The sequence below is a fragment of the Giraffa tippelskirchi genome, chromosome 11, assembly GCF_054371585.1.
Source record: "Giraffa tippelskirchi isolate mGirTip1 chromosome 11, T2T-mGirTip1v1.2.pri, whole genome shotgun sequence".
NCBI lineage: Eukaryota > Metazoa > Chordata > Mammalia > Artiodactyla > Giraffidae > Giraffa > Giraffa tippelskirchi.
The window spans coordinates 28,978,319-29,555,034 of record NC_137285.1 but is presented as its reverse complement, the minus strand read 5'-3'; the positions used below and the strand labels follow the sequence as shown (position 1 = coordinate 29,555,034).

The following is a 576,716-nucleotide window of genomic DNA, read 5'->3' as shown; positions in this document are numbered from 1 at the left end:
GGCTCCAGGCAGAGCCAGTGGGCACCTCCAATGCACAGTCATTTCTCTAATTTGGAAGACACAGCCCACTAGACAGCTGAGCAGCCTAGGACCCAGGCTTGAGGTAGTTCCCTCCCCAGCCTATGACTAAGGGGCCTGGCTGCCCTGCAGCGCCTCTGGGCTGAGCCCCCAGCCCCGCCCAGTTGCCCTCCTAGCTCCTCCTCCGTGCAGCCTGGGGCCAAGAGCTCAGCCATGCTATCTCCGCCTGTCTGTCTGTCCTGGACACAGCCAGCAAGGGGTCAACTGAGGCCTGAGGATGAACCGGAGGGAGCTGGCAGGGGTGACAGGGGACAAAAGCCAGTCTCATGAGGCCTGTGGGGTCATCCTGGGCTTGACTCCCTCTTGCAGGACATTCTGTGCGTTCTCTAACCTGGAGGGTGGTGCAGGAGGAGAGCAGGCTAGTGCCTGCCTTCTCTGCAGCTGCCCCATCTTGAGTGCAGGGAGCCAAAGTTAGCATCAAACTAAAATTTTGGGGCCTCCAAAAAAAAATTGATGGGAACATTCCTGGTTGTCCAGTGGTTAAGACTCTGCCAATGCAGGGGACTCAGATTGGACTCCTGGTCAGGGAGCCAGGATCCCACATGCCTCTCCATCAAAAAACGTAAAACAGAAACAATACTGCAATAAATTCAATGAAGACTTTAAAAAATGGTCCAAAAAAAAAAAAAGATGAAAATACAGGACCACATCTTTATGAACTAAATATTGGAAAGAATTTCTTAAGCAAGACAAAAGAAGCAAAAATCATAAAGGAAAATGCTGATAAATTCAATGATTTTAAGTGTTTTTACAAAAATTTATACGAAAAACACTATAATGCAAATAAAATAGCAAGTCATAACACTGGCCAAGACATATGCAACCCCATATAAGTGAAAGTGGATTAGAATCCTGGTTAAATAAAGAACTAAAGATCACTAAGAAAAAGAACTCCACATAAAATATTTAAAATGTTATATAAACAAACATTGCATTTAAAAAGGACACAGAAATATATACAGTAAGTGAAAAATGCTCAGTCACATTGAAAATCAGGGAAATGCTGATTAAAATCAACCAGGTTACCATTATATATGGCAAAATCGAAAAATCTGATGATACCAAGAATTTATAGTATATAAAAATGAGAACTTGCACACTAATAGTAGGCAAGGCAAGTGATACAACCATTTTGGACAAAATCAAGCAAGATTCTGTAAAGTTAAGAAACTACCCACTAGTAATAATTCCTTCTTTTAACTCTATGCCTTGAAATGCTGAGAAATGTGCATGAAGAGACTTGTAAAATATTCATGGCCACGTTGTTTGTTCTGTTAAAACAACCAAGGCGTCCTAAACAAGCACGTGCTTGTGTGTATCTAACAGAATAATACACAGCAGTGAAAACTATTGTTTTTCATTTCTATGTCATTATTCTCATATGAAACTATGAATATAAATCTCAAAAGATACTGAGTACAACAAAACCAAGTTACAGTAGATGGATAATTTGCTTATATACAGTTGAAAAAAGCTATATACTCTTTACAGAATAAACATATGAGGGTTAAAAATATAATGATAAACATCATCAGCTGCATGGAGAGTTTGCAACGGTGGCGGAGACCCAAGACATTTCAAATATATTAAAGTTTTATTTTTGGAGCTGGGCCCTACATGTCAGAAAGTTGGTTTGAATTTGTTGTGTAATTTTTGTAAGTCTGATACATTTAGTAAAATGATTTAAATGAATAATAGATGCTTTGGAGATCAGGGCATATTAAAAAAAAAATCTGATGAAAGTCACTAAGGATCAGATGAGGTACTGAAAACACATGTCAAATGTCAATCCACTACAGTCTAAGTAGAGAGAGTTGAACTTGCAGTGTCCTAATTAGTGGGCTGGAGAAGGCAATGGCACCCCACTCCAGTACTCTTGCCTGGAAAATCCCATGGACAGAGGAGCCTGGTAGGCTGCAGTCCATGGGGTCGCTAGGAGTCGGACACGACTGAGCGACTTCACTTTCACTTTTCACTTTCATGCATTGGAGAAGGAAATGGCAACCCACTCTAGTATTCTTGCCTGGAGAATCCCAGGGACAGCGGAGCCTGATGGGCTTCCATCTGTGGGGTCGCACAGAGTCGGACACGACTGAAGCGACTTAGCAGCAGCAGCAGCAGCAATTAGTGGGCTGTGTCTTTTTTCTTTCGTTCTCAATAAAGAAGCTAGCAAGCTATGTTAAGAAACAAATGCTGACTGCTTAATGGAGCAAGCTAGCTGACCCAGTTCTCCTCATGTAACACCAACTCCTCTCAGACTTGCTCTCAGAAGTATTATGTTATGTCTTGTCAAGTGACTGCAGGTCATTCTGCAAGCAAATTAAAATGACAAATGTCAAGGTGCTTTTGCATTAGTGAAATCTGAGGCCCGTTTTTCTCCAGAAATCTCCTTGTTTTCTACGAAGTATGAACTTGTTATATTGATGCCACAATATTAAAAATTCCCTAGCATTGTCAAAAAATGGGTATTAATTATTAAAAATTAGGTTATTAATTATTAATTAATGACAACTCTACACCTTCAGTTTTGGAAAAGGATTCCATACCTAGCAGATCTTTGATCTTATAATAGAATCACAGGGTAATAAGACAAATCTTATCATCTCTTTCCCAAGTGAGGATTTAATTGGTTTCCCATAAAAAATGCTAGTGAGATAGAGTGTCTTCATTTCCCTCAGGAAAATCCACACTAAGTTCCACTCAGTTTTAAAAATCAAAGGTTAAAGCTGAAATATATGAGGGTAAATTAATTTATATATATGAATATATATATAATTATGAATATGGTCATATATATGAACATATAATATATAGAGATTGATTTATATATAATTAACATATGTATAAAATTCACAGATTTGCACTTGAGTGTTTTATTTCCACATACAATCAAACTGGCAAAAATATAGTAGACTTATCACCAGCACATATGATGCCAGTGATTCAGATGGATTTTTACACTAAAGAAATTGTTTTTGCTCATTAAAAGTTTATTTAAGCAAGCTAAAAAGGCATTAATATATTTATAGTACTTATGTTACAAAAAGTTACTGCTTAGATAATAGTACACTCATCATCGCGATTTCTTTTGTATTTGTCTCATTCACTGTAGGCCTAACATTTTATTTCATTTAAATATTTATTTATTTATTTGGCTGTACAGGGTCTTAGTGGTGGCATGTGAACTCTTAGTGCAGCATGTGGAATATATTTCCCTGACCAGGAAAGGAACCGTGGCCTCCTGCATTGGGAGCATAGAGTCTTAGCCATTGAACCACCAGGCAAGTCCCTCTAAAATTCTAAGTTTCAGGTTATTCATCGAGATTTCCCTCTGCTCCTAGAGAGATAAATCACCACCTCTTCCCTCAGCCAGGACTTTCTCTTGGGCTGCAAAGTCTGTTGAGCTCAAGCTATTTAGCTGTCATCACTATATTATGGAAAAACAAAATTAAATGAAAAGACCCTTTGCCCTGAGTGGTTCTTAAAATAACTGGGAAGAGATTCTGGGAATTAAGAGCTTGCAGCTACAGAAAACAGGAAGTTTAAGTTGTAGATATTTCAATGGTCTAAACACCCACTGCTCACAATACAAGAAAAGGTAAGTATTTTTTGTAACGTTCGTTTCTCTGGAGTATTTCTGACCTATATTTGAGCTTGTAAAAGAGAGCACCTTAAAGGTATATAAGCAAACTGTATAAGTGAATAAAATCGTTGACCCAGTTTGCTTCAATATCTTTTTGTGAAATCAGTGCATTCATTCTCCTTTGAGTCTCAGCTCGTACAGATTTCCTGGGTTCAGGCCAATAACAGTGACTGGTAAATTTTGTCAGGAAAAAAAACCTGAGTGTTGCTTCTACACCAGCACATGGGGAAATGTTCATTGTGATATTTTGTTTGGAAATTTTATGTTTTCAGTAATATGTTTTCTGGATGAGGCAAAGCCTATCACAAAACAAAATAACTGTTCCTACAGAGGAACAGAGCAAGTCACATCCCCCCATCTCGCCTGGTTTCAAAACACAGACCCCTGACCCCCATTTGCCTTCATCTGCCTCATTTCCATTCATCTCAACCGCACATCCCCTTCCATCAACCTCCACCAAGCCCTTGAAAATCCATGTCAACAACCCTCACCCCTATTCCCCTCATTCTTAAACTATTCCTAAATCCTTATTGCCTAGTTCTGGTAATTTCTCAAAACTAACTTACCTGTGAAGATTCTCTTTTTCTATCATCTTCTTTGAAGTGGCCTACTGCTTACTGTTTACTAGGAAAGGTGCCTGTTGTCACAGGTAGTACTGGAGATGGTTACTCGTGCCCACAAGAAATCACGTCCCCCAGTATTCACACTCTTAACTACTTCCTCCCACACTGACCCCAAACTCAGATAGGTGGTTGCCTCTTCTAACTAAGAGAATATCCACAAACAGGATGAAAGCAGAGACTTGGCAAGTGCTTCTGGATCAGTTTGCCTTCTTGGGCCACAGCCCCAACACAGTCTGGCCTCTTGGAGGCTGAAAGACCATAAGCCCTTTAGCCCGCCCTGGTGGACTCGGCCCCTATGGCCTCCAGAGGGCTGTACTCAAAGGATGACCCCAAGCAAGATGCGCAAAAGAGGCCCCCAGCCAACCCACAGAATTTCAGCAGGGAAATGGTGGTCTTTCTAAGCTTCTAAGTTTGGGGATAGTTTATTGTAAGCTCAGAATTAGAGACTGGCATCTAGAGGTAGGGTGCTACCATAAAAAAAGCCTAGAAAATTTGATGTTGGTTTGGGGACTGAGAAATGGCAGGAGCTAGAAAATTAGCAAGAAGCCTGTAAGTGAAATTTGGAGGAAAGGCAAACCAAGAGTTAATATAGGCCAAGAAGGCTGCAGAAAACTGCTATTGGATGCTGGAAAGATGGACATCCACATTCTGTTAGTAAGCATATTGCCAAAACTGTCCGTTGCAACAACTGGAAGACTGAAAATGTGCCAGCCAAACTTGTAAGTCTGGCTAAGAAAGTTTAGAGACAGAATGGTGAAAGTGTCAGTTTGCATATTTTAGTAGCTTCTAAGGAGGCATTGGGCTTCCCAGGTGGCACTAGTGGTAAAGAACTCACCTGTCAATGCAGGAGACATAAGAGACGTGGGTTTGATCCCTGGGTTGGAAAGATCCCCTGGAAGAGGGAACAGCAACCCACTCCAGCATTCTTGCCTGGAGAATTCCATGGACAAAGGAGCCTGATGGGCTACAGTCCATAGCGTTACACAGAGTCAGACACAAGTGAAGCAAATTAGTATGCACACAGGCACACAAGGAGGCACTGGTCAGAAAGCTGGAGAAAGGCCTGTTCAATGCACAGGTAGAATTCAGAGAAAACACAGAAAAGTTGGGGCATACTGCTTGCAGAGTAAACTTTCAGGTTGCCAGTATTTCCACCTGGCAAAGTAGCATATGGCCTCAGGGTAGACTGAAGCACAGATGTTGCTAGAAGACCCCTTGTTAGGACCTCAGGAAGATTTAAGGTGTTGCTGGAGTAGAGGCTCACAGCAAGGCAAAAAGGCCTTTAAGAAGGTTAAGGGATGCTGTAGAAAGAAATTGTTTTGAAAAATAATTATGGATAAGGCTCTAGGGACATGAAGTGAAATCCAGTCAGATTCACTAAAAGTTCACCAAAGTTTAAGGGAGTTGAATCCACTTGGACTAAAATGTAAGGTGTATTTCAAAATGAATCTTCTATGGAAATAAACAGGCTGAGAAAGCAATTTACCAACTACAAAATGGAAAACCATTTATCAAAAAGGAAAGTCAGACTCAAGTTCCCAAAAGACAGAGACAACCACAAGAAAGAGTCATGAATGAAGGAAACTTCCAGAAAGCAGAGGATTCAGTTAAGGAAGATTCCCTAACCAAGGTTATACATCCACTTGATTACAGCAACGCTGTGGACCAGTAACTTCTGTGTCTCTCATTTACCACATTACTGAATTGAATTGTTGGGGATTATCCTGTCCCTCACCATTGATGTCAGGTTTGTGAGGAGGGTGGTGAGGAGGAAATATAAGTTATCACTGGAAGTTCACAGTTGTCTAGATAAAGGCAGGTTGCCCCCAAAGAGCTGCATCTACCAGATCCATCTATGGATCTGATGCAGATGCTGAGCTCAAGGGCTGAGCTTGGTATCCTGTATGGATGAGACTCTGAAGGTCTTGAAAGCAGGTGAATATACTTCATGCATGAATCACTGGGACCAGAAGGCAGCCTGTGACAGACTCTTACGCTCATGTATCCAACTAAGTCATGACTTGTGTTAGTGATGCCCGTGTGGGTTTCCTTCCCTTCCCAATGCAGAGTGTGGCCATGTGACCTGATTTGATCAATAAGGATCTGAGAAAATGTGCAGGTAGAATTCTGCACAGGCAGAATTTTAAGCATGTATACATTGAGCCTTGCCCTCTTGGAATGCTGTCTTAAGGCTGTGTGTGAAGAGTTTAAGTGTGGTCTCACTGAAATTAACACAGACACACACAGAAGAAAGAGATCCAGCCATCTGGGTCATCCCCGCTGAGCTCACTGACACAGTGCAAACCCCTATATGAACCTGGGCAAGACCAGATGAAGAACTTCCAGCTTACACACATAATGATGAAAGTAAAATGTTTTTTTTTCAGTCATTGTTTGCAGGGCAGTATATGCAATAACATATAATTGACACAACCACCTCTTCTCTGTCACTGCTATTTGTTGCCTAATTTCTCCCAAGACACCCAGAAATTTTCCTGATGGTTGTTGCTCTAGGGGCTACTTTCTATTTACTTCTCTCCTATTTTTGTTCTAAAGGATTTCAGTAAGTTCTCTTTTCCTCTGACTCTTCAAATCATAGTCTTTATAGTTCTTTATCTTATTCATAAGAGCATAATCTTCCAAGTATTCTACTATTTAGAAACATTATCATACCTTCAGTCAAATAACAATTCAAGTTGTTCATTTGATTCATATGTGTAACATATGATATAATATGAAAGAAACACTTTAGGGTCAGATGAACTTAAAAGCCAATATTGTCATTTATTAACAGTTTATCCCCTGTATAAATAGTGAACAAATATAGGCACTCAATAGGAATATACTAATACTATTATTCTTATCATGCTATTATACTATCATGCTTATTATACTATTATGCTAATATTATATTATTATTCTTAGTATGACTAATTGATCCAATCTTATTTTAGAAATAGAATTGAATAATTAAGCAAATTAATTAAAAGATCTTCAATCCGATATTTCTCCTAAATAAATCTGTAAAGAAACATAAGGATGATCATATAAGGGCATAAAGTTGAGTCGTGATCACTAATGATTGTTTGGTTGTTTTTTAACACAGGAAATCAAGGATTAGCAAATGTGAAACTCAGAAATCTGTGTTTGACATCTGAATTTATCACTGTGATTTTCATCAGTCATTTTCCCTCCATGTCCCTCTCTGTTCCTTATTTACAAATAGCATCAGCTACATCACAGATTTATTATGCAGTCTAATTATTTAAAAGAGCAAAAAGCTATTTATTGGATTGACCAAAACATTTGTTCGGGTTTTTCTGAGACATTACTGAAAATCCCAAATGAATGTTTTGGCCAATCCAATTAAAAAAATAAAAGAGCTCACAAATGATTGATCTAGCATGTTATAATAATGAATTTTCCTTGATGTACATGTTTTAAAATTTGCAGATAAAAAAATTCAGGCCTCCAAAAAGCATTCCTTTTAGTACCAAAAAACACTTTTTGCAAGAAGAGAACACAGCAACCTACTGATATTAACCAGTTATAAATAGGCTCTGTTCCTATATTCTAGAGCTTTCCAGGTGGCAAAGCAGTAAAGAATCCACCTACAAAAGCAGGAGATGCAAGAGATGTGGGTTTGATCCCTGGGTTGGGAAGATCCCCTGGAGGAGAAAATGGCAACCTGCTCAAATATTCTTGCCTGGAAAATTCCATGGACAGAGAAGCCTGGCGGGCTACCATTCATGGGGTCACAAAGAGTCAGATATGACTGAGTGAGCACACACACAAACACACACATGCCTATATTCTAATATATTTAGGCCTCATTAAAATGATTCAAATATCTTCTCTTAAGAACTTAGAGTTAGCTTAGTGTTTGGAAATTAAAAATATCTCATGAAAACGAACAGCTCATTTTTAAAGTGAGTAAACTCAAAGCAAAACAAATTGCAGTTTCTATCGCATACGATATTCTTTCAACCCACTAATATAATGAACAGTCCTTCCAATTCCCCATGCATTCAATTCCTGCCTACACTACAGAGAAGAACCTGAATGTTTCACATCCTGCTGAACTCTTTCCTGACACCCACACCAGTCCCAAAGCCCATGCCATAGCACCTCATGCAACTTTTTACCTTAAGGGTGCACATTAAGGTGTCATCGTCTAATAATCAGTTCCCTTGTGTGTTTTTCCAGCCAGATTATGAGTTGAATCAAAGAGTCTATATTTTACTTTTGCATCCTCAATTCTTAGCACTGCAACTGGCCTAGAATAGGTAGCCAGAAAAGGCTTAAGAATCTTGAATTAGTGAATAAAATAATGAGCAAATAAAGCTATTTGAGTTACTTTAATTATCAAGAAAAAGATGACTAAATTTCTGACATTTTTTTTTATCAGCAAATATTCCTAACACAAATTGAGCACCGTGAGTTCCATGCCAAAGAGAAACCTCAGAGCACACTGTGGAGGCGCCAGGGACTGTCTGTTTACAGTTTGAACCAGTACCTTAAAGCTAATGGCTTATTGCCTTTTGGAGCATCAAAAATTCCAGGTGTCCCCAAGGGACTCATTATAGGGAACACATGCCAAGTTTCTGAAAAGGTAAAAGGCAGAGGAAAGAGAGCACTAGAAATCATTTACACCTAAATTAGTAGGCTCATTTCTTCATAGGAAAAGAAAGAGCATGTAGTGTGTGTGAAATCATTACCACAACCACCATCATCACCATCACCATCATCATCACCACCGCCATCATTGACATAATCACTACCATCATCACCATCACCATCACCTGTACCAACACCTTCACCATCACCACTACCATCACCTCCATCATCACCATCACTGCCATCCTCATCATCACTACCACCATCACAATCACAACCATCACCATCATCATTATCATCATCATCAACACAAGTTAAATCCAAGACCAATAGATAATCAACTCACCTACTAAGTTTCCTCAGCCAGATAGAGCTCTGACTCTCAGAAAACCCACTACCATGCATGAACTTAAAAGTTATGCAAATTAAAGGTACACTATTTGAATTAGTTATGGAAAGATTTTAAACTTTAAAGGGAATTTTATCAAAACCACATTTAAATACAGTTTTTTAAAAAGCCAACTTTAATAGTAAAATTATTACTATAAAATTATTATTAAAAAGGTAGATATTAATGTAGCAATTCTGAATTATAGATGATAGAAAATATGAATTCACTTAAAAAGAATTGATGGGCTCACTTTTCAATATCCTTTTATTTGAGCATAAAGACATATTCATTGGAAAGACTGATGCTGAAGCTAAAACTCCAATAGTTTGGCCACCTGGTGTGAAGAACTGACTCACTGGAAAAGACCCTGATGCTGGGAAAGATTGAAGGCAGGAGGACAAGGGATGGCAGAGAATGGGATGGTTGGATGGCATCACCAGCTCAATGGACATGAGTTTGAGCAAGCTCCAGGAGTTGGTGATGGACAGGTAAGCCTGGTGTGCTTCAGTCCATGGGGTCACAAAGGGTCAGACACGACTGAGAGGCTGAACTGAACTGAAAGGAAAGCTCAAAATATATCCCTTAATACCATGGGATGAGCCAGAGGGATGGGATGGGGAGGGAGGTGGGAGGGGGATTCAGGATGGGGAACACATGTAAACCCATGGCTGATTCATGTCAATGTATGACAAAAACCACTACAATATTGTAAAGCAATTAGCCTCCAACTACAATAAATAAATTAATAAAAAAATACCTATCTTAATAGAAAAAGTGCCTGTATCATAGAGTTTATAGGTGCCCAAAACAAAATTTTAGTATACAAAATTTAATAGACACATTTAAGTTTATATTTTAAAAGGCTTAAGTAATCTATAACTGATTTTAAAAAATAAAATACCAAATAATATTTTGATATCTAAAGTATAATATAGCTATTCAACATGGAAACACCTGGATTTGTATTAATTTACTGCTAAAAGAAAAGAGAAAAAAAATCAGTTGAACTTTGCATGGAGCTTCAAGAGAAACTGGGACAGTGACACAGTTCAGGCCAGTCAGGAACTCAGGATCCACTGTTGCTTTAGATCTAAACTGACAGGAGATCTTGGCCAAGTTACTTAAGCTTTGGGGCATAGGCATACAGATTTATAAAATGAGTGTCTCTGCTAGTAGGTAACGCCTTTGTCCCTTCCAATTCCAACACTCAGATGCAATGATTGTGCCTCTGAACTGCTTCTGGAAGCCAGCATAGATGGGACATGAACAGATAGCCAATGTAGCTTCTGTCCACCTTCTTAGGTCATGTGCCTCTGAACTTCCACCTTCTCTCCTTCTCTTTCTTCCAAGTGAGGGAACATAGACTTGGCCATCTTCCTTGATTCTGAAAATGCTTCTCTTTCTGCCACACTTTTCCTCTCACTCCCTTTTCCCTTGAGGCACCAGACGGAATGAGAGTATGGCTTCAAACAGAAGTGAGGAGAAAACAAGATTTATTCTAATTGAACCACTGCCCCACGCCTCCGTCGACAATCATCACTAGACCACAGCCTACCTGATTGTGTCATGTACACACATATGTACATGTGTCCATCCATGCGCAGGTATACACACAGCCTATACTGGGTTTCACACGGAACACGTTCCCTCTTCTAATATTCTCCAACCCATTCTCATACACATATTTTCCAGATCAAAAAGGAGAAAAGAACTACTATGTAACTTTGATACAACTACTTTTCTTTCTCACTTTTAAATTATTTTTTTTTCCTGTTCAATTTCTCAATCAATCATTACTAAGAAAAGAAAATGAACATCCTAGGAAAAAATGGATGCCCAGAACTTAAAACTGAATAATCACTCAGGCAGAAAAACATTTGAATTAAATAGATGTATACTAAATGATCTAGTAGATTAACGAAACTGATTATTCACAAAACAAAATTTAAGTTTATAAAACCGAAATTTTCCTGGAGTATTAGCACCCTCCCCCAGTGAATTATATGGAAGTATTGAGCTCAATTTAAAATTGCTTATAGTTTTACTTAAAATGTCATTTTAACAAAACCAGTATTACAATAGCTTGCTTTAATACCTACAATAAAAAGACATCAAGTTCTTATAAAAAAAGATCTATTTTAATATTGCATAAAATATTATAAGGTAGATATTATTATTTTCACTATTTCACTGTGTGAGGAAATTAAACACAGTTACATAATTGGCCCAGAAACACCATGGAACTCGTATTCTCCTACAGGCTCTAGGTTTAATTATTTCAGTAATATGTATGCTGTTAACTTCTAAGACATGAAAACATATGAGACCCCAATCCTACATCAGAAAGATCAAGGTTCCCCTTAGGCCACATGTCATTTATTATCTGAGCGTGCTGTGGAAGACCATTTTTGTGAAACCCTATGAAGGCATGTGCCAAACATTCACCATAACCTTGAACAACTTGAGGTTGTACAGATCTGTCTCATTCATGAACCCCTTTAATCTGTTTGTGTTTTCACTTTGTCTCACCTCTTTGGTTAATATTTTATTAATTTAAAACAGACTGTTTAAAATAATATTTTGATTTGACCTAAACCTCTTCTTTTGTGCATCAAGGTGAGTCCTTGAATTATAATGACGTGTTTTGAAATCTGAGGAATAAGTTCATGTTTATTCTCTTCTAAGTTTTATAAACTTTGATCACCTCTCCTTTCTGACTTCCCAAAGAGTTCTTTTAAATGCATTAAATAAAAAATTCAAGAGGTGAGACAGTTCCAATTTCAAAGTCCTAAAATTTCAAAGGAAACCAGAAACTTGTTATTCAGTCATGTCAAGAAGAATTTAAAAGAAACTGTTTCTAAAAGTAAAAAATTCTGATTTTGAGATAGTCTCTGCTCTAAGTGACATTGCAAAAAAAAAAAGTCTCAAGGACAATTGTACTATGTCCATTTCTTAAATCAAATGCTCTAATGAAAGAGAAAACTCATTCTTCATATATTTTCCAATTCAAAAGCATCCTCATATCTTAAAATTTATCAAACGAGATATAAAATGTCAGTATTGTTAATTAGAATGATGTAAATAATTGTAGGTCTTTAATGGCAAAATGCTTGCAATAATTCCTTCCAGTAGTAGCAATTTTGCTTTTCACAGCATTGCCACACTTAAGATTCAAGGCAATTGTGAAAATAATTTTCACAGAAAATGAGCAACCTTTTTCTCCCAGATTTTCTCCTTTTTCTTTATTTCTTTTTTTTTAAGTTTTTATTGGAGTATGGTTGATTTACAGTGTTGTATTAATTTCAGGAGTACAGCAAACTAAATCAGTTATACATACATATATATATATATATCTCCACTCTTTTTCAGATTCTTTTCCCATATAAGTCATTACAGAATATTGAGTATAGTTCCCTGTACTATACAGTATGTCTTTATTAATTATTTATTTTATGACCTAGGTTCAATCTCTGGGTTGGGAAGGTCCCCTGGAGAAGAGAAAGGCTACCCACCCCAGTATTCTGGCCTGGAGAATTTCATGGACTGTATAGTCCATGGGGTCACAAAGAGTCAGACACGACTGAGTGACTTTCACTTTATATATAGTAGTGTGTATAGTGTGTATATGTTTATCTTAATCTCTTAATTTATCCCTTTTCCCCACATTTCCCACATTCCCCATAAATTTGGCTTTGAGATCTGTGAGTCTGTTTCTGTTTTATAAAAAAAGTTCATTTGCATCATTTTTTTCTAACTGGTTCCTTCTCTTTTTCAAGTCTCTCAACTTAAAAATAATACAACTCCACCCCATCCCCACCCTCATGTTTCTCCTTTCTCACCTTTTCCACAGGCAAACGTCTCCAAGTTCATGGGCTGCATGCCATCTCCATTGCTTACTTCTAATCAGCCTACTCCAAAAAAATCTACAAATCCTCTGTACCACATACATCAGCCAAGGTCCCTGGAGTTATTCCTGCTGCTCCATCTAACAAATCACTGGGGCCTACCTCTCCATGACCTGTGGGCAGCATCCCAGGGCAACCCTGTAGAAACTACCAGAAAACTCTTTAGGGGTGCATCATTGCAGCACTACTCACAGTAGCCAGGACATGGAAGCCACCCAAGTGTCCATCAACAGAGGAATGGATAAACAGGATGTGCAGCATATACAATGGAATATTACTCTGCCATAAAAAATAATGAAATAATGCTATCTGCACCAACATGGATGGACCTAGAGATTGTCATACTAAGTGAAGTGTCAGACACAGAAAGACAAACATCACATGATATCACTCATATGTGGAGTCTAAAAAAAAAATGATACAGATGGACTTATTTACAAAATAGAAACAGAGTCACAAAAGTAGAAAACAAACTTATGGTTAGCGAAGGTGAAAGGTGAGGGAGGGATAAATTAGAAGACCGGGATTGCCATATGCACACCAGTATACATAAAACAGATAACCAACAAGGACCTAATGTATAGCACAGAAAACTATACTCAGTACTCTGTAATGACCTACATGGGAAAAGAATCTGAAAAATAATGGACACATGTATTAATATATGTATAACGGACTCATTTTGCTGTTCACCTGAAAACTACAAAACACTGTAAAGCAACTATACGCCAATAAAAATTAAAGAAAAAAGAAATTATTTTTACTTATACTTCATGACACCCCATTCTAAACACTTTCTCCTACTTCCCTAAATGTTCCTTCTTGGTCACCTTTGATCTTTCTCCTTCTCTCCGAATATGACATGTTGGTTTTTCTCAGAACTCTGTCCTAAGCATACTTTCTTCTCAAACCACCATCTCTCCTTGGCACCTTTATTTGTAGTCATACCTTCAATTACATGCAGAAAATTGCAAAACCTCCATCTCTATCCAAGATACTGCTCTTGAATTCCAGGCCATCCATCCAGTCACCTTCCAGACAACTTCACTTGGATGTGTCATGAACCTCAAAGATCACTGAACAGTTCCAAGTTCAGTTCAGTTGCTCAGTTGTGTCTGACTCTTTGCGACCCTGAGGACTGCAGGACGCCAGGCTTCCCTATCCACCATCAACTCCTGGAGCATGCTCAAACTCACGTCCATTAAGTCAGTGATGCCATCCAACTATCTCATCCTCTGTTGTCCCCTTCTCCTTCTGCCTTCAATGTTTCCCAGCATCAAGGTCTTTTCTAATGAGTCAGCTCTTCACATCAGGTGGCCAAAGTATTGGAGCTTCAGCTTCAGCATTAGTCCTTCCAATGAATATTCAGGACTGATTTCCTTTAGGATTGACTGGTTTGATCTTCTTGCTGTCCGAGGGACTCTCAAGAGTTTTCTCCAGCAGCACAGTTCAAAAGCATCAATTCTTCAGTGTTTCACTTTCTTTATGGTCCAACTCTCACATCCATACATGACTACTGTAAAAATCATAGCTTTGACTATATGGACCTTTGAATGGTTCCAAAGCTGACCTTATTATTTTCCTTTCAGAACCCTTTTCTCTGGGACATCCCCTGGTGCATGGCTAAGACTCCACACTCCCAATTCAGGGTGCCCGGGCTCAATCCCTGGTCAGGGAACTAAAGTTCACATGCTGCAACTAAGACCTGATGCAGCCAAAAATATAAAAAGAACTTTTTGTCTCCCATTGCAAGCTAATTGATAAACAGCACCCTAACTTTTTCAAGACAGAAGACACATATTTCTTTCTTTTACCTCTCCCTCCACATGAAATCAGTCACCATGTCTTATCAACTATACCTTTTAAACATCATTCAGATGTTTCTTCCCTTCATCTCTAACTACCTGGTCAAAGCCACCACTCTTACTATCCTGGTGTTCATACTGCAGTGATCTTACCCATAGTTTAATTCTGAATTGTGCTTAAATTTTCTCCCTTAAAACCATCAAAGACTTCCTAATGCTGTTACTTTATCTTCAAAAATCCCTGTGTGGCCCTTGTAGGATTAGCCACTGATTCCCTCTTCCAGCCTCAGCTCATAACACTCCATGTTTTTGGATGAATCCCACGTTCTGGTCTGCCATTACTCCAAGTGGGGCCACAGCTTTTTGGTCAGTCTGCCCATAAAAGACTCAAACATATTTATCATCCTCTTGAATACCAGGAATGCAGTGCAGCAGAAGTGATACTGGGTCAGTCCTGGACCTGGTCTTTGAGAAGGCTGGCAGCACATGCTTCCTGCTCTTGGAATATTCATCCTGGAATCCCCCTTGGAATGCGGCCACGATGCAATTATTAATAGAAGCCCAAATTGCACGGTGAGCTCCAGCCAGACAGCCAGCACCAAATGCCTGTCTTAAAAGTGAGCCATCCTACATGCTCCAGCTCCATGAAGCCCAGCTGAATTTACACGGGACAAGAAGACTGCCCAGCTGACACCAGTAAACCTATAAAATCATGTAGAATGATGAAAGAGTCATGAAGCCACTAATTTTGGGGCAGGTTTGTTACACAGTCAATTACAGGAGCAAATGTCTAGACTCCATCTTACGTATATTCCAGCTCACAGAGACAGAATCTGTTTGGTTTATTCACCACCATATTTCTAAAGCTTAGCAGAGTCTGTAATCTGCCAGCAGGTGCCCAATTAATATTTATTTATCAATTTAATAGGAGGCTTTCCTGGTGGCTCAGACGGTAAAGCGTCTGCCTGCAATGTGAGAGACCTGGGTTCGATCCCTGGATAGGGAAGATCCTCTGGAGAAGGAAATGGCAACCCACTCCAGTACCGTTGCCTGGAAAATCCCATGGACAGAGGAGCCTGGTATGCTACAGTCCACGGGGTCACAAAAAGTCGGACACGACTGAGCGACTTCATTTCATTTCATTTTCATTTCATTTATCAATTTAATAAATAAATACAAAGATAAATTATTATCCTATTTCAGTAAGGACAGTATTGCCCAATGGCTAAAATCTGATCTGTTAGGCCAGATTTTATGGGTTAAATCCTGCCTCTCCACCTACTGCTGAATGATCAAAACATGATAAATGAACTCTCTGTGCCTGGATTTTATTATCTACAGAGGCAGGTAGTATTGTTTTGAGGATTAACTGAGATAATACATATCTCAATACACACAGTGAACAGAACATCAGAGACTGCCAAGGAATGCTATTTATTGTTAGTGTTTATTTACTGAAATGATAAGCTGTGAAACAGAGGGAAAGAAGAGCTTTACTCAGTCCCCTTGCTAGCTGGCTGCACAGCAGGGGTTAGTAAGCTGCTTTCTTGACTTTGTCTTTTTTTTTTTTTTTTCCCTTCACACTTTCCTAGTCCTTGGTCTCTATTTTATGGCGCCATCACCCCTAGCAGACAGAAAAACTGTCTCCCAGTGATTTCTATATTCTAATTCCCAGAATCAGAGACTGCATGGCAAAGGGGAATGAGGACTGGACCTGGAGTTAATGTTGCTAAGCATGTAATTTTGATAGGGGGAGGTTATTTTAGAATAATCAGGCATTCCAGTATGATTACAGCCCCCACCATTTTTTTTTTAAACAACACAGGCAGAAAGAGAGACCTTCAGAGCTGGGTAAAATTTTACAAAATAAAAGCATGGTTAGAATTTCAGAAAGTCAGATAAAAAGCAGAAGCAAAATAGTACCAAAATGCTGCGATTTGATAAATGTGAGAGCAAGTGAGAAAGCCCTGACATGGCTGGATCTGAGGTTGGAAGAGTGGAGCCAGAAGCGCAGGTGGAAGCCAGAAGATGGACAAGACAAAGAAGGGGAGTCCCCACCTTAGAGGTTGACAGTCTGGTTGACCTTGATTTTGGCTCATCGAGATCGATTTCATACTTCTGACCTCTAGCTTATAAGATAATAAATTGTGGTGGTTTTAAACCACCTGGTTTATAGTGATTTATTATAGTAGCAATAAGAAACTAAAACATCACCCATTAATTTTTTGTGAACTCATAAAACCGGCATGTAATTCAAAAAATCAAGACATGATAAATTTTCTAAAGTGCTCCTTGAATATATGGTATTTCATTCAGATATTTCCATTTTGGTCCATTAAAATTCTCCTGTCTTCCTTTGTTAATATATTTCACCACTGAAAGTGATAATAACATTTTGATATTTTGTAACTAGTAGTAAAGTTCAAGAATGGAAAAAGGTACAGAGACAACAATATCAGAAAAATATAGTTAATCTTAATGATTTCAGGATGTTTGAGTGGAAGTTCCCCCTGGAAAGATCAGCACCTTAACTCTCCCCTGGGGAAGATAATTTCATCTTCCTGCCTCTCCAAGACAACAGAATTACTGAATTTATTGCAATCATAATAAATGCTCACTGAATCTATACTGTGTATATAAATTAAAAAAAAAAACAAACCAGCTGAATACTTCTGCCAAGGCAGCTAACTCAGTACACTATTACATTGATTTAGGGCTATAAAATGCAGATGCTGTCACACCTGTAAATGAAGCTTTAACCATATGTTGTAGTGTGTTTATATGCTAATGTCTTCAGAAATAGCAAAACCGTTTGATACCACCTGGTTGGCCATATTTTCTGAATTAACTCCAATAAGATGGAATAAAATTATAGTATATGAGGTCTGCATCTTTAAACATCAAGAATGCAAATGGATTTTTTTGGTGTAGTCAACTCTTAAACCACTTGTAAAATACTTGAGCCACCACAGAGTGAACTGTCCAAATGTAGACATCCAAAATGGAGAAATTACTTCATTTGAAGCAGTCAAAATAGTTTCTATAGAGCAATCTGAAAGTTATCTTCACAGTAAAATATCAGTGTCTGCTTACTGCTTTGGGTATGCACTGGGGAATGAGAGAAGCAGAAAAAAAAAAAAGAAATGTCTTAGAAGAAACAAGGGTATAATATCAACTACTTTGAATTGAAGACCTTACTATGGCATATTTTCTGTTTCTCCAATCAAAGGAAATAACAGCGTAAGACTATGACCCAGTTTGTGGAAATCTTGCTACCGTTAGCTTACTCTTGCGTGCTGTATGCCAAGTCACTTCAGTCATGTCTGATACTCTTTGTGACCCCATGGACTGTAGCCTGCCAGGCTCCTCTGTCCATGGGATTCTCCAGGCAAGACTACTGGAGTGGATTGCCATGCCCTCCTCCAGGGAATCTTCCCCACTGGGATCAAACAAATAAGCATCTCTTAGGTCTCCTCCATTGGCAGGCACGTTCTTTACCACTTAACGTCACCTGGGAAGCCCTTGGCTTACTCAGACAAATGATATGACAACCAGAAAATTCACATCTTAAGTAAGCATATGTTAACTACCATGGTCTAAATAAATAAATACATAATGGATTACATTATCTGTCTTTTCCATAAAAGTGCAGGTTGTTGCTGAGGATTCAATTTTGTATTTCTTTTTCTCCTCCAACATATATAACTTCGATCAGTAATAAAACATTTTGGAAATATCAGTATGATTAGAAAATAGAAATGAAAAGTTTTCCCAAGGGAATATTTGTGTTTGTTTCTGTATCTCTGTATTGTGCCTTTTTTTGAGAGGTTAATGAGAGAAGGACAAAGTGGAAGACTGACCTGAGTAAGACTATACTGAGTGACAGTAAGAAGCCAATATGGACCCAGAGGTTTGTTTGAAGGAAGGACAAAGGTGGCTGATTAAATGAGGGCAAGAATAGAACCTAGTCCTGTGAAATGGGTCAGAAGTATGAGCAAATTTCAGAGAAAGGGTATACAATGATTCAAAAGCCACTTGGGCCCTCAGGGTCATTCTCGACACCCTTCAAGCATCATAGACGATTAGCTGGACAGATTTCTCAGGAGCTCATCAACTTGCTTAGAAGAAAGCACTGACCTTCTTCCTGAGTCCCCTTAGCTGTGACTGCCACAGAAATGCATGCATACCTGAACTTGTGATCAGAGCCCATCTGCAGCAGAAGTCACTGTTATTTGAGAAGGACCAAGAATGCAACATTCAGAAAACTAAGATCATGGCATCTGGTCCCATCACTTCTTGGCAAATAGATGGGGAAACAGTGGAAACAGTGACAGACTTTATTTTTGGGGGGCTCCAAAATCACTGCAGATGGTGACTGCAGCCATGAAATTAAAAGAGGCTTACTCCTTGGAAGAAAAGCTATGACCAACATAGACAGCATATTAAAAAGCAGAGACATTACTTTGCCAACAAACGTCCATCTAGTCAAAGCGATGGTTTTTCCAGTAGTCATGTATGGACGTGAGAGCTGGACCATAAAGAAAGCTAAGCACTGAATAATTGATGCTTTTGAACTGTGGGGTTGAAGAGGACTCTTGAGAGTCCTTTGGACAGCAAGGAGATCAAACCAGTCAATCCTAAAGGAAATCAGTCCTGAATGTTCATTGGAAGGACTGATGTTGAAGCTGAAGCTCCAATACTTTGGCCACCTGATGCGAACTGACTCATTTGAAAAGACTGTGATGCTGGGAAAGATTGAAGGTGGGAGGAGAAGGGGACAACAGAGGGCATCACCGATTCAGTGGACATGAGTTTGAGTAAACTCCAGGAGTTGGCGATGGACAGGGAAGCCTGGTGTGCTGCAGTCCATGGGGTCGCTCAGACACGACCTGAGTGACTGAACTGAACTGAACTGAAGGATGCAGAAAGAGGGCAACAGATGACAAGTTGGAGTTTTACTGCTTACAGTTCAGAGTTTATATCTTCTCCAAACTTCCACACAAAGACTGAGATAAGATGCTTACAAGGTCTCACTAATGAAGTCTTCCAGTGGAACCTTTATTCATGCAAGTCTGTATTGATTCTTCTATTGGTCTCCAAGGTTGGACAAAACATTGCCTTTTAAGTAACTAGTTTGACCAGGTAACTAAGTGTCCCTAAGTTCTGGCCAATGATAAGTGAGGGGAAATGATTCAGCCACATTCCAGGATGTGTTTTCAGGGCAGATGCTGTCCATTTTCCTCACCTCCTCCTCTGAGCTGCTGGAAATGGGAACCTGGCGCTGCATCACATTGATGATGCAGAAAGAGGCGAAGCATTTCACATGGCAGAGTATGGGTCCTGGGATGACTGGGTAGATGCATATAGCAGTCTTTGACCACCCCTGGGTTATTACAGGGTTAAGTCACAGCCATGGGGTCTCCTCTACACAAAGCAAAATCTATATTGTAACTAACAGCATGGATTCAAAAATGGTAGGTTTTCTGGTAGGACTGAAGGACAAGATGTCCAGGAGTCATAGTTGGAATGAAAAAGTAAGACCAGAAAGTGAGGCCCTGGGGGGTCTAGACTGAAAAGGGTCACTTCTCTGCAGGGCAAGGCCACAGAGTCCTTTCTAAAGAATAAGACATGGTCAAATATGTACATTAGAAAGAGAAGCAAAGTGTGTAGAAGAGACTTAAGGGAGAAAGACTGGACACAAAAACAATGAAGTCTGTTGTCATAAAAGTCTGACGTGTCTTGTGGCAACAATAGGAACAACAGGAATGAGGAGAAATCTTCCAATTTGGAGACAGAACTGATGAAATCCTGAAAGTATTTAAACTAGTCACAGAGGGGTGTTTGTGAGCAAGATGTACATAATTACTGCAGTCAAAGACAATCTTAATCCAGTGAAGTAACAGGAAAGAGTACAGTTTTAGTTGTGTTGCTTGGCAGTGGTTATAAACATTCCTTTTTCAGTGTGTTAAATTCTAATCAAGTTTAAGGGACCATTGGAAACACAAGGAAAAACACACCATTGGAAAACTTCCTTCTGCTTCAAAACTATTTGGACCTTGAGATCTTTTCAAGATTTGGTCATATTGAGGTTCGGTTAGCAAGATAATATAGCAATTGACTTTTCATACCCTTCAACTCTATTGGATAAACTTATTTGTAGTAGAAAATTCAGTTTCCTCCCATAATTTTTTTGGCAGCACTGCGTGGCTTGTGGGATCTCAGTTCCCTAACCAGTGATCGAACACAGCTCCACCAAAGTGAAAGCCCAAGTCTTAATCCCTGGACCAGGAGATTCTCTGTTCCCATAATTATTCATTTAATTAAATACATTATCTTCATAGTTTTTCAGATGAAAAGACTAATGCCAAAAGAAAATTGTATTCTGATGTCACCAGTAATACTGAGGCACTGTGGTGACTGACACTTTTGAAAAGAACTCTAACGATTTTCATAAATGCATTTCCTTTGCACGTTGTTATTTCATGCATTTCAGATGAGGAGACGATTCAAACACCAACTGTAAATAATATTTAAGGGAAGTAGTCAAGTACTCAGTGATCTTTGTTAGCAGTTAGACCTATGTTTTTAAGGCACATTCACTCTTCAGGCTCCAGAGCAGTAAAATTAAAATCTTCTTTCAATGGTGCGAAAGAGCAAAATAAATTTAATGAACAAACAAAAACATCAGAGAGTGATTAAATGCTGGATTGATGCACTCAATCTCAGATCTTCTAGAACACGTGAGACTAGGCAAATCTCTCTCTCTGCCTGGATCTTCTCACTCAGAGAATAAGGGAAACAAACCTACGTCAAGGCTTCGCTAAGGAAAAAAGATGACAGTAACTGACAGTAGATCCTAAATAAATTTAGATCTCCCAGGATCACTTTAAAAAAGAAACTGTAAATATGATAAAAAACAATACACAAGAAGATACCACATATAAGTGATATCATATGATATTTGCCTTTGTCTGATATTAAGAAGAGATGGCAAGAATACACAGAAGAACTATACAAAAAAGATCTTCACGACCCAGATAATCACGATGGTGTGATCACTCACCTAGAGCCAGACATCCTGGAATGTGAAGTCAAGTGGGCCTTAGAAAGCATCACTGCGAACAAAGCTAGTGGAGGTGATGGAATTCCAGTTGAGCTATTTCAAATCCTGAAAGATGATGCTGTGAAAGTGCTGCACTCGATATGCCAGCAAATATGGAAAACTCAGCAGTGGCCACAGGACTGGAAAAGGTCAGTTTTCGTTCCAATCCCAAAGAAAGGCAATGCCAAAGAATGCTCAAACTACCACACAATTGCGCTCATCTCACACGCTAGTAAAGTAATGCTCAAAATTCTCCAAGCCAGGCTTCAGCAATATGTGAACCGTGAACTTCCAGATGTACAAGCTTGTTTTAGAAAAGGCAGAGGAATCAGAGATCAAATTGCCAATATCCACTGGATCATCGAAAAAGCAAGAGAGTTCCAGAAAAACATCTATTTCTGCTTTATTGACTATGCCAAAGCCTTTGACTGTGTGGATCACAATAAACCGTGGAAAATTCTGAAAGAGATGGGAATACCAGACCATCTGACCTGTCTCTTGAGAAACCTGTATGCAGGTCAGGAAGCAACAGTTAGAACTGGACATGGAACAACAGACTGGTTCCAAATAGGAAAAGGAGTACGTCAAGGCTGTATATTGTCACCCTGTTTATTTAACTTCTATACAGAGTACATCATGAGAAATGCTGGGCTGGAAGAAACACAAGCTGGAATCAAGATTGCCGGGAGAAATATCAATAACCTCAGATATGCGGATGACACCACCCTTATGGCAGAAAGTGAAGAAGAACTAAAGAGCCTCTTGATGAAGGTGAAAGAGGAGAGTGAAAAAGTTGGCTTAAAGCTCAACGTTCAGAAAACTAACATCATGGCATCTGGTCCCATCACTTCATGGGAAATAGATGGGGAAACAGTGGAAACAGTGTCAGACTTTATTTTTCTGGGCTCCAAAATCACTGCTGATGGTGATTGCAGCCATGAAATTAAAAGACACTTACTCCTTGGAAGGAAGGTTATGACCAACCTAGACAGCATATTTAAAAGCAGAGACATTACTTTACCAACAAAGGTCCGTCTAGTCAAGGCTATGGTTTTTCCAGTGGTCATTTATGGATGTGAGGGTTGGACGGTGAAGAAAGCTGAGAGCCGCAGAATTGATGCTTTTGAACTGTGGTGTTGGAGAAGACTCTTGAGAGTCCCTTGGACTGCAAGGAGATCCAATCAATCCATCCTAAAAGAGATCAATCCTGGGTGTTCATTGGAAGGACTGATGTTGAAGCTGAAACTCCAATACTTTGGCCACCTCATGCGAAGAGTTGACTCATTGGAAAAGACCCTAATGCTGGGTAGGATTGGGGGCAGGAGGAGAAGGGGACGACAGAGGATGGCATGGTTGGATGGCATCACTGACTCGATGGACGTGGGTTTGGGTAGACTCCGGGAGTTGGTGATGGACAGAGAGGCCTGGCACGCTGCAATTCATGGGGTCGCAAAGAGTCGGACATGACTGAGCGACTGAACTGAACTGAACTGACTTATTTAGCTTAGTATAATAATCTCTAGGTCTATCCATGCTGTTCCAAGTGGCATTATTTCTGATGGCTGAGTAATATTCAGCAAATTATTATACATAGGATGGATAAACCACAAGATGTTAAGGTATAGCACAGGAAATTATTTTCAAATCCTGTGATAAACCATATGGAAAAGAATATGAAAAGGTACATAGATGTATATGTATGATTGAATCACTTTGCTATACAAAAGAAATTAATATAACATTGTAAATCAACTATATTTCAATATTTTTTTAAAAAAAGAATATGTAGGAAAAAATGTGTCTTTAAATGTTAATCACCCACTTAGCTAATAGTTTATAGCTTTTATTCATTTATTTATTCATAAAGCACAATGTTAAAAATTTTAGAAGGTAACAATCATTATCAGGGACATTACGTTAAACCCTTTTCTCTAATTCATCAGAAATAACAGAAAATGCTTCCTAAGTGAATGGGAGAGTTGCCAGTAGTTTCTGTTATTTCTGGAACCTATTCCAGGCCCTCAAAGATCTGCCTCTGAACTAAATTCTAACTGTTGTCCCAGACCCAGCTCAACATCCTCCCCTCACTGTCCAGGTTCCAGATTATCCCATTGTCCCCTCTTCTGAGGTTACACCTCCTGACAGCTTGTAATTATTTAGTGATTCACATACTGTCTTAATCCAAGACCTGCATTTTTGAAACTCATTACCTGGTGGCTCAGAAAGTAAACAATGTGTCTGCAATGCAGGAGACTCAGGTTTGATCCCTGGGTCAGAAGATCCCCTGGAGAAGGGAGTGGCTACTCACTCCCATATTCTTGCCTGGAAAATTCCATGGACAGAGGAGCCTGGCAGTCTATAGTCCATGAGGCCTCAAAGAATCAGACATGACTGAGTGACAAACACTTTCACTTTCACCCTATACTAATAGTCAACATTTTAATATTTTACGTCCATACTATATCAAAGGGTGTTATTCTTCAATACATTGTAAGATTTGATTAGACAACCTAGATGCCACCTCATTCATGTATTTTGTTTTGCATTCTTCATGGAAACTTCCATAATTCCAAGTATGGAGCTAAACCACTTTTGCTTTGGTGGTTTTATTTGGTATTTGACAAGGCTGTATTTGACATTTACCTGACACTGATCTCTAACTGATAACTCCTTGCTTTGTTTCCCTTGAGTTTTTTTATAGTTTTTTTTACAACAGTAAAACTACATCTCAAGGTAACAGAGGGGACAATGCTTCTGATCTGCAGTCATTATATTCAGGGGTAAAATCTATTTCACAAGAGAGCTTATTTCTTCCACCTTGGGTTAGTTTTCCAATGGCTTTATTAAAACTAGAATAATGAGGTTTTTTAACTTTCAAATAACTCTACTACAAAAATAATTCCCAGACAAAAATATCTCACTTAATACAATGGCCTGTAGCTTAAATCCAAATTCATAATTGTCAATACTAAGAATCAGGGAAATCAAGAAATGTATAGAGCATCTTCAAAACTGGCTTACCTGGGACTTCCCTAACAGTTCAGTGGTTAAGGATCCGCCTTATGCAGGGAATGTGGGTTTGATCCCTGGTCAGGGAACCAAGATCCCACATGCCATGAAGCAACTAAGCATGTACACCACAACTTCTGAACCCATGCTCTGGAGCCCATGTGCCACAGCCTGAGAGTCCATGTGCCACAAGGAAAGAGATCCCACACAAAGCAAATAAAATCTGATGCAGTCAAATAAACAAATTTTTAAAATTAAAAAAAAAAAAGAAAGAAAAAAGAAACTAGCTCTCCTGACTGCAGGATCGGTTTCCTTTTTATGCATCTCTGACTCCATCCTACTTTTCAGGTATCAAGCCATGATATAAGAAATGTTGTAGCTTCTCCTGGTTTAAGTTTTAAATTCATCCCGTGTTGTATTACAGGGAGAGTTTGGACGTGTCAGCTAGATTGCAATGGCCCAAACTTCAATTTTAAGAAGTTAATTACTTAAAAGGAGAGCGGGGCTCACAGAAAGTTTACTTCCTAAGCCTCAAAAGGTCCAGTATGGCCATAATTCAAGAATTAATTTATATCTCAAATCAATGATTTAAGTTGCATCCATCTTGTGAGCTGTTTGTATTATTTTAATTTCACCAGGAAAATTTAATGAACAAACCTACTCTATTCAAGTAATGTGTCTGGTAATGATATGACTTCAATCTAATTACATTTACCATTAATATATATGCTCATTGTAATTTTTTTTTTTAAAGTTTGAAGAGATAAATCAACTGGTAAAAGAAAATAAAATCTCTCACAATTGCATCATTGATGCAAAGCGGCTCTCACTATAGGAAGATATACTTGGTGTATACCTTCCAAAGACAGTTGATCAATACATATAGACATGTATTACATACACACAGTATTTTTATAGAAAGAATCACAACATTTTTATACTGAACATACAATAAAATATGTGTACTCACTGTATATAAAATTACATATATTTTTGCAACTGCACAGGAACCTGTCAAGATGATTTGCCATCACTTATTTAATTCATTATTGGTGACTACTATTTTTACTGTTGAAAACAATGAACATCCTCTACTTATCTTTGAGCATATATGTGAATACTCCAAGAAAAAATTACTAAATGTGGAATTGCTAGTTTAGATGTCACATTTAGACATTTCGAAATCCTTCCAACTGGGCGTGAGAACCTGTTCACATGTCTCAACTCTGGATGGTTCCAATCTTTACAATATTGTCAACTAGGCAAATTATTCCTATATTTGCAGGCTATACACATCTCTTATTATTATCTTATTTCCTGACCTTTAACAAAACCTGCCTTTTTCGTGTTGATTTGTAGGAGTACCCTGGTGGCTCAAACGGTAAAGCGTCTGATTGCAATGCAGGAGACCTGGGTTTGATCCTTGGGTCAGGAAGATTCCCTGGAGAAGGAAATGGCAACCCACTCCAGTATTCTTGCCTGGAAAATCCCATGGATGGAGGAGCCTACTAGGCTATAGTCCATGGGGTTGCAAAGAGTCAGATATGACAGATATTATACACTTTGGATATTGTGTATCCACTTTAAAAATATTATACACTATGGATATTGATCATTTGTTGATTACATATATTAAAAAATTTCCAAATTTTTTTTTCAAATGAATAACACAAGATTTTTTAGCTTTCTGCCATCAAACCTATTAATATTTTTCCTTTATGGCTCATGTTCTTTGGATATATGCTAAGACAGACCACCTCTATCCCTATACAATAAATGGACTTTTCTAAATGTTTTTACAGTACATATAAGAAGCAGAGAGCTTATGTTATCTTTCCCAATAGTTATCTAATTGTCCCTAAATCATTAAGACTAATGTAACTCTTCCCTTCAATAACTGAGCGACTTTCTTTATCATTAGTGCATAATCACACTTATGCATTTTGAGTCTCTGGACAGAAAAATAAAGAATTATTTTCTCTCATTTTTTTGTCTAACCCCATGACTGCCACTGTAAAAAAAAAAGGTGTATGTGTGTATTTTCACTTTAAAACATTCCTGAAAAAAACTACTCTTGAGGTAAATAGATTTATTTTTACTTTTATTTGACAAATCTTTTAAAAGAATACACAAAAAGAACTTTTCTCTAATGTTTACTTTGCTTTTCCATTATTCGCATAAGATAATGCGAACTGGGGGTGAGGAGGGTGTGAGAGGGGCAAGATTCCTACTACAAGCAGGAACAAAGGCAGGAAGGTAACAGACATTGAGCTCAACATGGCACTATGTTAAAAATTTCAGTGACATTCTCTGCCTGGATCAATTTTGCAGAATCTGAAAGAGGAAGAACAACTGAGCCATACTGAATATTTTGAGCCCTAAAAGAAGCAATTTTCCCCAAATATAGTAATTTCAATAACCAAAGAAAAAACTAAAGTTCTCAGTTTGTAAGTACTGGTTTCATGGCATTTTCAATTCAAGCTTTTAAGTCCCAAAGGCAGACAATCTCCAAGACCAAGACAGCAGCTCTCAAACATTTGTGGCTCATTACAGTCGTAAAGATGATCAAGCATCCAAGAAAGCCTTTATTTACATGAGTTACACTTAGTCTTGTTTACTGTATTTTAAATTAAAACGTGTTTGAAAATTTTTTTAAAAATAAAAATGATGTTTGAAATATGTACTTATCAATCAATTTAAAACAACAAGCCTACCACAAACTATTATTAACAACAATATCTTTTGTGAAAAATGACCATATTATCCAAAAAAATGAGAAGAGTAGCACTGCTTTCCATTTTTGCAAATCCATTTAATGTTTTTTGAAAAGGACAGCTAGATTCTCGTATCTTACTTTGGTGGACATATATTAAGAAAATTTGTCTTCACATACATATGTAATAGTTTCAAAAGTGGCAAGTATTTTGACCGCCTTTTCAGATAATTGTGAATATCATTCTTTGAAACCACACCAAAAGTTGGCAACGTGTAGTTTCTTAAAGGTTAGTCGCTGTGTGGAGTCTGAAACCATATAAATGAACTTTTTAGTATTCTGTTCCATCAAGAAGAACTGATGTATCTTGGGCTTTGAGTGTCTCTTTCACTCATGCATAATTCTGCAATATTATGCATCAGTCATTTGGAAAATATCTGTTCACTAAGCTAAGTAGAGATTCCAAATGTTGGTACAGCTCGTTATACAGCATCAGAATTTTGCATTTCTCAGTATCAGTGCTCATCTTTTCAGAGAAGCCTTTAATTATTGAGGTGACAAACTCACAGTGGCAGATTCGGGTTTTCCAAAATCCTATTTTTAACTTAAAATCTTGAACACTGTCATTGGCACCCCAAATTGTCAGTATTTTGCTTTCAAGTGACTGGCTGACTTTGTTCTTTTCCCGAAAATGTTGGTGAAATAATCAAATCTAAATAATTACGGATGTCAATTCCTCCTTCAAATAAAGAGGCAGTTTATGAAGCAAGTAAACAAATAACTAAGTGCTTCATACATACTTTCCATCTTGTTTCACAGAATACAAAAAAAATTCTACTTGAAGAACCAGATTTAATAAAATCAATAACTTTTACTGCTTTATGATAGATACTCTTGAATAAAAACCCTTTTAATTTGTCAGTGTGTGACAGTGATGAACACATGACTTCTCAGTAGCATCTGGGAGTATAGTCCTGGTTCCTAATGCTTTTGCACCATCAGCTCAAAGCCAACAAAGTGGAACACGATGTTTTAACATTATTATAAAATAATTCTGACTTCAAGAACCTACTTATACATAGTCTCAAGAATCCTCGGGGTCTTTAGACACTAGATTAGTGTATAAGACTTCTGGCCTAATACTGATTACATTAACCTTCAAATGAATGAGTGAACTATATATAAAATAGATAATGAAGACATACATAGGGAATTCTACCCATTCTACCCAATACTCTGTAATGGCCTATGAGGGAAAAGAAGCTAACAAAGACTGAATATATATATATATAACTGATTCACTTTGTTGTACAGCAGAAACTAACATTGTAAATCAATTATACTCCACTATAGATTTTTTTAAAAATGAATGAACAAATATCAATTCCCCCTGAATTTCCATACCCACAGCAACACAAAGCAGAAGCTAATCCTAGAAAAGGGACACTTTACTGTGACAGTGTCTGCAGTGAGCATTGGTAGTGGAAGCACATTAATCTCAGCTTGCTGTTCTTGATTAGAAAGGTAAGCATCTTCATTGCCTCCATAACCCATTCATAATGTCAGCATTGTTGCGGGCATCAGCTGTTACCAGCACCAAGAAAAAGCAGGCAAAACTAAAGAGGAAAAAAAGCATTTGTCTCATGCATCGAAAATGGAATGGTGTTCTGTTTCACATATGATAATATACATGTTTCAATGCTATTCTCCCAGACCGTCCCACCCTCACCTTCTCCCTCAGAGTCCATAAGACTGTTCTATGCTAAAATAAATAAATTTATTAAAAAAAAAAAGCACTAGAGGAGTAAAGTAGTTCCTAAGATGAAGTTTTTAACTGAACAGAATCCAAAGTGAAAGTGAAAGTGAAGTCGCTTAGTTGTGTCCGACTCTTTCCGACCCCGTGGACTGTAGCCCACCAGGCTCCTCTGTCCATGGGATTCTCCAGGCAAGAATACTGGAGTGGGTTGCCATTTCCTTCTCCAGGGGATCTTCCCGACCCAGGGATCGAACCCAGGTCTCCCACATTGCAGACAGACGCTTTAACCTCTGAGCCACCAGGGAAGCCAAGGAAAGCCTTTATTCTGTAAGTGAGCAAATGAGTGAAGCAAAGAACCAAAAGGAATTTTCTTAAAAAGAAGGAGGAAGAGGAAGTGAAGGAGAAAAGAAGATGGAAAAGAAGAGGAAGAAGAAGAAAGGGAGAGAGGGAAGGAGGGTAAGGGAAGAGGAAAAGGAGGAGAAGGAAATGAAAAGAAAAAAGAACAACATTTTGCTGGGAATACCTATTGGTTTTGTCCAGTCCCTTCCAGGATACCAGTGGGATATTGTTTTTCTTATAAGAATGATACTGTCTCTCTTATAAGAATCCACCTTTTCAGAAAACTTTTTCTAAAGTTTTGGATACTTTTGAAGACATGCCGATGGCATGTCTTTTTTCGATGATCCTCCATATCTTCTGGTACCATGACAGGAGTTCCACTCTCTCTCCTGGGTTTTATCACATTGCTTCATTTAAAATGACATGATGAAGCATAAAACTTGAATACAAATAAGACTTTTTGGTAGGTGCCATAAAGCATCAAGTCCAGGGAACTGATGAAATTAGATTTCTGTTTCTACTTCCAAGGTTTATTTTTTACATTCCTCACCCCCTAAAATATGATATGGTCAGTTGCTCAGTCATGTCTGACTCTTTGTGGCCCCATGGACTATAGCCCACCAGGCTCCTCCTTCCATGGGACTTTGCAGGCAAGAATACTGGAGTGGGTTGCCATTTTCTACTCCAGGGTATTTTCCTGATCCAGGGATCAAACCCATTGAACTCCGGTCTCTTGCATCTCCTGCATTGGCAGGTAGATTCTTTACCACTAGCGCCACCTGGGAAGACCTCCCAAAAAACGATGAAAGGAAGAAAACTTAGGAGATGGGAGAGAAATGAAGAAGGAGGAGGAGAAATAAGGAGGAAGAGGGAGAGGAGGAGAGGAAACAAAGTAAACAGAGCGTGATGGTGGGATGCCCTCTCTTCTCACTTTCTCATGGCAGGGTTGATGCCCAAAGATGTCTCCAGGATCACAAAGTAGGTGAAGCAATAAGGAGTTTCACTTTGGAAATAATTTAAGATTATGTATTGGTAAAAGGATGGGGAAGGTATTTTTTTTGTATATCATAGTTTCGTATCCTTTTCATTATTTGTTATTTTGCAGGGGAGCAAGATGGTGTTCTCAGTTTAATGGTGAGTTTTAATTTGAGAGCAGAGGTGCTCAGGTGTGTTTACATTCTATCACCTTTGCACTTGCTATAGATGTATATCTTGCAATCATTAGAAGGGACTCAGCCCACTGAAATCTTCAAAACTGGATCTGGTCCCATTTTAGAATGAATAAGAAAGGAGGGTCTCTAGATGTCTATTTTATTTCTTTAAGATTTATTTATTTATTATTTAATTTTTTGGCTGTGGTGGGTCTTTGTCACCATGTGAGCTTTCTCTGTTTGCAGGGAGCAGGGGCTACTCTTCATTGTAGCGCAGGGGCTTATTTCGGGGGCTTCCCTTGTGGTGGAGCACGGGCTCGAAGGCGTGTGGGCTTCAGAAAGTGCAGGTCGTGGGCTCAGAGCCCATGGCTCCTGGGCTCTAAAGCACAGGCTCAATAGCAACTCTTAGCACAGGCTTAGCTGCTCTTCAGTATGTGGAAGCTTCCCAGACCGGGAATCGAACTTGTATCTCCTGCATTGGCAAGCAGATTCTTTACCATTGAGCCAACAGGGAAGCCCTAGATGTTTATCTACTACATGCATCTCACAGGCAAGAAGAAAGACCCACCATTATAACCCTGTTTCTTCAATTACGAAAATGGACCCTGCTCAGCTTGCACCCCAGGATGCAGAAGTTAACCTCCCCAAGTCTCACTGACAGTACAGATCACAACCTGACAGTCTCTGTCCTAAGCCCCTGCTCTCCTAAAATACAGTAATTTGCTTTACATTCAGATGTATATTGATTCAATAAGAGTCTTCAGCAAGTAAAACTTTAATTGCATATGGTTTCATGCTTCTAATTTTATTCTCCATAGAAAACAATATCTTTCCTCAAGGTATACAGTAGTCAAACAGTTAAACTTGTGCCTTGAACTTAAAGCTTGGAGCTTGGAATATCTCTCAACAAAAAGGAAGCCATTTTCCTTTGATTTGTGGGATGCAATGGTTCTTGGCAGTCCTGGTAATGCATAATCACTAACTTCAATTTAAGGAGAGTCTGTATTATGGTGACTTTGGAAATATTTGCAGATCTCAACAGCCAGCTCTTTGCAATATAAACAATCAATAATCATCTTTACTTCAGTAATGATCCCAAGACATGCCCATTGCTTGACTGCAGGGCTCAGGAACCATAAACATCCTTCTTTATGCTAAAGACACAATGACAGCAGATCTTAACATCAACATGGTGACTCTCTTTCAAGATTTCTGATTCCTTTATCTGAAGACAATGAGAAAGAAGTTTGCATTTACAATTAATCAGTAAATATAGGCTTACCGTCAACGACTGCCTCAGCTCTACATCAGGTCTCCAGAATATGCAATGTAAGGGTAAAGCATCTTCTATTCTTAAAGAAATTGCAATCTAGTGAGGAACAAATTAACAGCCAGCGAATAAAGTTGGCAATTCACTGAGCACCTTTTATAACCAGGCAATTTGCTGGGCACCTGATCAATTTCAGAGTAAGAAAGTGAAAGAGTGAAAGTGTAAATTACAGTCATGTCTGACTCTTTGCAACACCATGGACTGTAGCCCACCAGGCTCCTCTGTCCATGGGATTCTCCGGGCAAGAATACTGCAGTCAGTAGCCATTCCTTTCTCCAACCCAGGGATGGAACCCGGTTCTCCTACATTGTAGGCACATTCCTTACCATCTGAGCCATTCTATACAAATTCCGGTTTTTCTGTAAAGAGCGGTGCTACTCAAATAAATCAGTTCATTTTTCTTGGATGAGTTTCTCCAAGGGTTAAAAATTGTTAAATAAGTGATAGTAAACCTATCCCAGTACTGATGAGTTTATAATTTCACACTACGAATGTATCAGTTCCCCAAAGCTCTACAGACATGAGGGACAATGAGGATCATAATTACCTGAAAGGCTGCAGAGTAAATGAGAACTTGACTTTAGTGTTGAAGGATGTATACATATGTGTGTGTGTGTGTGTGTGTGTGTATTTATCTTTTAAATATATGTATAAATACATATATTTCTTTTATATATATAAGTATATATTTATCTTTTAATTATATGTAAATATATGCATGCTGCTAAGTCACTTCAGTCGTATCCAACTCTTTGCGACCCTATGGACTGTAGCCCGCCAGGCTCCTCTGTACATGGGATTCTCCATGCAAGAATACTGAGGTGGATTGCCGTGCCCTCCTCCAGGGGATCTTCTGAACCCAGGGATCAAAACTGCATCTCTTACATCTCCTGCATTGATGCGCAAGTTCTTTACCACTAGTGCCACCTGAGAAGCCCATGTAAATATATATATTATCTTTTAAATATAATATAAATATATAGTTATCTTTTAAATATATATATATATGTACATATGTACAGAGAAAGACAGAGGAAGAGAAAGATTTTTCCTCAACTTTACTGAAATGTGATTGAGAACTAAAAATTGCCTGTATTTAGTTTACAGGAAGTTCTTGAACAGTGAGAGGAAAACTTGAAGGTTCATTACACAGGAAGTCCACAGGAATTTTAAAACAGCTTTAGATGTTCACAAAGCCCCTTCGAAGATTGCAGAAGCCTTGATGGCAGTTTCTTATCCCTTAGCACGATGTCTGTTGCATAAGAAGTGCTGAAAATATTCTTAGAAGAAAAGGTAAAAAAAGATAATATGGACTAGAGCAGAGAATTCATTCTCCGGAGATGTGAAGGGAGGAAGTCATAAATTTGGCAGAGTTGATACATGATAAAATGGTAACAAATAATTTCCCAGAGAGAACAACAAAAACAAAGATCAGGCATCTCTGTCTTGTAAACCAGAGTCGACTCTAAGAGCTTCCTCCCAATACAGTAAATGCTGCCTGCATGATGACTTCCCTTTGCCTGCCTCACCAACTCCGCTCCCCGAAATCCAATTTCTCGCACACCCCTGCTTGTGTCCTTGCTCTGGTTTAAAATTTGAAATTCCTGTTCAGTCAGAACCCGACTCAGTCTCCATTTTGGTTGGAGATTTAGGATCTCAGCTTTCTCCCTGGGGCTCAGAGCAGGGCAGGTACTGCACCCCCAAATTACCCTGCAGCCAGCAGCCAAGCTTGTGCCAGCAGCCACCACTCCAGGTGACCTTCCCACACTGCCGGTCTGGTCCCAGTCCTGGACTAACCTGACAAGTCTTCTGCGTTACTCTATATGTGCCCCAGCCCCACCGCCTGGCCCAGAACAGCATTCCTTGGATTTCCTGTCACATCTTTCATTGAATACCTTCTACACACACACACCAGGTACGTGTCTGGGCACCTTGCTAATGTAAGAATCAGGAGATATGACTATAAGCTCTTTCTTTCATATACTCAAAACACAAGGCTGTTTCCCTATTTCATCACTCACAAAGATCTCTCCATTTTCTACAGATCCATGTGTGACACGCATGAAGAGACACAGTTTCCCATTTTCAAATCTTCAGTGTGTTTGTCTTCTGTCTTATGTGCTGGGAGAAGATGACTTTGGGTTCCTTCCTTCAGAGAACCTGGCGCAAAGGCCCAGGAAACACCCCCGCAAAGTATGTGCTGATTATGAAGAGCATCGGGCATTCTGACAGCTTACCTGATGAGTCCCAAGTGTTACAGACTTTCATCTTTACCTGAATGAGGCAAAGTAAAATGAATAGCCAAGAAAAATGCTCTTACTGGCTAGTGAAAAAAAATTAATTAAACCAGAATTAATATAATTGCAAATTAAATTGTTAAAAAGGTAGCTTTCAATTTTGACCACTAGTTTTATAATAAGAATATAAACATCCAAAGTGAAGTAGGGAGAAAATGAAAAATGAGAATTTAAACTTAATATATTTTTATACTGAGTCTGAGAACATGTTTTCCTGAAGCACTTAAGGAAACAGTAAAGATCAAGAATGATTCTCACTCAGTCTTTCTAAAGAGAAAAACCAGTCCGAAGCTCAGAAGTGAAAATCCCTACAGAAGTATAAAAGGAAAGCCTATGAATTGTAGATAACTTCATCTTAATTTTAATACTTGATATTCCAGAGTACCTAAAAGATATTCAGCCCACAGCCACTTTGCTGTTCAGTCGCCAAGTCATGTCCAACTCTCTGTCACCCCTTGGACCGTAGCCTGCCAGGCTCCTCTGTCCATGAGGTTTCCCAGGCAAGAATACTGGAGTGGGTAGCCATGCCCTCCTCCAGGGGATCTTCCCAATCCAGAGTTCAAACCTGGGTCTCCTGCATTGCAGGCAGATTCTTTACCATCTGAGCCACCAGAGAAGCCCATTAAGGTCATATATTGTATATAAAATAGTAAAATGTACTCAGGAAAAAAAATTGCATTTTTGAGCACTTTCTGTATTCTTACTGTTATATTTATGGAGATAAGATCACATTAGTCAAATTTCAGAAGCAAAGTTATTCAGGCCAAGAGAGATAACTACTCTGTCCAATATATCATAGCTGAAAAGTAGCAGAATTAGGATTCCTACCCAACACAAGAACAATGAGGAAAAAAATTAAAAACAAGCAAGAAAGGTCAGAGACCTACTGCATATACATCTTTCACATGATTGAGTTTTTTAAAACTCAACGTAATATTGGAATGTATTCGATATAAATGACATACTAACCTCTACCACTATAAAAATTAGCTAGAATTTTCACCTTGTAGACTTCAATTAATATTTTTAAGTAAAACAAAGTTGGAATGAGGTCATACATAGTGAGAAAAAGAAGCCAGAGAACAAAGTCGTGCGCTGTGAGAAGAGCTGAGATCCTTATACAGCAAACAAGAGTGGTTCATGTGCTGTCCTCAGGTAGAGGAAGTGATGACGTTATCAGCAGCAGAGACCTTTCTGTCTCTTTCTTGGAGGCTGATTAAAAGAAATGATGTGTAAATTACAGCAAGGGAAAATTCAGCTAGACAGAAGGCAGAACTTTCTGACAAGAGTTAGTGGGTGATTCAACTGACTACCCAGAGACTTCTCGAAATCTTTCTTCCTAGAAAGCATCCCAAAGACAGACAAGCTACTACCTGTGTTGTTTAGCATAACTTCCATTCTGGGCTCCGGAGGTCTGCCATTTTACAGCTGGACTTCATTTCACTTATGTCTAATAATGCAACAAAGTCTCCTAATCATTGCATTTTATAAAGTCATTCAGTTCTAACAGGTCACCCAAGGAGATCTTGTTCCTAACCCATGCAGAAACATAAAAATCCCAAGGAGAGATATAGGATGAGTCAAGAGGCCTCGGGTTCTTAGATGGGATGCTATGTCTTTGAATGACATGGAAGTCTGAGTCTCTTATCACTCACATAAAGAGAAAGGGAAAATGGCGTGGGTTCCCTCACGAGAAAGGCAGGGTTCCTTGGACACAAATTAAACCTGACAGTGTAAACACACCTTGAGTACATGATGCACTACTTAATTATTACCTGGAAAGAAAGTAGTAGCTGGTTTGCGGATGACAGTGAAAAACACAGCTTCCCTAAAAGATCTGTGTACCCGCTCTGCACGCCTGCTACTATTTGTGTGGTAAGATCCCCACTTTCTGTGTGGATGCCTGCTTTTGTCCATGAGAGAAATGAACCTGGCATAACACAAACTTTTAGAAAACTGACAATCCTTCTGATATTATGGGTTTTTAAGTAGCTATTTTTTTCTACCAAAGACTACATTCAGCCAGAGGACAGATGAAAAGATGAGCAAATTTAACTTAAAATTTTTTTAAAAAAACATGAGGGTGAGCCAATTAAATTGCACATTTCTCCCCACCTTGCTTTCAGAGTAGAGGCTATTCACACAACCAGTGAATGACCTGGCTTCTGGGAGAACCTTCATCCTCATAGCCACCAACTGATCCTGTCTCAGCCTTAGAGCTGGAGACGGGTGTGGGGACCCCAGGCCAGGACTATGCAGTCCTTGATCTCCTGGGTCTCACAGTGAAGACTGTCAAGTCAAAGAGAACAGATGCTCAGAAGAGTTTCTATGCCATGTAAGGGACAAAGTTTGAAGGTCCTGATTTATAACTTCATGACAGCATCATTGCCTCATATATATAGACCAATGCACAACCCACAGAACACAAGGACCCATTAGCATCAGAAACCAGCCTAAGACATTTCTTGAGGCATTTCTATTTATAATAAACAGGTGACCATTACCCCGAAAAGAAGAAAAACCCAAATGCCCTTAAATGAAGCTCTTTTGTCCTCATCAAATGGTTCTGTGAGTGTGGAAACAGAACCTGCTCCATCTCAGTGAGTATTCTCACTGTCATTTGCTCTGATGAAGCTGAGGAGTTAGAGGGTTAAGATCTTGGAGTTGCCATTAGGTTTACCTTACAGTCTGAGGTGCCTATGAATCTTGAATATGCCTAAGTTAAACCAGGGCTTAGTAGACCTGTACTTTCCCTCCCGCGGAATTCCAGCTCTCTGGCTGGCCCTCTGCTTGCCCACCATGCTGCATGCAGGCTGCCTGCCTTTCTGGGAGAAGTTGCACGTCTTTCTCCTGTAGGTCTTCCCTGTCCCCTTACTGAAGAGAATTGTCAAGAAGACATGTTCACAGTGGCGCCTCAAGCTGGACCCAGGTGATTAGCAGCCCCTTCCCCTCTCCCCATCCTTGGACTGTACCTCCGGCTCACACTTCCTGCCCAGAAGCCCTTTAAGGACACTGCCTTGAGAGAAGTGAAGCGGGGCTGAAGACCTCTGGATGGTACACGTGACTGAACCCAGGAAGGCTTCTGTATAAACCTTGCAGGTTCTGCTGGGCAGGGTGGAGGTCCACTTCCCTCCAGGCTGCCCATGACATCTCCTAGGTCAAGTTCTTTGTTTATTAAACCCAAATCTTCCAGTCTGAAGTGTCTGCCTCCTTCTTTGGTCCTTCCTGCTCTCCCTTTACAGGACCCAGTTTGTGAACCAGCTTCCCTACCAGGGCTGCTCTGTCCCCAACCTTCACCTCTCAGGTGACTCTCTCTGCCTGGTCTTGGTTTCTCCATCTGGTTCTCCCACCATATGGGGATTTCCTTTCAAACACATATCCCAACCTATAAGTGTGTCTTTTCTGCTTATGGATTTGTTATCACTCACCCCATCCTGATGCCAGTGTCAGAGGACCACATCTCCCCAGGATTCCTCACCACCACCCCCTGTGCTTACAACCATCCTTCACAAGAGACAGGAGAGATACCAGATTCCATAAAGCCCACGTGAAGCTTGAATCCATCACCATATGTAGCCAAATCATGTGCACATGGTGTGCAGACACACACAACCACCATCACCTTCCACCTTTTCTTTATCTCCTTTGGCACTTTGACCTTTCTGGTGAGAAGTCTGGCAAAACACAAATGGAAAATAACCCAGGAAAACACAACTCACAAGAATGATTGCTTCCTCAACACTTCAAAAGAGCTTAATGCCCTTCAGTGATTTAGACTTTTCACATTTAGAGGACATTTATTATGGAAAGAAAAATAAAACGTTTGTCCTTCAGCTGTGCCATCATGAACTTGAATTTGTAAGAAAAAGTATTTTCTTCTCCTTTTGACTCCTTCAGCAGAGTTTAAAGAAATGTTGGTTTCTTATCCTTTCAAATCTGAGGTGCTTTATCAGCATAGGTAATTACAAACATTTCAAAGCTGGGTGAAATCTTTTGAACCCTAGCAGACTACCAAAGGACACAGAGAGCCATTTGACTTGCCAAAACTAGTTTAAATCAAACAGAGTCAATTCTCATCATTCACAGATTTTGTATGTGCAACTTTGCCTACTCACTCAAATCTGTTTATAAACCCTTAATCAATACCTGGAGAAGGAAATGGCAACCCACTCCAGTATTCTTGCCTGGAGAATTCCATGGACAGAGGAGCCTGGCAACCCCAGTCCATGGGGTTGCAGAGTCAGACACGACTATGCGACTAACACTCACATACAATTAATACCTGCAGTCCTTTTGCAGTGACTCACAGGCATGTGGAGGGGTCGCCCAATACTCAGGTTGCCCAGCTGAGGTCAAATAAGATGGCACTGCCTCTTGCTCCAGCCCTCATACTATATACAAATGTCTCTTTCCCAGTTTATGTAGTGCCAAGTTGTTTTTTGTGGGTTTTTTGTTTTTGGGGGTTTTTTTGCATTTTTGCGCTTTTTATGAGTGCCTGTGCTGTTTAAAATGGCCCCAAGCACAGTGCTGAAGTCTTGTGTCCCTGAGAGCAAGAGTGCTTATGTTTGGCTAAAGCGAAAACCAACAAATTCTGGGACTATCTTGAATAGCTATACCCAATAATGCTTGACCAAACATCTGCCTTTTCCCTAGCTAGTCATTGCATGGCTACATGAAAATATAGCCTTTGTGGAATTTTGAAAACCACAAAAAATCACTGGGATAAGAGAAACATATTTGTTAGTATGATATAACCAATACAAACAGCAAAGACTGAACAGTAGCATAAGGAAAACAGATGAGCAGGTAAATGTGAGTGATGACTTCAATAATATTAGGTGTTAGGTTTATGCATCACTGACTTCTTATTTCATCTTTGTCCAGATGTGAGTTATAGTGCTGCTGGCCACAAGTTCAACATTAGGGAATCAACAATATATACTCAATAAGGTATCTGAAACAGAGAAACACATCAAAGTCATATATTGATCAACTGATGAAAATGTTGTGACCAGAGGTTCTATACATCCCAGGAGCAATGGTCAGTATTCACTAATTCAGTGTTCACAGTGATTTGTAGAACAACTACAGTGAATTATGAAAATCAACCGTACTTTTTTAAAAGGAGTGTTATACTCTTCTGAAGAGTTATGTGACATTGGTAATCTCAGCAGAGCCTCTATCATCAGAAAGCATTCAAATCTGCCTTCCTGAATTTTATCAGAAAATATATTATTAATATTTCAGGAATTGTACTTTTTCCCAGCCAGAAATGCATCATTCATGTGGTTACCTAGTCATGAAAGCTGCTCTTTCATTTTCTGAAGCTAGGGATCTCCATTATCACCAAGAAAAAGGGAAAATTAACAATTAAAAATAAAACCCCAAAATCTCCAGGGCTCTCTTTCTTCGACCAAATACTTAATATATTTTCTACTTAATATTTTGAGCATATTTGATCACTAGTAGTGTACCTGGTAAAACATAGGTGAAGCCTCAATCTGGCGCATTTCTAGAGTTAAGATCCTAGAAATGAAGTTTATGGTAATCTTCACTTTCAAAATTCAAAAGCCATATGTCTATGGTGAAATATCAAAGAAATATATTAATAAAAGATGCAACTATGCTGGCAACATAGAAAGACTCTCCCAAAAGAAGGAGATGGTAAAGATGAAGGTTGTGAATATAGTTGTCCCTTGGAACCCACAGGGACCTGGTCCTTGGAACCAGAACCTAGATGCTTAAGTCCCTTGTGTAGAATACATATTAAGTGTATCTGTGTATGACCTACAGACCCATGTAGTTTAAATCATCTCTTAATACTTAATATAATGCAAATTCTATGTAAGTAGTTGCCCATAAAAGATAAATTCAGGTTTTGCTTTCAAGAACTTTAACTTTTTTTTTCCAAATGTTTTTGATCCCCGGTTGGTTGAATCTGTGGACATAGGAACAGCAGATACAAAGGGTCAACTATGTACAGATTTTACAGAAGTGTTGCAAAGAAGGGAAAAAAAGCCTTATAATTAAATACAAGACAAAATAAGAGCCAGTAATGTGGAATATGCAAATCAAATATCTAATATTATTTAAAGCATCGCTCACCTTCACCTGCTCATCTATTGTCCTCATTCTAAAGTTCAGTCTTTGCTTTTGTATTGTTTTTATCATCACTTTTAAATGTTTCTCTTAGCCCAGTGATTCTCTATCGTCTTCCAAATTCCACAAAAGCTGTATTTCCATATAGCCATGCAATGACTAGGCAGGGAAAAGGCAGATGTTTGGTTAAGTATTATTGTATATAACTGTTCAAGACAATCTCATTAAGTGGCTAGGCTATCTTTAGCCAAGCAAATACTATGTAATTTCTTTTAGCAGCATTATATTAATAAAATGTTTAAAAGTATAGTTTCATGAAAAAAATCTGATGGATGGCCTACTTTCAAATGTTCACCTTTGAAATGTCACATTAAATAACTTCGAGATAAGAGGAGATGTCATCTAAAAAGCTATCTATAAACAAATAATAAAGAAAATGGAGGGAAAATCTTCTAAATAATATTGGTTAAAAATTTCCTGGATCTGAAATAGGAGTCTGTTTTCAAGCTGAATATTGAGTATGATGGGGAAATAAATACCCATCTGGGACCATCACTGTGATTTCTTTTAGGAGACTAAAGATAAAGCTTTCAAAAAGGAAATAATAAATGCCCAAAAGAACAAGGACACAACAACACATGATAATAGAAAATGTGTAGAATTCCTTCTGAGTTCTAAGAAAGTGTGATTTATATGTGTGAAATCAATATCCAACAAGGTTTTCTATATCTCTCTGTGTGTGCACGCACACATGTGTGTTTGTGCATGTGTATGTGTATATAGAAAGAATGAAGTTATGAAGTTTCATTATTTTAGAAAGTTGTTTTAAAAAATTTATTATAAAGGATAAAGAAAAATGGATTTAGCTTATGAGGAAATAAGCCAAGAGTTAAAACCACGGTCAACCACAGAAAGATGGTGCCAACCCAAGTGTCAGCTGCACAGAAGGATCCAAAGCAGTCAGTCCAGGCTACATGAGGAAGGCGGAACGAATTCTCTGGAAGACTAGATTTCATAAACCAGATATACAATAGTAAGAGCCTACAGATATGTTAAGGATACATCATGCAAGAGGAAGCTTGGGAATTTCAAATATCCAGAAAGCAAAAACGCTCAACAATGAAAAATAGTCAAATAGCTATGAAACTGAAAGTGTCAGCCTCTCAGTCGTGTCTGACTCTTTGCCACTCCATGGACTATAGCCTGCCAGACTCCTTTGTCCACGGAATACTCTAAGCAAGAATACTGGAGTGGGTAGTCATTCCCTTCTCCAGGGGATCTTCCCCACTCAGGGATCAAACCAGAGTTTCCTCCAATACAGGCAGATTCCTTACTGTCTGAGCCACCAAGGAAGCCCCAAATAGCTATAGATCATTATATAAATAATACTTATCTAGTTTTAAGCTTTTAGAATAAACATATATAAAATATATGTATGTAAGACCTATTATAAATACAGAGTAGAATGTAAATGTTCTTAATCTAGATTCAACAACGTTATCAACTCATCAGATAGGCGGTTGAAAAAGAACATCTCTAACTGTCAAAATAAGAAATATAGTTTTGAATATATTAATACAAACTATAATGAAAAACAGAAATATAAAATTAATGATATAGTGGTTATGAATATAAAGTTAACCACCAGAGGAATGACAGTGATGGTTAAAACTGGTCATCTCTAGGGAAGAGACTACAGGCAGGTTAAGAGACACAAAGGTAAATTGTTTTCCACCCTGTGTTTCTATTTGATTAGAAGTTTTAAACGTGTGTAGATATACTGGAGGGGAAAAATTCCAAATCAAAAATGACTTTGAAATAATATTTTAAAAATAATCCTATACAAAATTGAAAGGAAAAATAAAACTAAGGTAAAAATAAAGCAGGTTTTGATGGGCAAAGGGATCTTATCTGTTGGAGACACTAAAAATCTTCTCCTCTTCTGGACACAAGGGCAGTTAGTGTCTACTCCCTTGGAGTTGGACATGCCATGTGAACAACTCTATTCAACGAAATGGATGAGTGGCCTGGTCCTTGTCCCAGCCAGAGAATTTAACTGTTGGCTAGACAACTGCCTAACCCCTTACTCCCCTGCCACATTGATCTTGAATAAATAACTCATACCATTCAATGGGAAAGAATATCAAGATGGCATTGAAAATTGGGTATAAGATTGTTGTGAAAAAAGAAACATAAATGTGTAATTAATATGAATTTGTTTTATATAACAAGAAGGATCTTTTAGTGGTGAAATATATAAAAATGCTTAAAAATAGCAATAATGCTGAGGGTCTGAGAGACTAGGCTTTTCATAGACTGTTGATAGGCTTATAAATTGGTGTGGATTTCCTTAGTGTTAATCAGAAATACTTAACTAAATGCTTGATGGCCTTTTATCCAGTCATAATACTTCAATCATCAGAAATGAGGGAAAATATATACATAGATAATTTTCATTTGCAGCAATATATGGATAAAAGGATTCAAACAAAATCTGTAAAAATAGGAGCTAACTAATTAAGCTACAGATCAATATTACAAAGCCATGAAAATTAAGTTTACACATGGCTTTACTGCCATCAAAAAGATTTGGGCATGACATTAAGTACAAAAAACACAGGTAAATATTAACAAATGATTATTCCTTGAGTAAAAGGAGTGCTGATTTTTATTTTCTTTTGTGTTTTCCAAGTTTTCCACCTTAATAAGTTCTTTTAGAATTAGGAGAACTGTCTACTCAGAACTCCATAAAGTTTTTATATTAATTTTGGAGGAAGATTTAAATTCACCTGAGAAACATTGTGATGCACAAGCAACTTGAAAAAAATGTAGAGATAAATAAAAGTGAACGGAAACAAGGCAAATATGGTTGTAGAGTGCTTTGAAATTTGAATGTGCCAAAGAAAATTAAGGGCTTCCCTGGTAGCTCAGTCAGTAAAGAACCTGCCCGCAGTGCAGGAGACCTGGGTTCGATCCCTGAGTCAGGAAGATCCCCTGGAGAAGGAAACGGCTACCTAGTCTGGTATTCTTGCCTGGAAAATCCTGGATAAAGGAGCCTGACAAGCTACAGTCCAAGGGGTCACAATAGTCAGACATGACTTAGTGACTAAACCACCACCACCACCAAAGAAAATTAAACGGAAAAGTAAATCAAACATTGAGGTTCTTAAATCAAAACAAAAAAGTTATTCTGACATATTTTATTATCCATTTAGACACAAGCGTTAAGTAAAAGAACAAACAGACAAACAAACAAAAACACCAAGAAAAGCACAAGTCATCCCTTAAAAGAGAAAAGGGTCTGTGTTCCATGGAATCCTTTAGAAAAATCTGTCTGCTTAGCACACCTTGGTGGTCCTGCTCAACTGTAAGACTAGAATTGCATTATGAACACCCTTCATGGTACATCAGCATCTTTAGTATCCTGGCATCAAATGGCTTTTTCTTATTTTCCTCTGCCTTTAGGAATGGTGTAAGATATGACACCAAGTCAATGTTTGCAAAATATTCAATTTGTTTAAAGTATTAGCATAAAAAATTAACACTGTGGTTCTGCTGATGCAAATTTTTTTTAATGTTGTCACCTAGGTAATATTTGTCTATTCAACAAAGGGTATTATAAATATAAACAGATGAGTAGAATCTTAAAGAAACTTAATAACATACATTTTATGAGACTGTTTTCTTGAAAGTCAGAATCTTTCCATTTTAATAATCATGGAAAGGCACTTCAAGGCCACGTTAAGTTCAGAGTTCCACAAAATGTAATCATGAAAAGATGTACAAATTCCCTGATGTTTGGACAAAAATATACAGGGCATGTCATACACCTTAAGGCAAACTGAAATTATTTATTGATGAAAGTAACAGTTTAGTATTGTATCTAGCATTTCAGTTTAAATCAGATTTATACCTTAAACTGCTTGATACTGGCTTCAGAGAGACCACATAACTAGTTTTTAAGACAAACTGAGGCTGCAACTATATATTAGTTAATGAAACCATGAGATTCTGAATTCCTTTACCTTTATTGCATTGCCATCTCTAGTTTTAATATTTTATTTGTGAACACATGAATTTTACACTAAGTTGTCTTCAAAGTGACATTCAAAAACCGAGTAATAATCATAACCCATTACTCAAGTCTTGGAATAGGTTAAGAAATATGCAAACCAGCAGTCCATTTAAATGATATTAGTACTGTAACGCAAGCCAAAAGCATAACACCGTCCTCTATTTATCCCTCTGGGCTCAGTGAACCTTCAGTCTGACATCCTTTTTGTTGATCTGAGACCACAATGACACAGAAGCACAATTGATAGAGACAGCCTTACTCAGAAAACAAGTACCTTACAGAACTTACATTCCTTTGCCTGTAATAGAGTTTTGATATTATTTATTTTGTTTTCTGCATAAGTTCCCTGTTTGTCTCTAAATTCCCGAGGAACAATTTAGAATTTCTGATGACATTTCAAATCAAGCAGGGAGAAAATTAGATTGTTTATAGGCTGTGCATTTGGCTAAATTTATGAAAGAAGCTGTATACCTGTTTTAGTATTTATACCAAACAAATCCAGATGAAACATTAATTTTCAATCTTGAAACCAAAATAGGATGGTTATTAAATAAAAGGAAAAGCAATTCTTTTTCTTTAAAGCACCTTGAATGGGAAAAGGCTTTCTGATCAAGGCATGAAAATCCTAAAGCAATAAAATAAAAAATCTCTAAATTTGACTATAGGAAATTGAAGAATACAATTTTAAAAAAAATCAGGAACACATCAAGAGAAAAATGACATAAAGAACAGACTTGTGGTTGTCAAGTGGGAAGGAGGTAGGGGAGGAATGGGTTGAGACTTTGAGATTATCAGATGCAAACTATTATATATAGGATGAATAACCACAAGGTCCTACTACACAGGGAACTATATTCAATATCCTATGATAAACTATAATGGAAAAGAATATGAAAAAGAATGCATATATAACTGAGTCACTCTGCTGTATAGCAGAAATTAGCACAACACTGTCAATCAACTATACTTCAATTAAAAAATCTTGGTAAGATAGTGATAACTTGTGACAAGTACATATTATTTGAATAGATATCATATCAATAAATAATAAATAGAGCCATAACCCAAGAGAAATATGGGTGAATGAGCGCAAGCACACACACACCCTTATATACAGAAAGGCAAATAATGTGGTGAGAAATACTTAACTTCAGTCAAAACTTATCATTGTAAATTTAAGCAGTGAAATAGCAATAGCAAAGCCTAAACACGGTCAACATTGTACACTTCTCCTGAGAGCAGATGAGAGTAGGCATACTCCTATGCTTTAGGTAGGAATGTACATCATGTATCTTTTTGAATATTCAGCAAAAATTTAAACGCAAACATCCTTTGACTGAGTTATACCACTCATAGAAATTTATGTGCAAACTTATCTGCACCCATTATTAATACAGTCAGGAAAAGTTGGAAAGTTATCAACAAAAGACAGAATAAATAACAGCAGAATACCATGTGGGAACCCTAAAGAAGGAGGAAACTGTGCAGATAAAAGAGGTCTCCAATTTATGTTAATATAGGAAATTACCAAGATACAGGAAGAACAGTGTGTTTATGATACTAGTATTTCTGTAAACCACGGATGATCATTATCTGAGAGAAGTGGAATTAGGGAAAAAGAGACATAGACGGTAATTATTATACCCTTTTCGTAAAGTTTAAAGATTACCATGAGTTACTTATTTCATAAGGTTTAAATCTCAAAACATAAACCTTTAGAATCTAAATTCTCATTTTTTCAGGTTATAAGTTTTAAATCACCCACGATACCTAAAAGCCATTGCTAACAAATATTTTAATCCTTTTATATACTTTTTTCTCTATGTTAAACCCAAATCATTTTTTTCAGATATTCAAGATTTTGCCACCTAAAATTTTCACTCTTAATAGTTATGTGTAAAGTTACAAGAGAACTAGCAAGGTGTAAGTGTCTGATATTTCAAACTAAATTAAAGAACATGTGGCAGAGAAGCCAAAAAAGGAAAATAAAATATAAATTATCGTTTCCAAATATGATTCAAAGATTAAAATGCTTTTAAAAGATCTGAAATGCACACCACCGTTAATATCACCAATTCCTCATTTAATCACCCCATTTTCAACAACATATTCTAAGTCAGTGTGCAAGGCAATGGCTTTTTAGCTTCCATCTCTTTTATGTTTTCTTCATAATTTTTAGAATTACCATTTCTGCTCTTTACGACACTTTGATTCAAATATTGTCCCAAGTTATAGGACAATATTTACAAATGACCTGGAAACAATGACTATACTTCACATTCTAAAATAATAAGAAAATCATGTAGATTTTCTACTGGATTAATTACTTCTACTTTTGCCATAAAAATAATTCTGCCCCCATGAATAATTTCCAAAATGGAAACATATCCTGTTCTTTGTCACCTGAGACATGACCTAGAAGACTGGTGTTAAACAGGTATCCACTAAAGTTTGAGAAACTGTAAAGAAAGAAGAGAATCCTGTGATGGATTTTGATGCACACAAGCAATGGGGATGAAAGTATCCTGAAGACAAGCTTGACTTTTTTCCCAACGTTTCCTACTTCAGGCCCAAATCCAAAGTCACCAATACAACATATCTTATAAATACATGCCTTTGCTTTAAAAGACTAATTTTGACCCAAGTTCTTACCACCCTCCATGAAAGAGTCTCCACGCTGCTGTTTTCTGCAACACAAGAAGGCTCAGAGTAAGGAAAGTCAATGCAGAGTGAGGGAGTGAATGGTTTACAAACCAGGAAAATATTTAACTCGTTCATGGGGCTTCCTTACCTCTATTCATTTTCAGTGATTACATCTCCTCAAAAATTGTTTTTCCTTTCTCCAAAGAAAGTAATCTCTGGGCAAGTAACTATAAAACTTTCAATTTCAAGACCTTTCTGACAGATGAGGAACAGGCAAATAGCCTCCCTTATTCACACTGAGACAGGAGCTTCCTGGGGTCTCTCGACCCCAGCATTAAGAGGCAGAGGACTGATCCACAGGGAAGAAGCCACAACAGGAAGAGCCAGTCGCAGGTCTGATGTCACCCTCTTCATGGAGAACAACCACCGTCATTCTTATTTGTGCGTATTTATTAGTATTCTAAAAATGAGAACAATAAAGCTCTAGTCTCCACTATTAGCTCAAATGGCTGTATTAAAGAAGCTTATTAATTTGAAAATTACACAGCGAGCTCTATTAGATCTCCTTAGCTACTTCCCTTCCATGAATCTACAAGCATGGAGCTAAGTGTATATAATTAATATGCACTCAGGGGACTGGAAATCAGTGAAATTAGCAGCATCAATCTCTGTGTTATATAGGGCAGTGATTACCATCTGAATCTGACAATTTCATTATGAGGCAGGTATGATAATAACCTCCATTTTACAGAGGACAAAAGAGGATTAGAAAGTTAAACTGACACATACATACTGGTAAATTTTAGAGCCATCATATCACACTTAAACTGCTTATTTTAATATACTGGCTACACTGCCATCCGACATTGGGAAAAACTCTGACTTAGGCTGCAGCAGACACATTTACTCTTTCTTACTGATTGTTTATTGATTTTTGAAGAAATATTAATATTCTAAATTTTGTAAGAAAGAAAGAGGGAAGAAAGGAAGAAAAAAAGGAAGAAAGGAAGCAGGTCTCCATTCTTCCAATTATTTTGTCGTTGAATTTGATTTTCTTCAAAATACATTTTAAGGCTATGATTCAGCGAGTACACATATTTAAACTATAAAATCAGATGCCTATGTGTAATTTTCATTATCAAACTTTATTTTATAGATATTATTATTATTCCAAAGTTTTCAGAAAGGATAGAAAATTTTATAAATTCTAAGTAATATGGTTATCATTGCTTTTCCTTACAAGTTGAGAGTTAGAAGTCAGACTTGAATTCTGTCTTTTGACTTCAGCAACCATGCTCTTACCCAATTCCATTCTACTTCTTTCTTGCAGAAGGCCAAGATTTTCAGCATGTTTACCAATTTTCTTACTTTTCAGAATTGGATTTCTCTGTTTCAATAAAAGAATGTGCACACCTGCTTTGCATAACAATGCCTAGTTAATTTTTCAACTTTTTTTCCTAGCAATTACAGTGTAAACTTTTCAAGGACATGGATTACAACTTAATCTTCTCTATAGTCTCAATATCCATAACAGAGCCACATAGTAGATATTAAACTATAACTTTTTTTTCTAAAAGAAATTTCTCCAGAGCTGGGCCAAAGCAGTCATCCAGCCACTTGTTCTAATGAGAACAGAGTGGGGGCATTCCAGGCAGTCTTGAGGTCTTCTTCTGTTTGATGCCTGCAGCTGAATTTATAAACCCTGGCAAAGATCTTGCCTCTGATTAATTCCAGTCCATCAGCTGAGCAAGAGGGTTCCATCACTAGAGTGAATGCAACAGACAAGAGGAGCAGCACAATGATAGGGGCACAGGAAACCTGTCCTCCTCAAGTGGGAGGTTCACGGATGCTCAGCTCAACTCTCTTGAGTGAGCGCAATCTTTCCTGGCGAGCAATGCCCAACAAAACTTCAAATGTACCCAGCACTTATATTTCCAGGAATTTTTCCACAGATACATATCCACAAACAGAGGTAAAGGTATAAAAGAATGCTCACTGGAGCAATATTTGTAGGAATGAAAAATAATGGGAAAAAATCAAAATGACCAAAGCAAGGAAACTTAAGAAAGAGAATACTAAGCAACTATTTTTTAAAATGTGGTGGTGTGTTCTTTTATGTTTTTCTATCTTTAAAAGTGAAAATAGTAAGTTAAAATAAAATAGGCACATATGCAAAAAATAAATAAATAAAGTAAAAGAAGTTTCTCCACAAATTTAGAGCAGCTTAGAAGAACTCACTTAAATTTGCTTTCTCATCTGGAAATGAATATAATAATAAATCCATTTATCCTATAAACTGCAGAGAGCTACAGTGAAGACCAAACAGCTATGAAAGTGTTTTGAAAAGAAAAATGTTATATGTAAATGTAAAGCTACCAAATATATAAGCTCTCTGAAGGCAATGATCTCCATGTTATTCTCCTCCACTAACCTGAGCACGCTCTTCCATTTACTTATGTAAAGGGCTGAGATACAGGAAAGAAGGGCATATTGGGATCACTTATGACAAACTAATCAAGCCACTTATTTCCTCATTTAAGCCCCCAATAATGACATCTACATGATGAGGAAACAGCCTTATTCCACAAAGAGAAAATAAAACACGTTTTGTGTCACAAAGCTACGAATCAAATTCAAACCCTGGTTTTAAAGCTTGTATTCTCTCATCTGCTTTTCATTTAAATAGATAGAATTTGATTACTTAGGTGAAATAAACTATGAGAAAACTAAAATGTGCAGTTAGACAATGTGTGGACGTATCTTAATTATGTGCTGCAAGATTCACCGGGGATGAAAGAGCTCCAGATTATTGACCATCCCCATGGAAGTGGCATGCGGCAAAAGAAAAGACGTGATACTGATCGAGTTTCTGCATCTCGGCTTTTGAAAACCATTCTCCTCTTTCAACGCATTAAACATATCCTTAAGTGACTTATGTGGTTTGCTTTGTTGGTTTCTCCTTTGTCACTAAACAGTCTTGCCCTGGTGTACAAAAAACAGAAGATTCCAGCAAGAAACTAGAAATGCATTTTTCTCTGTCCTCAACAAGTGTTTATCAAAACCATCAAAAGACCCCAATACAGAAAGTGATAAAGTCCACTAATTACAATGCACTTAGATGCACCAAACACATAGTCTTTTAGGCCTATTCTCTATTTTCAAAATAGTCCTATAGCATATGATTCCTTTACAAAGGTGGAAACAGAGACTTAGACTGCATTAAACTTGTCCAATGTCACACATCTAACAGTAAGATCAGAATTTCATTCCAAGTTCAGATTGGACTAAGGCTACTTTGTGTCTTACAATACCACGGCTGCAAACTACAAAGAATCAATGTCTTTTATTTTCATACACAAAACACTTGCACATTTATCATTAAGATGATGATTTTGACTTGCCTGTGTTCTGAGAGACAAAGGAAAAAGCTGAAACTCTGTAGCTCCTTGATACTTCCTCTGAATTCTCACCTCTGTTCCTAAAATTTCCTCTCCACATGAAAATTAGTAATAACATTGCAGACTAGTAAAAACTGGGAAAAAAAAACAAACACTGATAAAACAAATAAAGCTACAAATAGTAAAGTGCTTGGGAATCATAAAGTTCAATATCTCCATTTCACACATAAACTAAAAACGAGATTGAAATTTTTCAATCCCTCCCAAACATAGGATAAGACATAAGTAAATTGAAAACTCATGTCCTAAATGGAACTGTGTGTTTCAAGAAAAACTAGCAAACACACACTTCCTACCACCCCTGGAGATCGGCCCTTCCAGATCTTTCTTTGCTAAATTCTTGTGAGGAAGAGAGACTTTTTTATTTTAAAGAGAAGCCCCTCTCCCACAGGAGCTACTTCTGTGGTAGCTGGATTATTGAAAACAGACAATGCCTTAAAATTTACAATTCCCAACAAATAACTTACATGAAGACTTTAAAGAATATCTTTAAAATACTCCAAATGAGTACCACTAAAATGTAGATGACAGTATTTCCCAGTATGTTGATTAAACTGATTCCCCTTTCCTGATCATCCTTATTCTTCAAATTGAAACTGCTCATTATGTCCTGCATTTCAGTCCCAAACTATGCTTTAATGATTTTTTGCATAATTAACTTTAATCACAAAAACTTACATATTGTTTGAGAAATATCATTAATTTTGTTAAATATTCTTGTAAGACATGCTAACACATTTTAAAATATACCTAGGATTGTTAAAACTACTGTCTAGATGTTAAAGAAGGACAATAAGTCACCACCAGAATACAAACAAAAAGACAAATTTTTCTGTGGTGTGCAAATAAACCCCATCAGTTGATGTGTTCCTACAATGTCTCAAGAACCCCATGAAGGAGATAAAGTTTATTATAGCTCTCATAAATTCAAACTCTAGTAGTATGTTCCTTCCATATTACATATTTTTAGCTACAGTGTTTTAGTTTACCTCATGATTAACATGAACGACTTTTTTTTTTTTACCAGCTCTAAATAATAAAGTGCCTGAAAGTGGTGGTTTTGCCTATGAAAGATCCAGAATGCTTATTTTCTTTCCTGTCTCCCTCTGGAAGTAGTTAACAGTATCTATCCAATTGTATCCATCAAAAGTAATATTATCATAAGAATTAATTGTTTTATAATAGCTCAGTGCTAGTGTAGAAGCCTGACTGCAGACATGCAAACTAAGCAAACACCAGGTAAAGAAGAAGCTTAAACAAAGAGAGAATGAAAAGAAAAATAATTCCAGTTCCAAATTCCTACTCCTTTGCCTACTACACCAAGTTAACGCTGCCTCTCTCGGAGATTTCCCTGTTTGTCCACGGCACCATCAGCACATTTAAAGAAATCTTGCAATTTCAATCTACAATGAAGAAAAATATTTTTTTTCCCCTTTTGGAAAAAAACAATTATTTCAAATGCTCAACCTATTTTTTATTTTTGCATAAGTAGTAAAAAATATATAATCACATGGCTGACATAGTCTTACTGCAGTGGACCAAATACTAATGCAAGGGAAATTGTAAAATGAATACTAATTCTGAAAGAGAATAGTATTTTAATGCAAAACCTTAGTATAAGCTGCAAAAGCTTTATAGGCTGAGAAAAACTTTTCTTAAATTATGTAACATGAGTTTCAGTTAATTTTATACTGAAGTTAGACATGATTGATTAAGGCCATATTCTGCTGCAGGGATGAAGAATTAGGTAACATTTATTCTGTTTTCATAATAAGAATAGATATACTCAGATTATATAAATATATTTCTATCATTTCCATCAGTATCATTGGTATTTATAAAGATTAGACTAAAAATATTTGCATTGAATTGCACATTCTGAGGTTCACTGAAATTCAATCAGAGTGTAAGAATTAGAGTATCATAAAGCAAGTGAACACCACAGTGTTTATAGTTCAAAATTAATTTTACACAAAGGGTAAATAGCTCAGTAGAGATATGATGCCCTATTCAAAGTATTATAGACACACTAGAATGCAGGCATTTCTCAATTCAGTTCAGTATGTGCTCATATTGTAAATATTAGAATAAAAATCAGGAAAAAAAAATGTAGATGTTAACATACTTAAAACTATAAAGTAAAATTCTGTATGACAATCTAAATAAACAGTAAAAGTGACAGGTATGTGTCATTTTTTGAGACATGTTGAGATGAAAATTAAAACAATCTAAGCAACTATGTCCTCATAGATCCCCTTCCTATAACGAACCCGACTCCCACACCTATTTGTTCTATTCAGTTGAAGATTCTTATAACTGTCAAGACTCTACGTTTCAAAACTGTCTTTAACCTTTAAGCTACAGATTAGTAGTAACCATTTTGGATAATTTTTGAAATACTGTGTTAATTAACATATGAAGAAGAAAACTACAATACAAATTGGGTTTCATTTCTGCTGAAGCAAATTATCGATAGGATAAAAAATAGGACAAAGTTAAATTACTGGAAAACACATGATAATGATAAATTGCCCATACAGAAATGAAAAAAAAAACAAAAGAACAGGCACACATACAAACGAATCACACCCCATTAGTGGAAATATTAGAGCAATTGGTTCATAATAAAACTGTGTCTATACATTTTTCACTGCCGAATATCTCTATAAGAAAAAAATATATTTGCAGTTTGGTGCTTTGTAAAAATTTTACTATGGTTACCAAAGGGAAAAGGGGGTGGGAAGGGCTAAGTCAGAAGATTGAGACTGACATATAAACACTACCATATAAAATAGATAACTAATAACAACCTACTGAATAGCACAGGGAACTTTACTCATTACTCTGTAATGACCTATATGGGTAAAGAATCTGAAAAGGAATAGATATATACTGAATCTGCATATACACCTGAAACTAACACAACATTGTAAATCAAATAAACGCCAATAAAATTAATTAAAAATAAAATAAATATTGAAGTTTTAAATTTTTTAAATTAAAAAATGAAAGAATTAACAGAAAATCATGGTATATAATATCCTGGGGATGGGGGATGGGAGGAGACTAAGATAATTTTGTAGCTATTCAAGGAATGTGTACAGTCATGTTTTGCGAAAAATTCAAACAAAAATGGATGACCGACACTCCCACAGCCCTCAGAGTACTGAGAACAGAGTCCTGTAGGCTAAGCACTGCAACACGGCTTCTGCATCATCCCAGCATTTATTTCAGCAAAGCATTTTATCACAGAGCAACGTAGTTGTAGGGAAAAAGATAATAACTTTGAACATGTCTAACTTGTAGATGAAAATGAAAAATGCATCACACCTCTATCTAAATAAGATTGAAGGCAGATACCAAAGAAATTGTTTCTTATAAAATCCAAATGTAGAGTAATAGCAATATTCTGAATTTAATAAATATAATTCTATACCAAGAAATTCTGCTATATGAAGTCTGTTTAATAGATTAAAAATCATGACACATACAAAGCTAACAATGGCATGACCCTGACTTTAAGAAAGGCATGTTTTCATTCTCCATGTTAATTTTAAATGTTTCTATAAATTAAAATAATCAAAAATGACAAAACACATTGAATAGTAACCAAAAATAATAGGTTTTAGACTACTAACAAATACCACTGAAATAAGCAGATTCATTTTTCTCCAAAATTCATGAAATCTTTTTTGAAAAATATTTTATTGCTAGAAAAATTTTAAATTATGGGTGATTTTGAGATTTGAGAAAGAAATTGTGGGTAGATTTGAATTCAACAACGATTTTCCCTATCCTATTGAAGAGGCATAGTCATTTAAGACATTTGGCAATGAGTTGTTCAGATCATTAGAGAAAATCTCAGAAATTTTGAATGAAAATTGCCTTAATAAAAAATCTGGTATTTCAATTTTGTCTGGGGAATCTTCAGTAGAAATCAGTTAAAGAAAAAAGGAAATACATTTACCTACTGGCCACTAGCATCCCAATAAAATGCTTAAACCTACTATTAATACAGGATTTAGCTCTGTATAATATATCCTCTGCTTACTTAAAAAAATGAAAAACATTTCAATTTAAGTTTACTTCCTGTAGTAGCACCTTCTCTGCAGATTAAGCACTTTCACTGACTTTTTAAAAGGGAAAAGAAGGAGAAGAACAGAGGAAGAAGAGGGGGGGAGAAAAAAACACTCTTTGAAAAGTCACCCGTACAGCAATATCTGATAAAATAACCAGGAAACAACTGGTCTTCTACTGCCATCCCTAAAATGGTCAGGGCTCCAGGAAGTTTGAAAGGTGGTTTTGGGAAGAAATTCCAAGAAGATACAGGCTCTGACATGAATCAGCATTCTACTGTCTTAATGTCAAGGAGCAACGACCCCTTCACTGTAAAGGCTTGATATGAAAGGGAAAAGCCCCAGACTTCTCAAGTCAGTAGGTGGAAGTCTGCAAGACCTCAAAAAGCAATAGCATAAGAGTAAATTCCAATTACTATTAAGTTCCTATAGTTTCATATACTTGTTTTTATTTAAATATTCAGTTTCTCATATCCTAAACCGAGTATTTCAACCAACGCCATTTTTTTATTTCTGTTGAGTATAATGTCTGATTTTCTTAAAATTCTCTTATGATACATGGAGTATGAAAGCTTAACTACAAAAAAAATCCAACAAAAATCAATTATTCTTACATTTACAGAGCTATTTGATTCTTTGTAACCTCCAATTGATTATAATCAAAGATTTAACCTCGGGTTATAAGGTATTGTGTTCTGGTACACTACAAATTCTTATGATTGCTTAAGAGCATCCAAGTTGATTCTGGTTGTATGAAAATTTTTGCATACAGTAAAATAGGTAACTCCAGGCTTTGGTAATTATCTTGACAGAATGATAAAACATGATAGCCCACCCAATCTATAACTACTCACAATCCATAATTACAACATAATTATACACACACACACACAGACAAATTCATGCAAAGTGTAACAAAGGTTTAGCAAGCATCAATGTGATAAACACAGATACACATCTCAATAATTCATGACTAAAATGCAATGATAAGAAATACACCTTAAAATAATACCTGAAGGACTTACTGTATAGTACAGGGAACTATAACCAATATTTTATAATAACCTATAAGAGAAAATAATCTGGAAAAGGATACATACAAATATTTATCTGAATTACTTTACTGTACATATGAAACTCTGGAGGAGGACATAGAACCCCACTCCTGTATTCTCACCTGGAGAATCCCATGGACAGAGGAGCCTGGCCGGCTATAGTCCATGGGGTCACAAAGAGTCAGACACAAGTGAAGCAACTTAGCATGCATGCATGCACATATAAAACTAACACCATGTTGCAAATTAATTGTACTTCAATAAAATAAATATACTTCAATAAAATAAATAGATAAATAGATTACACCTGAAGAATCAAGGTTAAAAAGCCAAAAAATATACTTTTAGAATTCTTTCTTCCAAGAGTATTATAATCAATGCTATTCCTGAATTTCTTAATGAATCAAATTCACAAGGATATTTCAGATAATCTATTTTAAAAATAAAATAAAAAATCAAAGGCACTCTTTTTAAAAGGCATTGGGAGTTACTTTTCAAATACCTCATTTTAAATGAATTTTTCAAAAATAGATGCCACTTATACATATTTTTTCATTTTCTTTAAATAAATGTGTTTACAATGTTTCAAAGGGTATTCAGTGTGCGCAACAGTTTTATGAAAGAACTATGTTTTCTCCAACATCTCCATCTACTGGCTTAGAGAAAAAGCAGATCTTTATCTGCTACTTCTTTAAATTTAATATTTTTACAATTTATTTTTTATGAAATTGAAATATCAAAGTATTAAATTATTTTTAAGTAGAGTAATAGCTATTTGTCAGTCATTAATTTAAAAATAGGAACAATTTTGAAGAAGACATATAATAATTTTAATTCTAAAGCCCTATGTGATCAAATATGTTCATAGCTCTTTTAGACAATTTTATTTTAACCAAGTTTTAATAATGAGCGCAACATTAAAGTTTATCAAAACTTTTTAGAATGTAAAAATGTTTATTATTTCCTAAAACCTCTTGATTTTGTTAACCTATATACAATATGTGCATGCACATGTCAATATCACATTTATTATTTTCATTAAAATGTTGTTACTGTAATAAATTGCTTTTGTAGAAAAACTATTAGAGTATCATCACATCCTCACACCAAACTGCTTAGACAAGACCCAGTGGCAGTGTACAGGGAAGGCCTCCAGGCCCATAAGGATTTGAAAACTAATGGGAAGAGAATTAAGGGGAAAGGTTAGGGAAAAATGAATTACTATAGGAATAGCATTCATTTATTCTCTGATGACTAGAAGGTACTCAACAAACACTAAAGTTGAAGCGGGAGGTGAGAAGAAGAAAGGAGCGAGGAAGGAAGGAATACTTGAGGCCCATCACTGATTTAACTGTTGAACATCGGATGCTAAGTTATTTATTTTTCTGGTTTCATGGACTTTCCCATGTTGAAGTCTTAAGTTGGAGCAGGCTTGAGGGGGAAGAAAAATAAAACCTTAGTAGGCTCTCTAGCTAAGAAGAAAGAAGGAAGAAAGGAAATGGAGAGGGAGGCAGAAAAAGAAGGCAAAAAACTGAAAATCTGTCTTTATTTCCTCAGGTACCATGGAAACAAATGGGAACAAGTAGGTACTTGAATTATCCCACTGTGACTGTGAAAGAGGGCGTGGGAGGGAGTTCAGAGCCTGCATAGCATTTACAGAGTTCAGAATATAATGACTTCATTTCATTTGCAAAACCTTAACCCATTCAGTGGGTCCTGCCATGTCAGTCTCAGCATTCCCAAAGCAGCCCCTCCATCTCAGGGATACAATTAAATTAGCAAACTAAAGTCTTTGCTATTTTACAATTATATTATTAAGATTCACAATTTTACTTTCTTAATACGTTAAATGTATATATTACACTTAGGGTTAAATTTACCCTATGGGATTTTTATGTTTTAACTCAGAGGAAGGGCAAGCTATTTTATGAATGCTGACTGATGATACATATTTTAATGGTAGAGTTATGAAGTAGAATTCCTTAGATTCCTGTAGGAAATGGGAGAAAGTCAGGTTGGTTTCTGCTACCTACATGTTTGACACTGCTGTTTCCACTTCATAAAGGAAAGAATCAAGGATTCCCCTGACTGAGGAGCCAAGGAAACAAAGGCTAAGCATTGGAGAAAAAGTCTTCAGCAAGATTTAAATGATCAAGACTCATCTTTAATAAATTTGGTATCAAAGATTTCCACTCATTTCTGGACTGCTCACTTTGTGAGTGCAGTTTATATGTAAGCATCTCTATCTCCCTCTGAAAAGAAATAAAATAATTTTACATTCTCTATTACTCTTGGTTTAAAAAAGAAAAAAAAAAAAAGGATACAAACACTCCATTTCATTTTGCAAACTCTGTATTGCAAAATTCCTAAAGGAATGAAGAAATTGAGCCACAAAAATTTTAAGTGCCGAGTAGATGAGTTAATGTCAACTCCAGAAAATTTTATTCAATGAGTGATAGAACTGTTTTTTTTTTTTTCTGTAACTAGTTCTATTCAGCAATCAGTAAGATTACTTATAGCACAGGAGTTGCAGAGGCCATGCTTCTGAATTCCCATGCCAGAAACTTGAAAATACATTCAGATCCTCACTGTCATTTATTTTAGTGTCATAGAATAATCCATGCAGGAGTAACTTTGGGACATGGAGACATGCAACCTTTTATTTCAGCTTTATTTTCTGAGAAAAACAAAATATGTATGCAAAATGGAGATTTGATTTTCCCATTTTCTTAGAATTGGGCTTCCCTTGTGGCTCAGCTGGTAAAGAATCCACCTGCAATGTAGGAGACCTGGGTTCAATCCCTGGGTTGGGAAGATCCCCTGGAGAAGGGAAAGGCTACCCACTCCAGTATTCTGGCCTGGAGAATTCCATGGACTATATAGACAGACCATGGGTTCGCAAAGAGTCTGACACGACTGAGTGACTTTCACTCCACTCACTTGGATGGTTTAGAATTGTCAAGTAAATTAAATTGTGTTTCTGTTTTTCTAATGAAATCCATCTCTTATTACATGGATGTATCCATTCTGTGGAACTTTATGTATTTATATCTGTGTTTAATATGTGTATATTTTCTGTCTGCATATCTTATTTCAATAAAATTTACATTAAATAAATTATTCAAAAATATTGAGACTGAGGACCTAAACTAGTCACTTAACCTTAACTAATCATAATATTTAGTCTTTACAAGTCCCAACACAGTCATTCAGCATTTGGAATGAGGAAATACTAGTTTCCTTCAGTGGACCTAACTCCTCTGCTCTCAGCCAGGCCCTGGCATAATTCTCACCAATGAATAAACTTCTACATCGTTGACCATTTTCAAAACGTTGAGATATCAATTCTTTTCCCCTAGTTTTAAAAACCTAAATCCTCCCGATAATCCTAGCCTTGCCTTAGGTTCATTACTTTCCACAGCGTTTTCACACTAGTATACAATTACAAACAGTTGGATATTTAGACTAATTGTGTGTCACACTCACAATTCAGAGGCGGGAAAAAAAACTGGAGACCTGGTATCAATTCAAATGAATAATCTAATGTAATTCTGGTAGATAAATAGGTCAAATTATGAAGGCCTTCAAAAATTAAACTACAGCCGGTTTCTTTGTGTATCTACCTGCTAAGATTTTTCAAGATATTCTTACATTCTTCTGGGAAGATTTTTTTTTTAAACTGAAAATTCACTTAAGTCTGTCTCTCTTCCTCCCACCTCCTTCCCATCATGCCCAGTTTCTTTTCTCTCCTGGAATCAACATGTGAAAAAAATATACAGCACTGAAATCTTAAATATTCTTTCATAAACAGGTGAATTCTAAGCATCTAACAGCTCCATAATGATGACCCTTGTTCTATCAAAGACAGTTGTTTCATTCCTTCATTCATTTGGTTGATGGCAGTTTCAAAACGAGCTGAGGATGTTCCTGACACTATAATCAAGCTAACCCATGGAATATACGATTAAAGCTCGACATGGGGACGTGGGATGATAACCAGTTGTCTGTCTAACGTGGGGACACTGCAGTTGGGATTTTTCGGTGGTAATTTTCCGCTCAGTGCTTTACAGGGAAGCCAGAGTGGGAGGTGAGCCATCTGCAAATCCCCCCGCGAAACTGCCAACTCTGAAATAAACACCAAGAACATCAAGTCAGAAAAGAGTCGCCCCAACCTAGTCGGCAGGGCAGGATAGCAGCTGCCGGCAGAGGGCAGGGGGTCCGGCGGTAGCCGCACTGCCCACCTCCGCGCGGGGGTGGCCGCGCCTGGACCCGGGCCAGCCGGTCTTTCCACTGAACCGTGCGGAGACTTAATTGCTTGAATCCTGTTACTCTGAAGCCTGGAAGTAGCTTCGCGGCGGGTCCCCAAGTACTGCTCGCCGCGCTGGGACGTTATAACAGGATGGCTGCGAAGACTAAAATGGCTGATCGGCTGGCTACTTCTCCAGATTCCAAAGTCGGCGCATGCCACCTCTTTCAGGTCCTTTTCCTCCCGCATCTTCTGTGGGAGCCCCGCGACTTGAGAACAAAGCCCCCGGTCCGCGAGGGCCCATGGTGCCCGGCGCACGATCGCCCCGGGACGCAGGCTGAGGCTCCCGGGGTAGCGAGGAAGGACTGCACCGGTTCCCCGGCCTGCGTCAGCCTCGCTGCACCCTTCGGTGGGCCTTATGTAACGGCCCCAAGCCAACTATGGGACCAATGTGACAACTTGTCCCGTCTTGGGGCAGAATACAGTCTCGCGGGGCTCACACAGTGACCCGGAGCGAGGCCTGCCGATTTCACCCCGGGGCAGGGGATCTACCCAGCAGCCCGACGGCGCGCCCTGGGGCACCGCGTGTTCCCCGCGCGCAGGGTGCCACCAGGCAGCAGGGGATGGGGGCTTCTCTTGAAGACTCCAGCCAAGCCAAGACCCCAGGAACGTAAGGGAGCCCCTTCGATCTCCAACACCCACCCTCCTCCCTAGTGCACACACTCTCCCCTGGCTCTCGCTTCCTCTTCACCCCCCAACTCTCAGCCAGCGGGGGACCCCGAGAACGCAGCCACTTTTCTCCCGACGCCGTCACACGCACGCGCGTGTGTAGTCACTACACCCGCACATTGACACGCAGAAACACACACACACACACACACCAGTCCGCTTTCCGCTTTCCGCGTGCGGCCCCCAAGAGGGCATGAATATTCATTACTCACAAGCGTTGGTGACTGCGAAGCTGTTGGCTACCTCCAAATTGTCGATGTGGGGTGTCAGTCTGAACTCCGAAGTGGAAAACTGAACCATCCCTACACGAAATGCACTGTATTCCTGATCGGCGCCCCTGGGAAACAGCCCCCCTGCAAGGAACAAACATCAAGCAAGGAGGACAGTGTCAGTGCCCGAGGGGAGGAGAGGAGCCCGCTAGCGGGGGACTGCCCAGGAGTCCCTGGTTCACGTTAATGGGACGAATAAACACCCCCCTGGACCCGGGCAACAGGGGAGCAGGGGTGGATATCCAAAAGGTATAGACCAGACACGGAGGGGGTCAAGACACGAAGGAGCTCGAGGGCCAGGTGGGTGGCCAGAAACGTTCTCCCTCCCTAGTGATCACAAGCTGTGCATTCAGACCCCTAGAGATTCTGAATAAATGGGAAAATGTTGTTAAGGCGAAATGAATAAAATTCGGGGGTTCGAAAAGAGAAGACCTTTCCCTCTGTTGTATCAGAGACACAATCGTTTGCCTTTGCTTCATCCTAAGAAAAACATGTATATTCTAGGCAGTTTAAATCTGGAATGCAGTCAAGGTATGACATAAGTCTACATGACATGAATTAATTTGTCCACCGTGAACAAAGATTACCACCAAATTATGCACAATTCAAAAGCAGAGCACAAAGGATACCTACCTATCTGTATGCTGTTAGAAGAGACACCAAAAATCAGTCCCCACAAAACAGGAGAAAGGAGGACAGATATATGCATAATCTTTTGCATTTCCAAGAAAAGTAGAGCATCCACAAAATACTCTTTCTTTTTTTTTTTCCTTTTCCTTCTCTTCCTTCTTTGGCCGTTTTCCTGGGCAAATTAGATCCTCTGCATTTTGAGACAGCAATTTAGCACCAAGCTGCTAAAAACCAGAAGTGGAGGCAGAAGAATCCCTATTTCCAGGTCCTGCGGGTGGCTGCCGCCCTGCGCCCCACGCCTGCTCCGAAGTCCGGAGGACCGGCTAGATGCAGTTTCCAGCAGGCTGCCGCTGTGGTCCCAGCGCCTCGGAACACTCAGCACCCTCCCATGCGCTCACACACTCACCCTCGCGCCTTCTCCCTCTCCCCTCTCTCACACGCGCGCGCGCGCACACACACATACACACACACAGACACACGCGAGTCACAGACCGGCAGGCGGGCCCGGCGCGCGTGCGCGAGGCGCGGGGGGCGGCTGGCGTGCCCCTCCCCCGCCCACCCCGCGCGCCCCGGCGTCTCGCGCGCGCAGGGCTGGGAGCGAGGCTCGGAGCCGGGCCGCCGCTGCCCCCCGGGAGAGACCTCGGGTCTCGCGAGCTGTCGCGCCCACCAGTGTTCTGCCTTTCAGCACCGCGGACAGCGCCCCACTTCCTCCCGCGCTACCTTTGTGCCGCCGCTGCCACTGCAGCGGAGATGGATGCTCCAGCCTGGACCAAATGCAGCAAAGCCCACTTCCGGCTGCCGGGCAGAAGCTGAATTGCTAATTGCTGTTGGCGGTGAAGCGTTCTCTCACCAGGCCCTGCTGTCTTAGGATGCAAGCAATGCTTATTTTTATCTTCTATAGCCTGTAAATCCCACCTAGCAATAGAGAAACGCTGCCAACCCACCTCACCTGACCCGCAGGAAAGCAAACAAAACACTCATGAAGAAGTGCTCCAAAAGTGTGAACTTTAGCTAAATGGGACGTAACAGGATCCAAGGAAAACCTAAAATTCTATCTTTAAAGGTCAAAACCGCATAGGAGATCAAGATTGAATCTTGGGAACACTTTGCATGGAAATCCCATTTTTACACTGTGCTCCACTGAGCTGTGACACCAACTTGCCCAGCTTGCTGCGTGTGGATCCCTCTCGCAGTTTTCAAGGCAGACTACCAGCCCCCCCATCTTCCCCATCCCCCCTCACACACACACACACACACACACACACACACACACACACACACACACACACACACACAGAGTAAAGACCTGTAGTCTTGGCTACTTAGATCCCCTTCTGTATACAGATAGAAAGCAAGAAGACTCTCTTTGAAGTAAAATCTTGTAGGAGAAAGAAAAGATGAAGCTAGTCTTGAAAGGTCGCTGAGCTGCACAACCTTTCCCAGAGGCTTACTAGAAACCGGATACTCCGTCGCATTTTTGGCCGTGAGTTTTGAAAATAATCAGCGCCCAAAGAAAGTGAAGCAAGCAAGCTCTCATCTCTTTGAACCCGCGAACTGGAGACCACTGGAAAAGAAACATGAGGTTAGGGATTAAAAGTTTGGGGGAAGGGAGTGGGTGGGGAGGATGGAAGCCTGGATTTCCCCTTGGGGATTTACGCACCTCATACTGCCTGCCAAGCTGACGCCTGGGACCTGCTTTGGCAGAAATTCCTCACTGAGTTTATGGCTTTAGTGGTTTAAACAAAGCAATAAAGGATGCTTGAGTACAAGGGACTGTTTCCAGGAGGCAGGAGATTGGAGCCCACATCACAGAAGGAGTAGCCTAGTAATATTTCAGAATGCCAAGAGATAGTCAACCGTGCCGCTTTTCCGTGAAATTCTCACAGTAATATCACTAGTATAGCCTCCTTGTTGACTGTTGCATCTTAAACTTTCCCTTAATCACTTTGGGCCTCAACTTTTAAAGTGAGAAAGATGAGCACAGTGGACTCTATGGCTCTCTAATCATGGAATTCTGGGATTTCAAGTCATAGACTTTCCCTCTTTTTGATCTTCTATACTTATTCCTAAGCCAGGAAGTAAAAGAATCCATAATCTATTAATAAGATTTTAAACTGCAGGTAAAAATATCACTCAATTCTATCACTAAGAATTTATTTTAGTCCATTAATATACACTTCTCTGTATCTGAGACAGGTGTTGTGAGTCAAAATGCCTTTAAAAATTTTTTTAAAGCCTTTTAAAAATTAAGAATGAAAATAGTAAGAAAGACATACATAAATATACATCCACATTTACAGTATAAAGAATAATTAAATACATCTGATCTATTCAATCACTAGTAGTGATGTAAGGCACAAAAATGATTTGCATTATTCTCTTCATTATACAAAAGAGTGAATAACAACTCAGAGCAAAATAGAAAATATTTTCAGCCATCTTTTTTCTTCATTCAGTTTTTCCCAAAAGAAAAACTTAAACTTCATATGAAGTAACTAGTAATGAAAGGAGAGAGAGAGAAGGTTAAATGTGGAGAATTGGTCATGTTTAAAGAATGGGTCAATGTAAATTAATTTTTTTTAAAGAGGTCGCTTCAAAAGCTATTTTTATCATAATCTATTTCAAAGTCAAGGACAAAGATGAACCCAGAATTGACTGAATTACAATCTATAAAAATAAATAATATAAAATAAGAATTTGCTGAATCATAGAAACATTTTTCCTAGTAAATAATATGTAAGATTTCAAGGGAATATTACTGTTTAGTGACCAACTATAATTCATATATAAAATGAAATAATTTAGTAGGCGTTACTTGTAATTCAACTATTACTTTGTTACTGTCTTTCACAAGGCATGTACCTTTCACATCAAATATAGACAGATACATCTCTTGCAGCATTGGCATTGTTATGCTTGTATTATCATTAATGAAACTTTTTCAAATTCACTATAGTATTTATCATATAGCATTTTGCAGGCATAGAATACTATCAGTATAAATGTAAGAAATTTAAATCGGCTGAAGGAAGTGGTTATACAAATAAATGAAAAGTACTGTAATTTATTTTTAAGACTTAGAAGCTTCTTGTTTCAAGAATATATCTCATATTGATCAGTAATAAAATCAAATTTGAAAATTTCAAAACTACTGAGACTAAAATTGAATAGAATAGTGTGCTTAAAGACACGGTTTGCTATTCTCTGCCCTCTGCTGTTCAATTTTGGTAATTATCTAAAATGTAAGCATTGTTATGAAACAAGGACAAATAACAGTAAAAATGGAAGAAATAAAAATATTAACCATTCCATCATTTGTTTGTATGTTTGGTCGCTTTCACTGTTGTTGTTTTTTGTGTATGTTTAAATATAATCTTAGCATTAAGGCTAGAAATAAATATTATACATAACATTTTCATTTTATTTTCCTCAGTCTTTTTTTCAGTATAGGAAGCAATTATGTTCTTTTAAAATCTGCCTTGAAATGTTTAGGATTTTATATATGCTTACAAATCCTGTGTAGTTTTAATTTGTGTTCCATAATGAAAAAGCATTTAGGAAAGTCATTACGGAGGGGTTGGGTGGGGTGTAGGGGTAACAACTTTGAAATGACTGGCAGATCAAATTTTAGCTGAATTCCTTATCAAAATTGGATTATAAATGTCAACACCATGGTTCTCAGCAATGAAGTGACAAGAAGTTTCCTGCCTTCCTATTGATCCTCTGAAACTGGGAAAGCTATCTGAAAGGCTCAGATGCAACTCAGCATTAAAAAGGAAAGTGGCTCCATGCTCCTTTCAGCAGGAGATAGCAAGAGTAGCAGATCCTGAAGAATGAACCTAGGTTCCAAACATGAGACATTATTGACTGAGACAGAAAAATTATAAAACAGAAGAGAAAACATGAGGATTTTAATCACTCGGGATTGGAAATAGAGATATTCATTCTGGGGAGTTTCAGTTTTTTAAGTAAGATAATGAATAATGCTAATAAAAATAGCTGTTGAGATTGAGACAGTATTGATTATTCTTTGTGACACACTTTTAAATCACTGATTGAATAAGACCAGCTACATGATTCAAAACACATATCTGAAGTCAAACTTTTGTGTATTTTTGTAAAATGAACTTAGAATGAAGTCCAAAAATTGAATGAATAAGTGAACTTTTCATTTTAGTTTGCTTAGGGCTCTGATTATATGGATTTTAATTAACTTTACCCACAAATGATCCAGTAGCAGAAATATTTATTGGAAAAGTGTTTCTATTCATTAATTAATTTAACAAACTAAATATGACAAAGATATTCTAGATAATGGCTTCCATGATAGCTCAATTGGTAAAGAATTCGCCTGCAATCAGTAGACCCTGATTCAATTCCTGGGTCAGGAAGATCCACTTGAGAAGGGATAGGCTATCCCTGCCAGTATTCTTGGGCTTCCCTGGTGGCTCAGATGGTAAAGAATCCGCCTGCAATGCAGGAGAGCTGGGTTCGATCCCTGGGTTGGGAAGATTCTAGATAACGAAATTGACACAATGGATAAAAGATGGACAGAAAAGAAGGCTTCCACAGGAAGTTTCCAGACTTCACTCAAGTAAGCAAATGATTAGGGCCTCATTAAATGAGTTTGGAAGTGTTCTTTCCTTTTCAGATTTTTGGAAGTGTTTGAGAAAGACTGGTATTAATTCTTCTTTAAATATTTGGTAGAATTCACCAGGGAAACCATCTTATCTTGGACTTTTTTTGTTGTAGTTGTTGGAGGTTTTTGTTTACTAATTCAATCTCTTTACCGGTAATTGATCTGCTCAGACCCTGTATTTCTTCATGATTCAATCTTTATGACCACTATCTTGAACTCTCTATGAAGTAACTTGTGTATCTACATTTCAATAAGCTCTGTTTTCTGGAGATTTAACTTGTACTTTTGTTTAGAATACGTTACTCCGTTTCTTCGTTTTCCTTGACTCTCTGTGTTGTTCTCTGCACATTAGATAAAATAGCCACCTCTCCCGGTCTTGACAGAGTGGTCTGGCGTAGAAGATAATCCTTGTCAAACTGGCCTAAGTTCCTGGTTGTCTCTGAAACCTTTGTAATTGTCCAAGCCACCATCTTCATTCTTATTTGTTTCAGTAGTTGAGAACGTGTCAGTGGCCCAAATTGGCAAATCATATTCTGCATCTAGAGATGCAGGCTGCTTGGAAAGTGGCTCCTCACTCAGCAGCTGGGGTAGTTAATGGTTAAGCCCCTTCCAGGGGTAAACTTGGAGATGTGTGTTTTTCCTGCACCCTCTGTGTTGGACTGTGGTGTACAGCCACAACAGAATGGAGAGGGTGTTCCTGCAACCATTAAGAACTGCTTCTTTATGAATTCAAGACTTGTTGGCTATCAGAGCTGGTGATCCTGGGATGCATCCCTTGGGCAGCAGCCATAAAGTCTGAGACAACTTAGAGAGGATTGTAGGGAGAAAGAAAAGAGGTGCCCCAAACTTCCCCAGCCTCCAGGGAGGGTTGTGTGCTAAGTCAGAAGCCTGATCCTTTGACAGCAACTTTTTTTTTTTAATTGAGGTGAATGATTTACAATATTATATTGGTTTCTGGTGTGCAATGTAGTGATTCAATATTTTTATAGATTATGCTCCATTTAAAGTCATTACACATATTAGCCATATTTTCTGTACTTACATCCTAGGAGACTCAAAGGATCCCTTTCATTTTTGTTGCTTCCTCTGTGCTAAGAGGGACAAGCCACAGTGAGCCTCCTGTGTTGCAACCTTACTGACCCCAGGAACACTTCATTTAAATGCAGTCCCCTCAGGAAAAGCATCAGCGTGATCCAGGTATTAGACACAATGCATTGTTTGCAGGATAGGAAGTGTGAGGCAAGGAGTAATAAGAATACACCAGACCATTGTAAGAAATGCACACCTTCTCCTATAGGAAAGCAGAAACATTTGAGAGTTTTAAGGAAACAGGTGAGTTGTTTTTTCTTTCTTTTTGCTTTTTTTTTTTTTAGATCTATTTCTTTTTTATTTTTTAAATTGTTGAAGTATGATAACTCATCTACAGGAGAGTTGGAAAATTCATAACAAGGTTACATATAGTTCCACTGTGTATTACAATTATTTTTTAAGTAGATAAATGTAGCACTTTTAGTTGGAGTTTCAATATCAAACTCTCAAAAATTCATAGAATGAATATGCAGAGAAGTAGAAAGATATAGTAAACCTGACAATCACTATGAACCAATTCAACATAATTAAGATTTATACAATTTTAACATAACAGTAGGATACAAATTCTATCCAAGTTCCCCTAGATTATAAACTAGGATACTCTGGAACATATCCAGGGACATAAAACAAGGTGTAAAAATGTCATGGTCTAAAGATATTGAAATCATACAGAGTCTGTTCTCTTATCACTATGGAATTATGTTTGATATCAATATCAAAAGATATTTGAAAATAACCCTCATATTTTCAAGTGCAATGTGATATTTACCAAAAGATATCTTTTTTTTAAATTTTTATATATTTTAGCTTTATTTTTTACTCCATTTTCATCGTTAAATTTGTGTTATAAGAATAATAGATGACATTTTCATTTGCAGAATTATCAAATATATAGTTTTATTTTAAAAGTACATTTTTAAATTGTAAATGTACTATTTTTTAATAAAAATAGTTCAAAATCATAAAGTGAACACTAAAGTCAGCTTGACACTTCAAATTCTTTTTGACACTCCCCAGAAGTTTATTCTCTGTTAAGAACTGTTTTATATGTGTATCAGTGTATTTGTTTTTTTTTTTTTTTAATAAATTTATTTATTTTAGTTGGGGGCTAATTACTTTACAATATTGTAATAGTTTTTGCCATACATTGACATGAATCAGCCATGAGTTTACATGAGTTCCCCTTCCTGGACCCCCCACCCACCTCCCTCCCCATCCCATCCCTCTGGGACCCAAAAGATATCTTTGACTTAAACATTGAAAGCCTCAAAAAAGTTAGAATGAAAAAACACAGAAGGTGATTGCAGAGGAAAAAGTATTTAAAGGAGATTAATATCAGAGACACTTAAAAAAAGATCCCATGTATTTGGAAAATAAATGTCCATTTTTTTAAATGATAGGTATATCTAAGAAGCCATAACAAAGAAAATTAGAAAATACTTACTAAGAATAAAAATGAAAACATAATTTACCAGAGTTTGTTGCAGGCAACTGAGGCTACTCAATGCAATTAAATGCAATGTAGAGTCTTGGATAAGATATGAAAAAAATAATGGACATGAGTATAAAATTTTGTGAAATTTGAACAAGATATATACTTTAATTAATAAAGTACATGTTGATTTCTTGTTTTTTTACACATAGTATTTCTTTATATTCTCAGAATTGGATTAGAAGTTTCAAGCCTCATTCAAATTTTTTTTTTAAAAACACTAAGATAAATTTTCTAGACTTTTAGCAGTAATACTAGATGCCAAAACAAAATGGAACCATATCAAATATCTGAGTGAATATAAATTAGAAATCTAGCATTCTATTCATACTAAGTCAAACAGTGGAATCAAAATGTCACAAATTTTTTAGCTAGGCAATAATTCAGAAATTTATAAAAATACATATTATATATACTATTTATATATATAAATGTATATATGTATACAAAAGATTTTTATTGTGCATGATAAAGGCTCTAGAAAGAACAATAATGAAATTGGAAAACATAAACTAAATGAATTAGCAGCAATGAATATGAAATAGAAAAAGACGAAACAAGCTAGATAAAAATAAAAGATCATAATATAGTCCAGTTGTTTTTAAACACAGCTGCTCATTAGAAACACATCTGGAGCTTTGAAATTCCAAGATAAATCTGATATGCATCTGAATTTTAGAAAATGATTACAGATTTTTCTATTAAATGGTAGTTATAGTGATATAGTTCTATTATTTTCTGTTGTTCCCCTGTTGTTAGGTGGATAAGTTGTGTCTGACTCTTTGCAACTCCATAGACTGCAGCACACCAGGCTTCTCTGTCCTTCACTATCTCCCTGAGTTGGCTCAAACTCATGGTCCATTGAGTCAGTGATGCCATCCAACCATCTCATCCTCTGTCATCCCCTTCTCCTCCTACCCTCAATCTTTTCCAGCATCAAGGTCTTTTCCAATGAGTTGGCTGTTTGCATCAAGTGTCCAAAATATTGGAGCTTCAGCTTCAGTATCAGTTCTTTGATCTCCTTGCAGTCCAAAAGACTCTAAAGAGTCTTTTCCAGCACAGTTTGAAAGCATCAATTCTTTGGTGCTCAGCCTTCTCTATGGTCCAATTTTCACATCTGTACTTGACTACTGGGAAAACTATAGCTTGGACTAGATGGGCCTTTGTCAACAAAGTAATGTCTCTGCTTTTTAATACACTATCTAGGTTTGTCATAGCTTTTCTTCCAAGGAGAAACCAGCTTTTAATTTCATAGCTGCTGTCACCATCTGCAGTGATTTTGGAGCCCAAGGAAATGAAATCTGTCACTGTTTCTACGTTTTTCCTATTACCATGAAATGATGGGACCAGATGCCATGATCTTCGTTTTTTGAATGTTGAGTTTTAAGCCAGCTTTTTCACCCTCTCCTTTCACCTTCATCAAGAGGCTCTTTAGTTCCTCTTCACTTTCTGCCACTAATGTTATATAATCTGCATATCTGAGGTTGTTGATATTCCTCCTGGCAGTCTCAATTCCAGCTTGTGCTTCATCCAGCCCAGCATTTCACATGATGTACTCTGTATATAAGTTAAATAAGCAGGGTGACAATATAAGCCTTGATGTATTACTTTCCCAATGGTATTAAGTGAATAATACTTATATAATGACATTAGTAAAAACTGTTTATCAGAAAAAATTTTATCAGTTTTCACAATCAATAGCCAGTCAAGAAATAAAAGATAATTACAATTGCAAGCCATAATGGAAACATAATTAACCTAACTATGCAAAATAATTACATACAATTTGGGGGGGTTAAGTAGAGTGATGTGGTAAGTGGAAGTGCATATATGTATATGTTTTCATCCAGCCAGCCAATCTGCATCTTTTGGTTGGTGCATTTAATCCCTTTTCATTTAAGGTAATTATCAACATGCATGATCCTATTACCATTTTCTTAATTGTTTCAGGTTTATTTTCTGTTTGTCTTTTCCTTCTTTTGTATGTCTTGCCTGGAGAAGTTCCTTTAGTATTTTCTACAAAGATAGGTTGGTGGCACTGAATTCTCTTAACTTTTGCTCATCTGGAAAGCTTTGATTTCTCCATCAAGTCTGAACAAGAGTCTTGCTGGGTAGAATATTCTTGGTTATAGGTTCTTCCTATAGGTTCTTCCCTTTCATCACTTTAAATATATCATGGCATTCCCTTGGGCTTGTAGAGTTTCCATTTCTATTTCTCAGTATCCAGCTGAGAAATCAACTGATAGCCTGATGGGAGTTCCTTTGTATGTTATTTGCCACTTTTCTCTTGCTGCTGGTAATATTTTATCTTATATCTGTCTTTAATCTTTATCATTTTGATACTATGAGTCTCAGTGTGTTTCTCTTTGGGTTTATCCTGCCTGGGACTCTCTGTACTTCCTGGACTTTGTTGACTATTCTTTTTCCCATGTTAGGGAAGTTTTCAGCTATTATCTCTTCAAATATTTTCTTGGGTTCTTTCTTTTTCTTCCAGGATTCCTATAATGCAAGTGTTGGTGTGTTTAATGTTGTCCCAGAGATCTCTTAGGTTGTCTTCACTTTTTTTTTTCATTATTTATTCTATATTCTGTTCTGCAGCAATGATTTCTGCCATTCTGTTCTCCAAGTCATGTATCTGTTTTTCTGCCTCAGTTTTTCAGCTATTGATTCCTTCTAGTGTATTGTTCATCTCTGTTTGTTTGTTCCTTAGTTCTTCTAGGTCTTTTGCAAACATTTCTTGCATCTTCTCCATTCTGTTTCTGAGATCTTGGATCATCTTCACTATCATTATTCTGAATTTTTTTTTCCTGGAAGATTGCTTATCTCTAATTCGTTTAGTTATTTTTCTGGGGCTTTATCTTGTTCCCTCATTTGACACGTAACTGTCTGCTTTTTCATTTTGATTAGCTTTCTGTAATGTGCTTTCCATTCTAGCCACTGCAGGACTTTGGTTCTTCTTGCTCAGTCTCTCTGCCCTCTGGTGGATGAGGCTAAGAGACTTGTGTAAGTTTCCTGATGGGAAGGACTAGGAAAAACTGTGTCCTGCTCTGGTGGGCAGGGCCATGCTCAGTGAGACTTTAATCCAATTACCTGCTAATGGATGGGGTTTCACTCCCTCCCTGTTGGTTGTTGGGCATGAGGTGACCCAGTTCTGAGGTATATGGGCTGTATGGTAGGGTTAATGGTGACCTCCAAGAGGACTTATGTTAAAGGGCACCTTCCAGGACTGCTGCAGCCAGTGCCCCCATTCCAACAGCAGCCACTGCCTACCCACAACTCCACAGGAGACACTCCAACCCTAAGAAGGTAGGTCTGGTTCAGTTTCCTGTGGAGTCACTGCTCCTTTCTCCTGTGTCTTGGTGCACACAAGATTTTGTTTATGCCCTTCAAGAGTGGAGTCTCTCTTTCCCCCAATCTTGTGGAAGTCCTGTAATCAGATCCCACTGGGCTTCAAAGTCAGGTTCCCTGGGGATTCCTAGATCCTTTACTGGATCCCCAGGGCTGAGAAGCCTGACATGAGGTTCAGAACCTTCATAACCTCGGAGTACTTTGGTATTATTGTTCTCCAGTTTGTGGGTCACCCATCCAGCAGATATTGGATCTCATTTTATTGTGTTTGCACCCCTCCTAGCATCTTGTTGTGGCTTCTTCTTTGTCTTTGGATATGGGGTATACTTTTTTGGTGGATTCCAGCATCCTCTTGTGGATGGTTGTTCAACAGCTTGTTGCAATTCTGGTGCTCTCAGAGGAGATGAACACATGCCCTTCTACTCTACCATTTTGATCAAGAAAAGCAAGAGGTGAGTTCTTAAGATTTGTATTTTAGATGGAACATTCTGTATCCTGGGTGGAGAATGTGTTTCTGGAGTAATATATTGAATGTAGGGACACCAGGTAAAAGGCTGTATTTCTGGTGGAGGTGGGACTCTGGATTAAGAAAGTAAGAAACGGTTGGTTTCAAAAAGTATTTAGGATGAAACTTAGTTAAACTCATCAATGAACTTGTATGTGCTGGAGGTAACATTAAGAAGAAACAAATCCTACTACCAGGACAGCAGGATGAGTGCCCAGGAGAATGTTGCCTTGTCTCAGGATGGGCTATAGAGAATATTGGAAAGGAGATATGCAATCAAGGTGGTGGTCTTGGGTTTATAGGGTCTATAGGACACGCCCACTCGAGCTGGTGTGTTAGCTCTTGACACTAACTCTGAGACTCAGGGAAGAGACTACATCTAGAAGTTAATTTTGAGAATCATCAGCCTTTTGTGTTTCACATGATAGTTACTGCTTTTTTAATAAGGCAGTTAGAGCAAAAAATCCAAAAAAGAGAAGACATATGCATACTTTAAAAATCCTGTGTTCACTTCATACTGATAAATGCACATTCTTTCCATTTAATTGAGGAGGAACCAGACCATTACCTTGAACATGCCTCTACTGAACAGTTTCCCATTTCAGTCTTTACTTTCAAGTGGGACAAGAATTTAAGAATATTTGTGAAGAAATCTTAACACTAAATCCTGTTTAATTTTTAGGATTTTTTTCTAGTATTTTATGATAACCTTACTCACTCTTAACCAAAATAAAATTCTGTGCCTACTTGTTTTACTGATCCTTTCCAGAACATTCAACAGAGTTTTCAACATTTGTCTTTTCATGTTATCAATTTACAAAGTATTTGAACTAAAGTATATAATCACAGTATCAAATTCCAACTATCAAAAAAATGTTTTCTTTCTTTTAAAATACATTTTATTCTCACTCAGTGGGTGAAAGCAGAAATTAGAAGGGCAAGCTGCTAACCAAAATTGTTCAGCAGACCTCCCCTGTATTTCTCATATCATGTAAGAGGGGACCAAAAGGAGAAGAAAAGAAGCGAATAAATAGTATAAAACATAGCTACAAAGGTTTCCAAATCTGCATATGGCTAGTAGATTTTAATATGTAGTCATAGCCTCTTCACTCTCTCCATTTCCACATTACATTCTAAAAATTAACTTATTTTTTAATTGAAGGATAATTGCTTTACAGAATTTTGTTGGTTTCTGCCAAACATCAACATGAATCAGCCATACACATTATTTTTTTTTTAACTTATTTATTTATTTTTGGCTGTGCCGGCCAAAACTTCGGTGCTGCATGGGCTTTCTCTTGCGGCAGGCAGGCACTACTCCCTAGTTGTGGTTCTTGGGCTGCTCATTTCAGTGGCTTCTGTTGTTGCAGAGCACAGACTCTAGGGCACGAAGCCTTCAGTATTTGTGGCATGTAGGCTCAGTAGTTGTAGTTCCCAGACTCTAGAGCACAGGTTCAGTAGTTGTGGCACATGGACTTAGTTGCTCCATTGCATGCAGGATCTTCCCGGACCAGGGATCAAACCCATGTCTCTTGCATTGGCAGGCAGATTCTTTACCACTGAGCCACCAGTCAAGCCCTTCACATTACTTTTGTAAGCACTTCAGCTAGTCAGAAATCTTTCTTTGATGTATGGAACCCCAACTTTCGTTCCTCCAGGATGTGAGTCCCTTCTGGTCTTCCCTTTTTGGAACTTCTGGAGTTTTCTTTTGCATATGGTTACTGGACAAAAGAATACAAGAGACATTGCAGTAGACTGTGAATCACTTCTCTATTGTATATGCAATTATCCTCTCCCCAGTTCAGAGCACACCATGTCTATTTCACCATGCCATGCTGTTGAGCATGTGCAGTCTCACGGTTCAGTTGATAAGATAGGATAGGAATATTGGGTTATAGAATCATGTTGTATTCTGTGGACAGAAGCCAAGTGTCTACCAGTGCCCAGTGGCAAGTCAGAAACTATTTTTGAAATAGAAAAGAGTTACAAGCAGCAGGGAACGAGGTCTTACCTCAAACCCCAGGCATCTGTGCTGTGATTCTCTTATTAGAGGTTGCCATAGTCTCTATACTAGCATCTGTCTGCCTCAGACACTTCAAATACCATTGGGTCTACTAGGTGTCAAGTAAGCTGCCCTGCAGCCTGCACCTACTGTTGTAGTTTATTTCTTGGGCCCCAACAGGCAGCCTTATACGTGAATACTAATAAATATGACACAGCAGCAAGCCTACATGTGTACACACATCATTTTATACACAAGAATCCAAGCACACAAAATCCAAGCTGATCTACCAGGCTTTCCTTCCTTCTGTGTGATACGTGCCGAAATCAACAACCAACCTCAGATCGATGATGCTTAAAAACTAAACCTGTGAGGCAGACACTCTAACCTCTGAGGGGTTTGACTCTCATACTCTGTCACACATGTTTTTACAAGGCATCTAAGTGGTTTACTACTTCTGGCTCATCAGGTCCAGTTTACACAGTGTCATCAATATAATGTACCCCGCTTAAAGTTCTGCTGCAGAGATTATCACATCCAGAGCAGTTTCTATGTCTCTCTTGAGAATATGGCGGGATAAAATGCTTATTATTGGCCTAAAGACAATGAAAGGTGTTGGTGTGAGGAAGAATTGGCTTCTTCTTCGGAAGTAACTTTTCATGCATGGATATGCTTCCCAGGTGGCGCTAGTGGTAAAGAACCTGCCTGCCAATGCAGATGTGAGACTCAGGTTCAATCCCTGGGTCGGGAAGATCCCCTGGAGGAGGGCATGGCAATCCACTCCAGTATCCTTGCCTGGAGAATCCCATGGACAGAGGAGACTGGTGGTGACAGTCCATAGGGTTGCAAAGAGTCAGACACAACTGAAGCGACTTAACAGGCAAGCACGCAGCACGCACATACACACATATATATTTGCATATAGGGGATGGTGCTTCACTGGTGGCTCATATGGTAAGGAATCTGCCTGCAATGCAGGAGACCTGGGTTCAATCCCTGAGTCAGGAAGATCCCCTGGAGAAGAGAATGAATACTCACTACAGTGTTTTTGCATGGGAAATCCCATGGACACCACAATTCACGGTGATGTAGGAGTCGGACACGACTGAGCAACTTTCACTTTTCCCTTACAGAGTTAAAAGGTTGTTTCTGTTTGGACAGGAATTCTGGGAAATTTTGGATTTCTAGGTTTCTAGCCTTACCCAAGTTGTTACAAGTGTCTTCATTCAACACATCAGAGTTCCATTATATCAGGGCCCTGTGGCAGAGCACTGAATTGGCAGTGCGCACTGTTTACTTAGGCTTCCCCAAGCCATAAATTTCCTGCTACTATATGAGAGGAGATACTCATTCAGACTTCAAAGAGGCTTTCTGGTTCTCCATGCATACTGTGAATTGTATGTTCATAGGTTTTAATTTCTCAGATCCCCTGTGTTTATCCTCTGGGACCAGAAAAAGAAGCTGGAAAGCTCCAGTATTTCAAAGCACTGCTGCTTTCATATCCACAAAACGCCACAGTTACCTGACTTCCCTCCAGCCCACTCTGCCCTCTGTCAGTGACAATGCTGATAATGATGATGTCACCATTTGCCAGAAGTTACCCAAGTCCTACCCACCCACTTTGTAAAAAGCACACCCCTTGCTCCTCAAATGTGGGAGCAACCCAATCCTTAAATTCCATCATGAGGTTCTGTTTCCTAGGGCCTTTTGCAACACCAATTACTCTCTATCTGGCTCCTAGCATAAAATAGATGACATACATAAAGGAATGTTTCAAGGATATTTTACTTACAAAGTGTATATGAGCAAAGGAAACCACAAAATTTAGTAAAAAAAAAAAAATCCAGGGTAGTAGCCATAGAGCCGTTGACATCTTTAAGCAGAAGGAGATGAGAGAGGAAACAGGTAACCTGAACCCAAAAGACAGTTCTGAGGAGAAGGCCATCTTGAAAGGTGCAGTGATCTTTGGCCAAAGGACCCAAGTCACCTGAGGTGAACTGTCAGAAGGAAGCTGGAGGAAGAAATATCCTAACCTCTCTCTGCTTTACTCCTCTAGTCACCTGAGCAAGCTCCCTGTTGGCTAAAGTCAACAGGAAATAGAGTGAGGAAAGCTATTAATGATTAATGTCACTCTTAGAGGTGAGCTTCTATAGGATAAAGAAGGAAAAGGAGTGAACTTGAAGAAGAAATGAAAATACATCCAGTACACAAGAGCCATTATTTCTTAAACAGAATTGAGATTCAGTTAAAGGGTAGAATATGAGATAAACTGCTTATGACAGCTATCGATGGGGAAGACACTATTTTCATTTTCAGTGGTTTACAAGTAGATGGCTTGTTTGATTGTTCAGCTTGGAAATAGTCCCCAGAGAAAAGGCAGAAAAGGACAGACAGCATTAGTCTGGCTGACTTGGGTTCAGATACACTTACTGTATCTTGAGAGAGAGCATAATGGAGGAATGACTTCATAGGAGTCTCTGTGAGCCACTGTGGTGCAATCAGTGACATACTAGATTAGCCCTTCCCTGGCTCTGCTGGGATCCTGCTATGGTGGCCAAAATGAAGAGCCAAGCAGTTTTATGGCAGCTTGGCAGCATGAGGTCTTTGCCACTATAGGAACGCCTCATAATGCATGTAGATGCTCTCACATAGGGCCCTAGCATCAGAGGTGAGAAATGTATATTGCAAAACGGTTTCATTATCCAATGAGGGATTGACGAAGGACCAGAGTCGGGTACCTGGGCAGGACTTTGTGAGCCCCTATGAGGCAACACCAGAGACTCTCAAAGTACAGTACTTTGGGGCAAATTACTGTATTTTGCAGATGGCAAAAGCCAATGAAATTTTGAACATTATTGTTAAAAAGTACCGATTTTGAATTCATAGCCTGAGGAGACCTGGGGAAACACATTTTATACCGTTGGGGTCAGTTTTTAAGGGATTAGTTACCTTTCCTATGACCAAACTTGAAATTATTCTGATCTTCCGAAATTACTTTCTTAGATATAACATTATTAATAGGAATATAATCCTACCTTTGGATGTAGAAAGACATAAATTTGCCATTGTTTTCAATATAGACTAATGAGTATAAAAAAAATATCCTCTGGTAGTTTTTTTTTGGTTCTGGAATATAGCAAACATAATTTATAAAAAGCTTTATGAGTGGAGCAGTTATCCTAAGGAATTCTAATACAAATAATATTAAAGAATGAACAGTGTAATTTTAAAAAGATTTCACCTGGAAATAGGTTCATCTACACCATTTTTCTAAATTCTACATATATGTGTTAATATACCGTATTTGTTTTTCTCTTTCTGACATTTCACTCTGTATGATAGTCTCTAGGTCCATCCACATCTCTGCAAATGGCATTATTTCACTTTTTATGACTGAGTAATATTCCATTATATATATATTTGCCACATCTGTTTTTATCCATTCCTCTGTCAATAGACATTTAGGTTATTTAGGTTATCTCTATGTCCTGGCTATTGTAAATAGTGCTGTAATGAACACTGTGGTACTACTCTGTGAGGACCCAAGTGGGAAGGAAATTTAAAACAGAGGGGATACAAGTATACATATGGCTGATTTATTTTGCTGTACAGCAGAAAAGAGCACAACAATGTAAAGCAACAATGCTCTGATAAAAAATTTTTTTAAAGATATCACATGGAGAATAATAAGTGAATATAATATTTGGGTGGATTGTACAAATGCCTATATTTGATCAAGTCAATTTAAATTCTTTATATACTGATTTTTTTTTATTTTTATTGCTCAGTTACATTTTAATCCATTCAATAAATATGATTGGTCATGTATCAACATACAGAGAAATTGAGGTTAATGTGATAGTTTTTGCCTTCAGGAAGCACATATTCTAGTGAGAGAAACAAATTGCTGCAATGAAGGAATAAAATGTTATGAGAAGTTACTTTTCCTCAAAAAAGAAGAGGCATGATTCTAATGACAGGGAAGGTAAATTTTTTTTTCCCACAGAGACCTGTAGAAATGCAAAATAAGAAAGACTTCAATCTCAAAGTCTCTGCCAGTTTTGAACTGCAAAATGTAAGGCTGAGCTGGATTAATGCTTTATTTAACAGAGCATTTTAACAAGTCCTTGGATGTGCAAAAGTGGATCTATAGCTAAGAAGAGGCAGAGAAAACTAGGTTCTACTTATTTTTTAAAAGGAGTAGAGTTGAATTTCCAGGAGACACCCAGTATAAGTGGCTCAGAAAACAGAGAAGTGAAGAAACATGGCATAGCAGGAACCAGGATACTACAGAGAAGATGGTCAAAAATTCCTGGGAAAAAGGACATAAAGTACTTACTAAAAAATGAATCTAGTATTCCAAGTTAGCTTGTCCTGCTAAGACGTAATCTTTTGCCGGGAGCCAGCCCACAAGATCCCACCCCTGACAGAGTCATGGGAAAGAGGAATGGTTGAGCACGGCTTCCCAGGCCTCAGGGATTCTCCGAAGGCTGCCTCAGCACTCACCTTAAAGATATCTGTCTTTCTGATGTTTACTATAAAAAAACCTCTTCTTATTTTCTATGACTTAAGCAAAAGGCCTTTCCCGATTTCCTTCTAAAATAGATCATTCTGAAACCTCAAATCAACAAGGCCCCTGAACGGTAGCACCCTAAATAAAATTATCTGGGATATAGAATATGCTGATATAAATTCCTTTTGCTAACATATTAGTTTGTTTAATAAATAAGCCTGTGCCTTTAGAGCTAATATACATAACTGTTCCTTAATAATAAAATAACATTGAGAGCCTCCGCACAGAAAGCCCCTATGGGCACAAAACCCTTCGCAGGAAAAAAGGCTTGTTAGGAAATATAAGAAATATTGCTTTATGAAACTGTTACTTAGTCTATATTCACTCACTATGTTTTTACTCTTAACGTATTTAGCCTATATAATGAAAGCATAACAGTTAGAAATTTATATAAATAAAAGTTTAGCTGTAATACAAATAATAAGACAATTGTAGATTTAACTGATGATTCTTACTTAGAGCTGACCTTCAGCTTGCTCTTCTATGCCTTTATGGGACCACGTTCTTTTCTGTTAAGCTCAAGGTGTAGAGTAAATTACTGAAAACAGGTCTTACCTTGAAACTTTCTATTGATGAATTCTTTCCTGCTGTGCCGGATACAAAAGTGTTCTGACTGATCAACCCTTATCAATGGAGAGTCACAAGATGTTAGCAGGCCCCCAGGCCAGAAGATGATGTAAACAAAATGAGGCTTTTGGTAACTAAAGACATGCAAATGGTTTCGATGAAGGTCAAAACTGCTGGCCTATTAAGCTGAATTGATAGGCCCATTAAGCTGAATTCATATGCCCATTAAGCTAAATTGGTATGACTCTATGCTTTACATTTGTTTCTATGTACCACAAAAAATATAAAAGCTGTCTTAAAAATAATAAAGTTGGAAGACACTGGGGAGACACTTGGAAACACCGAGACTCGCTGTGTCTTCTCATTCGTATCGCTGACACCATCCATCCTGAGGGAACCCCTGGACCTGCTGAAGCTGGACTCCGGCAATCTTTGCCCTAATTTCCCATGAAACTTTGCTGTGGGGGTTAACATTCACTTCTGCATCAACAGAGAGCAGAAAGAAGTCAATCAATGGTTCTGGATATTCATAGCAATAGCTACAGCTCTGTCGTACATTTTAGAAAGCTCTGCTTTGAAGGGGGGAAAATACATAACTATTAAAGACTGAAAATATATATCTATTTTAACAGAGTGGTGCTTAAATTCTTATATCTGAATGAAAGAAGATTGAAGAACAGTTTCTTTTTCTTAAAAAAAAATAATTTGGTTGGTTCATGAAGGTTTATGCAAATAGCAACAACAAAAATTTGGCTCCATGTGCCTTAAAAATAAAATAAATATATTGACTCATAGAACTATAATACAAGATTTACAATAGGATCTGGTTGACCTAATCACTGTCATCTAAGACTTAAGATGAAATCTTCTCTCTCCCTTTTTTAAAATAGATTCCACATATAAGTGATATCATATTTATATTTCTCTGTCTGACTTACTTCACTTCATATGATAATCTCTAGCTGCACCCATGTTGCTGCAAATGGCATTTTGTTTTCTGTTGTTTAGTCATGAAATCCTATCTGACTCTTTATGACCCCCTGAACTGCAGCACACCGGTCTTCCCTGTCCTTCATTATCTTCCTGAGTTTGCTCGAGAACAACATTGCATAGGAACCTGGAAAGTTAGGTCCATAAATCAAGGTAAATTGGATGAGGTCAAACAGGTGATGACAAGAGTGAACATCGACATTTTAGGAACTGGTGAACTAAAATGGATGGAAATGGGTGAATTTAATTCAGATGACCATTATGGCCAAGAATCCCTTAGAAGGAATGGAGTAGCCCTCATAGTCAACAGAAGAGTCCAAAATGCAGTACTTGGATGCAGTCTCAAAAATGACAGAACGATATCGATTCATTTCCAAGGCAAACCATTCAATATCACAGTAATCCAAGTCTATGCTCCAACCACTAATGCCGAACAAGATGAAGCTGCCCCCAACTAAAATAAATAAATTTATTAAAAAAAAAAGATGAAGCTGAACGATTCTGTCTTTTTGTGGCTTTGTAATAGTTCACTATCTATAGATAGATAGATATCTATATAGATCTTCTTTATCCATTCCTCTGTCAATGGACATTTAGCTTTCTTCCATGTCCAGGAAGGTTGTCTTGGATTGTTCAGTCCCTAAGTCATGTATGACTCTTTGTGATCCCATGCTCTGTACCTTACAAGGCTCCTCTGTCCTCCACTGTCTCCCAGAATTTGCTCAAAGTCATGTCCAGTGAGTCAGTGATTCTCTCTAATCATCTCATCCTCTGCCACCGCTTTCTCCTTTTGCCTGCAATCTTTCCCAGCATCAGGGGCTTTCCAATGAGTTAGCTCTTTGCATCAAGTGGAAAGTATTGGAGCTTCAGCTCCAGCATCAGTCCTTCCAATGAATACTCAGGATTGATTTCCTTTAGGATTGACTGAATTCATCTCCTTGCAGTCCAAGGGACTCTCAAGAGTCTTCTCTAGTACCACAATTCAAAAGCATCAATGCTTCGGCATACAGCTTTCTTTATGGTCCAATTCTCAAATACATACATGACTATGGAAAAACCATAGCTTTGACTATATGGACCTTTCTCAGCAGTGATATCTCTGCTTTTTAATACACTGTCTAGGTTTGTCATAGCTTTTCTTCCAAGGAACATGTGTCTTTTAATTTTCATGGCTGAGTCACAGTCCACAGTAATTTTGGAGCCCAAGAAAGTAAAACATGTTACTGCTTCCAATTTTTTCCCTCCTGTTTGTCATGAAGGAATGGGACCGAATGCCAAGATCTTAATGTTTTTAATGCTGAGTTTTAAGCCAGCTTTTTCACTCTCCTCTTTCATGCTCATCAAGAAGCTCTTTAGTTCCTCTTCACTTTCTGAAATTAGAGTGGTATCATCTGCATTTCTGAGGCTGTTGATACTTCTCCTGGCAATGTTAATTCCAGCTTGTGATTCATCTAGCCCAGCATTTTGCATCATGTACTATACATAGAAGTTAAATAAAGAGAGTGGCAATATTTCAAAATAAGGAGAGTCCTAATTTAGAACTAGTCATTGTTTCAAGTCCTATTCTAACTATTGTTTCTTGACCCCCATACAGGTTTCTCAGGAGACAGTGTTGATCTGGTACTCTCAGCTTTTAAAGAATTTTCCACAGTTTGTTATGATCCACACAATCAAAAGTTTTAGCATAGTCAATGAAGCAGAAATAGATGTCTGTTTCTGGAATTCCCTTGCTTTCTTCACGATCCAACAAATGTTGCCAATTTGATTTCTGGTTCCTCTGCCTCTTTAAAACCCAACTTGTCCATCTGGAAGTCCTCGGTTCACGTACTGCTGAAGCCTAGGATGAATGATTTTAGTTATAATCTTGCTATCATATGAACTGGGTGCAATTGTATGGTAGTTTGAACATTCTTTGACATTACCCTTCTTTAGGATTGGAGTAAAACTGATCTTTTCCCATCCTGTGATCACTGCTGAGTTTTCTAAATTTGCTGAAATATTGAGTGCAGTACTTTCACAGCATCATCTTTTAGGATTTTAAGTAGCTCAGCTGGAATTCCATCGCCTCCACTAGCATTGCTTCTAGTAAAGCTTCCTAATGTTTGGCTCTAGGTAAGCAATCAAACCACTGTGGTTATCTGGGTCATTAAGGCCTTTTCTTACCACCTTTTCTTAATATCTTCCGCATCTGTTAGGTCCATACTGTTTTTGTCCTTTATTGTGCCCATCTTGGCATGAAATATTCCCTTGGTATCACTTATTTTCTTGAAAAGATCTCTAATCTTTTCCACTCTATTGTTATCCTCTTCTTCTTTGCCTTGTTCACTTAAGAAGGCCTTCTTATCTCTTCTTGGTATTCTCTGAAGCTCTCCATTCTGTTGAATATATCTTTCCCTTTCTCCTTTGCCTTTCACTTCTCTTCTTCACTCAGTTATTTACAAAGCCTCCTCAGACAACCACTTTGACTTTTTTCATTTTTTTTCCTTTGCAATGGCTTTGGTCACTGCCTCCTGTACATTGTTATGAACCTCCATCCATAGTCCTCCAGGCAGTCTGTCTATCAGATCTCATCCTTTGAATCTATTCCTCACCTCCACTGTATAATCAGTAAGGGGTTTGATTTAGGTCATACCTGAATGGCCTAGCTGTTTTCCCTAATTTATTCAATTTAAGCCTGAATTTTGCAATAAGGAGCTCATGATCTGAGGCACAGTTAGCTCCAGGTCTTGTTTCCACTGACTATATAGAGTTTCTCCATCTTTAGCTGCAAAGAATATAGTCAATCTGACTTCAGCATTGACCATCTGATGATCTCCATGGGTACAGTAGTTTGCTGTCTTGTTGGTAAAGGGTATTTTCTATGACCAATGTGTTCTCTTGACAAAACTATGTTAGCCTTTGCCCTCTTCATTTTTCACTTCAAGGCCAAACTTGCCTGTTTTCCATGTATCTCTTGACTTCCTACTGTTTCATTCCAATCCCCTATGATGAAAAGGGCATTTTTTTTTCTTGCTAGTTCTAGAGGTGTTATAGGTCTTCATAGGACTGGTCAACTTCAGCTTCTTCAGCATCAGTGGTTGGGTCATAGACTTGGATTATTGTGATGTTGAATGGTTTGCCTTGGAAATGAACAGAGATTACTCTGTCTTTTTTGAGATTGCACCCAAGTACTGCACTTTGGGGACTTCCCAGGTGGCTCTGGTAGTAAAGAATCTGCCTTCCAATGCAGGAGACTTAAGAGACTTGAGTTCCATCCCTGGTTTGGGAAGATCCCCTGAAGGCAGGCATGGCAACCCACTCCAGTATTCTTGCCAGGAAAATCCTATGGACAGAGAGCCTGGTGGGCTACAGTCCACAGGATGGCAAAGAGTTGGACACAACTGAAGTGACTTAGTACACACACAGAAATTGCATTTTGGACTCTTGTTGACTATGAGGGTACTCCATTTGCTCTAAGGGATTCTTGCCCACAGTAGTAGGTATAACAGTCATCTGAATTAAATTCATCCATTCCCATCCATTTTAGTTCACTTATTCCTAAGATTCACAAGCTGGAATCAAGCTTGCTGGGAGAAATATCAATAACCTCAGATATTCAGATGACACCACACTTATGGCAGAAAGCAAAGAGGAACTAAAGACTTTGATGAAAAGTGAAAGAGGAGAGTGAAAAAGCTGGCTTAAAACTCAACATTCAAAAAACAAAGATCATGATATCCGGTCCCATCACTTCATGGCAAACAGATAGAGAAACAATAGAAATAGTGAGAGACTTTATTTTCTTGGGCTCCAAAATCACTGCAGCCATGAGATTAAAAGATGCTTGCTCCTTGGAAGAAAAGCTATGACCAACCTAGACAGTATATTTAAAGACAGAGACATTACTTTGCCAACAAAGGTCCACCTAGTCAAAGCTATGGTTTTTCCAGTAGTCATGGATGGATGTGTAAGTTGGAATATAAAGAAAGCTGAGCACTGAAGAATTGATGCTTTTGAACTATAGGGTTGGACAAGACTCTTGAGAGTCCCTTGGACTGCAAGGAGATCAAACTAGTGAATCCTAATATTCAGTCCTGAATATTCATTGGAAAGACTGATGTTGAAGCTGAAGCTCCAATACTTTAACCACTTGATGTGAAGAACTGATTCATCAGAAAATATCCTGATGCTGGGAAAGATTGAAGGCAGGAAGAGAAGAGGATGACAGAGGATTATATGGTTGGATGGTATCACTGACTCAGTGGACATGAGTTTGAGCAAGCTCCAGGAGTCGGTGATGGACTGGGAAACCTGGTGTGCTGCAGTTCATGGGGTCGCAGAGTCAGACACGACTGAGCGACTGAACTGAACTAATTCCTGAGATGTCGTTGTTCAATCTTACTATCTCTTGCTTAACCATGTCCAATGTACCTTGATTCATGGATGTAACACTCCAGATTCCTATGCAATATTGTTCTTTACAGCATCAGAGTTTATTTTCACCAGCAGACGCATCCACAACTGAGTGTCATTCCTGTTTTGGCCCAGCTGATTTCATTCTTACTGGAGCTGTTAGTAATACCCTCTGCTCTTCCCCAGTAGCATATTGGACACCTTGCAACCTGAGGGGCTCATCCTCTAGCATCAGATATTTTTGCTTTTTCATACTACTGGGGAGCTTCCCTGGTGGCTTAGACGGTAAAGCGTCTGCCTACAATGCGGGAGACCCAGGTTCAATCCCTGGGTCGGGAAGATCTCCTGGAGAAGGAAATGGCAACCCATTCCAGTATCCTTGCCTGGAAAATCCCATGGATGGAGGAACCTGGTAGGTTACAGTCCATGGGGTCGTAAAGAGTCGGACGTGACTGAGTGACTTCACTTTCACTGTCTCTGGGATTCTCCAGGCAAGAATACTGGGGTGGATTGCCATTTCCTTCTCCACTGGATCACATTTTGTCAGAACTCACTTGAACCATCTTGAGTGGCCCTGCATGGCATGGCTCATAGCTTCACTGAGTTGCACAAGCCCCTTTGCCATGACAAGGCAGAAATTTTTGAAGGGTATGTGTGTATAAAGGGTATATATGTATATAAATCATTTTGCTGTATACCAGAAACAAATATAACATTGTAAATCAACTATACTTCAATTTTTTAAAAAGATGAAGTCTCACGGTGGTAGCAACTGGTGTTTCCTCTAGCCAAAGCAAAAGCACTTTTTTTCAGCTTTCCAACAAAACATTTGAAGATTTAAGATTTATGTTTATTGACTTACCTAGGTCACATGTCCAGCTTTAACCCAATGCCTGTGTCCAGGAAAGAAGAAATAACAGGGATTGGATTTGGGACTCACCACTAAAGCCAGGAGTTAGTGGGTGTGTGGTGCTGTGACCAGGGAGGAGGGAGAAAGGAGTGCAGGGCAGAGAGATCAGCCTGTCCACCAGAGAGGATAATCCTAATAAAGGAGAAATTCTATGACTTCATAGGAGAAACATGCTTTCTCTCACCTTAGAAGCATTTATATGGATTCGATCACTTAAATACTGTGTGCTATGATTGTAGCCTTCTGTTTATTACAAAGGCTATTCCTTGAACATTGTATAAATTCCGCTCACACCATAAACTCTGGTGCAGCAGCATTTGCTACCGCAGTACAGCTTGAGAAAAGTTCAAGGCCGTGAAAGTGCTTTGAGGCCCAAATTAACCCTCAACTGCACTAAATACCATCTCTTTTTCCACAGTTTTATAACATCATAAATATTTTGGGGTCTGATATCACTAATGAGTTCCATAAAAGAATTTGTAGCCCACAAATATCCTAGTTCAAACTCTCTTTTTGGCAACACTAATTAGGTATTTTATGTGACTGTGCATGGTTGGACAGCTATTTTTAAAAATTAAAGTTAACAAAATTTTATGATGTCCTGACAGAAAGACAAGACTTTTGTTTTTATTGTCGGTTGGTTTTTGTTTGTTTGCTTCCTCTCACTAGGCATTAAAACAGAGCCATGTCTGAGAGATTTTTGCTGCTCCATATGGACAAATGTAACCAAAAAACGTTTTTCTGATGGTGACATTAAAGCAGGATTTCAGTTCAAGTACACTCTATTTCACCTAAGGATCAAAGGTACTCACCAAAATGAGGAAACCAACCACCTGAAGTTGCGAAAGTTAATTTTAAATTTGCACTGTTTATGTAGTTCTTTATTAATTTTGAGAAAGTACTTCAAATTAGACACAAAAACCTCATTCAGATGCTACGTTACCCTTCCTTTTCACTGAAATGCATCACAGAGCGGATGTTAATGACAAGAAGGCTTTTGTTCTCCCTCTTTCAGAAGAATCCTAAAGAATGAGAACTGTTTTCTTTCTCTCACCTCTAACCCCCTTTGAAATGTTTTGCTGAGTTTTTAGTCCTAGAGGCAGAAGGATGCCCTTGTCCTAAGATCATATTTAATGGGTTTTGAATTAAAGTGTCAGACACTGAAGTGTGTAGTTCTGAAGTTACTGGAAAGTTCAGACTGAAAATGTCTCAACCGCTAGACAATTTCTCTGATGTGAAGGATGGAGGTGGGTTTCTTGTTTACTTTGGATTTATTTTTCATGAGAGTTGTGAGGAATGGGGTTCTTCACAAGATGTGGGAAAATATGGAAGGGTTTGGGGGCTGGTAGAAGCCCAAAAGGGGTGGCATGTGAGGACCTGGAGAGACAGAGAACCCTAAGCACCACGGCCTTGATGTTGGGCAAAGGTTCTGTGCTCAGGCTCTGGTGGAAAGATAGACCTGCTCACAGCATCTGAAAGATCATGCATCTCAGAAAATGGCTTGATGCTCTGAAGACAGGAATTCTTTCTCATATTTGCCAAGCATTGCTAGGTTCTCCAGTTTACCATCTGAAAGGAAAGGGCCGTTTGAAATAGAAAATACTGACAAACTTTAATTTCTCACCACCCAGGGGAAGTGAGGGCATAGATTCAATTAAGTTTAGCAAACTAAGGGCACTACAGACTTTTCTTGTACCTTCTGTTGACTTAAAAAAAAATACACAACATGAGAGTTGCACGTTAGGTTTTATTTGGGGCAAAGTGAGGATTGCAGCCCGGGAGACATCACCTCAGATAGCTCTGAGAAACTACTCCAAATAGGCAGGTGGGTACATCAGTATATATGTGATTTTGGTGAAGGGAGAGTACATGCATTGTAGTACATATTTTTTTGTAGGAGGTTTCTACTAGCTATGGTGACCCAAGGATGAAAGAGCAGATAAAATCAAGAAGGGTCTTGGAATGCAGGAATGGAAAAACCAGGCACTTATCATCCTTCCCTTCCCTACGTTGTAACTATTAATGGAACAGTATAACCTATCTCCCCTCCTATCCCATAGGGAGAAGATATTTGCCTTACTCTTCCCCCCCACCCAGTATACGTGCCTCATCCTGTCAGCAAACGACCCGCAAGACCCCTATCCCACTCCTTGTACCCTGGGTATAAAAGTGGACTGAAGACTCCCATTCAAGGTCAGTTCTTCCTTGAGCTGGCCCGCTGTTCTAACAGCATCTCAATAAGCTTTATTTCCTTCTCATTCTGTCTCATGTCTGGAAATTCTTTTCCAACCCGCACCCAGACCACAACACTCGCCATGAGGAGCAGTCGTTATCATGAAGGATTTTAGTGCTTTTCTAGGTATGAGGAAATACAAGAATTGGGCTCATAAAATTGGCTCCTGAAAATATCTAGCTATCTAAGGACTTAGTCTGTCATTTTCCCCTGAGCAAAGAGTGCCTCATTTCTGCTCTCCAGAGCTGCTTTCTGCATTTCTGCTCTCCTTAAAGGAGTTCAGGTGTTAATGGTCAGCAGCTGCAGTAGCACATGATTTAATCCTTGTAGAGGCAGATGGCAAGTGCCCATGGCAAGTGCCAATTTGTAGTTGACACTTCCTTACAAGTATGAGTGGAAATCTCACTCTCTGTTTGTTATTTTAACCTTTGTTCAGCGCTGCTGTCCAACTGACACCAATCATCAAAATTCTCTTTGAGTTGCCATTTCCAAATATTAAAAAAATTTCCTGCTTCAACTTCTAAACAGGAGATAGAAAGAGCTACTTAAAATGCTTCAGTAGACATTAACGTCCATTTTAAAGCTGAAACAGAATGAGATGAAGATAGAATTTATTGTATTAGGATGGCAACAGCCACAGACTCAGGTAGAGGCGTCTTTAGAACACTTGCTACCAAGCAGCTTTTAGAGTTAGTAAGAGAACAAACAGGTAGGGAAGAGTCACCAGAGCACAGAAACTTTGGACCTTTTTCAAATAATGTTTTATGCAAATGCAAACATACACAGAAACTAGCCAAACTACTTGCTTTTCAGTTATGATAAAAACAAGGTACAGGGAGAAGGCTAAGGTTAAGTAGAATAGAATTTACACAGCTCAAATTTCTCCATAGATAAGCAAGGAAATTTGGGTCTAAAAGAACCACATATATCCATGGCATTCTTTAAATGGTGTTTTTTTGTATTTACTATTTGTTATATTTGGTGTATAAATTTCAAAGCAGCTTTTAAAATCCAATAGTGTTTCAAAATTATTTTATGTTGCCAAAGGAATATGAACAGCAAATCTTGGTTATTAACCTTGAAATTGATTAGTGGAATGATGGGAGGGATGCTCTCCAGCCTTTAGGCTACGTTTTAGGACCAAGATATCATTGTTCAGGCAAACAAAATTGTGTTCACACTAGTACGTATTGTTATCTTTCATATATGAGTAGTATTGCTTTATTCCATTTACCCTCGTAGTGCATAAAAAGGAATAGCATTTTATGCAGGAAGTTCTGAAACAGCTATTTTTAATGAGTACTTACTACGTGTCAGATACTGCCTCATTCTGTCTTCGTTGTAACCCTATTCTGCATAATATTATTTTACAGGGGAACAGAGTCCTGAAATTTACATCGCCCTGAATTAGTAGTAAATGGCAGACCAAGGATGTAAATATAGATTGTGTCTCATTTCTAAAACCATATGTGACCCACCATTCTACATTGTAAATGCATACTAAAATCATAGTAGTGCTACCATGCAGTATCTTTCTTTCGCTGCCTTGCTTATTTAACACAATATTGCAATTATCCCTTAATTAAAAATAAATAAATTAAGAAAAAAATTATACTGTGCTCTTTCTCCCTGACCACATAGTTGCAGAATCCCTTTAAAACTCCTTTGTGAAAACAGAGAAGAAAACATCAGTATACAGTTACCTATAAGTAGACTAAGCAGCTCAGAATATGGCATGGATTTAGTCATATTTATATTAGAAATTCTCTAGACAGCAGGGCTGGGAGAGTGAGTGGTTAAAGGGACAGATTTGTTATTATGTATTGCTCTTGTTTTTTATTGAGGTGAAAAAGTTAAAAACAGTTAAGGGGTTTTGAAGCTTGTTGCAGAGAATTCCAAGGTGGCATCTGAGTTCAGCAGGGAAGATCCAGGATGTGTACCATGGCTGTGTTAACAGACAGGAACAGAGGTCAGAGGAGATCCTGGGGTCAAAGTGCATCCCATTCTCTAAGACAGAAGCCTTCACCAGAAGTGAAACAAGTGTGAAGGGGTCAGGGCAAAATCTTTGAAAGAAAGACATAGCCTGAGGACATGACATAAACTGATTAGAAGCAAATAGGTCCAAGATGGTGGGGAAGTCAAAATAACCACAGTTGCTTTTGAACTGTGGTGTTGGAGAAGACTCTTGAGAGTCCCTTGGGCTGCAAGGAGATCCAACCAGTCCATCCTAAAGAAAATCAGTCCTGAATATTCATTGAAAGGATTGATACTGAAGCTAAAACTACAATACTTTGGCCACCTGATGCGAAGAACTGACTCATTGGAAAAGACCCTGATGTTGGGAAAGATTGAAGGTGGGAGGAGAAGAGGATGACAGAGGATGAGATGGTTGGATGGCATCACCGACTCAGTGGACATGAGTCTGAGTAAACTCTGGGAGTTGGTGACAGACAGGGAGGCCTGGCGTGCTGCAGTCCATGGGGTCGCAAAGAGTCAAACAGGACTGAGCAACTGAACTGAATGGCGAGGGAGTCAACTTCCACTAGACCTTGAGCCTCGTACATGCTCATCTAACACATCAGCTATATGACATACCAACAGGTGACACGACAGTTCCCAGGCTGACAATAAAAGGTCAAAAAGTGAGCAGTGGCCCAATTTCTGGAAATTCCCCCCTTCCCAAAATAATTGGAATGATCTTCCCACTCATTAGCTTATGAAATCGCCCAGCCCATAAAACTTAACCACACCAAATTTCAGGTCTCTCTCTTGTCTTCTGAGTTGGCCCACCCTCTGTCTGTGGAGTGTGTTTCTCTCTAAATAGATCCACTTCTTACCTACCACTTCATCTCTGAGTTCTCTCAAGAAAAAGCAAGACCCTGAGATTCACCAGGAACAGAAGAATTGGGCAAGAATTGGGTATTAGTCAATATCTTCAGTCGGATTCCCTAGAAGTAGAACCTGAGTTACAGATCCAAATGCAAGTGATGTATGAAGCTGCCCTCAGGAGAAACCAAGAAGAGAAAGAAAAGCCAGAGCCAGAAGGGAAAAAGCCGAGGAGAGTGCGACTTCCCCAGGGAGCCCCAGGCTCAATCTGACCCCTCAGAGAATCCTTGGGGAGTTGGAAATGTAAATCCCACATCAGAGTGAAGGGTCTGGACTTCTGTAATGCACACAGTCGGTCCTAGGTTCAGGCTGTCCTGACCTGAGAACACATGACCTGGGGGCCCTTTCCCCTGACCAGGCCATGTCCATGTCCAGAGCATCCTCTGAAGCAGGTTTAGCCATGGGCTTTCCACATAAAGACACATCTGAACTGAAGGATGGACCCTAGAAACAGATCTGGGAAATGTAGAAGGATCTGCAACAGCACTTATCAAATTCTCATTAAATACAAGTTACCAGGAGAACAATATAGGGCAAAGAGGAAGAGGTTGAGAATGAATTGAGCTTCTGGACTAAGATGCCAAGGACATGCATCCCTGCTCAGGGCTCAAAGCATAGTCATCCCCATGGAGGCAGGGATTGTGCAAGAAAGGCCCAGGACTGAATCCCAAAGACAATAAAGATGCTGAGTCAGGATACCCAAGGAGATAGGTAAGGTGGTCTGGTATTCCCATCTGTTTAAGAATTTTCCACAGTTTGTTATGATCCACACAGTCAAAGGCTTTAGTATAGTCAACGAGCAGAAGTAGATGTTTTTCTAAAATTCCCTTGATTTTTCTATGATTCAACAGATGTTGGTAGTTTGATCTCTGGTTCCTTTGCCTTTTCTAAATCCAGCTTGTACATATGAAAGTTCTCAGTTTCCATATTGCTGAAGCCTAGCTTGAAAGATTTTGAGAATAACCTTGCAAGCATGTGAAATGAGTGAAATCGTACAGTAGATTGAACTTTCTTTGCCTTTGCCTTCTTTGGGATTGGAATGAAAACTGACCTTTTCCAGTCCTGTGGCCACAGCTGAGTTTTCCAAATTTGCTGACATATTGACTTAGCACTTACCCAGCATCACCTTTTAGGATTTTAAGTAGTTCAGCTGGAATTCCATCACTTCTACTAACTTTGTTGGTAGTTATGCTTCCTAAGGCCCACTTGACTTCACACTCCAGGATGTCTGGCTCTAGGTGAGTGACCATCCTGGTTATCCAGGTCAAAGAGATAAAAATTCAGAAAGGCAATAAGCAATCACTACTATGATAAAGGAAATGGTTAAAGGGTAATTCTCTTTGTCACAATTTTATTCAGCCAGTATGTCAGGCAGGAGCGAAAGGTGAACAATAGATGATTAAGGGTTAAATGGGGGTGAATCTTCTGACTCATTCAATTTACTTGATTTGTTGTCAAAATCATTTTTCTAATCTAGAAATATAGTTTATTGCAATATATTGAGTATAATTCCCAATATGTATATACAGGAATATATATGTATATATGTATTTCCCAATATGTATACTATATATATAGTAGGTCCTCATTTGTTACCTATTTTAAGGGAATCTGAATTAGAATTGGGCTCTGAGTAGAAACTAGCACGAAATAGTTACAGAGTGGTGTCTCCAGCAGCCACCTTAAGCCCCTAGGACAAGGTGCAAGCCAAATAGACACAGAATAAATCTTTGGGAAAAATTTGAAATAGGCTCCCCAGATGAGGCCTCAAAGATTTCAGATCTGAGAACTTCCTAAGACTGCTGTTCATTCTAGACTACTTGAAAGGAAAGTGTTGTCTTGTTATTGGGTTAATGGAAACTTCACCCACCACAGTTCATTTCAGTTCAGTTCAGTTGCTCAGTCGTGTCCAACTCTTTGCAACCCCATGGACTGCAGCATGCCAGGCCTCCCTGTCCATCACCAACTCCCGGAGCTTACTCAAACTCATGTCCATCGAGTCGGTGATGTCATCCAACCATCTCATCCTCTGTCATCTCCTTCTCCTCCTGCCTTCAATCTTTCCCACCACTGCTGCTGTTAAGTCACTTCAGTCATGTCCAACTCTGTGCGACCCCATAGACGGCAGCCCACCAGGCTCCACCGTCCGTGAGATTCTCCAGGCAGGAACACTGGAGTGGGTTGCCATTTTCTTCTCCAATGCATGAAAGTGAAAAGTGAAAGTGAAGTCGCTCAGTCGGGGCTGACTCTTCGCGACCCCTTGGACTGCAGCCTCTCAGGCTCCTCCATCCATAGGATTTTCCAGGCAAGAGTACTGGAGTGGGGTACCATTGCCTTCTCTGTTTCCCACCACAGAAGGGGTTAAATAAACCTAAGGCCAGAAATGCTGATGACCACTGAGGTGACGTCTTAGAAGCATCCTCATTGGAAGAGGGCCACACAGCAAAGTTCATTCATAAAATAGAAGTGGGATGAATAGATGTAAGCTATTATATATAGGATGGATAAGCAAGGTCTTATTGTATAACACAGAGAACTCTATTCAATATCCTATGATAAATCATAATGAAAAAGAATCTGAGAAGAATATTTATATATATATATATATATTTATAACTGAGTTACTCTGTTGTACAGTAGACATTAATACAACATTGCAAATTAACTATACTCCAATAAAATTTAAAAATTAAAATTAAAAAAATAAATAAAATAGAAGTGGTGAATTTAAGAATGGCAGGAAGATGGGGGTATTGAGCGGGGGGGCCCCCACACACAAGAGGATTGCCTCCAGTTACATTTGTAAACTTTCATTTTTAAATGAAAGTCTATTTATCGAAGAGAAACAAAGAAAATACAGAATTCCCTATACCTTTCTCCCAGCTTTCTTTCATATTGACATAGTAAGTAAAGATGGTATACATATCAATGCTAGGATATTAACATTAGTGTTGTAACTGAGTTATAGACTCCCTTCTGTATCCCCAAGATTTTTGTCAATGTCCTTTTTCTGTTCCAAGATCTCTCCACATTGCCTTTAGTTTTCATGTCTTCCCAGCTTCCTGCAAACCATGAGTGTTTCCTTATTTTTTTTTAACTTTAACACTTTCGAAGAGGACTAGTCAAGTATTTACAGAATGTCCCTCAACTTGTCTTTCTCTAACGTTTTATTATGATTAAGCCAGTGTTCAAGTTAGATTTTAAAATAATCCACACAACATAGTTATACAAAGTTTGTAAGGAACACAACTAAGGCAAAGGAACACCAAAAAGATGGAAAGATCAACAAAGAGAAAGTTACATGATAAAATTAACATCAGGCAAAACAAAATGTGAATTAGAGTGGAAAGGTGTGAAATGAGGCTAAACAGCACAATTCATAGGAAAAAAATGCAGTAATGCAACACAAAATGTCAGTCTTGAATTCAAATGTGTGCAAATTATATATGTGTGTGTGTGTGAATATATATAGAGAGAAATATTTATAAAGTCTCAAAACATACAGAGCCAAATCTAATTGGGTGATGAAAAGAAAATGACAAGTTTTAAGCATCTTTTTCCACAGATTTTTTAAAAATGATATATTTATTTTTTTATTTTTGGCTGCACTGGGTCTTCAATGCTACATGTGGGCTTTTCCCTAGTTGTGGTGAGGGGGGTACTCTGTTTGTGGTGCTCAGGCTTCTCATTGCTGTGACTTCTCTTGTGGAGCTAAGGTTCTAGGTGCATGGGTTCAGTAGGTATGGTTCCTAGGCTCTAGAGCGCAGGCTCAGGAGTTGTGGCACATGGGATTAGTTGCGTTGCAGCATGTGGGATCTTCCCAGAGCAGGGATCGAACCTGTGTCCCCTGGATTGGCAGGCAGATTCTTAACCACGAGACCATCAGAGAAGTTGTTTTTCACAGACTATATTCACCAATCACATCTAGTAAATAAAGATATCAATAATAAAATAGTAGCCAAAAAAAGATACCCCTAATGATAGCCAAACATACCATGAATTTGGATTCTAGAAGTCACACTCCGAAGTAATTTTAGTTACAGAATAACCTAAAAATAAACTTAAGATCTTTTGTAACTCAACTTCAACAAAAATGCACATAAAATTTGTGGCATGCAGCAGTAATTAGAGAGGAATTTATAGCAGTAAATGCATTTAGAAAATACGAATGGCTGGAAAAACAAACTAAGCATTTGAATCAAGAAGTTTAGAAAAGAACAACAAAATAAATCCAAACAAAATAGAAGAAAGAAAATACTGAAGAGAAAAAGAGAAATTAATGAAGTAGAATATGCATCAAATCAGAGTTGATCAATAAAAAACTAAACCAATTCTCTCATGAGGCTAGCAAAATTGAAAACGTTTCTGTGATTAAGAAAAGAGAAGTTATGAGTAAATATCACAAAGATAGAGAGAGATATGGATCGTATTAGAGTATAGATGCTCCAAGGCATTATTTCGTGGATAATTGTCAGTAATTTAAAAACCAAATATAATGGATAATTTCCTGGAGAAAAATACGTTATCAAAATTCATCTAAGAAGAAAAAATCTGCATAGATCAATATGCACTTTTTAAAAAAATGTACTTAGAATAATAAATGTCTTTCAATTTACCTTCAGCAGCAGAACACTAGATGTGTTTTATGGGAGTGAAAGCTCCAGGCTTATTTAATTTCTTCCAGTCTAGGAAGAAATGAAATGAGTGTAATCTTGAAGCATAAATAGAATATGGATGCTATAAGAAAATGATATTATTGGCCAATGTCACTTAAATACATATAAAACAATTCACATAACTCTTAAAAGACTGTACTAAATGTAAAAGTAATGTGCTAAAAATATATGTCACAGACAAAAAAAACAGTTTATCCCAGGTATTATTTCAAGTTAGAAAGTCTTTTAACACAGTATGTTACAATTTATGAGAGAAAAGCAATATAATCGTATCAGTAGCTGCAAATTGAGACAATCAGTTTATTTAGCATATCATTTTGGGCTCCAAAAGCACTGCAGATGGTTACTGCAGCCATGAAATTAAAAGACGCTTGCTCCTTGGAAGAAAAGCTATGACAAACCTAGACAGCATATGAAAAAGCAGAGATATAACTTTGCCGACAAACGCCCATCTAGTCAAAGCTATGGTTTTTCTAGTAGTCATGTATGGATGTGAGAGTTGGACTATAAAGAAAGCTGAGGGCCAAAGAATTGATGCTTTCGAACTGTGGTGTTGGAGAAGACTCTTGAGAGTCCCTTGGACAGCAAGGAGATCCAACCAGTCCTTCCTAAAGGAGATCAGTCCTGAATATTCATTGGAAGGACTGATGCTGAAGCTGAAACTCCAATATTTAGGCTACCTGATCCAAAGAATCGACTCATTGGAAAAGACCCTGATGCTGGGAAAGATTGAAGGCAGGAGGAGAAGGGGACGACAGAGGATGAGATGGTTGGATGGCATCACCGACCCAATGGACATGAGTTTGAGTAAGTTACGAGTAAGCTATGGGATTTGGTGATGGACAGGGAAGATGGACAGGAAGGACTGGCGTGCTGCAGTCCATAGGGTCACAAAGAGCAGGACACCACTGAGCGACTGAACTGAGCTGAGCATATCAGCTTGGTGAAATTTCTACAGGTTAAATTCTGATTATACCACTTGTTGAATTGAGGGTGTGAAATAAGTTCTTTCTTACAATCTTGACAGAAGTATCAATTGATACTGTTACTGTAGAAAAATTTTGTTACCAATTAATTTTTTAATTGCACAGAGGGTCTGTCTGTAGTTATCTGCTGTACAAAGTCATTCCCTGATAAATAATAGAGCACAAAAAATGTGTATTTCAGCATTGTTTGAAATTAAAATTTTGAAAGAATATAATTACTTAATTAAATAAAATATGATACATGCATATGATTAAATAATCTCTGTATCTTTGTGAATAGTTCTCAAAAAACCTAATGTTGTGAGTGATGCATATAGTTAGCATTAATGTAAATTTAAAAACATTAATACTTGTACATTTTTTTTCTTTAAAATAAGATTAAATTTGTTTGGAAAAATACAAAGAAACTGATAATCAAGCTTCTCTCTAAGTGTAAGTGCAGAGAATCAAGATAAAGACTTGGAGGACACGATGATTTCAAATTTATCTTAAAGTTTTTAAGTTGTTTTCTTTTTTAAGACAAAGTATTCATGTATTATTTATCAATAAAGAGAATAAAATAAAACTTCAATCAAATATGCTGGGAAGTTGAGGTGATTTAATTCTATGTTGGACTATAGGTAATTATTATATTTCCTTTACCACTTTTCTGACTTTTATGGACTCACACCCCTATCTATGAGTCTCTCAATCTGTCTCATATACACAAAATAAAAGCGTAAAACAGGGAGATAGTACAAGTGGGAGTGGGGGGGGTTGAGGAGGCTGGAAGAGGTGAGGAGAGGGATGGGGAGTTAGTGTTTAATGGGGATGGCATTTCAGTTTAGGAAGGTAAAAATTTCGGGGGATGGATGATAGTGAGAGTTATACGACAATGTGAATGTACTTAGTGCCACTGAACTGCACAGTTAAATATGGTTAAAATAATATGTTTTATATGACTTTTAGCACTATCAAAAAAACTGTTTAAAAAGAATAGTTTTTACATTTTACAGTAGTTTTTAAAAAAATCAGAAAAGATTTCATGACATGCGAAAATTACATGGAATTCAAATTTCAGTGTTCATAAATAAAGTTTTATTGGCACACAGCCACACTATTTGTTAAAAAAAAAGAAAGGAATTTTACATAGTGCCATGCTGTAAATATCTGTTATCCCCAAATTCATATATTGAAATGTTGATACCCCGACCCCTATATAATGGTATTTGGAAATTGAGGTTTGGGGAGATCATTAGGCCATGAGTGTGGAGCTCTCTTGAAGGGGATTAGTGCCGTTGTTATACAAGTGGACAGAGAGCTGGCCAGCTCTCTTTCTGCCATGTGAGAGTGAAAGAGACGGGAAGACACTCCTCTGTAACCAGGAAGGAGCCATCCCCAAGAACCTGACCACGTTAGCACCCTGATTTTGGGCCACCAGCCTCCATAATCATGAGCAATAAGAGATGGCTGTGGTTTAAGCCACCCAGTCTATGGTGATTTGTTAAAGCTCAAGCTCTATACCTATGGGTATTTCTCTACACATACATAGAGAAATAATCTAGGAGAGATTATTAGAGAGCATTAAAGAGCAAGAAAAATGCTAATTTGAGTCCCATAGGCCTAGATGGTGAAGGAAAATTAACAGGGGCCACTTGTAACACACAGAGCTTGAGATCTGTTTCAGGGTTTGATATCTAACTTAAACAACTCTCTAGACAGTTCTGGTTACGTGCATGCATAGCAGAGATAGAAGTAAAACACAGAAAGCTTCAGGATGTGTGGGTTTTATTTATAATGGCATGGACACTCTAGCAAGCACAAAGGAAATAAGATAGAGGAGTGGGGTATCAAGATATACATCCCAACAAAATGAGACATTCTTCAAGTGTCAAAATGCCCTGGAGGACTTGGTGTATGTGGAAGGAGTTAGATTCACCCTAAAGAGCACGTGAGTCCAAAAGAACAAGACAAAGTGAATATGGATGCAACTGGGCGTGTTTCCTGCCAGAACATTTTGGCAGATAGAAAAGAAGAGCTGCTCTTGATGTCTGGAATGATGGGGTAGGGGAGCAGACAGTGCATTTTATGAGTTGGGACAGAATGGACCTGAGGTACATACAAGAGTGGGAGTGTGTTTCAGTGTACTGCATATAAATAAATAATTGTGACAATCTGTTGAGATTAAGTCTTCTTTCTGTAGGCCATCTGGTTCATATCAATTAGCACACACTTATTTTATTTATCTTTAAATAGGCATTCCTTTAAAGAGCACCTAACGTAACATTCACGTGAAATTGTTCCAGATATCCATGAAATAGGTACACTGTAGGAGTTCCTAAAGAGCAAAAATAGAGTAAAATACCAATTAATGTTACATACTATATGTATGTGTATATACATATGGTTGGCCTGGTGGCTCAGACAGTAAAGAATCTGCTGCAATACTGGAGAAGGGAATGACTACCCACTCCAGCATGCTTGCCTGGAGAATCCCCTGGACAAGGAGCCTAGGGTTACAGTCCATGGGATTACAAAGAGTTGGACATGACTGAGCTGAGTGAATAACATTTTTTAACAAATATACATACACAAATATATACTTATATTTGCATAAACCTATTAACACAAACTTGTATATACATACATCCATATATATATATATATATACATTCATATGTATGTATGTATTTTTAAAAATCTAGTATCTTTTTGGCATTATATTTATCTTTTAAGTATTTAACAAGCTTTCTTCAATAAATGGATAAATACTGTGACTATAATATCAAACATATTACCTTAAGGAGAGTTAAATATGGTTTTATTACCTATAGGTTGGCCTCACACAGTTTTAATGTGAATTCTGAATGCAGCACATTACCATCTATATAGAGCTGGTCAACTGGATATTTTGATTAATTGAAAATAACCATAGTTGAGTAGTTGGATTACAAATCTTCAAAGGAGAATACAATAAAATATTTTAACACAACAATACTATTGAACATAATTTAATGTTCTCTCTGTTTCTGAAAGAATTTTGTAAAGATGCAGTTTTCCAGGATGATCATTATGAGCATTAATTATCTTTTATTAGTACCATACATGCATGAGTTAATATGACCTTCATTTGTACAGCCTGTTTTATACATTTTGGAAATTCTTTTCCTTATTCTTTTTTTTTAATTCTGAAATATTCTCATTTATTTATTTTTCTTTTTATAGGATAAATGTAAAATATTACCCTTAACTATGTAGATTCTGAATTTTGGGCATTCCATTGCCTACAACCTAATTTCTAAATTATGGATCTCCAACTAAATAATCCAAGAACTCCTTAAAATATTCCAAGAACATTTTAATATACATTGATATTTCATGCTATTGCTACTCTCTTTAAATTATTTTATATTCAAAATTGAGCTCAATGATTATGGATGTCAGTGAATATTATTAGTTAATAGAGAGATTTTGCATTAATGAAGAAATTTTGAAAGACTGAAACTTCATTAGAAGTAGTGTGGTGCTAGAAATAGTGTAGTAGTAGAAAGAGATAAAAGGAGATAATAATAACCATGATTTACTGTACACTTACTCTGCACTGGGAACTCTGCTGAGACTGCATATAATAATATATCCTCACATTAATATTACTATGTTTTTTTTAATTGGGGAAACTGAGGCTAGGGATGTTAAAATTGCCAACATTTACTCTAGTCAATGGGACGCTACCTCAGACTATCTGCCTCAAAGTCTTTTGTTGTAAACCACTGCAAAAGATAGAATTGTATGCTGTAGTTGGTAATTTTTAGGTTGTTTTAAATCCCTCTTTGAAAATGGGTAATTGAGAAGAAGATTCTTTAACAAGGTCTGCAGGGTTCTAAATGACAAACCCAAAGCTATAACCACATACTATTATTCCTTTTAGCCCAGTCTTTCTACTCTCTCCTGCTCCTTCTGTGACTACACACTGGATAGGCTTCTGACATAGCATAGACTCTGGGATTATTTCTATAGGATGCATGTCCCATGTATATTTCTTGGGAAATGTCACATTTTTATTTGAACATTTAAGTTAATTCCTTGGAAATTTGAAAGCTTCCAAGATACCAGTGGACTGATAGGAGACTGTAGTGATTTTTGAATGAAAGGGCTTTTGAGTATACAAATGAATAAACCAGAGACAGGCAGCTGTGCTTAGAAAGAGGCTTTATAATAGTCCAAGGCAGAATTTATTAGGTATTCCTGCTAATGAGTTCCATGTTATGTTCTCTCAGTGAGTGAAATATCATCTTCATAGCTGACAAGCCGGCAGATTCTGGCTTAGATTTATGAAAAATGCTTCAGTTTGTTAGTAAGCAGCGGAGATGCCGCTGCTCTTGTGCATCGAGTTCATGTCCTCAGGAGGCTTCTAAAAGCTTTATGGACCTAGGTTGTGGTCCTGCAAGGGCAGCAGCCAGAGCGTTTACTGTTGTGAAATGCCATGTTCCTTCGATTACATTTGCAACTCCTATAAACACTTAAAAGCACATCCCTTGAGAACATGCAATAAACTCAGCTGAGATTTTTCAAACACTAAAATCACTTGCCTCTTCATCTTGTTTACCATCTAACAAAACAGGTTTTCTGTTATGTGTCAGCCAAGGCATAGGGGCAAGGTAATGCTAATTGACTAATAAAATCCCTGTTTGATGAGGTAATTGACTGCATTCTCACTGCATCACAGAGCACTCTGACTCCTGCTCGCCTCACTGTGAATCATATTAACTGAACTGCCATTGCCTCAGGCTATGAATTGGGATTTTTTTTTTTTTTCTGAAAATTGTTTCAAGTTATAGGATTAAGATCAGATGGGAATTTTGGGTTAAGAAACAAACATTAGGTAAAGTGTTTCACATCATCAGCTATGGAAAATTTGCTTTCCTGTTCATTATTTCTTCAGTCATGTTAACTAGGAAATAAAATTCAAGCGGCACTTGAACTTTTAATGGCAATGTTTCTGCACTTCACAATTCGTACTTTTTCTTTTAGTTAATGTCTAGCTTCAAAATTCTATCATCTGTAGTAAAATGACGTTTATTTGGCTGAAGTAATTTTTACTTACTTTTCTTTAAGACAAGTTATTTAATTTCAATGATTTTCTTCTTTTATGCTTTTAAATGATATGCATTATGCATTCTGATCTGTATTATAGTGATTTGTGTAATTAACATACTTATCTCTCTCATACTGTTGACTATCATTAAGGAGTGAGTCCACCCTTAAAAGTTTTCTTCATCTTAAGCTAACACAAGACCTTGAATACCTTTAAGTACCCAATAAGCAGTTATGTATTTACAATTTTTTATTTACTATTCTACACTGAGAAGAATAGAAAGACTTGTTCTGGGTATGATACATGTTCATTTCAGGTCAGTCACTGAGTCTGGTCCAACACTCTGCAACCCCATGGACTGCAGCACACCAGACTTCCCCTTTCAACACCAACTCCCTGGGCTTGCTCAAACTCATGTCCAACAAGTCAGTGATGCCATCCAACTATCTCATCCTCTGTCGTCCCCTTCTCCTCTCGCCTTCAATCTTTCCCAGAATCAGGGTCTTTTCCAATGAGTCACTCCTTTGCATCAGGTGACCAAAGTATTGGAGCTTCAGCTTCAGCATCAGTCCTTTCAATGAATATTCAGGGTTGATTTCCTTTAGGATTGACTGGTTTGATCTCCCTGCAGTCCAAGGGACTCTCAAGAGTCTTCTCCAGCACCACATTTCAAAAATATCAATTCATTGGTGCTCAGCTTTCTTCATGGTCCAACTCTCACACCCATACATGACCACTGGAAAAACCATAGCTTTGACTAGACAGACATATTTTGGTAAAGTAACGTCTCTGCTTTTAAATATGTTGTCTAGGTTGGTCACAGCTTTTCTTCCAAGGAGCAAGCATCTTTTAATTTCATGGCTGCAGTGACTATCTGCAGTGATTTTGGAGACCAAGAAAATAAAGTCTCTCACTGTTTCCATTGTTTCCCCATCTATTTGCCATGAAGTGATGGGACCAGATGCCATAATCTTAGTTTTTTGATGTTGAATTTTAAGCCAGCTTTTTCACTCTCCTCTTTCACTTTCATCAAGAGGCTCTTTAGTTCCTCTTTGCTTTCTCCATAAGTGTGGTGTTTTCTGCATATCTGAGGTTGTTGGTATTTCTCCTGGCAATCTTGGTTCCAGCTTATGCTTCATCCTGCCCGGCATTTCGCCTCATGTACTCTGCATATAAGTTAAATAAGCAGGGAGACAATATACAGCCTTGACATACTCCTTTCCCGATTTGGAACCAGTCCATTGTTCCAAGTCTGATTCTAACTGTTGCTTTTTAACCTACATACAGGTTTTGCAGAAGGCAGGTAATGTGGTCTGGTGTTCCCATCTCTTTAGAATATTCCACAGTTTGTTGTGATCCACACAGTTAAAGGCTTTAGCAAGAAGAAGAAGATGTCTTTCTGGAATTCTCTTACTTTTTCTATGATCCAAAAGATGTTGGCAATTTGATCTCTGATTCCTCTGCCTTTTCTAAATCCAGCTTGAACATTTGGAAGTTCTTGGCCCATGTACTGTTGAAGCCTAGCTTGAAGAATTTTGAGCATTACTTTGGTAACGTGTGAAATGAATGCAATTTTGTAGTAGTTTGAATATTCTTTTGCGTTGCCTTTCTTTGGTGTTGGGATGGAAACTGACCTTTTCCAGTCATGTGGCTACTGCTGAGTTTTCCTATTTTGCTGGCATATTGAATGCAGCACTTTCACAGCATCATCTTTTAGAATTTGAAGTAGCTCAGCTATAATTTCATCACCTCCACTAGCTTTGTTTGTTGTGATGCTTCTTAAGTCCCTACTTGACTTTGCACTCCAGGATGTCTGGCTTTAGGTGAGTAATCACACCATCGTGGTTATCTGGGTTGTGAAGATTCTTTTTGTACAGTTCTTCTTTGCATTCTTGCCACTGCTTATTAATATCTTCTACTTCTGTTAGGTCCATATCATTTCTGTCCTTTATTTTGCCCATCTTTGCATGAAATATTCCCTTGATATCTCTAATTTTCTTGTAGAGATTTCTAGTCTTTCCCTTTCTATTATTTCCCTCTATTTCTTTGCATTGATCACTGAGGAAGGCTTTCCTATCTCTCCTTGCTATTTTCTGGAACTCTGCATTTAGATGGATATATCTTTCTTTTTCTCCTTTGCCTTCAGTTTCTCTTTTTTTTCTCAGCTATTTGTAAGGCCTCCTCAGGCAACCATTTTGCCTTTTTGCCTTTCTTTTTCTTGGGTATGGTCTTGATCACTACCTCCTGTACAATGTCACAAACCTCCATCCATAGTTCTTCAGGCACTCTTTCTATCAGATCTGATCCCTTGAGTCTATTTGTCACTTCCACTGTATAATCGTAAGGGATTTGAGTTAGGTTATACCTGAATGGCCTAACGATTTTCCCTACTTTCTTTAATTTGAGTCTGAATGTTGCAATAAGGAGTTCATGATCTGAGCCACAGTCAGTTCCCAGTCTTATTTTTGCTGCAATGACTATAATCAACATGGTTTTGGTATTGACCATCTGGTGATGTCCATGTGTAAAGTTGTCTCTTGGGTTTTTTGGAAGATGGTGTTTGGTATGACCAGTGCCTTCTCTAGGCAAAACTCTTAGCCTTTGCCCTGCTTTACTTTGTTCTCCAAGGCCAAACTTGCCTGTTACCTAGGTATCTCTTGTTGAGGAAGGTATGGTAACCTACTCCAGTATTCTTGCCTGGGAAATCCCATGGACAGAGGAGCCTGGAGCACTACAGTCCATGGGGTTAGACATGACTGAGTGACTAACACACACACACACACACACACACGTATCCCTTGACTTCTGGTTTGAGAAATTTAAAAAGTATTTATGGGAGTCAAAATGCACTTGTTGTTTGGAGTACAGAAATTCCAACTAGAACAGAATTCATGAATTTTCTCATTGCTTTTACTGGGTAAGGACAAAATTTAATAATACATATATGTGTGTGTGTGTGTGGAGAGAAAATGTGTGTGTGTGTATAAAAATTAAAAATATCAAGTTTATGCATATTACACACACTAACATTATAATCACCTTTGAATATGGCATCTCTATTATCCATTAATATCAATCACAAGCAAGTCTGTAAAGTATACCTGTTCCATTGATGTAAAGAAAGAACTGGACACTAACCTCTTAAAAGGTTAAGACTAGCTTCATAAAAAAAAAAAAGGCAGAGGGGAGTTAGGGAATGCTAGATCATTGATATGTTGTATAAGCATATGAATTTAATTTGGTAATATAAGTGGCAAAATCTGCTTTTCTAAAAAAAAGTAATAATATTCTAACAATAAATTCTTATTAAAGATTATAAAAATTGTTTCAAACTATTCCTCATCTTAGGCTTGGTACTTTAAAATTTTATATCCAACTGCTTATTGAAACTGAAATTTTCCATTATATGGATGATGATAAATTGAGTGGTTTTTAGAGCAGCTTAATCTTTATACTGCATATGCAATGGTAAATATTTTAATTTCATTATTTAATAGAGAGGAAACCCCATAACTGAAAAATGCTTAATGCTGAATAAAAACATTTCAGTTAAGTATTTGAAGACACACCATCCAAGAATGACCCACTTAAGAGAAATAGTGAGACGTAAAATTAACCACTAACCTAAAAGGAAAGGAACCTGGCCGAACTTAGTATTCCTGTCAGTGCTAAGTGTGAAACATAGAGGTCAGTTTCAGTTTGGTTGGCATTTAAGATGCGAGCAGTATGAAATGGCTACAAAATAAGTTAAACATTTAACAATCTGAATTTTATATGTCAGAGAGAGGAATATTTACTTAGTTCATTGGGCAACACAAAGCTCTAAAGATATCTGAGCAGAATGCCATGATCTCAGCTTTGTTGGAGGGTGGGGTGGGGGTGGGGGGTGGGTGTGTAATCTCTAACATTTCCTTGTTCTAAATTCAAGTGAGGATTTGCTCTCCGGAATTGACTTTCCTGTCTTTTTTTTTTTTTTTATGGCTGTCCTGGTTCTTCATTGCTGTGCCAGCTTTTCTCCAGCTATGGCGAGCAGGAACTATTCTGTAGTTGCGGTCTGTGGGCTCCTCATTGTGGTGGCCTCTCTTGTTGCAGAGCACAGGCTCTAGGGCATGCGGGCTTCAGTAGATGCTGCACATGGGCTCAGTAGTTGAGGCTCCCAGGTTCTGGAGCATAGGTTTAATAGTTATGGCCCAAAGGCTTAGCTGCTCTGTGGCGAGTAGAATCTTCCCAGAAAAGGGATTGAACCCATGTCTCCAGAATTGGCAGGCAGATTCTTTACCACTGAGACACCAGTGAAACCGACTTCCACCTTTATTTTAAAGAAATTAACATCGTGGCAAGCAAGTAGAGAATGTGATGTTGGATTGCATCCCGATCAAAAAAAAGGAGAAAAAAAAAAGGTGGGACAATGGGCAAATTTGAATAAAGTCACTAGATTATACTAATTCATCAATGTCAATTTCTTGATCTGGGTACCTAGTGTGGGTGTGCTTAGTCACTTCAGTAGTGTCCGACTCTCTGCGACCCCATGGACGATGGCCAGCCAGGCTCCTCTGTCCATGGGATTCTCCAGGCAAGAATACTGGAGTGGACTGCCATTTCCGTCTCCAGTGATAAAGTATGAAGTGAGTGAAGTGAGCGAAGTGAAGTCGTTCAGTCGTGTCCGACTCTTTGCGACCTCACAGACTGCAGCCTACCAGGCTCCTCCATTCATGAGATTCTCCAGGCAAGAGTACTGGAGTGGGTTGTCATTTCCTTCTCCACTGGATAGCTAGTACTACTGTGATTATGAAAGGAGTTCCTTGTTTAGGAAACACACATTGAAGAGTGTAAGTGTAAAGGGACATCATCATATCTGCAACTTTGTTTTAAATGTTTCAGAAAAAAGTGTCTCCTTAGCACACAGGAAGTGGGAGAAAGAAAATAAAGCAACTGTGATGAAACACTAACCTTTGGGCACCTGGATGAATGGTGCACAGGAATTCTTTGTAATATTTTTGCATGGTTTTTTAAAGTTTGAAACAATGTCAAAAAAGTGTTTAAAAAAGAAAAGCAGTATGTCCACAGCATACAACAGGTTGAGAGATGGCTAGGCTGTGAACGTTTGCAGACAGCATACTGACAATCTACTTTAGAGGAGTTTTAGAAGGACGTTTAGTAGAAACTACCAGAATTCAATGGGCTTTCCGAGTGGCACTAGTGGTAAAGCATCTATCTGCCAATGTAGGAGAGGCAAGAGATGCGGGTTGGAGTAGGAAATGGCACCCCACTCCAGTATTCTGGCCTGGAATCTTCCAGGGGCAGAAGAGCCTGGTAGGTTACATACAGTCCATGGGGCCACAAGTTGGTCACGACTGAGCACACACACCAGAATTTAAAACATAAACATTTTTCAACTCAGTAACTCTTCCGATATCTACCTTGTGGAAATATACGCACATGTGAACAAAAACATTTAGTAGTGCAATGCTATTTTGCATTAGAAGGGATAAACAGAATGTCCCTTGTGGTCCAGTGGCTAAAAGTCTACATTCCCAAAGCAGGAGTCCCAGGTAAATGACTGATCCCTGGTCGGGGAACTAGATTCCAGTTGCTGCAACTAAAGATGCCATGTGCCACTAAGATCTAGTGCAGCCAAATAAATAATTTTTTAAAAAAAGATAATGTTTTTTTACAAAAGAAAGCAAAAACAATCAATATTTGTGTTTAAAAAGTAGCTAAATTCAGGTACATTCACCCTAAAGAATAAGAGGAGGCCAAATATAGATGTATGGACATCTGATATGACCCCAAATAGAAAGATCTCCAATAGATGAAAAATTAATAAACTGAAAAACTGTACATATGGTAAAATTCCATTTATGTTAAATCGTCCTTTATATTTAAAAAGTAGATAGAGGTTGTAGATGCCTAGAGTAAGGTCTAGATGCTCAAAAGACAGTGGTGACCTCTGGGAAGAGAGGAGAGTTTGTAGAAAGAAGGTGATAACACCAGCATTAAGTGCTTACTTTAAATACATCTGTTTTTCTAATGCAACAAGATATCTATGTATTACTTATGCAATTAAAAAATAAACATCACAAAGTAAATTCAAAAACAGAGTTAGGAAGGAGGGAGCCTTCAGACTGCTGTAACAGTTTATGAACATAAAAGGGAAACAAATTGGGTGGTGTTTGCAGAAATGGAGACCAGGTGGTCAGCCTAAGGGAGAGAAGTTTAGGGCTTGGAACTTGACAGCGGATACCATGTGAGAAACGAAGGTGGATGGACCTCAGAGGACTGGAATAGTGAGATTTTTTTAATCAGAAACAGAAAATAAGAGAAGCCACTGATTTGTAAGGAGAAGATCATTTTTATTTTGGAAAGATCGAATTTGCAACACTGATATCCAGGTAAATACTGCAAGTTTCCTAGAAAGACATAATATTTAAAGTACACAGATCAGAACTACCCTGGGGTTAACTGGCTAAATTCTCAACATAACAATAGAAAGCAAGTGTTAGTGGACACTGATTGTACTGCATTATGATCATTGTATAATGTTCCATTTGTAGTTATATATACACACTTAATCCTGGGATAGCTATTTATATATATTTGGGTAGTAAAATGGATCTTAGGAGGCTGCAATATTATATTACAGAAAAATTCATTCACATTATTTTCAAGAGATAAATGCTTACAAAATGAGACCTATTTTCCATTGGGTACATATCCCACTTAAAACTGTATGAAAATCAAACTCCCTACTATGAATGAAATTTGCAAGAATAAAGAAAAGAGACTATAAGGAAGTTTAATTATTATTAATACAAATTTAAATGGTCTAAGTCTTTTTCAAGACACTTTTTTCCTATCACAGTACCATTAAGATACTACTGCCCTGGGTCCTAGCAGGATGTTAAGTCCACCAATAGGGTGACTTGTAGTAATTTTAAAATTATTCAGATGGCTAAGCTTTTGCAACTAGAGGGTGCTGAAAGACCACAGAGGATTAGATACATCTCATTTTGAAAAGATTTAGTAATCAGTGACTCCTTTACAAACTAAAGTCTTCAATAAAATAGCCTTGAATTATAGGTTGCAGTTTGCATAAACTGTATGTAAACACACTTTATTTTTGAATTAACCACCCAAAATCTCAACTGCTACGAAATTCTCCACATAATGTAAATATACTTATTTGGCCTCATGTTTATGTTACGTGGATTACTGATAGTCCTAGTATCAGCTATGGAGAAATAAAAAGGTACTTTGGCTCTGATATTGCTAAGAAATTCAAGTCTTATAGACCAGAAAGTACTTATTTTCAAGTTGGAACAAGATCAAAGCAAGTAAGTTTAAGTAGTCCAGACTTTTAGCAAGAAAGAAAATGCAACTAGAGGTGAGGCCTAATGAAGTAATCATTTACTTAATTGTTAAATGTTTTGTAACAAGTCAAACATTATTCAAATAAGAAACAAGGAAATAAAAAAAATTAATTTTACTTTAAAATATGCTAGCATTTTAATAAAATAAAGAAGCTAAAATCTTTTAATGATTTTAATTTAATGATTATGGATTTTTCTTCCTAACTCAAGTTACTGCTAGTAATAAGGTATTTTCTTCTTGGTTTCTTAAAAATGGTATGAAATCACACTATTCATTACTATATTCCAATTTAAAATATTTATGACTCTTTTTAAGGCACAATGATTCTGTATACTCTGTATCAACAAAATAAAATTCATGAAAATATATTTAGGTTTTAAAGTGGACTAAATAGAATTTCTTTTATCAGAAATATTTAATCAATATATCTACTTTCTTATCAGAAACCAGAATTCATCACGAATGTAGGTAAATCTAGATTTCCCTTTGTTTCAAAAATGGTTACTGGATTTTATTGTCTGGCATTGCCAACATGGGCACACTTTAAAATTAGCTGACTTTATAAATTAGGAATCTTTTTGAACTTTATTTCTCCACAGCCCCCACATAATTATAGCTGATATATTTCTACTTATAAAGTTATACCATATGTAATATAATTTTGCTTTATCTGTAATAATACCATCTAAAATTATACAAGAATAAGATGGCTTTCTCTGAAAGTTACAAGGAAGATTTGAAATGCTACATATATTGGAATGCTGATCTTAACAGGGTTCAGCGTGCATACCATTTTATTATCAGAATTATCAGAAGTGTTTGCAATTTACACTAACTGGAGAGAAATGTTTGGATTTTATTTTATGTAGTATGCTTATCCTTCGTTTATTCCTAAAGCAATTATGTTTGCTTTACCTAAGTACATCATGATTAGAGCACAGACATAACACAATCATGCTGCCATTCCACATGAAGGTGCCATATTTGTGTTGCAATCCCATGGCATCCAAAATGCAATATACTGCTATGAAAATGCAAAGATTGTTCACAGATTGGCATTTATGAATGAGGTTGGTCACAATGCAATGGGATTTTACTTCATATGAATGGAAAGGGTTTATCATAAATATATAGACCAGTAGATAACGTTGAAGAATAAGAAGCAGAAAGGAAACAAGGCTCTTGCGTAAAGGTCAATTCTCTTCGCTGCTGTCGGAATAACGGGTTTGGCCGGAGGCGGCTTCTTGTTGTTCTTGGCCTGAGACTTCCCAAGTCCATTGTTGACCTCAATGGGTTTTCCATAGCAGTCATAATTGGACAATTCAAAATCTCTCGGTAAGCTTCCCACAATGCTGAAGTCGTTAGATCTCAGATCAGACTTGGACGTACAAACCTTTTTGCATCTGGTCTCACCAACCTGAGAATAAAAATTAAAGACAGAGGGTATTAGAAATTTTTGTATTTATAAAGAATCTTCAAAAATATATTTTAAAAAATTTGATGGTTTATTCAGTTGGCTAATGTCTCATTTAATCCACTAACAGAAATAATAGTACACTGATTAAACCACATAATTACCTGAACATTTATGGCTCTAAAATGTTGCCTATATAACAAGGCTTAAGTCACAGGCATAAACTTTCAGGAGGCTGTTTTATGTTAAGGGATCAGGGTACCTATCATCATTTATCTTAGGTGCTCCGAGGCTTGTGAGAGTTCTTAGCTGAAAGACTGATTAACAATAAAAATCCAACATTGAACTATGACACATATCATATTAGAAGACTATACAGAATACAAACATCTTCTGGTGCTTCTAACCTTTGACCTTCCTAGGGATTCTATTTCCAAATTGAGTGGTTTATAAATAACTGAAGTATGTATCCCTTCAGCAAGACCAACTGTATCTATAAATCACACTCACAAATAACTAAAAATGGTCACAATGATCATGAACCAAAGACTGATGAATGAAAGGCATTCATCACTTGTTGACTAAAGATAAAATAGTAGAGAATCCAAAGAAATTGTGTATATTTCAAGCAGATCATATCCTACAGAGAATATTCAGTTGATCATCTCTGAATTTCTAAATTTGACTCAATTTCCTATAATATACAAAATCATTATTTCACACTGAACTCTCTCTGGCCATCAGAAAAGCTCCTGGAAAAGACAGATGTATCGTGCTGACCTATGGTTTAAGGAGTGCCTCCACTGCTTAATCTACTGTTCTTACTTCCAGCCTTTGTGATTCACTCTTGTGGCTCAGCTGGTAAAGACTCTGCCTGCAATGTGGGAGTTATGGGTTTGATCCCTGGGTTGGGAAGATCCCCTGAAGAAGGCAAAGATGACTGAGTGACTTTCGCTTTTGGAGTCTTCACTAAAATATTTACTACTTTTACCAAAAAAGGAACCCATGCTACCATAACTCTCAGTATACTAGAGTTACACTAGTTTTTGCCTTATTAGTATAATATGTTGATTGATTTTTTGAATTCTATTTACATTTACTAGATTATGCCTGGGTAAAAATGATGCTTAATGTAAGGCATAAAACAAATTATTATCCAGCAGTCTTCCAGGTACCAGGACACTGTCATTTATGTGAACAGACACTGAGGCATGTTTTCTGGCAAAGTCAGGTGGCACTGTTTAGAGGTGGATAGCAAAGACAACCAACATACACTGAGTGAAAAAACAAGTGAAAATGTGTTTACACATCATCCTGGCTTTCTGCATTTAAGTTATTTCCATATTTTTCAATCTTGAACAAGCACTAGTAATGCTTTTTTAAGCTGGTTTACGAATGTTGGCTTTACCATTATATCATTAGACCACATAGGTATTTGTACAGTCCTGTTGGGTAAGAACTTTTGAAAAAGATGTTTAAGTAAATATAATAGTACAAAAGCACACAAGAAGTGGACTTCCCTGGTGGCCCAGTGGTTATGAATCTGCCTTCCACTGCAGGGAACATGGGTTCAACTGCTGGTTGAAGAGCTAAGATCTCACATGCTGCACCGAAACTAAGCCGGTACACCCACAGCTACTGAGCGCACGCGACTCAAGTAGAGAAGCCCGCGTACCACAGCAGGAGACACCAGGTGTCTCAACCAAGACCCAGTGCAACCAAATAAATAAATAATAAACAAACAAAAAAGAGTATACAAGAAACTGTTAATAAGTAGGAATGGGATTGACGCTCTGGAAGTTCATCCTTCTTGAATGTCTTATATGTTTAAAAAACGCGAATCACCAATATATTAAAATATTTAGAAAATGTCTGTTTAGCTCCATCCTGGTTTGATAAGACTTTGAGCTAAAGGAAGTGAACCTGAAAAAAGAGGATTCCTGATCCCCAGTTTTTAATGTGTAATTCCAGTCCCGCCAGTGTGAGAGCCTGGTGGGGCTTAAAGGGGAATTATGTCTTGAGGAGTCACCACTGATCCAGAGTCTGATCCAAATCAGTTTTACACAGCATCCAGGAAAATAGAGAAAATAGGGACTCATCAATATAATGAGACAGAACAAAGCTAGCAACTAGAATCGAAGTAATTTAAATGCAACTTTGGGAAATCATTCATATATATGCATGAACATATATTTAAAATTTACTTCCAGGTATTCTATTTAAATTCCCCAATTTGAAATCTTAAAAGGTCACTTTCAGCAAGCAGTCCATCATCATCACACACACACACACACATTTCCACTCACACACCTTTCCAGTAAGTGTCACAAACAGAAGACACAATTTGAAGCTCCAGTTTTTCAGTGTTGTTTGAAGGGTGTGTAAGCGCACTGTATAAAGATTGAATCACAACCTGCGCTGGAACAGAAATTGGAAACAGTCTCTGTGTAACAAACCTTTGCATCAGAGCAGCCTTCTGTGGGTACTTCAGACTCTTCCTCCCTTTAGAATCCTCCACTCCAAAAGCACTAATGATGCTTTGGAATCCACATATCAAAACAAAGGAGGACTTAAGCTTCTGACAGTAACTCAGGAAGCATGATTCTTATCAGTTTCTTTTTTTTTACTTTTTCACAAAGAAGGCTGTACATGTTTACTACAGAAATGCATTTACTCTGAGCTGTATTTTGTTCATGACTTCACGAATGGTTTCATTATCTGTAAGTAACCAGACAAGCAGCCAAATTTATATGATACTATAATCTAAGTCATACATTTAAACACCTCAAATTTTCTAGTTTTTTAAAATAAATTTATTCTTATTAGTAGATTCTGCCAGCAATGTTAATCATTATAAAATTGTATTAATATCTATACAGTTTATTAAAAATGTAGACAATGCATGTTATATTTATTCTGAAAGATTGTTTAAATATAGTAAATACCTAAAAGAAGAATAATTATTTCAATGTTAAAGTGATAAAATGAAAAAGCACCCCCAAAAGCTTCAGTTTAGTTATATCAAATGTTTAATATTTAATTTATTAAACCCTCTTCTATAAATGTATTTGGAGATTTTGATATCTGAAATGAAAGGTGTGAGTATGTGTGGGTGTGTTGGTGGAGAGAACCTCTACAATGGAAGTAATTTTCAATGGCGTGACAGAATTGAATAAGGAATAAACTTAGGTTCCCTACCACTCATAATTCTTTACCTAGTTAACTGGTCTCATCTTCTTCTGCTCATCAAAGACTTTATACAAACACAACTTTCTTTAGTTATTACTCTGCACATCAATATCAAATCAAATATTTACATAAGAGTACAAAGATAAAATAAATACTATTTTGTACTTACAAAATAAATGCTATTTAATAAATACTTAAAAATAAATAGTATTTAATACATTCTATTTAATAAATATTTACAAAATAAATACTATTTTAAACATTATAATATCATATGCATAGGGACTAAATAAACTACTTAAAGTAAGACAGTAACCCTCCTTAACACATTCTTAAAGGTGATCTTGGTTCTATGATTCTCTAATTTATAATTCCCCCATTGCTCCTCTCATGAACATGTCACTCATTTACTTTCATCATATAAACTTGTCATTTCTGAAAATTACTGGTAGCAAAAATGAGGTATTAATGCTACGATAATGAGACTGTCAGGGATAAAAAATGATGCACATAAGAACTTCCAAAACCTTCCAACTGTAGCCTCTAAGACTGTCTTTGTGGTCCTTCCCAGCTTGAATCTGCACACATGGAAAAGCAAATCACAGTAAACAATGTTTTTGCTTTTTTAATTTTAGGGAGATGTTGGCTGGAACAAAAAATAAATTCTTTTCCTTTTTGTTTTGAAAACAACAATATTTCTTGGCCAGAAGACTTAGGTGTGATTTCATGGTGATAAAGGTATGCTCTACAGATGATAAAGATGCTCAGAAGGGAATAATTCCTATATATTTTCAGTTCAGTTCAGTTAGTTCAGTCACTCAGTCGTGTCCGACTCTTTGTGACCCCATGAACCGCAGCAAGCCAGGCCTCCCTGTCCATCACCAACTCCCAGAGTCCACCCAAACCCATGTCCATTGAGTCAGTGATGCCATCCAACCATTTCATTCTCTTATTTAAATCAATTCTTATTTTAAAATACATATCATTATTATAAAGAAATAGCAATCATATTCATGCTACATGAATTGCAGCTCTGACTCATCTGGTGGATACTAGTGGTTGTTTAGTCACTAAGTCATGTCTGACTCTTGCGACCCCATGAACTGTAGCCTGCCAAGCTTCTCTGTCCATGGGATTCTCCAGGCAAGAATATTGGAGTGGGTTGCCATTTCCTTCTCCAGAAGATTCTCCCGACCCAGGAATCAAATCTGGGTTTCCTGCATTGCAGGTGGATTCTTTACTGAGCTATGAAGGAAGACTATGAAGGATACTGCTGCTGCTGCTGCTGCTAAGTTGCTTCAGTCGTGTCCAACTCCGTGCGACCCCATAGACGGCAGCCCACCAGGCTCCGCCGTCCCTGGGATTCTCCAGGCAAGAATACTGGAGTGGATTGCCATTTCCTTCTCCAGTGCATGAAAGGGAAAAGTGAAAGTGAAGTCGCTCAGTCGTGTCCGACTCTTAGCGACCCCATGGACTGTAGCCTACCAGGCTCCTCCATCCATGGGATTTTCCAGATACTAGGGGTTGGAAATAGATTCCTGTGAACAGCAATAGGTCCTCAACTGTTTTTATTGAATAAAAGTAGAAATATATGAGTGAAACAAATCAATAAACAAAATATTAGGACTTGTGGAGGAAGTACCAGATTTGGGGAAGGGAGAAACCTAAACAATTATATATGCATGATGGCAAGTGATTTTAAAAATCAGTATCAAAATATTTCTACAATTCAAATTTCACTGTGTTTCCATTAATTACCATTGTTATTCTGTCTAAAAATAAGTGATATATTCCCTGATTGAAGTTACTGAGCAAAAATTTGTATTTTGAAAAGCAAAATATACTAGAACAAAAGTATTTTGAAACTAAAGCCATAATTATATTTTACATTAGTAAAATCAATACATTAAAGGGCAATGGTTTTTAAATTTCCTTTTTCATATTTTCTTTCATGTGTCAATGTATAACAATCTTCTGAATTTGTCAGTCTTACATATTTGCTGTAAGTTGGATGTGTCTATTAAAGTTGAGTTATTTTTGGACTCATTTTCATTTTGAAGCTTGTCTCAGAATACAAATTTCACATAGGTTCCTGTGCATCTTGGAAATTTCATTTTGCAAGAAATAACAGTATCTTAAATTGATTTCTGGACATGAAAAGTGAAAGCCAGAAGGAAGGAACACAATATTTTTTAGGTGCTGAAAGAAAAGAATCATCAACCAGGAATCCTATTCCCAGTGAAAGCATCCTTTGGGAATGAAGGGAAACCAAGACATTCCCAGATGAAGGAAAATTAGAAGGATCTGCCACCAGGAGATCTAAAATAACGGATAAAGGAAATTCTCTAAAAGGAAAGAAAATAATAAAAGAACCTTGCAAAATCACAATAAAAGAAAGATCAAAGAAATGAAAAGTATCCATAAATACAAAAAACTTTCCTTCTCCCTTTGAGTTTTCCAAATTATCTTTGATGGTGCAGCAAAAATTATAACACTTTCTAATTAGTTTCTAAGGAATATTTTCAATAATTCTGTCATATAGAGGAAAATAAAAGATGTTAAGAGAGGTAACATCACACAAATTTGTAACATAATGACATTAAGAGACTGTGAAAAAGTCATGTATATATATAATGTAACACCTAGAACAATGATCATGCAAGGTACTGATACACTTACAAACAATACAGGAAACTTAAAATGTCATGCTAGAAACTGTTCAAGCAATCCACACAAAAGAAGGAAAAAAGAAAGATTTAAAAAATATAGAATACACAGGAAATAAAATATAAAATTGACTGAAGCCCAAACAGATCAATAAATTCATTAAATTTAAATGATCTAAACACAAAAATTAAAACATGATCATGGCAGAGAAAATTAAAAGCCATCAGCCAACCATATGTTGCCCACAAGAAATTCACTTCAATAGAATGATATAGACATGATGCATGGAAAAGGATGGAAAGAGATATGTTAAAGACATGATTTGTTTAAGGCCATGATAACTCCACATTAATGGATATTTTATACTTATTCTTCATGAAGAGGAATAGGGTATAAAGAGCTCTAGGGCCTGAGGAACCTCCCTACAAGATAGCAATGAAGAATTTGCAAGCAGACTTGACTATAGGCTCAGAAAATGAGTTGATGACTTAACAGAAAAACAAACAAACAAAAGAGCTTTAGGCAGAACCACCTAAGAACAGTTTACTGGCCTCTGTATCTAAAAGTGTGTCTAACACTCTAGGATTCAGTGGTGATGGTGGTGGTGAGCAAATGGACATGGTCTGGGGCCGGGGTAGGCAGGTAGGCAAGATTTCCCAGCTGCAGAATGGTCTGGACCTGTTAGTCTCTTGTGGAACTTCCCATGCTAAGTTCCATGGAATTGGTCCCCTGGATAAGGGTCTTCTCAACTTGAGGATATCAAGTAGGCATAATGGGATAAGTGGAGAGGTGTCCTTAACCCATGACACTGCCTGTGGCTCTAGGACTTATCAGTACCTGAATCTGGAGGCATTGTCCACTATTCTTAGATCCATCACCAAGTGACAAGGCAAGGTTATGGTTTTTCAGTTCTTCTCCAGCTACTCACCCTGCACCGGACATATCCCAAACCATGGGCATAGTTTACCTATGGGCCAGGCACCCAATAACGATGTAGCCTGCCTGACATGTGCTTTGTGAAGCTCTCCAACTTGATGAGGAAGAGGTGGGAGAATGAATCGAGAACATGGGCTCCCTATGCCTTCGGTGCTTCCCCCACAGTCCCCTGGCCGTTCATGAAGGCTTATCACATGAGAAAGAGTAGGAAGGTCTGGAGTTTGGGGTCTAGAGTTTGGGCAAGACCTCCACATTTGATATGAACATCATACTGAAGGAATTTAAGCATCCTTGAATTCCACAGAAGTCATCTAGCAATTTGATGGTTGATTCACTAAGTGTTCTATTCTTTTCCAAAAAGTAGATTGAGTTTAATTCTTTCTCATCTGTGAGCAAGAAATCAGTGTGAATCAATTCTACCAAACCTTTACACCCACAGAACGCATTTCACTGGCCGACGTCAGACGTCATCCTTACCTGCAAGGTGCTGATGTGAACGGGTGTGCCTGTGCCATTGACAGTGTTCTTTTTAGCCATGTTTCCCCCCTTGCCATCTGCTTGCTCGGCCTTGGCAATTCTGGCTTTTTCTGCTTCAACTCGCTTGGGGTTATTGAGCATCACCTGGACGACTGCGTACTCCACCAGGGAAGCAAAGCCGAAGAGAAGACAAGCGATGAGCCACACGTCCAGCGCCTTCACGTAGGACACCTTGGGAAGTTCTGCAGCCAGGGTTGTGCACTCAGAGGCCAAGCTCAGTACCGAGAAGATTCCTGCAGGACAGAGACCAGAATTCAAGATGCTTCTTGCTGCTGCTGCTAAGTAGCTTCAGTCGTGTCCGACTCTGTGCGACCCCATAGATGGCAGCCCACCAGGATCCTCTGTCCCTGGGACTCTCCAGGCAAGAATACTGGAGTGGGTTGCCATTTCCTTCTCCAATGCATGCATGCATGCTAAGTCACTTCAGTCATATCTGACTCTGTGCGACTCCATGGACAGCAGCCCACCAGGCTCCTCTGTCCACGGGATTCTCCAAGTGAGAATACTGGAATGAGTTGCCATTTCCTTTTCCAATATGCTTCTTTTTTTTTAACTATTATTTTTATTTATTTATTTTTTATTTTTTAACTTTACAATATTGTATTTGTTTTGCCATACATTGACATGAATCCATCATGGGTGTACATGTGTTCCCCTTCCAGAACCCCCCTCCCACCTCCCTCCCCATCCCATCCCTCTGGGTCATCCTGGTGCACCAGCCCCAAGCGCCCTGTATCATGCATCGAACCTGGACTGGCAATTCATTTCACATATGATAACTGACATGCTTCAATGCCATTCTCCCATATCATCCCGCCCTCTCCCTCTCCCATAGAGTTCATAATACTGTTCTATTTATCTGTGTCTCTTTTGATGTCTTGCATACGGAGTTATCTTTACCCATTGACTAAATACCATATATATGTGTTAGTATACTGTATTGGTGTTTTTCTTTCTGGCTTACTTCACTCTGTATAATAGGCTCCAGTTTCATCCACCTCATTAGAACTGATTCGAATGTATTCTTTTTAATGGCTGAGTAATGTAAATGTTGTACAATCACTGTTCTTTGATGAAATCTGTCTCCAGTAACTGGAGAAGGAAATGGCAACCACTCTGGTATTCTTGCCTGGGAAATCCCATGGATGGAGGAGCCTGGTGGGCTACAGTCCATTCGGGTCACAAGAGTCAGACATGACTTAGAGATTAAACCACCACCACCTCTCCAGGAACCCACTGTCACTCAAGTTCCTTTAAGCATAAAGAGTAGAAGAAATACTATGTAGATAATTTTTATGGAGGAATTATTTACTGTGGGTAAGGATGCATGTAAACATCTAACATATTTTTAAAATAAATATAAATGTAAACCAAGGTATAAAAACCACCATTTGGATCTTATGTAAATATTAAAGATACCTAAAACTATTCCATAGTATCTCTAAGGAAGCCACAAAGCTCTCTGATTAGAGAAGTTATTTCACTTCTTAGCTTTACTCTAAACATTTATAGAGCTGAGTTTTGCTCCCTGAACTACTAAGTCAGAACAAGAATAGAACATATAAAGCAATTTTCTGATAAGACTCAAAATTTTAAAAAATCTAATAGAAAAGACAAAGTGGAGAACATCCTGGATTATATCAGGGAAAACAAATGATTCTAGCTTTTTAAGGAAAGAATGAAATCTTGCTATATGTTATATTAACCTTTATGGGACAATAACTAGTTGAATATCAATTTAAGTCAAATAAGTGTAAAATCCCAAAGGAGAATAGCAATAATTCATCTCCCTCTTTCTCTCCCCTCCTGCCACACTCCTAAACTTTCCCTGGGTCTTCCTTCCTCAGTTTTCAGAAGAGGGTCTGGGAAGCATGACTCCTTGGGACCATCACCAGCACATACTGGGCTGGAGCCTCAGGTAAGGTCATGGAAGCCTCACTCTAAGTCAAGCAGGAGCAGGTTTGCCTCAGCTCTGAGACTGAATTTCAGTTATGGGGCTATGTGCACCTTTTTCCTCCTAGATGTGACCACTTCTGAGAGCTAGTGAATATATTACCGTAATGATGAAAGATGTACTTGGCTGTCTTTGCTCTTGCACTGGGAATACAGTAAGTACTATACTAGTATCAATAATCAGCTAAAACATTGAAAAATATATATTCCATCAGCTGCATCATTTCAGAGGCTTCTGAAAGGTGTGGAGATTTTTTATTTTTGTTTGTAAATATTGAAGAGCTAAGAGACTCTCCCAGAAAGAGAGACTTTTTGTAAGATATAACTTCCGCAGATAGAAACAATATTCAGTATATACATATGCATGTATATAACACTATTACATATATACATGTCTATAATAATATTACATATATATATTTAGGCTTGCTAAACATCTCATTTACTATTATAGTAACTATCCTTCATCCTGATGAAAATTAATTATATAGTAGCACTATATTTTAAAAGTTAACATAGGTTTTAATGTTTTCTAGCCTGGAAGTGAAAAATAGCATAAAAATCCAAGATCTTCTCAATCATTGCCCTAACCTCAGTTAATTATACTTATGGGCACTCATTTGGTAAGTCATTTTTTCAAATCATTCTTTTAAAATTTTTAATCAAATGTTACCTCAACTTAAGCAAAAAGGGGCCTTGAGATAGGCTATACTGACCGTTCTCTGTGTTTTCATAGCATTCCATTCTCATCAATAACACAGAATGTATCACATTGTAGCAAACTTAGTAGCATACCTGAACCTTTATCTTGACATATTAGAAACCTTATGAATGAAATGGAGAATAGTGTCAGATTAGAAGGTCTTGAAAGTCCTAGTGTGGATCTCTAATAGTATTTGGTAGAGAAATGATATTATCAAAAGAATGTTTCAGTAATGTCCCTCTAGTAGGGATATAGAAATAGACTAACAAAGAGAAAATAGGAAATGCAGAAACAAAGAATAACAAAATGAATGATAGGATTGATGTAGAAAGAAGGATTTTGGAAGAAACATTTTTTAAAACTTGGTTACCAATTAAAGAAAGAAGGTAGACTGAGACAAACTTCTGGACAGAATGACTGGGGAAACATGAAATGCATAATAGGAATAGGAGGCTATGGAAAAGATGTGACTTTGAAAGGAAAATACCTAGTTAGGTCAGATAAGGGTCTAGAGACAAAGAACTGGTAACCACAACTCAGCACCAGGCACCCAGAAACTTGTTAAAGGACAAACTGGCCAGTATCATTCAGGAGAGTCATGGTGAAAAGGGAAGGGACTCTGAGGCAGGGATGCTCAGGTGTCAGAAAAAGGGGATCAAAGAAGCACAGAAGAATTAGGAGGAATAGAATATTAATAGACATTTGGGAGGTATTTAAAGTCCCAGGTGTTAAGTTAATAAAAACCATGGTGGCCAATTCCATTAAGATTTGTATCATTTTGAAGAAGTAGGAATGGAAATAGAGACGAATTGAGGGACATGACTGTGTACCTTGTCTATAGGAAATCATATTAAAATAGGAAACATCCATTTGCTCTTTTATCCTAAAATAAGAAATCTGAGAAAATAATATTTCTCTAGACAAATGATTCAGTATTTTCTTAAGACAGCTGTCAGATGGTATTACTTCACTTCTAACTAACCCATAGTGAAATTCTGCTCGAATTTTACTATATTATGAACCAATAAAAAGAAATGTGAAGCCCATCATTCATACAAATGTGGATTTTTATAATTTTAGTATTGTGTTCTTAATAAAATATCCCTATTTAATGGAGCACCTCTTTAATAAATTTCAGGACTTCTTAGTTCAATATTTCTACAAATGTTTAAAATATATAGTCCTTATTTGTTGTTTGTTAATTTTCACTCTCTAGTGCAAAAATAAGTCAAGCCTAGACTTTAAATCAGGGAATATGCCGTAAAATTTATATCAGTTCTGATAAATAGATGTGAAGGTCTACATATATTAAATGTTATGGCTGACAAATAGTATAAATTAAAGCAATAATAAATTACATAAAGAATTGACCTGGACAAAACATTTATAAAGAATTCAGAGTGAAGAGAAAGTTGTCTAGCTCATCAGTATAAAGAAAATACTTCATAGTGATAAAATCCTTAAAGGACCATTATTTATAATGAATTCTGATTGTGGGATATCCAGAGAGTTCTCATTCGGCCACTCTCAGAGGAAACATCTGTAGAATGATTCTTTAATAGCACATATGCTAGGAATGCACTGAATTAAAGAGGACTACCCAAAACTAGAAGACCAAAAAAGGAAAAGAAGAAATAAAGAAAAAAAAAAAAGTGTGAAGAATGGAAAGGACAAGAAAGGGGGTTCTATTCACAACAAACAGAACCAACAGAGCAAGTTTAGGAGAAATTGTGCACAGCAGCTACTATCTAAACCTCAAATCGTTTTTATCCCATACTGAGATGAATTACAATACGTGCTAAATTCCTATACATGTAGTTGTTATTAATAACATGAAAATTCATTTAGAAATACTGCTAAATTATTATATCAGCATGTTATCATTTTACATCACTCTAACCAAAGGGCAGTTAAAAGCAAAACTACAACTGCTACCATGTGCAAATCCAAAAATACTTTCGAAATTCTTGAAGAAGATTCTTATAATCAAAAAGATCTTGAACCACTGCTCCAGATGATAAGAAAAGTCTATAAGAAGAAAGAAAGGTACTATACGTGGCCTGCTAGAGACCTGAATTATGACCTGAGTTATCCATCTTTTTATATTTATGATTGAAAATTATTTGTTTTAAAAAATCCTTTTTTAGCAGCAACTAAAGCATTTTATGTACCAGGAAAAGAAAATGTTAAAGCTTCCTTAGAGTAAGAAGTATAAGACATTCCTGCCACAATCACTTTTATACTTAAAGAAATAGCTGAAGACAAAGTCTACCTAAAATTCACAGAGGAAGCTTTGATTATGTTAACAATGAAGAATGTAAATCAAAAAAAGACAGGAAGAAAAATAAAACTAGAATACAAAACCGATCCTTTTTTAAAAAAGCAAAGTGAATCTAGGGTAAATTCCTAAATTTTTAAAAATAATATGAGCCATCCTAGGAAAAGATTGGAAAATTAATTTTGTAACTTTTTGAAACAACGTAGGAAAAAATAGAGAAAGGAAATATACACTGCGTCAAAACAGCCATATTGACAGAATATTCTGAAATTTAATCTAAGTCAATAATCTAAGTCAAAATGATTTCATTTTTCTTTTTGGGTAAAATTATAAATATGTGTGGGTCTAATAACAGTGCTTCAAAATACCTGAAGCATAATTCCATAATTAGAGTTGGAGATTTTAACAACACCCTCATCAATAACTATGACCTAGACAAAAGACAGGAAAGATTTTAAAAGTACTATCAACTAACTTGACTCCATTCATATGTATGAATACCACACCAACAATGACAAACATGCACTGCAAGTGTACATGGGATGATGCTAAGAAACGTATGCTAGGCTGGGCCATTAAAAAAGGCTCAATAGACATGAAAGTATTGAAATCATAAAGTATGTTCCCTGATAAAATTAAAAACAAATCATATTCAAGTACTCATGAAAATCCTACATATTTGGAAACCAAACTACACATATCTAAAAAATCCATGGGCCCAAGAAATCATAATGTAAATAAGAAAAAAAATTTAATGAAAGAAGGTAAAAATATGTCAACATTTGTGCACTTCAGCTAATGCAGGGCTTACAAAGGAAATCTGTAACTTTAAGTGCTCAAATTAAAAAAGAAGAAAGACCTAAAATGAACTGAGTTTCTACTTCAAGCATCAAAACAAAGATCAAATAAAATCTATTAGAATCGAAAAAAGAGTAGGTATATGTTTCTGTATGGCTGATTCATTTTGCTATACAGCAGACACTAATACAACATTATGAATCAACTATGTTCCAATAAAAATTGTTACTCCTAACAAATTAATTTAAAAATTAAAAAAATTAAAAATCTAAACTAAGTGAAAAGAAAGAATAGAGAGCTAAAATCAATGAAAAAGAAAAATAAATAGAAAAAAATGAATGAAATCAAAGCTGATGTTTTGAAAATACCAAGGTAATGGATAAGCCTTTAGCTAGAGCAGTAAAAAAAAAAAAAAAATTCACCAGTTAACAATATCAGGAATATACAGGAATGAACACATTGCTACAGCTAGACATTAAAAGGAAAAATCAATATTATGAACACGTTTGTGCTAATAATTTTTCCAACTCATCTATCATCTAGGAATCAGTTGGTAAAATTCATCAAATAAAGGGAAACAACGTAAACATTTAAACATACACAGAGAAAGCATCTGGCAAAATTCAACAGTCATGATAAAAACTCTGCCAACTAGGAAAAGCAGGGAACCTCTTCAACCTGATCAAGAGAGCTACAGAATAGAGAGCCGGTATTATATGCAACAGTGAATGCTTCAACTATTGCTACCCAGAGTCAGGAATAAACATCTCTCACAATTCTATTCAACATTGTACTAGAGGCACCACAAGAAGACACAAAAATTAAGTGTTTGGGGAGTATGTGACAGAGGAGTATATAAAACAAGCAAAACGGTACCATTATGTCGATAAACACTATTTTAGAAAAGTAAAACGTACTTTCCCCATAAAACGCAGAAATCTCATTTCTAGGTGTTTCTCCAAGAGTAATGAAAACATATGCCCACACAGAGACTTGTACACAATTATTCACAGCATCAATTGTAATACTCCAAAACTGGAAACAACCCAAATCTCCAACAACTGTTTAATGGGAAAGCATACTATCGAAGTGGAGCAGGACCCTGTGGTCTTTGTCCCTCATGTCTTCTGTCTGCCTTCTGTCTGTGGAAAAACTGAAGCCAAAGAATAAGTTTAATCAAAGAAGTGAGAAAATGCAGAAACAAAAGAAAACAAAGGACATCAAATAATAATAGTTTAGTCATGAAGCATAGTCAAAAACCTTTGGCTTCCCTAGTGGCTCAGTGGTAAAGAATCCTCCTGCAACACAAGAGACTCAGGAGATGCAGGTTCTATCCCTGAGTTGGGAAGATCCTCTGGAGGAGGAAATGGCAACTCATTCCAGTACTCTTGCTGGGAAAATCCCATAAACAGAGGGGCCTGGTGGGCTACAGTCCATGTGGTCACAAAGAGTCAAACATGACTAAGCGTCTGTGCCTGCACGCATGCATAAGAACTGAGTCATATCTTGTGAGCCGTCATGTAGATACTAAAACCTCCACCAGGTGGAGAAGTTAACTACATGATGACCAGACTGTAGCCCCTTCCCACCGCTACTACTTACCCATCCTCTTCTACTTTTGGCACCTAACAGTGTCCGGCGAGTTGTTCACACTGCCCATCTCCAGGTCGCCGGCCTATGCTCTCCTGAGGTCACTCCCACCAGGCTTTCTCCTTCTCTTCACTCCATGGACATTCTTTGTCCTTTACGCCAGTGACTCCCCAGGCTGCTAAAGCCAAGGGCAATTTTTAGCCCTGGCCTTGACCTACAGGCACTGACTGGTCACTCTCCTGCCCTGAAAATACATAATTATCCACTTGGCAGGATTCTAGGAAACCACATCACATGGGTTGTTCTGCATCTTCTCAATCTCAAGGATTTAGCTCTGAGACTCCACTACCTCCATTCCACTCACCCCTCTAAATACCATCTAAATCCTGAGAAATCTCAAATTCAGTTCTCCAATTTTGTTTCCTCCAAGACACCCTAGACTTGTACAGCCTACTACCTACCTGCTATCTCCACCTAACAGACATCTCAAACTCAGTGCATCCAGAACCTCCCCACATTCTCAAAACTACTCTACCTGAAGCTTTACTCACCTCTGTTAATGGCAATTTCATCTCATAAGTTTATTCTACTTCCTTAAATCTCACATGCAACACATCTACAAATCTCTCTCTACCACATCCATCATCTAATATTCATAAGTACCTCCACTAACACTCCCTGGCTCACACTAGTGATTATTTCAGGCTTCCTACCTGCTTTCCTTGCTTCTATTTTTGCCGCCTTTGCTGCCTTTCAGCCTATTCTAAACAAAGCAGTAAAGAGAAACAGTTACAGTTTCAATCAGATCATACCCAAAAGCCCTCAGGGCCTTCACATTTCACTCTGAATAAGAGCCAAAGTCACCAGAATTCCTTAAGAAGTGTTCCACAGCCCATCTCTCACCACGGTTAATTTTCTGACCTCATCTACTGATTCCCTCTTCTCTCACTAGACTCCTTAGTGTCCTAGGCAGGCTTCTGCCTCAAGGATGCTGCCCTGATCGCTGACCAGTCACACTCTCTTCCTAGAAATCCACAGCGGTCCATTCACTCCCCTCCTTCCTGCTCTTCTCAACATCACTTTCTCATTGAGGCAATTCTCCACAAGCAGGCTGCTGCCCTCAGCTTTCCCTCCTGTGTCTCCATCTTACATATTATATGTTGTACTTATTTGGTGTCTGTTTCTTCCCAAGAGAGCATGAATTCACTGAGGCTGAGTTGTGCTTTTTAAAATCTATTTTATAAACTATTTATTCACTACTTACTCTTTAACCACATCCCCATCATTTTGCATAGTACCTAACCATAGTCAATACTCCATAGATACCTGATGAATAAACTAGAATGTGTCTAAATGCTTTGTAAACTGTAAAGTAAGATGTAAATGAGGCATATTATGAACTCATGAATGGGCTTAACACTCACTTTTTTTCCCAAACTTCCAAAAGTCCCTGCAGTACTTTTCCATCCCTGTTGATGTCCAAGAGTATGTTCATAGAGGCTGGATCTGATGGCTAGTTGTTACAACTGGTAAGCACAGAGCTGGAATTCAGACCTGGTTTGATTCTAGAGATTGATATTTAACCATTAACTTCTTTCCAAATAGTAGGTCTGCTGGATGCTAAGTGATAGCTCATGAATTTCATAATCAGAAGTCCTATAAGAGAGGAAGGTTTACAGAGAGTTTCCTCCAAAAACAAGTCAGAGATTGGGATGTCTCCAGAGCATCCTTGGAAGGCTAATATTTCAATCTATATCACTGCATGAGAGTAAGATAACTCTAATAAGCAGAATATTTAGCAATTTAAGGGAAAAGTATGATATTTTTGACAAGCATAAGACTTTAAATCAAGTTTTGAGGTGTTTTAGTCCCAGTGCAATATCTACAAAGTTAATTCTACTTTCCTACAGGATTAATCTATCAACTGTATTGTCTTCATTAGAGATACACAATTCTTAGGATGAAATTTCTCACTTTTTTTTTGCTTATTAAGATATAGATTTGGTCTCTATGGTTATTAGAGAAAAATCGCCAAATTTCTTATCTGGATAAAACTGTCATTTTCATTGGCTCTTTCCTGATTTCCTATTCTTTAATGTCTGTATTTCATTTAATTCCTCCAGTAAGTCAGGAGTGAGGCTTGCACAAGGTCTTTTGAAGATAGAAAAAAAATAAAACGCTGAAGTTAATCAGGTTGCTAAGAGGTCACATATTTCACAGACTTAACTATGTAAGTTCAATGTGATGTTCAGAAAACACACACACATACACATGAATGACAAATTTTAAAACTCTCCAAGCAATCAAAATATGTTGTTATGCAATCAAAATATGTTGTTATGATGTACTTATTTTGAAGTTTATTCACTTTACCCAGAAGAAAGGCTCTCAATTATTTTCCCAACCGAAGACTATTTAAGCCTTAATACAGATATAATTTCCAACTCTGGCTAATGGTGTTTCTATGTCACAGAGCATTAAAAATAACAAACAGGCTTGATATATATCTATAGGATAGCCAGATCCTATTCTCTCTAGCTTTCCTGATGGTACGCACACAATAATTAGTGTTCAGGAAAATGATGCCAAGTCATTTTTACACTTGATCTTAGCCAAAAGGCCGAGAAGCGATGCCAAGTCATTTTTAAAACGATAAATGTTATTACACATTCCCTGATGAAAAGTATGAGATCGTATGTAATATGATTTAGAAAGATTTCTACCCAAATAGTCTTTTGCTTTTAAGCGTGGCACCACTGGGGATTTTAGGCTTCCATCATCCATGAAAATCGCTTATTAATAATTATTTCATGAGCATCAATTTAGGATGGATTAACTGCTTAAAATACTCCAAGGACACAAAAAGAGAAAACTTGGTTTAATTATAGAATGCATAAACACAGAGAAAATCTAGTTCAATGTCAAGGATTGGAGGAAGTCTGGGGAAAGATTACAAACAATTCCAAGACTCATTTTTTTCAAATGATTTCATATGAATTCAAAATTACGTAGTCATTTCTATAAAGACGCAAGCATGCTCCTGACCCCCCGAGAGAGATACTTTACCCAGGGGCACTCTGGCAGCACTGGCGTCGGGGTTGATCCAGAAGGAAAGCCAGGACAGAACCACGATGAGCAGGGTCGGGGCATAGACGCCCATCATGTAGAAGCCCACCTGCCTCCTCAGGGTGAAGATGACCTCCACACACGTGTAGTACCCTGCCAGACACAGACGCAAACAGGAGTGAGGTTCCTGACACATTCGACTGCAAAATCACAGTGTGCACATACATTAGGAGTCATTTCTGCTTGAGAAAATTTCACAAAGTGAACTCCACCAAAAATGGAGTATTTTTTTCTGTAAATATACATCATTTATGTGATCTAAGAGGATGGAATGAGGGGACCTGTTTCACCCAATCTTTCACAACTCCATTATGAGATTGAGAACCTGACATCCATGCTGCTCTGTGATACCCAGTCTCAGCTTTTAAGTCTTTGTTCAGAGATTTTGCAATGACTCAAACTTTTTATTATCCCTGGGTACTCTGAGAGCCACTGGGAACAGCCAACTGAAGCAGAGCAAGTCTACAAAGAAACACTCCTGGATTATGCATTGTCAACATAATTTTCAGCCCTGTGGACCTCTTCTTACCTGGGAGGACTGGCCAACTACAGTAGCTCATATGCATATTTATACCTTAACCCTGAAGACAATGTTAGAGGTAAACATTAGCAAGGATAAGAAACGATAATGTCCCCATTCCATGAAGATAAAAGGTTACAGACAGCCGACATCTGACATCTCTCCCAAGCCTCCCCTGGCTCCACTCCAGGACCTTGAATGTTCCCTAATTGAAGGAAAGGATTTCACTTTCACAGACGTAGACTAAAGCAGACACCACTTTACAACATCATTCTAGAGCTGCCATGATATCAACTAGTCTCCCAAATTAATCACAAATTATGGACAGCCTCATAATAGCCCCTTTGTGGACTGGAGAAAGAAAATAAGTGACACAAATATTCTCCCAGCATTGGCATAGAAGAGACATTTCCAGATGTCTGAGATGATTTTTTTTAATGCTTACTTTAGATAAAAATGTCATTTCCCATTCAACAAAAGGAAGGTTATGTATGAATTTCAAAAAGTTAAAATATTTTCAGCTGTGTTCAGCTTAAATGTCAAATGTCAAAACAAATGAATGAACAGTGAATAAATAAAATAATTATGGGGCAAAAGGCAATATTACTTTTTACTATGCTTTAGTTTAAAAAGATGTATTTATCTCTTTTTGCTAGTTGGGAAGAAGACATATACTTCAGATGCTAGAATAGTTGTCATTTTTATTCATTAGTAGTATCTAGAGCAGTAATTGCACACAATCCACATCTTAAAAACTGTTGAATAAAAGAATGGCTATTCTTATCCTTTTATCAAATAACTTAGATTAGAAATCTATCCTTTTCCTAATGTGAATTATAATGATCAATACCTCGGAGAGACTAGAGAGATATTAGGGCTAATACATAACAAATATAAAGAGCTGATTTGAACTGAAGTAAATTCTAATTATGCCAAATGTTATATCAAAAAAAAACAATGCACAGTGTTTGTCTTTTTTAAATTTTAATTTCACTGAAAGTGAAAATGTTAGCTGCTCAGTTGTGTCCGACTCTTTGCGACCCCATGGACTGTAGCCTGTCGAGCTCCTCTGTCCATGCAATTATCCAGGCAAAAATACTGGAGTGGGCTGCCATTCCCTTGAATTTCATTAAAACTAAGCAATTTGTGAAAATCATGCACAGGTTCTAAAAAGACACGACAGGCAAACCGATGGAAACTTCCTCTCCCTTTTCAATGCCCATCTTTTATTTCAACTTCCCGCCTGGACAAATAAGAGCATAAGCTTCCAACTAACAATCATGTGCAAAACTTCCAAAATGTAATCTTTTACAAGTCTATTTGCTGTGATCAAGAAGGCCCACAGTCTTTTCCACGAGTGGTTCTGAAGTAACTTGCTTTGTAAGAGCATCACTTGCTCAAGGTAATTTCACACCTACCTAGTGCACTCTTGCCTGTAATATCCCATGGACGGAGGTGCCTGGTAGGCTGCAGTCCATGGGGTCGCTAATAGTCTGACATGACTGAGCGACTTCACTTTCACTTTTCCTTTCATGCATTGGAGAAGGAAATGGCAACCCACTCCAGCATTCTTGCCTGGAGAGTCCCAGGGATGGGGAAGCCTGGTGGGCTGCCATCTATGGGGTTGCACAGAGTCGAACACGACTGAAGCAAGTTAGCAGTTAGTGCCCATGAAGTAGAGAAGGACACATACGTGTTTATTATGTATCTTTAGGAGCCTAGGTTGTCACAAATATCATAAGAGTTTTCTATAAAATTGCTTACTTTCAAAAATAGGATACAAAATGCAATTTTGTATCCTATCCCCCCACATTTAGATGACAGCCTAGAAACTTGAATCCTTCATCTGAGCTTCCCAGGACTTGGATGCATTTGGCAGAAAAATATATGCTTGGTTATAACAGTGATTTGCTCCATAAGCTTTTATCAGAAACATTTCTTGATCTTTTTTGATCTTTTCGTGGTAGTTACATTTATGAGAGGCAGGTGGGCAGCTAATTGATATAAATGTTCATTGGTGAATTCAATTTACTATATCTTATGAGGCTTTCTTTGATTATTATTCACTCGGGCTTCCAATGTAAGTATAGAAATTGGAGCTGGAATTATACTTGCATATCCGTATTTTTCTCCACCTGTGTAATTTCTACAATTACAAATACAATAATTTTTAATAAAGTTAAAGCCAAATCATGATTTTTGGATAATTTTGTACAAATTAAAGAAAATATTGGTCATCCTTTTGTACATGCTGCTCTCTGTCTTTTCCACTGTTCTACACTGTTAAGCATTCCATATATTTTGAATGTTCTATTTTTCTACATACATTTCTAAGTATTATCCAAACACTAAAATGTTTTTTTATATACATACAATGATTCATATAAATGTTGATAAAGCATGTTTACTGAAATATAGTTTCAATTATTACTCTCTTAGCCTTGAGTTTTTGTTATTTTCTGTAAATAATGAGATATAATTGACTCATTTATGATAAACCAAAAAATATCACAATCATAAATCTTGAGTATTTCCCCAAATACTCTCCATCACAGCACAACCTATTTCCTTCTTAGAACTAAAAGGAATTATATTTTGTTTATTTGCTTGCCATTGGATCTATAAAAGAGCAGGGATCTATCCTTTATTTACTGCTGAGTCCCCAAATGCAAACTTCTAAAGGCAGAGCTTAAAGGTGAAAAAATGAATCCCATCAGAGTTTTCAATGCTTTTACATAATTTTATACTAGATAAAATTAGATATAAAATTACTAATTTTATTTCCATCTCTTGATGAAGTTTAAAACTTCAATAAAAGATATTTCAAGCTTCTCAAAACAATTTAGAGATTATTCACTTTGAAATGTGAAGCATATAATCTGGATATGAGTAACTATTTTCCAAGTATAATAACACTCACTGTACTCATAACATTCCTGTGAGGATTAAATTATAGAATTCCTACAAAGCACTTAAAACAATGCCTTACAGCAAGAACTCAAAAAGCCATCTACTAAATGTGTTTCTATACAACAATCCTCCCAAAAACACTTCTCTTGGCTTTCAAGTTCATTTTTTCATTTCATTTCTAAGAATCCCTAAAAACTGTAGTCAGGCTCTTTAATTTGAGTGAGGAGCAGCGAGAGGAGAAGGAACAGTGTGCCCAGGTCATGGCTGACACTGATTTGTCCTTGACATTCAGTAAGTCATTCAACGTGTGTTTCAGTTATTTTATGTGTTCAATACAGGAGTTGGCTCAGAATGAGCAAAAAGATCACATCCATATCCGACAATCATTGAAATCTATGATTTCTTCATTGAGTACAGTGATGGTCACATTTTTAAGAGTGCTCCTTTTTTCCATTAAAAAAAAAAATTGACAATTCTTTCAGTAGTGTATTTGCTTATTTTGCTTCTTGTCCTAAAATACTATAAACTCTACAAGAGAAGGGACTCTTTATATATAAATGTTATATAACCTGTTAATTTTTTTGAAGGTCAGTGATAATGGATGCTTAAACTAACTTTATTTCCGTTTGGGCCGGTGTCATGTTTATTACAATGATGCAAATATGCAACTGTTCACGCTTCTACTCTAGTGTCAAATAGGAATGTTTTAAATCATATCTTGTCCTTCCTTAATGATGTCACAATGGCAGCATTTTAGCTCAAACATTTGATCTCTCCAAATTTTCCACAATGACACTATATATTTTTATTTTTGCAAAGTCAACATAAATGTTGCAAAAACTTAAACTTTAATTTCATTTATTCATAAATATCTTTGATTTACTTCCTGATATAGACTTAGACCTGTATGGTAATTTACAAGTTAGACTGATTATTAATATGAATGTAATGATCAAAATTCAATCATCTTTTTATTTATATTGCTAAGGGAAATAGCACTATATTTAATATCTAAAGTCCTTAATAACGTATAACTACCATAGGAGACTCAAAGGTTTGAATACTAATCATATTATGAAAGTATTGATCAGTGAGTACTGCATTTTCACTTCTGCAAAGCTTGATGTAATTTAATGAATGAGATTAATTTGTTGAGCTTTCATAGTTGGCTGTTCCATAACCTAGGCCAAGAATATTATGTAGTGAATATTTACCAATGTCCAATTACCTCATGTGCTTATTATTTCCTGCAGAGCATAAAGATGAATGTTTTTGAAAATCAAGAATATGCAGTCAACCAACATCAAAAAACTGCCCTAAAGACCACAGGTGACTATAAATGGGTTACATGGTTCATATCCATAATGTCTGACCCTTCCCAAAGTAGAATTTCTTGGCAACATCTAAGAATACCACTGCCTGGAGAATAAAATATAAAGAAAAAATAAACATTGAAAATTCTTTTATCTGTAATTACATAAAGAAAAGCAAAACTATCTACTGAGTAAAAAAATGTTTAACTTTAGTGAATGTAATTTTATGAAAGATGTAAATATATCAGTATGAACCATTTATAAATTCCAAACTTATTAACTAGTTTTCTCTATTCTGTCCTTAGCACATTACAGTATTGAAATAAATCTCTAGAATAGGACTTAGTTTTGTTCAATTTAAAGGATATTACTTACCAGTGCCTTTATAGTATTTTGTACAGTTACCATATTCAATATCTTCCTTTTTAATATCAAATTGGGGCAAGGCAATTTTTTCTAACTGGACAGGATCCCCCGACTGCCAGATAAATCGTAAGTCATCAGTTGTGTAACCAACTATAAACAAAAATAAACAGGATACTAGCTTGGGATATAATATTAACACAGCTTCAATATTGAAATGTCCAAATATTAAACATAGAAATGGTAAAACATTAGGCCTTTCTTACATGAAACTTTTGTTAGAAATGTAAACAGGTAAAAATCTATGGCCACTAATGCCAAGTATTCACACAAAAGTTACAGATAATTGGCTTACAGGAAGGACAAGCTAAAGTAATCAGCATATGGCAAATAGTTAAAATCCCAGGATGTCAAAAATGGTAGTACATTTGTCTTTGTCAGAATTCTGAACTGTCATCAATAAAATAGTAACAAAAAAGTGATACTAGCTTTCTGAATGTAAACATTTACAAATCATGCCCATATGCTACCTGGAAATTTTTAGAGAAACTTAAGCACCAAAACAAATTTTCTGGAAGAATTAACTACCAACTTCCCTAAAGGAGTTGCATGGCCTCAGAAAAACAATAAAACTGCTCCTCAAAGGGACACCACTCCATCATCAGCGCCTCCGGGAGCCCACACTGTGGGCTTAGGTAACCTGGCTACAATTCAAGGGCCCGTGGGTTTATACTATGTAATAGCCTACCGTTCAGCTCTTACAAGCCTGTATTTTTAAAAGCCATACTTTAGTGCAACAGAAGTGAACATATATACACATTTGAAATTCATACAAATAAATATTGACACACACACACACACATACAACACATACACAAAGTTCATACATATACTTACATCTGTAAAATCTCAAATTATAGTCAGAAAGCAATAAATATTGCTTAAATTTAGGATCCAGCTTCAGTAAATTCACAATAAATAGCAACAACAACAAATAACCACTAAGTAACTTTAAAACATATCATCAAGTACATACAATACATTTTATAAGGTTATTCTCTGTAGAAATAGGACACAGTATATGGGTATTCAGGCTGAAGACTCCTTACATTTGTGTTAGCTTTTCAAGTTTTATTACCTACTTTTATTTTCATGTGACAAGCTTCACAGCAAATTACCATATTTTAGAGATAATCCTTTTGGTGAAGAAATCCAATATATATTTCAGAAACTGAAAAATACATGATCACAGAAGCAAAGAAAATCCAAAATCCAATTTTGTAAACAATTTTTTTATAGATCCATAGAAAGTGAATGCTTGGTAAAATTTAGTCAATATTTTTTTCAGAGTATTTCACATTTTCTGCTGTGAAAAATGTAGTTTTAACATTAGAAAAGTTATTAGGACAGACATCATTTTCTCCTTTACCTTGCCTATATTACTAATTCAGATGACGATGGCAATTGGAATGTTAGAATTGTACAACTACACCTACAACAACTCAACTGAAATTAAAAAAAACTAATAAAATGCCCAAACAAAATACCAAAAAGATTATCTATCTTAGTACAAATTATACAGCAAAACATAATTCTAATAAAATATTAAATATTAAAAATGTAAAATTTATAATTTCCCTACATAAATTATTCTAATGCCTGAAGTGAACTGAAAGTCACTCAGTCATGTACGACTCTTTGGGACTCCATGGACTGTAGCCTGGCAGGCTCCTCTGTCCATGGAATTCTCCAGGCAAAGAAAACAGGAGTGGGTAATCGATCCCTTCTCCAGGGTATCTTCCAAATCCAGAGATCAAACCCAGGTCTCCCACATTGCAGGCGGATTCTTTACCTTCTGAGCTACTATTCTAATGCCTGAAATGAAGCGAAGTGAAAGTCTTTCAGTCATGTCCAACTCTTTGAGACCCCGTGGACTATACAGTCCATGGAATTCTCCAGGCCAGAATACTGGAGTGGGTAGCCTTTCCCTTCTCCAATCCTAATGCCAATTTGTAATCAAAAGCATTAGTTTCACCATTGTTATCTATGATATTAGTAGCATATATTGTCTCAAAATTTTAAGCATTTTATTCCTATAGTCACTTAGGGTCTCATTTACATACAGCTCTCAAGTTGCATCTTGCAACGCTGTGTATCCATGGGAAACAAGGTCAAGTCCAAAGGGCAGGAAAGAGTAATAGATAACCTGAAAGCAGAAGCAGAGGTCTTAGAACCTGCTTAATACATGCCTCTGTAACACATTGATTTTTAAAGAAAAATATAAATCCACAAATGTAAGCCATTAAAAGAGTACCTCATGCTGACAAGGACATCTCCATCTCGAAAAATGAAGAGAAGGATGTTTTCCTGGGTGACATCATGAAAATTGGCACTTTTTTCATTTGCAAAAAATAAATCAGGTTTCCACAGACACTTGTACATTGTAGGGTCCACGGTCAGCGCATCCGAGCCCCGGAAATCACTAGGGAGCTTCAACCTGGGATCGTTCCATTTTTGCCTCAAGAAGATGTTGACTCTATAATCCTAGAAAAAATTATGCATGCCTGTGTGTGTTTACTGCTGTTTTTAAGAACACATTCAGCACCAGAATAAAAAGGGTTCAAAGATTAGCAGCACAAATATGCTTGCTCTTCTAACATCAACAAGTATCACAATAGCTCGGGTATCTTTTGTGTCTTTCTAATGAGTCTACAGACATCCTCTCAGCACTTGCAAGTTCAAACTTCATCACAGTACTTTACCAATAATTGCTTTACCCTAACACAACACTAATTATACCAGGGAGTTAGTTGGTGTTGTCATAAAAGCATAAAACTGCTAAATATTACCATTATTCTTCCCCCCAAAGTAGGATAAATTTTAGTTAAAAATAAATAAGAAGCCAAGAGAAAATATTTCACGTGTCTTTTACTCAACAGCAAATTACAAAAATAATTTATATGTATGTAAAACTACAAGGGGGGTGGTGGAGGCATGGAGTGGGAGTTTGGGATTAGCAGACACAAACTATTATATATAGGATGAATAAACAACAAGGACCTACTGTACAGCACATGGGGAACTATATTCAATATCTAGTGATAAACCATAATGGAAAAGAATATGAAAAAGAATATGCATATGTAAAACTGAATCACTTTGCTGTACAGCAGAAATTAACAGTACAAATCAACTATATTTCAATAAAAGTAAAATAAAAATAAAACTATATATATAACACTGGATTATATATACATTTGAGAAAGAAAAGAAAAATTATCCTCAATAACTCATACAAGTAAATGATTAGAGAAATATTCAAATAAGATTTGGATTATGCAAAAGAGTAGAAAGTATCAAAAGTATGTACAAAATTTGTACATGTTATGCTATATTCAACAATAGTAGAAAAAGGTTTGGAAATCCACTAAATAGCTGCTTACCTCAGTTTTTTGCCTCTCTCCAAAGTTTTAATTTTACAACTTTTTAAAGTTGAATTATATCAAGACACAGAGATTCTAAGAATATATGACCCTAGAAACATGTTTAACACCTTAATACATTTATTTGCCAGCGAAATGTCATTCTGACACACATTGGGTTGTTAGTATTCAAAGTCAAACTCAGCATTGTGGCATCATGCTCAGGTCTTTTAATTTTAATTTTAGATGCTGAACTAAGAATATGCACAAAAATGTCCAAGGTGTAAACCATTTTGGGCTTAAGCATCCTTATTTTCAAGTATTCAAAATTCACAAAATATTATCTATCCATAGACTTTTGATATGATCAAAATGAAACAGATCATCAACTTCAAATCAAAATGCAAATATTTAAACAGGAAGAGATAATAGCTTATTTTTATTAAATAATAGTATCTAATATTATTATTAGAAGTGAGAAATAGCTCCACCCACCAACAGAAAATTGGACTAAAGATTTACTGAGCATGGCAACGCCCATCAGAACAAGATCCAGTTTCCCCCTCAGTCAGTCTTTCCCATTAGGAAGCTTCCATAAGCCTCTTATCCTTCTCCATCAGAGGGCAAACAGACAGAAAACCACAATCTCAGAAAACTAACTAATCTAATCACACGGACCACATCCTTGTGTAACTCAGTGAAGCTATGAGCCATGCCGTGTAGGGCCACCCAAGACAGACGGGTCATGGTGGAGAATTCTGACAAAATGTGGTCCACCGGAGAAGAGAATGGCAAACCACTTCAGTATTCCTGCCTTGAGAACCCCATGAACAGTATGAAAAGGCAAAAAGATAGGACACTGAAAGATGAACTCCCCAGGTCGGTAGGTGCCCAATATGCTACTGGAGATCAGTGGAGAAATAACTCCAGAAGAATGAAGAGACGGAGCCAAAGCAAAAACAACACCCATTTGTGGATGTGACTGGTGATGGAAGCAAGGTCCGATGCGGCAAAGAGCAATATTGCATAGGAACCTGAAAAGTTAGGCCCATGAATCAAGTCAAATTGGAAGTGGTCAAATAGGAGATGGCAAGAGTGAACATCGACATTTTAGGAATCAGCAAACTAAAATGGACTGAAATGGGAGACAAGGAGCAAGACCATCCCCAAGAAAAAGAAATGCAAAAAAGCAAAATGGCTGTCTGAGGAGGCCTTACAAATAGCTGTGAAAAGAAGAGAAGCATAAAGTAAAGGAGAAAAGAAAGATCTACCCATTTGAATGCAGAGTTCCAAAGAATAGCAAGGAGAGATAAGAAAGCCTTCCTCAGTGATCAGTGTAAAGAAATAGAGGAAAACAATAGAATGGGAACGACTAGAGATCTCTTCAAGAAAATTAGAGACACCAAGGGAATATTTCCTGCAAAGATGGGCTCAATAAAGGACAGAAATGGTAGGGACCTAACAGAAGCAGAAGATATTAAGAAGAGGTGGCAAGAATACACAGAAGAACTATACAAAAAAGATCTTCACGACCCAGATAATCATGATGGTGTGATCACTCACCTAGAGCCAAACATCCTGGAATGTGAAGTGAAGTAGGCCTTAGGAAGTATCACTACGAACAAAGCTAGTGGAGGTGATGGAATTCTAGTTGAATTATTTCAAATTCTAAAAGATGATGCTGTGAAATTGTTGTATTCAATATGCCAGCAAATTTGGAAAACTCAGCAGTGGCCACAGGACTGGAAAAGGTCAGTTTTCATTCCAATCACAAAGAAAGGCAATGCCAAGAATGTCCAAACTACCACACAATTGCACTCATCTCAGACGCTAGCAAGTAATGCTCAAAATTCTCCAAGCAGGGTTTCAATAGTACATGAACCATGAACTTCCAGATGTTCAAGCATGATTTAGAAAAGGCAGAAGAACCAGAGATCAAATTGCCAACATCTGCTGGATCATTGAAAAATCAAGAGAGTTCCAGAAAAACATCTATATCTTCTTTATTGACTATGCCAAAGCCTTTGACTGTGTGGATCACAATAAACTGGAAAATTCTTCAAGAGATGGGACTATGAGACCACCTGACCTGCCTCCTGAGAAATCTGTATGCAGGTCAAGAAGCAACAGTTAGAACCCGACATGGAACAATACATTGTTTCCAAATTGGGAAAGAAGTATGTCAAGGCTGTATATTGTCACCCTGCTTATTTAACTTATATGCAGAGTACATCATGAGAAATGCTGGGCTGAATGAAGCACAAGCTGGAATCAAGATTGCCGGGAGAAATATCAATAACCTCAGATATACAGATGACACCACCCTTATGGCAGAAAGTAAAGAAGAACTAAAGAGCCTCTTGTTGAAAGTGAAAGAGGAGAGTGGAAAAGTTGGCTTAAAGCTCAATATTCAGAAAACTAAGATCATGGCATCTGGTCCCATCACTTCACGGCAAATAGACGGAGAAATAGTGGAAACAGTGACAGATTTTATTTTTTTTTTGGCTCCAAAATCACTGCATATGGTGATTGTAGCCATGAAATTAAAAGACGCTTATTCCTTGGAAGGAAAGTTATGACCAACCTAGACAGCATATTAAAAAGCAGGGACATTACTTTGCCAACAAAGGTCCGTCTAGTCAAAGCTATGGTTCTTCCAGTAGTCATGTATGGATGTGAGTGTTGGAGTATAAAGAAAGCTGAATGCCGATGAATTGATGCTTTTGAACTCTGTTCTTGGAGAAGACTCTTGAGAATCCTTTGGACTGCAAGGAGATCCAACCAGTGCATCCTAAATGAAATCAGTTCCAAATATCAATTGGAAGGACTGATGCTGAAGCTGGAACTCCAATACTTTGGCCACCATATGTGAAGAACTGACTCATTTGAAAAGATCCTCATGTTGGGAAAGGTTGAAGGCAGGAGAAGGGGACGACAGAGTATGAGTTCGTTGGATGGCATCATCAACTCGATGGACATGAGTTTGAGTAAGCTCCAAGAGTTGATGATGGACAGGGAAGCCTGGCGTGCTGCAGTCTATGAGGTTGCAAAGAGTCGGACACAACTGAGTGACTGAACTGCACTGAATGATCCATCAAAATGATTGGTATTCCAAAAGTATATACATTAAAAGCTATTTTATTACCTCCTCTAACTGCTGTGGAGGGCTTCCTTAGTGGCTCAGATAGTAAACAACCTGCCTGCCAATACAGGAGACACGGGTTGGACTTGTGAGTCAGGAAGATCCCCTGGAGAAGGAAATGGCAACCTACTCCAGTATTCTTGCCTGGGAAATCTCATGGACTGGAATTTCCCATGGAAAATCCCAGAGGAGCCTGGCAGGCTATAGTTCATGGGGTCACAAAAGAGTCAGACACAACTTAACCACTTAAACAACATAACTACTGTGTCTTATCAAATCATCAAAAACTGCATCTTTAAGCCTCAGTATTTCAAATATGCATTCGTGGTATTATGATAAAATACCATGTCCTAAACTTATATTTAAGGGTCAGATAACAGTGCCGATGTATCTTTTATAAGCCTGTTATTAAGGCCATGTTATCTTATTTCAGTCAGTGATCATGATATGAACATTTTGAAGATGAATTTTTTAATTTAATTTTTCATTTGTTTAATCCATCTAAAACTATAATATCATTATACAGGTATTTACTGTGTGCTAGGCATATTTGATCTAAGTGCCTTACAAAAGATCTTTGTATGTGCTTCCTATTACTGGGAAATACAAGCCTATCATCATGTTCTCCTTTTTGTCTGGCAGTCAGGGAACTAAAAGCTAAGCCCTAGAGCCCAGCAGTCCCCAACCTTTTTGGCATCAGGAACTGGTTTCCTAGAAGACAATTTTTCCACGAAGGTGGTGGGGAGCGGGGTGGTTCAGGCGTAAGGTGAGCAATGGGGAGCGGCAGATAAAGCTTCACTTGCCCTCCACCAACTGCTCATCTTCTGCTGTGCAGCCCATTTCCTAACAAGTACTGGTACTAGTCCCCAGCCTGGGGCTTTGGGGATCCCTGTTATAGCCAATTGAATTAATGCATAGCTTACCTCCTGATATGACTATCATTGTATGGCTCCTGAACATTTAGTACTATTTCAATTACTTCAACGTATTTTTGTTATTATTAGATACCACAAATCACCTCTAGAAACAGGGCTGGATAAAAATGAAGTAACTGTTGAGACATTGCCACATACCGACAAGAGTCTTTCAGCATTATTTAGGCGTGGCTCCCAGGCAACTTTGCCAGTGTGGCTGCTAAAATCAGGATGCTGGTTCCCTCTTTAATGAGTTAAATGAATCACTGACATGTCCTCACAATATGCAGTTTTTTCAACCTTTTAAAAATTGTGCTTTGTTCTCAAAAAGTGAAACACAGAATTACCATATGATCCAGCAATTCCACTCTTAGGAACATGCCCCCAAAAATTAAAAGAAGAGACTACAGCTGATATTTGTACACCCTTTCTCATAGCAGTGTCATTCACAACAGTGAAAAGGTGACACATAATGCATGTGTCGTCAACAGATGAATGGATAAACCAAGTGCTGTATATACATATACATCATGGGTTGTTACTCTGCCATAAAAAGAAAAGAAATTGTGGTACATGTTACAACATGAAAGAACCTTGAATACATCACCCCCTAAAAATCAGGACTAAGGAAGAATTTGCCCAGTATTACTACTTAGAGCAGGGATACAGGGGCAAAGCAAACCCTGGGGAAGAAAAGCATTTAAAGGGCTGGCTAGAATTCTGAAAAAAGGTAGAAAACCCTGGGAATGTGATTTCACCAAATCAGAGTCAAAAGCTTTAAGATGAGCAAACACCATCAAAGGTCAAATACAATCAAACTGAATACTTTCAGCAAATGAGGAAGCCATCGACGATTTCAGCACAAGCCCTTGTGGAAGGACAGAGATGCCAAGCAGGCTACAGTCATGGAATCACAAAGAGTCAGGCAGGACTGAGCACCTAAACCAGCGCAGCACAGCAGGGCGGCAGATAACAAAGGCAAGAGGACCGAGGGATGGGAGGCAAACCGAGATTCCTGTCTGTAAGATGGAGATAAAATAACACGCCCACAACACAGGGTTTCTATAAGGAAGAAATGAGAAAACATACGGAAAGTACATGAACTTCACCTGACTATATTATGTGCTAAGCAAGTATTTTGTTTTATTGGGACAAACCCATTATGTTGCTATTCTTTTATAATGTTGGTAATAGTGGCTAATAGGCTTTTTGCCTCAAAAAAAAATCCTGCCTATGCTGTAATTCATTGGGTTTGCTCGGTACTGTGCCAACTGACCTACAATTGTACTAAATAGTAACCCCTTTCTAGGTCACAAATCTTGAAACTGTGCCTAGAGCATCTACTGAAATGAACTCTTCTTTCTTCTAGCTGCACTGGGATAACCTCAAAATACTATTAGTTTGCAGTCTCTACTATAATCCTGTATTAAATTTTATTTCTTAAAAGAACTCCAGAGTTGTTTTAGAATGAGCATCACTGAAAAACTGGAAATCAGTTACTTCATTGTATTATTCTTGGTCATTACAATTTATTATCTCATTATGAAAGTCCTTCCAAGATGCTTTTCTATTAGCTATGTAGCTACATGTTATTATAGTCAATACAAGTTGCTGCAAGTTTATATAAAGAGTGTTTAAAATTTTTACAATTTAAATTAATAGCTTTGGCTCCACATTCATTAGAAGATAAAAGCTTATTAGTTAGTATGTTTTGGTTCATTTTTTATGAGCATTTATAAATAATTGCTAGTTACTGGCATTTCAAATGTTCTATGTTAAGACAACTAATTTGGAAACCTATTTATTTTCATTTTCAATTACTCAACCACTATAATTACAGCTCTATCATATTATTTTACAATGAAGAAATTCCCATCAGAAACAGACTTCTTTTATCACTGGGAAATTACTTAATTGTTTTGAAAGAACTTGGTGACAAATACTATCATTGTTCATCACAAATAGCACACTAACAGTCATGATCTGGAAAATGGATGTTCTCCAAGATTTTCAGTAGCAATTAACACTCAAATTAAGCTACTTCTCAAGGCAATAAAAATTTCACAAGAAGACATTAAAACTAGTTTGTTTCACTAATGATATTTTAGTTTTAAGAACTGTTTTATATCTTGTGTTATCGTTAGGATAGCTAGTGCGGTTACTTGCAATTTTTACCTAACTCTTACATATGCAATTTTTACTCTTTTATTTTCTTGATGATAAAAATGGCATTCATGGAAACAAAGAAGATCAAATCTCATGGTATCCAGCAGCATTACATTTAAAGTTCTGGCAACAGAGCTTGTTTTTCAACCAAGCCTGGTTGAAAAGGATTTAAATTTAATCCTCAGTGAGGCTAGACATTTCATGCAAGAACTGCAAGCTAACAAAATGTCAGTAAAAATTCTTAGGTTACACTTTATTTTTCTCAATATGACATTTTAAAAAGTTTTATTAAATACTGTTCTGTAACACCATATGACTATCTAAATTTTTCTAGATCTATGCCAATATTCCATTTTGATTGGGGGTGCCTGCTAGGTGGTGCAATGTGGCCACCCTAACTATAACCTCCATAAGTGTTGCAATCTGCCAGATCAGATACACAGAAAGTTCTCAATATATTTCTGTTAAATACAGTAGTGAAAAAGTAATTTCCATGACATTTTGACAGATTAGGAGATTGGTCCAGCATTATTTAATGGTGCAAATTTTCTATATCAGCTGATAGTGACAAATTACAGGAAGGGAAAATAAAACTGAGGAGTTTCTCATCCTTCCTGATTGTCTAAGACAGGTGACTCTTGCACAACACTGGGTTAGTAGTGCTTACCCACAATGCAGCCAAAAATCCACATGTAACTTTATTGTTGGCTCCCTGTATCCATGGATTAAGCCAACCAACCAACCATAGCTCATACAGTACTATAGTACATAGATAGTACTATAGTGAAAATGGTAAAAGTGGACCCATGAAGTTCAAACCTGTACTGTTCAAGAGCCAGCTGTATAATACTCTGACTTATGATGTCGAATCACCAAAGCTTCTGAACAAAACAGTTAAAAGAAACAGAGTAAAAAGGATTTACCTTCATTTTGAGGTAAATCCACTTAAAAGTAACTGAGAAGGAAAAGAGACAAAATACAGTATATATCAACTAATAAAAACATAGCTTCTCTTTCTAGTTATGTTCTTTCGATGATTAACTTGAGTGAGTGAGACTTTTAGTAATCACAGCACAAAAAATGACTGGTTATTTTAGCATTTCCATATATGTAAACAGTAATGGACATAATTATAGCCCTCTAGCAGCATTTGGGGGAAAAGTCATATGTAATCAAATAATTCTCCAAGAGAATTTGGGAGAAAAAATTTATTAACTAGTGTCCACCAGCATGTGTATCAGTTCCTGAATGCTGCTATAACTATTAGCAATAGTCAGTGGCGTAAAGCAAGACCAATCTTGACCTTCTAGGTCTGGAGTTCAGAACATCAGAATCAGAGTCACAGAGCTGAGGTCCAGGCTGGTTCCCTCTGGAGGTCTGCGCAGCCAGTCTGATCCCTTGCTTTGCCCAGCATAACAAAGCTGCCTGCATCCCTTCACCTGAATCCACTTCATGTCACCCCCACTGCAGTGGTTACATCACATCTCCTGTTACTGACTCTACCCTCCTGTCTCCTCTCCTAAAGACCCTGGTGATTATACTGGGCCCACTTGATGATCAGGATAATCCGAATTACAAGACTTTTAATTTAATCACAGATGCAAAGTCTCTCACTGTGTAAAATAACATGGGTTCCAAAGATTAGAATATCTTCCTCTTTAGGGAAGAAGTGGCAAGAATACACAGAAGAATTGTACAAAAAAGATCTTCACGATCCAGGTAATCACGATGGTTTGATCACTCACCTAGAGCCAGACATCCTGGAATGTGAAGTCAAGTGGGTCTTAGAAAGCATCACTATGAACGAAGCTAGTGGAGGCGACGGAATTCCAGTTGAGCTATTTCAAATCCTCAAAGATGATGCTGTGAAAGTGCTGCACTCGATATGCCAGCAAATTTGGAAAACTCAGCAGTGGACACAGGACTGGAAAAGGTCAGTTTTCATTCCAATCCGAAAGAAAGGCAATGCCAAAGAATGCTCAAACTACTGCACAATTGCACTCATCTCACATGCTAGTAAAGTAATGCTCAAAATTCTCCAAGCCAGGCTTCAGCAATACATGAACCGTGAACTTCCAGATGTTCAAGCTGGTTTTAGAAAAAGCAGAGGAACCAGACATCAAATTGCCAATATTCGCTGGATCATCGAAAAAGCAAGAGAGTTCCAGAAAAACATCTACCTATGCTTTATTGACTATGCCAAAGCCTTTGACTGTGTGGATCACAATAAACTGTGGAAAATTCTGAAAGAGATGGGCATACTAGACCATCTGACCTGTCTCTTGAGAAACCTGTATGCAGGTCAGGAAGCAACAGTTAGAACTGGACATGGAACAACAGACTGGTTCCAAATAGGAAAAGGAGTGTGTCAAGGCTGAATATTGTCACCCTGCTTATTTAACTTATATGCAGAGTACATCATGAGAAACGCTGGGCTGGAGGAAGCACAAGCTGGAATCAAGATTGCCGGGAGAAATATCAATAACCTCCGATATGCAGATGACACCACCCTTATGGCAGCAAGTGAAGAAGAACTTAGATGACACCACCCTTACGGCAGAAAGTGAAGAAGAACTAAAGAGCCTCTTGATGAAAGTGAAAGAGGAGAGTGAAAAAGTTGACTTAAAGCTCAGCGTTCAAAAAACTAACATCATGGCATCTGGTCCCATCACTTCATGGCAAATAGATGGGGAAACAGTGGAAACAATGTCAGACTTTATTTTTGGGGGCTCCAAAATCACTGCTGATGGTGATAGCAGCCATGAAATTAAAAGACGCTTACTCCTTGGAAGGAAGGTTACGGCCAACCTAGATAGTATATTTAAAAGCAGAGACATTACTTTGCCAACAAAGGTCCGTCTAGTCAAGGCTATGGTTTTTCCAGTGGCCATGTATGGATGTGAGAGTTGGACGGTGAAGAAAGCTGAGCACCAAATAATTGATGCTTTTGAACTGTGGTGTTGGAGAAGACTCTTGAGAGTCCCTTGGACTGCAAGGAGATCCAGTCAATCCATCCTAAAGGAGATCAATCCTGGGTGTTCATTGGAAGGACTGATGTTGAAGCTGAAACTCCAATACTTTGGCCACCTCACGCGAAGAGTTGACTCATTGGAAAAGACTCTAATGCTGGGTAGGATTGGGGGCAGGAGGAGAAGGGGATGACAGAGGATGAGATGGTTGGATGCCATCACTGACTCGATGGACATGGGTTTGGGTAGCTTCCGGGAGTTGGTGATGGACACAGAGGCCTGGTGTGCTGCAAATCATGGGGTGGCAAAGAGTCGGACATGACTGAGTGACTGAACTGAACTGAGTTAGCCTAGCACAGGGCACAAACTGAAGATGAATAGCAAGAGAAGAAATTAAATATTTTCAGATTTGAGTAACTAAGATGTAAAATAGACCAAAAAAAAATGGAGCAAGTATGTCAATATGATCCCATAATAAATGAAACAATGTTGGAAAGTTAATAACAAAAGCAATAAAATGTACAGAATAGTAAACTAAGACAAGTTTTAAGAAAAGAAATTTAAATTTACATATAGAAAAAAATATATAAGATAAAATTATTTTAAAACAACAAAGATAAGTAATTTCCAAGAACAAGAATTAAGCTCTTTTCAGTTCAGTTCAGTTCAGTCGTTCAGTCGTGTCCAACTCTTTGCAACCGCATGAACCGCAGCATGCCAGGCATCCCTGTCCATCACCAGCTCCCAGAGTTTACCCAAACCCATGTCCATCGAGTCGATGATGTCATCCAACCATCTCATCCTCTGTCGTGCCCTTCTCCTCCTGCCCTCAATCTTTCCCAGCATCAGGGTCTTTTCAAATGAGTCAGCTCTTCACATCAGGTGGCCAAAGAGGAGTTTTAGCTTCAACATCAGTCCTTCCAATGAACACCCAGGACTGGTCTCCGTTAGGATGGATTGATTGGATCTCCTTGCAGTCCAAGGGACTCTCAAGAGTATTCTCCAACACCACAGTTCAAAAGCATCAATTATTTGGTGCTCAGCTTTCTTCACAGTCCAGCTCTCACATCCATACATGACCACCGGAAAAACCATAGCCTTGACTAGATGGATCTTTGTTGGCAAAGTACTATCTCTGCTTTTTAATATGCTGTCTAGGTTGGTCATAACTTTCCTTCCAGGGAGTAAGCATCTTTTAATTTCAAGGCTTCAATCACTATCTGCAGTGATTTTGGAGCCCCCAAAAATAAAGCCAGTCATTGTTTCCACTGTTTGCCTATCTATCTGCCATGAAATGATGGGACCGGACGCCATGATCTTAGTTTTCTTAATGTTGAGCTTTAAGCCAACTATTTCACTTTCCTCTTTCACTTTCATCAAGAGGTTCTTTAGTTCTTCTTTACTTTCTTCCATAAGGGTGGTGTCATCTGTATATCTGAGGTTATTGATATTTCTCCCGGCAATCTTGATTCCAGCTTGTGCTTCCTCCAGCCCAGCGTTTCTCATGATGTACTCTGCATATAAGTTAAATAAGCAGGGTGACAATATTCAGCCTTGACACACTCCTTTTCCTATTTGGAACCAGTCTGTTGTTCCATGTCCAGTTCTAACTGTTGCTTCCTGACCTGCATACAGGTTTCTCAAGAGACAGGTCAGGTGGTCTGGTATGCCCATCTCTTTCAGAATTTCCACAGTTTGTGGTGATCCACACAGTCAAAGGCTTTGGCATAGTCAATAAAGCAGAGGTAGATGGTTTTCTGGAACTCTCTTGCTTTTTTGATGATCCAGTGGATGTTGGAAATTTGATGTCTGGTTCCTCTGCCTTTTCTAAAACCAGCTTGAACATGTGGAAGTTCACGGTTCATGTATTGCTGAAGCCTGGCTTGGAGAATTTTGAGCATTACTTTACTAGTGTGTGAGATGAGTGCAATTGTGCAGTAGTTTGAGCATTCTTTGGCATTGCCTTTCTCTGGGATTAGAATGAAAACCGACCTTTTCCAGTCCTGTGTCCACTGCTGAGTTTTCCATATTTGCTGGAATATTAAGTGCACCACTTTCACAGCATCATCTTTCTGGATTTGAAATAGCTCAACTGGAATTAAGCTCTTTTAGCTGATCCCAAATATGACTTTTTTCTTGACAGGTACAGCTGTGTTGCTCAAACAGAGCTGAAGCCTACTATTAAAACACATAAAAAAACTCATGCAGCAGAAAGCATAGAAAGTATGGCAGGATTACGGATTGTAGTGTAACAATAATTTGATATAATTACAAAGCATGTCTACACTGAAGAAAATGGATTGTATAAACAGGCAAATAGATGGAGAAACAGTGGAAACAGTGGCTAACTTTATTTTTGGGGGCTCCAAAATCACTGCAGATGGTGATTGCAGCTATGAAATTAAAAGATGCTTACTCCTTGGAAGGAGTTATGACCAACCTAGACAGCATACTGAAAAGCAGAGACATTACTTTGCCAACAAAGGTCTGTCTAGGCAAGGCTATGGTTTTTCCAGTGGTCATGGATGGATGTGAAAGTTGGATGGTGAAGAAAGCTGAGCACCGAAGAATTGATGCTTTTCAACTGTGGTGTTGGAGAAGACTCTTGAGAGTCCCTTAGACTGCAAGGAGATTCAACCAGTCCATCCTAAAGGAGATCAGCCCTGGGTGTTCATTGGAGGGACTGATGCTGAAGCTGAAACTCCAATACTTTGGCCACCTGATGTGAAGAGCTGACTCATTTGAAAAGACCCTGATGCTGGGAAAAATTGATGGCAGGAGGAGAAGGGGACGGCAGAGGATGAGATGGTTGGATGACACCACCGACTCGATGGACATGGATTTGGGTGGACTCCGGGAGGTGGTGATGGACAGGGAGGCCTGGCGTGCTGTGGTTCCTGGGGTCGCAAAGAGCTGGACACGACTGAGTGACTGAACTGAACTGAAAGAGGCTCTATTTCCATGAAAGAGTTCTTATGTATTTCTGATGAGGCAAAATGTGTATAGATTGGTATAATATATCATAATACCTAATTTTCTCCCACAAGTGCAACAGTCTACATTTTCTATTATAAAAACCCACAGATTTCTGTCATAGTTAGGAATCGAATGGAGAAATCAACAAAAATTTTAAGCATAACCGTTGAGCAGATGTCACTTCGCCTCTAACAAACCTCTCTTCTCACTGATTTAAGGGTGTTAGTTCAGTTGCCACCAGCAGTAGCATATAAACTGATATAATAAGTGACGGTTGTACCAACTTCAAAAGAGGATGATTTCATTTATTTGATGATTTGGGTAATGCTGCTATTAACCTCAGTAAGTATCACTTATAGCATTAATAATGAGACCTTACAGAAATGGAAGGCAGCAGAATGCAGATGAACACACAGACATGAGAAATAGGAACCATAAAGTTAAAAACTGAGAAAACAAGAGGAAGGAGCACATAGCCCTGGAGGTTGGACAGTTTAAGGAGTGTTTATATGGTTGTGATTTTTCTTCTACCACGAGCAGTTACAGATGGTGAATAAATGTGAGATTGCTTTCTGTTTAGCCATTGACATTTAGCATCTGAATTAAAAGACAAGTAAGCAGGAAGGAATGTTTTACCAACAGAATTGGCTAAAATATCCTTACAATGTTAATGCTCATCGCTTCAGTGGATTCTTTGTTAGATAATGAACTTTATAAACTGGGGAAAAGGGCTGTTCCCTTCCTTCAATAGTTGCCCCACCTCTGTCTTCAGCTCTTAATGCTGCACCCACCACCAGGCTCTGGAGTTAAAGTCGAAAGACTTGAACTGCAGAGGAAAGCTCTGGCCAATACTGAAGCTTCCAAATTTTAAGACTTCCTTTATTTCAGCAGACCTTTGTAGAGAAATTTCTAAGGGGATATTAATAAACAAAACCTCAACTGTACAACAGAGTTACTAATAAACGTAAATAGTTCATTTTCTTTAGGATGAGATTCTACTGTGAAATATGACATTAACTTGCAAATGCATCACAACCCTATAGTCACAGTCCCTTTAGGGCTGTGATGCCAGAAAAAAAATATTGTTGCTTTATTTCTGTAGTTTTTTCACTCATTTTAGGGTATAACATATCAAGTACACAAAAGATTCAAGCACAAGCCTCTCTGATATCACAGTGTTCAGCATACTATTTCTATGAACGTATATCCTGTCTTTAGACAAATTTAAGTCTCTGTGATTTTCCAGCCTCTTGTTCTGGGGTATCTTTTTGCTTATTTTCTTTTGTTTTTTTAAGAAATAAGCTCCTTGGCTATTACCAAAAAATAGATGAGATCTAACACAACTTTGTAAATCAATTATACCAAAATAATTTTTTTTTTTTAAAAAAAAGCAATAACAAATTCTGTTTAGAATGTGGAGAGACTGTACACTATTAGTGGAAATTCAAACCAGTAAAGCTACTATGGAAGACAGTATGGAGATTCTTCAAGAAACTAAAAATGGAACTACCATATGATCCAGCAATCCCACCTCTGGGTATATGCCGAAAGGAAACAAGACATCTAGAAGAGATGCTTGTATTTCCATGTTCACTGCAGTATTATTTACAATAGCTAGAGTATGGAAACAACCTAAGCACTCATCAATGAATGAATGGATGAGGAAAATGTAGTATACACACACACACACACATACATATACATACATATAAAGTAGAATATTATTCAGACTTAAAAAAAGAAGGAAAATGGTATCATTTACAACAAGATGGATGAACCTGCAGAGCATCATGCTAAGTAAAATAAACCAGACAAAGACAAATACTCCATGGCATCACTCATATGTCGAATCTCAAAAAAAAAAAAAAAAAAAAAGAGTCAAATCCATAGAAATGGAGAGTTAAAAAGTGATTGCCAAGAATTTGGAGTATGGGAAATAGGAAGAGGTTGGTAAAAGGTGTAAACTTATGGTTATAAGATGAATAAGGTTTGAGGATCTAAGGTGTAACATGGAGACCATAGTTGTTAACACTACTGTGTACTTTAAATTTGCTAAGGGAACAGAACTTAAATGTTCTTAGAAAAGAAAAAAATGTATACATGAGATGATGGATGTGTTAATTATCTTGATGGAGGAAATCCTTTCACAATATAGAAGCATATCAAATCATCACACACATTTTAACTTTCTTACAATTTCACCTGTCAGTTATACCTCAATAAAGTTGAAAAGTAAATAAGCCCACTTTTGGTGACTGGAAGGAAAAAGAAAGAAATGCCCGCTCATAATATAACTGCTCTCCACACCTGTGTACCCTCTTAGTTACCCTCCTGAGTCATTGCTACTACTTCCAATTGGTATTTGTAACAAGTCATGAAGAACAAGCTTTGTCTTAGACACATTTTTCCCCTTAGAAGACATGTAGTGTTATCTCTATATGGATAATAGCTTGTACCTTTCCTATTACACAACAAGATATTAAAGAGTTTGTTTTTTGGAAACAGTGAGCAAATCTATAAAATATCACAGCCCCGAAAGAGACATCTGTAAAAATCTGTCTTAGAAGTATGAAATAAACATTGCCAAAACCAAAAAAATAATCATTAAAATAAAATAGAATATTTAAGTCTATTTCATGAGCACGGTTCCAATTCTGAACCTTTAGGCTATATGTGCACAACACAAAGGGAAAGAGGTTATTTCATCAAAAGAAATAGCAAATATAAATAATTTGGCTCCTCTGCATAAAGGTCTCTAAATTGACAAAACTACTGTAATAGTATTCTTTACTCTGTTATTTAATCAAATGAATTCAACATGGGCTTCCCAGGTGGTGCTGTAGAAAGAACCTGCCTGCCAGTGCAGGAGATGTAAGAGACTCAGGTTCAATCCCTGGGTCAGGAAGATCCCCTGGAGGAGGGCATGGACAGAGGAGCCTGGTGGGCTGCAGTCCATGGAGTTGCAAAGAGCTGGACACGACTGACAACTTAGCACGTACACACGCACACATTCAACATAAGTCTATTTTTAAAGTTTGCTCTGCCAATACTTTCATGGTGACCTGGGCTCACTTTTTGCTAGGCAAAAGCAGAATTTATTCATTTATTTAATCAACATTAGTTAATAATACGACATTAGAGTGAGCAGAAGGATGAGAGAAGATCATATGAGAAACCATGTACTATTTTATTATGATCCTCAAATAGCCTGTGAGAAAGTTCCTACCCCTTTTCTGTCAGCCTTTTACCCCAGGTGTTTTCAGCTTGATACAATCAACAATGGACTGATGGGACCAAAAGAAGTACAGTGTCTGTTAACTGGAAGGCATTCAATATTTATTAAAGAATAGATACATTAATGGTACTTAATGAGATAGGACACATGTGTCGCTCTTGTGCAAATGAGAAAAAAAAAAAAAAAAACACCCGTATTAGTTGTCCTAAAATGCAGGATAGGCTTGGGGATGTTTCCAACAGGATGTAACACTTCACTCATGGTGTTTTAGGGGTATTATAGTGGTGCCATGAAAGATAAAACAGGGTACAGGGAAAAGCACAGATACCAAATAAATTTCCTATAAGTTTCACCTTGAGGAAATTACATTTCTCACTCTTCTTATGGGAAGTGCTTAACCTAGTCATATTTTCAAATGATGAGTGCAGCTCTTGTCTCCTCAGTGATACATGCTTGTCTGTACATTGTTTCAGAGCTATCTTGATCTATAATATACTAGATATACAGCCATTTAGGTTAACTAAAAGTCACTTGAAGTGAATTTTGGACTTGATTTCGAAATAACTAACTATCCAAACTACACACTCTCTAAAAAAAAGTCAAGTATTCAGAGTGAAAGACATGTCTCTATGAAAAATAAATAACATTCTCATCACAAGATATTTTACTGTGATATTCATTAATACAAAAATGTGTCATAATTTAAACGTAACATACAATTTTATAACACACTATGCTGCTCCTAGAAATACAGGAATACATTCTTTTTCTGGTCTTAGATATTCTCTGAAAAGCTACACTGTGTTCTAATCATTACTATTAGGCTTTTAATCCACACCTTATCTTATTACTTCAGAAAAATATAAATATCTCAAAAAATGATGCCAAAAACAAAACTTTTAAGCCTTCTTCCTCCCACCTGAAGTACCATTTGAGCATGTGGTTTTTCAAAAAGGGCATAATATTAATATTTTAAAGCATTAATAAGCAAGTGGACTTTCCTGAATGTCTTTGAGAAGCTGAAGGATAACTGAAACGCACATCACACAGGGAATCCACAAATCATCCTTCACAGGCTTCTTTGTCCCTAAAACCCGACTCATGCTGGTCAGCAGCCCCACCCCAAGCCTCTCTTTACTGTCCCTTCCTTCTCTTCTTGGCCTTTCCCTGTTCTTTCTTCATGTAACATAATCTTTTCAGGGAGCTCTGTTGCTCTACTTTAGGAAAATCAAATTTGCTTTTTACAATTCTATGCTTCATACATCACAAAATTAGTACAAGAGAGAAAACAAAGATTACCCTCAGGAGACTAGAAGAAGAAAAAAAAGACTATGAACACAAATATTCTTGAATGCTCATACACATAAGCGTATTAGGAAATAATGTTGCACCAGAATATTAATTGCACAAATCCCTTTCCCAGGTGGCATCCAGTTAGTTGTTCAGAGTGAAAATGTTAATTCTCCCAATTCTGTAAGTTTCAATGCAGTATAAAGACTAAATGTGAACTGCAAAAATACAAAGGCATTGAAATCACTAATTCAACAAAATCCTGAAATTTGAATATTTATACTAGGAGAGAGCATGCATTTTTTTTTCCCGAGAATTACTCCTTATTTTTCAGTTATAATTTCTTCTAATACTTGCCAGTTAAACTATTCACAACTTAAAATATTAACTGAATTTTAATCTTACCATTGTTGTCTCTTGAATAGATCCAAAGCTGTTGATAAAAATGTTGACTACTACATCAACAGGAATGCCTGTCAATAAAAATTAAGGATACATTTTAGTGGCTATAAAAACCTTGGCCAGAATCTTCATATTTTTATGGTTTATTCAGTGGATTGTTATATTTTTTCCAATCCACACAGATGTATAAACCTATGGTTTCAAGATACATGTTCACAATTACTATTAACTTATTCTTCTAAATAGGGATCAACACACAAACAAAAAATGAGTTATGTTGTTCTTCATAGTGTTATTTATTCAGAAATATTTCTCTCTTAAATTGTAGGGACTCTGGGAAAATATACTTACATTAAAAATTATCAACTGGGCTGATGTATTTACTTTAAGATATTGTAAATTATTTTTTAAAAACATCATTTAAAAATATGATTTATGTTTTGCATATTATAATCTTTCAAATTTTTACCTTAAATGGCAAGCAGAATACAACAACAATTACTATATTTTGATTTTTAATCCACGAAAATGTAAACTTAATCAGACATACAACAGAATCGTTATAAAGATTTTTGCCTGACCTGTTGGAAAATAATTTTAGAGTTCATAGAGTGAGAACTAAGGTATAATGTTGCCAATTTCTTTCTTGGTTTCTTTTTTTTTTCACTCATTGTGGGTTGCTGCTTGGGCTAACAAAGGGAAAATGTGAATTTAGCCTTTTGGCCACATAACCTCTGACTGATGAAAAACAGGTGTCGAATCAATACATGGTAGACATGTGACAACCCAGACCGTGGTGCTGTTGAAAGTAACAGAGTAGGTTCTGGTAATGAACAAAAAACTCTGTTTTTACAACATCGTTGTATAACTTCAGTTGACTAGAAGCAGCTGCAGGCTTTTGTTTTTTTTCCTTGTAAAGGAAAAAAAAAAATCAAGCCTCCTAATGTTAATGCGATCTACATTAATACCTGTCCTTAGCCAGCAACAAAGATGGCAGTTTTCCAGAGATATGTTCATATAACTTCCTAACTCATCAAGAGGAAGAAAGAAAGAAGGAAAGTAGAAAGAAAGAAAGGAGGGAAGGGAGAAAGAAAGGCAGGCAAACATACACAATCTTCCCACAACTTTTACTGCAAGTAGTTTTGGTTCTTAAATGGTGTGATAGGTGGTAATATTTGATTGGAGTAAAAATATTGTCACATTTATTCACAAAGTTAACATGTTTTTAAAAACCATATGGCTTTTTTTTCAGCCAAAGCATAGAGGGATTTTTTTTTTAAATCAATGTAAAAAACTAACAGAGTCAAAAAAAAAAAATTTTAAATGCCTATCTGAGCTTTTTCTATTCTGAAATGAGTATATGGCTGTTCTCCTACAAAGTAGAACTTTGGTGTCTGAATGAGAGCCAGAGCCTAAATTTAAATTATTAAGGTTAAGAATACAAACTACTCAGAAAACCCGTCACATGGGTTAGCCTATTAATTCACAATAGAAAAACCATCACATGGGTTAGCCTATTAATTCACAATATACCTTTTTCTTTGAAACCCCAGAACCATATAAAACTATTACAAGTAATGTTTTGCTTATCTTTAAACATTTTTTGCATTTAATTGCTCAGACATAAGAACATTACAGAACAGTTATTACTGTTTTGAGTATCCGAAATAAATGATTTTACACAGATAAAATTAGGTTTTAAACTACAAAGAATGGAGATATTGTGGGGCGGGGGGAAGACAAACCTTTGAAATTTGGTCTTATCCTGGGATCATAGCTGACCAGCAGCCTGTTTAAGATATTGCTGGTGGAGTTAGCAGGTACTCGGGCTAGGTCCTCTGCTGACTGTTGCCTATGAGAGAAAAAACAAAACCCTGGTAAGCATTTAAAAACAGCAAGCAACAGGCCTGGGTGATTTTCATTAGAGGAAAGACTTTGCTTTTTGAGACAAATATATAGCATGTCTTTTCCAAATAGAAGTGAAAAGTAATAGATATTATCAAAAGCCCAAAAGATATCTGTCATAAAAAAAATAAAACAGCAAAGTAGTCCAGCACTTAATTTTAACACATGTATAAAACACTGCCCCAAATAATCCATGTTACTTTCTTTTAAATAAAGTTAAGCAGAGCTCTTACTTGTCCTGAAGCAATATGCAATTAGACAAGCACAAAGGAAGGGCAGACAAGGGGTTAAGAGAAAGAAAAAAAAAGAGTTTTTGAATAATATATAATATTAACCTTCTATCTAAGCAAAAAACTATGTGAAGACTACAAGATGATATGGCCAAAGAGACAGTCCAAGAATTTATAAAATTTATAAAAGTCATCTGACACTTATAAAATGATCCTGTGCAAGAAACACGCAATGACTGCTCTCTGTGGAGTTCATTGTTGTTTAGTTGGTAAGTCGTGTTCGACCCTTTTGAGATCCCATGGACTACAGCCTGCCAGGTTCCCGTGTCCATGGGATTTTCCAGGCAAGAATAGTGGAGTGGGTTGTCATTTCCTACTCCAGGAGATCTTTTGGACCCAGGGGTCAAACCCTAGTCTCATGCCTTGGCAGACAGATTCTTTACCACTGAGTCATCAGGGAAGCCATTAACTCTGGATTGGTAAAAGCAGTTCTTTTACTATCAGACCAATTAAATAAAGGAAAGTATAGAGATCTGAGATACAGCTGCCTTTTTCTTTTATTCAATATATATACATATTTGCTATCAACTATCAAAAAGAGAAAACCTGCCATATTTTTCTATTGTAATTAACTTTGAGCAATGTAGCTTGACTAAATTGGTAGTTTCTTGGGAGCACTTAAACTCTTCCTTGGAGGTCTATGAAAACTGTTCTGTTGTTTACTGTTTGTTTGGCATCTATTACCACCCATAAAATCTTATCATATAAATCATTTTCCCAGTCCAAAAATCAGTTCAGTTCAGTTCAGTTGCTCAGTCGTGTCCGACTCTTTGCGACCCCATGGACTGCAACACACCAGGCCTCTCTGTCCATTGCCAGCTCCCGTTTACTCAAATTCATGTCTATTGAATTGATGATGCCATCCAACAATCTCATCCTCTGTTGTCCCCTTCTCCTGCCTTCAATCTTTCCCAGCATCAGGGTCTTTTCCAATGAGTCAGTTCTTCTCATCAGGTGGCCAAAGGACTGGAATTTCAACTTCAGCATCAGTCCTTCCAATGAACATTCAGGACTGATTTCCTTTAGGATTGACTGGTTGGATCTCCTTGCAGTCCAAGAGATTCTCAAGAGTCTTCTCCAACACCGCAGTCCAAAAATAATATCCATGAAAATCACAAGGAAGATTAAAACTACACTTGAGCATCCAGCATTGTCTATTCTGTATCAATATGATGCGCCCCTGTGTGCTCAATCTCTTCAGTCCTGTCTGACTCTTTTGCAACCCCATGCATTGTAGCCTGCCAGGCTCCTCTGTCCATGGAATTCTGCAGGCAAGAATATTGGAGTGGGTTGCCATGCACTCCTCCAGGGTATCTTCTTGACCCAAGGATTGAACCTACATCTCCTGTATTGCAGGCAGATTCTTTACCCACTGAGCTACTTGGGAAACCCCAACCAGATGGCAAAAGTATCAATTTCATAATTTATAGGAAGCAAATAATGTAATACACTTGCTTTATTTGAGATCCCAGCTCTGATGTATCAGGCAATTCTATTCTTTGTTAATTATGCTATTACGTGCTGATAATATATAACCACTATAGGTGAAATATGACATTAACTAGCATTCAAAAAATAATCTAAAAATACCATGAGTTGATACAAACTTTTCAAGTAGCTATCAGAAAGAATCCAAAACACTGGAGAAATAAAGTGAAAACCAATTAGTCAAATCTCCCCAAAGTGCAGGAGATTAAGTAGATTTAAGTTCTATCTCTTGACCTTATCAGCTCTCATATCCTAGCTGCAAGTTTTGGGACTAGTAATGAGATTTTTCCATTTCATTGCAAGGGAAATTGTAACCTTCTTAGAGTCAACTCTCATCCCTAATCAAAAGACAGAAACTCCAAAGAAAATGAGGTTATTTCAGAAAATTGGATATTAGGATGCAAATTAGTGTCCAAACCCATCTACAGGTTTTCTCATTCAAGGAAGGAAGACAGAATTGATGGATTACAAACTACACTTGAATAGGATCAGTTAAGAACTGTTATTATTATCTCTCAATGTGAAATCCTTCAAAAGTCCATTTCTTCTAAGTAATGGAATGAACCAGACATCATAAAGTCAATTAACAATAATTTATCTATTTATTGTTTTGGCTTTGCCATGGGGGATTAGTTCCCCAACCAGGGATCAAATCCGTGCTCCCTGCATTGGAAGTGCAGAGTCCTAAATACCAGCCAAGTCTCACAATAATTTTTTTGGTAGAGAACGTTCCAGCCTGACTTTTTTTCCCAGCTGTGAAAGGAGGCAGAATATGACACCCTACAGTCTATACTTCTTCAGCATAAAAAATTTTTGAACCAAAAGCATTTGAAGAAAAGCAAACAGAGGGACAGGATTTCTCTAAATTCTTCTTATCTGCCTATAGTCAGACACAATGCTATATTTAAAATGGATAACCAACAAGAACATGGAACTGTTTTTCAATGCTATGTGGCAGCATGGATGGGAAGGGAGTTTGGAGAAGAATGGATACATGTAGATGCATGGCTGAGTCCCTTTGCTGTTCACCTGTAACATTGTTAATCAGTTATACTCCAATACAAAATAAAAAGTTAAAAAAAAAAAAACAGAGAAAGAGTTTCTCCAAAAGGAACCCTCCTGTCTTCAATCCCCTCCCCAGAGGTTTCCTCAACTGGGTAAGATGACCCATCACAGGAGAGGATACCAACACTTGATACCACACCCAAGAAAACTGAGTCACAAACATCACACCTCTTTCATCTCTTCTTCTCCAGACCAGTCACCTTTGCTAAAAATCATCCACTCTCCCTGGAGGCCCACATTCTCCTCCCCTCCCCCTAATCAAGATGGTATATAAATTCTCAAATCTCACCCCTCTCTCCCATATTCAATTTTGTTTTTCTTTGATGCCGGCCCATATGCATATAATATTAAAAATTAATAAATTTGCATATCTTTTATCCTGTTAGCAGGACTGCTGTCAGATTACTTCACAGACCCAGCTACTGAGGATGGGGTGGGGAAGAAAAAGAAACCTTTTCTCCCTTACAGCTGTGAGTCAAGTTATCCAAACTCATCTTCTAGTCCTTCCAACTCACTACCAGATTTTATTTTTCTACCAATTGTCAGCCCCCCTTAGTGGAATATCATATTTCCTACTCATCATTGAACAAATCTACACTATTCTTTAATTCTGACCCTCTAAAATGAGGCCTCAATTATCCTGGTTTACTCTAGTAAACACTAACTGAAAAATATACTGTTGGGCCAACATCCATTGGATCATCAAGAAAGCAAGAGAATTCCAGAAAAACATCTACTTCTGCTTTATTGACTACACCAAAGTCTTTGACTGTGTGGATCACAACAAACTGTGGAAAATTCTTAAAGAGATGGGAATATCAGACCACCTTACCTGCCTCCTGAGAAATCTGCATGCAGGTCAAGAAGCAACAGTTAGAACCGGACATGGAACAACGGACTGGTTCCAAATTGGGAAAGGAGTACGTCAAGGCTGTATATTGTCACCCTGCTTATTTAACTTAAATGCAGAGTACATCATGCAAAATGCCAGGCTGGATGAAGCACAAGCTGGAATCAAGATTGCTGGGAGAAATATCAATAACCTCAGATATGCAGATGACACCACCCTTATGGAAGAAAGTGAAGAGGAACGAAAGAGCCTCTTGATGAAAGTGAAAGAGGAGAGTGAAAAAGTTGGCTTAAAGCTCAACATTAAGAAAACTAAGATCATGGCATCCAGTCCCATCACTTCATGGCAAATAATGAGGAAACAATGGAAACAGTGGCAAACTTTATTTTTGGGGGGCTCCAAAATCACTGTAGATGGTAACTGCATCCATAAAATTAAAAGACACTTGCTCCTTGGAAGAAAAGCTATGACCAACCTAGACAGCATATTAAAAAGATGGTAACAATAACCCTATATGCGAGACAGAATAAGAGACACAGATGCATAGAACAGTTTTATGGACTCTGAGGGAGAAGGTGAGGGTGGGACGTTCTGGGAGAATAGCATTGAAACATGTATATTATCATATGTGAAACAGAACACCATTCCAGGTTCAATGCATGAGACAAATGCTCAGGGCTGGGGCAATGGGATGACCCAGAGGGATGGGATGGGGAGGGAGGTGGGAGGGGGGTTCAGGATGGGGAACACATGTAAACCCATGGCTGATACATGTCAATGTATGGCAAAAACCACTACAATATTGTAAAGTAATTAGCCCCCAACTTAAATAAATAAATTTATTAAGAAAAAAAAAAAGCAGGGACATTACTTTGCCGACAAAGGTCTGTCTAGTCAAAGCTATGGTTTTTCCAGTAGTCATGTATGGATGTGAGAGTTGGACCATAAAGAAAGCTGAGCACCAAAGAATTGATGCTTTTGAACTGTGGTGTTGGAGAAAACTCTTGAGCATCCCTTGGACTGCAAGGAGATCCAATCAGTCCATCCTAAAGGAAATCGGTCCTGAATGTTCATTGGAAGAACAGATGCTGAAGCTGAAACTCCAATACTTTGGCCACCTGATGTGAAGAACTGACTCATTGGAAAAGACCCTGATGCTGGGAAAGATTGAAGGCAGGGGGAGAAGGGACGACAGAGGATGAGATGGTTGGATGGCATTACCAACTCAGCGGACATAAGCTTGAACAACCTCTGGGAGTTGGTGATGAACAGGGAAGCCTGGCCTGCTGCAGTCCATGGAGTTCAAAGAGTAGGACATGACTGAGCAACTGAACCGACTGAATTTTTGATAGCTTTTTCATATCTATGTGTATATTATTAATTAGACTGAATGTACTGACTGATTCTTGAGGGAACCATGGCTTCTATGATTTTGTAATTCCCTACACTCATGTGGCAATAAATACACAATACCCCAGGCACTCTCCACCTGCCAGCTTTTTCTAGGTCGGTTTCAGTCTCTGGATGCCCGCAGGTACTATAGTGGTAGCAGCTTTGCTCAACATTTCCACATGAAGAGCATTTACTCTTCAGAAAGTCTCCTAGGAAAAAGGATTTTTCTTTTTCTCAGAAGCTTCCCAGCATTGGCCACTCCTGAATCAATCACTAGTAAGGAGGAAAAAGCAATCATGATTGGCTCAGATCTATAGTCTGGGAAAGAGCAAATACTGGAGAACCAACCAACACGTTCATTATACGATTTCACTTGATCATCACAAACACTCACTTGGTTACATAGGAAAGACACAAACCACAAAAAGAACAGTTTTTCAGCAGAGAAAGAGGAAAAATCAGGTAGATAGAGAGTGAGCAATAGATGAGTAAACGGAGCTATAAGGTACGTATATATGGAAACCAGGACACAGCAAGGTTCAGAGATTTTCTGAGGTGGGAGAGTCAAGAATGAACCCTGGTAACCCCCACTACTAGCCATCATTTCACAAACCTGCCATAATAAAAGTGGAATATTATCTATCTATTATTACTATCCATCCATATACGGCTTTATGTGATAGAGGACATTAATCTTACCAATTTTTAAAATCATTTGTCCTGACAATCTGAAGTTACCCTTTCTACAACTTGCTAGGGTCTCTCTTTCTTCTAGTCATCTTCAGATGCTTGGACTTCTGTCCACAATCAAACTTTAAAATATCTTACTTGCTAGTAAGTGCAAAAGCACAGTTTTGTTTGACAAAAAAAAATCTCTTGAAATTAAAAAAAGAGTATATCAAATATGTTATAGACCTTTTTATTTATTCTTATTTGTGTCAGTACATATTCTCATATGTACTGCAAGCAACCGGATATGAATCTTTAATTAACACTTCACCTTTCTTTATATTAGAAATTCAAAGATATTTTAAAATTTAAGTGAAATCTCATGTAGTTTATTTTCATATGCATGAATCCAGGGCTTTTTTTCCTACCTAAAAAAAAAATAGAAATCTTTTTTTTCAGCTTCATCAATCCTAAAACAACATTAAAGTCATTTTTACCCATTAAGTATATATATATGAGCCACTTTATTTTCTTTCAACCGATCTGTCAACAGTTCTGATATTATTACACAACAAGATTGATTTCATGGAAATATGATATTAATTTAAGACAATAGTTGAGTCTACTCAGGCAAAGTGATCAGATGACTAGAGAAAATAATGTCTTGGACCAAAAGCCTTTTTACAGTCTGTCCTCTTTTGTTCATTTGCCTAAACTTGAACTGATGTCATGACTAATATGTAAAGATATGTATGGAATGGACCAGGCTGTATAGTTGGATGATGTAATGTTTTCCAGAACTAAAGGAAAATCCAGAAATATCTTTTCAAAGGGGGAAGCTCAGTTTTCCATTAACTGCAGAATGTTCTTATTCTCCGTGACCCTTTATGGCCACACTGCAGAGCAGCATTTCAAAACTGGGTGCACAGGCATATTGGCTGCATGTCCTCTCTTAAACCAGGAGCCCGAGACAAAGGATCATTTTGTTTTTCCGGTGAGTTACAACGCAGCAACAATATCACAGGCCTTCTCAGACCTGGGTGTGGCATGGAACTCTCCAGCTTGGGTCATCTCAAGATGGGAGCTGCAGAGGTTTCTACAAGCACAGGACAGCAAGGAAAGAGTGAAATTTACACAATGTGTAGGTTTTATTATTTTTCCTCTTTACTCTAGGGCAGTGGTTGTTTTATTCTTTTTTAGCACCACAGACATGCTGAGAATCTGATAAAAGTTATGTTCTTTCCTTAAAAATTGCCCACAAAGTTTGCAATTCTGAGGTTTCCTGGACTGTGCCCCACAGATTAAGAAACCCTCCTTCAGGACTTACCTGGCAATCAAGTGATTAGGACTCTGAGCTTCCACTGCAGGGGGCACAAGTTTGATCCCTGGTCTAGGAACTAAGATCTGGGATGCCATAGAGCATGGCTAAAAAAAAAAAAGAGAGAGAAAGAAAAGAAACCCTTCTTCATGGAAACTAGTGCTGTTATCCTCACCTAAAGTGAGATAAAGGAAGTTTTATTTTTTAAATGAGACTCTGATGGGACTTTGTCAAAAAGACACAGGAACAAACTGAAAGAGCTTCCTATGGCCAAATCTAGGATGATTTCAGCAATAAAATAAAATCAAATTGGGTTATAATCCAAAGTACAAAATAAAAATCCATAAGTCCATAAAGATGTAAATAAAATGACTGATTGAATAAATAAATAAATGGTAAAGAAAAGACAAATCTCCCATGCAAAATTCCAAGTAACTGGCACAGATCTCTGTGCTCAAACTGGTGCAGCATCACATCCCTCCTTGGTGTGAGCTGTGCATAGAGACATCCTTCCAAAGACCACAGGATGGAAAGGGAGAAAAACAGCAACTTCTACACTGGTGAAGCCTAACAAATACAACCTTACCCAGGTGATTAAACTTAACCTGTTAACCCCATGATAAATCATGCTAATTCTGTGTACCTTCAATATAGTATGATGAGAATGTTATTTCTAAACATGTGTTCTTCCTCCACAGAACACATAACCTCAATATAACCATGACAAAAACACTGGGCAAGTCCTCCTGGAGGGATGTTCTGCAACTACCTGACCACTATTCCTCAAAACTGCCATGGTCATGAAAAACAAAGTCTGAGAAACTGTCACAGCCAAAATGAGCCTAAGGAGACATGAGGACTAGATGCAATTTATAACCTGAATGAGATCCTGGAACAGAGAAAACACATTAAATAGACACTAAGAAATATAAATAAAGTGTAAATTGTAGTTAATGGCAATATACCAATATTCATTCTTGAATTGTAAAAATTGTACTAAACTAATACAACATGTTAATAATAGAGAAAACTAGGCACAGAGTACTGGGAACTCTATATCATTTTGACAATTTTTCTATAAATTGTCAATTCTAGAATTGACAATTTAAAATGTCCATTCTAAAGCTGTTCTAACTTTTTCAAAGTGTATTTGAGAAAAAAAGAAGGGGTAAATAATAATAATAAACAGCTCTGCAAAGGTGAGCAAGATGACAAATAGCACGTGAAAAGATGCCCCACATCCTGTATCACCAAGGAAACGCAAATTAAAACAATAATGAGGTACCAGGGCACACCTATCTGAATGGCCAAAATCCAGAGCCCTGACAAAACCACATGCTGGCAAGGATATGGAGCAACAGGAACTCATATTCATTGCTGGTGAGAAAGCAAACCGGTGCAGCCACTTTGGAAGGCAGTTTGGTGGGTTTTTACAAAACAAAACCTACTCATAGAATATGATCCAGTAATGGCACTCCTTGGTGTATACCCAAAGGTGATAAAAGCATGTTTACACGAAAACCTGCACACAAGGTTTACAGCAGTAGCTTTACTCATCACTCCCAAAACTGGAAGCCACCAAGATGTCCTTCAGTAGGTGAATGGATAAACAAACTGGCAAACATCCAGACAGTGGAACAGTACTAAAATGAAATAAACTCTCAAGCCATGAAAGTACAAGAAGCAACCGAAATGCATATTTCCAAGAAGCCAATCTGAAAAGGCTGTACATTTGCAACTATGCAACATTCTGGAAAAGGCAAAACTATGGTGAGAGACAGCAGAAAGACCAGTGGTTGCCTAGAGGTTGGAAGTTTGGAGGAAGGAAGACCAGGTGATGCACAGAGAATTTTTAGGGCAGTGAAAACACTCCATATGACATCATGATGATGGATATTGTATTGGATGGATAATGTCATTATACATTTGTCGAAATCCACAGAATTTGGACAACACCGAGAGTGAATCCTCATGTAAACCATGGACTTTGAGTGATTACGATGCAGGGTCATCGACTGTAACAAAGGTACCATCTGGTGGAGGATGTTGATGATGTGGGAGGCTGAGCAGCGTACAGGGGAAATCTCATACCATCCTCTCAAGTTTGCTGTGAATCTAAAGAAGCTCTAGAAAAGTGAAGTTAAAAAAAAGAACAGGAAATAAGCTAAAAGATTCAAGAGAGGCAATTACACTTTCTGATTCCAAAATCTTTCTTACTTCATAACTCTGTAAACTTTGTATAAAATCATGTAAAACTGACACTTTGATCATATGTGAAGGTTGAGACTTATGATAAACCACCACTACAGGCCCGTACATATCACCTCACTAGAAGGTTCCATTTTCATCCACATGGAAGAATTTTCAGTTGGATAATCACATAGACATACAAAGATAGAAAAACACTTTCTATATCCAGGTAATAAATTTGGTCAGTAGTTATTTAAGAATCTTAAGAATCTAGATAATCTTGGGTTATTATAGAGTATTTTAATTTGCTTATTATTTGCCTAACTATAGTATAATTTATTATCATTTCTCTTGAAATCTTTTGTATTTATTTTCCACTTAGTTTTCCCAGATTAAATTATGAATTGAAGATTTATGCATACAGGGAGTGATACCCTCTACCATCATTAGGTCAGTTTAATTAGTTTCTATTATTTGAGAAGAATGTGTTTATGGGTACATGTGTATGTGGGTGGTAAAGTGCATTGTGTTATAATTAGCTAAGAATTGTAATTACCAACAGTGTTCCTCAGCAATTGTTTTATTTATCACCCCAGTTGGGCTTAAGGAACTGATGAACTCCATGGAAACATTTTAAAATCTTTCATATCTTAAATTATGCAATTACTTATCCATGGCTCTTTGAAAAGTATTTTTCACAAAGTAGAAACACCTCTTTGAGAGATGCTGTATACTGGATACTGACAATTTCCAAAACTCATCAAAGACTACGGTCCTTTGGATAGAAGCCTCATGACACAACGAATTAAACCTCAATCCAAAGAAAATGTTTCCTGTGCACTTATTTTCCATACTATGCAGAAATTGTATTCCACCTAGCCCAGCAAATCAGTATCCATAGAAACACCTACTCTGAGACTAATTACAACTGGAACAGGACTTATCTTCACTCAGTTTTTCCCCCACACAGCATTAATATAAAATATTTCCTGTCTGGCCTAATATAAGTGGTAATAAGAGAAGCCTCACAGTCACATAATAAAGTTAAATGTGAGTATCACTGAAGAAACCCTTAAGGGTGGATATGCGTTCTAGTGTCAGACAGGCTGTGAGATTCCCATGGGACAGCAGTGAATCACTTAGGCTTTCTGAGCCTTCGTGTACTCCATGTACTTTATTTATTTTTTTAAAAAATTAGTTTATTTTCTATTTTTTTAACTTTACATTATTGTATATGAAGGTTTAAATGAGGTGATTGATAAGATCCTTCAGGTGACAATCCAACTCGCCCTGTGATGAAGGCTATGACCTTGTGCCCCTCAGATCACCCAGCAGAACTGAGGCTGCCAAGAGCTCACGGCTCTGAGCTGCAAAATTCCGGGAACAGCCTTCAGCTGACAGGACATGTCTTGCCCTGGAGGCAACCCGACTCTGAAGACTGACGTGGAGACACCAAGGCACCAAGTCCCTTTCTACTAACTTTAGCGGCCATTCTGGAAGTCCATCCCAGTCTCAGAGCTCCCGGGGCACCAACTAAAGCCTCAACTCAGTTTCATCTGCGTTGTTCCAGTGTTTGAATCCACCTTTCTCAGAGCCAAGAGGTCTTTTCCTAGAAACAATCTCTTTCTACTGGGAAATCTTCATCTCAGAGGCTGTTTCTGAGAAAATTCAACTGATAATATAAATTAAATAAGATTCCTTAAAGAACAACCAAAGCTTCACCAGTAATGCAACTACCAATAAGCTACATGTCTCTTCTACTTTAGTCATTTAAAAAGGCTTCATTTAAGAAACCTCTTGGCATTCACAACATGCCATGTGCCAGTTATGCATATAAGAGTCAAACACACATGTGGATGATTCTGATATAAAATGAGCTTGTGCAGTGACCCTAAGCTGGGTTGCACTGAACCCACCTGAGGAGCTCTGCAAACTGCAGGTGCTGAGCCCCACACCCCACCTTCAGGTTGAGTCAACGTGGGATCAGGATTTTAAAGGCTTCTCAGATGATCTGAATGGTTAGACAAACCACTTGTTAGAAAACAAAGCTCCACGCCAAGCAGACATGGATTGTAATATGAGGAACCCCAACGTTTAAGGAGCAGATGGAGGAACACAAGCCAACAATTAAAACAAAGAATGAGCTGCCCAAGAAGGAGGTATGGTCTACGAATGTCACCTGCCCCATTAGGAAGCAAAGGATGCTGCAACCATCAAGCCGTCAGCTGCTGCAATTGCCCCAGCTATGTACCCCGAGGGGATTCAGGATGAGAATCACTGGGATGCTGGCCCCAGAGTGCTGAGATGCACATCAAAGAAATGACTTCAATGAGGCCAGACTCTTGTATCCTCCCATACATGCTGCTGCTGCTGCTAAGTCGCGTCAGTCGTGTCCGACTCTGTCCGACCCCATAGACGGCAGCCCACCAGCCTCCTCTGTCCCTGGGATTCTCCAGGCAAGAATACTGGAGTGGGTTGCCATTTCCTCCTCCAGTGCATGAAAGTGAAAAGTGAAAGTGAAGTCGCTCAGTCGTGTCCGACTCCTAGCTATCCCATGGGCTGCAGCCTACCAGGCTCCTCCGTACATGGGGTTTCCCAGGCAAGAATACTGGAGTGGGGTGCCATTGCCTTCTCCGACATACCTGGTTTTCCTTAATCAATAGTAATTTTTCAAGTTCTGACTGCCTGATCTTTGTTGCAGAAACTCTTATATAGCCTGGTTCCCCTTTGCCTCTTTGGAGCCGTCCCTCAGAGCTATGTGAAACATTGCATCCTAGGTTTACATCCTCAGTTTTGTCCACCAAATAAAACATAATCCTCAACTAAGACTGTGAATTTTTTAAGTCGACAGAGGAAATCCATAGGTGTGGTGTCAACAGAAATCCAGGAAAAAAAATTATTTGATGGAGGGGTTGGTTCACAGGACCAAGGCTGCTGAGAGGTCAGTAAGATGAGAACTAAAGACCTTTCCGAGGATTCAGCAAAAGGGAGAGGTGTTTCCAGATGAAGGAGAGAGAGAAGCCACACTGGAGTGGGTAGATTGGTCAGATGCAGGGAGGGATAAGGACTCAAGAGCTTGACTGGAGAGACTTCAGAAAACAGAACACGAACTTCTGTACTCTCCTTTCCCTGTGGTCACACAGATCAAGAGCATCTCAGAGATACATTCCCTTTGGGAGAAATCCAGGAATTAGTTGACAGGCTTCTCCACCTAACCAGCCCCAATGGCACCAGTAGGAAAAGGGGAGATACCATCTCCCCAAGAGCGCCCACTCCCAGCCACAGACCAGTGAGAACAGGGAAAGAGTGGGACCAGCATCACAGCTCACCCAGGCACCACCCCAGGGACAGGCTTCCAGCTCTCCAGTCTCAGGACCATGAAGGGGCTAGCAGACTCCATTCCCTGTGAACCACAGAGAACCAAGCTGGGACTGGATCTAAGGGCACTGGTGACACCCTTCTTGCCCCGTTAGTGCACGGTGTTGGGCTCTAAAACCCCAGCTCCTCCCCATATCTGCACCCCGCTGGAGTCCTGCTGCACTCTGCACTATGGACAGCACGTGGAAACAACCCAAAGTCTATTGACAGATGAATGCATTTTTTAAGAAGGCAGTTTATGTATATAATGGAATATTGCTCAGCCCTGAAAATGAAATCCTGCCATATGCAACAACACAGATGGACTTGGAGGACGTGATGCTAAGTGAGTTAAGCCAGGGAAAGAAGAACAAAAACTGCAGGATTCCACTTATATGAAAAACCTAAAAAAGACACTCACATAAACAAAGGAAAAATGGGAGTTGGCTGAAGTGAGGTGGGGAACTGGAGCCACTCATCAGCAAGTTTAAAATTTCAGTTAAGCAAGATGAGTAAGTTCTAGAAATCCCCTGTACAACTACCTATAGTCAATCATGCTGTATTGGACACAAGAATTGGTGAAAAAGGGTAGATCTCATGTAAAGTGTCCTTGCCACAATGAATTTTTTTAATTAAAAAAAAAATTTCCTGTAACAACTTCCCCCAAAAGAAAATCCACACTTCATGTATACATATATTTTAACTGAGTTACTGCTCAATTCAATAGACAAAAAAGTCAAATTATTAGTTTGCTTTTTTTAAAATCAAATGGCTGATTATTAAAACTATTTCCATAGCTAATATTTGAAAACCAAATTTAAAGCCCTGATTTCCTTCTAAGGAAAATCTGGCCCATGAAGAGATAAAAACTGAACATTAGCAGGACAAAACCTCATTGAATATATTTCCTGAATACTTCAACTTCAAAAATTAATAAAATAAATCTACATTTTTTAACCACTCCCTAAAGAAGACTCTGGCTACACTGATTCCAGAAAAGGAGAACAAGTGATTAGAAGCAGGTATGGGTTTCAGAGACACATGGACATTTTTGTTCACCTTAGTCTGTGATGTAAAATCCAAGTATGTGATGAAAGATGCAGTTGAGTTGATAAACTTGGACAAATTAATCTCAATTTCAGATTGCCCCCAAAAAACAGGAGTCAATGAAATCTACATCATGGTTTAGAGAATTAGCCTTGGCTGGATGAAGGGGAGCCCCTTCTCGGAAAGAGATGAAGGGAGAGGAGGACACAGGCAGGATCACATGCCCAGGGCAAGCTGAGTCAGACAGACGTCCTGTCCTCAAAAGCTTCATGACAGCAATCCAGAACAATTTTCTCGTTTACCTGCCAAGAATTAAGTTACCACACAAACACCTAGAAGATAAATGAAATACACTGAACTGTATTTTAAAACAATTTCAAACCTTAAAGGTAACCAAAACATCAGTGTAACTGATTTTGGAATTAACTCTTTAGGGCTGTTGCCAAATGATTCACTAAGCATGGTTATTATCAACTGGTCTATAATTGTCTATATTTGTTAACACATTTTGGGGATGGGGATGTTCTTTGAAAGTAAATTTTCAAAGAGTTGAAACTATTTCTCCCTCACAGAACTCAAACTTTAATAAAATTTCAATTCTGCATACACAGCACAGGTAGCATTCAATACATAATGAGCCAGCCGCAGCTAGGTATTTTCCTAAACCTTGGAAATGCACAAGCAAAACATACACACACACTGCCCTCACGGAGCTCAATCCCTGACTCATGGAGTAATCGTCACTGGATAGGAATCCCCAAGTCCCCAGTTCCCAGTCCTAAAATAATACCGTTCAGTGCTAAGGTTTGCATTTGATATGGTTTCAAATACCCGCTATCCAGCCCCATTTATGAAAAGGTGGTTACTGAAATGTTACGAAAAATGTCTTCATTCCCAATTAATTTGCTTTGCCTATTTTCCCATGTATGATGACTGTGGGCTTTGCTCCAGCTGGCAACTCAGATTCCAACCCTGAGCCCAAGCATCCCGTAGTCTGCACGCCTGGGTTTCAGAACCCTCCTGGGCCTCCAGGCACAGCTCCTCTACTGCTACTTTCACGCTGCACTTTCTTCCTCTCTCTCCTGGGACCACATCTGAGTTGCAGGAAGGACTCAGACTTTCTTTCCCCTGACAATAGTAAACATAGTTCCACTCACAGCAGCCTCTCCTGTCTGTTTCTCTGCCTGCCACCCACAGTCACAGCCATGCCTTCACTTCCATGGTGTCCAGGGACCAGGTTGCCATGAGCCCCCCACTCGGGGGACACAGGTGACTCTGCCTCTGGAGTCACCTAGAGAAGGAAAAGCATCCTCTCCATCTGCTGGGGACCATGAGAACTGCCACAACACCTCCACAATCTCCTCTAAAGAGGCTCTCCCACTGGTCTTCTCCATTCTAACTGTGCTGGGCCATGGATGCAGATGGCGGGCTGGAGGTCCCATGACCATGACTGCATCAGAGGTCTGTTTCCCAACTCTAGGATGCAGGCATGGTTTCTCTTGGCCTTTGGAACCTCAATAAAACTGACGCAGAAAAAAATCCTACTTCAAATTCCTGACATATTGAGCTAACTTTTAACTCCCCTCCTCCGGTTATTGCTAAAAGAAAAAACTATTATAGATTACTTATGTAAGTTACATAAGTAAATGTACTATTTACTTAATAATTAAACATAATTAATTAAAATGGTCCTTAATATCAAACAATCAATTATCATGTATATTTTGGATTCTGGCAGGACACAATCTAAGGACAAAAGACTTTCAAATGTGACAGATGACCATGAATAAATATAGGCAGATATTATTAATATACGAAACAAGCTATGCAGGCTCTTTAAAGTAAAAATTTGAGAATTTTCACATGAGGTAGGAGTTCAGAATTATGAACATTCTCAATTAGAATTTTAGTAACTTGGCTTTTTAATTAAATCCAAATTCTCTATTATACTTAATAATTGAATGAGCCATTGATCATTTTGACATAAAGGGCTAATAAAAACTATTTCAAAAACTTTTCATTTCTGATATGAAGCGCTTAGAATAGCATGTAAAAGAGAGTAGAGAAGCATGTCTTAACCAGTGCTATTCCTCCCCCTGCAAGGTCACTGTAAACATATCTCTGCTCTCCACAAGGAAGTCTTATTTTAATATTCCCACTCAAGTAGGTTTTCCTGTAAAATGCTACACACTTTTGAAAGGTTGTTTGTGCCATATCGCTTAGAAATAGGCCTCCAAAGACAGACAGACAAATATGTGCAGAGAAAACAATCTGAAGTTCTGTAAACAAATCTTTTGGAACCCAGGGAAACGGAACGATGAACCACACCCATAACCCACTGCACGGCACAGTCTCTTCAAGCCTACACAGGTTTTATAGATGCTGTGGGCTTCTATAACAGAGGCTTAGAAGAAATACAGCTATGTTCTGTCATCAGAAGACATTGACTCTTATAGCTATGTATGATATTTATATGTATGTAAAGTATTTTGCCTTGAATCTGTGTCTTAGTACAGAATAAATGGTAAGGTTAATAGGTGCACGGTGAAGATGCTCAATATGTAGAACATAGAAAAAACAGTACTGATGAACTTGTGTCCAAAGCAAACACAGAGACACAGACATAGAGGATAAACCTATGGATACCAAGTGGGAGGGGAAAAGGGTGGAATGAATTGAGAGACTGTGATTGACATATACACACTACTATGTATAAAATAGATTATGAATGAAAACATACTGTATAGCACAGGGAACTCTACTTAGTACTCTGTGGTGACCTAAATGGGAAGGAAATTCAAAACAAGAGAGGATATAGGCATACATATGTATGGGATCGCTGGGCTTCCCAAGTGGCTCAGTGGTAAAGAATCCACCTGCCAAGCAGGAGATGTGGGTTTGATCCCTGGGTTGGAAGAATCCTTGGAGAAGGAAATGGCAACACACTGCAGTATTCTTGTCTACGAAATCTCATGAGCAGAGGAGTCTGGCCAGCTACAGTCCATGAAGTTGCAAAAGAATCAGATACAACTAAGCGACTAAACAACAACATAGGTATACATATAGTTGATCCACTTTTCTGTACAGTAGAAACTGACACAGCAGTGTACAGCAACTAAACTCCTACTACAAAAAAAAAAAAAAGAAACTCCTATTTAAAAAAAAAGAGAAAAAAGAGTAATTGAATGAGTTAAATGATTCACTTTTTAAAAAATAAAATTAGAAACAGCAAGCCAGTTAAGAGTCATACATAAATCATTTTCTATTTACTCTAAGTTGGAAGTTTGCTTAAGGTTTGTGAAATCCCAGAATAGAATACTATAAATGCATGCAAAGTACTAATGATTGTAACTTTTATTTAGAGTCAACTACTCCCATTCCATTGATAATTCAGAGCTGTCTAGACACACATAATTTTGCTAAACAAAAAGATGCATGATAATTCCAGGAATAACTTAAAGGAGTTTGTCTTTAGCTTGGATATTTTAATTACAGCTTCAAAGGTCAATTTTGCCTTTTTCATACAATTCTTATTCTAACCAACTCAATCTATTTTAGTACTACTAAAGTTCTGGTCACCCAGCCTGAGTGATGCTTAATATTATTTTAGTCTGAAAAATTTTGAATCCTCTGGAATCAAAAAAGCATAGACAAAGCTAACAAAGATGAATTATACTTCTGGTAATTACAAACAGTGCTTGTATGAACATTTTGTTCTGTATTTTGGTAAACATGTCTACATGTTTCTGCTGAGTATATATATATATACGGGAATAGAATTCCTGAGTCATAGGGTGTACGGATTTTCAGTTGCAGGAGACATTGCCAAGTGGCTTATCAAATGGTGCTGCCTATGTGGACTTTCACCAGCAGGAAATAAAATTGTACCTGTTCACATTTTCATGCACACCTCGTATTTCCCTTTCACTTCCACTTTAGCCACTCTGTTGAGTATATAATAGTGTCCCACTGTCGTTTTAATCTGTATTTCCTTGACGAGTAATGAGGTTAATCACCTTTAAATATGCCTCTGGCCTTTTGGCTGCCATCATTTGGGCATATTTAATTATGCTGTCTGCCTTTTTCTTAATGATTTCTAAATGTTTCTTATATATTCTCCATAAAAGTCTTTATTAGGGTGTGTGTGTGTGTGTGTGTGTGTGTGTGTGTGTGTGTGTGTGTGTGTGTGTGTGTGTGTATCTATTTGGAAACAACACAAATGTCTACAAAGAGTAGAGAAAAATAAAGGACAGTGATTTCTATCATGAAATATTGTGCAGCAATGAAAAATGGTTGAACTCTTGCTACATTTAACATTGTGGTTCAATCTTACATATATTTATAGGATTATTCCATTTATCGTATTTTAAAAATGAGCAGACAATAAGTGGCTTCCAACTTGGCAATATTCTATTTCTAAATCCAGGTGCTGGTTACATGGTTACATGTGAACACTTAAGCTGTGTGCTTACGATAAATGCACTTTTCTATATGCAAATTACACTTTAAAAATGTTTAAAAACAATAACACACAAACAATTTTGTGCTTAATTATGTATGCATACACTCACATAAACTGACACAAATACTTGCACACATACATATGTGAAGAAAAAGTGTGCTGAGCAACTAAAAGACGATATCAGAATTAATGATTAGTTAAAAGTCTCTATTTTGTATTCTGTAAGAGCGAATAAAGGCATGTGCTATTGTTATTAAGAGATAAATTCTACTTTTCTGTCTCTGGAGAATTAGTCAATTCCTTGCAAGCAGAGCCAGAGAACCATGTGTTTTTACACCATGTGTTTTTATCCTTTGTAGATCTGCTTTGTGGATCATATCATATAAGTATATTCAGGAAGAGGTCATTAATCACATGTCATTTTCTGACAATAGCAATTCAGAATGCATTCTTATTTACAAAACACCACTGGTAACTAGGAGTTCCCTGGTGGTTCAAACGTTAAAAGAATGACTGAAATGCAGGAGATCCGAGTTCAATCCCTAGGTCAAGAGGATTCCCTGGAAAAGGGAACAGCTACCCACTTCAGTGTTCTTGCCTGGAGAATTCCATGGGCAGAGAAGCCTGGTGGGTTAGAGTCCATGGGGTCACAAACAGTCGGGCATGACTGAGTGTCTATCACATCGGTAACTAATATCCAGACTGAATACCATTCATCAACAAACAGCTAGTTTTCATGTGGTGGAACACACATCGATGAACAGGAAGATTCTGAGATTGTGGGCTCAAAGTCACATTCTGTTATTTACAAAGAATACATTCCTTGTTATTTACAAAGGACTTCAATGAGTTTTAAGTCTTAGAAAAAGCCTACAATAAACCTAATATACAAAGTGAAATCAAGATAAAGTGTTCTTACTGGTGAGGGCAACAACTAAAAAAAACACAAACACGGTGGTAAGGAAGCTCATGAAAAGACTTGGACTGGAAATCAGAAGTCTATGTTCCCCTCTGGCTCCTGGCCAGGGCTATGCCCTTGGTGAAAACACCTTACCTCCTGGGATCCCAGCGTTCTTATCTCCTAAACAGGATATGACATGTACCCAACGACCAAAAAGTGAGCCACAATACCCACCAGAGAGTATCACTGGAATATCACTGACTAATCTTATGACCTTAAGAAACACATGCCACAAGGTGCTCATGTGTAAAGGGAGGGTGCCACTGCCTGTTGTATAAACTCAGCTGAGAATCTACCCAGCTCTGAGTCTCACACATAGCTCACAGCGCTGGCCTGGCATAGAAAGGTGGGACATGTGTTGTACTCACCCCAGTCCTAAAATCCTGAATCTTAGGAGAATATGTATAATAAGGTGACACAGGTATTGTTTAGCTGTAAAATTAGGTTTTTTGTCTGTAAAAATTAGCTTAAGTCACGATAGAAGAAAAGGAGCTAGAATCACATAAAATATGCAAAACCCCTTTGAGCTCTTTCAAAGAAACTCTAATATCACAAACACAGGCAGTCCACTTTACAGAATGTTTAGGGTTCAAAAGATAATTTCATACACAATGTCAAATTATATTATGAGATAAATACTGTAAATCAGTTCATCATTTCTATTTTACAGAGAAGAGAACTGAGCAGAGGCAGGTCAAAAGAAAGGTCACAAACGTATTAAGTGATCCATCCCAGACTAGTCCCTGCGTATTCAAGACAACGTTGTTCCCACCTATTAAACCTCCAGTGCAAACTTCTCTTCCAGTGACCATGAAAGATTCATTAATTCTTTTGGCAGTTCTTTCATTTTACAGATCAGGACTATTAAGGTCCAGAGCGACTTATCTGAGGACACAGAGTGACAGAGTGAACTAGAACCCCATTTTTCTGAATTTCAATCCCATTCTTCCTCTTCTGTATCAACTCAACTAATTCCACATTAATATCTGTCCACATTAATATCCACATTAATAAATATGAGCTGATCAAGGTGAACGTCTGGGACAGAATGGAAGATGTTTAAGCCCTTTCTCGTGAAAGTCTAGGTGCAGAGCTAAGGAAGGTTGAGAGCAGAGCTAGCTCGATACATTAACTCTGAGGTCCAGAGGAAGTTACAAATAATTAACTGGAACTCACAAGAGTAACTACACCTGGAGATAAGGATGTGTGCAAACTCACAGATACAGGTAGAACTTAGGGGGAAAGTGCTAAGAAGATAAAAGGACCAAGGATGAACCTCTAGCAGCACTGAGGATATGGATATCTGGTAAAATCCACTATTTCTGGACACATATAAAGGAAATAGCCAGGGAAGGTGTCTAACCAGGGGTAGTTAGAGCAGATACATGCTGGAAGGCAAATTGGGGCTGGTGGGGAACATGGTCGTTTCAGGACACAGAAGATAAACATTAGTCTTTGTCAAGTATTACAAAGTCTCAAAAGAAATTTAGCAGATTTTCTTTAAAGGGACAAAATGAATATATTCATCAAAAAACAGAATGGCTGGACTTCCCTGGTGGTCCAGTGGCTGAGAATCCATCTGCCAAGGTAGGGGACATGGGTTCGATCCCTAGTCCAGGAAGATTCTACTTGCCATAACGCAATGAAGCCCGTGTGCCACAACTACTGAGCCCTTGCTCTAGAGCCTATGTTCTGCAACAAGTCACCACAATAAGAAACCCAAGCACTGAAACTAGATTAGTCCCTGCTCCCTGCAATTAGAGAAAGCCCACATACAGCAACAAATAAGTAAATAATGAATAAATAAATAAATTAAGGAAAAAACAGAATGGTGACAGGAGTCAATGTGAACAGGAGAATTAATGAGGTTGTATTGCTTCATTTGTTACAACAGTAATGTCTGGCTTTTGTAATTCAAAGAAATTCAAGTAAAAAAAATGAAAAAATAGTGAATTAGAACTGAGAATGATCTCAGTGATCCCCCTTCGTGGATCACTGCTTTGTTGTGGCTAAGGGGCTTGTGTAATTTGATGAAGCCATGAGGCATGCCGTGTAGGGCTAACCAAGATGGACGGGTCATAGCAGAGAGTTCGGACAAAACGTGATCCACTGGAGGAGGGAATGGCAAACCACTCCAGTATACTTACCATGAGAACCTCATGAATTGTATGAAAGGACTAAGATATGACACTGAAAGATGAGTCCTGCAGGTTGGAAGGTGTCCAATATGCTACTGGGGAAGAATGGAGGATAACTACTAATAGCCCCAGAAAGAATGAAGTGGCTGGGCCAGAGTGGAAATGATGCTCAGTTGAGGATGTCTGGTGATGAAAGTAAAATCTGACGCTGCAAAAAACAGTATTGTATATGAACCTAGAATGTTAGGTCACTGAATCAAGGTAAATTGGATGTGGTCAAGCAGGAGATGGTAAGAACAAACATCAAAATCTTGGGACTCAATGAACAAAAATGGATAGGATTGGACGATTTTAATTCAGATGACCATTATATCTACTACTGTGGGCAAGAATCCCATAAAAGAAATGGAGTAGCCCTCATAATCAACAAAAGAGTGTGAAATGCAGTACTTGGGTGCAACCTCAAAAATAACAGAATGATCTCGGTTCGTTTCCAAGGCAAGCCATTCAATATCACAATAAGCCAAGTCTATGTCCCTATCACTGATGTCAAAGAAGCTGAAATTCATCAGTTCTATGAAGACCTGGAAGACCTAGAACTAACACCAAAAAAGAGATGTTCTATTCATCACTGGGGATTGGAGTGCAAAAGTAGGAACTCAAGAGATACCTGGAGTAACAGACAAGTTTGGCCTTGGAGAACAAAATTAATCAGGGCAAAGGCTAACTGAACTCTGCCAAGAGAAGCCATTGGTCACAGCAAATACCCTTTTTCAACAACACAAGAGACAGTTCTACACGTGGACATCACCAAATGGTCAATATCAAAATCAAATTGATTACATTCTTTGTAGCCAAAGATGGAAAAGCTGTATACAATCAGCAAAAACAAGACCTGGAGCTGACTGTGGCTCAGATCATCAGCTTCTCATAGCAAAATTCAGGCTTAAACTAAAGAAAGCGGGGAAAACCACTAGGCCAGCCTAATACGACTTAAGTCAAACCCCCTATGACTATGCAGTGGAGGTAACGAATAGATTCAAGGGATTAGAACTTGGAAAAAGTATGCCTGAAGAACTATGGATGGAGGTCCGTAATATTGTACAGGAGGTAGTGAACAAAACCATCCCAAAGAAAAAGAAAAGCAAAAAGGCAAAGTGGTTATCTAAGGAGGCCTTACAAATAGCTAAAGAAAGAAGAAAAGTGAAAAGCAAGTGAGAAAGGGAAACATGTCCAACTAAATGCAGATTTCCAAAGAATAGCACAGAGAGACAAGAAGGTCTTCTTCAATAAACAGTGTATAAAACTAGAAGAAAACAACAGAAGGGGAGAGATCTCTTCAGGAAAACCGGAAATATCAAGGGAACATTTTGCCCAAAGATGGGCACAATAAAGGACATAAATGGTAAAGACCTAGTAGACGCTGAAGAGATCAAGAAGAGATGGAAAGAATACATGGAAGAACTGTGTAAAAAAGATCTAGATGAACTGGATGACTAAGATGTTGTGGTCAGTCACCCAGAGACAGACTTCTGAAGAGTGAAGTCAAGTGGGCCTTAGGAAGCACTGCTGTTAATAAAGTTAGTGGGTGTGATGGAATTCCAGTAGAACTACTCAAAACCCTAAGGGATGATGCCATCAAGGTGTTGCATTCAATATGTCAGCAAATCTAGAAGACCCAGCAGTGGCCACAATACTGGAAAAGGTCAGTCCTCATCCCAATTCCCAAGAAGGGTAGCACTAAAGAATGTGCTAACCATCCGACAATCTCACTCATCTCCAATGCTAGTGAGGTCATGCTTAAAATCTTGCATGCTAGGCTCTAGCACTATGGGAACCAAGAACTTCCAGATGTCCAAGCTGGATTTAGAAGAGGAAGAGGAACCACAGATCAAATTGCTAGCATTTGCTAGATCATAGAGAAAGCTAGAGAATTCAATTAAAAAAAAAATCAACCTGTTTCGACTATGCCAAAGCCTTTGACTGTGTGGATCATAATAAACCGTGGAAAGCTCTTAAAGAGATGGGAATACCAGACCATCTTACCTGTCTCCTGAGAAACCTGTATGTGGGTCAAGAAGCAACAGTTAGAACCCTGTATGGAACAACTGATTGGTTCAAGATTCAGAAAGGAGTACGACAGGGCTGTCTGCTATCACCCTGTTTGTTTAATCCATATGCTGAGCACACCATGAGAAATGCCAGGCTGGATGAGCTACAAGCTGGAATCAAGATGCAGATGATACCACTCTAATGGCAGAAGGAGAAGAGGAACTAAAGTGTTTCATGATGAGGGGGAAGGAGGAGAGTGAAAGAGCTGGCTTAAGACTAAATATTAAAAAAGCTAAGATTATGGCACCTGGTCCCATTACTTCATGGCAAATAGAAGGAGAAAAGGTGGACGTAGTGACAGATTTCCTCTTCTTGGGTTCTAAAATTATTGCAGATGGTGACTGCAGCCATGAAATTAGCAGACAATTGCTTCTTGGCAGGAAAGCTATGACAAACCTAGACAGTGTGTTGAAAAGCAGAGACTTTACTCTGCCAACAATGGTCCATATAGTCAAGGCTATGGTCTTCCCAATGGTCACATACGGTTGTGAGAGCTGAATCATAAAGAAGGCAGAATGCCAAAGTATTGATGCCTTTGAACTGTGGTGCTGGAAAAGAGTCACGAGAGTCCCTTGGACAGCAAGGAGATCAAATGAGTTAATCTTAAGGGAAATCAACCCTGAACACTCATTGGAAGGACTGATGCTAAAGCTGAAGCTCCAGTATTTCGATCACCTAACGAAAATAACTGACTGATTGGAAAAGTCCCTGATGCTGGGAAAGATTGAAGGCAGAAGGAGAAGAGGGCATCAGAGTATGAGACAGTTGGGTGGCATCATCAATGCAATGGACACGAACTTGGGCAAACTTCGGGAGATGGTGAGGGACAGAGAGGCTGGGCATGCTGCAGTCCATGGGGTCGCAAAGAGTTGGATACAACTGGGCAACTGAACAACAGAGCTGAGAAAGTAGAGGCTGCTGTGGGCTGTCAGTTTAAGAAGTGTGACAGTGAACACGGGAAGAAACAAAGTTGATGAAACAGCAATATAAAAACTATGCACTTTTAATATTTTAAATGGATAGTGAATAAGGACCTAATGTATAGCACAAAGTACTCTGCTCAGTGTTATGTGGTAGCCTGGACAGGAAGGGAGTTCAGGGGGAGAATGGACATATGTATATGTATGACTAAGTCCTTTTGCTTTTCACCTGAAAATATCATGATGTTAATTGGCTATACCCAAACAAAAAGTAAAAGTTAAAAAAAAAAGCTACACACTTTTTCAGGCAGGCGAAACTTGAATATATTTTTAAGCCCTTGGAAAAAGAAGCCAAAGAAGAGACGATGATGACGCATGGGAGAGCCGAGTGCGTGATGGGGATGTCTCAGGGGGGAGGGGCATGGAATCCAAGAGTCTTCCTCTAGGTCAGGAGGCAAGGAGAAGAGAAAGGATGACGCCATAGGCAACTCTGGAGGAAGAAGGAGGGGTTCGGGGAGCAACTGTCCAGGGGCTTCTATTTCTTTTTTCCTTTAAAGTTGAAGTTCACACGGTAGGCGAAGACTGAAAAGGGTGTTGATCAAGAACTGAAACCGCTGTTAGGAAAAGAGAACAATGGAGCCACTAAGAGCCAGGAAAATGTGGAGGCCCTGCAATGAAGACCCAGAAAAGGCGAGATCAACACACAAAACAAACCAACGGAGATTCCAAGCAACATTTGTAAAATGAAATAAAAATATTATAGACTTTCCAATCAAATAAATTTGGAATTTCTGGGAGACATCAAAGAATGTTGCAATAAGACCTTGGGGATGTCTCAGCCACAAGGTCCATGATATAACTCAGAGCTGAACAGTGATGCAGAGAAGGCTGCAAATCCACTCATTAAAGGTGGGCCTATTCTATTTGGTTACTCTCAGGCTCAGAGTCCTAAACTTTCCTGAATACTGAATCATCATGAATCGCTACCACTGTCTTCTCACAGGAAAACTAATACAGGTCAGATATTTCACATTCTCTAACAGAGTCTATTAGTGATTTAATCAGTGTTTTGCTATTATTCCAATCAGAGCTCTGAGAAATGTAATTTCCTATTTACATCATTTCTCAGAGGAGCTATTTATATGTACATAAATTTGAATAATTTGCTTTATGAATTCTATGTGTAAATTTCCATAAAATGTCAGGGCCAAAGGAACTCATTTATGAAGAGTTCTCTGTTCTCAGGAGAACAGCCGTGATGTGCCTTTTTCAGGTAGTAACATAAGGAGAATACAGGAGACTTATGCAAAGCTACTACATCCTTCACTGCATTACAGAAAGTATTCACCTCCAAAAGAAAACAAAAAAGCAAACACAAGACATAAGTTTGTAAGTCAAATTCCACAATTTGATAATTATAACTTGTAAAGAATTATAGAGCTAAGAACGGTGACAATTCACCTTGAACACGTCATTCTTCAATTTGGGAGGACAGTTACGTACCTATATTTTGCTAAGTCAAATCTGCAAATATATCCCTTAGTAATTAACTTGCTTAAGAAATAGGATTTTGTATATTCTCTTTCCATTGTTTAGGCTTGACTGGTTCTAAATCAGAAAACAGAAAGATTGTGACAAAAAAATAAAATAAAATAGCCCTGAATATTAAGGTACCAAAACAATCATAAATAAAACTGGATTGTATCATAATAGATAGAGTTGGAATAAATAAATGAAATGAAGAGACTACTGAGATGAAATTTTTCATCATGCAATGAGAAAATTGAGACCAAGATCAATTAAATCGCTTACTGAAAACTATAAAGCCTTTCAGCAACAGTTCTGAGATACAGCTGTGCTCTTTGTCTCCAACTACAGTGCTTCTTCCATCAAGATTAAGCAGAAATACAGAGGGAATTTTAAGTAGCACGTTCCAAGTTGATCTCTAAATATGGCCCCAGGGAGCCACTGAATTAATTTAAGATTAATTTATAATTTTTCTACATATTCAGTCACCTGTTTGATTACATTTGATTAAGTTTAATACAAACAGAGCTCCAATACAAAGAACTCTGAGGTAGGCAGAATATGAAACTATATATATATATATAATTTCATATGAAATTATACATATAGTCTCATATTGATATCTATATTCTATATATGAAACTATATAGAGGAAGTGTATTTATATATACACATACACTTTCATAAAGTATATATATTTCAAAATAAATAATAAATAAATATATATATATATTCTGCCTACATCAAAATTCTTTGCATTAGAGCTTCATTTACAATTCCTAAGTGAAAAGTGTATATACTATAATGAAAGTGGAGAGAATGCACCATCTCATCTCAAGTATTTGTAACTTAGCTAAAGAGTTAATACAATATAAACATTTCAATCAGAAAATAAAAGCTATCATAGAAAGAGTAATAATATTAAATCTAATTAAGTGTCAAAATATACAAGATGAACAAAAAGGATTCTAAGAGATCAAGAAGAAGTTTAATTTTAGTTTTAATCATAAAGTCTAATCAAGCTTCCCAGTGACGCTTGGTCTGGGTGTTGTCCCTACAAAAGCATGTTCATCACTCTGGTGACAAAGAACCTCCCAAGGAAATTCATGTTTTCTTTGGATAGTGATATCCTAAACTGTAAAACTGAAATGTCTTCTTCTGTTTCCCTCTTTGGTCTTGGTTCTGTAACTTGAGGTCTAAATACAAACTCCTCATCTGTTCTTAAAGAAAACAATTCAGTGTACAATCAATCAAACCACAGACTTTCATGTTCCAGCAAACCCTGATCATGGTTCTTGGAAGAAATTCTCATGTCAGTCCAACCCTCATAAAAAACAGCAGCCAGAATTCCACACAAGTTTTCAGTTATGATATACCCACCTGGAAATTAACACTCTTTTCTATCTAAACACTGTATTTCTATCAAGGTCCAAGAACTCAGTTTATTAACAACTTCAGCATGCTATTAATTTGTATTAATATAAATGGAAATTTCTAATCACTTTACAAGTTTCATAAGGCAAGGTAATATGATGAACTTATTTACAAAACAGAAACTCACTCATAGACATAGAAAACAAACATGGTTACCCAGGGGAAAGGTAGGAGGAGAGATAAATTGGGAATTTGATATTAACAAATACTACTATATATAAAATAAACAAGGACCACACATATAGCACAGAGAACTATACTCAATATTCTGTAGTAATCTAAATGGGAAAATAATTTGAAAAGGAATGTATTTTATATATATAATACATACACATACATATGTCTAAGTCACTTTGCTGTACACCTGAAACTAACACAACATTTTTAATCCTCTATACTCCAATATAAAATAATTTTTTTTTTAATTTCATAAAGCAAGGTAATATCTGAGATGTGCCTGGAAGGACTGCATAGATTAAGCAGGAAGTTGTCATCCTAACCAAAAGCCTGTCTAAGCATAAGTAGCAGACTGGCATAAGGACAGACTAGCCTTTCTGAGATAAGAAAGTAGTTTTATACAAATTTCTGCATGTAAATCAGAAAGGCCTTTGAAAGTCATAGTGAAGAGTCTGCCCTGGATCCATGAAGGAATAAGACAACGTTGTGGGTCTGGAACATAAGATTAACAAGATGAAAATGGAAATAATATATAAGGTGAATAATAATAAGCAGAGAAAAATACAGTAAATAAGTATGAAGCTATTGTAGCAGATATGCTGAACATGATGGTAAGCACAGATGCAATGAATAGGACAGGTATAGGAGATCACTTTAAGAGAAAACAGGTTCCATTTAAATTTCATGACCAAATAACTAAAATAACAAAGAAGCTTATTTTAAAACCTAGGGAATTATTTGTAAAAGGAAGATCATTAATTCAACTGACTGCAAAATAATAGCATGCCATTAAATTAGAACTGTTCAATAGCTAGTAAGAAAACACATAACTGCCCACTGATGAAAAATTTGTTCTACTTTGTTACAGTGATAATAATATAGGCAATTTTCAATTGCATCCATTGTACAGGCTCTCCATACTCTTTATAAATCAGCGTTTCATTTTTCTTGCCAATGTATTTATCTTGAACATTCCCATTAGGTAGTGAGAAAATGGAACTAAAAAAAATCAACCCATTATATTAACAGAATTAATTACTATTAATGAATAGTAGGCAAGAAAATCAGAATAGGAAGAAAACGGCTTACATTATAGAAAACACATGATGGCTTTAATTATTCACAGTAACCCAACTCTCTTTACTACACGGAACTGATGTATACAGATGCTATCATTAAATGGTACGATAGCTCTCTCAAGGAAACAAAAAGTTCTCAAACACATTTATACACACACAACTTTCTCAGATTGCAAACAAACTAGTAAAAAAAAAGTCATATTGTTTTCCATTACACACAGAGAGAACCATCAATCTTTATGCCATGATTTTAAAGCTAGAGTGCCAACAGTTTGAGGGCTTCCCAGGTGGCTCAGTGGTAAATAACCTGCCAGCTAATGTAAGAGACATAGGAAGATCCCCTGGCGGAGGAAATGGTAACCCACACCAGTATTCTTGCCTGGAGAATCCCATGGACAGAGGAGCCTAGTGGGCTACAGTCCATAGATTTGCAAAGAGTAGGAGATGACTGAGCATGCATGCACCAACAGTTTGACAGAAAGATCCTTAAGAATATAAAATACATACATGCAAACATGACCACACACTCAGAAATAACAGCAGCCCTCATCAAGCATCAATTAAGGGCTTCTTGTATTGCTTCTTCACACCTAAGATAGAAGTACGGGCCCAAAATGGGAGAAGTGAAAGTCGCTCAATCGTGTCCGACTCTTTGCGATCCCGTAGACTATACAGTCCATGGAATTATCCAGGCCAGAATACTGGAGTGGGTAGCCTTTCCCTTCTCCAGGAGATCTTCCCAACTCAGGGATCGAACCCAGGTCTCCCACACTGCAGGTGGGTTCTTTACCAGCTGAGCCACAAGGGAAACCCAGCAAAACTGAAGTGCGTAGCCTATCCCTTCTCCAGCAGATCTTCCAGACCCAGGAATCAAACTGGGGTCTCCTGCATTGCAGGCAGATTCTTTATCAACTGAGATATTAGGGAAGCCCAAGAAAGGAGATTTCAAATGTAGCTTGCAAGCATATTAGTTACACCTATTGTGAGCCAGTGAAATTCAAACAGTCCTTCATAAACAGTAGAAGGTTCTCTAATTCAGTGATACCAAAAAAGGTAGTATGTACCAAGAGGTTATGATCTGGCCAAATTCAGTATTAAAAAAGTGTTATTATGTCTTCCATGAGCACAAATAAACATGATAAATCATGTTTCGGTTTTGATTGTGATCGTTCTATTTTGTTTTGCTTTTGCTTATTCAATCAAGAATTATGAAAGTATATTTTTAAAAGTTCTGGTTTCATATGCAATAGAGATATAAATACAAATCTATAAATCTATGCCTCCTTCTTATCAATTATGGCAGGTATTCATTAGATAATTTATATTTGTCATCTGTCAATCACTATTTCTTGAAATTAATAGTAGTTTAACATGCTTATTCCAGAAAAAAGATTGTATGGTTTTAAAAGATACTCAAAAAAAATCTGATTACTCATGAAATTTCAAGAAGAAATGCTGCCACTGAAAGTTGTTAAACCCTTATTATTAGACCAAGATATTTTATATGGTAGAGCTTTCCAAGACAGTGCACCAAAAATAGCAGCTGATCTATTTAAGTCTGGATGGAGATAAAATTTTTAAAAGATGATTCTGTATCATTCTACTATTGGATAGTCATAAGGCTATCATCACATATAATATATTAGAATCAAAGAATCTTTAAAATCTCACAAACTGAAATGTCCATAAATACTGCCATCTGGCCTAACCACCTATTCAGTGCTCAAACTTTCTATAAAATATGTCACCAAGCAATTATCCCCCATGGCTGAGTGCTTGGAGTCACCGGGAACTCCACTATTTCCCTACTAGGCAATTATATCTGGCAGACTGCTATTAGAAAATTCTTCCTAATTTGGAGCCAAAAATATCCCCCCTCATGTCTTCTACTCATTAGTCCTTGTTTTAACTATTGGTGCCAAGCAGCAAAGACTTTCTCAACTAAGTCACAATTTTTCAAAAAATTTAAGACAACTGTCAAATACCTCAGTTCTTTCAACTCTTCCAAATATGACATTATGGTAATTACCTCAACTATTCTTATTTCTCTCCCCTGAAAGTACTGACTAGCACAGTACAGAAATCTCTGTAAAACTTGCTTTAAATAACTGAATTATTTTAAGTGAAGTAATATGCTTAACACAAAATTAGTAAAATATTAACACTAATTTCTTTCTTAATAACTAATATAGTTAGATGAGAAAGATATGGAAAAATAAAGTATATAGTTACTCATCTGTATCATGTATATTCTAATATGCTATATACTACTCTATTATACTATATTATGTTACATAATGCTTCATTTGTATCATGGTTACAATGTTAATATACTGGTTACAATATTAATATATTATAAATAGGGCTTCCCTGGTAGCTCACATGGTAAAGAATTCGCCAGCAATGCAGGAGATCTTGGTTCAATTCCAGAGTCAGCAAGATCCCCTGGAGAAGGGAACAGCTATCCACTCCAGTATTACAGCCTCAGAATTCCAGACAGAGGAGATTTGCAGTCCATGGGGTCGCAGAGTCAGACACAACCGAGTGACTTTTATTTTTTTTTTCTTTTACAACATTATCTAACATTTTTTCCATTTGCTCTCTGCCAAACTATGCTTTCCCCATTCTATATACTTGGACACATGTTTTCTGAAACAAAGTGCAGTTTATACTTCAATTTGGTTAGATGCAGCCCCTCACTTTGGCCCTTACAGACCATTTAGATGCTAATTCTATCTCACGTATCCCCTATCTATTTCATTTGAATGTTTCCTTTGTACAGTCTTATTGTAGTCACTGGTAAGATGATTAAGCCAAACTTTCATCACAAAACATCATGCAGGTTGAAATACTGTACTAGCTACCTAGTTGTTAACTAATTTTCCCTATACTCAGACTATATGTCTAAATACTGTCCATAGAGATCTATAAATTATTTTCCAGCACTGTAACAAAATCTAGATACAACGACATAAGTCATTCAAAGATCTGATGTTTGTATTCATTTTTTAAACAAATGTTTGTTCCATGTACATTTTGTACCTGGCATTATGTTGATCTCTGGTGACTAAGTCAGTAAGATGCTGCCCTCAAGGAGCTTATAGTCTAGTGGGCAAAGCAGGCAATTACAGGTGATATCATCGGACAGCCTTATCAACGGGATAGGCAATTAGGGAACCACAAAGGAACAGAGTGTGATTATAGAAATCAGATTGTTAGGCTTAGGAAAGGTTTCCCAGAGCAAACAGGGAATTTGTGTTGAATTGAGTTTGAGGTCATTATAGAACAATCAGATTGAAATGCTGGATGTGTGGGTGTGGTGCTCTCTAGACATATCTGGGCTGGACATACAGATGTAGAAGTCAGCAGTGAAAACGTGGTATTTGCAGCTGTGGACTTGAATAAGAACACTGAGACAGAAGTTAATGAAAGAAGGAAACCTCTGGTATTTTGGCAAAATGGAAGAACATTTCAGAGGTCTGAAACATCAAGTGTGTATGAAACTTGAGTAAGGGTGTGGGCTGGATGGGGAGATAGAGCTGGGGGAGTCAGAGGCCAGTCCATGTGATTTTCCAGGCAAGAGTACTGGAGTGGGGTGCCATTTAAAAACATTTCCCCCTTATTTCTAATCTTTGGAGGGAAAAGTTAGAAGAGTAAAATGGGAAGTGTTTGCTCATGTTTGCTACACATACACATACACAACACATTAACTCATATATCACCAACTCCATTATTCAACTATATCCCCAAAAAAGTTTAAATAAATCAAAATATCACCAGACAAATTTCACCATATTGAAGAGTATATGGTAGTCCACCTAACTTCTTGGTTTTGTGATCTCAAATACTCCTCTTAATCAAGATGATTAATGCTTGATAAACCTACACAAGATGGGCAAACTGAACCATATGAGATATAAGTAACTTGCATATTCTTTCTCAGCCCATTATTATAACTGAGATTCTCAATCTGGATGTTCAAAGAAATTTAATATAGTGGATCCAATAATAGCCAGAAAAAAACCTTAGTCTTCAGAGGTTTAGTGATCACTTAAAATCAAAATTCTTTATAAAATGCTCAAAGAAAAACTATACCAATCTAACTCTGCAAAGTACATCTACTTTTTAATAAGTTGGATTTGGGGCAGCATCACTATGGCAGCTGTTAATAAAGCTTCATTTAGTCTCATTATTACACAAAAGTAAGTAATATAATCAAAATTTGACTACTGTGGTTGAGATAGATTTCTCAACATATCTAAAATAATGTGATACAGGCTCATCAGATATATATTGGGCCTTCCACTTAGAGATTACCATATGTGCCAAAGAGAACCTTAAGTTTTTCACTCTTTATCTATCAGATTTAACTTTAGAAATCTGTCTTAACTGTAGACACCCTAAGCATATACAGTCAGTTTATGTGTGTGTTCAGTAGTTCAGTCTTGTCCAACTCTTTGCAACCCCAGGGACTGTAGCCCATCAGGCTGCCCTATCCATGGAATTCACCAGGAAGAATACTGGAGTGGGTAGCCATTCCCTTTTCCAGGAGATCTTCTAAACCCAGGGATCGAACCTGGGTCTCCTGCACCGCAAGCAAATTCTTTACCATCTGAGCCACCAGGGAAGCCCTTGGCAATAGAATAATTCTGGGAAGGGGTAAGTGTGAAAGTCGTTCAGTTGTGTCCAACTCTGCGACCCCATGGACTGCAGCCTGCCAGGCTCCTCTTTCCATGGAATTCTCCAGGCCAGAATACTGGAGTGGGCAGCCATTCCCTTCTCCAGGGGATCTTCCCGACCCAGGAATCACACAGGGTCTCCTGCATTGCAGGCGGATTCTTTACCACCTATGTGTTCAGGATGCCCTCTAAAAGACTCTTATAAGATACATAATAGTTATAAGGCTTGCAGTTGCCATATTCAGAACTCTGGTTCATGACATTTGATGGGGAGACTGGGTGGGGGAGGGGCGGGGAGACAGGATTCCTAGCATCAGCTTCCTCAGTGATCACAGATGGCTTGACTGCATAAACAGAATCACCAGGACTATAAGACAAATGCAACAGCTCATGTCAATATGCTATGATTTATCAAATAAAAGGTTAATATAAACAAGATCCAAAATAAGACAATGTGTCCTTTTGCTTGGGAAGAGTAAGGCCTGACCATGCCCAGTTCCCTAAAATGCTCATCTCCCGGCTGTTGCACAAAAACTGGCTCAGTGAAGATGAGTGACAGAGGCAGGAGGTCACACTCAGCCAGGCGGATGGGGCCATCCTTTCACACCCAGAACCCGGCCTGACAGCAGACTGTGTAGACTGGAATAAGCAGAACTGTTATAGCTGTAAACCAGGAGGTATTGCTTAACAGGGAGATTTACGCACGACAAGGCTTTATGTGGGTCACCATACCAGCCCCAGAACTTCTGTCTCACATATTCATACAAACATTCACCCTGAATACAAACTCTAATGTCTTTTCTTTAAAAAATACACTTCCCAAAATGTACCTTAAAAATTTTTATGGAACATCTATGATGATGCTGGAATAATGTTATCCCAGATCAATATGGCATTTAAGAAATCTTAATGTAAAAATTATCAGTATCAGCAAATTAATTTTTATTCCAGATAACTGCATATATTGTAACATTACTACCTAAAAGCACATATTTTGTGAAGGTTATTTATTTATATACTATTATTCACCAGTAATATTAACTCTTTATTTTACAAAATGGAGTCCAAACCACAAAACCTTGCTGGTTTTTTCTGAGTGGGGAGGGAGTGGGAATTGGACTTAGATTTTTTTTTCAAGTAACTTAAAAATTAATGACATTTTCTGAGACATATCCTAATTTCCTAATATAACTCTTTTACCAAAAAAATACACTGAAATGGAAAACTGATCTACCATGTGAATTTTCTCCTGCCATGCATTAATATGAATTAAGTAGACCTTAAAATTATAGTCCAGCTATCTGATTTTTTAATGAATATTCATTTTTAGGAGTGGTTTCTAAAAAGTCAATTTTTTGAACTGGTACTTACTCAAAACAGAGAATCTCATTATCCAAAGAATTCAGGGTAAGAAAGAAAACTTTTTTTCCTACTTTTATAAAAGATGTATAAAATTATATAAGTCCAGGGTATGAACACAACTTGATAAAACTCTACTATTTTCACTTGAAAGCTGAGAATTAGCTTTCACAGTCTAAAGCCTTCTTCACTCTGTCACTTTCTACCTATGAAACAAATGGGTACATATTCTGATTGAAATAGTCCTGCTGACATGTGTTTCAATAAACCACTTTACTTTGATAAAAATGCAATAACATGTCTCTATATAAGAATATAAGACATGAAGGACATACGATGGACATAGGTACTGCTTCTTTTTCCCCTTCCCTTTCTTTGAAGACTTTTCTTTTGAGTAGGCTTCTTCAATACACAAGGAAATTAAAATAAAAAAGGCCACTGCCAATAAAAACTTCATCTTGAAAATTTAGATTTCAGAAGATGGATCTACAAGAAAGAACAAGAAGATATTTACATTCATGAGACAAATGACAATTACATGACTCTTTAAGGATCATGACTATTACTACCATGGACAGGGCGTTAGCACATCATATTTTCGCTGCTCCTGACAAACATCTGTCTTCCATACATGCACAAACATCAAGGCTTTGTCATATTTTAAGCTTACTAAATATATTATACTCGGTAAAATTTTCTATTCTTCTTTCTCTTCCTTGAAAGAAAAACTCTGCAAATTGCACCTCTGTAAGTGCACCTTACTATATATTTTGTGATGCTCTGTGATGGTTTCATAGTAAAAGTTAGTTTAAAAAATGCTTCATAGAAAATAAGACCTCCTTGAGGAGTAAAAAGTAAGTGTGTAAAATTTTCTACTATAGAGTTTTATAAAATTGTAAATTGATACTGAATTACAGAGTGTATCAATACATGCTTAGAAAGATAACTGGAAAGATGTTTACAAGGTGTTAAGATTGTGCTAGTACATTTAAATTTATGTTTTATGTTTTAAATTTCTTCTGTTCTTTGACTTTTGTATGTGTATTTTTTCAAAAACAATATAAACTATTCTCAAGGAAAAAGTTAATTCTAATTATTAAAGGACTGACAGAAATAAAAGAAAAAAATAGTATCAACGTTTCACCCTCTAAATTCATGGTATTTACATACATTAAATTTGCAAGTTACCTTTTACCCAAAAAAGGAAAGTGCATAATATTTTAAGTTAGCATTCTCCTTTCCTACTCAGATGGTACTAACATTTATCATTCAATAGATGATTTCTGACTCTAGAAATTCTAGGCAACACTGCAAGAAATAAATTAGCAAATATAGTCAGATTCCTCCCAATAATCTTCTTAGCCATATTTTAATAACATTTTTCATGCTCCAAGAGAATTACATTCTTGCCTATCTGATGCAACAACAACAAAAACTTGAAGCATCTTCTAAACACTGGACTATTTAAATCTCTTCCGCATCCTTCATTCCCAAACCATAAATTGTTTCTCCTCGTTTCCTGCAGAGTAAGAGACCGGCCTGTTCCTCAACATTAACTTGATTCCCAGCTCCTCATAATTTTGCTTCTCCTGTGGCATGCTTTCCACCTCTCTTCTTCCTAGGAATTCTTATTTTCCCACATTTATTCTTCACAGCCCCTAAGCAAGCAGTAAGGGCTTCCTCCCTGGTCTTTCTCCTGAAGACACGACAGAGGGTACTTAGGCCCACAGCTGCCCTCAGTCAACTCGCAACACTAGACTTCCTACCCCTCCCCCCACGCCCCAGCCTAGGGGGACATCTGGTGCAGACACCTTTGCCCAAGGCCGCAGGTACTGTGCCCACATCTTTGCCCACTCAGCCCCAGGAGCCCCGAGGCCCTCCTGGAGGTCTGAGGGTGGAGAAAGTCCACCCTGTCTCTCTGTATCCACCTCCCACCTTCCGAAGGGGCTCGCTGCAGGGACTGAGGGACCCCTGCAGACCAAAGGACGCCAACTGCGCCTCTGATCCTCGCCGCCCGCATCCCTCCAGCCGAGCACACCCACACCGCCGACCCGCGGGGATGCGCTCGCCGCCACCACCAGGGATGCGCTCGCCTCCTCCTCCTCCTCCTCCTCCTCCCGCCGCCGCCGCAGTGCCCGGTGCCCCCGCCCGGCCTTGCCGCAGAGCTCCGCATCCCTGGACCCCCGCGCCGCCGCTCTCCCCGAGCCGACTTACCTGAGGCGCCCCTCCCGCAGCCCCGGGAGGACGCGCGCTCCGCCGGACGCGCCGGTGCGGGAGGGGGGCCGAGGGGGGAGCGGCCGCGTCCCCGTCCCCGCGTCCCCGTCCCCGCGTTCCCGCGATGGGCTGACGCGCCTGCTCGGGCCGAGGAGCCTGCGCCGTGGTGTCCGCGCCGGTGCGGTCTCGGCCCTGCGGGGCCCGCGGCACAGCCAGAGCGTGGCGGGAGGTGGGCCGGGCGGGACTGCAGAGGTGTCCGGCTGCGCGCGTGTCCCCTTCCGGCCTCTGAGTGGAGGAATGCAGTCCCCACCAGAGGCTGAAGATGGGGACGGTGGGTGGGGGACAGGGCGCGGGGGACAGCTGGGTTAGTTCGAAAGGAAAAACCTTTCCAGGAGCTGGAATCCTTTAGAGTCTATTTTTTACCACTAGCAACAGAAAACGATCAAACAACAAATGACCTTCTGAGACCTAAGCAGACAACAGTTTCTGTGACTATCATGTGTATGGTTTCCTGGCATCTAACTTCCTCTCCAGTCTTTTTTGCAATTTCTCTAAGCCTGACCTTTTTAAGCATGCTGAAATTGATCAGAATCAATAAAACCATACAATCTTGGACACAAGCTGATTCATATCTTGGCTATTGTAAATAATGCTACTATGAACATTGAGGTGCATGTATTTTTATGAATTTTCTTCAGATAGATACTCAAAAATGAATTTCTGGGTCATATGGTATCCTTGGTTCTGTTTTGTTTTTTTTTAATTTTTATGCACCCTCCGGAGTGGCTGTACCAATTTACATTCCCACCAACAGTGCACAAAGGATCCCTTTCCTACATGTCCTCACCAACACTTGTTAGTTCTTGTGTGTTTTGATGACCGCCGTTCTGGTAGGTGTTAGGTGATAGCTAATTGTGGTTTTGTTTCGCATTTCCCTGATGGTTAGTGATGTTGGGTATTTTTTCATGAGTCTGATGGCCATTGGTATGTCTTCCTTAGAAAATGCATTCTTGAGTCTTCTGCTCATTTTTTGATTGGGTTGTTTGTTTTTTGATATTGAGCTGTATAAGTTCTTTCTGTGTTTTAGAGGTTAAGTCCTTACTGGACATACCATTTGCAAATACTTTCTTCCATTCAATAGACTGCCTTTTTGTTTTGTTGATGGTTTCCTTTGTTTTGCAAAAGGTTGTTAGTTTGACTAGGTCTTATTTACTTACTTTTGCTTTTGTTACCTTTGCTACAGGAGATAGATCCAAAAAATATTGTTAAGACCAATGTCAAAGAGCATACTGCTTGTTTTACATTTCTTCTTAGAATTCTATAGTTTCAGATCTTAAATTTACATCTTTAATCCATTTTCAGTTTATTTTTGTATATAATATGAGAAAATGTTTCATTCCTTTGCGTATAGCTGCCCAGTTTCCCAACACCACTTATCAAAGAGACTGTCTGTTCCCCATTGTGTATTCTTGTCTCCTTTGTCATAGATTAATTCACTCATACATGTTTGGGTTTATTTCCGGATTCTCTATTCTACTCTATTGGTCTATGTGTCTGTTTTCCTGCTAGTACTATACTGTTTTGATTACTATAGCTTTGTGATATTATTCGAAGCATGGAAGTGTGCTACCACCAACTTCGTTCTTTCACAAGATTGATTTGGCTATTTGGGATCTTTTATGATTTCATACAAACATTAGAACTCTTATTAGAGTTCTAAGAAAATGTCTTGGGTACCTTGAAAGGGATGCCATTGAACCTGTAGATTGCTATAGGTAGAAAATATATTTTTCTTGCTGTTGTTCAGTCACTAAGTCATGTCTAACTCTTTGCAACACCATGGACTGCAGCATGCCAGGCCTCCCTGTCCTTCGCTGTCTCCCGGAGTTTGCTCAAATTCATGTCCATTGAGTCAGTGATGCTATCTAACCATCTCATCCTGTATCACTCCCTTCTCCTCCTGCCCTCAGTCTTTCCCAGCATCAGGGTCTTTTCAAATGAGTCAGTTCTTTGCATCAGATGGCCAAAATATTGGTGCTTCAGCTTCAGTATCAGTCCTTCCAATGAATATTCAGGACTGATATCTTTTAGGATTGAATTCTTTGATCTGCTTGCTGTCCAAGGGACTCTCAACAGTCTTCTCTAGCACCATGATTCAAAAGCATCAATTCTTCAGTGCTCAGCCTTCTTTATGGTTCAAGTCTCACATCCATACATGACTACCAGAAAAACTATAGCTTTGCATATGGACCTTTGTCGTCAAAGAGGTATCTCTGCTTTTTAATACATTGTCTAGGTTTGTCTAGCTTTCCTTTCAAGGAGCAACTGTCTTTTAATTTCATGGCTACAGTCACCATCTGCAGTGATTTTGGAGCCCAAGAAAATGTGTCAGTGCTTCTAATTGTTCCCCTTCCATTTGCCATGAAGTGATGGAACTGGATGCCATGATCTTCATTTTTTGAATGTTGAGCTTTAAGCCAGCTTTTTCACTCTCCTCTTTCACCCTCACCAAGAAGCAGTCTAGTTCTTCTTCTCTTTCTGCCATTAGAGTGGTCTCATCTGCTTATCTGAAATCATTGATATTTCTCCTGGCAATCTTAATTCCTGCTTCTGATTCATCCAGCCTGGCATTTCACATCATGGACTCTGCATTAAAGTTGTATAAACAGCATGACAATATACAGTCTTGCCCTACCCCTTTCCAAATTTTGAACCAGTCAGTTGTCCCAAATAAGGTTCTAACTGTTGCTTCTTGTCCTACATACAGGTTTCAGGAGACAGGTAAAGTGGCCTGGTATTACCATCTCTTTAAGAATTTTCCACAGTTTGTTGTGATCCACACAGTAATAGGCTTTAAGTTCAGTTCAGTTGCTCACTCATGTCTGACTCTTTGAGACTCCATGAACTGCAGCACACCAGGCCTCCCTGTCCATCACCAACTCCAAGAGTCCACCCAAACCCATGTCCATTGAGTTGGTGATGCCATCCAACCATCTCATCCTCTGTCGTCCCCTTCTCCTCCTGCCCTCAATCTTTCCCAGCATCAGGGTCTTTTCCAATGAGTCAGCTATTCGCATCAGGTGGCCAAAATATTGTAGTTTCAGCTTAAACATCAGTCTTTCCAATGAACACCCACGACTGATCTCCTTTAGGATGGACTGGTTGGATCTCCTTGCAGTCCAAGGGACTCTCAAGAGTCTTCTCCAACACCACAGTTCAAAAGCATCAATTCTTTGGTGCTCAGCTTTCTTTATAGTCCAGCTCTCACATCCATAATGACCACTGGAAAAACCATGGCCTTGACGAGACAGACCTTTGTTGACAAAGTAATGTCTCTGCTTTTTAATATGCTATCTAGGTTGGTCATAACTTTCCTTCCAAGGAGTAAGTGTCTTTTAATTTCATGGCTGCAATCACCATCTGCAGTGATTTTGGAGCCCAGAAAAATAAAATCAGCCACTGTTTCCACAGTTTCCCCATCTATTTGCCATGAAGTGATGGGACCAGATGCCATGATCTTAGTTTTCTGAATGTTGAGCTTTAAGCCAACTTTTTCACTCTCCTCTTTCACTTTCATCAAGAGGCTCTTTAGTTCTTCTTCACTTTCTGCCATAAGGATGGTGTCATCTGCATATCTGAGGTCATTGATATTTCTCCTGGCAATCTTGATTCCAGCTTGTGCTTCCTCCAGCCCAACGTCTCTCATGATATTTATCTCATGATATATACCATTGTATCTACTACTGTGGGCAGGAATCCCTTAGAAGAAATGGAGTAGCCATCATAGTCAACCTAAGAGTCTGAAATGCAGTACTTGGATGCAGTCTCCAAAACGACAGAATGATCTCTGTTCATTTCCAAGACAAACCATTCAATATCACGGTAATCCAAGTATATGCTCCAACCAGTAATGCTGAAGAAGCTGAAGCTGAACAGTTCTATGAAGACCTACAAGACCTTCTAGAACTAACACCCAAAAAAGATGTCCTTTTCATTATAGGGGACTGGAATGCAAAAGTGGGAAGTCAAGAGATACCTGGAGTAACAGGCAAATTTGGAGTACAGAATGAAGCAGGGCAAAGGTTAATAGAGTTCTGCCAAGAGAACGCACTGGTCATAGCAAAGGCTTTAAAGTAGTCAATAAAACAGAAGTAGATGTTTTCCTTGGAATTCTTTTGCTTTTTCTATAATCTGCCAGATGTTGGCAATTTGATCTCTGATTCCTCTGTCTTTCCTAAGTCTAGCTTTTACATTTGGAAGCTCCTGGTCAGGTACTCTTGAAACCTAACATAAAGGATTTTGAGTATTACCTTGCTAACATGTGAAATGTACCATAGTTTGGACATTCTTTGACATTGCCCTTCTTTGAGACTAGAATGAAAACTAACCTTTCCCAGTCCTGTGTCCACTGCTGAGTTTTCCAAATTTGCTGCCATATTGAGTGCAGCACTTTCACAGCATCATCTTTTAGGATATGAAACAACTGCTAGAATTCTATCACCTCCACTAGCTTTGTTCTTAGTAATGCTTGTTAAGGCCCACTTGACTTCACATTCCAGGATGTCTGGCTCTAGGTGAGTGACCATGCCATCATGGTTATCTGGGTCATAAAGACTTATTTTGTACAGTTCTTCTGCTGTATTTTATTTTCACCTCCTCTTAATCTCCTATGCTTCTGTTAGGATCTTGCTATTTCTGTCCTTTATTGTGCCCATCTTTGCATGAATTGTTCTGTTGGTATCTCTAATTTTCTTGAAGAGATCTCTAGTCTTTCTGTGCATTGTTGACTTAAGAAGGCTTTCTTATCTCCTGGTAACCAGATGTGTCATATCAGTTTAAAAAGCAACCCTGAAACCTCTTTTAGAAACTTGCAAACAATGTCAGTGTTCATTTATTTTTGTTTATTATCTACTTCTTTTTAAGACCTAGGTAAACAATTAATATTGGAGAAGTATTATCTAAGAATGATATTAAGAATTTATTTCCCTAGGTTTTCTAATATCAAGCTAGATTAGCTGAAAATTCCAAAAATGCATATTGTGGATTCAAAATCTGTGTCTTTGTTGGAAAGGTTTTCTATTTGCCCACAAGTAAATTTTACTTACAATTTTTGTCTCTAGTGTGAGAGATGATGACTAAAAAGATCCTATCTTAGCAACTGTTTAGTAGAATTAGCAAGTAAATGTATAATGGTAGCACAAATATTTAAAAGTAATTTATAGAAAGTAAGCCATGAGCTTCATCAAATTATTATGGTTTTAAAATGAGATTTAAAATCAGGCTCATGAAGCAAAGTAAGCTCATCATGTTATCATTAAATAACTACTTAAACTTTCTGTGCCTTTTTTTTTTTTGCATCTCATAGTTTCTGGCTTTATTTCACTAGTGTATATTTCCATTTTTGTATTTTTGTATTTTCATGAGCTATCTCTCCAAAGATCATTTTAAATGCTGTGGATACATTATTTTCTTCTCAGAATCATGCATTTCTTCTTAGAGACAGGTACTAGAATCATAGTTACCAAAATTATTCCAAAGAAGAGGGGCACAGACAGTATTTTGGTAATAGAAAGCAATATTGCTGAAATGTTTTCTTAGTTTTTTATGGTGAGTGGAGTTTCATGGTAGTGTGTATGTTTTTTAAAAACAAAAAGATTTACTTTAAACAAACGACAGCTATAAAGGTTTGAATATTCTAAACATGAATATTTAGGCAAGAAGTCTTCTTAAATCATTACAGAGACGTAATCAGAATCTGTTCATTTTTATGACACCACCCTTAAAAATCAAGGTGAATATTTGTTTTATTAGATTCAATCACGTAACAATAATGGCCTATGTACAAATTTACATAAACTGTTTTTTTTCCAAAGATAACTCTCATTTGCGTTTATTATACACCATTCTAGACATAAGCTTGCTGTGCATTTTAAACATAATATCTCTCTAACCTAATTTTTAAAAATTTATTTATTTTTATTTATTTATTGGCTGCCCTGGGTCTCCCTTCCTGTGCACAGGCTTTCTCTAGTTGTGCAGAGTTGGGGGCTACTCTTAACTACCGTCCATGGACTTGTAGTGGCTTTTCTCATTGCAGAGCATGGGCTCTAGGGTGGATGGGTTTCAATAGCTATGGCCCATGGGCTTAGTTGCCCCACACATGTGAGATCTTCTTAGACCAGGGATCAAAGCTGTGTCCTCTGCATTGGCAGGCAGATTCTTAACCACTGGACCACCAGGGAAGCCCCTTCTCTAATTTAATTTTCAAAGCTTACTTTGGGTTTCCCTGGTGGTTCAGACATCAGTAGAGTTTCTGTATAGTACTGGTGCAGAGGACTAGGACATTTGTTCTCAGCTAGCCGCATTAGCAGAGGGAATGAGGGCACAAAGATGAAGATCCAGTTCTGAAGCTGGCATGCGGGCAGAGAGAAGGCAACAGAAAAGTGAGCAAAGCTTTTAAGTTGCGTTAGAAAAAGTGGGACCAGAATAAAATGTTTGGATGCAATTCTCTTGCACTTCCTAAAGCAGGTTGCCTGCAACATTAGCCCTCAGTGTGCTTACTGGGAAAAAAAAGAAAATGTCAATGCCTCAAAGCTTGGAAATTTTCATCTATCATGTCTTCTAAGACTTATAAAGTACCCTAGCAGATTAAACGTTTTGTTGTCTTAAATAAACATTTCAACATTGCTTAACCAATGTTGTTAAGCTAGTTTCCCCAAAACATGTTTGACCAGAAAATGTTTTTATTCTATATCTATAAATATTCCATACATGAGTCTGCTGCTGCTGCTAAGTCGCTTCAGTCGTGTCCGACTCTGTGCGACCCTATAGACGGCAGCCTACCAGGCTCCGCCGTCCCTAGGATTCTCCAGGCAAGAATACTGGAGTGGGTTGCCATTTCCTTCTCCAGTGCATGAAAGGGAAAAGTGAAAGTGAAGTTGCTCAGTCGTGTCCGACTCTTAGCGACCCCATGGACTATAGCCTACCAGGCTCCTCCGTCCATGGGATTTTCCAGGCAAGAGTACTGGAGTGGGGTGCCATTGCCTTCTCCGATACATGAGTCTAGAGGTCCAATAAATATAATTCAGAAAACTGTTCTGTGCAAAAACAATATCATAGGTTAGTGTTAGGTTAAATGAGTGGTGAAAGCATTTTTTTTCTTTATATATATAGTTAATCAAAGTATTAATGATTTACAATGTTGTCTTAGTTTCAGGTGTATAGAAAAATGATTCCAGTTATATATGCATATATATCTCTTTTTTCATATTATTTTCCCATATAGGTTATTACAAAATACTGAGTATAGTTCCCTGTGCTATACAATAGGTCCTTGTTGTTTATCTATTTTATATATAGCAGTTATGTATGTTAATCCCAATCTTCTGATTTATCCATTCTCCCCACTTTCCTCTTTGGTAACCACAAGTTTGCTTTCTATGTCTGTGGGTCTATTTCTATTTTGTAAATAAGTTCATATCATTTTTTTAGATTCTACATATAAATGATATCACATGATATTTGTCCTTGTCTGGCTTTCTTCAATTAGTACAACAATCTCAATGCTTTTTATGTCTCATGTAAGAATAGAATATTAGCTAAAACCAGAGAATAGTGGCACTATCAGGGTAGCACTAGAGTTTTTTCATTACAACAAAGACATACATGAGGTACTCTTAGCTCCCTGTGGAGGGAGTGATTAACCACCTTAGGGCATGGGAAAGATCACTGTGCCAGACTGACCAAAGGGAATCACTAACAAGTGGAAAGATGCGTGTCAAGACATGGATGTACAATACATGGCATGCACATATTTCCATAGAGTTTTATTTTTCTGGAACCTAAAGAATTCACAATTCAAGAAAGACAGTGACAGAAAATGAAGCTGGGCGGGTTCATGGACCAGACAATGAAGGGCCTCATTGACAATGATGTCTATCTTATAGGTTGAAATAAAGAGGGAAGTGTCTTAAGAGAAGGGAATCATGCAACTGGATTTGTTTTTATAGAATGAACACTTGAATCATCTGGAGAGAATGATGGGAGAGACAAACAGGGAGCCAGAAGGGCATTGAGGAAGTTGGCAGTAAGTAGAATAAGAGAGACACCAATGACACAAAATTCCCAGGGTCGGTGTTGTCCAGACCTTGAGGATGCACAACAGACGGTGAGAGGATGAGGGTAACAGAACCAAGTGTGCAGAGGGCCGAAAACAGGCCCAGCAGGCTAGTTATTCTTGGCTTGAGGATTTGGTTGGTTTTCAGTGGCTGACAGGGTGATGCAAACTGTGGTTGGGCAGTTTCCAAAAATATCTTTCTTATCAATATCTTTCTTATCAATATCCTGCACTGCAATGCTACCTTTCCTGGACAAAATTCCAATCCTGTGTGAAGCCCATCACCTGCTTTCTCCAAAACTGAGTGGAAAATTGCTGTCAAGTACTTATCAGGATAGCTTTAATGGCATTTATAGCAGATGAGCCTTATTATGTTTGCTCTGGTTTCCATGGTTATTTCATACACTCTCCATGATACTCAAACTCCCAGCACCCCTGTCCTTATTCACTTTCAACAGATGAGAAAGCAGAAGTCATCATTCACTCTACATTCATTCAACAACGTACCGAAGAGAAGTACTTTGCTTTTCTTCTTCCATTTCAGCTAAAAGAAAACATTTCTTCCCTTTTCTCCTGCTGTCCATCATCAGCTCTGAGTCCCAGCCCTCTCAAATGTTCAGGGACCAGTCACACTTGCCTTCTTCTTTCCCTTCTCTTCACTTTCATCTTTACCCTCCATCATAAAACAGCGCTTCCAGCATTTAAAAATAAAAACCTTCTTCTGAAAACTAAGTAACTGAGAATGACCTTTAATATTAAAGAAAGATAGTCTCATATTTGTAGAGACGTGAATGGACCTAGAGTCTGTCATACAGAGTGAAGTAAGTCAGAAAGAGAAAAACAAATATCATATGTTAATGCATATGCGTGGAATCTAGAAAAAATCTAGAAGCTATTTCCAGGGCAGGAATAGAGACTCAGATGAGAGAACAGATACATGCAGCCAGCGAGGAGTGGGATGTGAGTGTATAGGGGGAACAGAATGTATAGAGGAGAGATTTCAAAAGAAGGATCCACACAACTCAAAAACTGATTGAAATGTGTAGGATAGTGAAAAGCACTCAAAGACAACTCACAGGTTTTGAACTTGGATGAGTAAGTGGCCAATGGGACATTTATACAATTATGGAACACAAGAAGTACAATCATGGGAAGAAATACAGAGCATTTTATTTCAGGGGCATTGGGACTGAGACACCAAACAAACACTTAGGAGAAAGTCAGAGATACAGAGTTAAGGGCAGGCATATTACCAACCAACGCATTGAGGAAGAATACAGTAAGAGAAGTCCAGCTGTCTCTGTGGGGATGCTTACACTTAGAGGAGGAAAGAAAGGAAAACTGTTAAAACTGATAAGAAAATAAAATTCATGGAAGTGAAGAAAGAGTTTGAAAGCAAAAAAAAGTCTTCAGAAACTAAGGCTGCAATATGTCATCTTCAATGAGTAAGATGCAGCTCACAAGGAAAAGCAGCAGGAAAACACGCACCGATCAGTTTCTTTACATCGGAAACTTTATGAACTGTATCTTTAACACTGGAGGCAGGTATTGAATTTCACTTTTTCCTATGTGTTAGAGCCATATTTGAAATCTAAGTGTTTTCATTTTCATACTCTGCTTCATGTAAAGGATTTATAGTAGATTACCTATATGGAACATTAAAAATAAGGGAACTCAAAACACAGAATGGAATGGAAAATAGAATTGGTAAGAATAAATGATAGATTGGTAGATTGATACTTGGATATCAGTTCAGTTGCTCAGTCATGTCCAGCTCTTTGCGATCCCATGGACTGCAGCACGCCAGGCTTCCCTGTCCATCACCAACCCCCAGAGCTTATTCAAACTCATGTCCATCAAGTCAGTGATGCCATCCAACCATCTCATTCTCTGTCATCCCCTTCTTCTCCCTCCTTCAATCTTTTCTAGCATCAGGGTCTTTTCTAATGAGTCAGTTCTTTGCATCAGGTGGTCAAAGTGTTGGAGTTTCAGATTCAGCATCCATCCTTCCAATGAATATTCAGGACTGATTTCCTTTAGGATTGCCTGGGTGGATCTCCTTGTAGTCCAAGGGACTCTCAAGAGTCTTCTCCAACACCACAGTTCAAAAGCATCAATTCTTCAGAGCTCAGCTTTCTGTATAGTTAACTCTCACATCCATACATGACTACTGGAAAAACCATAGCTTTGACTAGACAGACTTTAGTTGGCAAAGTAATGTCTCTGCTTTTTAATATGCTGTCTGGATTGGTCATAGCTTTTCTTCCAAGGAGCAAGTATCTTAATTTCATGACTATAGTCACCATCTGAAGTGATTTTGGAGCCCCCCTGCCCCCCGCCAAAAAAAAGTAGTTTCTCACTGTTTCCGTTGTTTCCCCATCTATTTACCATGAAGTGATGGAACCAGATGCCATGATCTTAGTTTTGCGAATGTTGAGCCTTAAGCCAACTTTTTCACTCTCCTCTTTCACTTTCATTAAGAGGCTCTTTAGTTCTTCTTTGCTTTCTGCCATAAGGGTGGTGTCATCTGTGTATCTGAGGTTATTGATATTTCTCCCGGCAATCTTGATTCCAGCTTGTGCCTCATCCAGCCCAACATTTCTCATGATGTACTCTGCATATAAGTTAAATAAGCAGGGTGACAATATACAACCTTGACGTACTCCTTTCCCAATTTGGAACTAGTCTGTTGGTCCATGTCCAGTTCTAACTGGTGCTTCCTGACCTGCATACAGATTTCTCAGGTGGCAGATATAGATAGACTCTAAAAACATTAGTAGAAAGCTAATTTCTATTAAAGAGCTTTCTTTTGAGATTTTCTGGACATTTTTCAACCTCATATATAAGTCATCAAGTGCCAATAACAAGAGATCTCATTAATTCAGATTGATAGTACCAAGTAAATACTGTTAATCCCAAGATGAAATAATTAGCTGCACTTTTGATAAAGATTTTTGTGTTATTATTTTGTTCAACTTTTTAAATTTATTGATTGTGATGATTTCACGATGGTGTGATCACTCACCTAGAGCCAGACATCCTGGAATGTGAAGTTAAGTGGGCCTTAGAAAGCATCACTACGAACAAAGCTAGTGGAGGTGATGGAATTCCAGTTGAGCTATTTCAAATCCTCAAAGGTGATGCTGTGAAAGTGCTGCACTCAATATGCCAGCAAATATGGACAACTCAGCAGTGGCCACAGGGCTGGAAAAAGTCAGTTTTCGTTCCAATCCCAAAGAAAGGCAATGCCAAAGAATGCTCAAACTACCACACAATTGCACTCATCTCACATGCTAGTAAAGTAATGCTCAAAATGCTCCAAGCCAGGCTTCAGCAATACATGAACCGTGAACTTCCAGATGTTCAAGCTGGTTTTAGAAAAGGCAGAGGAACCAGAGATCAAATTGCCAACATCCACTGGATCATCGAAAAAGCAAGAGAGTTCCAGAAAAACATCTGTTTCTGCTTTATTGACTATGCCAAAGCCTTTGACTGTGTGGATCACAATAAACTGTGGAAAATTCTGGAAGAGATGGGAATACCAGACCATCTGACATGTCTCTTGAGAAACCTGTATGCAGGTCAGGAAGCAACAGTTAGAACTGGACATGGAACAACAGACTGGTTCCAAATAGGAAAAGGAGTATGTTGAGGCTGTATATTGTCATCCTGCTTATTTAACTTATATGCAGAGTACATCATGAGAAACGCTGGGCTGGAAGAAACACAAGCTGGAATCAAGATTGCCAGGAGAAATATCAATAACCTCAGATATGCGGATGACACCACCCTTATGGCGGAGAGTGAAGAAGAACTAAAGAGCCTCTTGATGAAGGGGAAGGAGGAGAGTGAAAAAGTTGGCTTAAAGCTCAACATTCAGAAAACCAAGATCATGGCATCTGGTCCCATCACTCCATGGGAAATAGATGGGGAAACAGTGGAAACAGTGTCAGACTTTACTTTTTTGGGCTCCAAAATCACTGCTAATGGTGACTGCAGCCATGAAATTAAAAGACGCTTACTCCTTGGAAGGAAGGTTATGGTCAACCTAGATAGCATATTTAAAAGCAGAGACATTACTTTGCCAACAAAAATCCGTCTAGTCAAGGCTATGGTTTTTCCAGTGGTCATGTATGGATGTGAGAGTTGGACGGTGAAGAAAGCTGAGCGCCGCAGAATTGATGCTTTTGAACTGTGGTGTTGGAGAAGACTCTTGAGAGTCCCTTGGACTGCAAGGAGATCCAATCAATCCATCCTAAAAGAGATCAATCCTGGATGTTCATTGGAAGGTCTGATGTTGAAGCTGAAGCTCCAATACTTTGGCTACCTCATGCGAAGGGTTGACTCATTGGAAAAGACCCTAATGCTGGGTAGGATTGGGGGCGGGAGGAGAAGGGGACGACAGAGGATGAGATGGTTGGATGGCATCACCGACTCGATGAACATGGGTTTGGGTAGACTCCGGGAGTTGGTGATGGACAGGGAGGCCTGGCGTGCTGCAATTCATGGGGTCGCAGAGAGTCGGACACGACTGAGCGACTGAACTGAACTGAACTATACTTTATTTGTGAATTATTGAAACATAGGGTCCGGTTATTGGAAGTTGGTGAAGGTGGAAATGATAGAGGGTTAGAACAATAATATCATATGTCATTTATTTTTAGTAAGAAAATAACTCATTAAGGCTGACAAAATGACACATATCTCATTTTTATTCTATTTCTCTTTTAATAAAAATATATTCTACGTATCTACTCTGGGCCAACATTATGGAGACAACTGAAATATAAAAACTATTAAGAAATTTTACTTAACCCTGAAGCCATCCAAAGTAAGGGAAACAGACAAAGTTAAGGGAAACAGAAATCTCAGAGGGCACAGCACAGACTGGGAGAGTCATGAGTGTTTCCCAAAGGAGATGAGCATTGTGGAATAATTAGAAGTTAGCAGGATAGAAGTTCTTCGAGTGTAGGCATTTTTTTCCTAAAGAGGATGTAAATGAACATATGAATTGAATGTGAGTCCCAAAGCTATTCGGAACCACACCATGGCTGGAGCATCATGGGGGAATGGAAAATGAAGATGAAGCCAAGAGGAGAGTAAAACCAGGTAATGAAGAACATTGCACAGCATGCCTAAGGGTTTATTTTTATTTTATTCTGAAAACTATGAGAGCTACTGAAGAACTTTAAGTGGGAGATTAAAAGTCCAGACTTGCATTTAAGACGTATGTTTAGCAAAAAAAAAAAATGTTGATTTTGAATTGCTGTAAAATATTAAATGTCTTTAAAATAGATGAAGCAAACACTGTAATGAGTTTGCACTGAGAGTAAATCTCTTTCAAAGTAACATTGTGATTCCAAAATAACACACCATTGTTATTTCAGTTTTATGCTATATTAATTTCTTTTAGGTAACTTTATTAACATAGCAGTAAAACAGACCCAAGAAATTATTTATCATATTTGTTAATGTAAATCTTTCCATTAAAAAACTCTGTCCAGAACATGACCACCAGCCAGTTTCTATCCACAATTGACTGGCTCTATCTCAATGGTGTTTGTTAGGTAATTTTGCACCTAAAATTTTTTATAAATAAAAATGGCACTGGCACAAAGGAAAATAATCTGAAAAAATATACATATGTGTATATAATTGAATCACTTTGTTGTACACCTGATACTAATACAACACTATAAATCAACTATACTTACATTTTAAAAAATACTGGGAAAAAAATAGTTGCTCTAACACAAATCAGTGTTACTCAATGAAATTCCACCTGTGCTGCCATGAGCGTAGCTGCTTGCTGAGCCTCTGGATGCCCGATGCACAGAATAATAGTATGTGTGTGCAGTGGACAGGATCACACTGGGAGTCTTCAAAGAGGAAGAACAGAGACATTTATATCAGGTTGAATGCGGAGCACTCCTGGGGAATCTCTTCCACTAGATTTATGAGCTAAAGATTTTATCTTCCTAAGTACTGGAAAAATATATATGACACAACATGGTCAGAATTCCTAGCTATTGAATATAAATCTCTGTCCATGGAGTTTGGAAAACTTCCAGATGAATCATACATTTGAATTTCATAAGGATAACATATTTGTCTTTTTTCTAACCTAGAATGTAATGATACATATTTTGAAAGACAAACATACAAAAACAGATAAATATTGTACTTGAGACATAAGTTTATACCCCTTGGAAGATGATGGGGTTTTTTTGTTTGTTTGTTTGTGTTTTTGTCTGAGTGTGTTTTCTCAAAGAAATAAAAGAATTCCAGAAATAGTTATTCCTTTATTCCATTTGCTTGGTAAAATTGCAAGAAAAAAATATGTGCAGTTGATTGAGTTAATTGTTTCCATTTGAAAACCAAGATAAACAATGTCTTCTCCAAATGCCAAACCAGGTACAGTGTTACTGATGGAATAGCTCAAAGCAAAAGAGGCTTTATTCGACTAGTGGAAGAATATATTTCAGATTTTATAATAGAGGGCATTTAGCACAGTTCCACTGATTTCATTATGAACACTTAAATGCTGCTTTTAACAAATTTGTGTTTCCAAATGGGAATTGATCTGGAAGATGAGAAAAGCCAGGAAGCAGGGAGTGTGCCAAGATTTAAGGAGGTCGAAAAAGCTCAAATGTTAACATGTGAATGAAGCTCAGCAAATTTAATGCTATTTCCGTTGTTTCTGAAGCAATATATTTTACATTCTCCACATTGACAAGTAGGACAAACTGTATTTCAAGAAACAGGCCTCTTCATTTTTACAATTTATCAGGATAACATTTTCTGTGAATAAATAGGGTAGCCTTGATTTGAGAGATTTCACTTGGCCAGATGCAAAGTGAGAGTCAAAAAGTTTGTCGAGTACATACAGATAGTTTTTTACTTTAGTTAATTCAAATGTGAGGAACTCTTTTGCTTATAGAGGATGAAATATTGAACATTCTCTAGTTTTCATCAGGCACACAATGCTGCAGTTTTGCAGACCTCAATATATGAAAGTGTTGCTTGTCTAAATTTTTTATTCAAGAAGATGGAAAAAAGTTAACAACCAGCAAAAGAATCTATAAATATGGCTTCCTATGCTACTAATGAATCCTTATTTAAAAAAAGAAAAACTTCCTCTAGTTGTCTGAGTATGTTTGTGTTCTAAGAAGTTGGGGCCAAGGACTACAGCTTAGAGAGAAGCAGGAGGTCACACAGTCTCTTGTACAAGGTGCTCTTTCCAAGGGGCCCCCCGAGGAGCAGAGTCCATCACAAGGCTTTGCAGTCTGAAGGGACAGCCCGCTGGGGAGACTCAGGTGATGACATCCCAAGCTGTGGCTTTCATGGAGAAACATCCCTGTCTGCTTTATGATCATGGTTCTGGGAAAAGCATAAAGATGTTACCCATCATATTCCCCTAAGGAGGACTGGCCAGAGGACCAGGAAGCCAGGAGAAGAATGTCTCTCACTGTTCTCTCTGTAAGAGCTGACAAGCCTGGAGGCATCCAAATAAAGCCACTCAATCTGTGATTAGCTTTCCAGCTCATTGCCAACCAGTAATAGGATTCATTTTTAACTTCTCATCACCTGGGTGACACATTCCCCAGGAATAAGTAAGGAAATAAAAATGGATTCTTAAAATAATACAAGAAAACACTTCAAAAAATGAGCAGAGAGCAACATTTTTTAAAATGTGAAACAGCAACAAAATGATGTTTGTAAATTAATAAAGGAAACTAAAAATAGACTACACTGACACTTCATTAGCAGAAGAGGGGATAAAGAAGCTGTGATACATATATACAATGAAATATTACTCAGCCATAAATAGGAACAAAATAATGCTATTTGTAGCAACATGGATTGCCATACTAAGCAAAGGCAGGCAGACAGAAAAAAACAAATATTATACTTATATGTGGAATCCAAAATGAACATATTTAGAAAAGAGAAATAGAGTCACAGATGTAGAAAACAAACTATGATTACCAAGGGAGAAAGGAGGGAGGGAGAAATTGGGAGACCAGGGTTGACATATACATACTACTATATACATAAAAGATGGACAACTAGTAAAAGCCTACTATATAACACAGGAACTCAACCCAGTACTCTGTAATGACCTATGTGGGAAAAGAATCTAAAATCAGAGTGGATATATAGTATTGAGTTGAGTCCCCTTTGCTAATAGTAGGTTCTTATTAGTTGTCTGTTTTATATATGTAATACTGTATGTCTATATATATATAATATTTTTAATGTAAAACAGCAAGAGAATGCTATTTTTATATAAAGAAAAGGTTAATAAAGGAAATTTAAAATATATACGTATATATGTATGTATAACTGATTCACTTTGCTGTAAACCTAAAACTAACATAGCATTGTAAATCAACTATACTCCATTAAAAAATATTTTTAAAAAAGAATTTTTAAACGGATCTAAGAAGACACTTCAAAGAATTGAGCAGAGAACCCAAAAAATAAAAAAATTAAAACAGTAACAAAATGATTTCTGTATATTAAGAAAATGTTAATAAAGGTAATTAAAAACAGATTGCTAAAAACAAAGTGAATTTGGGAAATCAAGGTCAGAATCCTCACAACACAAAGCAACAATGATGGTACAGCAGTTATATGTTGAGTTGTCCTATTAAAAGGCAAACACTAGGTTGGACTAAAATAACAAATCCAGCTATGTGCCTTTCAGAAGGAATAAGACAAAAACAAAGTCACATTAAAAGGCTATCAATAACAAAACATCAAAGGATGTATAAAACAAATGATAAATTAAAAATCAAATAAGGTGAGCCATAACATGAAAAGCATTAAATGAGACCCAAAACAAGTATATTTACAATGAGAGCCTAGATTAAGGAACTCCAGTTTTGGGTACAGAGAGCTGAGAAGAGCCCAGAAATTTTAACTTCTGTATTTAAGGAAAGAAAAAGCTGAAAAAACTGAAAATTAGTGATTTTCCTTAAACCTTTCAGAGTATCTAGTTTGTAGTGAAAACCTCCATCTGAAATTCTGGGAAGACTGGCAAATTTAGAGCTTTCTAACTGAGATCTGGACTGGGCTTTCCTGGCGACTCAGATGGCTAAGAACCTGGCTGCCAATGCAGGAGACCTGGGTTTGATCCCTGGGTTGGGAGATCCCCTGGAAAAGAAAATAGCCACCCACTCTAGGATTCTTGCCTGGAGATTTCCATGGACAGAACAGCCTAGTGGACTATAGTCTGTGAGGTTGCAAACAGTTGGACATGACAGAACAACTAGCAATTTCGCTTTCTTTCACCCGGAGTGGAAGCCCCCAAAGCTGTAAATGGATAGGGACTCTTACAGGTGCTTTTGTCAAACTACTGGAGGCAGAATGTGGACTAATATGAGATTGAGACCCTCCTGGGTGCTGAGGGCCTAGTAAGCGCCACGCTTCTTGGACTTCACCTCCAAGGACCTCCTTGACTGTCACGGTGAAATTTGGAGAAAGGTCCCTCAGTGGATCTCACAGCGGGAGGGAGGAGTGAGCTTTGTGACAGATGCCCAAGACTTCTCTATAACAAGAGCCTACTCCACAGGGGAAAGGAATTCATCAGGACCTGGTCCCAGGGTTGTGTATGAAGGGTACTCCTCCCCCCACCTCCACCACGCCCAGCCTTCCTGTCCTCCTAAGAGGAGAAGCTATACAGGAGAAATCACTCATGAAGGTCACAGACAGAGGTATAGTCCCCACGAAAGAGACTTAATGGAAAGTTTACAGAATGCCCTCTCTCACCCATGTGCTGTGCTGCTCTTAGTTGCTCAGTCATGACCGACTCCTTGCTACCCCATGGACTGTAGCCTGTCAGGCTCCTCTATCCATGGAAATCTCCAGGCAAGAATACTGGAGTGGGTTGCCATGCCCTCCTCCATGTTCTCACCCATATCTTATAATAAAAATGATTAATAATAATAATAGTTGATTACAACTGTGAGCAAACAGACTCTCTCTGAGAAGTACCCACAGCCCAAGAAGGTAAAAAATATGATACAAGAAGAATCTGAAGCCTTGTCACTCAAACCACAGCAAACAGTAAGAAAACCCCACATCCTAACCAGATTAGCTGAGAACTAAAGGCCTCTCCCCTCACTCCCCATTAACCAGTAAAACATGTTCTGATTTCATGAGAAAATGACAAGGCAATCTAAAAGGTAAGAAAAAAACATCTGAAGAAACAAAACAAGCATCAGTCCAGATTCAGATATGGTGCAGGTATTCGAATTCTCAAACAGGAAATTTAAAATAACAATGATCAGGGAATTCCCTAACAGTCCGGTGATTAGGACTCAGTGATTTCATTGCCATGGCCCAGGTTCAGTCAGTGCCTGGTCAGGGAGCTAAGATTGTGCAAGCTACATGGCATGGCCAAAAAAGTAAGTAAATAAATAAAAATAAAATAAATAACCATGATTAACATGATAAAGGCTCTAATGGGGAAACTAGCAACAGGCAAGAACAAGTGGGTGATATAAACAGACAGATGAGTATTCTAAGAAAGAATCAAAAGAAGTTCTGGAAATCTAAAAGACACGGCAGAAGAGAGGAATGCTTTTGATGACCTCGTTAGGAGACTGAACTCAACAAGGGAAGAAATCCTTACCTAAAGAATATATTATAATCATGAATTTTCCTGCCTCATATGCTGTAGGTAAGGCATGTACAGCAAAAATTTATATTAATTAAAAAAAAGAAGTATGCAACTCACAGTGAGAGATTCTAACATGCATCTTTTAGAAACTGTCAGATGAACTGAATAAAAATGTATAGAATTTGTTTGCTTTTTGCTTCTTCTGTGTGTTTTATTAACAAGATATATATTAGTCTTTGCCCCTGAGTAGATCTGTACTGCATGAAATATGAAGTATATAGCTAGAATCACCCTCAATTTCACCTCCATATGGTCTCTCCTCCCCACCATTTCCCATCAGTCCGGATTAAGGACAATGTGGTCCCGAGGACAGAATTCGAATGATGCAATTAGCATGATTGATCTAATATAGACAGAATTTTATAGCAAAAAAAATTTATAGAAAAAAAATCACAAAGAAATTTTAGCAATCCACACGTATTCTTACCCCAAACCCTAATTCTTTGACCCTGCAACAGTAGATCATGTTCATGTATAAGGCCACAATGAATAACTCAATTAATTCCAGGAAAAAGAATTTATACAGGCCTCATTTTCAAGCCATAATGCAATATACTAGATATTAGCTGGGACTTCCTTGGTGGTCCAGTGATTAAGACTCCATACTTCCACTGAAGGAGGCATGGGTTTGATCCCTGGTTGGGGAACTAAGATCCATCATGTGGCATGGTGCAGCCAAATATATATTTGTGTGTGTGTGTGTGTATACATATATGTATATATATATGGGCTTCCCTGGTGGTTCAGCTGATAAAGAATCCATCTGCAATGTGCGAGACTTGGGTTTGATCCCTAGGTTGGGAAGATGCCCTGGAGAAGAGAAAGACTACCCACTCCAGTATTCTGGCCTGGAGAATTCCATGGACTGTATAGTCCATGGGGTCGCAAAGGGTCAGACATGACTGAGCGACTTTCACTTTCATATATGTAAGTATATATATATATATGCTACAAATAACTCAAAATGCACACATACATTAGCTCCAAATGACACAAAATGTACACATACCCATAAAGTACTACATCCCAAAATTTGAAGGGCATTTCTAAAGAAAATTTGAGTTAAAGAGGAATCAAAAGGAAAGATTATGAACTTTATATACTGTTCATGAATCTCCACATAGCAAAAGCAATCGATTTAGACCAAAGCAGTACTGAGAGGAAAATTTATGACTATAAATGCATTCATCATAATTCAAGAATATTTTATAAATAAATGAATTAAACATTCAATCCAAGAAATTACAAAAAAGAACAAAGCTATTATGTTTAAAATAGACAATAAAATCAGAAGTAAAAATTCATTAAAATAAATAATACATAAATTATGCCAATTAAGTAAAATAACATCTAGCTAAGTCTTAATTTTATCAAAATAGAAGTTATTATCAACATTTTATTAGTAGTGAAAAAAACAGAAAAGATAAAAATGAAATAGATTTTTTAACTTTTTATTTTATATTGGAGTATAGTCAATGAACAATGTTGTGATAGCTTCAGGTGAGCAATGAAGGGACTCAGCCATACATATATACGCATCCATTCTCCTGCAAACTCCCCTCCCATCCAGGCTGCCACATAACATTGAGCAGAGTTCTCTGTGCTATACAGTAGGTCCTTGTTGGTCATCTCATCCAAGGAGATATATAAATGACCAAAATTGACTCAAAAACACATAAAAAACACAAAAAGACCAATACCCACAGATTATACTGAAAAGAATACTGTCAATTACAGGAGATGAAAAATCTGTTTTTTCTATAAAAAGTCAGTTAAAAAATATCTGAAACTTTGCCAGCAATATTGTCTCTATCATGCTTGCATGAGTGCTATCACTTCAGCCATGTCCTACTCTGTGCGACCCCATGGACTATAGCCCACCAGGCTCCTCTGTCCATGGGATTCTTTAGGCAAGAATACTGAAGTGGGTTGCTATGCCCTCCTCCAAGGTATCTTCTGGACCCAGGGATTGAACCTGAGTCTCTTATATCTTCTGCACTGGCAGGTGGGTTGTTTACCACTAGCATCACCTGAGAAGCCCATTGTCTCTATTACAAGTACACAACTCTGGAGATGTATCAAGATGGCAGAGTAGGAGAACATGGAGTTCACTTTTCCCCACAAACACATCAAAAAAATATACAGGTGGAATAGTTGTCATGGAAGATACCTGGAAACAGGCAGAAGGACTCCTGTATAACCAAGGCTGTAAGAAAAATACACAGGTAATCAGGTAGGGAGGGGAAAAACCATCATGTGGGACCTGGACCGCTGGGAAGGGACTCAGAGGAAAAGGGAGACAGCCCAGGTAGACACTTGTCCCAGGGAGTGAGCCATGAGAACCACAGATTGGGAGCTCCAGTCTCGGAACCCTACGGGGGGAATACAAGCCCCCTTGCTGCTTAGAGGACCTCTGGGAGTCACAGGAGGGCTCAGGAAGCCTGGACGGTGCCATTTAGGGTTGCATGTATTGGATTGTCCACAGGCAGGACACAGAAAGGTCTGTTCTAGTTGCTGCCAGGCTTGCTGCAATTGTTCCAGCCCCAGTGGAGCAGACACTATAGTCCTACTCACTCCACGTCACAGGGCAGCACTGGGTCTGTGCAGCCAGAGGTGGGGAGAAGACTGGACCTTCACGCAGAAGACCCCTGGTTCTGGGCAGAGCCTGGGTGGACAGGGGTACCACTGCTGGCACTTACCCTAACAGCACTTTGGAAGCAGCTCACACCTGTGACAAGACTGCTTCAGCACAGCCATCCCCATCCACACCGGGAGCCTGTGGACCACACTGGTTTCTGTACTCCCCCCTCCACCCATTCCACGTGGAAAGGATCTCCTTGTGGGGAGGGGAAAACACACTTCGAGGGCACAGATCCCACTTAGGCAAGGATCCACAGGGTTTCTGCTCCAGAAACTCGGGATCGGACACCACCCCCAGTAGGGCAGTGGTGGCCATTGAGCAGAGAGGAAGGCTTGCCTCAAACCATCTTGCAGCTCCAGCCCTTCCACCTCAGCCCCACCCCACCAAGGTGATAGCTTCCTGCCTACCTGGGGAAAGACAGGACTGCATCCACATCAAACCCAGCTTTCCCCACAAAGGCTTTGGACACACAGTGTATATAGGGATGTTCCCACATAAGAATACTGCTTCAAGACCACAATGGATAACTGTTTTACCTAAATTCACATATGCAGAGGAAGTTAAGCAAAATAAAATGGCATTGACAGATGAATGGATAAAGAAGTGGTGGTACATATATACAATGGAATATTACTTGGCCATAAAAGGGAACACATTTGAGTCAGTTCTGGTGAGCTGGATGAACCTAGAGCCTGTTACAGAGAGTGAAGTAAGTCAGAAAGAGAACAACAAATGTATTTGTAGTATAACACAGGGAGCTCAATCCAGGGCCTCTCTGACACTAGAGGGGTGGGACGGGGTGGAGGATGGGAGAGAGGTTCATGGGGTGGGGGACATTTGTATACTTATGAATAATTCATGTTGTTGTTCAGCAGAAATCAACACAACATTGTAAAGCAGTTGTACTCCAATTAAAAAAAAAAAGAAATGGCAAAGGATCTGCTCTCAACAAATGAGCATGAGAAAAACCATAAAAAATAAATTATGAAGTGAACGATTTACCAGATAAAGAGTTCGAAGTATTGGAAATAAAAATGTTAAGTGAATTGGGAAGAAGAATATATGTATTTATATATATATATATATACTTTTTTTCATATTCTTTTTTCTTATGTTTCCCTGTGCTATACAGTAGGTCCCTGTTGGTTATCTATTTTATATATAGTAGTGTGCATCTGTTAATCCCAAACTCCTTATTTATCCCTACTTCCTCTCCCCTTTGGTAACCATAAGCTTGTTTTCTATGTGAGTCTATTTCTGTTTTGTAAATAAATTAATTTACATCATTTTTTTTTAGATTCCACATATATATGCAATATTATATGATATTTGTCTTTCTTTGTCTGATATTTCATTCCGTATAAGAATCTCTAGGTCCATCCGTGTTGCTACAAATGGCATTAGTTTGTTCTTTCTTATGACTGAGTGATATTCCATAGCGTGTATGTACCACATCTTTGTCCATTCCTCTGTCAGTGGACATTTACATGGTTTCCATTTCTTGGTTATTGTAAACAGTGCTGCTAAAAACATTAAGGTGCATGTATTTTTTTTGAATTATGGTTTTCTCTGGCTATATCCCCAGGCGTATGATTGCTGGGTCACATGGTAGCTCTATTTTTAGATTTTGAGGAACCTCCATGCTATTTTCCATAGTGTAAAAAGGTTCCTTTTCCTTTATACCCTCTCCATTATTTACTATTTAGAAACTTTTTGATGATGGCCTTTCTGACTTGTATGAGGTGATACCTCATCTTAATTTTGATTTGCACATGAACTGTTCATGATCCTCTTTGCTAGCAAGAATGGAAAATAACAAATTCATCAGATCAGGAGCCATACACAGGGCACCTGTTTTTCTACTCTAGCAAAGGCGATCACATCTGGACGAGCAGCTGCAACTTGGATGACGACGTAGTGGACTTTCCAGTAGTCGGCTTCATCTTCCCTCCAGGCAGCAGCCAGCCAGCCCTGAAATCCCGTACTAGCATCTGCTCTTTAGAACACTTCTGGCACCAACTACAGCAATTTGGCTTCCCTACGAAGCAGACTCTGAGATGAACATGAGTTTGCCAGACGTTTGTTAAAGAGTGCTCTTGGGACCCCACCAGCGTGGAAGAGATGGAAAGGAAACAGGACTGGACAGAGGGAGAGGCTGAACTGTGATGCCATCCCAGTAAAAGTCTCCCTGTATTCCACGGCCTTTTGGAGTTGGGGAGAAGGGGCTGGGCCGATGGGTCACTGGGCGCAGGTGAACCCCAGAAGCAGCTGTGACCTTGAGCTGATCGGGTTGCTCCAGCTGAGGATATCCCCGTAAATAGCCAACAGTCAGGAAGCATCTTCCAGCAGGTTTCTCAGCAGCTTCATCATTCTCAGCGGCTGACAAAGGCAGTCCTTCTTTTAGTAAGGGAAATATGGGCTGCTCATCGGACCACCCACCACTGTCGGGTGACAGTCTACGGGCCACTTCTGGGCTCTCAATGTCTCTATCTTTGCACAAATATCACATTGTTTTAATTACACTGCCGCTATTTGGAAATGCCTAGCACTGTACTTCCAAGGGTCATAAATTATCCCTCCATTTGTTTAGTCTTTCATCTTAAGGAGGATTTTATTTTCTAATGTGGAGTCTTTATAAACATCTTTTGATAGATCTATCCATAGATATTTGGTGTTTGTTGATGTGATTATAATGGTATAATTTTTCCGTTTTTTGTTGTTTTGTAGGTGGAATGCAAATGATTTTCGTTGATTGAACACACATAAAATAACTTTGCTAAATTCACTTATCAGTTCTAAATGTTTATGAACTCTTTATCTTTTCTAGGCACACAGCAACCATGTCTGAATAATGATTGTTTTATTTCTTCTGTTCCAATTGTTATGTCTTTTTTCCTTGCCTTATTTTACTGGCTAAATTCTTAGTACAATGCTGATAGTGAACAACTTTATCTCATTCCTAATTTTAAGGACAATCTTTTCAATATTTCACCATTGTGTAAGATGTTTGTTCTAGGTCTTTTTTTTATAGATATTCTTATAGATTACTTTTAGTTTATGATATTTCCCTTCTGCTTCTAGTGTTCTCAGAGCTTTAACCATGAGTGGGTTGAATTTTGTCAAGTGATTTTTCTCTATCAAAATCACCATGTGACTTCCCCCCTCTCATTTATTCTCAGTGTGTTAAATTACACTGATGGTTTTTCAGTGCTCAACTAACTTTACATATGGAAAACCCCACCTGATATCAGTGTATATATATGCACACTCATACATACACATATAATGAATTGAAATTGCTAACATTTTATTAAGGAGGTTTGTAACTATGTTCACTATTGGTCTGTAATGTAACTTTTTTGTAGTTTCCTTGCCAGGGCTTGGAATCAATGATTAGATGCTACTGTTTAAAAAAAAATTTAAAAACCAAGGAATTATCCCCTTTTTCCATATTCTAAAATAATTTATGTCTGACTGGTATCACTATTTATTTACCTTTCTTCGGTCCCATCACTTCATGGCAGATAGATGGGGAAACAGTGGAAACAGTGGCTGACTTTATTTTTCTGGGCTCCAAAATCACTGCAGATGGTGATTGCAGCCATGAAATTAAAAGACGCTTACTCCTTGGAAGGAAAGTTATGACCAACCTAGACAGCATATTAAAAAGCAGAGACATTACTTTGCCAACAAAGTCCGTCTACTCAAGGCTATGGTTTTTCCAGTGGTCATGTATGGATGTGAGAGTTGGACTATAAAGAAAGCTGAGTGCCGAAGAATTGATGCTTTTGAACTGTGGTGTTGGAGAAGACTCTTGAGAGTCCCTTGGACTGCAAGGAGATCCAACCAGTCCATCCTAAAGGAGATCAGTCCTGGGTGTTCATTGGAAGGACTGATGTTGAAGCTGAAACTCCAATACTTTGGCTACCTGTTGCAAAGAGCTGACTCATTGGAAAAGACCCTGATGCTGGGAAAGATTGAGGGCAAGAGGAGAAGGGGACGACGGAGGATGAGATGGCTGGATGGCATCACCAACTCGATGGACATGGGTTTGGGTGGACTCCGGGAGTTGGTGATGGACAGGGAGGCCTGGCGTGCTGCGGTTCCTGGGGTCGCAAAGAGTCGGACACGACTGAGTGACTGAACTGAACTGAACTGAACTTCTTTAAAAGTTTAAAAGATACATCAGTGAAACTTTCTGGGTCTAGTATTTTTACTATGAGAAGGTTTTTTAAATGATGTATTCAACTCTAACTTCTAGGCTCTTAAGGAATGATATTCAAGGCCCATTTATTGAGTGTATGTTACCTACCAAACTACAGTATATACTGTACCATTGTGGTAGAAGTCAATGACAATCCTGAATGTAAATGCAACTTGTGCTGAAAATTCAGAAGTGAGATGCATGGGCCTTCTTTTGCGGAATACACATTAGAGGGTAGACAGGGTTTTGCTATATAGCAATAAGCATAAGATTTCAATTTTGATGAGTTTAAATAGAGGTTCAGGGAGCCATGAGAGTTAATAACAAGAAAATTTGATCCCTAGGCATATTAGAAACAACTTTTTAAAGAACTAATATGTGCATAATTAAATATTTTCAATGTATCTGTATTTATATCTTTTCATTACTCCTCTCATCTTTGCATCTGTTAACAAGCTGCTCCTCCACATGGCTACTTCTCCAAGACAGGCTGTAAATGTGGTCGCATCTCTCTTACAATTAGGAGCATCGACCCTGGGAGGAGAGTCCAGCCAGCCTTTGTGATCCTCCCCTACTCAAAGCTGTTTCTCATCCTCCTCCTGCTGCCATTGCTTCTCCCAGCCACAAGGTGTCTCTGTTGACAATTGGTCCCTCCACAGTTGTGACTCCACAGTCACCTAGGAGATGAGTCCCTGCATCTCCAAAGGATTCTGAGAATAACTTGGAACAAGGATCCCCACTACTCGAATGTTCATCATCCGCTACTTGTGCTCCGTCTCTCCAAGCCATCCTCACCATCCCCCAGACTCAGGGAGCACTGCGTCCACATTTTTCAGAAACTGTCTTTACATTTCTGAGCCTGCCCCTTTATATTTCTCAGAACCCAAAGGGCTCCATAAGCCCCTTCTCTCCAGTTGAACACCTACCTTTGTAAGGATCATTAGACTAAATATCCCAGGTCTAGAAAACCAGGCAAAACACAAGAGAAACATAGGGAGCCCTTTTCTAGACCAACGAATCTACTCTGTTCAAACTAACAGAGGGTTCTATTTTCAGATCTCAAGGGAGATTTCTCCTTCTAAGGATTATTATTGAGGTAACTTCCTAACACTCCACTTGCTAGATCAAAGAAGTGGAAAAGCAAACACACATTTAACTGGGGAGTATTTATACAATTAAATGCTCTATAATTAAACACCTTTCTTTTGTTCTAGCAAACACTGGTGTAGAGAAAAAACAATAATTAGATGCAATCTGGTAAAATACCTCTTGTATCTAATAATAACAATCAGGCTGCCCCCACGAGCTTTTCTTCTCATAACACAATTCTTTAAAACTTTCCTCGGGTTATTATTTTCTGTCCCTTCATTTTCCTCATTCTTTTCCCATCTTTTCCAGTTTGTCCACATCTTTTAGAAAGTATAGTGACCCAAAGTAGCCACAGGATCCTAGTGCAGCACTCATGAATGCATAATTTAGCAGGAAAATTGCTTCCAAATGCCCCATGAATTATTCCTTTCAATAAATTCCAGTACCCTTACAGCTTGGGTTCAGCATCCAACCTCCAGGTTTTTCTCTTATATTTTTATCTAGTCAATCCTTTCCATTTTTTCCTACAAAGTCTTATCTTGCTTTAGAAACCAATATTTTTGCTAATGTCACTTTGATTCTTATTTTCACATTTCAGAAAAAAATGGCAAGATTTCCAAATGCTAAGTTATCTCACATCCCAACCCTTTTATATATATGAGATTGATTCTTCAGTAGTTTCAATTTATTGGCCTTTAAAGTGATTCCTTTGTACTCTCCTTCCCCCAATATTTTAACATTTATTTTTTAAAAGCACAATTTAGACAATAACTGAAAATGCCTTGATTCTGGCAAATTTAAGTGCATTTTGTCCAATTTTAGCAATGATTCAACAATTCTGTACCAAACAAAGACACAATTCTATCATGCTTCTTTCAATAAAGCGCTATTACTAAAGAAGACATTTTATTTTAGTATGCTAATATATCTGGAAGCATATGGGTAGATATGATAATTTCTTCATATTCTTTACAGCACCATTATTTTAAGTAAGATCATATGTATAAATTCTGTAGCTTATCATTACACTGTTCAGCAAACAATAAAATTCATTGTATTGTTCTCTTATAATTCATTGAATCAAACCCCCACCCACCCACCCCCATCCATGTATCTTGAAATGACATTAGAAATCACCACATAAAGCGCAAAAATTAAAACTATCACATTCAGGCAACTTAAGAGACTGTCAAAAATCAGTTAGTGACCAAAATTGGATTAGAAACCAGTTTTTCTGGTGCAAAATCTAACATTCTTTCCTCTACATAATATCATCCTCTGAATTTGCCATTTCAATAACTTTTAACTAAATGTAGAGTTTAATGAGTAATATATAGACATTTTCAGTCTATGAGCTTAAGTACCAAAGAATTGTAGCTATCTAGTGGAAAAATAACTGTATTAGTATCAATTAATTTGTTGTAAATATTATTTGTAATTAGAGCTAAATGAACTTTGATAGATGTTTTCAAAGGTCTTTTTCAATGAACAATGCAAAGAAATAGAGGAAAAAAGAAGGAGAAAGACTAGAGATCTCTTCAAGTAAACTGGGACTATCAAAGGAACATTTCATCCAAAGATGGGCACAATAAAGGACAGAATCGGTAAAGACCTAATAGAAACATTAAAAATGGCGAGAATACACATAGGAACTGTACCATAAAGATACTAATGATCAGAATAACCATGATGGTGTGGTCACTCACCCAGAGCCAGACATTCTGGAGTGTGTAGTCAAATGGATCTTAGCAAGCACTGCTGCCAATAAAGCTAGTGGTGGTTGTTGTCCAGTCATTCAGTCGTGTCTTACTCTTTTCTACCCCATGGACTGCAGCACACCAGGGTTCCCTGTCCTTTACCATCTCCCAGAGCTTACTCAAACTCATGTCCATTAAGTCGGTGAGGTCGTCCAACCATCTCATCTTCTGTCATCCCCTTCTCCTCCTGCCTTCAATCTTTCCCAGTATCAGGGTCTTTTCTAATGAGTCAGCTCTTTGCATCAGGTGGTCAAAGTATTCAAGCTTCAGCTTCAGCATCAGTCCTTCCAATGAATATTCAGGACTGATTTCCTTTAGAATTGACTAATTTGATCTTCTTGCAGTCCAAAAGACTCTCAAGAGTCTTCTCACAGCAACTCAGTTTGAAAGCATCAGTTCTTCACCACTCAGTCTTTTTTATGGTCCAAATCTCATATCTATACATGACTCCCGGAAAAACCATAGCTTTGACAAAGAGTATGAAAAACCTAGTGGAGGTAATGGAATTCTAGCCGAGATATTTAAAATCCTAAAAGGTGATGCTATTAAAGTGCTGCACTAAATATGTCAGCAAATTTGGAAAATCCAGCAGTGGCCACAGGACTGGAAAAAGTCAATCCTCATCACAATTCCCAAGAAGAGCAGTACTAAAGAATGTTCAAACCACCAGACAAGTGCACTCACCTCCAATGCTAGTTAGGTTATGCTCAAAATCCTTCAAGCTAAGCTTCAGCAACGCATGAATAGAGGACTCCAGATGTTCAAACTGGGTTTAGGAAAGGCAGAGGAACTGGAGATCTAATTGCCAACATTCACTGTACCATAGACAAAGAAAGGGAATTCCAGGAAAACATTTACCTCTATTTCATTGAGTGTTTCATTGACTATTTTATTGACTATGCTAAAGCCTTTGACTATGTTCAGTTCAGTTCACTCAGCTGTGTCTGACTCTTTGCGACCCCATGGACTGCAGCACACCAGGCTTCCCTGTCCATCACCAACTCACAGAGCTTGCTCAAACTCATGTCCACTGAGTCGGTGATGCCGTCCAACCATCTCATCCTCTGTCGTCCCCTTCTCCTCCTGCCTCTTTTATGGCTCCAACTCTTACATCCATACATGACTACTGGAAAAGCCGTAGCTTTGACTAGATGGACCTTTCTCAGCAAAGTAATGTCTCTGCTTTATAATATGCTGTCTAGTTTGGTCATAGCTTTTCTTCCAAGGAGCAAGTGTCTTTTAATTTCATGGCTGCAATCACCATCTGCAGTGATTTTGAAGCCCAAGAAAATAAAGTCTCTCACTGTTTCCATTGTTTCCCCATCTATTTGCTGTGAAGTGATGGGATCGGATGCCATGATCTTAATTTTTTGAATGTTGAGTTTTAAGGCAGTTTTTTCACTCTCCACTTTCATTTTCATCAAGAGGCTCTTGTTGTTTACCTTGTTTAATTCCCTGTTGTTTAGATTCCTTCTGCTTCTTTTATCTGCAACCCCATCTGTCACCATTACTCTAAGTGCAGAACAGAATTGGGGCAAGTATATATTGAACAATCTCAGGCCATTACCCCCAAATGTTTCAATACTCTACTTAATTTGACTGCGACAACTCAGTTCAGTTCAGTTCACTCAGTCATGTCCGACTCTTTGTGACCTCAATGGACTGCAGCACACCAGGCTTCCCTGTCCATCACCAACTCCCAGAGTTTAGCCAAACTCCTGCCCATTGAGTTGGTGATGCCATCCAACCATCTCATCCTCTGTCATACTCTTCTCCTCCTGCCCTCAATCTTTCCCAGCATCAGAATCTTTTCAAATGAGTCAGCTCTTTGCATCAGGTGGCCAAAGTATTGGAGTTTCAGCTTCAACATCAGTCCTTCCAGTGAACACCTAGGACTGATCTCCTTTAGGATGGGCTTGTTGGATCTCCTTGAAGTCCAAAGGACTCTCAAGAGTCTTCTCCAACACCACAGTTCAAAAGCATCAATTCTTCGGTGCTCAGCTTTCTTCACAGTCCAACTCTCACATCCATACATGACTACTGGAAAAACCATAGCCTTGACTAGACAGACTTTTGTTGACAAAGTAGTGTCTCTGCTTTTTAATATGCTGTCTAGGTTGGTCATAACTTTCCTTCCAAGGAGTAAGCATCTTTTAATTTCATGGCTGCAATCATCAACTGCAGTGATTTTGGAGCCCCCCAAAATAAAGTCTGACACTATTTCCACTGTTTCCCCATCTATTTCCCATGAAGTGATGGGACCGGATGCCATGATCTTAGTTTTCTGAATGTTGAGTTGTAAGCCAACTTTTTCACTCTCCTCTTTCACTTTCATCAAGAGGCTCTTTATTTCCTCTTCACTTTCTGCCATAAGGGTGGTGTCATCTGCATATCTGAGGTTATTGATATTTCTCCCGGCAATCTTGATTCCAGCTTTGTGCTTCATCCAGCCCAGCATTTCTCATGATGTACTCTGCATATAAGTTAAATAAGCAGGGTGACAATATACATCCTTGACGTACTCCTTTCCCTATTTAGAACCAGTCTATTGTTCCATGTCCAGTTCTAACTGTTGCTTCCTGACCTGCATACAGGTTTCTCAAGAGACAGGTCAGGTGGTCAGGTATTCCCATCTCTTTCAGAATTTTCCACAGTTTATTGTGATCCACACATTCAAAGACTTTGGCATAGTCAATAAAGCAGAAATAGATGTTCTTCTGGAATTCTCTTGCTTTTTTGATGATCCACTAGATGTTGGCAATTTGATCTCTGGTTCCTCTGCCTTTTCTAAAACCAACTTGAACATCTAGAAGTTCACGGTTCACGTATTGCTGAAGCCTGACTTGAAGAATTTTGAGCATTACTTTACTAGTGTGTGAGATGAGTGCAATTGTGCGGTAGTTTAAGCATTCTTTGGCATTGCCACTGTGACAAATAATCCACCGTAAAATTTCAACAGGATATGAATTATTTCCCAGAATGACACTTTAGTGTCTCAGGTCAACTGTAGGCTGAACTAAACACTCAAATGTGCATTATATAATACCTGGTTTGATAACAATCATATATAGTATTATATTATATCATATCATATTATATTACATATTAGTATAAACTCAAAACTTTCTAACAAGTCTGTCTTTTGCTGTACTATTTGGGACCAAGATCCCATTTCCTGGTGTTGAGTCCTACTTTATCTTATTGCTAGATTTTTTTTTAATATTTATTTATTTGGTTGCTCTGGGTCCTATATTTGGCATACAGATCTTCAGCCATCGTTGTGGCATGTGGGATCTTTAGTTGTGGCATGTGGAATCTAGTTCCCTGACCAGGGACCAAATTCGAGTCCCCTGCTTTGGGAGCACAGAGTCTTAGCCACTGGGCCACCAGGGATGTCCCTGCTAGAATCTTGAGAAGTAGCCATGTCTTTGGCTCCTTACCTCACTTTAAAGTGCAATCAGTATCAGAGTTACAGTCCATGCAGATAGACTAATGTACACTTATACATTTTCAACCTTTTCCTTTCTGCTAGGGCTGGTAGGACCTATTGTGTATGTTACATTTAGAATCACAACAACTGGTATAAATGGATTAGTTAAATGGGTTTTAGAAGGCTCCGAAGATTCAACAGAATGGCTTTGGGTTTAAAGTGTTAGAGATTAGGGGAAATCCTCCATTCTGCCTGGGTGATATATTCACCGGGATCTCATCCAAATCTCCAGAAGAGGCAATTTCAATGCCAACTGTTAACTAATGCTGTGTTTATTCAAAAGGTTGATAGGTGACATCCTTTAGGACAGTCATGAACTCGCTAACATCTTTGAACGCATTCTTTCTTTTGCTCATTTTTCCCCATCTACTTCAAGTCTTTGATGTTGATCATTTTTGTTGGCTCATTAATTCAATGTTTCTTTGTTCAGTAAATTCCCCACATGCTAATGTTAAATTGCCAGGAATAAAAATCCTGATGACAGAAGTGGCACCAGAGAAATCACTGCTATTCTTGGCCACAGACATTTCCAGTCTGAACAATAGCTGTTTTCTTCATAGCTTTCACCAAAGTCATATTTTAAGCATGGATTTTGTGGCTCAACAAATGAATGGAAAAGTCTGCAAAATGTGTTGCAGAAATCTCTCACAGGTAGGCAGGAAATTTGGAATAGATGATCAGGACAGAAAAGTCATAAAGAGATGTCTAGGTCAAAAGACAGAGTAAAACTGCTGAAGAGTGTGGTAAAGCATGGTGCAGTCAGCAGCACAGCCATGTTCTTCCCACCTGATTCTGAATCCAGTGCCACACGAGGAATTTAAGGCTGCAAACCAGGAGACTGGGCAATCTGAAGATTTAAGAAGTGTTAAGAAAGCAGGTTTCACAAGAACAGATCTCAAGGTAGTTTATTTTATAATTCAGTGTAATAAAGCACTTATCCTTTAATTTTCTTTATTTTAAAAAAGAATATTGAAGTATAATTGATTTACAATGTTGGGCTAGTTTCTCCTACACAGCACAGTTAATCAGTTATACTTATGCATATATATATATATATATATATATATATATATATATATATTCACTCTTTTAAGATTATTTTCCCATATAAGCCATTACAGAGTATTAAGTAGAGTTCCCCGGGCTATACAATAGGTCCTTATTAGTTATCAACTTTGTACCTAGTAGTGTGTGTATGGGTCAATCTCAATCTCCCAATTTATCCCACCCTCCTTTCCCCACTGGTAACCATGACTTTGTTTTCTACCTTCTTATCCTTTAAAATGATAATTATTTAAACCAACATTTTCACGAATTGCAAATATCCGAATAGTCAGTTGCAGAGTTCAAGGGATATGAGTTGGGGAGACTTAGGGAAGATAGTCTCCCCAACTCTCCTTGGTTACTCAGACAGTGAAGAATCTGCCTCAGTGCAGGAGACCAGGGTTTGATCCCTGGGTTGGAAAGATCCCCTGGAGAGGGAATGACAACACATTCCAGTATTCTTGCCTGGAGAATTCGGTGGAGAGAGGAACCTGGGGGAGTTACAGTCCATGCGGTAGTAAAGAGTCAGACACAACTGAGCCGCTAACACTTTCAGGGAGAATAGAAGTAGCATGCTCATACTGGAGTTATGTGCCTTTCTTGGATTTTTCATCAAAGGGTGAGTGGGAGGTAACATATGCAAATAAAACTATTTAATTGTAAAAAAAAAAAAATGCAGAGAAATAGCGAGTTTTACTGAAAAATATTTGAGATCTAGGGAAATGTCCCATGTTTATTCAAATCTTCTTTATTTTTCCATCTCTCCAGAGACCCACAGGAGTGAGGCTGCCCCTCGAATACTCCCAATCTTTTCAACCTTTCTCTTGCCTTTTTATACTGTTTATGTTCCTTCATTCCTCTGTAGTGATCTATTTACTATGTGAATCAAGGTAAACCTTTGTAGACTTTTTCCTTTGGATCACCACCATGACTCCCAGCAAATTTACTTCATTCTGAAAGCATACCTCAAAAGGTCAATTTGTTCTGTAATTTAGAAGATATATCTCTTGTTAGAAAAAGCTGATTATACTGAGACATCACAGGTATTTGTGAATTAACTTCTTTCAGTTTCACACAGAATTCAATGTCTAAGGATATTGTATTAACTCTTAGGCAGTCTAGAGCAGCAGCCTCCAATAAGATAGTCATAGACATAGCTGACAAATTATATCTGAATTGTTTATTAAAATTAAAATTTCACTCTCATTTGCCACATTTCAACAGTTTACTTGCCAACTATGTCTAGTGTCTCTCATATTGGAAAGCACAGAGAGAGACGTTTTTCATCTTTGTAGAAAGTTCTATCAGCAACAATGTTCTAAAACCTTCAATTCAAGGTGCCTTCACGGACCGGCAGGGTCAGCCTCCCATGCAAGTTATTAGAAAAGCAGTTTCCTGGGCTCCACCCCAGGCTAACTGAATCATAATTTGCACTTTTCATGAGACACCTGGGTTTCCATGTGAGGACACATCGGTTCCATCAAGAGGTCATTTTTGAGTCTACTTTTAAATACGAACTTCCTTGCAGAAACAGCATCTTAAAAACATGTCTGATTTTGAGATGTAAGGGTCAAAACTCCATTAGAGCTTTTCTTATCATGCAGTACAATCCTTAAATCCTTATACACTTATTTTGATGATAAGAGCAGTTCAGTTCAGTTCAGTCACACATTCGTGTCCAACTCTTTGCGATCCCATGAATTGCAGCACGTCAGGCTTCCCTGTCCATCACCAACTCCCAGAGTTTACCCAAACTCATGACCATCGAGTAGATGATGCCATCCAGCCATCTCATCCGTTGTCGTCCCTTTCTCCTCCTGCCCCCAAACCTTCCCAGCATCAGGGTCTTTTCCAGTGAGTCAACTCTTCGCATGAGGTGGCCAAAGTATTGGAGTTTCCGCTTCAGCATCAGTACTTTCAATGAATATTAGAGACTGATCTCCTTTAGGATGGACTGGTTGGATCTACTTGCAGTCCAAGGGACTCTCAAAGTCTTCTCCAACACCAGTTCAAAAGCATCAATTCTTCGGCACTCAGCTTTCTTCACACTCCAACTCTCACATCCATGCATGACTACTGGAAAAACCATAGCCTTGACTAGACAGACCTTTGTTGACAAAGTAATGTCTCTGCTTTTTAATATGCTGTCTAAGTTGGTCATAACTTTCCTTCCAAGGAGTAAGCGTCTTTTAATTTCATGGCTGCAATCGCCATCTGCAGTGATTTTGGAGCCCAAAACATGAAAGTCTGACACTGTTTCCACTGTTTCATCATTATTTCCCATGGAGTGATGGGACCAGATGCCATGATCTTAGTTTTTTGAATGTTGAGCTTTAAGCCAATTTTTTAACTCTCCTTTTTCATTTCATCAAGAGGCTTTTTAGTTCCTCTTCACTTTCTGCCATAAGAGTGGTGTCATCTGCATATCTGAGGTTATTGATATTTCTCCTGGCAATCTTGATTCCAGCTTGTACTTCTTCCAGCCCAGCATTTCTCATGATGTACTCTGCATATAAGTTAAATAAGCAGGGTGACAATATACAGCCTTGACGTACTCCTTTTCCTATTTGGAACCAGTCTGTTGTTCCATGTCCAGCTCGAACTGTTGCATCTTGACCTGCATACAGATTTCTCAAGAGACAGGTCAGGCGGTCTGGTATTCCCATCTCTTTCAGAATTTTCCACAGTTTATTGTGATCCACACAGTCAAAGGCTTTGGCATAGTCAATAAAGCAGAGGTAGATGCTTTTCTGGAACTCTCTTGCTTTATCTATGATCCAGTGGATGTTGGCAATTTGATCTCTGGTTCCTCTGCCTTTTCTAAAACCAGCTTGAACATCTGGCAGTTCATGGTTCACGTATTGTTGAAGCCTGACTTGGAGAATTTTGAGCATTACTTTACTATTGTGTGAGATGAGTGCAATTGTGTGGTAGTTTGAACATTCTTTGGCATTGCCTTTCTTTGGGATTGGAATGAAAACTGACCTTTTCCAGTCCTGTGGCCAGTGCTGAGTTTTGCAGATTTGCTGGCATATTGAGTGCAGGACTTTCACAGCCTCATCTTTCAGGATTTGAAACAGCTCAACTGGAATTCCATCACCTCCAGCAGCTTTGTTCGTAGTGATGCTTTCTAATGCCCACTTGACTTCACATTCCAGGATGTCTGGCTCTAGGTGACTGATTGCACCATCATGATTATCTGGGTAGTGAAGATCTTTTTTGTACAGTTCTTCTGTGTATTCTTGCCACCTCTTCTTAATATCTTCTGCTTCTGTTAGGTCCATACCATTTCTGCCCTTTATCGAGCCCATCTTTGCATGAAATAGTCCCTTGGTATCTCTAATTTTCTTGAAGAGATCTCTAGTCTGTCCCATTCTGTTGTTTTCCTCTATTTCTTTGCATTGATCGCTGAGGAAGGCTTTCTTATCTCTCCTTGCTATTCTTTGGGACTCTGCATTCAGATGGGAATATGTTTCCTTTTCTCCTTTGCTTTTCACTTCTCTTCTTTTCACAGCTATTTGTAAGGCCTCCTCAGACAGCCATTTTGGTTTTTTGCGTTTCTTTTCCATGGGGATGGTCTTGATCCCTGTCTCCTGTACAATGTCACGAAACTTACGATGTGTTAAAAACCTTCCATGATGTCTTCTTTATTTTAACAAGCTAATCGTTTTCTATAATTGTTCAAACACACACTTCTTTCTGCAATTATGCTTCTTTTATTGGGACCCTCAGAAAAAAGAAATTCACAAAGTGCAGTTCATCATGGTGCGACACTTTTTGGAATCATGAAAATACTTTAGTCAACATGAAGGAGCCAACACTTGATGCAGGCAGCTCTCTGGGTGTGGAATGAACTATCCACACATGTAACTGCAGAATGTAATGGGATTAACCCAATTTTAAAGACAAGGATAATAATCTGTATCCACCATTACATATAGCACCCTGAAGATGTTTAATATTTATTTAAAATCATAAATAAACAATTCAGCTCTCAAAGTTGCTAAACCACTCACCGTGGACTCCTTTGAAACTGAGAAAATCCTGCTTAACATGTACTGTATATCTCATCACTTTTTACATTACTCGTAAATTGTTTAATGACACTGAAAATTATTAACTTCAAATATTTGTTCTTAAAGATGAATATTCATTTCTTTACTAAACACCAAGATTATAGGATAATTAGTTCTTGTAAAGTTGTATAGGACTTAGTTCAGGTTTTGAAGATAATTAGAATGTTTATCAAATCGACTGGCCTTGAATTTCAACTCTTAATTTCCATTATGGTTTATTATAAGATACTGAGTAACATTTCCTGTGCTATCTAGTAGGTCCTTGTTGTTTATCTATTTTATATACAATAATATGTATATATTAATTCCAAACTCTTAATTTATCCCTCCTTCCCCTCTTTGACAACTGTAAGTGTATTTTCTCAGTCTGTAGTCTGTTTCTGTTTACTAGGGCTATAGTTTATTAATTCAATCAAAAACCCTATATATAAAGTCTGAAGCTTAGTGGATTTTAAGAATCAAGTTTATTAATTAAGCAGATGGAGTTTCAATTCAAGAGTTGTGCCAAGCAAAGATCAAAAAGCAACAAAGATTTTTCAGGTACCAGGAAAAATAATTTTTAAAAACTCACATGCCCTGGAATTTAACAGAATAGTCACTGCACCTCACTGATGAAATTATCACAGTAAACCTCTTTCATGAGAAAATAAAGCAAGGGGAAGAATACATTTTCATAATTAGATTTATAAATTAATATTGTTACGATATATTTGTAATTTTCCGAGTTCCTTTTTGTAACTGAACAGGTTGACCATTTGCCATAATTGTTTCTATGGTTAGTTTGAGCAAACAGTTTTCCCAAAATCTTAGAAAATAACATACATAAATAAATCCATAGACATAGCATAAGCAAATAAACGTATAGAAAGCAGAACTGACAGTGGTACAAATTACAAGAGAAAATAAAATTATCTGGAAAGCAAAATTATTAATAAAGTTATATTTTCATGAATCATAAGAATTTACCTAGACAAAATTAGCTATATAACATAAAGACTAAGCATCATACTTAAGACTAGGTAGAAAAATTAAGAAGCCAGCTCTTTTTCTGCATGTTTATGATACAATGCATTAACATGATGAGGACTATCTTTTGCAAAAAGTTAATAGCAGCTTTGAAAATAGAAAGAACTTTTTATGCTTTTCCAGGGTATATTGGTGTTAGAGAAGACTCTTGAGAGTCCCTTGGACTGCAAAGAGATCAAACCAGGCAATCCTAAAGAAAATCAGTCCTGAATATGCATAGGAAGGACTGATGTTGAAGCTGAAACTCCAGTACTTTGGCCATCTAATGCAAAGAACTGACTCATTGGAAAAGACCCTGATGCTGGGAAACATTGAAGGCCGGAGAGGAAGGGGATGACAGAGGTTGAGATGGTTGGATGGCATCACTGACTCAGTGGACCTGAGTTTGAGCAAGCTCCAGGAGTTGGTGATGGACAGGGAAGCCTGGCGACCTGCAGTTCATGGGGTCGCAAAAAGTCGGCATGACTAAGCGACTGAACTGAACCCTGAGGGTATATTGCCTGCTAGTATTTAAAATTATAAGCATTTATTTTACCCACTCTAGTTATTAAATCCTCCTAGGATTTCTTATAAAACAGATGTGCTCTAGGAAGTACATTAAGTCATTTCTAATTAGAATAAGTACTTACATGTATAAGTGTTTTAAAGAGTCTTGTATTTATAGACAAATAAAACTTGGTTAACTGTGGCATGCCTTTTGGATTCCAAAACTATATCCTAAGGAAAATAATTAAACCTTAATTTCTATATCCTTTCACAATTCTACAAATATTTGACTTATTTGTATATATTTAAATTTAAACTATAAAACTTTAACCACAAATTTTCAAAAAAATAAATTATATTTTACATGGGTTCTATTAAGAACATATTGTATCTTTTTTGTACTTTATGTATTATTTTAAATACAGTACACAAAAATACATGTGCCATACTAATGAGTTATTAAGGAATTTTCAAGCATAATTTGATTGAGCACTATTTCTATTTGGCACACTGACTTAGAATCTAATTCTCATATAAGGTGCATCATTTCTCATGATTAGTTAATTGTAGAACTTTATACCAAAGAAAAAGATCTTAATGACTCAGATAACCATGATGGTGTGATTACTCACCTAGAGCCAGACATCCTGGAGTGCAAAGTCAAGTGAGCCTTAGGAAGCATCACTATGAACGAAGCTAGTGGAGGTGATGGAATTCAAGTTGAGCTATTTCAAATCCTAAACAATGATGCTATGAAAGTCCTGCACTCAATATGTCAGCAAATATGGAAAACTCAGCAGTGGCCACAGGACTGGAAAAGGTCAGTTTTCATTCCAATCCCAAAGAAAGGCAATGCCAATGTTCAAACTACTGCACAATTGCACTCATTTCACACACTAACAAAGTAATGCTCAAAATTCTCCAAGCTAGTTGTCAACAGAGCATGAACCGAGAACTTCCAGATGTTCAAGTTGTATTTAGAAAAGGCAGAGGACCAGAGATCAAATTGTCAACATGCATTGGATCATACAAAAAGCAAAAAAACTCCAGGAAAACATCTACTTCTGCTTCACTGACTATGCTAAAGCCTTTGACTGTGTGGATCACAACAAACTGTGGAAAATTCTTCAAGAGATGGGGATATCACACCACCTTAACTGCCTCCTGAGAAATCTGTATGCAGGTCAGAACCAGACATGGAACAATGGACTGGTTCCAAGTTGGGAAAGGAGTACGTCAAGGCTGTATATTGTCACCCTGTTTATTAAGTTATATGCAGAGTATATCATGCAAAATGCCAGGCTGGATGAAGCACAAGCTGGAATCAAGATTGCTGGGAGAAAAATCAGTAACCTCAGATACATAGATGACACCAACCTTATGGCAGAAAGCGAAGAAGAACTAAAGAGTCTCTTGATGAAAGTGAAAGAGGAGAGTGAAAGAGATGGCTTAAAATTCAGCATTCAAAGATCATGGCATCCAGTCCCATTACTTCATGAAAAGTAGATGCAGAAACAATGGAAACAGTGACAGACTTTATTTTGGGAGGGCATCAAAATCACTGCAGATGGTGACTGTAGCCATGAAATTAAGATGCTTGCTCCTTGGGAAAAAAAGCTATGATCAACCTAGACAGCATATTAAAAAACAGAGACATTACTTTGTCAAAGAAAGTCCATCTATCTAGTCAAAGCTATGGTTTTCCCAGTAGTCATGTGTGGATGTGAGAGATGGACTATACAGAAAACTGAGCGGTGAAGAATTGACACTTTTGAACTGTGGTGTTGGAGAGGACTCTTGAGAGTCCCTTGGACTGCAAAGAGATCAAAGCAATCAATCCTGAAGGAAATCAGTCCTGAATATTCATTGGAAGAACTGATGTTGAAGCTGAAACTCCAATACTTTGGCCTCCTGATGTGAATAACTGACTCATTGGAAAAGCCCCTGATGCTGGGAAAGTTTGAAGACAGGAGAAAGGGATGGCAGAGGCTGAGATGGTTGAATGGCATCACCGACTCGGTGGACATGAGTTTGAGCAAGCACCGGGAAGTGGTGATGAACAGGAAAGCCTGGCGTGCTGCAGTTCATGGGGTTGAAAAGAGTCAGGCAATACTGAGCTACTGAACTGAGTTGAACTAAAACAACTAGAATTTTAGAAGCATTGGACTTTAATCCAAATCTTAGGGCTCCTCCTCATTGGAAGCATTTGAAACATTTTGTATTTGCCAAAGTTTTCTTCTCTGTTCAGTTCAGTTCAGTTGCTCAGTGGTATCTGACTCTTTGCGACCCCAGGAACTGCAGCATGCCAGGCCTCCCTGCCCATCACCAACTCCCGGAGTCCACTCAAACCCATGTCCATTGAATCGGTGATGCCATCCAACCATCTCATCCTCTGTCCTCCCCTTCTTCTCCTGCCCTCAATCGTTCCCAGCATCAGGGTCTTTTCCAATGAGTCAGCTCTTCACATCAGGTGGCCAAAGTATTGGAGTTTCAGCTTTAACATCGGTCCTTCCAATGAACACCCAGGACTGATCTCCTTTAGGATGGACTGGTTGGATCTCCTTGCAGTCCAAGGGACTCTCAAGAGTCTTCTCCAACACCACAGTTCAAAAGCATCAATTCTTCGGTGCTCAGCTTTCTTCACAGTCCAACTCTCACATCCATACATGACTATTGGAAAAACCATAGCCTTGACTAGACGGACCTTTGTTGGCAAAGTAATATCTCTGCTTTTTAGTATGCTGTCTAGGTTGGTCATAACTTTCCTTCCAAGGAGTAAGCACCTTTTAATTTCATGGCTGCAATCACCATCTGCAGTGATTTTAAAGCCCAGAAAAATAAGTCAGCCACTGTTTCCACTGTTTCCCCATCTAGTTGCCATGAAGTGATGGGACCAGATGCCATGATCTTAGTTTTCTAAATGTTGAGCTTCAAGCCAACTTTTTCACTCTCCTCTTTCACTTTCATCAAGAAGTTCTTTAGTTCTTCTTCACTTTTTGCCATAAGTGTGGTGTCATCTGCATATCTGAGGTTATTGATATTTCCCTTGGCAATCTTGATTCCAGCTTGTGCTTCTTCCAGCCCAGAGTTTCTCATTTTGTATTCTGCATATAAGTTAAATAAGTAGTAATATGAGTAAAATGTCTCAATTTAACATACGAAATGATAAAAAATGTAAAAATTACAATCTAAAACTTTGAATGAGCAAAATAGTATGCAAAGCATTTGCCTGTATTATTAGTGGCTCCTTTTCCCTTTTAAGGTTTAATTTTTCCTTGAAAAGATACTGACACATTACCCTAGAATTTCACTAGTATGACTTAGAATCTCTCACAGTGAAAATAAAAATGGGCATGTCCCTGGGCCCTGCTTCATATACATTCTGAGCCAGCAGGTGTGAAATAGGCACTCTGGAGGTTCAGGTGTAAATGCTGCAATTGACCTGCCCAATAGCAGAATGTGTCATTCATTTTCCACGAAGCTGCTGCTCTCCCTTAAGTTAGGACTTACTCTGTAATGAGTGTACATGTGAATCACACTGGCTGTTTAATGAATCTAGTTTAATATTGATAAGTGTGTGAGGCCTTAGGAGAAAAAGAGTTGCATACTAGCCTCCCATTGGAATAATTCTTTTATCCCCATTACCAAGTTCTGAGGCCCAGCACAGGGGGGAAATGAGGTAAGTTTGATGAATGGTGAAGTATTTTTCATTTATGATCTTTTCCTACTTAATGCATTTTCTCTTATGTCTTTTGGAAAATGTTAGAAAAAATTTATAAAGATACTGTGTTTTAATAAATCAACATCTGGTAATAAGGTGCTTTCCTCTCATTGTCAGGTATGTCTGTGTGTATGTGTTAGAGAGAGAAAGAGAGGAGAAAAAGAAAGAGCATTTTTGGTTGTAGCAGGTGAATACACAGAGAATCATGTCTGAAGGCAATGTGGCTATGAGAGTTCCCACACTCTACCGTGGGACTATGTCCCAAAATGTTATCAAACTCAGGTCCAGCTGCTCCCTGCTCAAAAATCAGTACCCAAGGGGCAAGTGTTGCTAGAAAGGAAAGTTGCTTTTAATCAGAATGTCATCAATCTAGGGAGAAGGTGGACTCAGTGTCTGTAAAAACTACCTCTGAAAATTCTGCTCTGCCATGAAGATTCTTAAAGGGAAAAAGGGAAGTAACCTGAGTTATTCATTAAGAGAGGAAATCAGAGTCATCACCATCCCCCACTGCATGCAGGCTTGTCAACTCATCATGATCTTTCTTTAAATGCATCTTGTTCACACAGTTTGTTCAAGAGATTACTGATAAAGAAGCTGGGGAAGAGACTTGGTCATCTGTTAATTACTTCTTTGATCTACTGAAGGAACCAACAGGATAAGTGAAGCATTGGGTGATTAAAAGATTTGAAAGGTGTGCTTGGGGTGGAGATGAGTGGAGCACAAAGGCATCTGGTTTAAAAGTTAGTTACATGTTGCTTTGTTAAAGTGATACAGAAAGAGGCCTCCTGCTGAGGGCTGTCTCCTGCAAAGAGCTGCTTACAAAAATAGAGAAAACCAAGAGCAAACCCTGGGGGTCACATTGTGATTACCACACAACAAATCTCTACAGGTCATTACCAGCAGTCAGTCCACCATTGGAAGTTCTCTCATGAAGACATAATACACTGAGATTATAACATAAAACTGCAAGGCACTGATCCTGACAATGGTGCTATGGACGTGTGAGCAAGATCATGCAGAGGAAGAAGAGCCTGTAATTATGAAACATTCTTGGCTTTTGTATGTTGTTAACCTTCTTGCTGGGTGGTACTCTTCCTTGCTACTTATCATCCACTGTTAGCTGACTGTAAAGAGACTCCAGATTTTGACAATTAGACAATATCCTTATTGATACTCAGATCCTCCCCATCTTCTTTAAAAGTGAATTTGAATTTTATAAAACTGAGAAGATACATACCTAAAGAATGTCCAGCATTTTTCTCTAATATTTTGGATATGCTACAATTGCCTGAATTAGTTGATGTTAAATGTATGCTGCTCTCCTTTTAGAATGCTAGAAACCAAGGGCCATTATAGTAGGCTCTTTCAAATCATTGAGTTCACTATTCTACCAAGATTATATCAGATATATACAAGAATGCTATCTGCATTGAGCACTTAGAGATGCAAATGCACAGACGCAAAAAGACCCTGCCTAGAGGCCTTGTGGAAACACCAAACAACTATTCCTGCGTGTTTCTCACCCACCACTATCCCTCCTCCCCTCACATGTGCACATAAACCCAAGGGCTCTGACGGTGCGTCCTGCAATCTCAGGTAACCCTTTTCCTCCTGCCTGCCATTGCCCTTTCTAGTCATGGCAATAAAAATCAGTTTTATTATTTTTATAATAATGTTAAATATGTTTATGATAAGTGGGATTTACTTTTTTTCAAATTAAAATATTTGAGGTTTGTAAAGTTATCGGCTCTACTAGCAAATCTTTTAAGACACGTTTAAATATGACATACTCATTGCTTTAAGCATTGACATTTTATAAAGTTAGAGGTGCTTTGATAATTTGATAGCTTCCAGAAGAAAATATTTTAATTCATTATTTAAGTTACTGGCTGAAAAGTCTTCTTTTCCTTGACTTATGATGCAGTTAAGTCCAGTTAAATCCACTGTTAAGTTGAGAATATCATGTCAAAAATGTGTTGAATACACCTGACCTACCAAACATCATAGCTAAGTCTTGTCCACTTTAAACAGACACAGAACACTTACATTAGCCTATAGTTGGGCAAAATTATCTAACACAGAGCTTATTTTATAATAAAGTGCTGAATATCTCATCTAATTGACTGGATATTGTACTGAAAGTCAAAAACAGAATTGTCTGGGTGCAGAATTGTAAGTGTATCAGTTGTTTACCCTGGTGAATGTTTGACTGCCCGGGATCACAAGACAGGATTGTACCATGTGTCACTAGCCTGGGAAAAGAGCAACATTCTAAATTCCAAGTATGGTTTCCACTGACTCCCTAGTGCTTTTGCACTATCTTATAGTCAAAAAATCATAAGTCAAACCATTGTTAAATCAGGGATTGTCATACTAGAAATCATCTGTCTGTGTTATGATAGGAATTTCAATGAAGATTGTTCTTTTAATAGTCTGTTTTCATTGAATAGCTCGAAACAAATGTTGAGGTCTCTTGAATTCTAAAAAAATTTAAATATCTTCTTTTATAAACAGTAAAGTCTCTTGCAAATTGGGAAGATTTTGATGTATATATTATAAATTTAATTCAACTATAAAATAAATATACAGGAGGGGAAAAACTTTTGTAATGATAATTAAGAATCAGCAAGATAAAAGTGAAATACTTAATTTTTCCCACAGCTCACGAAAAAAACCAACTGGTAAAACTAGTGTAGTGAAGCCAAGGAATTTTGTAATAAAATTCATGCATAACAATGAAAGGGATGCTGAAGTCTGTGTTGAAAAGAAACACTTTAAGCTTCTAGTCTTATAAACAGTATTTTAAATTTTTTGCAGTATTTTAAATTTAAAATAATTTTTTTCTAATGTTTGTTCTATATGCTCATTTCTTACAGGTTTTTCTCTTCTGGATAGACTTCTTAAAAACTACTTTGTATCTTAATGTCTTCAGACTCTTGCGTGAAACTAAGAATGCAGCATCAAACTAAAATATGTAATTAATACAAAGGGAAGGGATTTCTAAAATGACTCTAGACTTTAGAAGGCTTAAGATCTTTCCCTTCATTTTACAGTTGCTTCTGTCATGATGACAAGACAGCAGGAAAAAGCCAAGTTCAATTCACCCTTAGTCCTGTTATGAATTTCATGACTTATTTCATTTGGTTTGCACAAATAGCAAGAAATAATATTGGCAAATCTATTTCACATCCCCTGAGTTTCAAACTGATGCAAATTCAGAAGAATAAACCAATACACTTGTAAACAATTAAACTCAGTGGAAAATTACCCTGAAGCCTCAATAACATTAATTATAAAATAAGAATTCTTAAGAGATCTTTTCTTCTTTACTTCTGGCTGCACTAGAAAAAAAATTATTCGTAGGCCATCTTTACTTTAGGACATTTTTCCTTAGTGTAGAAATGTTTGCAATTTCCTACCCTTTGTCAGAAACAATATTGAATCCAGTCAATTTATATCTTGGTCAAAAGAGTATACTTTTTACTTTTATTAATATATTAATATGAATATTAATTAAAGATAACCCCTGGAGTTTCCAACTATTTCCTTCACTGTGTCTTAATTAAAAGTTTACTCTTACCCACACATAAAATTATTTATGTGTTTACATTGTATGTGTTAATTTGGTAAGTTTTTAAGTTTGACTTTTTATATAGGATATGTGCCTCTTTCATTTGTTCAAGATAGATTTATTAGCATCTAAAACCTAAGACCTTGCAAAAAGTTCAAAGATATGTATGTCTCATTCATGAATTTTTTCAGCAGTTATTACTGAGTATTTGCAATGGGCTAACTTGGAAATAGAGGTATCTGATTATGATGAGGCATGGCTGCTTCTGGTAAGAATATTAATGTGAGAGTGAATTTTAATGTGTTATTTAATGTGGGTGAATGTAACTGTGTATTGGAGAGATGGGGGTAGAATTGATTAAAGATGGCTGAAAATGGATTTCTGTTTCACTTTTCCCTTTAAGAAGTGAACTCTAATGTAATCTGGGCTATCCTTTGTGATTTATTTAACTGACAGAATGCATTGGCAGTAATGTTATGAGACTTCCAAGTCTGGACAGAGAAATGACTTTGTCTTCATCTCTTAAAATGCTCCATTTGGAAAATTATCCCCTCTGAGAACCCTGCTGACACACTGAAGCGATATGGAAAGCCCACATGTTGGTCCAAAGCTCTAGTCAAAAGACCCAAATCAATTCCTGAGAGAAAGTCAGCGTCAGTTACCTGCTGTGTGAATGATCCCTCTTACAAATATCCAGACTAGTGGAACTTATAGGTGAGCAGAACCCCAGCTGACATCACCTGCAACTGTACTCGTGACCCCAGGTCAGAAGCAGGCTTGACTATACTTTCATTTTTTTGAATAATTATTAGAAAAATAGAATTGTGTTCCCTTGGTATTAACTTATCATTAGGAGGTAGGACCCTGGTGATGTTTTATACCCATTGTATTAGTTTAGATGAGGATATGAAAAAGCTAAACTGGGAAATAGTAATTTATGCATCATGTATTTATTTCTTGATCATAGTACATATGCAACACAAATTGGCAAGTGTTGGATTCCACCAAGTTACAACAGGGTCCAGGTTTGTATTGGTACCACTATCCCATAAGCTACATCTTCTGGGACCTAAATTCTCCCTGTTTGGAAGAAGAAAAGACTGGAGGATCATATTTATATGTCCTTTTCCCAGTCTCACCAAGATATGACACACATCATTTTCAATCACATTTAGTCAATTAGAACCAGTCACATGGCTCTCCCTAACTTCCAGGGACCATGCAAATGTAGAGAGAAGATGGAATGTGAGTTGTATTGCAAACTTCTCTACACTCTCTGACTTGCAGTCATGACTTTCATGAAACATTCAGTTTAATGTCAGTTTGGATATGGATACATTTGATGAAAATGTAGAGGGTTTAAAAATGAAAGAAGTAAGGCAAACATGACCAAGAATAGCAATGTTAAAAAGAAAAATAAAAATAAGAAATGGTATTTAAGTGTTAGAACGTGCCAGACATGTTCTAAGAACTTAAAATCCATTATTTCCCTTAATTATTGCAATTATCTTCTAAACTAATTATTACTATCCAGAAATTGTTACAAACTCCAAGCTCACTCTGCTGACTGTCCAACGGGTCAATAAATCCAAGGGATGAAATGTTGAGGCAAGGGCTACAACTTTATTTAGAAAGCTGGCAGATTGAGATGATGGCAAACTAATGTCTCATAATAACTATCTTATCTAGGTCTGGATGCAAGATTCTTTAATAGAACAGAGAAGGGGTAGGTGAGGAAGCAAAATAAAAAAGGCCATTAATCTTATAAATATCTCCTGGAATAACTTTCCTCAAGGAGGGGACGTGTTGATTTCTTCGTTTCTGTAGCCATCCGCAGGTTGACAGGGTCCTAAACAAAAGTATTTTTGTTCAACATTCAGACAGAAGGCAGGGTTCCCTGAGGCAGGCCATTATGTATGATTATAACACTAAATATTATGGTAAATACTAAATACTGTGAGGGCTTCCCACATAGCTCAGTCAGTAAAGAATCTGCCTGCAATACAGGAGACACAGGTTCAATTCCTGGGTCAGGAAATTCCCCTGGAGAAGGAAATGGCAATCCACTCCAGTATTCTTGCCTGGAGAATCCCATAGACAGAGGAGCCTGGCAAGCTACAGTCCATGGGGTTGCAAGAATCGGACATGACTTAGGGACTAAAAAGAGAGACATACTAAAAGCAATGAAAACACAGGTTAAATTTTTAAAAAAAAAGCCAACACGGAGTCAAAATTGGCTCTTCCCTGTAACAATTTTATAGATGACAAAATGAAGTCTAGAAACTCAAGTCCTGATTACTTGAGTAATGAATCCAAGGTCACACAAATAGTTGGTGGTAGAGACAAAATTTAAAATCTATGTGGCTTAGCTCCAGATTTTGATAAAATGGAAAAAAATTCAGAAGACAGTACCTGGAACAAAGCAGACTGTATTTTCCCAAGATGGCTCACAGAGTTGCACCATCACCATATTGAAATGCTATGAACCAGAATTTGAACTTCTACCTTCCAAGCTGAGAAATATCATCGCAGCAGCTCTGGCGTTACAGGGGTGACTAGAGACTGATGGATGATCAAAATGACACAGGGCAAGTGGCAGGGGGTGGGAAGAGGGATGGATTGGGAATTTGGAATTACGAGATGCAAACTATTATATGTCAGATGGATAAACACGGAGGTTCTACTGCACAGCAAAGTTCAGTTCAGTTTCTCAGTCTTGTCCAACTCTGTGACCCCATGGACTGCACCACATGAGGCCGCCCTGTCCATCACCAACTGATAGAGCTTACTCAAACTCATGTCCACTGAGTTGGTGATGTCATCCAACCATCTCCTCCTCTGTCATCCCCTTCTCCTCCTGCCTTCAATCTTTCCCAGCATCAGGATCTTTTCCAGTGAGTCAACTCTTCACATCAGGTGGCCAAACTATTGGTGCTTCAACTTCAGCATCAGTCCTTCCAATGAATATTCAGGACTAATTTCCTTTAGGATGGACTGGTTGGATTTGCTTGCAGTCCAAGGGACTCTCAAGAGTCTTCTCCAACACCACAGTTCAAAAGCATCAATTCTTCAGTGCTCAGCTTTCTTTATAGTCCAACTCTCACATCCATACATGACTACTGGAAAAAACATATCCTTGACTAGACGGACCTTTGTTGCCAAAGTAATGTCTCTGCTATTTAATATGCTGTCTAGGTTGTTCATAACTTTTCTTTCAAGGAGTAAGCCTCTTTTAATTTCATGACTGCAGTCACCATCTGCAGTGATTTTGGAGAGCAAAAAAATAGCTGTTTTTTTTGGTAACTGTTTCCACTGTTTCCCCATCTATTTGCCATGAAGTGATGGGACCAGATGCCATGATCTTAGTTTTCTGCATGTTAAGCTTTAAGCCAACTTTGTCACTCTCCTCTTTCACTTTCTTCAAGAGGCTGTTTAGTTCTTCTTCACTTTCTGCCATAAGGGTGGTGTCATCTGCATATCTGAGGTTATTGATATTTCTCCTGGCAATCTTTCTTCCAGCTTGTGCTTCATCTAGTCTGGCATTTCGCATGATGTACTCTGCATATAAGTTAAATAAGCAGGGTAACAATATACAGCCTTGATGTACTCCTTTTCCTATTTGGAACCAGTCTGTTGTTCCATGTCTAGTCCTAACTGTTGCTTCTTGACCTGCATACAGATTTCTCAAGAGGCAGCTCATATCATCTGGTATTCCCATCTCTTTGAAAATTTTCCACAGTTTGTGGTGATCCACATAGTCAAAGGCTTTCACAAGTCAATAAAGCAGAAATAAATGTTTTTCTGGAACTCTCTTGCTTTTTTGACAATCCAACAGATGTTGGCAACTTGATCTCTGGTTCCTCTGCCTTTCCTAAAATCAGCTTGAGCATCTGGAATGTCACGGTTCATAATGTACTTTTGAAGCCTGTCTTGGTGAATTTTGAGCATTACTTTACTAGCATGTGACATGAGTGCAATTGTGTGGTAGTTTGAGCACTCTTTGGCATTGCCTTTCTTTGGGATTGAAATGAAAACTGACCTTTTCCAATCTTGTGGCCACTGCTGAGTTTTCCAAATTTGCTGGCATATTGAGTGCAGCACTTTCACAGCATCATCTATTAGGGTTTGAAATAGATTAACTGGAATTCCATCACCTCCACTAGCTATGTTCATAGTGATGCTTCCTAAGGCTCACTTGACTTTGCATTCCAGGATGTCTGGCTCTAGGTGAGTGATCATACCATTGTGATTATCTAGTCATAAAGATCTTTTTATATAATTCTTCTGCATATTCTTGCCACTTCTTCTTATATCTTCTGCTTCTGTTAGGTCCATACCATTTCTGTCCTTTATTGAGCCCATCTTTGCATGAAATATTCCCTTGGTATCTTTAATTTTCTTGAAGAGATATCTAGTCATTCCCATTCTGTTGTTTTCCACTATTTCTTTGCACTGATCACTGAGGAAGGCTCTCTTACCTCTCCTTGCTATTCTTTGAAACTCTGCATTCAAATGCGTATATATTTCCTTTTCCCCTTTGCTTTTGGCTTCTCTTCTTTTCACAGCTATTTGTAATGCCTCCTCAGACAGCCATCTTGATTTTTTGCATTTCTTTTTCTTGGGGATGGTCTTGTTCCCTGTCTCCTGTACAATGTCATGAACCTCCATCCACAGTTCATCAGACACTCTATCATATTTAATCCCTTGAATCTATTTCTCACTTCTACTTCATAATCATAAGGAATTTGATTTAGGTCATACCTGAATGGTCTACTGGTTTTCCCTACTTTCTTCAATTTAAGTCTGAGTTTGGCAATAAGGAGTTCATGATCTGAGCCACAGTCAGCTCCCGGTCTTGTTTTTGCTGACTGTATAGAGCTCCTCCATCTTTGGGGCAGCAAAGAATATAATCAATCTGATTTCGGTATTGACCATCTGGTGATATCCATGTGTAGAGTCTTCTCCTGTGTTGTTGGAAGAGGGTGTTTGCTATGACCAGTGTGTTCTCTTGGCAAAACTCTATTAGCCTTTGCCTTGCTTCATTCTGTACTCCAAGGCCAAATTTGCCTGTCACTCCAGGTGTTTCTTTACTTCCTACATTTGCATTCTAGTCCCTTGTAAAGAAAAGGACGTCTGTTTTGGGTATTAGTTCTAGAAGGTCTTGTAGGTCTTCATAGAACTGTTCAACTTCAACTTCTCAGTATTACTGGTCAGGGCATAGACTTGGATTACTGTGATATTGAATGGTTTGCCTTGGAAATGAACAGAAATCATTCTGTCATTTTTGACATTGCATCCAAGTACTGTGTTTAGGACTCTTTTGTTGACTATGATGGCTACTCCATTTCTTCTAAGGGATTCTTGTCCACAGGAGTAGATATAATGGTCATCTGAGTTAAATTCACCCATCACTGTCCATTTTAGTTTGCTGATTGCTAAAATGTCGACGTTCATTCTTGCCATCTCCTGTTTGACCACTTCCAATTTGTTTTGATTCATGGACCTAACATTCCCGGTTCCTATGCAATATTGCTCTTCACAGCATTGGACTTTACTTCCATCATCAGCCACATCCACAGCTGGGTGTTGTTTTTACTTTAGCTCTGTCTCTTCATTCTTTCTGGAGTTATTTCTCCACTGATCTCTGGTAGCATATTGGGCACCTACTGACCTGGGGAGTTCATCTTTCAGTGTCCTATCTTTTTGCCTTTTCATAGTGTTCATGGGGTTCTCAAGGTAAGAATACTGAAGTGGTTTGCCATTCTCTTCTCCAGTGGACCACAAATTGTCAGAACTCCCCACCATGACCCATCCATCTTGGGTGGCCCTACATGGCATGGCTCATAGTTTCACTGAGTTAAACAAGACTGTAGTTCGTGTGATCAGATTGGTTAGTTTTCTGTGACTGTGGTTTTCAGTTTGTCTGTCGTGTGACGGAGAAGAATAAGAGGCTTATGGAAGCTTCCTGGTGGGAGAGACTGACCGAGGGGGAAACTGGGTCTTGTTCTGATGGGAGGGGCCATGCTCAGTAAATCTTTAATCCAATTTTCTGTTGATGGATGGAGCTGTGCTCCCTCCCCGCTTTTTACCTGGGGCCAAACTATGGTGGAGGTAATGAAGATAATGCCGATCTCCTTCAAAAGATCCCATGCATGTACTGCTACACTCACTGCCCCCAACCCTGCAGCAGATCACCACTGACCCATGCTTCCACTGGAGACTCCTGGACACTCCCGGGCAAGTCTGGGTCAATCTCTTGTGGGGTCAGCCATCTTATCCAACTGAATTGGAGGTCACATGAATCCAATCAGACGTCTGAAAGAAATCTGGGATGGTCACATCCTAATGCCATTGCCCTGAGTATCAACTAGGGTTTGTGGCTCAAGGTTGTTACTCATTTTTGTCTTTGACTCTGATAAAGGAGAAACCATTCCATCTCTGAATCCTCCAGCTTTCCTCAGACTCACTGCATTCCCTTGAAAACAGTACAAATCTTTTCTGAGCTTATTCTTTCTTGTATTAGCTTTACAAATACATCAAGTTACAACCAATTTCAAACACCAAATACATTACATTCTCAGCCCCTCAGGTATTTGAGTTCAAAAGTTCAGCCAAATATTTCCTTATTACATAACATGACTTTCCATTTTTCCAGACTCCTAAAAGTTTTCTTACATTACATCAACCAGCCACAAGCCAATGCCAGAACTTTCTATTTCTTTGTTGTTACTGTAAAAAAAGATTCAATCCTAACTACAAATATCTCCACTTGTCAGCTTTAAGTATGTTATGCTCCATAACAAAAAAAAACACACACACAAAAACAAAAAACTCAAAATCATGAGGGCTCCCACTACAAACACTTACATCTTATTCACATGGCTTGCTGTTGGCTGTGAATTGTGAGGGTTGCAGCCATGCTTCAGGCTGTGAACTGGATTAAGTGTGTTCCACAAACTGATGAAAACTTGTAATTTGTTTTAAAGCCAAAAGCTATCAAAATGTCACTTTTGCCATATTCCATTAGCAAAGTAAGTTATATGACCAAGCCCAAAATGGATGAGGTGGGGAAGTACAGTTCTCTCAGCAGTTAAGAGAGAAGAAGATTGAATATTTGTTGACAAATAATACAATTTACCAGTTACTAAACTTTTATTGGCCTTATTATGATGTGAATCAATTTAAAAAAAAGACAGCACACAAGCGTCCATACTTTATAACTAGAGATTGGATGCTAAAACATATCTGTGCTTTTGGCATTTACAGAATAATTTTCATACACTAATAATCAGAAATCAAACTGAAACATACTTACTCCTTGCTCTCTGTAAGTGGCTTTACTAAAGCTGTGTGCTAAGCTTTTCCACTGAGTGCATCCTGAAGTTAGTGAGCTCCCAGTGATGACATTTAGATCTGGTATTACACAACCATCAGTAACTCATCATTAAAATATCAGTGAGAAATGACAGTAATGTCTTTATCTGTAGTGTCAAAACATGAAAGTGAATTTATTACCCCTTTGCACAAATTTCAGTACCATTCAATCACCAGAGTGTCCTCTAAAGGACATTTAACAAATACATTGGCTTTTAGCACCATCATAATATGGCCAATCTGCCTGTCATCCAGGTTTACCCTGGTTTCCATTTGAAAGATAAGAAAAATAAGTTTTTCTGTAACATGGCCAGACACAAAGTAAAATTTCTTCCATTACCCACCCTCCTTCCTCATTCCCAAATATCAGTTGTGTGGAATTTGGAATTCTTTCAAATCACATGAATTGTTAGGTTCTATCTTTCAAATACTATTTACATACAAGGATCAGAATTAGAACAGTCATCCCAAAGCTTACTGTTAACAGGGGAAGTGTGAACCATGGAGAATATGCGTCTCTGACCAGGAATTTTTCTTGTTCACTCTCAGCTCCTTTATAAATCTCACTCAGCACCTGCCACTCACTTCAGAATGGTAACAGATCTCTGAAAGAAGCAACTGCATCAGTGCCCTGTGTGCTAATTCACAGCTTTATACCTGTGCCCTAATCCACATCCATCCCGTGACCTTTGGGTGTCCATTTGTCACATCTCATAAATGCAGGGATAAAAATAAAAGAGTCAGTGCTTTGAATGAAATTTTATACCAGCTGCTGGTGTCCATTTCCCACCTGTTAATTTTATAACAGGCTCAACTTTACAAGGAGGAGTGGGTATAACCACATTCAAGGCAAAGGTGGGGCCATCAGTTCCGGAGCTGGGACGGTCTCCACCATTCTTCAGGCGTACTGTGTTGATTCATTCATCATCACGGTGATCTGAGCTGCTCTTGGACATAAGCCAGAAAAAACCTGGTGTGAGTAAAAAGAAAGTAAATTGGACCGAATTTTAACTCTTAGAAGCATGTTTTTCAGCGGAAGCTCCTGCTTGTTCATACATGAAAGTTGAGTCTAACCCCAACATAATAGAAGATTTCAATAAGTTAAGCCTGGATTCTCAGATGTAAAGCTCAATTTTCTACTATTTGTTCCTCTATTCATACGTAATAAGGAGGACTTTGTCTGAAAACACATGACAGAATTAAGTACTGTAGAATAATAATTTAAGAAGAACCACTACGTGCTTACTTAAAATGACTAAAACCCAAACAAAATACTGACAGTGCCGAGTGCTGACAAGGAAAGAAGTGGCAGGAATGTACATCCATTGCTGTTGGGGATGCAAAATGGTACAGACACTTTGGAAAACTGTTTGGCAGTTTCTTACAAAATTAAACATACTCTCAAAGATGATTCAGCAATCTTGATCCTTGGTAGTTACCCAAATGAGTTGATAACTTCTCTTCACACAAAAATCTGCACATGAATTTTTAAAGCAGCTTTAGTTATACATTGCCAAAACATGGAGGCAGCCAAGATGTCCTTTAATAGGTAAATGGATAAATAAACTATGTAAATCCATACAATGGAATATTACTCAATAATGAAAAGAAATGAGCCATCAAGCCATGAAAAGACACGGAGGGAACTTAAATACATATTATTAAGTGAAAGAAGCCAATCTGAAAGGATACATACTGTATGATCCCAAGTATATGATATTCAGGAAAACAGAAAAGTACGGAGACAGTGAAAAGATCAGTGGTTGCCAGAGCTTCAGAAGGAAGGACTAAGGGAAGGCTGAACAGACAGAACATGTAGAATTCTGGAGGCACTGAAATCATTCTATATGATATTATAATAGTCGGCACATGTCGTTACATATTTACAACACAGCACAAGGAGTGAACTCTAATCTAGACTATGGAGTTTAGTCATTCATAATGCATCAGTATTGGTTCATCAATTATAATGAATAATTATACACATTCTCCTACTCTAACATTTTTACTATAATCCACGAAGTTAATAGCAGGGGAAAACATAGGGAAGGGAGAGGCATATGAAAACCCTCTGTACTTTATGCTAAATCCTTCTGTAAACTTAAAACTGCTCAAAATTTAACTCTATTAGTGTAAGAAAAAGAATTTAAGAAGATAGAGCTGTGGAGAGAATGAATTAAGTTACAACATATAGTGTCATGAGTTGAAGTCAGTCTAACTTATCCCATCTTATACATGGCAATAAATTTCATTACACATCACTTTTATTTCATATTTCATAAAAATTCCAGATACATCCAGCAAAAAGTTAAGATTGAATACTGACACAGTATTTTCTGAGTGTTTAAAAGCTGTATATTTTAAAAATATAACTTATTTTTAAAGAATCATATGTTTTAAAAATAATTTCAAATTTGAATGTATCTTTAAACAGTTATTCATACTGCCTCTTGCTATTGCCTTAAAGATACCTCTTTCATAGAAAACTCTTTCACTAATTTGTCGAACATTTATAAAGTATTTACTATGTGCTGGGCATTGCCCCAGATGTTTTGGTAGAACAAGAGATATAATGAAGCAAGACCTCTGAGCTCAAGGAGTGTGCACAATCTAGTGAGATAAGATGTGTTTAGTTCTGCTACAAACATGTTGAAATCTCAGCAGCCTAATACAGCAAAGGTTAATTGCCAGTTTATATCACAGTTTAGGGTAGATTGCTATAAGGGGTGGGGGATTTTTGAGGGGAGGAGGTTCCAGCCAATGACTCAGAAACTCAGTTTCTTTTTACCTTGCGGCTCCATCAACTACAGTGAGTGAAGTGAAGTCGCACAGTTGTGTCCGACTCTTTGCGACCCCATGGACTATAGCCTACCAGGCTCCTCCATCCATGGGATTTTCCAGGCAAGAGTACTGGAGTGGGTTGCCATTGCCTTCTCCGTCTTGGCTATATACAACTCTTAAATTCTTTGATTAAAAAAAAAAATCCCTTTAACCTCAATATGGCTCAAATCCCACATTTCTTAATCTAGCCCATCTTCATAATCAGAAAAAATTATAATAGTTTAATGTTGTTTTCACTTCTACGTCTTCACTGTACCTGGCAGAATGGTTCTATACATAAATGCAAAGTGTTGCTTAAGCCATGGGTGGCCAAAGTGGTTGATGTCAAAGTGCCTTTGAACAAGAAACATATACTGGAAGAGTGATCTAGTGGTGTAGCTGCCATATGCAACTCCTTCATAGAGGGAGCCATCTGTCACCTCTCAGAGCAAGACCAGAGACTTCTCCATGATGGTCAGAAGTTGTTTGGTCCATAAGGCCATCAACTACAGTATATGGCCTTAAATACTGCCATAAAGGGGAAAAAAGAAAGATAGAATGGAAGATTGGAAAGGGGTCATACAGCCAAGTCTCTCTATTAACATACAAGTCATGGTTTCAACCTCATTATACAGGAGAGTAGAATACAGTACCTTTCTATTTGGCCGGGAAGAAATAAAATGGATTTATACAGAAGGTAATGTTTCTCTGTCACATAGACATAGAAAAAAGTATTTCTAATACAATGTGGTAAGTGGCACAACAGAGCCCTGTGTAGGCAGTCTTATTTTATTCAAAGGGGAACTTTCCAAAGACATTAAATTAACACTCACATAATTAAAACAATGTTCCCATAACATAAATATCAGTTAGAGGAGATGTGTTTTTGGACATTATAATGACTCTTCAACTATTTGCTTGTCTGACCCCTTTCATTTTCTCAACCTATGTCCAATATTTTAAAGTTTCCCATTTTAAATGAATTAGCAAGGGTTGTCTTGCAGTGTTTGTTTGACCTTGGCATTTCCTCACATCTCATGTGCATCTCAGTTTAAGGATGTAATTGTCATCAAATGCAGTTATACCACCAGTACAAATGACCTCCAGATGACACTGTACAAAATATCCACTGTGTGGATACAGTGGATACAAAAATATTCTCTGTGATAATATCATATGATAAAATACAACTCCTTGTAGAGAGAGTCTGAGGCCTATAAACAAATTCACAGAATAATGGCTAAATATGGATGAAAGGCAGAGCTGTTTACTGGCCAAACTGGTACCACCACACAGTTTATACAGGCAGTACAATTTATCGTTTACAATTTCCTCTGCCTGAAAGCTTGAAAAGTATGTGATCTTAACAACTGAAACTAATACAATATTGTAAACCAACTATGTGTGTGTCTGTGCTAAGTCGCTTTAGTCTCATCTGACTTTTTGCAACCCTGTGGACTGTGGGCCACCAGGTTCCCCTCTCCACGTGGTATTTCAGTTTTTAAAAATAAAATAAAAAAAAAAAAGGATGTGATCTTTCTTGATGAATATGTTTAAATGCTTTTAGATTCTCAATATCTCAAAAGTATGATAATATTTTAGTGGTTTAAAATCACATAATAAACTTGGCATAAAAATTGACCAAATTTATAAACTGTTTTTTTCAATAGCATCATAAGTTACAGAGTAATCTGGAATAGCTTTTCTATCCTTAGAATTTCAATTCCTCCTTCATATCATCCACAGAGAACTGCCAATGAGAAGCATGAATCTCACTGTGTGATTCCCATAAGTCAGAGTCTTCAAATGGTTCTTCACTCCACTGGCTCCTACTACAAGACAAAGGCCAAACCCTAAAACTTTTAAGTACAATTCCACACAACAAACATCTAATGAAAATCTCCTAGATGCCACGTCTTTGGGAGAAACAAAACTTAGAAACTTCATAGTCTTTTAAAACTTACTCTCGCATCTGTATTTTCTGCCACATCCATCGTTGGCACCAACACACCTAGCAGCAACTCATTCCCTTACCACAAGATTCTTTTTTCACATCTCTTGCCTTTGAACATGCCGAATCAGCCAGAATGGAGTGTGGTAAACAGATATTTCCAGCAGATGGGATTTGACACAGGAAATTAAATGCTTATGAAATGATTGAAGGGCTGCAGGAGGAGGGGGAGGTATGGAGCTGCTCCTGGACTGATTAGTTCAAAGACACACTGGACGCTGACAGCTAGACCTGGGTATGTGGATTCCGGCTCCTACACAGACTGCCTGTAGACTCACCAGTTCCTGGACTATTTCAGTCTAGCTGCTACCACCTTTAAACTCCACATCTCTCCGGAATTATTTGCTACTCAAAATAGCAGAAAGAAAACAGCTCCCACCACATATCCACATTCCAAATTTCACATGAAAGCATTCAATTAGCATAACCTAATTTGCATCCAGGCCTGGGCTAGCAGGAATCCTAAGAGACATAGTTTTGGGTTCTCTGTCTACTATCATTCAGGAATGCAAATAGCAAGAAGTAGGAAAGGATTCTGTGTCACATCGAGAACATAGATGTATCTGATGTTTCAGTTGAATTCCTCTCTTATATTTTGCTTGCTACCATCCCCATGCGTCTAATGCTAGTGGGGGCATGTTAAGTCGTTTCAGTCATTGTTGACTCTTTGTGACCCTATGGACTGCAGCCCGCCAGGCTCCTCTGACCCTGGATTCTCCAGGCAAGGATACTGAAGTGGGTTGCTGTGCCCTCCTGCGGGGTGTCTTCCTGGGAAGTCCATCTAATACTAGTATTTCCTTCTATAAGATGATTTCCAAATTGTTAGGACCACAATCTAGCTCAATTCCTGAGGGTATCATTCTCATAGGAAGTACTGAAGATAAAGAATCCATAGAACATCTTGGGTTCTGAGTGAGTGGTCCCTTCTGAAATTGTTCACATCAGCATCCCTGCAGTAAATTTTTTACCACCTGATTGTACTGTGATGCTCTGCTCTCTCTTCACCCCACTAGACTGTGTACTTACAGAAAGCAAAACCTACATCTTACTCTATCTACTTCTTTTCTTTTTCCCACATGCCCAGGTGTATAAAATGTTCTTTAGATGATGCACACTTGAAACCAACACAACACTGTACATCAACACTACTTCAATTTTAAAAATAGATTTAAAAAAGAATGTAAATACAGGCAAGAATTATTTAGGTAACAAAATCAATAAAACTTGGTGACTGCTTGGAAAATAAGTAAAATAAAATATGCCATCTATAAAATAAATACATAAATAAATGGCACTTAGGAAAAATTTGTTGAAGTGAATGAATGAATGAATAAATAAATAAATAAATCATAGACATATATGTCATTTTTGTTTGTTGTCATCAGAGCAAGATGGAGACTTCTGGAAACTTTTTGGTATATATGGAGAAAATGTTTGTGAACGCTTTAGGTATGTAAGAGCTTCTTTTTAATTACTAATCTTAAATGAGTTTAAGATGACCACCTGGGAAAAACTGCAGAGATACATAATTGACTCATATTGGAACGTTACCAGCTCTGAGTCATGTACATGAGTTTCAAATGCATGAGTGATCTTCCATGAACTTCTCATTTTTGTGTGTTTGTTTCGTTTTTGTTTCTTTTTCCTATTAACAGTTCAGAATTAAGCTGGAAACAAAGGAGGCATTTTAACATGGTTGATAAAACGTACATTCTCTTCAGGGATTTGTGGTTGGTGTTTGGTGGAACGTGAGCTCCCTGGGAATTCACATAATCAGGGGCATAAAGTGAAGCTGGAAATAGCCAGGAACCCAAGCAGCTCTGGGGGGGAGCCCTGTGCTGTCTGTCAAGCCACGGGTTTTCCCCGGTCTCTCCTGTTCTCTGTGCATTCACACTTCTCTCCTTGTCAGCCTTCTGCTTCCTGAGGAACTCCCTTTCCCTCACACTTTTCTTCTGCAGGAGTTTGACTCGCTGGAGATCCCATGGCTCTGACGAGATCCATCCACACCTCTTTTTGCATTGTTTAGCTGCAGTTCCTGCCGCTGTCCAATTCGGTCCCCCATCAGAATCTCCAGAGAAGACTCCCCTTGGTCCAGCTTGTGTCTTCACGCTGGAGCACGTCATGGGAAGTTTTCAAATCAGGTCCATGTCTTCACCCCTGTGAGTCACTGCTGAAAACATTTTCAGTGTCCCCGGGGTATTGGCCTGTCCCCAAACAACAGACGGAGAAGGCAATGGCAACCCACTCCAGTACTCTTGCCTGGAAAATCCCATGGACGGAGGAGCCTGGTAGGCTGCAGTCCATGGGGTCGCAAAGAGTCGGACACGACTGAGTGACTTCACTTTCACTTTTCACTTTCATGCATTGGAGAAGGAAATGGTAACCCACTCCAGTGTTCTTGCCTGGAGAATCCCAGGGACAGCGGAGCCTGGTGGGCTGCCGTCTATGGGGTTGCACAGAGTCGGACACAACTGAAGCGACTTAGCAGCAGCCAAACAACAGAAGGTGAATTCTTATAACTCCGAGGGCAATTGCTTCCCACATAACAGTTTACCCCAGTTATCTGTTCCTGGCTTTTTGTGGTATATGTAGACATTGCACACTTTATGATATACAGTGTCCAGGTCTGTAAACAATCTGTAGTAGCCTCCAAGAACCGTCATGAGTTTGAGATTATACTCTGCTCCCAAGCTGCGTTAAATGGCCTACAGCTTGTAGTTTGACAGGTACCTTTTGTGTTTCCTACTCTGAGAAGGAGTCCTTTTCGAGGATCAGGACCTCTAACCCCACAGAAGCCCGAGTTTTCATTGCAGCCGTAGAGAGCACAGAGGCCCTGGTCAGCACAGGCAGTGACAGTAGCTGAGATCAATTTGGTTCTGAGAAACATGTATTCTTCCAATTGGAGACACAGAGTCATATGCAGAGGGCTCTTGATTTGTTTTTGTTTGTTCATTTTTACTGAAGTATAGTTGATTTACAATGTTGTATTCTTTCAGTTGCACACCAAAGTGACTCAGCTATACATACATAGATATATATGCAAATATATGTATATATACACATACATTTTTTATCAGATTCTTCTTCCCCACAAGTCACCACAAAACAATGAGCACAGTTCTTCATGCTATGCAGCAGGTCCTTGTTGGTTATCCACCCTATATATAGTAATGCGTATTTGCTAGTCCCAAACTCCTAATTATTTCTACCTACCCACCCCACAACACACTCAACATTCAAAAAACTAAGATTATAGCATCCAGTCCCATCACTTCAAGGCAAATAGATGAGGAAAAGTGGAAACAGCGTCAGATTTCATTTTCTTGGACTCCAAAATCACTGTGGACAGTGACTTCAGCCATGAAATTAAAAGATGGTTGTTCCTTAAAAGAAAAGCTCTGACAAACCTAGACAATGTATTAAAAAGAAGAGACATAACTTTACCACAAAAGGTCCATATATTCAAAAAGGTCCATTTTTCCACTAGTCATGTAAGGATGTGAGAGCTGAACCATAAAGGAGGCTTAGCACTGAAAAATTGATGCTTTCAAATTGTGGTGCTGGAGAAGACTCTTGAGAGTCCCTTAGACAGCAGGAGATCAAACCAGTCAATACTAAAGGAAGTCAACCCTGACTATTCATTGGAAGAACTTGTCCTGAACCTGAAGCTCCAATACTTTGGTCAGCGATGCGAAGAGCCAATTCATTGGAAAAGACCCTGATGCTGGGAAAGATTGAGGGCAGAAAGAGAAGAGGGTGACAGAGGATGAGATGGTTGGGTGACATCACTGACTCAGTGGACAGGACAGCAAACTCAGGGAGATAGTGAAGGACAGGGAAGCCTGGCATGCTGTAGTTGATGGGGTTGCAAAGAGTTGGACACGACTTAGCAACTGGACAATAACAACTCCGCCCCCACCCCAAACACATACACACATAATGTGAGCACAGTCCACAGAGTCTAGCCCACAGCTTTGAAATCCCAGGCCACAAGCCATCTCGACCTCAGAACTTCTCCTCAGCCCCCCATGCCGAGAGATCCTTGGCTCTCTCCCCTTTGCACTCTTTCTTGAGATTTCACAGCTTCAAATTTTGTTTTAAATTTTATATCAGAGTTAATTTACAGTGTCATGTTAGTTCCAGGTGTACAACAAAATGATTCAGTTACACATATACATGTATCTATTCTTTTTCAAATTACTTTCCCATTCAAGTTGTTACAGAGTTTTGGGCAGAGTTCCCTGTGCTATACTGTAAGTCCTCATTTTGTTTTACTTTATATGTAGTAGTGTGTATATGTCAATCCCAAACTCCTAGTCTTTCCCTCCCCACCTCTCCTTTTCCCACTTGGGAAGTATAAAATCCTGTGACTGTGAATCTGTTTCTGTTTTGTAAATAAGTACATTTGTATCATTTTTTTTTTTTAGATTCCACACATAAGTGATATCATATGGTATTTGTCTTTGTCTGACTAACTTCACTTAATACACTATCTCCAGGTCTATCCATATTGCTGCAAATGGCATTATTTCATTATTGTTTATGGCTGAGTAATATACCATTATATATATGTACCTCTTTTTTATCCTTTCATCTGTTGATAGACCCTTAGGTTGCTTCCATGCCTTGGCTATTACAAAGAATGTTTCTGTGAATATTGCAGTGCACATGTCTTTCCAGATTATGGTTTTCTTGGGAGGCCTCTTAATTTGATGCCTATGCTGTATACAGGGAGTGACACCACTTCTCTGCATACTATTACTTCCAAGATGACACTTCAGGTATGCCTTCAAAAAGAGATCCCTAGGCTCTAGCAGACCAGCCACATTTGGTTGGCATGGTACATAATACAACCAGAAGGTTCCAGGAAAATAGGCCTTATACCATTTCTGCTTCAGTGTTCAGATGATGTGTCCTGTGACATTTCCTGTCTGAGGGTCAGGCACTCTGTAAGCCCAAAGAGGGATGCTGACTGAGGCTCTGAGAGCAAGAGAGGCAAGCGCGTACTCCAGATAGGCACCTAGTCTTCCAGGTACCTGGAGGGATAAAGTCTAGCCCTTTCAGAGCAGGGGGCCCCAGTGTAGCTCAGTTGCCACCATGCAGGCGGTTGGTCTCTTTGAGACACAGTGGCAAATGGGAGGCTCAGCATTGGTCTCCATTACTGGCAAGCGACATAGAGGTGGAAGCAGCTGCGTCAGCCTTAGCAAGTGGGACTCCATATGACAGAGTGTACGTGCATTCTCCTCTAGGTCGTCTGGGTTACCCTACTTCTGGGCTCATTGTGCCAGTTCTTGGATGACTGATGACCAAGACAGGCCACATCATTCTGTCCACATAGCTCTTCAGTGCCTTTGCCGTGATGAATACCTTCTGGTGGGTGGACATGAACGTGTGACTTTAAAAATATCTTCACACTTTCTGCTCACTCCTGTGTATCCACCTACCCGCATCCCTCTACTTCCTGTCTTTGTCTCTGATTTTTTTCTAGGCCCCTGGCCAACTGGCCAGGGCATTGACCGCTGTCCAAAAGTTTGTATATCTTCTCCTCCTGGGCCACTTCTTCCTCCACGACAATGAAGCTTCAGCCACTGGGAAGAGTTTCCTGCATTGCTGTTTGTATACGGACTGGCATTGTTCCCCTACGCCTTTCGTGTGTCAGAATCACACATTGGCAAGGGCGTTCCCCTTCAACTGGACACTTCCCCAGGTCACCGCTGGTGACTTCTCAGCAGCTGGGCCACCGTCGTGTGCCAGAGAGTGTTGTGGCATTCCTCCTGCCTTCTCAGCAGAACCGACTGTGTCGGCTTATCCTCTGGGAAGCAGGTGCCCAGTAGAAATTACAAATACAAGAGCCTTATTAAGGGAATATCCCTGAAGAGAAAAAGAGGGTAGTGGGAGGAAGCAGGGGGAGGCTACAGACTGCCATGCTGGTCAGACATTTGTGAAAGGAAGTTGCGTAGGAAAACCTGACTGCAGAGCTGTGTTGAGAAAATCTTGGTGGGGCCAGTGGGGCACCCAGACTGCACGAGAAGAGTCCAAATCAGACAGAAAGGCCCCAGCTCTCAAGCCCCCACCACGTTGTCAGAGGGTGGGAGCCGCCCTGGGAGATGCACCTTCCTGTGAACTCAGAGGCCACTGGAGGACACAGGTCATCTGTTCTTGCAGTGTGAAGTCTGAGACGTCATCGTGGAGTCAGGATGGGGCATGTTTAGCCCCTTTATGGTTGCACAGGGGAATCTTCATGCCTGAAAACATATACATGGGGTGGTAACATTATGGACCTGTTGTCCACAGAACTATTTCTCACTTTCTCATCATCTTAACAGAGCATTTTATTATTATTGTTTTTGTGATTTATTATCAGGTCTTTAGTTAATTAGCTTTCAGGCAATATGCTCCATCCGTGATGACTTAGCAGCATAGGATGCTTGGTCCTTGCTAGGCATTTGCATCTGATATTTTATCCCACCTTCCTACCTGACTCTGGCACAGTTTTCTGACACATTACTTGGTAATTCTCAACCTTATATGACATTCTATTCTAGCCTTGTGGTTTCCCACCCATTTCTTCCTGCACTCACTTCCCATCACCAGAAATCAACTTGCCTATATCTTACCAGAGATCAAACTGCGAGCATTTGTTGGATCATAGAAAAAGCAAGAGAATTCCAGAAAAACATCTCCTTCTGCTCCACTGACTATGCCAAAGCCTTTGACTGTGTGGATCACAACAAACTGGAAAATTCTTCGAGAGATGGGGATACCAGACCACCTTATCTGACTTCTGAGAAACCTGTATGCAGGTCAAGAAGCAACAGTTAGAACCGGACATGGAACAATGGACTGGTTCCAAATTGGGAAAGGACTACACCAAGGCTGTATATTGTCACCTTGCTTATTTAACGTATATGCAAGTACATCACGCACTATACCAGTCTAAATGAAGCACAAACTGGAATCAAAATTTCTGGGAGAAATATCAATAACCTCAGATATGCAGATGACCCCACCCTTATGACAGAAATTGAAAAGGAACTGAAGAACCTCTTGATGAAGGTGAAAGAGGAGAGTGAAAAATCTGGCTTAAAACTCAAAATTCAAAAAACTAAGATCATGGCATCCAGTCCCATCACTTCATGGCAAATAGATGGGGAAACACTGGAAATAGTGAGAGACTTTATTTTCTTGGGCTCCAAAATCACTGCAGATGGTGACTGCAGCCATGAAATTATAAGACACTTGCTCCTTGAAAGAAAAGCTATGACCAACCTAGACAGCATATTCAAAAGCAGAGACATAATTACTTTGCCAACAAAGGCCCATCTAGTCAAAGCTATGGTTTTTCCAGTAGTCATGCGTGGATATGAGAGTTGGACCATAAAGAAGGCTGAATGACGAAGAAGCTGTGGTGTTGGAGAAGCCTGCTGAGAGTCCCTTGGGCTACAAGGAGATCAAACCAGTAAATACTAAAGGAAATCAATCCTGAATATTCATTAGAAGGACTGATGTTGAAGCTGAAGCTCTAATACTTTGGCCACGTGATGCAAAGAGTAGACTCATTAGAAAAGATCCTGATGCTGGGAAAGATTGAAAGCAGGAAGAAAAGGGGACAACAGAGGACAAGAAGGTTGGATGGCATCACTGACTTCATGGACATGAGTTTGAGCAAGCCCCAGGAGATAGTGAAGGACAGAGAAGACTGGCGCACTGCAGTTCATGGGGTCACAAAGAGTTGGACATGACTGAGCAACTGAACAACAATATCTTACCTACTCACAATCTTATTAATTTCTTGCTAACTTAACATGAAACACTAACATCAATTAAAATAACATGCAATTTGTATTATGCCACTACAGTGAGGACATTGACCCTATAATAAATGACACTGGCATTCTGGTTAAGATTAGTCACAGTATAAGAACACATAAAATGCTGTGAAATCATACAGCTTCCATTTGAATAAACTGGACAAAGATTTTCTTAAATATAACTACAATCTTATAAATTAACAATATAATTCAATTAAGTTGAAACTCTGAAACAATCATTTCTAAACCATTAACAAGAAGAAATAAATCTTGATCCCCCAGACTATAGGAAAGTAGATACTATTTCTCTATTCTCTCTACAACAAATTATGTTAATAAATTACAGTCATATGAAAAGGTGAATTGAACTATATGTCAAAATAAGATAAAAATTTAAGGAAGGGATGTATCAGACACTTTGTTTTCTATAAAGGCTTTATCTATCAGATTGAAACATTTTAAAACACTAATATAGAGTGTTATCTGTGTCTTATAACATCAATGCAAAAGTATATTACTGGTGGGAATGTAAGTTGTTATAAACTTACAGCAATGGAAATCAAAATTTTAAGTTTCTGATTTAAATTTCTTGAAAGATAGACTTTTAGGCTTTCAGTGTATACACTGAATATATCTATGGGCTTCAAGAGCACTTAAGCAATTACATTTTGACAGAAATAAGGACATGTTATCCCTTTTGAAATACTAACATCATAGTAGAATAGAAAGACATGGGCCTGGAAACCAGTCTAACTATCTGCTAATTTCATTTCTATCATAAATCAATTTTTTTCCTTTGGTCCAGTCATTAACTCAGCCTTTTCATCTGAAAAATTAGAGGAATGGCCAAAGTTTATAGCTAAACTAAAATTATGTGATTATTACCATCAATTCACTAGAAAATATAAAAGCCAACGTTTCACATACATTCTGCTTTGTAATGTGATATAAAGCCAAATAAAATTTCAGGTATTGTAACAGCTCTGTCAGTGAATTAGTATTATCAGTCAGTACCAATGTTTATCAAGCTTTTAATTTCTAAGGATATTCTAGAAAATTTTTCTATTACATTCAAGACAACTTTTTTTTTTTTGAGAGCGAGAGTAAATGGAGAAATATTTGCAACTACCAAATCCAACTGTGCTCTATATCAACTGTAGCACAGAGTCAAAAACCAGTGACTTGAATAAGATGGACTTTTTATTTTTCTATGTAAAACGAATCCAGGAATAAGCAATCCAAGTTCATGAAGCCTTTATAAACCAAGGCTCCTTCTTAGTTTCTACTCTGCCTTTTCCAAAGCAATAGTCATGGTCCAAAATGGCTGCTAGAGCACCAGCCTTCACATTTGCATTTTACATAACAGGATGGAGGGAAAATAGACAGCTCCTTTAAAGTAGCACACCACTTTTGCTACAGCAGGTGGGCCAAACTGTCATCTCTTGGCTATAATCAGCTGCAAGAAGGGATGGAGAATGCCCTTACTTCTTCCTGGTCTGCAAGGTGTTCACTGACCACAAGGATTGTTATTACAAAATAAGGAAGGAAGACAAGGTACTGGGATTCCACTAGCAATCTCTACAACAGCATGCTTACCTCATCCTCTAAGAAGTTATTGTAAGTATGACGCTTTATTTCCAAGAATTTGTTTAGCTTCTAGCCTTTCAGTTTTTTCCTGATTTCTGTTCCATTGCCTTGCTCTGATTTTTTGGTTTCAAGAGAGAACTTCTGGCCACCTGCCTTTCTTCTAATCTGGCTTCTTCCTGGGACTGCCTCTGAAAGCACAGGCTCTTCTTGGCTCAGCCACTGGAGCCTACAGTCAAGAGAGGCATTCCCCACCTTCAAGTCCAGCTCTGTAAGTCCCTACTCAAGCCTGAACCTAGCACTTTAGTTCCTTTCTTTTCAAGGAAAAGAGATCATCCACTAACAGTCTAAGATTTTTCTGTGCAAACTAGAACCCTGGTTTTTCAAGCTCTATCTAAATTTTACTAACGGATAGCTTTTCATCTTTTAGTCCAATTGCTCCATGACTACATTGATTGATTCATCCATTGCCTTATTACCAAACATCTATTGAGTACCCACCACACACCAGACACTGAATTAGCAGAGGATCTTTTTTCCTCTATATTGACTTATTTTTACAAAACACACACTCCAAAACCAGCAGCAAAAGTGGGTTAAGGATTGATCACTCTTTTTCTTAAAAGAACACATTGCCACGTGAAACAAGGGATCACTGTGTACTTTCAAAATGCCTCCCAGGCTAATATTTCAATATTTCAAGACAGTTATAGCACATTTTCTTATTTATCTCCCTGACTCTTTCAACTCCTGGGTTTCAGTTGTTGGCAGGTAGACTTTGGCACCTTCCCGTGGATATTCTTACACACCTTCCAGCAGGAATAGCTTCAAAGAATCAGCCTATTTACTGTTACTGATTATGCAACCCATCATCCTGACAACCATAACACTACTTCCTGGAATTATGAGAACACACTGTACTGAACTGGCAATTGGTGGAAAGAAGTTTAAAAATAATTGCTCCAGAAAATAATGTATGATAAATCAAAAGTAATTTGAAGTATTTCTTACATCGTGATGCTTAAATATATTTCAATAATCTAGAGCAGACAAGTCATAGAAAATATTTTAGAAAACAATAGAGTGATTTAATATAGGCCCTTTGTTTCAATGAGATCAGATTCCTGGCAATGAGGTCAAATTCTTGGCAAATCACCAAATGTGTAAATTCAGATACGAGTTTCCATTCAAATGTGGGGATCGGAAGGTAAAAAATGGCATTATCCACTCAAAATGGGTTAATTGTATGATCTAAAAACCAAACAAGTTAACTTAGACTCTCATAATGCTGCTATAGCATCTCAATTTTATATTAATAAAATCAAATATAAAAAAATGTGTGTTTGCTTTTAAGATCTTGAAAACTCCCCTCGTTTCCTCCTTTTCCTCATTATCAGATTTTTTAAAAAATAATCTCTATATTTTTCACCCACTTTGTCACCACTTGCTCAGTTTTGTGACTCTTAGAACTTGGTATATAATGTACAATAAGATTTACGGCAGGAATAAATGCATTGAAAACACACACATACACACACACGTGTTTCTTGTCTTGCCTGCAGGAAGTCTGCCACAAGTCCAATGACTCTGCAGAACATTTTCCTTCCGAAGATTCAGGGGTCTAGAACGTTCCATCTTGTGGCTCCATAATCTCACTACAGTAAGTCCTCTACATAGCAACAAGTTCTGTTCCAAGAGCATGCTTATAAGTCCAGTTTGTCTGCAAGTCCAACAGAGTAGCCTAGGTACCCAACTAACACAATCTGCTATATAATACTATACCGTAATAGGTTAATAATACTTTTCACACAAATAATACATAAAAGACAAACACAGAAAAATAAAGTGCTTTTAATCTCATAGTACAGTACCTTGAAAAGTACGGTAGTTCAGTATTACCTGGCATACAGAGGCTGGTACCGAGTGAATAGGAAAGAAGTGTTCCTGACTGGAAGAAGGAGAGGAGGTGGGAGATGGTAGAGCTGAAGAATCGTCAGCAATAGGAGGTGAGCAAGCTGCAATTACACTCATGCTTGATGTTGATGGAATGCATATTCACATCTTTGAAAATTCACGACTTGAAGGTTTGTATCTAGGGGACTTACTGTACACAGCCCCATGAGCTCTGTGGGTGGGAAGGGACCAGCTGGAACATCATACCATAGATTTTCATCACCTCAGCCCAGAAGTGACACACAGTAGTTACTTCTCCTCTGTATCACTGCATTCTTCATAACCAAGCACGTGGCTTTGCTGTTTGCAAGAGGGCTGGTAAGTAGAGCTGTTGATCCTGAATGATTCAGAAGACAGAGATTTGACTGTTGGGAAGTTTTAGTAGTGTTTAGCACACCGATTTATTGAAACCATCCTCTTTATTATTAAATATAACCATACTTTCCTAGTGCCTTATATTTATTAATTTTGTTATTATTTTCTTCCTGGAATTATTATTTCTGTTCCAAAATTAGGATACAATCAGAACCCGTTTGAACTGAACTCTTGGCCAAGATTGCAAGCATATTTTTTAAAAAACCAAAACCACAATGAACATGTTACTCTTAGTGTGGCCCTTGTGGTCTGCACCTCAAGAAATTCATCTGAATTCCTCTTCTGGGCTGGCGCCCTAAACCTACTAGCTGTGACGTGGTCTCTCTGTTGGCTGTGAGGCCAGATGCCCTCACAGTCAGGAAGGACACTGAGAACAGGAACCCCACTCCCTGTCAGTGACGTCAGCATCTGCTTGGGTGCCCACCCCACTCCCACCACACTGCCTTTATACTTGCAGATGTGCTGGTTCATGACAAGACGTTTATGGAAGTCCCATCCATTTTTCAGAGGGGAGCATCAGTAGCTCCAGCCCCCAGATTCTTGGAATTCCTGTCCTGCAGGAACTGCTTGCAACAGTCCTGGACTGTTGTGTGTGATCCTGGCCCAACCCTAATCAAGTCCCTGTGTCAAAAACTCCTGCCGTCTTAAATCAACTTCCCATTGTCAATTGTCTCTGACCTTCCTGCTCTGACTTGGAGGTACTACAGAGCTCCATGGAACTGCTGTCCTCTTTTCCCAGTGAGCAAGCACTCAGCCGTGTGTTACCAACACAATTCAGCACTAAGGTCTGGGGAGCCGGGTAACTATTTCTTATCTGGTTTCTGCCTCTTTGCCTCACAAATTTAGAGTAATTCTTTCTTTAAAAATGGCTTGAGTATCATAGGATACCACTTATACGTGGAATCTAAAAATATGATGTAAATGAACTTATTTACAAAACAGGAACAGATTTACAATATCAAAATAAAACTTTTGGTTGCCAAAGGGGAAACATGGGTGAGGGGTAAATCAGGAGCTTGGGATGAATACACACACATTACTATATGTAAAATAGATAAACAACAAGGACCTACTGTATAGCACAGGGAATTCTCCTCAATATTCTGTAATAACATATAATGGAAAAGAATCTATAAAAGTCTGTACACACAAACACACACACACACACACACACACACAGCTGAACTTGCTGTATACTGGAAACCAATGCAAAACTATAAATCAAATCAAACCCTCACCATCTTAGAGTAAACAGTTGTGCCTCCCTGGCACAATCATTTCAATATTCCCAAGCTATTAATGTCCATTCTTTGGAGTCTTTTCAACCAATTATAATCTCTGCCTGGATTCTTTATTATTTGTTTAATGAATCTTTAACACATATTTATTTTATAGCTATGAAAGACTTATGATTTTACCCTTTTTTGAGACTAACTTTTAACAGAAATGAGTCCCTCTTTCATTCTTCCTGGTGTTGGTATAAATTTTGGCTACCAAATTGTAAGTAGGACATTGGATAAACTAGAAAATAATAAAAGGAGGGTGGCCAAAATAGTACGGAAATCTTGAAACCTGCCATAAAGAGCAGTTGGAAAAAACTGGGGAAGTTTAGGCTAAGGGAAATGATAGCTGTTTCCAAAAAACCTAAAGGACTACTGTTCAGAAAAGTAGCTGGTCAGGTTTTATGAGATTTTAGAGAATGAATATGAAAAATGCAAGAAAATTTACATGGAAATTTTGACTCAATATAAACACAAACATGTCCACAATTAGTGGACATGGTGTGGTCAGCTTTGAGATGTGGAAATGTCCTTGTCTCCAGTGGAATTCAAGCCAAGTTTGGACACAGTCTTATGAGGATTGTTTTACTATTGATTAAACCATTGACTGTAGAATTGAACTAGATGCCTTCTGGAAGATTTCAACTCAGAATTACAAATTTTGAAATTTAGCAGGAACCTGTGGGGCTCATGGGCATGGAAGCCTTTCTGTGTATCCCATTTTCTTCGTAGGGAAAAGACTCCAGCCTCCATGAACTTCCCTGAGTCCCAAAGGGCATGTTATCACAGTTGCTAATCAGGGAAGGGAGGGGATGCAGAGACAAGGGAGGAGCAGCTAAGAAACAATAGTACAGTCTTGGGACAAGTTCCTGGTCCCTCCTCAAGGGATAACAATATCTTTGAGCTCTTCTACAGTCAGCAAAAACAAGACCAGGAGCGGACTGTGGCTCAGATCATGAACTCCATAATGTCAAATTCAGACTTAAATTGAAGAACGTAGGGAAAACCACCAGACCATTCATGTATGACCTAAATCAAATCCCTTATGATTATACAGTGGAAGTGACAAATAGATTTAATGGATTAGATCTGATAGACAGAATGCCTGATGATGGACAGAGGTTCCTGACATTGTACAGGAGACAGGGATCAAGACCATCCCCATGGAAAAGAAATGCAAACAACCAAAATGGCTGTCTGAGGAGGCCTTACAAATAGCTGTGAAAAGAAGAGAAGAGAAAAGCAAAGGAGAAAAGGAAAGATATTCCCATCTGAATGCAGAGTTCCAAAGAATAGTAACGAGAGATAAGAAAGCCTTCCTCAGTAATCAGTGCAAAGAAATAGAGGAAAACAACAGAATGGGAAAGGCTAGAGCTCTCTTCAAGAAAATTAGAGATACCAAGGGAACATTTCATGCAAAGATGGGCTCGATAAAGGACAGAAATGGTATGGATCTAACAGAAGCAGAAGATATTAAGAAGAGGTGGCAAGAAGACACAGAAGAACTGTACAAAAAAGATCTTCATGACCCAGATAATCATGATGGTGTGATTATTCACCTAGACTCAGACATCCTGGAATGTGAAGTCAAGTGGGCCTTAGAAAGCATCACTACGAACAAAGCTACTGGAGGTGATGGAATTCCAGTTGAGCTATTTCAAATCCTGAAAGATGATGCTGTGAAAGTGCTACACTCAATATGCCAGCTAATTTGGAAAACTCAGCAGTGGCCACAGGACTGGAAAGGGTCAGTTTTCTTTCCAATCCAAAAGAAAGGCAATGCCAAAGAATGCTCAAACTACTGCACAATTGCACTCATCTCACACACTAGTAAAGTAATGCTCAAAATGCTCCAAGACAGGCTTTAGTAATACGTGAACCCTGAACTTCCAGATGTTCAAGGTGGTTTTAGAAAAGGCAGAGGAACCAGAGATCAAATTGCCAACATCCATTGGATCATCGGAAAAGCAAGAGAGTTCCAGAAGAACATCTATTTCTGCTTTATTGACTATGCCAAAGACTTTGACCGTGTGGATCACATAAACTGTGGAAAATTCTTAAAGAGATGGGAATAGCAGACCGCCTGACCTGTTTCTTTAGAAACCTGTATGCAGGTCAGGAAACAACAGTTGGAACTGGACATGGAACAACAGACTGGTTCCAAATAGGAAAAGGAGTATGTTGAGGCTGTATATTGTCATCCTGCTTATTTAACTTATATGCAGAGTACATCATGAGAAACGCTGGGCTGGAAGAAACACAAGCTGGAATCAAGATTGCCAGGAGAAATATCAATAACCTCAGATATGCAGACGACACCACCCTTATGGCAGAAAGTGAAGAAGAACTAAAGAGCGTCTTGATGAAGCTGAAAGAAGAGAGTGAAAAACTTGGCTTAAAGCTCAACATTCAGAAAACTAAGATCATGGCATCTGGTCCCATCACTTCATGGCAACTAGATGGGGAAACAGTGGAAACAGTGTCAGACTGTAATGTTTTGGGCTCCTGAATCACTGCAGATGGTGATTGCAGCCATGAAATTAAAAGACACTTACCACTTGGAAGGGAAGTTATGACCAACCTAGATAGCATGTTTAAAAGCAGAGACATTACTGTGCCAACAAAGATCCGTCTAGTCAAGGCTATGGTTTTTCCAGTAGTCATGTATGGATGTGAGAGTTGGACGGTGAAGAAAGCTGAGCACCGAAGAATTGGTGCCTTTGAACTGTAGTGTTGGAGAAGACTCTTGAGAGTCCCTTGGACTGCAAGGAGATCCAACCAGTCCATCCTAAAGGAGATCAGTCCTGGGTGTTCATTGGAAGGACTGATGTTGAAGCTGAAACTCCAATACTTTGGCCACCTTATGTGAAGAGTTGATTCATTGGAAAAGATCCTAATGCTGGGAGGGATTGGGGGCAGGAGGAGAAGGAGATGACAGAGGATGAGGTGGCTGGATGGCATCACTGACTGGATGGACATGGGTTTGGGTAGACTCCGGGAGTTGGTGATGGACAGGGAGGCCTGGTGTGCTGCAGTTCATGGGGTGGCAAAGATTCGACACAACTGAGTGACTGAACTGAACTGAACTGAACAAGAACTAAAATCCCCACCAAATGGAAGATGTTGCAAGAGAGCAGTTTGATAACCTCAAAGCTTGTCAGTAGAGCCCCTAAGGCCAGATTAAAAGAGTGCAGGCCCTGCACACACTCTAATCTTATCAGCAACTCCATCCTTAAACCATTGCTATAAACCTCTTCACCAAACCTCCCAGGTTGGGACATACAGTTTTTGGAGGGTGCCAGTCCACTATGTCCGCCTTTGCCCAGCAAAGTAAGAAACCTATTCTTTTCTAGTTCACCCAAAACTCTGTCTCTAAGATTTGATTCAGCATCAGTGCATGGAGGCCGAGTTTTCAACATCAATTTCAGAACTGAATTAGATCCTGGTTGTGAATGTGCATTGAATCTCTTGTGCCACCTTAAGTGCCCTCTTGTAGGGTTGCTGTGAGTCATACTGTTGTAGCAGGATGTTAAGGTGAGGCTTTCGTCTTGGAGGCTTTGGCTCAGGTGGCAAAGCCGAGAACAAAGTATGATAGAGAGTGTGATGTGTTTGATCCAAAACAGTCTTTTGTGAACGGAGAGCATGCCAGCTTTTTAGAAACAGGAAAATATGTTTCTGTACCCAGTTGGGTGCTCAGGAAGCTACAAGAACTCAGGCTTCCAAACACAGTGGAAGCATCCTTGGGAGTTTATGATCCCTGGGGTTTGGGGGTGGTTGGCTGGCTGCTATGACGGTGATTGATTCTTCCCTGGGAGAGTCAAAGTCTAGGATTGGAGTTGCTTGAGAATCTGAGCAAAGCTTGCAGCTGCCAGGGGAGGGGCTGGTCCTAAAGAATTCGGTGGGCAAAAGAAGTGTAACATTTCCCAAAGCCAGAGGCAGCAGCCTGGAAGGCAGCCAGAGTGACTCATCAGGAAAGAATGTGACATCAGCAGTTGCTCCTCGGTGAATACTCCTGGGGCTGGAGTTGAGTGGTGAATGTAAGGAAAATGTTAGCCAGAGAATCCACTGTTGAGTTAGGAAACTGTGCAGTGCTGGAGAAGGGGGTGGAGTGGGGAAGGGGATTCCCAAATCCAGTAGGATTCAAGTGCAGTACTTGTCAGGACAGGAGGCCCACTTGCCTATGGCAGGAGCACCATTCCCCGGAGAATGTAGCCTTTCATCTCTTTCCTCTGCCCTTTCCTGATCCTGGAGCATCAGCAGCGTGGAGTGACGAGGGGTCTTGGAGGAGGCGACTGGGAAAGAGACAAGAGTGAGGTGACCTGCCGCCTCCCAGACCCCACGGAAGCGAGCTCATAAACTGGGAGAAGCTTTGAGACTGAAGTTGTGACTCATTGTAAATCCAAACATGTCACAGTTAGAACTGTACAGAAATGATGTGGTCAACTTTGAGATGTGGTAATGTCCTTTGGAGATTGGAGCAACACTTGAATAACTAAAAATGATGTTGTATTGATACCCGAAAGGTACTGGAAGGCCAAGTCATTTGCCCAGAATGTTGTTTTAGAAGCAGGAGAGAGGGGCCCAAAGGCAGATTTGTAATGCAGAGGTGGGAGAAGGGAAGTCATTTCCATTAGCAACTCACTAAGTACGGACAATTTTATAAACCTGTTTCAGTTGTCATAGTGAACATTCTTAGTCACTCTTCACAGTTCAGTCCAGTTCAGTTTCTCTGCTGTGTCTGACTCTTTGTGACCCCATGGACTGCAGCACGCCAGGCCTCTCTGTTCATCACCAACTCCCGGAGTTTACTTAAACTCATGTCCATTGAGTCGGTGATGCCATCCAGCCATCTCATCCTCTGTAGTCACCTTCTCCTCTGGCCTTCAATCTTTCCCAGCATCAAGGTCTTTTCCAGTGAGTCAGTTCTTCACATTAGATGGCCAAAGTTTTGGAGTTTCAGTTTCTGCATCAGACCTTCCAATGAATATTCAGGACTGATTTCTTTTAGGATTGACTGGGTGGTTCTCCTTGCAGTCCAAGGGAAGCTCAAGAGTCTTCTCCAACACCACAGTTCAAAAGCATCAGTTATTCTTTATAGTCCAATTCTCACATCCATACATGACTACAGGAAAAACCATAGCTTTGACTAGATAGACCTCTGTTGGCGAAGTAATGTCTGTGCTTTTGAATATGCTGTCTAGGTTGTCATAGCTTTTCTTCCAAGGAGGAATCATCTTTTAATTTCATGGCTGCAGTCACCATCTGCAGTGATTTTGGAGCACCCCAAAATAAATTCTATTTGCTATGAAGTGATGGGATCGGATGCCATGATCTTAGTTTTCTGCATGTTGAGTTTTAAGCCAAATTTTTCAGTCTCCTCTTTCACTTTCATCAAGAGGATATTTAGTTCTTCTTCGCTTTCTTCCATAAGGGTGGTGTCATCTGCATACCTGAGGTAACTGATATTTCCTCGGTAATCTTGTTTCCGAGAAGCTTGTTCTTCCTCCAACCCGGCATTTCGCATGATGTACTCTGCATTGAAGTTAAATAATCAGGGTGACAATATCCAGCCGTGTCACACTCCTTTCCCAAATTGGAACCAATCTGTTGTTCCATGTCTGGTTCTAACTGTTGCTTCTTGACCTGCATACACATTTCTCAGGAGGCAGTCAAGGTGGTCTGGTATTCCCATCTCTTCAAGAATTTTCCACAGTTTGTTGTGATCCACACAGTCAAAGGCTTTGGTGTAGTCAATAAAGCAGAAGTAGATGTTTTTCTGGAACTCTCTTGCTTTTTCGATGATCCAATTGATGTTGGCAGTTTGATCTCTGGTTCCCTCTGCCTTTTCTAAATCCAGCTTGAATATCTGGAAGTTCACATTTCACATACTATTTTAGCCTGGTTTGGAGAATTTTGAACATTACTTTACTAGTGTGTGAGATGAGTGCATTTGTGCAGTAGTTTGAATATTCTTTGGCAGGGTCTTTCTTTGGGATTAGAATTAAAACTGACCTTTTCCAGTCTTGTGGCCACTGCTGAGTTTTCCAAATTTGTTGGCATATTGACTGCAGCACTTTCACAGCCTCATCTTTTAGGATTTGAAATAGCTCAACTGGAATTCCATCACCTCCACTAGCTTTGTTCATGGTGATGCTTCCTAAGGCCCACTGAGTTCGCATTCCAGGATGTCTGAGTCTAGGTGAGTGATCACATCATCATGATTATCTGGGTCATGAAGATCTTTTTTGTACAGTTCTTCTGTGTATTCTTGCCACCTCTTCTTAATATCTTCTGCTTCTGTTACGTCCATATCATTTCTGTCCTTTACTGAGCCCATCTTTGCATGAAATATTCCCTTGGTGTCTCTAATTTTCTTGAAGAGATCTCTAGTTTTTCCCAACCTGTTGTTTTCCTCTATTTCTTTTCATTGATCACTGAGGAAGGCTTTCTTATCTCTCTTTGCTATTCTTTGGAACTCTGCATTCAAATGGGTGTATCTTTCTTTTTCTCCTTTGCCTTTTGCTTCTCTTCTTTACTCAGCTATTTGTAAAGCCTCCTCAGACAACTCTTTTGCCTTTTTGCATTTCTTTTTCTTAGGGATGGTCTTGATCACTGCCTCCTGAACAATGTCATGAACCTCCATCAACAGTTCTTCAGGCACTGTGTCTATCAGATCAAATCCCTTGATTCTGTTTGTCAGTTCCACTGTATAATCATAAGGGATTTGATTTAGGTCATACCTGAATGGTCTACTGGTTTTCCCTACTTTCTTCAGTTTTAAGTCTGAATTTGGCAATAAGGAGTGCACAATCTGAGCTGCAGTCAGCTTCTGGTCTTGTTTTTGCTGACTCTATAGAGCTTCTCCATTTCTGGCTGCAAAGAATATAATCAATCTGATTTTGGTATTGACCATCTGGTGACGTCCATGTGTAGAGTCTTCTCTTGTGTTGTTGGAAGTGGGTGTTTGCTATGACCAGTGCATTCTTTTGAAACACTCAGCTAGCCTTTGTCCTGCTTCATTTTGTACTCCTCGGATTTAACGCCTCCCCTTAGTCTTCAAGAGCCTATAACACTGCATGCTTTCGTTCCAGTTCCCTCAATAAACCAGGCTCCCTCTTGCTTCTAGATCCCTTTGTTCTAATGAGAACTTTCTCCCACCCCACATTCACCGGAGTATCTCCTGTAATAATTCTGCTGTGAGCCACCTCCCACTGGATGAGCATCTCTGCCCCCAGTCCAGGCTGAGTTTCTCTGTGCTCTGCACATGCCTGCTCTCTGGAACCTTGTGCTAACTGTCTTGAGCCTGGTGTGCAGGTCCTGACTGCCCTCATGCTCAGGGAGAGCAGAGTTTTGGTCACTGGTGGGTCCTCAGAACCTTGCACACATTTGGCAGCAATGAGACACTTAGGAGGATGGTGAAAACTAAAGTTTACTGGAAGATACATTTACCGTTGCAACTAAAATCAAGAATTGAGGTCCTTGTTTGAGGCAGAATCATGTCGGCTCTCCAGAGCCTCTATAATTTGATTCTGGAATTCATTTGATCAGCTCCATCATCTGTGTTCCTGAAGTTGTGTATAGTTTCTCTCTTACAGAACTTCTATGCTTTATTATAAAAATGTAGGGATAAGCATGTTCGCCAACCAGACTCAGCACAGGAGAAAGACATTTTCTCCATTTGGTGTAGGGTTACCCACATTGTAGGCATTCAGAGGTGCTTGCTAAAGTCTGATGGACCCTCCAACACAAAATTATCCTCTCAGGAATATGATCCCTCTAGTGGCTGACATACATTAATACATATTTTCACTTTGATAAAACTCTTGATTAGGAACCAGCTTAGCAAAATACTTAACAAGAGAATTACATTTGGTCTATCCATTTTATTTTATGATAGTTGCAATACCTTTTATTTTACACACCTTTTTATTGAGGAGAAGAAACAGATGGTGAAGAGAATTTATGGATCACACTTTAAAAATATGAATTCACTGCATTCTTCTCTCTTAATACATATCTAATGAACAATAATCATTGTTTAATTAACTCTTAATAAGAAAACGTTAAGTTTTTGTGGGTTTATTAGTATATATTTTTAAATAAAATGTTTTTACCATCAAAAATTAAATAATCTTGTTTTCTGTACATTATCATGTATCTGGTAACAGGCTCATGCTGAAAATTAGATACATTTCCTACTGGGAATCTATTAGACTTTGGATACATTCACAGGGCTCAGTCTATTAATAACACTTGACTTGATGCCATAAGCCACCTATAAAACATATTTTTTAAATTTGCATGTGAGTGGAGCCTACTAAGTTTTGAAAAATTATTGCAATTTGATCAAAATCATTCTTGGCAGTTTTTACATTGGCTTCATGGGGGTGAAGGAAGCAGTAAAGCGTGTGAGACTCCAATTTCAAGAAATGCTTTTCTAGTAGTTTCACAATATCAGAAAAATTTTTTTTCATTTATGCTTCTAAGATAAATATATATGTAATTTATGTGGCTCATTTTGTTTTAATAATAATCTACCCCAAAGTATTTTGTTGTACTTAAATGGGTCTTTGGAATATTCATCATAGAAACCAGTAGGGCTGACATTACTCAAAATTTACTTTCAAAGCATGTTATATTTGGGTATTATGCTCAGGTGTGTAGGCATTTATTTATTTAGCAAACATTTAATGAACATCTGCCAGGCACCTGATTTTGTGACTCAACTCCTGTCTCAGAAATCTGGGGAGTGGGATGGGTGGTGAACCCATCTGAATTAATACTCATAACCTAATGCAGTCAGTGGAGTGATGGAGATGCCCACCCAATCCTGGATCCCAGGGGAGAGACATGTAACTCAGTATGGAGATTTCCAGAAGGTTTCCAGGGGGCAATTATGTCACAGGTACATGGACATTAGGAAGGAAAAGGAGAGGAGAACATGGTAAGCAAAAGTATGAGGGCAAGAAAGAACCTGATGTGCAGGGGGAAAAGCAGCAGAGTGGAGAGATGAAGGACAGGAAATGGACAACAAGGTCCTGAAGGTCAGGCTGTGTCATCTGCCGTGATGAAAAACAGCTGATGACCATTGAGAATAGGGATGCCATGACATCATCATATTTGGAAAGAAGTCTGAAACTAAGAAAGAGGAGACCAGAAACAGTAAGACCAATTACAAGGCAGCTAAAATAGCTCGAGTGAAAGTCATGAAGGCCTTAAATAGAACAATAATAGTAGGACTGGGAGAGGGGCCTGAACTGAAGACTATTTCAAAGATCAGCCTCTGCTACGAGGGAGGAAGGAGAATCCAGGATGATTTCTTAGACTCCAGCTTGGGTGATAAACCAGCTATGAGGATTTATTTTACAAATGACAAAAGTCTCATTTCAAAGTGGCTTAAAAAGACATGAGACTAAATTAGAAGACTGGAATTGACATATATACACTATTATTTACACTATGTATAGTAGTATATATACTACTGACATATACACATATTATATATGTGTGACATATATGCACATTTATACACAATATACATATATGTCAATATGTATATTGATGTATACACACTATTAGTCTATAAAATATATAACTAATAAGGACCTACTGTATAGCACAGGGAAATCTACTCAATACTCTGTATTGATGTATATGGTAAAATAATCTGAAAAAGAGTGTATATATGTATATATGTAACTGATTCACTTTGCTGTATACCTGAAACTAATACATCATTGTAAATCAATTATACTCCAGTAACAATTAATTTAAAGAAAGAAATGAGACTGAAACGGTCTTGCTTTAGGCATGAAGCTCACATGGAACATATGTAGCTTTGTCCCTCTGTTCCTCCCCTCCCCCCTTTTGGAGCCCAATCCCCAAATGTCCTGGTCGACCCTCTGTTTCTCAGGGATCCCTGAGCCTCTCCAAAATCCAGCAAGAAGATTTACCCCTGGTCCAGCATGAAACTTCCACCAATCAGCTCCAGCACCATGGCCAATATTTAGGTGCTGTACAAATGGTTAAATCCTTTGAATAGCCCCTTGATATAGGACTCATGACATAGGTTCATTTTGTATTAGACACACGTAATACAGTGTGGTTTGGTATATGAGATCATGGCACTGATCCATCTGATTTGGTGAGCAGAAATTGGCAAGTTCTCTAGATGCCCCAATAAGACACATATGTGCTATCACGTAAAGCTTAAAAAAGATCTGGGGGCCTAGTACACTGGTGAAGCTTTAGGGGTCCAGGGGTCCGAGTCAGGCTATGATGCTCTTTCTATAGCAATGAATTTATTCTTATAGTTTCTGGTGCTGCTGCTGCTAAGTTGCTTCAGTCGTGTCTGACTCTGTGCGACCCCATAGATGGAAGCCCGCCAGGCTCCCCCATCCCTGGGATTCTCCAGGCAAGAACACTGGAGTGGGTTGCCATTTCCTTCTCCAATGCATGAAAGTGAAAAGTGAAAGTGCAGTTGCTCAGTGGTGTCTGACTCTTAGTGACCCCGTGGACTGCAGCCTTCCAGGCTCCTCCATCCATGGGATTTTCCAGGCAAGAGTACTGGAGTGGGGTGCCATTGCCTTCTCCGTCTCATAGTTTACCATCCCCTCGAAGCAAACCCTGAGAAAAAGCATATCATACAGTAAGTTTAAAAAGTGATTCCAACCAACATCAATCGGGAAATAGAAAAGTTAAGCCAAATCAGAACATTTTACAAGCAGATTATATTGTGTAAGTGGAACTTAATCCTTTGGGAATTCTAGCAGCCAAGGAGGCCTGACCTCAGCATCGATCCTCTTGAGGGGCCAAGGAGCTAGGATGTTTATACAAGAGCTTCCATAAGCAATTGGTTAAGGAACAACCGTGGAGATTGATTCCTCAGTACTTCTGGCCTTCATGCAGTTCTGACCACCAAAGAAGCACTCAGTCAAAAGATACAGGTGCTGGGAGTTAGAGGTCAGCCCTGGGAAGGCTGGACTGAGGATGGGGTAACATCTAGACCACTTATGGCATAGAATCAGCTCATCCATCCCATCACTGCTTCTTCAAGTTGGTGTCTGATCACAACTTCTGATGGAAAGATTCTAGTACAGAGGTTTGTGGAACCAAGTATAGTCCCCAGATACAGTGAGCTTTTACTAGAAGAACTAGACAAAAAGAAAATAAGCAAGAATATAGAGGAACTGATAACACTGTCTATCATTTTAATAACTGCAAAACATGTATTCATCTCAAATGTAACCATTTAATGTAAACATTAACCCAGTTAAACCATATTATGAGGTCAGTGTTACACTGATACCAAATTCAGAAAAATACACTCCAAATAGAGAAATAAACTACAGACTATAGACACAAAAATCTTTTATAAATTCAGTACCAGCAAACTGAATCTGACTATATTCAACTGAGTCACCTGAATTAGAAGAAAACTTTGTCAACCTGATAAACCACAGCCAACATCAGATGTGGGACGAAAATCTAGATCCACAATTCTCTGGGATCGGGAGGGAGCCAAGGGTGCTCGGGCCCCTCACCTCTAATCCGAGTCTTATTGAAAAGACTAGCTACTGCAATGCGGTAGGAAGAGGAAACAAATGACATAGAGGTTGGAAAGAAAGAAAGAAAACCGTCTTTACCTTCTGTTTCTTAGGGCTGCCATATCAAATACCACAAGGTAATTTCTGGGAGCTGAAGTCTAAAATCAACCTATTGGCCATGATCCTTCTGAAACTTGTAGAAGTTGTCTGTCTCTTCCTGTCTTCTGGTGGAGTCTACCAATCTCCAGTATTCCTTGCCCTGCAGCTATTTAACTCCATAATCTGCCCTAATCTTCAGAGGGTGTTCTTGTGTGTCTTTATCTTTGCACGGCCATCTTCCTATAAAGATATCAATCCTATTGGGTTAAGGTCCATCCCAGGGAACTCATCTTAAATTAATAAAATCTTCAAAGACCCTATTTTTAAACAAGGTCATATTCACAGGTACTCGGTGTTAGAACTTCAACATATGATTCGAGGGGAGACGTTCAACCCATAATAAGATGACATGATTATGTATATAGAAAACTATAAGGAATCTTTGAAAGATCTATTAGAATTAGGGAGTCAATTTAGGTAAATCCACAAGATCAGTACACTATTGATACTATTGATACTTGCTAGGAACACACAATTAGAAAAAGAAGTAAAAAACACAATCTCATCTATAGTATCATTTAAAAACAAAAAAATATTTAATTTATGAAATATTTACCTATTTCTCAAAATAGGTAATAGCTTTTGAAATATTTACTTATTTTTCAAAATAGGTACAAATCTGTATCCTGAAAACTACAAACCATTGCTGAGAGTAACCAAATATCTAAATAAATGGAGGGACATGGGACAGAATGTGCTCCCAGACTGACAGACTTGATATTATTAGGAGGTCAAATCCTCCCAAATTTATCTGTAGATTTAAAGTAATCCTAATAAAAATTTCAGCATGCTTTTTGGGTAGAATTTGAATGGCTGATTGATTTATCTATAGTCAAAGCAATCTAAAAAAGAAACAGAACAAACCTGGAGAATTTACGTTTCTTGATTTCAAGGCTCACTATGAAGCTACAATAGTTCGGATGGCACTATAGAGACAAAAATAGAAATACAGGTCCAGGGAACTGAATGAAGAGTTCAGATGTGGACTGACACACACATGCTCAATCGATTATCAATAAAGGTGCCAAGTTAATTCAATGGGGAAAGCAAAGTCTTTTCAACAGTTTTGGAACAATTAGGTATTCAAAGTGGGAGAAAAATGTAATATTTTTCCACTTTCCTCCAAACCCAAATGTTAAGTTGAAATGGATCCTAGACAAAAGCTTAAATGATAAAAATTCCAGGAGAAAACACAGGAGAAAGTTGTATAAATTTGAGCAGGCAAAGATTTCTTTGATAAGATGTAAAAACTTCAAAGGGACTTCCCTGGTGACTCAGATGGTAAAGAATCTGGCTGCAATGTGGGATACCTGAGTTCAATCCCTGGGTTGGAAAGATCCCTGGAGGGGGGCATGGCAACCCACTCCAGTGTTCTTGCCTGGAGAATCACCATGGACAGAGGAGCCTGGTGAGCTACGGTTCATGGGGTCGCAAAGAGCTGGACACAACTGAGTGACTAAGCACAAAACAAAAGCACAAAAACTTCAAAAACCCTGAAATAAACACATGATAACTCAGACTTCAAATAAAAACACTTTCTTTACTAAAGCAACCAAGAAGGCTAACCACAGAATGGTTAGCCTAATGTTCTCAAATAATATTTCTGAGAAAAGTTATCTTTCTATAGAGAGAACTCTCACATGCAGCCCAGGTGGGTGGGGGAACAGACATTTGTATCAGTTTGCCTGGGCTGCCATAACCCCAGTAAACAGCCAACAATACCACAGCCAGGGTGGCTTAGACAACAAAGGTTTGTTTTCTCCCAGTTTTGGAGATTAGAAGTCTGAGGTCAAAGCGTGGCTGTTTTTGGCTTCTTTTTAGGACTCTCTCCTTGGCTTACATGTGGCAGCCTTGCCTCCTGGCTGTGTCTTCATGCTGTCTTTCCCATCACTTCCCTATTGGTGTCTACATGTGGCAAAACTAACCAAAGCTAAGCTTAAAATAAACCAATTACCTGTGTATCGATGTAATACAATGAATTATTTAAATTAAAAACAATCTCCAATGAACTCTTCTGCTCATCCCATTCTAGCTACAGTTATTGCTTTGCCACTAGAATTGCTTTTATCAAGATCAGCAATAACCTCCACGATCCCAAATCCAATGTGTTCTTTATCCAGTTCCTATAGATGCTACCTTACCTCTTTCCTTACCTCTAACGACTGATATTACGTCATTTCCCCAGCTCTCCTGACAACATCTGTATTTATTACACCTCACAAGTCTGGGTCTTCTTAGACCCCTTTTCTCAATTGTTCTTCTCAACCCAAAGTCTACATATTAGAAGTTCTTGGGGCTTCATCTTAGCTAGGTCTTCCAGAATCTAGCATAGTGCCTGATACACATAGTCCATGTATGTTGAAAGAAGGAGGAAATAAAATACTGAAAATACAAGCCCACAATATCTCTGTATCAATACTGTATTGTGATTTATGACCTGGAAAAACGTATCTTTCTAGGATATTAAGCATGACACTTGAAAGTGAATTTATTTCTCTGTCCACTCATCCTAAAAATGACTGTTCATCATACTCAAATCAAATTTATCCATGATGTATTCCAAATCCTCTTTATGATTTTTTATGTTGTAAAGCGTAATAAACATCGAATAAGTGACAGAGCTATGATTAGAGCCAGATCAGATCGTCTTTACAGCCTATGTACATAATTATGTGTAAGCATTTTTAAAGGAAAAGAAACGTTGTAGTTTATTCTTAAAAACTCAGCTACGTATATTGTTCCAACTAACTACATTTTCTTGAGAAGAAAAATAAGAAGCATATGACTTTAAACAATATTTAAAATGTGATGTCTAATTTTCTACAGTTTTTAAAAGTTGGGTAGTAATATTTAAATTTACGCATAACAATGATTGCTTTTTCTTTCAAAACATGACCAACAGTCACCATAGTAACAGATACAGGGTCTCCTGTATGTGCCTCCTGGCGCTATCAATGTGAATAATCACACAATATTAGATTCAGAAAAAGGCAAAGAACAAATCCATAGCAGAATGTCAGGAGATCAGTTTTAATTATTGTAGTATTTTTAATTTACATTTAAATCTAGGAATATTAATATTCATTATTATGAAATAATGATAAAGGAAGTGTTTCCTTTTTATCTAGATAATATTAATATTAATACAAACATAATTTGCATATGTATAGAAGAACAGACTGACCCATCAATCAATATCCTTTTATACTCCTCCACGGAGTTCAAACATCACAGACAGGCTTGTTACTGCAGAACCACCAGCAGAAGCCAAAACAGAAAGTGGCTCTGTCACTTTGTAACTCATATGTATATTAAAAGATAATGACCAAAGGCGGTGTAAAAGTCCTAAATTGTTAAACACTTGAAGAATAATTTGTATAATAGATTTTTTTAAAGACACTGAAATTTTGATTATAAGATTTTATCTTTTCCCTTGGTAGTTTTTTTTCCTTCCTTCTCTTTTTTAGATTCCATATTCTTTCCCCCAACCCCCAATAAGTTTTTGTTGTAAGCATTTGAAAATTTTAGAGTGATGTATACTCTGCCTCCGGTCAGAAAAGTCTTTAAGGCCCAGGTTGGCAAGTCTCTAAGAAATCACGACTACTCTGATGTGATGTTCAGCTAAGTAGAATCTTTCTGGACACAGGTTGTTTCCTTTTAAAGGAAAAAAAAAGACTTTTGAAGATGTAATTGTCTCCCCAAAAGAAAGACTGTGAGAATAGATTTTTTTTTTCCTGTTAAAAAAGAGGCAAATTGTACATTTGGAATCAGCAAATGTTGGAAAAAGAATCTTGAAATCAACCAGGTAAACTTTTAGCTTTGCAGCTATAGAAACTGAGGACCAGACAGTTGTAGCCAACTGAGACAAGTTAACTTCTATCAATTGTGGTAGGACACAGAACCTCTGATTGTGGGTACTTAACATAGTAATGTGATGCTGTACAATAAATTTAGTATCCGCCACCAGCGTTTGGTACACTGTAAAACATTTTTAAATCTTTCAAAATTACATTACTAATGAAATCTCTCTCCTTGTTTCAGAAATATAAGATACCTTTCATTTGTGAAGTTTTGTGTCTGATCAACTTCACGAGGTACATTTACATGGAGCAGTGGTTGGAAGTGCCATACCACATCAGCAGCAAACACATCATTTCAGCATCTGCAGTGAAAAGAATAAAGAAAATACTATAAACAGCAGTTTTATTTATTTTTATTCAAGTATAGTTGATTTACAATGTTACATTAGTTTCAGGTGTACAACACATTGATTCAGCTTTTTTATAGACTATGTGTTAATCACTCAGCCGTGCCCCCACGACTCTTCGTGACTCCATGGACTGTAGCCACCAGCCTCCTCTGTCCATGGAATTCTCCAGGCAAGAGTGCTGGAGTGGGCTGCCATTCTCTTCTTCAGTGGTAAATAAGATTTTTAGGTCATAACAAATAGAATCCATTTTTATGAACTTAGAGTAATTATATTTTATCTAACCTCATCAAGGAAGTTTTTTCATTACAGTGTTATGAATTAATTTATTGTAAGAATAGAATCTCAGCCTGTAGGTTTTAATTTTTTTTTTAGTTAAGTATAATTGATTTACAATGTTGTGTTAATTTCAGGTGTATAATGAAGTTATTCAGTTATACATTCATAAATATCTATATTTATATTTATATACACTCTTTTTCACATTCTTTCCCCTTATAGATTATTAAAAATATTGAGTATAGTTCCCTGCTTGCTGGTTTTAAACTAATGAATCGGTGCTAGATAAGACAAAAATCATGAAGTGGTGTGTCTGGTTCATTCCATGGCCGTTTCTTCATTTTTTAAGATATTAACTCAGAGTTGAAGTCTAAGATTTTCCATTAAAATTAATTTCCCAAAGCACATGAAATGCAAAGTGAATTATCATTTCGTAAAATTACTTTACATATGAATCTTCATAAAACAGAGATCCTTAAAATCCCATTTTATTTAGATCACTGGCTCTTAAAAGTTCTTTCACACAGGCAGCAACAGTCAACAATTAAAACCACATCCTTTCACACACATACACATTTTAAATTGTAACACACAAACTTTAAAATCTAAAAGTAAAAAAAAAAAAAGCAAAGAATTTCATTTGACATCATACTTTGATGTCATGAAGAAGATACTCTCATAAAAGTTATTTTTCCAAAATGATGACATCTTGGATATAACAGATTGGCTATTAAATAGAGTCTTGTGAACCAACTGTTACACAAGGTTTTTCTATCATAAGGAGTTAACTCTGTTTAAACCAGTCAAGCAATGAATATGGGCTGTTTTCCAGGCTTTAGAAATTACCTTGTAATATTGGCATGAGCATTACCATAGGATTTATTAAAAGGCAGATTCTGCATTGCTTCCAGTTTGGAAAGTGTTTACTTGGTCTTTTTTTTTTTAGCTGATCAAATACATAAAATTATATGAATAATTTCACGTCGGTGTGAGCTTAGACATTAGTACAGCTTGACTCCTGTTTTCCATAATTTAGCTCTTTCGTTTACAAGCTCCCCAGCTCTGACTGACAGCCAAGCCAGAAAATGAACTCCACATGGTTCTGGTCTCTCATTGTATCAAGAACTGAACTTCATTCATTTTGTCCTTCCATGAAGATTTATCATGGGTGTAACTGCATTTGGCTTCTTCATACTTTTGTTAATTTCACTTACCAGCTATTAAAAGATGTGTTAAACATGGAACTGCACCTGCTCAGTGTTAAGTGCTGCCATGGTGAGGTGGGGCAGGGGTGGCAAGCACAATTTCTGCCATTGAAGAGTTTATATGGAGGGTACAACAAAATTAGAGGATGTAATCATTAATTTGGGGGCAGTGAGGCTAAGGATTTGTCCTGGAAAGTTTTGGGGAGGATGAGACGTCCCCTGGTGATGTAACCTGTGGTGGCAAGTAAAGCAGAGGAGAGAGGGAAAGACTTCTTTATTTAGTCAAAAAAATTACTTGGTATTATCTTCATTTTAAGATACCGTTAATGATAAAAACTCTCTATTGAATTAATAACAGCCTTTTGGAGAGAAAAAAAAAAAAGGACGTTAGCTTGTACTTTTGACTTCAGTGTTTGGATCGTTACTGGGCATCTTCATGGCCGTCAGTGCTGGTTGAACACTTTCTGTTAGAGACAGAGTAATGGCTGAATGCAGGGATTTGAGATAGACTTGCCACATTCAAGACCCAGCTCTGCTAACGACCACGTGAGTAGTCTTAGGCCAACTGCTTAGCCTCTCTATTCTTACTCTGTTTCCCTATGAAAGTGTTAGTCACTCAGTTGTGTCCATCTCTTTGCAACCCCGTGTAGCCTGCCAGGTTCCTCTGTCCATGGAATTCTCTAGGCAAGAATACTGCAGTGGGTAGTCATTCCTTTCTCCAGGAGATCTTCCAGATCCAGGGATCAAACCCAGGTCTCTCATATTGCAGGCAGATTGTTTACTGTCTGAGCCACCAGGGAAGTCCAGCAAATACTGGTTAATACACCCATCTCAGACAGAGAAAGACAAATGCCACAGGATATCACTTATATGTGGAATCTAAAATATGACACAAATGGACCTATCTATGAAACAGAAACAGATTCACAGACACAGAGTTCAGACTTGTGGTTGCCAAGGGGAAAGGGGGTCGGGGAGGGATGGACTGGAAGTTGGAGATTAGCAGATGCAAACTACTATATTCATATAAGATGGGTAAACAACAATGTCCTACTGTATTCAACATCCTGCAATAAACCATAATGTAAAAGAATACGAAAATGAATATATATATATATACATATATATGAATCACTTTTCTGTATAGCAGAAATTAACACATTGTAAATCAACTATAGCGCAATAAAATAAATTAAAAAATTACAGCCATCTCATATGTTTATGGTGAGAATTAAGAAGTGAATAAACATGAAGTTTTTTAGAATAGTGTCTGGCACATAGGAGAGTTCACTATCATTATTTGATAAGTGCAGTATGTTAAATACTGGGAAAAAAGAAGCTAAGAAAAAAAGTGAAACAGAAGAAGGTCTAGGTTGAGTTTTCTGTAACTATGGAGTGAGCATAAGAATAGAGGCAAAGACTAGCAAGTACGGGAATTGTGGTGCCTCAGGAGTGTGAGACCTGGAGTGGAAAGAAGAGCAGATGATGCCCGCGGAGATCAGTTTTTCTCCTGCAGGCACAGGGGAGGTTCAGATTTTTAGAGTAGGGATCAGGCTGTGATCAGCTTTGTGTTTAAACAGATCAAGTTCATCTGAGGACAGTTTGCAGGAACACAAGTGGCCCAGGCAGAGGGCAGTCTTTAGGTGCAGATAATGCTGGAAGACAGGTTGCATCAGAGGTAGACACAAACACAGCTGAGGCTGACAGGATGCACCAAATCAGGGTGAACTCCCTGAGGGCAGTGATCCTGCCTTTTACCCACCTTGTGATTTCTTGGGACCAAAAACATCAATGGTCTTGACAGATTGCTGTCTTGGTCAAGTCCATGATAATCTCAAGGTCACTGCTAACAGAAACTGTCTTGCATGCAGAATGTTCACCTTAGGCCCGACAAGCTAGTAAGTTGTCTCACTACTTTTGCTTTTCCTACTTTTGTCCTTCAGAAACTTATTTTGAATGCATGTTATAGGTTTCCTTCATCACAAGTTGTCAGAACCAGCGACAGTGTAACGGTGATTTTATGGCAGGGTTTTATCACTAAGAATCAGGGCAACGGACCCTTTTTTCCTTCAGATGGTTTCAAGAGGTTCATTTCTCATATCAATAGCCACTAAAGAGGGTATTCCATCTAAGACACTGTGATGGTTTCCTTGACTAAGTGCCTCATTCCTGTAGGCTTGGGGCACTGTCCTTTTGATGTGAGACCAAAATCAGAATGACGTACTGTTGTTGTTGGCAGTAGAATTTTAAGTTACATATTTCTGATTAGAATGGTGTAGAATTATAAAATAAACCCCAAATGCTTAACAGAAATGGATATTTCGTAAGCTTGAAATATCTGTTGGAAGCCACTCCACACCTAGCACTGTGCTTGGTGGCGTGGAGGAATGGGAATGAAAGGTTTAAAGTGCCAGCTCTGGAAGCAGGTACCCGCCTTCCAATTCTGACTTCAATACTCATGCAGGAAACTGGCCTCTGTGCACTGGTGCCGAAGGGAATCTCAGAGACAGAGTTTGGGTGAAGTAGAAAAGAATTAGCTTTATTACTTTTCCAGGCAAAGGGAAACACAGCAGACTCCTGCCTTTGTCTCAATCCCGGAGGATTTGGTGAGGAATTTTATAGCAATGGTTTAAGGATGGAGCTGCTGTTAAGATGATAAGATCAGGGTGTGTGCAGGGCCTACACTCCTTTCATCTGGCCTCAGGAGGGTTCTTGATGAGTTTCAAGGTTATCAAATTGTGACTTTCTCTCTGGAACATCCTCCAGTTTGTGAGGGTTACAGTTCTGCACAAGAACTCAAAGGTATTGTTATGTATATCCTTGAGGAGGAACCAGGACCCTGACCCAAGTCTGCACTATTGATTCTTGGCTGCTTTTCCCGCACCTGTGCATCTTCTCAGTTATCTGATTAGCAACTGTGAGAACATGCCTTTTGGGACTCAGGTCATGGGTCATGGAGTCTGTTCCTTACAAACAAGAAACAGGGGACAGAAAGGCTTCTTTGCTCAGGAACCCCACAGGGTTCTGCTCGGTTTCACTACTCACAAATGTGTGTCTCTGCTCAAGTTACAAAACCTACCTGGGCCTCAGTTTCTCACCTTTAAAAAGAGGATTCTATTAATATTTATGCATAGAGTTGCACTTAATAATCAGTTGAAGACTCCAACGTAGAGTGCTTCATTGTGGGCATTTCAATTAAAAAAAAAAGCAGTGAGGTAACAACCATTCCCCAAGACGTAAATGAAAGTGTGCAGGTTACTCTGCTTCACTGACTAGGTGACAGTCAGTTCATACACCAGACCATACAAGTCTGCAGGATGAGACATTTCCTTCCCGTTAGCAGAGCTGAGAACACTGAATGTGGGTTTACACAGAGATGATCATCTTGGAACAGAAATCTAGGTAGGCAGGAAGATAGTGATATTAGGACATGTTTTGAATTCTTGAAATAGTGTTTTTAACAGATGCATAGTTTAATCATTTGCTTCAATTAATATGAATAATAGTGGCTAGAATAATTGGCTGATTCTCACATTTTTCTGTTCAGTTTTATGTGTGTCTGAAGTGTTGTTCAAGAAAGAAAAGAATGTGAAGAATTTTTCTCTTACTGTCCATTGGGACAAAAATGGATACTGAGTATCTTTTCATATGGTATATTCCTTCCAATATGGATCTCGGGAATTAGAATTTCAATTGAAGACTTTTTCCTGTCTGAGGGCTTAACAGGTCACTGGTTCCTTCTTGCCTTTGGGCTTCGAATAACTTCAGCCAATCTAAAAACACCTTCATAAAAGTATCAATGAAAATGCAAATCTGCCTTGTCATAGGACTTAACAAAAACCCTAGGCCAGGAACTTTGATCAGAAACACATGAAGGGATACACATAGGAACAGTGTGCATGAGCGAAGGCTAGGCTCTGACACCTAGAGTTCATCATAAATTGATTCTTCAAAGGGAACAACTGGGAAAACACTGTATTTCTTCCCAGCCCTGATGCTTTAGTTCAGTAGCAATCATGAGCAGGAGGAGAGGAATGATAATTCACTCCCTTTGTCTTCAAAGACGAAGAGATAGATTCTCTGACATAACTGCCCACAGATGGTGGAGGCTGAGGCATTAGCTGGATGACTAACTTGGCCAGGGTAAACAGGATACTCAGGCTAGCCCACACTTTGGGTGGGCTTCCACCCCAGGCCAGCTTTCTGATGCCTTAGTCACCATCTCTGCCTCCAGTAACCCAGATTCAGTGTGGCTCAAACCTTTTCTGTAGGCTGTTCCAGAAAGATAGCTGTCTTAGAGCTGTGCTCTTAAACACATGGGAAAGTCTAAGTACCCCAGGGTCTCCCCAGGGGCAAACGTGGGGAGGGCAGTCATTGCGGAAAACAGGGAAACATACAAAAGCTTCCCATAGGAATGCTCTGGTCCAAAATCCAGGGACTCTAGTGTCACATGAAAAGCACAGGAGTCTAAGGGGAGCCCTGGGGACAAAGGTGATCTGTACTGGTCACCCATAGGGTCACCCTGGGCAAATTCTCCATTAATTCTGCATTTGTCTGCAGTAACATGGGGAAGTTCTGGCTTTTCTTGAAGGACTGGTGGGAAGACGAAATGAGAAAATATATTTTAAGGTATCTAATAGTTCCTGGAACATGATCAATGCTTCACAGGGTAAATTTGAACCTGAATGAGTCTCCTCTTGTGTTTATTTATCCTGGGTTGACTTTTATTTAACAATCAGTCCTTCTGAGTTGTCTGTGGGAGGAAAACATGCTTTGTACCCTCCTAGTTTTATGGAAGACCAGTAAAAGAGCATCCGGACAATGAACAAGCAGTGAAGGTGGTCCAGGAAGATGCGAAAAGCATCAAAGCCAACTGGACTGATAAAAATAAAATTTGGAAAATAAAACAACGCCTTAAAATGTCACACACTGTTTTAGAACAGAAGAGAGCAGGCACTTTTCTAACTATGACTATAAAGATGACAGACGGCTGACAGTCATAATCATCATAGAAAAGGGTGATGGAAATCCCTTGAACTATCTTGAACTTCAAAAGCAATTGAGGTTACTTTAATGTTAGATGAGTTAAGCTCTATTTTCCTTCCTTCTAATCAACAATACTTTTTTAAACGTTCATGAAGTCGGGTACTGATGCTCTGGGCCTCTTTTACAAAGGCTGGCAGCCAAGGAAAGACTGCAGTTGAAACAATGATTGCAAAGTGAGAGGGTCCTTCTCTCATGACCTTGGAAAGAAGGGGGTCACTGTCTGAGGAAGGAAGATCTGTAGCCATGTCTTGACCCCTTTACTATGATTTGTCACCATGTGGACAGAAGCCTTCCTATCCTACACATGACTTCAGGCAAGAGAAAAATGACTTTATTGACTCGGGGATATGACCAAACACAGTGTTTGATTGCTGGTCTCATTTTTAGAGGATTTCCCCCGATTTAAGGATTGTTAGAGATGCCACCGATGGAGCTCTACAGAATAGCGGGAGGTTGGACATTCATTCTCGGCTAATGACAATAGAATTTCCTTATCATTTACAACTTGTTTGTGTACTATAGGTATTTTTCTTTACCTTGAGACCAATCCTTGGCCTCTTTTGATGTTGCTCCCATGATATGAAACAAATATTACATATTAAAATATGGCTCCCACACACATTTGATTGTTTCCCTGAATGCAATACAATTCCTGATACTTACATTAGTCAGTGATTTCCAAACTCCTTTTTTCTTCTCTCTTTTTGGTTATCAGTAGATTTTTTCTTTCCCAACCAAGATCACAACAGATAAAACAGAACTTTTGTGCTTGACTGGACAAATTCTGGGAGAAGCCTCTGCTCATCATCTCTTGCTAGCCTTCAAGGCACCTCTGAGTTGAGGCCAGGAAAACTTGTCCTAGTTCCATATCATCACAGAAGCACTGTTAAGTTTTAAAAGAATTGCCATCATTACCTGTTGCATTCTAAAGAATTCTAAAGCAATTAGAGGATGGAGTTAAGAATCCAATGTACCTTGGGGGGTAGGCGAGAAGGGGATGAATTGTAACAGTAGCACTGACATATATACACTACCATGTATAAAATAGATAGCAGGTGGGAACTTGCCGTATATAGCACAGGGAGCTCAGCTCAGTGCTCTGTGATTACCTCGGGGGGTGGGATCAGGGGGCTGGGAAGGGAACCTTAGAAGGAGGGGTTGTGTGTGTACATATGGCATATTCACTTTGCTGTACAGCAGAAATTAACATAACATTTTAAAGCAATTATACTATAAAACAAAAAAAAACAATTCAGTGCAGTTTTCTCCCGTAAAGAAAAGGGGCAGGAAGAATTCTAGATTAAGGTTGTGCTGTTTGCTAGCAGTAAGGTCAGACTAGGTTCCTGGTCTCCCATCTCCCGGGGAAATGACCTTTGGCTGTGGTGGTCCTAAGGTGATCAGGGCTCCTGTCTCTTTGGGGCTGTGTCTGGCTTCATTCTCCCTTGAGTTTTGAGTCAGACCAGCACTTCTCTTTGGGGCTGTCTGGCTTCATTCTCCCTTGAGTTCTGAGTCAGACCAGCACTTCTGAGATCTTGTAGAGTCTTTGCATGCTTCACCATGACTGCCAAAAGGAAAGAGCAGCTTCACTTTAGTGGGAAAGGCCACAGAGCGCCACCCCAAGGCCTGTCCTCGTCACCAGTTTCTCTAGATCACACACTCTAACTTCCCACCCCCGGACTCTCCATCCTCAAAAAGTCGGATTTAGGATCCTTGGGAGCAGGATCCTAACACAAGCCCCTGCCATCTGCCTCGGCAAGCCAGCCTTTCTGATAGCATTGCTACACTGGTAAAGGGTGACTGATCTGGACCAACGAAATATAAGGAAAAGTGTGTTTTTATTTTTACAGGTTGGAAAAATAAGAGTCTAAATATATCCTGAAATAGCCAGAGAAAGCATGGTCATATGTTTCTCCGGGTGGGGTAGTTGGAGAAACTGGAGAGAGAGGAAAGGATGATTCTAAGATTAATTCATTTCTTTTGTTTCCCACTAGAACAGTCTTTATTCCTGCTGTGATCTGTGGGCATTTACTTTGCTTACTAATGATACCCTCAGCTCCCAGCCTCATTTAAATCTATATAGAAGTGTTGCCAGTTAGTCATTTTGGAAAGTAGTGGATACTTAGGTAGATCATAGGGCTCTGAACTTCAGAAACTCATGTTCAAATCACCTGCCACTAAAATACTGAAAAGTTCTAGGAAAAGTCTTAATATTGTTTTGCACATGTATGTGTTAGGATTAATTCCGAAGAAGAGAGAGGAAGAAAATTGGCAATATTTTATTTTCCGAGCAAAAACTCGTCCCCATGGTTCCTGCTCTCCTGAGTGTTAAATGCCTAGTTGAATGGATAGTTAACTTTAAATGTTATTTCACTTCAAAAAGAATTTAGTAGTGACATCCACCCTCCCTCCTCAAATTATCACTGCTCATAACCCAGTACCTTCTGGCATGTTCCTCACCAGGAATTTGTAGGTAGCACTCTCTGCATTCAGCTGGAGTGGGCATGCCTGCTGAATGTTTAAGAAAACATGAAAACCACAAAGAATGTTCCCAATTATTTTCTCCTGGTTGGTGGAACAGATGCCTTTCCTCAAGGAAAATGCTTTAGGCCAAAACAAAGCCACATTCATTCAGAATCTATTGTTTAGTAATTGTGCAGACTTTGGATTATATAAAATCTACTTTCAATGCAAAGATCCCACGTTCCTAGGAAGGGTTTGTAAGCAGAATAGAGTAGGAAGACAGGCAGAGGATACAGTGTTAAAACAAACTTGTCAAGGGCAAGAGCAGTTCAGGAGACAGCAGTTCAAGGACACTGGAGGGGACCCAGGCAATGCAGATGTGGACATGGTCTAGTTTGGGGTCCTGTAGGAGCACCTGGCTGGCCTTACTTATAAGGCCAGTCTTAAAGCAATATATAGAATATGGATGAGGTGAAACCCAGAGCTCGAGTATTATTCCTGATCATCTGTAACTTTTCAAATGCATCCTCCATACTGAAATTCTAGGGCAAATTTAAGTGACTCCAATAAAGAAACCTGCCAGTCAGTCAAGAGTGTTTATTTATGACTCCCTTGGGCCAGGCACTCTTCTGGCCAATATGAAATGATACAAAATAAAGGGCAATCCTCACCCTTATGATCTCATGAAACAAATGGATTGAATTTGCATACACAGACACACACACACACAATGTGGGTGGTCATCAAACTCAACTATATAGACATAACAGCCTCATTTATTAATAGAAAAATCCTGATTAGAATATTAAATGTACCAAATTAGAAAAATTGGGGAGTAGCTAATTTTATTACAAATAGATTAAAGTGTGTTCATAGAACATGTCTTTTATATAACGAGTCTCATTAAGCCATTAAAACTGGGAACACTCCCTCACCCTCCCACAAATCTACAGAAAACTCTTGGAACCTATTACTTATTGTGCAAATATGGATACACACTGGCCTTGAGGAGCTGCTGGAGTGAGTACAATTACAAGGCCTGTGTCCTGCTAAACTGTAACTTCTTCAAAGACTGGGCTTTCCTTACTGGCCTTGACATCCTGCACTCTGGATACAGAAGTGGAGAAGGAGTAAGAAGGAAAGGATGGTCTAGGTGAGTAAAGGTTCAAAGAGGAGATGAACTTAGGAGAATTTTAAGAAGGAAAGAAAGAAGAGGACTAGGATGTTAAGTGGGTCAAGCGAGTTGGTCTCAGTGGGCTTCCAAGCTTTGGAAGAGGACCTGACATTTTCAGCCTGACTGAGGAAGGGTCTGCCCCTAGTTTGGTCCAGGGGACATCTGAGCATCCCTGGATCTTTGTCAGAGCAGCTCTCCCCAGTCCTCATGGGGGGCCTTGCAGGGCAAGAAAGCAAAGCTACTTAAAAAGAAACATTGAAACTCCACGGTATTTCAGCTTATGGCTTCCTTGGTGGCTCAGCGGTAAAGAATCTGCGTGTAATGCAGGAGACACATGTTCAATCCTTGAGTTGGGAAGATCCCCTGGAGAAGGAAATGGCAACCCACTCCAGTATTCTTGACCGGGAAATTCCATGGACAGACGAACTTGGTGGGTACAATTCATGGAGTCGCAAGAGTCAAACATGACTTAGCGACTAAATCATCACCACCATCTGCTCATATCTTAAGGATCCATCCTTCTGTCTGACACCAGGTGGAGAATAGACCCGAGTACATCCGGTCAGTTTGCATCCACTTGTCGACAAGCAAGCGGTTGGAGGCTATTTCTTCTTTGCCTGCCCTGGCCCTTGCTTGATCCTGATTTAAGGCAAGTTTCAGGAGGCCGGAGACTTATGTCTGTTTTCATTTCTGCAGGCGTAGAACAGTGCCTGCCTCCGTAGGCATTCAGTCAACGGAGTGTTCGTTAAATGAATAAATGTGATTATTCTGGCCATTTATCTTCGTTTGTCTTTACTTTTGCTTTTTCCACCCCCTGCTTCAGAGAGTTAACAGGGGGGAAAGAAGTCCCTTCGTTCCTTCAGCCCACAGACCCTGGCCAAGGGTCCCGGCCCAGCCCTTTGGGAATGGGGATCCCTCGGGAAGGAACAAGGAGTCCTGGCTCAGGGGCGGGGAGGAGGGAAGAGGCAGGAAGTTCTTCCCACTTCTTCTGGCTCCCGCGGCATCCGCAGCGCCCTGCCGGCCCGTTATTTGGGGCTCGGGGCGTCCGGGGAGGGAGCTCGGGCCGCTCGGGCGCATCCCCGTCCGGGGCCCGGGGCACCCAGCCCGCCCGCAGCACCCCGTCAGCGCTGGCACCTGCCGGACCGCCCGGCGGCGGCCCCGGCGAGCGGGACCGGGCCCCCCCCTCGCCGCCGCGAAGGTGGGGAAGGGGAGGGGACAGGCGGGCTCGCGCCGGCCTGCTGCGCGCCCGGGGCCCACTCGCCGCGCCGCCGGAGCACGAGGGAGGGGACGGCGAGCGCCCCCCGCGCGACCCCAGTCCGACCTCCCGAGCTGCGCCGGGCGAGGGCGCCCGGGCCTGAGAACTCCGGTCGAGGGACCCTCATCCAGGTGCCGGATCCGCGCCGCGCGCCGGGCGAGGAGCGCGTCCCCCGGCCTCCCTGCGCCTGGCCCCGGGCGGCCTCGGCCCGGACCCCGGCCCCGCTCGGGACCCCCGGCCCCGGCGCCGCGCCCGCGCCTGGGTCTCCCCTCCCCCTCGGGGTGGGGGCGGGGCGGCCGCGGCGCCCGGCGAGCGCATCGATCCGCAGCTTTGTTATTGATCAGAAAGTGCCCGCCGCCGACCCGGCTGCCGGCCGGCCCCGCGCGACCCCCAACCCGTTGCCGGTGCCGTCCCCCGGCTGACAGGTGCTCCCAGCCCCTCGCCAGGGACTCCTCGGCGCGCCCGGCTCCCCGCGTCCCCACCCCCCTTTCCTCCCTCGCCTTCGCCCCCACCCCACCCCCACCGCCTCGGCACAGCGCAGGATTTGTTTAAACCTTGGGAAACTGGTTCAGGTCCAGGTTTTGCTTTGATCCTCGGCACAAACTGGAGACGCAGAAGAGGGCCCTCGGAGAAAGTCTTGGATGGGAGTATGTGGAAAGTGCCCCGCGAGGCTCGGCGGCCAGAGCAGGCGCGGCGCGTCCCGCCCGGCGCGGCCCTCCCCCGGCGGCGCTGATCCCGGCCCGGAGCCCCGCTCCCCCAGTGCCCGCCGACCGCGCGCCCGCCCGCTCAGCCCAATGCTCCTCTTCGGGCTCCTCCTGCTGACATCCGCCCTGGCCGGCCAGAGACCCGGGACCCGGGCTGAGTCCAACCTGAGCAGCAAACTCCAGCTCGCCAGCAACAAGGAGCAGAACGGTGAGTCCCCCCCACAGCTCCTTCTGCCGCTCGCTTCCCGCGCCGCATTGTGCACCCGGGCGGGATGCACCCCGGCCCGCGCGGGGACGGACGCCTCCGCGCGTGTTCGCAGGCACCGGCTTTCGGAGGTTCCGCGGAGTTTGCAACTTCGGGAGCGGCCGCCGGGGCTCCAGCCCGGCGGCGTGAGTGTCTCTGCGGGCGCAGCCGGAGAGGGGACATTCGGGGAGCCCTGGGGAACGTCGGTGCCAGCGTGCCTTGCAAGAACTCTTGTTGCCAGAGTTCTAAGTTCAAGAACTGCCTCTAAATCCGAAGCCAACACGAATGAGTCTTGGCGTGCTTGACTTTACTCAGTTTTTTGGATTGGGGAGGGGTTGTCCCAGGACGTGTATCAACCTCATTAATTGAAGCGCTCTAAGTAGAAAGACATCAATTAATCAATAAGTAGATAGGAAGTAAAGCGATCAAGAGGCCGTGTGGATGTTTTTAGGAGGTATTTAAAAAATGTATTTCTCTTGCGCTTTTTTTTTTTTTTTAACATGCCTTTGTACTCTGAAGCCCTTACCTTTCTGGTGGTGTGTTTTTATATGCGATGGTGAGTGGCTGCTATTTTGTGTGTGCTGGAAACGACTTAATCCTGCATAGGAAATGAGAATTACTTTCAGCTTTCAAGTGTACCTGAAATGTTTAGAAAACTCTCAGATGCAAGTTCCCTTGGGCTGGGATTGCACAGAGCTGGAGAAAGGCTCCTTTCATGAATCCAGGGCTGCTTCAGGGTGTGTAATTTGCTTAGCCTCTGAACTCCATATGATTTACATCATTCAGTTTCTAAACTCTTTTGCTCTTGATCTACTATTATGAAGTCATTTTTGAGACTACTTTGTAAATAGAAATTTTATACTGCACATGAAACCACAATGTTAATGCAGGCTGTCTAAAATTAGAATATTAAACACCCTGTTTACAAGCAGTGGCTCTTAGTTTTATTTGAAAAGAAATGTACATGTTTTTACTGCTTTGTGTGCCATCTATTCAGAATGCAAGAATGCTGTCTCTTCATTAACCAGGCGACATGAACATAAGCAGCATACTTAGGAGATTGGAATGGTGTACGCTGTGTTTTTAAGTCTCAGCACCATTTTTCTCTATGTTTTGGGGGCATTTCCAAGCTTTAGTTTTGTACTGAAACTCTCCAAAGTGTTCACCTTTAAGAAAGCACAGAAAGTTCTCAAGTACAGAAGGAGAGAAAATAAGGATTCCTGGGACCTTTGTAGCCATTATGTGTATTTATTGTACCGGCAGCAAGACAAGCTATCACATTCATCAGGTAGAAATGTGGCTGCTTCTTACAACTTGTTGATGTGATGGCACATGGCACCTGCAGGCTGCTTGAGCTGCTGATCAAAAGGCAGCCTAGGGATCCATCTCTAATCACTGGGACTGCAGAGGACTGGGGAGGGGGGGTGATCAAAGAAGTCACAGCACCAGCTGAACCCTGGCAGGAAACGGATCAGACCAACCTTTGTTCTTTCTCATGTAAAATAAATGTCAAGCTCAAAATATTGCCTCTTACTGGACAGACTTTCCCAAAATGAGTATGCATGCTATTCTTGGCTTCTGGCTTCTGTTTTTTACTTTTCTGCCCCAGGTCACTTCTCCTGCTGCTCTCACGTATCAGGCCTGGCCTGGCATCTCTCTTGTTCCCGAGTCCCTTTAGGACTTGTGCCTGTCATTGTCCTTCCCTTGCCATTTTCTCGTGTGGCCCATGTGCCACCATCCCTTTTAACCAGACTCCAGAACTTTCACGGGGATCTTAGGCCACTTCCTGGAGTAGGTGCACACCCTCCTGAGAGATGGGTTCATGAAGTCAGGCCACACACATTCTGTTGCCGTCAGAGGCTGGGCCATTTCTCTTCCTAAGATGCATGATGCTAAAAATAGCTAGATTGTTTCCTAATCTGTGGGCAGAGGACTGGGCTATGTTTAGCCCTATGAGGGTTGGCCTCCGGAAGTAAGTGGAGGTGGAGGCACCACTCACCTTGCGGTGTTCAGTCTGAGAAGCGAGGCGATCAACGCTAGGGGGCGGTATAGAGCTATTTTCCCCGCACAGGCAAGGTTCCAGGATGGGAGGGTAACAGGTAGTTGCTGAGTAAGATTCCCTGGGACTGTGAGCAGATTTGCTGGAACTTCTCTTTTTTGTGTGACTTTCAAATTTTCCACCCCGTCAAGTGGGCATTTTTTGCCCTCCTGTGGAATTTTGATTGATTTTTGATCGCTTTGTTGCTCTTCTCAATTTAGGTAAGTGCCTAATTCTGAAAGTACAGACCCACCTGAGGATGCCACCTAAAAAATGCCATTGGCTCAGTTTGTAATGGATCGTTTTCTGAAAGATCTTCTAAGTGCGAAATGTGAACTGTCCAAATTGATCTATCATGACCATAGGAGCTCATTTTGGCTTTCATATCTCCCCCCCGCCATGGGACTGTTTTTTCTGGAGTATTCCAAAGTCTCCTGTGGTGTCGACCCCGTCACATCCCAAGGCCTGCTCAGTTTCAGATCAGCTGGGTGTCCTGAGATGTGTTATAAATGGAGATTGATTGCTCTAGCCAGTATGGGTACTTGGATTTGCAGTGGGGCAAGGGAGGTGTTTCAAAGTTATCCTTGAGAGATCAGTGTCATTTACCCAGTTGATTAGGTACTTGGATGTTTACTTAAAACTACGTTGCAATTTTTGCCACTTTACTGTAAAGATAATTGTATTCTCCAGTATCACCTGTTACCTTTGTGTCTTTTGATTCTGCCCATGCCATGTGGCTTGTGGGATCTTAGTTCCCCACCGAATATGGATTGAAGCCCCCGAGTGAAATCGCCGAGTACTAACTACTAGACTACCAGGGAAGTCCCGCCTTTGTGTCTTCATCCTTCACACGACTCCTAACAATGAAGTCTCACATATCGACCAAGGATTTCCACCCAGATTTCACTTAAAGAGGGTGATAAAAAATCAGAACACTGAGGTAGGCAAGGTTTCTTACCTGTACACTCATGGCCATGGAAAAATTACTGTGATCTGTGTGCACTCATTTTAGAAGAGGATGCCTCCCGAGAAATGAGTAAGTTCCAAGATACTGTAGCAGAACGAATCATATATATCACAAACAAAACAAAACTCAGCTTATTTGTTTATCACCTGCATGTAGCCCTAAATGGGCTTCCCCAGTGGCTCAGTGGTAAAGAATCCGCCTGCCAGTGCAGGAGCTGAAGGAGACTGGGGTTCGATCCCTGGGTCAGGAAGATCCCCTGGAGGAGGAAATGGCAACCCATTCCAGTATTCTTGCCTGGACAATCCCATGGACAGAGGAAAGGAGCCTGGCGGGTTATGTCCATAGGGTCACAAAGATCAGACAGGACTGAGCGACTGAGCACACACACATGTAGCCTCAATAGACGCCAATCACAGGTGTCTGGACTAAGACTTCACCTGCCTTGTGTCACTGGACAGGCGTCTTTAATTACCCATATCCCTGAAACGTGCTTCTGACTTCATCTTCTTTAACTATTGTGAGTGTAGATTTGGAATATACCTCTATTAGGGTTTTCCTTATAAACATCACTTTAAAAAAACTGACTAGAGTTGATCTTTAATCTTATGTAATATACAGTATAATGAGTCACAATTATTACAGTTTATACTCCATTTATAGTTATTGTAAAGTATTGGCTACATTCCTGTCTGGTGTAATATACCTTGTAGCTTATTTTATACATAATAATGGACCTTTTAATTCCCTATCCTTAGAAGCTCCTCCTCCTTCCCTCTCCCAACACATATCATTTATCATATGTGCACTTTTCCTCAAGGACTTTTGTGGCCTGTGAAGCCATTTACTTTGGGGACAAATGGTCCCCTTGTAATGTGTCACTGAGTATGTGTATCTTGTATTTGTGGCTTTTCTGTCATTTTCAGTGCCAACTTTATCCTCCTCCGGCCAGTATGTCCCACCCACTGCCCTTACCATTCTCAGGTAGCCGCTTCAAAGCTGTATTTGAAGCAGAACAGGTCATCACAATCCTCAGAATACTGTCCAGGAGTAAAGAACTCTGCCCAAGGACTCAAGGGACTTTCCTGTTAGTCTGTAAGTTGTCATGAAAGACCTTTGTGACAATTATTTTTGTTCTTTAGGGTTTTTTTTAACTTCCTCCTGGTTCTCTGCTCTCTTTGGGATAGTTGAGGAAGTTGAAGTGAAGTACCGTTATGTAACGATGAATATTGCTTTTCGAGGTGACCAGAAAAACCCCCTTCTATTTTATGGTAACTTTTCTTCTCCTACCAACTCTTTATCTTTTATGCTTACTCTGATATCCTTGGTGTTTATTTCTAAAAGGTGATTGGAAAGTACAAAGATCTGTGTGAAGCTTCAGGGATTATATATCATTTGTGAATATTTGTAAGTAGATGCTAGCAGCCGACCCTAAACTTTCTTCTTTGTTGCATTTTGTAGATCCCTGTCTTGGCCCCTGGGATCTTAGCTTGGTCTATTCTTATTTCATCCTTCCTAAAATTTATTTCTTACATATATTCTGGGCATTCTCTTCCACTTCTTGTTTTTCCAAAATTTTTGGTGCTAAAATTTTGCTGTACGTGTAAATTGCACACTTTTTGTCGAAATAGAAATCTAGTGATCATGTGATGGGTGTTAAATAGGTCATAATTGAATCAATGCATTTGGAATATCCACCCTCCCAAAAGTCCCCAAGACTGCTAAACATTTCCCCAAAGGTTTCTGTTTTGTTTTTGTTTATTTTTAAATGTTTAAGTTTATTTTATATTGGAGTATAGTTGATTAACAAAGTTGTGTTAGTTGTAGGTGGATTGCAAAGTGACTCAGCTATGCATATACTTTTATCACTTCTTTTTCAAATTCTTTTCCCATTTAGATTATTCCAGAATATTGAGCAAAGTGGAAGTTTCTGTTTGTAGCAATCAACACGGTAGAAGTCGTAATAAAAGTCCCTTCACTTACTTTGTCTGATTTTAATTTTTCCGATGATTTTAGTTGCAAACGTCATCCGTAGTCAGAATATCTTTGTATCAGCGGTCCCCAGCTTTTTCGGCACCAGGGACAGGTTTCATAGAAGACAATTTTTCCGTAGACCAGGGGTGGGGAGATAGTTTCAGGATGATTCAAGTGTGTTACATTTATTTGCACTTGATTTCTATTATAATACATCAGCTACACCTCAGACCATCAGGCATTGATCCCAGAGGATTGGAATCCCTGCCATATATAATGCTATATCATTTCTGTATAACTCATTGGTTAAGGGGGTCTCTGCAAATTATTTTTCTCTACCACTGTCTCTACCTGTGATTTTTTTTTTTTTCTTACATCGCTCTTTCCTGTCTCCTGAGGACATGTCTAGTGGTTGATTTTTGGCTAGTAACCTCAGGTACGACCACACCAATTGTGGAAATATGGAAACATCCCCAGAGGGTTGGAAAGGAGCCCAGCTGCTCCTCCAGGACATATGGTGCATCTTTGTGCCTGGCCCAGCTCTGGACATCAGAGGCAGTGCCCCAACCCTGCTAGCCTCCTTCCTGATGAATCCCTGTGCCTGCCACTCTGATAGTTAAGCCTTTGACACTTTCAGCTATGGATAATTTAGTTCATAATGGAGTTAAAACTGCTGTCTCTTCTCCCCACTGCTGGGCATTCAGGCCCGAGGCACCTGTGGCTTGAAGGACCCAGAGAGAAGAAAGGGTACAGCCTCCTTCGAGCCTTCTTCTTGCAGCTTCTTTGGTTCGAGCCAAGGGTGTGTGTGTGGGTGAGATGGGGCAGGGGACGTGGCATGGATGGCATGGGATTGGAGCACTCAGGTGCCTGATCCTGCTTCCCCAGGTGACACCGAGCAGCTGCTCCCACCTGGGTACCACCTTCCTGTTATCTGGGTTAAAGAGACCGTCTGCTCTCTGAGGCTCTTTTTCTAACTACTTACATTAACCACCCCTGTTCATCACATCAAGAAGAATCCACTCTTTGGTATTCTGCTTGTTGTTTATTGGTTTATTTGTTGTCTCCGTGCCCTGATCCCCACCATGTAGAATGTCAGGTCCCTGAGAGCCCAGCCCTGTCTGACTTGTTCTCTGTGGATGCTCCAAGGCAGGAACTGAGGGTGTCATATGTTAAGTTTTTGTTGGATAGTTCTGGATGTTAGTGTCTTGTTCCAGGAGGACTCTGGCGTTGCCCAGAACCTGCAGGCCATCTTGGAAGGTGGCATTTTGACACTGGAGCTTTCACATTGTTTGACTGTTTTCATAGGAAGAGAAACTTGCTTATTGGCTGGGATGGGAGATGCCAATGAGAGTTTTACTTTGTCATTTTGGTATATGTCCCACATTACCAGGAGTGTACCAATTCGGTGGGTAGGCTTCCTAGAAGTGGTGCTCGTGACTGTCTTAGAAGTGCCACTCTGCTAGGCACTCTGCAGGTGGACCGCATGCGGTCAGGCTCCTGCACTGCCCATGATGGTGAACTCTGAATGGCTGACATAACTCCAGAACCAGTGTGCTTCCCGTCTTCTGCTTGTGGCACACAGGTGAGAAATCAGCAGTAAGTCTGGTGTGTGGAGCCTTAGAGCTGGAGGGGTCCCAGGAATCTGTCCCCACCGATGTGTAAAGTGAGGCCTGGACCACCAAGGTGACTTGGTCAAGGTCGCCCTGGAGGGCAGCCAAGTTCAACGGCTCATGTGCTGATCTGTTTTTCTTCCAGGAGAACCAATTAGGCAAATGGAATTCTAGTGTCAAAATTCCAACACTCCGTATAAAAGCATTTCTTAACTGTTTTATGAGGTTTCATGCTTTGGGGGCAGTAAGGGGAGGTGGGACTCCTTTGATCCTGAAACATTGTTTATGGGAACACAAAGGACACCAATCTTAGAAAAATCACACTAATTAAATATAATTGGCTAATGTCTATTGTAATACTGCTGTTGTGGTGGAAATATGACAGTCTGGCAAATGACTTGAAATACTTCCTTTAGGATTGTTACTGTGATGTCTTGAGATCTTATTTTCAGTGGGTCTGTGGATGAACAGTGTTTAGCTGCATATTTTGCCATATTTGTTGAGGATGGTGAAGAGGAAGACTGACATTGGAAAGCCTGGCTTCACAGGGAGCTTTTCTTTTGCTTTCTGTTTTTTATTTTGGCAGTTTTGAATATTTTATTTATCAGGATGTCTCATTGGTAAAAGTACCATCGAAATGAGTGGATGAGCATGGTTTAGTGAGCTCTCGGATGCACAGCCTGTTATTCTTATGCAATGGATTTAGTGAATGACTTCAGCCTTTATTTACACTATATTACGGGATTTCCTAATCAGAGGTTCAGATTGCTCTTAAAGCCAAGAGCATCAAGGAAATTAATTTATACCTGGGGACTTGAATGCTTTCCTAAAACAGGATTCACTTACCTTTTTAAAAAATTGTGTTTGCAGAGTTCAACATCTGAGAATAGTTGAGCTGCAGTTATAAAGAGGAGTTACTTTCTTATATTTATCCTTCAAGCCACATTACTACGCAGTAGTGATGTTTTTGGTAGCATCACCTCATTTTGTCTTTTATATTATGAGGATACATTGTAAGCGGAGTTCAGCTCCTCTTACCTGCTCTCTGCCTCCACATCAGACCTCTTATGCCACCTTCGAACTGGTGACAGAGCAGCCTCCTTCCTGGACATCTGCCTTGTTGCAAAGCCAAACCATCTTTGCCAGACTGGCTTCAGTAATTTTACTTTCTTAGTGTTAGGCTTAATTCCTTTTAAATTTTCAATCTTTGATTTTTTTTTTTTTTTTTTTGTATTTGGCATTTCCTCCATTGCATAGTAGTTGAGCCATTTCTCAGTTGAGGGGAGGGTGTATTGGATTGTTGCCAGGTTTGGAAGAGCTGAGGCAAAGCAGATGTCTGGCTCTTTGAGTAAACCAGCATCCCCAGCAGCGTGAGGTCCATTGATGATAATAAGTATGAGGATGCGGCTCTGCCTTGTTCCTGCGTCCACTGCGTTCTGATGAGAAACCAGGAAGCGCTCCTAGAAAGGGCAGCATCTGGAAGCATCCTTTGGGGGTGATTCAATGGGACGAAAGGGTTCTTAGTAAGCCTCTGGTTTTCTGATGCTTAATGATGACTCCACAGGAGAGCCTGTTAGGAGCTACTCTTGTGCTCAGTAGTTGCAGACAGTATGGAGTTTATATCTCTGTAACCTCCCCTTGTGGTATTACGAAAAACATGGAGGCTTTACTGGCTAAGTAGCCAAGGTCGCACAGCTGGTAAATGTTTGGAGCTGGATCTGACTCCAGGCCAGGACTCAGAGCCACGTGCCTGCCCCTTCATGACTTAATGGTCTAGTGTTTTATTAGAACATTGTTTTTAAACAGCAAATATTTATAAGCGTCTACTCTGTGCTAAGCTCTGCCCTCGGTGCTGGATACACAGAGAAGAAGACTCGCTCCTCGTCCTTGCAAAGCTCTGTCCAGGGAGGACTGTGGCTCAGAGTTCGTCCCCTGGTCTGTTAGTTCTGGGCTCCTGGTGCTGTGGGAACGCAGAGGGCTTTACCGCACGCACACTCTCGCCCTCCCCAAAACTCTGCTGATTGACCAGGTAGTGGATTCGACCTGAGAAAGAGGCACATGGAGAAAAGCCCCCACAAGAGAGCTGACTTGTTTTGAAACGGGCTTGAAGAGGGAAAAAGAGGAAAGGGTTCTAGGCGGAGGGCACCCTGCATCAGAGAGGAGAGACAAGTCTGGGACCCAGGGTGAGCAGAGGTGGGGGAAGATTCAAGGGCCGGATGCTGTTTGCAGGGTGTGCCTCCTGCAGGGCTGGCAGCTCACAAATAGAATTCCAGAAAAGGTTGTCTTCACTCTGCAAACAATAGAAGCTGGAGAGGATGTGGAGACAAGGGAACCCTCCTACACTGTTGGTGGGAATGGACATTGGTGTGGTCACTCTGGAGAACAGTATGGCAGGTCCTCAAAAAACTAGAAATATAGAACTGCCATATGATCCAGTAATCCCACTACTGGGCATACATCCAGAGAAAAGTAATTCAGAAGGGTTCATGCAGCTCACTGTTCACAGAAGCACTGTTTACAATAGGCAGCACATGGAAGCAACCAAAGTGTCCATTCACAGATGAATGGTTAAAGAAGATGTGGTACATATGCATATATAATGGAATATTACTCAGCCACACAAAAGAATGAAATAATGTCATTTGTAGCAACATGGATGACCTAGAGATTATCAGACTAAGTCAGAAAGAGGAAGACAAATGTCATATGATATATATCACTTATATGTGGAATCTAAAGAGAAAAAGATACAAATGAACTTATTTACAAAACAGATATAGAGAACAAATTCAGTGTTACCAAAGGGGAAAGGTGAGAGAAAGATAAAGTAGGAGTTTGGGACTGACATATACACCCTACTATATATAAAATAAATAAGCAACAAAGATCAACTGTATGGCATAGGGAAGTATACTCAATATTTTGTAATAACCTATAAAAGAGAAGAATCTGAAAAACAATATATATATATATATATATATACACACACGTACATACCAGATACATACATATATACATATGTATATATACACATGCGTGTACGTGCTCAGTCTCTTCAGTCGTGACTGACTCTCTGCGACGCTATGGACAGTAGCCTGCCAGGCTCCTCTGTCCATGGGGTTCTCCAGGCAAGAGTACTGGAGTGGGTTGCCATGCCCTTCTCCAGGGGATCTTCCGGACCGAGGGATCGAACCCAGGTCTCCTGCATTGCAGGCAGATTCTTTACCAACTGAGCCACTAGGGAAGCCCATATATATATATATATATATTTATTTATTTATATCTCCCCTGGAGGAGGGCATGGCAACCCACTCCAGTATTCTTGCCTGGAGAATTCCATGGACAGAGGAGCCTGGCGGACTACAGTCCATGAGGGTCACAAAGAGTCGGACACAACTGAGCACATGGCACAAGCATATATATATATATAGTATACGTATGTGCATATGTATATATTCAGTATGTATGTACATACACATACATATACTGAATGACTATGCCGTACACCTGAGACTAACACAGCGTGGTAAATCAACTGGACTTCAATAAAAAAACAAAAGATTGTCTTCATGTTTAAGATTGGTCAGAAGCTTCCAGTTACTTTATAGGCAGGCAGGTAGCAGAGTTCTGCACTGGTGTGAGCAGATAAGGGCTTATTGGGGTGTTCTTGGGAAGTTCTGAGCCGGTCTGGGGGCAGGCTGCACAGCCTCAGGGACACTCAAATAAGGGAAGCCAGTGTCCACATGGCTCTCTGTTGCCTGCTATTTACATGAGTAAACAGAGAACTAACGTCACACTCTATTCACAGAATGGGTGGCAGGCAATAGGAGGCTGGTGCAGGACCAGAATGGGGCAAGGGGGCAGTGTACATGCAATTAGTGTAATGAAGCTCTTCCCCTGAAAGGAGCAAGGAAAACAACCTTTGCACTTCCAAGGGAAAAGATTTTGAGTTTCCTGAGAAAGTAATTCCTGTGAGATAATGCAAATGCAGGAGGTTGCTCCAGGTTCCTTGGACACAATGCTAGAAATATTTTGAGGTATTTAAGGATTTGAAGTGAATGCACTTTCTTGGTGGATGGGCTGTGTGGATCTCATGTCATTTTTTTGAAGTCAGGATATTTGCATTCCAGGAAAGCCTTGTTCCTGAGTGGACACTATTTTAAGCTTTTCAGCATTTGCAAGATGGTCTTGGGCTTCTTTGCTCTGAATATGCACAGCTGGCCCTTGCACCTGCCTTGGGAATCAGTGCACAGATCAGAAACCATTAACAACAGAAGCTGGCCTTCCGTGGTGCTTATCTCGTGTTGTTTCTGGCAGTTATTTTTGCTGGGTATTTATAAGGACATCTGTCTTTTAAAGAGTCATGTTACTTATGTTTTTTTTTCCTCTTGACTGAGGAATAAATCACAGCTTGTTTCCTTACTGCCACACACGTTCATGGTCTGAGGTGATTATAAATGCAAATTGTAAGTCATTAAAGTGTTACAATGTCTTTTTCTGTGGCAGCAGGCGATGTTTAAAATCACTGTATGAACCATTCCATGTTCGATGCATGAGACAAGGGCTCAGGGCCGGGGCAATGGGATGACCCAGAGGGATGGGATGGGGAGGGAGGTGGGTGCGGGGTCCAGGAAAGGGAACACATGTAAACCCATGGCTGATCCATGTCAGTGTATGGCAAAAGCTATTACAATATTGTAAAGTAATTAGCCCCCAACTAAAATAAATAAATTTATAAAAAAAAAAATCACTGTATGAAGAAGGATCATTTGCTTAGAATGTGATTAAGAGATGGGAATGAATGAGAAGAAAAAAAATATCCAGTTCTTTCCTAGAAAATTCTTACTAGGTTTGGAGAAAAGGGGAACCTTCAGGGTTCATTTTTGATGTATCTTACTTTAAACTTGAGACATGGTGATGGGAGGGTGCACATGGCTTAAGAAAACAGGAAAACACATAACTTCCAGCACTTCCATATTTTTCCTTGGAGATAGATTAGACTTTCTTCTTAGAGTGTGGCTTGCCACCTGATTAGCCTCTCAAAGGATGGAGATTGAAATCCGTAAAAACAAGAAGCCAAGCTGGCTAGTGCTCACGGAGGGCCACAGATGGGGTGTCCTGGAGGCAGGTCTCCCCTGCTGGTAATAGATTTATGTTGTGGGTCATAAAAGGTATTGGGGCGGCCTCCTGTTAAATAAGCAGCAGTGTTTCAAGGCGTGTGTTTTGTGACTGGTTTTACTTTTATCTGTAAACTAAAGTGCACTCTATCTGGAGATCCCCACGGAAATGAGTTGCCTCTGTGATACAGGAGACTAGCTCTTATAGCAAACTACCATTTCTAGAGTTTCAGATGCAGTTTCTTGTATAGCATAGATATATATGATGGCCCCAGCTGTATCTTTATTTTGTATTAGTCACCAAACCATTTGTAGAAGAATCGACAATCAAAAATAGCAGGCATTTCCTGGTCAAAATCTGGCCAAGATATTGAGAGATGTTGAGAGAATCTAGATACCTCATTGATAAAGGCTAATCCTTCAAAAAGTGGTTTGAACCTGTTTTCCTGAGACTGTTCGTAGGTTTGATGTTTACAGGCATGATTAAAAATGAAATATTAAGAATTAAATAATCTGTATTATTGTTCTCAGTACTTTTTTCATCATGGTAGAAGATGCATCTTTAATATATACTGATCACTTTTAATGGGCACGAGTAGACACCTCTTAAACTAACTGCTCTAGAAAGGTTCCCTTTGAGAATTAACATTTACATCCTCAGAAATCAATTATGGTGTCTGGATCCCAATTTCCTTGCAGTCTTTTTGGTCACTTCCAAATGGCCAACCTACTGTAGCAAAACACTCAGAGGTGCAAATCTTCTGGAAGAAGTGCAAATGCTACACTTTTACTTGGAAAAATGGGAAAGGAGGACTTCTTTAATATATCTGCTGGGCATTTAAAACTGCACAAAGCACAGGAAATAGTTTGGGAGTGTGGGAGCGTGTGGTGTTTCCAAGTACAAACATTGTTTTGAAAATTTCCCCAGTAGTGGTGAATTATATGAGACCATGTCCAGCTAAGGAGAGCTTGTTTAACTGGCTTGTGGTTCTGGGGTTCATTCAAATACTCTTAAACAAAATAAAGGGAGTGGATGTAATGACTTCTTTATGGAAAGGCCGTAAAAAGGTACAGAGCCGTGTAAACAAATTGAGTCATTTACAAGATGTTTCAGTGATAGATTTGCAGTCCAAATTCAGGATTGTGTATTATGGTTTACAGGCTCTGACCATGTTCTACCTTGAAAATGAAGTTACAAGCTTGTTTTTTGGTTTGTTTATATGTTTGCTTTTCTTTGGTGCATGGAGATCCATTATTGCTATTTTATGTGACAGCTTGAAAAAATACTTACAGTTCTGAACATCGACTTGTATGCTGGTTCAACTTTGGAAAATGGTGAGAAACTCATGTGTGAAAAGTTGAACTGACCTGATTTTTGGTAGCCCTGGGTTCTATTCAAGAAAAATAGGATGATTGAAATTGAAGTTTTCCTTCTGGGTGCAGGCATGTCCAAACTAATTGTAAAATAATTGTTCTGGCTAACAAGAGCAGGCCCGTAACTACAACTGTGTAAAGTAGAAATCCAACAACAGTTATGATTTACAGTTACGGTAACTCTGCCAATCTTGTAATAAAACCGCTATTATAACCAACCTACAGTCACATTCATTCCTCTTAGTTGAGACTTAGGTAAAAAGACCTCTCCCGAGTGGTCTTGCTTTCGAGAGTTACTGTTGCATTAGGATATTCACTGACCTCCTCTAAGATTGGTATGAGGGCTGTGCCATCCAGTGAAGGGGAAGTGGGTGGGGTAAGAGTCAGAACACGTGGTTCCGCACACCGGTCGTGGTGACTAGCGGCAGCGGAAGCCAGAAATAAATTTGGAAATTGAAGTGAGGAAAGGAAACTAAATAACTTCTATGTTGATACCATAACATTTATTCATTCTATAACTTCTCTCCATCAAGGTTGGCTTGCCTGGCCTTAGAGGAAGTGGATTGTGTAAGAATCCTCGGTAAAAATCAATGAGCCTTTCTAAGTTCTGAAAACCAGTGGCATCGCACCATACTGGCAGCTTTCAAGTGTTCCTGCGAGAAGTTTGGCAGCGGAAATAGCTGTTCCAGCTCCACAGGCCTGAAAAACAAGGGACAATGGTGGATATTATAGCTTCTGTGTAATGTGTGACTTGCCATTTCCTTTTTTCCCCCTCTTTTTTAATGAACATGGGTTACATGGCCTTAAGTCTGTGAAAGATCTAGGATCTGCCTTTAAATCAGATTCTTGGTGATCTTGACAACAGTTCAAAGCCCGTTAACCTCTTTTACGTAGCGCAGAGTTCTGATGGTCATATGTGATCTCAGCACAGAGTGGCCTGGGACCTGCCTGAAACCAGGAGGGGTCACTGCCTTCAGCAGCCTGTCTTGCAGAGGGGAGATGAGGCAGGCACTGGCCATGCTGCAGAGTAACCCACGTGTGTGGTGGGAATGCAAGGAGAGGCAGGAGGACTTATAGCTAAGACCTTAGAAGAGGGCTAGGGAGGTTGTGAGGGCAGAAGTGCATTCTGAGCAGAGGCACCTGGATAGGTGAGTAACCTGTGTTCCTGCAGAGTCGGGGCTGCTGGAGAGGAGGTTGGGAGGGGGAGCTGGTGAGGAAACGTGCAGAGCAAGGAAGCCGGGAACCTCAGTCTGTCTTGCAGTATGTTGTGATGGAGACCTCTGGGTGTATCCCGTGGGTGGGTGGTGGGAAGGGAGGCCCAGAGGAGGCTGGCACAGCGAGGAAGGGGTGCCTCCAGCACCATCGTGAGCTCGCTAAGAGCCCTCGCGGAGCTGCTCAGGAAGCCACGTGAAGACCTACGTTTGGTTCCTTGTGGAGTGTGGCCATTAAGAGACAGGATGCGGGCTGCAGGCAGGGAGGGGTAAAGTGGAAGGACAAGGAATCCCCACGTTTGTGGTCCAGAACCAGCAGGGAGAGTCATGCAGGGAGAGAGGGAAGACAACAAAGAGGGGAGGAGAGGGGAAAAGAAATAGAGAAACAGGAGGCGGGGTAGGAAGGGAAGGAGAGCAAGAAGGAAGGAAGAGCGGGAGGGAGGCAGGAAGGAGGCAGTTTAAGGCAGGAAGAGGAGGGTGCCCAGGAGGGGAGAGAAGAATCAAGGAGCTTGGCCAACAGTAAAAAATGCAGTAGAGTTTCAAGAAAATGAGGACTGATGAATAGACATTATGAGGTTTCGATAGAGACGAAAAAAAGATAAAAGCAGAAACCCTTCAGTGTGATGAGAAGTGCAGAAGTGGAAGGCAGAATGTTTATGGAGTCCAGCGGAGACATTAGATATAGTCTGTGAGGGTTTGGGGAGAGCTTTAGGGATCAAGGGAAGTGGTTTCTGAGGAGAAAGGGATAGAAGTTTGTTTTGTTTGCTTGTTTGATGGGTTGGAGAGAGACCTGCAGTGGGGTTTTGGTCCAGCTGAATGTGTCCTAGGTAACAGGAGAGAAAAGGTAAGGGAAGTAGGTGTTTCTGCCTGGTCTGTCCATGTGGAGGGATAAGGAGATGACAGGACTTGAAGGTGGAACTGGAGGAAAGATGCATGAAGGCAGTGGCTAGGGCAGCATCAGTGAAAAACACTTCCGTGGAAGAGAGTGACATGGAAAATGTATGTGAAAAAGACACAACAGAAACCAGTGTTAGCAAGGACTTTAACCTATACAAAGTTACAGAGATTTAAAAAAGAAGCATGGAAATTCAAATTCAACAAGCACTCTTTAAATTTAGTTTTTATTTTATATTGGAGTGTGGTTGACTTGCACTGTTGTGTTAGTTTCAGGTGTACAGCACATTTATTCTGTTGTACATATACATGTGTCCATTCTTTTCCAGATTCTTTACTCCTATAGTTTATTACATAATATTGAGCGGAATTCCCTGTGCTATGCAGAAGCTACTTGTTGGCTACCTATAGTAGTGTGTATATGTCAGTCCCAGTCTCCTAATTTATCCCCGGCCACCTTTACCCATTGGTAACCATACATTCCTTCTCTTAAATCTGTGAGTCTGTTTCTATTTTATAAATAAGTTCATTTGTATCATTTTTAAAAGATTCTGCATATAAGCCATATCCTGTAATATTTGTCTTCTCTGTCTGACATAGGTTACTTAGTATGATGATCTCTAGGTCATTAATCCCTTTGATGACCTTTACTTGATTTTCCTGGTGCTGATGCCCTTAAAAATGTGCCCTCAAGTCATAAAAGGTAGGGGAACGCCAGGGCCAGCCTTCTGCACATCTCTGCCAGGGCAACTTTAGCATCTGTTGTAAGCACTACACAGTTTTGTTCTGTTTTGTTTTTTAACGGGTATTGAAGCCACATAGAAGTTTGTTGGGGGTGGGTTCCCGTTATGGTAGTTCTTTGCTTGAGAGAATATACCTTGTGATTCCCATGCCCTCCAGAGAGGGCTGTTTTCTTTGTACGTCTCCAGGGCAAGGATTGTCTGTGCTACCATCCTGGGGCATCCTTCTTTACGTCCCCGTGATCATTGGAAAGAAGCTTTTGGAATTGGTTTGTTGAATGATCGTGACCCTTGGGTCTTGATCAAAATATGATGTGATTATTGTTACTTACGACTTTTACTGAGCAGCGGAATTCTCCTTCTGTCCCGGGATGGATATTTCTGTAAGGTTGTGTGTTTTTCAGCTCACTCCTAAGAGGTGTAGCGTTCTAGAGTAACTTCAAATGTCAACACCCATACAATTTACTGATGAGACTTCCCAGTCCTTTGGAATAATGAAAACTCTCAGTGGGACAGTTTTGGATCTCTTGGCCCTCTATCCAGGCCTGCTTCCTGAATGGAGAAGGAGGAGGGTGGGGGTGCAGAGGGGCTCCACATTCAGGGAAGGCTTCTGGCCCATACCCTTGAAACTCTGCAGATGGTGGCATATCTCTTACTGTCGCTTTGGTATCCTAGTCCACTGTGCCCGAGTCCCATTAGCACACCCAGTTACACTCGTGGTTTCAGGATTTCTGATGGCTCCTAGCTGCACTTGCTGTTAGAACTCCGAGTCTGAGAATGCAGTCTGAAACTAATAGCATTTGTTCTGGTTAATATCATTCCTTTACAAACATGCAAAGTGTACAATATAGTCGATTAATCAAGCACAGAATTATTATTTACAATAGAGTAGATTAAACAAGCTCAGAATTATTGTTAAGCTAATGAATGAATATTAACATTTCTATTTTTAGATAAAGTAATTATATCTCTAATTGCTGCATTGTTACTGTAGTCACCCTAGGTCGGGTGTTGGTTACCTAATCAGTGACAAAAACATCGTTTCTCTTCCTTCTGCATCTGTGCTTTTCCCACACTCCCACTCCCAACCTGTGACACCTAAGAGGTTGATATCAGACACTATTCCTGCAGTGGAGTTCTGATTGTTACTCCTCTCTGGCTTGGCTCCTGGCTTCTCTCACTTTGATGTTCTTATAAATCACTTGGGGATCTCAGTAAAATGTGTTCTGATTTTGTGAGTTGTGGGGGGGCAGAGAGGGCATTTTAGCAGCTCCTGGGTATTGCTGGTGATGTTGGTGATGGACAGGGAATCCTGGCATGCTGCAGTCCATGGGGTCGCAAAGAGTTGGACACGACTGAGCGACTGAACGTAACTGGATGATGCTTGTGCTGCTGGGCTGAGGACCAGACTTTGAGTCACAAGGGTCTCCCCATGTCCCAAGGTCTGCTGTGACCTCACCAACTTTTAATATCTTTCTAATAAAAAGCTTCCACCAAGCCCATCTCTACTCCCTGCCGAGGTGACTCCATGCCTCTGTTCTTGCAACTATGTTAACCAAGCAGTCAGGTCCATCTGAGGAACATGGAGTGCTTTGGTTCTGGGTAACATGGCCCATCCTGAAGAGGATAAACCCATAGAGGTGCTTGGGGTCTGTGATGTTGACAGTCACATGACTTGTGACCCCCCTCCCCCAGAGGGGTGCACAGAAACCTGAATGAAGAAGAGCCATTCCATTTCCCAGTCATGAAAGACTTCTGAGGCTTCCCAGTTGGGTCTTGAAGGATGAAGAGAGTTCACTAGAAAAGGAGGAAGGTTCCAAGGAGAAGGCGTAGACTTCGCAGAGACCACAGTCTCTGAAAAAATCAGCTTTGTTTGATGGGAAATAAAAGATTGAAAAAATTATTCATTGAATATAAAAAGCTCTGTTTGACATAAGGAATATGTTTGGGTCTATGGGATGGTGTAGGGGGAAGCCCGTAGGCCTTCTGCAGTAGTCCCTAATCGTAAAGGCCTGTCTTCCCCTCCGTTTTTCATATTCTTTATGTTTTGGCCATGCCATGGGGGATCTTAGTTCCTGAACTAGGGATTGAACCCCTGCCCCTGCATGGGAAGCTCAGAGTCTAACCACTGGGCTGCCAGAGAAGTCCTTCCATTTTCATATTTTTTACACCTCTAACAGATCAGTCACTATCCATTGAATGGTCACATTTGTTTTTGAGTTGTTTTGTTTTTTGCTTTCAAAAAAGATATGTCAGGATGATCATAAAGAGAAGCTGGAGGCAGAAGCCAGACACCAACTTGAAGGCACTGGTGACAGTTTGGATGCCAAATGAGGAGTAAATTGACCAGTGTCCCCGGGAAAGAGGCGGGTACACACCACCTCTCTGTTACTCTGTGAGCTCACAGCTCACACGTATTCAAGGTTGGCAAGTCTGTGCGTGTGTGTGTGTGTGTGTGTGTTATTCGCTCAGTCATGTCCAACTCTGCGACCCCATGGACTGTAGCCTGCTAGGCTCCTCAGTCTATGGAATTCTTCAGGCAAGAATACTGGAGTGGGTAGCCATTTCCTTGTCCAGGGAATCTTCCCGACCCAGGGACTGAACCCAGGTCTCCCGCATTGCAGGCGGGTTCTTTACTGTCTGAGCCACCAGGTATTCCAGGCCAGCATGTCCACCTTCTCCAAACTCCCAGAATATTGCAGAGTCCACCTTTTTCTACTTCAGATTCTGACTGTACATATGCCACATCTCCCATGATTGTCAAGTGTCAGAAAGTTAAGATGTAGATGAGTCTTGAATTTAGAGTCCCATTGGATGGCAGATCTTTGAAATGAAGGGCAAACAGCCCCCTTGACCCAAGGCAGCTTGTTCTGTCCGTGTGGACCTTTGGCCTCCTGGTTCATGGCTGACCAGCTCTAAGAAGTCAGCTGCCTTATTTCACAACCAAGGATGCAGCTCACGTCTGGCTTCATTTTGAGGAACTAAAAGGGGGTGCACTGTAGGGCCTCTTAATCTTTCTGCTTAGACTGAGCAAAACAAATGTGCAAAGAACCTCATTGGCAAAATTATAATGATGACTGCTTAGAATGTGATTTCCTCCAGAAGAAAAAAGACATGTATCATTTCCAGGAAACTTATTTTTAGACAGAGAACTTTGTGATAATGTTTCTTGCAGTGGTTTATTCTAAGAAGAGCATGACTCTCAAAAATCCATTTTCAAGAGTTTTACTTATTTTCATTTTCAATTATTTCCACCCATCTGTTTTTTTTTCTAGTTAACATTAAATGTGTACTCACTTATTTTTAGTCTGTTTTTATTTTTTTTACCTTTGAGATTGACAAGTGTGATTGATCCCCTAGAAGGCAAAACTCTTGAAAAAGTCATTTTAGAAAGTCATTCAAAGAATGTATTTTTTTTTTTTCTTTGGAAATACAGTGGAATTTCTCAGCCTTGATCATATGAGACTATGGGCAAGTCGTCTTTCATTCTGGCGTGTGGACAGAACAGAAGCAAGCCCTGGAGGGGAGAGTTCAGAATTCATGGCAGGGAGCACATGCTCCGTGTGCCAGCGTTTATGGTGTCACAGCCAAATTAAAACCATACCCTCTGCTGTTTACAGAATGGCAGCCCCCAGACTGGACAAGTTTGTGCCCAGCTTTCTGCATAAGTCTAAGGCAGTACAGATGCTCAGGACTCTTAAGGACCAAACTCTCTTTACATCCATTTGGTTTTGCTCTGTGAGGGAGAGTGAACTATCTTCACTTCTGTTCCTTCTAAAGGGCTTGAACTGAGCAGAGGTGAAAACTGGCTTTGTGTCTCACACATGGTGTATTAAAGTATTAATAGTTATACCTTGGTCTTCTCACTCCAAGGCTGGGGGGAGCCAGGTGTATTGCTTACTCATCATGAACATAGATGGCTTCTCATTTTTTAAAAAGAATTCAAGTGATTTTTGCTTTATTGTCAATTTTTTTTTTTGAAATGGGCATGTGGTTTTATATAATGTTTTTAAAGCTATTTCTATAGTGAGGAAAAAGATAAAATAGAATGAAGATCTCATTTATAATTGCAATAGAGATATATAGCAATTAGAAATAAATTTAACAAGAGATATGTAGAAAAAATTTTAAAGCTTTGATGGATATAAAAGAAAACTTGTCTAACTAGAGAGACATCCCCTGGTATTGCATAGAATATATTTTTTTCTTTTTTTCAAATCTAATTTTTTCTTCTCTTTGTTTTTAATTGTTATCTTATATTGGAGTATAGGCGATTAATGAGGGCTTACCCAGTGGCTCAGAAGTAAAGAATTCGCCTGCAATGCAGGAGACGTGGGTTTGATCCTTGGATTGGGAAGATTCCCTGGAGAAGGAAATGGCAACCCACTCCAAGATTCTTGCCTGGGAATCCGCATGGACAGAGGAGCCTGGTGGGCTACAGTCCACGTGGTCGCAAAGAGTCCAACACAACTGAGTGTCTGAGCAAAACATAGGAGGTTAACAATGTTGGATTAGTTTCAGGTGTGTTGCAAAGTGATTGAATTAAACATATACAAGTTTCTATTCTTTTTCAGATTCTTTTCCTATTTGTGTGTGCTCATTCGCTTCAGTCGTGTCAGACTCTTTGTGACCCCATGGACTGTAGCCCACCAGGCTCATCTGTCCACGAGATTTTCAAGGCAAGAATACTGGAGTGGGTTGTCATGCCCTCCTCCAGGGGATCTTCCTGATCCAGAGATCGAACCCGTATCTCCTGTGTCTCCTGCATTGCAGACAGATTCTTTAGCACTGAGCCACCAGGGAAGCCCCATTTCCTGTTTAGTTTATTACAGAATATTGAGCAGAGTTCCCCGTGCTATACAGTACACCTTGTTGCTACTTGTGAATGGCTTCTTAAATTAGATGGATAGGTCCACATCTTTCCCATCTAGAGTCTTATTTCTGCTAGTAGAGAACCTGGATTACACCAGTTTGGAGGAAAAAAAAAACAACTTTTAAGTATATTTTTAGAAAGAAGACAAATTTTTTGTCTTTTTATGGCAAGTTTGAAAGTATACCCTTTTAAGGATACATTTTTAAGAAAAGTAAAATGTCAGGACCTTGTCGGGAGTCCATCTTACTTTTACACTTTTACAAGACCAAGATATCTAGTAATTCAAGTTATAATCCCACTGGCAGGCACTTGTACAGCTTTGGAAGTGACAGAGGTGGTACAAAACTGCAGTGGTATGATTGGAAAGAGGTTTTGTAGAAAACAAAATATCACCTTGCCCAGTGGATATGACATTTGAGTGTGAATACATCCTTAATGATCCTTTTGAAAGTCCTAGATTCCTCCCAGATTTCTCCTGATTCTAGGGTTAGCTGATACTGGAAAAGAAATATGGACAGGAACCAGATTATGAGACGTCTTTATAGGTTGGCTCTCGGACTCCTGGGGAGATAGTCCTATGAGTCTGCGTAAAGAGAAGGCTTTTCACAACAGTTGGTGACTACAGTGGCCATCTTTTCTGCAAAAGGGAGGCTGTCCCATTTGTGAGATAAAAGAACCTTTTACAGAGTAACTCCCCTCTGAGCAAATGAAGCTTGACTATGTAAATCCTTCTTTTGCAATGGAATAGAATCCAAGATATTATAGAAGTTATTTTATTTTTTTGAGTTCAGTAATTTAAACATTGTGCTTATGTTCTTTTTTTTTTTTTGGTAGTCCAAACATTGATCTTTAAGATTTCCTTGGTGTTTCCTTAAAAAGACAAAATTCAGTGTATTTTCATTGTGAATAATTGACTTAAAAACAGACAAAACAGAAAATAAACTTTACCATTTTTTTAGATGAATTATTTACTTTTATGCCCAATAATTTAAAAATGATCACAGGTATTTTGGTACTGAAGTAAACCTATACAGATTACTCTGGGTGTTTAAATCTTGTGCAGATTTATAGAAAATACCAAGGAAATTTCCTTGGTTGTGTCTTAGAAGGGTGGGGAAGATCACTGGCTTTTGCAGTCCGTTAGTAGATCACTCCAGTATTCTTGCCTGGAGAATCCCAGGGACGGCGGAGCCTGGTGGGCTGCCGTCTATGGGGTCGCACAGAGTCGGACACGACTGAAGCACTTAGCAGCAGCAGCAGCAGCAGCAGTAGATCAATTTATTGAATGTTTTGTGTTAGGTGTCTCATTTATCAGGCAGTGTCGTGGGCTTTAGGGAGACTTGGCCTGTGCTATTTACATTCTTGTCTAGCTGCCAACATTGATTTCCCATTTTGTATGCAACTTAGGTCTTTGTACTAGAAGAGATACCAGGTTAAAGAATGGTTCATATCTTAAAACGTTAATGGATTAAGTTCCAGTACTATCTGTGATTTTAGTGGCTAATAAAAGGACATTTTTGTGTGTGTGTATTTAAAATGTAGATTTAGAAATTTGAAAAATTAAAGAATCGAAGATTTCTTTTTAATTTTCTACATGGTAATAAGTATGATAACTGACTATAAATAAATACTGCATTTCCTAAAAAACTTGGCTGTATCATCATATGTCTCTGTGTAGTAACTAACCTGTAATTTAGACTAATACCATCATTATTTTGTGACTTAAAATTCTTTGCTTCTGACTGTTCCGTGGCTTCTTTTAAATTTTGTAGAAAATGCCTTATTTATTTAAGTGGAAAGAGGATGTTGGTAACATAAGATACTTAGTAAAAGCTCAAGAAGAAAGTTGTACTTACTGGAAATATCCAATATTTAAAAGTCCGACAGAGTCATCTTTTTGCCTAAATATATTGCTTAGGTTATAAACAGGACATGTTTCAGTTTATTGTGCATATGAAAGAGGTTATGCCGCAAATAAGATAATGTGACCAACAGTTGACATTTTTAGTACTTGGGGGGAAGGAAGTCTGAAGCAGAAGAATATTCCTAGAGGAAGGATTTGGTTTCTTTTCTACCAATTTAGATGTTTCACTGTCAATTTCTTTGCCACTAAAATTTATTCTTGAAATGGCCCAGAAGTTTTAAATGTGGAACATTTTGGGGGCCTGAGTACATTGTGGGTTTAGGAATGACTAACATCAGCCCTTGTGCAATGAGTCTGCAGTAGAAAACAAGGACTTTTTGTCTTTCCAGCCAGGTGGAGTGTGGATCTCCAGGCTCAGATTTTGGCTAAGAGCTTTCTCTGGCTAGATGAATATCTCAAAGCTAAGGCTGACTCTGCAACTGAGGTAGCGGTTGTCTTCTTTTCATTGTCATTTGCCATTTGAATTGCATTTGATAGATAAGTATAATGACCTTGAACATGAAAACACTCAGGAGTCAAGGTTAACTTATGCCCTTTCAACACATAATTCAGCAAGAAACCAAAACGTTGAGAATCTAATCACAACCCACTTGTCAAAGATTGCACAGTTAATGATGGTTTCAGAATTTTAAAAGTAGTATGATGTTGGCATATTTGCAAGCAAACATATAGAAATACAGAAATATGTGTATTGTGCATTCTCTGTAAAATGGTTGCCTACACTGATCGTGGTAGGTGCTTAGAAATTGAGAGAACAAAAAACGTGAATTTTAAAAACTACAAAAATGTGAATTATTGTTTTTGTTACAAAGATACATTAATTGGCAATTTTGATGTGTGGATTAATTTTTTTTTTTTTTACCAATTTATATACTTTTGCATTTCACAAGTTTATAGTCATTCAGCACATCAACAGTTATAAACATTTTGGAGATCTGTGCATTTGTGAGTGTTAGTAAGCTTTTTCTAACTCAATACAATAGAAGTTGGGGGATTTTTTTTCTCTACACTTTTAGATTTTGTTCTTGCTGTATGTAAATTTAATGGATGGAAGACACATGAAGAGGATAAAAGCATATAAGTTTTGTTAATGTTTTCAATTTAACTTCATAGAATCTTTACAGAAAGAAATTAAAAAAAAAAAACCCAAGAAGCAGTTAGATTCAGGGGCTTATATACCATTTTAACAAAGGACTATAAATTGTGTGAAAATGACTAGGAAATATATTGGGGAGATTAATGGAAGATAAGGTCTATTTTCACTTTAGTGAGGTCTGTTTATGCATACTCATCTCTGTGCAGCCCTCTGTGTCCAGGGATAAGAGTAGTTTTTCTTATCTGAGTACTGAGGTTAGGGAAGCAAAATTTATGCCACCTCCCCAAGGGGGAATTTGTATTCTGCTTTTAGACAGATGAGGGAAGAGCAGAGAATTTTTCCTGTATCTGTTGATTCTTAATTGCCTTCTGCTCAAAACAGCAATAGTCCTTGTGTCAAAGTGGTGTATTTGGGGGCTACCATATTCTGGACTCCTAACCATTGGCTACACCATTTGACTTTTGCTGATATGTAGCCTAGAAAATGGGTCGTAAGTGGAGCTGCTGGCAGCTAGTGATGCTGGTGCTTGGGTACCTCTGTGTGAAGCTACTGTTATTTTCTGGTACACTCCACACCTTTCTTGTAAAAGCTGAAAGTTACAAATAATATAGCATCTAGTTCTTCTGCCAGGACTGAATCCATACAATCTCAAATATTTCCTCCAACAAGTAGACAGGAGGCTGAGTGAAGGAGAAGTGATTCTACAGCCTCATTCGTGCTAGCTTTGATTTCTTTCTTTCTTTTTTTTTTTTTAATTTTTCAATAGCAATTTATTCTGCACATTTTCTTACAATATGGATTTCTGTAGAAAATCAGAGGTCGTTCTAGTAACATGCAGCAAGGAAATGTGAAGCGTTCTGACTCATTGCGTGTTGGCTTTGCGCAGTGTAGAAACTTTCTGACTGGGAAGGAATTCCTTTCCAACTGGCCATCCGCCGGAGCATGACCTGTTCTAAGTAGGTAGTTTTCTCTTTGCTCAGACATTCTTCTGGGCTTAGCTGCCGTGTAACCTCCTAACCCCTCATTAATAATTTCCTGAGGCTGGTTTGTTATAAAAAAACATTGCAGTGCAGATAATGTGTGTGTGTGTCTCTCTCTGTGTATTTGTGTGTATAAGTGTGAGTGTGTATTTGTGAGTGTGTAAGCATGTGTATTTGTGTAAGCATGAGTGTGTATGTGTGAGAGAGTGTGTGTGTGTCTGATGACTCCTTAAAAACCGACTCAAATGGTATTAACATTCAGCAGGAAAAAACAAGTGAGTATTAGAAACATTTCCTTTTAGTTTACATGTTAATTAAGGAGATCACGGCCTTAGGCAGAAGGTAATGAGTGCTTTTCAACTTCTCTCCACCATTCAAATTAAATGCCTCATTTTAATATTGCACACACATCCCAATGTCTTGAGTATTTAAAGTAATAATTGTGAATCTTTTGAAGGCTTCATAATATTAGGAAACCAGAGAACTTTTGGTTCTTAACAAAAAGTTCTTTTTAGTTTCTTTTTTTGGGAAGAGGGTGTTGGAAAGGTTTTTATTTATTTACTTATTTTGTTAAATTTTATTGGAGTATAGTTGATTTACAGTGTTAGTTTCAAGTGTACAGCAAAGTGATTCAGTTATACATACACATATATCCATTCTCTTTCAGACTGGTTTCTCATACAGATTATCACAGAATATTGAGTAGAGCTCCTGTGTTGTACATACAGCAGGTCCTGTTGGGTATCTGTCTGATTTATGGCATCTTTCTAGCTTCTTGATGAGATCCTCCAGGAGCTAGGTGTGTTCAGAGGTGGGCATCTGGGCTTCCATCCTGCACTCTGTAGCTCCTCTCACCTTTCTCCTGTTTCAGCTGCACACACCATCGGTGAACTTAACCCTGCTGCAGGGTAGCCAGCAGAGCAGAAAACCTCCCAGAAGAAGAGCTCTGAATTATCTGGAGTTGTCACTACTCAGAGGAAACGGGGTGTGATCAAAATGCCATTACTCCTGGGAAAATGCTCACACAATCTTGTTAACAGAAAAGGCAGGGTGAAAGTCAGATTTTAAAAATTTTACATATGCCCACGCACATTTTTCCACAGATGTAGAAGAGTGGAACATACTCACATGTTCTCAGTATTTTATCTACAAGGGCTCCAGCAAAGCAGTGGGGGTGCTGATATTTTCCTTCCTACAACACACTTAAAGTTTTGAAAATTTCCTATAATATGCTTATATTACAATTGCAGTAGAAACCAAGCTGTGTTAATTTTGGAAACCTAATTTTCAAACAAATTCAAGGGAGGCAAATTCAAACAATGACACTTTCTCCTGTTCTAAAGGAAAGCACCTAAAATGCAAGCCTTGTTTTAGAAGCTAAGAGGAGATGACATCTCTAAAGGTGGCCTTTCAGGGTTAAGAGCTGAAATTGGCACTTAGATTTATCCCGGAGGCTGGACGTGGCCACAGCCCTCGGCGAGGGTGCGCCATCACCACAAGGATCTGTGTTGTTTTTGGCACTTGACAAGAAATGTTGTTTTCACAAGACCTAAGAGTTTTGTCTGGGAAGAGAAGAGAGCTGCCAGCATTTGGCTTCATTTGGGGATTTCTCCTTTTTTTTTTCTCGAGCTTAGTGTGTAGTCTGTATACCCTGCTCTTAACCTTTAAAGACCAAGACATTTTAGTGGGGGATTTTGCACACTTGGAAGCACCTGGAAAGTGGTGGTAGGTTGCACACATGAGCTTTGTTTACAGACAAGTGTGTTATATAAACCACTGTGAAAAAAGAAGATTCTGCCCTCCTACAGCTGCATTTCATGGCATGTGAGCTTCCCAGATCTTTATGGACCACAGAGTCCTGGTTGTCCTGTTCACCCAAGCTAGTAAACGGAGAAACACATGGGACTCGCCCTGCAACATGAGCTTCCCTGGTGGCTCAGTCGGTAAAGAATCTGCCTACAATGCAGGAGACCTGGGTTTGATTCCTGGGTCAGGAAGATCCCTCGGAGAAGGAAATGGCAGCCCACTCTAGTATTATTGCCTGGAGAATTCCATGGACAGAGGAGCCTGGTGGGCTAAAGCCCTTGGGGTCCCAAGAGTAGGACATGACCTAGTGACTAAATCACCACTACTGCTCTTCTGAGTACAGCAGGTCCTTCAGGTGGACCAGATCCTGGCCTGAGTGCTGCTGGAGTCAGGCAGCTTCACTGGGACTGCCCTTCCCCAAGGCCACACGTTCTCACACTTCAGTTTTCTTTTTTTCCATTTAGAAAAAAAAATTTTTTTGTCGTATAGTTGATTTACAATGTCTTGTTAATTTCTACTGTCCAGCAAAGTGATTCACTTATACATATGTATTCTTTCTCAAGGGCTTCCCAGGAGGTGCTAGTGGTAAATAACCCACCTGCCAATGCAGGAGTCTTAAGAGATGTGGGTTCGATCCCTGGGTCAGGAAGATCCCCTGGATAAGGGAATGGCAACCCACTCCAGAATTCTTGCCTGGAGAATCCCGTGGACAGAGGAGCCTGGTGTGCTACAGCCCGTAGGGTCACAAAGAGTTGGACACGACTGAAGTGATTTAGCATGCACACATATTCTTTTTCATCTATCTTTTCCATTATGTTTTATCACAGGGTATGAATAGTTTCCTGTGTTATACTAGTAGAACCTTGTTGTTTATCCATGCTACATGTAATAGATTGTACCTGCTAATCCCAAACTCCTAATCCACCCCCCCCCAACACCCACCAGCAACCACAAGTCTGTTTTCTGTGTCTGTGAATCTGTTTCTATTTCATAGGTAAGTTCATTTGTGTCATACTTTAGATGCCACTTACAAGTGATATCATAGGGTACACGTTCTGTGTCTACTTTTGTAGAAATTCGACGCTAAAAATTATTTCAAACTCCAGGTGTAAAGCACAATGAAATCTCTGCTCCAGGAAATACTATTTTGAAAGAAATGCTACAGTTTGTATCTACAACACTGAAAGTTGAGCTAAGGGAATGAGAAAAAACAGACTCATTGATGACTTGGTTTTTCAGTGCCCGAGGGTGAAATTGCACCTTGACTGAGGTGCTTATTTTGGGAGATCCTGGCTCAGCAGTTCATCTGTCACATGAGCAATGATGTTGGTAACAGAACCCAAAAACAAAAACCCAAAATAACAAGGAAACTACACATAAGTGACTGGTTTCTTGACCCTCACTTTTCTATGGTCATGGCATCATTCTGATGTTAGATTTTTATGGTTCCAGGAGGCAGATGGAAAATTCTGTCTACCCAGGCTGGAGCCCATCCAAATGCACTGAGCTCTGAGACTTGCCAGCTCAGGGGAGAATCCTAAATGAAAAGGGAATTTTGAGTAGGGAAGCAGACTTGGAGTTTTGCATGGGAAAGCAGAGACCGTCGCACACAGTGGAGGACCGGGGCTCCCTGGTGGAGGGTGGGGGCTGCAGCTGTGTGTCCAGAGAGCCTGAATTGGGGTTTGCCAGGCAGGGTCCTTGGCGCTACCCTTGTTTTCTCTGCCTTTGGTCTTCATCCTGTTTACTTCCTCGTGGTGAGAGTCCTGGGAGATCAGAGGGCGATGCCTCTGTTCACCCTGGGGCCCTCCTTTCCTCCTGTGGTTGCAGACTTGTAGGGTGACTCACCCTGCCCTGGGGCTGGGCTGTCTGAGCCATGGTGGCAGCCCTGCTCCCAGACTTGAAACCAAGAGAGCTCTGGGTGTCTGCCTTCTCCACCCAAGTACTCTCAAGATTATTTCAGGATTCTGAACTAGACCTGACGATGTCTTTTTAATGCTTTGGTTGTGGAAATTTTCAGGATGGTCAGAGTCTTTAAACCTCCAGGAGCAGGCCCCAGGAGTGGGGAAGATGCCGTCAGGGGCCCCTCCTCTGGTCTGGGAGGTGAGGTCATGGCCTGAGTCATGGAGGCCTTGGCAGCAAGACCAGAAAGCAAGGCTGGCCCTCGCCCTGGCCCGTGGGCAGCATCCTGACCTGCCCTTCGGTTCACATTGTCCTCATGACAAGCGGGTGACCTCCTGAGAGGAGACGGGGTTCTGCCTTCCAGCAATCTTGGCAAATCTAAACTCATTGTTGCCTCAAAAAAGGGGTTTTAAAAATAGCATGCTCATTAAATGGAGAAACGATACCAAGGCCATTTTTCAAAACAGGACAAAACCTTGCTCTGACGTATTCCTTTACAATTTTCATTAATAAATAAATGAAGTCATCTGGGGTGGAATGTTTTCTAATATGCTTTTAGGTGGGTTGGTCTCTTTTTCTGATTTATACATTTTGTGTCTGGTTAGTTTGTCACTGTATCCTGTGAATTCAGAGCTGCTATTTCTGTCTCAATCTGGGTTTATATTCATATTCTAGATGGTAGATAAAATGTTTCAGAATTTCACCTTACATTTCTTGACTTTTAAAAATTATTGTTTCTATATCTCTTATCTATGTGAATGATATCAGTAAATAGTACTTTCTGCAGGCTCACGGTTCTCCTTTAGTCATATTCTGTAGGTTGTTTAATAGGTAGGACATAATCCACTTTTATCCATTTTTTCATAAATAATACATACTCTGTAGTTTACAAGAGAAAATATCAAGGCTAAAGCTTCCCATTGTTGGGATAATAAATATGACCAACCAAACACGAGACGAGGACAGAATATGAGTTCTGGTTCCTTCGTTCTTAGCAGCTGGTTTGGAGAAGGTGAGTTAGTGTGCTGGAGCAAGGGATGGAGTTCTGTTGTGGTCCAGGTGATGCAGGAGTCATATTGAACCCATGAGTAGAAATCAGGATAGAGAGAAGGGTACAGAATTCCATACTTTACAGATTAGAGTGGAAACTAAACTGCTGAGTCTTGATGCTCATTAAAATCCCCAAGGTGCTTTTTGCAAGATTATGAGTTGCTCACCAGCATCTTGGCCACATGAGTCAATTGCTTGGTTAGTCAGTCCTGCAGTTTCATTACTGCAAGGTCTCTCTATCTACCATTGCATTCAGAGAGAGTGGCCTTTATAACTGAGTTCCTTCATTCACAGACTCATACATTCATCAGGCTTTGCTTTGGGAAATGAAACAGTAGTTGTTTAGCTTCTATAAATTGGAGTTTAGTTTTGTTTTGTTTTTTCCCATTTTCTCCTTTTAAATCTTTGGGTTTTGATTTACGTTTTTAAACAGGAAAAAGTGTATTGCTGTCTTAAGTTTTTGCTACTAAGATTATATATATCTTATTTTTAATTAAAAATATTTATGTATTTATTTTTGGTAACATCAAGTCTTAGTTGCAACAGGTGGACTTCTCTCTAGTTATGGTGCATGGGCTCTGGAGTGTGTAGGCTCAGTAGTTGAGGTGCTTGGGCTTAGTTGCCCTACAGCATGTGGGACCTTATCTCCCTGACCAGGTATGGAACCCACGTCCCCTGCATTGTAAGGTGGATCTTAACCACTGGACCACGGGGTAAGTCCCTCTATACATATATTCCTATCTTGAAATATTAGGAGATCTCTAGACTCTTCATGAGTCTTGGGGGTTAATAGGATGGGAATAGGATGACACCCTTCCCCATTCATTTATTCTTTCAACAAATGTTTCCTGAGCATTTAGTACATAGACAGCAAGATGCTAGACCCAGGTGGTAAAGCAATGAACAGATTGTCCACAACCTCTTGAGACAGGCTGGAACCTGAGACCTCTGCTCCAGTGCTTGCACCTGGAGAAACATCTTCTCCAGCAACAGATACAAAGAACTATAAGGGATGAAAAATAATTCTGTACATGCATAGTTGGGTCAAATTATGGAAAACAAGATACAAAAAGACCAAAAAGCGCAAGCAAAAACAGGTCCTGCACCCGATCCCTGCACACAGCACTACCCAGAGGGTGGGCAGACCACCCAAGGAACCCCTCTGGCCCTGACCCACCCATCTGCCCCCTTCCTTACCCTGTTTAAGGGACCAGACTGCCCTCCCTTTTAGGGAGTAAGCACAGGAACCTGTTACTTGTTCTCACTCCCCTCCTGCTTTAGCAGGGGCCTGGTTAAAGCCTCTCCTGGATTCCTTGTCTGGCCTCTGATCAATTTCTGTTGATTACAGGTCCTAAGAAGCCCTGGTGGTTCAGACGGTAAACAATCCACCTGCAGTGCAGGAGACCCCGGGATCGATCTTTGGGTTGGGCAGATCCTTGGAGAAATAAATGGCATCCCATTCCGGTATTCTTACCTGGAGAATCCTATGAGCAGAGAAAGCTGGTGGGCTACACTGCAACTGAGAGACTTTCACTTTCAGCTTTTTTTCACTAAAGAGCCTGAGGACCCATGTCACTCACACTCTGACCTCGTGCACTCTGCATTCTAGTGAGGACAGAAGGTGATAGGCGCACACTGAAGGGAGCTGTTGAGACGGTGAGGCTGGATCGTGCTGTGACTGGAGGGTAGTGAGTGTGACTGCAGTTTAGGAGAGGTCGTGGGGGTCTCACCAGGGTGGCTTGAGCATGGATCTGAGTGGATGGGGAGAAGCCTCACAGTGGAGTGGTGGGAGACTCAGGCCCCTAGCAGGGACCCTGCCCTGAGCTGGGGACATGTGGGGACAGCAGGGGGTGGCTGGAGAAGGCTGAGGTGATGGGATTGCTACTTCTGCACGGGAGAAAGGAAGAGGATGGTGGCTTAGACCACAGTGAAGGAGGTGGGTGGTCACATCTGAATCCCTTCTGAAATGAGAGCTGTTAGGATTGTCAAGAGTTCTAAGTCAGTTGTGAGGAGGAAGCTTGAGGCTCTGGCCTGCAGGTCTGGACAGGCATTAAGGTCTGCGGCCCGTGTATATGTCTTAAGAGGTTTCAGGCAACTTGTTAATTGCTCTGTTAGCTACTAGGGTCACATGACTTGATTGTGATCATGAAAGGATGTATAAGATACAAATTGGTGATGGATTTTATTGTCCATATTAATAATGATAAGCAATCATACAAAACAGAAAGAGACTCACAGACTTTGAGAATGAACTTATAGTTGTCAGGGGGAAGGGATAGTTAGGAAGTTTGGGATGGACATGTACACACTACTATATTTAAAATGGATAACCAACAAGAACCTACTGTATTTCACAGGGAACTCTGCTCAATATTATGTGGTGGCCTAGATAGCTGGGGAGTTTGGGGGAGAATGGATACATGTATATGTGTGGCTGAGTCCCTCTGCTGTTCTCTGAAACTGTCACAACATTGTTAATTGGCTATACCCTAATACAAAATAAAAAGTTTAAAGAAATACAAAGATCTTCTACGAAAAATTACAAGAAAAAAAATAAAACCAGAAGTTATTGATTATTAAAAAACTAATGATAAAATGATCAATATGTGTGAGTTTAAGAGCAACAATGAACAAGAAGAAAAAGAATGTATTGATTTGGAAGGATAGCTGCTTACTTAGTGGAAGACTGGCCCTTTTTATTTTAGCCAGGGGCAAGTTGTACTGGAATAAATTCCATTTAATAATAGATATAGTTCACACTGGGCTTCCCGGGCAGCCCAGTGGTAAAGAATCTGCCTGCCAGTGCAGGAGATGCCAGAGATACAGATTCGATCCCTCGGTCAGAAAGATCCCTTGGAGTAGGAAATGGCAACCCAATCCAGTATTTTTGCCTGGAAAATTCCAAGGACAAGGAACCTGGCAGGCTACAGTCCATAGGGTTGCACAGAGTCCTACATGACTAGACATGCACGCACTGCACCACCATACTTGATACCGAGTGCTTACTGCTTACCATACGAAGGGCATGTATTAATGCATACTTATGTACATTGAGGAGAAGGAAATGGCAACCCACTCCAGTGTTCTTGCCTGGAGAATCCCAGGGACGGGGGAGCCTGGTGGGCTGCCGTCTATGGGGTTGCACAGAGTCGGACACAACTGAAGCGACTTAGCAGCAGCAGCAGCATGTACATTGATTCCTTTAATCCTCACAAAAACCTGTGGGAAAGATGGCTTGGATTACTCCCAACTTGAGGAGAATGTGAGCCATGAGCCACTTGCCCAGGGTCAGGGGCTCCAAGCAAAGCAGTCTGGTCCCAGGGTGCCTTCCCGTAATCACTGCGACATCTTTCCTCTAATTGCCACCCTCTTGTGTTGGAACAGCAGGTCCATTGGTTAAGACCTGCACAAACTTACAGACTTGTGGTTCCACTTCTGTTTTTTATAACTCTTACTTGTGCATAGTTGATTTACAACATTGTGTTAGTTTCTGTTAGTGTACAGCAGAGTGAATCACGTATGTATGCGTCCATGTGTGCTCAGTTGCTTCAGTCATGTCTGACTCTATGCAACCCTGTGGACTGTGTAGCTCACCAGGCTCCTCTGTCTATGGGATTCTCCAGGCAAGAATACTGGAGTGGGTTGCCATGCCCTCCTCCAGCGGATCTTCCTGACCCAGGGATTGAATCTGCATCTCTTTTTGCTCCTGCATTGGCAAGTGGGTTCTTTACCACTGTTGCCACCTGGGAAGGCCATACATGTATGTATAATTATTCTTTTTTCAGATTCGTATCAGTCATTACAAAGTACTGAGAAGAATTACCTATGCTATACGGTAAGTCTTTAGGAGTTAACTGTTTTATATGTAGTAGTGTGTATATGGCAGTGTTTATTGCAGCACTGTTTACGAATAGCCAGGACATGGAAGCAAACTAAATGTTCATCAACAGATCAATGGATGAAAAAGATGTGGTACCTATATATACAGTGAAATATTACTCAACCCCTCAAAAAGAGTGGCAGTGTATGGTTCTATTTCTTCAATCTCAAGAAGGCACTGGGGACCCTGAATACCCTGGAGGTTTTTCTCTCCAGCATCACATTCTTGTTTTTTTGAGAAAGCCTGGACATTTGGGATGAGAAGAATTCACAGAGGAAGGAAAAGGTGAAAGTATGACTTAGAGGAGCCTGGAACTGAGTTTGAATCCTGGTTGACCCATTTGTTAATTCTAGGATCTTATCTTTGTTACCTTTCTGAGTTCCTAGGTCTTGGATTTGGAGAATTTTAAGTTAAGAATGATCTCACAGAATAACAATAATGAAAACTAGGAAAATGCCTGATTTGCTTTATATATTTGACTTTCTCTGCCCATCTTCCTGGCTATGGAGGCTGAAAATGAACATAGGAATTTCTAGGGCAAATTGGATATAATTGAAAAAAGATTTAATGCAAGAGGGAAACAGGACAGGGCAGTGCAGCCCCAGAGAAGACCACTCAAGAAAGAATCTGCATGAGTTCATTCAGATCAGTGGTTGTCAGACTGGAGTGTTCATTGGAACCCTCTGGGATTTTGTTAAAATATAAATTTTGCTTCAGCAGTCTTGGGTGGGGCCGGAAATTCTGTTTTTCTGTCAGGCTGATGGGATGCTGGTGCTGCTAGTCTGGGGACCACACTCTGTTACCAAACAAAACTTGGGTCTGCTTGCCTGCCTTGCTGCAAAGCCAAGCCACTGACATGAGGTTGTGGCCAAGACAAGTACAGCTTTTATTGCAAGTACCAGGCAAGGAGAATGGACAGTTCATGCTCAAAAAGACCTGAACTCCTTGATGACTTTTAGGGAAGGGTTTTTAAAGGCATCACTTGAGATGAGGGCTGCAGGGCCTTTCCTCTGATTGGCTGATGATGAGGTAACAGGGTGGTGGTTCAGGAATATTAATCATCAACAATCTGGTTCAAACTAGCCTAGGGTCTGTGTTGTGATCAGTATGTAGTCACCACCCTCCACCTGGGCGGGGGTCTTAGATTCTACGGAACTCAAAGATAATGTGTCAGATTGTTCTGTATACCCCTTGGGAAGGAACTTGGACTCTGTTTTATCATTCTGCTATTGTGTAAGCTATCATTAATTCTCTTGTTTAACTGCTTTTTTTTTTTTGTTTCTGCATGCCTTCCCTTCCCTAATTAGTAACTGCTTGAGGCTGCTCTTTGGAACTTAGGGAAAGTCTAGGAGACTAAAGCCTTTTCTCTACAAACAAGAAATGGGTGAAATGGAAGGACTTTGCACCCAGGAGGGCCCCACAGATTCCTGCTTAGTTTTGGGACTAGCAGGGAATTATCAAGATACATTTATGGCCACTAGTCTGTTCTCTACATCTGCATCTTCATTCCTTCCCAGTGATTCATCAGTACAATTTTTCTAGATTCCATACATATGCATTAATATAAGATATTTGTTTTTCTGTTTCTGGCTTACTTCACTGTGTATAACAGGCTCTAGTTTTATCCACCTCACTACCACTGACTCAAATTCTTTCCTTTTTATGGCTGAATAATATTCCATTTTATATATATACCACATCTTGTTGTACAGCAGAAACCAACACAACATCATAAAGCAGTTTTCCTCCAATTAAAAATAAATTTAAAAAAGAAGAAAAAATACATTTATGAAGTACATGGGAAGTGATAGTCAACATCAGGAAGACATTCTTCCAGAGCATTTCAGAGGTGAGGTGAGCTGCTTCATTGAGGACTGTTCCTCAGTTACTGTTGATGCTCTGGAGGTTGAGCCACACTCGCATCTTGTCTGACCCACTGGTACCGGGTAACCTTACCTGGAAGTGGGTGGAGCCTTCAAGCGTCGTTGTTTAGATGGGTTTGTGGGGAGAGCTGACTCATTGGAAAAGACCCTGATGCTGGGAAGGATTGAAGGCAGGAGGAGAAGGGGGCAATGGAGAATGAGATGGCATCACCAACTCAATGGACATGAGTTTGAGAAAACTCCAGGAGATAGGGAAGGACCAGAAAGTCTGGCTTGCCGCAGTCCATGAGATTGCAAAAGAGTCGGACACAACTGAGCAACTGAACAGCATCAACAACTGGAGGAGAGACTCTGGACGATGACACCACTGAGAACAGACGTTTTCAGGGGAATTCACTCAGTGAGAAGATGATCAGAGGAGATACTGTTAATATTCAGTTTAGCTTTGTGATGGGTCTTTAAATGAGACACTGATTCCAGCTAAAAGAGATACTCTGTGGTCTGCACGGTGTCTCTTTAACACAAGTTACTAAACTGAAATCACAGAGTTTCCTAAGAGTTTTAAGTGGAAACTCGTCATGGCCACGTGATCTGTGTTCATGATGTTGTAGTTACAAACTGTATACACACACAGACACACACGTGCGTGCATGCCAAGTATATTGTGCATACTGTGCCTTCTAATTTATTGCTACTAGTATTTTTTTTTGTCAGTTTTAAGCCATGGTAATGTGTGCACTTATTGTTTCTCAGAAGCAGTCAAACTTTAGCCTTCTAGCAATGTAAATGGATAGGCCATTGTGATGGAACAGAAATACCCTCTATTCCTCAGTGTTCACACAGCTGTCCTGTTACTAGAAAAAAGTGCCTATTTATGGGAAGTGTGTTTCCTCTCCTCCTGCTGAAACTTAAAGGCTTATTTCCAAGTATTTCTGAAACAGTCACCTGTTAAATGATAGTGATCTTATGGTTTGTAGATATTTTTCTCAGGAGAGAAGATAAGCTAGAAAAATAAAGTACATTCGATGTTGGAAAAATGTCACAGACTTTTTGAATCCTCTTTGCGTTGCACCCGGGACCCCCCTCTCTGGCCAGGCTTCAGGAGTGCCAGTGAGCGCAGGGGAATGGCATGTATTTATACTCCTGTAAATAAGATCCTGTGGACTCTGCCTGGGAACATGCAGGCAGTCCTTTTATGGTCAACCAGGGGGTTTTCCTCTGGCCTTTAGGCAGACAGTGGGGCTAGGAGCTCAAGAGTGTATTTTTATACCATTCATAAGAAGGGTTTCACAAGGTGGTTCCCTTTTATAAAATCTTAGAAATGGTTTTGTGATGCTTGCCTTTATTCTCTGATGGGTCATCCAGGAAAGTATGCAGACAGACTACATTTTTGGTGTTTATTTTTTTCAAGTTCACCTCTGTTCCTGTGCAGTGTTTAGCTTTGTTAATATATTCTACTTATAGAATAGACATCGTCACCTTATTATTTTGACGCTGTCTTATTATGTTCAGAATTGCTAGGGTTCCTTCCAGGAATATATGATGTCTCATTTTGTCCCTTGAGTAACTTCCACATTTGTCTCTGAGGAAGAGTGTCATCTATTGTGTCATCTATTCCATACCCAAGGAAATTACTAACCAGTCCGAAAAGATAATGGCTGAGTCATTTTAGGAAGCACCATTGCACAAACACATAGTTGGTATTTTCTTTGTATTTGACATTATTTTTAATAGCAAATGATGTTAGCATCAATCATAATAACACTATTAAAAAAAGTACACATTCTAGAAAATGATAGAACTGACAAGAAAATGTACTGTTTCCATCAGCATAATTGCCCTAGGAAAGATGGTTGTGTGTCCAACTTGAAATCCAAGATTTTCTCTAGAACTGCAGCATAGACTCTGTGGAAAGGAGTGGTCCCCTCATCTTGTTCAGTTTTTCATTTGTAAGGGACCTCTTCATTTCAAATCATTTTCTAGATGGTGCTCAAGGGCTTGGAGAACATTTTAAATAGCATTACCTAATAAACTATGTACATTATTAAAGCAAAACTCTCCCCCTCTTATCTTCTACTCATCTCATAGATCTGTGCCCACCCTTCAGACCCCAGCTTAGCAATCCCTGTGTTTGCTTGGCTTCCTTCATAGTTCACAATTCAGTACTTACTGAGCACCAACTATGTACTGAACCATTGGTCCTCAAACTTCTTGGTCTTAAGATCTTCCTTTTTTTTTTCTCTTGGCCTCACCCTGCAGCATTCAAGATCTTGGTTCCCTGACCAGGGATTGAACCTGAGCCCCCTGCATTGGGAGTATGGAGTCCTAACCACTGGACCCCCAGGGAAGGCCTCAAGATTCTTGTATTCATGTCAAAACTATTGAAGATGTCAGAGAGCTTTTGTCTGAGTGGATTATATCTATTGATATTGATCATATTTGAAGTTAAACTGAGGAAGCTTCAACATACTTATTCATTTAGAATTAGCAGCAATAAATATTCATGTGAACCTGTTTTATGAAAAGAATCTTTCTATTTTTCTAAAGAAAAAATGAGTAAGTAGAGTGGTGTTGCTTTATAGTTTTCTAAAATCTTTTTAGTGTCTGGCTTGGAAAGACAGATGAATTCTCACATCCGCTTCTCTACTCAGTCTGCTGTGATGTGTGCCATCAGGCAACCTCAGTAAAATATTATGGAATGTTGGTGGGAAAAGAACTTTGACCTCACAGACCCCCTAAGGTTCCCAAAGCACAGTTTGAGAACCCTTGTGCCAACCGCGGGTATAGACTGGTACACAAAGAGACACTGGTCTTGGCTTTCATGGACCTGAGTACTGTTTTATTCTCATAGTGTATTCAATTTTTCTTTTTAATTATTATTATTTTTTTTCCTCCTTTCCTACCCTTCTTTTTAATTATTATTTTTTAACTCTCCCCCCTACAGTGAAGTTTCCAAAAAAGACTCCTTGTTTTTGATTCTCACGTACTGGTTTATTTTTCTGGTTTACATTATTATTAAACATTTATGGAGGGAATGGATAAAGTCAACTGTTTATGGTGTTGAATATACTCTTTCTAATCCCATATTTGGGGCTTCCCTGATGGCTCATGGGCTTCCCAGCTGGAGCAGTGGTAAAGAATTGGCCTGCCAAAGCAGGAGGTGCTGGAGATGCGAGTTCGATCTCTGGGTCGAGAAGATCCCCTGGAGGAGGAAATGGCAACCTACTCCAGTGTTCTTGCTGAGGAAATCTCATGGACAGAGGAACCCAGCAGGCTACAGTTGAAAGGGTCACAAAGAGACACGACTGAAGTGACTTAGCAGCAGCATAGACATGACTCAAAATCTTAGAGAAGGCTGGCTTCAATCTGCCTGGATGAAGTGCTGTACTTCTTGAACTTTTTCAGGATATTTGGAAATAGACACAGTTGAGCCTTGAACAACACAGGTTTGAATTGCCTGGGTCCACTTATATGCAGATTTTTTCCACAGTAAATAGAGAGTACTATACAATCCAAGATTGTTTGGCTCTGAAAATATGGAAGAGCTGTGGGTTTGGAGGGCTGAGTATGTGTTATATGTGGATTTTCGACTTCCCAAAGGGTTGGCACCCTTAACCCCCACTTTGTTCAAGACCCAACTGTAGTAAAGTACTTAGAAAGGAAATGCTGTTTTTAAATTTGAAAATAATTGACTTTATGTAATAAGAAGATGATTTCCTTTATAGTTCCCTGACTATGACCAGTAGTTTGATTCTTTAAATATCTATTTCTAGTAGTTCACATTGTTCAACATTATATAAAACCTTTCATCTGTGAAGAATCTACCTGAATTAGTATTAACCTGTTCAGATATCATGAGGAAATGAGAAAATCAGCTCTCTTTTGTAATGATTGTAAGTAAAAAGCAGTACAGTCTTGTAAAGCATCTGCAATTGTTTACCCGTTTCTAAGACTTTCTTTCCAATAAGTCATTGACAGTTTAATATATTGTAAACCCGCGAAGGTACTGGCTGTTGTTGTTTCGTCGCTAAGTGGTGTCCAGCTCTTTGTGACCCCATGGACTGCAGCACTCCAGGCTCCTCTGTCCTCCACTGTCTCCAAGAATTTCCTCAAAATAATGTTTATTGAGTCGGTGATGCTATCTAACCATCTCATCTTCTGCCGCCCCCTTCTCCTTCTGCCTTCAGTCTTTCCCAGCATCAGGGTCTTTTCCAATGAGTTGACTCTTTGCATCAGGTGGCCAAAGTATTGGAACTTCAGCTTCAGCATCAGTCCTTCCAATGAATATTCAGGGTTGGTTTCCTGATTGACTGGTTTGATATCCTTGTAGTCCAAGGAACTCTCAAAAGCCTTCTCCAGCACCACAATCTGAAAACTTCAATTTTTCAGTGCTCAGCCTTCTTTATGGTCCAACTCGCATGTCCTGTCAACATGAAAGTGGTATCAGCAGGGTTGATGGTCTTCTATCAGGGAGGCAATACCTAAGAAGTAGTTTGTACAGCAAGGATCAAAGTTAGGAATAAAAATTATTGTATGCGATGTGCTTAGAATTAATATCTTACAAGAATATGTTAATTTGATCTTTTCTGATGGCATGTCAATATCATAATATATTTTTTAATTTAATTTTTATTGTATATTGGGGTATGCTTGATTTATGATTTGTGCTAGCTCCAGGTGTACAGCAAATATGAAGAATATACATTCAGCTATAAATATACATATGTTCATTCTTTTCAGATGCGTTTCCCATATAGATTCTTATAGAATATTGGTTAGAGTTCCCTGTGCTATACAGTTTATGTATAGTAGTGCATATATGTTAAACCCAAACTCCTAATATATCCCTCCTCACCTTTCTCCTTTGGTAATCTTAAGTTTGTTTTCTATGTCTGTGAGTCTGTTTCTGTTTTGTAAATAAGTTCATTTCAATGATTTTTTAGATCCATGCAAGAGATATCATACAGTATTTGTCTTTCTCTGTCTGACTCACTTCACTTAGTAAGATAATCTCTAGGTCAATCCATGCTGTTGCAGATGGCATTATTTCATTCTTTTCTATGTCTGAGTATTATTCCACTGTTTATATGAATCACATCTTCTTTATCCATTCATCTGTCAATGGACATTTAGGTAGCTTCTATATCTTAGCTATTGTAAACAGTGCTTCTGTGAACATCGGGGTGCATGTATCTTTCTGAATTATGGTTTTCTCCACAAACATGCCCAGAAGCGGGATTGCTGGATCATACAGTAACTCTAATTTTCATTTTTTAAGGAGCCTCCATACTGGTTTCCACAGTAGCCGTACCAATTTACATTCCCACCAACAAAGCAGGGGAGGCTTCCCTTCTCTCCACACCCTCTCCACTTATTGTTTGCAGGCTTTTTGATGATGGCCATGCCGACTGGTGTGAGGTGATTCCTCATTGCTCCGCGTTTCTCTAATAATTAGTGATATTGAGCGTCTTATGTTTTGGTAAGATATATTATTTAAACAAACCACAATTTAACTATACCATGATACAACATTTTCTTTGTGTATTTTCATTGACTTGTGATACAATTCTGAAGTAAATTCCTCAATCTCATGTAAATGAAAAATGTGTTTTCTTATATATGAGATCTGTATAGACTCCTGTTTTCAAGTCCTCTTATTTATGAGCCTAATTATGTTTTTCAGATTCATGAGAGAAAATCCAGGAGTGAGAATAGGCCTTGCTGATGAAAGGATTTTCTTTCGTGCAGAGTTGAACTTGCTTGTCATTTCTTGTTTTTACATCTGACTCACTGAGTTATTTTTCTAGTGAATTCACTTTGTTCATGATGTCAGCATTACAGGTTTACATACATGTTGTATAATATAATTTAAGATAATATTTGGGCCAGATAAAAACATAACTTTCAAGTGGTGATGTAAGTTGGACTGTGGTATATGGCCAGGCATACCTTTGAGCCTGAAGAGTAATGATATCTAAATTAAATATCAGAGGATCTCTAATTAATTCATAAAGCAGGCCTAGACTTTATTCACTCACAGCCTGAGAGAAGCTGATGTCTTCTGAGGCTGAGCTGCAGACAAGGTCACAGCTTCTTTCCTGGTGAAGGCAGTGATCTCTGACTTGCCATTCTCTTTCCTTGGATATATCCAGCTCATTCACCTTCTGATACATCTCCCTTTTGCTTTTTTGATAAAATCTACATTCTTGAGCACGCTTTCAAAGTTTCCAATCTGGTCTTTGCTCTTCTACTCTCCACCTGGCATTTACCTCTTGGTCCTCCCTGTGACTCACACTGCACAGATGCAGAAGTTCTGTCTCCTCCCAGCTCCACCTCTTCCCCGTGACGGTTTTGTGTTAGCTCTCAGTTCTGTGTTGCTTGGTCCTGGAAGCCTTCGCTTCCAGGGATCTTTTAGCCGTATTACATGCTTCTCCTTCTTTCATGAATATTGACCACCTGTCTACTAAAGTTAAATTTTGATGTGTGTTTCACCTTCCATTTTTTTTTATCAATTGTGTTTACAGTTCTCTTTTCACAAAAATGGAATATTATGATTCATCTGCTTTATAGTATCATTTTTCACAGAATAATAAAATGCCATGGATATAAAATATTAGTTGACAGCATTATTTTGTTCATGATATGCTGCTCCTTTCAATTCATGTTCTATAATTCCTTAATCAGTTTTCTATTGAAATATTTTGATTCAGTTATTTTTGCATTTCTGTGAGCAGTGATGTGATAATTATCCTTTGTAGATACATTTTGTTTTAAAACACAAGCAATTACTCATTTTGTGTAGCATGATTTCAGTACAGTACTGGTAAAGTTTAACATTTTTCTTCTTTCTTTTAATTTGTGGTCATCTGCATTTCTCTTTTGGCAGGTACATCTTCATAACCTGGGTCTAATTTTTGTGTTGGTAATTTTTTTTTTTCTCATTATGTGTTAGATTATATTTACAATAAAGAGTTCATTACATTGACACAAGTCTAGGGAATATTTTCTCTAGTTTAAGATTTGGTTTTCAATTTGTGCACAGAAGATAAAAAAGAGGTAATCAAAGAGATGTTTTTAACAATAGTTTTATCTTTTTCTCTATGAAAAAGCAAATAAATAGTTTTTGAGTGAAGTATGAGTATGATCTGGCTCCTTTTATTTAGGAACCAAAGCTGCTGGGACGGATTGTACTAAACCCGTATCGGGCTCCTTATCCATGTTACTTTTTGGCTGAAGACCCTACCTTTCTCTTTCCTTGTGGAGGCTACCAGGCACTTGGTATTTGAGGTTTTTTGCCTCTCAGGACTAGCTGTATCGATTGATGTGTTAGAATTTAACCTTTCAGTTCTTCTTGCTTTAAGGCTCCTGAGGATAAGAACAGAGGCTGTCTGCGTTTGAAAGGCTTTATTTTAAGCAGCAGACAGGTGGACATTAAAATGGTTATGACTATAAAACTACTATAATTGAGCCAGACTGAACTTCTTTGTTGAAGGGATGAATGAAGTTTAGGGGGGCCACTGGCTTCAGTGCATACTTTGAAACAGCAACTCTCTAAACCTTTTCCTGTTAGTGCCTTTGGACTTGAGACATTCTTTTACTCCTCTCCTCATCCCTGACTGAGCATGTGCCCAAAAAGTGGAGAGCCTAATGGTGACCAAAGCAACAGCTTTGCTGAAGGTTGGGCAGCCATCCAATAAGTTTGCCAAATGCAGGGATCCAGACAAATTATGTTGGAATAGAGATTAGCGCTTGAGACAAAAAATCAGAGTTTTTGCTTCCATCCCTGCCTCGTTAACCCTCCTGGCCTGTTTTTCCTACGAAGTCACAGAGGTGGGCATTTGCCGAAGAGGTTTGGGAGGAGATGCCTCCTGTGGCTGGCGGCGTCCTGGCAGGAAACAGATGGAAAGTTAATGTCGAAGAAACCTTAAATAGAACAACAAAGCCATTCTATGTTAACTTAACATAATTTTATGAAACATAAAATTGCATTTTCCAAAGAAGAATTTTATTGATAGTGCTGGAGTTCTTTTATGTTTTTGCCAATTTCTTTCACATCTGGCCTATTGGAAGACAGCTTGGTGTTTGTATCCCTGTCTGCACTCAGTAAGTTGTGGTATCAGGTCACGGTGCTGTTGGCAAATTTCATTGCACACGCATGACAGAGTGAGTGTGAAGAATGCAGAATGTACATATGCTAATACTGTTATGAAAATCATTTTGAGCTCGTGGACTCCTTGAAAGGCATTTGGGAACACCCAGGAGTGCCTGGGCCACTTAGCGAGTCCCTAATTTGAGGACAGAGGGCCTCCCAGGTGGCTCAGTGGTAAAACAACAATAATTTCATGACAGGGGTTTGAGGGAGGAGGGAATAAATGCACAGCCAGGACTTGAACAAGGCAAGGACCAGAGGTAGAGGACTCCGTTTTCTCCTCTTTCTGTCCTCTGGACTTGGACCAGTAACCCGGCTGGATGCTGGAGGGCAGGGGCACCAGGCCTGGTGGCCTGTGAAGGTCAGCACCCGCCTGCACAGTGCAGGACAGGAAAGGTGCAGGGTCGGGGAGGAGAGACAGTGCTCACTGCACCAGAGGGTGAAATAAGGGAAAAAGGATAAAAGGGCTAAGTGCTGGCCTTTGTAGGTCACAGAGAGAGGCCTGAAGCTGTCTGATGTTTTTGTTTGAAAGACACAGTAAGACACTTAGGAGGCAAATTCATAGTATTATTCCTTCCGCACCCTTGAAGAGGAGTGAGTTGAGGGGGCGCAGGTTGTGGGGAAGAGAAAGACTGATGCCAAATCCGGCCACTGAATTAAATCTTGAAGACACAGTTTCAGGTGAGGTAGAAAAGAACAGCTTTATTGCTTTGCCATGCAAAGAGGGCCACCGCCAATACTGTGTGTCCTGACCTGGAGGGGGTAGTGAGGAGTTTTATAGGAATGGTTCAAAGAGGGTGTGATCTGCTCATGGACATTCTTCTGATTGGTTGGTGGTGAGGTAATCGGAAGTCAGCATCATCAACCTTCTGGTTTCAACTGGCCTATGGGCCTGCGGGCAGCACAGTAGGAAGGTTTTAGCCTCTGCGAGCTGGTGCTTAGTTGTTTCAGTCGTGTCTGACTGTGCGACCCTATGGACCTTAGCCCTCCAGGCTCCTCTGTCCATGGGATTTTCCAGGCAAGAATACTGGAGCAGGTTGCCATTTTCTTCTCCAAGGTACCTTCCTGATCCAGGGATTAAACCCATATCTCCTTCATTGGCAGGTAGATTCTTCCTTGAGACACCAGGGAAGCCCCGTTTGTTAATTTTACATAATTTGGAAAAGAATGACACAAATTTTGTTTATATTTTAATGTCTTAAGAAGTATGTACTTGACATTTTACTTTCCTTGGTTGCAAGTGTCTGTGTTTTTTCTTTCTTTTTTTCTTTCATTTGTTTTGTTTTTGCCTGGTCCACGTGGCATGCGGCACCTTTGTTCCCTGACTGGGGATCAAACACACGCCCCCCTGCAGTGGAAGCCTGGAGTCCTAACCACTGACTACCAGGGAATTCCCAGGGCTATGCTTTTAAACAGTGTATTCCTGTTGTTTAACATAAGATCTTGTGTATATATAATGTCAATTATTATTTTCTGTGGTAGCTACGTTCTATAAAATCATTGCAGACATAAAATAGTGAATACCCAACTATTGCTCCTAGGGGAAATGTAGGATGAGGTGCCCATGAGCCCTTGGTCACAACCTGGTTTTACGTGTGTTTCTGTTTAAAGACCACTCATTTTTCTGTGTTTTTGATTCATGACAACTGAACCCATAGCCAGTGGCATATAATTCATGTCGGAACAAAGCTTACCTCACACCCATAAGAGTCATCACAAGGTCAGCACTTCAGTACCAGTGTGGGGCTCTTGAAAACACTGAAATCTCCCCAAAATTACAAAAATGAGGAACATGAACAGGAAAGGAAACTTGTTCACAGGATGGGACTGAAACCAACAGACGAGTGCCCCCTAGTTGGACACCAGCTGAACCTGGGCCTTGGGGACTGTATGCCTGCTGGACCCCAGATGATGACAGTGTTCTACATGTTGATTTCATGTTAACAGATAACTTTTAGCCAATTGAACATTAGAAAACATAGATTCCAAAAATATTGAGACTCTACTGTAGTGCTTGCCAATGAGCGTGAAAAGGTGAGCAGCATTTTGTTTTATAAGTGGAATGTATGGCCGAAATCTCCCAGTGTCTGCTGTAGCCAGGATTTCCCTCACTTTCTTTCGTCTGGGTCTCTAGACAAACCTGCGTGTTTGCTGACATTTTGGTTGAGGTGAGACAACTCAGACTCTGAGAAGTTATGGAGGATTTAATGGTTGGATTCGCAAAAGCGTGTCTGGCTTCACCGGTGACTGGTATTAAATATTAACTCTCTCCCCACTCTTTTTTTTTCCCACTTTGAGCACAAATACAGGGTGGCATTTGTAGGTTGACTTGCTTTAACCAGAGAGAGTAAATATACCTGCCTGGATATCAGAAAGCTAAACCTGAGTGCATTCATTCATAAAAGTTTTGCAGTGTTGCCCTTAAAAATATAAACTGTAGTAAATGTGAGGAGATGAATACAGACAGACTGCTGATCAGAGTCGAGTCTTTGGTGTATCAGAAGTTCCTAATAATGGATTAGATTGGCATTACGTTAGTATATAGGGAGCTCTCCTCACTCCTATTTTGACATTTTCTAAAACTTGGAGCTATTTGAAAGCCAACTCATCTTATAAATGTCATGACCAGGTATTGTGTGTTTTTTAAATGCTGCCATAGTATACTTTTTAGGAAGAATGTATGAACAATTTTCAAAGGAAAAATGCTCCTAAAATAAAAGTAAAATACACAGGACTACCTGAGAGTTTTCTGTTCAGCAGATGTAGATTAAAAAAAAAAAATCCTCCCATAAATGTGATGTTTAAAATCCACACAAAGATACGTTCCACTGTAAGTATAAACCATAATTCTGAATAAATATCTCCACTTCGGTTTAAGAGGATGGTTAGCATAGCTAATGTCTGGGTGGTCCAGGGCTTCCTGGGATGGGAGCCTCTGTCCGTGCCCTGGTCCCAGCTGTGAGCCACAGTGGATGTGTGAGGTCTTCAGGAGTCCCCTGGGTTGTGTTTCCTGGACAGTAAGGAAAGATGAGCCCTCTGCCACTCCTCCTCCCAGCATGCCTGCCCAGTGGCTGTCCTGTGTCCCCAAGGCCATGCACTGACCAGGGAGATGATGTGATCTCAGGCCACTTAAGCCTTTGTTGGATCTTTGCCTATAAGTGTTCTTCCCAGTGGAAATAGAATACTCCTGTCCGCTAGCTGATAGACCCTCTTAACAATCTTCTCATTGTCACTGTGCAGCTATCTGTTCAGAAGGTCTCCGTTACTTTAGGGAAGGTAATACAAAAATGCTTTCACAAGGGGAAATCTGTGCCATGCTATTCCTAATACAGAAGCGTGCATGCCTGCTGGGGAGCTGAGTTGGATCTCTGGGTTTCATGTTCTACAGGTCAGAATTTGGAGGCTGTCCATCCTTTGCTTTCAGGATTCTTGTCAGTTTGGTCTATTCAGAATGATTTTGCTCATTCATAGGTAGCAAATAAAGAAAGTTAACATCATTTATAGGGTTACTGGGCAGGGAAATTAGCACCAGTAATAATGTGGGAAGGGAAAAGAAGCCAGGCTGAATTTCATGTGTGATAAACAGATGAACCTAGATTCTTCATTGTGGCCTTTCTTACCAGGAGTCTCAGCTTTATAATGAGATTGCATTTTTGTTTCCAATTATATGACTCTGGTGGTAATGCCTTACTTAGAGAAAGTGTCTTTTAAGATAATGTAAACAATTCATTCTGTACATTATTACCTCTCCCCTCAAAAATCTAATAATAGGGTTTCCTATTTTACAAATCCTTCATGGATCAAGCTTAAGCACCTTATTGCTTTCAGCCCTTCACCTCTGCTATCTAAAGTCTCAGCTTTTCTGAAAGCCTTTCAATTCCCCAAATGTGAAGATTTTTGCAGTTTTGCACATGCTCTTCCCCTTGCCTGAAATTCTTTCTCCATGTGTCTGCCTGGAAAAGTCATATGCCAATAAGTGTGAGCTAAACAGAATTTTTTTTTCTTTAAATCTGTTTTTGAACATGCACTTTTAACAGATATTTGCATATGTTGTATATACGTTACTTGGTCTTCCCACACAGGCATTCAGGCGAGTTATAAATGAAAATGTGCTTTTCTGGAGGTTAGAAAGGTGAGTCTAATGACAGTTTAATCCAGTTAGCAACCCAGCTCATTTAGTTTAGATCCAAACTCAAATGGCAACCCACTTGGTGTTTTCCAGCATCTGGTGTATTACCACCTGTGAGCAGACGATTTTTTTTCAACATTCTACTTGGGTGGGCCTTCTGGGCAGGACCCTGCAAGCTCTGGCCTGTCAGCACTGATATCTTGAAAGGGCCATTTGAAAGTAGGAGAGGTAACTTGATGTGAACCCAAGTATTTAAAAATGTTATCTACTGTGGCTTGTATCTGTAAGTCACTGAAGGGTAAATAACTAGGGAATATTTTTCATTCTGCTCTCTGTAAAGTTTGAGCACCAGCTCCCCTCACTTTTTTTTTCTTACGCTGACCTGAGTTAACCCTTGTTGAACAGTAAATCATTCATTGCAGGAGGAGGAGGAGGAAAGATAATGTCTCTTTGGGTCATTTGGTTGTATTTTGATGCTTTCCGGAAGGCTGGAAGAATTTACAATTACATGGAAAGAAATGACATGTCCGCATACCTGGAGGCAAATTCAGTTTTGTTTTTTAGCTAGAGAGTAGTTTTATATTTTATTGCCCCTTTTTGCTATGAAAAATTGATTTTATGAACTATAAAAATAATTTTTATGAGATAGATTTACTTTTTCTCCTCTTTCTTTCCTTTCTCATCTTTCCTCCCCATCTGATATCTTACCTAGATAGCCCAGGACATAGAATATATTATTTTTTCATAATTTCTAAATGTCAAACAGATGATGATATTAATAACTTTTCTTTGAAAGTACACAGAATTTCAATATTGAATTAACACATTATGTCTATAGCATTATTATTACCATTCAATAGCTTTCTGTAAAGGTTGACTAATTTGTATGTTGTATCTTCTTGCAAACTGTCACTGGCAGTTTTTTAACTAAAGGTTTCCAAATTGTTTTGGATCTTAGGGCCCAATCCAAGCAGGGATGTCATTTCTCCTTTGTCACTCGCTTCCAGCCCCCAACACCCATCCTGAGTTGCCCCTCATGAATTCATTTATTGCAGTTGTTTCTGCTGATCTTTCTTTTGCAAAGATGCCATGCATGTTCTTTGAGTTTATCTCTTTTTTGCCTGTTGTGTTTTCTATTTGTTATTTGGTTTCACTTTCCTATACATGCAATCTTGTATTGTTAGCATGATAGTCCTCTTGAGACCCACCGTAGGGATAAACACTTGCTTCTTCAGTGGTTATAAACTTTACTCTTACAACAAGCAGTATGAGAAAATGTGAAATCTCTTGTGCACAGTGTTTTTCAGAAAGTCCTTTATGGCTGCTTTTTTGTTTCGGGGAAGCTATGAGCTAAGAAGTCTTCAAATGCCACCATAAAAGGATATTTCTCATGGTCTCCTAAAGAGAGGCAAAAACAAGCTGAACTGGTGGGTCTAAAATGAGGGCTGTCTAGAGCTGAGTGCCGAGCATGGAAGGGGTGATGCCCTCTCTGCGGTCCATGCACCCTCTGCACTCCATGCGTCACTGGAGCCTCAGGACCTCTTCCTACCACCAAGTCCCCTGTATGTCACTGTTCTCAGCCTGTTCATCTTCTTACCCAGCTCAGGCTATTCCTTTCCCTTTATACTGACCAGTAATTAGCAATCCCACCTTACAGATCCAATTTTAATATGTAAATTTTCAGTCTTTAACGATAAAATCAAATAGATCGATGGAAAAGGTGCTGTTGTTATGTACAGTATGGGAACTGTATAAGCGAAATGAACAATGTAAGTGAGAAGTGAATTTCTAAGTGCCTAATGATTGTTCATCGTGTGTGAGAATAATGGAAAATAATAGTCTATAAAATGAAAGTGAGATGAAATTATGACTTAATTTTTTCCCCTTAAACCCCACCAAATATATATATTTGACACCACAGAAAGTGACTTACATGGAATATTTTAGATATGATATGAATATGACAAACCTGTATTCTAGAAATATTCACCACCTGTATCTCATTCATATATTTTATCATTTAGCGAATTGAGTTATTTAATGAACTCCAGAATTATGCTCTCTTCAATGTCTCATCTCTGTGGTTCTTTAAATCTCTAACTTTTGAAATACATACACTTTCTTTACAGAGCAAATTCTACACATTTGGAAAGGCTTTAAACACCAACTTAAAAGGTAACTTTTCACTCAAAACCTTTTATTATGATTTTGCCAGGTGGAAGTAATTCTTTCTCTTGAGTTTCCATGGTCCTTTCTGTGTATCTCTCTTAGGATCATTACTGTGTTCAATCTTTAATCTTGAAGGGTTTGTAGACCTTTAGCTTTTAAGAATGAGGATTAATATATGATAGATTTAAATTTCTTACAGTTATTAGCATGATGCCATATGTCTCTTTTATATTCAATAAATCTGTTTTAATTGAGATATGGTTGTTTTACAATGTTGTGATAATTTCAGGGGAATTATATATTCAATAATACTGAATGAATGAATGATAGAATGAGTCAGCTGTGATTACTGAGGTACATTTAACAGATACAATAGAAGATGATCGACATGAAATTATTATTTGAAAGATAACAGTCTGTCTTTGGAACCCATTTCTTCTTTACCTAATCTCTTGACTTGATATGCTGTATGTATGTAGATGACTCTCATCATATTTATCTCTAGTTCTGATGTTTCTCTGATTTCAAACTTGTCTTTTTTTTATCCATCTGCAAATATCTCCTAGGCATCTTAACTTGAACTTGAATGAAATGATCTCTTCATTGTTTTTCTCGAATGTACTCCTCCTCTAGTCTTCTTCCTTCTTAGTAAATGGTTGCACTGACACTACTGTATACAGAGTTGCTAAAGAAGGAAGCACGCAGAGTTTTTGATCTGGCCTCTCTCTCACCCTGTGTGCACACATCTGCCCAACCATGACTTATCCTCCCCAGCATCCTGACTTTCCTGCTTTCGCTCAGGGCTCCACTATTTATTTGCACCAGAGTCATCTTTTGAAAATGCAAATTACAGATGAATGTATAAAGAGGATATGGTACATTTATACAATGGAATACTACTTAGCCATAAAAAAGAACAAAATAATGCCATTTTCAGGAACATGGATGGATCTAGAGATTATCATACCAAGCAAAGTAATCCAGCCAAAGACAAACATATGATATCACTCATATGGGGAATCTGAAAAATAAAACAAATTAACTTATTTACAAAACCAAACAGACTCAGAGACAGAAAGCAAATTTATGGTTCCCAAAGAGGAAAGGGAAGGGGAGGGATAAATTAAGAGGTTAAGATGAACAGACATATACACTATATAGAATAGATAGATAAAAAGGACCTACTGTATAGCACAGGGAACTATACTCAATATCTTGTAATAATCTATAATGAAAAATTGCAGAAGGAGATGGCAGCCCACTCCAGTATTCTTGCCTGGAAAGCCCCATGGACAGAGGAGCCCACAGAGGTGGGCTATAGTCCATGGGGGTGCAAAGAGTTGGACACGACTTAACGACTGAACACATAATGAAAAAAAATCTGAAAAAGAACAAATATATAGATGTGTGTGTGTGTGTGTGTGTGTGTGTGTGTGTGTGTGTGTGTGTGTGTGTGTTAGTCACTCAATAGTGTCTGACTCTTTGGGACCCCAGGGCTTGTAGTCCACCAGGTTCCTTTGTCCATGGAATTCTCAAGTCAAGAACACTGGACACTGGAATGAGTTGCCGTTCCCTTCTCCAAGGGATATTCCCAACCCAGGGATTGAACTTGGGTTTCTCACATTGCAGACAGATTCTTTACCAGTTGAGCCATCAGGGAAGCCTATAAATATATGTATGTATGTGTATGTGTGTGTGTGTGTTTGTGTGTATATACAATGTGAATATATATACAATATATACAATGTGTATAATGTGTATATATATGTATATGTATATATACACACACACACACACACACACACACACACACACACACATATATACTCTCTCCCTCTCTCTCTCTCTCTATATATATATGTATATATACCATGCACATAAGATCCTGTTGAGCCCATATTCCCACCAATGTCTCCCAGACACTTTGCTCTGGCATCCAGAGCTCTCTGTGATCTGATTTTATGTATTAACTCACCCACTTTACTCCAGACATTCTATCTAGGTGACCTTGAATGAGTGCTCTAAGCTGGATCCTGTTCTGGCAGTTCCTTCTGTCTGGGAATCTTTTCCCCTGAATCCTTCTCTCCATCTAGACACTAGTACACATATCTCCTGGTCCATGGGGCTGCATGCAAGTACAGCCTCCCTGCACACCAGTGGCATCTGCAGCTCACTTGAGCCTCCCTTACTGCCCAGAAGGACGGAAGTTGCCAAGGAGTTGATCTCTCTCCCCATTGGTTCGCAATCACTGATTCATAGGACTTGGTGTATAAATACCCCAGCTCCTTACCCCTCAGTATGGGGAAACTAGAAAGCATGTACATGTTCACAGGGTCCCAGGGTTTACCCAGAAAATTATCACTAAGAATTAATTGGTGCTGCTCATAGTGGTGACTGGCCTGATAAGGAAATTCTGTTGGTTCCTTGATTTCCTGGTCTCAGTCCCCACCCTCCCACTGATGTTTTTCCATGTCCCAAATAAACATTTTTCACCTAAATCCTTGTCCCAGTGTCCACTCCTGGGGATACTAGTATCTGAATCTGATATACTGAGACACCTGAGGCCACCAGTGGACTCACCCCATCTCTACTACACCATGTCATTTTAATTCTCTGTGTAGCACACGTGACTGTCTGATATTTTTCTTGTTATTTTAGATAAAATGTATTAAAAACTGTTTTTCTTCCCGCTGAGATTAAGAGCAGGGTGCTTCTCTGTCAGCACACCAGCAGCAAAAGGATGCTCTGTGTATGGCAGTCAGTCTGTAAATGATCGATGGAGGAGGTAATGAGTTTACACAGAGAAAAAGGGCCCGATTGCAAGAATGTGGTTGTCGGTTAAAACCGTTCAGCTGTTCCTGAATAGACACTTGACTGCGTGGAATGAAGTTTTAAACTTTTGTATGACCCAGCTTTGTGGAGACCAGAAATTAGTTATTCATTTTGCCCAGGTTTACTGAGTGCCTCTTCTGTCCATTTTAGGCCAGTATGTTTGACTGTGGGGGTGCATATTAAGGAGACCCTGGAAAGAATAATATTTCAACTGATGTAGCAGTCCTTAGGGGAGCGAGGGGCCATATTTCTTTTTAGGAGTAGGCATCAGCCATTCCACACTGTGCATCTTTTCTTTCTTTCGCTCCCCCACCCCCAGCAGCTCTTCTGTCCTGTGTGTTCTCCAGACCAGGAGCTGCAGAATTGCAGGAACTGATTTTTTTTTAAATCTCTTTGTCCCCTGTTCCTTGCATGTGTTAGTAAATGATGAATAAATACTTGCTGACTTATTAGATGCTGTCTCTGCTGGAAGGTACATGGCCCATTTTCAAGAGTTTTATAGGTTATTTGAAAAGAAACTGCTAGCAGTCGTTGGTCATTCTAATGTTGTTGAGTGGAATTTGGAAAAGGAATCTTTGCTTTTATATTTCATTTACAAAGATGGCTTGAAGAAAATGGCTTTTGAGTTTTCATTGAAGCTTCTTTGTTTATTTACAAATTAATTGCCTTCCGCAGCATTTCCCTTTAGTGCTAGTAATTAAAAGTATTTAAAAATAATTAGTAACCACATCCAGTCCTGATTTTCCAAGTCTATTCACCGAATAAAATTGAATAGCTTGCTTACTTTCTCTTTATCGTTTTTGAGCTAGTTTACTTAGCTTTTTTTTTAAAGGCTTACAGGCTTTGATTCATAGATTTGAAATAATATTCTTTAGGTCTAGCTGGTGTATAACTAGCTGGTCTGTAATTATAGTAAACTGTTAAAAGATTTTTCAATAGTTTACCATAATTATGGGTGGATGTGAGATGCAGACATAATGAATTAATTATACCTGATTGTGAATATATGTTAATTTTCTCATAAATTTATGTCTTACATAAAGAAGAAATTCATTACTCTGTAGTTCTTTTGGCCAAAATAATTACTTCAAAACCCAACAGGATAAATGCACTTTGGGATACTTTAAACAGAGTTTAAAGTTCTTACCCATTCCTCCCGCTCATCTTTTCTCTCAACCCTGCTTCCCATCCCTCCCCTCCACCAGCATCTTTTCCCAAACACCAGTCCATGAGGATGCTGAAGTCTTTCCCCCTCATCTTCCCCATGTGAACATTCCTTCCACCTTCTCGAGTGAGCTAGCTCAACCCACACCTCTGCCTGTAAATGTGAGCCTTGGTCCTCCATGCCCTGCTTTATGGACAGCCTTCCGAGGTTCAGACCACTTCCTCACTCCAGCCTCTGCCCTTCCTCTCATTGTCACAGTGACACTCCTCACACCACGTGCTGTCAGATGCTAGATACTTTTTATTATTTCTAGTCTATTGACATTTCCAGAAGAAGAGCCCTGGGTACATTTTCGTCAGTGTTGTAGCCTAGGCGGGTCGTATTACACACGGGATGGATAAAATGAATTTTCCAGATTAGAGGTGAAACAGAACAGTTTTTTTTCAATATCCAGCACCAGTGAACAGTTTAACTGAGTACATACTTTATATAAGAATTGAACCAGGAATCAGAAACACACACATGCACTCTCTCCTCCATTGAAAAGATGAATCCCTGTGATGTGGGTACAAGCCTATGGACACTTTACTGTATATTTCTAAATAGCACCGTACACTGATTTTCATTTTTTGTCTCCCACTAGGCTGAAGCTCCTTGAGGGCTGGGTCTAGGACACATTCATTACGATTGTCTGCATACCTATTATTAGCACAGTTAGCAGAAACAGGAGTACAGTCCCTGGGTTGGGAAGATCCCCTGGAGTAGGAAATGGCAATCCACTCCAGTATTCTTGCCTAGAAAAATCCCATGGACAGAGGAGCCTGGTGGGGTACAGTTCATGGGGTTGCAAAGAGTCAGACATGACTGACCACACACACACAGCAGCTTGTTACATCAATGGTAGTTGTCATCATCACTGTACTGGGGTTTTCAAGCACATTTGTATGTGAGGGTGCATGTGTGTGAAGTGAGTTGCTCAGGAGGGAAGATTTTGAGATGACAGCTTATGTATAGGAGCAGAAAATTAGAAATATTAACTGTGGATACTCAACTCAGTAGAAATAGCTATCTGTACCTCTTTTAATAACAGAGTTATGTTTTTTGTATATATGTACACACACATATACATGTATATGTGTGTGTATATATATTTATAAGTAGATTGAGAATCTATTTCCTAAGTTAAAATTTTTATGAAAAGCTTCCAAAGATGAGTTATGAAGAGAGAAGCAAGCACCTTGGACTGGGACACAGGACGATTGTCAGTGAAAAGTTGTAAAGTGTTGGTGGGTGTTGACTTCCTGGAAATCACTCCCCTTTCATAAGGTTGGAGGGTTGAACTATGTGGGTTCTAGTACTGGTTGGTCTTTGATCGAAGATGTAAGGTCACTCAGTTCAGATAGTCATTTCAAGTTCAAAACTTCAGGCGTCACACTGGAAATGTCTTTCTGTCCCTCAACTCAGTCACCAAGGGAAAAAACGTCTCGTTCAGTGTGTTGTTGTTTCGTCATTAAACCATGCCTGACTCTTTTGTGACCCCATGGATTGTAGCCCACCAGGCTTCTCTGTCCTTGGGATTTCCCAGGCAAGAATACTGAAGCGGGTTGCCATTTCCTCCTCTAGGGGAACGTGCGTCTCTTGTGTCTCCTGCACTGGCAGGAGGACTCTTTACCACTAAGCCACCTTGGAAGTCCTGGTTCATTGTGAATCTTTATTTTCTTTCTTCCTTCCTTCCTCCCTCCTTCCTTCCCCACCTCCTCTTCTTTTTGGAAATTCCTACCTAATTCTCCAGAAGCCTGGTATCACAGTCTTTTAACACCCAAACATGCCCCATCCTATTGATCACGGGAAGTTCACCACTGTTCTCGGTATTTTGGAGATCAGGGTGTGAGTCCTTATTCTTAGATTGTCTGCTGCTCTGAATTCCTGCTTGTGGGTGCCTGGATTCCTGGTCCTCACTTCGTCCCTCCTGGCCATCCTGCATTCTGTAGTTCCGCTCACACCTAAGTCAGCTTCCTGCCTCGTTACCAGCACAACATTGATAGATCTTACAAATCTTACTGCAGTCTCAGAGATAAATCAGGAAGGTGGGCTCAGCCTGACACTGGGAGAAACAACTTAAAATTGCTTAGGAATCTGACTGTATCTTGGCCACTCCTCTCAAGGGGACTGTGTTATTGGCTGTCTCATTCTTTACCCAGCTTCTAGTCGTGTTCTGATTTGAGGAGCCCATTCTCTATTGCATCTCATCTTCCATCTCCACTTCTGTCTCTCTAAAGTTACAAATGTGTGGATTTTGTTATGCAGAGAAATTTAACTTTTGATCTCCACCCTCTGGGATCCAACATCCTTGGCACAAAGGACAGGATTCTTTGCACTTTTTCCCAAAGAGAAGAACCATCTACCACACCATATGCTTCTCGGACCAGAAACACAGTAGAAAAAGTTTTAAAATTACAATTTTCATTTTAGTTGCGCCAGAAAAAATTCTTAGGCAGATCTAAGGACATCCATAGGACAAACTACATAGGATTTGTCTCCATCCATAGGACAGACTACAGGGCTGTGTGTATATGAGTGTGTGTATGCATGTGTGTGTATGTGTGTGTGGTGTGAGAGTGTTAGTTTTCCTTCCTGGTAAGATTTTCTGAAGTAGAATTTATGTATTCTCAAAATACACTTTCTCAGATGGTTTGGTTTTTCTTTTATATTGAAGTGTGCTGATCTAAGCTAACTTCTAAATTATCTTGACACTGAAGACATTTTTCTTGAGTTACGGCAGAAGTTTGGAGAGAGTGTAGAATTTGAAGCCAGACTCTTCCATGCTCAAACCCCCATCTACCATTTTTAGTATTCTATCTATAGCCTCAGTGGTTTCCATCTGCAGAGATGATGACAGTATCCACTTCACAGAATTGTTACAAGGGACAAAGGAGACAAGGTTTAGGTGAGACGACAAGGTGGCCTGGTTGCCTGTGTGATACACCTTCAAACAGGCAAGTTGACCATAGGCTGATACATTAATGAGAGTAGTTCTGTTTTTAGAGAACTAAGGTATTTTGAAATTCCAAGTAAGTTTCACATAGGTGCTGTGCTTAGTTGCTCAGTCGTGTCTGACTCTTTGTGACCCCGTGGACTGAAGTCCACCGGGCTCCTCTGTCCATGGGGTTTCTCCAGGCAAGAATACTGGAGTGGGTTGCCGTGACTCTATCCAAATTGATACTGTCCTGTTGTTATTCTGGTGACTACAGAAGTCACAGCTGACTGAACCTCCTTCGGGTCCTGATGGCATTTCAGTGCCTGTTATCTGGCGACTGGGACACATCCTTGGGGGCCTTCTCCCTGGTCCTCAGTTTTGTTTCCATCCTTCTTGCTTCCCCTAGAGGACAGAGACCAGGTAGGCAACTGCCTAAGGGTTATGATGTGTGGAACCGGGGAGAGAGGGTGATGCAGGCCAGGCCAGGATACTCCTGAGGACACGGGGCCAGGCTGTCCTCTGGGCTGCCAGGTTTCTTCCTCCAGAATCACTTCCTCTTCAGTGGGGGAGGTTCAGACCACTTTTACTTAAATTCTTTGATATCCTCCTTTATCTATTCCAATAAATTCTTTTCTCAGATTAAGACTATGAAATGTGGGGGTCATATAGGAAGGTTAGGGATTACCTATATGTCGAAAAAGGTACATGTACTTTTTTGTACTGAATTGCTAGTTTTCCTTTTTTAATTTGTAAGGAGATAAGTGAGAAAATAAGATTTGTGGATCCAGCTTTCCTTAAAATAAGATAATAGTTTGCCTTGCTTTACTCTGTATGACAGTCTCTAGGTCCATCTACATCTCTACAAATGACTCAATTTTATTCCTTTTTATGGCTGAGTTATATTCCACTATCATCTTGGGGGTTGGAATGCAAAAGTAGGAAGTCAAGAGATACCTGGAGTGACAAGCAAGTTTGGCCTTGGAGTACAGAATGAAGCAGGGTAAAGTCTAACAGAGTTTTGTCAATAGAACACTCTGGTCATGGCAAATACCCTTTTCCAACACATGAGCCAACTCTACACACAGACATCACCAAATGTTCAGTACTGAAATGAGATTGATTATATCCTTTGCAGCCCAAGATGGAGAAGTTCTATACAGTCAGCAAAAACAAGACCAAAGCTGACTGTGGCTCATATCATGATCTCCTTATTGCAAAATTCAGGCTTAAATTGAATAAAATAGGGAAAACCATTAGGTCATTCAGTTATGACCTAAATCAAATCCCTTATGATTATACAGTGGAGGTGACGAATAGATTCAAGGGATTAGATCTGGTAGACAGAGTGCCTGAAGAACTATGAATGGAGGTTACTAATTGTATAGGAGACAGTGACCAAAACCATCCCAAAGTAAAAGACATGCAGGAAGGCAAAGTTGTTGTCTGAGAAGGCTTACAAATAGCTGAGGAAAGAAGAGAAGCAAAAGTTAAGGGAGAAAGGTAAAGATACACCCAACTGAATGCAGAGGTCTAGAGAATATCACGGAGAGATAAGAAGACCTTAAATGAATATTGCAGAGAAGTAGAGGAAAACAGTAGAATGGGAAAGGCTAGAGATCTTTTGAAGAAAATTGAGATATCAAGGGAACATTTCCTGCAAGGATGGACACAATACAGGACAGAGATAGGAAGGACCTAACAGAGGCAAAAGAGATGAAGAAGAGGTGGCAAGAATATATGGAAGAAAAAAAGAAAAAAGGTCTTAATGACCAAGATAACCATGATGGTGTGGTCACTCACCTAGAGCCTGAAGTGTGAAGTCAGGTGGTCCTTAGAAAGCATTACTATGAACAAAGCTAGTGGAGGTGATGATAATCCAGCTGAGCTATTTAAAGTCCTAAAGGATAATGCTGTTAAAGTGCTGCACTCAATACGTCAGCAAGTTTGGAAAACTCAGCAGTGGCCACAGGACTGATAAAGGTCAGTTTTCATTCCAATTCTAAAGAAGGGCAGTGACAAAGAATGTTCAAATTGCCAAACAGTTGCAGTTATTTCGCATGCTAGTAAGGTTAAGGTCAAAATCCTTCAAGCTAGGTTGAGAACTTCCAGATGTTCAAGCTGGATTTAGAAAAGGCAGGGGAACCAGAGATGAAATTTCCAGCATTCACTGAATCATAGAGAAAGCAACGGAATTCCAGAAAAATATCTATTTCTGCTTCATTTTATGCACTAAAGCCTTTGACTGTATGGATCACAACTGTGGAAAATTCTGAAAGAGATGAGAACACCAGACCACTTTACCTGTCTCCTGAGAAACCTGTATTCGGGTCAAGAAGCAACAGTTAGAACCTTACATGAAACAACTGATGTGTTCAAAAATAGGAAAGCAATACAACAAGCCTGTTATTGTAACCCTGTTTATTTAACTTATATGCAGAGTACATCATATGAAATGGCGGGCTGAATGAATCACATACTGTAATCAGTATTGCTGGAGAAATAGCAACAACCTCAGATACAAAAGTGATACCACTCTAATGGCAGAAAGTGAAGAAGCACTTAGGAGCCTCTTCATGAGGGTGAAAGAGGAGAGTATAAAAGCTGGCATAAAGGTCAATATTCAAAAAACTTAGATCATGGCATCCTGTCCCATTACTTCATTGCAAATAGAAGGGGAATAAATGGAAACAGTGAAAAATTTTATTTTTTTGGACTTCAAAATCCCTGCAGATGGGGATTGCAGCCATGAAATTAAAAGACGTTTGCTCCTTGGAAGAAAAGCTGTGACAAACCTAGACAGCATATTAAAATGAAGAGACATCACTTTGCCAACAAAGGTCCATATAGTCAAAACTATGGTTTTTCCGTTAGTCACACATGGATGTGAGCGTTGGACTTTACAGAAGGCTGAGTGCTGAAGATGTAATGCTTTTGAATTGTGATGCTGGAGAAGACTGTTGAAAGCCCCTTGGACAGCAAGGAGATCAAATCCTAAAGGAAATCAATCCTGAGTATTCACTGGAAGAACTGATGCTGAAGCTGAAGCTCTAATACTTTGGCTTTCTGATGCGAAGAAACTCTTTGGAAGAGACCCTGATGCTGGGAAAGACTGAAGGCAAAAGAAGAGGGCAGCAGGAATTGAGATGGTTAGATAGCATCAGCGACTCAATGGACATGAATTTGAAGAATCTTCGGGAGATAGTGGAAGATAGAGGAGCCTGATGTGCTGCAGTCCATGGGATTGCAAAGAGTCGGGCTGAACTTAGTGACTGAACACCACCACCACCAATATTCCATTGTATATATGCACATCTGTTTTATCTATTCATGTGTCCATGGACATTTAGGTTACTTCCGTGAGACATGTTTGTGGAATGTGGAAAAGTGGTAGAGATGAACCTATCTGCAGGGCAGGAATAGAGACACAAATATAGAGAACAGAAGTATGGACATTGGGAAGGTGGGGGCCGGGCTGGGATGAATTGGGAGATAAGTAGTGGCATATACACAGTACCATGTGTAAACTAGGTAGCTGGTGTGAAGCTGCTCTGTAGCACAGGGAGCTCAGCTTGGTGCTCTGTGATGACTTAGAAGGTGCTCTGTGATGGGGGAGTGGGAGGGAGGTCCAGGAGGAAGGGTATATATGTATACCTGTAGCTGATTCACTTTGTTTTACAGCAGAAACTAACATAAGATTGTAAAGCAACTATACCTCAATTTTAAAAAAAGATGATGCTTTGCTTTCCTTTTTTCAGATATCCTGATATAAGCAATTTTTCAATGGTATACTTCATATTCTTGATTTACAAACGTATATATATATATATATATATATATAAGTTATATATATATATCTCAGATGGAAAGCATATTTAGAAACAAGTCAATGTCTTTCTAGGCCTGAAAAGAGGGTACTTTATGCATAGTACTGAAAATGTGTTCTTGTTTAGTGAGTCATGTTGTAGAATCTCTACTTTTAGGCAGCATCTTAGCCTACAACCTAATACAATACTAAGAACCATTACAAACTATATATTAAAAGAGTGTTCTTTTAGGAAATTTTGTAATATCTTTTCTGATAATGTCATGGATTTTACATTTCAAGGATGTTCAGTATGACAATTAGTAAAAATACTCCATACCTATCTAAGGGACATAGTCTTACAGATACAACCTTTTAAATTTCTGCTTTCCTCATTTTTCCTAAGTGGAATATATGCTCTTTTTAACTGTATATATGTAGCATATCTTCAGGATTAAAATGATTATGATTTCTTAGAGTAACTTCCCCAACAATAGTTATATCTAAGGAGAAACAATAGTTTAAGAATAACCACATTTTAAAAGTGCCTGTTAAAAAGATTACCCATAAGAAAAAACAATGGAATGTCTTCAGTTATGAGTTAAAGTTGATGTGGTGGAAGTGATTCATTGAGCAATGTCAAGTTGGTAAGCATATCACTTTAGAAAACCAAGTGCATTTAAAATTTAAAAAGTGTTTTTTTTCCCCTTACTAATGGAATTTAATTAGATTTGAGGCAAAACTTTCGAATGTTAGACATGTGATTTTAAGTATGAATCTACTTAAGAAACAAATGAAAACCAAAAAAATAGCATTATTTACTATTCACGCAGAATTACTTTTTTTTAACATTCTGATAGTTTGAAAGCTAACAGTTTCACATATAAGCAAAATATTCTATTGAATATAACTCGTGTAAATTAGATAAGTTAAAGTTGGATTAACTTAATTTGTTAAAGATTTTGCAAAGTAAGCATTTTAGAGATTCTGTTATATGATCCTAGCCAGGGGATTTGTTTTTAAAATAAGTATTTTTTAATATGTAAGTGGAAAACAGGCTTAAGGCTTAAATACAACATTCCCCCTTATGTTTGTAATTCAGAATAGTTGGTGTACTAGTGTGGCAGCACTAAAATGATATAAAGATGCTCTTCAAATTATTTTTATGGAACCTTCACTGCAGTGCTTGTGTTTTACCTGGGGCATGGAGAGAGGATTTGACAGCTTCTTCTGTGTCTATATGGGCCTTCCTTGTGGCTCAGCCGGTAAAGAATCCGCCTGCAACGTGGGAGACCTGGGTTTGATCCCTGGGTTGGGAAGATACCCTGGAGAAGGGAAAGCCTACCCACTCCGGTATTCTGGCCTAGAGAATTCCATGGACTGTATAGTCCATGGGGTCGCAAATAGTTGGAAACGACTGAGCGACTTTCACTTTCACACTTTCTGTGTCTATATACTCCATAACTTAACTGATTAAGTATCTTTCTTTAGGAAAAACTGTATTCTGAGAGCTTGTTGATCCAATATTTTGTGAAATGATAAGTGTAAATGGTAATTTTTAAAAGGTAATCCCATACTAATAACCAATTAATTAGTTAAAAATGTACTGAATTATACAACTGTGAATTTACATAAAACATTGAATTATGCACTTTGTATGGGCAAGTTGTGTGGATATGAATTAGATCTCAATAAAAGCTGTTACAGGAAGTAAGCTGTTGACCCATGAGATCTAGGTAGCCTGTTTCTTAGCTGAAGAATGCGAAATGTTTGTGTGTATAACTTATGTGCCAATGATGCCCAGGGTGTGTAAGAAATCTTCCAGGATCTCTACTCTTTGAAGAGAAGGGGGGCACAAGAGGACTTGTTAAAAGACAATCTTTTTAAACCTAAGCTTTGCATCTGAGTCTTTCTGTTAGTGGATTGTGGGCATCAAATTCCCAACTGGAAGCCTCTGTCCAAAACGTGAGGATGGGTGTGATTTGCATCTCAAAGGATTGTAACTGTAAACATGGAGGGGAAAATAGCTCTTGAAGTTTTATTTAAAATGCCTCCAGCTTTTTTTTAGCAGTATTATTTTTATTTTATAGTCTATAATTTTAAGTAAATGTATGTATGGACTATTATATGATATCCTACTGACTACATCCAATGTCGACAAAAAATGTAAATATTTATACAGTAGTGACTGTATACTTACATACATCTTGAGTTGGCCTCTTTTTTTCTCCTGAAGACTTTGACTGCTTCCTTTTATTAAAATTGTGAAATCTCATGAACATTGACAAATGAGGCTAATGCTGTTGATAATCAGGATATAGGGATAGTCTTTGGCTTTGCCTCCCTATTATTTCCTCACCTGCCAGAAAGGAAGAAGGAAGGAGGGAAGGACGGAGGGACCAAGGGACAGAGGGAGGGAGATAGAGAAGAATGTTCTAAGGGCATTTGCCCTGAGTGCAGTAACTAATTCCTAATCATTAAAGGTTAGAAACGCATGATCATTTGAGTATCTACTGTGTACAAGGGACTGAATTCATATTTTTTAAATTTGTTTTATTGAAGTATAGTTGATTTACAATATTGTGTTAATTTCTGCTGTATGGCAAAGTGATTCAGTTATATATATACATATACATACATATATATGTGTGTGTATATATATATATATATACTCTTTTCCATTATGGTTTGTTACATGATACTAAATATAGTTTTCTGTGCTATAGAGTAGCGCCTTTTTGTTTATCCATCCTATATATAATAGTTGGCATTTGCATCCCAAGCTCCCAGTCTGTCATTTGGCAACCACAGGTCTGTTCTATATGCCTGAAATTCTGTTTCTATTTTGTAGATAAGTTCACCATATCATATTTTAGATTCTCCATAAAAGTGTTATCATATGGTATTTGTTTCTTTATCTGACTTCACTTAGTATGATCATCTTCAGGTCCATTCATATTGCTGCAAATGGGATTATTTCATTCTTTTTTTTCCCAAGTAATAGTCCTTTGTTTATATATACCACATCTCCTTTACCCTTTCCTCTGTTGATGGACAGTTAGGTTGGTTGCATGTCTTGACAGTGCTGCTGTGACCATAGTGGTGCACACCTTTTCACATTATAGTTTTGTCCAGGTAATGCCCAGGAGTGGACTTGCAGAATGATACGGTAGCTCTACTTTAGTTTTCTATGCTGTTCTCCATAGGGCTGCACCAATTTACATTCCCACTAACAATGTGGGAGGGCGCCCTTTTCTGCACACCTCGGGACTTAGTTCTTAAGTGAAGCACATTTAGTGTCTACAAACACAGGCTGCCTGGCCTCCAGGAGTTGCCCAGCTCATTCTTCAGATGGAGACCACAGCTCAATGAAATGTATGCAGAGTCCAGCTACTATACTATTGATGAACCCTTGAGGCTTCCCTTGCTCAATGTCCAGCTTCACTCCAGCTTGCTAAGAATTAGATACTTTGTCCTATAATCCCTTTTCCTGACCTCCAGAAAAAAATCGGTTTCTCAGTTTAAATTCATTCTCTGTCCCTTCTTTCTGTTTTGGCTAAATCCTAACAAAACTCTCCTCATTCCCTCAAATCCAGCCTCTGCCCCCCCCCTTTTCATATAGAAACCTTGATCCAAAACGATTGAATTTCGTTCAAAGATTATCGATATTTGTTTCCTAGCTATAATTAATTCTCCAGTCATCATACTATTATAAATAAATCATTAACACGTCTACCCATAGAAAATATAGCTTTTCCTTACCAGTTAATTGTGTGATTTTATTTTCAAATATCCTCTCTGTCTTACTACTCCCAATATTCAGCTGTTCTTTGGAATAATTATACACAGGTTGTGTTTAAGAGGTTAATTCTGGCATCAGACAGAACTGGATTTATTTCTTATCTCTAACAGTTTCTGGGTATTAATGGACTGAATGTTTGTGTCCCCCAAATTCATATGTTGAAGTCCTAGCCCCCAGTATAATAGTTTTGGGAGGTGATGTGATGCTGGTGGGAAAGCGAAATGCTACAGGCACTCAGGGAAATAGTTTGGTGGTTTCTTATAAAACTAAACATGTCCCACTGCTGGGCATACACACCGAGGAAACCAGAATTGAAAGAGACACGTGTACCCCAATGTTCATCGCAGCACTGTTTACAATAGCTAGGACATGGAAGCAACCTAGATGTCCATCAGCAGGCGAATGGATAAGGAAGCTGTGGTACATATACACAATGGAATATTACTCAGCCATTAAAAAAATACATTTGAATCGGTTCTACTGAGATGGATGAAACTGGAGCCCATTATACAGAGTGAAGTAAGCCAGAAAGAAAAACACCAATACAGTATACTAATGCATATATATGGAATTTGAAAGATGGTAACGATAACCCTATATGCGAGACAGAATAAGAGACACAGATGCATAGAACAATCTTATGGACTCTGAGGGAGAAGGTGAGGGTGGGACGTTCTGGGAGAGTAGCATTGAAACATGTATATTGTCATATGTGAAATACAACACCATTCCATGTTCGATGCATGAGACACATGCTCAGGGCCGGGGCAATGGGATGACCCAGAGGGATGGGATGGGGAGGGAGGTGGGTGGGGGGTCCAGGAAGGGGAACACATGTAAACCCATGGCTGATTCATGTCAATGTATGGCAAAAACTATTACAATATTGTAAAGTAATTAGCCCCCAACTAAAATAAATAAATTTATTAAAAAAAAAAAAACTAAACATGGACTTACTCTATGGTCCAGAATCGCACTCTTTGCCATTTATTCCAGATAAATGAAACCTATACTCTCACCAAAAAAATCTATATATGAATTTTCATAGCAGTTTTATTTGTGAAAGCCACAAATTGGAAGCAACCTAAGTGTCTTTCCACCAGTGGATGCTTAAAAAAATCTGGTGCATCTGTGCGGTGGAATGTTGCTCAGCGGTAGGACAGATACACCACATTGTGTCGAACCCCTCATCAATTGATGGGCATTTGAATTGTTTCCATCTTTTGGTTATTACGAATAAAGCTGCCTTACTTGTCTGATTGTTACCTAAGGCTGTTAGAACTGTAATTTAAAGCTGAGGTCCAATGAAATAGATGGTAGGTTTTTTAGGTGGCCAGAAATTAACACAAAGTTACTAGATGGAAGGACCTTTTATGAAGTATTGAGTTTCCCGAAACAGAATTGGGATATTGTTATAATACTACTGAAATTTGTTATTTTTAAATGTTCTTAAGCTGATAATTTCCAAGTGCCAATTAACTTTTGTGCTTTTTAGTACTTAAAATAAGAAAAAATGTCATACCTCTTGTGTTTCTAAATAAAAGTTTTTCTCTTGTGCTGCTTAGCAGCTGACATCATTTATTTAAATATTTTAATCCTCATTTGGCATTTCTAGGTTGAAATAAACAATTATGTTCACATAAATGAAGAGAATTAAATTGTTTAGTAAATTGCCTTTAATGAAATATTATGTTTCAGCAACTATTCTAGGTCATTAGAATAATGTTGCCATGACAAGGCACTATAAATCTCTTTTAATATTTTACTATTGATCTATTGATATTTTATTATTGCCTTAAAGCTTAGCTTTATTTTGTGAAATGAGATGTAAGAAATGAATTCTTTAGATGCTGAGATTAATTAAAAGATGCAAAAGAAGAAAGACTTCATTTCGTACATTGCAGAGTACAAAACCTCTAGACCTTCATCTTCCATTTCTTGGTGCCAATTCCCCAAATCAGCATTAGGCGGGCTTAGATTTTCTTTTGGTTGCATTTTTGGCTTACATTTTATATTACACAATTTCACTCATATACAAGCAAATGTGTGGTTTATGATTAGAAGTAGGTGCTAGGTTAAGAAAACCTGGTTAAAAAATGTGTAAAAAGATGAAATAGTTTTAATTTTCATATTACAAAAATACTAAAGGCAGGTGTTACTTAAATCAGACATTTCTTAATATCTTAAAAATCTCTTTAAAAATTATTGTCAGTCTCCTTTTAGCCCATTTTTAAGTCTTTGTAATAGTAAAATCTCTGTGTAGGATGGATGGTAGACTTCAAATACGCATGTGCTCTGAGCAACCTAAATCCAAATAAATGATATGTTGTTACAAAAGTACATTTTTCATGAGGATAAAGACTCATTCCTATTGTGAAGCACATTTGACTACATCTGCATCATTTTATTGATTCGCATGTATTGGATTGGACAGAACTGATGCCCAGCTCTCTTAGTCTGCTCAGGCCACCTAAGCAAAGTTCCATAGACTGAGGGGCTTAAACAGCAGGAGTTTGTTTCTCATAGTTCTAGAGGCTGGAAGTCCAAAATCAAGGTTCCTGTAGATTCGATTCCCTGGTGAGAGCTCTCTACCTGTCTTGTAGACACTTGTGTCCTTACATGGCCAAGAGAGAGCTGGGATCTCGCTTCCTCTTATGAGAACACTAATCTATCACTAGTGGTAAAGAACCCCACCTGCCAATGCAGGAGACTTAAGAGATGTGGGTTTGATCCCTGAGTTGGAAAGATCCCCTGGAGGAGGACATGACAACCCACTCCAGTATTCTTGCCTGGAGAATCCCATGGACAGAGCCTGGCGGGCTACAGTCCATGGGGTCACACAGAATCGGATATAACCAAAGTGACTTAGCATGCACGCAATCCCATCATAGGGTCATGTACACCTAATTACCTCCCAAAGGCCCTGCCTCCAATTATTAATACCATCACATGGAGGGTCAAGCCTTCAACACAAGAATGAATTTAGGAGGGGATACAATTCAGTCCATGGCACCAGCTCAAACCAGGCTTCCTGTTACCAGTCAAGGTCTCTTTGGAAGTCAATGTAAAGTTAAATTAAAGCATGTTAGACATGTTGGAAATTATCCTAGAAATTAAAAGAAAACCATGATACAACTCTTTTGTAATATGACTTATCAAAAATAAACATTATCAAATTGAAGTGATATATAAGTTCAGAATTTTCATATAATTCTGGAAAATAGATTTGGGGGATATCTTTTTTAACATGAAGAAAGCATCAATCCTTAAATGCCTTGTAGGAAGATAGTCGTTATATAGTTTTTAAGGAAAGCCAGATGAATTTGCATTTTTTCCCTTTTAATCAAAGCATTTACTTTGGCCCTCACTGGTTTACCTAAAGGTCCTATCTATCTCAAATAAAATATGGTTTCATTATTATATGGTATAGTTTGAGCAGCCTGGTGAGATTATTGGCAGAGGTGCCATAAGCAAACTAGGCACATGGGAAACTTCTGTATAAACTGGGCCCTCAGTTAGTTACACTTGGTTGAAGAAAACAGCCTTCTGAACAGATTGCCCCACAGATTTGAGGCAATTTATGGTAAATGGCAAAGGCAATGACTGCTTTGAATATTTGGAGATGACATGCCTTGGGTAAGGTCCATGGTGCTATGATAATGGATTTTGGGATGCAATACAAGCCCTTTGTAGTTTCAAGGAAGAAAATAAATACATGGAAGAAACTGTGAAAGTGTTAATATGAAGTCTAAAAACTGGTATAATTTTACATATATATGTATACCAGTCAGGCAGAACTTATTCCTGCTATAACTACTACCTTGACTTTTATCATCATTGTTTTTTTGTCTTGAATTTCAATACAAATAGAAATATTGATATACTATTTAAATGTCAATAAAATACCCTTTAGTGCTTCAAATTTAAAATGATTGAATTCAATTGAATTGCTAATATCTCCAAAAAGCTACCTTAAGTGATATGCATGTGCTACGTTATTATAACTTAATAAATTTTGGTTTTGTCAGTCATTTCAGGAATTTGGAGAGGCTTTTTAGTTTTTAATGCAAGTGAATTTTTTCTTTTAGAATGAAGGTTTCTACCATGATTTTGGGTAAATATTAAATAGCAACACTGAATTTTGGTATCACTGATTTTTTAATAGATAATTATAGTTTCCAATAGATTAGAACTGCGTGAGATAGAAATTAAAAAATAACCTAATGTTTAAACTAATATCCACATATCTATACTGATATAAATAAACCATTGAAATTTTCCAATGCAGATGAAACCAAATAATTTATGTAGCCACTTTGCCCTGAAAGAGGTAGAGCAGTAATTCCTACCCCTTAAGTATGTGCTGTGCATCATGGTTTCCTTCCAAAGAATACAGTAGGAAGGGGGGAAAAGAGTAATTTTACAGCAGAGAAACTTGACAAGCACTATGTCAGCCGGGTGATCAAGATTAATGTCAGCAATGATAAGTCATGTTGACAGTACATACATCGTATACTTTTGATAAGTTGTGAAAAGGATGTGTCTTTCCTCTGTGGTCTTGCCCCTAAAATTCCATCACCTTAGTCGAACATGAGGAAAACATCAGGCCAGTGCCAGTGAAGTTGCTCAGGTGTGTCCGACTCTTTGCGATCCCAAGGACTGTAGCCTACCAAGCTCCTCCATCCATGGAATTTTCCAGGCAAGAGTACTGGAATGGTTGCCATTTCCTTCTCCAGGGGATCTTCCCAGCCGAGGGATTGAACCCATGTCTCCTGTGTCTCCTGCATTGGCAAGTGGACTCTTTACCACTAGCACCACCTTTACTGTTTAGCCTAAAGGGAAGCCTAAGGTAGTATTAATACAATAACTCCATGTCAGTATGATGTCCTAGAACAGAAAAGGGACTGTAGGTGACAACTAACGAAACATAATAAATCTTTGACCTTTGTTAATGATAATGGAGCAGTATCAGTTCATTAATTATGACAAATGTACCCTAGGAATTTTAAGATGTTAATGATGGGAAGCAAGGTTAGGGTTAAAGGGTACACTACTATTTTCACAATTTTTCTGTAAATCCCAAACTTTTCTAAAAAAAAAAAAAACTTACTAAAAAACTACCTGTGTTACATGTAACTGAGGAAAAAAATCCCAGTTGCAAATGCTGTTGAGCTACAAATAAAGCCCATGTTTAATCCCCTTTCTCACCTTGAGATGCCCTCAGACAATACTGAGGGGTAGCCAGAATCCAAGTGTGCAGAGAGGAAATTGTAAGAGCTTTATGAATCCAAAGTCTACTTCCACTTTAATTATATCCCCAGACTTCAAAGAGAAGCCTTTGTCCGTGCTTAGAATTTCTTCAAAGTACATCATAAATTTTTTTTTTTTTTTTGGAAACTGTCCCCCTAAGCTACCTTCCAGGAATTCCTAATTATAACACAGGGAAGAACCAAGACGTCAGCTCCCATTACTCATCTGTCTACTCTTAAAATTATCGTTTTACACTGTATTCTATCACATGTTTTAGAAGTGATGATAAAAATATAGTAAGTCAAAGAGAGAAAGTGATTATTCCTACAAAAAAAGGAGTCCAAACCACCCCCCAAACATGTGCCATAAACATTCTAGAGTTTAAGCAAGGAAGTAGAAATCAAATAGACAAACAATGAGGTCCTACTGTATAGCACAGGGAACTATATACAATATCCTGTGATAAACCATCATGGAAAAGAATATGAAAAAATATGTATATATATAACTGAATCACTGTGCTGTACACCTGAACCTGATACAACATTGTAAATCAACTATACTGCAATAAAAAAGGTAAAAACCAACAAACAAAAATTAGATTGAATTTCAATTACCATCTTTAACAATGGATACAATTTTAATGAAATGGAAGAACAGAAGAAGCTTACATTTTCCACTTTTAAAATTTAGGATTTTAAGAAATCTAAGTCAGAAGTATGTTTAAGTGATTTGTATTTGGGTACAATGATCATATGTGAAATCCTCCATTATTTGCTTTCAAAACTTTTACAGGTGAAATGTATGTATATATTCTATGTGCGCACATAAACATTAAATGCATATGTATAGATGATAAATGTATGTCTCTCTGTATAATTATAGACACACATTTACACACACCATGACACAAGCATTACAAAGCCAGGAGCATCTTTCTGCCAGTAATACTGGGTTTCATGTTTTGCTTTTGTTTCCTGACACATTTGCATTAATGGACATGCAAGCTCACATGTATGTTTGAAGTGGTGTATCTGCTATAAATTAAATGTGGGATGATATAGGACTATTATGTTCCTTTATTCCATTTCAGGGAAAGAAGGCCCCATGGGTAATACTGAAAAATATATTTCTAATGGAATTAAAAGAAAGTTGAGCTCTTTAACTAGACTTACTTTGGTATCTGGGCAAATAGTCTTTTTGGGAATGAATCAGAGATTGGATGCCAGGATTTCTAAATGGTTGATCAAGAGGGGAGAAGTAGATATATATATATTCTATAGCAAGTGATTTACTTGACAGGTTAGAAGATCTCTTATACAAAAATCTGGAGTTGGCATGTAGTATTTTAGGACAAGAAACTTTGATGTCTTAGGCTAGAGTATGAATCCTGGTCCTGGTACCTAAATGTTTTTGTTGCTTGGGTAGATTTTACTAATCTTTTTGAGTCACATTTCAATTTACACATCTGCATATTATGGATAACTATCTTATCCAGGAGAAACAAAATGAAATAAGTGATTGTGATTGTGAAATACCTCTGTAAAGTGTCTTGTAGGTAGTCAGAATTCAAAAATGGCACAGAAGCCATGCAGGGGTTTAGTGAAGATTCAGTGAAATCACAAATGCGAAGTATCTACAAGAATGCCTGGCTTATGGTCAACAGGGCTCATTTTCCAGCAAGGCTATCAGATTGCTATGCTCTTGTTTTCTATGAAATGATGATTAAATTTGTTCAGTGAAGTTTGGAGGTTACATTTTGAGTCAGTGTTTATTTCTGGGTCTAAGCTGATTCGTAGGTGTTACTAGTGGCAGTATTTACATCCTTCTATTTATTTTGTTTTCTTTTTTTAAAAAATTATTTGAGTATAGTTGATTTACAGTGTTGTATTTGTTTCAGGTGCACAGCAAAGTGAATCCTTTATACATATACATATATCCACTCTATTTTAGATTCCCACATAGGTCATTACAAAGTGTGGAGTAGAGTTCCTTGTGGTATACAATAGGTCCTTATTAGTTGTCTATTTAATATACAGTAGTGTGTATATTGGAGAAGGAAATGGCAACCCACTCCAGTATTCTTGCCTGGAAAATTCCATGGATGGAGGAGCCTGGTAGGCTACAGTCAGTGGGGTTGCAAAGTGTCGGACACGACTGAGCGACTTCAATCACTCACTGTGTATATGTTAATCCTAAACTCCTAATTTATCTCTCCTCCCTCCCCATTTCCCCATTGGTAACCATGAGTTTGTTTTCTACATCTGTGACTCTATTTCCATTTTATAAATAAGTTCATTTGTACCATTTTTAGAGTCTACATATAAGTGATATTGTATTATATTTGCCTTTCTCTGTTTGATTATTTTACTTCTGTGTAAGAGAGGCCCAGAACCCAGTTCTGACAGCTCCGCAATGCCCAGATACTTCTGCTGCTAAGATACGTGGTTTTAAGCCAGAATGACTTTCCTCTTCCAATGTCCAGTTTATTCTGAAGGTAATTTTCTTTTTAACTCATGCTTTTATCCAGCAAATACTTTTTGGGCACCTATCATGCCAGCAGTTGTGCAGTAAAACATACAGATGAAGTCTCTGTTCTCATTGAACTTTCGTACCAGTGAAGATAGACAACCAGTAAACCAATGAGTCAGGTGGTGAGGAGTGCTAAGAAAGAAAAGAAAACAGGACAGTAGTCTGGAAGACTGGAGAGGCAGATATGCCAGTTGCCAGGTGCTGTTTTAGTGAGCAGGGAAGACCCTACAGAGGAAGTACTTTTGAGCTTCAGGGTAGAGTAGTTGGTTGGAACAACTGTAAAATACGTGTACACACAGATGAAATTTTCTTAAAGCTTGTTTATATCTCCTAAAGTTTATGTCACATGAGCATCTTAAGAGATAGTTTTTGTTTGGATCTTATAAAGAAAGGAACTACTGTTTTGAGAGATAGATAAAAAGTGTGTTTTTTTTTTTCCTATAAGAAAATTATTTTTATGGCTAAGAGAACTAATAAATGCAGGACACTTTCTCTGTGTTATTTTTTTTAATGTTCACAATAGTTAAAGAAGATATAATTAGCCCTGCTTTATAGATGATAGAGGCCCAATAAAATTAAGTAATTTGCCTAAAGTCACATATCATTAATGACTGATGGAAAAAGGATTTCAGTCATAATCTCTTTTCTTTGCATGAGCTTTCATCCATTACTTCATATGATAAATTAGGAGCCATGAAGACTGAATATCTAAGTCAGGTTATAAGGTTCTCAGTTCTCTCTTCAAATAAAGACTCATGATCCTCCCTTAGCTTCACCATTCCATTTAATCCCAATTTAATCTAAATTTACCTGTAACTTGTATGTTGCAATTACACTGCAACAGCGTGACAGGGAAGTTCATTTTCATTTTACAAAGTTGATTTGTTACATTTCGCCTAGTTATTTGATGTTTATAGGTAACCTGTTTTTGGATTACTAACCAGCTTCTTAAGGCAAAAATCACTCTGAACTCTGGATCACACTAGTGAGGTTAAAACTGGTTGTTAAAAGAAAAATCTTTCATCTTCTTTGAGTTCAGAGTCTCACTTTTCTTCCTCTTACTGTCAAACCTGTGTATTTGTTTATTTTCTGTACCTATACTTTGCTATATTTTAAAGTTAATCTTGAAATTATGACGAGAGCCCACTGAATTGTTTGTCCTAAAAAAATGGCTTGTGTAGTCTGCTGCTGTTTGGTAAGTTATGTTATTTATGCATTTGGATTTATTTTTATTTCCGATAACCTGACAAGGGTGTTGTCTTGGATCGCCATGTCTTTCCAATCAGAATTTAATCTTTATTATTATTATTTTAATTAATTTTAATTGGAGGATAATTTACTTACATACTGTGGTGGTTGTTGCCATACATCAACATGAATCACCCATGGGTGCACATGTGTCTCCGCATCCTGAAGCCCCCTCCCACCCACCTCCCTACCCCATCCCCCTGGGTTGTCCCAGAGCATCGGCTTTGAGTGCCCTGCTTCATGCATCGAACTTGTACTGGTCATCTGTATTACATGTGGTAATACACATGTTTCAATGCTAGTCTCTCAAATCATCCCATCCTCGCTTTCTCCCACATAGTCCAAAAGTCTGTTCTTTACATCTGTGTCTCTTTTGCTGCCTTGCATATAGGATCGTCATTACCAACTTTCTAAATTCCATATATATCAGCATTCAGTCTTATCAGTCATCATCCATTCTTCATTTTGGGGTCACTGTCATTCTTAATACCTGTTTCTGAATTTGCTATGTAAATTTTTTAGTTTACATTTTGGGTGTAGTTTTCACTGTTTGTAGGTGAAAATGGCCATGTCCATTGCTAGTGTGTATAAATAACTATAGATGTAGAAGTGGTACATAATTTTACTGTCTGGGAACATGATAAATTCTTGTGATAAGCTCTTCTCTCACATTTGCTTAGTTCGGTGTGGTCTCCTAATTGTTGTTTTTATTGAGTATGTGTTCTCCTACAAAGACTTATATTGGCACAGACACATGAATGATGTAGATCATCAATGCATCATTGAAAGTTGATATTTAATTTGTTCTATAAATCATTTTATTTCATAATATTATTTCCCCCATTTGTTTTTAGGTTGAATATTTCATCTCTTTAAAAAATTAAAATTTCTTTAAGTGCCCTCTTACACACACACACACACTTGTCACTGTTGCTTTGTGGCTTCTCTCTTTCTTCACCATCAGAGCCAGGAGGGTAGGAAGTCTTTGAAACCACCGTGTATTACTTTAACAAGTGAAACATAATAGACGCTCTCTAAAGAAATCTTCAGGAACTAAATACTTGTTTTTAATCCAGTAAATAATTACTGCATGCCCATTTTTTGTTGTGTATAGTTGAAGTCTGAGAAGTTTGAAGGAAGCCAAAAAGGAAAAAAATATATTCTTTGCTAAAGTGCTGATCCTGGGAGGGATACTTCAGGTGGAGATGAGATGAACAAAGGTGAGATGTTCAGGACCGCAGGTAGTTGTTTGGCTGTGGCATAGAATGCAGATGGATTGTTAAATAACTCCCTGCAAACCCATCAAGATGTAATCTTGTGGGTAAACTATGGTAAATTTATACAATGCACTATACAGCCTTTAAATAATCTCAAACCTATTTTATATGGATGTAGTCAGAAGTATAGCATTGAATTAGGGAAAGTAAATTATAGACATTCTTTATAATTTGATAGAGCATATGTAAAGTGTGGAGCATATGTAAAGTGTGGAAACATGAAAAGCAATAGAATATTAGGGATCATATAAAAACATTCAAGAAATAATTAAGACCAAAATAAGCATAAAAGTTTTCTCCATGGAGATGGGGAGGACTATGGGATTATGAGAGGGAACAGGGGGTCTTCAATTGTATCATCAATAATTAATTTCTTTTGAAAATTCTGAAGCAAATTTGGCAGCATATTAAGACCTGTGAAAGTTGGGGTGTAGATACTATGTTTATCCTAATATTTTTTGGACTTTTCTTTTGCTTGAAATACTTTATGACAAAATCACAAACATATTTTATCACAAGATAAGGTAGTAGACAGTAGTTAAACAGAAAATTGAAGGAGTCAGGGGTGAGGTTGTAAAGTGTATGATGTGTCATGCTGAATTTTGGATTTGCTCTATGAATGTATCCACTCTTAGGGTCTTTGTTACTCACCTTTTGGTTGATGACTGTGGAATCTTTGAGCTCAGCCCAACCCAGCCTCCTCCTATGCATGTCGGATACCCTGGTCCAGGTAGCACTGTGGATGTTGCATGCCCCAAACTAGACTTCTGCTTTATTCTAGACTGTCGTTTTTCAGTCGCTAAGTCATGTCTGACTCTTTGCGACCCCATCAATTGTAGCATGTCAGGCTTCCCTGTCCTTTACTATTTCCTGGAGTTTGCTCAAACTCACATCCATTAAGTCAGTGATCCCATCCAACCATTTTATCCTCTGTCGTCCCCTTCTCTTCCTTCTTTCAATCTTTCCCAGCATCAGGGTCTTTTCCAATGAGCCAGTTATTCACATCAGGTGGTCAAAGTATGGAGTTTCAGCTTCAGCATCAGTCCTTCCAATGAATATTCAGGACTGATTTCCCTTAGGATTGACTGGTTTGATCTCCTTGCAGTCCAAGGGACTCTCAAGAGGTCTCCAACACCACAGTTCAAAAGCATCAATTTTTAGCACTCAGCTTTCTTTATAGTCCAACTATCACATCCATACATGACTACTGGGAAAACCATAGTTTTGACTAGATGGACCTTTGTCAGGAAAGTAATGTCTCTGCTTTTTAATATGCTGCCTAGGTTTTAAAAAGCAGGCCCATCACTTTGCCGACAAAGATCTGAATAGTCAAAGCTGTGGTTTTTTCCAGTAGTCATGTACGGATGTGACCTGGCCATTATTCTCATCTCTCTCTCACCACCAAGATATAATTGTCCACCTACTTTCACCTGTTCCATCTGCCATGAATTCGTCTTAAATTCTCTTTCGACTATTCCAACATTGTCTGAGTCGGGCCCCCAGTCCCTCTGTCCTGGCCTACTGAAGCATCTTTGCTAGTGGCCCCTCGGATGCACTCCACATATTAATCTTTCACCTACTTTCTAGAGAGACACACTCAAAGCAAGTCTGACCATTGCCCATGCTTGCTGAGAACTCTTTCAGGATTCTATGCTCTCTCTATAAGGATATTTGTATGCTCCATGGAAGGCCCAGTACCAAAGCCACCTGTGGTCCTTGTTAGAAATGCAAGTTTCTGGACTTCCCTGGTGGTCCAGTGGTTAAGAATCCGCCTGCCAATGCAGGAGTCATGGATTCCATTCCTGGTCTGGGAAGATTCCACATGCTGTGGGGTAAGCAAGCCTGTGTGCCACAACTACTGAACCCATGCTTTAGAACCCATGCTCCACAACAAGAGAAACCAACAAGTGAGAAGGCCACTCACCTCAACTAGAGAGTGCACACAGCAGTGAAGACCCAGCACAGCCAAAAATAAACAAATAAAAAGGCAAGTTCCCTGGCACAGACTCTGACCCGATGACATAATCTCTAGGGTTGGGTCCCAGAAGAGGATTTATAAGAACAGCCCAGATGATTTATATGCATCATAAATTTGAGAATCATCAAGATGTTAGATAAGACACCAGCTCTGGAGCTGGCTGTCAGAAGCACATTCTTCACTAGCCAGCCTCATCTATTGATACTTTGTCTCTGTCTTCCACACTTGCTTCCCTGCCCTGTTATTTTGTTCACTCTCGCTCATCCTTTAGACCAAAAACACTAGCATCTCATCTCGGAGTCTTACTTGTTCTCTCTGCCTCCAACTCCACAAGTTTCTCTCTCCAACTCCATATAATTTCTCAAAAGTTCCCTTCCTTTAAGTGGTGATGGTCCTGAGGCTGGGACAGTCTTGTTTCTGTAACACACAGCAAGGAATCTGGTGTAAGGGTGACCTTCTAAAAAGATTCTTAAACTAATGGCACTGCTTTTGAGTTGACAGGGAGCTGATCATGAGTTTTGAGCCTGTATTTTAGGTAGGTATTTATTTCATTCAAGAAATCTGTGAAAAAGAGAAGATCAAAGCTGGCCATGTTGAATTCTAGTGGTTGGATGTTTAAGAGATCAAGACTGAAGATTTTCATTAGATAAACATAGAGATGATTGACATCTCTGGGCTATAGCCAGATGAAAGGAGAGGATAAGGGTTTACATTTTACACATATTAAGTTTTCTACACACAGTTATTTAATAAACATTGTTATAGCCACGCGTTCCGGGAAACAAGCTCACTCAGAAGGACGATGCAGATAGTGAAGTGCAGTTTATTACACCGGCGGGCCCAAGGCAGAGTATCCTCTTAGCCAAGGACCCCGACCAGCATATGTGAAAATCTTTTATACCCCATGTGTACGTGTCTGAACCCACCACCCAACTTCCTTGTGACTTACATAAACAAAGGAAAGGTAAATACAATCACAATAACTCCATCATTCATGTGTTAATGTGTTCAAACAGTCAATAATCAATAAGCCTGAGGTTACAGATAAGAATTTATGACCTGTCCAGAGGGGGTCTTATCCTTCTATTGTCATTTCCACAGGCACTAAGCACAGAGTTCAGAGTCCATTAGAGAGGTGGCCAAGCATAATCAGCACGAACAGGCCTAAGATGGAGTCCAGGCCCTTTGAATTCCTTCTTCAACATGACCAGTATTTATTTAGAGATACAAAGTCATTATCATAAGTCTAGAAATGAGCTATTTGGACGATTTCAGCCAAGTAGGGGTAGTTGAAGTGATGTGCTTAAATTATCACTTACAGAAAGGACTAGAAAGTATAGGATATAAGTTATAGAGAAAACCAGTACTAAAGAGAAGCTGAGAATGAGGGCTTCAGAGAAGGAATGACCGTACAGTAGTTTTAGCAGAAGAGTGGGGACTTTGTGGAGAGCAGGAGTGGTCAGCTGTGACAAATGATGCAAAAAGATCCAGTGAATTGCGGATTGAGAGTTATCTTTTGAAATTTGCAGTTGGGACATGGATAGGAGCCATAAGAAAAGCCATTTTATTGGGGCTTTGAATGTGGTGGTGGGAGTGGGAGCTGTTGGATTAGTGAATGAATGGTTGGTGAAGATATATTGACAATGAAAATCATTAACCTTGTGTTCAAGAAGCTTTAGACAGCAAGGCAATCATGCATTTGAGTGGTTTTGTTTTGTTGGCTTTAGTTGTGATGAGTGTAACTTGAGTATGTGTAATTGCCCAAGAGATCGAATTCCTAGAAAAAGAAAAGTGCTTTAGGGCCCAAGAAGGATTGGAAATCATTGCTATCAAGAGGGTGAGTTATCCTGAGCAGAAGCAGAGGAACTCTAGCTTGGGTAGAACAGTGACAGAAAGTGGGATCCAGCTGCTCGCTGCTCAAAAGCCAATAAAGAGGTCAGGTTAGTGGAAAGTTTGCTTTACTTTGGATACAGGTAGCTGAAGGTGGGGGAAGGGCCAACACCTGTCCAAAGCCCGATGCCCCCACACCCCCGCATCCAACAATCGGGGGCAAGAGTTTTTACAGACGAGAGAGGGGGCTCCATGCAGAAACAGTGCAACCAGCTCAGATAGTTGTCTTGAAATTGGTCATCAGTGGTCTGACCAGTGTCGTCTTGATTGTTTTAAGTACAGTTAATCTTCAGTTCCGGGGTTGTTTGTCCCCATTCCTTGAGACCAGTTCTCAGAATTGTGGCAACTTGTATCAGAGCTACAGTCGGTCATCATGTATTAACTTTTTTCACCTGTTGCGGGTTTGGTATCCACAGACAGTTTACAGGACATGGCTCAGAGTATTATCTGTAGCCCTTGAAGAGGGACTAAAGGTCCTTGACGATGTTTAATGACTGCATGCGTGCTCAGTGGCTAAGTGGTGTCCGACTCTTTGCCCATGGACTACAGCCAGCCAGGCTCCTTGGCCCATGGGATTCTCCTGGCAAGAATGCTGGAGTGGGTTGCCATTTCCTTCTCCAGGGGATCTTCCCGACCCAGGGATCAAACCTGAGTCTCCTTCATTGGCAGGTAGAAACTTTACCACTGAGCCACCAGGAAAGCCCTGCTTAATGACTACAATATTATTATTTAGTCTTGTTAGACTGTTTACCTTTGTTTCTGCATTTTCTCACTTTTCTGATTAAACTTAATCTTTTGCTACAACTTTTTCCACAGATAAAAGGCAGGCAGAGGATAAGGGAGGCAAGGACATAGTATTCTGCTCCATTTTAGGGGGACACATGCCTCTTTCTCAGGAGCGAAAAGGAAAGAGGAAATGCAGGCTCCCTTTGGAGACATGTTTGTGGAGAAGTGAGAGAAATCTGGAAGGTTTGTCTATACCCAGCTCATTCATTTGATCTTCTATCGTGGGTGTTGATCATTTTTACTAATGCACTTAGCTTGTTAGTTAGAACACTACAGAGCTTCCTCTCGTCTGTCTCAAACACAGTAACAGCTTTATGGTGTGAACTCATAAGTTTGTCTTATTGTAAACAAACATGTATCACTTGAAGCCCCAGTTGTGATGAAGGGTTAGAGCTAGTGTCTTCAGAAGGTGAGTTTCATGTGTCTTACTCATGAGCCAGTCTCTTTTTGTTGGTGGTTGCGTTTATTCATACACATCTCTAAAAATGGAAAAAAAAAAACCTCAGTTGTAAGCAATGCATATCTACCCAAATAGATAATTTATGAGGGTGAATGTTAATAGTGAGATTTCTGGAAATCAGTGTAGACCATGAAGCTGAAATTGGCTCATGTTTTTTCTGATATTTTCGACATACATTTAATGTAGAACAAGAAACCGTTCTTTGTCCTGGCTAGTCATCTCTCTCCTGACAGGCCAGGTAAAGCTCATTCAGTCAATTTCTGACTGGCAGGAAAGTCTTATAATTTGGGGGCTAGAAAATGTATGAATGTGCAGAGATGGGAACAGAGAGAGCCAAAAGAAAAGTAAAAGAAGGCTGACCTAAAATGTGTTGAGTTTGAAATAATGATTTTGGCTAATAATACTGTTAATTTGAACAATTTCCTTTGTTGAATTATCAAAGAAAATGAGAACTTCTGTCTTTATGTTTTAGTCAAATGTCTCTTTTCATCAGTAAAACCTAATGAATTAATCTCACTGGTTTAAATCCCCAAATAAGTTTCTGTCATCCTTCATATCACATGTAGAGGCCTGCATAATCTAAAGGTTTCTTTGTTGCTGCAGAGAGGCATTGACTGGGCTTCTTTATGTTACATATGAAGGTATCTTTAAAAAGTGATTGAGATAGTTTCTGCCAAAAGTGATGCCATTGTTTTAGCAGATGGTCCATAGACACATAGTCTCTTCTTGCTGCTGCTGCTGCTGCTGCTAAGTTGCTTCAGTCGTGTCCGACTCTGTGCGACCCCATAGACGGCAGCCCACCAGGCTCCTTCGTCTCTGGGATTCTCCAGGCAAGAATACTGGAGTGGGTTGCCATTTCCTTCTCCAATGCATGAAAGTGAAAAGTGAAAGTGAAGTCGCTCAGTCGTGTCTGACTCTTAGTGACCCCAAGGACTGCAGCCTACCAGGGTCCTCCGTCCATGGGATTTTCCAGGCAAGAGTACTGGAGTGGGGTGCCATTGCCTTCTCTGGTCTCTTCTTGACCTCATTTCAAGTCTTAATAGAATACCCTTCTTCTTTACTTCTTAAAAAAATCTATTTCCAGACATGGTACTTAGTGGTCCTTAAAGCTTATAGTTTCCTCATAAATCGTCTTTGTCAGTGGCTGCCCTTGTTTCTGAGCTTCCTGTGCCTGGATGACTAACTTTCTACCCTCTGACTACTTGGGTTGCCATTAGTAACTTGCTGTTCAGATTGCACAGTGGGATCTGCGTAGTTTTCTCTGTATTTTCAACTCTTAATGCACATTTAATATGTTAAACATATGACTTTAGCAAATGCGTAACAGAAATTTTGATTTGTTCGTATTGTGTTGTATCAGTCTATTAATTAAAACATATGAGTTTAAAATTGTAATAAAAGTTTGAAAGTGGTAGCTATGATGAAGGGCAGGAGGAATTCACATCTGATGGCATTTCTCTTGACTGTCCAGCCTGGAGCCCTGTGTGTCTAGGGGCATGTAAACTTCTTGATCCTAAGGTTTCTAAGCTGTTGAATGAGGATACCACTTACCTGTCAGGGTCGTTTTTGTGGAGTGAATGAGAGTATTAGAGCATCCAGCATTTTCCCAGTCATGGATCACATAACCTTAGTCACTGGTGGAGTGTTGTTGAGCCTCAAAAACTTCTTTAAAGCAATAATGATATTTATACTTTGTCTTTAGATACTGTAAGGTTATGAAGTATTTTTGAACTATGATAAGAAAGATTGAATTATGCTCTATATATTTTATTTAAAATTATTATTTCTATTTTCTTTAATTTTTTATTGAAGTGTAGTTGATTTACAATGTTGTGTTAGTTTCAGGTGTACAGCACAGTGATTCAGTTATAAGAATCAGAAAAGAATGTAACAGAGAATGTATCTGTATGTATATATATTCTCTGTCACATTCTTTTCCCTTGTAGGTTATCACAAAGTACTCAGTATAATTCCCTGTACTATACAGTAGGTCCTTGTCATTTACCTATTTTATATAGAGTAGTGTGTATCTATTAATCCCAAACTTCTATTTTATCCCCCCTACCCTTTCCATTTAGATAACCTTAGGTGTGTTTTGTGTGTCTGTGTGTCTGTTTCAGTTTTGTAAAAAGTCCATTTATATTATTTTTTTAGATTCTGTATGTAAGAGATATCATACGATATTTGCCTTTATCTGGCTGACTTCACTTAGTATGATTATCCCTAAATCCATTCATGTTGCTGCAGATTATGCTCTATATATATTTGGGAATTATTTATCTGGTAAGAAGGTTTGTCATATTTGATTCATTAATTGCCTTAATATTTAATTAATCAGAATTCCTTAATCCTGGTATTAGATGTCCATTATTATTCATTTTCTTTGTAATCTGTGGTTGAAATGGTATAATTATTTCTAACCTTACTTCATTTTTTTCGAGATTTGACTAAATCACCTTCTTTTGATTCACTCAGTGGAAGTGGATTAATTATTATTGTATCAATGTTAACGTTTAAAGTATGAGTCACATTTGTTTTTCGAATAAATCAACATTTTCAGTTATTCTGTTATTTTACTAACTTTTTCTGTTTGAATTCCATCCTTCCCTGTTTATTTATTCTCTTTTCCCTTTCTGTGCAACTTACTTTGGTCTCATTATTCTGTTTTGGCTTGTGTAAAATAGATAGCTAGTGGTAAATTGTTGTGTAATACAGGGAGCCCAGCCTGGCTCTCCGTGAAGACCTAGAGGGGTGAGATATGAAGGTGGGTGGGAGGGAGGCTCAAGAGGGAAGGGATATATATATATGTGTGTATATATATATGTATATACTTATAGCTGCTTCATATTGTTGTACAGCAGAAACCAATAGAACATTGTAAAGCAATTATCCTCTAATTAAAAATTAAAAAACACAAATGTTTTGTGCATATATTTTACTATGAATACACAGACAGATATTTACATAGAGTTTATATCTCTGAAGAATTAAGGTAGAATTTAGCACTTTTACGACACATGTTTTTTCTGTCGATTGTTATCCCCAATTAGGTATAAAAGCATTTGAATTAAAATTGAGGGCAAGAGGAGAAGGGGGCAACAGAGGATGAGATGGTTGGATGGCATCACTGACTCGATGGACATGACTTTCAGCAAGCTCCAGGAGTTGGTGATGGACAGGAAAGCCTGGCATGCTGCAGTCCATGGGGTCGCAAAGAGTTGGACATGACTTAGCAACTGAACAACAACAACAATAGCACTTTTGTGTAAATCTTATTTTTGTAGAAATAGAAGATTTAGAGAACTAAGTGGAACCTCATACTGGTTGGTCTGTAGTCTCACCTTGTCAATAGTAGGCACCCGGTTCACTAACAGAAGGTCTATGTTTGGACAGTCACTTCTGTGGTCCTCCAGTGGAGTGGCCCTTACATAGAGCTCTCTTGGTGGTGGGTTCTGTGAGGGAACAGACAGATATAACATGTCATCTGAACTCACAGGACTCCACTTTACTTGCAGAGGCAAGAGGAGCACATAGAAGGTGGACAGTTCATAATTGGATGTAATTGTACACTAAGTTGCATGCAGCATTGCTGATTTGCATGTCCAGTGGGTGTCTAGATCCTCAAGGTATCAGTAACAAGAGACAGTGAATTGAAGAATTCAAAGATGGGTCAAAAATCTTCAGATAGGCATCTTTCACTTAGTAACAGGCACTTAAGTTTCCTCCATGTCTTCATGATTTGATAGCTGACTTCTTTATAATCCCTGGAAAAGGAAATGGCAACCCACTCCAGTATTCTTGCCTGGAGAATTCCATGGACAGAGGAGCCTGGTGGGCTACATCCATACAGTCCATGGGGTCGAAAAGGGTCAGACACGAGTGAGCGACTAACACTTTACTTTCACCCTCATCAAGAGACTCTTTAGTTCCTCTTCCCTTTCTGCCGTTAGAGTGATATCATCTGCATATCTAACCTTGTTGATATTTCTTCTGGCAATCTTGATTCTAACTTGTGTTTCATCCAACATTTTGCATGATGTACTCTGTATATAGGGATTCCCTGGTGGCTCAGACGGTAAAGCGTCTGCCCACAATGCAGGAGACCCAGGTTCGATCCTCAGGTTGGGAAGATCCCTTGGAGAAGGAAATAGCAACCCACTCCAGTACTCTTGCCTAAACAATTCCATGGATGGAGGAGCCTGGTGGGCTACAGTCCATGGGGTCGCAAAGAGTCAGACACGACTAAGTCACTTCACTTTCACTATCGCTTTTCACTCTGTATATATGTTAAATAAGCAGGGTGACAACATACAGCCTTGTGGCACTCCTTGCCCAATTTTGAACCAGTCAGTTGTTCAAAAAATATATATATATATATAATACATGTATATATATATATATATAATATGTATGTTTTATATACACACACACACACACACATATATATCAAACATCATATATATATAATACATGTATATATATATATAATATGTATGTTTTATATACACACACACACACACACACACACACACACATATATATCAAACATCAGGTGCTTTTAAGACTCACCTGATGTTACTTTGCTGTACGTCTGCAACTAACACAACATTGTTATACAACTATGCTCCAATGTAAAATAAAATTTTTAAATATCTATGTGGTGTACAGGGTGGTGAGGACTTAGACAGCCATGGGCCAGGTATCTGTATAGTTGACTCCAGAGCACTTAGTAGGAAGGTCAAGTCCTCCAAACATGGGCAGTACCCAGCCTTGCGAGTCTAGAGCCTTGCCTTAGGGGACCAACACAGTAAGTGATAACCAATTGCATGTGCCTGCCTGAGCAAACAATATCGTGGTCCAGCGTGCTTGTGCAGGTCTGTTTACATCATCAGTGTCATTTGATGAGAAATTATAAGTTCAGCTGAAATCCTTTGGCTGCATAGTTCATTTATGGAATTCCTGTAACAAAAGCATGTGTGAGTTTCCATCCATATTTTAATGTATTATATATTTATACTTTTCTCTGACTCTCTTCATAATAATCCCTTTGGATTTTATATCGTCTCTTGGACTCCCTGTTGACCATTCATCAAAGATTAGGGCAGTATTCTGTTATGTTTCATTTTCATTTCTGATTTGTGATAAGAAAAATGATGGCACCGTTCGAGAAAATGAAAAAGTAATTAAAACAATCGCGACAACAAAAGTAAAACAATACACTATATCTAAGAATTGATTCTGGAGCAAGACCATTCATTCTGTTTTAAATGTGTTGCATTTTTATAGGTCCTAGGACCTCAAAGCTGAGTTGAGAAATGTCACTTGTGTTAATTATGCCTCCACTTTAGAGTGTAATCTACATAAGCAGAGTGATTGTCGTTACTGGAGAGTCTCTGACGCTACTAATGCCTCAGTGGTTTCTGGCTTTACTGGTGCTTTACTGATTTTTTTTTGCCATCTGCCTTAAAAGTTAGACATTACTTTCCCCCATTTTAATGATAAGGACCTACAGGGTCAGAGATCTTACTTGTTCCAGGCTATATAGTTGGTAGGGCTAGCATTGCGCCTAGTCTTGACTGTGTTCAGAGTTTATGCCAGACTAAATCAGGACCGCAGGGTGCAGAATATGCCAACTGGGTGACGTCCAGCAGGTCCCACGTCTAGGCAAAATAGAACACCATACTCATCACAATAATGGCACTTAGAATTTCAGGGCTAATTTGTGCTTGTGTCCAGGTTTTTCAGGTATAAAAATCTTTACTGTGCTTTGATGCTGATAGAAAATTTTTTTTTCCAGGGAAATGATCAGACTTTTAATGAAAGCTCTTGCTTTGGTGGAAATGATCAGTCAATTATTCAGTCATAAGGCCAGCTACCTCTACTCACCGCTGTGTCTTAGCACATGTGCTAAGGGAGGAGAAAGGTTCATATTGTTTGCCTGAGTCTGCACTTAACTTATTTAACTGATCACTTGAAAAGTTTGCTGAAAGGTTAATCTGAGGTCAGTTCAATTTGTCTCTGGCCACTGGCCAGGTGGAAATCACCATTGCTCTCTGAGGGTGGAGGTCATAAGACTTTGAGGGTAATATCCACAGTGAAAATGCAATATACGTGCATATGTGTTACCAAATGATTGTATATGATGGGGAACAGAAAAAGTTAAACATTGATATGATATAGGGAGTATTTGGTTTATAAAAGCTATTCTTTGAATTTGTATTTGTTACTGTGTTGCCATAGCAAGATTTACATGAAACATTGTATAGTTCATTAAGGGTTTTTGTTTTTGTTTTTTTTTTACTTTAGTCTTTCATTCAATACATGAATTGAGCATCTATTTACTCTGTGTTATAAACCAAGTAAAGAAATTCCAGAGATCTTTGCTCCTGCTTCAAGGAGATCTCAGTTTAGTGATGAAGACAGTTAAACAAGAGGGCTGCATGTGCTTTGGCCACACTGGGGAGGAGGAAGCCTTAACCTACAGCAACTCAACATCAGAAAATACCCAAAAAACTCAATGAAAAAGGAGGAGAGGACCTGAATAAATATTTTCCAAAAAAAGACAGATAGATGGTCAACAAGTAAATGAAACAGTGCTCAACATCGCTAATCATCAGGGGTATGCAAATCAAAACCAAAATGAGGTATTACCTTACATCTATCAGAATGGTATCATCAGTAAGATCACAAATAACGAGTGTTGACGAGGATGTGGTGAAAAGGGAATCCTCGTATACTGTTGGTGGGAATGTAAATTGGTGCAGCCAGTGTGGAAATAGTGTGGGAGTTTCTCAAAAAATTAAAAATAGAGCTACTGTATGATCCAGCAAACCTACTCCTGGGCATGTATCTGGAAAAAGTGAAAACACTAATTTGTAAAGATGCATGAACCCCAGTATTCACAGCAGCACTGTTTACAATATTCAAGACAAAGAAACAAACCTAAACGTGCATCAGCAGATGAATGGATGAAGATGTGATACATATACAGATACGTATATAGGCAGCAACATGGATGGACCAAGAGATTGTCATACTAATGAAATAATAAGTCAGATGGAGAAAGACGAATATCATATGATGTCTCATATATGGAATCTAAAAAAGAAAACTAATGAATGAAGCAGACTCACAGATACAGAAAACAAAGTAGTGGTTCCCTGAGGGGAGAGAGAATGGGGAGAGGGAAGAGAGGGTGGGGGACTAAGAAAGACATACTTCTCTTGATCAAAATACAAGATCAATAAATGGCAAGGACATATTATACAGCACAGGGATTACAGCCTTTATCTTGTAATAATTTTTGATTGAGTATAATCTGTAAAGATACTGAATCTCTATGCTGTACACCTGAATCTAATATAGTCAGTTCAGTTCAGTTCAGTCGCTCAGTCGTGTCCGACTCTTTGCAACCCCATGAATCGCAGCGCGCCAGACCTCCCTGTCCATCACCAACTCCCGGAGTTTACCCAAACCCATGTCCATCGAGTCAGTGATGCCATCCAACCATCTCATCCTCTAATATAATATCGTAATTCAATTGTGCTTGAATTAAAGACACAAAAAATGCATGCAATACTGTGATGGGGGTGGTGCATGGGAGACTCTTCCAAGAAGCCAAGATGTTTTTTACAGGGTCTGGAAGGTGAGGAGGGAGGGTGTGGGCAGGGGAGGGTGAGGCAACAGCCTGCAGTATATTGAAGCAGGGAAGTCTGGGATTCAAGGACCAGAGGGAATCAGGGGGCGGGAGGCACATCGCTCCCAGGCTAGCAGAATCACAGCCTCCAGCAGGAACATCTGGTTTTTTCAGTGGTCATCCCCACTTTCCTGGTCCTCCCCACTCTCTGGATGGATGCCCCTGCTCTGGTCCAAGAGTCACTGCTTCTAATTGACTCTCCTTCCTGTGTGTTTTCCCCTCAGTCGACTCATGTTGCTTCCAGCCAGAGCCCACCCTCTGTGTAAACCCTGGAGCTCACAAAATGCAGACCACCAGTGTGCATTATCTCAGACTACCTGCTGAACTGAAATTAAACACATACATAAAACTAAGGAATGAACTGAACAAATAGCCAAGAAAATCCCCACACCTACTTCTAGGTATCATATACATTTTCCCCTGATAAACCAATACTTGAACCCTTCAACGCTAACAACAACAACAGAAAAATAGCTGTATGTATGCAGCTTATTAAACCTTTACAGGTAAAGCTTGCATGGCTACTGTTTATATATACACATGAATTGGATTCTTTGTTTCACAGAGAATGGCAATTAACCCCTGTTGAGAATTGGGCAAAAGTCAAGATTATTTAAAGAAAAGCAAGACGATTTCTGTGCACTTCAGATCTTCTTTTGGTTTTGAAGTTGGCCATGTTTAGCTGGTCCATGTGGGTTGGTTGGAGGGAGATATAACTTGACCCACAAGCTCTAGTCAGTGAATGAAGCCTCTGGTTTTACACGTTGAACTCAAGGTTACAGGATTGGTGCCATGGACACCTGGACAGGGATGAGGAATGTTACAGGGAGCAGGACAATTAAGAACATTGGCCTTGAAAGTTGTACATGTTGAAATCCCAGTTCTAATACTTGGGCAGGTGACTTGAATCTATTCAGGCCAAGGACACTTTCATGGACTGTGGCAGTACTGTATGTTCCTTCTCCATAAATCTGGGACACTCTGCGGATCAGATGCTGTCTTAAATACAGTCAGGCCTCCTCCACACCCATGGACTCAGCCAATCTAGATCAAGAATATTCTGAGAAAAAAATATTCCCTGAAGGTTCTAGAAAGTAAAACTTGAATTTGTTGCACACCCCAACAATTTACAGGGCATTTACATTGTTAGGGATTGTAAGGTGTCCGAAGATGATTTAAAGTATACTTGAGCATGTGTGAAGGTTATATCATTTTGTGTAGGTTATATCATTTTATGTAGGGATCTTGAGCTTCTGCAGGTTTTGGGGGGGGGGGTCCTGGAACCAATGCCTCGTGGATACCAAGGGCCGACTGTGCAGATGTGTTAAAGAAAGTATAAAATGTGATATTCACTAGGCCTGATGTATAATAGGTGTGATGTTTAGAGAAACTTCCAGATCTGTATGTGAGATTCTGCAGACACATCTGGGAATTTGAGTAAATGAAAAGAGGAGGAAAAGAATGATAACCATGAACAGAGTTAAGAAATCATGACTGAGGGCAACATTGGTTTGTGTCTGCTCATGAAAAGTAGATTTCTGAAGATAATAGCTTTGAGTGAAAAAGGGGAGGCTTGTAATCATGCAGAATAATGATCATTTGTATTCTTCATCCCAGCGGTAGACACACAGTGTGTTCATTCTCTCGGAGTTCTGGGTGGTTCACAAAGGAATCATTACATGCCACGCAGTTCAACAGTACTTTAGCCCTAAAGAGTGACTCAAGGCATTTAGCAGACTGAGTTTGAAAAAAACTTTTTTTTTTTTTTCTCAACCCTGTAGTTCTTGGATGGACAGTTCCTGTCTCTAATTATGTGAAAGTTGTATGTGTCCTTTTCTTCCAGCCTGTTGTGAATACTTCATGCAGTTACCTGCTGAAGCCTCAAACACAAATTTGCAAAACTGACAAACAATAAATATACACTGTTGTTGGGGGGCACCTTTGGAGGAAAAAGGGATGAGACCCTAAGAAAGAATGATGTGAATTGCAAGTAAACAAAACATGGAGCAAGACTGGGTGATGTGAGAAGGAATCAGAGCAGCAAGTAAAATAAACCAATAAAAAAGCTAGGCAGAATATATGGGAAAGAGCCTTCTGAGGACGGATTTCTGGGTGGTGGACCAGGAAGAAGGAGCAGCATGTGATGAGGGCGAGGGTGCTCTGTGGAGAATATTTTGATCTCAAACCTAACTGGTATGAATATGTACAAAGTTGAATTCTAAAACAATGTTCCTCAGATGACCAGGTAACTAATTGCAACTTTAAATGATGCTTCACAGTAGTAAGGTGCTTTCTTCTTTCTGTTATTTAAATACCAGGATGAGTAGTGTCTTAGGTCTGTTTGACCTGGGGACACACACATGGTAGCCATGGTTTAATTTCCTGTTGGTATTTATTAAGCAGAGATTAAGAGTATTATTTTAAAGAGATTCCTAATGGAAAGCTTTTTGAACTGTTATGGGAATTAGGGTGTCAGTTTCTGCTTATCTTCTGTTCCCTCCAAGTCTTGAACTTCGACTTGCTCCTTGTCCTGAGACCAACATGGACTCTTACATTGCCTTTAAAAATTGATCCCTCTTTAAAAAAGGATCTATGCCTTCTGTGATGTTGTCAGCCTACTATTAATGAAACATTTAGATAACCTATGTGACCTCTGGCAGAATAGTAATGTTCCTATTTTATGATAACACACGTAATCTGTCCTTATTCCCAAAAGAGAAGTGTGAGGACCACCAGTGGAGAATGGACAGTGAGCTGAAGTGGGTTCCTTGCATTCCCTACTTGGCTTGTTACTGAGCAGCAGAGCTAGAGAAAGTCTTTCCAACAAATTGACGTTAGACTTTTAAATAAACAATTGGAAACAATTGACATAAATGCGTTCTTAAGTTGGTTTTTCACACGTACACTAAACTGTGATGCTATGAAACTTCCATAGGGATCTTCTTTGTCACATTCTAATAAGTACATGATCTAAAGAATGTTTGAATGCAGAAATAAGTTTCTTAATAGTAGGTCATGTGGCTTTGTTTCTGAATATATATTATGTGCACGTGGTGGTGGTTTGGTTACTAAGTCATATATGACTCTTGCGACCCTATGGGTAGCCCACCAGGCTCCTCTGTCCATGGGATTCTCCAGGCAAAAATACTGCTATGGTTGCCATTTCCTTCTCCCGGGGATCTTCCCTCCCCAGGGATCAAACCCCTGTCTCCTCCACTGCAGGCAGATTCTTTACCTACTGAGCTGTTAGGGAAGACCATTATCTTTTTCATCTGAGCCACCAGGAAAACCCATGTATATACACACACAGTTTCTAATACAGGGTCATTATGTAGGATACTACTAGCTGCAGGTAACAAAACACTCAAGTCCTGGCCTTACCTATTAGATTTATTGTCTCTTATAACAAGACATCTGGAGTTCAGGCAGGTTCAGGATGACTTACTTTCAGGGCTCCATGCCGTGGTCACCAGGCTCTTTAAACATTTTCCTCCATCATCCTTGGCCTGTAGCGTTCAGACCTTGGGCTCATCCCAGTATCATCTCCTGACGGAGCTGTGTCCAAACACAGGAAAAGGAAGCTTCAACACAGCTTTTTAAAGTGCAGTCATTGGCCAGAAATGGGTCTCAGGCCTCTGTCTGAAACAGTCACTGGCCACATGGGCAGAGACACTGCCATTAACTTTATTAGATCATTTCTGAGTCTCTTTTTCTGAAGGAAAAAACCCCCAAAATTATGTTAACAGAGTATAGCTAGAGTGGGATGACAGTTGGAGTATTAACAAAATTGTGTCTACCAAATACTAATTCCCTATATTTCATATAACCTGCTGAATGATAGAAACTGCTTTTTTTGTACAGAGATTTTTTTTTTTTTATATATAAAATCTCAACTGAAACAAGTCTTGTAGGAATAATCATTAAGGATGAAGTAGCATTTAATCTTTTGGTCATCTACAAATAGTTCCTGGTACTTTGGCATTTTACTGACAGATAAGTGAAGTCTCTAAAAAATGTACCTCCCAATATACTTACATCAGTAGTTATGAATTTATGTAAGAGACCTTGCTACAAGTTTCTCTTGGTCTAAAATAACCTTCCCCAATTCTTATCTGCATCTGAGTTCTTATTTCATTTCCACCCACCCCCGAGTCTTGTTTCCTGCTAAATTGGCTGTAGGTTGGGTGCAATATTTTAATAATTGAATGGGAATTCTAGGTGATAATGATCAACCTAGGAGATAAAATGTAGTGTACTATTAAATCTTCCTCTAAGTGTGCTAGGATGCTAAAAGAATTGCCAAAATTATTTTGTTATACTAGAAACTGAAAATAAGGACTATAGATGCCTACATCTTAGGAAATGAAACAGCAGCAATTTGACAGTTAATGAGTGCTTCCTTCCAATTACCTGTTCAAATTTTTGTTTTTCTATGCCATTCATATTTAAACTTATGTGGGGTCTTAAATCATACATGCAGTGTGAAAGGGTTCATAAATATTCTAACCTTTATTAAATGCATTTTAATTAATTTTTACAGCCCCCACATTTTTGCAACTTATATTTTCATTGACCTGTCTATTAAAGGTGATGTTCATCATTTGTATTAGGACATATACATAATGCAAGATTTTGTTGGATGCTATTTACATGGAAGAGATAGTACAAAATCAGCTGACATAAACCTTCTGTTTGTGGACTAGAACTGCTGTAAAATATTTAGATGTTAAGTGTTTGTGTAAGGATGGATGGATGTGTGTGTGAAGACACACACACACAGACACATACATATACACATGTGTATGCCTGAGTCCTTTTTTTCCTCATATGCTATTTCTGCTTAGGTTAGGACGTTTGTTCTCAAATGGCTAACATAAGGAATACTGTTATTATTATTATGATCTCTCCAAATATGCAGCACCTGAAGCAATAGTGCCAGGAATACTCTGAAAATATCTTTTATCTAAAGATTATGATACACACATAGGTGCTGGAAAGATTCTTTTTAGGAAAGACTTGCCTAAGTCAAGCCTGAACTCTCAGCAACTTGAAGCCTATGGATTGCATCATTCTTTTCTAAGAAAGCACAGATAAACTTCCACTTTAGTAGAATTCATTAGGTGATTTAGTTTGCCTCACAGTAGCGAGGCAATCATTTTGAACAAGTGTAAAATCACCTTCATATGAAACATTTGCTGCGGAGAATCTGGGGTCCCTGTCTGCTAAGCCTCGACTTCTGCACATTTGATGTTTGGGTCAGATAAGTGTCTCTTTCACAGGTTTGATCCGTGGATTGGGAATATGCCTTAGAGGAGGAAATGGCAACCCACTCCAGTATCCTTGCCTGGAAAATCCCATGGACAGAGGAGCCTGGTGGACTCTAGTCATGGGCTTGTAAAGAGTGTCTAAGCACAAACACACACACAAGTGTCTCTTTACCTTCTAACAGCTCCATGACCATATTAGTCAACCTCAGCGTAATTATTTAGAGTCAACTTAGTGCGTGATTTCTCTCATTTTCTGAGAAAACTGGAACTTTTAAATTGATCCAAGGTAGACATTTTGTAGTTGACAGAGTTTGTGCAAGACAGAACAAAGCCATCTGAAATAGTCTCTCAAGACAAATATAAACTTTCTTTCTGTACATGACAGACCTCTTAGATTAACAATTGCATCCAAAAATATATATGCATATGTTTCAGTCAGCTACAGAAAGCAATACTGAAGCTCAATAAAAAATATAGCATAGTACTTATATTTTCCTAAAGTGTATGGATTTTTAGTAATTATGACAGTCTTTGGTTTCATGACCTATTTCTATTACCAGGAAAAGGGAGAAAAATAAGAATGAAGAATGCATCAAAATTCACAAATGTTACATATACATGATTTCAGGTGATTTCACTTAATTAATATACAGCAAGTAAATGTGACAAAGGTCCATACAATCAAAGCTATGGGTTTAGGTAGATGCTTGGAATCCACCTGCAATGTGGGAGACCTCAGTTTGATCTCTGGGTTGGGAAGATCCACTGGAGAAGGGAAAGGCTACCCACTTTAGTATTCTGGCCTGGAGAATTCCATGGACTGTATAGTCCATGGGGTCGCAAAGAGTCGGACATGACTGAGCGACTTTCACATCACGTCAGTAAAAGTAAAACCCTAAAGGGTCCCCATAAGCTATGATGATATTGTTAAGTTTTCAGTGGATAAAAATCACCATTTAGAAAATAGCAGTTTAGATAAACAACTACTTGAGTTTTCTTTAAGGTACTGAGAGGGAAAAAGCAAGTCCCAGATCCTGAAGATATCCTTACCCTTATCAAGAAGATAGTTCAGAAAATGCATAGGACTACTAGAATTCAGTGACATGCAACAGCAAATGGTCTCTGAAATTATTCTGGCTAATTTGTTTTCTTCTGCCTAAGGTAAATTGCCATTGTTATCGATCAAGACAAGAATATTTGAATGTTTGCATTTTTAAGGCATTTCAAAAAAGGAGTTAATATAGCCCCTGCCCCTGAAATTGGTCATTCTCAAGGCAGGCTAATTGTAAGCATGTGAAAGAGAGGGTAGTATTGTGGGCTAGAATGAGAGGAAAACCAAGGGTCTGAAGATCTTCTGGGTGTGTTTTCAGTTTCAGAGTCTGAAAAACCCAAATGGCCTTCATCCAGTGACTTTGGTCTTATTGAATCATGGTGCTTAGTTACATACTCCTCATCTGTAAGTTAAGAGTTGGACCTGATGACCTCTTAGGTCTTTTCCGACTGTACGCTATTCTGAAATAATAGGAAAATACAATAGTACATAGAAGAATGCAGCCTTGTTGATATAGACAGAGCCACATATGGACAAGTGCATAAGAATGACATTAAGGCTAGACCAGTGATGACATCAAGCCAGAGTGACCAAGTGACATTTTCTGTAATATTGTGAACTTGAAGGCTGCAGGTATCTTAACAAAGCAGTATGTATTTCCTTTACTTTTGTGCTTAAAATGGCTTTCAGTTTAGTTCAGTTGCTCAGTCGTGTCCGACTCTTTGTGACCCCATGAACCACAGCACGCCAGGCCTCCCTGTCCATCACCAACTCCCTAAGTCCACCCAAACCCATGTCCATCGAGTAGATGATGCCATCCAGCCATCTCATCCTCTGTCGTCCCCTTCTCCTCCTGCCCTCAATCTTTCCCAGCATCAGGGTCTTTTCCAGTGAGTCAGCTTTTTGCATCAGGTGGCCAAAGGATTGGAGTTTCAGCTTCAACATCAGTCCTTCCAATGAACACCCAGAACTGATCTCCTTTAGGATAGACTGGTTGGATCTCCTTGCAGTCCAAGGGACTCTCAAGAGTCTTCTCCAACACCACAGTTCAAAAGCACCAATTCTTCGGTGCTCAGCTTTCTTTATAGTCTAACTCTCACGTCCATAGACGACCACTGGGAAAATCATAGCCTTGACTAGATGGACCTTTGTTGACAAAGTAATGTCTCTGTTTTTTAATATGCTGTCTAGGTTGGTCATAACTTTCCTTCCAAGGAGTAAGCGTTTTTTCATTTCATGGCTGCAGTCACCATCTGCAGTGATTTTGGAGCCCAGAAAAATAAAGTCAGCCACTGTTTCCACAGTTTCCCCATCTATTTCCCATGAAGTGATGGGACTGGATGCCATGATCTTAGTTTTCTGAATGTTGAGCTTTAAGCCAACTTTTTCATTCTCCACTTTCACTTTCATCAAGAGGCTCTTTAGTTCTTCACTTTCTGCCATAAGGGTGGTGTCATCTGCATATCTGAGGTTATTGATATTTCTCCCGGCAATCTTGATTCCAGCTTGTGCTGGCATGAAATGGCTTTCGGGAAGTCTATTTCAGAATCTGTTGCTGTTGTTAAGTCGCTCAGTTGTGTCTCGTTCTTTTGCAAACCCCATGGACTGTATGTAGCCCATCAGGCTCCTCTGTCCATGGAATTCTCCAGGCAAGAATACTGAGAGGGTTGTCATTTCCTTCTCCAGAGGATCTTCCTGACCCAGGGATTGAACCCGTGTCACCTGCATTGGCAGGCAGTTCTTTACCACTGCACCACCAGGGAAACCCAATTTCAGAGTCTACTGCTGATTAATTTTAGTGAAAATATCTCCATTGAGCCAAATTTTACTTTTCTAAGAAGAAGAAAAATCTTTATCAACACAACTTTCTGTAATTATAAACTTTATGTGTGCCATATTTTAGCTTTCTGAACCCCGTGTCTTTATTTATTTAAAGTGATAATTTAACTATCTTATGTTTTTAGAGCATATTTTAGATTGTCTTATATCTGGGGCATTTCATGCACATTTAAGGATAACTTCCTTAATACTTCTTCACATTAAATGAATTATACCATGTTGTATTTTTGTATTATTATATCTTGGAAATAGGGGAGAGAATTCTCTTAAGGTTTTGAATCTTGAGGCAATTTGTTTTCCCTAAAATATTTTTGTCAGAAAATTCCTTGATACAATTTGCAAAGGAATTAAAAGATAGATAGTAAACGCCAAGGGTTGAAGACTCAAATTTTAAAATTAAAAAAAAAAAGGTTTTTCAGTTGTACTATAATGAAACAGTCAGATATAAGATATATAAGACTTGGAAGACTTATTACTATGTGAGATATAAATTGTAGCTTAGAAAGTCTGCCTGGTAATATATGGTCTTAAAGAACTGTATTTATTTCAGGAGAGGAAAATAATGTGTTATTGTTTAAAATCAAAACAGTGAAAATCTGCATGTTCTATACAGTAGCTCAAAAATGTCCATAAATCATGTTTTAGAGTACTGGAATTTGGAGTAAATGTCCCATTGTTTATGTAAAGGCTTAACGACTGATCAGCAGCTTTATTCTTTATTATTAATGTACTATATTTGCTAGTGACACTCACTTGTTTGGCTTTCTTGTGCCTTTGGAGAATTCATTTTCCTGTTAATCTGTGTCACAACTGGGCTGTTTTCCAAGAGGATGGTTTTAAGAAAGTAAGCAACTTAAAAAGAGGCAGCAAGTAGCTGAAGTCTATAATGCTTATTTACAAAGTATAAACAGACTCATAGACTTAGAGAATGAATCTATGGTTATAGTGGCAGGGGGAAGGATAGGAAGAAGAGGGAGGAAGTTAGGGAGTTTGGGATGGGTGTATACACACTGCTTTATTTAAAACAGGTAATCAACAAACACCTACTATGTAGCACAGGGAACTCTGCTCATTGTTACATAACAATATAAATGGGAAAAGAATTTGAAAAAGAATAGGTACATGTATATGTATAACTGAATCACTTTGCTGTACTCCTGAAAGTAACATTGTTAATCAACTATACTCCAATATAAAATTAAAAGTTTAATGTAGCTGATTCATATTGTTGAAAAGCAGAAGCTAATACAATATTTAAAGCAGTTATACTCCAATTTAAAAATAAACAAATAATGATAAAATTTTAGACTAATTGTTTAAAATAAAGAAAAAGAAACAACAGCAAAAACAATGAAAAAATCCAAAATGAAGCAAAAATCAATGAAATTGACCATACTAGCAAAATAAAGCAGGAAAAATATATGATCATTTGATATGCAGATAATATGGAGCAAATAATCTAAAATCGTTTACTAATAGAACCTCAGCAAACTATGAGTAGAGGAAACTTTCTCAACTTGGTAAAGGACATCTGCTAAAAACTTTCTGCTTACATCCTACTTCATGGGAGTAGCCCGATATACTAACCAAATACTAACAGATAAGAAAGGTGAAACAGACTATTCAATAACAGTAGGGCTGTTGGTACTCCACTTCTAACAGTGAATTCATCATCCAGACAGGTAATCAATAAGGAAACAAAGTAAAAGAAGCTATTCATAAAAGGCCACTTATTATATGATATTGTTTATATGAAATACCCCAAATACGAAGATCCATAGATAGTACATCGGTGACTGTGGTGAGATTGGGAGGAGAGGAAAATGGGTAAGAGACTGATAACAGGTGTGGATTTGCACATTGGGGTGACTCAGATATTCAAATATCAGATAGTGTTGGCTGTATAGCTCTGTGAATGTACAAAAAACATTGAATTACACACCATGAAAGTCTGATTTTTTAACTCATTAGAGAAGTACACATATAAATTCTTGACTTAGATGAAATGGGAAAACTTAAGTGGAAAAATACAAAATTTATGTACAAAAGAAAATAAATAAAATGTTTGCTTTCTTCAACCGCGGCTGTCCTTGCTCGATAGAAATGGGTGCTTGATCCTCATATTTTGGTAGATTTTTGTTATCTATGAACGTGAAAGTGAGGTATTGTTTTTGATTGTCGACAAGAGTAAAAGAGATAAATTTGATCTGTTAATTGAAGATTCATTAATTAACTTATGCTTTTATAAGAGGACCGGGTATTGTGCTTAGATATTCTACTGACATTTTTTTGTTTGGGTATTGTTTCAACAAACAAAGATATGTTGTTAGCAATGAGAAAAAATTCAAAGTTTTATAATTTTAATAAAGATGAGAGTGAAAGTTGCTCAGTCGTGTCCAACTCTTTGCGACCCTATGGACTATATAGTCCATAGAATTCTCCAGACCAGAATACTGGTCTGGGTAACCTTTCTCTTCTCCAGGGGGTCTTCCTAACCCAGGTATCAAACCCAGGTCTCCCGCATTGCAGGCCGATTCTTTACCAGCTGAGCCACAAGGGAAGTTCAAGAATACTAGAGGGGGTAGCTTATCCCTTCTCTAGGGGATCTTTCCGACCCAGGAATTGAACCAGGGTCTCTTGCATTGCAGGCAGATTCTGTACCAACTGAGCTATCAGGGAAGCTTTAATAAAGTTACCCTTACCCTAATAAATAATACGAAAATGATGTATATTTTATATTTTAAGCATATTCCAAATTTCTCACCAAAAGTTCTGTATTATGAAGAGACTCATGTTATAATCTTATTTATAAAGAAAAATTAAACAGTGAAATCTGGAGAAATTGTAGTAGTCACAACCCTCAGCACTGTGAATAGCGACTCCTGTTTTTGGAGGCTTCTTCAGTCTTCATTATCCATTAACCCTGCCTCCAATGTATTGTGTGATTCTCTGTGATAACTACTCAGCTATTAAATGGGAGATTAAACAATATTTACTTCAAAGCTGTGCTGGAAAGAGTAGACAGAATAAGTCATTTGAAGTTTACTCTAGGATTTTTTCCCCATATTTTAAAATAATTATTTATTTATTTGTTTGTTTCTGGCTGTGCTGTGTCTTTGGTGCTGTGCATTGCACAGGCTTTCTAAAGTTGCAGCAAGCGGGCGCTGCTCTCTGCTTGTGGTATGCATGATTCTAATTGTGGTGGCTTCTTGTTGTGGATCACGGGCTCTAGGCACTTGGGCTTCAGTAGTTACGGCACACAAGCTCAGTAGTTGTGGCTTTCAGGCTCTATCTGGGATCTTCCTGGACCAGAGATTTAACCCTGTATTGGCAGATTCTTAACCACTGGACCACCAGGGATGTTCCTCTATGTTTTTATAATTTAAAATATTGTGGGGATATGATTAGGCTTCCCTTGTAGCTCAGTCAGTAAAGAATCTGCCTGCAGTGCAGGAGACCGGGGTTCGATCCCTGGGTTGGGAAGATTCCCTGGAGAAGGAAATGGCAACCCACCCCCGTATCCTTGCCTGGAAAATCTCATGGACAGAGGAGCCTGGTGGGCTGCAGTCCATGGGTCACAAAGAATCGGGGACGACTGGGCGACTAACACTTACTTATGATTAGGAATAGATCTTCTTAAGTTTGTCATGGACACAAGGAAACTATTTGCTTACTCAAGTCATTGTTTTGTTTTATTTTGGTCAGCACGACCAAGTGTTTGTGTTTGATCTCTTCTGTCCCAACTTTACATTTTCATCCAGGAGCATCCATTATTCTTAACTTGAATCTACATCCTTTTTGTCCCCTGTCTACAAACTTCTCCCACAGCTTGAGGGCTAATAGTTCAAGATTTCATTGATAATGTGAACCAGTTTTAAAATTACTTTGTCACATTTCTGTGCTAAGTCACTTTTGAGATACACTTTCTCTGATCTGTCCGGATAATATTACCTTTTGCTGGGGCTGCAGTAATTTGATCATAGTCTCATGTACTTATTTTGCTATTCAGCTTAATTGAGTGAAGGGACATCTGGTAGACCTGGTTTTTGCTGGTGATCAGAGTGTGTGGACTTTTAAGGGCTCAGCATCCATTTGAATGATGGTCACACTTTCTTTTCAGCTCTGTGACTAGAGGGAAGGTTGATAAGCTTTAGATTAAGCCCAATTCCCAGCAAGTTGGTCTATTTTTGATCTTTGTTACCTTCAATTCCGTTATTCTAGTCAAGAGGAGGACATTATTGACATTTGTACATTCTGCTGTGTGCACCTACCAGTTGCATTCCTGGATTCAGTCTGTTTGGGACTGTCTAACATTCTGAAAGATTCATGCACACTAATGTTCACAGCGGCACTATTTATGATAGCCAAGACATGAAAGCAACCTAGACGTCTATAGACAAAGGAATGGATAAAGATGTGGTTACATACATAAAAAAGAATGAAATTTTGCCATTTGGAGCAACATGGATGGATGTACAGATAATCATCCTAAGTGAAGAAATTCAGACAGAGAAAGACAAATATCATATGATATCACTCACATGTGGGATCTTAAAATAGATCCACATGAACTTATGGATGCAGTTAACCCAACAGCTCTCTTAATTCTTCTTGCGCTCATCAATTATTTTTGCTTTGTTTTCTTATAATTTCAATATCTACATGATCAGGGTGGTGCATATACCTAAAATCACCCTAGCCATTTCAAAAGTAAGTTATCAGAGAAATTTTATTCTGTCTGACATCTACCCAATGTTTTTGAGCAAGAGGTAGCTGAAGGGAATGTAGTACTTTTTTTTTTCAGGTGGATTGGCTTGTTTAATTTTTTAAGCTGAATCATAGGGAAACTACTGATTTTGTTGTTGTTGTTTATTTCAGCTGCCTTGACTTTATCATGTGTAAATTCTCCCCAGATTAGGTAAGATCTGTTTTGCTAGTCATAGGTTTTGTTGTATCTCAGTCTTCATTGTTCTCCAAGGTCTGTCTAGAAACCACCTTAAACTAAAGCTGTTCTTGTGTTTGAGTCTTCAAACTGGGTATTTAATAAATATTTTAAATATTTAAATAAATATTGATATACAGCTTATGATCTATAGTTTTACTTGTTTAATTCCTTGAAAATGGTTATTTTATGGTATATATAATTTTTTTCTTTCCATATTTGTTGTAGTTAAGACAACTTATTAACCATAAAATACACGGTTGTACATGTTTACAATTATACAGTTGGACAATTATTATAGAATTGTTATCACATTTTTTGAGCATCTTGTAATTTAATGCCTAAGAGCTATTGTACAAAGCGTTGTTAAGGTTTTGGTTTTGATTTTAGTATAGAAGGGATTTCGTATCTGGTATTTGGCCATGCCACACTGTCTTCAGTCCTACAAATCTGATCATTACTTCTGCAAGTGTTGATACATGCATATGTAAGAGTAAACACCAAATTTGTTATATCGTTATAATCCAGGGGCCAGCTTTCAGGGTTTTGAACAGGAATGACTTGTGGTAGTTTCAGTAAAAGCAACAAAAGGTCTTTGCAACACTGAACTTTAGTATTCATTGAATCACTTTACATATGTAATTTTGCTGTTTTTGCTCAAAGCTGATGCTTCTTATTTTTTTTACTTCTTCTTTTCCTATCTAGATTCCTTTAATTTCTTATTCTTCTCTGATTGCTGTGGCTTGGACTTCCAAAGTATGTTGAATAATAGTGAAGAGAGTGGGCACCCTTGTCTTGTTCCTGATCTTAGAAGAAATGCTTTCAGTTTTTCACCACTGAGCATGATGTTTGCTGTGGGTTTTGCCATGTATGTGGCATTTATTATGTTGAGGTAGGTTCCCTCTATGCCCACTTTCTGGAGAGTTTTTATCATAAATGTGTGCTGAATTTTGCCAAAAGCCTTTTCTGCTTCTACTGAAATGATCATGTGGTTTTTATTATTCTATTCATTAATATACTATATCACATTGATTGATTTGTACATGTTAAAGAATCCTTGCATCGCTGGGATAAATCCCACTTCATCATGGTGTGTGATTCTTTTAAGGTTTTGTGGATTCTGTTTGCTAGTATTGTGTTGAGGGTTATTGCATCTATGTTTATCAGTGTTATTGGCCTCTAATCTTTTTTTTTTTTTTTAATAATATCTTTGTCTGGTTTTTGTATCAGGGTGATGGTGGCCTCATAGACTGAACTTAGGAGTGTTCCTCCCTCTTTTTTTTTTTTTTTTCCCCTCTTCAGTTTTTATAGAAGAGTTTGAGAAGGAAAGATGTTAGCTCTTCTCTAAATGTTTGACACAAATCACCTGTGAAGTAATCTGGTCCTGGACTTTTGCTTGCTGGAAGATTTTTAATCACAGTTCCAATTTCATTACTTGTGATCAGTCTGGTCATATTTTCTGTTTCTTCCTGGTTCAGTTCAGCTGTTGTATCTTTCTAGGAATTTGTCCATTTCTTCCAGATTGTGCATTTTATTGGCATGTAGTTGCTTGTAGTAATCTCTTATGATTTATTTTTTATTTCCTTAATGTCTGGTATAACTTCTTCCTTTTCATTTGTAATTCTATTGATTTGAGTCCTCTCCCTTTTTTTCTTGATGAGACTGACTAAAGGTTTATCAATTTTGTTTCTTTTCAAAGAACCAGCTTTTAGTTTCATTTTTGTTTGATATTGTTTTCTTTGTTTCTATTCCATCTGTTTCTGCCCTGATTTTATGATTTCTTCTACTCATTTTGGGTTCCTAATTTTTTTTAAATCAAGTGACAAGGCAAATTATATACTTCTCACAAATGTTTTTTAAGAGCATAATAAATCCAAAGAACGTGCTGGATGGACCCTTGGAATAAAACAGTGAGCACTTCAGCCTTATTCCATCCTCATGAACTTCTTGCTGTTATTTGAGATATGACACTGCTTTATACATGTTCACAGTTTTTACCGAAATTATACTCACCTGTCACTAAATTATTCACTCAAATATTCTCTAAAAATTTTCACTTACATTGAGCCACTCTTCTCTTAAATGAATAGAATTTTTTTAAAAAAGCAGTAGGAACTATCCATGGAAACAAAAATATAATTTATGTATATATAATATATATTAAAGTGATTTATCAACTGTTAAAGAACATGCCTTTTTAATGTACTAACCAAAATCACATTAAGAACTGCTAGTGGTTCATTTACTACACTTTCAGAAACAGTGATCCAGAGCAAGGTTCTGAACTGGATCCCCAGGAAGAAGGCTGGCAGTCATGCTCACTTTGGATTTGGGGGTGAGGAGATGAGAGCTGTGGTCAAACTATTTTTCTTAACTTATTCTGTGAGCTGCTAATCTAGATGGGTGAAAAGTAGTTGGATAAACCTAATCTTGCCAGCGGTCAGTTATAATAAAGAGTAGATGTTATGTTTATTTTGTAAATCTCATGATGTATTTAGTGTTATATCAGTTCAGTCTCTCAATCGTGTCTGACTCTCTGCTAGCCCATGGACTGCAGCACTCCAGACCTCCCTGTCCATCACCAGCTCCTGGAGATTACTCAAACTCATGTCCATTGCGTCGGTGATGCCATCCAACCAACTCATCCTCTGTCGTCCCCTTCTTCTCCTGTGTTCAATCTTTCTCAGCATCAGGGTCTTTTCCAATGAGTCAGCTCTTTGCATCAGGTGGCCAAAGTATTGGAGTTTCAGCTTCAGCATCAGTCCTTCCAAAGAATATTCAGGACTGATTTCCTTTAGGATGGACTGATAGGATCTCCTTGCAGTTCAGGGACTCTCAAGAGTCTCCTCCAACACCACAGTTCAAAAGCATCAATTTCTTGACGCTCAGCTTTCTTTGACTCTCACATCCATACATGACTACTGGAAAAGCCGTAGCTTTGACTAGACGAGCCTTTGTTGGTAAAGTAATGTTTCTGCTTTTTAATATGCTTTCTAGATTGGTCATAGCTTTTCTTCCAAAGAGCAAGCACCTTTTAATTTCATGGCTGCAGTAACCATCTGCAGTGATTTTGAAGCCCAAGAAAATAAAGTCTGCCACTGTTTCCATTGTTTCCCCATCTATTTGCCATGAAGGGACCAGATGCCATGAGCTTAGTTTTCTAAATGTTGAGTTTTAAGCCAAGTTTTTCACTCTCCTCTTTCCCTTTCATCAAAAGCCTCTTTAGTTCTTCACTTTCTGCTTAAGGGTGATGTCATCTGCATATCTGAGGTTATTGATATTTCTCCCGGCAATCTTGATTCCAGCTTGTGCTTCTTCCAGCCCAGTGTTTCTCATGATATACTCTGCATATAAGTTAAACAAGCAGGGTGACAATATACAGCTTTGACGTATTCCTTTCTTGATTTGGAACCAATCTGTTGTTCCATGTCCAGTTCTAACTGTTGCTTGTTGACCTGCATACAGATTTCTCAGGAGGCAGGTCAAGTGGTCTGGTATTCCCGTCTCTTGAAAAATTTTCCACAGTTTGTTGTGATCCACAGAGTCAAAGGCTTTGGAGTAGTCAATAAAGCAGAAGTAAATGTTTTTGTGAAATTCTCTTGCTTTTTCTATGATCCAGTGGATGTTGGCAATTTGATCTCTGGTTCCTCTGGTTTTTCTAAATCCAGCTTGAACATCTGGAAGTTCACAGTTCACATACAGTTGAAGCCTGGCTTGGAGAATTTTGAGCATCGCTTTGCTAGCGTGTGAGATGAGTGCAATTGTGTGGCAGTTTGAACATTCCTTGGCATTGCCTTTCGTTGGGATTGGGATGAAAACTGATCTTTTCCAGTCCTGTGGCCACTGCTGAGTTTTCTAGATTTCGTGCTATATAGATGCTTTCTTTCAGTGTAAGATTTCTTTTTTTTTTTTTTATTTTTAACAAATGACTAACAGTCTAAATGAATGTTATCATTCACAGAAATCCTAAGATTCATATGTACTTAAATGCTTATTGGGTGCAGAATGGTTCTTGTCAAAATGGAATCATTTGAAATTCTATATTCAGTTGCATTGACTTGGAATGTTGTAAAGGAAAACATACCAAAGTATATTTTGTGGCCTCAAGTAATGTCCAGCCTGGTTAAGGAGATAAAATTTAAACACATTCTTTAATTAAAAAATAGCAAAGGCCTCTAAGCCGCAAGAGCCTGGCCGATGTTCCTGAATGCGTACATGGGATGAGGTAAATGTATGTATTTGGTCCATGCCTGTGCTCGGGTCCCACTCTGGCCGCCTACCCTTTGAAGCTCTGTGTCAACAGCTTATTCCAGTTGGAGCTAATGAAAGTGATGCCACCAGAAATGTCTGCTAATGCGTGTGTTAGAATAAACAAATCCTTAATCACGTTTTGGGATTTGAAGTCCTAGCCTTGTTTGCATTTGTTTCAGACCATAGACTCATTTTCTGATTTCCCAGAAATCCACACCTGTGACTCATTGTTTATATTTGGGTTTAGTGATATGTGTGTACATATTGTATATATACAAATAAATTTCAGTATATTATTATATTTATGACAAGTGTGGCAAAGGACAGAGCTGTGACTATTGGTTAAAGGAGTCTAGGTATAACCAGAGTGGGCAGAAGTATTATTTTTAATCTAAGTGGTAAATAGAGGTCTAGTGATCTTAAGTATGTTTTTTAAGAGGTTTATTTTTATAATCTTAAGGGTTTTTTTGTTATTTATTATTTTATGCCTTTAAAATATGCCATTTAATTTTTGAGGACCTAAAAAAGTATAGATTTATCAAAAAAAAAGAAAAAAAAAGCATTTGAGAACTAGTCTATAGGTCTATATCAGGCAATAGTACAAAGTTAAAAGCCTGAAATTGACACATCCTTGGTGACACCTTTATCTTTCTATGGACAACACATGGTCAGGATCCCAGTGTCCATTTACAGTAATAGCAGAGTATTACAGACTAGCCAATAACTTAAAAAAATATATCTTTTAAAGCCTGTGGCTGCAGTATTTAGGCAGTATAGTCTAAGAAGTATATTCTCTTTAACAAACTTTCCTGGAGTCTTTCTTAACTCATTTTCACTTGAATTAATTATTTAAGCACATTTTATATTAATCTATAAACAAAAACCTAAATATATAGGTATTGAGCAAAAATCATTGGATGGTTTGAGATAGATGACAGTCATAATAGGTGAATTCTCTTATGCAAGGCCCATTACAAGAGTCAGTTTCTTCATTCACTTGTTTTTATTATTATCCCTGCACCATTTCATATATTCCATCAAAACTGTAACCAAAAACTCTGGACAACACAGTCACTTTTTGGTTAGACTCACTGGGTCCTTGTGATTGCTTATTTGTTTCTTGATTTCCGGTCTTTGCCAAGATAATATTTTTAAACCTAATCCTTTTTAGGCCTGTTCCTCTATAAATTGCCTAGATTTGTTCCACTTCTTTCCATTTGTCTCTTTTTTTAGTGCTCATATTTGCAAAGAATTTCTTACACACTTCCCACCCTAAGCTGATTAAACCCCCGTGTTGGCATCGCCTTAAGAGAAGTTGCAGCTGCTACTGCAGACTGAGCTGTTCACAGGAAGGAATACCAAGGATTATGGCCTTTTCTGTCCCATGTTGATTTTCTTTGTACCATACACTCGACACAAAAAAGCTCCCGCTTGTGAACCTTTGTTCTGTTGACCTATAGGATTTTCCCTCCATGTTGACTTTTACTGTTTTGAATCACTCAGTGTTCAGTGTTTTCTATGATCTTTTCCCCTTTACCGTTTCCTTTGAACAGTTTCTTTAAAGAAACGTTGCAGCAATTTTATAAAGCACAGCTTTTGTTGTCATATAACTAGAGCAAGATATAATATACAAATAAATGGCATTAAAATTGGGTTAAACTTTGGGATACCGTGGTGAACATGAATGGGTGAGAAAGCCATTTATTTCCCCATAGGAAACAGCTCTGTATTTAAAGGATTTCTTAAACTTCATGGTGTTTATGTGTCAGTGATATAGTAACTGAGCATTCTTTTGAAGCACTCATTCCATATTTCTTCTTTTTTAAAAAAATGTTTGTTATAAACCTGGTGGAAGCAACTGTGCAATATCAATTTATTTATAGGCAAAGAAGATAAAAGCCTTTTATTGAAAAATATGGTAGGGATAACATCTTCAAGAAGATTGTGGAGAATAGAGCTTCACAGAGACAGTATATAAAAGAGGAAATTTCTTAGAAGCAGAAGATAATTGCGTGCTGTGCTCATCTTTTCGTTCAAGAGTTAAAACAAAAACATTTAAGTTCGCTTCAGCCTTGTGACTATATAGCCCTATGAAATTTGCCTGAAACATTCTAAGCTTTCGTCCTAATGAAATTCCTTTGGGTGAGATAAATGGAGAGAGGGAAAAAAAGTCCTTTTATATGAGACGGGAAAAAAAGAGACTTGTTAAAGTGTAATAAATGGGTGAAAAGAGTTGAAGGGAAGGAGTCGGAGGAGCCATGAGACAATTAAGTAAGTCAAATCAGTCATTTTTATTGAGTAGATGCTCGTGGTTTGGCTAGGATGCCAGTCCTTTTGGTGTCCTTGCTAAATGGACAGCAGTATTACAAAGTCACAGAACCTCTCCCCACCCACCCACCCCCGCCCCCACCCCGGGCTGTGCTGCGTGGCTTGCAAGATCTTAGTTCTCCAACCAGGAATTGAACCTGGGCAGTGGAAGCTCAGAGTCCTAACTGCTGGATTGCCAGTGAATTTCCAAAACATCATGAATAAGACAGTCTGACTCTTGTATAGTTACATATAAAGCATATCATTAGATACATATCAATTTATTAGTTCAACAGTCACATTGTACACCTCCTATGGACCTTGTATTAGTCTAGATGCGGGGGATGCGGCAATAAACAGGACACTTGTCAGCTTTCCAGGAACCCCTCTTCTGGAAAGCAGAGAGGGTCAATGAAGCTAATGCATGTTATGCAAGATGATTTCAGAGTTGTAAGTACTGAGGAAAAACTGAAAGTGGTGTGATGAAGAACCATGGTGAAAGGTGTGAAAAATTACCCTACTCATGACAACTACACAGTTGCTACCTTTCAGTTCAACTAAAAACAGATGTGTGAGATCTTTGTAAAGATAATTAGAACTTGACTGAAATAGCAGCTGGAGAGCAGTAAAGATGTGTATGTGTTTTTGAGGCAGTGTCTCTTTTGGTGATGGGGGAGGAGCCAAGAGCTAGAACATTTTAACAGCTGACATTTTTGAGAACTCTAGCAGTGACTACTTTTTCCACTGCACATCTGTTTTTATTCCATACCCCTGGATTCAGCTTTGGGATGTTTATAATCAGATCACAAATCTGATGCTGGCATTTTCTAGCTGACAGGAGTGTACTCAGTAGCAGTTTTATGCGTGATCCTTATGTTTTTAGTAGCTATCTTTGGAGTTGTTCAAACAGTCTTAAAAAGAAAAAAACATAAAATATAAATAAATGAAGAAGCGGAATACCATGTTTACTGCTGGGAGAATTTAATATTATAGTTATGTAAAGAAAGTGAAGTCGCTCAGTCGTGTCCGACTCTTTGCGGCCCCATGGACTGTAGCCCACCAGGCTTCTCCGTCCATGGGATTTTCCAGGCAAGAGTACCGGAGTGGGTGCCATTTCCTTCTCCAGGGGATCTTCCTGACCCAGGGATCAAACCCAGCCTTCCTACATTGCAGGCAGACGCTTTACTTTCTGAGCCACCAGGGAAGCCCCACAGTTATGTAAAGTGTCCTCCAATAATTTTATAAATTAAGCATTATTTCAATGAGATTCTTATAGAATTTCATGGAACTCAGCTAACTTGAAAACTGATTTAGAAAAGTAACAGGCTATGAGTAACCAAGGCATTAAAATTTATTATAAAGGTATAACTATATGGTGTTTTTTGTTCAAGAACAGGCAAAGAGTACATTGAAAAAGATTTTTAAAAGACAGAAATTGATTTATATACATATAGTAGTTTAATTTGTGAGACAGAATGGACAAGTGTTTAGAATATTGGCCATCCATTTGGGAAAATAAATGAAATTAAATATGATTTGTACCATACACAAAAAAACAATGATCAAGTCATGTCTGACTCTCTGCGACCCCACGGACCGTAGCCCAACAGGCTTCTCTATCCATGGGATTCTGCAGGCAAGAATACTGGAGTGGGTTGCCATTCCCTTCCCCAGGGGATCTTCCTGACCCAAGGATCGAACCCAGGTCCCTTGCATTACAGGCAGATTCTTTACCATCTTAGCCACCAGGGAAGCCCCTTGATTTATACACATATAGCAATCTAATTTGTGAAACAGGATAGACAAGTGTTTAGAATATTGCTCATCTGTATGAGAAAATAAATGAAATTAAACATGACCTATACATACACAAAAACATTTAAAAACACTCAGGGGTGAAATATAAAAAAATATTTTTGACATGTTAAGATGTAGTTTCTTAAGACCCAAAAGAATCACAATTTGCCTACTAAAATTAAGCTTTTCTGTGTGTACATGTGTGACAAAATGCCTTACTGACCTTTTTTAAAATGTCAGCAACAACTTTCCTCTTAATTGTGTTCACTTAAAAATTCACTGTGATAAAAGCAGACATAAATAGGCATATGGGTGAAATATGTTTTTTCCCAAGTTTATTTCATAAGGAGCTAAAGGATTATCAGTATTCATTTTAATACAGATTTGTTTCACTTATAGATATGTCCAAGTAGTACACAAATGTATTGTTACTTGAAGATGGCAAACTCTGTAGCGTCACAGGGCTGGAAAACGCAACCTTTATTAATGAAGAAGAAGATTGCCATTTGATTAAATTGAGTATTCCATATTGAAGACAGTTGTAGAAACAGTAGTAACCAATACAGTAAGCTGCCTGTATACAAAGCAGTTCGTTACAAGAGCGTGTTTCTTAAATCCAGTTTGTTCATAAGTCTAACAAAGTTGACCTAGGTACCCAACTGAAAAAATCAACTCTTATAGGAATCCACCTGCAATGCAGGAGACCAGGAGACTTGGGTTTGATCCATGGGTTGGGAAGATCCCATGGAGAAGGGAATGGCAACCCACTCCAATATTCTTGGCTTGGAGTATTCCATGGATGGAGAAGCCTGGTGTGCTACAGTTCATGGGGTCGCAAAGAGTCAGACACAACTGAGCAGCTAAGCACAAGTGCACACACGCACACACACACACACAAATACGTTTATATGTACTTTTCACACAAAGAATACGTAAAAAGCAAACAACAAATAAAACATTTTTAATCTTACAGTACAATACCTTGAAAAGTACAGTAGTGAAATACAGCAACTGGCATACAGGGGCTGGCATCAGGTGAACAGAGAAGAAGAACTGCTGCCTGGAGGAGGGAGAGAATGTGGGAGATGGTAGAGCTGAAGGATCTTCAGCAACAGGACATGGAGTACAAGCTGCCTCATGCCTGATGTTGAGGCACAAGTTCTGGTTCCTTGATAGATTCAATTCTATCTGCCCTCTTGAAAAAACAATCCAGTGATGTCTAGGTAGTAGCTCTTTATTTCTGGTCATAAGTGATGCCATAGTGCTGGATTCATTCGGAACGGCTGCTGTAGCCTTCATATAACGTTCTGCGTTTGGATCTCATTCTCAAAAACGCACAATGCCTCCTCAGATAAGACCCCATCACCTGTTTCCATTCTTCAGTTACTCCTTCTTCCTTTTGTCTCTCTTCATCCTCTCTATGGGCCTCCAGTTCCATCAGGTCTTATTAGTGAGCTCCATGTTCACATCTTTGAAAGTTCGAAACTTGAAGGCTCCTAAGTAGGGGACATACTATATCTAATGAACACTAACTGGGTCCTAAGCCATATCTTTGCCTTTAGCTAAAGGCAAAGGAGAAAAGGAAAGATATGCCCATCTGAATGCAGAGCTCCAAAGAACAGCATGGAGAGATAGAAAAGCCTTCCTCGGGGATCAGTGCAAAGAAATAGAGGAAAACAATAGAATGGGAAAGACTAGAGATCTCTACAAGAAAATTAGAGATACCAAGGAAACATTTAATGCAAAGATGGGCACAATAAAGGGTAAAAATGGTATGGACCTAAATAAGCAGAAGATACTAAGAAGAGGTGACAAGAATACACAGAAGAAATATGCAAAAATGATCTTCATGACCCAGATAACCACCATGGTGTGATCACTCACCTAGAGGCAGACATCCTGGAGTAGGAAGTCTGGTGGACCTTAGGAAACATCACTACAAACAAAGCTAGCGAAGGTGATGAAAATCCAGCTGAGCTATTTCATGTCCTAAAAGATGATGCTGTTAAAGTGCTGCACTCAATATGTCAGCAAATTTGGAAAACGCTGCAGTGGCCACAGGACTGGAAAAGGTCAGTTTTCATTCCAAAGGCAATGCCAAAGAATATTCAAACTACCACACAATTGCGCTTATCTCACAGGCTATCAGGGTAATGCTCAAAATTCTCCAAACTAGGCTTCAACAGTACGTGAACCGAGAACTTCCAGATGTTCAAACTGGATTTAGAAAAGGCAGAGGAACCAGAGATCAAATTGCCAACATCCATTTGATCATAGAAAAAGCAAGAGAGTTCCAGAAAAACATCTAGTTCTGCTTTATTGACTAAACCAAAGCCTTTGACTGTGTAGATCACAACACACTGTGGAAATTTCTTCCAGAAATGGGAATACCAGACCACCTGACCTGCCTCCTGAGAAATCTGTATGCGGATCAAGAAGCAACAGTTAGAGCCATACATGGAACAACAGACTGGTTCCAAATTGGAAAAGGAGTACGTCAAGGCTGTATATTGTCGCCCTGCTTATTTAACTTATATGCGTAGTACGTCATGTGAAATGCTGGGCTGGATGAAGCACAAGCTGGAATCAAGTTTGCTGGGAGAAATATCAGTAATTTCAGATATGCAGATGACACCATCCTTATGGCAGAAAGTGAAGAGCCTCTTGATGAAAGAGAAAGAGGAGAGTGAAAAAGCTGGCTTAAAATTCAACATTCAGAAACCGAAGATCATGGCATCTGGTCCCTTCACTTCATGGCAAATAGATGGGGAAACAATGGAAACAGTGACAGACTTTATTTTGGGGGGCTCCAAATTCACTGCAGATACTGATTGCAGTGATAAAATTAAAAGACACTTGATCTTTGGAAGAAAATCGATGACAAACCTAAACAGAATATTAAAAAGCAGAGACATTACTTTGCCAACAAATATCTGTCTAGTCAAAGCTATGGTTTTTCCAGTAGTCATGTATGGATGTAAGAGTTGGACCATAAAAAAAGCTGAGCACTGAAGAATTGATGCTTTTGAACTGTGGCGTTGGAGAAGACTCTTGAGAGTCCCTTGGACTGCAAGGAGATCCAACCAGTCAATCCTAAAGGAAATCAGTCCTGAATATTCATTGGGAGGACTAATGCTGAAGCTGAAGCTCCATTACTTTGGCTGTCTGATGCAAAGAAGTGGCTCACTGGAAAAGACCCTGATGCTGGGAAAGATTGAAGGCAGGAGGAGAAGGGGGTGACAGAGGATGAGATGGTTGCATAGCATCACCGATTCAAAGGACATGAGTTTGAGCAAGCACCAGGAGTTGGTGATGAACAGGAAGGCCTGCATGCTGTAGTCCATGGTGTCACAAAAAGCTGGACAGGACTGAGTGAACTGAAGTGAAGCCATGTCTTATTTTAAAAATCATCTCAATCATATTAAATTGACCATGTAGTGTTGTAAGCAGAAGTTAAAAATCATGAGGTTTTGCAGCTGACTGGCTGGTTTGATGGTGATTCCATTCATAGCTATTATAAAAGTAAATCAGAAGACCATCTAGACCTTATGAATAAGTTTGCAGTAGGATATATTTATTTAAAGGCTAGTGAAACACTTGGGAATGTGAGTTTTGTGGTTTGAAAGAGAGTTCTGAGCTATTGATGTAGATTCAAAGAGCATATGCTCATGGAAGATAGTTCAGGAAGTAAGCTTGCCAAGGATTTGAGATTGTAGAAGAATACTGAGGACAAAATCTTGGCAAGGAATAAACTCCAGGTATCAGACTAGATTCTATAGAATCTAAGATATCTTGGTTCAGTTCAGTTCAGTCGCTCAGTCGTGTCCGACTCTTTGTGACCCCATGAATTGCAGCATGCCAGGCCTCCCTGTCCATCACCAACTCCCGGAGTCTACCCAAACCCATGTCCATTGAGTCAGTGATGCCATGCAACCATCTCATCCTCTGTCATCCCCTGCTCCTCCTGCCCCCAATCCTACCCAGCATTAGGGTCTTTTCCAATGAGTCAACTCTTCGCATGAGGTGGCCAAAGTATTGGAGTTTCAGCTTCAACATCAGACCTTCCAATGAACATGCAGGATTGATCTCATTTAGGATGGATTGATTGGATCTCCTTGCAGTCCAAGGGACTCTCAAGAGTCTTCTCCAACGCCACAGTTCAAAAGCATCAATTCTTCGGCGCTCAGCTTTCTTCACCGTCCAACTCTCACATCCATACATGACCACTGGAAAAACCATAGCCTTGACTAGACGGACTTTTGTTGGCAAAGTAATGTCTCTGCTTTATCTTAAGTGAGTCAGAAAGGAGAAAGGGGTACCAAATAGAACAATAACATGAAACAGATAAAAGAGCAGTTCGTTACTGTCATATCCTTCCATCGGTGACTGGCAGCTCATTGATCGAAAACAATCATAAAATCATCCCCTGACAATGTATAGAAACTATGTGCTTCTAATTTAGAAGAGTTATTTTTATATATCCATTTTCCCTTGCGTGTTTTATTCCGTGTAAAACATTATAAGTCTATCCTCTAACAGATGCACTGACTCTTGAGTTATATTTTCAAAGCTGGTGACAGATAATCCTTAAATAACAGTGTTTACACAGGAATCATTTTGAGAACAATTTGTTTTTGTAGTAATAAAATTTTATTTGACTTCAAAATGACCTATGAAAGAGGTGGTTTCCAGCTCAGCAATTTAGTTTATATTAGATAAAACTATTTCATTTGAACTTTCAAAATGCTTCTGTTTTGTTTTAGTGACAGATATGGCTGGGAGTTGTCTGATGTTCATGGTGTTTAGTATACTGCCATTATTGCCACAAAATGTTCATTCATGTAATTCCCTTGCATGATATCACTTTGTCAGTGAGTAAAATGATTTGGTCTTTTTTGCTTAAACTTTCACTTTCACTTTTTTTTTCCTTGATACTTAAATGGCTTCTTAGCACTCCCCATCAGTTCTTTTGTATTGGAGGTTTATGTTTTAATTTAGGAACTCTGTTTAATATAGAAAAAAATACCCAAACTAGCTATAATCACGTGCTCATGAAGAGCAAGAGAGGTGTAACATTCAAAATACATACCTTCTGAGGTTATAGTGAACATTTTTCAATTCTCTATGCCTTCTCTATATGACTTGCTGCTTATTTTAAGGTCAAAGCAGATATCGATAGATTGAGAGCTAAGTTCACTTGAATTGAGAAGTAAAGACACTTGGCCTTGGCCATGATGTCAGGTTAGTAGCTTCTTCCACCTGGACCATCACCAACCACCACCATCTCTTGATGTCAAGAAATCTTAGGTGACTATCAGTTCTGTCGTTCAGTGTTGTCTGACTCTGTGACCTCGTGGACTACAGCACGCCGGGCTTGTCCATCACCAACTCCTGGAGCTTAAGTGACTGTGGAGACTTAGGATATGCTTTTAAAAGTCACTTAGTCCAAGAGGTAGAAGAGTCACCTCTCATGGTTGCTCAGCACTTTTTGGTTCAAATAAGGAGCACCTAAGTGTGTGGCGGTGAACCTGGACCCCACTGGCCTGCAGTAGCCTGGCTTCCCTCTTATAACCTGAACTCAGTGGGCAGTCATTGAATATTTGTTGACTGAAACATTTAGACACAGCTATGAAGTCTAATTCTACATAGAATATGTTCTGTCTACGATTTACTAAAAAATTCAGTTTCATATGCATGCTAAGATATTTCATTCTTGGCTAAATCATGAAATTTGGGGGTGAAGGCATATTTTTAAAATTATTATTGAACCACCTTTCAGGATTTTTATTGTACTGGACTTCTTATACTCTACTGTTATACTATACTTTTTATGGAGAGGGAATTAATGAGAAATAAGAAGGTGATTAAGTTAGTGGATTGTCTTCTCCACTTCACTTGTACTCTACAGTGACAAGTAGAAAATAATGCTGATTCCAGAGCATTACATGAGCCCGAATCCAATGCTGATTTAAAATGTACTCACTGTGCACCGTTTTCCTGTAAGTTTCTGTACCGCGTTCACTGAGAAAAGGAACCTAACTTACTGTACATTTGTCAAGAAACAAACTGCTTTAGTTAATATTATTAAGAAAAATATTCAACTATCTATGTGGAATTTATATATAGTACTGCTATATTTTTAAACTTTCTTAAATTTGCATTAGGTAATAGAAAATCTAGTGAAAGATTTAAATTGTATCATAACAATTCTTTAAGAAGCAAAAAATAACAACAGGGACTTCCCCGGTGGTCCAGTGGCTAAGTCTTCACGCTCCCAATGCAGGGGACCCAGGTTCAATCCTTGGTCAGGGAGCTAGATCCTACTTTTCGCAACTGGAGTTCACATGCCATGACTAAAGATCCTGAGTGCTGGGACAAAGAGTCAGTGAAGCCAAATAAATATATAAATATTAAAAAAATAATATAACATATGCAATCCTTGTGTTACTGCTTTCAACCTGACTGAACAAGATTTTGAGTTGTTAAAAATGAAAGGTAGATGACAACTTCTAATGTTGTCTTAAATATCTTCTGCAAATGAATCACTGTCAATTTGGTCATGAGAGAACTAGGATCAAATTAGATCTATCTCTTGCTATCTGATCCCCTCCATGGTTCAGGAGAACCACGGCTCATTTCCGAATATGTAAATTCTTGTTACTACCCATTCTAGGGTGCAGTTACAGCCAGCCTCAGAAGGAAGCAGCTTTGTTATCAATCTGTGCCTGCAGGCAGGAACGTTGTTGCTGGGGTTGCGGGGGGCCCACATTTGTCCTCCTTTTTATTCTCTGTGCTCATGATGTGTTGATCCAGTTAGAAGCGTTCTGCTTGGTGAAGCATTGGTGTCACGGTCTCTCTGACAGCATTGCTGTTGGATAGTTCACACTAATGCCTGACAGTCAGTCACTAGTCCACTGTTAATGCTCAAAAATGATAGCTTCTCTGTCTTTGTATTTATAAGCTATTATAGTAAATAATCCTTCTTGTTGAAATATAGGAGTGCAGTTAAACTATATGTTACATTCTTTTATGTATATATCTCATACATACATATTGTATACATATTCTTTTCCATTATAGGTTATTAGAAGATATTGAATATAGTTCCCTGTGCTATACAGTAGGCTTTATTGTTTATCTGTTTTGTACATAGTCGAGTATACCTGTTTATCCCAATCTCCTAATTATCTTCTTCCCTCCCACACTCTCCCCTGGTAACCATAAGTTTGTTTTCTCTCTATGAATCTATTTGTGGTTTTGCATTTTGTTGTTTAATCACTAAGTCATGTCTAATTCTTTGTGACCCCATGGACTGCAGCATACCAGGCTTCCTTGTCCTTCACTATGTCCCGGAGTTTATTCAAACTCATGTCCATTGAGTCGGTGATGCCATCCAACCATCTCATCCTCTGTCACCCCCTTTATCGCCCCTCTGTCTCCTCCTGCCCTTAATCTTTTCCAGCATCAGGGAATTTTCCAATGAGTCAGCTGTTAGAATCAGGTGGCCAAAGTATTGGAGCATCAGGTTTTGTATACATTTCCTTGAAAACAAATCTTTAAGCTTTCTCTAAAAAAGATAATATTTGAAAAATGTCACTGAAAAATGAACGCAAAGAATTCCTTGTTGTTTTTCAGTCGCTAAGTCATGTCCTACTCTTTGCGACCCCATGGACTGCAGCATACCAGGCTCCTCTGTCCTTCACTGTCTCCCAGAGTTTGCTCAAATTCATGTGCATTGAGTTTGTGATGTTACCTAGCCATCTCATCCTCTGCTGCCCCCTTCTCCTTTTGCCTTCAGTCTTTTCCAGCATTGGGGCTTTTCCAGTGAGCTGGCTTCTTGCATCAGATGGCCAAAGTATTGGAGCATCAGCTTCAGCATAGTCCTTCAAGTGAATACTCAGGGTTGATTTCCTTTAGTATCCCCTTTATGGATTGCCCTTTGTCATGGCAGAGGGACTTGTGTAACTCAGTGAAGTTATGAGCCATGCCATGTAGGGCCACCCTAGACAGGTCACAGTGAAGAGTTTTGACAAAATGTGACCCACTGGAAAAGGAAATGGCAACCCACTCCAGCCTTCTTGCCTGGAGAACCCCGTGGATGGCATGAAAATAATTCTTACATTGTTCTAAATTACACATTTTGGGTACATGTTTTCAGAAAACATTTTAAACAGTTTTATACAGTTGCTGCACCAGAAGTCTGAAATAGTGTCATTATTTTTTATGTAAACAACATGTTACACCTACCTATATATGTGTATGTGTTATTTATTTTAGTTTTTATTTAAATTGGAAGATAATTGGTTTACAATGTTGTGTTAGTTTTTGCTGTACAAAAGCATGAATCAGCTGTAAGTATACATATATCCCCTTCCTCTAGCACCTCCCTCCTGTCTCCCCTCTAGGTCATCATAGAGCACCAAGGTGAGCTCCCTGTGTTAAATCACAGCTTCCCACAAGCTATCTATTTTACAAATGGTAATGTGGCATATAGGCTTCCTTGGTGGCTCAGTGGTAAAGAATCTGCCTGCAATGCAGGAGACGTGGGTTTGATCCCTAGCTTGGGAAGATCCCCTGGAAGAGGGCATGGCCACCCACTCCAGTATTCTTACCAGGAGAATTGCATGGACAATACACACACACACACACACACACATATACATACATATATATGTATGTATATATATATATATACATATAATTTACTCTAAGATATACATATATACTCTAATTATATACATATAATTTACTGTAAGATAAATATATATTTTATTTACTCCAAAACTCAAGTTAGTCTTTCAAAATGATTCTCTTTATTTATCCCTGTTTGCTAAATTGGTTACTCTTTTACACTAATGATGTTTTACCCAAATGGTTGCTTTATGATTGATAAGTTATTTTTGAGGAGAGTGTTGATTTCATAGATAAAAGGGTTCATGGATAGTTTTCAGGGGCTGGTTGAACATTCTGAAATTGTATGCTACTGTATGAAATTATGAGAGTCTGTCTTTAGATACATAATTTCCTGGCTCGAATATTCGTACTTTTCATCAGATTCTCAAAACTTTCTCAAGCCCATGGTTTAAAAGGATTTAAAAAGATAGCTCTGGTTATTCTTGGTTCATAAGTTTAACAATCCTGAAGCCTAGTTTTATATTTGGATCAATTATAAGGGAACAGAGCATTATAGGCATTACTTAGCAAATTATGTCAAAGTTTGTTTTTGTCTCAACAATTTCCTACATTGTTATATTCTGTCCAGACTAGCCCAGAGCATGCTCTTCACCATGATGGTGCTACTGTATTATCCTATCATCCCATAATGCTCATAATCAGTTCTGAACATCCCCTGTTACAACTCTCCTCTAGCAAATTGTAGTAAATATGCAAATTGTGAAGAGAATCTCTCAAATTTATCTGTGTTTCAAAGATATGTGTGGTTCTAAAGTCTGACGAAGAGAATAGGGATTCTATTTTTTATCAAAGTATTTGACTTTGGATTTCAGAAAGGTAAAAAGAGTTTCTTCCCTGAATATGATGCTCTATGGGTGAAATCTTGCAGTTGCTTGAAGTTTTATTTTAGAAATCTCAGAGTTGTGGTGACATAATTCCAAATATGAATTTAGTATAACTCAGCTCCATAGGAACAGATTTGCTAGAGTGGCAATAGATTGCTGACATCTCCCCTCATAACATGAGGGATTTTGTTTCTTTTAAGGCTGAAATCTTCAGAAAGCAGCAATAGGCCAGGAGTCTACACACATATCATACTTTTTACTGAATATATTTCCTTCGTAAGTGTGTTTGCAGCTGAAACATGTGCTTTTACTCCTGGGCAACCCAGCCAGTCAACACTTATTTATTAAGTCTCTGTTATAGGTGAGGTGCAGTGTTATTTGGGGGGGATACATTAGTGAAAAACAAACAATGAAAACAAAGCAAAATGAACACCTACGCAAAGTCCATAATCTCTTGGAGTTTGTTAATTAAATTACACGCAGATAAGTTAAAAACTGAATGATCAAGTGAGTAAGGGAATATATACATGAGACAATATTCATTGTGAAAGGTATACACTTTTTACTTTCAGTATTGCTTTCTTTTCCCATACTTTTTAGTCCTAATGATAAAGCACCTTTCAAATGACCTCTTATCTTCTCCAAATGTATATGGAATTTATCATTTGTGAAGGAGTACCGAAATCTGGAATAATGTTTACGCTTAGAAGTAGAGTTAACATCAGGCCTGTTGTTCCAAGCAATGGAATGGAGTTAGAATCCAGCAAGTCAGCAATTATTGGTAAAAATGTCTTCTGCTTCCTCGGTAGTATTAGAAAGACCTCAGAAATAATCCATTAAAGAGAAGTTAAATGGGAAATGTTTAAAGTTAGGATTGTTATTTTGTTGCGGTTTTTATCTTAACCTACCTTGAAATAAAATCCTGTGAAAGTGCTAGATATTACTAAGTTTATGAAAACAAAACATTCTACTCGGTGAGCTGAAATGACTATGGATGCTAACAGGAAAATAGACACTTCAGAATTTTTCATACAGATGTTTGTGGTGAAAAATTTCATGGAGTCATGTGATGTAGTGGAAAGAGGATAGGATTTAGACTCAAAAGTCCTGGATTGAAGGGTAAAGCTGTTTGTCATTACGGTAACCATGAGCCCAGGTTGTCTGGGGACCATTGTGGTTTATATCTGTGGTCTTGACACAATTAATAATACCACCTAATTTCAGTCAAAAAGATGTGCTGGTTTGGACAAGAAACTATATGGTCAATTTAAGGTGACAACCAACTCTTTTTGCATTAATAAATTTTGCATGATACATTGGCTCTTCCAAGTGATTGTGAGAGCAGAAGAAATTTGTGTGTCAGAAAATGATTTGTAATCTGAAAATAATTTTTAAGAGCTAGAAAGAGGTGTATAAATATTAGTGTATTTATTTGGATAGAATCACCACAGTGCCTGTGTAAAGAGAGTAGATTTATTTTAGTCAATCACTCTGGAACAGAACAGATTGAACAGATTACTAAGATTAAACAAATTACTCTTGTTTAAGAAGCTGGGTAGAGACTTCCCCTGGAGGCCCTGTGGTTGACTTCTCCTTCCAATGCAGGGATGCAGGTTTGATCTCTGGTGGGGTAAGCTAAGATCTCACAAGCCTTGGGGCCAAAAAAAAAAAAAAAAAAACCATAAAGCAAAAGCAGTGTTGTAACAAATTCGATAAAGACTTAAAAAGAAGTTGTATAATGCCCTAGTTTTCCAAAATGTGTTGTATTGGTATCAAGGACCAGGACAACAAGAAATAATAAACGTAGACTTTACTTGTGATGAGGATAAGGGATAGATTTCATTTAATTAAAATTCTAATGGGTTTACTAAACTAAGTGAGAAAAGCAGAACCAATTATTGCATAATTTCATCAATATTCAATTCAGTTTTCTTCCAGTTTGACTCTATCATCTTCAAGAGACACTTGCATGTCCTATTAGCTTTGGAAAATGATAATAATTTTATTCTTTTTCAGAAGCTATTCCTAGTCATCACAGATGTTAATGAATTTGATCTTAATTGAGCAATTTCTAAAAGAAAAAAAAAAAAAAACAGTCACGGGACTCCCCTCCCAACTTCTATTTTATTCAGGATGATCCATCCTGAATGGATCAACTGGCTGAACCATAGTGTGGTTTTCTTTTTTATTTTTTTTTGCAGGGGGGTTCTGTGCCCAGTCTCTGTTGCTTTGCACAGGTTTTTCTCTAGTTGCTGCGAGCGGGGACTTCTCTCTAGTGTGGTGCGTGGGCTTCTCGTTGCTGAGCATGTGCTCTGGGGCCAGAGGGCTTCAGGAGTACTGAGGCTCAGTAGTTGTGGCTCACGGGCTTAGTTGCTCTGAGGCATGTGGGATCTCCCCGGACCAGGGATTGAACGCGTGTCCCCTACCTTGGCAGGTGGATTCTTATCCATTGTGCCACCAGGGAAGCCCTGCACCATAGCTGTCTAGATTTCTTCCTGAGAAGCTGGCACAAGACTTGTGTTCATTTGAAATGAAATAAAACCAAATCAGGTTTTATCAACAGAAAATGAGTTTCCCACAACTTCAAGGTCCCTTCATCACTAGGAAGAAGAAACTAAATCAGTCTAAATCTGTGAAGCCATTAACTAAACATCGTGTGGACCACAGAACCTTGGCAAGCAAGAGCCAACTCACCATTTGCAGCTTTTAAAAATAGTTTCTGGGACAAGATATTAGGGGATAATTATTACTAATTCACAAGGTTGTTAAAAAAAAAACTAAAGGTAATATATATGGAAACATTGGTGTAGTAATCTGCAATTTTGAGTAGCTAGTCAATAAATATTAGTTGAGTAAATGAGCAAGATTTAGGAAGAATGAAGCATCAAGGGAATATATCCTAAAAATAATGCTCTTTCTTTTATTTTTTTCTATGCCAGCCAAGACCCTCTCCCTTATACATTGGTACAGATGGCCATGAATGAGTTCATTTGACTGACTCAGATAACAATGATCACAAGCTTTATGTGTCTTTTCAATCATTAAAATCATTTTTACATCCAAAATCTGAAATTGAAGATTCTGAACCCCCTACACTAGGATTTGAGGTCACCACAAGACTCAATTTTACTATCTCCATCTACTGGCAGGGAGGAACTATACCCAAGCATCTGGACTGGCATAGAAAAGAGGAGAAAGAACATTTAAAAGGTAAGCAAAACGTATATTTTTATTTACTTTACAAACTTTACTTATACATTCTTGACATAATCTCACATGATTAAGGTTTATACAATGAACCATATTAGAGAAGAGAATATTTTTAGGTGGGATCATATTCTTATCTGATTCTCTGACATGAACAACTATAGACTTCACTGTCTTCTTTTCACAGTGGGAGTTTTTCTGTCCTTGTAATTCTACATTTCTATCCAGTTGTGCCAATAATCAGTACTGTTTCCATATTCCTAATAATCTGCAAACTACAGCGGGGTTACCGAAATGTTCTCATTTCTGCATTCTTTGATGTGTTAAAAGTAATTTCTCCTGGCACATTATTTTGACATTCTAGTGTAGAGAGAGTGGCAGAATTTTTCTCAAACTGTAATTGATTATTCTGGTATTTCTTAGACTTTTTTCCCCATTCTTCATTGATACTGATTTTATTTGGCAGAAAGTGCTGTATAAAAGGTTCCTGTTAATCAGTCAAAGTCCTCATACATATTTATATCAGTTTTTTTTTTTTCTGGTATTTTGCCTTCCTATCATGAATCGTCGGTTTTGGTTGGTTTTTAACAGGATTACAACACTACAATCACATTTTGAATTATGATAACTTCTCTAAATGTTTTGATGGTCTGTGTGCCTGTGCAGGAATAAGTCTTTGTAAATTTAAATCGCATGCTTTAAATGATTAGGTGTTATTAATGCTTTTATTATACATATCTTTCTTTAAAAAACCTGATCTCAACTAGAAAATAAGAGTAATAGCCACATGTCAAGATAATTAGTATTACTACACTTTCTGTAATTAAATTCAGTACGATTTGTACTTTTTTCTCCTGTTAGGTTTCTCCTGCCTCTCCCCACCCCCTGGCAAGTGTTTCCCTACCTTTTTTCCATTTCTTTGGACAGTGTTCCATTTCTTTCAGAAGAGGGACCGGTGGATTTATAGGGGACATGGGTGGAAAGTTTTCAACATCAAAATCAGATTTTATGGGCAAGAATTTTCAAGGAAATACTCTGTTCAGACAGGTCTGTTCACTCTTTGGGAGGTCACGAATGCAGCTGGTCCATTTGCTGACTGGGGGTTACAGTCACATAAATAGTGCAAACACTGTACAGAAGGATTCTTAAATATCCTTCTGGCATCTGACAGCGTCCAATATGAGAGATGTATCCTCAGAGTCTTCCCTGAGGTCACAATGTAGGGGAGTAGATATTTTTGGAAAATGTCAAAGGAAGCAGTGATAAGGAGTGTTAGAGAAACATCCATGAAATGAATGAAATGAAACTTCCGTTGGACTCTGTACGGTTTCAGTTCAGTCCCTGCTTTGAATTTGTGTTCAAAATTCAAAATATGTATTTTCTTGACTCTGTCCCATCCCTGTGTTTCAGCTCCTCTTTTTAGACCACTTTTCTCTGGATCTTTGGTTTGATTTTAAAACTATTGTCATAAAACTAGCTGTTGCTGGAGAATTCAGCTAATGGTTCTGTGGTTGTAGTTAAGCCAATTATTCAACATCTCTTTACTTACTCTCTTAGAGTAGACCGACTAGATGATAAAATAATATAACCTGAAATGAAATAGCTAAGCATGGTTAGATACCTCATGCTGCTGCTGCTGCTGCTAAGTCGCTTCAGTCGTGTTCGAGTCTGTGCGACCCCTTAGACGGCAGCCCACCAGGCTCCCCTGTCCCTGGGATTCTCCAGGCAAGAACACTGGAGTGGGTTGCCATTGCCTTCTCCGAGATACCTCATGATCATTATTAAAAAGGTCACTGAGAAATCTATATACCCATCAATGTTATGTGTTTTATTTTTATTTTATGACTTCCACTTATTTTAAAAGCCCCACGGTTATATTTTATGCACATTTTAACATCACTTTAAGGTTGAGGACAGTTGTTGAGGGTAGGGGATGGGGTGGGAGGTAATGTTTTCCAGCCAAGCAGAATGATTAGAATATCCTTGAGCGTAAGTTTGTTTAAATATAGCCTCTGAAGTGCAGTTATGTCTAGTGTGATTACTCTTCATTTATTGCTGCTAGCTTGATGTGGAATTCCTACTGAAACCAAATATCCTGCTACAGATGTAACTTCTAAATCTCAAATATTGCTATGGAAATGCAAACCTTTTGTCAGTTATTGACAGTGTTTAATTAATAATATTAAAAACATAAAGTGGGAGGACATGATTTGTATAGAAGTAACCAAATTTACTAATTTTCCTACTATCTTTGGATGTTATTTATAAGAAACACATAGGCTCATTACATATAAATTATATACATTCATCTTTGAATATGAAATGTTAAATATAAGTAGGAAATAGTAACGTCTCATTTTTCAGTGTTGATGATTGCTGGATATATTAAGACAGAAATAAATTCCTCTTTTATTGTTTCTTAGAAATCATTTATTTCCCCTAATGCAGAGTTAAATGTAAGAGAGAACTTTAAGCATATTTTAGATTTAAACATATTTTAGATATTCACTAAATTCATAAACAAATGGCCTTATTTGCATTTTTGAATGAGTTTGTATTGATTACATTTTCATTATTATTGTCCTTGATGCATTTTAAACATCTTCCCATCAAAATGTCACTACTGTATCTAGACGTTGTGTGCTCACAAAGAAATAGGTCATTGTTTTCAACATTTGAAATTGCTCATAAATTCCATCTGAATGTTGTAAATTATGTGTCCAGTGCACATACAATATACTGACAGATGCTGAGTCTCCAAACAGATGAAGCTCTTTAATATATTTTTTTCTTAACTAAGCGTAGTTGATTGTTCTGAGGTTAAATAATATGAATTTATATTTAATAATGTTAGCTGGTTTGGGGGATAATATTTCAAATAAATGCATTTCACTGCTTAAAATATTTCAGAGTTCCTACCACTTAATGTAAATTCTCTAATACTGAATAATAGTTTTAATTCAACAAGAGAGTTGATTAAATATTGAAAAAATGAAATCAATAGTGAATCTTTAAAGTGAATGTTTATTTTTTAAAGTGAATTATTCCTCATTTATCTCTGTTCTGTTCTGGTTTTAGACTCCTAGTGGTATGTATAATACTGTACACTTTAACTCAGGAGAAAATATAATAGCATTGCCTAAACATGTTTAGCTGTAGTAATGTGTGTGTATAAAATTATAATCATTACTAATTGGAGTTCAGTAAAACATTTAAGTAGATTCTGTGTTTCTATTGTTCTCCAGTCTCTAAGTCCTGTCCAACTCTTTGCAACCCCATAGACTGCAGCATGCCAGGCTACCCTGTCCTTCACTATTTCCTGGAGTTTGCACAAACTCATGTCCAATGAGTCAGTGATGCCATCCAAACCATCTCATCCTCTGTCACCCCCTTCTCCTCCTGCCCTCAATCCTTTCCAGCATCAAGGTCTTTTCCAATGATTTGGCTCTTCGCATCAAGTGGTCAAAGTATTGGAACTTCAGCTTCAGCATCAGTCCTTTCGATGAATATTCAGGGTTAATTTTGTTTAGGATTGCATGGCTTGATTTCCTTGCTGCCCAAGGGAATCTCAGGAGTCTTCTCCAGAACCACAATTTGACAACTTTAGTTCTTCAGTGCTCAGCCTTCTTTATGGTTCAGCTCTCACATCCATACATAACTACTGGAAAGACTATAGCCTTGACTACACAGAACTTTCTTGGCAAAGTGATGTCTCTGTTTTTCAATACCCTGTCTAGGTTTGTCATAGCGTTTCTTCTAAGGAGCAAGCATCTTTTAATTTCATGGCTGCAGTCACTGTCCGAAGTGCTTTTGGAACCAAAGAAAATAAAATTTGTCACTGTATCCATATTTTCCCCAACTGTTTGCCATGGAGTGATGGGGCCAGATGCCATGATCTTGGTTTCTTGAAAGTTGAGTTTTAAGCCATCTTTTTCACTCTCCTCTTTCACTCTCCTTATGAAGAAGCTGTTTAGTGTCTCTTTGCTTTCTGCCATTAGAGTGGTATCATCTGCATATCTGAGGTTTTTGATATTTCTCCTAACAATCTTGATTACAGCTTGTGATTCATCCAGCCTGGCATTTCGCATGATGTACTCGACATATAGGTTAAATAAGTAGGGTGTCAATATACAGCCTTGCCCTACAACTTTCCCAATTTCTAACTAGACCATTGTTCCATATCTGTTTCTGTTACTTCTTGATGTGTGGACAGGTTTTTCAGGAGAAAAATAAGGTAGTCTGGTAGTCCCATCTCTTTAAGAATTTTCCAAGTTTGTTGTGATCCACATAGTCAAAGGCTTTGGTGTAGTCAGTAAAGCAGAAGTAGAGGTTTTTCTGGAATTCCCTTGCTTTTTCTATGATCCAGCAGATGTTGGCAATTTGATCTCTGGTTCCTCTGCCTTTCTAAATCCAACTTGTACATCTGCAAGTTCTCAGTTCACCTACTGCTGAAGCCTATCTTGAAGGATTTTCAGCATTAACTTGCTAGCATGTGAAATGAGTGCAGTTGTATGGTAGTCTGAACATTCTTTGGCATTGCCTTTCTTTGGGATTGGAATTAAAACTGACCCTTTCCAGTCCTGTGGCCACTGCTGAGTTTTTCAAATTTGCTGACATATTGAGTGCAACACTTTCACAGCATTGTTTTCTAGGGTTTGAAATAGCTCAGCTGGAAATCCATCACCTCCCCTAGCTTTATTCGTGGTATTGCTTCCTAAAGTCCACTTGATATCACACCCCTGGATGTTTGACTCTAGATGAGTGACAACACCATTGTGGTTATCCAGGTCATTTAGAACTTTTTTGTGTAGTTCTGTGTATTCTTGCCACCTCTTTTTAATCTCTTGTGCTTGTATTAGGTCCTTGCTGTTTCTGTCCTTTATTGTGCCTATCTTTGCATGAAATGTTTGCTTGTCACCACCAATTTTCTTGAAGAAATCTCTAGTCTTTCCTTGTCTACTGTTTTCTTCTGTTCTTGCCATCGTTCACTGAGGAAGGTTTCTCCTCTCCCCTTGCTATTCTCTGGGGCTCTGCATTCAGTTTGGCATATCTTTCCCTTCCTTCTTTGCCTTTCACTTCTCTTATTTTCTCAGATATTTGTAAGACCTCCTCAGGCAACCACTTTGCCTTCTTGAGTTTCTATTTCTTGGTGAAGCTTTTGGTTGCCACCTTCTGTACAATGTTATGAACCTCCATCCATAGTTCTTCAGGTACCCTGTCTATCAGATCTAATCCCTTGATCTCTTTGTCACCTCCACTGTATAATCATAAGAAATTTGATTTAGGTCATACCTGAATGAGCTTATGATTTCCCCTCCTTTCTTTAATTTAAGCCTGAATTTTGCAATAAGGAGCTCATGATTGTAGCCACAGTCGGGTCCAGGTCTTGTTTTTGCTGACTGCATACAACTTCTCCATATTCGGCTTCAGAGAATGTAATCAACTTGATTTCAGTGTTGACCATCTGGTGATGTCCATATGCAGAGTCATCTCTTGTATTGTTGGGAAAAAGGGTATTTGCTATGACCAGTGTGTTCTCTTCGCAAAACTCTGTTAGACTTTGCCCTGCTTCATTTTGTACTCCAAGGCCAAACTTACCTCTTACATTTGTATTCCAATCCTCTGTGATGAAAAGGCCATGTTTTTTTGTTTGTTTGGTTGGTTGGTTTTTGGTATTGTTATAGAAGATCTTTCCCTGGTGGCTCCAGTGGTAAAGAATCCACCTTCAATGTGGGAGACCTGGGTTTGATCCCTGGGGTGGGAAGATCCTCAGGAGGAGGGCATGGCCACCCACTTCAGTATTCTTGCCTGGAGAAACCCCATGGACAGAGGAGCCTGGCAGGCTACAGTCCATGAGGTCGCAAAGAGTCGGACACAACTGAGGGCCTAAGCAAACACATGCTAGGTCTTATAGGTCTTCACAGAACCTTTCAGCTTCTTCAGCATCACTGGTTGGGGCATAGGTTTGGATTACTGTGATTTTGAATGGTTTACCTTGGAAAGAACTGATGTAATTCTGTTGTTCTTGAGATTGCACCCAAGTACTGCATTTTGGACTCTTTTGTTGACTATGAGGGCTACTTTATTTCTTCTCAGGGATTCTTGCCCACAGTAGCAGACATAATGGTCATCTGAATTAAATTCACCCATTCCTGTCCATTTTAGTTTATTGCTTCCTAAAATGTCAGTGTTCACTCTTGCCATCGCCTGTGTTTCTGTACTAGGCAGTTTATCCTGCATCATTGTAGATAAGAAGATCATTGAAAGTTTGCCTTCCATAATTGAGCCTTCATTGAAAATGTTATACCCCCAAACCAAAATAGATGACTTTTATGGTTACCTTGAGGTTAAAATACCATGTTGTCAAATCACTGCCATTTGTTTCCCATGCCTCAATACCAGAAGAATTTTATAGATCTTACTTGTGATGTAACATCAATTCAGATATTTCAGCAATGAAAAGGGAACACGAGCAATAAGCACACCAGGATAAATGGCCTGAAACTGCGACTCCAGACAGACCCAGACATGTCTGTTATGTAACAATTTTGGTTGCTTGTATATAAATCTTAACTCTAACTGGCTTAAAGGGTGTAAGTAATTTGACTAATCATGTTTTGAGAAGCCTAGAAATGGGCTGAATTTATTGTGTGGTTTGAGCTGGGATCTGGCCCCGTTTCGCTGTCCTACTGTGTGTCTGTCTACTTCTGTGCATCGACTTTTCCATCAGACTGACTTCTAAAATGACACCTTATCGGCTACAGCAGTTCTAGACCTTACTTCTGTGCTCAACTTGGTCTAGTCCTCTACTGTTGAGAAAAAAAAAAAAAAAAAAGCCACTGGATTCACTCTGATTGGCCCATTAGAGCTAATCCATGGAACAAGGGAAACTGCCGTATGTTGATTTTCCAGGTGTACTTCTGGGTAGAGTCCGTCCAGGACTGCTTCACCGTGGTGGTGTTGGGGGGTCTGGGAAGATGCTCACTTGTAAACTTTTCGTCATTGCACGTGGAAGGTTTGCTCTGAACTTCTGAACTGGGTCCCCGTTTCTTACCATTGCTTATAGTTAGGTAGGTTGGTAATGGCTGAATTCATTTACTTCTTATTAGATACCAAATAATTCCCTTATATGCACTACTATGTATAAAATAGATAACTAACAAGAACCTGCTGTATAGTACAGGGAACTCTACTCAGTGCTCTGTGGTGATCTGAATGGGAAAGAAATACAAAAAAGAGGGGATTTATGTATACAGGTAGCTGGCTCACTTTGCTGTACAGCAGAAACTAACACAACATTGTAAAGCAACTATATTCCAATAAAAATTAATTTTAAAAAGATAGTGTCAGGTCAAATAAGCTGCATAATTTCTACAAAGTTATCATTTTTTCCATCTTCTTCAGTCAACCTGAATTGCTGATTCCAGCAATTGGGAATTCGTATTCACTGTTGAGAAATTACTGCTTCTTGCTTCATTAGTTTGGTCTTTGTGAAATTGGATTCCTTGTGTATACTGACCAATTTTGCATTATCTTTCATAGCAATTTCCTATTCACTAATATCAGAAAAACTGGACAGTTGATAAAAAATTTTCCTTCTCACTGTGTTTGAATTAGATAGAATATGATGGGCAAAATGTCTGTTTTACATACATGCTGCTGCTAAATCACTTCAGTCGTGTCCGACTCTGTGCGACCCCATAGACGGCAGCCCACCAGGCTCCACCGTCCCTGGGATTCTCCAGGCAAGAACACTGGAGTGGGTTGCCATTTCCTTCTCCAATGCATGAGAGTGAAAAGTGAGAGTGAAGTCGCTCAGTCGTGTCCGACTCCTAGCGACCCCGTGGACTGCAGCCTACCAGGCTCCTCCGTCCACGGGACTCTCCAGGCAAGAGTACTGGAGTGGGGTGCCATACATACTGATTTGTAATTATCAAGGTGGTTAGTTTATACAAGTATCATTTCATTTGAACTTTAAAGTAGCCTTTGATTATTGCTAGTTTATAAAAATTAAAACCTGGAAGTATCTTGCCTAAAATAACAGATTTTTACCATTAACTGATTCACAGTTCAGAGTTAAGATAAAATAATAATACATATGGTATTCTCAGTGTGGTAAAATTATAGAAGATGCTTTATTTAAAAATGAGTATGTTAAGACAATGGAGAATCTCAGTAATGAGTAATATAAAACATGTCCTCTGGAGCTGAAGTGTATATGTAGGTAATAATAGATGAACTTTGAATAAAATATGAATTAAGGGACTTGAGGAATATACATTGCAAAAATTTATTGTGTTTACATGTGTAGCCTCTGGAAACTTAGGAATGAAGGATGAAATTTTGAAATATTGAATTTTTTTGCCATGAGCTAGGACATAATTTTTCTTTATGTTAGCAATATGTACCATCTGGTGCCATGTGCTGGGCAAAAAGCTAGATTCTGGTTACAGACTTCAGAATCAGTTCTGTCTAGGTTTTTCTGTCTCGCTGGAAGCTCAGAGTAGAGCAGGAAAGAAAGGAAGGGTCAGCCCACAGAGGATGATTAAAATATGCTGCCCTACATAGAGAACAGACTTATGGTATTGCCCAAGGGGAGGAGGTGGGGAAGGGATAGATTGGGAGTTTGGGATTAGCAGATGCAACTATTATATAGAGAGAATAGATAAACATCCAGGTCTTACTGCATAGCCCAGGGCACTATATTCAGTGTCCTGAGGTAAACTGTAATGAAAAAAAATATATAAAAAAAATTGTGTGTGTAATTGTGTATATAACTGAATCACTTTGCTGTACAACTCAAATTGACACAACACTGTAAAGCAACTACACTTGGATAAAGTAACTTTTATAAGATGCAGCCCTAAAGGAATGTACAAAGGAAATTCAGGACTACATTCTATCTGAAGTGGGATTTAATAATTGACTATATGCTTACTAGAATTTCTAGTTGAGGAATGATACTAAATTACAGTCTTATAAGTTGTCACATTAAGAATACAAAGCTTCGCCTTGTTCTGACATCCCAAGCCCTTGGTGCAGTACATGAAACAAAATAGGTTCTCAGTATATGATTTTTGACTATTCATTCCCTTGAGGAATAAATGATTATCTTCTGGAATAGATTCAAGAATGACAATTGTATGTATTTTAAATAATTGCTTTTGTTTTTATGGCTTACTTAATATAGCAATCTCTTATTTTTCCCTAGTGCACACTTATTCTCATACATAATTCATGAATAGTTTGAGGTATTGTTGTTCAGTCACTAAGTCATGTCTGACTCTTTGTGACCCAATGGACTGTGCATGCCAGGCTTCCCTGTCCTTCACGATCTCCTAGAGTCAGCTCAAACTTATGTCCATTGAGTCAGTGATGCCACCCAACCATCTCATCCTCTATCACCCTCTTCTCTTTCTGCCCTCAATCTTTTCCCAGCGTCAAGGTCTTTTCTAATGAATTGGCTCTTCGCGTCAAGTGGCCAAAGTATTGGAGCTTCAGCCTCAGGACAAGTTCTTCCAATGAATGGTCAGGGTTGACTTCCATCCATTGTTCTTCATGCACTCCGTCTACCAGATCCAATCCCTTGAATCTGTTTGTCACCTCCACTGTATAATCATGATGGATTTGATTTAGGTCATACCTGAATAGTCTAGTGGTTTTCCCTTCTTTCTTTGATTTAAGCCTGAGTTCTGCAAAGAGGAGCTGATGATCTGAACCAAAATCAGCTCCAGATCTTATTTTTGATAACTGTATAGAACTTCTTCATCTTCAGCTGAAAAGAATATAGTCAATCTGATTTTGGTGTTTACCATCTGGTGATGTCCACATGTAGAGTCATTTCTAGCGCTGTTGAAAGATGGTGTTGACTATGACCAATGTGTTGTTTTGGCCAAACTCTGTTAGCGTTTGCCCTGTTTCATTTTGTACTACAACACCAAACTTTCATGTTACTCCTGGTATCTCTTGACTTATTTTTGCATTCCAATCTGCTATGATGAAATTTTCTCCTAGTAAGCATTTGTTCTTGTACGTAATTCATGAATAGTTTGAGGTAGACTGCACTAACTTCTGATTGTGTTTCTTTTATTTGCTATTGTTTTATAGTATTTAGATGGTAGATTGAATCATGACAAAATAAAAACATGAGTCTTAGTTTTCTGTCTAGCATATTGTTGTACTTCTATGCTAATAATCATAATTAGAATATTAAGCATGAAAAAATCCTATATAGTTTGTAATTTATATAGAGAGATTTATTTGCACTGTGCAGTTCAGGTATACCATCTCTCTAAAGACTCAAGAAAGATTAATTGAGATAACTCTGGATTTTCCAGGCAAAAAGGTGCCATTTATGGAGCCAGTGAAACAAGCCATATACACATATGTATATACGTATGCATGTGTATATATGTGTCATATGATTTTAACTAACTTTTGTTAAAAGTAAAATTTGTTAATTAAGGGTTAAATAGATTGAAAATGGAAACAGGCTTATGAAAATTAGCAATATTAAAATAAAGGTTTATCACAATAAAAATAAAAACAACTAGTGAACAGAGCAAGACACGAATAAGACATTGACTGTGTTTGTGTATCAAGGAAAGATTTGGAAATAGATGCAACTATTACAGAAATGCCTTTTCGGACCCAATTTGAAAATAACATATTTAGAAATAAACACATCAAAAATCATACAAGACGCCTGTGAAATGTACCATTTTACAAGGACACTTTCCTATACAGCCTTGCCTATGTTAACAGGATTCCGAGTTTGCCGAACTTTAAACCAAGATTGAAGACCCTTCTGTTTACCTTCTCCTGAATCCTCCAGGACTTTTCTGCTACAGTCAACTTAAAACATTAGCGTGGAGAAGGACATGGATGGTTTCTCTTTCTTTATGGATCATATCTTGTCCACAAACTTCTTTTTTGATGTTATCTTTTTAAATAATACAACTTTCTCAAGTATTACATTTTTATTGCTTTCCATGATTTTCTTATTCCTATCTGCTTTCATTCATAATGAATATATCTTTAAAGGAACTACCTGCGAATATGGCAAGTAGTATAAAACTACTTTGATTTTAATGTTAACTTATGTAATTTAGTAATGTTTAATGTTAATATACAATGTGTAATGCTTTTTTAAAAATTAATGTATTTAATCTTTCACTCCGCTGGGTCTTCGTTGCTATGCTGGCTTTCTTAAGTTGCATTGAGCAGCGGCTACACTCTAGTTGAGGTGTGCAGGCTTCTCACTGGTGTAACTTCTTTTGTTGCAGAGCATGGGCTCTAGAGGGCAGGTCAGTAGTTGGGGCGCACAGGCTTAGTCGCCATGTAGAATCTTCTTGGACCAGATCCAACCCATGTCCCCCACCTTGGCAGATGGATTCTTAACCACTGAACCACAAGGGAAATCCCTGTAATGATTCTTTATAACTGAATTGATGACCAAGCTGTATGGTTTGTGGGATGTTAGCTCCCCAACCAGGGACTGAACCCGGGCTCTTGATAGTGAAGGTGCCAAGTCCTAACCACTGGACTGCCAGGAAGTTCTCTTTGTAATTGTATTGTATGTGAACATATATAGTCAACAATTTTACAGTATGTACGTGATTAATCTCCTTTCTTGTCCTTTTTTAATTTTTATTTCATGTTAGTTTTCAGTACTCCTACCTCAAGGTAGATTGGGCAGGATAATAGGAAAAGGTGTTAATTTTAAATTTTAAAATTTACTGTCTAAGTATTTTCATGCTAATCCTATCTGGATAAACAAGCCTTATTCTTGTTTAGGATGCATTGAAGTAGAGTGTTGCAAATACTTTTATGATTTGCCACCAAACATTTGTTTCATTTCTTTGGTACTTTCTTTGAATATCCTGCTCATTGTTTAGGAAAAGCAAATGTTCAATAAAGTAGTCACAAAATATATACTTGTCTCAACCCTGATATCCTAGTAAAGTTCTATGTTTGGAAAGATCATTTTTAAACAACTGAACTATGAATGCAGTCTTATTTTGGTAGATCCTAAATGTTGTTTGTTTTTTTTTCTTTTTGATTATAGGCCTAGTTGTTTGAGATTTACATAAACTGTTGACAGTCATGTGCAAATCATATGTATTTGGTGGCAAACCTCACTGCATTCCAAGATGATTTGGGGGGAGCAGCAATTTAACTTAAAAGGAAATTTACAATTCTTTTACCACAAATAAGGTCTGGATTTTCAGCCTTTAAATTATGCTTAATTATAGTTTAATGAAATTGTGAACCTTTATAAAGGAAAAAAAGATGTAAACACAATTTAAGTATATACATTATAGCTATGGGCTTTTTTGACTGCAGATATAAAAATAGATTCAGATATTTTAGTATCCATGTAGTTTTCTAGATTGCGTATGAAAGCATAAACACAACTATATTTGTAAAGAGTGTTTTAGATGACATAAAGCACTTTTTTTGAGACAGAATGGGGCAAATAATACATTTTAATAAATCTTATTGGAAAAAAATTAATTCGTTAAAAAAATATTAGTTGCTAAAATGAGAAGGCCTCTTGATATAAACTACTCTAATCCACCTCCAAAATATGTATGTTATTGTATTAAAATTTCAAAGAGTGGGGAAATACCTCTTTTAAGAGAAATCTTTGAAAAAAAAGATGTATTAATTTAATTTTAATAGTAAATTGTCATTGATTTATTAAAATATTTGTCAGTATAGAGAATTCAGCCAACTTGGTAGATCCTTCTGTGTTCTTACAATAATTACTGGTGCTAAATTATGTGCATAGTAGAGGTATTGATTATTTCATGTATATTAATATAACCAATGGCCAATCCAAGCATTATCCCCCCAATAAGACAGAACATGTTTCTACACAAATTATAAGTGTAATTATAAGTAATAATTAAATTTTCCAATTTAAAAATTCCATGGAACTTCAAGGCATGTTTACATAATATGATCCATCACATGCTCTGTATATATTCAAAGGAAATCATATTTGTCTTTATCTTGTCTTAGACAACATAAAATCAGCTTTAGCAGAAGCTTTGTTGAAACAGCTGGGTTTAAAAGAATGAAAAAGCTGCTTTACGAACCATAACTACAACTTGTTATAATTATGTGAGGTATTTTAACAAGAAAACAGGTATTCTTTAATCCTAACCATATTCTCACTAATAAATAACCCTTAACGTTGTCTTTTGAATTCTGGAAGTTTCTTAGAGTGTATTATTTAGTTGCATTTTATCAGTTGAAATACGTATTTTGAGTTACATAGCTACGAAATGACAAGTTGCCAGAATTACTGTAATTGCCATTGAGAAACAGGGGCAAAGAGACACACTTGCAACTGAAATAGCTTTGTGCATGTAGAAGATGTGTTAGGCACCTACTGTTATATAAGAAATCCCCAGAAACCTGCAGTTTTTGCAAAACTGCCCTGGTTTGCTTTCAGGTGTGAAGCTAAGAAATTCAAGCCTGGGAGACCGGGCTTTTTCTCTGAGTTTTTACAAGACGAAAACTAAGGCATCAGACAGATCCAATTTCCTTTCTGGAGAATGGTAGAGACCCTGCCTTGCATTCATCCAGGTCTATTGAGGCTTCAGGATGGAGCCCTCTCTTATTCAGTACCCCTCAGCTGCCCACATCCTGAGCATGCAACCTCCTCCCCTTCCAAGGCTGGCAGCACAGAAATCCCCTACAGTCTCTTTCATACTTTGAATTTCTTAAGGTCAGGAAGTGCCCAGCTTCTGTTTAGGGCTTTTCCTGTTTAGGTTCAGCTCCCCCTATAATCTAATTTCTGATCCATTCAGAGTTGATTGATCTGATCATGGGAGTAATGCTCCATCCTTTTCACAGTTTCTAGTCGAAGTCAAGGCAGGGGCTCATGCACTCATGAGAGACACAGGGTGGCTGGGGGATTGCCTTAGTGTCTGCCTTCCAGAGCAAGAAGAGAGGTCATTGAGGTGAAATCATGGGCAGAGGGAATGAAGTTTAAATACTGAAGAGGCAGTTGGGCACTAGGGGTCCATTCCATTGGTTAAAAGGGAATTAAGATTAGTAGATACACAAAACTGTGTTTAAAGAGATAAACAGCAAGGACCTATGCTATAGCACAGGTATTCTATATCTGGTAATTACCCATAGTGGAAAAGAATCTGGAAAAGAATATATAACTGAATCACTTTGCTGTATACCTGAAGCTAGAAACTAATACAATACTGTAAATCAATTATATTGCAATTAAAAAGAAGAGAGAGAATTAGGTTTTGGAAGTGAAAGAATTGAAGAGGAAAAGGCAGAAAACTATAATAGAAAGAAGAGAGAAGAGAAACGTAATTTAGTATAAAATGTCATATGACCTAAAAGGCCTTAGACAAATCTGTATTGCAAAGTTTGATGAAACATATCTAAAAGGAGTCAATAAAATGAGGAATTTTTAATATTTCCACAAGGAACTATATGTATGTTGAGCCTGGAAATTGGGAGAAGGACAAATAAAGGGAAAATGGTGCTTATAAAGTAACGATATTCTTCTCTCTGTATAATACCACAAATACAAAATTCAGTCTTATGAAGCATATCTCTTAGTCATGACAGCAATTGAGGTATTGCTATAGTTTAAAATTACTGTCCTGATATTATGAGTATATCAAAGTTGAAAAAAAAGTGTCAGGTATTGTGCCATGCACATTAGTTTGTGTTCACGGTCCAGTTCAAACCTTTTAAATTGTTTTAGAAATTGAATTAAAGATTGTTTTAAAGGTTTTTGTGTTTTTTGTGATTTTTTTTGCTTTGTTTTGTTTTTACTGGGATTTAGCAGACTTAATGGATTGGATCTTCATGATCTGAAAGAGCACAAATATCTTACTTCTTAGGTTTTGTTTTGTAGATAAACAGCTGCTCATTTCCCAAATATCAGGCATGTGTTTCCCCTCAATATCAACTCTTAAATGGGTGGACATAAGAACAATTTTGTCTCTATGCACTTGCATGTAAAATAGGTAACCAACAAGGACCTATTATATAGCAGAGGTAACTGTATTCAATATTTTATAATAAAAAATAATCTGAAAATGTGTATATACATACATATATAGCAGAATCACTTTGCTATACACTTGAAACTTTGTAAATTGACTATTTCAGTTTAAAAAAAAGAACACTTTTGTCTTAACAATACTGATTTTCCTTGCTCCTCATTTCTCCCCAACAATCTAATCAGAAGTAAGAGATATTATTAACAACGTATTTTGGCATTTCACGATGTAAAATGTTGCCATGCCTAACAAACTTGGAAACTATTTTATATTGTATTCGCCTCATAGAAATTTAAAATATATGTTAGCCTTTTAAAGTCACTGAGAAGCCTTGCAACATTTCTTACAATTTCTTATCTTTGTAGACTGCTGATAATTCCCATACAAGATATTGACATGACTGCTTTGACCTCATTTCTTTTTTCAAGGTCATTTAAGGGTTGAGATCATCTAGTAATTACAGTTCATAGGAAACTTTGGACTTGTATCGGATACCTTTTTTTCTGAAGTTATTTTGAAACCCATAATTTCTGAAATCTGTTCTAAGTGTGTGTTTATGCTTCTGGTTTTACTTTAGGTGTACAAGATCCCCAGCATGAGAGAATTATTACTGTGTCTACTAATGGAAGTATTCACAGCCCAAGGTTTCCTCATACTTATCCAAGAAATATGGACTTGGTATGGAGATTAGTAGCAGTAGAGGAAAATGTGTGGATACAGCTCACATTTGATGAGAGATTTGGGCTTGAAGACCCAGAAGATGACATATGCAAGTAAGTTATCATACTTGAAATTCCAACAGAGTAACAACTGTTACAGTTTTTCAGGATGCTTCATTTTGAGGGTGTGATTTTTAAACGCCTCTTTTGTCCTCTTATATTTTTCTGATCATCCAAGAAACTTAACATCCTTGTTTAAGCAATGCTTCCATCTACTTCTGAAAATAATTTGAGGTAATGTATGGCAAAAAAATACATATAGAGTAAAGCAATTTAAAATATAAAATAGAGTAAAAAACCAAATAAAGGAATGTAAGTTGTGCCAGAGTTACCATTAGTGCCAGAATTTTTACATTTAAGCTTCCTCATAACCAAATCAATAAGATAAACAGTAAACTATTGAAAGAAAGAACAGTATCCATGGATATGTATTACCCATAGCATCCAGTATCTACAGGGACACACATAGATACACACACACACACACACACACACACACATACATAGATACACACACACACACACACACAGGACTCAGGAGTTTGAATATCATAAGAAAGAAATACAATTCTGAAAGCAGAATTAGAAATTTAGATTTGTATTATCGTTGACTAGGTAGACATTTATCATAATTCTCCTAGAAGCTTTCATGAACTAAAGTCAGCTGGAGTATTTCACCCATGCAAAAGACCACCTACCGTATGTCATACAAATATTACTCTTTAAATCCTGTGTGAATACACCTGTCAAGGTTGGGTGGTCTTATGGAAGATTTTTCACTTCATTGGCATTTGTATATCATGAAAATATTTTACTTGAGCTTCTTCGTGAGGGTCTTTATTTTCCCTTTGATATACAAGTTAAAAGAGAATTTTCGCTTTATGGTATATTACAGATAAATATTTCAATACAGATAAAATAAACTTTATACTTTACTGTCATCACAATTTGTATCTTTAACCTTTATATATGTAGTTACTTTTTTTTTCAAATTCTTCTTTCTGTGGATAGCCACATTTCAGGTTATTTTTTCGTCTTACATCTCTAAACTTAAGCCTGGAAAACAAGAAGTTATTCTAGCTATTTTTGGAGATGGTGCTATTCAACCCTTCATTTTATAGATAAGCAAATGGGCCAGAGAAATAAAATAATGACACTGGATCTCATTCATATTTTATAACTCAACACATGCTAAAATCCATTTTCCTAACAATCACAGAGGTGGTTTTTCACCATTCCCTTCTGCACCTCTTGCCTTCTTTTCATGTGAAGTATTGCATAATGTTGAAGAAACTGCAGAGTTTAAGATCTGGCCCTCTTTGTAAAGTAGCAAGTTAACCTACAGCAGTCTCATGGACTCCGACCACAGACAGCAGGCTCGAGGTTCCCAGACCAAGGGTGGGTGACAGTGGTGGCCGGAGTTCCATTCCCACAGGTCAGTGCCAGGAGGGCTATGTTATACCTGGGTGCCTGACGGAGTGTGTGACAGGAGAGGTGACGCTGTGTGTGTGTGTGTGTATGATGCATGTTAGTAGTTAGATCATAAAAATAAACTTGTCCAGAATGCCCTCACAGCCTGTGACTCACTTTCACTCAGTATGAGACTTAAGAAAAGTTACTCTTCCAATAGTTCTGAAATCCTTTCCCTTTGCACCTCTTTGATGTACCTTCTTATTATTCCTGCAAACATAAATCATTTTCCTAGTTTTTTAAACCTGGTCTCTCAATTTTCTAAATAATTTTATCATGTGTACGTATCTCCCTATATATTATCCTATAAATTTAAATTTATTTTTGTCTGTTATGAAGTATCTATCAATGTGATAATACTAGGTGTTTACTTTTATGACAATGTGCATGTGAAAACAGCAGAACTCAGCAATGTTAGGTTTTTCAAGGTCATATGGACTCAGAGAGATCAGATCATTTGCCTTCCATGATGTACAGTATCCATTATATAATTAGGCAACTTTTCTTTTCTCTTCTGCTTTGATGAACGCTTGCCTTACTTCCAGCTTATCTTGTCCAAAACTGCAAGAAATCTTTCTTGGAATCTATAGCTAACAATGGTATTACTTTCTTAAGACATTAATACTTTTAGCTTTATGAGGTAGAGTTAAATTATTCGAAAAGTTACCAGTTTACAGTTCTATCAACAATATGTGAAATTTATTTTTCTGGATTCTCTCCAACCTTTTGAATTGGTACTCATTTAATTCTGGGCAGAAGGATATGTATAAAATTGTACCTTAATGTAAAATTTTGTTTCTCCTTACTACCAATGAGTTTGAAAATGTTCGTATCGTTATTGGCTGCTCAGAAATCCTTTACTGTGAAATGACTGCTCGTGACTTTTGCCCAGATTTTACTGAACTCTTTGGGTATTTAAATTTTGGTTTTCATATTTAAGTCCTTGATCCATCTGTAATTTATTTTGTCTAGGTGAAGTTTTTCACTAGGGCATCTGATAGTGTCCTGACACTATATATTTAATAGTCACACTTTCCTCCAATGATGTGCAAAGCCAGCTAACTTGCAGGTCAGATTTTGTATCTGATGTGGTCTGTTTCTGGGTTCTTTCTTCTGTTCTTTGGCTTTATTGTGTCCATCTGTGTGCCAAATTGATGTTCCATTAATTATAGTAGCTTTATAGAAGCTGGGTGATAGGGAAGTCACTTTGTTTTCCTCCATTTGGAGCATCCTCAGTGTTTTACTTTTCACTGTATTTTTTGCAAACAAGTTCCTTGAAACCTCTGGTTGCAATTTCATTGAAATTGCGTTGGATCTATAGATCATTCTGAAAAGAATCGACGTCCTTATAGTAAAGAATCTTCCTGTCGTTGAGACCTTTATCCATCTCCAGTTATCTAGGTATTGTTTGTTGTCTGTACAATTTTAAACTATTCTTTATAGAAATGTGATGCACCATTATTTAGATTTATTTCTGTGATCTCTATGTGGTTGTTCATTTGCTAAGTCATGTCCAACTCTTTGTGACCCCATGCACTGTAGCATCCCAGCCTCCTTTGTCCTCCACTGTCTCCAGGATATTGCTCAAATTCATGTCCATTGAGTTGGTGGTGCTATCTAACCATCTGATCCTCTGCTGCCCCCTTCTTCTTTTTCCTTCAATCTTTCCCAACATCAGACACTTTTCTAATGAGTCATATCTTTGTATGAGGTAGCCAAAATATTAGAGCTTCAGCTTCAGCAGCAGTCCTTCCAAAGAATATTCAGGATTGATTTCCTTTAGGATTGACTGGTTTAATCTCCATGAAGTCCAAGGGACTCTCGAGAGTCTTCTCCAGCAACCCAATTCAGAAGCATCAATTCATTGGCACTCAACCTTCTGTACAGTCCAGCTCTCACATCTGTACATGACTACTGGAAAAGCCGTAGCTTTGACTAGATGGACCTTTGTTGGAAAAGTGATGTCTCTGATTCTTAATACTCTGTCTAGGTTTGTCAGAGCTTTCCTTCCAAAGAGCAAGCATCTTTTAATTTCATGGCTATAGTCACTGTCCCCAGTGATTTTGGAGCTGAAAAATATAAAATCTGTCACTGCTTCCACTTGTTCCCCTTCTATTTGCCATGAAGTGATGAGACAGGATGCCACAACCTTCATTTTTTGAATGTTGAGTTTTAAGCCAGATTTTTCACTCTTCTCTTCCATCCTCATCAAGAGGCTCTTTATTCCTCTTGACTTTCTACCTACCATTAGAGTGGTATCACCTGCATATCTGAAGTTGTTGATATTTCTGCCAGCAGTCTTGATTGTGGCTATGCTTCATCAAACCCAGTATTTTACAGGTTTCTCAGGAGACAGGTAAGGTGATCTGGTATTCCCATCTCATTAAAATTTCCACAGTTTGTTGTGATCCAGACAATCAAAAGCTTCAGAATAGTTAATGAAGCAGAAGTAGATGTTCTTCTGAAATTCCCTTGTTTTTTCCATCATCCAACTGAATATTGGCAATTTGATCTCTGGTTCCTCTGCCTTTTCTAAATCTAGCTTGTACATCTAGAAGTACTTGGTCCACAAACTGCTTAAGCCTAGCTTGAATGACTTTGAGGATAACTTTGCTAGCATATGAAATGAGGACGATTGTACAGTAGTTTGAACATTATTTGGCATTGCCCTTCTTTGGGATTGGAATGAAAACTGACATTTTCCAGTCCTGTGGCCACTGCTGAGTTTTCCAAACTTGCTGATATACTGAATGCAGCACTTGCACATCATCTTACAGGATTTGAAATAGCTCAGCTGGAATTTCATCACCTCCAGTAGTTCTGTTCACAGCAATGCTACCTAAGGCCCACTTGACTTTACACTCTAGGATATCTGGCTCCAGGTTTGTGACCCCACCATTGCAATTATCTGGGTCATAAAGGCATTTTTTGTATAGTTATTCTGTGTATTCATACCACCTCTTCTTAATCTCTTCTACTTCTTTTAGGTCCTTCCTGTTTCTCTCCTTTATTTTGCCGATCCTTCCATGAAATATTCCCTTGATATCACCAATTTTCTTGAAGAGATCTCCAATCTTTCCCATTGTTTTCCTCTATTTCTTTGCATTGTTTGTTGAAGAAGGCTTTCTTATCTCTCTTTGCTCTTCTCTTGAACTCTGCATTCAGTTGGGTGTATCTTAGCCTTTCTCTTTTCTTCTCTGTTATTTTTTTTTATTCTTTTTTTTTAAAATTAGTTTATTTTCTATTTTTTTTCTTTACAATATTATATTTGTTTTGCCATACATTGACATGACTCCATCATGGGTGTACATGTGTTCCCCTTCCAGAACCCCCCTTCCACCTCCCTTCCCATCCCATCCCTCCAGGTCATCCTGATGCACCAGCCCCGAGCACCCTGTATCATGCGCTGACCCTGGACTGGCGATTCGTTTCACATATGATAATTTGCATGCTTCCATGCCATTCTCCCATATCATCCCGCCCTCGCCCTCTTCCATAGAGTCCATAGTACTGTTTGCCTCCTCAGAAAACCTCTTTGCCATCTTGCATTTCTTTTTGTTTGAGATGGTTTTAATTACTGCCTGCTGTACAATGTTGTGAAACTCTGTCTGTGGTTCTTCAAACACTTTGTCTACCACGTCTAATCCCCTGAATCTATTTGTCACCTCCACTGTATAATCATATGGGATTTGATTTAGGTCATACCTGAATGGTCTAGTGGTTTTCCCTACTTTCTTCAATTTAAGTCTTAATCTTGCAATAAGAAGCTCATGATCTGAGCCACAGTCAGCTCCAGGTCTTGTTTTTGCTGACTGTATAGAGCTTCTCCATCTTTGGCTGCAAAGAACATTATAAGTCTGATTTGTATATTGACCATCTGGTGTGTACATGTGTAGAGTTGTCTCTTGAATTGTTGGAAAAGGGTGTTTGCTATTACCAGCATGTTCTCTTGACAAAACTCTGTTAGCCTTTGCCCTGCTTCATTTTGTACTTACTTCAAGGCCAAACTTGCCTGTTACTCCAAGTATCTCTTGACTTCCTTCTATGATTTAAAGGACATCCAGTCCCCTGTGATTTAAAGGATATCTTTTTTTTTGGTGTTAGTTCTAGGTGTTGTAAGTCTTTTACAATCAGTTAGCTTTAGCTTCTTCAGCATCAGTGGTTGGGGCATAGACTTGGATTACTGTGATGTTGAATGATTTGCTTTGGAAACAAAATAAGATTATTCTGTCATTTTTGAAATCACTCCCAAGTGCTGTGTTTTGAACTCTTCTGTTGACTGTGAGGGCTACTCCATTTCTTCTAAGGGATTCTTTCCCACAGTAGTAGATATAATGGTCATCTGAATTAAATTTATCCATTCCTGTCCATCTTAGTTCACTGATTCCTAAGATTTCGATGTTCAATCTTGCTATCTCCTGCTTGACCACATTCAGTTCTCTTGTGGCTCAGCTGGTAAAGAATCTGCAATGTAGGAGACCTGGGTTCGATCCCTGGGTTGGGAAGATCCCCTGGAGAAGGGAAAGGCTACCCACTCCAATATTCTGGCCTAGAGAATTCCATAGACTGTATAGTCCATGGCGTCACAAAGAGCTGGAAACGACTGAGCGACTTTCACTTCACTGGACCTAATATTCCAGGTTTCTATGCAATATTGTTCTTATGGTCTTTATAGGTGGCTGCTAAAATCCCTTTTTAAAAATTACATTTCTAATTGTGTATTGCTGGTATAAAGAAATACAATCCATTTTTTAGTATTGATCTTGCATCTTGCAAACTTCCTGAGATCTTTGTTTAATAATTATTCTGGAAACTAATTTAGATGTATCCAAAAAATGATATGGTTTTTGAAAAGGATTTCTTTCTTCCATTCAGTTCTTTCACACTCTCTTTTCTATTTCTTATTATGTTATTGAACGCACAAGGAGATATCTCTGACTTCTTGAATTTATTTAAGATTTATTTATTTATTTTTATATTTCTTTATTTTTCACCGTGCTGGTTCTTCATTGCTGTGTGTGGGCTTCCTCCAGTTGTGGTGCACGGGCCTCCCATTGCAGTGGCTTCTCTTGTTTTGAAGCCTAGGCTCTATGGCACATGGGCTTCAGCAGTTTCAGAGCACAGGCTTAGTTGCTCTGTGGCAGTGAGATCTCCCAGACCAGGGAATCGAACCTGTGTCCCTTGCTGTGGCAGATGGACTCCTTAACCACTGTACCACAAGAGAAGCCCTGGATTCTTGATTTTATAGTTTGCTTCTCTAAAAATAAAATTTAAAATTGGGAGTAACTTTAGAATAAAAAATTCTACAAAGATGATACAGAGAGTTTCCATATCCCCAGGTTTCCTCTCAGTTACATCTTATGTCATCACAGCATATTTACCTACCTAAGAAGCCAACATTGGTACAATACCATTAACTGAACTTCACACTTACGCAGATGGCAGCAGGTTTTTTTCACTCTGGGACCTTTTTCTGGTTCAGGATCCTTTCCAGGATGATCATTGCATTCATTCCTCAGACCTTACTTAGTCTCCTCCAATCTGTGAGATTTTCTTTTTTTGTCTTTCATGACCTTGACAGTTTTGAAGAGTAGTGGTCAGGTATGTTATAAAACAGTCCTCGATTTAGGCTCTCCAGATGTTTCCTCATGAATATGCTGAGGTTATGGGTTTGGAGGGAAGGTTCCAAGTGTGGTGCTCTTCTCCTGTTGTAGCAGCAGGTGCAGCCTACCAACGTCACTCATCACTGACGGTGTTAGTTGTGATCACTTAGGTCGGGCGGGCTTCTCCCCTGGTGAGAAAATACATTTCCCTTTTATATGCTAGTATTTGTTGGTATGTGACTAAGACCAGCCCGTGTTCCAGGAGACAGTGATTGTTACACATCCTGGAGAGGGAAATATATACATACATTGTTCAGAATTCTTCAGTAAAGGAAAATTGTGCCTTTTCCTTCCCTTCCTTCTTTCCTTTCTTTTTCTCTTTTATTTCTTCAATCATTTGTATCAGTACAGACTCACAGAGATTTATTTTATGCCATGTTATAATCCAGTGCTATTTTTATTTACTTTACTGTTGAAATTGTTTCATCTTTGGACCCTGAAAGTAGAACTTTTGTTGTTACACATCAAAACTGAGTATCATATTGATGAAATTTTCTTATATTATTTGAAGTATTTTGTTGTTGTTGTTTCTTACTTTTCTAAGAGGCATTTCCACCTTGAGAAACATTTTTTGTTCTTTTAATTCAACTTTCAAAAATAAGTTCCAGACATAATGACATTTTATACTTCACCATGTATCACCTAAAAACTAGGGCATTTCCTGTGTGTTTTCAAAACCAGTGTCACATGCAAAAAATGTAGCATTAATATAAAACTATTACCCAATACATAGTTGATTTTCCATTGTTTCCTATGATCCCAAAATGTTATCACTTCTTTATATTCTTTTTCTCTTATCATGTTATGACTCAGCAGTCAATCAGTGATTCTGGTTGGTTATCAGAAATCTTTTCTTGGTTTTCATGACATGGATATTTGTGAACAATCCAGCCGATTTGTTCTGTGGAATGTCTCTCAATTTCATGTCTGTGTGTGTCTTCATAATTAAGTCCTGCTGAAAGATCCCGGCCAGAATGTTCAGTAGGCGACATTCTGTAGAGTGCTTCTGACTGTTCACACTGCTCCCTTATTGCATTTCCACAATGTGACTTTGCTTTCTCAATCCTGTGTTTCATACATCTTGCCAAATTTGATAATGTGGTATTTTTATTTTTGTCCATTTGAGGATGTTTTATAACATCCATCATTTTCTTCTTTTAAACTATAGATCATATAGAAGTATATCGTTTCTTTTTCGTGTTAAATGCATGAGGCTTTTTAAATGCTTTTTTTTTTTTTGTAGATTTCTAAATAATTGTGTTTTGGATAAAGAATATGGCCCGTTTGTCCATGATTATTTGAAATTTAAGACTTGACTTCCCTGACATGAGGTTTTTTTATGTTTCCAAATGTACTATTCTTCCATTGTGGGTACAACACTACATGTTATGTACATTACATCAATTTTGGCAGTTGTGCTGATCACAGCATCTGTATCTTTCCTAATTTGGTTTTTTTTCCCCTGGTATAACAATTCCCAAGAGATACGTGTACAATTCCCCTAATGGAGAATAAAAATATTTATCAGTTTCATCTTGTAGAACAATCCACTTTTGTTTTTATATGTTTTTAAATTGTGCCAGTTGGCACAAGCAGGCTGAGGTACCTGACCTTGTTTAATCTTTTTTAATGTTTTGTTTTGACTTCAAAGTCTATTGTGCCTAATATTGATAGAACTGTGTCAGGTAATCGTGATGGTTATTTGCATGACACTCTTTCCATCCTTCTACTTGGAATTGTCCTACGTCCTTTTGCGCGCGCGCATGTGTATGTGTGTGTCTTTTGTTTGTCTCTTGTGAGAGGAACGTAAGCAACTTTAAAAAGAAAGATTCAGTTAAAAAGCTTTATATTTGGGATTAACGTATATACACTGCTGTTGCTGCTGCTGCTAAGTCGCTTCAGTCGTGTCTGACTCTGTGCGACCCCATAGACGGCAGCCCACCAGGCTCCGCCATCCCTGGGATTCTCCAGGCAAGAATACTGGAGTGGGTTGCCATTTCCTTCTCCAGTGCTGTACAAAATAGATAACTAATGAGAACCTAATATGTAACACAGGGAACTCTACTCAGTGCTCTGTGGTGACCTAAATGGGAAAGAAACTCCAAAAAGAGGGGCTGTATATATATATATATATATATATATATATATATATATATATATATATATATATATGTGTATGTATAGCTGATTCACTTTACTATACAGCAGAAACTAAAATACAACATTGTGAAGCTACTGTACTCCAATTTTACAAAAAGAATGTTAATACAGAGTGACTTGTCTGATATGAAAATCTAATCATGAGCATATTTAAGAAAACCTTTGTATTATTATCTCTTAGGTACTTAATTTAGCACATTGGTTCTGATCATGCATGCTTTAGATTCAGTGCTGCTGTTTATTCTGTGCATTCCATTTACCCCCATGTTGCTGTTTCTCCCTTTCCTTTCTTGCATTCGTTTAGTTTGTCTTCTCATCCCATTTTTCTTTTCTACTGTCAATAATTTACACTAAAAGTGTGCACCAAGTTCCGCGTTTAAATAGCTACCTTAGAAATGCATATGGAACGCCATATGGAAGGCTAGTTCATGTTTACCTGACTTCCTCAAATAGAAAATTACCTGAGAACATTTGAACTGCCCTGGAACGCTGGCTCCCTGCTCTCGGTTCGCTGAGCTAGTAACTCAGAACTGCGCCTATTGCTCAGCATAGTGACAGGGATGATCACCTTGATAGCTCCAGCAGGTTCTGGGGAGGAAACACAAAACCAGACTTTGTTGAGGATTTGAAGTTTGGTTCAGAATGGATTTATTAAGAGTCGGGTAAGAATCAGGACATAATAGTTCAAAATTGATGGAAACAAGGCAGGGATTTTAGGCTTGAGTTCCACAGTACTAGATAGTAACTGCTGATGCTTCCAGTTGAAAGAGTTAGTGGTTCTTTGGGGGAAGTTCTTGTGATGAACAGTAAAGTTTTTTACCTTGGAAATACTGAAGACAATAAAATAGTGATGCCCTGTTACTGGAATCACTTAGCTGGGTGGTTTCATCCTTATTGTCCACTCCTGATTAGTATGTGTTTGTTCCTGAGAATATTAGTTTTGCATTTTTTAATGTCATGAGTAAAACATTTGTTATTGTTATTTTGTATAATTAATAATTCCTTAGCTATTGTATGTGCTTACATTTGGCACCAATAATTGCTTCTTGAATTTCAGAATTTTGGTGGTAGGATTATTTTACTTATTTAAGAATTGCCTTTTTAAAAGTCTCTTAAGTGAAGTTGGTAGTAAATAGTCAGGTCTTATGTGTTTGAAAATTCCTCTATTTCACCTTCATTCTTAGAAGTCGGTCAGACAGGATATAGGAATTTTGGTTGTGTGCTTATGTTTTCTCAACCATGTGAAGATGCTACCCACTGTCTATGGCTGTTGAGAAGTTATCCACCAGGTTAATTGTTGACATATAGATGTAGTCTCCCCTCAAGAGGTAGATTTTTCAGAATGACCTGTGTGAGCCTCAGGGGTGACAGGGAAGGATGGAGCAAAGGTCCAGCCCAACTTGGGTCCTGGACTACTTGTGACCCATTAACCTCCACCCCAGCCATCCATTGCCCTTGCACACAGAGACGCTCAGCAGATGCCTACAGGGCCCAGAGTGTATTCACCTCACTGACATCTTGGTGTTTTTTTTCCTTGTTTGTACTTCAGAGAATTTCATTTTATTGATTGTTCAGTACTGCATGAAAAACAATGGTTTTCTTTTAATCATTTCTTCAGCAATTTTTGTTGTAACACACCAAGAGGAGTTTCTCTGCCTGACTTTGTCCAGGATGGAGCTGGAAGTTACACTGTTTCCAGCAAAACCAAGTCCCTCCTAACAAGACATAGTATTCTCAGGTTCAAGTTCAAAGTTGAATTTTTTAAAATGGCCAGATGGACTCTTCTCCAGGACAAGACTGGAGAACTAAAATATAGATGTGTCCTGGATAAAATGCACCTCCAGAATTTAAACTGCCCCAGTGTCAATATTCAAGTCTGGATCATAGGAGAATCCAGAAAATATGATTCACTGTTTTAGTGGCATCTTTAAAACAGGGTAGTAGGATGAGGTGTGTGATTTTTACCCCCATGGCCTTTCTGGCTTCTCAGATCGTCTTTTATTTAAAAAAGAGAGAGAGAGACGGAGGGAGTTGTGTTTTTATGCTACTGAGGGTTGACATTACTACTGAGGACAAAGCAAGTCAGAGGCAAGTTAGGTTTCGTTGATTTTCTAGCTTGAGAAGATGTACAGGCAACATGGTGGAGGGTATTGGTGTGGAATGAGAGTGGAGGGATTGTATGTGTGTGTGTTCATGCACGTGTACACACTTGGTGTAAAAATTGCCAAAATATGTCTTGTCTTTCAGTATTGTCTGTGCATATGTGGCTCTTATGTGAGTGACACATGGTTTCCTCAAGAAGGAACTCTTTTAGTGGAGAAGTCTTAAAATTGTTTTTGTTTGTTAATCTGATGTAAACAATTTATACAGATTGAAAGTTGAAAGTGATGTCGCTCAGTCGTGTCCGACTCTTTGCGACCCCATGGACTGTAGCCTACCAGGCTCCTCCATCCATGGGATTTTCCAGGCAAGAGTACTGGAGTGGGTTGCCATTTCCTTCTCCAGGAGATCTTCCCGACCCAGGGATTGAAGCCGGGTCTCCCGCATTGTAGGCAGACCCTTTACCGTCTGAGCCATCAGGGAAAGATTAGTGATACATTATATTTTACAAAGAGAAAGACCATAAGGGACAGAGTTTGGAAGAGAATGGGGTGCCCAACAGTGCCTCTGTATAATTGAATCATTTTGCTGTATAGCAGAAATTGACACAACATTGTCAGTCAACTACAATTCAGCTTAAAAAATAGTGGCTCTTTTCCATCAAAACAGCTGAATTTCTTTTTGAAGAAATGCTATCATACAGTGTGGAAAAATTTGAATGATAAAAATGCTAAATCTACTAAATGAACACATTTTTAATATTTAGAATTTAAGATGATCAAAATTATTGGTTTCCTTTAAAATGAAAACAAAGTATTTTGGACATTTTCCTCACTTCCTGCTGTTCATAATAGAATTGATGTGGCATTGTGATTTGCTCATGTATTTACTGTCAAATCCAGCAGGCACTTGCTGAGCCCTGTGGAAAGTGTGTGTGGGGGGATGTGGGGCAGAGGTGAAGAGGAGGAAACTTGTGTCCTCAAGTAGCTCATAATCTGTTTAGATACAGACAAGTAAATAGACAATTAACATGAAATGCCACCACTCTCAGAAGATGGTAAATAGAGAGCATAGTTATGACTATAACTGATTTTATTTAGATTGCTTTGTTGACCATCTTCTAATTCAGACTATAGCTGTGTATTTTACAAGCCACAGTCTATAAATAATTATTATTAATTTATTATGGAGAAATTGGGTGCACAAATTAAGCCTCCCATGCAGATCTCAAAACCTCATTTTTTTCAGAACTAATTACTATGTCAGCAAATTTGGAAAACTCAGCAGTAGCCACAGGACTGTAAAGGGTCAGTTTTCATTCCAATCCCAAAGAAGGCAATGCCAAAGAATGCTCAAATTACCGCACAATTGCACTCATCTCACACGCTAGTAAAGTAATGCTCAAAATTCTCCAAGCCAGGCTTCAGCAATACGTGAACCGTGAACTTCTAGATGTTCAAGCTGCTTTTAGAAAAGACAAAGGAACAAGAGATCAAATTGCCAACATCCTCTGGATCATTGAAAAAGCAAGAGAGTAACAGAAAAACATCTATTTCTGCTTTATTGACTATGCCATAGCCTTTGACTGTGTGGATCACAATAAACTGTGGAAAAGTCTGAAGGAGATGGGAATACCAGACCACCTGACCTGCCTCTTGAGAAACGTGTATGCAGGTCAGGAAGCAATAGTTAGAACTGGACATAGAACAACAGACTGTTTCCAAATAGGAAAAGGAGTGCATTAAGGCTGTATATTGTCACCCTGCTTATTTAACTTATATGCAGATTACATCATGAGAAATGCTGGGCTGGAGGGAGCAAAGCTGGAATCAAGATTGCCGGGAGAAATATCAATAACCTCAGAATGGAGATGACACCACCCTTATGGCAAAAAGTGAAGAAGAACTAAAGAGCCTCTCTATGAAAGTGAGAGAGGAGAGTGAAAAAGTTGGCTTAAAGCTCAACATTCAGAAAACTAAGATCATAGCATCCGGTCCCATCACTTCATGGCAAATAGATGGGGAAACAGTGTCAGACTTTATTTTTGGGGGCTCCAAAATCACTGCAGATGGTGACTGCAACCATGAAATTAAAAGACACTTACTCCTTGGAAGGAAAGTTATGACCAACCTAGACAGCATATTAAAAAGCAGAGACATTTTTTTGTCAACAAAAGTCCATCTAGTCAAGGCTATGGTTTTTCCAGTGGTCATGTATGGATGTGAGAGTTGGACTATAAAGAAAGCTGAGCACTGAAGAATTGATGCTTTTGAACTGTGGTGTTGAAGAAGACTCTTGAGAGTCCCTTGGACTGCAAAGAGATCCAACCAGTCCGTCCTAAAGGAGATCAGTCCTGGGTGTTTGTTGGAAGGACTGATGTTGAAGCTGAAACTCCTTCAGAGGAGGGCATGGCAACCCACTCCAGTATTCTTGCCTGGAGAATCCCCATGGACAGAGGAGCCTGGTGGGCTACAGTCCATGGGGTTGCAAAGAGTCAGACATGGCTAAAGCAACTTAGCACGTAGCACACACATAGGTGATGGTATGGGGAGTACCTACCTCAACCACTGGCAAGGGGTAAGGGACACAGGTTTGCTTGGAGCATTAATTATCTGTCCCCAAGACTTTCCTGAAGGTCTATCTGTGCCAGTCATGTGTAGCCTGGTTGCCTACACTGGTCACTGCTGTTTGGGGCAAACAGGGCAGGTTCACTGGGGAAGACCACGAGGGCAAACGTAGGGTCTCCTCCAGCACCTGTCATGACTAGAAAGTGATAAGTTACCATCTAGAAGGATTTGAATACAGCATGTGTCCAGCCTAAAGAATAGCTAAAACATCACTAGCTGACCAGAACTTAGTGGGTACTCAGTAAGAGCTGGTTAAAATTAGAAGAATTTTAAAGAGGAATGAGTCCTCCAGACAGATTTAGACTGGTAAAAGTGAGGAATAGTCTGCCCATGATGAGTTGGCCTGGAGCATGGGATACCCTGGAGATGAGGCAGGGATGTGACTGTCCTGGTGGCAGGGTCCACCTGTGAACCCCTAGCCTATGGATTTGGACTCCCTTCTCTTGCTCTCAGAAGCTGAGGGTTTTGTTGCAGAACAGAGCATATACCGGTCTATAGTTAAGGAAGTGAATATGGCCAAAGCCATGCAAAATAGGTTGGAGGAGACTTTAATAAAGGCACTTAGAACAGTTGAAGAAATTGTGTTATTTTCAAACATAAAGTTCTCTTATTGAGATTTCCTCAGACCTACTCTTGGCTCATTATTTTCTGCATGGTCTTATCATAGAAAGCACATTTCTCTCTTCCCACCCCACCGTCCTTTTGAAAGCTCCATGTGAGTGGAGGGGTGGGGAGAGGGGGAGTGTGCCCACGCATGTGAGTGCAGAGAAAGACAAATATCATATGATATTGCTTATATGCAATTTTTTTTAAAAGTGCTACAAATGAACTTATTTATAAAACGGAAATGAGCCACAGATATAGAAAACAAACCTATGGTTACTAAAGGGGAAAGGGCGGGAGGGATGAACTGGGAGAGTGAGATTGACATATATATACACTACTATATATAAAATAACCAATAAGAACCTACCGTATAGCACAGGAAACTCTACTCAATACTCTATAATGACCTACATGGGAAAAGAATCAGAAAAAGAGTGGATACATGTATATGCATAATTGATTCACTTTGCTGTACACCTGAAACTAACACAACATTGTAAATCAACTACACTCCAATAAAAATTTTTTAAAAAGGAAGTCTACACTGGGATCAATGCTTCGTATTTCAAAGCTACATTCCCTTTTGCTTAGGGACACAAGTCTGGGAGGGGGAACCAAACAACCAATTTCACAATTGCTGACAATAGACAGTGAAAGTGTTAGTTGCTCAGCCGTGTCTGAATCTGTATAACCTCCTGGACTGTAGCCTGCCAGGCTCCTCTCTCCATGGATTCTCCAGGCAAGAATACTGGGGTAGGTAGCCATTCCCTTCCCCAGGGAATTTTCCTGACCCAGAGACTCAAACCCAAGTCTCCTGCATTGCAGGCAGACTCTTTACTGTCCAAGCCACCAGAGAAGCCTGACTATAAATATTATTTATATTAAAGACAACCCATGTAATCATATAGGGTGTTGAATGGCCTTTCTCTTTTAGAAAAGAGATGGACTTCCTCAGTTTTCATTGGGATAAGTCAGGTTTCCAGGGGCTCTGAGAAGAGCCAAGGATACACACCAGTGTTTCATAAAGCCTGGGAATAATACTATAATTCTGCTACAGGAGTGCCAGGACAGAATAAATTTCCCTAATAGGTAATGACATCATTTGAAAGATAGTGGGATTCATACCAAAAGAGTAACTTTTAAGATTATTTAATTTCAAGTAACCACAAATAATTAGCTGGTAACCAACTGAAAAAGAAATGTTTGGATCTGTTCTTGAATATTTCAGGGATGAGCTTCATCCAGGTTTCGAATGATGCCACCAACTCTGTCTCTTTCTCTGACTCCATGGACTTGCTTCAGTCTCAATCTGTCTTCATAAAATCTCAGAGCAAATCAGGAAAGCACCAAGATGTTAGCACTTCCAATCTTTGAATGAGACTGGAACTTTTCCTGCAAAAGTTTTCGGAATATTTTTCTTTCAATTTTATTGAAGTATAGTTGATTTACAATGTTGTGTTAATTTCTTCTGTACAGCAAAGTGATTCAGTTATATGTAGGTATACATTCTTTTTCATGTTCCTTTCTGTTAGAGTTTATCATAGGATATTGAATATATTGATAGTTCTCTGTCCTATACAGTAGGACCTTGTTGTTTATCCATTCTATATATAATAGTTTGCATCTGCTAATCCCCAAACTCCATTCCATCTGTCCCTCACCCTCCTCTGCCTTGGGAATCACACCCCTCTTTGGAAAAGTTTTGATTGGGCTGGTTTGAATCAAGTGTCTGTCCCCGGACCAGTTGCTCCAGGGGGAACTAAGAGCGTGTATTATGCTTCCCAGTTGGCTCAAATGGTAAAGAATCCACCTGGAATGTAGGAGAGCCAGGTTTGATCCCTGGGCGGGGAAGATTTCCTGGAGAAGGGAATGCCTACCCAGTCCAGTATTCTTGCCTGCGAATTCCACGGACAAAGAAGCTTGGTGAGCTACAGTCCATGGAGTCAAGAGTCGGACACAACTGAGTGACTAACACTTTCACTTCACTTCAGGAGCAAGTGTTACTGTGCTTGGCAAGATTTTGGTTACTTGCCCATACTGAAATTAAGTGGTGGTTTGTATTGCTGGAGAAATGGTTCCTGAAAGCAAAACTTTCTTTTTTCATCAGAAAGTGCTGATGGTGCAAAAATAACCATCTCCTCTCTTGGTGTTAAGACCCAAAAGGAGTTAAGTGCAGCTTTCAAATGTACACTTATAGTTTTCCTTACCTGCACTTCTGGCCACAGAATGAAGCTTTCGTTAGAGTAAAGACGTTGCCTGTGCCCTTTCCAGCCACTCTTCTGAGAGTATAGTGAGCTCAGTGGCATAATTTATAGTTTCGTCATCCTTTGACCTCTGTAGCAATTACTTTTGTAACTTAGAAAAAAGTCATCATTTCCAAGAGGGCTTAAAATGAAGGGTGGGGATGTGACCAAGTCTGAGATCAAGGGACTCTGCCCTTGGCTAATGAGATGTTTTGATTTTATGTTTTGAAATGTTCAAAATCGACATTCCAGCAGAGGAAGAATGGATCCTGTAACTCCCAGAACCATGTCAGCTCACCCAGGGCCGCTGTCTCCAGCCCACTATATCTGTGCCCTGTCTTACCTCACCGCCCAACTCCCAGCACCTCCCTCTCTTGCCTGCGTTCCTTCTCCCACCTTCCCTGTTGATTGCCCAACTCTGACTTTCCTGCATTTATTCTGGAAGATTCTGAGAGTCTGCACTCCATGAGAATTTGGGGAATATCTGAGTGCCCTGCTCTGCGCCTAGTCTATTTTCAGCTCCTGTTGTGTCTTCCCTCGGGGCAATGCTGAAGCCTCCTGCTTGTCCAACTGGCACAATGACTTACACATAGATAACTTCTGTGACCAAAGAAATACCCACATGACTAGCTAGCTATCTAGTAATCCATCTGTATCATTGCACCCTGAAAGAAAACCCAAGCAAGAGCAATACAGCACAATCATTAATAATAAAAGATTTCTACGTGGACAAGTCTTAGATACTCTGCCCTGGTCTTTCTTTTCTTAGCATAGTCAATATTTTATTGGGCTTGTTTGGTAGTTGTATCTTCAATATTAAATTCATATTATTATTCTGCTTTATGAGCTTTCAAATGGCATGCTTTCCTCAGTTCCTTTAACTGTGACTCTTGGGGATCTAGACTGTGCTCAGCTCCATTTCGTGCACAGCCTGCCTTCTAAAGAAGTCAACCTTTAATTTTTTTTAATGTTTTTTACTGTGGTAAAAGTCACGTAATATATAAAAAATGCTATTGCATGCTATTTTGACCATATTTAACTTTTCCGTTCAGTGGCACTAATTACATTCACATTGTGTGCAAATCTCACCATCAGCCATCTCCGGAATTTTTCTCCTTCCTAAACTGAAACTCTGTCCCCATTAAACACTGTCACCATTTGCCCTCTCCACCCCTACCCCCCAATCCCTAACCGCTACCAAAGTAGTTTCAGATTCTGTGTATTTGACTATTCTATGTACCTCGTATAAGTGGAGTCAAATTTTATTTGTCTGCACCTGATGTGAATTGGAATGCATTTTTAAGGTTAACTTAATATATGTCCTACAAATAGATTGTACCTTCAATTTTTCCCCCGTGCTATACAGTATGCTCTCGTTAGTAATCTATTTGATACACAGTATCAGTAGCATAGGGCTTCCCTGGAGCCTCAATGGTAAAGAATCTATCGGCAGTGTCGGAGACCCAGGTTCAACCCCTGGGTTGAAAGGAAACCTGGAAAAGGAAATAGCAACCCATTCCAGTATTCTTGCCTGGAAGATCCCATGGACAGAGGAGCCTGGCAGTTTACAGTCTATGGGGTCTCAAGAGTCAGACATGACTTAGCAACTAAACCACCACCACATCAATAGTGTATGTTCGTCAGTACCAATCTCTCAATTCCTCCCATCCTTCCCTTTCCCCCTTGGTGTCCATACATTTGTTCTCTGTGTCTCTGCCTCTATTTCTGCTTTGCAAATAGGTTCATCTGTACCATTTTTCTGGAACTTCCCAGGTGGCACCAATGGTAAAGATCCTACCTGCCAATGCAGGAGATGTAAGAGACACGAGTTTGATCCTTGGGTCAGGAAGATCCCCTTGAGAAGGGCATGGCAACCCACTCCAGTGTTCTTGTCTGGAGAATTCTTTGGACAGAGGAGCCTGACGGACTACAGTCCATAGGTTCACAAAGAGCTGGACACGACTGAAGTGACCTAGCAGGCAGGTACCATTTTTCTAGATTCCACACAAATGCATTAGTATACAATATTTTCTGACTTACTTCACTCTGTGTAACAGTCTCCAGGTCCATCCACATCTCTACAAATGGCACAATTTCATTTCTTCTTATGGCTAAATAATATTCCAGTGTATATATGTACCACATCTTAAAGAAGTCTGTCTTTACTGTTGGACTCTGTGAGAGAAGGCGAGGGTGGGGTGATTTGAGAGAATAGCATTGAAACATGTATATTATCATATGTGAAACAGATCGCCAGTCCAGGTTTGATGCATGAGACAGGGTGCTCAGGGCTGGTGCAATGAGATGACCCAGAGGGATGGGATGGGGAGGGAAGAGGGAGGGGGGAGGGGGTTCAGGATGGAGAACACATGTACACCCATGGCTGATTCATGTGAATGTATGGAAAAAAACCACAATATTGTAAAGTAATTAGCCTCCAATTAAAATAAAAAAACTTTTTTTTTAAAAAGAAGTCAGTCTTTAAATAGGCCACTTCCTCTGCTTTTGTAGGACAGAGATGCTGACTGAGGATTTATTTCTAATTGATGGATGGAATTGTTTCTAAGTATTATTTGATTTCTCCTCTAAGGTATCTGCCAGAATGAACCAAGACACATAACCTTCACATAATGATTATTGTTTTGCTATGCAATTAACAGAGAAAGGTTAAATTAAGATATCACAAAACCCTCTCAAGTTAAGCTTAAAAGATTTCATTGCACCTGATTCACATATGGGACTTCCCAGGTAGCACTAGTGGTAAAGAACCCACCTGCCAATGCAGGAGATATAAGGGATGTGGGTTCAGTCCCTGGGTGGTGAAGATTCCCTGGAGGAGGGCATGGCAACCCACTCCAGTATTCTTGCCAAAGAATCCCATGGACAGAGGAGCCTATCAGGCTAGGGTCCATAGGGTCACAAAGAGTTAGACATGACTGAAGTGACTTAGCATCCACGCATGCAATTCACCTATAAAGGCAGAAAAGGGAAGTTAAGGACCACTTCTCAGCCTCCTTCACTGTGTTGGTCATGCTGACACCTCTGCTTTCAGCAGAAGGAATGATGTGACTGTTTATCTCCTGGTCCATGAATATGATATGAGTGATATGTGTATGTGAATATTATAGTGGTACTAATAGTATATGTATATAAATATGATATGAGTAGTGTCTGTATTTGAATATTATGATATGAATAGTACATTTATATGAATTTCTAGTTATATGAATAGTGTCTGTATATGAATATTACAGTGATATATAGTATATGTATATGAATAATATAATGATGTGAATAGTACATGGGTATGTATATTATAATGATGTGAATTGTATGTGTGTACGAATATGGTAATGATATGCATATTGTGTGCATGTGAATATTATAGTGATATGTGTAGTATATGTGTATGAATATTATGATGATATGCATAGTGTGTATATAAATATTATGATGTGTGCATAATGTGTGTATGAATATCATAATGATATGAATAGTACACAGGTATGGATAGTATGATGATGTGAATAGTATGTATACATGAATATTGTAGTAATATGAATGGTTATGTATATGAATATTATAATGATATGAATAGTATATATATGAATATTATAATGATTGTTCATGGGTATGAATATATAAGGATGTGAATAGGATGTGTATATGAATATTATAATATGCATACTGTGCATATATGAATATATAATGATAGGCATAGTGTGTATATTAATATTATGATGTGACTACTATTCGGATATGGATACTATCACCATGCAGATGAGGCAGACTTGCTGTGAGCCCCAGCAGACTGATTCTGTGCAGACAGAATCAACTCTGATCACTCACTGAAACTTAGAGGAAGAATAAGGGAAAGGGATTTTCTGTTGGTATGTAGAGGCTCTCATAGAAATCAGAGAGAATGTTCTTTTATTGGATTAGAATAATTAAAGAAAAAATGCTATGGAAAGGACCTCACTTTCACATTTCATTAGATGAAGTCAAAGGAACCTCACCTTAACTCGGTGCAATGCTCTAAAGGAAGGGTTTATGGTACTTATGACTTGCCTACAGATGAGAAGAAATTAAACATTGGTGACAGATGGGTGTTGTGTAAACCAGAGGTTCCCAACCTCTTGTTAGGAACTGGGCTGCACAAGGAACTGGGCTGCAAGAGGTGAGTGGTGGGCAAGCATGTGAAGCTTCACTTGTATTTAGAGCCCCTCCCCATCACATGCATTACTGCCTAAGCTCTGCTTCCTGTCAGATCAGCAGCGGCATTAGATTCTTGTAGGAGCGAGAACCCTACTGTGAACTGCACATGCCAGGGGTCTAGGCTGTGCACCCCTTATGAGAATCATCCAGAGACCATTCTCCTCCTACTCCCCCACCCCTACCACCACCACCAATCCATGGAAAAATTTATCTTCCATGAAACCAGTCCTTGATGCCAGAAAGTTTGGGAATCGCTGGCATAAGCCACCACCTGACTTGAGAACAATTGTAGAGGCCTCTGTGCTCTTAGATACCCACTCAGAGGAGGGCAGAGTGGAAAGAGGGCAAGGGTCCTGCCCCGTGGAGTGGGCTCTACCTCTGTGAACTCCAGTTCAGAGCAACTGGATGGTTAGTTATCTAGGAGCTGCTTCTTTTTATGGAGACACAGAGAGATGTTCTTACCCACAGGAATGTACACCTTCTTTAATTTCTATCCATAGAAAAAAATTACTGATACACAGAGCTGTATGTTTCTATTCTCTTACTATTAATAAAATCATGGAAGAGATGGTGAGGAGAGTATATTCTTTCTTATGCATCAAGGTGAAATTCCAAATGCATTTTTCCATGCTCATAATATTGAGACTGCTAGTTTGGCAAATGGAGAAATTTGTACTTTGCTCCAGGTACCATACTAATGACTGATTTTTTAGTAGGATGAGTTGGCCGCTTATGGACAGGAGAGAGCTTAAGGTCCCAGGAAGAACACCAGCTTGGAACACCTGACATTTCAGATTTAGCTCTGTCCTTTACTGTTAACCGCATGCCTTTGTTTACATTACTGAGCCTATTTTATCAGAATACTCTTTAAATAAAATAAAATTGGAGGATTGGATCCCAGTTGAAGATACAAGTCTCTTCCAACAGTGAAAGATCTGTGTTTCCTCAGAATATCCACATGTATAGTGCGGTCACACTAACATTTGTTTTACCTTTATCCAAATAAGCAATGTTTTATAAAAGGTATTTGAAAATATTAAAGTATAAGATAATACTATAACTTTTTGTTCCAATGGGGGGAAAAAAAAATCACTTCATAGTTGTTAAACTGGAGTTTGATATACGATTATTTGAAGTAAAATATTGTTTTGAAATATATTTCATTTACAATGCTTTGTTAATTTCTGCTGTACTGCAGAGTGATTCAGTTGTGTGTGTGTGTGTATTCTTTTTAATATTCTTTTCCCTTTTGGTTTATCACAATGATATTAAAGATATTAAATAGAGTTTACTATACTAGACAGTAGGACCTTATTGTTGATCCATTTTCTGCATCATAGTTTGCATCTGTCCTAATTTTTCCCTCTCCCCATCTCCCATTTCGTCACCATAAGTTTGTTCTCTAGGTCTGTGAGTCTGTTTCTATTTTGTGGATAAGCTCATTTGTAACATATTTCAGATTCCTTTAAATTTAATTGAATAGGACAGAAATTTCCCTATCCAGAAATCTCTCAGGTGCTTAGGTGTTCCTGTTGTCATTTTTAAACTCTTAACTGTATGATTCAAGCCCATGACAAATCCCTAAATGTAATAGAACCGGCAATTCTGATGAACGCGCTGCTGGCAGTCAGGTAAACAGAAAAGGATTTATGCATTGCATGAAGTACATTTTGAGACTTTATTGCTCAAAGATTTTCCCCCTAAGGTGACTCCTCATAGCTGTTTCCAGCACTTGGAACATTGTCTGAATACATTTTCGAATATCAAGTAGACGGTGCTCCCTGTCTGCCAAAAAACACAGATCGTTCCCCCATATGGCAGCTGACTTAACCCCCGACTTCTTTCCCAGCTGAAACCCCGTGCGCTGACTTCAGAAACTTCACCCACTTCTTGACCTTTCTATCTGTGGCTCTCCATCTCTCTCTGTCCATTTGAATAAGCAAGTCAGTTCATGATATCAAAATATTTGCGTAAATGGAACCAGTCATAATTTATTGCTTCTAAAATTATTTCATGGGATTGTGGTAGGCACTGTTTTCGCTGAGGTATCAGGGTTAATCTCTGTGGAAGTGAGGCATGCACTGTATGTTATCCTAGAGAATTTTGCCCACAAAAACTCTCTAATCATAGTTTCCCTACTATTTATCTAGGTTAAGAACTTCCAAACGCGTTAACTATAATAGTTCTACCTCATTCTCCAAATGGTGACAGTCTTCTTTTACGCTTGGCAAAATGCAGAGCCTTGTTTATATAGCTTAAGAAGTTGAATATGAGGAATTTCTTAGAGATAAGAAGGGAGGTTTAAAAATCTATTCGAAGTTTTCCATGAAGCCTGTAAAGAAAAAACGAAAGAAAAAGGGAAAGAAAGAAAAAGAGAAGACAGGGACAGAGGAAGGGAAATGGGGAAAAGGATGAGAGGAAGATGCTTTGTTTACTGCTGGCTGTTTACAAACTACATCCCTTTACTGATGGCCTCAGGTAGCTGAGGGCCTGGGCAGAGAACCCTAGCAGATCAGAGCCATGTGACAAATAGCACCATTTATGGAGCACCTATTGTTTGCAAAGCCCTGAACTAGGTTGGTTACTCACATGAGTTCTGGTCTTTCAGCAATCCATTATGGCAGGGATTATCTTTATTTTACAAAAGAGGATACAGACTGAAAGAGGCCTTAAAAATTGTCCAAATACCATGTGTAAAATAGATAGCTAGTGAGAAGCTGCTGTATAACACAGGGAGCTCAGCTTGGTACTCAGTGATGACCTAGAAGGGTAGAGGGCAGAGGGCGGGTGGTAGGGAGGTCCAAGAGGGAGGGTGTATATATATACATATAGCTGATTCTCATTGTTGTACAGCAGAAACTAACACAACATTCTAAAGCAATTATATTCCAATAAAATGAAGATAATGTTTAAAAACACAAAAAGCAAACAAATCAAAAAACCCCATGTACTCATTATGTGATACATGTAGGTATGGTAGCAACAGTTGAGCACCTTGTCTGTGAAGGGCCTGAAAGCTTAATCTCCTTCATAAATCCACCACCGGAAGGTGGCTTTCAGCTAAGATGATCCAAAATCTGGCTTGACTAACACACTGGGCCAGGACGAGCTTCTCAAGGCCAGGCTTCAGTAAAGCAAGCTCTCAAAATACCAACCTGTAAATCAGATAAATGTATTAAGTGTTAATGAAAAATGCAATGTCCAATGTTCTGATTTGACAAAAAAGCTGATAAATCACCAATGGTGATTTGTACGTAGTGCATATGGCTTGTGGGCCAGCCTTTAAGGTGGGCAAGCCTCACACTGCATAGACAGAGGAGGAGTGAGTATGGATTAGGGTTGACTAATAGAATAATTGGAATTATGTTAATGAGGGCCTGAAATCATGGGACTTCAGAATTGAGAGAGGAAATAGACAAAAATATTTTGAAATGAACAAAAATATTTGCACTATCAATTCATGGGCTGGGCTGTTTGTGATAAGGGAGGATTAGTCATGAACTTTATAATTCATTAATCTCCCGTTTAACAAAGCAGGTAGGAGGAATTAGAAAACTTAGCTACGGTTCTGACTGTTATTTCCCTGAAAGATATAAAATGTTCAGTCACAGAGATTGATTGAAATACATACTATCTATAGAAAATATGTAACTGACAAGGACCTACTGTATAAATAGGGAAGTATACTCAATATCTTATAATAAGCTATAATGAAAGAGAATGTAAAAAAAGAATATATAGATGTATACACATATGTATAATTGAACCACTTTGATGTCCACCTGAAACTGAAACATCGTAAATCAGCAAAATTTCTATAATTTTTTTAAGAGAATGATTGATAATAACAATAAACCTTGAGGCTTATGTGAGAATATGTAATTAATACTATCTTTACAAGCCTTTATTCAGTATAGTAACCATTCCTGGGATTGAGATGTATGACTCCCTACTTGGAGACAGATTTGAAAAAGAAACAGTGAGATACCTAGACTGCAGAGTTCAAATACAGCAAGTTGCGTAACTGGTATTCAGCTGGTGTGCCAAGTATATACAGCAAGTCAGAGGGCTCACCATGGTAATGAGCAGCATGTAAGGAAATGAAAGAAGTAACATTATAATAAAGTTCTAAAAAATAGTGTCTAATTTATTATTCTGAATAAAGTCTAGTGTCTCAATTTTTAAAAGCCACTTGCAATTATTGTTGAGAAAGTGAGTTACACTTCTATTGCATGTGAATATGCAGAAATAGAGAAAGAAGAAAAAATGTTTAAGAGTATGAATATTAGTTATATAGGAGTATTTCAAGACCACTTGTGTAAGTATGACTACTTATGTTTGTATATAAATATGCGTGTTAGCATATATGGGGACTTCCCAGGTGGCGCTAGTGGTAAAGAACCCCCGTGTCAATGCAGACAGATGCCAGAGACAAGGGTTGGGAAGTCGCCGTGGAGGAGGGCATGACAACTAAGTCCAGTATTCTTGCCTGGAGAATCCTATGGATGGAGAAGCCTAGCAGGCCATGGTCCATAGGGTCGCAGAGTTGGACACAACTGAAGCAACTTAGCACACACATACCCATATATGCATGTATAAACTCATCCATCCATTTGTCCAAACATCCAACCATGTATCCATCTATCCATCCATCCATTACTTATCAATCATTTAGTCCTTTCTATGTATGAATCAAAGACCAAGGTAAATACTGGGAATAAAAAGATTATTAGATGGGCCCCTGAACTCCAGAAAGCATTGAATAGTAAGGAGACAGGTATACAAAAAATATAATTGAAAACAGTAATGTGTGTAGTATGGACCTTGCTGGGGAAGGTTGCAGCCTTTTTGCCTGAACAACTCACAAGAGTGTCTCTGAGATGACATTCAGCTGAGATATGAAGATTACACATAGTTTTGCCAAGTGAAATGGTAGAGCTAATACTGTTGGTCATGCAACACTTAATCAGTTGACTTTTAAAGTGTTGAGTATGTGGGATTCATTGATTTAAAGGAGTCCATGCTCAATACTTTAAAAGTTGCCATTAGGCAGGTTCTAAGTAGATCCATGAAATGTCCTGCTGTGTGTGCCTGGAACCCATGAGTCATAATTGGTGATATAAAGTGCGTACTTGACCTATGACAGGAATATTATTGCTGGAGTTGCTGTCCTGAAAAATGGGATCATACTTGCCATCTGGTGAACTGTGCTGTCTCACCCAGGTTGAGGTTCAAGATGACTAACGCCCTGCGCAGCCCACAATTACTCAGTCGCCCAAAAGCCCACAAGTAGTCGGGAAAGTTATCTGTGTTTCATCAGATCCCTGAAGTGAAGTTTGCCGAGCGCGGGGGCGGGGGGAGGTTGCATGCTGCCTTATCTTTCACTTTCCTGTGTGGGTTGAAGCACTTCAAATCTCACGTCAGTGAAATGGAATGAATGGATCTGTGTTTGTGCCTTGGTGTCACATAGTAGTTAGAAGCTGGGGATGTGGAGATTTAAAAAAAAAAAAGAAAGAAGGATAGAAATACAGCCCCTGCCTTCTAAGAGCTTATATTCTAAGCTTATATCTTGTGCTAAAACAGTAGTAGACATTTACATGTGTGTGGTGTTTTTTTTTTTCATGTTTTAAACTCCGGTTTAAATGAAAATGGGTTTGGGTAGACTCCGGGAGTTGGTGATGGACAGGGAGGCCTGGCGTGCTGCAATTCATGGGGTCGCAGAGAGTCGGACACGACTGAGCAACTGAACTGAACTGAACTGAACTAAATGAAAATATCAACAGCTTTGTAATTGAAACCAGAGCACATAAATTGCTATACGTGACTCTTGTCGAACATCAGTTTGGCCTAAATGGCACATGATTTGGTACTCTCCTCCTTTTTTTATATTATTTTCTTGTTTACTTACAAGATTAATAAAGTTAAGAAGTGAAATGCATGATTGATGCCTGTCATTTTCAGAGAGAACATTGAAGCTTAGTAGAAATAAGTAGGTAGATAAGATTTTCTGAGTAAGTAGAAGTCCGGAGATAATTTAAAAAATAAAATAAAAAGCTATTCTGCCCCTTCTGTCAGCTGTTGAAAACAGCTGAATTTTCTGGTAGCCCGGGAACCTGTAAAAGGCTGTCGTAGGAATCCTGGATATCACAGCCCCTCGAAGGAGTAGTTTTACCAGGATAAGGAAAGAAACACAGAGCAAGAGGAACATATTTAAAGTGAGAAGAGGAAAATAAAACAATCCCTGGGCCAAGAAACCCAGCTGAGGGATGCTGCCCAGGAAGGCGGGTGGAGCCAAGTGGGCACAAAGCCTCCTGTTCTTATTTCCCTTTTCAGGCTCAAAATATGAAGTAATCGCCTTCGCAGGACTTACCAGAGTGATTAAACCACCAAGCAATCTGAAATGCTTCCTCAAATATGAAGGTTGTTGTTTCGTTTAGTTTCTTGAGATATGGCAGCCTTTTTTTTTTTCTTTTGCCTCATTCCATAGTCAGGTTCTGAGGAAAATATAATCCCATATATCCCATAAATCTTTCTTCATTGAAAGTAAAAGTGATGATCTTAGAGAAACTCAAAGTGAAGATCAGTTTTTTTAACTGCTAAATAAACCTTAAAAAATTTATACCATCTTTATTTACCTAATTCAGCTTTTGGGATGTGTGTGTGTGTGTGTGTGTGTGTGTGTGTGTGTGTGTGTGTATGCACATATATACATATAAATATTTTTATAGCATTCCAAGAGATTAATAGTGTAGATTAATAATGAATATCCTTAAAGTGGATATATGTGTACTTAGGAGTGATATAAAAATGAAAGTGTTGTGAATAGAATTTTACCTGTTCTACTTTATATATGTATGCCCTAAATACACACATCCGTATGTGTGTGTATATGTGTATATTTACATATGGATGGGGGTATATACATACACAAATATATGCCTGTATTCTATAGAGTGATCACTAAAGAAAAGTTAGAAAAGTGAACAAAATAGCAGTAAAATTCCACTTTTGTGGACAACACAGGTGAATGAAAAATTAGAAAGTCTAGGAATCTAATAAAATTTTCATTTGATAATAAAAGCATCCATTAATTCAGCATTTTCTTTATGCCAGATCTCATCCTGTTGGTACTCCTTGGAGCCACTCTTGGTATCTTGAAGGAGGGATAAGGGGCCTATTTCTTATCAAAAGAGTCAGGTGGAGCCTATGTCACATGAATTCCAAAATGTGATTTTGTGTTCCAAAAGAAGATCTTTTTAAAGAAAAAAAAAATTGGAGTATAGTTGATTTACAATGTTGTGTTAGGTGTATGACAAAGGGACTCAGTTTATATGTGTGTGTGTGTGTGTGTGTGTGTGTGTGTGTGTGTTCCTTTTTAGATTCTTTTCCCATAAAGCTGACCTTTTAAGGTGTGGTTTGTGCTGCTCAACTTATAAGAAAAAGGATTTTGTGCTGCTAGACAGCATTGCAGTTGGGGAGCCCTAGGTTTTCACATGTAACAGTAAGCACTTGGAAAGGTTTTATGGAAGTGCCTTGGTTAGGAGGAAGGGAGGGGGCTTCACTCCCTGGGAGGCTGAAAGCCCCTACCCCTAGGCTGTCTGGTGAGAGGGCTGGCCGTGCACAGAACCAGGCAGATCATTGGCACATTGGCTCAGTACCTCAGCACCTCCATCCAGGACTATATTTTTTGTTCTGGCTTCATAATATACTGATATTTATAAGTTGGTTTCCATGGAGATTGACTGTAGAAAATGATGGTATCTGGTGATAATGGTGCCACATATACATTTGGAAAATAATCAGATGTTCTGGAAAAATGTGGTAGTGGGTGTGTTCTACTAATATGTTCTGTGTTTAAGTCGCGCTTTTGTTTTTTCTTTGACATGACTATACACATCGAAGGAAATGTAATTTGAATCTTAAATCAGAAAAAAGAAGAAGCTAAGATTTAAAAAAGCAATGCCTTCTGAACTATCTAGTTCACTGCTTCATTTTGCCAAGAGGAACCTGATGTCTGAAGCCATTTATTATTGAACAGCTATTTCCTTAAAAAAAGCAGTTCACGAGTCAAGACTGAAGTGGTCTGCACATCTATTTGTTTTTCTTAAAGTGCTAGGCTATGATATCTTTTTACTGGTTTTAAAACTTTGAATCATAAACAATACATGATGGCCTGATTTTTTTTAAACTCTGAAAGTATTTTTTTAGAATTTTTTTCTCATAAATCATTGTATTTTCAAATAGTTTTTAATGAGTATAAATGATAAAAATAAGTATCTCGAGTGCTATTTCTAAAAATAGCACTCATATTTAGGATTATGCTTGAAATTCTCTAGTATCTTAAGAGGAAGAATATTTTTATTTCACTTTGGTGTAATAAACTTATTTTGTCATTTTCACAGACTTTATCATCAAAAGGTAAATTTGTATGTCTAAACAGATAAGCCTTTTAAAATCCCTTATGCTGCTGATCAGCTATGTAAATATTTTCTTTTAAAATCAGGCCTGAAGTCATGATAATGCTTTGATAAGCATTGCATGAATCCTATCCAAATTTTATTATCACACTACTTAAATATTTCTCTCAGCTTTAGAAAAACCCATGTCTATTGCACCTTGGTCGAAGCAAGTATAACGACAATACAGCAAAGATTAAAAAATGAAACAACCTAACCAATTGTAATCCCTTAAAAATTTCTTGATTAATGGTGTGATAGACTTTTACTAATGTGTTAGGCAATGGAACACAGCTACTCAAAGAATATATTTAGTTGGTAGGTAAACAATGCAGAAGGAGCATTCTGTAAGGTGCCTTCGGGTGACAGTTAATTGTGGGTTTCTATGCATGGGATGGCCTTGGTGTTGGGTGGATGAGAATATATTCATAATCTTTCTTTCTTTTCTTAAGTTTTGATGCCCTTTAAGTAAACCTTGATACATGCATTGCCATTTCAATATTCCTAGTTTTCTGAAACTTAACAGTTGAAATGCATTACAGGAAGCCCTACTTTTTTCGTATATCTTCCTACATCTATAGGCAAATTCTCCTTTATTCTTACTCTAAGTATTAAAACTAGAAGGAAAAACAAGATGATAATCCATGAGAGAAAACTTTTGCTTAAGTCTAAGGAGAATATTAATTTCAATTCTACTTTCTGTCAGTACTACAGTGGTGTAGTTGTTGGCATATGTGATAAAGGTATGTTCTCAATCATTTATATGAACTGTTACTTAATTGTCCCCCTTCATGGATCACAGCCTTGTCATGGCAAAGGGGCTTGCATTACCTCAATGAAGAGCTATGAGCCATGCCATGCAGGGCCACCTAAGATGGTCAGGTCATAGTGAAGAGTTCTGACAAACATCATCCACTGGAAAAGGAAATGACAACCCACTCCAGTATTCTTGCCTGGAGAATCCTATGGATAGTATGAAAAGACTAAAAGATATGATGCCAGAAGATGAGCTCCCCAGGTCAGAAGGTGTCCATTATGCTGCTGAGGAAGAGTAGAGGGCGATCACAAATAACTCCAGTAAGAATGAAGCAGCTGGGCTGAAGTGGGGCTAACGCACCACTGTGGATGTGTCTGGCAGTAAAAGTAAAGTCCAATGCTGTAAAGAAGAATATTGCATAGGAACTTGAAATGTTAGGTCCATGAATCAAGGTAAATTGAATATGATCAAGCAGGAGATGGCAAGAGAAGGGAAAGGCAAGGGAGAAAGATAAAGATATACCCAACTGAATGCAGAGTTCCAGAGAATAGCAAAGAGAAATAAGAAGGCCTTCTTAAATGAACAATGTTAAGAAATAGAGGAAGACAATAGAATGGGAAAGACTGGAGATCTCTTCAAGAAAATTGGAGAGATGAAGGGAACATTTTGTGCAAGATAGGGCATGATAAAAGGACAGAAATGGTAGGGACCTAGCAGAAACAGGAGAGATCAAGAAGAGATGGCAAGAATACACGAAGTGAAAGTGGCTCAGTCATATCTGACTCTTTGAGACCCCATGGACCATACAGTCCATGGAATTCTCCAGGCCAGAACACTGGAGTGGGTAGACTTTCCCTTCTTCAGGGCATCTTCTCAACCCAGGGATTGAACCCAGGTCTCCCGCATTGCAGGTGGATTCTTTACCAGCTGAGCCACAAGGGAAGCCCAGAATACACAAAAAAACTGTACAAAAAAGGTCTTTATCACCCAGATAACCACAATGGTGTGGTTACTCACCTGGAGCCAGACATCCTGGAGTGTGAAGACAAGTGAGCCTTAGGAAGCATTACTGTGAACAAAGCTAGTGAAGATGATGGAATTGCAGATAAGCTATTTCAAGTCCTAAAAGATCATGCTGTTAAAGTGCTGCATTCAATATGTTAGCAAATTTGGAAAACTCAGCAGTTGCCAGGACTGGAAAAGGTCAGTTTTCATACCAATCCCACAGAAGCGCAATACCAAAGAGTCTTCAAACTACCATACAGTTGTGTTCATCTCACATGTTAGCAAGGTTATGCTCAAAATCCTTCAAGCTAGGCTTCAGCAGTATGTGAACTGAGAACTTCCAGATGTACCAGCTGAATTTCATAGGGGCAAAGGGACCAGAGATCAAATTTCCAACATTCAGTTGGATCATGGAGAAAGCAAGGGAATTCCAGAAAAACATCTGCTTCTGCTTCATTGACTATCCTAAAGCCTTTGACCGTGTAGATCACAACAAACTGGAAAATTCTTAAAGAGATGGGAATAGCAGACCACCCTGCCTGTCTCCTGAGAAACCTCAAGAAGCACCAGTTAGAACCAGGCTTGGAACAACTGACTGGTTCCAAATTGGGAAAGGAGTAGGGCAAGGCTGTATATTGTGACCCTGCTTATTTAACTTATATGCAGAGTACATCATGTGAAATGTGGGGTTGGATGAATCACAAGCTGGAATCAAGATTGTTGGGGAAAATATCAAAGCCTCAGATATACAGATGATACAACTTTAATGGCAGAAAATGAAGAGGAACTGAAGAGCCTCTTGATGAGAATGAAAGAGGAGAGTGAAAAAGCTGGCTTGAAACTCAACATTCAAAAAACTAAAATCATGGCATTAGGCCCCATCATTTCATGACAAATAGAAGGGGACATGTGGAAGCAGTAACAGATTTTATTTTTGAAGGCTCCAAAATCGCTGCAATGCTGACTGCAGCCTTGAAATTTAAAGATGGTTTCTCTCTGGAAGAAAAGCTTATGATAAACCTAGATAGTGTATTAAAAAGCAGATACATCACTTTGCCCACAAAGATCCGTATAGTCAAAGCTATGTTTTTCCAGTAGTCAGTACTAATGTGAAAGTTGGGCCATACAGAAGGTGAACATCGAAGAATTGATGCTTTCTAGTGGGTTGCTGGAGAATAATCATGCGAGTCCCTTGGGCTGCAAGGAGATCAAACCGGTCAGTCTTAAAGGAAATCAACCCTGAATATTCTTTGAAGGCCTGATGCTGAAGCTGAAGTTCTAATACTTTGGCTACCTGATGCGAAGAGCCATCTCACTGAAAAAGACCCTGATGCTGGGAAAGATTGAAGGCAAAAGAAGAGGGCGGCAAAGTACGAGATGGTTATATAGCAGCATGGACTCAATGGACGTGAATTTGAGCAAACTGTAGGAGATAGTGGAGGACAAAGGAGCCTGGCATACTGCAGTCCAGGGGGTCAGACATACTTCGCAAATGAACAACAACAACATGTTTAATAAATCGCCACACACCACAAAGTATCACACTAGGCAAGCACATGCGTTCTTGCGGATTGATTGTACGAATAATTATTTGATAGTAATGATGACTAAAAGTGGTCCTCAGAATAGAAAGGAGCTTTGTCTTCAGGGGGAGTTCTCAGCAGTGGACACAGCAAAGTGAGCTCCTGAATCTTGGCGCAGCTGCAGGAAGGAGGCCATGAAACAAGGTGATGTTCCCGTAACAGAGAGAAGAGAGGCCAGCGGGGCTGGTTCGGAGGTCTGCCTGGAGCCAGAGGTAGTGACCTTGCAACCTGGGGCTAGGTGGGGCGCTCTGGATCTGCAGTTTCACAGAGTGGAGTCATTGCATGTGTGGTTGTGCTGATAGCAGTTATTAAAAAAAAAAACCAAAACACTTTTTGAGAAGTTTACTCCTTAGGCATCATTCTAATTACTTTAGGTACATTCTCTCACTAACTCTTCATGACAAGCTTAAATGTTAATCAGTATTATCCTCATTTAAAAGAACAAAATCTGGGGAATTGTCATCAGAATTCTTGGAGCTCTGTGGGTCCACTGTGTTCTGTTTAGCTAGAGACAGTATGTGCAATGACTGATAATATGGGCTCTAAAGCCTGGAACATGGTCCCTTCCCCCCAATACTCTTCACTGTGTGACTTGTTTTGTTACCTCTGTACCCCTCAGTTTCCCCATCTCTAATCTGGTTTTAATAATTAATAATCCAACATTGTGTTGGAGACTGAGTCAGTTAATAGTTATAAAGTACCTGCAAATAGTGTGTATTCCATATTCCTTGCTTTGTTGTTGTGATTATTATTTTGCACAAATTTTTTAAAAGACTTGGGATTTCGGCAAAAGTTAACATAAATGCCAGGGAAGTACAGCCTTGGAGAACGAAATGAAGTAGGGAAACTGCTAAATGAATTCTGCCAAGAGAATGCACTGGTCATTGCAAACACCCTTTTTCAACAACGCAAGAGATGACTTTACACATGGCCATCACCAAATGGTCAATACTGAAATCAAATTGATGACATTCTTAGTAGGCCAAGATGGAGAAGCTGTATACAGTGAGCAAAAACACGACCTGGAGGTGACTATGGCTCAGCTTCATCAGATGAGCTCAGATCATCAGATCATCAGCTTCTCTTAGCAAAATTCAGGCTTAAACTAAAGAAAGGGGGAAACCACTAGGCCAGCCAGATACGACTTAAATCAAATCCCCTATGAATATGCAGTGGCAGTAATGAATAGATTCAAGGGATTAGATCTAGTTAACAGTGTGCCTGAAGAACTATGGACCGAGGTCCATAACATTGTACAGGAGGCAATGGACAAAACCATCCCAAAGAAACAGAAAAGCAAGAAGGCAAAGTAGTTTCTGAAGGAGGGGAGGCTTACAAATAGCTGAAGAAAGAAGAGAAGTGAAAAGCAAGGGAGAAAAGGAACGGTACATCCAACTAAACACAGAGTTCCAAAGAATAGCAAGGAGAGACAAGGAGGCCTTGAATAAAATTTGAATAAAACAACAGAAGGGGAAAGACTAGAGATGTCTTCAGGAAAATTGGAAATTTCAAGGGACTATTTCTCTCAAAGAGGGGCACATTAAAGGACAGAAACAGTAGAGACCTAGTAGACCCTGAAGAGATCAAGAAGAGATGGAAAGAATACATGGAAGAACTGTACAAAAAAGATCTTAACGAACCGGATTACTATGATGGTGTGGTCAGTCACCCAGAGCCAGACATTCTGGATGTGAAGTCAAGTGGGACTTAGGAAGCATTGCTGTTAATAAAGCTAGTGGATGTGATGGAATTCCAGTAGAGCTATTCAAAACCCTAAAGAATGATGCCATCAAGGTGTTACATTCAATATGTCATCAAATTTGGAAGACCCAGTAGTGGCCACAGTACTGGAAAAGGTCAATCCTCATCCCAATTCCCGAGAAGGGAAGTACTAAAGAATGTTCTAACCATCAAACAATGCATTTATCTCCCATGCTAGTGAGGTCATGCTAGGCTTCAGCATTATGTGAGCCAAGAACTTCTAGATGTCCAAGCTGGGTTTAGAAAAAGCAGAGGAACCAGAGATCAATTTGCCAACATTCACTGGATCATAGAGAAAGCAAGGGAATTCCAGAAAAACATCTACCTCTGTTTCATGGACTATGCTAAAGCCTTTGACTGTCTGGATCATAACAAACTGTGGAAAGCTCTTAAAGAGATGGGAATACCAGACCATCTTACCTGTCTCCTGAGAAACCTATAAGCAGGTCAAAAAGCAACAGTTAGAACCCTGTATGGAACAACTAATTGGTTCCATATTGAGAAAGTCATGCAACAGGGCTGTCTGCTGTCACCCTGTTTGTTTAACCTATACCCTGAGCACATCATGACAAATGCCTGGATGAGTTACAAGCTGGAATCAAGATAGGTGTGAGAAATATCAACAACCGCTAATATGCAGATGATACCACTCTAATGGCAGAAAGTGAAGAGGAACTAAAGAGCCTCTTGATGAGGGTGAAGGAGGAGAGTGAAAGAGCTGGCTTAAGACTAAATATTAAAAAAAGAAACAAACTAAGATCATGACATCCTTCCCCATTACTGCATGGCAAATAGAAGGGAAAAAGTTGGAAGTAATGACAGATTTCCTTTTCATGGGCTCTAAAATCACTGCAGATGGTGACTGCAGCCATGAAATCAGAAGACGATTGCCTCTTGGCATTAAAGCTATGATAAACCTAGACAGTGTGTTGAAAAGCAGAGACATTACTCTGCCAGCAAAGGTTCGCAGGTCTTCCCAGTGGTCATGTATGGTTGAGAGAGCTGGATGGTAAAGAAGGCAGAATGCCAAAGAATTGATGCCTTCAAGCTGTGGTGCTAGAGAAAACTCCTAAAAGTCCCTTGGACAACAACGAGATCACACCAGTCAATCTTAAGAAAAATCAACCCTGAATACTGATTGGAAGAATTGATGCTGAAGCTGAAGCTCCAGTATTTGGTTACCTGGTGCAAACAGCCAGCTCATTGGAAAAGTCCCTGATGCTCAGAAAGATTGAGCGCAGGAGAAGAGCATCAGGGGATGAGATGGCTGGATGGCATCACCAATGCAATGGGCATGAACTTGGGCAAACTTCGGGCGATGGTGAAGGACAGGGAAGGGAAGCCTGGCATGCTGTAGTCCATGGAGTGGCAAAGAGTCAGACACAACTGGGCGACCGAACAACAATTGTAAATGCATGCCTTTTTGTCACTTAGTAATATCATTTGCCTTTATTCATAAAGTATATTTTGTTGGTTAAATACATTACTACACATTTTTGACATCTTTCTCTATTCAGTTACTCTTTTTTTTTTAATAATGTCAGTAAGAAAAACTATTGATCCTTGTATATTGATCTCAAGTTTTTTGAGGTAACTAAATTCTATTTTAGTTCTGGTTGATTTTTAAAAGCCAAAAACCTTGAAGTCATTTTTGACACCTGTTTTTCTCTCACACCCACACCATCTCTGTCAGGTCTTCAGGATATTCACAGCCTGGAGTCACTCTTTTTGTCCTCCTCCTCTCATGCTTAAGCCACTCCTCCCCATAGCAGGATGATGCCCAGGCATTTCTAGTTTCTATGCTTATAGACTAAAGTCTGTTCTTAAGGGATTTGGTGTCAACTAAGCATCATTTTGGGGGCTTCTCCAGTGGCTCAGTGGTCAATAATCCACCTGCAATTCAGGAGACATGGGTTCAATCCCTGGGTCAGGAAGATTCCCTGGAGGAGAATATGGCAATCCACTCCAGTATTCTTGCTTGGAGAATCCCACAGATAGAGAAGCCTAATGGATTACAGTCCAAAAGGTCGCAAAGAGTCAGACACAACTGAGCGACTGAGCACCAAGGGTAATTTTTTTCCTCTGTTCCTATTATGTTTATTTGCTTTCCTCTCATTCAAGTAGCTAGAGCTTTCCTCCAAAATACTGAAAAACAATAGTGAGACTGGCCAATCTTGCCTTTGTTCTAACTTTAATGATAAAGAATTTGATTTTATTTAATGTAATATTTGCAGTTAATTTATGTTACCCAGTTTTACCATGATTTAAATGTTTCCTGCACTTCACAGTAGACTCCGTTTTTATCTGAGTAGTTGATTTATTATGTTTTTTAACATTTATTAATATAAGCATATAAGTTTTTCTCCTTTGAATATTCTAAAAGTTATTCTTATATTAATTCTCAAGTTTATGAACTAAATCCATACTCTGTTAAGAAGTATTATATCTTCTAATCCACTGTTGGATGATGTTTGATTAAATTTTATTTAGAATTTTTACATTTCCCTCCATTTATGAATGAAATTGGTCTTCATTTGTCATGTTTGATATTGCCATTTCAAAAAACTTGGACATAATACTTTTTTCCCATTTATTAGAAATGTTTATTTTTTCCAGTTTCATTGAGATGTAATTAATATGTAATATTGTGTATGTTTAAGACCTACAGCATGTTCATTTGATATACTTGTATGTTGCAGTATGGTTACTACTATGGTTGGTTAACAGCCCCTTTCTGTCAGATCATTCTACTTCTTTTTTGTGGTGAGAACATTTAAGATCCACTCTCTTAGCAACTTCCAACTATATGATACAGTATTGTTAACTCTATTCATAAGATTTAGGCTAGCTTTTGTATTATTAATTGAGTGAATATCTTCCTTTTAAAGTTTTTTTTTTACAATTTCTTATATATAATTGAAATTATAGTTCCTTTAAAATCAAATAGAACTCTTTTATAAACTTCATGCTATTGCATCTTTTTTATTGATAAAGATTTGACAATCTTTTCAATTTCTTCTGGTGTTATTAGTCTGTTGACTTTTTCTGGCTTTTTTAGTCAAGCTTTATAATTTATGTTTTCCTTGTAAGGCATCCATGTCATTTAGCCTTTCAGATTTAACTGGTATAGTGTTACCTAAGCATATTTGCAGATGTGAAATTCATTTTTATCTGTGATTTTATCATTCCTGTGTATGTAAATTGTTGACCCTTCTCTATCTTTCCATTTTCTCTTCATCTCTGTCTCTCCCTCCCCACCCCTCTCTGAGAACCAGCTCTTGGTTTTATTTCTGAATTCTAACTTTGTATTTGAATATATCTTTTATAGTTTTGTCTTTACTTGTTTTCACCTTATACTCTCTTGTTTGTTTTTTTTTAAATTTTTCTTGCTTGGTGGACTGAATTTATGGCTTATATATTTGCAGTATTTTTATGTAGTAGTAAGATAATTTAAAACTATTCACTACCTACTGTGTGCAATCCACCACATACACGTACAACATCTCCATTTTTACACATAGAACTCTTGTATTTTCCTGAGAATTACTCCATCTTATGTTGCCCTCTCTCTGAAATGTTCTCCTTTGTTTGACTCACCGTGTAGGTTTAAAATTCTCCATAAAGAATTTTGAGTGCTTAGAAATAAACATCCTTGAGTCAGTTAACATAAATATCTGGATATGCATGCCCAACTTCTCAAGCTGACTGATCAATTTAATTTGAATGATCCTTGATGTTTCTCCAGCCACTGAACAAAATCATGTGGCCAATCTGAACAAAGGCGCAGGAATTCTACACCGTTAACCCTCAAAATAGAGCAAGTGTAGTTAAGTAGACATATTTTAAATATAGTAGGCCATATGACTTGGCTCTTGAGAGCATGGGATCTGAAGCTCAACTCTCAAAACTGAAGCCTTTGCTCTACACTTGGTTGCTATGTGGCTTTGCCTAGGTACTTAGCTTTTCTATATTTTATAATCTATAAAATGGCCACAATGACAGTATCAACCTTTTATGATTTTTGTGAGGATTAAATGAGTTAAATATATAGAGATCAATGTATATGTGTATGATGTATAATTATTAAAACATATTTTCATTATATGGTAAAGCATGGATGTGTCCAAATGGGGATTTAAAGCTTTTACTCTGGGTCTGGGTTGTCTTCTGTTAAGCTGAAGTGTAAGCCAGTGAGCACTGTTGGGTAATTGTCATCTTATTAATTTTATTACCTTTCTCAACAAGCCCAGGCTCCCGTTGACACATGCAGAGCAAGGCCTTCTTAAGATGCATGTTTACTTGTTGGCAGAGTTTCACGCCACCTTCAGGTCTGATCATTCTCAGAGCAGATTTAATTGACAGGGTTTTAGTTAGTATGAACTAGAAACAGCCTGTCTTGCAAGGTTGGTTTATTTTTGTGGAAGGAAGGTGGGTGTCAGACAATTGTGTTTACAAGTGAATTTATTTCTTTGGTTTACTCCTCAGCAACCTTCCTATCTTCACAGTTTTTAAATTCCCACATGAGAAAGAAAATTTTGTCTACAATACCAGACTTGTTTGTTAAACATAAAAGGACATAAATCCTCCCTGGGTCCCCAGGGGTATGATAGAGAAAGGGAGTGATCATTATAAACCACTTAGCACTGTGTGCTCTGTATCGTGTTTCCTTGAGAACGTGATGTTTGATTGGCCCTTAATGTAGGTTTAGTAAATCCCTTAAATACTGATGTGAGCAATTGTGCACATTGGAAATTAATACCTGAGCGTGTATTATAGGGATTACCATGTCTCCAGAAAAGTCACCTGAGCATGTGTAGATTTCTGAACCTGAGATAATTCTGTTTTGTAATTTCACATTTATGGGTCAAACATTGGTTGATTTTCTTTTCTTCTGTTCATTTGGCTGAGGTCTGCAGATAATCTTTATCATTGTTTTCTCTTTTCCTTTTCTTCTTGATGTTTTGAACTGTGCTGTATTATATCAGCCAACCAGCTTATGCAATGAAGCCCATATTCCAAACATGGCATTCTATAAGAAAAAATAAGTATTTCAAATTATTGTGGGAGACAATTGGAGTGAATGCATTAGTCCTTTTCCAGCCATACTCATAAACAAGTTGGAGGAAAATACGGAATAAAGTGGCAATGATTTTGTTTGTTTGTTTTGTTTTGTTTTTCTATTTTGAAGAAACCATGAGACATGGGGATGCATCCCAGGTAGATTTTCACTGGCTCTGTTTTAGATGATTTGAGTATAATTTAAATTTTAAAAATGCTGTTTTTAGCAAGAGAATTTACTGTTTTGACTCATACAATTAATGGTAGAATAATTGGATGTAATTTATAGTTATATTGTCATAGATTCCACTTTTGGAAAAAAAAATCCTAAAATACGTAATCTACCATAAAACAATTTGTAGCAAAACTTTTCAGTTCTACTATTTTTAAGGCAAAGAACATAGCATTTTTTAGATATCCATCTCATTTAGCTTCATGGAATGCAAAACCATGTAGATCTTCAAAACACAGTGATAAATGTATGCCTCAGACTTGTATGAGCTTGTGAGAATGAATTACCAGCTATCTCACTGCAAATCCAGAAATTGTTATAAAGATTAGGGCTATGTGTTTTTTTTTGAATGACATCAAATTCAGTAAAAAGTCTTCATGAAACAAGTAATAATGTACTTGTCAGTCTTCTCTTATTTGCAGGACAGTAGTTTTTGTACAAGTTAGGTAAGACAAAGTTTAAGACTTATTTGTTCCTTAATACATGCTTAACATTTATAATCTAGATATTTCCTAGTGTGCTTAAAAACTCCTTTTAAATACTTTTAAAAGTCTTACTCATCAGATTAGCACATATAGTGTGGTGTGTTTTTTTTTTTGGCTGTGCCACATGGCATACCTGATCTTAGTTCCCTGAGCAGGAATCCAGCCCCTACCCCTGCAGTGGAAACACAGAGTCCTAACCACTCAGCCATTGGGGAAGTCCAGTGGTGTTTCTTTTTTAACAGAAATCAAAAGGAAATTATGTACAGCAAAATAGTTATGTAAGTTGTTAATTTTAAGTTCCTTATAAATGATATTCTTATCTCTTGAGGTGTTTCTGTTAGAAAGCGTTAGTTGCTCAGTGGCATCTGACTCTCTGCAGCCCCATGGACTGTAACCTGCCAGGCTCCTCTGTCCTTGGAATTCTCCAGATAAGAATACTGGAGTCGATAGCCATCCCCTTCTCCAAGGGATCTTCCAAATGTTGCAGGCAGATTCTTTACCATCTGAGCCATCAGGGAATTCGCCTTAGAAAGACAGTTATTTTGAAAATGGCTGGGGGAGGGATAATTCAGAAGGTTGGATTCACATACTACTATATGTTGATAATCAACAAGGACCTACTGTATAACATAGGAAACTATACTCACCATCTTGTAATAACCTATCATGGAAAAGAGCCTGAAAAAGAATAGATCTAGGTATTGATGTATAACTGAATCACTGTCCTGTACACCTGAAATTTACACAGCATTGTAAACCAACTATATGCCGATAAAAACTAAATAATTAAAAAAAAAGATCTGAAGTAATGTTTTGATCTTATGCATTCACCCAACCAGCTGATTGAAAATGACTTCATAATTGCCAGGTCCAGGGAGAGCTTCTTGGTTTTCACCCTCTTTGATCCTCTTTGGCGTGGATGATCTGCCCACTTCTGCTTGGGTGGACCCTGTCCCTCCCTTTTCTCTTGGTTCTGTGTCATTCGTCACAGTGGTTTTCCTGCTGCTTCCCTGACGGCTCCTTTTCAGGCTGTTTTTGTTAAAAGTTCTTCCTTCCTGCCCACACTTGAGATGCTGTGGTTTCCTGGCATCCTCAGATGTACTGGGATCCTGTGTCTATGTTGCTCCCTCACTGAAACTTCCAATAGCTGCCCTGTATGCTGCAAACTCAGGTGCCCGTGTGGGCAAGTGATGGAGATCAATGAAGATCTGGGTACTAAAAAAAAAAAGCACCATAGAAACTAGACAGGGGTTTTTAAAAACTGGAAGGAGGATGTCCCCTGGCCTAGCCTCCGTTTCCATGAAGGAGTGAAGGCCATCCTGACCTCAGGTAGTGAACAATCTGTGTGCCTGACACACAGGTGCTGGGTGAGGCTGTGAGTGAGAGAAAGGCCCCTCCTCTCCTGGAGTAGATGCCAATTCTGCAGACCTGAGCCCGCAAGGAGCCACACCAGGGCAAGGAATACTTAGTATGACCAGATGTTCAAGTTTGTTTTAAGAAAGCCTGAAATCCAGATTTTTCTGTGAAATTCAACTTTTTCAAATGGTGATTTACAGGCAGGAAAAGCCAACTATCTTATGATTTCATGTATATGTGAAATCTAAAAAAAATGATATAAAAGAGCTTATTTCCAAAATGGAAATAGACTCACAGACATAGAGAACAGAATTATGGTTACCATAGGGAAAAGAGTAAGGATGGGAAGGGGCAGGAAGGGGTGATGGGAGATAAATCAGGAGGTTGGGATGAACATACGCATGACTGTGCATAAAACACATGAACCACAAGGACCGACGGTAGAGCACAAGGAACTCTACTCAGTATATTGTAATAATCTATAATGGAAAAGAATCTGAATATATATATTTATGTAAAACTGAATCACTTGGCTGTATACTTTGCTGTACCCTTGCTGTACACTATACTTCAATTAAAAAATACAGGTAACACCTAAAAGATTAATTAAATGTTGACCTAAATATTTTAAAGCAGCGTAGAACCTCTTTAACCTGCGCTTTCCTGTTTTCAACACTGGTCTAAACAATAACATTCTCACATTCGGCCCTGGAATCCCAAGGTGGCCTCACCTGCATCTGTCCTCCCGGCTTGAACTCCTCCTCTGCTCACAGACAACCAGCCAGGCCCTGGGGTTCTTCTGTTACATCCTCAGGACTGTGCTTCTTGCTAGAATGCATCCCCCCACCTCCTCCCCCCAGCAGCCCAGATGCTCCCTGGTAAGCTGACCCTAATCTCACCGTGTAGGGTGTCCCTCACCCTGCCAGCATTCCACAGTGTTTCCTACGTACTCTCCTTAGAGCACCGTCCAATGTTTAATGGACCCTGAGCCCACAGGAGCTGTGGTTTCATATTTGCACCCTGAGAATCTAGCCCAGCACTTTGTACCAAGTCCGTGCTTCACAAATACTCACAGAATGATTGACCAGCCTGAAACCAGCTCTCTGCAAACTAGTCCTGGTGGTAACTTCTATCAGCTAGCTTCCCTCCCAAGCACAGAGCAAACATACTCTGTGAATAGCAGCTTTGTTCCACATGGAAACAATCTTGATATACACATTACTCTTTGATCTAAAATGCTAGTTATCAACTTTTGTACCAGATATGTCTGAAATAACCACCCAGTCTGTTTTACCCCCATCTTCCTCCCTTGTCCCCCACTTACTGGTCCCACCACACACTTAGGGAAGGCTCCTGGGATGGTTATCCTGAGGAGACTTATGCATTTGTAATTTATAACCCGGACATGGCATGTAATAGAGCAGAAGTATTCTCTCCCTTTGGTATTTGAGTTTTCTTCTCATTTATGCTTTCAAACTCTCCGGGTTATAGGTATGGGGTGGAGGCAAGGAGGTGCTGGGTAGGGATGTGGGGCAAACTGTTAGCTGGCAGCTGTATACCACAACGCTTTTGGCACCGCTCCGGAACTGTTCCATTCCCTTTTCTCAAAACATCCCTGTGAGTCAGGTTGCACTATCCTAATTTAAGGACTAGAAAAATGAAGCTGGAACAGGTATAGTTACCATTAGAAGGTTCTGGCTAATTATTTAGAATAGGGTTTATAAGTATAATTGGTTTGTTGTGCATTTTGTTCTTTTTCAACATTTTTTTCTTCTTTAAATTCTATACTATGCAAAATATATTAATTCTCATTGTCTGGTATATACTGGTTTTAGACTTTCTAAAAAAAAAATCTACCAATAGTTTTCATCCATGCCAGACCTCCCTTAAGAAAAATTTGGCAACGTCCTAAGAATTCTGAAATGCAGTTCATAACAGTGATCCTCTATTTATATATACAGTTGTTTAAAAATAGATATAAAGGCCTACATGCTATGTAAAGTTGAAATAACAGCAGTAATTTATATTAAAATAATGCATTTAAGTACATAGATACACATGCCCAATTGCACAAAAAAATAAAATGAAGTAGTCAGATGTTTGTATCTTTTAAGTAACAGTCTCATTGTGTATACGATAGCTATGGTAATAGACTAAATGGGTATGTCTAATTGTTTTCATCGTGATGCAGAGAGGATAAGCCATGCTCCTGTTAGTGGTCTGATTCTCTAGAATAGTAACTCTTGTTCCAAAGCATAGACACTTCCTTCAACTTATTTGATAGTTGAATGTCTAGAAAATTGGGCTTAAACTAAACCTTTGAAACGTATTTACATATATATGTGAGACAGTATTATGTTCCAGACTCACATGGACAATAGCAAGAATGTTGCTCATGTGAATGTCCAGTGAACTGTTTAAAAGGCCTCGAGAGTGTGGCGTGAACACCCGTTTTCAGGACTCTCCTGTGTTGGGTGTCCAGGGACCTTACCCTTCTCATCCGCCATCAGTGAGACAACCTAAAATGCCTCTACACATTTCTGGAACATTCTATAAGGCAACTCTGCCCTCCATGAGTACCAGTGATCAAAACCTTCAAACCCAAGGTAACAGTGGTTAGAAAAGTATTAGCCATTCACTCCTTAGGGTTAAGATGCCATGTGTAATGCAGTGTAAACTAGAACTACAAGAGAATTGATTCCTTTCTTCAAGAGTTTTACAGCCTAGCCAACTAGATGGATCACTTGCATATATGTAGTTAAATGTTGAAAATATGTGTTTGACAGAAAGAGAAAGACGTCTGTGAGCTGAGGACACACAGAAAGGTCTCACAGAGGCAGTATAGTACAGAGTGGGATTTGGAGAATATGTATATAATAAAGAGGCTCTAGAAAAGCTTGGACACAGATGAGGATAGGGAGCAAGGAGTCTGACCAGGTGAAGGAGTTACTGCCAGAAAGTGTTGGACAGTAATCATGGAAATTAAGAGTAGAGCAAAACTGTCATATCCAAATGGAAATTAAACTGAATAATTCATGAATTGAATGTCAGATATGGTTGCTACATACAAAATACCTAAGTTTGACATGGCTGTTTAGTGAATTTGGAGTTCCTTACCAACAAGACTGGAGGGCTTAGAACAGAAGACTCATATTTCTTTAATTGAGAATGCTTTTTCAGTTGTGTCTCATCTTTGGCATATTTTATTCTACTTACACAGTTAAATTTGAGATGAACTCACTCCCTTGAATTCCTAAAATAACAGATCATGGTTTTATGTCTCTTTTCTCCTGGTCTCTTGCAGGTATGATTTTGTAGAGGTTGAAGAACCAAGTGATGGAACCATTTTAGGGCGCTGGTGTGGGTCTGGCAGTGTGCCAGGAAAGCAAATTTCTAAAGGAAATCAAATCAGGATCAGATTTGTATCTGATGAGTATTTTCCCTCGGAGCCTGGGTTCTGCATCCACTACAACATTGTCATGCCAGTAAGTACCACTTAGAGATGCCCCTATGTATACGGATCAGGCTTGGTTATTTCTTTTTCCCCTCTTAAACACAAGAGTAAGGAAAACCAAGAACGAGAAACCTTCTCTAGCTTGATGTTTTTTCATAAGTGTCACTATAGTTAGCACAAATAACTTGCGTGTTGTCTCTTTAAATCATTAGTGTCTGTATTGCCTTAAAAGTCGGTGCTTTGATGTGATGTTTTACTTTTTCTCCCCCATTAAGGTGACATTGTTCTTTCTATTTCTTTCCATACCCACCAACAGTTGATTTTTTAGGTGGGTCCCTTTCAAATACGTGCATGACATTTTTCTTTTCATCTTTTTTTTGGAAAATGGTAAACTCCCTAGTGACTCAGTAGTAAAGAAACCACCTGCCAATCGAGGAGATGCGGGTTCAGTCCCTGGGTTGGAAAGATCTCCTGAGGAGGGAAACGGGAACCCCTCCAGTGTTCTTGCCTGGGGATCCCCATGGACAGAGGAGCCTGGTGGGCTACGGTCCATGGGCACACAGAAGAGTCACACACGACGTAGCATCTGAACAACAAAACGTGTTAAATAGTCTTTTCAAATCAATGTTTTGGTAAAATATATTTTTAAAAGCAATAATCTCAATTTTCCTGCTTATCTTAATGTTTATCCTGCTTAAATAATATTTATGTCCTCTGTGCCCCAAAATGGAAGTTTCAAAATTCTTACAGGAATTTAAGAAATCTATTTTCTCTGATTATAATTGTTATTCTCTGTTCATTTGTGTCACGATTTCTTGTACCCTTTATTTTATGTATTATTGTAAACATTTGTATCTATTTATTGCACTATAACAAAAGTATTGAAATCATTTTGGCTATTTTTATCCCATTCTACTTATAATAGTAATTCAGAAGTACAAATGTGATGTCCCCTAGTATACTACTCAAATATGATCAGCATCACCACTAAAAACAATATAAAACTGATTTTGACAGATTTAGCAAATCATTGCACACTGGGAGCACAGGATGGTGTGAATTACATGTGTTAATTAATATGTATATCCTATCTGTTTATAAAAGAATGTACCTAGCACACTAGCAATTCATGAGGTAATTTAGAAAATATGGAATCAATATTTTGCTTAATATATTTGTATTATAACATTAAACAGAAGTTTCCCTTTTTGATTACCCACACTCAATTCTGTGAAATACTACTTAAGCCACTGATTAAATTGTGAAATTAAGTGTTATTTGAGATACATCTGAAAAGAAATAACAAAATTTAAATTAAAGCTGGAAAATGATAATTTTATTTATTTAGTAACAGAATTGTTTATTGTGTCCAATTTAAGATAAGGGAGATATTTCTAAAATATATGTTATGAATTTTATATGGTGAATTTTGATCAATCTCCTTATATAGACTATTTAAGATATCTTTATCTTAAATATACATTAGCTTTAATAAAATTTAATGATTTCATCTAGAAAAGTATCAATGATAGACAAAGATGAATTTATTTAAAAACACATTTATACTGTGATTATTTGCTTGAATGAAGCCACTAAGAATTTGTTTATCATCCTTTCATAGTACTCTGCTTCACAGAATTTGTGAGTTTAATATTTGTTTTAAGGCTAAAATAGCCTTGGAAGCCATGGCTACACCTTCACAAAGTTATGCAGTCCATATTTTCAGTTTGGGTTTTAGCACAGCTAAAGTTCTTAACTATTTAAATATGAAAAAATCAAATTTTACTATAAAACATAATGATAGATCTTGAATCATACAAAAGATTTGATTTACCCCAAACCTGTAACAAAAATAAACTTGAAACTGAGAAGTTATTTGTATTTTAAATCAGCTAGCATCTTCATGTTATGTTGATAGCAACCTATTATCATCCCACAGAATAAGACGTGAAAGTGAAAACATACGTATGCCAACACCTAGGGTTGTCTTTTTCTGATTTTATGATCTCATGAGTTATCTGGTTATGTAACCCATGCAGTTGTGTGGAGGAAATTAAATATATAAAGACAAAAACAGGAAATGTACAATGCCTCGTTTAGTCCCAGCCCCGTTACCGTTTTTCAGTAAGTGGTTGAGCACTGAGTTGACCATACAACTCAGTCCCCCTAGCTTAACTTGTAACAACAGTTACAAGTTACAACAGCAGGTTCACTGACAGTTGTGTTTCTATATGTAAGTGTATGTCAGATTCCTGAGCCTGGAGATGAGATAAAGACATGTAGATGATCTGCTCTAAGTACCACCCATCCTCTGGACCAGAAAGGGTCTTGCCCCCTGGATTTGACTTGTTACCAGAGATTCACTGTGACTAAGACCAGGAACTTCATCTGTGAGATTCTGGGTGGAAAGGATATCAATCACTGATTGCATCATCAAAATTAAACTCAGTGCATTTTTAGATCATTATTGAAATAGTTGGATGAATTGTAAATATAGGCTTTGGGGGCTGGGGGTTGACAAACTCCTGAGTTCTGTTGAGCTCTGTCTTTCTTGGTATCTAAGTTGCCCAGTGATGGCTGCCTGGGGAAAACAGCACAGGAGCCCTTATTCCAGTTTGCTTTCTGCTTAGAAAGCCAGCAGGCTAGGGTCAGAGAAACAAGAGAACAGGACAGTGGTTCCTGCATTGCCTTATGTGATGTGGTGATTTCAATCTTGCCAGATTGCTCTCTGGAGTGATCATTGGTACATGAATTGTACCGTGTCACAAGCTTTCTTTCAGGTTTAAGTTTACTCTGACAGTTTATCTGCCATTGCTTCATTTGTCCTTTGTCCTAATTGCATGCACCCATCTCTCTTCCCTCGGAGAAGGCAATGGCACCCCACTCCAGTACTCTTGCCTGGAAAATCCCATGGACGGAGGAGCCTGGTAGGCTATAGTCCATGGGGTCGCTAAGAGTCGGACACGACTGAGCGACTTCACTTTCACTTTTCCCTTTCATGCACTGGAGAAGGAAATGGCAACCCACTCCAGTATTCTTGCCTGGAGAATCCCAGGGACGGCGGAGCCTGGTGGGCTGCCGTCTATGGGGTCGCACAGAGTCCGACACGACTGAAGCGACTTAGCAGCAGTAGCAGCATCTCTCTTCCCATGCAGCCACACCCATTCTGCTCTCAATAACTGCCTGAAGTTGCTCGGTGAAAATTTGATAAATAATTTTGCTTTGCATCCTCACGGAGTGCTTTGAATTATCACCGTGCATCACTAACGGCACCCCTCCCTGCCTGTCTCTCTGCCCTCTTGCATCCTTGCCAACAGGGCAGCATCCATCAATCTTATCTGTGTATCAGTGAAGGAAAGCCTCAGGGGGAAAGCTTGCCTTTTGGAGCATAGGCTTTAAAGTTCTGTGGCATTTGCTCAGGGGCAAGTGCTCCTCTGAACCTCTGGATCATCACTCATACTTTCTTTTCTTCTTCTTTTTTTTTTTTTTTTTTGCCAAAAATGAACTTCATAATTAGCTCCCCCAGCTCCCCAGAGGCCGTAGTCCCACTGACTGCAAATTCATCAGTGCAAGGTAGAGCCAAGGGGCCACTGGCCTGTTGGCTCTTCAGTTTTGTACTGAAGACATGATATTCAGCACAGGTCCTGAGTGGGCTCTGAACTTTGTGCCTTGAGGTTTGTCACTGCGCAGATGCTCAGTGTACCTCATCCTCCTTTGCCCCTGGAGGGTATCCAAACCCCATGGAGCTGCCTCACTTACTGTATGTTGCACAGTAGTGATGACTCATAAACCAGAAAACTGAACAATCAGAGTAATGACACCATGTATTCTCCTTGGCCTGGTGTATTATGTTCTTTTGCCAAGGACCATGATGCTTGCCCTCCTTAAAGAATGGAATTAGCATCTTCTTTTTTGGTTGGAGACTAGACACCCAAGTCGTTAAATTAGTGCCTATTTATGATGTCATGTGCATTGATGTACATAATCATCTTTCCTGCTTTTTAATAATTATCTGAATGACCATTTTGCATCTTTTCATGCATAGAAAAACTGTTGAATGTAATAGCACTTTTTCTGGGATAATTTTAAAGAAATTTTATTTTAATATCTTTTGTGTTTAACAAATAAGACTGAACTCTGCAGTCCTTTTTTGGGAGCTTGAATGAATATTTGATTCTAGTCAGCCTTTAAAATTCCGTGGCTCTGATCACCATACATCTTAGCAGGAGAGATTTAATGCATTAGTTAAAAGTCTCAGAAGCAGTTTTTGTCACACATGTCTCCATTAACAATTGTGCTTACCTTTGTAAGATGATTCATCCACTCTTTTTCCCTCCACTAGTGAATGAGAGCATATAGTGAAATAAGGGATCCCTTACTATTGTGAACAAAGTGAGTCTGGTCTGGGTCTCCCACCTTGTAGGCAGATTCTTTACCATCTGAGCCACCAGAGAAGTCCTTAGTATATTTTACATATATTGTATATAGATATTTTTTCCTTTGTTATATTATACTACCAATACCTTTTTCTTGATTCCCAGGTACCTTAGACTAAGACATAAATAAAATTCATCTTCCCGTTTTGCTCTTTCAAGTAGATATTATAGACTAAGTGTTAGTTTAGGAAAAAACTTAGCATAAGATATTTTCCTGAAATTATATGGCTAGTTGTTAATAGCTTAAAAAGTACTAACAGGTTGACTACACACATTAAAAATTTTAGAATTTTCATGCAGTTTTCGAGAATTATTTATGGAAATGTATATTCTCCAGTCATGCTCCATTAATAAGTAATGGAAAAGAAAACCAGGGCAAAGGATATATATTCAGCTTTCCAATGGTGCATAAGGAGTTAATAATGTCTTTGATTTTTGTTTCCTTTATGCTAGAAGAGAGGGAAGAAAGGCCCAGCAGATTAGCAGTGAGAGATTGTTTGGGAAGAAATGAAGCAAAACTGAAATAAAACAGTGCAAGCTTGTTTCTGTTTGGAGGCCACACACATTGAGAGCCAGTGCACATTTCAGATCTCTTAGAAAGAAAAGAAAATTTCTTGTTTAATTTTGGAGTAATTTATAATAGAGTATGTATGTTTTACTGTGTGTACTGTAGTATAAGCACCATTATTTTAAAATGTTAAACCTACAAAGGTTGAAAAATAACATGTTTTCTCGTATCAAAAACTTTGTTAAAAGTTTTATTTTTTAAAAAATCTTGGCCTTAATGTAAAATATGTATCATATTTTTTGTTAACCAAGAAACAGTATTTATTTTTAAAATATATATTTGTTGGGCAGTTACATCACAAAACCATACCTGTTTTTGAAACAAAATGCACAAATCCAGATCTCAATATTTTTAATGGTTTTATTTATATAAAGAGTTATTCTTCTTGAGGATAATATTACTTGTAATCCATACTTTTTTTTAATGGTTCTGAGCTTTGAGGACTGTTTTTCTCCAATCTGGTTAATATTTTGAAAGGTGATTAAACTACTGCTGTTTTCTTTTCAGAATGGTTTTAGTGAATATTGTGTTTTAGAGAGTTTTAATCTAAGCATTCTGATCAGAAGTGGTAACAGTATTTTCAATAGTTTATTTGCTCTCCTTTTCAATTTAATGACTGGATCAGTTTAGATCAAGAACATAGATATTAGAGCTGCTGCCATACCACTTGACTCCATATAATCTTTCAAAGTTTTTATTTATGTATTTGGCCACATCGGGTCTTAGTTGTGGCACACGCGCTCCTCATTGCATCCTGCAGGATCTTTTGTTGTGGTGCACACACTCTAGTGTGACTCACAGGCTTAGGCTTAGTAGTGGTGGCGCTTGGGTTTAGTCACCCCATGGCTCGTGGGATCTTAGTTCCTTGACCAGTTATCAAACCCACGTCTCCTGCATTGCAAGATGGGTTCTTAACCACTGGGCCACCCGGGAATTCCCCTTGACTCCATATATTTGATCTTTCCTTTGTTTGTTTGAGAAGAGGAGGGTGGAATATGAATGAACAGTTCAGTAGGCTCCTTTAATACAATCCCATGCGACTCATCTTCCTTTAAGTTGCTTCCAAATTTGTTCCATTATTAGTATGATTTGAATTTTCATTTTCTTAAATTACCAAAGGTTATTGTTTAATCTTTTTTTTTATTGACATACACTTGATTTATAGTGTTATGTTAATTTCTTCTGTACAGCAAAGTGATTCAGTTATACATATCTATACAGATACAGATAGATATAGATATATTCTTTTCTTTTGTAATCTTTTCCATTATGGTTTATCACAGTATATTGAATCTAGTTACCTGTGTTACTTTTTCTTTTTTAATATGTATACCTGGCACCTGTTGGATATCACACATGTTTTATTCTTAGTAAAATTATACCCAGAGATGAATGTATGTGAGAGAATGAGTGTACGTATGACAGCCGCTTGCAGCCCAATGAGCTGATGAGCTTTCCTGTGAAGTACGTGTGGGAAGTGAAGGGGCGACAGGTTGGGAGCAGAGGGTGTGTGGTTTCCACCCGGCGGGCTCAGAGGACACTTGAGGCCTTAGGGACCATTGAGGAATGCATGACTTATCACCAAGGGGTTATTAATTATGCAGGATGAGGGGTACAGAGCCACTCGGTGAATACTGGCCTCGGGGGCAAGAAAGAAGGAGGGAGATGTTTTCCACCCCTTCTGGATATGCCGGTAGGTTTATCACTCTTCGGATCTTGTCAAGAAGAGTCTTTCCTGAAGGCCAGATTTGCTTTTATGTTGTTCAGTTTAAGCAAAATTCCAGCTAACTCTCAAACAAGGCATCAGATTCATTGGTTCACTTTCTCAGGGGAAAAAAAAAAAAAATAACAATATCCTAACACAAGTCCCATAGGAGAGAAAATGTCAAAATGTATTCAAGATTTTTAAGAATCATAAATCTTCATAACAAACTGCATTGCATTCCTATGTTATTATATTAAACTGATGTGAACAAATAAAAATTTATGTTTAAACCTTTTAAAATTAAATTTTATTTACCTTAAGAGAGAATTAAGAGAAAAATGTGTTCTTAGAATTTTTTTGTAGCAAAGAATGCAAGAAGTATTTTAAGTATAATATGTCTACACTAGAGTCTGAAATACATTGGAATGATTTGATTTTTATTAAAATATACAACTTACTTGTATATTTATGCAGGGAGTCTTGAGGTGACAGTGTTTTTTTGCATCAAAGAAATTATACAATTGCTGCAGAGACTAAACTGTTACTTGGCTAAGAGCTGTTAAATATATTTTTCCACCCACCCTCCAACCCTTGGACACAGAGCTCCCTTTCACGTGAAGAATATGGGCCGTCTTCCATTTCTGCTGATGCTTTTTGTTCCAGTTAATTCCGAGCTATCTAAGAAAGAATCTCACAGATAGAGTGATTTGTAGTTGGAAAGAAAAAGGCAATTGCTAAAACTGCAGAAATGATAAAAGGCAGGCAGATCATTTTAAGTTGATATAGCCAAGTGGGTTATAAATTAGAATTTAGACTAATTGAAAGTTTGGAGTTTGATTCATATTTTTACATCAAAAGCCACAAAGATTTAAAAGCTTAGGGTTAACACAGCAACCTAAATCCAATGGAGAGACCTGCTCTCTAGAAGTAAGTTTGTCACCATTTAAAATGACAAAATAGGTATGTTTTCTTCAGTATCCCCATCCATGTTCCTGATAATTCTTTCCTTTAGCATTTATTGAAGAATATGTGGTGAGATATTTTGTTATGAGAAAATTCAGAGATGTATATGGTATTCCCCTGTGTCTCTTAAGAGCCTCACTTGCTTTGGAGAAGAAATACATACTGTACAATATTTGTACAATACTTGTACAAAATATACCTGTACAAGTATTTGTGTGTGTCAATATGTCCTACAAGTAGCTGGAAAGATTTTGAGAAGGAAGAGAGACAATTGTTGAGAGCAGAGGATATCACAATTCTTAAAAAAACCAAACAAACCAGCAAACAAACAAAAACCTGGGAATTATCTAGCATAAATTTGATAGCAACTATATAATAAATATCTCTCAAGAACTTATTAAAAATGTATATTATCAGATGTCAGAGATTATGATTCTCTCTTTCTGGAGAGAAAGAGAATTATCTGCATTTTCATCAGGTGTGCTTAGAGATTCTGATCCAAGACGATCTCACACTGAATTAGGGGGAAGAATATGCTCTAAACCACAAACTGAGCAGGATGCAGAGAGTTTTACTACAAGATGTTGGGGAAATACTTTTTTATATTCAAACAAGCCTGAGTATTTTATGGGTAGACTGGAGACTCTGCTTGCATATTTTATAGCTAACATGCCCATGTGTTCTTTATTTTTCAGGACTGCAAAAAAGAGTGAGATTTTCTCTTAGAATTAGATGGATATATTTCAGTTTTTTTCAAATTATTCCAGTGAGAATTTTTTTTTAAATGATTTCAGTTTGTAGTACATGCATTTATTGTACCAACTTTTCTGAGCTTCCGATTAAAACCTGTCAAGTTTGTCAACTGTCAGTGTCTGTTATGCATGGAGCTAGGATGCATGACCACCTGCCATCTTTTCTGGGTTAACACTAGCCTGTCTGATAATTTGCAGATGGCAAAGGTCCAGCACCAAGGCACTGTTCTTGACTACATATTTTGTTCTCGGGTGTGATGAGGGTGAAGAGACACTGTCAGTTAAACAAGACTGTCCCGACCATCAAGAAACGTTCGTTCATTCTTCCCATACACTTTGACATACAATCTTAATTTTGTCAGAGTTGCAGTTGCTTTTTATCTTTAAAAAGCAGCTCTTCTTGGGCTAGTTACGCACTTGGCAGTTGCCATGCCCCTTTTCCCTACCCAACTGTTGTCCTTTGCAGGCAGGCACTTCTGGTTCCTTTAAGTAAGCAGCTCCCAACCTTTTTGGCACCAGGGACCAGTTTCATGGAAGACAATTTTTGCAGAGACCGTGGAGTGGGGGATGGTTTCAGGATGATTCAAGCACATTACATTGCATTTATTTGCTTACTTATTTTTGGCTGTGCTGGGTCTTCCTTGCTACTTGCAGGCTTTCTCAAGTTGCAGAGAGTGGGGGCTCTTCTCTAGTTGCAGTGTGCAGGCTTCTCATTGCAGTGGTTTCTCTTGTTGCAGAGCATGGGCTCTAGGCTTGTGAACTTCAGTAGTTGTAGCACTCAGGCTTAGTCCCTCCATGGCATGTGGGATCTTCCCGGACCAGGAATTGAACCTGTGTCCCCTGCATTGGCAGGCAAATTCTTATCCACTGCACCAGCAGGGAAGTCCCAAGCACATTACATTTACTGTGCACTTTATTTCTGTTATTATTGCATCAGCTCCACTTCAGATCATCAGGCATTAGATCCTGGTTTTAAGTGATGTTCTTAGAATTGACCTTCAGGTCACCAGCTTTTGTTGCTACTTCTCGCTTCTTTGGTTTTAAGAACTGTCTGTGGACGTCATTGACTTGACATTCTAAAGGTGAGGCCTGCACTCTCTTTCACCCTCCTGCCTTCACACTTGTGGACACCTCCTGTCCCCTCCCCCCCACCCCCTACCCTCTGTTGGATCCTAGCTATACCCAGATCCAGATGCATTGTGTACATCATGGCAGCCGCGCAATTATTTCTTACAGCTGAGCCGTGAAGGATGCTGTGACAGCATCTCATTTCTTGCCCTCTGTTTTGTTTTGTTTTCCTTAGAGTTATATCGGTTGGGGATTTGCTTATCTTTCTATATACTTATTGCTGATTCATCCCCAAATCATTCCTCAGATTTTTGAATCTGCCCTCTGTGTAGTCAGATGCATTAAGTTTCCTAATAAATTCATCTTCCAGAAGAAATCCCTGCAGGAACAGTCGGTCTGCTTCCCTGTGGGCTGGCTGTCCTTTACCTGCTGCCCAGCCATCATCCTTGGAGCTTTGCCTCCACCACTGTCTGAGCATTCCCTTTGCTGTTGTCTTGAATTAGATCCCTAGTTTGCCGGATCTTTTGTCTTCCTCTCTTTTAGTTCACTTCCTTATTTGGGAAGGGAGTAAAACCCCCACGAATTTAATGAGAAAAAGGAGTATCACAGAGAAAGTTTTTGTGACCTTGCATAACTGAAAATGCCTTGATTTAACCCTCCAACTTGAATTCTTGGCTCAGACTAGAATCTGAGTTGACCACTTTGAAGCTGACTGGACATTCTGTGCATGTGATGGGCTTGCTGACAAAGGTGTTTACTATCTTGTGAGCTGGCAGGGTCAGTTCCTTGAAAACCCCCAGATTCCCCTTGTCAATTTGCTGAGGAATCCTGGCTGCCAGTTCTCTGGACTCAGAGCTGAGTCACAGCATTAGGTATAAAGGTTTATATTCAACCTCCTCCTCACCCCACTTCAGAGTAACAGTGCTGCTCCCTTTTCTGCTTGGGTTCCTCAAGCCATAAATCCGTGTGTTAATCATACTCAGGGAACAAATTCTAGCTGGGTTAAATCCCTCTTCTGCCCCAGCAGGGAAGTAGTTTGGGGGTATCTGATGTTTCACGGTCTCCAATCCATTCCCCTCTTTTAGCCTCCTGTCATTACCACAGCCATAAGTACTTGACACCACCCAACCCCAGAGCTTTGGGGTGGTTCTTTCATGTCAGTGAGGTGGCTTCTGGGCTTTTCCTCCTGCAGGTCCATCAAGGCAACAACTACACATCCACCTGCCTGTGGCTTTCAAGTATTATCTCAGTAGGCTCCTTTCCTTTTTTTGTTGCCTTAAAGGATTATGCATTTAAAAATACTTTTAGAACTGCAGAGCTAAAATCACCATAGTTTCATTTTTTTCTTTTATTCCTATAATAGTTTCTTACTAAAGACTAAGTTATCCATTTAGCAAAACATTCAGAAACTGCACAATATTGAAGACACAGTGCATGCAGGGTGTGGTGCTCTGTAATTGGGTTTTAGGAACTGTTACTAATTCAAGGCTTTCCCTGGTGGCTCAGATGGTAAAGAAACTGCCTGCAATGCAGGATACCTGGGTTTGATCCCTGGGTCAGGAAGATCCCTTAGAAAAGGGAATGGCTACCCACACCAGGATCCTCAAGTGTGTGGCCCCATTGCACAGTGACGCCAATCAAGCCAAAACTTCGGAGTCTGGAGCAGAGAAAGGTTTATTGCAGGGCCAAGAAAGGAGATGGGTGACTAGTTGTCCCACAAACCCCAAACTCCCCAAAAGGTTTCAGGAAAGCATTTTAAAGGCCAAGTGAGAGAGGGGCATGGTTGGTTGTTGCACATTTCTTGGTCTTGAAACCCTTTGTGCTTGCAGCTGTCCACCTTAGGTCAGGTCACAGTGTTCTTATAAACCTCCAGCAACATGAATGTTATTCTCTGATCTGCAACTTTTTATCTCTAAATGAATGAAAAGCATTATACCTTTAAAGGTTAGAGCCTTTAGAATGGGCTACCCTGTCTATTTCAGGCTATAGGCAGCATTCTTAACTTGTAGCAAAAGCAATAGAATATAAATATTAAAGTAAAAGAAATGTAGAATGACTGCTACCCTCCCAGCCCAGATAAATAAGCCACTATAGAAGTTGCTTTGCATGATTATGCTAATTTTATGTTTACTTTTTTAAAGTTGCAGAGACAGAGAGGACTTGATGAGCTAGTTAACATTTCCTGAACTATATTTCAGAATTAATATCCTGTCTAGTAGTAATTGGAACCCACCCCAGTACTCTTGCCTTGTGAATCCCTTGGACAGAGGAGCCTGGTGGGCTACAGTCCATGGGGTCGCAAAGAGTCGGACACAACTGAGCGACTGATACACATTCACATGGTAGTAACCACTAGGATGTTGCCTGGAAAATCCCATGGACGGAGGAGCCTGGTAGGCTGTGGTCCATGGGGTCGCTAAGAGTCGGATATGACTGAGTGACTTCACTTTCACTTTTCACTTTCATGCATTGGAGAAGGAAATGGCAACCCACTCCAGTGTTCTTGCCTGGAGAATCCCAGGGACGGGGAAGCCTGGTGGGCTGCCGTCTATGGGGTCGCACGGAGTTGGACACGACTGAAGCAACTTAGCAGCAGCAGCAACCACTAGGATACCAACCATGATTCATTCTTTATACCTGTCAGTCATGCCAAACAACTTATATGATCCATACATTTGAGAAAACGCTATCCTTAAAAACAGTCTTCCAGTATTCATTTATTTGAGTAGTGCTATTAATGTATTTGAATGCTTCGAACATTAAGACTAGAGCTTTTAAATTTTTGCCTATTCCTTTAACTAAGATAACATATTTGTTATTTATTTAAGATTACTCTAAAACCACATGAACCTGATTTTATGTATCATATAACATAATTTTTCTTCCTCTGACAGTCTTAGAACAAAGCTAAAAGGTCAGTGTGATTAGTGTTATGATTTCTTTTTATTTAAGTATCGTTGATTTACCATGTCATGTTAGTTTCAGGTGAACAGCAAAGTGATTCAGTTATACATGTGTGTATGTATGTGTGTGTGTTCTTTATAAAATTCTTTTTCTTTTCCCTTATAGGCTCTTACAAAATGTCTAGTCTAGTTCCTTGTGCAGGGAGAAGTTAATTTTTGAAAGTCAAGTATATTTTAAACATATTTTGGAAAGAGATTGCTTAACAATGTCAGCTTGGAAATAGTTGAATCAGGCAGAAGAGAATGAACATTAATTGAATGCTTGATGGGCACATTTTTGTTTACGACATACCTTTTTTTGGCTGTGCTGGGTCTTTGTTGCTGCATGGGCTTTTCTCTAATTGTGGCAAGCAGGGGGTACGGTGCACGGGCTTCTCATTGCAGTGGATTGTCTTGTTGTGAAGCACAGGCTGTAAGGGGCATGGGCTTCAGTAGTTGCGGCATGTGGGCTCAGTAATTTCCTCTCACGGGCTCTAGAGCCCAGGCTCAACGTTTGTGGTGCAGGGGCTTAGTTGTTCCATGGCATGTGGGATCATCCCAGATCAGGGATCGAACCCATGTCTCCTGCATTGACAGGTGGATTCTTTCCCACTAAGCCAGTGGGGAAGCTCTTGATGGACGCTTTTATATCATTTAACCTCCATAATTCATTATAACCACCATTTTTACAGATTATGACTCAGTGAAGTGAGGATATTTAAATAGAGTCTAAAGCCAGGCTGCCTCTGGGCTGGTTTGGGAAAATATATCAGGAAGGTCATTAGGAACAAATATTTTGCTATTAAAACATCTAACTGTTATTTTTGCTGATAATGATGTCATGGCTACTTTGGGAACTTTGAGAAGTTGGTGAGCTAAATTAGAATTTACCAATGTTGTAAAAATTATAGTGGTAATAAGTATTGAGGGTTATTATACTTTTTCCACATAGTTACCTTTAAAATGCAAACAAGATGTAAGTTCCTTTAATAATCACTTTCAAAGTAAATACAATATTCCCCAAAAATAAAAAGTCCATGGAGTCAGTATCTCACTGATCATATTTCACTTATCCATCAAGTTCCGTTGCCGTTGAAAAATTACACAGTTGCCTGTAAGTACTCTAGAATCTTTTCAGCTCCAAAGAATTTTTCAGGATTTTGTCATTAAGGGAACAGAGCACTGATACCAAGAAACAGAAAAATAAAGTTGGAAAACAAGCATAAGGAGGCAAATTAAACTTCATCAAAAGTCTCCTATGAAGCACCAAAATGATGTAGCCTACTGGAATACCAAAGAAGACCCAGAGCATTTTTAGTCTGAAATTATACATTTTGTGCACAGTGTCTGAAAAATAGTAGACACTTGATAAGATTTAAAGTGAATGGAAGAGGAAACGTTCATCTAAGGATTAATATATGCAAAGAATGCCATTTCGCAGTTGTTTGCAGGATGACTACCTGGAGGTCACCAAAGGTTCAGTAAACAGGGAGGAAGTTCAAGCACCTAGATGTCTTGGTGTCTTGGCCCCAGAACAGAGGTCCTGTGTCTGCCTAGGTCATTTCCACTCTAGACAAGTAAGTCAACATTTAAACCATATTGGAAAAGAATATGAAAAAGAATGTGCCCATGTGCATACCTGAATCACTTTACTATACACCTGAAACTAACACAACACTGTAAATCAACTATACTTCAATAATATAAATTTTTTAAAAAGTAAGTCAGCTTTTGTTTCAGTGTGAGTAAAAGCCATTATGGAAATACCTGTCTCGTACCTTGCCCTGTGTTTCTCCACTGCAAGTAGTTATTCAGAAGCTGGATTAAGGCTGTCATCTGTTGCCTTAAAATACCATATGAATTATCTTAAGTACTTCTAAAGCAGGTTTGCTTAAGAAAGCTAAGGTTTCCATTTAAAAACTTTTTTTTTTCCTTTGAGAGAATAATAAGAAGTGGCAATTATCCAAGGCTCTAAAATAAAATCTAAGATAGCAAGAGGAAATAAACATGGGTAGCTCCAAGTCAGCTTGTGCAAATGTTCTAGTACCACCTCTGAAATTGTGCTTTTAAATTTCATAGCACCGCTAGAGAGGAAATGCCTTTTTCCAGAAGAATAACATTCTGATAGAGCTTGAAAAAAAAAAAAAAAAAAGACAGTTTCCTGCAGGGTATAAGTTAATGAAATAGCATTAAGTATAATGAGTTGTTTTAGGAAAAGTCATGTGAAAGACACCAAATTGTTCCAGAGACAGAAAGACACTGCGTGCTCAGACTTGACTTCCAATGCTTAAGTGAGGCGATGTGGAAAGAGGTGACACATCCTTTGGACGAGAGTCTTTAGAAGTCATCTCAAACATTCTGACAGAAATATTCTCCTTTTTCGAATATGATGAGTGATGCTTTGTGGTATTCTAATCCCATTACTGGTAAAAGTAATAAAAGGAACTCCCGAATCCACCCAGGCTGCACTGTTTTGTTAACTTCCGGGGGATCACTTTCAGCCTTGGTCTTCTGCAGGGAACTGACTGCTCTGAATTTAATGTTTGCATGCTGCTTACTCACCTTGTGGAACTCTGCTGAAGTCTGTAATGGTAGCAGTACCAGTACGGATTGAGAATTGTGCATTTGTGCTGTGTATTTCATTTGGTCTTCCCAGATCCTGGCATCATGCAGATGATGTTGTCTCTTCCAGTAGAATTCCTTGTTCCATAATAAGCCTTCACTATTGCCCCTGCCTTTGCCACAGTTTATTTGGCATGAATGCTGTAGCTTTATTCCATGTTTGAGCAATTTAAAGAAATTAACTCTTTGAAAGCACCATCTTGGACTCTCTGTTGCAGTGCCCTTGTGCATCTAGTTTTCACTTCTTTATTTGTATTGTGAGGCTGTGGCAATTTGGCTTAAGTAAAGGTTCAGTCATTTGACCTGAAGATGTATGGAATTTTGTATGTAAACTTTAACTTTGTATTAAGCTGATTAAAAACACTCCAGCTACCAACATAAATAATAGTAGTATGAACCGTTTCTTTAACATCTGCTGCTATATTGGGTTCTTGATATGTGTCCTCTCATTTATTCTTCGTAATAACTATGCGAAGAGATTCCCATTTGCCCTGTGACGGAGTATACCCAGAAAGAATGAAGCTTGCCTAAGGTTCAGAGGAAAGAAACAGGAAAAAATGATAGTCAGATCATGAATTTCAACCATAGTGTTATCTCCTAATCAACTTTTGTTCAATAAGAACTTGAACATTCTATTTTGAAATAATTGTAAGTTGACATTCATCTGTGAGAAAGATCCCTTCACCTGGTTTTCCCTAGAGGCAGCATTTTGCATGAATGTACTTAGAAGCATATCACAACCTAGAAAGTGACACTGAGACAGGCCAACCTCGAAAAGAAATTTTGGAATAAAAATACACGGTACTGTGGGAGGTGTTAGGGGGGTTCTGGAAGGGGAAAACATGTACACCCATGGTGTATTCACGTCAATGTATGGCAAAACGATTACAATATTGTAAAATTAAAAAATAGAAAATAAACTAATTTAATAAAAAAAATAATAATAATACATGGTACGGTGGGAGGTGTTAATGAAAGTGTTATACGAAAAGACTTTTGGAAATGAAAGTTAAAAGGATGTTTGATTAATATATAGCTTTTAAAAATGACTCAATCAAGAAAGAGCACACATTTTTGCATCACGAAATGGCTTCAGATTATCAGCTGTGATCATGAGAAGGATTTCTATTCTGAGCTAGTTGATCTGAAATCTTCATCTGAAATTCTGTAGTGTGGTGCAAAATTCTGTAGCGTAGAGTAGAACATCTTATCATAGATTAAAGCTTATAAAACCAAAAATAATACCACAAATCACCCCTTCTTGATGTGGGATTCAGAGTGAATGTGTGAAATGTAAATAGTCACTATAAATTAATTCATGAATAAGGCTCTGCTTCCCCTGAGACAGAGATTAATGAAGTTTTAGGATGCTGAGAGCTCAAGATATAATCTGCAGCTTTAAACTGATGTCAAGATTCAGAACTGATTGCTTTAAAAGCCCTTCATCGCTGCAGAAGAGATTGATGACTTCAGTGCTACTAGGTCTCTTCTCATGCAAAATCTGTGTGATTTGGTTCCAACAGGTATGGTATGTGGGAGGATTTACATTGTAAATGTAACTGTACAATATGTAAAAGTTAAACTACTATGGAAGCAAAATACAGTAGCACATGATAGTTCCCAGCTATGTTTTAAGTTTAGAATTCCATGGAATCCAGCTCGTGAACGCACTGGGGGCTGATAGCGTGTCTATTAGCTGATACAGAAGTCAGAAGGAGAGTCCTAACAATGATATACATAAACTTTAATATTTAAATTTTTAAAAATGTATTTTATTGAAGTATAATTGATTTGTGATGTCATATTAGTCTCCAGGAGATAGTGGAGGGCAGAGGAGTCTGGAGTGCTATGGTTTATGGGGTTGCAAAGAGCTAGACATGACTTAGCGAATAAACAGCAACATTAGTTTCTGGTGTATAGCAAAATGACTCACTTATGTACACATATATATACATATTTATATATGTACTTTTTCATATTGTTTTACACTATGTTTTTTATAGGACATGGATATAATCCCCTTTGTTATACAATAGTACCTTATTGTTTATCCTGCTAGCATTTAATTTTAATTTCACTACTTTATATTTAAGCCCAGACCTTTTCTTTAAGCGGGCTTCCCTTGTGGCTCAGCTGGTAAAATATCCACCTGCAATGCGAGAGACCTGGATTTGATCCCTGGATTGGGAAGATCCCCTGGAGAAGGGAAAGGCTAAAGGCTACCCACTCCAGTATTCTGGCCTGGAAAATTCCATGGACTGTATTATCCATGGGGTCGCAAAGGGTTGGACATGACTGAGTGACTTTCACTTCACTTCACTTTTCTTTAAGTGGGGCTTCCCAGGTTGAGCTAGTGGTAAATAATCCACCTTCCAATGCAAAAGACACAAGAGACGTAAGTTCGATCCCTGGTTTGGAAAGATCCCCCTGGAGGAGGTCATGGCAACCCACTCTAGTATTCTTGCCTGGAGAATCCCATGGACAGAGGAGCCTGGCAGGCTACAGTCCATGGGTTCACAAGAGTCAGAAACAATTGAGCAACTTAGCCCATACACAGAGTGCTACTTGAAATCTTGTTATATTTCTTGAAGAAATCATAGGTATAATGCCTGAATATTGACTTTCAGTTCAGGTGTCATTAAGTAAAAATGAGAAGTCAAAGATAGCTTTCAAAGAAATCTCAGTGCAGAATTCTAATAAGATGTTGGAAGGTTTTCCATCCTAAATGCTACAGTTTTCTCTCTCATATCTGCTTGAACAGCACCTTTGTATAGTAACGCATTTTGGTTGGAATCCTTGGGAAGCATCTATGTTTTCAAAGAGGCAACAGCCCTGTTTGATTGGGTTACATAATATTTAAATAAGGAGTGTTGCAGAAACAAATCCTGCTGATAGCAGTAGTTTGGGGACTGATTCAGCCATCTCTTGGTAGGCATAAACCCCTCCTCTTGTGAGCAGAAAGGATGCCATCAGCATTCAGTGAGCTCTCGGAGCTCTAGGAGTCATTAGCCAGTGTGCTTTGTGCGATAGGGCGGTCACCTACGCCAGGAGGTCAGTTCAGTGAAGGTCAGCTGAGATGAGGATTCCTGGCCTTTGTTTACTTTTGATATTGATACTGCCTTATAGTTGTCACTGGGAAATTTTAAATTAAGTGTGTGTGTGTGGTCAGTAGAAAGATAGCTGGTAACTGTGCCTTTGTCTATGAAAGTGGGAACAATATGCCAGGCAAACTGTAGGAATTTTTTTTTTCTCGTCTGTAATATTTCCTGTAATTTTGCTTCACTGTTTTTCAAACTGCAGAGAATAATGTGGCATCTGCAAGTTACTTAGCTTGAAAGAGTGAGTTTTCTACAGTGACCTATCCTTTATAGAGAACTGCAGATGAAAATTTAGGAAGAGATGTTTTTATATTATTGAAAAAGTTAAATGACTTACGAAAAATTATTAGTCACCAAAGTAATGGAAGAGCAGGCTTTTCTTCTCTTCCTTTCTCCCTCCTGCCTTCCTGCTTTCCTCCCTCCCTCTCTCTTTTCCTGCCTTCCTTCCTGTACTTTCCCACCCTGTACCATTCTTTTATTTTTGTTTTTGTTTTTCAACCCTTTTTTAAGTTAACCTGACTCCTTACTTCAAAACTAAGTATTCTACTTTCTAACGTATCATATGACCTTCTACCGTAAGATGGGCTCTGAGTTGCCCATCTCCTTGTGCTAAGGGAAAGGGTGATGGGGTCTGTAAACTACAAGCAACTGAGCTTTATCTGCCCCCTCCTGCTCTCCCCCTGCACCAGTGTGTCAGTCTCCTTGCGGCTGTAAACAAATCAAGCTGAAGATATGCAGCTTAAAATGAGCTCTGGTTTATTTTCCTTGTGAATTGTCATAACCCCCACAGAATACAAGTCATGAATGCTGGGCTAGAACAAAGTTTTATGGTACACAAAGTTTTGAATCATCTGTCTTAGCAGAAGTGTTTACTCCTCTGTGTTCCTGTTGCTACTCACGTGTCCTTAGATTCCAGATTACCACCTTGACTGAGACTTTCTTTCCCGGGGACTCACTGCAAGGGGCTTGTGTGATGACAGATCTGAGTGTTGCAGATCTGGCTTGAATTCTCAGTCCTGTACTAATTATCTTTATCACCCTGGGCAAGCTTTCCCACCTGCAGAAAGAGAATGAGAGAGGTTTCTGCCTCACAGCCTTGTTGAGGATTAAATGTCAAACAGTTAGCTCAGTGTCTAGTGTGCAGTCATCAACAAATGTGTTATTTTAAGGTCACATTTTCTGGCATGATCTGATTCCAAGCTCTTCTCTCCTTTGATTGGTATATGTTAAACTTTTTAGTCTTGTATGCATGCACTGGCTGCACACACACAATCACATTTTAAACTATATGTGTATGTACATTTTTGTATTATGAAATAATACTTAACCTCAGTATATGAAATCATTGTTATAATACCTTTTCTGTTTCTGTATTTTTTAAGAATGCTAGTTAAATGTACTAAATCAATTTCACAACTCACTGAACATGCCACGACTTGAGTTTGAGAAATCTGACCTGACTGTAAAAGATGTGTTATTTGTAGATGGAAGAGTATGGCTTTGGACCATTTTTTCTCATCTTTCTGGGAAAATACCATACTATGCTAAAATATATAATAATTCATTCTTAAAGTCTCCAAGATTGATATTGAAGAACTCTTTCCATGATATCCTGCAAAACAGAAAATGGATTTCTGGAAATCCAGATTTGAGGTCTTTCATCAATGTTGACCTGTGGGAAACTTACTCCTTTATAAACTTGTGCTTGATGGTGACTTTTCAGAAATGCATTGAATAGGAACTATAAATTGAATGCCCCCCTATAGTCTGTGATATTAAAATAGACAGTTTGTTTGTAATGATACACTGTTAGTTTGATTTTGCACTTGGCTTTTGAAGAACTCATCCATCTTCTAGAGCAGAAATTTAGAGTTCACGTAATGGTTTCTGAGTCAGCAGCCCCGAACCCACCTGTTCTCCATGACTGTGTGGTGCTGGCAGCCATCAGCACAGGGGTAGGACATCACTTCCTGCGCACCTTCCAGCTTTCTGTGCATTTTCAGTGACACCAAAGAAGAGGCTGGAACTCGGATAGGAAGCCATCTCAGGGCCAGCTCATAAAGGCAGGGTATGAATTGGTTCTCTGTGACCAACTGGAAACAGAGATGAAAGCTTTTGGAAAGATGTGTTTCATGGTTTAGACAAGTCTCTGGGCTTCCGGAGCTGTGCACACAACATGAAATGGGGCCTTTTGTGATATTTACTCTTTGTGTATTAATGACACTTCTGCCTGAAGATAAAGCATTTTTGGTAAAATAACTTTGTCACTCAGTTGAGACGTTTTGCTTGGAAGATGCTTCATTTTCAAATTATGTCTCTGCTCATGCATGCTCTTGTTTCCCTACTCATCTTAGATTTCCTGACTCTGACATTTAGGGTTTTGTTTTTAAATCTTCCGTTCTGTGATGTTCAACTTTGTATTGCATCTATGTAAGGTGACCGCTATTAACATGTTTTACTACTTTTAAAACAATGTCTTTGGGGTAGATGCTAAATAGGTAAAGCAAAATATTTTGCATGGAGTGTGACTTTTAGGTATTAATTTAATTTCGAATGGCCTCAAGTATCCCACAGACATTGCCATTTATTCTTACTTTAATTTGTTTTAATATAATTGCATTTTTCTTTCTATATTTGGATTATGGCTCCAATGAAATCTGTATTTCTTCAACCTTTCATCCATGTGTAAATCATACAGAAATTAATACTTATTTCTTCAGTGTCCTACCTACCTATGCATCCCCAGTGGTCTACTTTGGGAATATTAAGGATTTCAGTCTGCTGTCACATTTGTTTTGAGTATGAGCAATGATGCTAGAATTTTTTCCACAACCTTTGGGATTGAGAGAAAATATTTACAGATGTTAGCCATGGTGAAAGTACTTTTCATATACCCCTTTTGATCTCTATGAATAATAAACAGTTGGGTTTCATTAGACGTATCAAAATTTGCAGGCCTTCCAAGAATAGATTTGACAGTTGATGGCCAAATGGAGGTGATGCTCTCAGGCCCTTGTTGCTACCATACCTACATGTATCACCTAATGAGTATGTGGGAGTTTTTTGGTTTCTTTGTTTTTGTTTTTTACCATTTTTTATTGGAAAATAATTGCTTTACAATGTTGTTTTAGTTTCTGCTGAACAGTGTGAATTCAGCCATATGTATCCATATATCCCCTCCCTCCTGAGCCTTCCTGCCACCCCTTATCCCATCCCACCTCTCTAGGTCGTTACAGAGCATGGAGCTGAGCTCCACATGCTATACTGTAACTTCCCACTAGCTATGTTTTACACATGGTAATTTGTAATATGTTTTACACATATTTTTCAATGCTACTCTCTCAAATCACCCCACCCTTTCCTTCACCCACTGGGTCCACATGTCTGTTCTCTATGACTGTGTCTCCATTTCTGCTCTGCAAACAGGTTCATCAATATCATTTTTCTATATCTCATACATATGTTAATATATTTGTTCTTCTATTTCTGACTTAGTTGATTCTGTGTGACAGAGTCTAGTTTTATCCATATGACTTCAAATGACTAAATTTCATTCTTTTCTAAGTGTTTTTAATGTTTTAATAGTTGCCTTTGTAGTGCATCTATGTAAAGTTACCACTGCTAACATATTTTTTATACTTTCAGAACAATTCTGTTGGGAATTACATAAGACTAAATGTTGCTCTTAATCTTCAGTCACTAAGTCGTGTCTGACTCTTTGTGACCCCATGAACTACAGTGCACCAGGCTTCCTTGTCCTTTACCATCTCCCAGAGTGTGCTCAAATTCATATCTATTGAGTCAGTGATACCATCTAACCACCACACACTCTGCCCTCTTTTCTCCCTTTGCCTTCAGTATTTCCCAGAATCAGAATATTTTCTAATAAGTCAGCTCTTTTTATCAGGTGGCCATAATATTGCAACTTCAGGCTCAGCATCAGTCCCTCCAGTGAATATTCAGGGTTGATTTCCTTTAGGATTGACTGGTTTGATCTCCTTGTAGTCCAAAGGACTCTCAAGAGTCTTCAACACCACAATTTGAAAGCGTCAGTTCTTCAGTGCTAGCCTTCTTAATCATCCAATTCTCACATCCCTACATGACTACTGGAAAAACCATAGCTTTGACTGTACAGACGTTTGTTGGCAAAGTGATGTCTGATTTTTAGTACACTGTCTAGGTTTGTCACAGCTTTTCTTCCAAGGAGCAAGGATCTTTTAATTTCATGGCTGCAATAACCATCTGCAATGATTTTGGAGCCTAAGAGAATAAAATCTATCACTGCATCCTGTTTTCACCAGCTATTTACCATGAAGTGATAGAACCAGATGCCATCTATGGTCTTAGTTCTTTAATGTGGAGATTCGAGCCAGCTTTTTTTTTTTTTTTTAGTTGTTATTTATTTATTCATTTTAATTGGAGGCTAATTACTTTACAACATTGTAGTGATTTTTGCCATACATTGACTCTTTCACCCTCATCAAGAGGCTCTTTAGTTCCTCTTCACTTTCCTACCACTAGAGTGGTATCATCTGCATATCTGAGGTTGTTGATATCTCTCCTGGTGATCTTGATTCCAGCTTGTGATTCACCCAGCCCAGCATTCCGCATGATATGCTCTGCATCTAAGTTAAATAAGCAGAGTGACAGTATACAGCCTTGTCATATTCCTTTCCCAATTTTAAACCAGTCAGTTGTTCCATGTCCAGGTCTAACTGTTGCTTCTTGACCCATATACAGGTTTCTCAGGATACAGGTAAGGTGGTCTGGTACTCCCATCTCTTTAAGAGTTTTCCACAATTTGTTGTGATCCACACAAAGACTTTACCGTAATCAATGAAGCAGAAGTAGATATTTTTCTGGAATTCCCTTGCTTTCTCTATCATCCAGCCGGTGTTGGCAATTTGATCTCTGGTTCTTCTACTTCTTTGAAACCCAGCTTGTGCATCTGGAAGTTCTCGGCTCATGTACTGCTGAAGCCTGACTTGAAGGATTTTAAGCAGAACTTTGCTAGCATGTGAAATGAGCACAATTGTACAGTCATTTGAACATTCTTTGGCTGTGCCTTTCTTTGCAATTGGAATGAAAACTGACCTTCTTCAGTCCTGTGACCACTGCTGAGTTTTCCAAATTTGCTGACCAGCAACTGCAGCACTTTTGCAGCATCACCTTTCAAGATTTGAAATAGCTCAGTTGGAATTCCATCACCTCCACTAGCTTTGTTCATAGTAATGCTTCCTAAGATCCACTTGACTTCACACTCCAGGATGTCTGGCTCTAGGTGAGTGACCACACCATTATGATTACCTGGGTCATAAAGACCTTGTTTTAATAGTTCGTCTGTGTATTTTTGCCTCCTCGTCTTAATCTCTTCTACTTCTGCTAAGTCCTTACAGTTTCTTTCATTTATCATGCCCATCCTTGCTTGAAATGTTCCCTTGATAGCTCCAATTTTCTTGAAGAGATCTCTAGCCTTCCCATTCTATAGTTTTCTTCTATTCCTTTACATTGTTCATTGAAGAAGGTCTTATCTCTCTGCTCTTTTCTGGAACTCTGCATTCAGTTCGATATATCTTTCTCTTTCTCCCTTGCCTTTCACCTCTCTTCTTTCCTCATCTATTTGTAGTTCATGTGCCTTCTTGTCTTTCTTTTTATCTGGGGTGGTTTTGGTTGCTGCCTCCTGTACAACGGTATAAACCTCCGTCCATAGATCTTAAAACACGCTGACTACTAGATCTAATCCTCTGAATCTATTCCTCACCTCCACTGAATAATCATGAGATTTGATTTAGGTCATAAATGAATGGCCTAGTGGTTTCCCCTACTTTCTTGAATTTAAGCCTGAATTTTGCAATAAGGAGCTGATGATCTGAGCCACTGTCAATTCCAGGTCTTGTTTCTGCTAACTGTATAGAGCTTTTCCATCTTTGGCTGCAAAGAACATAATCAGTCTCATTTCAGTATTGACCATCTGGTGATGTCCATGTTGCGAGTTGTCTCTTGTACTATTAGATTTATTTCACTTCTATAAAATCTTTGTTGGCATTGCTTTGCATTTAGCAGATTTTCAGATGTCCCCCCGGTTAATGTGTGAATCAGTTCTTTAGTACTCAAGCCTTATTTTAAATAACCCTTATTCATTCATTCATTTTGGTTCGTTTTTTCACATTCTTTCTTCTGTTTTGCTCTTCCTTTCCTAAAATTCTTGTTGTTATTCATTCTTTAAGTTGTGTCCAGCTCTTTGTGATCCTATGGACTGCAACATGACAGGCTCCCCTGGTCTTCACCATATCCTGGCATTTGCTCAAATTCATGTCCATTGAGTTGGTGATGCTATCTAACCAGCTAATCTTCTGCCACCCCTTTTCCTTTTGCTTTCTGTCTTTCCCAACATCGGGGTGTTTTCCAGTGAGTTGGTTCTTCACATCAGGTGGTGAAAGTATTGGAGCTTCGGCTTCAGCACCAGCAGTTGTTACTATATTCTTTATTTAAAAAAAGAAAATTCATTTTTGAGGCCTCTTAGCTTGGATTTTTTAAAGGCATGTCAGATACAACATGGTCATTTTTAAATTTTCTTTTCTGGATAGCTTTTAAGGTTCTATTTTTCTGTTCACACTCTGTGTTGGGTTAGCGGGAAATCCTCACATCTGACTGGCATCATCCAGCTTGGCTAGCACAGGAGATCCGTGCTCTCCGGTGGCAGTAGTCCACTCAGTCAAACCCAAGTATTGCCAGAGTTCACCGAGAAACTGCCTTACTCAGTGGATACAGGATTATGCCATGTTCTGAATATCAGAGAAAGGGGTTAGCCCAGTGTCAACAAATATATAATTCTGTACTTTGAACCCAAAAACAAAACTAACCACTTCCTAGACTGTGAGTCTCAGTAGCACAAGCTGAAACCACAGCTGATCGGAACATCTAAAACCACAGTTTTGTTGGCACTGCTCTGTAATTATTTCCATATATTCTGCATAAAATCATCAGAATTCGGAAAGTATTTCCACATCAGTGAATAGGAAAGACATTTAGAAAGATAAATCATTTTAAAGTAACCATTTGTGAAAGAGCGAAAAAAAAAAAGTGGCATCGTATTCATTGCATGAATATTCATATGATTAGACTTAACTGTATGCCTTTAAAGCTGATTTATCTGAAATAACACTGCTTATATTCAGAGTTTCAAATTCCTCATGAAGCTCACTCATACTTTTAACCAAATACCCTTCTTTGAAGCTAACTGGTTAGAAAATGATTAAAATTAAAAGTTTAATTTCAGCATTTTTTTCACATTGAATAAGAGATAACATTGGATTTACAGTGATAACTTAATGTTAACCAAATGCCCAATTTAGTTAAGGAGTTGGCTGGCTGAGTTTCTGATAATTAATGTATGTCTTTTTATAAAAAATTTTTTATTGGTTTGTCTTCAGAAATCTCTACAGTAGATTAGCATTGACTCTTGTTGAATCATAGTCAGGTCCTTAAAGGTTCTCAGCAGAAACATCCCGGAACTTCAGAGCTGCTTGAAGGATCCAGTGATTTTCTCTGGACCTGCAAGGTTCTTCCCTGAGCTCTTTGTCTCCTTCTTTGCTTAGTGTTTGTCCCGGACTGGTCTCTGCCCCTGTCACCCCAGCATTCGCCTGCTTTGACTCCTTATGTGTGGGTCTCCTTGTCTGAGACATTTGGCAAATGCACCTGACTTAAGAATGCTCTAGAAATACCCAACCACAAAATCACACTCCCACACTCTAAGTGGAGTCCAGGAGGGAAACTCTGCTGTCATTCTGACCGATCACACTTTTTATTTTGTTTTTAGATTTTATTGAAGTATAGTTGATTTATAATTTTGTGTTAATTTCTGCTATACAGCAAAAAGATTCAGTTATATATATATATATATATATATATGTATGTATATTTTTGTATTCTTTTCCATTATGATTCATCACAGAATATTGAATATTCTGTGCTGTACAGTTGGACGTTGGTGTTTATCCATTCTATATGTAATAGTTTGCATCTGCTAATCCCAAACTTCCACTCCATCCCTCCCCCGCCTCTCTTCCCCCTTGGCAACCACAAACCTGTTCTCTGTGTCTATGATTCTGTTTCTGTTTGGGTGACACAGTGGTAAAGATTCTGCCTGCAGTGCAGGAGATGCAGAAGACACGGGTTTGATTCCTGGGTCCGGATGATCCCCTGGAGGAGGGAATGGCAAACCACTCCAGTATTCTTGCCAAGATAAATCCCATGGACAGAGGAGCCTGGCAAGCTACAGTCCATGAGGTTGCAAAGCGTGGGACACGACTGAGCACGCACCCTCTATTTCATTTGTGTCACATTTTAGATTCCACAGGTAAGTGTTGTCACATGGTGTTTGTCTTTCTCTTCCTAACTTACTTGTCTTAGTAGGATCATCTGTGCACTTATGTTACTTTCACGCCTTCTGTTGGGCTCGCATAGTCATGCTACAACCTCTTAGCCTGCCCTTCCTCCCACTCTCCACAACTCTACTGGATGACACCTTCTCTCTCATCAAACATGAGCATCTTTTTTCCCATCCTAACTCACAGATGATGCTTTTGCTTACTGTTTCACAAGGACAATACCAGCAATCACAAGCTCTCATCCTGCTCTTTACCCAACCTAGCCTGGAACACCTGACCTGCCTTCGTGCAGCCTTGAACGAACCTCAGGGAACCTTGCCTGCCTGCCTGCCTCCCTCCCTCCTATTTCCTTTGGTCTGCATCTACTTAGCGGGGCTTCAGCTCCCTGTCTCCCTCTCCTGCACCATCTTAATTTTTTTTTTTACCTTTTATTGACACATATCCCTTAGCATACAAAAGACTGTTATTTCTCCTTCTCCTGATCCCACATTCTCATCCAACCGCAGCCCTTGCCCTCTGCTCTCCACTCAGTGACTCCTCACAACTGTCCTTTGTGTTTGCTCTCTCCAGTCTCTCTGATTTTATTCTCTCCTAAACTCACGCTTGTGAAGTTTTGTGTCCCCACCCCTCTCTACCAAAATCATGCCTGTCATGTCTCCAGTGAATGCACACAGAGGTCCCTCGGAATCCTATGGAACTGGTCCAGGACTGCCTTGGATGCTCAATTTGAATTTACATATAACATGCTGAGGTACAGGTATCGCTAAGTTGGGTGTCTGATTCTCTGATCATACTCGTCATCAGTGTTGGACACAGCTCACCCTGTATCTCCTCCTGCTGTATTTTTTCCACCTCTTCATAGATCATTACACTGTTTCCAATTTCCTCCCATCTCAGTCCCCTTTACTGCTTCCTCCTTCTCTCTTGGACATGGAATTATGGGAGTATCACTAGGGTCATTCCCTATTTTAATCAAGACCTCTTTATTCAGGCTTGGAAGTAATGGTGCCCATCTCTTCCTTATCAACACTCACTCATCTAGCAAGCTCAGCCAGTTGCATTGCTTTTCATACTATTCAGAAGCCATTGGCAAAAACTCTCCAATGGCTCCCCACTTGGGCTGCCAGAATTCAGTTCAGTCAGTTCAGTCGCTCAGTCGTGTCCAACTCTGCAACATTATGGACTGCAGCACATCATGCTTCCTTGTCCATCACCAACTTTTGGAGCTTGCTCAAACTCATTCCATCGAGTCGATGATGCCATCCAGCCAGCTCATCCTCTGTCATCCCCTTCTCCTCCTGCTTTCAATTTTTTCCAGCATCAGGGTCTTTTCCAGTGAGTCAGTTCTTCCCATCAGATAGCCAAAGTATTTGAGCTTCAGCTTCAGCATCAGTCCTTCCAAAGAATATTCAGGACTGATTTCCTTTAGGATTGACTGGTTTGATCTCCTTGCAATCCAAGGGACTCTCAAGAGTCCCAACACCACAGTTCAAAAGCATCATTCTTCGGCACTCAGCTTTCTTTATAGTCCAGCTCTCACATCCATACATGACTACTGGAACAACTATAGCTTTGGCTAGACGGGCCTTTGTTGGCAAAGTAACGTCTCTGCTTTTTAATATGCTGTGTATGTTGGTCATAGCTTTTATTTGCCAGAATTAGCAAATAAAAATAATTGAATGACTGTATATATTATCTTATTTGAATAATTAAGATCCTATTAGTTGTGGATGTGTCTACTTTTCTATAGGGTAACAGTTTTAGATTCAGCATTATCCCCTCAGTAGCCTTGCTGAAATCAGCTGAAACAATGAGGATTTTTAGAGAAGAAGGTAGAGGGGAAGGGAGTAAAGATGGTTCCAGAGCACAGGATACTTAGGGCAAAGGGTGGCAGAGCAGGGGCCAGGATAAGGACAAGACAGAAAACATATGGGAATATACCTAATCATGTACCTTGAACTTTAATAAACTCAATTGTCACTTGGCCTCTTCTGAGTATCCTAGAAAGTCTAGTGTTTTTCCATGCAGAAAATACTCTGTTTTCATTTTGTTTATGATCCAGTGAGTTGACTCTGGTTGGAAGAGTTTTTTTCTTTTGTATACATGTGACTGTTGCATTTTCTAAAATAACGTTTTTAATTTTTTTTTCTCTATTTTTTTGTCCTTGTCGAGCTGCATACAGGATCCTAGTTCCCTGACCAGAGATCGAACACCCATCCCTAACACTGGAAAGGCAGCGTAGTAACCACTGGACCACCAGGGAGAAGTCCCTGTTGTCGTTTTTCAAATCACTCTCAGCCCTTCTCACTTGCCAGATACAGCAGTCCAGCAACCCAGTTACTTAATGCCAGCTGCTTCCATTCAAGAAGGGAAATGCATCCAGAAGGTGCCCTGCTTCTCAGAGTGATGACCGAAGGGGCTACTTCTAGAGGTTTATTAACCTTAAATTAGGGAACACAGAGGAAGTCTCAAGCTGGCTGTTCTCCAGTCTCAGCCTGTGTGTGATGTCAATTCTTTTTTTGCTTTATGGCTTAGCTCACAGGGGCCGTCATAGCCCCATGCTGTCAGGGCTCATTTCTACATTGTGCTACACACACTGAAAAATTGACAGTACAATAGACCACTGCATATACACATGGTATAATCACATTTTTAACAATCTTTCCATTATGAACATTTTTTTAATAAACACTTTTTATTTTAATTTTACTTCCTCTAATCATATTGCTACAATGAATATTCTTGAATTGTACCTCTGATTATTTCCTTAGGAAATAACAATAATAAACTTCTGAACATAAACTTATAAGAGCTTAGGAAACAGGCATTTTTTTTTTTTTTTTTTTTTTTTGGTTTCAAGCTACTTTTATTTTATTTTTTTTTTATTTTTTTTTATTTTTTTATTTTTTATTTTTTTTTTTTATAAATTTATTTATTTTAGTTGGGGGCTAATTACTTTACAATATTGTAATAGTTTTTGCCATACATTGACAAGAATCAGCCATGGGTTTACATGTGTTCCCCTTCCCGGACCCCCCACCCACCTCCCTCCCCCTCTCATCCTTCTGGATCATCCCATTGCCCCAGCCCTGAGCCCTTGTCACATGCATCGAACATGGAATGGTGTTCTGTTTCACATATGACAATACACATGTCTCAATGCCATTCTCCCAGAACGTCCCACCCTCACCTTCTCCCTCAGAGTCCATAAAATTGTTCCATGCATCTGTGTCTCTTATTCTGTCTCGCATATAGGGTTATCGTTACCATCTTTCAAATTCCATATATATGCATTAGTATACTGTATTGTTGTTTTTCTTTCTGGCTTACTTCACTCTGTATAATGGGCTCCAGTTTCATCCATCTCAGTAGAACCGGTTCAAATGTATTTTTTTTAATGGCTGAGTAATATTCCATTGTGTATATGTACCACAGCTTCCTTATCCATTCATCTGCTGATGGACATCTAGGTTGCTTCCATGTCCTGGCTATTGTAAACAGTGCTGCGATGAACATTGGGGTACACGCGTCTCTTTCAATTCTGGTTTCCTCGGTGTATATGCCCAGCAGTGGGATTGCTGGGTCATATGGCAGTTCTATTCCCAGTTTTTTAAGGAATCTCCACACTCTTCTCCATAGTGGCTGTACTAGTTTGCATTCCCACCAACAGTGTAAGAGGGTTCCCTTTTCTCCACACCCTCTCCAGCATTTATTGCTTGTAGACTTTTGGATAGCAGCCATTCTGACTGGTGTGAAATGATACCTCATTGTGGTTTTGATTTGCATTTCTCTAATAATGAGTGATGTTGAGCATCTTTTCATGTGTTTGTTAGCCATCTGTATGTCTTCTTTGGAGAAATGTCTGTTTAGTTCTTTGGCCCATTTTTTGATTGGGTCGGGAAACAGGCATTTTTAAGGCTTGTGGAAAGTATCATCCAACTGTCCTCCAGAGATGCTCTTATACTTTATTTCCATACAATTTATGGGAAGGGTATTCTCTCTCACTCTCTACCTACAGAGGATATGAATTCTTCTCTGTCTTCAAATTCCTTTTCTTCATTAGGCCTCTTGTTTTCTGATTGGAAATTCACACAAATTTCTCCCCTTATTCGATGAAGCCTTCTTCTAAGCCTTCTCCTAATCCTTCCCATAAATTCACTATTCTTTCTTCTTTTTTCTCACTATGAATCCACGGGCACAGAAGGCCACCTGTTTAATGACCACAGTAGCCTGTTAGTACCCCTCTCCTTCTCCGCTTTCCATCACTTTAATGTTGCTGCCCATCTGGATTCTCAGGACCACCCTCCCCGGCTGCAGAATGGCTGATCCCTCATGTTGTCTTCAGCACCTTTGACTCATCTGTTCTGGGGACCAACGCTGACTCCGTTGCTTCAACATCTCAGCTAAATGCTGGGAAACCCTGACTTCCTCCTCTTTATTATCTTCTCTTTTTCCTTGCATTCTTAGTCCATGACTGTAACCAACATATACATGTGAATAACTGTCAGTTTCTGTGTACGGCCAGACCTGAATATTTAATGTTAGTTAGGGGTTTGCTGTGTCCACATCCCACAATGCCTCCTCATAAAATGCCCCAACCTGAACATTTCTTTCTCCAGTCCTTACCTGTGTTGTGTACCCTGGATCATTAGATCACAGATGCTCACTCTCTGAAGCTGGGGATATCTGACATCACATGTGATTCTTCTTCCCTTACTCTCTACTCCTTCAACTATGACTCCTGTGGATTCCGTTGCAGTCATGTGCTTTGACACACTTCCTTCCTTTCCCTTCCTCAGTGATGCTCATAGACTATAGACCATAGTGTGCACACTTTCCTCAGCATTTCATTGATATGTTTCTGCCAGACCCTAAAAGCCATTAGGGATCAACAATATCCAGGAGACATGAGACTTTTCCTCTGTCTGAAGTGAATGTGCAGATGAGGGAGAGAGTCAGGAAGTAGTTCTAATTGTGTTATGCTGGATACGGGATCAGAATGGAATGGCCAGCGATGGTGGATGGAGAGAGAAGTCTGGAGAGAGACGCTCAGCCTCCTGGAGGAGCTGAGTGTGCATGGATGAGGAGTGATGAGTCAGGTGCAAATGGGAGTGAGGTGATTCCCACCCTGCTTTGTCTATGGCTCCACCTGTGTCTACGCATCCTTCTCCCCAGTCTCAGAGACCTCCTCATGTAGAATAGAAGTAGAAAAGCAAAAAAAACAACCAAAAACCTTGCTTATACCCCATCTTCCTTACAATCTCTGACTCCCCTGCTGTGTGTGAATCTTGACACACACAGAGGCATCCTGATCAGAGCTTGATCTGTCTCTGCAGCACTTCCCAAGCCCCCCAACATCCCCCCCACCAACATCTTCTCCCCACCCCCACCCGATGGCAAAGCCTCCACTGCTCTTCCTTGTCCTCTTAACCCAAAGCCATTCTTTTTACCATTTCAGGTTCTTTGTAAATATCCAAAGTGCTTCTCCTTCCCACCTAAGTGTTTTCTTGTTCTCTAAACTCTACATTAACGTTCACCTCTTCTTTGTAAAAGAGCTAACTCATGGGAAAAGACCATAATTTTGGGAAAGATTGAAGACAGGAAGAAAAGGGGACAACAGAGGATGAGACGGTTGGATGGTGTCACCAACTCAATGGACATGAGTTTGAGCAAGCTCTGGGAGATGATGAAGAACAGGAAAGCCTGGTGTGCTGCATTCTGTGGGATCGCAAAGAGTTGGACATGACAGAGCAACTGAAAATTTCTTTGTAGTCTCCCCTGAAATGTTCCCAGGCAAAATCAGTTGCTCTCAAGGCACTTAGTTTTCGAACAGTGTTGCAGTCCTTACCCAGGGAACATTGGTTTGTCCATCAGGAACTCAGTGGCTGTTCTTCTCCATCCCGCTGCCAAACACCTGCATCATATAGTACAGTTTGCAGGACAGTGTTACTTTCATCTGCCTCAGTTTTCAAAGGCATGTCTCACTGACATCAACAGAAGGAAAAGACATTTCAGCTGTGTTTGGGAATAACAGTAACAACTTTTAACAAAAGTGTTCTCTTTTTTCCACCTTGCTTGATTTTTTTGACCTGCCCAGAGTTCCACATAACAGAATTTCATCTTCGTGCAGTGACTGGTGTGAAGGAACGAATGTGTAACTGCTTATACTTTTTGAAAGTGTTGGGATGTATGGACACTCATGGAAGACTTTGTAGCATTGGCTTCACTGGTGGTTCAGTGGTATAGAATCTGCCCGCAATGCGGGAGACCCAGGTTTGATCCCTGGGTTGGGAAGATCCCTTGGAGAAGGAAATGGCTACCCACTCCAATATTCTTGCCTGGAGAATTCCATGGACAGAGGAGACAGGCAGGCTACAGTCCAAGGAATTGCAAAGAATAAGACATGACTGAATGACTAACACTTTCACTTTCAGGTATATGACAGAGTGATTAATAATGTGAAAGAAAAATGGCCTCACACTCCATAAAATAATTGTCCTTCGTAATTTCCTCCATAGCTGACTCGTTATTTTATAGAAATTTGTTTTAATACACTGTCATATTCTGTAGTTAAGATTTCAGTTACACAGTTGGCCTGATGAGTGAAATCTTGCATTTTTCATGGGTTTCCTGTTTGTTTCATTTCATATAAAGATTTTTTAGATGAGCAATTTGAATTCAGAAAACTGAAACTAGAGATGTTAGTTATGAACATTATTATACTTTTTTTCAAGTTTCTCAGCATAGAGTTATTCATAGCCATGAACATATGCAGACTTGCATTTACTGAACTTGTTGCTCTAAATGCCCATTTCTCCCCCTAGAATAGCTACTGAATATAAAGGATGTTCCTGTGGGTTAGGGCAAGCTCTGATGTGCCCTGTCAATGTGGTGAGGATATTGAGCCTGGTGTCAATGAACATGGACTAAATAGCTAAATCACTCACTCCATACAGCACAAACCAGCATAAATCAGGCACTAGACTTTTAAAAGTAATTGTTTATGTTGACTAAAACTGACAAAACAGGGATGATGAAATGTACAATTAAAAATGTATATGATAATTCCTTAAGTCTGTGCAATAGCTCAATTGTTTACTAAAATTTTCAATTATACTATTTTACTCAATTCTTATATACAATTTTCTATTAAAAGTAGTATCATCTAGGCCTTAAACAGTGATCCTTACAGACACACACATAAATGACATATTCACTGTGTAATCTTATGGAAATGCTCCATCTTCTTGGGCTGGTGGGAATGGCTCTTCCGCTTTGAAGCAGAGACCATAGTTTATACCATCTACCCTCTGAGGGAGGGCTGGGGAGGGGTACCTTTCCCCTGATGGAAGGAAGGGTGGCAGGAGAGTGGATTGGCAGATTTCAAGAAGCATAAGGGCTATACAAAGGTTATGATTTCAGTACAGACCTCTCCCATTAAGCTCCACTGGTTATCTACAGCATCTTTCAAAACAGGCCATTTTTTTTAATGTAATGTTTAAAAGCAGGTATATGTTTCAGACGGAGAAGGCAATGGCACCCCACTCCAGTACTCTTGCCTGGAAAATCCCATGGACGGAGGAGCCTGGTAGGCTACAGTCCATGGGGTCACTAAGAGTCGGACACGACTGAGCAACTTCACTTTTACTTTTCCTTTCATGCACTGGAGAAGGAAATGGCAACCCACTCCAGTGTTCTTGCCTGGAGAATCCCAGGGACGGCGGAGCCTGGTGGGCTGCCGTCTATGGGGTCGCACAGAGTCGGACACGACTGAAGCGACTTAGCAGCCGCAGCAGCAGCGTATGTTTCAGAAAAAGAAAAATTTAAATAGTATTTTAACTATACTCTCTTGACCCTTTGTGGTAAAAATTGTGTAAATTTAGTCAACAAAGGGAAAGGCAAAAACAGGGAGGCCAACTAGAAGACCATTACAGGTAGTGACTTGGATGTTAGGGTGGTAGCCATGGACGTGGTGAAAAGTGGTCAAATCCTCTTTTTTTGGGTTTCCTGAGACCAACTTTGTGTTGGCAGCAATGCTCCAACACCAGCTGGGTGTACTACCTACCGCTCGACTCAGATTCCTCGGGTAAGAGTTCAGTCCCACAAGACTGCCTCTCTCCCCATCTCGGAAACTGTCACCTGGTCTTCTGACTGACCAGGTACGGTTGGGAGATTCCAACAGCTCCCTCTATTCTGTAAGGCAATAGTGAGCTCAGATGTCACCAGTGCTCTGACTGACTGCCCAGAGATCAGAGGTCCCCACGGCCCTCTCCTCAGATTCTGTTAATTTCTTATAATGGCTCACAGAACTCAGAGAAATATTTTGCTTACTAGATGATCAGTTTATTATAAAAGGATAAAACTCAGGAACAGCCAGATAGAGAGAAGCTCAGGGTGAGGTATGGGGAAATGACTCTGGGCTTCCATGCCCTGAGCTCACCTCTCTCCCAAAATGTCCACATGTTCACCAACCCAGAGCTATCTGAACCCCACCCTTTGGGGTTTTCATGGAGGCTTCATTACATAGTCCTGATTGATCAAACCATTGGCCATTGGCAGTACATTCACCCTCCTGTTTCTCTCCCTTCCCTGAAGGTGGCAGGAGATTGGGGGTGGGGGAGGACAAAGGGGAAGGGAAGTGACAAGAGACTTGAAAGCTCAAACCTCTAGTCACCTGGCTGGTTCTCCTGGCCATCAACCCCCACCCTTAGGTGCCACCAAGAGTCACCTCATTAATATAGCAAAAGACACACTTACTGCTCTCAGAAATTCCAAGGGTTTTAGGAACTCTGCAGAAACAGAATGAAGATCAAACCTGCATTTCTTACTGTAAATCACGTTATCAGAGACACTAGCCCTTGTGTGACAGTAGAGCCGAGATAAGGTGGGAAGCAGGATTCAGGCAAAGGAGAGGAGCAGAGGACAACTCCCCACTCCACACGATGGTCCCTTTACCATGGTAGCCACAGGTGCAGGCTAAAAAGAGGAAGGTGGTGTTAGCATGTAAGTCACGGGGAATTTGCGAAGCTCCATGAGGTCACTAAAGCAAGGAATACAGGCAGAAGTTAGGTGAGGTCCAAGCCTGGAGGTGGGTGACTAGGAGCACCTGGCCAGCACAACTCAGGAGACTCATCTCTCCAAGGTGGGAAAGATGGATGAAGCCAGGTGTCAAGATGGACTCAGAAAATATGCTACAGGAGTGGGAGTGACTTTGGTGACCCTCATACTTTCTGTTCAGTTCAGTTGCTCGGTCGTGTCCAACTCTTTGCGGCCACGTGGACCGCAGCATGCCAGGCTTCCCTGTCCATCACCAACTCCCAGAGCTTGCTCAAACTCGTCCATTGAGTCGGTGATGACATCCAACTGTCTCATCCTCTGTGGTCCCCTTCTCCTCCTGCCTTCAATCTTTCCCAGCTCCAGGGTCTTTTCCAAAGAGTCTTTTTTTTAGTATCAGGTGACCAAAGTGTTGTAGTTTCAGCTTTAGCTTCAGTCTTTCCAATGAATATTCAGGAGTGATTTCCTTTAGGATTGACTGATTTGATCTCCTTGCAGTCCAAGGGACTTGCAAGAGTCTTCTCGGACACCACAGTTCTCATACTTTACATCCATGCTAATTACTTCCATTAGATGATCTCATTTTTCCCCTCAAAGTGGGACTTCTTATTACTGTCCCTAGTCTAAGCTACTTGCTCACACTTTTTATATTTTCAAGTCATTTAAAAAATTTTTTATTGGAATATAATTGCTTTACAGTGTTGTGTTAGTCTCTGTTGTACAGTAAAGTAATGGACTGTATGTATACATACACCCTCTCCCTCCTATACCTCCTTTCCCCACTTCCCACCCTTCTAAGTCATCACGGAGCACTGAGTTTGGTTCCCTGTGCTACATATAGCAGCTTCCCACTAGCTGTCTGTTTTCCACATGGTTGTCAAGTTATTTTAAAATAAATTACTCTGGATTAATTTTTTGCCCCAAGTGTGATCTCCCACTCCTACAATATTTGAATGAGGTTGAGGGTCTTACCTGACTATTCAGTTTATTGAACAGATCATTGAAAATATCCACTAATATAGGTGCCATTTCTCAGCTAGATCCCCACAAAACATTCTGCAAGTTACCCTTAATGGCTGTTAAATATTACATTGAATAAATATTGAACTGCAAGGGAAATTTGTGTAAGAAAGAGCCTTAAGGATTCTGGTTTGAGTTGCACAAAGGTTGCAGGGAAAGAGTGTTTTTGTTTTAACAGTTCTTAGCTTGCCTCCTTTTTCATCCAAAGTTCCTTTCTGTTCGTCCTTTCTTGAGAACTGAAACAAGGAAATCCACAAGTATTCACTATAATAAGATTAGGGGAAAACTCCCATGGTACTTTATTGTCAAACACTAGTAGCTGCTAGATGTTGTTTCAGCTTTTTAGGGCTTGTCACATTTTTTGATTCAGAGGAATCATTTTTAAGATCTCAGTAGAAAAAAAAAAAACACCTTCATTTTGACTTCCCACAGATGCCATTGTGGAAATGCTATTTAATTGTCCCATGGATCATAGCTTTCAGTCTAGATTGTTACTGTTAATCCACAGTTTCACCTTGGGAGTAGAAACCTGTTCTGATTCCTCAGCCTGCAGTCAGCTGTCTTGGAAAGCCTGGTTTCTGGGGGACCTTCCACCCTGAGGTGCCTGCAGGAGGTGGAAACCCTTTAAGTGGGTTGACTGCAGACCAGCAACTTTAGGTCAGGAGAAGTGGGGGTAATGGTGTTGTGATTGCAAGTCTAGTCAGGTGGTGGTTTTTTGCACTGATTGGAACATGGGGCCAGTAACAGTCTCATCCACTAATTTAGTAAGAAACTGCTTCTAACATAAACATTCGTCTTTTTTTTTACGTTTTCAACAAAGCCAGCCATCTCTTTTTCCATATTTGGGCCCAAGCAGAACAGGGCTGCAACTCAGGGTTTGTCTGAAACCAGGAAGGCAAGGTTTGAGCCTCGAAATGACAGCTTTTAAGTTCTGGAAGATAAACATGATTCTCTTTTCAGCCTGGATGGTCACTGGGATTGGCTGTGTAGACAAACGAAGGTTTATTCCGTGGCCAGGCTCTCTGAGTAAGAGCCGCTCAGTGTTACAACTCAACTCAACGTGAATGCAACTGGCCACTTTCCCGAGGATTTATCACTTAAATATATAATCTGCATCACTCACCCGGTATTAAAACATCTGTTCTTGAGTATGAATACAAACATCTGATTTTCTTTGCTAGCTTAAAACTAATTTAAAAACCTAACCCAAATAACTTTGGGGATGGATTCAGATATGACCAGGAGGAAGAAGCATGTTTAAGTGAATTGTTCCATAGCATTCTTGTGTCTTTACAGCACCTCCCGTCAGTCATTCCTGGCAGAAATTTTTGTCTGCAGGCACTGTCTGTTTCTTAAGCTCTTTGAAAGGCAGCCCTGTGCTCAATATATCAGCTTGACATGATGTAACTGAGATTGGATGATGTAAGACAAGGCTGCAAAAGGCTGAGTGCTTTTTCCTCTTCCCTTACCTGGATGATTATTTTGTTGTTCTTTTGTGTTTTAATTACTACAACAATAAAACCTAATCTGCATTCCTAATATGTCTGTCATGTATGATTGAAGTGAAAGCTCCTTGTCAGTTTGAAATGTCCTGTATGCCTGGCTAGAAAAACTGCAACATAAATCTTTGCAGGCCTTAAACGTTTTGCAGCAGTTGCTATGCTACTCAAGGTAAACATTGGTATGTGTGTGTTCGTCCAAGGAAGGTTCATTGTCAATGTTATATTTTTAAGATGGTGCTCGCCAGAGAAATCCTAATAAAAAGACAAACTCGGTTTTTTTTTAGATAAGTGTTTATCGTAGAATTATAAGCAGTTCACATAGTACTATTCCAAATAGGAAGTCAGCTTTTCTTTTTCTGAAAAAGAAGATAATTAATGCAAAAGATATCTAAGGTAGCCATCAAAATACAAAACCACCAATATGCTGATTTTTAAATGAACCTGTAGAAGTCAACAGAGGAACTAACTTGCTGTCTTGAGCTTATAACACCCACCCATGTGGGCCTTACTTCATCCAAACACATGGGCTGTCTGTTATGTTTCAATAATGAAAGTAGAACTATATTTGTTTTTCATTTGTTCTTTCCTACTGAGTTCCCTTTTTATGGTCCACACTCACCAGGACTTGTTTGAAGGTTGTTGAGTTGTTTATGTGATTCGTGATGGCAAATTCTCAGTTTGGCTTTGTTTTGGCAAAGGGAAAAAGTCTATCCTGTGAAACAGAATACTTGGCATGTAAACGTTAAGCTTCCCAAGAGCTAGAATTTTGGTCTGTTTTGCTCACAGCGCACACGTGATGGGCTTTTTAATAAATGTTTGTTAAATGACTTAATGGACATGGTATAACATTAACCTCTGTTTGCTGCTGTAATCAATATTAAGTCGGGAATTCCATGACAGTGTGTTTTAGTCTGCCAGGGCTGCTGTTACAAAGTACCACAGCCTGGATGGCTTAAACTTCAGATTCATTTTCTCACGGTTCTGAAAGCTGGAAGTTGGAGATCAAGGTGTCAGCAGGATTGGTTTCTTACGAGGCCTCTTTCCTTGGCTAGTAGACGGCCACCTTCTCCTAGTGCCTTCAAGTGGGCTTTCCTTTGTGCACATCTGTGTCCAAATGTCCTGTTCTGTGAAGGGCTTCTTCTACAATCTCTTCTTCTTTCAAACCCAGAACCCAGAATTGCTAGATAAAATGGCAGTTCAATTTTTCATTTTGCTAACCTTCCCTACTGTTTTCTGGAGTGGCTAAACAAATTTACATACCCGCTAACAGTTCATAAGGATATTTTGGAAATGACACAAAAAGCACAACAACCAAATCAAAAATCAAACAAGTAGGACTTTATCAAACTAAAAACAAAGCTTCTGTACATCAGAGGAGGTACTCAACAAAATCAAAAGGCAACCTGTGAAATGGGATAAAACATGTGCGTACCAGATATTGGATAAGGTGTTGATATACACAATGTGTAGAGAACTCATGAAACTCAGTAACCAATGAAACAATAGAAAAATCCAACTTTAAGATGGGCAGAGAAGTTTAATAGAAATTTTTCCAAAGAAGACGGACAAATGGCCAACAGTACATGACAAGATGCTGAACATCACTCACCATTTGGGAAGTGCATACCAAAGCCACAGTGAGCTATCACCTCATACCTGTTAGGATGGTCATGGTCAAGAAGACAAGAGATGGAGGTGTTGGCAAGAGTGGGGAGAAAACGGACTCTCTTGTATCCTGCAATGACATAGAATTCTTAATTTAAAGGCAGGAAAGAAACTTAAAGGACTGAGTGTAGCAGCCCTGCTTTACAGAGGGGAAAACTGAGGCTCTCATGGGTTACAATGTTTGTGGAAATTCCCTCTCCTGACGTAGTAGCTCCAGGGGTACACCACAGGCTCCCTAACTCCTCATCAGGCTCTTTGCTCACAACATGTCGCCACTCAGACTGATGTTCACTGAGGACCTGAGAAGACTTCATCTTGTGTAGGATCATGACACATGATCCTGACATTCTAGAAATGGTAAGACAGGACAACTCATTGCACAGAGTTTTCAGATCTCTTTTCTCCTCTTTCACGGTCTGTCTTTGCAAAGTTCTGTGCCCAAAAAGGTCTAGGCTAGGATTAAGTTCTGCATTGGGAAAGATTGAAGGCAAATGGAGAAGGAGGCAGCAGAGGATGAGATGGTTAGACAGCATCACCGACTCAATGAACATGAATTTGAGCAAACTCCAGGAAATAGTGGAAGACAGAGGAGCCTGGCATGCTATAGTCCATGAAGTCCCAAAGAGTGGGATACGACTTAGCGACTGAACAACAATAATAGGATTAGGTTTTCCACCAGGTTATTGCTGCAACACTGCAGTTAATAGCCGAAAAGCCCTTTTCTGGCTTATTGAAGTAGGGATATTGATTTAGCTAGTACATTACAGAAACCAGGAAACTCCGCTTGCCATTTCTGGCCATTGTCATCCACTGGGTAGTCTCAGCACGATCCATGGCCTAGAAGTAGGTGTCTGTTTCCATGGTGACTAAAGGAACTATTCAAGCCACTCTGCTCAATCGTAAGTCTTTTTTTTTGTTTTATTTTTAATTGGAAGGTAATTACTTTACAATATTGTGATGGCTTCTGCCATACATCAGCATGATTCAGCCATAGGTATGTATACGTCCCCTCTCTCTTAAGCCTCCCTTGCACCTACCTCCCCACCCCACTCCTCTAGATACCTAGATATTTTTATACAGCAGAGGTATTGTTAGAATTTGCTAGGCACTTAAAATGGGAGAAAAGCTCTGAGCTTATACTGGAAAGAGGAGTTTTTGGTTCAAGGAGAAATGAAAGATTAAAAAACGATAGAAGATATCTTTCCCTCTAACTTCTTTTTTTCTGCTGCTCCCCCTTTTCTCTGAAAGTCCCCTTGGACTACTTAGAAAAGCAGAACCTCAAAAGTGAACAATCTGAATGTTCCTTGAACCAGTGAGTGGGTGAAAGTCATGAGAAAGCCCTTAAAAAAGAAAAACACCACTTCCTCTCTTCTGTCCGGGGATTGAATCTTTGAATCCAAGGGGAAGTAAGTTAATTCTCCCCACTCCCCTTTTTTTGTGTGTGCTACATGTATGCGTGTGTGTGTGGTTATCTTTTTAAAGTATTATCTTATTTTAATTTAGATCTTTAAAAGTGTGGACACTTAGCACCAGTAACTGCATGCAGTAACATTTGTCAGGTGGTTTGGTTCCCTTGGTCACTTGAGGGGACTGATATTCAGATAACTCATTGAACTCAGGATGTGCATATTCTGTTTGTCCAACATTACAGAATTATTTTGTTTTTCTTTTTCTGTATAGCTACTTTAAACTTTATCTCAGCAGTACTGATTTTAGTTGGAACTTTTCATTGTTCTTGAAGGAATTCACTACATTTCCAACAGACGTGGAAGCAAAATAAATCAACTCCAGAGCATAAATAATTCTGCTGCTACTGCTAGGTCACTTCAGTCGTGTCCGACTCTGTGCGACGCCAGAGACAGCAGCCCACCAGGCTCACCCGTCCCTGGGATTCTCCAGGCAAGAACACTGGAGTGGGTTGCCATTTCCTTCTCCAGTGCATGAAAGTGAAAAATGAAAGTGAAGTCACTCAGTCGTGTCTGACTCTTAGCGACCCCATGGACTGCAGCCTACCAGGCTCTTCCGTCCATGGGATTCTCCAGGCAAGAGTACTGGAGTGGGGTGCCATTGCCTTCTCCGAATCCTGCCTAAAATATACATCCATAACCTGACACTTTAATGAATAATACATTGATACATTTGTGTCAGCTTTCTATACATTTATTCTCTGTGTGTAGATTGACACAATTGATTTGTTTCATCATAGTCATGAGTCATAGCTCAGTTATTCTTTGAGTAATACGCATTTTGGCTGATAGTTTGAAATTTTTCAAAAACATGGCATCAAATTTTTCACATTATAAACTACATCAACATTAAACAAATTGGTTAACCTAGTAATGAACACTTTTACTAGATAATTGCTTATTTATATATAAATCACAATAGTACTCTGTCAAAGCAATTTTTCATTTCTTAGACAATTAAAAAATTCTGGTAGTAAAGAGGAATATATCAAATTTGGTTTTTACTCTTAAAAGTTGGTTATAATAATGGAAAACATCTTAGTGCTAATAGTTTAGCCAGAAGTTTGACACTCCTGAAAGTAGACCTTTAAAATAAGAATGAAATCAGGGTTGACCTAAACTGCCACATTCATTTCTACTGATCAGCCTTTATAAACCCACTACCACCACCACCACAGGCAAGAGGGGCTCTGGACCCACGAAGCTACAAGTCCCAACAGAGGCTGGTCTGCCCCAGAGAACGGATGTCCTTGTTTCCGAGTGACAGTGGAGCTTCTGCTTTTCAACCCCTGTGTCCACAGGATAGTCCAGAGAGGGGGTCTTTTCCAGATTAACACAGTTGCAGTATTTAGGGCAGCAATGGCTGTGTTACTGGAGAAGCTTTCATGGATGAGTTGGGTTTCGAGGAAGGCTGTTATAAATGGTCAAGATTTATTGTGCAGATCACAAGACAGAGTTGTGCTCACGGGAGCAGGGCAGCAGCATTAGCAAGGGTACAGGTCAAGGTCAGGAATATGACATGTGCCGCAGTCAGTAAGGAGACTAGATTGATTGGGACAAAATGTGCTTGTCTTTGATGAGTGGAGGATTAGATGGGAAAGGTGAGTGAGGGTCAGGTGGTGAGGCTCCTGAGTACAGGGTAAGGAATTTGGATGTTATCCTCCAGATGAGAAATCACTCTAGGCATTTGTCCAGATTCATCCCGTGATCGGCGATAGCTTATTTTAGGTAGATTAACCCAGGGTTATGCAGCATAGCATAAAAGGAATAAGGGAAGATTGAAGACAAGGAGACAGATTTACAGGCTCCTAAATATAGTCCATGGTTTTCAGCTTCTGCCCAAGCCCTGAGTAATGAAGATGAAAAGGAAGAGCTGATATGATAGTGTTTTTTTTTAATTACAGCAAATGTTATCATTTTTACCTGATCTCCAGAAAGAACCCATACTTATTATAGAAAATGCTTAAAATACACAGTTATAAGGAAGAAAATGAAAATCACCTGTTCTCATTAAAACTGTAGATGAATACTCTTGACATTTTAGGCACTTTTGATTTTTTGTTTTGTTTCAAAGTATGTGGGTTGAAATCATGGTAAAATAATGCTAAGTTTAAAGAGCTTGGATTACTTATCATTTACTACATTTTAGACATTTATTTCTTAATAAAAAATTCTAGAGGACTGCATTTTTATTGCAGTATGCTTGATTTACAATGTTATGCCAGTTTCTAGTATACAGTAAAGTAAGTTTTATATGTGTGTGTGTGTGTGTGTGTGTGTGTATGTGTGTGTGTGTATACATACACATATATGTACATATCAATAGTCTTTTCTGTTGCAGGATATTGAGTATAGTTCCCTGTGCTATACAGTAGTAGGTCCTTATTGTTTATCTAGTTTATATATACTAACATGTATCTGTTAATCCTAAACTCCTAATTTATCCTTCACCCTCTTTGGTAACCATAAGTTTGTTTCTATGTCTGTAAGTCTATTTCTGTTTTGTAAATAAGTTCATTTGTATCAATTTTTAGATTCCATGTATGAATGATATCATATGGCATTTATCTTTCTCTGACTTATTTCACTTAGTATAACAGCCTCTAGGTTCATCCATGTTGCTGCAGAGAACAGTATTTTGTTCTTTTTATGGCTGAGTAATATTCCATTGTATACGTGTACCACATCTTCTTTATCCATTCATCTGGCAATGGACACTTAGATTGCTTCTGCATCTTACTAGAGAACCTCATTTTTAGTGCCTGCCCCACTATTTCAGATCATGAGTGCAGAGTTATTAACTATTCCACTATCGTAAGTCTAGATTGTTACCAACTTTTTGTTATTATGAATTTTACTGTAATAAACATTAGTCAGTGTAAATGCTCTATTTCATATTATTCCTTTTCCTTCCTCTGTAAGTAAATAAATAAATTTTAAAAATTAGGTGGAGCATTTGTTCCTGTATTTATTTTGTCTGTTTTGATTTCAGTTCTGGTCTACCACACCTCACCCTTAGTCCACTTTAAAAACTGGGGAAGGGGATGTTACTTTGAACTTTTCCTGAAATTATTGCCTTCTTTTGGTGCTTGTCATTTAAAATGGTGTATTTTAATCCATTTTTCTATACCTGAGCATTTTAGGTTGTTTTGATTTTCTCCTTTTCAACACTGATATTCCTGCACACATACTTCATGTACACAAATAAAAGGATATAACCTCAAAAGTGAATTATAGGGACATGGGATATATCCACCTTCAACTCTAGTATCCTGTGCACATCAGTTACATCAACTACAATGGTACCAATTAATACTCACTTCTGCAGGCAGAGCAGAGAAATTTCAATTCACCCACATCCTTGGCAATCCTTTCTTTTAAATGCTCACCTATCTTTTATAAGTGAAATAGTATCTATTTTGTGTATATGAAATATTTCACTTTGTTTTGCATTTCTCTAATTACTAATGAATTATAGCATAATTTCATATGTCTAGAGGCCATTCAAGCTTCTTGTCTGGAATTTGCCCATTTTCTGTTAAGTTTGTTTGTTTTTTTTCTCTATACTCTACCCTGTGGCAGGTACATGGTTTGCCAAGGTATTCTCCCAGTGTCTATATTTTAACTCTGCTTATTTAAAAATTTTAGGCAAATTTATCAAAGCTCTGTTTTATGGTTTGGATGTTTCCTATCTTGATTAACAAGTTCTTCTCCAATATCAAAAGTGCTTCACGTACAATTTATTCATATTCTTCATAGATGAATTACTTTGTATTAAAATTTTAATTCCTCTGACAATCATTAATAAAACCACCAGGTGATTTCCCAGAATGAGGAAGATGAAAAGTGGAAAACAAAAGAAAAAATTGATAAACTCTTTTACGGCTTCCATTGTTAAGTCCATAACTGGACCACAGAGGCATCATCTGTTCTGTGTAACAACAGGTACCCACACCCACCATGGTTTGTGTTAACAAAAGTGGATGTCTTCCCCATTGAAAATCTTCTTCCACAGAAACTCTGTCCAAGTTCTTCTATGTGAAGTCTTTGCAAAGTATCAATTATTACTGGTCAGTGAGGTTGAATACAATTTCACTTCCCTGTGTTTTCAGCCATAGTCTCACTACCTAACCCTGTGCCTGAGTCCAGAGGGAACACATTGTCATTTTTAAAACAACCACCTGACATGGGCTTCATTTTGCTTTCAGCAGCTCACAGAAACCGCGAGTCCGTCCTCGCTGCCTGCCTCAGCCTTGCCACTGGACCTCCTGAATAATGCCGTCACTGCCTTTAGTACCTTGGAAGACCTCATTCGGTATCTTGAACCAGACAGATGGCAGTTAGACTTAGAAGATCTCTACAGGCCCACTTCTTTGCAACTGCTGGGCAAGAATTTCATGTTTGGAAGAAAATCCAGAGGTAAGCCCTCTCGTCAGCTCTCTCATCTAATTTTCTTAGCAGCTCATGTTTCGGATTCTTCTGCCATACCTTCTAATGAGTAGAGTTTAAAATTTTTCCTTGATAAAGTTAAATACTCAATTTTCTTAATATTTGAGCATATTTACATATTAAATAAGAATGCACATAAAAGGAGGCTCTTCTGACTGGGTATGGGAGATTTAAAGAGATGCTTTTGCTGAAAATGCCAGTTATTTCTTTAATTCAAAAATATCATGTTGATGAAGTCCTCTGTTATATTTCACAGGAATTGTTGCTTATTCAGACTTAATATTTGGTGTATATTAAATTCGAGATTCAGCAGAGATTGTCATAGCTGCTGAGCCAAGTTTGGGGCTAGAAAAGGGGAAAGCTATATTAAAATCTTTGTCTAGCATGTACCCTGAATCAGAATTATATCCATTTCCATTTCCTAAGCCTAAAAACTTTTCTAAATACTGTGAAAAATAACCATGGCTCCCCAGAAAACAAACCTAGTAGTTTCCAAGATAGGAATCACTGTAAGAAAATAATGCTCTAAAGGAACTCACACCATGATGATTCTTTCTCCGTATAAATATGTTTGAAATGATCACTTTTGACTATATAAGCATATCTCCTTCCAAGTGTGAAAGTGTTGATAATTAAACTTAATTCCACATGGTCGAGAAATTGGAAATAATGGTAACGGAATTTGCTCTAAGGTCCGCTAACTTTCCTAATAACACTAACATTGGAAAGCATCACTGTCAGACACAAATGAAAATGCAACTGGCTAATTATAACACCGTCAGAAAATCTGTTTCAGTCTGTCAGATACTTTAAAATCTACCTAGGGTCTTTTACAGAATGGAAGAACAGTCTGTAGAATGTCTATAGAAAGCAGAATATTCAGTTAATTCGAGCAACTCACAGGGGCAGATTGCATCAGATGTGTTCTTCAGAAAGAAACTCTATTCCCACCCTTTCCTGCTCAGAGCTGCAGCCCTTCTGATCAGGACCTTCCATCTCAGCAGATCCTGTTGAGACTTGCCCAGCATGGTATTCTGCTGGGCCAGCAGCCCCAGTTTCCTCTCAGCAATATTGTAAATCTTGTCCAGAGGCAGCCGAATCTTGTCCAGATCCTGAAAGCTGTTACATATTTATAAGATGTGATCTTGATGAATAACTCACCAACACTTCCCTTCCCTCCTGCTCAGGAACAGGAAGATGGAGATTTGCAAGGCTGGCTGCAACACCCCTGAATATAGCCTTTGTTAGCAAATTTGGAGTAGATTATCGAGTGGATCTGTAAGAAGCAGAGAGAGTCAGCTGGGTTCTGAGCTCAGATCGAGTTTTTTGACAGCTGTTCTTGGGATGGGAGCCTGCAAATCTCCCCTCCAGCCATGCCCATGTGCCTGTATCTCTCCGTGTGGCGCTCAGTGATGATTTGGCCAGAGGCTAGGGTGTATTTAAAAGACCCAGCACTGAACCAGATCTTTCAAATATTCATTTAACACTTTCCAAATTGAAGCCCTTTGCAGTTTGCCAAATCTATTAACTTTTTAAGCATACGGTAAGTGTGAGAAAAGCAGTGTATATTTTTGGAACTTTACATAAACTAAAATGCAGGTGTGGGATAACATCTATGTAGACAAAACCAACTCCCCTCCCGAGTCTCTCTACAAAGGAACGAGGAGTAAAACGTTTAAAAGCTTCTAATTAGACATCGAAAGAGATTTTCCGTAGAATAAACATATCACAGTGTTAGCACATTCATCTTAGAAAGACCACCCTCAGATTGCAATACAGTCATAGAATTTCCTTGGGCTGAATGTCTTAAAAGAATGAACACTGACAAAGTAAAATGTGATCATGTTTTTTTTTTTTCTTTCTTTTTTCACCAGTGTTATCCTTTTTAGTAAAACTTGCAATATTTATGAATCTGAACAAGAAAGTAGGTGTTAGAAAAACAGTATTCATTGATGACAAGCTTCACATCTTCATTCTTTAGAAAGACAGGCTAATGCATGCATCGTCTTAGTAGTCACAAAAAGAAAATAAAGCATCTGAAGGCTAAGTTTACTTTACAAATATTTTGTAAAGGGAAACTTCATAATAGTAAAGTTACACAAAAGTGTGTGTTGATGCATGATCTTTCTCTCTCTCTGTTTTTCTTCCTTTTTTTTTTTTGCCTAGGTGCTCTGCACAATATTTGATGAATTTGTGACACCAATTATAGTCACGTGACTTATTTTAATGAAGTTTAGATGAGTTTGAAGTCCTAGCAGTAGGAAGCACAAATTTCAAATAACATATGCTAAATTTAAAGTCCTTCTTTAGCCCAGAGTAGACTGCATTCATGCCTTTCCGTTTATTTTCCCTTTCTTCCTCCAATTCAGTGTATTCATTCATATCTTCCTACTACAGAAAAGAAAAACTCATTTTTTTTAAGTCAGGCTTAACTAGTACTTAAAAAGGGCTTTTGACTTTTGTGTCAAACATGATAGATGAGTGGAAGCTAAGTTGAAAGTCTGTTTAAATTTTCACATTGTAGCAGGTATCATAACTTCGTTCACTTGGGAAATCCATCTAACCTTTTATTGTGGTTAAGTAAACATTTTAAAGGGAACATATACAGTCTCATTTTCTAGTTGCATGAAATAGTATGTTTAAAACTCTTTGAGGTAGATGAATATCCTTTGAAAGCTAAGAGCTTCATTCACATTCTAAAGAAGTATAAATCTTAAATAAGCATTAAAAACTTTGGCAACTGGCTTTTGTATGTGTGTGTCTGTTTTAGGTTTTCTTGCTCCTTGCCTAGATATTAACTTCTAGAGAAAAGATTCAAAGACGCTCCTATACAGCTTTGACAGTTAAAGAGCAGTATGTACATAGACTGTTGAGCAAAATGAAATCAGATAAAACAGGTGACATCACTTAACCTAATTATCTCATTAATTTCATTAGAACTAAGTTGGTCTTTAATGGCACTTAAAAGAATGAATTCATTTCCTCTTAAATATTTAAAGGTTTTACTTTCAAAGAATCATTTTTCAGATGAAAGGGCAATCTTTAGATACTCAAATAAAAGAGTAATTTTTCTGTTGAATTGGAAAAAATAATTTTTTTGCTGAATGAGGCTGAAATGAACCTATTAAATTGGCATTTCCTTGGTGTTTCCCTGTTCTTGACCAATTTTAGTCAACTGTATAGTTTACATGTGTTTATAATTTCCAATTGCATATACAGAATCTTGTATGTGTTTCTTAAAAATACTTACCTTGACTTCTTTTGACATTTTAGAAAAACTTGACCACATACACAAGTATAACATAGCTAAAGAAAGCAAACATTTGATCTTACTTACCTTGTCATTTTTTAAATATTTTCAAATATTAGTCAGTTAATTTTTAAAACTGATTATCTGAAGTTAACTTTGGCCAGAAAATAATTTATAATGTTGTCAGTATTAATGAAAATATATTTAACATATCTCTTATATTTTAGATAATGTTCCTAAATTTTTATATAACAAATGCAAAAAAGTAAAATGGCTGTCTGATGAGGCCTTACAGATAGCTGGGAAGAGAAGAGAAGCGAAAAGCAAAGGAGAAAAGGAAAGATATTCCCATCTGAATGCAGAGTTCCAAAGAATAGCAAGGAGAGATAGGAAAGCCTTCCTCAGCGATCATTGCAAAGAAATAGAGGAAAACAACAGATAGGGAAAGACTAGAGATCTCGTCAAGAAAATTAGAGATACCAAAGGAACATTTCATTCAAAGATAGGCTCGATAAAGGACAGAAATGGTATGGACCTAACAGAAGCAGAAGATATTAAGAAGAGGTGGCAAGAATACACAGAAGAACTGTACAAAAAAGATCTTCATGACCCAGATAATCACGATGGTGTGATCACTCACCTAGAGCCAGACATTCTGGAATGTGAAGTCAAGTGGGCCTTAGAAAGCATCACTACGAACAAAGCTAGTGGAGGTGATGGAATTCCAGTTGAGCTATTTAAAATCCTGAAAGATGATGCTGTGAAAGTGCTGCACTCAATATGCCAGCAAATTTTGAAAACTCATCAGTGGCCACAGGACCGGAAAAGGTCAGTTTTCGTTCCAATCCCAAAGAAAGGCAATGCCAAAGAATGCTCAAACTACCGCACAATTGCACTCATCTCACATGCTAGTAAAGTAATGCTCAAAATTCTCCAAGCCAGGCTTCAGCAGTACGTGAACTGTAAACTTCCAGATGTTCAAGCTGGTTTTAGAAAAGGCAGAGGAACCAGAGATCAAATTGCCAACATTGGCTGAATCATCAAAAAAGCAAGAGAGTTCCAGAAAAACATCTATTTCTGCTTTATTGACTATGCCAAAGCCTTTGACTGTGTGGATCACAATAAACTGTGGAAAATTCTGAAAGAGATGGGAATACCAGACCACCTGAACTGCCTCTTGAGAAACCTGTATGCAGGTCAGGAAGCAGCAGTTAGAACTGGACATGGAACAACAGACTGGTTCCAAATAGGAAAAGGAGTACGTCAAGGCTGAATATTGTCACCCTGCTTATTTAACTTCTATGCAGAGTACATCATGAGAAACGCTAGGCTGGAAGAAACACAAGCTGGAATCAAGATTGCCAAGAGAAATATCAATAACCTCAGATATGCAGATGACACCACCCTTATGGCAGAAAGTGAAGAGGAACTAAAGAGCCTCTTGATGAAAGTGAAAGAGGAGAGTGAGAAAGTTGGCTTAAGCTCAACATTCAGAAAACTAAGATCATGGTATCTAGTCCCATCACTTCATGGCAGATAGATGGGGAAACAGTGGAAACAGTGGCAGACTTTATTGTTTTGGTCTCCAAAATCACTGCAGATTGTGACTGCAGTCATGAAATTAAAAGACACTTACTCCTTGGAAGAAAAGTTGTGACCAACCTAGACAGCATATTAAAAAGCAGCGAGATTCCTTTGCCAACAAAGTTCCGTCATAGTCAAGGCTATAGTTTTTCCAGTAGTCATGTATGGATGTGAGAGTTGGACTATAAAGAAAGCTGAGCGCCGAAGAATTGATGCTTTTGAACTGTGGTGTTGAAGAAGACTTGAGAGTCCCTTGGACTGCAAGGAGATCCAGCCAGTCCATCCTAAAGGAAATCAGTCCTGAATATTCATTGGAAGGACTGATGTTGAAGCTGAAGCTCCAATATTTTGGCCACCTGATGCGAAGAGCTGACTCATTTGAAAAGACCCTGATGTTGGGAAAGATTGAAGGCAGGAGGAAAAGGGGACGACAGAGGATGAAATGTTTAGATGGCATCACCGACTCAATGGACGTGAGTTTGGGTAAACTCCAGGAGTTGGTGATGGACAGGGAGGCCTGGCGTGCTGCGGTTCATGGAGTCGCAAAGAGTCAGATACGACTAAGCGACTGAACTGAACTGAACTGTCGGAAAAAAGCTCTGATGAATTATATATTAGTCAAAACTTCAATTTTATTGGAATTGCTTTTATTTGAATATTTCTAGGGGAAAAGGCAAACCCTTAAAGTAGAAATTAAGATCATTTTAGAAATGCTTATCCTAGTAATTATCAACTACTTCATATTTTATATATAAGTTCATACTGAACGTGACATGTTATTTTGATACAATTTAACTGAGGCAATGTCATCTTGTAGTTAAAAGCAATGGTTCTTTCAGAATTTACTGCAACAATTAACAAAAGGACATTTTTTTGCTCTTCATAAGTAGATATTCTAAAGAATAAAGCCCAACATAGTTAACCAAGTTACTAAAAGAATGGAGACAATAGTTATAAATTAGACATTACTTCCATCCATTAAAAGGAGACAAGAAATCTGAAGGAGTCCAGTTAAACTAAATTTCCAAGTCCATAAACTAATCAACACGCCAGAAGCAATGCTTTCCAACAACTCCTGCTCTTTTAAAAGGTGTCTTCTTTTTCACTCCTGGTCCACTCAGCTGTCTTCAAAAACTCGTTTTCTTCATTCCTTTCCACATTCTATGATGCTTGTAAAGTTCTGCCGGCAAGTTTCTAAACTTCATTCTTCATTCATTGCGTGAGCTTGTCATCCTTCTAAAAATTGGATTTATTTTTTTTATCCAAGCATTCGTTTTATTCTTCCCTCCAGTGTGTCCCGTGTTTGCTTTGTTTCCAGAGGTTAGAAGACGTAGCCCCATTTTTCCTGTAAAGTTCCCTATGTTTAGCTCTTAATTGTTTCTGTTGGCTCCATCCTCAACTCTGCACAGTGCCACCTCTTCAACCATCCCTGGGTCACAAGTAAGCTCTGTTTGCCATAAAATAGAAAGTCCAGCTCACAAGCTGCATCACCCTAAGACCTGGTTAAATAATTAGGGTTCTTGGTAAGGGAGTGGTTCATGAGATAGATTTCTGTGTGAGATAAAAAAGAGCTGAGTGAAGTACATCAGGCTCAGCGCTCACCCCCTCTTGGCTCCCCATGTGCCCCGCAGTGGTGGACCTGAACCTGCTTAAGGAGGAGGTGCGGCTCTACAGCTGCACGCCCCGCAACTTCTCCGTGTCCGTCCGGGAGGAGCTGAAGAGGACCGACACCATCTTCTGGCCTGGCTGCCTCCTGGTGAAGCGCTGCGGCGGGAACTGCGCATGCTGCCTGCACAGCTGCAGCGAATGCCAGTGTGTCCCCAGCAAGGTCACCAAGAAGTATCACGAGGTACGGACGTCCTTGCCTTTCCTGGTCTTTTGAGTTGGGGGTTTGGGAACCGTGTCCCAGAATATCATAAAGCAGTGCATCAGAGAAGGCTTGTTGTTTTAAAGGAGAGTCATCTTCAGCGAAACCAAACAAAACCAAACCAAGGTTTACAGAAGAGTTCCTGTTTTTATTTATTACTTTTAAAAATTAGAACCTTGAACTCAGAAAGCCAGACAGGAAGGATTTGGACAGCTTGTCCTCCAAGTGGACAATCACGAGTGATCAGGGGACTTTTTCCTCTCTCATAGAAAAAACACAATATGTTCTTCTGGATGGGGAAAAATGGATGAAATTTTCACCTTTTCAAAATATCAAGGGAAAATATTTTAAAGACAAACTTGGAGGTAAATTATGGTCTATTTTGGAGAAAATAGATCTTTGATATTTATTTTTCCATTTGGGACAATGCTAACACATAAATCCCAAGAGCATATTCATAATTATACTTCCTATTATTCATCATTTATATTGTGTCTTCCTATTATTCATGTGGCCCCAAATAATTTGTTAAACCTTCTATGGATTCTTCATCCTTCTATGTCTTTATCCTATGGAATTAAGGAAAATACAATAGGAAATATTAGTAATTTTTGGTTTTCAGAGCTTTGGTAATGTTAGAGCTTAAACATTTAAAATTCTTATTATCCACAGTTATACCCCCCACCACCCTCTGCAGCAGCACATAGCTTTCACACATCAGGAAGCAATCCCTTTTTGATGGCTCAACTTCAGTCTTTACAAAACATGTTTTACAAACTTTAATTTTTACAAAACCAAACCAAAGTCTGCCTCCTAACTTCATTTCAATATAGCTTCATTTGTTTTTATTTTTTTCTGCTAAATGAAAGAATGGAACAAAATAAATATGCACTTAATAAATGAAATGATTTTTCTTATGTATGAAGACACCAGCAAAACCCACATTTGTTGGGTAATCCATCAACTCCACTCGTGTGACAGGGCTATCCAGCTCTTCCCTGGTATTGTGTTGGCAGTTGACTAAATGGGAAAAAAGCACTGAATTCCAGAAGAGAAGATCCCTGTTTCTACACTAGGTCTATTATTAACTTGCTGTAACTATCATCAGGACATTTAACCTGCATAAGTGCAAACTAGGATTGATTTTTCCTAATGGTTTTATTCTCTGACAGTTATTAGATGACAGTTTTTAGAAGATAATATCCAAAATTGGCAGTCTGCAAAATAAGTAGGACTGCTTGCTCTCATATTCCACATACATCTAGAGACCCTTGTGCTAGCAACACTCTCCACTCCTGTTTCAGGAGGAACCCCAGTCCCACTCTGCCCAGGGGATGGCTTTGTTGCTACTCTGAGAACTGGGAATTTAGTTGAGAAAAAACCCTTCACATGGCAGTTCTGTTACTGAACCAAACTTGGGTTGCTTGCCCTCCCGAGCAGTAAAGTCAGTCTGTTGACCCAGCTTGTAGTGAAAGAAATACAATGTTTATTATAGGTACTAAGCCAGGAGTCCAGGTAGTTAGTGTTTAAAAGGCTTGAACTCCTAAAGGCCTTAAGGAAAAGGTTTTTAAAGACAGGGTAAGGGAAATGATTTCAGCTCATGAACTTTCTTCTAATTGGTTGGTGGTAAGGTCATCAGAAGTCAACATCATCAACCTTCTGGTTCCAACTGCTCTAGAGTCTATATGCTTATGCTTGTAGGGAGCATATAGTTAAGTTCTTATACCTGGTGTCTGGAAAACAGCTCAAAGGATATGGCTCAGGATACTATCTATAGCCCTTGAGGAAGAACTCTAAAGGTCCTTGACTTTGTTTAATGACTAAACTATTATTATTTTGTCTTACTTGACTGTTTTCCTTTCTGCATTTTCTCACTTCTCCTATTAAATTTATTATTTGAATAGTTTTTCTATAGACAAAAGACAAGCAGAGGACATGGGGCGGGGGAGTGGCCCATAGGGTACTGTTCTAAAACATGTCAAAGTCAAAATGCCTCAAAGGTAGGCTGATATTAGAGTTGATTAATATAATGTAAAAGGATGTGATTAAAGTAGGAGATAAACTGGAGTGACTCTTTTCCCACCTAAAATTATTCAGTTTTGAACTTTCTAAAGCAGGTACTTACTAAGGAAAGTGTATTTGGGGACCTGATTTAGCCGACAAGTCTTGGTTTTATGACCCAACTTGTGAAGAGCTATAAAAGCCAGAGAAGTCTTATGAGCTTTTCTAAACAAGCTTATCAGATGCTGAGTCCATGTCGGGCTTTAGAGCGGCTGAATCAGTCCTCAGATCAAGAGGATCCTCCTCTATCCTATACTTGTAAATTTCTTTTCAAATACCATTAGTTTCAGAGTTATCCAGAAAGTTGCCACAGAGTGTGCAATATCTGTTTCAAAGTCTCAGGTAAAATTCTTCTGTGGGGAAAGGCCATGGGCAGAGCTTCTGCACTACTGCTCTTCAGAAGGGCATTGATTCATCCTCTCCAGCCTTCAGATGGGGTTGAGTATATGCATTACCTATATGGCCACACTTACAACTGTGGCTGTTTATCTAGTTATAAGATCATGGAGTACGTTTGCCACAAGTATCTCTAATGTGTATGTGCACAGATATAATTATATGGTTACCAATTCCACATTTCTCACAGATATTGCCAACCTAATCCTATCTTAATTTTTTCAATGTTTTGTTGGAATTATAAAATTTTCTTTGATATTATTTTTTTAGCAATCAAATTAGCCTATGAAAAAAGATTATTTGTTTGGTGTGATTCATAGTTCCTGAGCCCTAAGTTTTTCTCAGCCATATACTTTGTATATTCTGAGGCTAGTAAATTTAGTATTACTTCTAAATAAATGAACTTTTTCAAAAACGTAACTTATAACATTTCTAAAATCATTGTTATTGAATACCATTAATCAAGATCTAGAGACTTATTTAAAGTGAAGGCTTTCATTCTTTTTGATGATCCCTGGTCCAGTTTTCAGTTTAAAGATTATTCTACTTCATGGACAAAGCAGAAGCAAAGACAGAGCTTAGAAGTTTTATATTTTATGTCTTTCATCGAGCTCTTTTATGCAGCTTGCCTACATATTAAGCTGAAGTGTATTTATTTGTGTCACTACAAATATAACTAAATAAGTCCCTCTTTTGGCTTCCTTTAGCATTTTCATTGGATATTCACACAAACTTAAAAATATCATAAAATGTAACATAATGTTATATTTTGATAAAATATTATCAAATTAGATTTTTATTGCTTTTGTATCTAAAACCAGATATTCTTTATTTGAAGCCATTTTAGCCAAAAACAAAAAATGTTTTCTTAATTTCCCTGTCTCCAAAAAACAAATTTTCAGAAAAGCAAGACAGGGGTTTTAGGTATGTGTAAACCTAGATGTTGTAACTTTCTTGAATTGCTTTTTAGTTTCCTGTCAATCCCAGCATAACTGTAGTTCGTCCTCCTGCATGTGTGCAACTTGAAAGATATTTCTGTTAGAGAACTGTTATTACTTTGTATTTGTTTCTCCCAAATTGAGAACTAATAATAAAGATCCCATTACAATGCAGGGCTCAAGTGCAGGGAATCCAAGGCTGTGTGACTTTGAGCTAATTACTTAATCCCTGGCCCCTCAATTTCTTTGTCTGTGATGTGAGCTGTAAGCCTTCACGCCTGATTATGAGGACTCAAGGAGCTGATGCTTACAAATACCTAGAATGAGGTCTGGCACATTTCAAGCCCTCCATATAGACTGGCGGTTGTCTCACTCAGCTTTCCCTGGTGACTCAGACAGTAAAGAATCTGCCTGCAATGCAGGCGAGCCGGGTTTAATCCCTGGGTCAGGAAGATCTCCTGGAGAAGGGAATGGTTGCCTACTCCAGTATGCTTGCCTGGACAGTGGAGCTTGGTGGGCTACAGTCTGTGGGTTTGCAAAGAGTTGGACGCGACTGAGTGACTAACGCTTTCACTTGGCTTTATTTCTGCCCCTTGCACCTTGTCTAGCATTATTCTTTGATTATGGCAACTAATCAATAAAGACTTAATGAATTTTTCCCAGAGATAGGATATTTTCTTTCTGGCAAAAACATACATAAGATATTCTGACAAACATATCGCTCCTTTCCCCCATTCTTAATCACCCTAATGGGCTTCATGTTGTTTATATCTTCATACATCTAGTTTCATTTTTCGTAAAACATAGACTTTTCTTGTGTAGATCTGTTTTTCCGGGGGGAAATAATTATGCCACTCAATTGCCTTACTCTAGTAATGTGTCCCATCACCCAAGGTTCTGTGCGACCCGGAATTTGGGACAACAGTACACGTCCATTGTTCCTTGATGGGTCTTTCTGGCCTGATCTGTTCTCTCCGCAGTCTCTAGTTTTAGCATTTCCTTGCATTGTTTCTTCACACAGTCAAAATTGTAGTTTGAATCTCTTTCTCAACACCATTGTGAGTTATGCTTCTACCTCATTTCTTTCCTGTATCATAACCCATGTACTAAAGACCAGTAACCCTTTTTAACATTATCTGGGACCAGCTAGTCATTTTCCAGGTCTCTCTGTGTCTTCCAAAGTCCAAACTTTCAAAGGGAATTAAGAGGGAAAACACTAATTAAACCTGCACCACATTCAAGACCTGAACACCCTTGGAACATTATGAGATTCTTTTGCTTTTGTGAATATCCACAGGCATGGGTGGATGAAGATGGGGTGGAGAGGGGGCAATTATGTGGTGACTGCATCTTGTGTAAGCTCTGCAGAGGGAGGAAGGATTGTTGGGTTGCAGCCTGGTGTAAAGTAGACTGTCAGAACTGTATATGGGGGTCTTACTAACCCTTACCATTCATGGTCATTCTTTCCCCTGCCAACTGGGAGAATGTATATAAGTGGACGCAGGAATTAAAGACATTGCCAATATTGCAATGTATCTATCCACCTGACCTGATTCCAGAAGCCATTTGTCGAGAGTGATGATAAGGCATAGTGCCAGCATCTTATGAGTAGTTGGTTTTGATGCCACCTTATGTTGGTCAAAAGTGGGAGATCAGTACCAACACATATACTGTATTCATCTCATTGGATTAAGTTTCACATGAAAATAACAGTCTGAATAATTTTCACTCTAGAATTGTAAATATCATAGAAAATCTACTTTAAAAGTTTACTATTTTTCATAAGTTTACTATTTTTCATAGCTATCATAAGACTTTGCAGTTTATCTCTCTAGGAAGAAAGTTACTAAAAAGTAGAGTATATGACTAGTAATATTCTGGGTCTTGGTGAAATTATTATCTATCATTGTAATCATTCCCATTTGGCAGAAGAACAGATAGTGAGTGTGTCAGTCATTCTCTCTAAGCTTCTGTTCACTCATGTGTAAAATAGGGCTAATAATTATAAATTATTTCATAGAATTCTAGTGAGTTAAAGTATGTGAAAACTATTAGATCGCCTGGTACCCAGTAAGCATTCAAAAAAATGTCATCTAATTAACCTTTGATATGACCAGATACTCCAAAGGGAGGACGATTCTTTGTTTTTCATTTTTAAATATTTAAGTAAAACAGTCATAAAACCAGTTGTTGCTGTTGTTTAGTTACTAAGTCATATCCACCTCTTTGCGACCCCATGAACTGTAACCTGCCAGGCTCCTCTGTCCATGGGATTATCCAGGCAAGAATACTGGAGAGGGTTGCCATTTCCTTCTCCAGGGGATCTTCCCAGACCCGAGTCTCCTGCATTAGCAGGTAGGTTCTTTACCACTGAGCAACCAGGAAGCCCCTGTAAAACCTGATTTGTGCCATTTTGGATTAATGAATTTTTCCAGAATGGTATCTTTTAGAAGTTGCTCTGCAAAGTTATATGTGTCAGACTCAGAGAGCAAACTACACAACTTCACATTATTCTATGCTCTGTTCATAAGCCAAAGCCACATAATTTCTAAAACTTTGTATCATTTCTGTTATAAGACCTAAAATGTAACACGTTGAGTAGTTAGTTCTTATCAAATATGTCAGATAATCGCATATAGAATACATAGCTGTATCCTTTCGTCACAGTTTGAAAGGGTGTGTTTAGTATCAGTGTCTGTTTTGCTGTATTTCTGGTTAAAAATCTCAACCATCCAAACTGCAAATAACTTCATTTGGTAGAGGCATTCCTGTTATTCTTGCCAACTGTACATGGCACAGTAGGACCCAGCTACAGAAAGTTAACTGTGATGGAGCTGTTGTCGACGAAGTACATCTAATCCATCTCCTCAAGTTTACAGAGGACTTGACGTGTAGCCAAGCGCATTAATGAGCAGCATAATTGAGCAGATTCAGCTGCAGACGGGTCGGGTTTCTTTTCACAGCATTGCAGTCCTTTCCTGCCATGCCCCAAGAATAAATATTTGCTAAGCATGTGAATAAATTAATGAAAGAAAACAACAAACAGAAAAAACGAATTGTTCAATAGTGGTTTCCAAAACACCTAAAGAAGGTGAAATTCCCTCTGATTACGGTTAGATGCATAAGGGAAAGAGGACATAGTGACTCTTTCAATTTAAGGACTATTCTTTTTAAAAAATTTATTTTATTGAAGTATAGTTGATTTCCAATGTTGTGTTAATTTCTACTGTATGGCAAAGTGACTCAGTGATACATATACATATATATTATTTTTCATATTCTTTTCCATTATGGTTTATAACAAGATATTGATTATAGTTCCCTATGCAATACAGTAGGACATTGTTGTTTATCCACTCTATATATTCTGGTTCACATCTGCTAATCCCAAAGTCCCAATCCGTTCCCTCACCTGTCTCTCTCTCCCTTGGCAACCCCAAGTCTATTTATTCTGAGCAGCCTCCTTCCTAATTGTTGGTATTAAAAGGTCTTTCCTTTCATGAAAAGATGAGAATCATTTGTGATTTCTTTGAAGGGTGGGGGAATATGTTCATAATGCCTTCAGGAGTAGAAATTAAAATGTGTTAAGTCATTGCTGGGCCCCGAGATTCTGTTCGGAAATCGTTCCTGTCCATGAAACCACAAGTTGCAGACGTGGCCTGATTTTAAAGGTGATTTCCATTGTTCCCTTTCAGGTCCTTCAGTTGAGACCCAAGACAGGCGTCCGGGGGCTGCATAAGTCCCTCACAGACGTGGCCCTCGAGCACCATGAGGAGTGTGACTGCGTGTGCAGGGGGAACCCTGGGGGATAATGCCTCGCGGTGGCTCAGGGCTGCCTCTGCGACAGAACTTGTGCCTTATCTCCATCCACAGTCCCGGCTGTTGGCTCCAGGGCCCTTTCATCTTTAGGATTTACAGCGTGTTCTGAGAGAGGAGACAGCAGGCAGAATTAGGGGTTGTGCAACGGCCCTTTGGAGAGGAAGCCCCACGACAAGAGGAACGTCCTCGCCGGGAAAAGGAATGAACCTTGTAGATTTCTAGTTAGTTGCAAAGTCCCTATGAGCGCCCTCGGCTGCATTGTGTCTCTTGTCTGGATGTGGCCTAGGTTCCTGTCAGCACAGGAAACACTGCCTGTGAGCCCCTGGTTCTGTCGCCTTACTTAACTCTAAGCCCCATGCTCTGGGGCTAAAATCACAGAAATCTCGGAGTGTTTCTTCTAGTCACATGTATAAGAGTGTTCTAAGTTCTACCAACATGGGTTTTAAAAAGGAACTGTGTTGCCATGAATTAAACTTGTCATGCTGATAGGAGAGACTGGATTTTCCATATTTCTTAATCAGATTTCTACCATTTAGAAGAAGAGACCTCCATGCATGGTTTGGAACAGACAAACCTGAGAGGAAGAGTGGCTTTATCTTCACTTTATAAGTTGGTTTATTTGTTTTATTGTGTACATTTTTTATAGTCTCCTTTTGACATTATAACTGTTTGCTTTTCTAATCTTGTTAAATATATCTATTTTTACCAAAGGTATTTAATATTCTTTTTTATGACAACCTAGATCAACTATTTTTAGTTTGGTAAAATTTTCTAAACAGAATTGTTATAGCCAGAGGGACAAAGATGATATAAAATATTATTGCTCTGACAAAAATACATGTATTTCCTTCTTGTATGGTGCTAGAGCTTAGATCAATCTGCTTTTTCAAATATTAATTGGGAAATGGATAGAATTTGGTAATTTGCAAAGACGCTTGGAAAATAAATAATCATGCCTTCAACTCCTCTTACTGAGATGGAAGTAAAAAGCAGAATACCCCCAGAGGCATCCAGGTCCAGGCATTACTAACCTCTAACCCTTATTTAGGGAAATGTGAGCCCAGCTCAGAAGATCATAAAGCACCTTGAGAATAAGAGACTTGACAGCCTCTGACAAAGCATGCTCGGCTGTCCTATAGGAACACATCCTATTTATTGTGATGTTCTAGTTAGATTATCTTTAAACTCTGTTCCATACACTTGTATAAATACATGAATATTTTTATGTACAGAAGTATATCCTTTAATCAATTCACTTATTGTACTCTTTAGTAATTGAAAAGAAAATCAGTCAAATCCTTCGCTTGTACAATGCTGAATCTTGTGCCTAGGTTATGTGGTGACTATTGGAATTAAAAATGTATTGAATCACCAAATAAAAGAATGCAGCTATTTTGGGGAGAAACTGAGTGTGTGTTTGCAAGATTTCTGTCACCATGATTTTTATTTTGCAAAAGGTGATATCAGTTCAAAAGACAGGCAGAAAAGCGAGCATTTCTGGTGAGGCTTTCCTGCCTCTGGACTCCTGTGCTTTTGAGCAGGAGTTTTCTTTTTCTCAGTTATCTTGATACTGATTAGTGGTAAATTAAGTTGCAAGTGACTTGGAGTTTTGTGTGATTAATGAAATGCTTGATGACAGATTATATGGTGGTATGAAATGGGGGAGTGTAACTTCCTACTCTTGTCTTTGCATTTTCAGTGGCTGATACTAGAAGGGGTGAGCCCAGACCCTTCTAGCACGTGGATCCACATACTTAACATGGCACACATCAAGATGTGGACCTGTGTTTTAGAAGTAGATCTCAAGGCAGGCTGGTGTCTTCAGCCCTTGAGCCCTGCCTTTGAACTTGCCTGGGAGCCATCTAGGTCCCAGGCTCTTCCAGGCAATAGCCTTTCAAGCACTTTTCCGCCTGACAGTCCTACCCTGTGCCCACTCACGTGAAAGACAAAGTGAAAATACCTGCTCTGTATTGTTGACTTATTATCATAATTTTGTCCCAGCTGCCTGGAGGCTGTCTAGATACAGCTTGGCTGCTGTCCTGGAAAGTCTGCCATATCTCCATCTGGCCATTTGACCACTCTTATTAGCCTTATCAACACGCTGTGAAATCTGATAGCTGTGACCTGTGGAACTGCATTTAATCCAACATTTCCAGCTTTTGCTTTAAATTGAAGTATAGTTGATTTTCAATGTCATGTTATTTTCAGGTATACAGCAAAGTGCCTCAGTTATACATATGCATACATTCTTTTTCATATTCTTTTTCATTACAGTTTATCACAGGGTATTGAATATAATTCCCTGTGCTGTACGGTAAGACCTTGTTGTTTATCCATCCTGTATATAATAGTTTGCTACCCCTAATCCACCCCTCCCCTTTGCTCCTCCCCTACTCCTCCACCCCCTTGGCAACCGCAAGTCTGTTCTCTATGTCTGAGAGTCTGTTTCTGTTTTGTGTGCTAGCACTGTCTATGGAGCACTGTTTCTGTGCTCATCTATTTAAATAATGTCCTCCCGTGTGTGTTAAAATGTTAATTATATTTTGTACTCTGCTTCAGAAAGCATTTGCTGAGCCACTCACACTAAATGCAATTTCTTTGTAACTTCTAAGCCATTATAGTAATTTTATTTAGTATAAATCTATTTTGAACTGTGGTGTTGGAGAAGACTCTTGAGAGTCCCTTGGACTGCAAGGAGACCCAACCAGTCCATCCTAAAGGAGATCAGCCCTAGGTGTTCATTGGAAGGACTGATGTTGATGCTGGGAAGGATTGGGGGCAGGAGGAGAAGGGGACGACAGAGGATGAGATGGCTGGATGGCATCACCGACTCGATGGACATGAGTTTGGGTAAATTCCGGGAGTTGGTGATGGACAGGGAAGCCTGGTGTGCTGAGATTCATGGGGTCACAAAGAGTCGGACATGACTGAGCGACTGAACTGAGCTGATACAAAATTTAGGAGAAAGAAATGGCAACCTACTCCAGTATTCTTGCCTAGAGAATTCCGTGGTCAGAGGAGTCTGGTGGGCTGCTGTCCATAGGGTCACACGGAGTCAGACACGACTGAAGCAACTTAGCATGCATGCATTCGAGAAGGAAGTGGCAACCCTCTCCAGTATTCTTGCCTGGAGAATCCCAGGGACAGAGGAGCCTGGTGGGCCGCGGTCTATGGGGTCACACAGAGTCAGACACGACTGAAGTGACTTAGCAGCAGCAGCAGCAGCATACAAAATTTAAGAAAGTGACTTAGTAGTTTCATAGGAAGGATAGCTATTAAGATTAATAACTTTATTGTTTTAGAAATACATTTGTACTCCCAGCTACCTTTTTAAAGAAACAGGAAAGCTGATCCTAAAATTCATGGAAATGCAAAGGACCCAAAACAGCTAAGAAATCTTGAAAAAGAGCTACAAACTTGGAGTACTCACAGTTCCCAGTTTCAAAACTTACTATGAAACAATAAAAATAGTGTGGTAAGGCTAATAATTTAGACATGCGGATAACTGAGAGTCCAGAAATAAACTCTCACATTTACAGTCAATTGATTTTGACAACGCTACCAAGACAGCTCAATGGGAACAAGGTATTCTTTTCAACAAATAGTGCCAGGACCCCTAGATATCCTTATGCAAAAGAATAAATGTGAACTCTTACCTCCTACCATATACAAATATTAAGTCAAAATGAATCAAAGACCTAACTGTAAGAGGTAAAAGTACGAAACTCTTAGAAACACTTATAGGAGAAATTTCTGATGACCTTAGATTAGGTGATTGGTCATGTCTCAGATACACACCAAAAGCACATGTGACAAAATAAAAACAACATTATTAAATTAAAACCTGTGCTTCAAAGGACATTGTTAAGAAAATGAAAAGACAAACCATATAACATGAAAAAATATTTTCCATTCAGGTATCTGATCGTGTGCATGTTCAGTTGCTCAGTTGTGTCCGTCTCTTTGCAACCCCATGCACTGTAGCCTGCCAGGCTCCTCTGTACATGGAATTCTCCAGGCCAGCATACTGGAGTGGGTTGCCTTTGCCTTCTCCAGGGGATCTTCCCAACCCAGGGATCGAACCCAGGTCTCTCACATTGCAGGCAGATTCTTTACCCTCTGAGCCACCAGGGAGGGCTATAATATCTGATTAAGATCTTATATTGATATTTAAAATATATAAAGAACTCTCATGACTCAACAATAAAAAGACAATTCAATAGAAAAATGAACAGAGTGCTTAAATACCCATTTCTCAAAAAAAGAAGATACACAAGTGGCAAATACACACATGAAAAGATAGCCAACATTATTAGTTATTATGGAAATGCAAATTAAAGTCATGAGCCAACTACTTTACACCCAGTGAAATAGCTAGAATCAAACAGACAGATAGTAGGTGTTGATGAGGATGTGGAGAGTTTGGAACCCTATGCATTGCTGGTCAGATTGTATACTGTAGCAACTTTGAAAACAGTGATGTAGTTCTTCAATACCTTAAACCCAGAGTAAACATATGAATTAGTAATTCTACCCCCAGGTATATGCTCCAGAAAATGGAAAATCCCCACACATGATGGTTCATAGCAACATTTTTCATTATAGTAAAAAAAAAAATAGAAACCACCCAAATGTCCATCAATTAATAAACAAGTAAAGCACAGTGTATCTATACAATAGAATATTAGGCAATAAAAATAAAAAATAATGAAGTATTGATACATGCTGCAGTGTGGATGAACCCTGAAAACATGGTGCTGGATAGAAAAAGCCATTCACAAAAGACAATAAAATGTAAGACTACATTAATATGCAATGTTCAGGACTGACTAATCTATACAGAAAGAAATTTGACAAGTGTTTTGCCAGTGGCTGTAGAAGTGGGTTAAAGGGCAGTGACTGCTAATGAGGACAGCTTTTCTCTTTGGAGTAATGAAAATACTCTGAAATTAGATACTGGTGACCACTGAATTCTACACTTCAAAATGGTGAAATATTTGTATTTGAATTATATCTCAATGAAGTCATTCTGTGAAATTATGACTGCAGTAAATTGTTTAATTATGTACTGCAGTATTTAAGAAATAATATCCCTCCCCTTCAAAAAGAACAAGGAATAAAGTAAAAAAAAAAAAATCCAAAATTTTATCACCATGTTCCCCACCATGTTTATCTATGCATGTCAATGTGTAGATAAACATATCGGTAATTAAATGGCATTTCTGGCCTCGGTTTTGTCCCTGGTAGTGGTAGCTGATGTCTCCTCCTTTGCCATGACTTAATGGTGGTTGAGGTGTATGTTTCAATCAGAATGTGGTCTTTGCCATGGCTTTCTGTAACCTACAAGAGGGAAGTATAATACCTGTGACAGGTGTCATAAGCTGGTACAGATAGTTTGCTGTCTTTGCTGCCATCACCATGAGAAGAGTGTGCCCCAGAGAGCACAGTGGAATCAGATGTCCTGCTGCTGTTCTGAACCCGGTTCCTGCCATGGGGTCAAGTTCTGCGGATTCCAGACAACCCACACACACTTGACTGAGAACTGAATAATTCTTGTTGTAAGCTGCTGGTATCTTGAGGACATTTGTTTTGCAATGCTATTTGGCAAATGAGACTAGTAGGTATTATATTCTTTGCAAGGAGATCGTATCATATGTGCTATATCTCCAGGAAACTTTTACACATACCTTCACTTTGCAACTTACGGACAAAAAAAATTGAAATTGAACAGGAAATATGTTATTTGGAAAATGTTCATCAATATAATATACAACCTTTCTAAATGATCTCTCTAAAGCTGTGAAAAAATGTTATTAAAAACATATTAAAAGCACCGAATCCTTTGCAAATCACTTGCTTGTAAGTGAGCATCTATAATTTTTCTATTAAGAAGAGAAAGCTTGCTGTCAGATAATGTGGTTTACCTTTTCAGTAATAGTCTCATTGTTGTTTATTATTTATTTTATGGCTTAATAAACATTTAACTAACACAAAACATTGAAACATTTACCTATAATGTTTAACATTTAGCTTTTAATGAACTCTTCTATAACTTAAGACACTTTGGGAAATTTTCATCTGCTGTTTATGTTATCTTCTTTCCAAACTTTCTCTATCAATCTCTCTCATTTCTTCATTCTTTCTTTATAAGACATTATGTTAATTGTATAATCTCCATGCCTTTAATTCTTTTGTGATTATTTACATAATGCATAGATTATGTCCAGAATACTGTTCACTCTATGTGGTGTGGATGAATCCTTAATTTCATTTTTAGTTTTTTAAAACTTGTTTGCCGAATAGAACTATAATTTGAGGATTAGATATTGCATTTGATTTAGGGGCTTTCCTGGTGATCCAGTGGTTAAGATTCCACTGCAAGGGGTGCAGGTTCTATTCCTGCTCAGGGAACTTAGATCTAACATGCCATGTGGCAGAGCCAAATTACTAAATTAAAAATATATATTCAATTTAACTGTCTATCTCTTGTGGAGGAAGGAGATTGAGAGCAATTGGAGAAATGTGAAACCGTGTTTTAAAAATTTTAGTGAAGTATATTTGATATACATGTTATATTACTTTCTGCACTACAGCAAAATAATTCATATATATGTATATTTTTCATATTATTCTTTATTCTGGTTTATCACAGGATAAACCCACTGTGATAAAGAGTAGGACTTTGTTGTGTATCCATTTTATATGTAACAATTTGCATCTGCTAATTCCAAATCCCACCCCTCCCCTCCCCCAACCCCTTACTCCTTGACAACCACAAGTCTGTTCCCTATGTCTGTAAGTCTTTTTGTTTCATAGATATGTTGATTTGTATCATATTGTAGATTCCACATGTAAATGATATAGTATGGTATTTCTATTTCTCTTTTTGAATTAGTTCGTTTAGTATGATAATCTGTAGGTCCATCCATGTTGCTGCAAATTGCATTATTTCATTCTTTTTGATGGCATCAGAAAAGAAATGTAATAAACAATCCCTTTTAAAATCGCATAAAAAAATAAAATAAAATACTTAGGAATAAACCTCACCAAGGAGGTGAAAGACATGTATGCTGAGAACTACAGGACATTAATAAAGAAAACTAAAGATAGTTCAAAGAAATGGAAAGATATCTCATGCTTTTGGATTGGAAGAATTAATATTGTTAAAATGACAATACCACCTAAAGCAATACATAGATTTAATGCAATCCCTATCAGATTACCCATGGCATTTTTCACAGAACTAGAACAAGTAATCCCCAAAGTTACATGGATTGCAAAAGCAATCCTGATGAAAAAGAAAAAACAAGAAGCATGACTTCAGACAATACTGTAAAGCTACAGTAATCAAAACAGTGTGTTATTGATGAAAGAATTCTGCTCAGCCCCCTCACAAAACATCTCCTGCTGTAATTCATTCTGAGAGAAGCATCCACTCTTCATGGAGTGGAGAAAGAAGACCAGTAGGTTTCAAGTCTCATTCTAGATTCAGTGCAAAGACCTTGAGATTATTCTTTATTTAAGGGCATCAGCTCCCACTCTCCAGTGTCTACGTTTCATCTGATTCTTCAGAAACCATTGCCCCTTGCCCTTCCACTCACAATAAAGAGAGGATGATGCTACCTCCTCTGACCACTTCTCTTTAAAGTTAGCTGTATTTGTGAGGATGCTTAGAACTTTATTTTAGTACTGTATCTGTAAAGAGAGGTTGGAATGGGGATTATCCTAAGACTCGCCATAAACTCTTTCCTCTTAAACTCTCACTCAAGTAGCAGGAAGTACACCCTTTTCACTGGTTGACATTAGCCAATGAACTTTTGTTGGAATTTTGTTTTTGAGATTAAGTTCCCCTTTACTGTTATTATCCTAGTATTAGAAAATCTTTTACATTATAAATTATCATGACTCCAACTATCACTAATTTTTGCTTTTTTGCTACTGAAATACAGTATTTCCATTTTATACTTATAAGCTAAATATTATGTGACCCTATAAAAGCTTTTGGGAAGTCTGTCTTTAAATCTTATTGCAGATTTAATTTTTAAAATTGTCGATGCTACTCAGTACTAGGTGTATGGTGGATATTTTGACCATTTGTCAAGAAAAAATGAGCTATTACCCTATTCTCATTTGTTATGAGGTCAGGTCTTCCACAGAACTCAAGTAGAAAAATTATAATTATTTTCTAAGCTAAGTTGAAAACAATTCTATACAAGTGTTTTTTTATCTCCTGTTTAGGAAAATAACAAATTATTATAAATTTTGTAATGGGCTTCAATCCATTTAATAAGTAAATATTTTACTAAGAGGGGCAAAATTTAATTCTATTTAAAGTGTTTAGTATCATTTTAAGTAATACCTTTGATGTAAGTCAAATTCATGACAACCCGCTAAACACTATAAAAGTTTCCTGTAACCTAAAGAAATTCTAAGGGAAAAAAGTGATCAATTTTAGTACAGAAGTACCTGCTGGACTTACCAGTAGACAACTAGTTCCAATGACACCACAGAGAGACGTAAATAAAATATCATTTATATGAAATAACCTAGTTTCTGATATAACTAAAATGTCTATTTAATAATAATAATAAGCAATAGACAAATTTTTAGGTGCAATCCCCTCTAAAATTTAGAAAATAAGATGTATTCCTGGTTTTCTATATTTAACCTGCACTAGGAATAAAATTAATATATCCTAATGGAGATGCTATTTTTTTTTTAATGATAGTATGTATGGCAGGATTTATCTTCCAAATTTCCAGACGGGCTATCTTAATTTCAGAATATTCAGAGATCAGCAAGTACATGTCATACATATCTGGAAAAAAAATCTATTACAAGGAAAGCAGGAAGTAATTCATTGGCTATATTCGATATGCCTTGCTTTCTGTCCTAAAGCTGTGATCTGAAAACGTGATTTGCCAGCATTTCAGCAGAAGCAGGAGGGAGGGAGCTGGGATTGCTTCCAGCTTAGCTCCTGGAATCCCTGGAGCCTGAGAGGCTACTGGACTTGACCACCTTGAGAAGAAACTTATCAGAAACAAAAAGCATAAGATGAAGAGATTTATATTGACCAATTCTATGGTGAATATCTTTAGAACTCTTCTGAAACACTTGATCATTCAACCAATGACTTTGACTGACATCATATGTCTGGGTGGTTTAATGTATGGGATTTGCTAAATCAAATTCTTCCTGTATTGCATAACGTGTATCTACTTTGACAATATATTGTGTCATCATCATGGAATAAAGGCAAACAAACTGCTGCTAACAAGCCATGTGTCTTGCTGCAGTCAACTGGCATGGCAATAAATCTGAATGACTTGTTTCTAAACTGTCTTTCATCCAAATCTGCTTCAACACTTTGTAATGATTACATTTGTGGAGAGTTTTTCATCTTAATTTTTGCAGCTGGAGAATGAGTAGGGAAGTGAGAACGTGTCATGACTGACTAATTACTCAATATCATACACAGATGTATAAAAACTTTTGGAGAAAATTAGGAGACTCATATTTGGTTTCTCTTTCTGGGAGAAGGCAACTATTGTGCATGCATTTGCATTTCCTTTTAAAATTAGCCTGTGAATAAACAAAATCTATGTTCTTCTCTCTATAAAGTAAGCTTCACTTTTACTCTTGAATTCTATCAAAGACTTGCCATATGTCTGAGTCTTTGCAGCTCAATGTCTGTTTCAGAAAATCTAGACCAGGGGTGCTCAGCCAAATCCTGGAATCAAAACAGGTCACGAAGCCCTGTACGTCCATCCAACTATTGCTATTTATTTTTTTATATAACCATTTTAGTATTGAAGTATAGTTGATAACAATGTTGTTTTAGTTTTAGGTGACAGCAAAGTGATTCATATATGTGCGTGTGTATGTGTATACATATCTATTCTTTTTCAAATTCTTTACCATCGTAGGTTATTACAGGATACTGAATACAGTTCCCTTTGCTACATAGTAGGCCCCTGTTGTTTATCCATTTTATATATGGTAGTGTATATCTGATAATCCAAAACTCCTAATTTATCTCTCCTCCTCCCATCTCCTTCAATAACCTTAAGTTTGTTTTCTTTGTGAGTCTATTTCTGCTTTGTAAATAAGTTTCTTTGTATCAGATTTTTTTTTTTAGATTCCATATATAAATGATTTCATATGATATTTGTCTTTCTCTGACTTACTTCACTTAGTATGATCATCTTCTGGTCCGTCCATGTTGCCACAAATGGTAGTATTCCATTCCTTTTTATCACTTAGTAGTATTCCACTGTGTATATGTACCACATCTTCTTCATCCATTCGCCTGTCAATGGATACTTTGGGTGCTTCCATGTCTTGGCCATCGTAAATAGTGTTGCCCTTGACATTGGGGTGCGTGTATCCTTTTGAATTAGAGTTTTCTCCATATGTATGCCCAAGAGCGGGATTGTAGGATCATACAGTAGCTCCTTTAAGTAATTTCCATACTGTTCTCTATAGCAACTGTATCAATTCCCACCAACAGTGTAGGAGGGCTCCCTTTTCTCCACATCCTCTCCAGCATTTATAGTTTGTAGACATTTTCATGATGGCCATTCTGACCAGTGTGAGGTGATGCCTCATTGAAGACTATCTATATTTCTATCAGACATGATGAAGGATGTATAAAGTCTTCAGTGTGCCCACTTACCTGGCAGTTACCACTGATACCCTCTGGATTCAGAGATCCTGAGATGCTTTCATGAAGAATGACTTGAATCTTCCAGTCCAGCCCTTTTCCTCCTCAAGGTTCATAAGCAGCCATCAGTTACCCCATAGAATTAAATTCATCAGTAGCCTCAATAACCACCTAAAGTTCTCACATCCAATACTTGTTCAATGAATTTTGAATAAATAAATTTAAAACATTCAAATTAATTTAAGAACCTTCATAGTTTCAGTTGGTCTGTGAGACAATTCATAGCTATTTTATTAGGTGTGGTTAAGTACCTGGAGAGAGCCCTGATATTAGTATAGATGCAAATTGCTGATATTTCTCAGAAACCAACCCTCCCCCAAATCCACTAGATTTCCTTTTTGTTTGCATAACAAATTGACTGTAAAACTGGCTCCTAAAATGAAGAGCTATATGTAATTACTTCAGTTTATGGATGTAAATGATCATTCAGTTAAAAATGACATTTGAAGTCAAGTCTTCAATACAATAACCAGTGTTAAGACATCACCTGAGTGTTATATAAGCTTCTCCCTTTTTTCTCCATATGATAGATCTGTGAGTAGTTTAAACTAGATCTCTGACATTTCTCCATGCTCTTACACTGAAAAGGTCCTTTGAAAACATTCCTTTGGACAGTTCAAAAAACAAATCTATTACCCTATAATTTCCTCTTGTCAGTTCAGGTTTCCACCTTTGTAATCATGAAGACCCTCTTCTTCAAATAATGGAAGACAACTTAGCCATTTCTTTCCTATGAGTTGCCTTTTGCAAGTGAAGCTTCAGTTCATTTCAGTCACTCAGTCGTGTCTGACTCTTTGCAACTCCATGGAAAGCAGCATGCAAGGCCTCCCTGTCCATCACCAACTACCAGAGTTTACTCAAACTCATGTTCTTTGAGTCAGTGATGCCATCCAACCATCTCATCCTCTGTCGTCCTTTTCTCCTCCTGCCTTCAATCTTTCCCAGCATCAAGGTCTTTTCAAATGAGTCAGTTCTTCGCATCAGTTGGGCAAAGCATTGGAATTTCAGCTTCAACATCAGTCCTTCCAATGAACAGTCAGGGCTGATTTCCTTTAGGAAGGACTGGTTGGATCTCCTTGGAGTCCAAGGGACTCTCGAGAGTCTTCTCCAACACCACACTTCAAAAGCATCAATTCTTTGGCGCTCAGCCTTCTTTATAGTCCAACTCTCACATCCATATATGACTACTGGAAAAACTATAGCCTTGACTAGACAGACCTTTGTTGGCAAAGGAATCTCTCTGCTTTTTAATATGCTGTCTAGGTTGGTCATAACTTTTCTTCCAAGGAGTAAGTGTCTTTTAATTTCATGGCTGCAGTCACCATCTGCAGTGATTTTGGAGCCCCAAGAAATAGTCTGTCACTGTTTCCACTGTTTCCCCATCTATTTGCTGTGAAGTGATGGGACCTGATGCCACGATCTTAGTTTTCTGAATGTTGAGCTTTAAGCCAACTTTTTCACTCTCCTCTTTCACTTTCATCAAGAGGCTCTTTAGCTCTTCTTCACTTTCTGCCATAAGGGTGGTGTCATCTGCATATCTGAGGTTATTGATATTTTTCCAAGCAATCTTGATTCCAGCTTGTGCTTCATCCAGTCCAGCGTTTCTCATGATGTACTCTGCATATAAGTTAAATAAGCAGGGTGACAATATATAGCCTTGACATACTCCTTTCCCTATTTGGAACCAGTCTGTTGTTCCATCTCCAGTTCTACCTGTTGCTTCCTGACTTGCATACAGGTTTCTCAAGAGGCAGGTCAGATGGTCTGGTGTTCCCATCTCTTTAGGAATTTTCCACAGTTTGTGGTGATCCACACAGTCAAAGGCTTTGGCATAGTCAATAAAGCAGAAATAGATGTTTTTATGAAACTCTCTTGCCTTTTTAATAATCCAATGGATGTCGGCAATTTGAACTCTGATTCCTCTGCCTTTTCTAAAACCAGCTTGAACATCTGGAAGTTCATAGTTCACATACTGTTGAAGCCTGTCTTATAGAATTTTGAGCATTATTTCACTAGCGTGTGAGATGAGTGCAACTATGCGGTAGTTTGAGCATTCTTTGGCAATGCCAATGCCAAAAAATGCCCAAGTGAAGCTTACAGTGCTCATACCAAACTTCAAATGTCATGGTTTCATATTATATTCTGTGTGTGGACCACTTGTCTTAAAATTGCTCCCCCCACCCCCTGCACTTCACCAAAAGTGCTGAGATCAGAACTTTCTTTGGTCTTGGTGTGGTGTTCCTGTTAAAGAAGCCTAGGTTTTCAATACTAGTCAATACAAAACATCATATTAAAAAGCAGAGACATCACTTTGCTAACAAAGGTCTGTATAGTCAAAGCTGTGGTCTTCCCAGTAGTCATGTATGGATGTGAGATTTGGACCATAAAAAAGACAGTGCCATAGAGTTGATACTTTTGAACCGTGGTGCTGGAGAAGACTCTTGAGAGTCCCTTGGACAACAAGGAGATCAAATCAGTCAATCTTATAGGGAATCAGCACTGAATCTTCATTGGAAGGCCTGATGCTGAAGTTGAAGCTCCAATAATTTGGCCACCTGATGCAAAATGCGGACTCACTGGAAAAGACCTTGATGCTGGGAAATATAGAAGGCAGGAGGAGAAGGGGACGACAGAGGATGAGATGGTTGCATCACTGACTCAATGGACATGAGTTTAAACAAACTCATAGTGAAGGATAGGAAAGTCTGATGTACTGCAGTCTGTGGGGTCACAAACAGTTGGACAGGACTGAACAACAAGAACAACAATACAAGCGGGATTCATGCAGGAGTAAGATCAGCATCACCTGGACTTTGTTAGAAATGCAGAATTTGATCTGGGGCCCCATAGCAGATCTACTGACTTGGGCCCTGTATTTTAGTAAGCCCTTCAATGATTTGCATCCACATTAAAGTTTGAGAAACACTGACATATGAAGAAGTATATGATGGATGTCTGCAGGTGCAGGTGTACACTGAGTTGTGGTCAACTACAACCACTAGCTATCTTACAAGTCAAAACTCTGAAACCCTCTGCTGATGCAACCACCTTACAAAAAAGAAATGTATGTTGTGTTATTATATAGCATTTTAAAGTGTATTGTATCATTAAAATGATTATGTCATGAGTAAATGTATGTGACATAACCAACCACTCCAATTCTTGACATACTTTCCTTTCTTGTTTCCCAGGACACCTTTGTTCTTGGTTCTCTTCCAGGATCTGAGCGCTGCATTTCAGTCTCCTATGTTGATTTCTGTTTACTCATCTTGGTTCTTCATGCACTTTTCCTGGATCAACCCCTGCACTTCCTGACTTCAACTTCCCATGGGTTGGTCATTTCACAATCCCCACCTCCCATCCTGCTCTTCTGAGTTCAAGCTTAGGTCAAATGAACACTTTACCTGAACATTCTGTAGGTACCACTTGGAAGGAATTCATTTTACCCAATCCCCTTTCTCACGACTCCTCCAACTTTTCTGTTCCCATTAGTTCATGAGTGGTATCTACCACGTTGTAACCTTGGGAGGCATGCTGAACACCTCCCTCTCTAACTCCATTAAGCCTCTATCGACCACCTAGCCCAGCCAATTTCACTGGTGAACTAGCTCATTTTGCGCCCATTCCCACGGCTCCAGCCTAGACTCCATTGTCATTCAAGCTTTACTGTCAATTTCTTAATTTATCTCCTCTTGCACATAATTTCTGTCTCCACACCACCACTGCCCCTTCTCTGTCCCCCTTCTCACTAAACACAATGGACTTTTTATTTCTGTAAAAATGCATCTAAATAAAACACAAATACATCCCTTCCTCAAAAATCTCCTCTGTCACTTGGTACAATAAAGTTCCCACAGCTTATGATGACCCTGGTGCAGATGGCCCACTTTACCAGCTCTTTCATGGCTTCTGTCACCATGAATTGCTCAGCCCTGTACCTTGACAGGTGCCATTTTTCCAACTTCAACTCCTTTCTCCTTTTCATTTATAGCAAAATCCTATTCATCCTTCCAGAATTAGTACAAATGTCACTTTCCCTGCCATGACTTCACAGATTTTTAATGCTTCCAAAAGTGTGTGCTTCACACCTTGCTTTATCCAACAGGAGGTTGGGTGGTTCTGCTGGGGCTCTGGGGTCAATCCATCCCCAGCAACATGACCTCAGGCAATTTATTAATAATCTTGGTTTCCCCCTTGGCTCCTGTGTGATGCAGAGATCAGAGGACCACTGCTGGGAACTAGATTACACAAGTGAGGTGTGGTGTGACGTTGCTGCTGCAAGATGGGTGTGGAGTAATGCTTTGTCCTCTGGATACCAGTGACCATGATGGGTGCCTTCCTCTCCCCTTAGCAGATCGGGGCCAAGCTCAAGGATGCACTGGTCTCACTCAACATATATTATTTGTGGCCAATACTGATCTCATCTAAGGGACCCTCAGTAAATGTTACATTGAGATCCCACAATATTACATTTTATCCCAGTGCTCACTAGTAAGCTACATGAGGAAAACATTCTCAAGCCCATAGACAACACAGCCATCCTTAACAAAATCCAGTCACATGCTCCTTTTGACCTTTTTTTACCCTAATACTCTCCTTTTTGCTTCTTTAAACAAAGACTTTCCATGTGCCTTTCATCTGTGTCACTGTGATCATTTTTGTCATAGTCATAAAATTGTGTTTCCCAATCCTTTACTATTTCTCTTTTTTAAATTGGAGTATAATTGCTTTCAATGTTGTATTAAGTTCTTATGTTTACATATATCCTTCCCTTTTGAGCCTCCCTCGCCCCACCACATCCCACCCCTCTAAGTCTCTACAGAGCAATAGGCTGAACTCCCTGTGTTATAAAGCAGCTTCCATCAGCTATCTCAGAGAAGGCGATGGCACCCACTCCAGTACTCTTGCCTGGAAAATCCCATGGACGGAGGAGCCTGGTTGGCTGCAGTCTATGGGGTCGCAAAGAGTCGGACACGACTGAGCAACTTCACTTTCACTTTTCACTTTCCTGCATTGGAGAAGGAACTGGCAACCCACTCCAGTATTCTTGCCTGGAGAATCCCAGGGACGGGAGAGCCTAGTGGGCTGCCTTCTATGGGGCTGCACAGAGTCGGATGCGACTGAAGCGACTTAGCAGCAGCAGCAGCAACAGCAGCTATCTATTTTACACATGATAGTGTATATACATCAATGCTACTTTCTCCACTCGCCCCACCCTTTCCTTCTCTTGTTGTGTCCACAAGTCTGTTCTCTAAGTCTGTGTTTCTATTCCTGCCCTGCAAATAGTTTCATCAGCACCATTTTCTAGATTTTATGTAAATGAATTAATATAAGATATTTGTTTCTCTCTTTTTGACTTGCGTCATTCTGTATAACAGGTTTTAGGTTCATCTACCTCACTACAGCTAACTCAAATTCGTTTCTTTTTATGGTTAAGTAATATTCCATTGTATAATTGTTACCACATATTCTTTATCCATTCATCTGTCAATGGACATCTAGATTTTTTCCTTGCCCTGGCTATTGTAAACAATGTTACAACGAATATTGGGGTCCATGTGTCTTTTTGAATTGTTGTTTTCTCAGGATATATGCCCAGTAGTGGGATTACTGGGTCATATGGTAGTTTTATTCCTAATCCTTTACTATTTCAATCCTTATTTTGATAATTGGACAGATTCTGTGTATTAATATACAGGTATTCTAGTAAAAAAGTCACTCTGTCTTGCATTCCCTGTACTTTCTCCACTGACATTTTCTAAGGCACACTTGTACTTTTACCTGTACTTTTCAAAGGATTCTATTCAATCTTCTGCTGTCTCAAGCTGCAAGCTGTTTAACAGCATTGCCAAATCACCTGCCCTTCCAGTCCTTGTGAAAGATGTATATCCAGCTGTGCTTTGAGATTGATCTCCTCGGAAGTGTAAAGGTAAAGAATGAAAGATTCAATTTTTGTCATGAAGAATCCATGAAGAATTTGTCTATTACGTTACATTTCTTCATCTTGTATCTCAACAGATTAGTTTCAGAAGTTATTGTTTCTTGATAATGTGATATTGGCAAGTCCCTGTTTCCCAGGGATGCTTGAGTCTGAGAATCACTTTATTATATCTTTCTGTAAAAACAAGTGACTTAGATATACATCTCTGAAATAGCAATGTAAATCAGTGGGAAAACAAGATTCAGTAACAGAATTTCCTCAGAAAATCAGCATAGTTCTCAACTGGAAAGAGTCCCTATTCCAAGCCTGTACTACAGAAATCTGTTTATATATTTTAGCGCTTAGAGCAAATGCTCTCAGAATAAGGTCCACAAATGCACTTAAAATTCCCTGTGAACTTCATAAAGTTGACCTAGACAGTCTGTAAACACACATACACTGTCAGAGGACTTGATCCAAAAAAGGTTAGGAATCAGTGACATGACACAGGGAACTGGAAGATGATGTGATCATGATCTTTAATTTCTAAGTTTCTGCAGAAGAGTGATGGGACTAAGCCCGAATCTGTGGGTAAAGCATGTGCTAAACTTGATCTGTTGGAAAGGCCACACAGGGGTAGGTGGGCTGTTTAACTTAGAGATCATCTCTTTTATCAGCACTGCAGATGTTAACTTGTATTTCATGCCAGTGAAAACTGTCCTACACATCAGAGCCCGTGGGAAACAGGCTCCCAGCCTGACTACACTTAACATTTAAAATTCAGGGATGCTTCAGTGCAAGGTGAATTTGACTTACACAACTACAGGGAGATTCTCACGGATTAAGTCGCCAGATGTATGTCACTGATAATTACTAAGAAAGAAAACAGAAACTTTTTGGGCGAAATTATGGGGGAGATGACAGAAAAGACATTGAAAGCTTAAGCACATTAATCTCTAGGTGGATTTTGGACTCACCTCTAGCAGAGCGATCACCTAATGCTCACATGGAGGTCCTCCCCACCCAGCCTCCAAAAACCTAAGAAAGTAACCTTCACTATGTGCTCAGAGAATAACCATATGGCCCAAGAAACATAACCCTGATTTACAATAAGATAGCATACGAAAAGAATTCCTACATGGAGCTCAATAGGGTTCTCACTTAAAAAAATTTTTTTTTATTGAAGTATTACCGCTTTACAATGTTGTATTGGTTTCTGCCATACAACAGCATGAATCAGCCATAGGTATACATATATCCCCTCATTTTTGGACCTCCCACCCCCCACCCATCCCTCTGGTTCATCACAGAGCACTGAGCTGAGTTTCCTATGTTATTCAGTCACCTCTAAGTAAGTTGTGTCTTTGATGTGATGTTTTCCAAGTTAGATATGGTTTCATATTTGTTTTGAAAATTACACACACATCTTTCAAAACCTTTAATCATAAAATTTACAAAAAAATTACATGTGATGTCCCATTTTTCAGTATATGAAGCGATACATTTCTCCCTAATTTTGCTTGTATTAATAATACTGTATGATGAACGTTTTCTCCATGCCATTAAAGTTTCATAGTTTAGTGGAATGATTTCACCATATTCCAGTGCAGAGATATACAAAAATTTAGTTATATCTTCTCCTTCTGTTAAAATTTTACTTATAACATTTTGTTGTTAGGTGAACACTTTGAGTCTACTGATGAACTTATTCCTAAGATAAATGTGAAGGTAATTGGATTTTAAATCCATTATAAATAAATTATAGCAAAACCATGTGTGTGATTTATTGGTAATAATAATGATGAAACTAATGTGAGTAGTTTTTTTCTGGGGGAGAGTATGTTTTACTGACTGTTTTATCAGCTCAAACTATTCAGAGCAGGATCCTTCTTTCTATGGCTTTAATTGTGCACAATATCAAGGAAGCAAAAATTAAAGTTGTTTGATCTCTTTTGAGGATCTTTATTGTACAAATACTCCATCTATATTGGAAGTGAATTTTTAAATAAATTTTTAATAGATGCATAATCCACATGTTTCTTGTGTGCAGAGTGTTAACTCTGACATAGGATTTCCTCTTTTGGTCTCTTAGAAAATGTTTTACTTCATGTATGGAACCCATGAAGCTTCAGGTTTATTTTGCTGTCTTCTGTTTAGTTGATGATTTTTATTATCATATTTTTTAGGGTTAAGATAATCTTTCAGGGTTCACGTCTTCATTTTTTTTCTAAATTGAAGTATAGTTGATGTACAATGTTGCATTACTTTCAAGTGTACAGCAAAGTGGCCCATATACATATATATGGAAAAGGAAATGGTAAGCCACTCCAGTATTCCTGCCTGGAGAATCCTATGGACAGTGGAACCTGGTGGGGCTACAGTCCATGGGGTTGCAAAGGGTCAGACATGACTGAAGTGACTTATCACGCATGCATACACATATATGCATTCTCTTTCAGATTCTTTTCCCTTATAGGCCATTACAAAATATTGAGCAGATTTCCTTGTGATGTATAGTAGGTCCTTGTTGGTTACCTATTTCTTATATATCTGTTAATCCCAATCTCCCAATTTATCCCTCTCCCTTTTTCCCCTTCAGTAAACATGTTTGTTTGGTATGTTTGTGGCTTTATTGCTGCTTTGTACATACGTTCGTTTATATCATTTTATTCTTATTTTAATAAAAATCAGGTTGATTAAACTATCTGGTGATACAACCTTTTCATGGCTTTATAGTTAGATGGGCTTCCTGGTGGCTCAATGGTAAAGAATTCTCCTTCAATTCAGGCACCAAAGGAGACGTGGGTTTGATCCCTGGGTTGGGAAGACCCCCTGGAGAAGGACTTGGTAACCCACTCCAGTATCCCTGCCTTGAGAATCCCCACGGACAGAGAAGCCCATTGGGCTAAGTCCATGGGGTCGCAAAGAGTTGGACATGAATATGACTGAACCGAATTAACACTCAACCACGCATAGTTAGATACCTGCCAGTAACACAAGAGTAGAGCCACCTGCATTTTCCCTAAAGGTTATTGAAGATATTTCCTTCTTCTAGGTCATATAAGAAATTAATTTTGTATCTGTGTAGCTTTTGTAGCAACAGATAGACCTAATCTTGCTAATAATACTAAAGACCCACAACTTAAACTCAAAAGTTCTATCATAGATTAACAGAGAAGAATTGCAAACCTCAAAGAGAAGGAGGAAAAAAGAGGGTTTCAACCACAAAGAGAAACAGGCACCGGCTGTGAAAAACGCCCTTCAAAAATCTTGGCAACTTTGCACTCACACATTGTTGTGTTGCTCATGCCAAGGAAATCTCAGTATTTTGCAGAAGCAGCAGTAAGAAATAAAAACTGCATCATGACCTTGTGGATTTAACATTCCACTCAGAGAACCTGACCAGACACTCACATGTGCACACATGTGTGCACACTCACATATGCACCCTGCTTACACATACATGAACATGATAGCAAAATATACATACTGTGAAGCTTAGAAAGAAGAGATAAATGTAGAATATTGTTTTCTAAAGGTGCTGAGTGTTTCTTGAAACTGTGTCTGACCCTTAATGAATACTCAATGAATATCTATCATTGAATAAATAATCAAATAATTAAAATATGAGCATAAATCAAGAATATTATAAATACGACTTTAAATGCCCAAGATAAATGTAAAGCTCCAAAATATTCATCTTTTAAAAAAGGAGGAAACTTCTGGAGCTGATGAATATGTTTATTACTTTAATTGTAGGGATCATTTCATGGGTGTATACATACCTTCAATCCCATCAAATTTTATACATTAAATCTTTGCAGTTTTCTTTCTTGGTATCATTTGCACCTCATAAAGAGCTGTAAACAGAATAAAAAATGTCAGTACACACAGTAATTAAACTGAATGCCATAAAATATTCACTTTTTATGTTTCCTTGACAAAACACTCGCAATTCTGTGTTTTATCTTAAGTAACTCAATTTTGTCTTGCCTCAAATGCACAGATTGGATCACGTGTTTGAGATACATTTTGCATCCAAGGTTTATCCATTTGACATTTTTCCCATCGTTGTCTCTCATGAGATCTCACATTCTTCCCTATAACATGTTTATGCTTCAGTCATATCCAACTCTGTGCAACCCTATGGACTGGAGCCTGCCAGGCCCTTCTGTCCATGGGATTCTCCAAACAAGAATACTAGAGTGGGTTGCCATTTCTTCCTCCAGAGGATCTTCCCAATGCGGGGATTGAACCCGTGTCTCTTATGTCTCCTTCACTGGCACGTGAGTTCTTTACCACTAGTGCCTCTTGGGAAGACCTAAAAGATTCTAAGACCGAAAAAGGATATTTTTCAAGTTTCGGAGCCACTTAACTTTTTTTCTCCCTGATTCTCGGGGTTCTAGTATGGGGAAGGACTCTTTCTAATTAGGAAAAACGTGCACTTTTTTCCCATCATAACAGTTCATTGTTACATGCTACCATAGGGAGTCAATATGCTAAAACTGTATTTCTAAGAACATTTCCTCTCCTTCTTTGTACCTAAATGAGAAATGGGATTGCTTTATTTCCCTTAAGGAAAGGCTGGAAGCAAGAAAGAGCCTCTGTTAGGTGGTTTTAGGCTCAGAAATCTGCATTTCACATACAAAGCTACCTTCTTAATGCATTTTTCAGGGAGGAATTGTGTTCCCTGTCTTGCTCACTCCCATCCAATTTCCATAAAAGTGACTTCCAGTGTCTGTCTGAGCATTACCATCTCTTTGTTGTGTTCTGAAAACATGCTTCCTGCAGTAACTTCTGCACCCCAAGCAGGTATTTCCAGTGACTTACTGTGAAAGGCACAGGCATTTCCCGTCAGGGCTCTAGGACCACAGAGAAATGTTTAGAGCCAGCAACAGCTGTTACCAGCCAGGGTACCTCGGAAAGGTCACTTCACCTCTTTCATCTCAGGGTCCTCCACTAAGAAGAGGAGAACAATAGCAACAATCCTTAGCTTTCCAATTCATGTAAGGATTAAAGAAGAAAACTCATGAGAAATACTTAGCTTAGTGCCTGGAATGTTGTGCAGACAGTAAACATGAGCAATTATTCTTATCATGATTAGTATAGAATTATATGCTATCTATATATTATATTTATTACAATAATTATATGGTTATATAATGATAGTTGGGCTTCCCAGGTGGCACTAGCGGTAAAGAACCCACCTGCCAATGCAGGTGTAAGAGATGAGGGTTTGATCTTTGGCTCAGGAAGATCCCCTGGAGGAGCGCATTGCAACCCACTCCAGCATTTTTGCCTGGAGAATCCCATGGACAGAGGAGCCTGGTGGGATACAGTGCATAGGGTCGCACAGAGTCAGACAGGACTGGAGCAACTTAGCATGTGTGCATAATGATAGTTAGAGTATTAGCATCTTGTTATTAATTGGATTCAATCACTGTCTTTATCCTGACACCTAACCCTGTCTTTTCTGAGTGTCATCCTTAGGATTCTAGGTTCCTGTGGCTTACTCTCCTCCCTGTGAACCGCAGATCTTCTCCTGGAGCTCTGGGGTGCTGGTGTGTACAATCCCTGGTGTGCCTCCCATCCCTGCATCCCTAGGAAGGGCATCTTCTGACCTCGGATGTTGAGCTGTCTACCCACATCTCAGCTCTCTATGGTCGATAGGAAGGTGAAAATTCAACACAACGGAGTCATCATTCTAGTGTTTTCAGATGCCTTCATGTAATCTTGATTTATATAACTCTGTTCCAAGTGACTGTAGGGCTCAAGTCATGTTGGAGTAAACAAGTTATGGGGTAATTTGAATGGAGGAACAAGGCCTGATGCCTAGGAGATACAGGTACGAGCACATTTCTTGGGAGGAAAGAGAAAGGTCAAGGGCAGACGCGTCATTGAAAGCCCTAGGGATGAAGACCACAGGGTGGGGAGGAGTCTGGCTGGTGCTCAGAGAAAGGGAGACGGATATGTGAAAAGTGCAAAACACAGGGTTCAGTCATATCACCAGGCTCACAGTGGAGGGCTTCCCTGAGAACCTTGATATTCTCAGAGCTCATTTAAAAAATCACTACTGTTGCCACTGCATATTACTACTTTTCTAAAACGGAAATATTCCTGGTTTCTGGAACAGGGAATTGCTTTAATTAGGATATATAAAATAAAATTTCAACTAGGATGTTTTAAAATGTCAAAAAGAGTTATTTCCAAAACTAAGGATTTATATTGAAATAAAGCAGACTAAATTTTTCTGGGTAAGAATCATGTGTTTTAACTTACCTGGTCCTTCACTTTTCCAGGATGCAACAGCTCATGACTTCCCTGATCCCATGTTTTCCTTGAGCATATCTTAAGGCAAGCATTGGTTTTCGTGATGCATCCCTTATTCGATTAAAAGCTTCTAGAAACGATTTCTACATGTTATTCCAAGGTGTGGTCCCCAGAGCCTGACATATAATAGAGAGCAGGTTGGGAAAAACAAAACAAAACCCAAAACCCTGAAGTCACACTGTGGAGTTTTGTTGTTGTTCAGTAGCTAAGTCATGTCCAACTCTGAGTGACTCCTTGGACTGCAGCTCCTTGGACCAGGCTCCTCTGTCCTCTACAATCTCCTGGAGTTTGCTCAAATTCATGTCCTCTGAGTTGACGGTGCTATCTAATCATCTCATCCTCTGCCACCCCATTCTCCTTTGCCTTCAGTCTTTTCCAGCATCAGGGTCTTTTCCAGTGAACTGGCTCTTTGCATCAGGTGGTCAAAGTATTGGAGCTTCAGCTTCAGCAGCAGTCATTCCAATGAATATTTCAGGGCTGATTTCCTTTATGGTTGACTGGTTTGATCTCCTTGCAGTCCAAGAGAATCTCAAGAGTGTTCTCTGACACCAGTGTTCAAAACATCAATTCTTCAGTGCTCAGCTTTCTTTATGGTCCAACTCTCACATCCATACATGACTACTGGAAAAACCATAGCCTTGACTAGACAGACCTTTGTCAGCAAAGTGTTATTTTTGCTTTTTAATATGCTGTCTAGGTGTGTCATAGCTTTCCTTCCAAGGAGCAAGCTCCTTTTAATTTCATGACTGCAGTCACCATCCGCAATGATTTTGGAGCCCAAGAAAGTAAAATCTGTCACTGCCAATTCCAGCCGTATTCATGAGTATGCCACTTTTAACCATACTCAGACTCACAAGAGAGAATTAAGTTTCACTTCTCCTTCTTCTTTTTCTTTGACTGTCAAGTTTAACGGTAATGGTAACAAGATGATTTGTATGGGAACAAATGCCTTGGTTAGGAGAAAGTTTGGAAGAGAAAGAGAGCTTTTTTAGAGAACTTAAGGGCAGAAAGAATAAGACTTAGATTCAGATCAGGAGCCACCAAAGAACACATGGGTAGTTTGAAGACAAGTCATCTGAACATCTGAACACTTTTCCAGCCTCTCTGTCTGTCCTTGCTTTCCTTGCCCTGGGATAACACTTCCTCCTCCAACCCTCCCCCCACCCCAACAGGTAGTGTAAGTAACTGGGCATATCTGTATTGTTTCACTCCCTTGAACCTATGGAAGATACTGCTAATAGATCAAAACTCCCCCACCCCACTAAATCTGGCCTTAAGATTGTTCTCAGTACAGCTTCTCAGGATAGCGTAAATACCAATACCGATTAATTGCCGTTGGCTTATGAGGTGAAACATACTGTATTTGACCTCTTGGTGACTTTGCCCAAATTGGTGGCTGGTTGAGTCAGACCAGGATTGGGTGGCTCCGTAGAATATAATTTTGATGTGCCTATGGAGAGGCATGTGGAACAGAGTGTCTCTTCTCCCATGTACATGGCAACACAAGGAATAGCAACAGTTGTGGACATGCTTTTAGAAAGCCAACAGAGTGGTTATCTCCAAATTCTGAGAATTGTGCCTGATATTTTGTTCCAGTGGAAAAACAGTTTCACTTTTGATGCCCCACCCAGAATCCCTCAGATTCCTTTTCCTGGTTTTGTCTATCATCTTCAAGCTCCCATTTTCACATTTGCTGTGTTTAGAGGTTTGCTCTTGGTCATTGCACTGTCTTTCACATATGGAAAGCCAGGGTGTTAGTGGAAATCCCTCCACATGGCAAGAACACACACACACACACACACACACACACACACACATACACACACACGCCATCTGCAGCCAGTGGCGGAATGAGCTCTAAGGTGTACTTTCCTTCCTGCCCAGAACTCCTTTTGAGATCTGTCTACATCTGGGGCTTCATCTAAAACAGTGCCTTTGCTTGCTTGTTTCCTCTTCCGCGCCCTCTTCCTTCCATCCTGGACTGGTTCTCCTGAGTGATGGTCCTTCTTAAATGACCTCCCCCTGAATCCTTGGTTCAGTGAACTTTTGACCCCAAAAGACAGTACGGAATATTTCCTTTGCCTTGAGCTTTGCAAAAAATTTGAACTCGTTATTTATGTTATGGATATCATTTTATTCAAAGCTATTCTGGTTGCAAAATACCTATTAAAAATGGATTTAAGCTAGCTCAAGTGAAGAGAAGCAGTTGTGTATTTATAGGATCTCATAGGTATTTGTTGTTAAAATATGTAATATTAGCCTGGAATTCCAGGAACATAAAGTGGCAGATACTTTCTATGTCTGGGGAGCACATGACTTCTCCAATCACTGTCTCTTGGTGGATCCAGTTATTCTTTTTCTTTATTTGCAAATGACTTTGGTTTATTTTTCTAAAATGTGGCTAAATCCAGGTGTCTCCATGCCTCTCTCTATATTCATAAACTCTCTGCTCCATCACCAATTCCCCTGGCCTGCTTTGTTTCTTGTTTTAAATTTTCAAGACATAAAAATTCTGATAAAGTTAGATCCTATATGTAATCAGACCACCCAAGGCAGTGGATTCATTCGATCACATTCCAGGAAGCAAACTGGGAGACAGAGACTCATACAGACTGTCTTATTGGCACATGAATCAACAGCTCTGATGGACAGGAGATAGCAGTGTTGGGCAGAGGGGAGCATCAAGCTGTGATGCAGCCACAGTCAAAGCCTCAGCCACACTTCCAGGAGCCCTAGACATGAGATGTCTTTCCCAGCTGTCCTGACTTGGACCTGGAGTCCAAGGATTTACTGCACATCTCGGGGATGCAGGACAAGGAGGGGGCTCTCTTAGGCAGGGCTGTCCAGCTCCAACAACCACAGGGCAGGGATCCAGCTGAGCCTCAGTCCTGGGGGAGTGGATCTGCTGTATCCCCACAACTCCCTCAAAGCAGATCCAAGTAAGATGCCCCTCCAATAGCCCAGCCTGAGTGGGGCAGACCCCTGGCATCTGCCCATCGGCTCTCAGTTGGTTATGCATCATGGTCACCAATGATGGAGACTGGAGGGTCTCCAAGATGTTCAGTGTCAGTGAGATCTCTCTGAGTGTGAAGGGAAAGAAATTTCGGCCAATAAAATTCATGAGCAACCTGGTGGAACTGCAGAAAACAGTTTAAGAATGACAAATAATTTCATAAGATACTTTAGGTGTCATTATAAATGTAAACCACCAGTAAGGTATGACTGCAGTTTTCCACTTTTAGAGGGTGGAAGGACCAGTCAGGTACAGCTTCTACACTAACCACCCTATAATTGCACACTTGAGTTAAATCCACATTAAGTCAAAGCGTGCTCTATTGATCGGAGATAAAATGGATCTTTAATTTAAAATAGTCCTTCCGTGCTTGCTCTTAAAACATACAAATGCATATGTTTGCCCCTCTGAAAATGTAAAGTTTGCTTTAAAGTACAGTATAATTCCCTTCACCGCCTTCCTGAGATGGCCCTTAAAGCAGTAAGTGTGGTGTTCCTTCCACACAAATGCCGCGAACAAGCCTCGCTGCATAAATATTTTGCTCTGTGGCACCAGTATTGACATGTCACTGCTATAAAAACAGCACTCCATCATGGGGCCAGCGTTTGGAAACTTGTCTTCAATGTGGTAGCTGAGGTTTAAATGAATGTAAACACAAAAGGATTCCCCCGGATGATGCCTGGGAGGGTATACTTTCCCTGTCTTTGCCTCCTTTGTTCTCCTTCCTCAGGAAGAAAAAAAGAGAAGCAAGGACGCGAAGCAACGAGCACGTGCCTGACCTAGGTGTTTCAGGTCCCCTGGGAGCGGCGCCCCGGCCCCTCCCCCCGCCACCCCGCTCCACCCCGTTTGTTCTCAGAAGCTCAAGGGAGCTCTGCGACCTGCGAGGTTCTTACTTGCAAACTATAAAATCCTTTTTGACTACTGTTAAGCAGAAAAGAATCAAAGGATATTAGGTTGTTCACAGACCCTTTTCAAGGGCCAAAGATTCATACGCTTTTCTTCTCTACTTGTCTCACTGTCATCATTTCCTTTGCGGGTAGCCTGCCTCTAGTGAATACCACCAATTTTATAAAAGTATATTTGAGTTATGAATTATGATACTTATTTTAATTGTATTTGCATTTGTGCTGCTAGAGCAATTGTTGCATGCAAACTGCAAGGCAGTAAAGTATTCACAGTAGCTCCTCTTGCAAACATGATCCTTTGTTTGTTTATTCAAGGCAGTTTTTCAATGAAGAGCACTCTGATAATTGCTGCCTTAAACCCATGATGTAATGCACCAATTGTTGTAAGTTTAATGGATTCATTTCAAATGAAATATCTTAAACGTATTGTATTGTTATATTTCCTGTTTTCTACTAACACTGTTTTAATTTTTTGTTTCATAAAATTAGGCATCAAAATGAAAAAAAATGCAATTCTAATTCAATCATGAATGGTCAATTTTCCCCTTCCTTTTATATTTCTTTTCTTCCTTTTATATTTCCTTTCGCCCTCCCTCCTCCCTTCTTCCCTCTCTTCATCTCCCTCCTTCCTTTTTCCTTTCCTTACTTCACTCAGTCAGCCCTTCAACAAAGATTTCTTGGTTACCTACTATGTACCAGGCTAAAATCTATGCCAGGAAATGCATAATCAAATACCTCCTTGTTACAAGTATAAAGAGCCTTCTATTCTATTGGAAGAGTTACCCCTTTGTAATGTAATATTCACCATAGTTATTTGTTGTAGTGAATGTGTGTTACTTACCTGCCCAGAATCAATTCCCCTTTCTTTATGGTAAGAGTGCCTTGAATTTATGTTTGGAGACATTCCTTCTTCATCTACTTTTTAGGGTTTGGTTGGAAGTGATATCAGTCACACATTTAAGGATGGACCACACTTATCCTATTGATATTTCCCCGGCAACAGTAATTGGCATGGAACCAAACTGAGGATGAAATTAACATAGGACTTAGTGATGGACACTGGTGATACTGCTTACAAACAGAATGAAGCCAAAGCTTTGCCTGGAGCTGCAGCCACAGGTGGCTTATTCCTTGGGTTCCTTCTGTCACAATGACCAGTGGCACTAGAGAATCCTGCGTCTCCATTTGCATCCTCCATCAGCAAGATGAATCTGAAGGTTGATGCCAGACAACCCAGTGCGTATGAAACAATCCCGTGTACATGAAAGAGAGAGAAATGTTTGTAGTTTTAGGCCAGCGAAATTTGGGAATTGCTTATAACTGCATCTTAACCTAGCCTATCCTGGCCGGTACAAGATAGTAAGTAAAGATTGATGAGATTACAGAGGAACAGGAATCAAAAACTTATTCAAGAAGGCGTTTTCTAATTAATGGCGGTCTTACAGAATAAAAAAGCATAGTTTTCTAGGTATGTTTGCCAGTGATGTTAACATTCAAACCATTACTGTGAGGTTTTACACTGGTGTGTTGACATAAGGTGTTTTCTTCCTTTCTTTTTTTCTTTTTGTAGCCAGTTCTGATTTAGCCTGTCTAATTTAGCACTTTAAAAAAACCCTTTCATTCTGAAATAATTATACATGCACAGGAAGTAGCAAAAAATAGTAGAGACAGATGCCATACACATTTCTCCCAGGGCCTCCCAATGGTTACATCATATATAATTAGAGTTTGTTATAAACTCAGAAAACTGTCATTGACACCATGTGTGTATTTAATTGGATGTCACTATATAACATGTGGAGATCCACCTGACTACTACTCCATCACCTCCAGCCCTCTCTGCTGTGGTCCTTTCATGATCTCCCCATCATCTCCCCTCCATCATCGCCCTGCTTCTGGCAACAACTAATCTGTTCTCCATCGGTATGATTCTGACATGTGGAGTATAGTATTTTCGAGTGCATTTTCTGTATAGCTTTTGCTTTATTGTGGTAGAAGTCACATAATATAAACTGTACTATTTTAACCACATTTAACTGTATAGCTCCATAGCACTAAGTATATTCACTTGTGCAACTCTCATTGTCATCCATCTCCCGAATTTTTCACCTTCCTAAGCTGAAACTCTGTCCCCATTAAACACTAACTACGCATCTCCCCCTTGTGGCTCAGCTGGTAAAGAATCTGCCTGCAATGCGGGAGACCTGGGTTCGATCCCAGGGTTGGGGAGATGCCCTGGAGAAGGAAACCTATCCACTCCGGTATTCTGGCCTAGAAAATTCCATGGACTGCATAGTCCATGGGGTCGCAAAGAGTCAGACACGACTGAGAGGCTTTCACTTTCATTTCACCCATCTCCCCACCCACCCCTCCCCACACCAGGCCCCTGGCATCTACCAGTGTACACCTACCAATGTACTACCAATGACTCTGTGAATTTGACTATTCAGGTACATTTTGTAAGTGGAATCAAAACAGTATTTGTTTGTACCTAATGTATATTAGGATGCATTTTTATGGTTAACTTAATATATGTCCTGCAAACAGATTGTACCTTCTTCTTCCTTTTATTTTTTTGTAGTGGTTGCACAAAGCTTTTTTCCCTCTAGGTTACTAGGTTATTTCATATATATGTATATATGTAACTTGTCATAGTCTTTTAGTATCAATATTGTCCAGTTCAAGTGAAAGGTAGAAAGCTACTTCTATTTATATCCCTTTACTTTATAATTGCCTTAAGTATTCCTTCTATGTACACTGAGATCACATTAAACTGTGTTATACGTTTTGCTTCAGCCATCAAACATAATACAACGTAGAAAACTCAAGAGAGTGATATATTTTCACTCCTTCTGTTGCTCTTTCCTATTTCCTGGTATTCCAAGATTCCTTCTTTCATCATTTTTTCTAGTTAGAGAACTTCCTTTCGGGGTTCTTTTAGGGTAGGTCTGTTGCTGATGACTTTAGTCTTAGTTCTTAGTTTTCTTTCATCTGAGAATCTCTTGATATATCCTTTATTTCTGAAGGACATTCTCACTGGATATAGAATTCTTATGGGCAATCCTTTTCTCTCAGTGTTTGTTTCCTTCTGGTTTCATATTTTCACATCAGAAATCTGCTATCCTTCAGATTATTTTTGCCCTATGGGTTAATGAGTGATTTATTTCTATTTTTAATATTTTTTGTCTTTAGTTTTCAGAAGCTTGCCTATGATACATTTTGGCATGGTTTTCTTTGGGCTTATCATGTTTAGTGTTTGTTCAGCTTCTTGAATCTATAAGCTTACTTTTTTTGTTAGACTTGGGAAATTTTCAGCCACTTTTTACTTAACTACTTTTTCAACTCTGTCTTCTTCTTTGCTGCAGGTACTCAGTTCACATAAAAGTTAGAATTTTTGCTATAGTCTCCCATGCCACTTTCATTCTTTTTAGTTGATTTGATCTCTGTTTTGCAGACTGGGTAATTTCTGTTGTTCTAATGAGGGATTTTATTTCATATTTTTGTAACCTTCAATTTAAAATTCAATTTGGTTTTTCCTTATACCTTCTACTTCTTTGTTAAAATTTTACGTTTTTTGAATTTGTTTCAAGCATGTTCATAATTGGTTCTGGAAGTGTTTTTATGATGGCTGTTGGGAATCCTTGCCAAATTATTCTAACACCCATGTCATCTGAGTGTTAATGTCTATCACTTATCTTACTTTATTCAAGTGGAGATCCTCTTGGTTCTTGGTAAGATGAGTGACTTTTGATTGGAATATGGACAATTTTGGTATAACGTTTTGGGAGTCTGGGTCTTATTTAAATTGTGTGTTTTATCAAACCTCTCATAACCCCTCTTCAGCAAGGAAGAGAGTGCTGCATGGTGACTGGCATGTGGGAGGTCTTCTATTTGCTTCCACTGACATCTGGGGGCTCCTCCTTGCTGGGAGGAGGTGAGCAATCAAGTTTCCCAGGAGGCTCCATTTGTAATGCCCTTGCTGGGAGGGAGGAGGCACCTAATGACTACCTTTACCTGATCCACCTACACAGTGGAGGGAGGGTCCATCACCACTGAGTTGTTGTTGAAGTCCATTATTGCTGGTGGGTGGGAGCCCAGATGCCCTGCTTCTGAAACCCCACACGGGGGGGGGTTGTCTTTTTAGAGTTTTCTGAGGGTGGAGTCTATGCTCTCCATGTGGACTGTGATGACAGGGATGGTAGTGGACCACAGTTTTTCCTCTGGCTTTGGCTGGAGCAGAGTGATTATGCTCTAGAAGTTCTCTGTCTCTCTGGGATGTCCCTTACCTACTCCTTTGGTGAGAGAGCAGGCTTTTCTGCTCTGTCCCTGTTGGCCTTACTTTATGTTGTCTGCTTCTCCAGTATCTTATGCGCCCTGTCTGAGGGATTCTAGACTAAAAGAGGAACCAGGGCACTCACCACTGTGTCAGTCCTAGGAGGCCGAGGTCCTGGTCTACTTCACCTTTTTCTCTATGCCTTGAGGAGTACTCATATGTTGTTTATACATAATATTTAGGGTTGTTATGTGTTCTTACTGAGAGGAATAGAGTAGTTACATGTACTCTATCTTTTCAGAAGCAGAAGTACAGAAGTTTTTTTTCAATAAAAATGAACTATGAATCATGATTATTTTCATATTTATTTTTACCTTATGACAATTACTACTAAAGTTTGCATAGTTATCTAATATACTTGTTATTTGCAGAATCAATATAGGTCATTCAAAGACATCAATGGTCTTGCTGCTCTATAATACTTAATATATTTGCTTGAAAACAACCAATGTTCTCATAGGACACAATCCTATTTGTGGTAATGTTTGACTCTATTTCAAGCTCTCCAACACTCTCCTAAGAGTTATTTAAAAGGAGTAAATCTCCTCATGAGCTCACAGTGAGCTGACAATCTAGAAAATAGTCCTCATTTTTCGTCCAGAGTCCTATCCAGAATTCTCTTTTGTACAGTGTAGCTCATTTTGAGAAGCAATACTTATGATCTGTTGCAATTCTTTGCATGCACAGACCTCTTGTTCTTCTTATTCTTCTTCATTGTGCTAATTTTCATGTCCTAATTTTGTCTAAATTCACCTTACAAATAGAGCATATAAAATGCAGTCTTTCAAAAATTAAGCTGTAATTGTGCCAAGAGTAAGTTGGCACTGTTATGAAGGCATGACGTTAGCACTTGGACAGCTCAGATCGTGAAATGGAGAATTATTTAAGGAACAAATGGAAAAAACTGTAAGAGCATTAACCTATCTTTGGAGAAATTGGCTTAATGCTTATTTTTCAACCGTTGTTTCTCGTATTCATATAAGCCTTCATGGAACAAGTTTATAAGTTTGCATTTTATTTTATTTTTACTACCAGAGTGGAGTCGTCTTTGAGGTAATTGAAAATTTTAATTGTCTAGCAATCTGAATCTGTTTCCTTCTATTAATGGTCCAGTAAGCTCTTTACCAGAGACTGAGTTCCCAGAAGGTCTCCTGATAAACTGCACATCATATTTGGTGGGGGATGAGGAAGGTGGGAACAAGTCCAACCATTTGTATCCTGAAAAGTATTTTTAAAAATTGCCTTTTCTTGTTACAGGGTCCCATTAATAGATGGTTGCCAATTCTTTAATGAGTTAATATAAAATCCTAGCTAAATATTACTTATCATTCATTCACCAAATAGCCATGCCCAGCTATGAGCAAAGTGTTGTATCTACACTGTGGGATAAGAGCACAGACATAAAGAAATGGTCCAGATACTACACTGCTCTCAAGAAAACAAGAGGCTAGATACACAGTCATGACCATGATGGTAACAGGACATTTAAAAAAATGTCGAATTGTAAAAGCCCAATGTTGGAAGCCTGCTGGGTGAAACAGTGAGGCAAGATTGCCCAGAGGAAACTGAGTTGCACAGGAGGTGAGGTTGTGGTGGAGGGACCTGAGTGATGCTAAGGAGGTGATGCCGCATGGAGCAAGCAGTGATCCAAACACAAAAGCAGGAAGGATGGAGGGTCCTGCTGGGTGGAGGAAACCAGGAAGGAGCGCTTTGAGAAGAGAAGCTTTGTAGAAGGAAGATGGAGGTGAATAGTGACTTGGAATGGGAGTTCACACTTTTACAGTTTTGGGAATTTGGTGGAGGAATTTCTCTGTTGTCCTGAGACCACAAGGATGCTTGGCAAGTTCAGATACAAGGCAGATATATTATCAAAGTGCTATTCCAGGAGGTCACATTCTGCAGTGGTGTTATTCTATATGTTGAAAAGTGGAAAGACAAGAGGCAGAAGTGCCAATAGAAGGTTAAGATGGAAAAATAACTTTCCAACACACCAAATCCAGTGATCACAGTGGAAATAAAGAGGAAACAATGATTATGAAGGAAATGGTAACAACTTGGTTTCTGACCGTGTGCAGCACAGTCACTAGGAGTCAGGAATTGGCAGCGAAGACTCTGAGCCTCGCTGTAGCCATTTGTGGAAACCACTCTGTAAATCATTTAAATTGTTTGATGAAAAATGGAAATTATATTTTTAGAATATTTATCCAAGAAATTGTAAAAAAAAGTGCAGAAATAATAAGGTGGTTGTAAGAGACAATAAAGAAGATATGGAATCAACCTAAAAGTCCGACAACAGATGAATGGATAAAGATGTGGTCCATATATACAATGGTATATTACTCAGCCTTTGATAAATGTTGAAACAATGCCATTTTCAGCAACATGCATGGATCTGGAGATTACCATGTTAAGTGAAGCAAATCATATAGAGAAACACAAATATTGTATAATATTATATGTGAATCTAAATATGACACAAATGAATTTATCTATGAAACAATAATAGACTCACAGACATAGAGAACAGACTTGTGGTTGCCAAGGGGGAGGGGAGCAGGGCAGGGACATATTGGGAGCTTGGAATTAGCAGATACAAATTATTATATGTAGGATGGATAAACAACAAGGTTCTACTGTGCAGCATAGGGAACTATATTCAATATCCTGTGATAAATCATTATGGAAAAGAATATGAAAAAGAATATATACATATACATATAACTGAATCACTTTGCTATTCAGTAGAAATTAACACAACATTGTAAATAAGCTATACTTCAATAAAATCTTAAAAAAGAGAGAGAGAGAGAGATGGTGGAGGAGAGTATGCTTGTTGGTCAATAAAGCAGAAAGGAGGGAAGTGTTCACAGGATCAGTTGGAGATACTGAATAGCATGACGGAGTGAGGAGGAAAAATTCAAGAAATGCAGGGTTGCTTTCCTGGTATAGGTCAAATGGATGAGATGGACAGTGGAGATGGCCAATGGAAATAAACACTTTAATGTCTTTCCTTCTGAGTCAGGAGAAAATGATGAGAAGATGGAGACACATCTTGAGAGGCAGTTTGTGTCAAGGTCAGTGTCACAGAAGTGGAGCTGTGTTCACTGTCTTTCCTGCTACTTCTGTGACATTAGGCAAAACACTTGTCTGTCTACTTCTGCTTTATTGACTATGCTAAAGTCTTGGACTGTGTGGATCACAACAACTTTGGAAAATTCTTAAAGATATGGGAATACCAGACCACCTGACCTGCCTCCTGAGAAATCTGTATGAAGAATAGAACATGGAACAACGAACAGGTTCAAAATTGGGAAAGGAGTACATCAAGGCTGTATATTGTCACCCTGCTTATTTAACTTATATGCAGAGTACATCATGTGAAATGCCAGGCTGGATGAAGCACAAACTGGAATCAAGATTGCTGGGAGAAATATCAATAACCTCAGATATGCAGATGACACAACCCTTATGGCAGAAAGCAAAGAGGAACTAAAGAGCCTCTTGATGAAGGTGAAAGAGGAGAGTGAAGAAGTTGGCTTAAAACTCACATTCAGAAAATGAAGATCATGGCATCTAGTCCCATGACTTCATGGCAAGTAGATGGGGAAACAATGGCAACAGTGAGAGACTTTATTTTCTTGGCCTCCAAAATCACTGCAGATAATGACTTCAGCCATGAAATGAAAAGATGATTCCTCCTTGGAAGAAAAGTTATGACAAACTTAGACAGCATTTAGAAAGCAGAGACGTTACTTTTTCAACAAAGGTCCATCTAGTCAAAACTATGGTTTTTCCAGTAGTCATGTATGGATGTAAGAGTCGGGCTATAAAGAAGGCTGAATGCCAAAGAATCGATACTTTGGAACACCGGTGTTGGAGAAGACTCTTGAGAGTCCCTTGGACTGCAAGGAGATCAAGCCAGTCAGTCCTAAAAGAAATCAAAGGAATATTCATTGGAAGGACTGATGCTGAGGCTGAAACTCTAATACTTTGGCCGCCTAATGCGAAGAACTGACTCTGATGCTGGGAAAGATTGAAGGCAGGAGGAGAAGGGGATGACAGAGGATGAGATGGTTGGATAGCATCACCGACTCAATGAACGTGAGTTTGAGCAAGCTCCAGGAGATGATGTAGGACAGGGAATCCTGGCGTGCTGCAGTCCCTGGGGTCGCAAAGAGTTGGACACAACTGACTGACTGAAAAACGACTTACCTTTCTACCTGTCAGAGCTCCTGGATCTGTAGTTCTTAATGATACCTATGTGGGAAAGATACTATAAGGAATAAACAAGATAAGTTGCACAAAGCATTAGCATGATATCTGGCATATTGCAATCCAGTAAATGATATGATTGCTGTGGTAGTTTTCTTCCACATATTTCCTTTTGGGGTGAAGAAAGGCTCATGAAATTCACTGCTTGAAATAGTAGAGAGACAACTTAGCTATTTCAGGCAACCTGTTTTTCTTTAGCTTCAAGACTTTACTGAGAAAGCAAATCCACCCAGAAAATATTTGCATTTTAATAAGGACCTTCAAACCTCAAGAGAGAGGATGGTAGAGAAAAGGAGATTTTGCGTCCTCAAATAGCTGCAGCAAATGGACTTAGGCTTGCCTTTGTGTAAATCGAACCTGTTCAGTACCACGCTTGTAGTAGCATTTTGAAAAAACCTTGTAGTTAGCCTAAACTAGTCCAAATAATATGTTTAGCTTGAAATAATTTCTAAATTCCCTTAAAGTCATTACGGTATGAGGATTAACTCCTGTAAAATCAGGCCACTGAGCAGACCCCTGTCACCTTCCTTGTCAGCCCTGGCTTCTGTTTCTCAGAAGCCTGGACCTCTTGATGCATCTGGGACATGGTGATAAATTCTCTGGAGGATTAAGTCAGAAAATGATTTATAAATTTGGTTGGTACGTTCTTGGTTTTAAATTAGCGGTATAGTCAAAGCAATGGTTTTTCCAGTAGTCATGTATGGATGTGAGAGTTGGACCATAAAGAAGGCTGAGCATTGAAGAACTGATGCTTTTGAATTGTGGTGCTGGAGAAAAATCTTGAGAGTCTCTTGGACAGCAAGGAGATCAAACCAGTCAATCCTGAGGGAAATCAACTCTGAATATTCATTGGAAGGACTGATGCTGAAGCTAAAGCTTCAATAGTTTGACTATCTGATGTGAAGAGCTGACTCATTGGAAAAGACCCTGGTGCTAGTCAAGATTGAAAGTAGAAGGAGAAGAGGGCAACAGAGGAGGAGATGGTTGGATGGCATCACCAACTCATTGGACATGAATTTAAGCAAAATTGGAGAGATAGTGAAGGACAGGGAGGCCTGGCATGCTGCATTCCATGGGGTTGCAAAGAGTCAGACATGAGTAAGTGACTGAACAACAACAAAAAAATCCACACCAAAGACCATTTGTGAGAAGGAAACATTGGCCCAAACTGGTAAATATGTTTTGAGCCCAAGTTCTTTCTCCAGTATTGTTTCGTTGTCATAAATACATATTTACATTTTAATCATATATGTATTTGTGCTGAGATTGCAATTAACAGCAGACACCCATTTATACTTTGAGACTTAAGAATGTTTTTCAGGTGTGTAAAATAAAGATTTTGGACTTGTTTTAAAAAAATAAAAAGAAATTAAGTGAAAGCTGAGCTCTCTTGGGTTTAAAACAACATACGGGTCTATATGTGTCACTACTTACAGCATCTTTGCTGAGGACAGTTATTCCAAAATCTCAATGAACATTGTAAAAATTTTGCTGGATGTTGAATCAGAATTGAGAGATTGAATAGCATATTTTTGGGGTTAAGTGTAGGAAATAGGAAATTCTATGAAATAATAGGTGGCATGAATACAGATCAATTGACTTCTCTGCATCTTAGGGCAGTGTTCTGCAAGTGAGGCACATGAGAGCAGAAAGGGTTTGGCAGAATCATTGCCACGATCTGTGTAGTGACGATGATCTGGATGGGTGAGCTCACGTCCGGAGGTAAACACCCCTGTCATGATGTCATGATGGCTATTCTGTATCTGCAAACGCAGCAGGTTTCAGCTGAAACATGGACACGTTTCATCTTTCAGTGCTAACAGTTTAGTTATGGCAAACACAAGACTGACATTTTGCAGAGCAACACTTCATATCCTGCTTCTGCAAGCAAGAGGCCAAGTGTAGCTTTTTTTTTTTTTTTTTAATTGGATTGGCATTGTCCTCTTTTTCTATATGGGCCTCTCTGGTGGCTCATACAGTAAAGAATCTGTCTGCAATGTGGGAGACCTGGGTTCAATCCCTGGGTTGGGAAGATCCTCTGGAGAAGGTAATGGCTCCCAGTCCAGTACTCTTGCCTGGAGATTCCATGGACATAAGAGCGTGGTGGGCTACAGTCCATAGGGTCACAAAGAATCAGACACGACTGAGCGACTAACGCTTTCTTTTTTATACAATGTTATTTTTGAAGAATACTTTAATATTTAGGTTTTCTTTTTAATTAACAACTAATTTATTCTTTCCTAAAAAGAATGCTCACTATAAAAATGAAGATATTTTATATGCACTATAAATTTTGATCCTTGTCTTAACCATCTCTCTGATGTGCAATTTCTTAATCTTATCAAAACTATAGCTCTCTCTATCCATTTCATGATTTCAAATAAATAAGCCTGATATTTTCTCATTAAACTACTCTTTTTTTGGTGAATATTTTGGGAAATGACATTAAATGTTGCTGCCAGGGAAATGCTACCAGCAAATGTATTCATTTGCTAGATGTTTTAGATTGAGTGATATTAGAGGTCTGGTCCTTGGCGATAAGGATGGACATGCAGGACATTTACAGAGGAGAGTTCTTGGGTTCAAATTCTAAGCATAAGAGTGGAAGCAGGACTGAGCAGAGAGAGATCCCCACCCACCCTGGGGGAAGCCCTGAAATGGAGATGAGTCTTCAGAGCAGATACATGAAGACCCTGTAGGTGCCAGGCAGGCTCATCTCCTCTTGTGTGGAGCCAACATCCATTGGGTGTGGCCACCCCCAAGAAGTCATCTTGCCTGTGTCAGAAGAGGGAAATTTCTGGAAAGACTGTGGGATGGAACCTGGCTTCACAACTAGGGTGGGGGACGGTGCCCCCTACAAAGAGTTAGTGTCTTTAAAAAATGTGGAGCCGCATGGACCTCAGACTCCATAATCATTTTAGAAATATGAATTTGGTAAAGTTTGTGGAAGAAATACATACATTCCTGGAAATTACTTAAATGACACTATTTGTTGAGGTTATCAGAATCTCTATCACTCAAATTTATTATTTTAGGGGCATTCTTTATCCATCTTCCTCTGGTCTCTTTTTTTCAAAGTAGCTTCAGGATCAAAGTTATATGGAGATAAGTTACACATAATTTAGAGTTAGATTTTTCAGGATTAAAGAGTTGTTAGAAAATAGCATTTGAAACCAACAAAACTATCCCTGACTAATTAGTATCAGTTTTTGTTGATAATAATCATTGTTTATTTATGGTCATTTGTTTATGGTCATTGACTTTTTACCTCTCCTGATTAATAATGTGTGGCTTCTCAAAGACATCACAAAACTAAAATATATTTATTTCAAAATTATCTGCCAAACTAAAATTTTCTCAGATTAAAGATTGCTGAATTTCTATTTTTTGAGCCCTTAATCTTTTTAATTTGCTTTGTTGAAGTTTGTGCTTAGTTGCTTAGTCATATCTGACTGTTTGCGACCCCATGGACTGCACCCACCAGGCTCCTCTGTCCATGGGGATTCTCTAGGCAAGAATGCTGGAGTGGGTTGCTATGCCCTCCTCCAGGGGATCTTCCCAACCCAGGGATTAAACCCAGGTCTCCAAATTTCAGGCAGATTCTTTACTGTCTGAGCCACCAGGGAAGCCCTTGTTGAAGTATAGTTGACTTATAATACTATGTTAATTTCTGCTGTACAGCAAAGTGACTCAATTATTTGTGTGTGTATATATATATATATTCTTTTTCATTTTCTTTTCCATTATGGTTTATCGCAGTATATTGAGCATAGCTCCCTGTGCTTTACAGTGCGACCTTGCTGTTTATCCATTCTTCATTGACTACTTTTCCTCTGCTACCCTCAACCTCCCATCTTTCTATGTTTAGTTGCTCTCAGCCGCTTATGAAAATAGAGCACCTCCAGTGGTAATGCTGACTGCGGTGGTTCTGCCTGAGACATCAGAGCCCATCTTTCCTTCTCTTTAAGTTGTGATAATTAAGTCCCTCTTGTTTTTCTGTGGTTCAGCAATACCATCTACCTCTTTGCCCTCATTTTCCAAAATGCAGCTTTCTTCTCTCCTTTACTCCTTCTAGTTCTTTTTCACTCAGCATGTTTTTGAGTCTAAGTATAACCAACCCACCAGATGGAAAAGTGAGGACCTTATAACCTACTTGATGGGCTAATTCTTTGAAGACAGGGTTTGTGCCCACATCTCCCGCAGCACTTCAAAGTGCTTTGTGGGAGGAGAAGTCAGACTGGCTGATGGTGGGATTATGCTATGGGTGACAGAGCACAGTTCATAAATTCTGAGCAGAGAAATGGGATGATTCCATTTACATCAAGGATAATTAAAGCTATAATCCTAACAGGCTGATATTGTTCAAAGATTTTATATCAAAAATATTAACAAGATGCAAAGACTTTCTGATCCTCAGTATTATTATTAATGGACTTCTCAGTGTAAAAATGACCCTGATGGTAAGAAATGCATTTCTCCTTCATCTTGGACACACCCTTGTGTACCTATAAATGTTTCATCTGGCTTCATACATACTGAAGATGGACTAGGTGATCTTTAAGAGTCTTTCTAAGATACCAATAATCTACTCTCTGCTGAAGGGGACTACACTACTTCACTAAATAATTTAAATTTCTTCCCATTCAGTTCAGTTCCTATTTTTATTAAATCTGCCTTTTCAGTATATCACTGGCCACTCACACACACACATGGTATCCACATCCTGTGATGGAGGCCAGCTCCCTCCTCTGTCCCCTGTTTTTACCCCTGAATCATTTCAGCCATTGCAATCATTTCCCCCTTCCAATCAATCCTGGAGCCCTTGACTGGTTATTCCAGGATGAATCTCAAATACTTCCATGTGCAGTGTTAGGACACTGGCTCAGGTATTATCACTTTCACTCTGACCTGTTGAATCAGCCCCTTGACCCTGACTCTGCCGCTAATTTCTCTAAAGCATGCATCATGCTGATGTCCTAATTGTCTCTAAAATCCAGCTTGGTCACCTCACTTCCCTGGAGAGCCTTCTATTTTCTCACAGGATCCAGGCCAAACCCTTTAGCATTCAAAGTCAGTCACAATTCTCCTATCTTCTTTCCTCAGCAAGCTCTCAGAGAAGGAACTTTGCTTCATTGAGGAGTAAATTTGCTGATGAAAGTAAAAATGTCTGTATAGAGAAGAAAAGGTGAAAGCTGCCCTGGAGTATGCTGATTTTTGATCTTTGGGCGGAAGGAAGGGGCTGGTTATTAGATCCAAATGGGTGCGGGACAAAGGACCCCTTAAGATTCACCCAGTTGAGGCTGTAGGGAGGAGTCATTCTGTTTGACATCTGAGAAGCTCAGTGGAGCAGATGAAACAGCGGCTGCTCCAAGTGGTTGACAGCACAGCCCTGGCCTGGATGTTTTTTGAAAGGCAAAGTAACAGGTGAGTTAGAAGCGAAAGAATGGGGTGACCTTCAGTGGCCAGGATCTTAGAGAAAAATAATATTTTTGGAGACACACCTGGAATTCCCTCTTTAAAAAAAAAAGCAAGCAGATACTTTCACACATTGAAAAGAACTGAATTAAGTGGTTTGCTACAAATGAGCGTTTAGGCCTAGCCTGGCCTGGGAGACTCCCCCTTGGACATTCTGTGACCTTGACTCCCAGGACTGGTGACGGGCTCTCCTACAAGGATGGGCAGCTTCCCTAACGCACACTGGCTTCTTCTTTGCTGCCCCCAGGCACCTCTGAACTCTGGAAGAATCGGTTTCCTCTTTGTGAAATTCTCCTTCTTTCCCTACTGATCAAAATTCAAAAGCCTGCTATTGAGAAGCAATTTAGACAAAGTTCTGTGTTCTTTTTCAGACAGTACCAGCCATAGGGGACATTGAGGAGAAAAAGGGTCAGATATTACTCACTGCCTACCATGCCCAGACTTTAAAGAACACAAGTCTCAGACCAAATGCTATCTATCACGTACACTTAACACCCCCACACACATACACAAACACGTGCATACACACGGATAATACCCATAGACACACAGGCACGCACACAGGCACACATAGTCACACACAGGCATACAGACACATACACAGACACACACAGGAACACACAGATGCATACACAAGCATACACAGGTACACAGTCACACACACAGGCGCAAAAACAGGCACACGCATACAGACACACAGGCTTATTAGCAAGCGGCTGTGAAACAGTGTGTGTCTGTCCCATCTCTAGGTTAGTGCTCCAACCACCATCGCACAGGAAAAGTTCCCCGGAGGCAAGGGAACCATGTCCTGACACAGTCTCATCTTTGTGTAGAGTGGCAGGGGGCCTCCGGAATCCATCACAGCAAAGTACCGCAGAGTAGC

General features: G+C 38.9%; 3 protein-coding genes and 3 long non-coding RNA genes across 11 annotated transcripts in view; 2 read left to right on the top strand and 4 right to left on the bottom strand.

Moving 5' to 3' along the window:
- The window catches only part of GRIA2 (glutamate ionotropic receptor AMPA type subunit 2), a 172,796-nt gene extending 110,251 nt beyond the window's left edge, over positions 1-62,545 (bottom strand). For both annotated transcript variants that reach the window (XM_081539063.1, XM_081539064.1), the window contains exons 1-2: positions 62,043-62,545; positions 61,353-61,493 (exon numbers count right to left, since the gene is read on the bottom strand). In XM_081539063.1, coding sequence (XP_081395189.1) covers positions 61,353-61,493; positions 62,043-62,130 — 229 coding nt within the window. In that variant the 5' untranslated portion in view covers positions 62,131-62,545. The remainder of the gene's footprint in view (positions 1-61,352; positions 61,494-62,042) is intronic.
- Positions 62,546-108,736: 46,191 nt separating this feature from the next.
- On the bottom strand, positions 108,737-193,347 carry GLRB (glycine receptor beta). Of its 2 annotated transcripts, none has more exons than XM_081538003.1 (10): positions 193,222-193,347; positions 191,343-191,493; positions 156,334-156,440; positions 154,592-154,659; positions 136,387-136,616; positions 136,196-136,278; positions 134,085-134,225; positions 128,907-129,059; positions 118,459-118,751; positions 108,737-111,192 (listed from the first exon to the last, which is right to left on the bottom strand). In XM_081538003.1, exons 2-10 carry the CDS (start codon positions 191,462-191,464, stop codon positions 110,896-110,898), a joined length of 1,494 nt encoding a protein of 497 aa, XP_081394129.1. In that variant the 5' UTR covers positions 191,465-191,493; positions 193,222-193,347; the 3' UTR covers positions 108,737-110,895. The 2 variants fall into 2 exon arrangements, with proteins under 2 accessions (XP_081394129.1, XP_081394130.1); XM_081538004.1 differs by lacking the exon at positions 193,222-193,347 and adding an exon at positions 192,268-192,316.
- LOC145525150 (uncharacterized) lies at positions 187,519-190,719 on the bottom strand. Its single transcript, XR_014068038.1, has 2 exons — positions 189,780-190,719; positions 187,519-189,545 (listed from the first exon to the last, which is right to left on the bottom strand). It is a non-coding gene; the product is annotated as an uncharacterized LOC145525150 (long non-coding RNA).
- Positions 193,348-243,571: 50,224 nt separating the features above from the next.
- On the bottom strand, positions 243,572-292,426 carry LOC145525147 (uncharacterized). Of its 2 annotated transcripts, XR_014068036.1 has the most exons (5): positions 292,223-292,398; positions 288,151-288,340; positions 287,443-287,662; positions 281,779-281,965; positions 262,565-263,019 (listed from the first exon to the last, which is right to left on the bottom strand). It is a non-coding gene; the product is annotated as an uncharacterized LOC145525147 (long non-coding RNA). The 2 variants fall into 2 exon arrangements; XR_014068035.1 differs by lacking the exons at positions 262,565-263,019; positions 281,779-281,965; positions 287,443-287,662; positions 288,151-288,340 and adding exons at positions 243,572-247,473; positions 280,097-280,204 and having other exon boundaries at positions 292,223-292,426.
- On the top strand, positions 291,454-536,267 carry PDGFC (platelet derived growth factor C). 3 transcript variants are annotated; one of them, XM_081538001.1, is made up of 7 exons: positions 291,454-291,799; positions 292,241-292,580; positions 429,875-430,070; positions 475,098-475,278; positions 520,707-520,917; positions 527,413-527,630; positions 534,739-536,267. In XM_081538001.1, exons 2-7 carry the CDS (start codon positions 292,310-292,312, stop codon positions 534,853-534,855), a joined length of 1,194 nt encoding a protein of 397 aa, XP_081394127.1. In that variant the 5' UTR covers positions 291,454-291,799; positions 292,241-292,309; the 3' UTR covers positions 534,856-536,267. The 3 variants fall into 3 exon arrangements, with proteins under 3 accessions (XP_081394127.1, XP_081394126.1, XP_081394128.1); XM_081538000.1 differs by lacking the exon at positions 291,454-291,799 and adding an exon at positions 533,299-533,398 and having other exon boundaries at positions 291,967-292,580; positions 520,710-520,917; XM_081538002.1 differs by lacking the exon at positions 291,454-291,799 and having other exon boundaries at positions 291,967-292,580; positions 520,710-520,917.
- Positions 502,724-509,613, top strand: LOC145525148 (uncharacterized). The gene is made up of 2 exons (XR_014068037.1): positions 502,724-504,615; positions 505,698-509,613. It is a non-coding gene; the product is annotated as an uncharacterized LOC145525148 (long non-coding RNA).
- Positions 536,268-576,716: the final 40,449 nt, after the last annotated feature.

Coding starts and splice junctions, on each gene's coding strand:
- GLRB (XM_081538003.1), bottom strand. CDS start 191,464: ATGAAGTTTTTATTGGCAGTGGCCTTTTTTATTTTAATTTCCTTGTGT. Junction 154,660..156,333: donor GATAAGACCAAATTTCAAAG/GTTTGTCTTCCC, acceptor TTTTATTGACAG/GCATTCCTGTTGATGTAGTA. Junction 136,617..154,591: donor CTATTCAAGAGACAACAATG/GTAAGATTAAAA, acceptor AATTTTTTCTAG/GATTATAGAGTCAACATCTT.
- PDGFC (XM_081538000.1), top strand. CDS start 292,310: ATGGGAGTATGTGGAAAGTGCCCCGCGAGGCTCGGCGGCCAGAGCAGG. Junction 430,071..475,097: donor CCAGAAGATGACATATGCAA/GTAAGTTATCAT, acceptor GGTCTCTTGCAG/GTATGATTTTGTAGAGGTTG. Junction 475,279..520,709: donor ACTACAACATTGTCATGCCA/GTAAGTACCACT, acceptor TGCTTTCAGCAG/CTCACAGAAACCGCGAGTCC.